Consider the following 576,716-nt stretch of genomic DNA (forward strand, 5'->3'; position numbering starts at 1 on the left):
GAGACGGAGATTTTTACCCTTTGAGCCTGGCATGGCTTTGTGAACCGTCTAGCCCAAGAACTGTTAACACACCTGATTCCAGCAGAGACTTGGAAAGTGCGTTGGCTTCGAGGTTTCCCCTACTGGTACACAGCTTTACAAGTCTTCACCAGTCTGTTAAATGCTAAAAGGCTTAGTTACTCTCAACACTCCTTCTTTTCAGCCAGTTGCCACACAGTGAGAGAGGAGATGAACTGCTGGATGGCTGAAGAAGCGAAGTGAAGTCCAGGCGAACTTCCTACCTGAGCTCCAACTGAACATAGATAATCAACCACAGAAATATGACCCAAATCAACTACAGGGCAATTGTATGATCTCAGTGCCTTTTCCACATTATTTTTGTGAAGCAACCCATTTTTTTTTTCTGGTCTTGAACTCGTGTCTCTGCATGTATGTGTGGTCTGTTACGTGTGTTGGGCACTCTGCTACCTACAGGGAGACTGAAAGTTAGCGATGTATGTGTGTCACTTTGGAGTATATAGAGTGAGTTTTGTGCTTCTGTCTATCCCCCTTATTACATAAAACAATGATATAAATGTTTAAACAATGTATTTAAAAAATTAAACCGGGTGTGGTGGTGCATACTTTTAATGTCAGCACTCGGGAGGCCAAGGCATGTGGATCTCTGGGAGTTCAAGGCCATCCTGGTCTATATAGTGAGACTGCCCCCCCAATCCCAGCAAGTGGGAAAACCCCCTTAATCCCTAGAAATTGAGCTGAGCGTAGTGGTACATGCAAGAAATACTGGCACTAGAGAGGATGAGGAAGACAGATCATATTTGAAGCTTGCCTGGGCCCTATAGTCATTATCCTGGGCATCTTGGCAAGGCACTGTGTTTTGCTAAAAAGAAAGAAAAAAAAAAAAACATTCCGGGGGAGCGTGGCTCAGTGATAAAGAACTTGCTGAGCATGGGCAAGGTCTGGAGTTGGTACCCACCAGGCATCTTTAGAGAAGACGGGAATAGGGTGGAGACAACAGAAGTAAGAAAGGACCCGACGAATGGTTGCCCTGTAGGTTGCCTGCTTTACGAGTTTACTGGGAACCTGAATTACATTCATTCTCATAAATATCACGATGCCCAGAAGAACACACACAGGGGAATCGGGACTTGTTTTTTCTTCTCCTTTTTTCTGTCTCTTTTCCTTGGAGATGGATCTGCATTCTTACACGTTTTGTTAGTGGCCTTTTCAGAATCCAGGTCCTAATGATGTCGATGTTCTTGTCATATGGGAGACAGACTTTTTTAGTGGTTGGGGGAAGGGACAACAAACAGGGCAGGGGGAGACTCTGAATAAAAACATAAAAAAACTAAAATCGACCCCTCGCTTTTGATTTGGCCGGCCTGGTTTGCCCCCTGCTATCTCATTTTCTTCATCTCATCTGTTGTATTGGATGTTGTGAGGATTTGAGATGCAGGTTGAGATAACCTATAAAGCTTCTACCAGGCACTTAAAGCCTTCGCTCCTAAAATCTCCACTACAGCTGAGCGGAGTGTGCAGCGGTGCGTGCCCGACCTTAAACAGCGTTCGTTTTTAAGTCTACCCCGCCACAGGACACAGCCTTTCTCTTCCTAGATCTTTACTTATGAGAACTGAAAACAGATTGACTGAAGGAGTCCTCCACGGATGTCCTTAGTGGCTTTGTCGTATCCCCAAACCGGAATTAACACAAGAGGCGCCCGTCAAATATTTAGTATTACTACCCAGACATAAGGCAGGGCTGTTCTGTGGCTGCAGTGTAATTATGCTGATGGAAAGAAGCTGCGGGGAAAAGACATGCCCCTTGATTCAATTTATAAAATCTGTAGTTTAGGCAGGCCATTGTAGTCCGGTGTTCTTCAGGAGAATAGTTTTAAAGGCAGAACGAAGAAAACTTGTAGTAACAACACTGTGAGTTCTCAGAACTTGATGAGTTATGATAGAATTGTAGTTCAGTTAAATTCAGCATTTAAAGAAATCACTTTTTTTCCCTTCCATAAAGTAGAGAGGCAGAAAGTTTAACTAAATAGGTGGTAGATTATCAACCTTGGAGTTCTGTTCAAGAAGATGCGTGTTTGCCATTTTGTTCCTTTTGGAAGGAATGCAAAAGATTTTGTTTCAGAGTCCTGATTTCAACACCTTGATCTGCAATTTATTTGGATCTATTTGTTTGGAGGTTTACAGAGAGCACAAAGGTGTTAGAGAATTTCAGCATCATTAGGTGTTGGATGAGGAACCACAGACGAGGAACTTCTCTTGTATTTTGTAATTATACATTTATTCTCTTTACTTTTTTATATGCTTGTAAAAACACAGTGGGCTAAATTGGAAAAAGTACAATAAAACATCCCATGTTTTAACAATGTAAGTAAATATGATAAAAAATCACAGGTTTTCATGAAACCACAAAGGCCCTATGAACTAGAAACTAGAAAGATGATAAATCATGTCTTTTACTCCTCGTGGGGGAAGGCCAATATTCTGAAGTGATGTTGAGATGTTTTTACAACTAGTGCAGAATCCAGAGTTTTCATGTCATTCTTGCTCGGAATCTGTGACTGCTGAACAGAGTGGAGAGAAAATTACTGTAAGATTTGCAATGGAAGAGTGGCAAGTAGTTAAAAAAAAATAAACTTTGTTCCCTCAGGAAACGAGTTACCATGTGATTGAGATAAAATAAAAATCTTGAATAACAAGGGATGATGGTCTTTTGAAAGAGGTCATTTGAAGGTGTGTAGGAAACAAATGGTTGTCATGCCCTGGAGTGTCTCAAACTGACTGCAGTATGATCTATTAAAATTCAAGACCCTCTATTATTTTGTTTTGGATTCTCATTTGAAATTACTTCAGAAGGAAGTCATTGTTTTTCTTTAAGACTATGCTAAGCACAATTGTCAAGTTAGAATAAGTACAAAAATTCAAAATGGATGGAAAAGTGTTTAATCATAACCTAAATACACATTCTATAATTAAAAATACAGTAAAGCAAGCATCCTACTAAATTACAAGGCTCACAAAATCTAAATAGCAAAGTTACAGGTGGACCCACTTTAATCTTGGCTGATGCAACAAAACCTTTGTATAAAATCTGCAGGAACACTTTATTAACATAGTGCTCCCGACTTAATTTAAGTATCTGAAATGCTTTAGATAGGAAATATGGCTAAATTACTAAGCATGTTACCATAAAACAATTAACCAAAACATATTCCCTAGTTCTTTGTAAATATGGTAATAAGTACTAGTTTATAGCTGGTGGAAAGAATTATGCTAATCTTTCAATGATTCAGGGCTATGAAAACACAAAAACTTAGACCTGGAAAGAATTTAGCCATCTTGAAAAATAAACCTAACTGAACAAGAGGAGTCAATTAAAGACAAGATCCTCGAGTAAGGATTGGTTAAGGTCTCCCGAGTCAGCATTTTCTTTCTTTGTGTCTAAGTCTCTTATTTACTCATTTTTCATGCTATCCTAACCACTAGCTTAAAGTCTTGTCATTTGTAAGCACGATCAAAATGAGCTGAGTCTAAGAAGGCTTTGCTTGCGGGATCTTAGGTACACTGTAACAAGACCCAGTTTGGCCAAACCTTAAGGACATGACCTTCTAGGGTCCTGCTATGAAATTTCTGGAAACATCAGGAGATTCCTTTAGCAATGAATATGCTGGCATGGGATTGTCCAGAAAAATCTTACCTTTAAATCCATCAGCGTTTGGAAGTTGTAGAAATGCCAAATTCTCTGGAATCGGATAGGATTTTCTTTTTTATTTGTAGGGGAAAAAAAAAAAAAATTGTAGAGTCCCGGGGCTAGCCAGCCTAGCGTTCTAATTCAGTTTTCCCGCTAGAGGGAGACATAGTCCAGCATTTGCAGCGTTTGCCCTGTCTTTTTCACTGTGTTTTTATGCAGGAAGGTGGTTTGTACCCTCAACAGCTTGCAGCCACTGTTGACAGAAGTGGGAGGGAGAGAGAGAGAGGGAGTCCAAAGCCTCCGGGTCCCGTCATCCCATCTTACTGCTTAACCCAGCCTGGAGAGTCAGAACCCATCTCTCCCTGCCTGCTCAGTGTTTTTGGCACAGTGGGACCAGTCGCCCCTAATGCGGTAGTCAGCCAGCTGAGTGGAACCGGGGGTTCTAGGGTGGACCAGCGGGGCTCTGCCGCTTGGGGTGACTTTCTAACACCATCACTAGTGTCTTTTGGACAGTACAACGCTCGTGGTGGGGCTCGGAGAGGAGGAGCCTCTGATTGCTCTCGGCTGCTTCTTTTTCCTCCTGGTGATCTGGATTTGTTTCCTCCGGGCCCCTCCCCTCGCTCCGTTCTTTCTCACTCCCGCCTTTAGCGAAGAAGCAGCGGCCACACACACACACACACACACACACACACACACACACACACACACACACACACACACACACACACACACGGAGGCAGGCGACACCTGCTCCGCTGGTGTCTGAGGCTGGAACTCGCACCTTCGCGCCCTCGTGCCTGCTGGGGGGGACAGCAGAGGGTTGGCTCCCTTCCCCGGAGCACACGATGCCTTAGCGCGGCAGCGGGTGGGCTGCGAGGAGCTCGGCCGGCCGGCTGCGCTGGAAGGCGGGGTCGAGGGGCTGCAGCTGGCCAGGAGTTGCTGCTAAGTGGACTCGGAGTCGACCGGCGGCGCCCGGGTGTCGGAGGAGAGGGCACCGGCGGCGGGGACCTGTGTGCGAGCTGCGGGAACGCGGACGCCTCGCCGGAGGGGACGGCGGCTGAGCCTGAGCGCAGAGCTGGCCGGCCAGCCTGCTCAGAACCGGTCCACACCGGAGCCTGACCGATCCGGGCAGAACCGGGGCACTCGAGGAGTTTTGCACCGCGGAGGCTGCTCTGCTGAAGGTGAATCATCGCGTCCAATTGCCTTTCCCCAGAGAGAACCCGGGGGAGGGCGGGCGAGGAGGGTGGTGGGGGTGGGACGTGTGAGCGCGCGCGTGTGTGAAAAGGAGAGACGACGCGGGGCGAGAGGGAAAAAAAAAAGTCTTTCGCTCGCCGCTGAAAGCAAACAAATCGGGAGATGGAATAAGAGCGGCGATTGCTGGCTGGAGCCCGCCTGGATCTTCCTCGCAGCAGTCACGGGAGCGGAGCGCACCGGGCGCATCGCCGAGGACCGCCGGGGCGACCGCGGGCGCCGCCGGGGGCTGCGGAGACTTTGGCTTCTCCCCTCCCACCCCTCCTGGGTCAACAAACCTTTTGACTACTTTGACACTGTGGGATAAAGAACAGCGACCAGAGACCGGCCTCGCGCGCTTGCACCTCCCACTTGCTTCGGGGAGGGGACCCCCCCCCCCCAGCGTGTATGTGAAAGATACTGCGGAGCCCCCTTTTAGCCTTCGGAGGAGGCAGCACCCACGCGCGCACCCGGGGTCACACTCGCTCGCACACACCGGCGGACTTCAGGTCCCTATGCCCCTGGATGGTGCCCGCGGACCGGCATCTCCGAAGCGATGCATGAGCGGTAAGGCTGGCGTCGGCCCGCGGAAGCTACAGGACCATCGCTAGGTGCTGCCGCCACCGGGACGCCCGGCTGCAGGTAGGTGCGAGCCGCGCCTTCGGGAACCTTCCCGGGGGCTTTGGGGACCCCAGTGGCCACGCGAGGACCGTGCGCCCCCGCAGCCCGCGGGGGCACATCTCTTCCCTCGGCTTCCTCCAGGGCCCGGGGCAGAAACGAGCTCGCCCCGGGAGACCAAGATGAGGGTAGATGCGGTCCCGCAGCCCGCTCCCCTCCCCTCCCCACTCCCTCTCCCCCCCGCCCCGGACGGTGAGGACAGGGGTGGGGAAGAGGGACCACTGGAGGGGGACAGAGCCATGACAGGAGGCTTGGGGAGCAGGGCCCTCCCTTTCTTATTTCAGAAGGCGAGAGACCCAGGCGAGGACCCAGGTGGGGTTTAATTGGCTCGCTCACCAGTCCTGGCTGGTGAGCATTTGAGACTTTTCATGAGGAGTTGGGGAGGACGGGTGTGTGTGTGTGGGGGGGGGGCTTCGCAATCAAGGGAGAAATCAATGAAGACGGATGACGGCCCACGGAACGCGGCAGGTCGCCTGTCTGGAATACCTACTTTCTGTCCACTTCTGACTAGTTAATTCTCAGGCCTGTCTGCAGCGGGTGGGCGTTTCCGTGGGGCTATTGCTTCCTCTACCTTTAACTGTTTCCATCAAGAATCGCGTTCGTAAGTTCCGGAGCCTCACCCGCTTAAAGGTTCCTTTCGCTCTGGCAACAGACTCGTTATGACTGAATGAAACAGCTTTTTGTAAAGGCTACAACAAGAGAGCTTTTTCGTAAAGGATCTTTCAATGAAGAGCTTTCAGGAGGGGGAAAAAAAAAGGCACAGCTCTGGGGGGCGGGGGACTAATCTAATGGCTTTTCATTTCTTTCTGGGCAGATGTCTTCCACATCTTGTCAGTAGCACAGGTTTTTCTGCCCACCTGCTTTGCTGCCCCCCCGCCCCTTTCTAAAAGGCTAGGTGTCTACCAAGAGGTGTCTTCAGACGATGAATGGCTCTTTGCCATTCGTAAGCAAATGCCACATTTCCAGAAACTGCTTTTGCAAAGGCAAAGTTTGAGGTCCGTCGTCCTTTTTGTTCTGGAGCTGCGGGCTGAGCCATCCGGTCTCCCCTGGAGGAGGTACCATCGGCTCTCCAAGAGCCCTTGGGGGAGACCATGCTCTCCCGTCCAGTATTCCACTTCCTGGTCAGTGTTAAACAACTGCCTGAAGCCTTTGGAATTGAATGTGTAGTTACCACAGTGACCAGCCTCTCTCACCCTGTGCTTGATGAGTTCCTCTCAAGCCAAAAAGATAGAGGATAAAACACCCTCCTTTTGTGAGTGTGAAACCTCCTCTTGAATTTCAAAGTCCTTCCTGGGTTTGAAAACAAACAAACAAAAGCTCATCTCAAACCCCAAACCTGTGTTCTTTTTTTTTTTTTCCTTTACTCTGAAGAGCACCCTCTCCAAATCACTCAGTGTCTGAGGGTCCTTCTCAGGTTCTCAGGACAGGGTGAATTTCAATGACTGTCACCTGGCTGGTAATTATCTGGTTCCTGTCTGTCCAGCCAGATTGGTGTAGACATCACCCTTCAGACTGTTATCAGTTAGCACCTTTAAACTGCTCTATTAGGCGAGGTAACTTAAGACAATTGAGTAATTAATTTAAGGCTTCCATGTGAAGTAATAAAAGAGATTACTGGCAAAAAAGATTAAACATACATTTGACAGTTTAAAGAATGAGAGCATGGGGGATATTGTCTTTTCCCTTTCCATGTTTGCACATGTATGCCCAAACTGGTGAGTCCTTTACGATTTCAAAATCGGCACCTAACATCCGTACATTTCCAATAACAGATCAGACATACTTGATTTTTTTTCCTACTTCATGCTGTTAGGAATCTCTCCAGTCAATTGTTTGGATCTTGACCTTTTTAGAGTCTTAATTTAAAAAGCCATCAGTAACCACTTACAGGCCATCAGTAACCACACTGAAGCTTCTTTTATTCCAATTTTCCCAATTTCCAGTGCAAACAGCCGGGTTGTATTATATGCCTACGGTTTTGAGAGCGCTGTCCTTGCAAACCCAGTACTTAGGCACAGGGAGCCTTGTAAGAAGCACGCACCACACATAGTTCTGGTGCTGCTTTATTCAAAACGACGTTTGAAAAACTGAAAGTCTTAAAAAAACTGGTGAAAGTCTTGGTTATTTTCTTGCCTTTAAAAACAGTAGTCAGGCATGCTTAGCTTCATACTTACATACAGTGCTATTTGATTTAGGCTTCTTAAAGGGGAGTCAGGAGACCTTTGTGTCAAAGCAAATATATATGCTATATAATGCTACAAGTTATTCTGGAGGGGAGCGTGAGGGCTCTGGGTGTGTGTGCACGTGTGTAATTTTGAATTGGAAAAAACGTTAGCTACTTTAGCAATGACAAATTGGAGGGTAAAGAGGCTTGTGGACCTGAGTCAAAATGGATACAGTCTGCTTAGACCTTGCATTATCTGCATTACAGTATTTACTAACCACCAAGTTATAAAATGTGATGACATGGCTGTAAAGCAAGGTCTATTTTTAGACAGAGCCACTTTTCCCTTTTAAAAATTTATAAAGTGACGAAACTTTGGGGTGATATGATGTTTTAGAGAAGTTATTTGTCCTTATCAGAAAAAAATCTAGTAGTCCTGGATTTAATGTTTGTGGTATAGTGTTTTGATGGCCATCTTCAACGGCATTTTCATATGGAAATGTGCAACGTACATTTTTAAGGTTGACTTAGCATCAACTGAATCTTATGGCTTACCCTGTACAGGAAGGATAATCTTTGCCTCTCCAGCATTTACCTGGCATTTCTTATCATGCCTCTCCAAAAACAGTACTGTTAGATCATGTTCAAGTTGAGGTATAAATTGCAAACTGATGGACATTTACTAATAAGATTTGTCATGCATGTCCCAGACGAAGAACTCTCCAAAGTGCCAGTGGTTACTTCTGTTGTGTTTGAAGAGCTGAAACAATTGAATACAAACAGTTCAGTGGCTCCACTTTTAAGTCTGCAGTATTTTATTAGAGATGCCTCATTAAGTAGCATTATTCAGCAGCTGTTTTGTTCACTGAAAATTCAAGCAAAAATTAGGAACTTTGCCATATAATGCAGTTTTGTTTTCTTGGTGGAAAACTATAAATTGAGGTAAAAATAAGCGTCTAAGGTAGCCTGCTTTGATCTATGCCTGATATTTACAAATGCAATTCATCAATCTGTTACTAGTAGGGCTCCATCAAAACAAAGGGAAGAAATTCATTAATACCGACTGCTGCTAGACATGAAGGCCATGTAGGCTGAATCAACATCATTTCTGGGCTCCTTACTTGTCCAGTGTTTCACAGGATGTATCTTACTTCTCAGTCACTGATGTTGCGATGCCCTGGAAGACGTGGATTTACCATTTTCTTGGGAAATTCTTTGGAACCTCAGCTGGCGGACACTGAACTATTTAAACAGTCCATTGATAAAGAAAAGAGCAGGCATTTTAAGTTTGGAGTGTGGTCTGGAATGGTTTGTAGACAGGGAGGACTAGCAAACAGATGTAGAAGTTCGCTTCTGTTCTGCAGTTATCACGGGACACTGACACGTTACGTGGTTTTCCACGTTCTATTCATTCAGTACAGTGTGTTTTAGAGTTCTTATCATGAAGTAAAACTACTCATTTTCATCTTCTGCTTCTTTTTCTTACAGATATTTAAAGAGGAATGATCACTTATTAGAATATGAAGGAAGTAGAACTTAGATGTTTCTTGTGCATTATCTTTCTACATAATCTCTATATCCCTCTCTATGTGCAAGTGTTTTTAGTGGTGTTCATGTAAAATACTGATTTTGTGCTAAAGGAGGCAAGAAACCTCTATTAAAGGTCTTTATATATCTAGTTTTCCACTAATTTATATGATGACCTATAGCACAACCGCATGTACAGTTTAACAAGATAATTTATAATTAGTTTTACACTTTGATCCATTGTTATACACAGCATACAGATTTTTGTTTACTCTGAGATAATTTTATTGACTAAGTTACAAACACAAAATATAAAAATCAGTTTTTCACTGTCTGTAGGGGCATCTTGGGAAGTGTTGATTGACAGTAGCAGTGAGAATTCCAACACATTTTAAAGCATAGGATATATCTACATATTACTTTATTAAGCATATTCCTCCCCAGTTCCAATGTAAACCTGACTAGTCACATTGAAACATACTATTGTGATTTGTAAATGGTGGTTACAAATCAGCTACATTGATATTATCCTCACACCTGTATTAACGTTCTAAAACCCACCTACTTTCAATGTGTGTATATCACATGTATTTGTTGGATCTCACTGTAATAATAGACACACTATTCACTAGTTCGGTATCAATTTGGCAATTGATTGGCATTGCCATCAGAAAATATACAACCTAGTTTGCTTGAAAATCAGATGGATAGTGAATACACAATCTGTAAGGAGACTGTTCTAATTTGCTCACAATGATCCACATGAGGCCTGGGATGTAAGTAAGGAATCCAGAGTATACTTGCCTATATTAGATGAAGCCCCGTTAATCTTCCTTCAGTCTCCTAAATTATTCCATAGTAGCTGTAATTGTTTTATGATTTCCCCTGAATGGCCAGTTAGCAAAGGTACATTTCCCTTTCCCCTAGCAATAGTACATCTAGTCATTCAATTAAATTTATATTTGTATTGCTTTTTCTATGCGGTAGATTTTGGAAACTCCTTACCGTGAGATTCAATAAGGCAATAACGTTGCATTCCAGCAATTACTATGATGGCAAATTCAGTACTTGGCAAAATGGAGACAACCAGGCAAATGCATCTCCTTTGCTCTTAATCATGGGCCTTGCAGAACCAAACCGTACACACAAAACCTAGAGAGCTCCAAGTAGCTTTTGGATGACAAGGCTTGTTTTACTAAATATTTTCATGTTTTTACTTTTCCCCCTACAAACCAGTCAGTGTATAATTGCTTGCATGTGAATGGGCAGCTGTGTTGCCCTTTAAAGGTCATGCAAAGATTCTAAACCTTCCAATTTGCAGTGTTAATTGCCTATGACCTCCTGTTGCTGCACATGAAGCTTTCTGTTGAGTTTAATAGTTCAGAACAGCACTTTGCTTTCTTTGGTGAGCTAGGCATCTCTTTATCAACAAATGCATAGACATATCCATAGTGAGCGCTAGATAGAAGATTTTGGGACAGTACATTTGCATTCTGGAACTCAAGTTTCAAGTCACAGTGGCCTAGGCTGGTGAGGAGACAGGTTCCTTTTAGAGCAAACCAAAAACCCTATGATTTAAAATTTTCCTCTATATGTGCAAATGCTGCCCTGGTATTACTTCATTTGAGGCTTAGTTCTTTGTCTTTTTAGAGTGTCTATTTTTTAAAGTAAAGGAAATTGTACTTAAATATTCAAGAAGTAAATATGCTCCAATTTGTTTTGTCCTGGCTTTATAGTCTTTGTCATTGTGGACTGGACATACAACCAAAAAAGCTTTGTTGTGTGTGTGTATGTGTGTGTGTGTGTGTGTGTGTGTGTGTGTGTATGTGTGTGCATTAGAATCCAACTAACAAAGTGTCAGCTGTGTGACATCAGATTTTTTTTTTCTAGAATATTTTCCTTTAGAGGGCATCTCTCAAACAAATTTTACTTCAACAGTAGGGTGTTATACACTAGCAGAATGAATGTGTGGCTGCTCCTGTCAGGTGAAAATTCAGAAATGGTCAATTCAGAACATTGGAGGAAAATAACATACATACATATACAAACCATACATACATTATACATACATACATACAGGCATACACGCATACACACATACATGCACACACAGATGCACACAGGCACACACACACACACACACACACACACACACACACACACACACACACACACACATTCTCTGTTAACTCATGGGTAGTCCCACGCTCACAGAGGCACGACCTAGTATGATCTTATTTAAGGTGGGAAACCCTGAGTGCTGTTTCTGTTTCTGCCTTCTTACACGAGTATGGCGAATTTGAGCCACTCAAACCCGCTGGTTCTGGAAAGTTCAGATTTCTCCTGAGAAATGGCCAGCACACATTGTGACAGAGGTAGGGTCATGCTCTTGTTTGTACTTTGCTTCAGAAATTTGAGTCAAATTGGGTGAAATTGCTGCAACTTTAGTTCTTTTTTTTTTTTTTTTATGGCAGACGAGAAGGAAGGAAGTAGATGATCTATATTTGAGTGAGGCAATCCAGAGGTCAACAGGGGGGTGAAAAGGCTTTGGAGCCTCTTCAGCTGGCAAACAGAAGCCCCACTTGGGGAACTTTAAATTTTAGGAAAACATTTAACCTAGGTATTTCTTTTCTTTTTTTGAGCTTTAGTTCTTAGACTGCTCCGTGACAGTAGTTTCCTGCTAGAATATTACACATCTACTATTATTACAACCCCCCCAAAACTCTTCGGACCCATGATTGGTGAATTTATAAATTTATGTTCAGAAATTAGGTCTGAAATTTAGACTTCACTATTTGATGGCTTAGTTGGTCCTCACATCATTCGTGCAGTGGTGAACAGTCATTAGCTTGCTGTTTTGGTTAACAGATAACATATGTAAATAACTATTATCACACTCATGTGGGGCAGTGGTAAGAATGCCGGAGATTGTTTATGCAGCTCAAACCATAGGTCACCGTGGGACCATAAGAGTGTCACTTCATTCCCGTGGGCCTCAGTTCCTCAGCAAGGTGTCTCTTCAATGGAGCCTGCCAGACAATTCAAGTTGTTGATGGTGATGACCGCGGTGAGGCCATAACATTGAATCAGATGAAATCTTGCGATTCACTTTAAGTGTCTAGTTTTCATGGTGCTCTTTTATTGTAAAATCAGTTATGGCAGGCCACAGGTCTCGGGTTTGTCATGGTTACATTTTCCTCTGCTGCTTATTTTCATCGTCACTAAATGTAAAATGGTTTGGTTTGATCAACCCAAGTAGACGTTAGGTCAGCAGACCAATCATCACGTATTATATGATGATGAGATACATTCATTCAAAATCTTTAAGAAATTTAATGACCCTTAGGAAAGTCCATTTATTCGGTAAGTATTTATTTACTACTGCCAGTCAATTTGCTATAATAAAAATACCATAGACCAGGGGGCTTACGTGTAAACATTTATTTTTCATAGGTCCAGGAGCTGGGATTTCAAAAGCAAAGTATGAGCGGGATCTGTCTGGTAAAGGTCTGTTTCTGGTGAAGACAGATACCTTCTCAGAGGGGGGGGGGGAGAGAAAATAGAGAGATAGAAAGAAAGAGAGAGAGGGAGAGAGAGAGAGAGAGAGAGAGAGAGAGAGAGAGAGAGAGAGAGAGAGAGAGGGCCAATCTAAATTATGCCTCTATTACAGGGACATACTTCATGGGGGGGGCTACAATCTTAAGACTTAATTAGCTAACAAACTCCCCACTTCTAAATATCACATCAAAGATTCAGGCATCATTATGACTTTTTAGGGGACATAGACATTCATTATATGAGCAGCAGGCACCAACTGTGTTACTGGTTTACCTCAACAAGAAAAAAAGAAAACCACCCAACTGTCTGGTCTGCCCTCAAGGAATTTTCCGTTTTGGTAAAATCACCTAGAGTTTTGAGATGACTCCAAAGGAATGGCTGAGCAATGCACTGCTCTGTACCTGCTTTTGCTGGTCATTCTATATTTTTAATCGCGAAGAACAGCTCCAGAAAGAGCTAGCCAAAATAATGAAAATATTCGAGTCAGGTTGGATTGTGACGGAAGACAGCATATACTGTGTATTTAAAATGAAGTCGGTAGTGCTGCGGACTGACGACAGCTCAAAAAGTCTATCAGCAAAAGGAGTGACTCCAATCGTCATTCCCTTTCCTGGATTACGCATGTTGAGTAGATCAGAGACATGGCATGGCCTAGAGGGAGTGCAAATCCAAGTGCCTGTTGGAGTCAGGCTGAGAATACAGATAAGTGAAAGGGACCAAGTAGAGGATGACAAACAGCCACGGACAGTGTTGGCCGTGCTGCTGGGGAGAAGTTAGGGAGTAGTGGAGATTCTGGCTAACATCTAATGGAGACAGCCGAGACTTGGCATGGACATGCTGCTATGATGGGATGGGTTTTCTGAATTGCAGAATAGAATTTAGATGCGTCGACTTTTAAATGGGAAGGTTCTGGAGTTTATACATGATGACAATGAATTCAAAATTTGAGATAACTTATTAGTCCAGAGATATATCTATAGGGCTGTATGCATGTGAAGGACCACGAGTGTGCCATTGTCAACAGAGGGGTACACAGAGACAAGTTAGGGAGATGTGTACCAGCTCTCTGTCCTCTCCAACTGCAATCTCCCAGCTCTACTTGTAGACTGTGGTTGACAGGAAAAGGTCCAGTAGGAGGAACAGAATGAGACAGATGAGTGACTCAATTTGGCCCTAGTATTTAGTTTTATTTATTCAGATGACTCTGTATTTGATGATGAACTCACTCTAAGTTGGTACCCAGGTAACAGGGTAAGACGGTACAGAAGTCCCTCCACCTTGCATTCTTGCTGAGGATATTTTAGGTTTAACTTGAGTTTGATCTCCTTGATGAAGAATCCTGTGGAAAATTACCCAACTCTAATCTAGGAACCCGAGGTCAAGATGCATCAACTAACTTACTTTAGCTTCTGTTGAATGGCTGGCTTGCGCAGAACCCCCCCTCCAGCTAACCGCTTATCTTAGCTTCTGTTAAATTGCTTGCTTGCTCAGAACCATCCCACTCCAGCTGACTGTTCCCCCATCGCCACCCCCAACTGCTTATCTTAGCTTCTGTCAAATTGCTTGCTAATTTGAGGCTACTACCCTCTCTCCACTCCCCACCCCCTCCACCTGCCCATCACTTCCCGAAGGTGCTGAGCTGGATGTCAGGACAAGATTTCTGCCTTCAAAAACCCTGTACTCTGGACACTTGGTGCTACCCCGAATACCTGAGTGTCGTCCCAGCCAGCTGGAATAAAGACTTTTAACTGGCTATGAACTGTGTCTGAGTGGTCATCTCTGGTGGGCTCCCCAAGTCTTCAGAGATGTACCAGGTATATAGAAGTTTAAATTTATGTCAGACACTTGGAATGGGCTGTGTAGTTCTATGATACCTCCTTCTTCCTTAGGACATTGCCTCTTAGCCTTCTCTATGCAGACACAAATCCCATGGAGGAATTCCCTTCAAGTGTAAATTCTGAAATAGGGCTTGAGAATCTGTATTTCCAACAACTTCTCAGGCAAAAGCTCGTCCTGTTAGTTGGTGGAGTACAGTTTATGTTGTGAGACTCTGGACGGTTTTTTAACTGCTGAATATTGTTCCAGGCATTGAGAAAGGAGGACGGCAACTCTTACCTCTGACAGATTCCTCCCCATGGTGAGCAGGCTGAACCTGCTAATGACTCAGCACTTTGCTCAGAGACTCTGTGAGGGCAGAATTAATAAGTTTTTTGGCTACTTTCTAGCTTTCTAGTTAGAAAACACACTATTCCCCTAAAACACAAATCAGAAATTGTCTGTTCTTTATACAGGAATGATTTCTTACCATTTGAAAAAATGAATTTGTCTATTTCATAGCCAGGTCATTATGTGATATATGGATATATTCTACCCTACAAGGATAATATTAGCTCTTTAGATCATTTTTGGGAATTTCAGGAGCAACTGCCTCCTTTTAAAGCTTAGATGTCAAGGTTTGGTCACAGTCTCTGGGTTCTGGTTCTACCTGAGTAGTATTGTGAGTAGTGCGAAGGCGGACGTGGAAGACTGGCTTTCATGTGTGCTCTCTTGGCTGCTCCCTGAAAGTGACCGTCTCTTTGTAACAGAGCTTTGAGTTGAGTGTGGTGCCTCACATCTGTAATCCCATTACTGGAGAGTGGCCGAGGCAGGAGGATTACTGGGAGTATGAGGCCAGTCTGATATGAGGACAGCCTGGTTTCAGGGTGAGACTCCTGTCTCAAAAACTGAAAGAAACATCAACTATCTCCCTCCTCCCCAACAAATAGCTCTGCTTGGCTGTATTTTAAATAACTTTCCTAAAGTGGCTTCTTTAGGGTTAAAGACAAAATACTTTATGGTTTAGTGATTCTGAACTTTTTGTCTTTTACGATAGTGGTGTTTCGTTTCCTAAGCCAGATATGCTAAGGCCGGGAAGTATCAGAGCTCACATGTCTTCTGCTGTGTGACCTGGTTCTCACGTCACATGCTTAGCGCACTGGGCAAAACATTGGTCATCCATTTTATCAGAACTCTGGAAATTATTATGTTTATATACGGCAGTAAACCGTCAGTTGGGGTGCATGGAACAATTTGTTCTATGCTCTGATTAATATAGTTTTCAACATTTGTGTGCTAACTCTTATTCATTTCCTTCTAAATGTTTGTAAGCTTCTCGTTTGTAGGCTAACTCTGTTTACAGCTGTGCAGTGCATGGAATTACTTTACCAAATCCGTTGAACTGTAAGCTCTGGGGCAAGCATGTCTGCATCTTAAAAAAAATTATTTATTTTTTCATTTTATGTGCATTGGTGTTTTGCATACATGTAGGTCTGTGTGAGGGTGCCAGATCCCCTGGAACTGGAGTTATAGACAGTTGTGATCTGCCATGTGGGTGCTGGGAATTGGTACCTGGTCCTCTGGAAGATCAGCCAGTGCTCTTAACCTCCAAGTCATCTCTCCAGTCCTGAATGTCTGCATCTTATTTCTCTGACTTAGGGTTTAGCATGGCATTTGGTACATAATAGATAAACTCAACGGGAAGGTGACTATTACTACATATTGATTAGAGTCTAACTTTGGAACACCTCCTTAATGTGTAAGGGAGTGTTTGGGGAGTAACTTTCATTTATTCTAAGTGTGTGCATGTGAGTGTGTGAATGCGTGTGCACATGTGAATGAGTGGATGGACTTTCCATATTTAAGTTGACTTTAAAAATATTTATTTCTCAGTCTTAAAGTTGAATAGGAAAGGCAGGGAGTGTGGGAAGGAAAGGGGCGGGGGTGCTTAATCGGCTCAAACTACATCGTAGAAAATTCTCCAAGGATTAATAAAAATGTACCTGTAAATGAAAGAAAAATATTTATTTGTTCATGAAAGGTAATGGTGAAAATGAAGATAAGCACACTGATCCCAAATTCCATTCTTTATATAATTTCATGTAGCCTGTGGACTTAGAGATGGCATATGCTATGATCCTGCTGTTACATAAATTAAAAATTGAATAATATTTGTCAATGCCAAATTTAAGTGTTGTTAGTCATATATGGAATATATTTTGATTGATCTTGCCACTAATTTGACTCATCACTCATTAGGGAATTTAAACCCATTTATTCTTATTTACATAATTACCATTTTCATGAAAAGATAGTTTTTTTTTAAACTTTGGTAATATTACTGAATGTATTATCATTGCTCTTGGCTTCCATGTTTCCGAAACATTTTGTTGTTATAATTCTGAATTCTATTTAGTACAGACAATATGCTTTCAGATATTTATTGATTTTGTGTTAGCCATTCTAGGTTAAATAAAGCTCTTAAATGCCTGCTGCCATATAAAATTTCAAAAAAATTAAAACTGCCTATATTTGGTTATTAAGAAAAGTAGCATATTTAATAAAATCTAAAAGGTCAATTACTTATATAATAAAATTTAAAGCAGAATATTTTTGAATTTTGTTTAAAGGCTTGCTTTACAGCTGTCTGTTGTATTGTGTTCATTGTTTGGAGTGTAAGATGTGTTTTGTGGATTTGAACGGTTATGAAGACAGACAATAAATTGAATGGACCTTACCTTCTTCCTGTGTTGTCTAAAAACGTTCAAACTTACATAGCTAAATCTAAGGTTATGAAGCCGGTGTGCTACTGTGGAACTTACTGGAAACCAGGTGTCCGCTTTCCTGTCCTGACTCAATTCCAACAAGATATTAGTGAGAATTTTAGAATGATTTCAAAAATCAATAACAGGAATTAATGAGGCTTCCTGCACATAGGTGACTTATATCTCAGAGCAGTCAGTGTCTGTTTTCCTTCCAAGAAGACTGAGTGAGCACTGTTCTCCTTTTCCTAGGAGCCGATTTCACACCCTGTTTAAGCGGACTTCAGAGCTCGTGGCTAATATTTCACTTCGTATTTTGTGAAGTCTGGAGACACCAGGGTCTCCAGACAGATGAAATGGGAGGCCGGAGTTAAGTGAGAGGAATGAAATGCAGGCTTACTAACTGGCGAGCAGGCATGGCCAAGGTGGCGTGGTTAACATTCTGAAGGGTATGACCCAGAAGAGATATTAAGTAGGAGGCCAGATGGAGGGAGATGCAGGGAGAAGAGAGGGGTCAGGGCGAAAACTGTCGTAGCTTGCGCTTTTATACAAAGGAAAGAGCTAGTCAACCTCTGAGACGCAAGAAGCTAGACCTAGAATACATTTATTGTAAAATAGCAACCGAAGCCAGACGGCAGAGGAGGGATGCGTTGTGTCAAAGTGGATTTCCTCCTCTGTGTTGGGTGAAATTCTATCCAGGAATAAGAAGTTTCTATCAAGGGCCTTTCCAAACTGCATGTCTGACCTTGTACCAGCTAATTGTCAGCCTTAAGAAGGTGATGGCCAAACACCCTAATTGTTGTGCTAGAAACCTCATCCAACTACTGAGGGATCTGGATGCAGAGATCCATGACTAGGCCCCGGGTGGATCTCTGGGAGTCCAATTAGCGAGAATGAGGAGGGTTTATATGAGCGAGAATTGTTGAGACCAAGGTTGGATAAAACACAGGGACAAATAGCCAAATGAATGGAAACACATGAACTATGAACCAATGGCTGAGGGGTCCCCACTGGATCAGGCCCTCTGAATGGATGAGACAGTTGATTGGCTTGATCTGTTTGGGAGGCATCCAGGCAGTGGGACCAGATCTTGTGCTCATTGCATGAGTTGGCTGTTTGAAACCTGGGGCCTATGCAGGATTGTTTGGCTCGGCCTGGGAGGAGGGGACTAGACCTACCTGGACTGAGTCTACCAGGTTGACCTCAGTCTGTGGGGAAGGCTTTGCCCTGGAGGAGATGGGAATGGGGGGGGGGTTGGGGGGAAGGTGAGGGGGACGGGAGGGGGGGAGAACAAGGGAATCCGTGGCTGATATGTAGAACTGAATTGTATTGCAAAATAAATTAATAAAAAAAAAAAAAAAGAAGGTTACTAAACATCTTTGTCCTGTTTTCTCACGGGCGCGTGAGATGACAGGATGTCATGACGACTGAGATGCCAGGATGGTGATGAGTTACTGATAATCTTATGCGCCCATGCTCCTCCTATTCTGTCATTTGGCTGTATCTCAGCCACTGTCCATTTTGACTCCTTGTCTTGTTAAAATAATTTTGTAAGCTGCTTATATTTTTTGCCAAGGTGTCATTTTGTACGTGTTTATGGGGGGGGCACAGTGTGTTGTTTAATCCCTGTAGGCAATGTGTGATGACCGAATCAAACCAAGGAGAAGACCCATTGACCTCAAGTTTTATAATTCCTCTGTGGTAGGGATAGGAAACACGCTTTCTTGTAGCTATCTTGACACAGATTTAAGAAATTATCTGTAGAAACTTTATCATATGACAGACCAGCAGAGCTTATTCTCTTCTAATGCCTATCAATTTTCAAAGTAGTTTTTTCTTTTAACCCAATTGTTTTCCTCTCTCCATCTGAGACCCTGGCGGCAAACAGTCAGACGTTCTGGTGTTGTCCCATAAATCCTTGCAGATCTGCTTCTCCTCAGTCTTCCTCATCCTTTCTTATTAAGCCTGGGCAATCTTTAAAACCAGACTTTTTATTATTACTTCAACTGGCACATATTCATAAAGATCTATAAGAGCATATATTAGATATACTCATAGATGCATACATGATATAGCCATCAAATCAGCATAATTACGTATTCGTCTTAAACACACAGTTTGTAGCAAGGATGTTTAAAACCTTCTTTTCTATTTTGACATACATATATAACACTTCATGCTAAGAGAACTTACTATCCTCTGAAACTGGGTACGGAAGCGTCTTGTTTGACTGGAACAGTTCCACTGTCAACCACTCCTGCCCTACCCCTCTGCTCCTACCTGTCCTAGCCTCTGGTAACCACCCTTCTCTTCTTCATTCCGTGAGACCCAATGTTTTCCGATCCCACCTTCACATGAGACCATGCAGTGGTGGTTTACACGTCACTTATTTCACGCAGCGTGATCTTCTCCAAGGCTATACTGTTTTAAAAGAATGGATTCCATTGCGTGTTTCTCCCATAGTTAAGACTCGTTAGTTCACGGATGGGTTGGTTAGGCTGATTCTATATCCTGGCTATTGTCAACGATGCTGGAATGGATACTGGAGTGCAGAAGTCTCTTCAATATAGTGATTTCGTTTCATTTGGCTGTATAAACACTAGCGGGGCTGCCGGATCACCTGACAGTTCTATTTTTAATTTTTTGAGGAACCTCTATACAGTTTTCTGCAATGGCAGTGTCAATCTGCATCCCTGCCAGTAGTATGTGAGGATTCCTTTTTGTCTCCACCCTCGCCAGTTCGTTATTTTTGTCTTTTTGATAATAGCCATTCTAAATGAGGCGATATGGCATCTCATTTGGTTTTTTTTATTGTTATGATAAAGATACTGAGTTCAGCTTCATATACCTGTTGGTCACTTATCTATCTTTTTTTGAGAAATGTCTGTTTACCTCTTTTGAATAGTAATACACCAGGTTTATTTGGTTTTGGTATTGACTTGATAGGCTATGAAAATTTTGAGGTCAAACAATGTTTTGGATTCTTCACCCTGTCTCACCAAAGCCTAACCTTCCATGAGGTGGTTAATAAATATTTTATTAAAGGATGTTTAATTTTTTCTTTTTTTTAATTAAGAAAATTTTTTCATTCATTTTACACACCAATCAAAGATCCTCCTCTTCCCTCCTCCTACCCCACCCTCCCCCCATTCTGATATTTTAAACTTATTTTCCTTTTATTTCTACAATAATTTCTAGAAGCACAAGGAATAACTAACTATATTTCACAGTACCGTCTTACTTACAAAATAGTTTAATGTACATAATTTGACTTGGTACTATGAAATGCCCGAGTGAATGAGGAAAGCTCTTCCTAATTCCACAGAGAAATGTAGTCCTACAATTCAGGAGTACTAGGGCCTGGTTAGAATTCCAAATGCATCTGTTGGAAGACCATTCTCCATGGGTCTGCCAGGAAAATCACTGTCCCACAATGCATGTAAGAATGCTAAACAAACAAACAAAAAAGAAGTCGTCACTGTTGGAAGATGATGTCTCCACTCTCTGGTGTAATAAAAAAAAAAAAAAAAACTTCTACGGCTCATGAAGATCTGCTTGTCGTCCATTTTAATGACTCTAGTTCCCCGAGTTCATTATTCCTCAGTTATGACACCCACGAACAAGTGAAGCATCATAGCTATGTGACTTTCAGACAGGAGTAATTCAAAGGTGACCGGCGAATAACAGTGCCCTTTGTCTCTGACCAAGGAGTCTTGGTCTGTGTGTCTGGCCACACAGTGTTTATGAAATATAGTACATTTACTTGTCAGTTTGCAAGTAGGATAAAATAAATACAGACACTCGGGAGACAGAGGCAGGCGGATCTCTGTGAGTTTGAGGCCAGCCTGGGCTACCAAGTGAGTCCCAGAAAAGGTGCAAAGCTACACAGAGAAACCCTGTCTCGAAAAACCAAAAAAAAAAAAAAAAAAATACAGACACTGCACAGTTCTTCACAATATCTCTTATTGTCATGTCGGAGCAGAGCTGTTTACTTGCCTAGTTTACACATTGAGCCACTCTTGATAAAACTGTTCCGTAGCGAAGTGACCTTTATACTGCCATCAGACTCTATGTGCCACATGTCCCTTTCTAGGCTCATCCTCCCGTGGTGACACTTTGAAAGGTACTTTTGGTGATAGTATAGAGAATGGACTGCATTGGGTGGTGGGGGCACTGCAGGAGAATTACCTGGAGAGCTATTTCATTGACTTGGGTGACAAGTGGGGAGAACCTAAAAAAGAAGGATGTGGGAAAAAAGGAGGAAAAGAATTTGGAAGTAGGAGAGAGTTCTGATCACAGCCAATCTGTGAAGAGAGTAAGGAGCCACAACTGAGTCTTGGCTTACGCAACGAGTGGTTAGAACGTAATGGCCCCCCAAGCTGCCGTGTTCTCCCTAAATGAAGAGAATTGCCAAAGACTTTAAGCATTTGGAGTCTGAGCTTGAGCCGGAGCTTTTTGTCTTGGGGATAGCTGAGAGGCAACGGAAGTGAGCAGTGGAGACGGGGATGTGGCTCAGAGTACAGGATTGGGATTGATTTAGAAGGTTCCAGCTGCAACCTGTACACTAGTATGTGAAAATACCAAGAGAGCCCTGAGGAACAATAACATGGATAAAAGAACCCCAATGTTCTCAATGCCTTTAGGAAGAGTTATTTTTTTTCCCCGATTTTCTCTTCTTGATTTTTTTTTTTTTTTTTTGTCCAGCTTGATGTAGTCTAGTCTCACAGTCTATGGGGTCCTTGTCTGTGGCCAGGAGCTGCTTCCTGAAAGGCTGATGATAACAGCAGGAAGGGAGCCAGGGAAGAAAATAGGGTGAATCCCTGAGTTTTGTGCTTTCGGGTTTCTCCTTGTGAGCTCAGGAGCATCCGGTGCACCGAGGCCATGCGTCTGCCTAACTGTCTTGGACAGAAGTGCTGTGAGGGAGAAAGGCCTTCCCTGTAGTCCTTGCTTTCTATGGAGATCTATAGACATTTGAAAATTTAAACCTGAGCGTGAACACCGTGACAAGCACCATGGTAAATAGTTGTCCTCAGCTGTCTCTTTTGGCCCACACAGTAATTACAGAGGAAGGTGCTACTTTAGTCCCAAATAACTTTCCTCTACACAAGTGGCGTGAGCAAGCCCACACAGCTTTTAACTTCCCTTTTGGAACAGAGTCTTACTTTAAAGATTTATTTGCTCTTTTATATGCATGAGTATTTTGCCTGCATGAATGCGTAAGTACCATATGCGTGAAGTTCCCAGGGGAGGCCAGAAGAGGGCATCAGATCTCCTGGAACTGGAGCTATGGAGGGTTATGAGCAGCCATGTGGATGCTGGGAAACAACCCCATCCTCTGCAAGAGCAGGCACGTCTCTGAAGCCCTGAGCCATCTCTCTAGTCCCTGGAGCAGAGTTTTAACCATAAATACTGCATCTCGATGATGCTCATCGGGGGAAAAAATTACTTTTATTTTTCTTTGCTTAACCTGATGCTGATTAGAGAACTGTCTTGGTTCAAAGTATTTATATCTGAAAATTCCAACTAGGACCTCCCCCGCCCAGTTCAGAACTGTATCATTATAATCACACTATAATATCCATAACAGTCTTTGAATGAATCTCAGCTTTCTCATAATAGCATTCTATGATTTTTTTCCATTCTATGTGGTGAAAAGCGATAATCTCTTAAGTAGTGAGATAAAGAATTAGTGTTTTAAGAAAATTTGAAGAACTCACATTATAAGCTCAAATATTTATTACATTGAATTGGAAAAAAAAAGCACAACTCGTAAACAAATGTGAAGGAGTGTATTTTTTTTCCCCTGGAATTTGAGTTCAGGCTGCAACGTTCTATGGCATTTATCTTACAGAAATCTCTCTTGGGCCCTCTGGTCTGTAAGAAATCGGTTTCTTGGGAGCAAGGTGGGTAGAGCTTATGTAGCAGCCCTGGTCTCAGCACACACTTGGTTGCCTTTGTAGAACATCAATATAAGACTAATTAGATGCTAAATGCTTGGTGAGTATTGAACAATGCAATCTTCTAATTTTCTGATTAATGACAAAGGCTCATAAAAACATTAATTATATTGGGCGAATTCAGACAATCTCTTTCTGAGTAAGTCTATTTTTAAAAATTAGTTTTATGTTTAGCAAGTGGTGAAGAAAATACATCTGTGGATGGATTTTTTTTGTCATCGTATGACAATGCAGGCGGCAGACTTTGTGTGGTGATATGAATAAATAGGCCTCTCTTCTCGAGGGTTATGGATGTTTTTAATATGATGACAACATCAAAGGAGAAGGGGTGATTTATAGCTACATTGTATTTTCTTCCTTATTCTGTCTGAAGAACTGAATTTTGAAAAGGTGATATATATATATATATATATATATATATATATAAAATCTCAACTTGATGTATTTATTGATGTATTTGTTTCTCCTTGTGTGTGCGCATGTATGTGCAGGTTTGCTCAGAGTGTAGCGGCCAATGTCAGATGTGTTCCTCAGTGGCTCTTCTTATCTTCTGAGACAAAGTCACGCGCTGAAACCTGGAGCTCACCAATTTGGCTAGACCAGCTGGCCAAGGAAGTTGAGGGATTCTCCTGTCCCTACTTTGTCAGTGTTGGGATTTCAAGGATCAGCTGCTGTGCCTGGCTGTCAATATGGCTGTTGAGTGTCAAATCATGTCCTTCTGTTTGCACTTATAGCTATTTCCCCTGAAGCACTCTCTTATAAAATTTTACATTTATGTGTGTGTGTGTGTGTGTGTGTGTGTGTGTGTGTGTGTGTGTGTGTATGTGTGTGTATGCAGAGGCCAGAGGTGTTCAATCTTTTGGAGCTAGAGTTACAGGTGGTTTTGAGTCATCCTGATATGAGTGCTGAGACTAGAACCTGGGTCCTCTGGAAGAGCAGTATGTGCTCTTAACTGGTAAGCTATCTCTCCAGCCCTTAAAAATTACTTTTAATTAAAATACAATTATATCATTTTCCTCCCTCTAGCCCCTCCCAAGTACCCTCTTTCCAATCCCTTCCATATCTCCCTCCCCCAAGTTGATGGCCTCTTTTCCTCTGAGTATTTTTGTCACATGTATGTGTGTATATGCATATATACATGTATATTATTCATTCAATAATTTATTCTCATGTTTATAGCTTGCTTATCAACATATTAATATTATTTATTAATTATTAATCCCATAATTGTTCGTTGAACAGTGTAGTGTCTTGGGCACTATGCTATGTGCTGTGGACCCTTAATAAGTAAAGTCAAGAATCCTAATCTCCTAATCAAGCTCCTAATCTTGGAGCTCATATTAAAGTAGAGAAATGAGTCAACCAAAATATATACATACATACATGTATATGCATATGTGCATAGTACATGTGAATATACAAATTAGGTTAAGCGCTGAAAGTTATCTTCCAGTATTTGGAAGTCTTTGTTGTACCAATGGATAGATATAAAAAGGGAAAGATCTTAATTAAAAATGAGAAAGCAGGGGCTGGAGAGGTGACTCAGCAGTAAAGAGAACTTGCTACTCTTCCAGAGGATAGGAGTTCCTTTCCCAGCACCCTTGTCCGGTGGCTCACAGCTGTTGGTAGCTGCAGCTCCAGGGGATCTGATCCTCTGGCTTCTGCAGCCCCCTGCACTCACCTGGACATACCCGATGCAAACACACACAGATACATAACTTAAAAAATAATAGGTTCTCCTCCAATGACCCGTGACTTCACTAGCACCGGATATTCAGCGGAGTTTCTAGCACCTGTCATGCTTTCCCTCTTGTTAAGTGGGTCTCAAGTCCAATTACAGAGCGTGTTGGTTACAGCCGAGGCGTGTGCGCCACCACCGCTCCCTTAGGGTTATTGTGCCGTGCTGTTCTTGGTGGTTCATAGGCATCATGGCTGGGTGGAGCCTAATCCTAATAGACACATCTACAAAACGCTCCCACAGCTAAGGCTCAGGGAACATTGCAGAAGAGGGAGAAGAAAGGCTGTAAGAGCCAGGCGATCAGGGAGTTCACTGTGAGATGTGTCTCCTAGTAATACCAGAAGCTACGTCCATAAACTGGTAACAACATGGCTGCCCAAATGTGAGCTGAACAAGGATGGCACCAATGGACAGGACAGAGTGGAAAAAACCCACAAGGCCTTGGTTTGGCAGGGTTGACCCCACAGAAGGGACTGTAGGTAGGTAACTGAGTGAAGCTGGGAGAAAGAGAGGTGGCCTTCCCCAGGGAAGAGCACACCAATTGGGTATGCAGTATCAAATGGTCAGCCCCCGAAAACATACCTACAAGTGACATTATACAAACTGAGCAGGTTATATTTAGGCATACTTTATGCATGAAATTATCATTAATGAAAAAGCCATGAATTTGAAGGAAAGTCAGGAGGGGAATATGGGAAGGTTTGGAGGGAGGAAAGGAAAGGGAGAAATGTTGTTTTTATACTATAATCTTAAATTTTTTTTTTAACAAAATCAGGAAGACTGGACAGTTACTAGAACTGTCCAATTTAAGAGTTTCAGAAAATGGCAAACTTCTGCCACAGACTGCTCATAGATACTCAGCTGGATAGCTCCCAAGAGAGCTTTATTTATTTTAATTTAATATTTTATTTGTTCTTTCAGAATTTCATAGATGTACACCATATATTTTTTGATTACATCCAGCACCCACTACTCCTCCAGCTCGTTATGAACCGCTTCTAAACATACCCCCCTGCAAACTTCATTTCCTCTTTTTCAAAATCAGCTGACACTAAGTCAGTCTGGTTTGTGCTGTCAATATACATATGGGTGAGTGCCACCCAGTGGACCATTGTCAACTTACCCATGTCCATACCTTTAAAGAAAACTGACTGTCCCTACCCAGAAGCCAGCAACTGTCAACAGCTCCTCACGAGCCACGCCCCCTTCTATACTAGAATGCTGACTGGCTTGGTCTTGTGCCAGTCTTATACAGGTATCATAGCTGCTTTGAGTTCATGAGTGTGTAATGGCCTCATCATGATAAGAAGACACTGATTCACAACAGTGTTCAGTGGCCTGGAGCTCTTATAATCTTTCTGCTAACACTTCAGTGATGGTCCCTAAACCTTGGGTTGCTGTTGGTGTTGATAGAGATGTCCATTTAGGGCCGAGCATGTTACAGCTATGTGTTTTCTGAATGTTGATCAGTTGTGAGTTTCTGTACTTAACCACTGTGCATCGCAAGAAATAGCTTATCTGATAAGGGTTGAGTTGCACTAATCTATACATATAAAGGTAAGAATTTAGAAGGAAGGTTGATATTATGTCCAGGAGAACATGATTTTGAGAGCCAACATCAGACCCTTTATTAAATTACTTTTATTTGAGCTTCCTTATGGATAAATTAAGTTCTTCATCCAGTTAAGTGTATTAGCTTTAATTTTATCTGGACTCTGACAGTTGATCTAGGTGACTGTCCTTGTCCTCTACAGCTCATCTCCCTTATAAAACAGTAGTTGTAGATCTTATTTCTATGATCTTTTTTTTCTTTTAGTTCAGAGTCTCCTTTTTTCTTAGCTTTAACAAAATTCTGGTGTGTGTGTGTGTGTGTATGACAGAGAGAGAGAGCAGAGAGAGAGAGAGAGAGAGAGAGAGAGAGAGAGAGAGAGAGAGAGAGAGAGAGAGAGAGAAGAGGGGGGGGAAGGAAGAGGGAGGGAGAAAGAGACAGAGAGTGAGAGACAGACAGACACACACACAGAGGTGGGGGAAGGAGAGGGAGGGAGGGAGAAAGAGACAGAGAGAGTGACACAGAGAGAGAGAGAGAGAGAGAGAGAGAGAGAGAGAGAGAGAGAGAGAGAGAGAGAGAGAGAGAAAGGAGAGAGAGAGAGAGAGAGAGAGAGAGAGAGAGAGAGAGAGAGAGAGAGAGAGAGAGAGAGACTATTATACACATGGAGGTCAGAGGACAACCTTTGGGAATGAGTTCTCTGCACTATGAGACAGGGGATCACATCAGACTGGCAGGCTTCCTCAACACAAGTGCTTTTGCTCATCGGACGCTCTGTCAGGTCTCCCTTGGGTGAATCATCAGCGGTTTCCAGCACTCTGCCCTTGGTATGACTCTTAACAACACATGTATATTTCCTTGATCTCTATGCTTTTGAGTTTCTGCCTGTGTATCCATGGTTTCCACACTGAGGTTGTGGAGATCATCACCCGTGTCCTGTCCCTTCTCGTTGGATGTTTCAGAGAAACCGTAGACTGATGTCACTGTCACACGCCTCAGGCTGAAATCATTCCGTATTCCCTCAAAACTCCTTCACTTTCCTTTATCAGCAAACAATGTTTAATCTTTCCAAAGACTGAGGTTTTTCTGTTTAGTGGTGAATTTTTAGTCCTGGAGATGGTAAGATCGTTATCCACTAACCCACTTCAATCAGAGACTCAGTCAAAGGCTTTATTGACATTGGAAGTTGCTGTTAAGTGAATCTCGCCACACAGAAATAATAAGTATCATGTATTTTCTTCTATGTGGGAACTGATAAAACAAAAAGCAAGAAAGAAACAGACGATTTGATACCAGAAGCCTTTTATTAGTAAAGAAAGGAAGTGGGGGTGGATATATGCATGGTTGTAAATGTAACAGTGAAACCCATTAATATATACAATAATACAAGTTGATGATAACTAAAAATAAAGTGGACAAAATCTCCATTGGTCTGGAATATAATCCGTGGTGTTTGTATATGTATGCATATGTAATAAGCGTTAAGTAATGAATGGGTGTTTATGCTAGATACTGTAGATCAGTGGTTCTCAACCTTCATAATGCTGTGATCCTTTAATACCGTTCCTCATGTTGTGGTGACCCCCAACCATAACATTATTTCATTACTACTTCATAACTGTAATTTTGCTACTGTTATAAATTGTAAAATATCTGATATTCAACTCCTGGGAATGGGTCGTTTGACCCCCAAGGGGGTCATGAACCTACATGTTGAGACTCACTGCCATAGATAGGTGAAATGTAGTTTATGTAGATACTCAGGCCACTTTCTTTTGCTTTGCATTTCAGAAGAATGGAACCATTTGATGGTGAAGGCTGTAAAGTGCCTTTCATGTAAACTTTAGGTTTAGAATGTCTCCAAGAGAAATTGATGAGGAGACCCTTCAGAGTTCTTTAGTTTGAAAACCTCTTCTTGCCTCACATATATAGGAAGGATAAAAAAATGAATGTTTTTTGGTTACCTTACATTGAATTGCGCTCTAGTGAGAACATTCATATACATTAGTCAATCCATCCCACATCATGACTCAAGGCCTAGGGACTTATTACACTTGTCCTCATTTTTTTGCTGGATAGTTGAGTGTTAGAGGCTAGGGACTCTGCTGAAGGCCACTGAGCTTATTAGGCAGCTGCATGAAAATCTGAACCTAGATTCTTTGAATATTAAAGAAAAAAACCTTGCACCAGTCTTCACTCGCCTCCAGTGGCTGTTTTCGGTTTAACAGGGTTGCTTTGCACACTAATTCTCTCTTCATTGAGTTTTGAATGTGCAATTATGTATTAACTAAGTACGCACTAGGCACTTTCTCTGTGTTTACCCTGGGTATTCACCCACTAAGAAGAAGCCGAAGTCAGCTCTTTCTTTGAAAGAGCTGTGGACGTCATTTGCTGCTATGTCACTGGATATCCTGTTGGATCTGCCATGGATATTGTAGAAAAACATTTTAAATGGCTTTGGTTGGAAGAGTCACTTTTGAACACCTCATTTCTCCTATCTGACTTCTGCAGTTACATGGTATTGTTAATCTTTGTGGCATATTCATCTTTGTTTCCATCAAGTGGAGTCGCTGAGGTCTTCTTTGGACACATACACAACTTCGGTGATATCGATGAGGACATCTATGTCATTGTAATGAAATCGCTTGTTTACTCTAGTCCTTAGGTTATAGGCCACTGGGAGGTAGGGGTTACCCTTTGCATATGGCACATTGTTGCCCCTTAGGTAATGTTTGTTGAGGATGAGGATGACGAAAAGAAGAAAGGGAAACAGAGGAAGCAGGGCGACATCCTCATCATCTGTCCCTTAAACTTGCAATCTTGTCAAAGAAGAATACTAAACTTGTCTGAAGCGTTTTCAGTTTTTGAGAATGAATTTCCACTATATGATCTGTACAGCTTTTATTTTGATGTGGAACAAGGCTTTCTGATCATTTGTAGGCTTCCTATGAACACATGTAAGATTATAGGCATACACATATTCATACATGAAAGACAGTATGGATACATTCTGCCCATCTTCCTAAGCTTCCATGAATTTTAAAATAGAAGTGGACCAGTGGACAATTTTTTAGTATTAGACTAGGCTTATATATTTACTCTAACAGAATGGCATTTTCTATTTATAATCATCAGAAGTAAAACAACAAAAGATAGATCATTTAAAGTATCCTGTAAAGCTTTTATCAGTATAGAGGAGCACATCTTCCTCCCGTCTTTAATTTGTTTTAGTTTCTGTGACAATACAGAAGAGCTGCATAGCTTACAAACAGCACAACTTTATTGTTCACTGTTCTGGGTGTGGCTGGTCTAAGCTGTTGGGAGACTTGCCATCACAGAAAGGTCCCTCCAGTGCATTCTCTCCCCTTCAGCATAGGGAAGGGTGAGAAAAGGCCAATAGACTCTCTTTATGAAGGTACGAGTTTCCATGCAATTTCCACTCTCATGAACTAAAAGGGTGAGACCCCAAAATATGAATCTAGGGGGTATGTTCAGATTATAGCAGTCACCAAGGGACATGTCACAGAGTGGAAGTTTGTTGCCATTGCTCTGGTTTTGTTCTAGTTACAGCTTCTGTTTTCTGCTACTGCTGTCAAAGAGAGAGGCCTGTGCGTTAGAATCTAGAGCTGTTCGGTAATGTAAAACCTTAGTACTGCAAAGCTCGCAACGGGTCCATGGAGGATTTGCTTGATCATATGCTTTTCTCTCTCTCTCTTCAGATGTGGTAGACTGTCTATGTGAGTAACCTAGTGGTGTAGAGGTGATGGTCAATTAAAAATAATAACAATGGCTGGATAAAGTAATAACAATTTGACACTTTAAGTATGGTGAGTTATTAGCAAATGAACAATATAACAATGCGAGATTATGAACTGTGTGTTTTAAAATATGGATCAATTAAGAAATGTCATAGGGCTGGTGAGATGTCTCTGTGCAAGAGCTTGCTACTAAGTCTGATCACCTGAGTTTAATTCCCAGGACCCTCATTGATAGTTGGAGAGAATTGACTCCTGTAAGTTGTCCTCTTAACTCTCAATGTGTCCCATGGATACTCACATCAATCATTCAATCAGTCAGTCAATCAATCAATCAATCATCAATCGATCGATCAATCAATCAATGTGAAAAGTAGCTACATAAAGAAATGTTACAGTAGTTTAGAATACAACAAAGGCTAAACTAAGTTTTAAAATTTGTGGGTATCAAGAAATCTTGGTCAGAGCATATTAGTAGCTGAACAGCCAAGACAGTCTTGTATCTGATACAACTTATATTGCAGTTTAGGTTTCTAAGTCTATTGGTCCTTTTTAGTAAATCCTCTAAAATGCACCTATAACTCTGGGAGAGCAAGGATGTGAACATGGATGAACACCAGAGCACAGTGGTCTGTGTCAGGATTCCTGCTGACTTGATGTTCAGGTTGGAAAAGTTCCAAACCTAGCTTTTGTTTTGTTTTTCCACCTTGGGTAACATTTCTGAAGAAGGTACATCCATCCTGCACTAGGTACAGGACTAGACTGTCGGAAGTACACACCCAGTGTGACATGAATGGTTTAATATCCAGCTGACCTGACTCAAACGTGCTTTACTCCTCATGATGAAAGCAGTGGGCTCTGACAAATGCTTCCCTTTGTTCTGCATTTTGGAAAAGGGTGGCAGTGGTGTTAGTCCTCAAGAGTACGCTAAGTCTTCCCCTGGGGTCCTGAAGGCGGCCATTTTTTTCTAGTTTCTAAGAATTACTGGCACAAAAAGGTAAATAAGGGGACGGTCATGGTGCATTTAAAAAACTTTGAAAGTCGTGTAACATAGAAATGACCTTAGAGTCTCAATTTATTTTTTAGATACATACTTATTGTAAACTCATTCCTATCACATACCGAAGCTCATATAGACACTACCCATTCAGGATATATTAACAGAAGTGTTTCTTTAAAAATTGTTATTCATTTAAAACTCCCTTCTTCCCTCTGTTTCTTTCTTCCTCTCTCCCTCCTTTCCTCCCTCCCTCCCTCCCTCCCTCCCTCCTTCTTTCCCTCCCTCCCTCCCTCCCTCCTTCTTTCCCTCCCTCCTTCTCTCCCTCCCTCCCTCCCTCCCTCCATTCCTTTCTTCCACAGTTTTCTTGCTTTCACAAGATCTCTCCGGTAGCTCAGGCTGGCCTTGAACTCATGAAATTGCTTATACCTCTGACTCTTGAGTGCCGGAATTACGAGTATGAGCTGGTATGTCTATAAACCCTCACTTTTGTGCTGCTTTCTTAGGTCTAATGTATCCTTCTTATGGGCAAATGATTATTATGATAAATATACATTTATCAGATTCTTAATACGTGCTTCTTTAAGACACAGACAATTCTTCAAAACTAGGACTCACAAGCACTCATCACTCACAAATGGCTGTGAGCTAGGTGACTATGGGAATGCATTGCATTGTGTAAAAACTGGAAGTATAGAATTTGTAAGAAGTATAGAATTTGGAAGTAGACAAGTAGGACTGAGCTCAGCTTCGTTGCGTACTAGCTGTGACATCACTCAGCCTCTACAGAACTAATTTATGGCCAGATTAGTTTTTTAGGCTTCTGTTTGCCTTTCTGCATATACATCACCTTATGGAAGAACCAAGATATATGTTTTTTTCTTTGGTAAATATTTTGTGTTTCTCTAAAAGATAATGACTTTAAAATTCACTAACCATAGTCATATCATCACATCTGAAAGACTAAAATTATTTCCTAAGCATTATAAAATAGCAAGTGTTGAGATTTCCCTGTTGTTTTACACACATGCACACACACACACACGTCTGGAAGTGCACATACATATACCTTCATAAAACGCATCTATATCATGCGTTGCTTAACAATGGTATATATTCTGAGAAATGTATCACCAGGCAATCTTATAATTACACAAAAATCATAGCATGTCCTTCCACAATCTTTGATAGGACGGGTCAGTCACTTAAAGTGGCCTTTTGATGCAGTTAAAGACACTGCTACTGGCATAACTACATGGCAGCCTCTGTCATAGAAAACATTTAAAATAAATATAAATGTACTCTAACAGTAAAAGTTTTAGTATTTGTTAAGTGCATACACAAACAGCGCAGATGCGATTATTATGGTCAAGTCTGATGTGTGCTATACAATTGTTCACACTGCATTTCCCTACAACTGCCCGTAGAGGGGTTTCATTTGCGTCATCGCCATCACAGATATGTGAATAATGCTCTGGCTTGTAACGTTGTGACTGCCGTGGTGTGACTTCTCCTGCGGAGATGGGAATCAGCTGCTGCTCACTCTAGAGAGGGCACTCATGACAAACCGAAGAACCGACTCCACCCAAGTCCGCCACCGCGAACTAGTTACTCTATGGGAATTATTTAGTAATGGGTGAGTGAGGGGTTGCCTAAAGGAGCATGACTGACTCTAAGACAGCTGTACCACCAGAATGCTCCTCCCAGCTCAGGCGACAACTCACGAGAGTTGCAGCCTGGAGCTCCCTACACAGCTTGGCAGGCAGCTTGGCTGCTGTGAATCTGCTCTTCACAGCACTTTTTTTTTTCATATAAACACTAAATTTAATGGAACATAGCACATTTGGGCTGCATTAACACTTTTACCTTTTTTTTAAAAATTTTTGGGATTATAAGAGAATCATACATATCATTTTCCCTTTCTGTCTTCCCCCCAAACCCTCCCATATCCTCCTCCTTGAGCTCTTTCAAATTCATGGCCTCTGTTTTTCATTAGCGGTTGCTACATGCATAGATGTATACGCATAGGTATATTCCCAAGTACGTCACCACAACGTTCTCAGCCTGTATAACGTCACTTGTATATATGTTTTTTAGGGCTGAACTTCAATTCGATGTTATATAACCAGTTTGCGTTGCTCTTCCCTTGGGAAGACTGTTTCTTCTTCTCTCAGCATTCCTAAGTTGCTTGCAGTTGTAGGCAAGCTGGGGCTGAAGCCTCATGGACTTTCCTCTCTCTCTGTTAGTTTATCTATTGCTGTTGCTCTTGTTAAGCTCATGTTTAAGCAGTCATGTTGGTGAGGTCTTATGGGTGGAGCTTCTGACGGTCCTAGAAGACACAGTCTTACAGCAAACTCCCGGATCCTCTGGCTCTTACAGTCTTTCCAGCCCCTTTTCTGAAATGTCTCCAAGCCTTAGGTATAGAAGTTGTATTGGTCCCATGGGGGCTCCACAGCTATTGGTCCACAGTTCATGAGTTCCCACTGGTTTGGTTTGGTTGTCTCTGTACATTTCCCCATCATGATCTTGATGATTCTTGCTCACAGAATCCCTCTTCTCTCTCATTGAGTGGCCTCCCGGAGCTCAGCCTGTTGTTTGGCTGTGGATCTCTGCATCCGCTTCCATCAGCTACTGGATAAAGGATCTATGATGACATTTAGGGTATTCACCAATTTGTTTACCGGAGTAGGCCAGTTCAGGCACTTTCTCCACTATTGCTAGTAGTCTAAGGTGGGGTCATCATTGTGGATTCCTGGGAACTTCCCTAGCATCCTGTTTCTCCCTATTCCCATGATGTCTCCATCTGCATAGGCGAGACAGTTGTTTAGCTTGAACTGTTTAGGGGCCCCTGGCAGTGAGATCAGGCTCCATCTCTGCTGCATGAGTGGGCTTTTTGGAGCCCAGTGCCTATGGTGGGACACCTGACACAGCCTTGGTACGGGGTGGGGGGGCTTGGACCTGCCTCAACTAAATGTACCAGGCTTTGCTGACTCCCTGTGGGAAGCCTTGCCATGGAGGAGGTGGGAATGGGGGAGGTAGATTGGGGGAAAAGGCTGGGGGACAGGAGGAGGGAGGAGAGGGGGATCTGTGGTTGATATGTAAAATGAATAGAAAATTTCTTAATAGTAAAAAAGAAAAAAGAATGCATGCATATATCAAAGCCATTAAAAAATGGTGTATCGGTGATGTATCCGCTGGGACAAGTTCCACAGCTCTGCCTTTGATTGCCTGTGTTTTTCTGTAACCGTCTCTCTCTGTTGCAAAGAATTTTCCTTGAAGAAGGGTGAGGACTACACTTATCTGTGGGTATGAAACCAAATATTTAGAGTGTAGTTAGGGACTGTGGTGGTTTAGTATAGTGGTGGTTGTAGGTTTTTCTCCAAGATCTGTGACTTCACTAGCTCTGGGTTAGTTGGCTAACTCAAGTCCAGTTAGGGAGCTGTTGCTTACTGCGAAGGTGTATGCATCCTGCTATTGCAGACTTAGGTTTTTGTGCCTTGCTGGTCATTGTTGTGGTTCATAGGCTCATAGTTCCCCCAGCATTTTCATTGCTTATATAACCTTGGAGGGAGACCTTCTGAATCTTGCTTCAGGAGCTTCTTGAAATGTCTACGTCTTCCTGATTCTTACCATGCCTCCTTCCAAGAAGGACTGCTTCCTTTGAAGGAAGTAGCTATATAGCAGCTGTTACAATGTCATAGGAATTTTTAGCTACATTATACTACTATGGGACACCATTATATAGGCCATGCACTGTTAACTTTTATGTTGTAGTGTATACCTGTTCGTCCCCCTACTTCCTCCATCTGCAGTTTGAAGAAGAATCTAAAAGAAGCTCACAAATTCATTGGTTTGTATATGAATTTAGTTTTCAATTGACATCTCTCCTCGATTTCACTTTCCTTCTTCGTCATTTATCAGTGGAAGAAAAGAAGTCAGGGTATTAGTTTAGTGAAATTTCCCATAGTATGGATTTTGTTGATTGTATCCTTGCTATTTTAATCTGTTTATTTGTTCCTTATTTTGTCAAATTGGTAGCTCAAAATGGAAGCTAGATCATATTTAACTCAGGTCTCTTGGGCAGGAGTACGTCACAGGCAGTTTTCATATTTGTATCATAGCCAGTTGTCTTTCTTGATGTTAGTAGTCACTAATGTTTGGCATTATTAAAGCAGGATGGGGTTACAAAGTAGTAATATGAAACCTCTGTGATTCCTTTCAATGTACTGGTTACACTAATAGAACTTGCTCTATTCCAGCTCAATGCTTGTTTAGCACTGTATAAAAGCAAACAAAATACAAATTTACAAGTTTTGAAACAATAAGTTACATTTTCATATGCTTCAAAGGTCACCAATGAGAATTTTAAAAAATATAATTATGAGTTTGTGGATTTAAATACATTTCAAGGGTTTCATTCCATTGCAGATACTGTCTACGCTGAAGCTGTTATTGCTGTATCAATGGTCAGAAAGACTCTTTGCAAGTTGTGTCAGAGTCTGTTTGAGCAATATGGCAACATGTTTCAAGTATTTTCTTTGTATGTTTCCTGTTTTATTTTCCTAATCTGATTTGGATCTTATTGGCAGATGGCATTTAGAACTGTAATCTGGAAGCTGACGATCCTCGCTGCTTTCAGGTTGAATGGTGTTTCCAAGTCTTTCTAGTATATAGTCTCTCTCTCTCTTCCTTCCTTCCCTCCTTTCTCCTTCCTTCCTTCCCTCCCTCCATTCTTACCTTCTCCCCTGTTCTCTCTCTCCTCTCTCTCTCTCTCTCTCTCTCTCTCTCTCTCTCTCTCTCTCTCTCTCTCTCTCTCTCCTGAGATGGAGCACCCTCATGAATCCTAGGCTAGCCTGGGATTCACAGTGTAGCCTTGGCTATCTGGAAGTCACTTATCCTCTTATCTGTGTCTCTCAAATGCTGGGATTCTAGGCGTGTATCACCATGGTCAGCCCCCAAAATGTAAACTTTCAACAATCAAGTTTATTCTATTCTAAACTCATAATACTATCTCCAGTTCAAGTTGAGGACTAAAGACTTAATTTCTTTGATTTCATATCTCCATCTTCTCCCACGCTAAAAAATCAGGGTTATCAATGACAGCGTGATTATCATTTATTTTAGTCCACAATGTGCACAGGATGTTGCAGTATGATACCAGCACCATTCCCAGATGATTTCAGGTGTCATGTAGCATCAACAGTTTCTCTCTGGTTTTAAGGGTCAGCTGGATACATAGCTTTATGTTGGTTTTGGTTTTTAGAACTTGCTATTATATTTTAATGTTTTACTATGTAAAATGTTTGTACTCTGAGAAGTCTAACTTCTACTTCTGGCTTCTTCACCTTCCTCTCTCCCTCCCCCAATAAATAACTTTAAAGATTTTGATTATCTTCATTCAAGTACTCTGGCATATTTACGTCTGTATTCCTTAGAAAAGGAGCAGCATGCTTCACAGCTTTTCTCTGTTGACATTTTTTCACTTGCTATTTCCAGAGATAACTTCCCTTTGGTATATCGAGACATTCAGAAGTCCTTTTTTTTTTTAAATTTTTTAAATCAGATCTAATTGTATTTAGTCAATCTCTGTTTGTGGGCATTAGAGTTTGTCAAAGGAAAACATTAGTTGAAATGATTTAAACAGAGGCTTTGTTTGTTGGATTTGTGTCAGGAATAGAGGAAGGTCTGGTGTCACTTCAGGCTAAGTCAGGATGGACTATCACAGGGGGTAATAACACAGAAAATGAAAGATGAGAAAATGAGGAAGTAACTGCTGGAGATATTTTTACTCTCTCTTTTTCCTCCATCTTTCTTTCTGTTCCCTTCCTCCCTCCCTCCCTCCCTCCCTCCCTCCCTCCCTCCCTCCCTCCCTCCCTCTCTCCCTCCCTCGTTTCCTCCCTCGTTTCCTCCCTCTCTTCCTTCTTTCTTTCTGCAGAGGAGCATACTCAGTAGAGCAGTCATGACACCAGTCTCCACTCAGACAGACGAGTTTGAACCCAGAATGTCTGTGTTAATGAGACAGATGGAAGGAAAGGTGTGTGTGGCTTACTGAGCTCTAGCAACCACCAATCAAAAAGCAAACTTAGTTCAGGTAGCAAAATACTAAACCCCAGTCCCTAAGCTGGGTTCTCTAGCTCAGGGAGCTTGCAACATCTCAAGGACTAAAAGCAGATCCATCAGCTGAGGGGGTCTGGGAGTGGCTCTTGTAGTGAAGAATTAAACTGATATCATGATGTCTGTGGAAAAGAAAGGAAGAAAACAAAGGCAAAAACAAAATCTCGTGATGGTTACTCAGGAGGGAGAGGAGACCTCGACATGTTTATACGGTTTCAAGACTGGAAGGATTATGGAGCTGTTATATTTTGAAAACAACATCTGAGTTACCTTTGAGGGAAATGTTGTACTGATTCTGGACACTGTGATTTTAAGATACCATTACAATATCTATTTAGTAACATGCAGAAACTAAATCAAGAAAGATTAGGGCTGAAGATACATGTTTTGATACTATTGATCTTACTTGAGAACATACGCATTGATGAAGAGCAGAGTACAGACATTCCAGGGTTGAGCCTTGAAAGGTCCCATGCCTTGGGGACAAGGGCAGAGAGAAAGCTAGAGGACAGTTTCCAGATAGGCAAGAGTCGGCTTGGTGTGATTTTGCTCAGGACACTGTGGTCAACCATGTTAAATGCAACAGATCAAAAGGAGAGAACTGAGACAAATTCTACTGGATCCTCAATTAATTACAGATCAACCAGGAGAGAAGCTAAGAAGCCTTGGTGCCCGAAGATGGAAGGATGTTCTCACCTTTGCCTGCAAGCATATTTTATATGACAAAATTATGCACTATCATTACAAAACAGCATTTTTCCCAAGATACCTGGGCACTGCACTGAGGAGTGGAAGAATTCTCACCCCGCGATTATCTCTGCCACTGTGCTGATTTGTAACTTGGGCAAATTGTTTAACTTCTCTGGGCCTCAACTGTAGACTGGCTCGTTGGAGAAGCCGGTGCATGACCACCACTCTTTATTGTGGTTACACTAATTGCTACCCACTGCCTGTGGGGGAACCTTTTGTTTAAGACTTGTTCCAATTGCTGTATCCTATCCTGTCCTTTATGTGGTCTTGCATGTCTGTTCTACATTTTTATGATTTATTCTGGGGTGCATCAGAAGCACTCCTAATTGAGCGCTGTTCTGAAGTAACCAAGATTACGTCAAAAATATTCTACTTTGATTAATTGCTGTGTGGACTTAAAAAAAATGAATATCTTAAATCTTGAGTGAATCACAGGTATGTTAATATGTAGGGCCTGAACCCTGACTAGATTTGATACCTGTGGGAAGCAGCACCTGTATCTCTTAGATGCATTTCCTCTACGAGAAACAACTGTGTTCATTAAGGTTCTACAGCAAAGGCCAAATGGAACTCAGGGTCTCAGTTAGGCCATGTGGCTTTTGCCAGTAAATTCCAGCACAAGGATGTCCTGAGAATAGAACTGCATCTTAAGCTCTTGAGTAACAGCCCAGAGGTTCAATAGTGAGAGGGAGAGAGGAGGAGAGAGATGGGGGAAGGGGGAGGAAAGGAGGGGAAGCGAGGGAAAGGGGAGGAGGAGAGGGGAGAGGAGAGAACTGTTGAATCTTTAAGGGAAATTTGGCTGCCCTTCAAAACCTCCAAGTTTACCAAATCTCAGATCAATGGACTCAACTTTTATTGAAACTTCTAAGCAAGAGCCCTCTGTGACAGCATCCGTGGCATACGCACAGATGTTCTTTGAATCATACTAGTAAAAACAAATCAAATACTAGATTTCTTGTTCTACTCTCTTTGATTGCCTGAAATAAGAATATCAATAACATTTTCATTTTCTCTGTCTTCCAAAAATAAATTAGATTTCAGCTATGATTATACCAGTATCTGTCGAGATAAAAATCCATCTAATGAGGCTCTGGAAAAGACTTAAAATGCCACTTTGTAAAATTTTTCCCAAGCCCCCAATTTTTGTTTCAACATACTCATTGAGAAACAAAAGCTATGAATACAAAGGGTTGTTGCTGGTGGCTTTTCTTCACTTAGTCTGTTTTTTTTTTAAATATGCATTGAAGTTATGTTAAGTCCATGGGGGGTTTACATTACATGTTTCTGTAATGGCATAGTTTCTGTATTTAAATAACAGCCCATCTCTGAGGATACAGACCTTACAAGTGAAAGAGGACATTCTGTGACCTCTTACTTACATGGTTTCAGCAAACCGTCTTTAAATAGGTCAGTTACCTCTTTGAAAATGAGAAGGAAGGTCAAAGAGAAGCAGCACCACTTGCCTTAGCAACTGGGAAGAGAGCGGCATGAAAGCCCTAACAGTGGTTGCTTCTGACCCAAAAGACAAGGCGTTGAGAATAAAACAACAGTTGTTTTTAAACAGCCACGCCGTCAAGAACCCCACACTGCCAGGAACTGTCGTGAAGATGAAATGGATAATTATGGTCAGATAAAAACCCATCCCCTCTCCTCAGGACAAAGGGACTTTGTGACATGTTTGTCTGGAATGAAGGTTCCTTTCTACAGATTTGGAGAGAAAGTATAGCATGAACATAATCCTCCAGATATCTCAGGAAAGATCTGTTGAGTCATGTGCTGTTCTTTTCAGAGATGGGCGGGGTGATACAGTGCTTGGTATCCAGGGGGAGATGCTTTTGTGTTCATATCCCTCGGTTGGTCCTAACTTCCATGACTGAGTGTGTTTTTTTAAGTCTCTGCCACTGTGCAACATTTCAGATAGAGTGCTCTGCCTTCCCCAAACTATCCCTTATTTCCCCCAATTTGTGCTTTGTTCGTTCACATCTTCTACTTACAATGCCACTTTCATTTTCACCCTTGGAGAAATCTCCTCACCTTTCAGACCATAGTCGTATGTTGCCCAGGACCCTGGAAGTGCTTGGACACAAGCTGAACAAATTTTACATTGGTAGATTGCACACAGACACATTTATAGAGTAGACACAGAATCCTCTTAGCTGACCTTTGGTGATCTAAATTCTTCTCAAATTATAATTGCTGTTATTCTATGATTCAAGAAACTCAAGAGAATTGGACAAGATAGATTTTCTGGTGGCTGGAGAAAGCCTGCTGTGGGATGTATTTATGTTTTTAAGGGATTTTTTTAAAATCAATTCTTTGAAAATTTTATACAATGTATTTTGATTATATTAACCCCAGATCTGCCGTTAAAGTTTTCCGAGATCTTTCCCCATTTCTTTATCTCGCCAATCCACGTCTTTTTAAAAAAAGAAAAAACAGCTTAATAATCCATCATTGACTATATTTCCATGTATAGAGTTCACCTAGGGTACTGCTGGAGAAGTGTGATTCAAAATACAACCTCCATACAAAGGTAAGTGGGAAAGGAAATAGTTCTACCACTAAATAAATGTTGACCTCCCAAGTGATAAATATAATAGGAAATCTGCCAAAAGATTACAAAGAGATCTCGCCTTTTTATATGGTCGATCAGTGCAACTCATTACATATATGCTGGTGTGTGTGTGTGTGTGTAGGGCGGGTGGGGAGTAGATATGCACACATGTGCATGCATGAGTGCCTGTAGAAGCTAGCGGTTGACGTTGGGTGGTGCCTTCAGTTACTATTCACCTTATTTTTTGAGACACGGTCTATCACTGAACTGGAGCTCACTGGTTTGACTTGGCTGTGGGTCTGCAAGCTCTAGGGACCCCACTTGTCTGCTATTTTACCGCTAGGAGTCTAGAAGGGTGCTGTGTGCCCCAGTTTTTTTTTTTTACATGGGCAATGAATGGGGGTTCTAAACTCCGGTGCTCATGCTTGTATGGCAACAACTTCAGGGACTGAGTCATCTCCACAACCCCATGCCACACGTGTTTAGGATAAACAAGAACTGGTGCTCAAATAGGAAGACATGGCATCATTGCCACAGATAGCTCATTAAGGGGACCTGGTAATCGCAGTCACAGTTGGTGACAGCCACGTGCCTTTATGTCAGTGAAAGAGATGATACATGTGTGTGTGTGTGTGTGTGTGTGTGTGTGTGTGTGTGTGTATATATATGTATATATGTAAAATATATTATACATATTTAATAATTAGTTTTACAACTTAGAGCAAGAAACAGGCTCCTTCCTTTCTTTGTAAACTGGGAGGTAGAGAACACTTTATCCTCCATTAAGTGTATATTTCTAGAAGGTAGTTTCTAGACCCTTAGGAGAAACATTCGTGTCCTCAAAAGTAACAAGAGGTTATTTAGCTGTAAAGAAATAAAGAATTACATATATTTCAAAGAGACAGGGAAAGTACTTGTAATCATTTTTTTTCTCCCATAAGCAGTCTTAGAAAAGATTTTTGGTGTGTCTTTCTCTTCACTTACTTTCAACAGTGAGAGGGAAGCTCTTAGAATTCATGTTTGCCATTACAGTTCTACCCTAAGAGCATTAATCCTGTTGTAGATGCTCTCAAAGGTAACAGGGATTGGTCAGGGTTATACCAACAGGAACTAGATCTGCCCCCTTGTGCACAAGGACTCACAGCTGATCATACTGAGGATATAGAAACCAAGATTAGGAGCCTGTTTCTTGGTTATTGTTATTGCTCTTGGTTGTCCCTCCCCTCACTGGTGTAAAGTAAATCCCTATGCCGAAGACACCATCTGCTTCAGACACACAGGGTCTTAAGGCCTCTGAGCTGGAACTGACCTGAATGCCTCCTCCCCGAGCACTGGCTTTCATGATATCAGAAGACACCATGAAAACTTCCAAAAGAAGGAAATAACCTACAGACCTACCCAGCTATGATGCCTATGAGACCAGCATGGCACGATAACCCTAAGGTTAAGTAGTGGCACACATACCTTGTCAGTAACCAATAGCTCTCTAATTGGACTTAATCTGTTTGACAAAAGGGAAATCATACCTTGTCCTGGAAACTTAGCCAGCTACCACATGGATCTTAAGTCATGGGTCTTGGAGGAGACTAAAATCTCTAGTAACTGACTATGCTATATAATCCCTGACTATATTTTAAATATTTGTCTTAGATCCACAGCTAAATATAGTCTTTATCCCTCATCAAGGAAACATCTCTTTGCAATAGACAGAGACCATTACTGAAAACCTCAACCAATCAAAATGCAGAGTTGCGGAGGCCAGTCCCAATGGATATATCTTCCAATACAGTTCTCACACATAAGGCCCAAGGATCACTGTGGAAGAAGGGGCAGAAAAATTGTAAGAACCAGAATATCAGGGCGTTTCTGTGAGGTTGTGTCTCCTACTAAGGTCAGAAGCTACACCATAGAGTCTCACCAACATGGCTGCTTGCACATGAGGCTGACAAGGACAGCAGCAGTGGACATGCTGACGTCACAGGGGAAAGCCTGGGAGGCCTCAGCTCTACACAAAGAACTACAGGCAATGAAGAAACCCTGAGTACAGGAGAAGCAGTCTTCCCTAGGGAAAAATGCACCAGTTGGCTAGCCAATCCCACATAGTCAGTTCTGAAAATGCAGATATGTGTAACTTTATACAGACTGAGCAGGTTGTGTTTAGGAATATGTATATATTTGCATGTAATAACAGTTAATGGAAAAAGAGGACACAAGTATGAAAGAGAGCAAGCAGGAGTATATGGGAGCATTTGGAGGGAGGGAAGGGAAGGGGGCAATGGTATAATTGTACTATAATCTCAAAGAATAAAATAATTGAAAAAAGCCTGTTTCTTTTCCCCAGGACACTTCAATTTCTGACTACATATGTCCCTCACCTTCTTTGTGTGGCCCGGATTCTCTGAAGGGCAGGCAAAGAGGAACTTACAGAGTTTTGATTTCTTCATGGTTAGCAGTGTTTATCCAACACTTAATCATTGTGACACAGGCTCTGTGTGTGCTAAGTACTGTGGTAGAGATCACAGTTCATTAAGAGAAACCAAGGGATTGACATGTGGCCAATGCCTGCAGCAGAATCATGAACAGAATATTCCAAGAGCCCACAAGAGTAGACACCACCTAAGCATTCCCAAAAGCTTCCTTCAGGAGGTAACATTGGTCCTTGGATGAAATTGTCCTAACAGCTGCCTAGATGCATACTCATGGGCATATTCACTTTTTATTTCACTTTAGGGAACTAGTCATCCTGAGGGAACCAGGCGGCCCTTAGAGGGAGAAGAAAGACTAATAAGGGCGTTTTCGGTTGGGGAGGAAGCAGCTGCTTCTCTCGGTTCTAGGAGGTTTGTTAGGAAGGACTTCAAGGACCATGAAGATGGGGCTCAGTAAGTGCCAACTGCATTAGCATGAGGACCTCAGTTTGGATCCCCAGCACCCACATAAAAGCTGGTCATAGCAGTGCATGCTGTAATCCCAGTGTTGGGGAGTGGATTCAGGCAGATCCCACAGACCCTCCCCAGTCAGCCAGTCTAGTTGAAATGGTGAGCTCCTGGTTCAGAGAGAGGCCCTGCCTCACAAACACATGGAGAGTGATAGAAGATACCCAGCATTGATCTCTGGTTTCCAAATGCACACGTGCCCAAACACACATATTCCTTCCGTGCATGTGTGTGGTGAGAATTTGGCCATTTGGTCTAATGACCAATGTAACGGAGCAGGTTGGTCTGGTGGGCGTGGTCTTCTCTGAGGATACATGACCCTTTAAGAATCGAGGTGGGGAGGGTCATGTGCCCTTTTGGACTTGGAAGGCTTCCTGACGCCACTGCTTGGTGACCTGGTCCGGACTTTTCCCCATCCCTCCCTGGTGGATGAAGAGGCAGCGGCTCTGCTTCATTCTGTATCTGTTGAGTGTGTTATATCAATTTCATCCTTTAATAAATAAGTCCTGATCCAAGATTTCTGTGGATTGTCACATTATCTGGCACCCAGTGTGGGGCTAGAACCCATGACTCTGGGATTCAGAGTCTCATGCTCTACCGACTGAGCTAGCTGGGTACACACATACACGAAATTTAAAAAATAATAAAAAGACTTCAGATGTATCCTAAACACTTACTGTTTTGCCTCTCCAATCTCTCTAAAACCCTTCTCCGATCTCTCTAAAACCTGTGTGTTGCCCATCGCGCAGAGAATGTCCATTTCTTTTTCTTTTATATTCTTCATTATTTTAACTTGTGTATGTGGTGTGTGTGTTTATGTGGGTACAGATATCCTTACAGCCTAGAGGTGTTCGATGCCCTGGATCTGGAGTTAGGAGAAGTTGTGTGTTCCTTGGTGTGGGTCCTGGGAATTGAACTCTGGTCTCCTGGAAGAGCAGCAAGCATTCCTAACCATAGACCTCTCTCCTTAGCTCCTTGTTCCTTCTTTCTTGAGATGAGAGCTATAGTTGAGAGTAGAGAGGTGGGAGGGGATGTGGTGGTATTGTGTTCCCCAAAATATTGTGCACGTTAATAAACTTATCCGGGGTCAGAGAAGAGAACAGCCACAATATTAAACAGAGGATAGGCAGTGGTAGCACACGCCTTTAATCCTAGCATTTCAGAGGCAGAAATCCCTCTGGATCTCTGTGAGTTCAAGGCCACATTGGAAACAGCCAGGAATGGTGACACACGCCTTTAATCCCAGATAGTGAGCCTTTAATCCCAGGGAGTGAGGGCAGAAAGCAGAAAGGTATATAAGGCGTGAGGACCAGAAACTAGAAGCATTTGGCTGGTTAAGCTTTTAGGCTTTGAGCAGCACAGTTCAGCTGAGATTCATTCTGGATGAGGACTCAGAGGCTTCCAGTCTGAGAAAACAGGATCAGCTGAGGAACTGGCGAGGTGAGGTGGCTGTGGCTTGTTCTGCTTCTCTGATCTTCCAGCATTCACCTCAATACCTGGCCTCAGGTTTGATTTTGTTAATAAGACCTGTTAAGATTCTTGCTACACGTGGAGGCTCAAAGCCATGAGCACTGGGGGCAGGGTACCCAAGGATATAGAAAGATACACATCACGGGAAGTCTAGGAACACAAAACCTGAAAATTCTTCCCATGACTTTATTTTGCTCGTACTGAGCCTAGTTTAAAAGCTGAGACTTAATTGGGACATGCCAGAGTATTATTTAGATTCTGCCATAAAAATATTTATTGTGGTTTTGCATTAAACCATCTTGGAGCACGGACACCCAGAGGAGCAAGGTATTCCTTTTAGAATGTTTCTTTCTGAGTTATAATTCTTAAGTGGGGGAAATGTACCCTATAAGACACTTAGGAATTTTACAATGCTCATTAGTTCACCATAGTGTGCTCAGTTCCTGGTGGCAGGTCTGTTGGTAATGACTGTGGCTATTTTTATTAATGGCCATTACACTGAATATTTGTTTTCTCGGAATTATTAAAAACCTCTGGTTGCTGATTTGTTTTTTGTTTTATTCTCCCCCCTGCATCCACCTTTTGGCAAGGGATCAACAGCAGCAGTACCACACGAGGCACTACTTTATGGAAACAACTTGAGTTTTTACAGAATTTTTTTTTTTTTTTTTGCCTCATCCAACATGTTTACAGGAACAGAAGGGTCCTTCAGTACCATGTCAAGATACACCGTGGGACAGGAAGAAATTATGTTTCTTCTAAGCAGCCTCATTTAATGGTGGTTCTAGAGCTCAGTATGGATTTCAAAATTTAGTTATTGGAAGAGATGTCAATGCTGACTGCCTGATTTGATCATGCACAGTCTATATGTCTTGATCATACACAGTCTATACGTCTTGATCATACACAGTCTATACGTCTTGATCATACACAGTCTATACGTCTTGATCATACACAGTCTATACGTCTTGATCATACACAGTCTATACGTGTACCTAACTTTTACACTGTACTCCATTTGTTGGCACAAGTAAAATGGAGATAAGGAAAGTTCACTCATCATATTTGTATAATAGGTAACATTACTATCATTTTCATGAAAAGTAGAGTACTTTAGATAAAAGTGGCATTTTCTTTTCATTGCTCAAATAAGTTGGAGAAGGAATTGAATGCCACCTATTTTCTGATACCTTTTTTCTTATCATTTGTATTGGTACTTTGTTTAAATAATAACAACAATTCAAAGGATTAATAGCCTATTTTGATTTTTAAAAAAGGTTTATTTCTTTTTATTTTATGTGTATTAGTGTTTTGCTTGCATGTATGTCTGTGTGAGGGTGTTGGATCCCCTGGAACTGTAGTTACAGACAGTTGTGAGCTGCCACGTTGGATGCTGGGAATCGAACCTGGGTCCTCTGGAAGAGCAGCTAGTGCTCTTAAGCACTGAGTCATTTCTCCAGCCCTGGCCTATTTTGCTTTTAAATGAATACTTTACCTTTATTATTCTGTCTTTGAAACAGAATAAAGATGGGGGTAGGAACAGATAGATTGCCATATAAAAAGGGAAGCATTTCCAAAACAGGTCAGTTAAACTCTCACAACTGTGTCTTAGTGACTCGTGGGTGTGAAGGGGTTGCATTAGAACAAGACCGAGACCTGTGTAAGATGTAAGACACCAGTGTAAGTGGTCACAGTAGTTTGAGTCCTTGGTCCAAACGATTAAGCATGTGGGTCTGAGGAAACTAATTATTATTGTTTCTGAAGGTAATAATGTCTGGGTAAATGACTTCTTATACGCTAATAGACTGTAAAGAACTCACCAAGAGAAGGTCTGTACTAGTCTTTACCTTCTTTTTCTAGAGGTATTTGGAATGTCTTCTCCATACACTAAATACTATTATATTATGTTTTAATGGAGTATCATATGAGGAAGAATTATATTCATAATTTGAGGTGTTATCTGTTATAGGCACTTATATTCTATTGCTGTGAAGAGACATCATAACCACTATAACTCCTATAAAGGAAAACATTTAACTGGACCTGACTCACAGTTCAGAGGTTTAGTGCCTTATCATCATGGTGGGAAGCATGGTGGCACACAGGCAGGCATGTGCTGGCAGACATATGCTGGAGAATTAGCTGAGAGTTCTATGTCTGGATCCACAGGCAGCAGGAAGAGAGAGTGAGCCACTGGGCCTGGCTTGAGCTTCTAAAACTTCAAAGCCTACCTCAACGACACACTTCCTTCAGTTAGGCCACACTTACTCCAGCAAGGCCACATGTCCTAATCCTTTCAAATAATGCCACTCTCTATGAGCCTATGAGGCCATTTTCATTCAGACTACCATTAGTGGCAATTTAGCCATTTGCAAACAATTTCTTCTTACTGTGTCATAGTTCAAGGTCATATAGATTGGATTTGAAAAATGCAGTTTATCGCATCTGGCCATCTACTATTTGTCTGTTTCTATTTACTTAAATTACTAAGCATGGAAATGCTGATTGTAGTTTAAGGAATTCATAAACCATGGGTATCCTGAATTTTTTTCAGAAATGTATATAGGGAGCATGAGTTTAGCCTTACTTAATGCTCACACATGCACACATGCATGCACTCACATGCTTATGTAACTGTCACTCAACAAAAGGACAAATATGCATGGAATACTTTATGATATCCTAAGTATTGGAGACAGGACAGTGAACAGCCAGTGCCCCCATTTCCCCTGAAACTTGCACATTTTATACCAACGGAAAAGCTTGGGTGAGACATTAAATATGTCAGGTGCCAAGAAATGGCAAAGACTTCAAAGAAATACATGTACAAATATGGGGAGTGGTTACTTGAGGGTGGATTGATCACCTGTGTTCCCCAGGATGGTCCGAGTAGCTGTCTATGAGGAACTGACATTTGGACAGCACTAGAGTAATGAGGAGGAGGAGGAGGAGGAGGAGGAGGAGGAGGAGGAGGAGGAGGAGGAGGCAGTTCCACATAAAGCTGGGAGGGACCGCAAGTGTGGGAGCCCTGTGGCCGAGGCGGACTGCAGCGGCCCGCTAAGGGAATGACTTAGCAAGTGCAGGTTTGATGGCAGAAGGTCTCCTCAGTCAGGGAAGGGGCAGACGGAGGTAAGGTGTTTGCAGATGTTTTCCCAACAATCTGCTTCATAATATCACTGACTACTGTAACCCACATATGTTCAAATTGCATTTTAATGTCATATGTTTTCCACTATTCAATAAAAATGAGATTACTGTGGCAACTGCTTCTTCATAGTGCACTGTAATTATATTGTCACTGAGACAGAATATTTTTGCAGCTTCTTCTTTCCTGAATTGACTTTTTTATTTGAAAAAACCATTTCTTTTTACAAATCATTTTCTGCTACATGAAAAAAAAAACCCACCATAGACTTCATAAAAGAAAAAAAAATGACAAGCTTGTTACATGGTGATAAATTAAAAAATGTGCTTAGGATTTTTTTATAGTTGTCCTACCTTTAATTTTTTTTTTCTCACAGAAGAGCAAAATCCTGCAAAGCATTTAAATTCACTGCATAATTACAGTTTAATTCTATCACATGAAAATGAGGTCTAAAGGTACAGAGGCCAAATTTTAAGGCAGAAATGAGCCAACAAAGGTAAATTATGTAATTACATAAAGAAGTTAAAAATTAAGTAAAACATTGAAACATTGCTGGAATATTATACACTATATCTTCATGCTTTAAATTTATATAGTCTAAAATACACATGGAAGATAAATTTGCTCCTCTCATTTGATTCATATATGTGTATATGTATATGAGGTACACGTGTACATTTATTGACTAAGGTGTTCTCATGTTAGGTAATATATCTATGTGTTGGGATAAAAACTAATTTTTTTTTCTGATACAGGGTTTCTCTGTGTTGTTTTAGTGCCTTTCCTGGATCTTGCTTTATAGACCAGGCTGTCCTCAAACTCACAGAGATCCGCCTGGCTCTGCCTCCTGCGTGCTTGGATTAAAGGCGTGCGCCACCACTGCCGACTTAAACCTATTTTATTCTAAATTCTTTTCAATGGTTTTTGCACACACGTGTAACATGTATTATACATAGCAGACATCAACATCATTGGCTTTGCAGTTAACAAAATACTTTCAAACATGTAGTCCTTACTTCACACCAAGTCTTGAGGAGTCATGGCACAGATTTGGTATGTCGCCTATTCATTTCATTCTTTTCATCATTGCTAATGTAACCCTAATTCTGTCTGGTTTGAGAACACAAGCAACTCTAAAAGCCTCCATTTTTTTGAATGTCTCTGATATCAGAGGGAGTTTGTCATATGATTCTAGCTGAATGACCTGAAAGCAGAAATCTCACTTGGTTTCCTATATGTTCCAATACAGCTTCCGTTCCACACTCCACTCCCTTTTCCTTTTTATCTGAGGCTTGAATTTAGATTTGCAAGATCACCCAGGAAGGCCAAGACACCCACAATCCCGAAACTGTGGCACTGTATCCTCAACCATCAAACCAACTCCAATAACTTCTTATCTTGTCCTATTTTTTTTCCTTTTTGGATAGGTTTTTATGTAGTTCAGGCTAGCCTTGAATTTATCTCATAACTGAGGATGATTTTGAACTTTTGATCTTCCTGCTTCCACCTGCCTAGAGCTGAGGCTACACTGTGCATCACTGTGCATAGTTCCTAGTTGCTGGGGATAGAGTCCAGGATTTTGTGCATGCTAGGCAAGCATCCTACCAACTGAGCTGTATCCCAGCCTCCTGGGGACTTCTTGTGTAGAAATAGATAATCCTTACCTTTGCTTGCTTGCATGTGTCTTAGTTTTCTATTGTTCCACAAAACACCATGACCAAGGAAATTTATAAAAGAAAGTCTTTGATTGGGCTTAAGTTTTCAGAAGGTTAAGTCTGTGATGGTGGAGGGAAGGCACAGTGGCAGGAACAGCCAGAGCTCACATCTCAAACTGCAAGAAGGTCTGAGAGAGCACACTGGGGGGGAGGCAGCAGGCTTTTTAAAACCTCAAGCCCACCCCGGTGACATACCTCCTTCGAAAAGGCTACACCTCCTAATCTGTCCCAAGAGTCCTACCGACTTAGGACCAAGTATTTAAACATATGAGCCACTGGAGGCCATTCTCATTCAAACCACCACATCGTGTAAACTATTGCTATTCAGAATGTATTATTTGTATTTTATGTTAGAATTTCAGTGATTTGATTTAGAGCCTACAATACACAAGTGACAGTATTTGGGCTTTAATAAACCTTTTGATTTTTTTTGTATTTTACACTCATTTTTACTGTCATATTATTTCTTTGTATCACATAATTGGTTTAGCATTTTGTTTATGTATTCCCCTTTTTGTTCTTAGAAATTTTGTCTAATAGAATTGAAATATTTTTCAGAGCCTTGACCAAGATTCTTCGTCTATTGATCTTCCCATATCACTTGAAATAATAATGTTACAGATGAAAAATCTGTGTGTCAAACACATGACAGCGTTTGCAGACAAATCCTGTTTCGTTGAAGATGTATCTTCCTTTGGACAGTCACCACCAACTCTTTTTGCAGAAGTAACCTTTTGCTTTCAAACTCCAGGTTTCTATTTTCAACTGTAAAAATTAGAGGTTGTATTCATTAATTTTAACAAGTTATTGAATTTTCCTTATGTCGATAGTGAAGTGAGGTGATAGTGCCGGAATTATTGACAGATTATTTCATCATGAAATCTTAGAGCCTAGCAGTGTATGCAGTTAGCATACCTCTGTTTGTCATGTTGGACATCAACGTGTCACAACACTTTGACATATTTTTTTTTTTTTGTTTTGCCCTGTAGCAAGGGTTCAACACATTGTTGGAGACTGATCAAAATTAAAACACGAATATTTCTGGGGAACTGGCTCTATTGTTATAATATAATTTGACACTTCAATGGCTTTTAAATCTATGTCTGTAGAGCCACAATTATGCTGGTATTTGGGCAAAAGCAATTACCCATGAAGTAGCTGCAGCTGTGTACAACGAGGCTAAAATTATTCCCTGCCCCTTTCTGAGGCCTCTGCTTCACTTCTGTGGGAGAGTGATCCTGCCTTTCAGAATAACGTTAATGCAGATTTTTAGTCAGGAGATGTATCAGCATGTGCCAGAAAATATTATCAGAATGTCCTTGTGTATCTTCAGACCCACATTAAGCAATTTTGGGTTCCAAGTTTCCAAGTTTGTGACCCCTGTATGTCACAGACTATCAACCCATAAATAAGTAAAAACCTCAAGATGGCTGAATGGGCCAGCATATGTTAGTGGTATTATTTAGTTAAAATGTGAATCCTTGAGTTTGAGGAGTGCCAGGGTGTTTTTGTCCGGCCTCTCCCCCCACGTGTGTGTGTGTGTGTGTGTGTGTGTGTGTGTGTTACTGCTGTGTTTATCTATGTAGAACTGAGATCAGTTCATATTTCTTCCTGTTATTTGCAGGAAGTGATATTCATTTTGACTTCTACTGCATAGTTCAATAAATATACAAAATAATATCCAGGGCCATGAACGGAATTAAACACACTTTGTAGTGAGTTTGGTGGGCAGAACCTCCCAGACACTGCTCTTCCTCCTTCTGCAGCCGAAGGCAGTGTGAGGATGCTTACACATTTTCCAAAGCAACACTGTTCTGCTATGTATTTTATAGATAGATTTGCTGCTCCAGAGGGAGGCACTAAGTCAGAACTGTCTGCTTTATTGAAAATAGTTTGCACTACAGACTTGCATTGTGTTTTCCTATTCCTCCCTAGAACCATAAACATCTAAAGGCTAACATTATTTTGTTTCAATAGTTCAGTGAGTAACTATAGCTGATAAGTAAATGAAACGTAACGGAAGAATTTATTCTTTGAGTCCTGTTAGTACCCTAACTTCATAAACACACTTCTCTAAATAATATAGTCTATTCTAATGTATGGTATAGAAGCCCTCATGGATGAAAGAGAGTGTAGAAATAGAGATTTCTATCGTACATAACACACAAATCTGAAGCAGAAAGAAATAAACCTACTAAAGCTTCTGGCTAGAAAAATGGAAAAGTTAGTTGAAATCCGAGTGTGCCAACAGGAAGATTTTCCTCTCAATGACTATGTAATTGTTATCAAATTAGCATGAAGTCCAACAATAAAGGATGAAAAAGCCTTTTCTGTATGATGCTAAATAACTTTGTACACAGTGGATATTACAAATAGGCCATATGCATTGCCATTCTGAGCATTCATCTACATCTAGAGAAGACTTGCCTTTCTATAGCAACACATTTTAGGCTCCGCTGTGAGCAAAATCTAGAAATAGCATCTCCCTCTCTGAAGAAGGACTTTTAGCTAAGGTGTAAATGGCAAGGGGCTAGTGAGAGGAATACACCAGTGGACAATAGGCTTGGGAGTCTCCAAGCACTCTCTGTTCTCTGCTCCAGGGGAAGAGGCCAAGCCAGCAAGATAGGTGCTGACTGGATCCTGGGACCTACCTTGGGTTCTGGCTTGTTCTGGCTACTGTAAAAGATGAGATGAATACCTTTCTGACCCCCAAATGAAACTAGTCTTCATTTCAAGGGACCTTGGAAGACTTTCTCAGTGCGACCATCAGATTGGGGGCACATTTGAAGCTAATAAGTAGAAAGTGCTTATTGTTGCTTCTGCCCGAGGTTGGCTATGATGGAGATGGGCAGTGATATGCTGGCTGTGTTTGTTCCCCAATAAGTATGGATACATCTATTGTTACTGTCTTTTGTTTTTCTGAAATAAGAGGCCCTTTAGTTTGCAGGTGTACCTAGGGATGGGTCTACCATTAAGAAGCATGCACTGGGGGTGAAGAATTTAGGACAGAATCTTCATATCAAGATTGTCTCTGATTTGCTTCAGTTTTTCTCTTTTGAGGCCAATGTGTATAGTTGTGGCGATTATGAATTTTGAGTAGAAAATGAGTGACATGATCAGGTGAGGCCTACGTTAATCTGGTTCTGTCTGTGAGAAGAGGCAGAAGGCTGAGAGAGGACAATCTACAATTAATTATCTACCTTTTGGGGGAAATGTAAGTTTATGTGTTCTATTTCCGTATGTTCTCAAAAATAGATTAAATTACAAATAACTATTTGTATGTAGAAAAATCATAAAAATAAGATAAAAAGACAAGTGCCATTTGACCAAGATCTTTTTGAGGGAAAACGTCATGTTTAAATTATCCTTATACTCTTGGTACTTATCACAGTGCTTAGCACTTAAGGACTCAATTAATGCTGGCAGGTTTAAAGGAGACATGGGTGATAATTGGGTCAGAAAACACAGCATCTCAATATAGATCTTCTCTCCTGACTTCAACACTAAATTTAACGCTTTGTTTACTGGAGGCTCAAAGCAAACCCAGGGAATAATTACATGTCCCTTAATATCTTAAAAATAATGAAGCCAAAGATTTTTCCAGCCCTTGGCTGCAAAGAGAGGTCTTTGCATGGATCTTAACATAAAGGATATCAGCCATCTAGCTAACAGCAATTTCACAGGTAAGACAGAAATATCTGTCATACTGAAATTGCTCACACTGACTCCCAGATGAAGGGCAAGGTATAATATTAAATTATAGTCCTTTGAAAGCGTGTTTGTGGCCAAGGAAGAGTTGAAGGAAGTTACTTAGCACACCTGACTGTTGGAGAGTGAATCGTACAATGATGCTTGCATATGAGCAGAGTCGCTAATGTCATTTTTCGATAGTATTTTGTAAGCAAGTCCAACTTTTTTTTCTTTCTTATTTGATAAGGCAAAAGGACATAGGAGTGGTTTAAGGACATTTGTATAGCAAGTGTTTAATATTAATTTTAGTGACAAATTGTTCTTCGTGATGTAAAGTCTTAAGTGGCAGCCTCATGGATAAAGGAGAGGAAGTGAGATCAACTTTGGTTGACAGTGGACAAAAGCTGAAGAGGCAGTGGGGAGGTAGTCACTTCTGGGTTCCCTACCAGTACCAAGGCAGCCAGGGTGCCTCTGAGAATGCCAGAGCCCTGGCAAGCAGCTTAAAGACTCTCATTCTGGAGTCTTTAGTGTTGCCCAGAGCTATCTCAGCTCTTGCCCTTTACCATTTAATAGGACATGAGTTTCAAATGAAGAGCCAAGTCCTATCTGTGCTGATTCTTTTGAAAATAATTTTTACTTGGAATATATTTCCCATATAGACTAGAAATTCTTGAGAAATGACAGTAAAGAGTCTGAAGGAACATTCCTGGGATTCATATGAAGAGTGTGCAATGGGTCAATAAATCTTTTCTGTACTAGAACTGAAACGAACTATGCATTAACAATTCTACCTACCAGTGTGCACACCTGGGATGTAGCTCAGGCTAGATCTTTATTCTGACCTGTATTGAGATACTGGGTTTTCTGACCCAATCCTCACCCAGTTCTCCTCAGGGTTAGGCTGAGAGTGTGAGCCCCTCCAGCTGAGGTATACTGGTTAGACATGGCCTTAGACATATCCTCAGGAAAATCTATGCATATAGTGTTAGTTTCTGGGATCACAGAAAATATAAAGATTGAATGATTTTTAGGCTGAGACATCTAAAAACATCAATGAATGCCTCAACAAGGGAAACCAGCAAGTACCTAATGAAATACCTGATTTTTTTTTTTCTACCGAGAAGGACATATTGATTAGCATTAGAGCCGTTGAGTTCTAATTGAGTGTATCAGGTAAATCAGTCGAAGATTAGTCAGGATGAGGGAGATGACATCTTCTTATCTTTGCACTTCCTAGTGATTCTATATAAAGAGCCCATATTTTACCAAGAGGCAATTCCTCTCTGGGGCCTCAGGCTCTGTCTAAACAAATACTTATACATTTCCCAAGGGAGGAGGAGTATCAAGCGAGGGTCTTCATTGGGTTGTTTTATCATAAAGAATTTTAATCCTTATCAGAGGTAGTACAGAGACCACTCGGGGGCTCAGGATGGTCTTCTCTGTACTTCTCAATGCCTCGGGTCATGTGGAGTGGCACTGTTTGTGTTGTCTCAGGTTTAGGGACTGGATCTCAAAGCAAGGCTCAGAGAGATTGGGTGTCTCTCATTCTTAAGAAAGTCACCAGGATGAGGAATTGTATTCTCCACTCAGGCTAAAAGGCCTGAAGGTTGCTACTGTCAGCGCTAATAAAAACAAAATAATGCCAGTTGCAGAGAAATGGATGGAATTTGAGATCATCATGCTAAGTGGAACCCGGCAGACCCAGGCAAGCACCACATGGCTTTTATTATGTGATAAATCCAGGTTTAAATTGTCTGCGCCTGTCTGTCTATACATGTGATGCAGAACTAGAAATGAGAAGGAAGGGGTAGGAAGATGAGGTATTGGGTGGGGGGATATGAGCAGAATACATTCTACGGATGCGTGAAGGTGTCATAATTAAACCCTGCTTTGTATATCTATTAAAAAGGTAAAGGAAAAAATAGCCTGCTAGCCATGAGGTGGTAGCATGCAGTAGTGTAGGGCATAGATGAAATTCTACTACCAAATAATAGGAAGGGCTCTTTCTGTCTAAGCTTAACATTGTCTCTTCTAAAGTTCAGAACCTCCTATTTCATAAATCCAGAGCAGACAGAGACCTAAGTCAGAGCTGCTCTGTTGTTGTTTCGTTCTGCATCCCAAATAGGATCATGCAGCATTTGAACACTGCCCCAGCACGATGAGCTCCCCAGGAAGGTTTTAGCCTCTTTTCATTTTTCAGTAATTTGTCTTTCACTTAAAAAATTATTATTATTATTATTATTATTATTATTATTATTATAAACAAATCTCTAGCTACACTTGAACCTTTCCTGTTCTGTGGTAGGAGAAAGATAGAGTCATTCTTTCCCAAAGCCAAGGTGATCTTACTTTGTTATGCTCCCCCGAGGCACAAGTGATTGGCAGGAATGACATCCAGGCATAATTGCATGTCTCTGTAGAGGCAATTCTAGGAGCAGCTCCTCTCCTGCTTTTTAGTAGCGGTGTGAGATGCCGAACTGACACCATGCTGGACAAAGATGTCTCTTGCAGGAATTTGGTGACATTCACTCTCTCCTCGAAGTGCAGCTTCTGGAGAACGTGCGTTCTCTTGCTGAAGAACAACAGGTTCTTTGTTGTTCTTTGGCATTTGCAATTGGCTGGTTCTATTCCAAACCCCCACCCTAGTCTGGAGAAGGAAATCCATTAGCAAGATGATTTATAAACTGAAGGAAGCTTTCAGGGCTTAAAGGATGGTCTGTCTAAGGTTCTCAAAGACACAGGTAGCAAAATCAAGAGGAGGTATTGAGAAGGGTTTCTACCAAACTAAGGGGAGATGTTGAGTAGGGTTTCTGGAGGAATGTGGCTGGGAAAACGATCAAATTCTGCTACAGCTATGAGGGGTGCTGTTTCCAGCTGCTAAGGTTGTGTGTTTCATAGAACACATAGATGACAAATAATGGGGTCATACTGGGAGGTAGCTCTAGGTATGTTACCTCAGACATGTTTCATAGAGACTGTATTAGGATTCTCTAAAGGAACTGATGTTAGAATGAATGTATATATTTATATTCATATATATATATATACAGGAAAAGGATATATATTATACACATATATGTACACACACACACACACACACACACACACACACACACACACACACACACAAGGATTTTTTATACTGGCTTACAGCATGCCATCCAGGTAGTCTACCAATGTCTGTCTGTCTCATCCTGGAGAGTCAAAGAATCTGATAGTTGTTTAGTCTATGAAGCCAAAGGTTTCAGGAGTCCAAATCTGACAGTGAAGGCCTGGATGATTCCTGGAGACCAGCTGGTCTTCAATCTACTTTGGAAGCTTGAAGAAATTCAAGATGGGATTCTAATATTCTAATATTCACGATGGGAAGCTGCGGCTACACGGTAGATGGACATGTCAGAGTAGGGCAAGCAGGCAAAAGGTAACATTTTCTTCTTCTCTGTCCTTTTATGTGGGCTTCTGTCAGAAGATGCCACCCAGATTTTGGATGGGTCTTCCTGCTTCAAATAATCTGACCAATAAAATCCCTCCCAGGAGTACCTAGACACTTGGGGTTCAGTTGATTCCAGATACAATAAGTTGACAGCCAAGAGTAGCCATCACAAGAGACCTTCAGCAAACTATTCATGTGCGTGGAGGTTATTTCAGTAATGGACAATCTAAGCATTTTCAGAGGGATGAATAAAGATTGTAGAAGACTTGTGTTTTTCAGCCTACAAAGGACAAATCTCCTGTTTTAGTTTTACTTGTGGAGCTTAAACAGGAGACATGAACACAGGAAGACTGTGGGGTGCTGATGGACAGAAGGGAGGGAAGGGTGCGAGAGAGGGACAAACGAGTGTTACTGTAGCATGTGGTGTTAAATGGCAGCATGAAACACATTATTTTGTGGAATTAATTTAAAATGATTAGTTGGGCATGTAGCTCAGTTGCTAGAATGCTTGCCTAGCATGCATGAAGTTCTGGGTTTGATCCCCAGCACCTCCCCAAATAAGCATGGTGACATATGCCTGTCACCTCAACACTTGGGAGGCAGAGGCAGGAAGATTAGAAGCTCAGGGATATCTTTAGTGACATAGTGAGTTTGAGGCTAACCTGGGCTACATCAGATGCTGCCTCAACAAGGTCATCTGATTCCCCTTCAGGCTAAATGTGGTATAAGTAACGTACTATAGCAGTCTCTGCACTGAGAAACCTCTTGGGGGTACAGTTTTAAGCTTAACGAGTTCTAAGATTTTTTTTTTTTTTAAAGCAAACCCTTGATGTGAGTACATATCCTGGAGTAACTGAAGAAACCAGGAAAGTAAAAAGGGACCATTTCCAGAGTAGGGAGTTTGGATGAAAGTAATAGAGAAAGGAATAGCTGGGCACACATGATCTAATCAGAAAAATGGGAATGGGGGGACTCTTTAGGGAGGGGGAGGGAGGTACATACTGAAGAAGGAGGGGAAAAATCAGTAAGAATGTCTGAAAATGTCACAAGGAATCACACTATTAACTATTTATCTAAAAAAAATCCCATGATATATGTAATTATCTGTATAAAAATATATATGTAGTTCAAATAGAATTTTATCATCTGGGCTCACAATGTTCCTTTCAAAAGCCAAAGGCCACCTAGCAAAAAATCCCAACACCAGGCATGAGATGCCCTTTTGAGTTGTTGGTCAGGGTTGTCTAAGGGTCTCTCAAAATATTCAGCCTGTTGTGTTGTTCTTGATTGCTATCTCCCCCTCCCACCCCCTCCACCCCCTGGTGGAATTTTAGTTCCTATTGCTGAAGACACAATGTACATCAGGGTCTAGAGTCCTCTGGACTGGAACTGATTTGAAAGCATTCTCCCTGAAGACCAGAAGGCACCACGAAAGCTTCCAAAGGAGAAAAGCAACCCAAAATTCTGCCCACCCATGATACCTACGGACCACAATAATGACCAGCCTGGCATGGTAACTCCGAGGGTGCAGTAGTGGCAATCATAACTTGGTGATAACCAATGGTTCTCTAACTGCACGTAAGACTCATTCAACAAGGAGGAAATCATACCTGGTACTGAAGGCCTGGCCAGCTACTCAGGGCTTCCTAGTGAAGTCATAGATCCTGGGGGAGAACCTACTACCACCACTCTCCTAAACCTTCATCCTAACTATACTCTAAACAGTTGTCTTTATACACACACAGAAGCGTAGCCCTCACCCCTTGTCAAAGAGACTTCTCTTCTCAACAAATGGAGAACATCACAGAAGACACAAACCAACCACAATGCAGAGCTGTGGAGTCCAGTCCCGGTGGATACATGGACAGCACCACTCCTACACCTAAGGCTCAGGGATCGTTGCAGAAGAGGGGGGCAGAAAGACTGTAAGAATCAGAGGTTCAAAGTGTTTGCTGGGTGGTTGTGTCTCTTCGGAATGTCAGAAGGAACACCCATGAAGTCTTACCAGTATGACTGCTTAAACATGAGCTGAACAAGGACAACAACAACAGACATACTGAAGTAGAGTGGGGAAGTCCATGGACCTCAACCCTACACAAAGAACTACAGGCAAATAAGGATTGCTAAGAGTGGGAGAAATCGTCTTCCTCAGGGAAGAACACTTTAATTGGTTATCCCATATCAAACAGTTGTCCTTGAAAACACATATAAATAACATTATGAAAACTGAGCACGTTATTTTATTTAGAAAAACATTATGTGTGTACATGAGAACACATATATGAATGTAACAACAATTAATGAAAAAAGGAGCCATGAGTGAGTTTCAAAGGGAGCAAGGAGCGGGACTTGGAGGGAAGAAAGAGAAGAAAGAAATGATGTCATCATAATTATAATCCTGGAAACAAAAGAACAAATCTAATATATGAAATCTTTAAAGGAAAAAAAAAACCCCAAATATCTGAAAATGCAGGAGGATTGCACAGCATAGTGACTCCCCAGGACTGGAATACCTGGATTTGAATTCCAGCTAAGTCTTTATTTGTAGTATGACTTTATACGTAATACTGACCTCCGGATGCACCGCTGGGAAATGACAATAATAATTAATTTAAAACATTTTTTACTGTCTCTATTTTTCTAAAAGGTGCATCTGTTGTATATTTTTAAGAAGTCACTCAAATTTAAGGAGACTCTGGTAACTTAAAGTTAACTTTCTTCTAGAAGTGTCACAGGACCCTTTCTTGAGAAAGAGGGGAGGAATTTCCTGGGGATGCCTAAGTAGAACCCTTCTCTGTTCTCTTCTCTGATTCTGCTACAACTGCTCGGCAGTCTTGCTCAATATTGGGCAGTCATGCTTGGGAGTCGCCGTGAGTTGTTGTTGAAGCCTGTCTTCTGTTAGCTCCTCATTGTTTTCAAAAGTAGATGTCCTGATCTAAAGGGTTGTCGTGGGGGGATGAAAGGAATGCAGGTGTTTGGAACTGAGTGACAAGGTGGAACTCCTGGCCTGCTGTCTACCAGTCTTCAATGAGTGATAAGAATATAGCGGACACTGGCCCTGCCTCTCCTAGTCGGTTTGACACAGTTGCTAATTCATTCAGCCCTGGTGACTCTCATTTACTTAACAAATGTTAATTGAGGGGTTAGTGTGGGTCAGGTAGGGATAGGAGTATTTGTTGACTGAGCTCTTAGGGTTACGATTTTTCCCATTTTATACATAATAGGACTTAGGGTTCCTTAGACCATAAGTTCATAAAAATAGTAAGTTACTTACCCTCTGTATTGTTGGTGGAATGTTTCTCTCCTGCCTGCTTGTTCTCAAATACCTGGCAAATCTCAAATACCCAAATAATTGACTCAGAGGCTTAATATTACTTATAAATGCTTGGTCAGTAGCTCAGGCATATTACTAACAAGCTCTTACGCTTAAATTAACCCATAATTCTTACCAATGTTTAGCCACATGGCTTGGTACCTTTTCTCAATATGACATTCTCATCTTGCTTCCTCTGCATCTGGCTGGCGACTCCCAACTCTGCCCTTCCTCTTCCCAGCATTCTTAGTTTTGTAGCCCTGCCTATGCTTCCTGCCTGGCTACAGTCTGACAGCGTTTTATTAAACCAATTGGAGTGACAAATCTTTACAGTGTACCAGAGGATTATTCCACAGCACTATATCCTCTCTTTCTTTAATTCGTAATAGATGAAACTGGTACCAGTAACCAGCACAAATGGAAATAAAATGCCTCCATATTGGGTGTCCAGAATACCAGGAACAGCAGCACTAGTGGGCACCTAGTAACCAACAGAACCATCAATAATAGTGTGACAAAGGGTGTCAGTACATTTCCTTGGGAAAGTTGGTTTACAACTCTGGGACACACTAGAATCAACAGTGAATGTGGTTCTCCCCATCTTGGTTAACTAGGCTTGCTCTTTATTGGGGTGTGCATCAGAGTCACCCTTAGGGATCAGGAGGGGTCCTGTGTAAAATTAATTCTGCAAAACTCACCGTCGGCTTCCCTTGTCAGAGAAGCCTGGCTTTTAGCATACATTGTTTGCTTTGAGCCGTCTCTTAATTTTCACAGTTTAAAAATGAAAAACAAAGCAGATGATGCAAAGCCAGGTCAAAAGACTGTTCACTTGAAACCATGGAGCCACCACATACATTAAAGTTTTCATTTTTGAGATAGCAACGATCTGGGCACAATTCTTTGTTCAAGTGTTATAAACAGCAAGTCCAATGTTTATCCTTCAAAGCAGGGAGCAGAGATACGGAAGGAAAGATTTCACTGGAGAAGCTGCCTAACAGGGAGGCCGTCACCAACTATCTTAAAGCCAGCCTCCATCCCCTTGGTGCTGCATAGTCAGACTCATGGACCATGTATCCGAATGGAAGATGAAAGTCCTGGACACACCACCATGATTTCTATGAATTTTCCAGCTCCAGGGATGCTTGAGGGCTATGGACGCTTCTCTCACTAGAGAAAGATGAACTTGGTTCATTGTTAAAGTCACCTAATCTATGATCAGACTGGTACCTTTGAACAGTTTTCTTGGCTTCTCTGAGCCTGTTTCCCAAACTGTAAAGCCTATCATAGAGCATAGGCAACCATAAAGCATTAAAGGGACAGTAAATGTATATCGCTCAGTGCACCACCTGGCCCAGAGATGTGGATCATAGTAAATTATAAGCAGAGAGTTCTCTTTTGCAATCCATCCTAGCAGGACTCACTTGTTCCCTCCTCAGCCAAGGGTGGTTCACCCCATGTGCCTGTGCTTTGATCGGACATGGATAATACCTATCACCTTCGATAGGCCATTCTCTTCCATTTTTTTTTTACATCTCTAGGAAGAATCCAGTGGCGGCATTATCAGCATAAAGAACTGAAAACTGGACGAGGCTGGGTGAAAGCTTGTGGATGGGGTGTCTGCCTGAGAAAGTAAAACTATGTAGCATGTTGGACTGAACGGAGGCAGACACAGAGGCAGAGTGTGAAGCGTGAGATATTTATTAGGAATCCATCCCTGTGAAGGTTAAGGAGGGAACGGAGCTGGGTAGAGGGAGATGAGCTGAGATACTGGCCTGACAAAGCCTTGGTCACTCCGGCAGGGACCTTGGAGTGAGTATTTATTGTTCATTGGTGTTGTCCTGATGTAGTCACACTGTCTGGGCTCTTACGCCCTGACCTTGTTGCCATGGGATACGTGGACAGTAGTGGAAGAGGTTGGCATCTAGTAAGAAAGTTATCTGTCACTGATAGAATTCTTGAAAGAGCAGATAGCTGATCTCACACAGGGCAGGAGAAGTCTTGGAGTCAACCACCACAGCGTTCTTTAATGAAGAAAGCCATGACTCCTGTTGCAGGCACTCACTCACAAAACCACTTACAATCTGCAGACATTAGTCTGGGCAGGCAAGGATAAAAATTTAATCCTCCAGCTAAATAATAGGAAACTGTTAAAATATTTACAGTAAAATCTGCCAAGTACCCAGGACAAATCTCTTCATAAAACACATTTACCCAAGATCACACCATGCTCCCAGGAAATAAAATACACACTGCCACAGTGGCATTGTCTTTCTAAAGTCTATATTAAAAAGGACAAGCAAACAGTAATAAATGACACTGTCCCTTCTCTTTGTCTTTCCTCCCACACCTTTAAAGAAAGAGAAACCAATATTTATTGAGTGCCCGCAATCTCCTGAAAAGATGATTGAGTTGGGAGTGGGGAGACTATTTTCATCCTGGCCCAGCCATTGTGTGACCTTGGGTGAGTCACTACTCCAGTCCAAACCTCAGTTCTCTTATTGCTCTAGTGAGGAAATGGGGTTCGATCCCTTTCACCTCCACTGTGCTGTGGCTTCAGAACACAAGGAACCCTGTCCCGAAGAGGTTGGCCGCATAGGCTTTTTGTCCCCTGCTGTGATTCAAAGCAGCATTTTGTTACGAAGCTGTATGTTAAGGATCATATGATCTATGAAGCAGAGAAGATGTTTCTGTGGTGCAGCCATGGTCTCGTATCTCCACTTGCTCTCTTTAACCAGAAGAGGACTTAAAATTCCCTGAATGTCTGTGTTTAGCCTTAGATTAGAACTGTAAGCTGTAAAATGGAAGGCACAAGCTGTAGAATCTTTTGAAACATTTGCAGTTTGCTTTTCCATCACTTGTGGCTCGTAGCGCTGCCACCCTGGAAAGGAATGTTTTAGTTTACTGCTCCGTCCTCACGTGGGGAAAATGAATTGTGTCAACGCTTGCCCACCTGTGACCCTCAGTAGTTCTACCAGGACTCCTCCGTTGGCAGCACCGGGTGCTCTTGTTGTAAAGGCCCTGGGTAATTATGACTACGATGCTCCTGCCTTCCAGAAGTATTGGAATGTATTTTCTCATTTATTTGTCTCTATTTTCCCTTGGCACACCTTCTAACAATTGATTGACAGCATTACTTACTAGGTCAGTATTAAAGGTGAGCAGCTTTGCGAGGGAAGGTCTCTCTTTTCCTGCCCTTTATTCAATCATATCTAACTATTTCATACAAGTGTATGATGTATTCACTTATATATCTAATTATCCCCCAGGAACGGTAGGGGCTTTTTTTTTCCACTTGATTCTTTAGGTGTCATGAGGTCTATGAATTCTGTGGTACTCATTATTGAAGTAAGGAGAATGCTGGCAAGGCCTGTTTAAAATGCAAATCTTACACCTCTTCTGGAAAAAAAATGTTATTTTTGAGTTAAAATGAGCTTTTCTGTGTCCTTTGTTTCCCACGTCTTGAGTGGCGCACTGACCTGATAGGAAGGGGTGAAGCAGCAGTTGTTTGGTTGTATCACGGGAGGCTAAACTTTGCTGAGGACTGCGTACTCACTCAGTGGCAGCATTTAAGAGGCATGAAGTGGCGTGCTGTGATGCACCACCCCTCCAACAGCAGCTGTCATGCAGCTCGGCTCTAGAAGACCACACTTAAAGTCCCAATGACCATTTTACTCCTTCGTTCATCGAAGGCTGACTGTGTACCTACTGCATGCCCCGCACTGGTCTAGGGATTGGAGCCATGGCAGCAAGCTGTCAGTCAAATATCCCTGCTCTTGTGAAACATATTCTACACAGAGAAGAAAAGAAACCTAAGCCGATACGTAGCCTGAAAGATACGCCAAGGGCTAATGTGGTAGAGGGGAAGTAAAGTAGGGTAGGGGACTGGGGATACCATAAGCGGCAGTGTGTAATTATAAATAGCCTGGTCAGCAAAGTTGTCAGAGAAGAGGAGGCATTTGAAGCAACGACTCAAGTGATGAGAGGCAGTTTGTGACGGGAAGAACATCCCCAGCACAGAGGATACGCAGTGCAGAAGCCAAGACGTTCATAGAAGAGGCCGGCGTACCAGCTGGATGGGGATGGTGGATATGAAGGGTTTGCAGAGATCCCAGGCAGGCCAGAGATGGAGGGAGGTCCTGAGGCAGGTTGATTTTTTTGGGCTTCTGTGAGGCATGCGGCTTTGTTTCTTGCATGTCGGGGAGACATTGCCGGGTTGGAGCAGAAGAGCAGGGCTGTGATCAAGTTGATGCCATGGGACGGTCCCTTGGACTTCTGTGCTGAGACCAGGTCGTGTGGCGACCTGAGCTGGGCCACCTGAGAGGAGGCTCCTACAACAGGCTAGATGGGGAGGGAGATGCTTTCTTCTGGGGATTGCAGTGGGGTGGAGAGGAGAGGTTGGGACTCTGAGGTGAATTAGGAGTGCACCCCAAGAGGGGGTTCTTGGGTTCTTTTTCATATTCCAGGAATAGTAGATGAAGATGGAAAAACTCTAAATCAGCATCCAGTTTTTGCCACCTACCAGCAATGTGACCTTGGACAAGTCACTCCTTCTCTTGGAACTACTTATTGTGTTTGTTTTTAAGTCTGAATGATAATAACTACCTCTCAGGATTTTGTCAAAATTTAATTGGTAATGTTTGAAAGCTCCTCATAAAGGGTTTAGCATACTAAGTGCTTCATAAATATTAATTTCCTTCAATTCCTCATTAGCCTAACTATGGCATTTTACAATGTAAGTTCAACAGATCATGGCTTATTTACCCATGAACTAGAAATATGTTCCTTTGACACTTTGGGGCAGACTCTGTGCAGAATATTTTGTAGTGTGTCTGTCCCTCAGGTAGCAGGGGTAGAAACAGGAGTTTTTTTTTTTCTGTCCAAATAATGCAATGATATTGAAGACAAGTTGTTGGTGCTCTCTCCTCCTCTCCAAAAACCTCCTTCCGTGTCATGGTTGAGATGAAGGTCCTTTTCAAAGAAGAGGCTCCCACTGGAGAAGGGAATGAGAGGAGTTCCTAAGGACAGATTTAAGGGCCCCAGAGTGTCTCCTCAAATTTTATGAACAATTTGTGAATGTGCATGTTTTCCTGGGAATAAGAAACCGAAGACAATGATATTTTTAAAGGGCCACATCCTATCAAGACATTCCCAGCTATCATTCTCATAAAGCGTTACTCAGCCAGGGCTTATAATATGCTCCTGCTTCGTGTGAAAGAACTTGCCGCCCACTCTTACTAAGTCTCCTAACAAATATTTCACCACAAAACACTTTGTGGTTAGAAGATGTTATCCTGGCTTCTTCTGTTTCCCAGTCTGTCAATATCCTCTGTCTTTGACTGTCCAGCCACTGCTAATTATAGACGTCTTTGTGTGTACACTGTTTACAGAAAAGAGCTTCAGATGTCATCGGACTCGGTGTCTGTTGCCATTTTGAATTACAAGGATGAGCCTTTTATTTTTTCCGTTCAGTATTCAATCCAAAAAAACCTGTGGGAAAAATTATAGTCTGAAAAGGTTTTTCCTTTGCTGTTTGTACTCACTGAATATTATATTAAGATAGTTTTCACCTAAGGAAAATTTGATGCCTTCTTTGGAAATTATTAGACTTGACAGAAGAATCAGAAAGGAGATGAAATCTCACATTCTGTATGATTCTGGGATTTTTCCCATCTAAGGCATCTGTAGACACACTGACACCAATGATTCATAGAAATTGTAGACTTCTGTATTAAATAAGGTGACCATTACGTTTCTTAGTTTTTAAAATTGATTCTTAGATCACTTTTGCCCAAATAATTGCTGAACAAGTATTTTCTCCCAATAAAGTCTCTATAATTTAAAAAACAAAAATTTGTCCACTGATTAACTAGGAACCAAACACTGAGTACTGTTGTGGGCACAAACCAATGAACTGAAGGTGAGGTGGAAAGATCCATGCAAAGCAGTCTTCTAGGCTGGGATGAATCCAACATTGTCTCATCCGTATTCACCATGATGTGTCTAGCATGAAAAGAGAGCCTTCATCTCCTGAGACATGGAGAGCAGAGAAAAGTCAGTCAGGGTGAAGAAGTTTACATTTATCCCATACAGAGGTGATCTCCCCCCTGAGATTTACCTTGCTCATTGGTGCACATCACACAGGAAGTCCTTTTTAAATGGCTACTGAGCGGTCCAAGGCAGGTTTTCCTAACACCATTTTGCATGGTTTTCACTTTATTACATGAGGCCATCTATTCATCTATTGCTTACTTAGTCGAGCTCATGATATCTGTAGGTAGAATAATTCAGGTGTGGCACATCCAACTCTGGGTTGGCTGAAGGGAAGCTTGTCTTTTTGTTTCATTTGTGTGTGTGTGTGTGTGTGTGTGTGTGTGTGTGTGTATGTATGTAGGTGTGTGTGTATGTGTGTGTATGTGTGTGTGTGTGTGTGTGTGTGTGTGTGTGTGTGTGCTCATTTCCATTCTATGTTTTCTTTTCTAATGCTTGTTTCTATTTTTCAATAACTCTCTGCCTTGGTTGTACCGTGTGTTTTCCAGATCTTTCTTCCCCTGTAGGAGAAATACTCTGCTGGCTTGGTAACACTGGAATGGAGAGCTATTTACCTCTGTAGAGTAGCTGAGTATCAAAATCATAAATCTGATGGCAACATTTTGATGCCTGTCACTGGACAGCTAGGTCAGTTATTGAAATATTAGTTCTTTGGAACATGTTTCTTATGTTAACTGGGGGGTGGGGTGGGGTCAGACTTTCTCAAGACTGTGGATTTTCTTGGGTTGCTTGGAAACAATCTCGTGAGATATTCCTTTGTAATATGCTCTTGACTACAGCCTTAGATTAGATGCTCATCTACTTGGAAGAATGAAGGCAATACTCTTTATTGAGAACCTACTGTGTATCTCAGATGAGACCATGAAACAGTCCTTGCCTCTACCTAACTTTCACTTTACCAGGGGAAAGAGAAAATGAAATAGTTATAATACAAGCAATTAATACTATGATGTGACACTCTTGCTGTAGGCAGCAGCGAGTGCCACTTTAGTACCTGGGGCCAGAGAAGGCCCTTTGGGAAAGAACACTGTTGGGCTGGCATCTGGTCGACCAGCAGAAAAAAGACAGGGAAAGCAAGACTGAACTAGGAAGTGGGTTTAAGTGCTGCCGTGCTAGGATGGAAGAAGGTAACTTATGACAGGGATGATGACATGAACAAAGTCAGGCAAAGAATCAGAAAAATCCCAGTCAATAGTGAATATAGAGGCGGTGCGTAAAGTGAGTTGGAGAGGAAGGAGGAACCATTTACTTGATAATTATGTATTGGCAACTACATGCTAGGGAATGGTGATAGGCTTAGCTACATAGATTATGCTTCCTGCTTTCTCAGACTTAACTTTCTAGTGAAAGACACAGTAGACAAATATACTGGAAAAAAAAAACCATAGGCAAAAGATGCAAATTGAGATCAATCCTATTACCCCTTATAAGGAGAGGGACTGTGTGAGGACATGGATCCCATTGAAAGACACCACCTCATTGCTTCTCCAAAGACTTCTCTCCGGTATCACCACATTGTGGGCTAGGGTTGCGAATGAGAATTAATGGTGTGTGTGTGGGGGGCACTTAGGAGATGGACCAGTCAATAGAGCGTTTGCTCTGCAAGCATGACAACCTAAGTCCATACTCCTAGCACTGACATAGAAACCAGGTGTAGTGGTGCATGCCTGTAACCCCTGTTCTGAGAGGTAGAAATAGGAGGGTATCTAAGTTTTTTTTCTTTCTCCAAAACAGTCTAGTTTAATCAGCAAGCTCTATGTTGAGTGAGCATTCCTGTCTCAAAATTGAGGTGTAGAGAAATAGTGGAAAACATACAGCATTGACCTCTGGCCCCCACACCCAAAACCAAACACTTTTTTCTCTCTCACACACACATGAAAAAGGACTTCAGTGAGGTGGCTCAAACATTCCTTCAGTACTGTGGTGGCAATCCGAGCCGTGCTATGGGATTTTCAGAGATGCCCTAGTAAAAGTGGTACTTTCATAAAAGTCAAGCATAAGAAGGGGAGTAAGATCATCCCTGGCAGAGGAAATAGTCTTTGCATGACTCAGGGAAGGGGCTGGAATGCTTGAGGACCTACCAAGAAGCATTGTGTTTGGCACATGAGGTATAACTCTGCACACCGTTTTACAAGTAGGGAAATGAGAAGCTCTTTGCCTGGGTTGTCTCAGTAGTACATGCCAAAGCTACTGAGCTAGCTCATGTCTCTATGTTCTGTGGTTGATTTGCATTTTCATCACTTAAAGCTAATCTTTCTCTGAATTACAGGCACCATGATGTGCTCTGGAGATGTAATATGAAACCATATATTCGAGTTATTTGCCTTCATGAGGCCCTGTCTTGCTCCTTTCCCCGAGTCTTGTGGCATCCCTGGAGAACAAGGGCAAAACAAAAGAAATTCTATCTACAAGCTACAGGAAAACAAAACTTGGAATATTGGCTTGTAGTATAGCATTGCTTGTTTATGTACCAGACTGGAGCTTCTGGGATACTGAATAATTATCTGTCTTGAATATTTCCAATTTTCATTTAGTTTTTTCATTTTTTGTGTGTGTTTTGTTTTTCCCAGTTTTAGATTTTCTATCTACATGCTATACTGTGTATAAGAAGAGAAGTTTCTAGAATTTCCATTTTCGTTTTTGTGCTTTGTGCTGATTGCATTGACCATGATGGAGTCAGAATGCTTCTGGTAATCAGCTCAGCTTTGGGTCCCATACTTCTTCCTGAAGTAATCATTGTGGCAAGGATATTTCCAGTTACTATCCATAGAAGCTATAGTAACTTTGGGAATGTGAATGCATGGAAATGTATGGGAGGCGACATTTATGAGGAATGTCACATTATCACAATATTGAGAGTGAACATGTGGATGTTAAAACTACTGATGTTTAGTGCATGGAGGCCAAGGATGCTAAAAGCAAATGCACAGGACGTATCTCTATCAGAGAGAATGGCCCTGACTATATTTTGAATGTGCATCATATGGAGATGATAAAATTTGTATAATCATCTTAATATAGCAGAGTTTTTCTTTGGTGCTCTATTTCATATATACTGAGTTGTCCAGAAACATAATTATTGAGTGGATAGTGAAGAACTGAAATGGAAAGGTAAGCAACTATGTAACTGGAGAAGAGTGAGGTTGGTTCATCCAGGAGACTGAACCAGTGAGAGGATAACTGGAGTTAGATAAAGTTGATTCATTCAAATCAGGGTTTATAAATGATACAACTCTGAAAACATACTTAGAGAGTAGACATAGATTTCGCTTTACTGATACAATATCCACATTGAAGTGAACCCTATCTGTTATCTTGCTTCTTAGTTACTTCTCTATTACTATGAGGAGACATATGACCAAGGCAACTTAAAGAAGAGTTTATCGGGTCTTATAATTTCAGAGGGTGAGTTCATGACCATCATGGGTGGGAGCATGGCTGCAGGCAGGCATTGTCCACAAGCACTACGGAGGGGTGGGAGAGAGAGACAGAGACAGAGACAGACAGACAGACAGAGATAGAGAAACAGACAGATACTGGGAATAGTTTGGGCTTTTGAAACTTCAAAGTCCATCCTTCAAGTGACACACCTCTGCTGTGGGATGTTCTGTATGGCAAATGTGTTGCTAATTAGTCAATAAATAAAACACTGATTGGCCATTGGCTAGGCAGGAAGTGTAGGCGGGACAAGGAGGAGAATAAAGCTGGGAAGTGGAAGGCTGAGTCAGAGAGACACTGCCAGCTGCCATGATGAGAAACAGCATGTGAAGATGCCGGTAAGCCACGAGCCGTGTGGCAAGGTATAGATTAATGGAAATGGATTAATTTAAGCTGTAAGAACAGTTAGCAAGAAGCCTGCCATGGCCATAAAGTTTGTAACCAATATAAGTCTCTGTGTTTACTTGGTCGGGTCTGAGCATCTGTGGGACTGGCAGGTGAGAGAGATTTGTCCTGACTGTGGGCCAGGCAGGAAAACTCTAGCTACACACCTCCTCCAACAAGGCTGCACCCACTAATGGTTCCCCACCCGGGGACCCAGCATTTAAATATATGAGCCTCTGAGAGAAGCAGTACCATCAATTAGATGCTGATCGAATCATATACTTCTGGAGAGCTCTTTGCCATCCCTCCAGGCTACTGCCACCCACTTGGCATTGTAACTGTCTTCAAAAGGCCATTTCATCACTCTGTCAGTCCAGCTGCTTCCTGATGGTGGGGAACATGGTAAGACCAGTGGATTCCGTGAGTGTGGGCCCATGGTCACACTTCTCTTGTCTGTCTTGAAGTCTCCTCTGCCAACAAAGTCAGTCTAAAAACTCTTCATTTTTGGTTTCAGGAAGATTTTTAGGAGAAGGATAAAAAGCCACATTCTTTCCCAAAATGTCACAAGAATGATATCTAGCCCATTTGCTGATATTGTTCCCCTCTGAAACCTCTTCAGTTGGACCTCCATCGTCTATGGTACTCTCAGAACTATTGTCTTCCAAGGTCTTACTAGGATGGCCCACATGTCCATCTATCTATCACCTATCTATCTGTCTTTCTATCTATCTACCTACCTACCTACTTATCATCTATGTATCTATCTATGTATCTATGTTTCTATGTCTCTATGTATCTATGTATCTATCTATCATCTATCTATCTATCTATCTATCTATCTATCTATCTATCTATCGTCTATCTATCTATATGGATAGATATCACTTTATTAGATAGAATTTACATAGATTATACTATTTATATTAGATATTTATATAGACTAGATTATTTATTAGATAGAATTTATTAGAGTGGTTTACAAGCTATGGTCCAAGTACTCCAATAATAGCTGTCTCCTGATGGAAAGAGCAAGGATACAGTAGTTGTTCAGTCCATGAGACTGGATGCCTGAGCAGTCCCAATATAGTACTGGAATCCCAAGGAAGTTCTAGATAGCTGTCTGTGTTGGAATGTGTTGGACTCCCAAAGAATTCGGTTCTAACGCCAGTGTAGAAATGATGCAGGATAGAGGAGCTTGTCACTAAAAGTGAGGGCATACACAATAACCAAAGACTTCCTTCTTCCATAGTTTTTTTTTTGTGGGTTGCCACTAGATGGTGTAGCCCAGATTTAGGGCGAGTGTTCTGCGCTCAAATGATCTAATCAAGAAAAATCCCTCATAGTATACTCAGCTTCTTGGGTTTCAGTTAATTCCAGATATAGTAAAGTTGACAACCAGGATTAGCCATTACATCTCACCTTAAACAAAAAGCCAAAAGTGTGGTTCTACCACTTTGATCATAGAGAAACTGGTGTGGTGCATATATGACCATGATCCCAACCAGTCCTGGGGAGTTCTAAGAAGACCATCTGGGTGTTCAGGGAGCACAGTGGGGCCAATTAAAATTTACAATGGTATTTAACAGCACGTAGGTAAGACTCATAAAGCTCTCTACTTCCAGGGCATTCTAGTTTTCTTAAATCAATTGATTTGCCTAGCAAACTCCGTCTATAGATGGCAGACTAACTTTAAATGATAAAGTACAAATGTCACTTGTTTTTCTGTCTGTATGCAAATGCTACCCAACAACTCCTTATAACCCAAGCGGGCATAGTGGGCCAGTTCACTCAGTAATTACTTAGTGGAGAACTGGCATTGGCATTTTGCTTTCGTGCTCTCTATTCCTAGCTCCTCCAGTGAGCTGAAGTACTTGATTTGCAAGGGTTCGTAAGTGTCATTTTCTCAACAAAGGCCAATGAGCTGTACGGCGTTGTCTCTTTCTATTAGTGTGGTTTTCATGTCTGCTGGCCTTTTCCGTTCTGCATCATCACTGCAACCAGGAGCTAACATTTTGTTGGCAATTTGTTGATGCCTATCACTTGTCAGCTTTTCAATCTGCTTAACCACTGGCGTGAGTTTCACTTTCTTGCAAAGAAAGGGTTTCTTGTAGTTAATATAATATCACTGAACACATCATTTTCCCTTGGGTCTCTTCTTCCTGTCTTGACTTTCATTTATGAATAGGCCTGCCCCTTACAACTAATATTATTGTTTTTTTTTATTTTAAAATGTGAACATTCAAAAGAGAAATTTAAGTGACACTAAGAAGATCCTTGCTCAGAATATACTAGAGACCTATATGTGGGTGTGGTCTTAAAGTCTGTGAACGTCCCCAGTTCAGTGATGACCATGGTGTCAGGGAGTGTCAAATGTGCAGGGAATACCCAGTGTGACAAAGTAAGTAAGAGGCATCCCTCAATTCCACCATACATCCTGGGGAATGTGTTAGTAACAGCCATGATTGGGTTTACCATACCTGAAGTGTTAACGCATGTGTTCATTGAGTCCTTATGCCCTTAGATTGTGTTATTTTCTTTTTATCGTTTTCATTTTGAGGTAAAATGTGACATTTTCTCTTTTCCTTCAAAATTTGCTTCTTTGTGTGATTCTCAGAAACAGCAAGGAAATGCTAAAGGCGTCTCCACACCACTTAAAAAGACCCAAATTACCTTGTTTACACAGAGCAAAGGAAAACCGCTATGAGGTACAATATGTTCTAGGTCCTCTAGGCTCTCCAGTCCCATGGGACGATGGAGACAATCTACTCTTGTCTTCCAATTTACTGTTAAAATTAGTTGCTAAAATCTGAGAAAGTGAAGTTCATGAATATACTATTTTTGGATTTATGTTTATCATCTGTTATAACTGAGACTTGGGATTTATAAGTTAATTTAATATGCTGTTTAATGGAGTGTTGCTAAATCATAACTTACAAACTTCTCATTTATCCCTAATGGTTGGGAAATGGAATATTAGAGCATTCCGGATCTTCAAGAATTGCCACACTTTGTACCCTCTACAGCTATGGTGCTCAAATGGAGCAAACTTTAATCCTAGGGGCATTTGTCAATGCCCTCAAACCCTTTTCCACTGTAGGGAGGAGGAGAAGGAGAGGTACTATTGGCATGTTGTGTGTGTGTGGCTCAGGGGTGCTGCTAAGCACCCCTACAACATTTGGAACAGTTCTTGCAACCAGAGGTCATCTGTTCTGATGGTAACAGTTCTGAGTTTGAGGAACTCTGCTCGGCAGGTTGGCACATTAAAAAAAAACAAAAAAACAAATTAGAATTTGCCAAAATTTAATTGCAGAAAAGGATGGTGGCGGCTTCCTTATTACATGGTAATTCTTTATCAATGCTAGTTGGCACAGTATTGGTGAAGTCTAGACTTATTGGCATAAGTTGATGCCTGGCTAGATGGGTAGAGAGGTCATTTAATGGTGTCCTTATTTGAGGAGGCTCATTCTTTTCAATGTTGTAACAGCTATTTGTGTTACAACGGCTACTTATTTCTTTCTTTGGAGAGGGTCTGTTTGCTGTCCCCGTCACAATGGAAGTGAAATATAGTTTGATCTTTGTTGATGGCTTTCTAATCTACTCCAAGCATACAGTGGCATGGGCTTGGATGAGAAGTGCTGTTGACCCAGCTGTTGGCATAATATCCTGCTGATTTTATTTTAGGTTACTGGGAGAACCTAAGATAAAGGAAAAAATGTCTCTCTTATTTGGATAGTTTATTTCTGAGACATAAGAACAGAGAAATACTTGCTTTTGAGTGGAAAGCTGAAGGACTCAGTTTGTTACCAAGATAAATATTTATTGAGGATTCTTGTTCACATTCAGGCTGGAGCAGTAAATAAGATAGAATATTTTATGATGTTGTTCATGAAATTACTTGGAAAAATAATAAAAGTTTAAAGCGTGAGACTGAAATTAATTTCCATCTGTCGTAACTTTGAGCACAGGGATGATGTATGGTATTCGAAACTACAGACACGTCATAGAAACTGCCTATTGTGTGGCCCTGATGTTCTCCGAATAACCACTCTTTCAGTTAGGAGGCGATTAAGGAGTTTATCATGAGTGAGGAAGTGGGTTTACACAACCCACGATGCCTTCTTTATTAACACACTGAACACTTTGTATGCAACGTGCTATTCTGGGAGCATGGGGCATGGATGTGAAGGAGGAATAGTCCCTGTTATTCCATGTGAAAATATGGAGGAGGAGCTGGAAGGAGGTGAGGGCAGGGTGGAAGGGAAGAGTTGAAAGTGCGGTTTTGACCGGGGCTCCCATGTGGTAGGAGGAGAAGCCAAGTATAGAGGGAAGAGCTGTCGCTTACCCATGAGGACCCCTTGGTCCTACCTAGATGTCTATGTTTTTAACCCTTTCCATGAGAAACGTTTACCTCTAAGTTTTGCTGATTAATTAGCTTGAAAAGGGCAGGGTAAACAAAAGCTTAATTTATGTTCTTTTAACAACCTCTGAGTTTCCAGGGAAATGAATTATCTGAGTGCAAAACCAGGGCATTGATTTTTGTCAGTTAACAACAGTGAGCTGGCTTCTAGGACTGTGTCTCCCAACAGATTAACTCTGAGTAAACAGTGCAAATTCTTGAGCTTATGTTTGTAATTTTCAGCCTCTGCTTCCAAGTATAATCTTAATTTAAATTTTAAGTGTTTTTGGTCCTAGAGGCAGTCATAAAATTGACCAGAACAAACTGCTGAGAGAAGAAGAAGAAGAAGAAGAAGAAGAAGAAGAAGAAGAAGAAGAAGAAGAAGAAGAAGAAGAAGAAGAAGAAGAAGGAAAAACAAAACAAAGCAAAATAAAAACCAAGGGAAAAAAAACCCCAAACCAAAACAAAACTACTAATCAGGCATTTTTTCTCGACGTGTCCAAAAGAGGACTTGTCATTTCCCACTATCCGCTCGCTCCTTCCCCTCCGCCCGGTGATCTTGCCTTGGTGGTACCGGGTACTCCTGTAGATTTCCTTCTTCATCACTGATTCTCTTGAATCTGTCTCTGTGTTATTATCAGAGTGAACTGTGGAAACCTCATGTGTGAAGAGAATAAAATCATTAGCAGAGGATACTTAATTGAGTATTTATTATGGACCCAGCATTCTCCTAATCCTTTAATTTGCTGCAAACCTTTCGTTTTCCAGGAGAGTGTGGTATCAGAATTTAAAGACAAAAACCCTACAATGGTGGTTCTCAAACTTCCTAATGCTACAGCCGTTTAATACAGTTCCTCGTGTTCTGGTGACCCCCAACCATAAGAATTTTTTTCATTGCTACTTTGTAACCGTAATTTTGCTACTGTTATGAATTATAATACAAATCTCTGTGTTTTCCCCGTGGTCTTAGGTGACCCCTGTGAAGGGATCATTTGACCCCCAGAGGGGTTGATTACCCACAGGTTGAGAACTGCTACCCTAAAACCTAAGGAATTTGTTCTAGATAACATCCAGTATGTGCTAGAACTAGGTTTCCAACTCAGACAGTCTGAGGAGGGGACACAGCTTTTAATCAGTGACTGGAAGGCACTGCCCAGTCTCCCCTTTAGACCTTCACTGGCTTCTCATAGCCAATCACAAAATTTAGAAGACACCTGTCACTCATGTAACGGTTTTGATTCATTTTTGAAAACCTGCTGCTAAGTCAGAAGCTAAGTGGTAAAAATAAAATTCATTTAATTCTCATAAGAAAAATGATAATGGGATTCCATCTCTTCTTAAGATACCTAAACAGTTTTCATAGATAGAAAAAAGAGAGCAATTTAACAATGAAAATAGGTTTGTATAAACTAATAAGCAACAAATTGAAATGAAAGAAATCCAGTTTCTGTGTAAAATAGAAGAGGAAGAAAGGATCCTGGAGCAGCAGCCTGGCGGTGGAGGTGTGGGGCAGTGGGATCTTCCTTTGGAAGGTGCTGTCTCTTTCCCGTCACATTTTATGCCTAATTCTTAAACCTCTTGGGACTTTTTATTGTCTTGCACTCAAACTTTATTTTCTAACTGGTGGTATACACCATTAGGTAGAAAGAGAGGCTGTACTTGAACCGTAGATAATTCTTGAACTTGACCCACGTGTGCTATTTGGCTTCATCAGGACACCGTAGTGTGCAACCACAGGCTGGTGTTCTCTTCGCTCCAGCCAAAGAGGCTTAGGTACATCCCAACATGGCGCTTAGTTCAAATGCATCCGATAAGACACTTCCCGTCTACAACCTACTCCGTCAAGAACATGGGTAACTGTGACTCCTTGAAATAATAACATCAACATTACTGTGTCATTCAGTTTATTTATTTAATGAATTGTTTTTTTTTAGTGTGTGTGGGTAATAAATGTTGTACAAAAAAAAAGAAAGAAAGAAAGAAAGGAAGAAAGAAAGAAAAAGAAAGAATACATCCGAAGCTAGCATAGCATTTCCAGAACTATAGAGTGATAAATTGTGAATATTTAGCATGAAGTCAGTTTCTACTTAGCACAGAAGTCCTCCAAGGTTCTGTCTCTGTGTGGCCCCCCCATCCCGTGTCTTTCTTACTTGTACATACCATCACATTGTTCACTCATACGCATTGTAATCTGGTATTTTATGCTATCTTTGTGCTCGGACTTTCTTCTCCTTTCTACCCTGCACGTGCATCGAGTTTCTTACACAACAGAGAGACTCAAACCTTTGTAAACCTCAGTTTTGAACAGAGGATGGTTACCCCATCAGTTCTAACTTTTCCCAGCGAAGGCATTCTGTCTTTATCATCCCTGTGAGAAAACAGATCTTCCCTCTGTCTTGGAGAGAGACACCATTTCTGTCTTACCAGGCTGTTTGACATGCAAATATTCAGAAACACCTAATTTGAAAAGAAATATCAAGTAATGTGTTGGAAAGTAGAAAAATGAGAGAGATTCATGGGTAATTGTTTTTCAACAGTTCTTGCATTTGGTATATTATATTGAAATTATTCATGTAAAGGTCTGGTTGGTGGGTTTGCTTAGAGCAGACACATAATCATTTCCATCTTTATATTCTTACTATTAATCATGGTGCTTATCTCAGAGGAGAGAATCAATACATATGCATGATGAATGCATGCATACATAAAAATAGCTTTAAAATATAGTAAACATGTGGGCTGTACCAAACATGCTTCTGTAGCCCAGGCTAGCTTGATTACCACTATGTAACCCAGGCTGGCCTTAGAATTGTGATCCTAAGGCATAGGCTATCATTTCTGGCTCAGACAACTGAGTTTTAAAATGGCTGGTTTCTCACATACAACTAGCTGGTTTTATATGATCTAGACTCTGATATTTAATACTAAATTCAATGCTTCTTTTGTGTCAAAGCCTCAGTTAAACCCAATATAAACAATCCTTCACTATACCTTTTGAGTATATCCTTGGCTAAGGGAAATGAAGACTCAGAAAGTTTGAAGAAAGAATTACACAGGATTTGAGGTAATGTATTTGTTAAGTTATACAGGTGACCAGTGGTAGAAATCAGGATTAAGTCTATGGAGTTTGATGCCTCAGTTTCTTTTTACCAATTTAAGGAGTACAGCTTTTTCTTTTCATAGGAAAAGGTATGAGAAAAAGATGCACGAATCATATTAGAATTGATAAACTCATACTCTGTCTTCTCAACTAAACTGGAGTAGAACATGTGCATGCCATGTTAGCAGGATCCAGCATGCATTTGGGGAACTAAGTTGGAACATTTTTTGCTCTAGTAATAAAGTTTGTCTTGCAGAGGGGGATCCTTTGAAGAAAGTAAACTTAAAGTCAGTATGCTTGTACACACTGGGGATAGGAATGCATGATGAGGTTAGTATGCTTGTGCATGCTGGACATAGGACCTCTGATGAGATTAGCATGCTTGTGCATGCTGGGCATAGGAACCTCTGATGAGATTAGCATGCTTTGTGCACACTGGGCATAGGAACCCATGATGAGATTAGTATGCTTTGTGCACGCTGGGCATAGGAACCCATAAAGAGGTTAGCATGCTTGTGCACGCTGGGCATAGGAACCCACGATGGAGTCAACAAGCTTGTGAACACTGTTGACAGGAACCCATGAAGACTATATTGTCATTAACCTCTGGTTAACCTTGGGCATGATTAGGGCCAGCTGCATGGGTATCTGATCTAAATGCTCCCACATGGTTCCATGCTTAGAAGGACTGGGAGAAGATCTACTTGGTTGGTTTCCTGCGTTGGTGGCCACTTAAAAAGCCAGGCTTCCTATAAACAACCCGCTGGCTTCCCATGATACAGATCCTGCTACATTTGAGAAAAAAACATTAAATTTAAATTAAAAAAAAGATTTATTTATTTATTATGTATACAGCATGTATGATCAGAAGAGGGCAACAGACCTTATTACAGATGGTTGTGAACCACCATGTGGGTGCTGGGAATTGAACTCAGGACCTCTGGAAGAGCAGCCAGTGCTCTTAACCTCTAAGCCATTTCTCCAGCCCCCTAAATTTAAAATTTAATTAAAAAGTTTAATGCTTTGAATATGAGACCCCCACCTTTTCACTTTACACGGGGCATTTTAAGGTATGTAGGTTGTGCTGGGATGGTATCTTGGTTAATTCTCCGTGGCAGCTAGTTGTTTGGAGAGAGGAGGTGACTTTGCCATGCATGATACTGAAAACAAACAAACAAACAAACAAAAACAAAAACAAAAAACCACGTTCTTGCCTGAGTTCTTCCATACAGCCATCCTGAGGCTCTATATTACAGAATACTAGCCTATTTTAACAGAAAAAAAATATAAGTCATAATATAGGGATTTCCAGGTTTTGAAGAACTGAGACCAATATCCTTTTCTTTTTCGTGCTTTGATTTGATGGTTTGTTTTAGATCAATTGAACCATCATATTTTATAATAAGAACCAAATCAATTAAATGAGAAGTAATGTTTCCTTTTAACAGGAATCGATGCCATTTCCAGTTTGATGTATAAGTTATATTTCTATTATGTTTTGTAAATGTGCAATATGTTTTGTGATTTTAGGGTTTTTTGGTACGCGTGTAACTTCAGTATTTTCTATACTATGAGGTTGAGTAGTAAGTATACTTCAGTGTTCTTACCAACAGTTTTGTTCTCCATTCCCTCAGTGATATTAGTTAACTACTTTCTCTTTATTCAGAAACCTTACTTCAGGACCTTACATAATCTGTGATCATTCATTTGCATTTGATTCCAGAAAATATATATATGTACATTTGAACTTATTTCTTATAAATGTTTTCTTCTGAGCAGTTTTATATCATTATCTCTGTGGGTTCTGCGTCTCTCTGAGTCTCTGAAGTCAACTATTCTACTACAGATGGGAACAAATGGCAAAAACCAAAATTTTTTTTGTAGGAGTATCTTCAAAACCTATTATCTTCATTTTTTGATACTGGTTGACTCACGTGCTGATTCTTTGCTTTTCCCAAAACGTTCATTTAGCTGACTATTGAGTTTAAATTTTAATTGGTAAACAGGAGAAACTTAACAAGTTCCCCAGATGTCAGTTCTGCAGAGATGCATGTTGTACTGCTTTTGAGCCAGCAGAGGGCGCCCAAGTTCATGAACAAATTTCAGGCGCTGTTTTGATGCCTGAACTAGAAATTCAATGTGAAAAATGGTTTTGAGGGCATGGGATGAGAGAGATCAGGTTATGTGGGAAGAGAGATATGGAGCGAGGGGGGAGTGAGTGAGTGAGTGAGTGAGGGACAGAGAGAGAGACAGAGAGATAGAGATAGATAGACAGACAGAGACAGAGAGACAGAGACAGGCAGAGAGTGGGTGTACTAGAAAGCACTAAAGCAGAAAAGGTTAACAATTCCTGTTTTAAGAGGCACTTGAAGTGTGCTGAAGATATATTACATCTCCTGAAGGGGAATGACAGAACTGATGGAGAGAAGCATCTGATTTTTCAGAGCTCAAGAAAGTACTTCAGTGCTAAATTCATAAAACAAGTTTCCTGTCTCACTTGTCCAGTTCTTTCTTTAAAACTTTTCCAATGGAATCTTTATACATGTCCATTTCTGGAAATATATATATATATATATATATATATATATTTATGACAATTACCCAGTAAAAGCACTTTTCGCTCCCTCCCCTGAGACCATTGCCACACAGGCTCACACACTGTGTGTGTTTCTGTGTGAGGGAGAAGTACAGCGGTGAGTGTTTACTCAATAGATCCATCAGTCAATCCATCAATTGTCCAAAGAGTGCTTATGAAAATATTAGCGCGCTCTCTCTCTCTCTCTCTCTCTCTCTCTCTCTCTCTCTCTCTCTCTCTCTCTCTGCGTGTGTGTGCTCAGGGGAATGCACAGGGAGAGTCAGATCTACCTTCTGCGATCCATGAGCTTCGGTGCATCAGTGTGAACAGTTGTGTTTGGAAACGCTAGGCGGTTGAGTGGCGAGCAGGGGCTTGGTGTGTACAGAGCGAACATCACGTGACTGCTCAGAGACGTGCTGCGCAGACAAACCCTTGAGGTCGGAAAAGCCTAGAAAGGCTTTACGGATAAGATGGGCTGGACATGACTGGGTTCAAGCACTAGAAAAGGAAAGGAGAGAGAGAGAGAGAGAGAGAGAGGAGAGAGAGAGAGAGAGAGAGAGAGAGAGAGAGAGAGAGAGAGAGAGAGAAGGGAGAGTGTTTTTGAATGGAGAGGAAACATAAGAAAGGTGGGGAGAAGACTAGTTTGATATTTGATGGGTTGCCACATAATATGATATACAGCATACCCCTAAGTGGCGCCAATTCCATGTAACCCATGCGAATGTTGCCTCTGGATGTACCCAGCACCTTGGGAGGTGTTTCCTAACCACTGTGCTCTATAACTGTGCCTCTGTTGTAGGGCTTCATGATGAAGCAGTGATCACAGAGGGTACAGGCTGGACTGTGTAAGGCAGTCTAGGTTGGAGATAGCTGTGTGACCTCGTACAAAGTTATTGGCCTCTCTGTTCCTTATTTCCCTTGCTTACAAAATGACATGGTAATGATAGTCCCAAGAGCGAGAACTTGTGATGCTTAAACAAGACAAAACTTCAGAGTGTCTCGAGCCCCCTGAGCCTAAATGGTGACTTATTCCTGTCAAGTGGGGGTGTCACCAACACAAAGCAGACGCTCTGCATTTTCACGTGCAGAAATGTTATATTAGATTTTCAGTTGTGAAAGTCTTGGGTTTCTTCTGGACCTCTCTGTCTATCAGTGAAGAAAGATGTGGTGGGTCATATGGTTTAAGACTGTGCTGACTTCACGGGCTGATGATTGACATGAATCATATTGCACAGTCTCCCTGTCTTGGCGGATGATGATCATTTCGGAAAAAGTGATGCTCACTTGGGAATCTAATGATGCTGCCTGTGTTTGCAGGAACTCCAATTTTTTTGGGCTGCGTTGGACCATGGACAGAATATAAGCTCCAGAGGCATGGGGTCACAGCTGCCTTTGTCTCTTATCTGACATACATGCCTGGCATCCACTCTTGTTTCAAATGACTGGCTAGGTTAATGACTGAGTGAAGGAACGGTTTTGAACATCATCTTGTCATTTTTGTACACATTTGTTGGGAATCCTATCTCTAGCAGAGGTAAACCAGATTGTCCAGGGAGATGTGTCATTAAATATCTTCCCTAGTGACCTGTCATGACCATCAAATGAAAATGAACTGTGTTTTAGACCAGTTTACAATTTAAAAATACTCCCGCACAGCATACGATTCCCTACAGCATTCACGTGAACTCACTGCTATTTCTTTCAGCTGTTATTAAGAATTTCTAGAGTTAATGGGTTGACTCAGTTTCTGTGTTGGTTGGTTTGTTGGCACCAAATATGGGAAGAGCTGCGTCCTTCAGACTGGCCGGTGAGTTTGTCTGTGGGGGCGTTTTCTTGTTGAATAATTGATGTGGGAGTGTGCAGACCTCCATGGGCACTGCCACTCCTAGATACGTGTCCTGGGCTGTGTAAGAAAGCAGACTGAGCAAGCCAAGGATGAAATCTATCAAGTAGCGTTTCTCCATGGTCTCTGCTTCAGATCCTCTTATCCTTCGCTCTGTGATGGATCATGATGTGGATGCGTAAGTCAAATAGACCCTTTTCTCTTCAAGTTATCTTTGACCAGTGTTTTATCATAGCAACAAAAAAGCAAACCAGAACGGTACCCCATGTGCACTACCATGGCTGTGGGGTTTGATCTGAGTTCCTTTGCCTGCTAGTGAAATAATTTCCTTCTAATATATTTGTGGCACCATATTTCCTTCTATAATTGTCTTAAAAGATTTGTGATTACATTCTTTCCCTGTGAAGGATAAAGCCTTTCTAAATTTCTCGCACTGGTGTATTTTGGCGTAAGAGATCAAGAAGGAGTTACTTCAGAAGAAACCAGGGCTGTGATGCTGAACGGGGTTTAAAAGTAGGAGAGGAGAGAGAGAGAGGGAGAGCTGGAACTTCTGGGTACTCATAAAATCGGTCATGCATCCACTGGCAGTGGGAGCCTGGGTAGACCACTACAGTGTTGTGGGTGGGCTGATTAAAGACATCGGGGTATAGAAAACACACAGAATGGGGGGAGACTGGGAAGTATAAGACCCGAGTGGACATTTAAAATACCATCACTTCATGGAGAACTCCTTATGTTTCTGAGGCAGCTGCAAACCCATGATTAACTTGTATTGGTTTTCCTATCATAGGGGCCTGTGCTAGAACGGTGTCTTCTCACTGTGCTAGAACGGTGTCTCACTGTGCACACTACAGAAGGGGGCTTGCAAAGATTCTTCTTTGTTTTCTCCTAACCCTCTGCTCCCTCCACCCCCGTTTCTTGGTTGGGGAGGGAATCATTCACTTGATATGATAACACATTTCATCATCTGTCTTGCCATCTCTCAGAGCATGCTTGGGAATAGACTTCACTTGGTGACTTTTTACCAACGTAGATGACTATTTCTAATCTAGATTTCCTATGTCATCCAATTATTAAACGGATGCTTTAAAAAGAAAGCCGAGCATGCCTATTTAACGAGGCCATTGAAACACATGTGCTTAGTAATCACTAACAGAACTGCGATATTTCCGGCGAATTCTGTTATGTAATGCTGTACCCGGATGCATTTTTTAAATTACTGATTATACTGCAGGTCAAAGTTTGCCCTGCAGTGCTCTACTGAGTTGTGTCTTAAAATTGCTGTTATGCTCAGACCCAAGCTTTGCTCTGTGTAGCGTCTAGCGCCATGCCTTGGCAGGAGTAGACATTGAATAGATTTTTGTTCAATGGCTTCAAAGTCAAGCCTCCTAATTTTTTGCATAGATGAGAAGTAATTGAATGATGAGGCTCACAAAGAGAAACGAAAGATCCTCGGATGTAGTGGACATTTGACCATTCACCCACTTTTGGTATGGCATTCCTCACTTATCCATAAGGTAGAGATTGGTTTAACTGCATTTTAAAGTAGTGTTCAAAATAATTGATATAAGAATGATTGTTAAACAAATTAAGCCACAGTAGACATTCCAAAATAGAAATAGACTCAGATATGTGAAGAAATGATTGCATTTGTCTGCCATTGTATGTTCTTTCTCTCTCTGTTGCAGTTAATCCAAAATATTCCTCAGTATGACTTGGTGGGGGAGCTGGGAGTATTCAGGGTTAGGGAAATCACCTTCATGCTTTTCCTCTTTTAAAACAACTATTATTACTATAGTTTTAAAGATTTTATTTTAAACTTTATTATAAAAAACACACACCAAAATTAACTAGACCCAAAGACCATATATAACTCTGTAATGTGTAGACAGATAGTTTTACTTTTACTTACTCATTTTTATTTTATGTGCATGTTCCTGCATGCATGTAAACACACTTCATGCTTATCTGGTGCCTATAGAAGCCAGAAGAGGACATCAGATCCTTAGGGACTGTAGTTACAGGTGATTGAGAGCCAGTATATAGGTTCTGGGACCTGAACTCAGGTCCTCTGAAAGAACAGAAAGGGATCTTAACTGCTAGGCCATCTTTCCAGTTTCTGTTTTTAGTTTTGAAAATTAAGTGTGTGTGTGAGTGTGTGTGTGTGTGTGTGTGTGTGTGTCTGTCTGTCTGTATCTGTGTATGTTTGTGAATGTGAATACTTCCAGAAAAAGGCATTGATCACCTGAAACTAGAGCTACAAGTGACTGTGAGCCTTGGGGCTTGGGTGTTGGGAACTGAGCTCCAGTCCTCTACAAGAGCAGTGCATGCTTATAACCTCTGAGCCATCTCTGGAGCCGCTTCTTACTGTATTGTATGAAATTAGCAACTTAAGTCACTACTGTGCAAGGTTTACTTTCATTTAGAAAAACAACACATGAGTAATTAGAATTTTATTGAATTTTTAGAGGTGGGAGGCCATTTTTATGAGACTCATGTAATAGCAACTTCCTGGAACTCACGTTCAATGCTTAAAGAATAAATGGTTCATTGACTGTCTAGGAATGTATGAAACAATGTCCTTATCTCTCACCCTGTACAGTAAATGACTCAAGATAGATCAAAGATTTAAATGTCAAAAGACACTTAGAAAGCACAGGTAAATGTATTTTGGAGTTAAGAGTAGGGAAATAAGTCTTTTTTTTTTTTTTTTTGGTTTTTCGAGACAGGGTTTCTCTGTGTAGCTTTGCGCCTTTCCTGGAACTCACTTGGTAGTCCAGGCTGGCCTCGAACTTGGGAAATATGTCTTGTATGAGGAATAAAATAGGTTGATTATAAAATATGTACATTTTATCGCATCAATGTTAAGAACTTTAGTTAATCTAGAAAGTGTTCTCAGGAAATGAGAAGTCCTGTCACAGCTGCAAAATTGACAAAAGGCTGGTGTCAGCCACACAATCGTCACCCACGAGTGAGTCTGAGAAACGAACAGCTTCATTCACAGACATTTCACAGAAGAAGAAACTGGTATAGTCAGCAAACACACAGAAAGGCTCAACACGGTGAGTCAAAATTCATTAGTGATCACAGGAAAGCAAACAAAGATGCGAATACCACTTTAAAGTCTTATTTTGGCAAAGATTTACAAGCCCAGTAGCATCAACTATTGGAGAAGATAGAGGCCATTTCTCATTTCTGGTCAAAATGCAAATTGGTGCCACCATTTTAGAAGCCATTAAACGTTGTGGCAAAAGTGGCTTCTCATGTATCTTGTGACTCAGAAATTCTGCTCTAGGCATCCGATAACTCTCACTTTGTAGGACAGAAAGTCATGTAAGAGCAAAGAGTGTGTGTGTGGGGTAATGGGGGGTTAGAGGGAGGAAAAGGAAAGGGGGAAGTGATTGTAATTATAATTTCAAAATAGAAAATTATTTAAAAAATGGATAAATAACTTCATTGTAGTGGGGGAGTACAATACATGAAAAACATTTTAGGGCTAATGAGGTGGCTCAGCAGGTAAAGGCCTCTGCTGCCTAAATTGGTAACCTGAGTTCAGTCTCCAGGAAGGTGTCTGACATTGCCCTCTTGACCTCCACATGCATGCATGCTTTCATACACACATGGGTACATGAATGTGAACCCACATATATCAGACCTTAAAAAAGTAAAAAAAACCTCACTCTTAGATTGTACGCATCTATCATATGAAATGGAAGTATAGGAATAGTTTATTTTGTTATTGAATAAAATTATGTGACTTATTTTCTAAAGAAAAGGCCAGTGTTTATAAACACTTAAAGCCCATAAAGACACTTGAGGCATTTGAAGCATTGAACATTTAAAAAATTGGGCTAAACACATCTCTTAGAAACATGTGGGTTCTTGGACTAAATATTCTGAATCAGCAGTAGAATTTCAGATCTAAATACTGAATATCTGAAATGCACTTCCTAAAATGCACAGCGTTTGGTATTTTGAAAATAGAATTATAAGCATTTTGTCCTAGAATTGCAAAACGAAACCTATTGTGAATTACTGCAAATGGAATACAATATAAACATAGTGGGGGTGGATAGAAAACCCAAGCAAACAGAGAAGCTAGTCAGTTGTACGATTTCAGCTTACAAAACGAACAGACAGTCTTTAGGATTTGAATAAACTAGCTTGTGATGGAACCTTGATGCTCACTCATATGTGTTTTGGTTTGCCAAAGCTGCATAACAAAACACTATAGAGTGGGCAACAATGGACAGCGGAAATTTATTTTCTCGAAATTCTGGAGGCTGGAAGCCCAAAGATGATGGTGCTGGTAGGTGTGAGGCTGCCTTCCTTGACTTGCTGGTGGAGGCTTTCCCCCAGAGTCTTCTCTGCATGCATTCTTTACGTTTCCTCTTCCCCCAAGGACAACAGTCATTATGGGTTAGGGCTCTTTCCGACAGCTTCATTGTAAGTTCATCGTCACCACCTTAGCTGTCTTCCAGAGGCTTTGGGATTTGTGGATCTAAGAGGAACAGCTGATTTCCTTGTACCATCCCTTTCTGTGACTGCCTATGCTGGAGTCTTGCCTGCTGTTTTCCAGATGAAGCTTGCAGTCTGTACGCCACTATTATACGTGAGGAAGGGATACACAAACTAGAGGGAAAATAGTATTGTGCTCAATTTCTAAATGCTACTATCTCCAAATCTCAGTTGTTTCAAGCTGTCTGTCTGTTAGACTATGCAGTCAAGTACCTGGTGGGCCTATAACCCAAGGCAGGCATGGAAGCAGAGCAATAAGGTTTAGTGGAGAGATTCCTTGTGCCTATATACGATTAAGCCTTTCCCTATGATTAAAATCCAATGTTACTGGATTAAAGGATGATAGGTGTGAGGGAAAGCATGATTTTTTAAAAACTTTTCAAAAATTTCATTTTTTTTAAAAAAAATTCAAACGTATATACAATGTATTTTTTTTACAAAACACTCGCTACCTCCAACTCTCCCCAGGTCTCCCTGTCACATCTGCTTTCCAACTTCATGTCCTCATTTTATAATTATTTATTGATTTTTTTAAACCATTGACTCTTTCAGTGTATTGAGATATCATTTCCATCACACAGGTGTAAAAACATAAATATATAAAAAGTGGTGTTTTGTGTACTTGGGCTTAGGGTCTGAGGTTTGTAAGCCCCAAATTGAATTCTTTGTAAGTTGTAAGAGCTAGTTAGTAATAAGCCTGAGCTATCATTTGAGCATTTATAATTGAGTCTCCGTGCAGGTTATTTGGGAACTGGCAGGCAGGAAAGAAAAGTCTGCCTACAATAAGTTGCTTTGTTTATGGTGTTTTATCACAACAATAGAAAAGTTAACTGAGACAATGTCATAAATTTATACTAAGAAGAGCAACCTCTGCAATTTTAACAATGCTTCTTTACGTGCATATCTCTGAGACTATTAAATGATGGTCAGTATCATAGGCTTTAGGTCTAGGTAGACTCTAGTTCATAGTAGATATCTGAACTTGAAGGATGTACCTCTCGTATCTGAAAAGTGGGAATATCACAATCACAGGGGCTAGAAAGGCAATTCTGTGAGGAAGAGAGCACTTGTTCTGATAGAGGATTTGGATTTGGTCCCCAGGACCACATGGATTCTCCCAACTATTTGTAACTCTAGTTCTTGGGGATCCGATGCCCTCTTCTGATCTCTGAGGGTACCAGGCACACACATGATGAACGCACATACACATAAGCAAAGTACTCATATACAAAATATAATAAATATGCTTAAAAAACAAATAAAAATGCAATCCACAGCCTGGTTGAGGACTTTAATATAAGCACACAATTATTGTGTTTGGCAATTGGATTAATTTTTGTTATTGCTGAAAGTTTTACTAATTGGAGGTTTTGAATAGCTTGACCTATGTTCTGTAATGTTTTGCTTGGTTTCTTTAACAAAATACCTTCAATTGTTGAGCCACTATGGATTTTTGAATTCCTAAATAATTTAATTTTCTTAAACACATTAGAAAATAATGTGTGCATGATAAATGCCTTCATGTGAAAAATGGATTACAAAGCCTGGAAAACAAACAAAAAAATGAAGGAAAGACAGTAACTGTGAATGTGTTTTTTCTTTTGTTTGTATATAGGTGTTTTGCATTCGCTAGGTGTCTTTCTATGTACCAGGTACATGTCTGCTGCCCATAGAGGCCAGAAGAGGACATAAGATAGCCTGGAACTGGAGTCACAGATGGTCATGAGCCACCATGTGGGGTGCTGGGGATTGAACCAGGTCTTCTGGAAGATCGGCCAATTCTCTTAAGTGCTGAGCTATCTCTCCAGCCCTAAAGTTTTGCATTTGGAGCTGGGAAGCAAACCAGGTCCTCTTGCACCTGGAAACACTGTGACTGAAGTTTTTCTTGGGCTTTGAATAAAGACTTCAGACTCTTTCATAGCTTCTGAAGGACAACAGGAGAAAGAGAAGATCATTCTAATGGTCTCTGGCAAGCACTGATGACGACATTAAAATTTAGTATTTGTCTTCGTTTAGTGTAATTCTTATTTTAGTTTTCTGGGAAATTTTTAACTCAAATGAAACACAAAACTGCTGTCACTGAGTGAGTAAGGAGGCCATCGCTGTGAATACACACCGAGGAAAATACAGATACAGAAGGCTAAGAGGTCCGGGCTCATCCGGAGACAATGATTCTTCTATAGGTTTCCTTGTTTAGTTTCTTTCAATGCCAATCTTCTTAAGAAAGCCATCTCAGGTCTACCTACCAGGGTTAGGGGCTGCATGATCCATTGGTCTAGGCCGGTGACCCTCAACTTGTCTGTTGTGACCCCTTTGGGGGAGTCGAATGACCCTTTCACAGGGGTCACATCAGATAAGCTACATATCAGATATTTACACCATGACTCATAACAGTAGCAAAATTACACTTATGAAGTAGCAACCGGATAATTTTACGGTCGGGGGAAAGACCACAGCAGGAGAAACTGTATTAAGGGGTTGTAGCGTTAGGAAGGTTGAGAACTGGTGCTCTAGGCACTGTGTCTGGTTGTAGTTTTCTGTGATGGTCTCCATTTGGTATAAAAAGAAATGCCTTTGATGAGGGGTGGTATATATACTAAGCTGTGGGTTTAAGGATGAGACGTCGAATGTCCTGAGCAAATCTGCTGCTGGTTTAGCAGAGGGGCAGGACTGGATTCTTTCCTGAGGTCCATGACCTCACCAGCCCTGGGAAGCTGGCCAGGTGTCCAGTACCAGGCATGATTTCACTCCTGCCGAGTGGACCTTAAATCCAACTAGACAGCGGTTGGTTCTTACCTATGTGTGAATGCCACTTAGGGCACCCTTATGCATGTGTCTCACCATACTGGTAATTGTGGATCTGAGGTTGGAGCTGGTTGTGTCTGTTGAATTGCTTTTCTCCCTCGGCACCTTGCATTCTCTGGTACCTTGGAAGCTGGAATGAATAGAAGAGGCCTTCAGGTCAGATCCAGCACTAATAATCCAAGTCCTGTGTTCTAAGTGTGCAGTGTCTTCAGCAGCAGGGGTTTATCTCCAACCTCTGAGAGGACCCTGTGTTGTTGCAGGACCCTGTGTTGTTCTGGGAGTCACTTGGACCATCCTGAGCGACCATTTGAAAGGAGGTTTCTCATGCTGCTTGGTACTGGCTTTTGTTTTGTTTTGTGTTTGTGGTAGTTGTGGGGAGATCAAATGGCATAACTTACATGATCATATATACATAGATACACACACATGCATTCACATACATATGCACATGCTTTATTGGGGAGCATTGTCAGACTAAGTGGTATAACTTAGACACACACACACACATTTATATGTATTGTGTATAGTTGCAGGTAACTATATCACCTCCTATATCTAAGGCTCAGGGAACATTGAGGAACAGGGGGTAAAAGAATTTGTGAGTCAGAATACCAGGAAACAGCCTCTCCTAGAAATGGCTGTCTCTCCAAACGTGGCCATTTCAACAGACTTGCTAACACGGAAGGAGGAAAATCTCATAGGGATCCACCTCTCCATGAAGAACTATGGGCAACTAAAGATGGCTGAGAGGGAGACTTAGCTTCTCCCAGGGATAAGTCCCCTTAATTGGTTACCTAGTACAATATGGTCAGCCCTGAAGTCCACACAGACAACAAAAGTGGACTCAGCAGGTTACATGTATATATATCTGTGCATATTTACACATGCATTCATATGTAACAATAATAATCAAAGACAAAGAGGTTATCCATTTAAGGGGGGGCATGGAAGGAGTTGGAGGGAGGAGACTTGTGAGGGACTGGATGGAGGGAAGGAAAGGGGCAAGTGATGTAATTGGCATATATATATGTATGTATGTATATGAAAGCCATCTTGGTGCTGGAGAGATGACTCCATTGTTAAGAGCACTTGATACTCTGGCAGAGGGTTGTTTCCTCAGCACTCAGGGCAGCTCATAGCTCCCTGTTCCATTGTTACTCTAGTTCCATTGAAGCGAACACCTTTTTCTGGCCTTCAGGGGACACCAGGCACTCATGTGGTGCCTTCCTCTACTCCTTACCCCCAAATACATGTAGGCCAACACTCATAACAATAAGTAAAATATTTTCAAAAACCAAATTCATCTTAGCTCAATTTCTATTCGTCAGAATTCTAAACAAAAATATCTAATACAAACTTACACTTCAGGTGCCTTAAACCAAAATAAACAAATTAAAATTAAGAAAACATAGTCGCCGGGCGGTGGTGGCGCACGCCTTTAATCCCAGCACTTGGGAGGCAGAGCCAGGCGGATCTCTGTGAGTTCGAGGCCAGCCTGGGCTACCAAGTGAGTTCCAGGAAAGGCGCAAAGCTACACAGGGAAACCCTGTCTCGAAAAACCAAAAAAAAAAAAAAAAGAAAACATAGTCTTAATGATTCTGTAGTAGTCACGATTTCCTTTTTATTTTGATGTAAGATTTCTTCCCCCCCTCTATCCTCACAGCTGTATTAACTCTTGATTCTACCTTTTTTTTTCAATTTGAAAAAAAAAATTCTACCTATTTTCCAAAGTTGAAAAGTAACCCCGTTTGCTTTTTAATTTTTATTACTTTAGTTCCCAAGGCCAGACAAGGGTGGGTTTTAACACGGTCAGAATAGGAAAGCAAAAAATCAGTGTCTGAAGAACACTAGGAAAGCAGGCCTCTCTCCCGGGGCGTTTTCTCTTGACCTTTGCAGAAGGGCTGATGGAGAGGTGGTGCAGGAGGGTAGGATTCTTCTCCTCCGCTGGAGTCAAAGGGAAGCGGCCATCCTGGGGAAACAGAACAGGGCTACAGGAAGATGAAATGCTCACACGAGTCTCTCAGTTGCTGGCAGTGAAGCTATGGTCACTTTTAATTTGCGGAGGGGCGAAGAAGGCAGCTGTCTGCACAGTGGGGCCTTAGGGGCAAGTGTTGAGGAAGCAGCCTCTGCATCATGGAAATTAAAGGAGAGCACACTAAAGGGAGGCTTACCGTTGTTCTGTGGCTTCTCAGGAAGTTGGTGGGATGTCGCTGTTAGTGTAAACTCATCAGATTTGACAGTGTAGAAATTTAGGAATTTGAAGCGTCCCCTCCCCTTCTGCCTCCCTCTTCCCAGACAGCAGAAACTTTTGAGATACTATGAAGGTCTAGACTTAACAGGTTCTACCTTAGGGAAAGGGCCACCATCTCAGACCACCTGCTGTACTCAGTTCCAGGAAGGACCTCAGGAATGTGCCATGGCAACTGGAACGGATACAGAGCAGTATCCTCCTGCAGACATCCTGTCTGCAGTTTAGGCCCTTGAAGATATCTAGATAATCTTGCTGAGCAGTCCAGATAATCCTGTTCAGCGGGTTGTGGTTCCCCGCCAAAAGTCTAACCCAATGGTTTCAAATGTGATTTCGCGCCCAAAGTCTAGACCAATAGTTTCAAAAAATCACCTTGCCCCTTCTACCCAATCCCAAGTTGCCAATTCCCGGCTTGTGGTTTTTCCCTATAAAAACCCTCTACACCTGGGCTCGTGGCCGCTGCCACATTTCCTTCCATCTGCCGTGTGGTGGCCCAGGTTGAACCTGAATAAAAGGACCCTTATGTGCTTGCATCAGAAACCGGCTCCTTGGTGGTCTCTGGGGGTTTCGAGAAAGGGGTACAACACTACTATCTGCACTGGGGACTCATGTGTTTTCATCAAATCATTCTTCTTTTCTTATTTTTTTTTAATCACAATATTTAGGATGAACTAAGATTATGCCTACTTTTCATTTAATAGGGACACCTTCATAGATCTAGTGTGAACACTACTAATGGCAGCGTCCTCTGAATGGCTTCCTTTGAGGTCGCCCTCTAAAGGGCTCGCTTGAAAACATTTCTCTCTGCAGCATCCCTTCTGATTTCTGGTGGTTTTGCTTTATTTGACTATTGATTGGTATTGCACATCCCTCTTAATGCTAACATTAGATGATGCTTTGTCAGAGCTCTTGGTGGAAAACCACGGTATATAGGTAGAAAGTTCATTAAAGAGTTTGAACGGCGTGTCTGAAATGCGCCATCAGCCAATGGCACACCCAACCATACGACTATTTGGAATTTTGGTACGTTGACTTACTTAGCTGATCTCTGCTGTGTGCTTCGCATCTTGTCAGGTGACATGCATTATTTAGACGAGCGCAGAACGCTCCCTTGTACTCAACATAATACATTTTTAATGGCTAATGATTATATAGATAATCTCATACAAGGGAGCAAATTGTTTCCTTTTGGTTATCATTATAAATTTAACTTCTGAACAAATTAAAAATGAAATCGTCATCCCTGTCAGATAGGCAGGAAAACAAAGGCTTATTAAGAATTTGCTTTTTCCCTGGTGAACTGTATTATCAATAATCATTGTAGTCCGTAGTGTATGTGGTTTGACATGACATATTAATTTGTGCTGATTTGTTGGTGGAGGAACCATTACCATTTTAGGTTAGCTCTTTTTGCTTTTTCCCCCCTCTCTTAGGGACTTACAGTAGTCGCATGCCCTCTGTAAAAGAGTTTGCGTTATGATAATCACATTGACCGATGTGGAGTAAAAGCTCATACAAATTAAAAATAAGAGGCTGAGTTCTTCCTGTTACAAAGAAAGCAACGTTTCCTCCCTCAGTCTTTTAGTCTCTCCCTCAGAGAATGTGTAATTGTAAGTACTTTCTCCTGTCTTTGAAATGTTTATTAATCCTTTTGGGTCCTTTGTCAGCTTTAGGATTTAGGGATGTCTTCCTCCAGGGTCTGGAAGCCATCCCTTTGAAATATAAGCCTCAAGGGAGATAGCATCCCAGACTCCGAGTTTCTCTGGGAGCATAGGCATCTAAACAGAGCCAAGAAACCCCAAGGGGCAGGCTTATTCAAATTCCAAGTCCCTTTCCTGTCACTGAGATATGAGAAGCTTGGTTCTGCTCCCAATAAAGCCAGTTAGCTCAGTGGTTCTCTACCTAGGGGCCACACAGGGCTCACCTAAGACTGTTGGAAATATTTATGCTGGTATTCATAACAGGAGTAAAATTGCAGTTATGAAGTAGCAATGAAAATAATTTTATGGTTGGAGGTCACGTCACCACAACGTGAAGAACTGTATTGAGGGGCTGCGGCATTAGGAAGGTTGAGGACCACTGGGTTATCTAATGCAAATGGTCACCCCAGTCACCAGGTACATTTGGGATGAAATGTGTGTGACAAGTGGTGCAGCCGGGTCTTCTTACTTGAGGACTTATTATTGCTTATTTTGAAACTGTACATAATTACAGGTATTTGCCTGTCATATATCAATATGAGATAATGCTCAGTCTTTGTATCTGCTGGCAGTTACTTGGATGTATTTATATTACATGTTGGTTTCATGCTTATTCAGTAATAAAAATGTTTTCTTTCTTTCTTTCTTTTTTAAATTACCTCTATGGAGAGGGTTTCCAGGTGTGGAAGATCTCCCTTTTAATTCTCTTTCCATAATAATGGATGCGGCTTGTTGTAAAAATAGCACCTTGACCGGTGTGTCATGTGGTTGTGCTGTTTCTCGCCTTCTTTAATCAGATGTACATTTCAGAGAGGAGCCCAGTGGCTAAAATCACAAAGGATTAGATGTATTATGAACAACAAAACAAACAAACAAAAACCTGAGCAGGGAGGAAAAAAAAAAAAAACAGAAAGCAAGACCATGTCATTAGCATTTTCTGTTTCTGCAGAAGACCTGCTTTCCAAATTCAACTGTGAGAGCTATTGTGAAGAAGATGGGATTAGTGGTGGGGAGAAGTGATGTGTATCACTTGTTTTTTTTTTTTTTTTTTTAAATTAGTACTCCATCTTGTCCCCTGAACAATCTGTTTTAGGCTAACTTTTAATCTATGAAAGTTATAAATATTCATCTTAAATATCACTTGCTTCCTATCACATTGTGGTAGGATCCTGCAAAATGTTGAGCGTGGCATTGCTAATGCAAAGGTGACTGGTGGCACAGGAATGATTTATGCCTCTTGGAATTGCAGAGGTCTAAAAATAGGACTTGATGTTACATTAATACGTACCGAGGTACGCAGGCACAATAGGGTTAGAGGAGATGGAGTTTCATCCTGAACTCTCGGTTTCCTTGCCTTTGTGTCTGAATCTGAAGCAATGACTGAGTCATTAGACATCGCTCATGTATCACTTGTATCATTTCCTATCAGGACATAGCAGCCTGTCTTGCCAGCTCCTTGGTGTTGGTGAAGAAACATGTAGTCTGTAAATAGCCATTCTGCGCCACTCTTGTTGCTGTTTTCATTTGAAGATTTGGAACTGGACGATAAAGAGATCGTTGCCTCTAGGTTCGGATGGGGTAAGTGCGTGACTTCAGCCTTCGGATAAGGTCAGAAATGCAAGTGTCCAGGTAGACATCCAGCAAACATGACAGTTTATAAGGAGGGTCTCTGTTAGCAAGGCGAATGCCAGCCATTTTGGGGAAGCAACTTCACCGAATGATCAGCAAGAGGACTTTGGTCAGTGTTTCCTCTGGTGTTAAACTTCTGGAGTTTCAGCTGTATGTAAGCTGTAGTGAGTGTGAGAAAGCAGAGTGGAACAATGCCTTTTACCGACCTTTCTGAGTGGGAGCTCCGATCAGAGGAACGGAGTTCACACATCTGTTGTCAAAAGGCTGGAGGTTTACATGAGCATCAGAGCAGCCAACAGTAGAAAGAGAAATCAAGGTGGCTTGGCGGCACTTAGGGGAAGCCCGTGTTTCTTACTTGGTTGGCTAGCCTGTTGGTAAGTCAGAGATAACAGAGCAGCCATGCTCAGGACGGCCCCGGAGCCATCCTTGGTCAAGTTTATGAACATTAATCACTGTAACCAACGCAGTAGCTTTAAGTAACATGCGTTGCTAGCCCCGTTCCCACGCAGTGTATATTTTATTGACATTTATTCTACGTTAAAAGCTGATGAAGACATTGGCGCTTGGGCACACTCTTGTGCTCTACAGTAAAGGATTAGTTTAGTTTGGAGCGGGGCGCGGCGCGGGGGCGGGGGCAGCTAGCTGTAGAGCTCTGCAGTGTCGTGATAACTGCACAATGTTGTTCCACAATGTTGATGAACGTGTAGTTCAGCTCTTGGAGTTTTCTGGGAGAGATGCCAGAGGTTACAGCAGCGAGTTTGCGTTCCATCATGGCTTCTGCGTTACCATGGTGCGACGATGTGGAACTCGATGAACCGCTTGCCGTCTGCCACCAGCTAGGGGAAGGGATCTCAATCTCGGGAAGTATCCACTTGATTTTTTAATAAAGGTTGGTGTTTAATTTAATTGTGACCTTTACAACGCACTTTTTGAAGAAAAGAAAAGATCCTTACTCTTCTCATGAACGGTTGGAAAGTCAAGATACTGTGTCTGATGTTTTAATTGTCCTGGAAACATAGTTTAAAAATAACAGTAGCATCTATCTGAGCCAAGATTCCACTGTTGTCCAAATAACAGTTTGGTGAATATTTTTTGATTACGTAATTTAAAACCAAAGAAAATATAATCAAGACAGGACAAAGTGGTAGTGTACCGAGGGCTGGAAAACATCTCCACTCGTACATTTCTAGTTAATTACACAGCAAACAGTAGTTTTTTCAACTTCTCAGCCAAGCAAACTCCAACTGGCCCTTCAAGACCCTCCAGTCTGTTTTTTCCCCCCCTATGAATCTTCCCTTAATTTTCTGTCTCATGCAAAATGCTCAGAACTAATCCCTCTGAGCATTTTGTCCTTATTTTGTTAGCATTCTCCATTTACAATTGATTTTTCATTCTTTTTTGGTGACTCAAGGACTCTTTGTTTGTTAAAATTAAAATAAACTTTTATTATTGTGTGTGTGTGTGCGCGTGCGTGTGTGTGTGTGTGTGTGTGTGTGTGTGTGTGTGTGTGCAAGTGTGGGCCTGTGTGTGCCATGCTGTATACGTGGACACCAGAGAACAACTTTAGGAAGTTAATTCTCTCCTTTTGATTCTGGGATCAAACTCAGACAGGCTTCTGCAGAAAGTACTTTTCGCCACTAAGTTATCTCACACACTAGGGCAGTAGCTCGCAACCTGTGGGTCACGACCCCAGAGGGTCTGCACATCAGATATCCTGCATATCAGATATTTATAGTACGATTCACAACAGTAGCAAAACTACAACTATAAAGTAGCAATGAAAATAATTTTATGGTTGGGGGTCACGACAATATGAGGGACTATATTAAAGGGTCGCAGCATTAGGAAGTTGAGAACCACTACACTGAGGATAGAAGCATTTTCTTATTTATTTCAATATATTTTTTTTGCCTAATACTAAACTTGGTGATTAGACTTAGAATGGTACTTAATGAATATTTAGTGAAAAAAAAAATCAAGGAAATAGAAGAGGTCTCACACCAACTCCAGGAATGGTCTGTCTTCACTGTGCCAAAGTAGAACTTTTTATATAGAGACCCTCTGATGGATTGTTCTTATAAAAAACATACTCAGCGTCTTCTAATTCACTTGCCACATAGAAATACCTCGGAGTACAATTATATTCTATAGGGCTTTGCCTTTAAGACCGGAGTTGTGTTTAGGCTTATAGAAGCACCGACTCTCGGTTTAGGGACAGTTGGAAACCAAGCTGCACATGATGACCATGCCTGTCTGTATGTAACAGTCTTCATAAAGTCTATATGGTAAAGAGTTGGTCCCCAGCCTTGTGCTATTGGGAGCTAGTGGAACCTTCTAGAGCTGGGTGGTCCTAAAGGAGAGATCCTCAAACCCTGGTTGCGTGTCCTTGAGGGAGCTGCCGTTCCTCCACACTTAGTTCTCCCAGCTCTTTCATTTCGTGACCATAGGTGAGCTGCTGTATCTTACCATGTGGCCCTGTTGTGATGTGTCTTGTTCTCTACCCCTCCCCTCCCCGCAATTCAACCAGTCATGGATGGGGACCTCTGACACGATAAGGCAAAATATGCCTTTTCTCTTGATAAAGCGATTATCTAAGGTATTTGTTTTAGTGACAGAAAGTTAACACACCAGGCAAATATTAAACGTCTTTAACGGTTATTTCCAACTAAGGTTCAGATTCATTATTGCCTTGATCCTGAATGAGAGACGGATTAATTCTCTATACCTGGAAGTTCGTTTTGGGAGACAGTCTGATAATTGGTGTTAGTCATTGCATGGCATGTCTCAAATGCATTAGTCAGGCATGACTTAGATGGGCACGGGTCAGTGGAGAGGAACCTCTGCAGAGTGCTGATCTTTGAGAATTTGGCATCTTTTAGGAGCCTCATAATTCTCCCAGGTTTTGTTTATTTTGAAACATTCTTGAGAAACAGGCTCTGATTGTAGCTCTTATTTGGATAACTTGCTAGTAATCCAGAGAATTTCTGTGTTTGACTTTTTTGGCTTGAATTGTTTGTATATGTTTATCTTAAAGCAGTTGCGAAGCATTAAAATTCTGAAATAACCCTCAAATTCAGTTCTCTGTACTAATGGCAAGGGCTTGGAAACTACTCATTTAGAAACCCCTTGGTTTATGTCCTCACCTTCAGCATTATACAGCAGTGAGGTTTCAGAAAGAAGGACTGGGAACAACCTTCTTAATGCTTTGACCCTTTAATATATAGTTCCTCATGTGGTGACCCCAACTGTAAAATTATTTTGTTGCTACCTCAGAACTGTGATTTTGCTACTGTTTTGCATCATAATGTACATATCTGATATGCAGGAGATCTGATATGTGACCCCTGTGAAAGGGTTGTTTAACTCCAAAGGGGTCACAGCCCACAGTCTGCGAACTACCATCTTAAGATATCATGATTGAATAGTATTCTATAGGAAAGCATAGATTGATAGGACAAAGCTTGTCACGATGACTAAGATGTTCTCTTCTGACGTTTCTGCTACTCACACAAACATCCTGAGCCTCAGTGGCTTCAGTTTCTGTCCTCTAGGGATGAAATAGTATCTGTATTCAGGCCACACGGGTTAGATGCTGCCCATTTGCTTGAGGCACTCTTCCCACTGCACTCTATGGGACTGATCCCTTTGAAGCGAAGAGCACAGATACAATCACACCGGCAGGGACACTTGGTCCTGAGAACGGAGTCGCTCTCTGCACATAGATAGATCTCAGTGCAGTGCTCTTCGTTCAGGGGAAGCGCAGAGGGCGGCCTCCATTGTTGCAAGATGGGGTGGACTGTTGATTTAAGATTACTGGATGGGATGAAAGGTTGCAAAAGGACCTCTAACAAACAATATTTTCAAATTATGCTCACAGGTGTATAAGAAATTGCAAACACTTCACAAATCAAAGCTATGGCTTATATTTAGACATTAGGTAACTTATTAGGAATCCCACACCACACTGTATAGATGTATAATTGCAGTCAGTCTTCATGTTGGTGGAGGTGATTTTTTGTTGTTCCCAGTCCTTCTTTCTGAAACCTCACTGCTGTATAATGCTGAAGGCGAGGGCATAAACCAAGGGGTTTCTAAATGAGTAGTTTCCAAGCCCTTGCCATTAGTACAGAGAACTGAATTTGAGGGTTATTTCAGAATTTTAATGCTTCTCAATAAGTGTAGAGTAATTCAACAACTTTTTTTTTTAATTGTCTGTCCAGAGAAGATTGTAAGGTGAAGCTTATAGGTCTTGCTTTATGTGAGTATGTGTGTGTGTGTGTGTGAAGTTATTTTGATGTGGAGTTTGTGTCAGACACAATACACAACCACAGTAAATGGAATAATAAGAAGCTTGACCTGGAGGGATAACAAAGAAAAGTATGCCTTTAAGAAAAAAATGTTCAATATTTTCAATTTTTAAAAGGCTATCTATATCTCAAATGTATTCCATTTTTAAGGCATTTATTGACTAGAACACAGTCTAAATGGAAACATGTGGTAGCTAAGGGAGGCAGCATAACATGGCGAAGATGTAGGCCTTTAGCTAGACTGTTTGCAGTACTGATACATCTCTTACATTTAAATCGTGCAAGCAGGTTATTCAATGCTGACTGTCAGGATAGCGGTCTGTGAGGTGGAGGTCATATCTTTCAGCCTGTTGGGCTGGGATGACTTCCTTTGTACTGAGGATACACCAGCCAGAGCCTGGTTTGTTGCTGATTCTCAATGTACCATTTGCCTCTTGTCTTTAAACGTCCCTGGGTTCCTTGAGCATATCACGCAACAGGAGAAAAGGTTCAAATAGCTACTTGATGGATCTTATTTATCTAAATCATGCCATTCTCAATAATGTACCATTGTGTGGTTATTTATTTGAGTGAAAAATAGATATATAATGTCCACTTCAACAGTAGCTGGGGTTATGGAGTTTAATTATGAACTCCATAATTAAAACATAGTTTTAAGTTTTGAATGATCTCGTTACTGTCAGAAAGTCCTCGAGTGTTCTAAGACCTAAAAACTATTATTATTGCCACTGCTGTTAAGTTAAGAAGACTGACTGCATTCTTACATTAAATGTACTTTTAATATACTTCACTTCAGATAATGGATTTGGGATGTGTTGCAATCTGCTGGTTTTCTTTTTATTTACTCTCAGGTGCATCTTGTCATTATTGCATATCATATTGATTTGGAGGATGTTCTAGAGACTTACACTATTGATTAGGTAGAGTGTTGCTGTATTTTGTGATTTTCCAGACTTTACTCCTCACATCATCATTATCACGTTTGAAAGGCCGGCCCTTCCTATCATGGAATTTTCCTAGTCTTTGTGACATATACTGGGTTAAAAATTTTGTGTGTGTGTGCTATCTAATTCCCTTAAATTTATGTAAAATATGCCATCTGCTTTGGAACTTCAAGTGATCTTATGGTTTATTAGCTTTATTAAGTAACATTTAATGTGTAAATATAACTTAATAAGCTTCCCACAGGTGTCTAATTAGGCATTAATTTCTGCCACTAGGACTAAATGCAGCAAAAACATACATAGGTCCCTGAGTCTTAGTCATATTGTGAATGCTAGCGAGTCAAAATATGGACCCATAGTTTAGTGCAATTTCAATTTTAGTATCTCTAGTTGTATGATGATTCTGATATGAGGCCACTACATTAAGGGGTGATTTTGAAACCTGTCAGACTATTTTATAAAGATAGAAATACTTGCATTGCAAGGGATAGAGAACTCCAACTTAAATGCCAGATGCAAAGATTCTAGTGCTGGACAAAGAGACGCAGGACCAGAGCATAGACGAGTGATGGCCGTAATCTCTCTATCTTGCCCTATTTACCCACATTTCAATTTTGTTACTACTGCTTTCTTTGGAGAGTATTTTGTAGTATTGCAGGGAACATGGCAGGTGTAGCCCAAGCTTAGCTACTTGAGAGGCAAAACATCCATTTCTCTCTTCTCATTTGTCTGTCTGAGAAGATCTCTCTGCATGGCTTTGGTTATGTGCTCATTGGTAGCTAGAAAAGCTTATAGACCATGGTAGGTAGGTTGATTTTGTTCACTCACTCTGGAAATCCAACTGAACATGTAGTGAATGTTTTAGTCTTCAGCAGCAAAGTCTCAAAGCACAAAGACATATCAGTATTTGCATATTCTTTCAGGCGTGTTCATGGTCTTTCTTCCTGACCGGAGTGGTTTGTCTGTTCTAATAAAGTTCATCATTTTTATTCTTTCTCTCCTTGTGGTGGCTGTTTTTCTGTTCCCTGTCAATCTGTAACTTTGTGTCCTGGACCCTCGGGATCTCTAATTTAACTTTCTGACTGTTAGCCTTCCCTTTCTGCCTCAGATCTGCAACTATTATTTTGTGTCTAGAACCCCCGGGTGGCTCTTCACTTTCACGCTCTGGGCAGTGGCAACCTTGGATCTACAACTGTTAATGTTCAGTCCGGGACCTTCAGCTTCGGGCTGCTGCTGTCACAGTCCATCAGTGACCCTCAGCCTCCAACTGTCACTTCTCTTTGCTGTCTGAGTGGATGTTCTTTCTAAGGTGGGTGATTCTTTGTCCGACCCACAGAATGCCCCTCGATGACTACCTCTCACCCAAGACCCCAGGAACGACACATGTTTAAACTTTCACGACAAAGCTGCTTCCGATAATAGTGACTGCGGCTGAGAAGAGCCAGAACTGGTCTCGTGTTGGCCGTTTGATATTTCGACATCAAACAGAAAAGAGGGAGCCCTTGGAAGAAGAGACGCTAAGCAGAACTTCTCTATGAAAATGAGAGTTGGGTGTCAATGAATGGAGGAAAGAGAGGAGTCAGGGCTGACATATCATGCCTGTAACTGGCCTCCTGTCTTTAACTCTTATCACTTTTTGAATTCTTTTTTGTACAACCGACTGAACACTCATGTAAGATAGAGCCAAGTAGACTCTGGCATGTGCACTGGCCAACCATGAGTGATGATATTCAGGATGATCACAAGCCTTACTCAGGTTCCTACTTCTTCCCCAACCTCATCACTGCCAGGGCCATCATCACCATCCATAGCCTTTTTTCTCTTTCTCTCTATGGCAAGGTCACCTTGCATCAGGCCTTTGCCTGTGTATTATCACTCTAAATTTTCTCCCCATTTCTCTCCTTGCCATTTAGACCTTGGCTTAAATATTCCTGCCTCAGGGAAGCCTTCTGAAAGCGGAGTCCAAATGAGTTCCTTCAGTCCTTCACTGTAGCAGTATCGCGGTACCGCAAGTTATAAAGACAGATGTGTCTGCTTAATGGCTCTCTCCCTTTTGCACTGTCAGTACCATGTGAAAAGTGATCATGTCTGCTTTGTTCTCATGGTGCCTAACACAGTGCTTGGGGTGTAATTCTTATTCAATAAATGCATTTTGATTCACCAGTGAAGAAATGGGAAGAGAATTGTTGGAACAGAAACAGCTGGGACAGCTGACTATAAAGATTAGAATTAGCAAGGGAGTGGTAAACAGGAGATATTTTCGAGCGAAGTCACAGACAGATATATGTGCAAACAGCTCACAGAACATCATTACAACCTGGGGCATGGAGCTGTGTGATTTCAGCCATGTGCCCCAGGAGGACATGTGCAGGCCCATGTGCCTGCTGCTCAAACAACTCCTGAGTGAATCAGTGTGATATTCAGGAGGCCTGACAATCAATACAGCTTAGCAGCCCAGAGACAGGCTTGCACACTGCCCCTGAGTGACAGGCAAAGCCTTTTGTGCCTATGCTTCAGTACCAGCCACATGGAGAGAATTGGTTTCATTTGTAACCCCCAGTTACTATTATTAAAACATCAGAATCTGCGTTGCACACGCTAGACATTTTTTTTTTTGATATAGTAATTTAACGACAAAGTTTGTTAGTTCAATATTTTGGGGAATGATTAAAAGAAGTGAGGATCAAGGTGCAGTTGTGGTTTATGATTCAGGATACCGACGTTTTTTTTTTTTTTTTTAGCTGTGACAAAACACTTTGTAGAAGCAACGTAAGAAAGAAAGGTTTTACGATGGGTGTGGTTTTAGGGGATTTCAGTCCTTCTGGGGGAAGGGTTAGGGATGTGGCCTCTGGAGTAGCTCCTGTCCATGTTGGCAAGACAAGAAGTTAAGAGAATGAGATGAGAGCTGGAGATGGGTGCAGCATTCAAAGCCCATCTCCGGTGCCTCTTAGGTACCATTTTTTCAGGGGTGTTACAACTTCCTAGAATAGCAAAACTGGGAGCTGTGTTCAAACCCATAATGCTGTCAGAGGAGTGTATCTCAGACTTACATCAACACTGCTCAATACACTAGCTTTTTAAAGTAAGTTGGTTTAGGTAGATAGGTTCATTTAAAAAAATCACTGTACTGGCCTGGATCCCTCAAGTCTTTGTTTTTTTTCAGTCTACATTTCTCTCTCTCTCTCTCTCTCTCTCTCTCTCTCTCTCTCTCTCTCTCTCTCTCTCTCCTCTCTCTCTCCTCTTCCTCCCCTAGTGTGTGTGTGTGTGTGTGTATGTGTGTGTGTGTGTGTGTGTGTGTGTGTGTGTGTGTGTGTGTGTGTGTGTGTAGGTGCATAAGTCAGTATACTTGAGCAGAGGCCAGAGAGGCATCAGGTGCCCAGCTCTATCATTTTCTATCTAATTCCCTTGAGACAGTGCCTATCACTGAACCTGGAGATGGTGGCTGCAGGCCATCATGACCCATTGATCTTCCTCTCTGTCCCCCATGATATTGAAGTTACAGGCACACAGCATCCATGGCTTTTTCCATGGGTGCTGGAGATCTGAAGTCAGGTCCTCATGTTTGTGTGGCCTTGGCTCCTAACCAATGGGCTCTCTCTCTAGCACACACAGTTCTTTATTATAAATAGAACCACCTTATCCCATGGGATATCCTGTATGTCTGTCTTTTCTTAACTGTTTTTTTTATGCGTTTGTACTTCAATGCTATTTCCTTTGCCTTTTCATTGTCTCTATACCATTTATGTACTTTTGGTGCTTTTTAATTATCAATGATGTATGAATGTTTGACTTTTTTGTTTGTTTTTTTGAGACAGGGTTTCTCTGTGTAGTTTTGGTGCCTGTCCTGGATCTTGCTCTCTAGACCAGGATGGCCTTGAACTCACAGAGATCCGTCTGGCTCTACCTCCAGAGTGCTGGGATTAAAGGCGTGTGCCACCGCTGCCTGGCAAATGTTTGACTTTTAAAAGTGCACTTCAGTCTGTACAACATCTCTGTCACTGTGACAGAATTTCCCAGTCCATCTGAGGAGCTGGGCTGTACAGAGTCCCGGTTAAGGCTAGGGATGGTGGTGCATACCTTTGATCCAAATACCGGGGAGGCAGAGGCAAGCTGATCTCTGTGAGTTTGAGGCCATGTTGGCCAATGAGAGGGCCAGGCAGATATCATGACAGCCAGGTAAGATTTATTAGTCATAATAACTGAGCAGGCAGATTCTGAGAAAGAGCCATAACAAAGGGAAATTCATCACTGGTGCCCCTGACAACAGAGACAAGGGAGATAGGATGCACCAAGCCTGGGCCACTGAACCAGTCTCTACAATCAGTGTGTGCCAGGCCAGCCAGCCTCCACAGCAGCTCAAGGACAGAGCCTGGGACTTGTCCAGGCCTGCCCCCAAATGGAAAACTGTAGCCTTCAATCCCTAATTAGCCCTAGCCAATTAGAATGTACTGATATGATTGCCACTTGCTTAAGCCAATCATATAAAGTGACCTAACTGCCCTAGGAACTCCCCTTAGTTGTTCTTAAAAGGAGCCCACACGGCCCTCATGGGGTCTTTGCCATTTTGCCTTTGTGTAGGATGGCAGGCCCCAGCATGCTGGAATAAAAATGCTCTTGCTGACTGTATACCTAGATGATGATCTTTTGTGGGACTTCTCTAGGACCCTAACAGCCTACATAATAAATGAAACCCTGTCTCAAAACAAAAAAAAATTCCCAATGGTTGGTGTCTAACTATTTTCTCCCCTTGTTCCAACATATCTTCTTTACTGCTAACAGGATCTAACTCTGGCCGTCTCTTGGCATCCTCCTCATTCTGACTGCTACTGAATGAGTTCAGGTGAGACATAGAGCATAGTGTAAAACATAGGCAGAGTTTATTACAGATTAACATGAGGCAGCCTCAGAGGTGAACCGGCAATGACCATCGTGAAGCAAAGCAGTCTGGAGGCATGAGGGGGCAGTGGCTACAGGGCTCTTGTGGTCTACCTGTTTCCGGTTTCGGTATACTGCTTTTCCCCCCAAGTCTCTGGAATACAGATTTCCTGTATTTAGATTACCACTTAAGGGGGCGGACAGTGTATGTCTTTGCCCTGTGGGTTTCTCCTTTGTTTCACATAGCTCAATTCCTAAGGAAGGGGAATTGTGATATTTTCTCTTTTCTAAAATTAGTGTATTAATAGGGACGTAGGCAGTAGAGGTAGAATCTGATTATGAGGGAGGGGCCCCTCCCTGTGACCTTCAGGCTTGCCAGTATCTACTAGTGTAATATTACCTTTAAGACAAGCATTTCCCTCATTGGTTTGGGTCAGATGGCCAGAGTTCTAAGCAGCGCCTCATGGGAACTCAGAGCTGGTTCTGGACTGAGTTCTCCCAGCTCTGAACCTACCAAGTTTGGTGAGTTTTGGTATTCTCTGAATTTCTCTGATTCCACCTCCTCTGTTTGTAAAATGAAGCTAATAATAGATTGTATCTTTCAAGGTTTTTTTTTTAAATATAAAGATAGAATGACTTAATATGCATAATTATGCAATTAGAACATTGACTGGAAGAGAATAAGCATTCAATATTCACCAAGTACACAAATACAGTTCCTAATTCTGATTAAAATTAAGATTTGTATTTGTTATGTCCTTCCTATGTTATGCATGCGTTTGAAAATTTCAAATGTAAATTAATTCCTTTCGGAAATGATTTCTTAATGAATTTAGAAGCTACCCTAGTTAATGGCGTAGTTTCCTTAAAAAATTATTTCTTTATCTTTTTAAAGTTTGGAAGCATAACCCTGAGAAGGGTGGAGAAAGTTGGCTCATAGGGGCTAAAGGACCTAAGGACACAGGCTATCCACTGGAGGGGATTTTTCTTTTTTTAAAGAATAAAGTTTCCTGAATTTATAATCCAAGTGATTGAAAGCCTTCACAGCAGTTGCTGCTGGAGGCGGCTACCTCGCACTCTGCTGCAGTCGCTCCATACCGCCTTGAAAGCCCCTGCTCTCTTGGATTTGCCTCCAGCGCTGCTTGACGGTCTTCACAAGGACATCTACCTTTTTATTTTGCAGTTAAATCCCATTTTAGACTCAAGATGGTATTACTCAACTTTATCATTCACCTGATTTATTGAACTTGACACTGAATAATTTTGGCTCTTTAAAAAATTCCATCCACAAAGTATGAACATGTAGCTCTCTGGAGAAAAATAGAGGATGATGAAAGCTTCAATGTTATTTTTTTTGAAGGCAAATGTCCAAAAGTGTGCTGTGTATATTGCCACCAATATTGGGGTAGTCACTTTGAGGGGACCAAGACCCCTTTGAATATACACATTCTAGTGGCTGTTACCTATGAGTTACAGAACCTCTGAGGGAATCTTCTTGATTAATTTCTTTTATAACGCATAGGAAGCTAGAAGCTGAACTTTATTTGAACATGTAAATTCTCTCAGGTAAAAGAAAACAGTTAACCTTCATGATATACAACCTATTTTCATTCTTCCTTCACCTTGCCATTAAACATTTATTATTATAATTATACTTCTCAAAAGTTTAATTCTGTCATTCATACTACCTGGAAAATTTATACAAGAATGGCTTATAATAAAACCATGTAAACACATTCAATTATTGTTTTTCCAACAGGGTCCTGAAACTGTTGCATAAAAGCAAATAATATTTTCCTAGAGGTGTAATATTATGGGTGGTTATACTTCTAACCAGAGGTAAAATCAGATGAGTCAGAGGAAGAAAGTAATTAAATATGCTGTGAGGAGAAACTATAATATCTAAGCTACCTCCTTTAGCCATAAAGAACAAAATTATCCAGCATCTATAATATATGCACAACTATACTATACATAGTTGATTATAAATAGAATATTGACAAACCATAGCTTTTATTTAAATATGAAACCTCCATTGATAAATTTGACTGAAAGCTAATATTTGACAAATACTGGTAATTAGTCATATATTACAATGGGTCTAAAATTATATGAGATTTTTAAGGGATATGATTTACAAAGGCTGTGTCTCCTAAATGATCTAAAGAAATTATACTGCCTTGTTCATTTGTGGGCAGCTACATAAGAAAATCGTATTACTTGCCTTGGGTTTGTCTCCTAGTTTATCTTAATAGCTCTTACTGCATTTGTTAATGAGGTCTATTCTTTGCTGAAGCAATCGATATTGTATGAATACCATGTCCCAGGTTCTGTTCTAGACATTTGAGCTGTTACAAACTAGGGAGAGATCCAGAATGAGTAGAGAGACCAAGACAGTGTAGACAGGAAGTTAAGGGAGGGAGGTGCTCGAAGTTTGGACTGTCTGTGTCAAGTAGTATGAAGGCCAAGAGCTGACCATAGGGTTTATAGAAGAGGAAGTTATTTGTGGCCTTGTTAGGTGTGCTTGATGGGGTAGGGGAAGGCCTGGCTAGGGAAATGGGAGATGAGCACTAGAATGTGGAAGCTTAAACAATCCTTTGAAGGAGGATGGCTGAAAAGCGTAAAGACAAAGGAGGTCATAAGGTGAAGTTTCAGTGAGAATGGGGTGGAGAAACTTTGTTTTTTTTTTAATAAAGAGAAACCATAGCATATTGTGTGTTTATATAATGATTCCTAGGGGGACAACCTCTGATATGAGAACGGAGAGGATTGGATATATGCTCCAAATAGGCGTGAGAGTGGATGGCACAGATCGGAGCTGGTTGTAGTTAGAAGCACAGTGTATCCATGTGAATAAGAAAGAACATTAGCACATAAGGGCACAGATACAAACAGGTGGGCGCCATTTGTCCTTTTAGAAAAAGAATTTTTAAATGTTCAAAGGGTGCGGTATTATTGTTCCGTACCGCACCAAACGAGGATGAGCTGAAAGCAATCTGTCACTTAATGTGGTGCTCTGTCAACAGTCATTAGAATGTGTTACTAGTTTTTGGGAACTCATTAAAAATGCTTAATAGCAAATCTTGCGAAGGAGCTTTGAAATCTCGTTTCTAGAGTTGGTCTGAGATAGCTTGTGACACTGCTGTGATTGGGCTTGCACTCTTACCCTTGGTTTGATAAATTATTGAATGAATTGGTAAGGCGAGGGTCATCCAGGTATAATTGTTAAAATAACACCTTTAGACAATGGTGTTTGTGACACAAGACCTAAAATACTGGGTCAGAGCGGTGGGTTTCTTTCGCCTCAGTATCAGCTTCATGGGTTGTTTAATAACCCTTCTCCTTTTCTGCTGTCTTTCTTGCAGGGAAGTTTTTTATTGCACGAAATATATAAGGCCGGGGTTCAGGATGTAGCTCAGAGGTACAGTGTTGGCTTAGCAAATGCCAGTCTCTAGGCTTTACACACAGCACAAAGAACAAACAAGCAAACACCAAACAAACAAAAACTGACAACCCCAAATGAGGCCTGTAGCTGAAGAGATATCATGTAATAAATTTTCGGGATTGATGTGAGCATACAAACTATGTTAAAGAGGAAGGCAAATATTGATAATTTAATATTTAATATACCATGTATCTATTGTGTTCAAAATTAGTGCCAACTTTTTCAACGATGGCATTAATGCCAATTAGAAATCATGGCCTTGAATTAAAATAGAAATATCAGTATAAAGTCTGTATGGTTGCTTGGAGAAAACTAATTCACCATGGTGTAGCTTGAGTTTTCCTGCCTGGCCCACAGTCAGGACAAATCTCTCTCACCTGCCAGTCCCACAGCCTCTCAGACCCGACCAAGTAAACACAGAGACTTATATTGGTTTCAAACTGTATGGCCGTGGCAGGCTTCTTGCTAACTGTTCTTACAGCTTAAATTAATCCATTTCCATTAATCTATACCTTGCCACATGGCTCGTGGCTTACCAGCATCTTCACATGCTGTTTCTCATCGTGGCGGCTGGCAGTGTCTCTCTGACTCAGCCTTCTACTTCCCAGCTTTATTCTCCTCTTTGCCCCGCCTACACTTCCTGCCTAGCCAATGGCCAATCAGTGTTTTATTTATTGACTAATTAGCAACACATTTGCCATACAGAACATCCCACAGCACCATGGACTAAAATACTTATAGAGGACCTCTTGGATTAAAAAAAAACTGGAACTTGGGCTTGGACTTCAAGGCAAGTCTTTGTCTTAGCACCTGAGATAAGAAAATAATACACCTGTTTTGAGAAAACTGCTTGGGATGTATCAAGTTCTCAATGATACTCTTTTGATTAATTTTGTTATATAATTTTTGCAAATATTATTTTCTTTAAGTTGTTTGAATATGGCAAGCGAATGGATAAGAGGCTCAAATATGTAGATGCATGTTAAAAAAAATCCAGCGTTGCCAGAACTGTACAGTTTTAATGATTAGAAATCTCATTTTGGTCCAAGCTTCTGAAAGATTTATGGACAATTCTAACACAAGTAGTAGATTTCTAGAAAAGACTGGCTATCCAAAGGAAAGATAGACTTGCTCATTCATCTTTGCCTACCTGGAATACTTTCCTTGGGAAACAAATGCTGGAATGGAGGTATAAACTCTTCAGAAAAATATTTTTTTCATGTGTCTATAAGAATCAAGAGAGAATACTTAAATGATCTCAGGAAAGAGAAAGAATAGATGTCTCTTCTGCTGACTCAGGGGCTCCATCACTACACCTGGTATGACTATTTCAGTTCACAGCTACTCCTCCTCTATTGCCAATGGAAAACCTCACGGTCTTGGGCAAGCTCTTTTTCTTTCCAAATCAGCAGACTGCTCAAAGTGAAGCCAACTGTTCTGTTTAGAAACCTCAGTATTCAGACCATAAAAGCACGCTTCTATTTTTACAGTGTCGAAACACATTATCTTTGATTTTGCAGTATAATTTTGATATGTGGTAGAGTTTGAAAATTTTTTTATTAGATTATGGATGTGTAAATGACTGTCAGGAGATTTTGCTACATTTCCTACATAGCATGTTGTTTATTTGTTGGAACAGTTTTCCAATTCTGTCCATTAATTGAAATTCTTGAAGGAAGTCCCTGAGAGTTTAACCCTACTGGACTAAAGGTTAGACACTGTTTAAAAATCACGTTGCGTTGAATCCGTTGGAAAAGCCCTGAATGTGAATTGAAACCAAGGGAAAACTAACGTGGAGTAAAATGAGCAATCATTGCAATGGCCTGAAGGGAGCTATGTGTGGACCTCAATCCAGGCAGTCTCGTGATAACTGACAATTAGGAAGCATGCCACTCACAAAAGATGACATCGGAACATTATCCAGTTCGGTTTAGAATACCAGCTGCACCAGAGTGAGGTTTGATGAATCTGTGGAAATTCCTGCAATGAAAGAAGTCTGTTAAGGGAAAGAAGCAGAGGATGGTGGCAAGATGGATGATATTTGCATGAACAAAAGCTGGATGTGTTACTAACGTCTGTTGATCTTGAAACCATGGAAAAACAGTGAGTTTCACCTAAGGCCCCCCTCAGTCCAATAACTCTAGAAATTATTTTTTTTAGCTTTGCAGTTTCAAAGACCGTTTAGATACTTCTATGAAATATACGTTGTTTAAACGACTGGGCCAAGTTAACAAACATAGATTCAGTTGTCCTGAAGGGATACATTCTCTCCCTCCCTTTCTCATAGCTGAATTTAGACCCCAGTCAAGTCCTGCTGCTTTTCATATCCTGCTTGGCTGATCATAAAGCATCAACTGGCAAAACCAATTACTGAAATTAAAAAATCAGCATAGACTCCTCGGGCACTCCTATAATTCTTCTATTTAGGGTAATACTGCAAATCATAGTATTTGAGATGGGTCTCAAAGCCAAGACTTAAAATACCTTAGAAATTATTGTTCACAGGTGAGTACAGCAACTCATCTGTTGAAACACAGCTAATGTACTTACTTCTTGGTTCAGACCATAGTCACTGACCATCCCCAGTCAATTTTCATTTACAGAAATAGATGGGCTTATTGTATAATCAGAAGCTTCGATTCAACTTTAAGATCTTCATTGCTTGCTCTGGTCCAAAGAGCCTTTGTATAGTGTTTTTCCATGAACCTATACCCTACTCAGTTAGTAGTGTCAAACCTCCTTGGCTCTGGGCTCCAGGTTATATGCTTATTCTTCCAAAGCTTTGCTAGATCAAAGATTTAGTTCTGTTTTCTTTGTTGTCTGTCAAAGTATTAGACTGTGTTTACTATGAGAGTTACTGCGATGTCCCTTGCTGCTTCCTGAGAATCCCTCTTTTGTTTTTTATTTTTTTTTTATTTTAATTTTTTTTTGGTTTTTCGAGACAGGGTTTCTCTGTGTAGCTTTGCGCCTTTTCCTGGAACTCACCAGGCTGGCCTTGAACTCACAGAGATCCGCCTGGCTCTGCCTCCCGAGTGCTGGGATTAAAGGCGTGAGCCACCACCGCCCGGCTTTTATTTATTTTTGAATAGTTACTTCAACTATTATTTCATTGACTAATTTAATTTGTTTTATTTATTTTTCTACAGAGCTTTGGGTGTATATGTATACACACACTTATATACTTGGCGGCGGTGGGGGGGGGTAGATTTAGCCATGAACAGAGGAATAAGGAATCATTCAAGCCCCTGGAATACAAAGTTATAATGACTTTTCCTTCATCAGAAATACTACTTAACAATAGTAAGGCTTGAAAACATCAATATCAGACATTTTTTTTCTTGCTTAAGATGAGGAATCATCCTTGATTCTTTTTTCCCCTTCAATTCTCAAAGCTAGGGCAACCATGTGATTTATTGTCCCAACTAAGATACTGTGAGAATAAAGAAAACTCTTAACTTTACAAAACATGGGAACAAAGAAAGAAATCAGTTCTGACCCAGGCCAAACATGAATTACTCTCCCCATAACTAAAGCAGCTAGATTTGTTGACTTTGCCCACAAAACATATGTTGAATGTATTCATTGTCTGTGATCATCAATTCCTGCCCCCCATCAGCTCTATTCTGTGTGGTTACAGCCTCTAATGGATCTGTTTCAATGCTTGCCCTGGTACGATTCACTTCTAAACACAGCCCTAAATAGCCTTTTACGAATTAGACACCTTGCTCAAAAATCCTCTGGGATTTCACATTGCCCTTCAAAGAGATCCACACTGCTCTCATGGACTACAATAACTTACTGTCTCTTGTAGGCCATACCACACCAGTGTGGTGGTTTCACTGAGAATGGCCCCCATGGGCTCATGTCTTGGAATACTTGATCACCAGATGTTAAAACTGTTTGGGAAGGATTGGGAGATGTGGCCTTGTTGGAGGAGGTGTGTCACTTGCTCTGTTCTCAGTGTGAATTTCTCTCTGCCTTGTGGTTGTGCATCCAGACGTGAGCCCTCAAGTGCTGGTTCATTCGCCATCATGGACTCTAACCCTCCGGGGATACCGTAAACCAAATTCAATGACTTTCTTTTAGTCGTTGCCTTGGCCATGGTGTTTTGTCACAGCAACGGGAAAGGAAGAAAGACCATCAGTATCCCCAGATTCTGTCTTCTTTCTATCCCTCTAACATTTGGAGAGTGTACTTGCTTTGGGCAGTTCGTATTTGCCATTTTCTTTGCCTGAAACTCTTGGGCTTTTCTTTTCCTACTTGTTCCTATTTAGATCTCAGTCCAATGTCACTTCTGCTGAGCCCTTGAACTCCTTCCGGTGGGTGGTCACCTGTCACTACTAGCCATACTGTCTCATAAGGCCACACCATCTGATATATTGCTCTACATTTTTACTGTAAAATATACAGAATGGTTTTTTATTTTTATTTATTTATTTATTTATTTATTTTTACCATTTTGATTTGACTTCAGTATTCTGTTTATTCAGTTTACCAGAGGGACTGCATTTTGGTTGATGTGGCATGAAGGAGCCATTGCTGTTCTAGGAAAAACTTGGAAAATGCTTGAATTGATGTCATGTTGTTACTGTAAGGTTTTTTTTTCCCTCTCTCACATATTTTTTAATCTAATACTTATTTTGAAATGCACCCATAAATTCTCAAATGGGTTTCCGATTGTCTCTTAAAGCTTCTTCTGTCATTCCTGAATACAGCAGGTATCTCTGGTATTTCTTTGTCAGTCTGCCTTTAGGAGTGAGTGTTTGTGATCACCCAGGCGTGAGGAATTAGGAAGCTAATTAGTAAGGAAAAGTCAGCAGAACAGAAGACGCTGCCAGAGCTTGAGTCTTCCCGTAACCTTTCTTTATCTTGCTGTTTTTGGGAACAAAATTTCCCTTTGTATGAAAACTGTGTAGACACACTTCCCAACATTGTTCTCAGGTTTTGGCAAACACCTTTTCAATGCTGCATTAGCAATGGAGGCAAAAAGCCCGCTCTCCCCTCTTAGGGGACTATCCATGGCTCTGCTCAGCTTCATTTGTATTATGCCCCCACCCTTGTACTATACTTACAATTAGAGAAAAGCAAATGGAAAAAATGCTAATGATTGTTATAATTGGGCTCATTATTTAAACAAGTATTAGATAAGCTGTCAGGTATTTAGGTATTAGGCGTGTAATTGGGAAGCGGTTTTGTGGTCTCAAAAAGCTTTCCTGCATACTTGGAGACTCTGGGAGGAAAAGGAATATGCAGAGGTGAGAGAAAAATATTAGACATGTAGCGTACTTGTCAGACGTGTTTGTCTTCCTTCGAATACCTGTTGCAGATTCGGAGGGAAGGTGGGCTGTTTTGCAAATGTACTGTGCACTCAAACTTAAACCATATATCTCATGAATTGTGGAGTTCAGCTTAGACACCCCCTGGGCATATGGATGCATTTCTTTCTGTAGGTATCTTTTGAAACACATGCATGCACTGAGAATAAAATGTTACCCCAGTAACAGTAGTGTGAAAAGAATTGAAATTAGTCGGTAAAAGAAGAAAAAAAACCCCATTTCAATATAAGTCTACCAGAATGCTATTAATGGTATAGATATTTAATGACAGGGATGATCTATGAAGGCTACAATACAATAATACACTTCTATAACAATTTTCAACTATCCTTTCAGCCTGTGTCCCCCCAAAGCTGAAGTTTTTGATGACAGAATAAAATGTGATTTGTAAATGTGAATGCTCACGTCTTTCTGGTAAAATATGATTTGGGTTGGCAACTATGAAACATTATTGAGACATGAGGGCTGGAGAGATGGCTCAGAGGTTAAGAGCACTGATTGTTCTTCCAGAGGTCCTGAGTTCAATTCCCAGCAACCGCATGGTGGCTCATAACCATCTGTAATGGCATCTGGTGCCCTCTTCTGACCTGCAGGCAGAACACTGTATACATAATAAATAAATAAATCTTAAAAAAAAAGAGACATGAATTGACAAAGTCTCACTTCTATTTTTTTTGCTCTGCCTTTTTTTTCTTCTTCTTGTGGACAGGACCAAGGTGTTCTTGAAGGACAGAGGCATTTCAAAAGATAAAACCTGCTATTTGTGGAATATACCCCAGAGCACTGCTTAGGTGAACTTTCCTTGAGGTTGTCCAGCAAGCCTCTTTATATTATCTGGACATGTCTTTACTTTCTTTGGACAGCAGGAAGAAGGTAGAAAGGGAAAGCATGGCCATCGCCATTCTCTACACCAAAGAAGCTAAAGCGGGGCATTTTCCACCGAAGCAAATGATTGAAATCAGAGTGTAGCCATATGGCATCATGCCAGGTACACATTGCATCAGATGGCTGCTTTGGTTCATCATGCTGGAATGAAACAAGACACGCGGTTTTGAAAATCCCCAGCGCCTCAGCTGAAGAGGACACTCAACGAATGTTGAGACAGTGGAGATTACTGGCTAAAGCCTCACTTCTGGACCCAGACTGTGAACATTCAATCTCATCTGTACCACTCGCTTCCTGTATGACCTTGGGCAATGTGATATTTAGTGTTGTCAGCTGCACACAACCTAGAATTGCCTGGGAAGAGAGCCTTGGTGGGGGATTGTCTAGATCAGTGGTTCTCAACCTTCCTAGTGCTGCGACCCTTGTTGTGGTGACCCGCAGCCATAAAATGATTTTCCTTGCTACTTCATAACTAATTTTGCTACTGTTATGGATTGTAATGCAAATATCTGATATACAGGATATCTGATATGTGACCCTAAGGGGGTTGTAACCTAAAGGCTGAGAACTGCTGGTCTAGAACAAGTTGGCTTGTGGTCGTGTATGTAAGAGAATGTCTTGACTGCATTGACGGATGTGGGAAGGTCAAGCCTAAAGCAGGTGGCACCATTTCCTGGTTCTGGGCCCCAGTACTGTGTGAATGGGGAAAGCTAGCTGAGGACTCATTTCTTTCTGCCCTTGACTGCAATGTGATATAAGTAGCCACTTTAAGTTCCTGCTGCCTTGATCTCCCTGTTTCAAAGACCATCATTGGGAATTGTGAGCTAAAACAGACTCCTTCCCTGAGTTGCTTTCTACTATAGTAACAGAACTGAAATGAAGTCAGGCAAGTTTGTAGGTTTGATTCTGTTTCTTCATCTAATAGATGCTAATACTTCTGACCTCAAAGCGTTGCTGTATCAATTAAATGGGGAAAATTCACTGTAGAGTCTAGTAAACCAGTAGTTCCTCATATGGCAATGTTAATTGCTTTTTCTAGTGAGTGAATAGGTGATGAAATTTAATATTAGAGGTTTTCCTTGAAACTTATATTGAATATTCTTCAGAATTTAATTATAATGTTACATTATGATGAATTGATGACTAGGTATTGTTTCTATTTATGATGGCATTGCTTCCTGTTGACTTCATATTGTGTATCAGAAGGTCTTACATGCTCAGAGGTGCGGGTAATCCCTGAAGACTGAGTCATAAATCACTCTTCTTAAGAGTAATGTGTGAACTTGACAAGCTCCGAGAGTAACCTCTGTGTCAGCACGACCTCTGTATTTCAGTGCCCAGTATTGTTGCACTGACAAGCACCGACTGTGTGTTGCACCTACAGGAAGCAAGGCAAGCAGAATTGGATGTTTGTACACTTAGAATAGCTGCCTATGACTAAGGCCTCTTGAGACACAGGCCACAGGAAAAGAAAATTGGAATTTGCTCTTGGTTCTGTTTCTAACTCACGAAGGGAAAGTCATTTAATCTTCCTTAGACACATTTTTTTTCACCTTTAAAATGGAAAAACTATTCCATGCTCTACCATTTCACATGGATTTTTAATGATTAAAATTAATGTGATAACAATAGTGAAGATCACTTGGAAGTTTAAAGATGATTAAATAATTACAAAGATACCATTATAATTCTATAAATAGAAGGAACATTCAGGGGGATGTTTTAATGTTAGAGCAAAGAGGCCATTGTCAAGGATATAAGAAATTGCTTTTTCAGGAACTGGCTATATAGATTATTCTTCAAGGTCATTAACAGAAAATAAAGTGGAGATCAGATTTTTGTAATTTTTATAATTTAATGTTAAGTATGAATGCAAAATCAAAGTGGAAATCATGCTTTATAAACTATAAAAATGAAGGTCAAAGAATTTCAGAGGCATAACAGAGCCACATTGAATTATAAAGAATAATTTGATAAAATAAATAGGTTGGATTAGATTAACTAAAATATCTCAGAATTATTTTGAGATTAGAATGTAGACTTAGGATCTTGCATTTGGTAATAATAGACTATTAAACCTTTATCAAACTACAATGTTGCCTACCATCCCCTACCCCTAGGAATATTACTCTCAGGAATATGAGATGAATTGAAAGTAATTGATAAAGTAGATATTTGTAAACTTCAACAATGTTAATATATATTTCTTTTCATATGAATTTACTATTATAACTATTATGTAGATGAATGAGCTATGCATGGTTAGAAATACCACCTCTGAGGTTGCAGATTTGGGAAGAGGTATGTGTGCATGGATCTGTGTATTTGTGTATAGCTGTTAAAGTAAATATTCAGATGTCTCTGAGGGTGTGAGGTCAGTCATTTCCCCAGGCTTTCATTTGCATGGACACACTTGTTTGGAAGAATGATACTAGCAAAAGAGATGCTGGTATGTAGTCCCTGAATAACTGAGGTTGGAGAGGGGGTTTCTTAGTTTTAGATACTGCCTTTGTATCACGAACATGGCTTGACTTTGTAGAAAACAGAGTTAAGCTCTGTATTTAGAGAAGATATATCAGAAGCTAAGGAGTTGTTCCAAGGAAAAATTTGAAACATAAACTGTGCATGTTAGAGAACAAAGTGATGCAGGGTGGAGGGACTTTAGAGTTCTTGTTCATTGTGAAACCTGTGAACTGGCCTTGTGACTGATTTGAAGGTCACAGTGGGTCATGGAGGTACCCAGAGGAACATCAACAAGACATGGAAGGAGAACATAGAAACCTCGGGGTGCGGGGAGGGGAGTGGTTGAGAACTACAAGATTATTTGGATATTTTAGGGTAAGGAATAAATATGGCAAATGTTGACTTTGTGGTCCCTGACTATATGACTACAGGTGTGAAAATGCAAATAAGGACCTTAAAGTTGAGTTTTGTAAGCTTTCAACATTGCTTTTTATTGATTGACTTTGTTATTTGGCAATTTAATGTGTGTATTCTCCTTTGCCCTGTTTTCTTTTAGCTCTGCAAACACCCTCATCCCTACCAATCCTTTCCCTGATTTATGACTTTTGGTTTTGTTTTAGGATTCATTTAGTTTAACCAGGGCCCTTGAATTGGAACTATCTACCAGACCCTGGTGGGATTATCAGTGGGCACACGACTGAAGGCGGTGGTTTTCACTCTCACTGAAACTGTCAGTAAGTATAGTTCAGCAGTGAAGAGTAGAGCCCCCCTGAGTCTGTCCTTCACCCGTGCCTGACTGTTGATGGGCTTAGTCTTGTGCAGATCCAGTGTAGACATCCACAGCTGCTGTGCGATTGTGATTGCAATGGCTGTGTCTTGCCCAGAGGATGACATTTCCTAGCCCTGCTCCTTGTTTTAAGGCTATTACGTTATCTCTTCTTCTTCTTGTTCTTGTTCTTGTGCTTCTGCTTCTGCTTCTGCTTCTCCTTTGCAATGTTTCCTGAGCCTTGAAGAGAATGGTATAAATGACTTTTCAGTGCTGAGTGTCCATCCATCCATCACTTGTTCTAAGGTGTGCTGCAGCCATGAATTTCTGCGTTTGCCATCATTCACTGGAAAGGCTTCTCCGATTAAGCCAGTGAGTAAAATGGAATTTTCCATTAAAGAAGTAGATTCTAGCCGTTGTTATATTAGTGGCAGGTGAATTTATCAGCGTGGATGAAGTCATCTTAGGGGACTACATAGAAAGATAAGTAGTGAGAGACTTCTGGAGGTTGGACAATATTGATGAGTTGTCAGAGAAGTTTGGACGAAATTGAGATAGCCACGTGAGTAAAGAGGTTTTTATATGTTTATAACATTTCTTGTGCTTCGCTTTATGGTACCCATTGTGTACCTTTGGGAGGATTTAACCATCCAGGCATTGGAAGAAGTTGGTTTTTTTTTTTTTTTTTTTTTTTGGCTTGGAATGAGTCACACTTGATACTGATCCTTGTTTCTTTAGTAACAATATTACTTTCCTTCTAACAGCCCAGAAAGTACTAGCCAAGCACTTCCTTTATTTTTTCCCTAATTAAACAATAATTACTTGCTAATTTAAGCAAGCACTTTAATTTTTAATTCACTCTTATATAAAAGCTTTCTTACTGGGCTGGGGATGTAGTTCAGTGCTTAAGAGAGGTTATTGGTCTTGTGTAGGATCCAGGTCCAGTTCCCATCATCCATATGGAGGCTCGCAATATCTGTGACTCCATTTCCTGTGGATCTGGTGCCCTCTTCTGTCCTCTGTGGCCTGCTGTATGCACATGATGCACATAAACTCATGTAGACAAACACATACACAGGTAACTAAAATAAAAGCAACCTTAAAGAATAAATGTAAAGTGTTACAATATTCTTGCATTACAAAAGATATTTTATGAAGTGAGTTTATACCATAATACTGGTGAATATTTCTATATCGGCTAATAGGAGCAGATCACAGAGTGTACCTTATTACACCATTTGCATGTTTATTTCAAAATCTGAAATCTCTGGTGCCACATTAAGTGGAAGAAGTATGTTTATACTGTTGGTTTCAAGGAAAGACCTACTTGAGGAAGCCAATGACATGAATTAATTTACTAACCTGTCAAAGAGTGAACAATTCCTGTCCCTAAATGATGTCCAAATATATTTTTATAAGGGGAATATGCAATATTTTCATTTATACTAAGTATCTCAACAGGTTAATTACCTTTCACTCATGAATGTTCTCCCCTTTCCAGAAACCTCAGTGTCTTAGTCACCTTTCTACTGCTGTGAAGAGACACCATGACCAAGGCAACTCTTACAGAAAAGAATATTTAATTGGGGGCTCACTGCTTGCAGTTTCAGAGTTTAGTCCGTTATCATCACAGTGGGGAGCACGGTGGGACTCATTGCACTGGAACAGTAGCTGGGAGCTATGTCTTGATGATCCACAGGCCAAGACGGGGTGTGTGTGTGTGTGTGTGTGTGTGTGTGTGTGTGTGTGTGTGTGTGCATGAGAGAGTGAGCACCTGCACCTAGCATAGACTTTTGAAATCTTAAAGCCCACCCCCAGTGACAAACTTCCTCAAAAACATTTCCTAATCCTTCTAATCTTTTCTAATGCCACTCCCTGATGATTAAGCATTCAAATATATGAGCCTGTAGGGGCCATTCTTATTCAAACCTCCGCACTCAGTTTCATACTTTTTTTTTTGCCCCAGAGGAGACATTAATATCATATGGAGCAGCAATCTAAAGCTATAGGACCTTTAGAAAAAGCTGTCTTACCTGAGTACTGGCCTATAAAGACACTTATGGGCAATAAAGCATATGCTTATTTCTTTTGTTTTATGTCTATAACAACAGACACGCCTGTTTATTCTGTGGAAAGGAGGAATTAGAGCGAAGATGCTTTGCTTCTTTCCTTTTGGTCATGAATATTATGTAAATACTGCCTGAGAAAGGGCCCCTGAAGGGTCTTGAAGGACAGATTTTTGTGTGGCATCTAATTGTAGCAAAATAATTTGGAAGTCTTAGGAGGAAATCATTAGATTTTTATTGGAGATGATAACTTGAAAACTCCGTGGAAAACCCTAGGAAGTATAATATGTTTATTTAGCTATCCCAACAGTTAGTCACTAGAGCTTGGAAAATCACAGGGCAGAAAAATTACTGTTGAACAAGTATGCAGATTTTACACAGGTAATATTTAATTTATTTATCTTAGTTTGGTAGAAATTATTCACATTTCTGGTTACAATGTGTGTTTTTAAAAAATTTTTATTTATTTATTTATTTGTTTGTTTGTTTGGTTTTTCAAGACAGTGTTTCTCTGTATAGTTTTGGTGCCTGTCCTGGATCTCACTCTGAAGCCCAGGCTGGCCTTGAACTCACAGAGATCCACCTGGCTCTGCCTCCCCAGTGCTGGGATTAAAGGCATGTGCCACCGCTGCCTGCCTACAATGTGTGTTTTGACCTATATATAAACTATGGAAGGAATCAATCAAACTAACATTGAATTAATTATCTGTTTCTAATGCCTTAAGTCTCACCAAATTACCCTATGACAAAATCTAAAAATATGTTGGAGGCTTTCCCTGAAAGATTTCAATCCTTTCCATTTTCTCTTTATATTTCTCTACATAGGTCTGTAAGTTTGATCTTTCAGAACATTGAGAATGTATTGAGGTGCTCAAATTTATAGAAACAGGAACATCTGATCTGATTTAATTTTTAATACAACACCAAAAAAGAAATACCTTTTTATTTTTAATGTGCAGCTCCAATTAGCTTAACTTTCCAAGTGAAACTTTAAAGGTATAGTCACAAATAGGAGTATAATGAATCTAGTCCATATGACTCTGGTTATACAGGAATACGAGAGCTGTGGGATGATTGAAGTCTCCATCAAGACTGCAGAGGAAGAGCTCAGAGGCCAGATGATGTGTAGCATGTTTGGTTCCTGCAAGGAGGAATGGGTAAAGCTGTAAGTGTTCTTAAAGTGGCAGTGGAGACAGGATACTGGAGATGTAAGGAATATGGGATGCGTGCCTAGAAAATCTACAGATAATTAGTGGGACCGTCCCAGGAGCGAGGTCATGTAGGTTAACACCAGCTTACATGGAGCTCATGTTATACCACCATCTATCTGTCCCAGGTGCTAGACATGAAGCTACAATTAGGTTGTCCTGCTCACTTTTGTTCTGGCAAAAAAGGATTATGGTTGAATCCTTCTCTTACTGTTCCTGTCTTTTGAATGGGAATGTTTATTCTGTATTTTTTGTATTTTGGAAGTATACAATGCCTTTTGATTTTACAGGTTCTTACAACTAAGAGTTTGCTCTGAATTTCAGAGGAGACTTTGAACTTATGCTTTTGAAAAATGTTGGCTGTAAACCCATGATTAGATGAACTTAATGCATCTTGTGTTATGAGGTACAGATGAGCTTTTAGGGGTTCAAGGTAGAACGCTATGATTTAAAGAGATGCATTTGATACTAAATTGACAAAAAGTAGATCTGTGCGGGTTGACGTTTATTGTCAACTTGATTATATTAAGAATCACCTGGCCAGGCGGTGGTGACACACGCCTTTAATCCCAGCACTCAGGAGGCAGAGGCAGGCGGATGGATCTCTGTGAGTCTGAGGCCAGCTGGGTCTACAGAGCAAGATCTAGGACAGGCACCAAAACTACACGAAGAAACCCTGTCTTGAAAAATAAAAAAAATAAATAAAAATAAAAGAATCACCTAATCAATTAGCAGAGCCCACTTTTGGGTATATCTGTGAGAGTATTTCCAGAGTCAGTTCTTTAAGAGTTCTGACCTAATGGATTAGTCCACCGATGGATTCAGAGTGTGAGGGCATCATTGGCAGGTGCTAAATACCAGAACGGAGGCCTTTTGAAGAAGTGGGTGTATATATAGTACAAGTGTTGTTCTTTTTTCTTTTTCTTTCTAGACCATCACTCTTACGAAGCAGAGTGGTGTGATGACCACAGTCAGGGCAGTGATATAAGCAGGACAATGTAGTTGATAGGTAGGCCCACGGTGATAAGGCTGGTAACATGCTCTGGTGGATGAAACGGTGATGGGTACAAGCCTCTCACCAGACATTCTGGTCATTCAGGCTTGCCCTGGCTGCTTGCGGTCTTGGAAGGGGCAGAGTGTATGGGAGATAGAAGTCTGACTAATGTTTGAGACACTTCTCAGTGGGGCAGATGTTTGTGAGTTCTCCAAACAGGGATGGACTTTCTATCAGGTGTAGCTGTCTGCTAGCTGCCCATGCTTTATGTGAGTAGCCCTGATGGACTCACTGGTTCACCAGGATGGACTGGGACTGAATGATTTCTTTGGTTTTTCAGTGATCTCTCTATCTATAGGTGAGTAGTTTCTTTGTGTGTCCCTGGGAAAACTCACACAGGAGCAGGTCACTGGGAGCATGCCATTGGTGCTGTGTCTTGCCCTGGCCCCTTCATGTTATCTCCCTTTATTTGTTTCCTGGGTGCTGTCATGTGAAATACTCTACCACAACCTTCCCTGTGTGATTATCTGACAACATATGAAACTATAAGCTCAAATAAACCCTTCCTTCCTTTACATTGTTTTGGTCAGGTATTTGGTCACGGTGACGATAAAAGAAATGGACTAGAAAACATAGGTTTCTATGTTTGTGTACATATGTATGTGGATATATTAATTCTTTTTTTTTTTTGGTTTTTCGAGACAGGGTTTCTCTGTGTAGCTTTGCGCCTCTCCTGGAACTCACTTGGTAGTCCAGGCTGGCCTCGAACTCACAGGGATCCGCCTGGCTCTGCCTCCCAAGTGCTGGGATTAAAGGCGTGCATATTAATTCTTAATTAGGGTAGATAATCTACTACAACAGTGGTTCCCAACCTCCCTAATGCTGTGACCCTTTAACACAGTTCCTCATGTTATGGTGACCCCCAATCATAAAATGATTTTGTTGCTACTTCACGACTCTAATACTGCTACTGTTATGAATTGTAATGTACATATCTGATATGCAGGATGTCTGATATGTGACCCCTGGGAAAGGCTCATTCAACCCTTAAAAGGGCCCCAATCCGCAGGTTGAGAACCACTGTGCTACAGGAAATAAACACCGTGTAGTTATATAATAGCCATACATTCAATGTTTTCTTCTGGCTGACAGTTGATCTTGTAGTCGCCAAGGAACAGAGCTGAAGGGAAAAGAGTCTCGTGTGGGTCTGTGTTTTCCTTTCAAACAAATGAGTTGAATTTTCTTTTTTTTTTTTCCCCTGGAGCTGAGGACCAAACCCAGGGCCTTGCACTTGCTAGGCAAGCGCTCTACCACTGAGCTAAATCCCCAACCCCCAAATGAGTTGAATTTTTTATAGTCTACTTCTACTCCCATTTCCATGTCAAAAGGAGCTTGGAGCTGTATCTCTAGGTAGGATTCCATTTCCTACCTACAGACTATTATCAAAAGACTGGTCAGTTACTGTGTCTACCACGGTAGACATTCCTCCTCTTTCTTTTTCTATTAGTGGAATATGTAGTGTATTGAAAAGTGTCTATTACTTTTACCTTATGTTGTTTTATGTAGATGGGTGCTTTGTTTGGTGTCTATGGAGGCCAGATGAAGACATCGGATCCTAGGAACTGGAATTACAGACTGTTGTGAGCAGCTGTGTGGGTGCTGGGCATAGAAGTGATAGCTGTGATTATCACACATTTATTTCATTTAGTAATCATGGACAATAATGTCGTATTTGTAGTATAATTACCCGAAGATGTAATAATACTCATGTCGATCTTTCATGGATAATGAATTACTTGAATCATTGAGTACTTAACGTCATATACATAAAGGTGCTCTAGATGTAATAGATGTGACTATCACGTCTATTTACAAGCTTGCTTCATGTGGTCCATTGTGAAAATAAATTGATGCTTGAAGATTGTGCTTCAGAAGCAAAAGTGAAACAGACTTTTATTTTCAAAGCATTCTTTATTGATGGATTTGTTAGCTATAAAAAGCTTATAAATACAATATATATTCTATATAATGCATTAAAGATTTTAATGTTGTTGGTTGCTGGAAAAATGTTGAGGTGGCATAAATTAGGCTTATGAAAAGAATAAATTAAGCAGGACTATATACCAATGGATGGTTGCTATGGTAGTATTTTTTTTAATAGTTCAGTTGATTATCTGAAGTAATGCAAGACATTTCACTCCAACCTAGCCTAATCCTTCTGACATGACAAAAAAAAAAATCCCCCCATTATCAATTCTATTCCAAGTTCATGAACTAATTAACATTAATCTCCTTATTCTCTCCTCAATCCTATCAATTTTAATTGGGGGTTGGAATGCTCTTAACCAAACTGAACTGCAAAAAATTATAACCTATTCCTGCATTGGCCATGTAGGATGAATAATCACTATTCTTCCATATAACCTAACCTTCATGCTTCTTCATCTAACTATTTATATTCTTTTAACAACTTGAATATTCATATATATTTATATGTATATATATAGTCTTATATTTGCATCTTCTCCAAAGTAAAAATTTTCATCACAATAGTTTTCATAATTTATGAATTTTAAGGTATATCAGTTCCCTAATAATTCAGTTACATTAAAGTCTGGAATCTGAGGGTCTAAAACATGTCCTTCTTTTCAGTTGAGACCTTCAATTTAAATATTAAGCAAGAAAAGTATCAGAATTTTGGTAATGCTGAAATAAATTGCTTAATGACATCTGCTATTACAACTCTACCCCTATGCTATACTGCTAAATGAAATGCTATGCTACCCCATAATCTATATACTGTCCACTCTTAGAAAGGTGACTTATATTTTTGGTTGTGAGCCTAGCCTTTAACGGCTGAGCCCAGCACTCGGGAGGCAGAGCCAGGCGGATCTCTGTGAGTTCGAGGCCAGCCTGGGCTACCAAGTGAGTTCCAGGAAAAGGCGCAAAGCTACACAGAGAAACCCTGTCTTGAAAAAAAAAACAAAAAAAAACAAAAAAAAGAAAGGTGACCTTAATAGTAGTTTTCCCATACATGGTTGCATGTGTGTGACTTAAACCACTGTGTGGCATTAATAATTATAGTATCTTTAATGAAAAAGAGTCCAAATCCCATTTACTATTCTGTTAAGCAAGTTTTCACTCACCAACCTCAAACTCAAGAGAGACATATGTTTTTAAAAGACATTTCTATTAATCAACATAGCAACACACAGAGAAACGTCATTTGCTGTAGCAGTTTGTTTGTGTGAAGGCTGGTCATCTCACTAGGAATAATCTCTTCTCTCTTCATTTTATACAAAGATGGATTTCCATTTATGTAGTCTTGAAATTGGAAGATCCTCCCTCCCCATGGGCTCATTTGGCTTATGACCTGCCACTTTATTTTTATTTAATTAAAAAATTGAATTTATTTTACATACCAACCACAGTTTATCCTCTCTCCTCTCATCATGCTCCCTTCCCCACCTCCTTCCTACCCTCCCCACCCATCCACTCTTCAGAAAGGGTAAGGCTTCCCATGGGAGTCAACAAAGCATGGCACCAAGGTCTGTCCCTGATGCAAGAGCTGGCTTTTTGGGACCTATTCCCTGTGGTGGGACGCCTCACTCAGCCTTGATGCAGTGGGGAGGAGCTTGGTCCTGCCTCGACCTGCCACTTTGTAATAGCAGAAAATAAAAACTATATTGGTACATACTATGTGCTCAGAAATGCATCTAGTAAGTTACAGAAGACAGGGAGTCACTAATAAGGGTTTGAAGTTAACTAGGCCTAAAGTCAAATCTTGGCTTTACACTTGATTGTGCAACACTGTATGTTACCTTTCCTGAATATGATTTTTTTTTTCTCATTTGTATACTGCAACCTCCATGTAGGCCTGTAGTATAAATTGATTAAATCACAGAAAAGATGTATAAAATGCAGAGTACACAGAAGGGAATACTAGGGGAACAATTGTGTAATCACTATTGAGGAGTATTTAATGATCTGTGGTACTATTTTTACATTCCAATCTCTATTTTTGGACTTACTCTGTGCGCTGATCTTCATTGCCTTGCCTCCCTGCGTAATACTTCAAGCTCTTTGGCACTTGCGGGTATCCGAAGCACAGTCTTGCACTGGTTGTTTTCACCTTTTGCCTGATTCTCTCTGACGTTCTTGTTTGAGGGACTGTAAAGGCTTGGCCCCAGGTGGAAACAGGAACATTTTTCATGTAGGCATACTTGCCCATATCAGATCGGAAGTGAGTCCTCACACCACGTCAGTCGCCGAATAGGATTTATCACACAAGAATAATTCGCCAGTTGATCGAGCAATTTGCTTTTTTTTTTTTTTAAACTTTGTTCCATCTCTTTGATTGTTCAGTGTTTATTACTTTTGAAGTAGATTACTCTAATACTTGAAGGTGGAAGATGTTGTTGCTCAAGAGTGTTGAACCCCATGACCATTTAAACATACCTATCTTTCTCTAGACATGCAGCTTGGTCTAAGTCAGTGCACATGGTGAGTGATGGCTCTATAAACACAATACCTGCTGTGTAAAAGATAAGTTAAGTCTCCCAGTTTATCAGGGTACTATTCATTTTTTATAAAAATGCTACTTGATAAAACACCAAGAGTCAGTGTGCCTGTGCACGTGAAGCAGAACACAGCCCATTCAAGGTTTCTTTTTTCAGGTCCCTTCTCACACTGGTAATGCTATTCTCATCTACTCGGTTGTACAAATCAAATATCTAGAAGTCAGCCTTACCCCTCACGTTTATGGTGCAGGCAGTTATGATTAACCAGAAAATGCGGTTAAAAACACATCATAAATATGTCTGCTTTCTTCTCACACCTCTCCACCCCAGCATCATCTCCCTTTAGAATCCTCTAAAGTGGGATTGTTGTTTCCCTACAATCCGTCCTCTATGGAGTAGTTGAAGTAATGTTTTCAGTATAATAATGACATCCTGTTCTCTGTTTTAAATGCTCTGAAAGCTTTCCATATCTCCTAATGAAAACCTGCTCTCCCCATTCAGGCCTCTGAGGTCCTTCACTGCCCACCCCCAGTCTGTCACTTCTGAGGCTGGTTTGTGAGCCTCTCTTCCTGCTCACTACGTGTTTGCCACCTGCTGAATTTCTTCCTGTCTGGAAAGCTCTTCTCTTCTAGTGTGCTTCCTTGCATTCCAATCTGAGTCCAAATGTCACCTCCCCGATAGCAGATCCTGCTGCTTTCCATCACATTGTTTCTCTTAGTCTTCTCCTAGGGCTTATCATCCCCCAAGCATCAAGCAAGGATGTCTACACATACTCCTCATCTGTTTCTATAGCAATGTTGAAATAGGGTTGGCAAATGTTTGTTGAAGGATTTCCTTGGGCTGTGTTTTATGAAAGTTCATTTTAAAATCTAGCTTACAAAGCAATGAATTCCATGTGGCGTTTTATACACAGACGTCATTATCCTCCTCCATCCCCACTGCCCCAGCTTCCTGCAGTAGAAATGGTCCCTTCTTTTGTTTTACTTTACATCTATTCCATTACCTTTTTTCCCCTCCCATCATGCCTCCTACCTTAAGATCTCTTCTGATCCTACTATGATTCTCTCTCTCCTTCTCCTCTCTTACACACACACACACACACACACACACACACACACACACACACACACACACAAATCTAAATTTCCCACCTGAGGGAAAACATGGCATTTCTCTTTCTAAGGGTGGCTTATTTCACTTCATATCGTAATCACTACCATTTTCCTACAGATGTCACCGTTTTACTCTTCTCCGTAGCTGAGTGACATTTATTTATTATGATACCACATGTCCTTTGTCCATTCATGTGTTGATGGCCATCTAGGCTGGTTCTCTTTCTTTATATTGTGAAGAGTGGAGCAATAAGCATTGACGTACAAATATTTTTTGTGATATGTTGGCTTGGAATCCATTTATTATATAGCCAGGGGTGGTATAGCTTAGCTCTATGATAGTTTACTTTTAAATAACTATTTCTTTTATTTTTTTGATTATAATCGCAACATTTCTCCCTTTCTTTTTCTCCCTCCAAGCCCTCCCATATAGTCTTCTTTATTCTTTTACAAATCATGACCTCTTTTTTCATTACTTGTTGTTACATGTGTATATTCATAAACAGATAAATATAATCTGCCCAGTCTGTATAATGTTACTTGTATGTATGTTTTCAGGGCTGACCATTTGGTATTGGATAGCCAATCAGTTGTGCTCTTCCCTGGATAAGACTATCCTGATTTTAGCATTCCTTATTTGCCTATAGTTCTTTTTGTAGGGTTGAGACCTCATGGACTTTTCCATCCATTCAGCTCATGTTTAAGCAGTCATATTGGTGGGACTTTATGGGTGTACCTTCTGACCATCCTTAGAGACACAATCTTACAGCAAACAACCTGGTCCTCCGGCTCACACAGTCTTTCTGCCCCTTCCTCATCAGTGATCCTTGAGCCTTAAGCATGGGAGTGTTTTGTAGATGTATTCACTGGGACTGATCCCACAACTCTGCACTGTAATTGGTTATGGTTTTCAGTAATGTTCTCCATCTGTTGCAAAGAGTAGTTTCCTTAATGAGGCGTGAGGACTACGCTTACCTGTGGGTGTGAGGACAGATATTTAGTGTAGTGAGGGATGATGCTGGCTTAGTAAAGTGGAGGTGGTCGGTTCTCCTCCAAGTTTCATGACTTCACCAGCCCTGAGTAGCTGGCTAGGTGTCCAGTACCACGTATAGTTTCCATCATGTTGAGCTTCGCTTGAGTTCAATTGGATGGCATTCAGTTACTGTGGAGGTATGCTTGACGCTATTGCACCCTTCGATTATGGTGCCATGATGCTCATTGTTGTGGTTCATGGGCATCATAGCTGGTAGGACTGTGGTTGCCTCCCTCTTTGCATGGCGCCTTCTTGGACCTTGAAAGATGGTTCTCAGGGAGGAGGCTTTCAGTTCCAGGTCAGTTCTGCTCAGAGGTCTTTAAGTCTTGTGTCCGAAGTGTATGGTGTCTTTGCAGTAGGGACTTACCTTCCGTTTCTGGGAGGGGACCAAGGACAATAGTTGTAGTTTGTAACACTTGGGGAGTCTCATGGAAAATCTTGGCCAACAACTCAAAAGGGGTGTTGGGGTTTCTGTTAGATGATCTCTGGCTCTGGGAGAGAGAGTGTTGTGGGCCCAGATGGGAAATTTCATTTAATCCATGTATGTATGAATGTTTATACACAGACGTATGTGTACTATGGTGTTTTAAAGTTAGGTAGATGATGATATGATTCATTCTCCTCCACACTGATTTCCACAGTGGCCAGGCCAATGTACCATCAGCAGGCAATGAGGATTCCTCTTCCCCCAGACCCTCGGAAGCATCTGTTGCTGCTTGTTCTTCTTGGTCATGGCCATTCTTATTGGGATGAGATGGAATCTCAAAGCAACTTTAATTTGCATTTCTCTGGTGCCTAAGGATGTTGAACACTTTTCATCCATTTACTGGCCATTATATTTCCTCCTTTGAGAGCTGCTTATTCAGTTTGTTAGCCGATTTATTGGTTGGGTAATTTGTTTTTTTTTTTAATGTTCATTTTTTGCAGTTGAAAGACCCTTTTAAAACCTTTTTACTGGACTAACATTTTGCAATTTAGGTTTTTTTTTTTTTTTTTTTTTTTTTGGTACTTCAAGACAGGGTTTCTCTGTGTAGTTTTGGTGCCTGTTGTCCTGGATCTTGCTCTGTAGATCAGTCTGGCCTCAACCTCACAGACATCCGCCTGGCTCTGGGATTAATCCCAAGTGCTGGGATTAAAGGCCTGTGCCACCCCCACCTGGTAGCAATTTAGTTCTTAAAGACAATGCCACATTAATTATGAGAGGGCATTAAGCTGTATCAATTTATTTTAAATGTTTAGATTTGATAATTTTATTTCAAATTTGGAGTTACTGGAAAAATTTGTGATTAAAAACTAAATAAGGAGACTATAATAAACTGTACATTGCTTCCTGAAAACTTGAAAAATAAGAAAAGAATGATAGAAAAGTGTGTCATGACAACCTCATGATGTAAAAAATAACTATTTTTCATTATTCATGAAATATTGAAATATTCATGAAAATACTCATGCCTATTTTACCTTCAACTAAGGTATTTGGAGTCCGAGTTAGTCAGGGTATTTTCATTGGCTATTATTTCTTTTGAATAGCAAATAATTTCTGGATCTGTCTTCAGATTACCTTACATCATTGAATAACTGCAGTTTTGTTACTTTTCAATACATGGTTGATGAGGATTTTTTTTAGCATATTCCCTCCTCTCTCTCTCTCTCTCTCTCTCTCTCTCTCTCTCTCTCTCTCTCTGTCTCTCTCCTCCTCCTCCTCCTCTCTCTCTGTGTATGTGTGTGTCACACAAACATTTGTCTGTATATAGATCATTGTGTTGTTTGAGTTTTTTTTAAAAACCATTGCCAGTTATACTAGTGTTAGAGAATGAGAAACATCTACTGTCTGTGGTTATTCACTCATTCACTCTTCATCTTTCACAGTTCTTTGAGAATTTCGCACAGAGCATTGATACTGTTCCTTTCCCCTTCCTAGATTCACACCCTTCCACTCCCACCCAACTTTTGTTCTTTCACCAACCAGGCCAATTTGTGCTGCCCAGTTCTCGGATGTCACGGCCCTATACTGGTACCTGGTAAATTGATTGGGTCTACACTGTTAGAGAAAATTGACACTTCCTCTCTCAGTAGCTAAGAATTGTCAAGAGCTCCTTTGCTAGGGGGTGGAACTTCATGCCCACCTCTCCTTTGTATGTATTTGGTTTGACTCGTGCTTACACAGTTCTTGTGTCGTTCATATGTGTGGCTACTCTGCAGTGTCTATAAGCACTTTTTCCTTGTCATCCACTACCTCTGGCTCTAATTTATTTAAAACTCAAATTTCTCCAGAATGTTCTAAAAATAAATCAGCACAAGCAATAAATATTTTTAAAATAGAAACTGATCTATACATGTTAGGAATGTCTTCTAGGTTCCTGGGGAGAACTCTCTCTGTTCAGGAAAGAGTTAATAGATGAATTTAGGAATTTATATTACTTCTAACAGTACCAGGCAATTGTATAGTTACATCAGGAAGTAACCATTCAACACTGAAAACACCACAAAGAACCCAAAATCTATGCATCAGTTATCACAAGCATTATACTAATTCAAATAGTAGTGTTTTTAGTTTCAGTCATCTTAGTGGATGTCTGTAGTGTTAATAATAAATGCAATGGGGCATCACATTGAAGATGAACCTCTATCATTAATCATTATTTTTAACTTGGAAAATGAAAATTCAAACAACAAAGAGGAGAAATTGAGTCATGAGTAGCAATATCTTTGTTTTTTCTTCTTCAAGTAAAAGACATAAGCACTTAGACTCAACAAGCATTCATAAGGAACTCATTTGCCCACTATCTGACACTTGGGAACTGCTCAATACACATTAGCTAGTAACAATATAGAGTTTAAAATATTTCCTATCTGTTGTTCATGTACCCATGGAAATGAATGCTGTTAGAATACAATTTGAGTATACTCCCAGGCCATCTATCCAGGAGGTAGCTTAAGCCCAGTAAGGTCTTCATTATCAATTCTTTTAAGCATGCCCTTAAACTTTGTCACGTGTGAGGGAAAAGGATAGATGCCATGTCTGTCCTCTTAGATGTAATATTAGCACAAAATTAGTGATTTGCAGAAAAAAATATAACGAACTAGACTTTAAAGAAATATCTGCTTGGATTCTGTCCTGCGTGATGCCATTTCGAGTTTCCTCTTATGGTCACAGATAAAATGAAAAGGGTTACAGCGGTCCTGAAACAATAATAAAGGATTCAGCCCAGAGACCAAGAGGCTAGAACAGAGCCCAGGAGGTATTTATTGGTGCCTCTGTAGATGCCACAAGGTAATCCCCTTTGAAAGTCATGGCACAAAAATCAGTCCATTTCTTTTGTGATTGGGTTTTTCAAACTGGCTCTATATGTTTCTAGAAGAGTGTTTGCTTTGTGGTATCTTGACCTGAGTAAATTCTAAAACACAGAGGAAATTGTAAGGTTTACAGCACCTGCTTGCTTGTGTGGGTTTTGATGTTGGCAATAATGATGGATTTGATCAGCACAGGAATTCATCATTCCTACTCTTAAATGATTACTTAGGATCATAAATATTTCTGATGGATTGCAATCATGTTGACCGGTGGTTCCTATTTCCCAGTGATGGCCCAGCACCATAAAATATCTGAAATCCTTTGTGTGAACTCAAAGATAGTGTCTGGATTGGAAAAGGGGAAAGTCTCTAAATTGATTTCTTGAATAATATTTGGAGTCTATGAATATTTCCATTTATACATTCTAACACGAAATGAACTAACTCACTTGGTGATTTGATTGGCATGATGTATGAGCCCCTTGCTTAACTATTGTAAGTCCTATTCCAAGGAGGCAGGTGGAAGACAAGATAATTGCTCTCTGGGTACCAGCAGGGAAAACAGCTTAGCTTTGATATTTTTCAGCTTTTCAAAGGAGAGCAGAGGTGAGGTTATAAAAAGAATCCAGTCTTCTCTCTTTCTTTCACTAATCCATCCTACAACTTTGTTAGTGCCAGGATGCCCCATGTGGCTGATTTCCTTAGCTAAAGAGGCTGTACCACTGCAACTGAAGACCGGCCAGCCACGCAAAGGTCAGCTTATGTGGGGTGTCAATAATTTAAAAATTCCTGAAGGTCTTCTTTGTAGCTCCAGTGGCTGCTTTTCATTTGAATCTGTAACACACCACAATTTCTTGTATTATAAAAAAAAAAATAAAAACCAGGGATATCGTCTCTGAAGTGCACTCGAGTTTCTATTTTCCAAGTGAGGGAGATAAATATGACTTCTGTAAAAGCAATTGTGGGAAAGCAGCTAAGAAATTGAGTCATTATGGGATTATGGAACAGAGTTCGCTGAATTAAAGATCTGAGACTAATAATCTTCCTTTTCATGAGGATTTGAGGGAAGGAAATATCAAAATATAGTCAAGTTGCAATAAATCATTTCAGTAATATAAAAATGAAAATCTAATCACACAGTCTGATGTTTTATTTAGTTTTTCATGTGATTATGTAAAGGACATTTAAATATTTTTGTAAGGGCCTTTTAATATTGTCAGGATAGTAATGTTTTATCTGATATTTTTCTAGTTACATAAATTAAACAATTCAATGGAAAGAAGGGATACATAACCCTTTACTTGAAAGAGGAATTCTGTTTTACTTTTCATTAATTTTTAGTAATTTTTTCCTTCTGAAGAAATTTCTGTTCTAAGTGACATGGAAATGTAATGTTCTGGCACTTTCTAGATTGCATCTTTGGTAGTAATTGTAGCTTTATAACTATGTTATAAAGCAGCATAGTTCTGGAGCTGGTAGATATGTTCTATAATTGGTATACAAGAAAAGCTTGATTTTTCACTTTATCATCTATTGTGATAATAAGTTAGATCATGGTGTAACTGTTATTTTTGAGGTGAAATACCCTACTGCAGACATTATAATTCTGAGTCTATCCCCATTCGTTATAACTAGCACTCATGAATACTAGGGCCTGGAGAGATGGCTCAGCCATTCAGGACACTTGGTGCTCTTACAGATGGAGCTGGTTCTGTCCCCAGCTTCCACACTGTAGTTCACAACTGTCTCTAACTGCAGGCATACATGTACTATGCATACATACATGCAGGCAAACACTCATATATGCAAAAGATGATTACATAAATCTTTTAAAATAGTTTAAAAACACATGAATACACTACCAGAAATTTTTCTCACCACACAAGATTCTTGGTTAATCCAATGGCATGATTTTAAAACTTAGCTCCACCTGTTCATCCAGGCTTCTTATGACATAGAGAGACACTAAGAATAGATACAAGAAAAGTTTTACTATATTATTTTCTGGGCTACACTTAGAGTCTGCCACACATTTCAGCCTCAATACTGATTTTGTAAAACTGGATTTATCTGGAGTTTTCAGTTGTACACTTTCAACATTGCTTTGATATTTTCCTCGGGTAAAATATGTAGGAAGATGGGAACAAGGGTCTCTCCCTAAGGTCAGTGATTACGTTTGGAACTTCTGCCTGAGCAGGTTGCTGAATACTCAACTTTTGAAATTTTGAAATTCTTGTTGCTGTTTATTCCTCATACAAACATGGCTGACATTTTGACTGCTGTTAGATGCTTAGATTCTTCCTGAATATGAGACATTTCATCGTAATGAGCTCTTTTCTAGAAAAATACACAAGTTTTATATCGCACTCTGATTTCATATGGAGCTTGAACTCATTATGAAAACAGCTTGCAGAAAGAGCTTGTACCATGACTGAGCTTTGGAACTGAGCTCCTTGGAGGGAAAAGGAGGCTGTACAAATCTTGATCTCAAGGGAGTTTAGTGCTAAAGTATAGCAACATTAGACATGCATTTATTTATGCATGTACAAAACTTCATATTGTTATTCAAAAATCATAAAATTAATATTAATGATTTAGCAAAACAGACAATAGAAATTGGATCTCTAGTTTATAAAATGCCATAAAATCACTAAAATGCTCAGGATTGAAATTCTGCTTAGTAGTGTTTCTACAATGAGAGTTCTCGGAAGTTTTGTGAACTAGATGGAAGTCATGCTCATTTGAAAGATGGAATTGGCCATCATTTTGTTACAAATGGGTTAAAATCTAGTGAAATAGCTTGTGTCTTATTATTTATTAGGAATACAATTTAGTCACATAAGTAACTTTTATTCTAAAGTTATATTGTATGCAGCATAATTGGAATGTTTAATGTTATTAAATAGAAACATACTTACATTATTTTGAGACTTTGCATAGCCACTGTTAAACTCACTGAAGTCAAGTTAAAAAAAATCCTACAGTTTGAGTGTGCACGTGTACACACACACACACACACACACACACACACACACACACACTTTTTTATTCCACTTTTATTGTTTGGGCTCCCAAGCTAGCTCTGAATTCTCTTTTTTTTTCCCTTTTTCACTTTTGAGATGTGTTTTTATTAATTATTTGGGAACTTCACAAAATATTCCTCATCACATTTGCCTCCCATTTCTCTCAGGTTCACCCTCCCATCCTTGCGCCCTCCCCCCCTCCCAAAAGAAAAAAAAAAGCCCACCTAGTCCAGTTTGCGTTAGCCACATACACATTGGAGCAGGGTCAAACTCCCAGTGACCAGCCTCTTAAAGATAACTGAGACCTTTGCCACCAAAAGCCATCAACTGTAAAGAGCTACACTTCAGCATCTTTATCACAGTTTTCAAGGACTCTGTAGAATGGCGTCTTGTCTAGACTGTTTCTTTTTTTTGAGGAGGGGGGAAGGGGAGAGGGGAGGTTGTCCCAGAGGCCTCCAGCGTCTCTCATTCTCAATCATGAGACTTCAGTCATCAATACCACTACAAAAGAAGCTTTCTTGTCCCTAGCTGCCAGCAGCAATGGATCATGGACTTTCACATGGTTTCTGGCAGCAGCAGCACAGACCACAGACCTCTCAACTTCAGACTTCTCGTGGCAGCACAGACCACGTGGCGGCTTCCTATGGCAATAGGACCACCCAGATGGCTTCCGGGGCAGCACGGCTTCCGGTGTCAACATGATGGCAGTACTGACTGACTGACCACAAATATCAACATGGCTTCTAGCTGCAGCATGGACCATGGATATCAACATGGCCTCAGGCGGCAGCAGGGGCAGGATTCTCCCTCTAGCGGCTGCACACTGCCCACTCCTCGACCCCCGCTGCCCTGCTGGCTCACCAGGCATGACCACCATGCTTGTAGCATTGCAAGCATGTCCCTCTCCTCCTCCCAGCAGGGTGGGCGAGCAGCCTGATCTGCAGCAGAGATGGCGCCACCAATGGGGCTAGATGGGCCAGTGGTGGCCAGAGCCTCTAGGCAGGCCAAGAACCGGCCCTAAGTGGCAAAAACACTTCTCTCCATCTTGTGACACTGTCTCCCCTCAAAGCCTCTTTGGGTGCCTGCAGCCGCCACCATCTTGAATCTTTCCTCCTAAATTCCCTCTCAGTGTTGACTGAGGATGTTAATGAGGAAGCATGGGTAAGTGGCTTAGTCTCATATTTGTCATTCATATTAACACGAACTGTTTTATTGGTCGACACAGTAGGGCAAAAGAATTCTTTTTTTTTTTCTTCTGTATTCCAAAAGCTTAGAAAACACCTTTTCCTTTCCAATATGAATTATGTTCCTAAGTGTTAGATGGGGTTTTTAGTAAACTCTGAAAAGAGCGTGACTCCTGAACTCCTCCTCAGATTAAAACCTTCAGTCACTCGTTCGTTCGTTACCTGATCTGAACTAAAACAAACCAGAGCAAGCGCCTTGGCTTTGAGCCTCTGTTTTGCGTTCTCTATAATGATGATGTCGCATAATTATGCAACATTGTAAAGAGCATGTTAGCGTATGTTAAACACACGATGTTGTCTCGGGAGCAGAGTGACAACAATAATAGCTCTTACTGTTTTTTTTTTTTTTTTTTTTGGGAGATCCTTCTCCTTTCCTGCTCATAAATGTTAAATCATCCAACGTGGGTTGTTTTTTTTTTTTTTTTTTTTTTTTTTTTTTTTTTTTTTTTTTTTTTTTTGTGTGTGTGTGTGTGTGTGTGTGTGTGTGTGTGTGTGTGTGTGTGTGTGTATAGGTCTCTAGACACTTTCCACAAAACAACTGGCCCCCTTTGTAATTGGATTAATTTCTTAGATCATGTCAGGAATGACAAATTCTGCCCTTACACGTTTTGATTACAGGAACTCTGTATGTTGCACATCTTCATTAACCGTGATATGTGATCGATCAAAATAAGCGATGATTATGTGTATACTAATAATTCACTGGGTAAAGAGTGGTGACTGAGCAAACAGAAAATATGGTTTAGTTCATAGCGAAGATGCACACTCCGGGGCCTCTGCGGCTGCCTTTCGGTGAAAGACCCTGCCTCTGGCGCTGCATCATGAGTGTTTGTCATCGCTCTAGAACATTCCCGGGGTACTGACTAAAGGTTAAATCAAACTCTAAATGGAATACAGATTTCTGTTTCCTTGGACAAACTTTAGCAGCTCAGTGAGTAAGAATTTGACAATAAGGGATTGCCTCTGAATTTATTCATAGCACCAAGTAGATATGTAAATTAACCAATTACTATAATCAATGGTTTATATTAGCACCAAGAATTACAAGTTTGGTTTTTTTTAATGTAAAGATTAGGGGAAATTTTTAACAGTAAGAGGTTATAACTGGCTTTGCCTCTCTACAAATAGTTATGTATGAAAACACTAACATGTCTAAATAATGCTGAGAAGAAGCTGGCTTTTTAAAGCAAAGATGCAAATGTACTTGGAAATTACAGAGAACAGTTTTAAATTTGCCTTTTCAGGTTGAATTAGTGGAAAAGACGAATCACAAAAGCGAATTAACCCAAAGTGATAGAATACCTCTAAATAAAAACCCGGCAAAAGAAATTAATGCATTGTTAATGCATTTTTGCATTTTAGTACAAAAATTAATTTTCCCTTACCAGAGTTTTTATAACAGAAAGCACCCGTTTCTGTTGTATAATAGGAACTGAATATTATGTAGTTGACAAAGTTATTGTTTATTCTTTGTCTCAAGGTATGTAGATTCCAATGTTCCATCCTAATCTCTATATTTAGAAGTTCGTTTCTTGCCTTGAGACTTCAAAATCACTCACATAAGAGCATGGTAAATGTAGTGACTATTCAAGACCTCCTATTTTGTGCTGTGGGTAATCAAAGAGCCCAATGGTAAGCCGACATCCTTCATGTTCCAGATCATCCTCTGTTTTTAGCCAGGTCAACGCTGATGCTCATTTGCCACCACGAAGCAAAGCAACTGTGCCTGTGTGCTAGGGGGGCAGATCCCTGCAGGTGTCTGTGTTCTGACCTTCAGAGCCTGTGAATGTTTTTCCTTCGCAAAGATGTGATGAAGGATGGGAGCATTCAGATAGAAGATATTCCTGGATTGTCTAATCACAGGAGACTTTAAAAGTGAAATGCCCTTTCTGGGTCAGCGGAAGGAAGGAAGGTCTGAAACATGAGAGGAACCCCATCCTGCTGCTGGCTTTGAAAGACAGGAGAAGGGCCCTGAGTTGGGGCATATGTGACCTTTAAAAGCAGGTGTTTAGTGTTTAGACCTCTGTTGTTCACCTGGAAGGATTTTTTTTTTGTCAACACACATGAGCAAAACAAAACAAAACAAAACAAAAAAACCAACCAACCAACCAATCAAACAAACAAAACAAAACCCAAAAAAACAAACCTGGATTCTTGCCCTGAGGCTACAGGAAGGAATGTAGCATGTCAGGATTCCGTTTTTTCTTCCTTTCTTCCTTCCTTCCTTTCTTTTTTTAACTTGGTGAGACTTTGCATATTTAACCTTGAGAATTATAGGAGAGTAAACTAGAGCCGCTTTTAGCAATTACATTTGTTATAGAACAACAGAAAACTAATTTGAGTTTCAGTGGCTTCACCTCTGCACATCATATCAGATCAGGGCAAAGGGATAGTGAGGTTGTATATGATTAGGGATAATTTCAGGCTTTAGTTGGGAAAAAGTAGCGTGGAAGTCACACTGGTCAATCACTGCTCAACTGTCTACTGCAGGATCATGAGGAGAATTTCAGATCATACACTGTGATATGAACTCAGCTTGTCATTGTAAATTTTGGCTTTTCCCACCATGGCTCTCATATACTGAACTGGACTGCATATAGATTTCCAGCAGGCCTTGTCTTTCTGATCTAAAATCTAAGACTTAAAATAGTCTTTCCAAGCCCCTTTGCACTTTCCTCCTAGGCATACATTTTTTAAAAATGTTTTTAATAGAAAAAGAATTACAACCCTTTCCCCATTCCAACTCTCCCAGGTATCTTCCTTCTAACTCCTCTCATGCTCTCTCCCCATTCTCAAGTTGATAGCTTGTTTTTCTTTGATTATTTTTGTTACATACACATATATGCATGCATGTGCATGCACAAATATATAAATGCAACTTACTGAGTCTGTTTTCTTGTTGTGTGTATATATAGTTTCAGGGCTAACCACTCTGTGTTGGACTACCAATAAGTGCACTTATCCCTGGGAGAGACTAACTCTCCTTTTTTCTAGTAGTCATTAGTTACCTCTAATTCTTTGTGTAGGGGTGCGATCCTGCAAAATACCCTCCTTCCATATTAATTTGTCTGTTCATCTTGCCATGCTGAGCTCCCAAGTTTCAATAAATGGTGGCAACTCACAGCTGTCCAATTGGACTCAAGGCCCATTCAGCAGGAGGGAACATTATACCTGGTACTGGAAACCTAGCCAGCTTTCTGGAGGAAGTGTGGTCCCAGGCATTAGGAAAGGGTCTACCAATGCTGCTTTGCTAGAGTAGCATCATTCCTAATACTTTCTAAATTTCATCCTAATGCTCACAGATAAGTGTAGCTCTAACCCTTCATCAAAGAAACTTCTCTTTGCAGCAAGTGGAGACCATCACAGAAAACCACAACTGGTCCCAGTGCAGAGATTAATGGATCATGGGGAGTCCGGCCCCAGTGGATACATCCACAAAACAGATCCTAAAGTTATGGCTCAGGGAACACTATGGGAAATGGGGCAGAAAGATGATAGGAACCAGAATTCCAGGAAGTTTTCAGTGAAACAATCTCTCCTAGAAATAGCTGCATCAACAAGCCTGGAAGAATGGCATACGTTTTCATGTTGACCTTGGGTTCTTATTCCTAAAATGACAAAAGTAAGCAGGAAACAAATATCATGACTATTCAAGAAAGTGCTAGGAGATAAAGGTAACAATAGTCTTGAAAACAATCTTAAAATGTTATGTTATACACTGAAGAAAAGAAAGCCCTAACCTCTTGTTAGGCTACAACTGAAAACCTGTCTTTTCTACTATTCTTACCTTACTTCTTTTTGTCTCCACCCCGATGCAAGGTGTACATCTGGAAGGTAGACTATGTCACTAACAAACTTAGCAAACATTTTAAGATCGATTTGATCTTAAAAATGAAAGTTCAATATGATGACCAACATAGCACAAACATTCTAAGGGTGCAGCAGGGGCACCCCTTTTATCTTGGAATTATCCAGCAGCTGTCTAATTTGCAATGGCAATTTTAATGACCAATTTCAAATGGGAAATCATGTCTGGTCCTGAAACCTATCCAACTACCTGAGGATAGCAAGGTCATGGATCTTAGGGGAGAACCCACTACTGCTGCTGTATTAAACCAGCGTAGTTCCTAACTGCATTGTAAATGTTTATCTTTATACCCGTGCATACATGTAGCTCTCATCAACCTTCCTTTGAAGCAGATGGAGACCATTAGAGAAAACTCAAACTGGTTAAAAAGATGAGAACAACTGGTTGTGTGGTGCCCATTTCCAGTTGATACATCCACCACACAGCTACTGCACCCAAAGCTCAGGAAACATTACAGAAGAAAGGTAAAAGAATTGTAAGAGCCAGAGAACCAGGAAGTCTTCTGTGATATTGTGTCTCCTAGAGATGGTAGGTAAGCTTCAGTCATGATACCTTAGTAATATGGCTGCCTAAACAAGACCTGAACAGCACAACATTCATAAATATGCTAGCACAGAAAGGGGAACTCTCTCATGGCCCCTCCCACAGACAGAGAACTAAAGGCAACTAAGGAAGGCTAAGAGTGGGCAATAGTTTGCCCCAGAGATGAGCTCTTTAATTGGTTATCCAATATCAACTTGTCAGCTCTAAAAAAACATACATACAAGTAACACTAAATAGAGTGAGCTGGGTGTAGTTATATATTTAAACACTTATATATGTAACAATAACGAAAAAAATGAGGTTATGAATTTGAGAGGGAAAAAGGGGGTACATGGGAGGGATTTGAGGGAGAAAGTAAAGGGTAAATGATTTAATTATATTTTAATGAAAACAATACTGATTAACTTAAACATTGAAGATGTTCTGTGTCTTGCAGTATCCAACATTCAGTGGAAACCAGTTGGCACATCTCATTAGTATGTAAATTTATTTTAATTTCTAATAAATAAAAAATTACATGTATACTCAACAGTTTTTAGAAGTAAATTTTATGATCTATTGTAAGCAGAATAAAAAAGTAAAGTTGTATTTGGTTTTATATTAGGTTGCCAAGTGGGAAAGCTTTAAGTTTTATGTCTTTTCTTTTTCTTGAGTCTTGTAGATCCTCTCAATGCCTATCTTCCCTGTACTAAAAAGCTCAACACTCTCATGCTCACTGAGTGCATGCTGGAATGTTCCTTATAGAGGTAGATTTATTTTTTTGGTCATTTCTATCTAACTAGAAAATTGCCTGATTTGGAATCTTGTAGGTACTTGGTAGATGCTTAATTAAATCAATGGCTGACTGGTACTTTCTTACTTTTTCTTTGAAAACATAGAGTGATACTTCACAGAACTAGTTTCTATACCTTGTAAAATGAGTAGCTTCCAAGCTATAACTTGATTAAATTGTATTAGCAGACTGAATAAAGATGCAGTATGTCTCTCTCCCACAACTGTAACTACTCTTCCATTACTCCATGTAGGACCTATTTGTTATTTATGGCATCTATTTAGACCTATCTGCATGTAAAGGGGTTCTGTTACAGTTGCTCAGGGAAGAGGGCATGAATCAAAGTCAAAATCCTACCTAAAGTTGACAATTTTCAAGACCAAAGAGAACAATAAACCAGCAAAATCTCATTGTGTGGAAAGGCAAGTGTCTCAGTTAGAGTTTCTATTGCTGTGAAGAGACACCATGACCATGACAACTCTTATGAGGAAAACATTTTAATTAAGGTGGCAGTTTCAGAGGTTCAGTCCATTATCATCATGGCAGGGATCATGGCCGTATGCAGGCAGATGTGGTACTGGAGAAATAGCTAAGAGTCCTACATCTTGCAAGCAACAGGAAGTTGACTGAGACATTGGGCAGTATCCTGAGTATAGGAAACTGCAAACCCTGCCCCCACAGTGACACATTTCCTCCAACAAGACCATACTCACCCCAACAAAGCCACACTTCTTGGTTGTGCCACTCTCTATGAGATTATGTGGTTGTTACATTCAAACTACCACAACAAGGCAAGAAGATATGATTATCTTGATACTAGTTTGGAAGTTGTGCAGGAAAGTTTCTTTGAATATTTATAAAAAGCATGGCTCTTGGTAAGTTTGACATTTAAATTCTTGCTGCTTGTGTGGTCTATTTAAATATCGTGAACTAGATGCTGATTTCAACAAGTCCTAGATTTCGTTTTTCTTCTTCTATCTAGGCCCTTAGATATGCCTTATGTGAGTTAACAAAGAAAATTACTTCATGGCTTAAAATGAAGCTCTAGATGAGAAAATTAGAAACACTGGATAATGAGTTCCTATAGCATAGAATTATATTACCCCAGAACTCCTGCCTCCTAGTTCCATACTCTTTTGTGTGTGGTTTCCCTATTAAATGTGGGTGGAGCTTCTGTTTCTTAACCAGTAGAATATGGCCAACGCTATAGAATGTTACTCCTGTGGTTATGATAAGTAATATTTTATTGACATCTTGCAAGGTGACTGACCCTCTTGGTGGCTCTGGAGAAGCAAGATGTTGTGTGGTAATCCACACTGTGGAGAAGGCTGTATTGTAAGGGTCTGGTGGTGAACTCCATAAGAAGAACCTAATATCTACGACTGGAAGATGAAAAATAACTGCATGTTACTGTTCTGCTTGGCTTTCTGTTGCTGTGATAGAACACTGGCCAAAATCAACGTGGGGAAGAAAGTGTTTATTTCTTCCTACATTTTATAGTGAATCATCTAGGGAAGCCAGATCAGGAGCTGGCTGATCAGGCAGGAACCTGGAGGCAGGACCTGAAACAGAGACCATGGAGAAGTGCTGCTTGTTGTCATGTTTCCTCTGGCTTGCCCGGCCACGTTTCTTATAAACTCCAGATCCACCTCTCCAGAGATGGTGCTGCTTACGGTGGAAAGGGCCCTCCTACATCAATTCAGTACCAGGAAATGCCCACAAAGACATTCCCACACATCTGATAGAAGCGATTCCCCAGTCAAGGCTCCCTCTTTCTAGGTAGATTGCATGGATAATGTAACCTAACTATGACAGTTTCCAATAACCATGTGAATCCAGAAGTGAGTCCTTCTCTAAGTCTGCTCTAAAATGAGACCTTTGCTTGGGAGCACACCTTGATCTGAGAAGTCAGCTAGGGAGTGTCCAGACTTCTGACCCTCAGAAACTATGAAATGATAAGTGTGCATAGCTTAAAGTTTCTAAGTGTTTGGTAATATTGGTTTGAAGCAGCAAGTATCCAATTGATTCTCAAAGACTTCAGATATTAAAATAATTCACTACAAAACATGTAAGATATGTTTAATGTAGTTAGAAGAAATAAAGGAACTGATTAAAATATAAGATATTAGAAGTACATGAAAACAATGGAATAAATATAAAAAAATGAATAGAATAAATAAATATAAATTCAGATATTGAAAATTAGTGGGTGTATATGGTTCCAGGGCTGACTACTTTGTGTTGAACAACAAATTAGGGATCTCATCCCTGAGAAAGGCTAACTCTCCCTTTCTCAGAAGTCATTAGTTGTCTCTAGTTCCTTGTTCAAGGGTATGACCCTGTGAGATTTTTACTCCATCCATTAGCCTGTCTATTAACATTGCCCTTGTTCAGTTCTTCTTTGTGCAGACTTTTCGAGGAGAGACTGTTTCATAGCAGACTTCCTGGTATTCTGTGTCTTACAATCCTCCTCCTCCCTGAGCCATACATAGTCATTAGTGCAGGAGCTGTGATGTAGACCTATCCAATGGGGCTAGGCTCCAAATGATAAAATTGATCTCTACATGATGCCCAGTTGTAGAGTTCTGTTATGGTCTTCATGCGGCCTGCGGGCAGGTGTGTGGCCCCAGGTGGGTGTGGGCGGTGGGGAGGGAAGGAGGGAGGGAGGGAGGGAGGGAGGGCTGCCGTTGGCGGGAGAGGCTTCTTTGATACACATGCAGATTTAGCAGGTTATATTTACATATCTGTGCATAAACATACACACACACATCTTATATACACAGGGAGGAAAAGCCTATCAGCCTGAGAGTGGGGGCGTAGAAGGAGCTGGCTGGAAAAGACCTGGGACCAGCTGAAGGGGGAAATAGGAAGGAGGAAGGGATGGATATATGTAATTAGATGTCAGTAAAAATATATAAAGATGAATAAAAATCAATAAAAATTTATTGGAAAGCCTGAACAATAGAAAAAACTGAAAATAGAATTAGTGGCCCTCAATCGAAACTTACTCAGAATGAGCTTCCTTGTATCAGGAATTTCTTCATATGGAATGGTTTTCCTTTGCTTTTTACAAACTCCTTGCATGGTGAGATAGGAAGGAAGCTCTCTGAGGCCCCTTTGATGAGGACATCCTTCATGGAGTTCTATCCTCATGGCCTAGCTGCCCACTACCTTCTAATGCCATCAAAATATCCATTAATATTTGACATGGATTTTGGAGGTATAAAATATTCAATAGCTCTAGAAACATTGGGGAATACTTTTTGTTTCTTAATTGCATTTGGAAGGGAAAAAATACCACATTCAAAGATAAGGTTCTGGGATGAAATCAGGTGTCCATATCTTCCTGTGAGTCTGTTTGAACATGCTTCATACCTGAAATCGCCAATGAATGCAAGTCCAGAAAACAATGCATTTAAAAGTGCCATGAAGTATCCCCAGGTATTACATATTTAGAACACGGCTTTGTGGAACGAAGCCGGTTTGACATAAAGCAGTGGCTTCCACATTTCAAGCATCCAGAGGAGCTTTATAAAAAAAGCCATTAAGTAGGAACAGCTCCATTTGTACTCAAGGTTGATGGGATTCCAGAAGTGTCATTATACTGCCTCTATTTTACAATGCAACTCACATCAAAATATACCTTTCCTCCCTTGGAAAAAAATTCAGGTTTCAGTTGGTGTAGCATGAATCTTACAGGTACTTATTAATAAAATCAAACCTGAGGCCCGTTATTGGGGTGAATGCTGGAAGATCAGAGAAGCAGAACAAGCCACAGCTACCTCACCTCACCAGTTCCTCAGCTGATCCTGTTTCCTCAGACTGGAAGCCTCTGAGTCCTCATCCAAATGGATCTCAGCTGAACTGCTGCTTGAAAGCCTAAAAGCTTAACTAGGCCAAAAGCTTCTAGTTTCTGATCTTCACACCTTAAATACCTTTCTGCTTTCTGCCCTCACTCCCTGGGATTAAAGGCTCACTTCTTGGGATTAAAGGCTCACTTCTTGGGATTAAAGGTGTGTGTCACCATGCCTGGCTGTTTCCAATGTGGCCTTGAACTCACATAGATCCAGAGGGATTTCTGCCTCTGGAATGCTAGGATTAAAGGTGTGTGTGTGCCACCATTTTCTAGCCTCTGTATCTAGTGACTGTTCTGTTCTTTGACCCCAGATAAGTTTATTAGGGTGAACAATATTTTGGGGAACACAATACCACCACAAGTTGGCTAACACTTGAAGTATCGTGCATCCTGTATCCACATCATTCTGGTTGAAGATGCTGAGAGAACTCAGGGATCTTGCCTATCCCAAGACTTAGATTTTATTGTACTGAAATTTTGCTTTTGAAAAAAAATTGACAACACAACGGCCTTGTCTTTATATTAAATCTATGTCACTAGTGATGAAGTTGTTGACACAGTAAACTTAAAAGCCATCTAGTATCGTGCCCATGTTTGAGTTAGTTCACAGACAACAAAATCATTACCGGAACTGTGGCTTTTGTGATTGTGTACTTTTGTCTCTGGATTTCTGGTGGCCTTGATGGTTTGTTTGGTCCCCAGCATCAGCTGCTATTATTCACTGTGAGTACACAATTGTGTCGTTTGTTACTGGGTTGAGGTCTGTGCTTTTTTCTGCCATTCTGACTCCCTGGCCATGGTTCTTTTTTTTTTTTCCCTCACATAGCTGTGGTGTGTCACCCAAGGAAAACACGCTAATGGTTAACCTGAGCGTAACATTTTCTGTTTGGTAAGACCTGGGTTTAGTTATCATCAGTATCATTCCATGTGCATCTCACATCAATTGATCAGTTCTGACGCTGTTTCCATTTTTATAGCTTTTAATGAACCGAAACCCAGAGTGAGGACAAGGAGCTTCTAAGCGATGGAACCAGGACTTGAATGAGGGAATCTCATTCTATTGTGTTATGCAGCGGCTTCCAAAATTGCAAAAGAAAGAAAAAGTGTAAGGATTCACTCTTAGTTGTTTTCTAGCCAACGGAGTGATTGACAACCATTCTGTCAGCATTGTGGACACTATTTTATGCTAAAACATTCTGTAGAATATTTTGGATTGGATGGCTTTAAGTAGACTAAGTTAAAAAAATCTGTGTTTTGTTTATTAATTAATTCCATCAGAAACTAGTAAAATATTGATTTACTCTGTTCATATAGCAATCTGTGTATTTTGTATATCCATTTCTCTGTTCAGAGTCTCTTCAGTTTCCAGATGTGAAAAGGTATTCTTTCCAAGTCACAATGAGAGGGTAGCTAGGACTCTTCTTAACAACTTCCTGATTAGATATGTGCATGCAGGCAGATCATACACTAACCGTGCAACTACCCAGACAGATTAGTGATGGTAGTTATACATGTGATACTTGGAGAAATGAAAATCAGTACTTGAGGAGAATATACTAGTTGCTTTTTTGTATGTGTGGTGGTTTGAAAGAAAACAGGAGTGGTACTATTAGAAAGTATGGCCTTATTGGAGTAGGTGTGGTCTTGTTGGAGGAAGTGTGTCACTGTAGAGGTGGACTTTGAGGTGTCGTTTCTTATATTTTTGGTTGTGAGCCTAGCCTTTAACGGCTGAGCCATCTCTCCAGCCCAAGGTGTCGTTTCTTAACCTTTACTCAGTGTGACAGTCAGTCAACTTTCTGCTGCCTTCTGGTCAAGATGTGGGGAGCACCACGTCTGCCTGCATGCTGCCATGCTCCCCGTCATGATGATAATGGACTGAACCTCTGAAACTGTAAGCTGCCACCTCAATTAAATGTTTTCTTTGTAAGAGTTGCTGTGCTCATGGTGTCTCTTCACAGCAATAAAAAATATAAAATGAAAAAACAAAAACAAAGACCTAACTTAGACAGTATGCTTCAAAGATTTTGATTTTGACGACAATGACCTTTCCTTTTTAGAAGTCTTTATAATGTCCTCAGTCACTGGCTTACTGGTCCCAGCATTTAAATTTTGAATCTTTGTAATGTTTTTGTTTCATTGCTTAATTCAGAATTCTCTGATCAGTGAAAGGGAACTCTGCCCTTTAGCTTTTTCTCTCCATTCCCCTTTTACTCCTTAAATGAGCCAAGTTGAACCAGGTTCAACTTGGTTTTTAAAATGTCAGAATAAAGTGATTTCTACTCTCAGTGAGGGTCAGACACTGGTTCCCCCAAAATAACATCGTAAAGAAACAACCAGTTTTGAATCTTTACTTCCCCTTTAGTAGACAATAAATATCATTGCCTGGGCAGAGTTATTATTTTTTGACTAATAATAAAGATCACCCTGACACCCATGGAGTCTTGCAAGTCTACTTCTGTATTTATGTCTTGGGTTAGACCTCAGAATTCTAGAACAATTAAAATTTAGGTAGAGCAGGCTACCATCCCATTGGCGGAATGAACAGAGCCAGTTGCCTACATGAGGAACCTATTCAGTGCTTACCCATTGCCGGATGATCGGAGGGTGGAGTCCAGGTAACTAAACAACAGAGAACTTTAGAACAATACGTTCATGAGAGAAAATACCTAATCATCATTATGAGATAACGAGAGCACACATAGCCAGATAGTCTCAGCATGAGAAGGTCTGACAGGAGAGGAGACAATGAAAGGAAAAGTATGGGCTCAGGACCCCCCAAGACCAAGTTCTCAGCACAAAGGACATTTATTTGCTCCGAAGGGACAGAGGGCAGAGATAAGGGACAAAGACAGGAGATAGGGGAAGAAGGAGAAGGTGAGTGGGACAATGGAAAGGAGGCAGAGGTATTTGTCCTGGAGGGACAAAAGACTTCCTCTGGAGAGAGAGGAGACAGATGTGGCCCATAGGAAAATGGTGGTTTATAAAGGTAAAAGGGGGAACTCCGTGTTAGGATGAGGTGTTTAATTTTCATTGGGCATGTTAACTAGGTGAGTCAAAGGGGGCTTCTGATTGCTGGACTTCAATACTTTGATAGCTGGACCTTGGTAGTCAGCTTCAGGAAGAGGACGTGGCCAAATAAGGGAATGGATCTTGGGGCCTAGCTTCAGGAATGTAATCTAATGGTTTTTAGCAAGGTAGAGGGAATGGGGGAGAAGAGCAAGGCCTGACAGAGCCACATGCTCAATGTCCCTTCAGATATTGCTACACAGGAACCTATGAGGATGCTCAAGATAGCTCTATGTATGTATATATGTGTGTGTATGTATGTATGTATGTATCCATCCACCAATCCGTCCATCTCTCTATGTACCTATCTGTTATATCCATTCATCTATCTATCTATTTATCTATCTATCTATCTATCTATCTATCTATCTATCTATCTATCTATCTATCAATCATCTATCTATCTATCTATCTATCTATCTATCTATCTATCTATCTATCTATCTATCTGGTTTTGTTAGAACATGAGACAGAGTCTCTGTAGCCAAGGCTGCCTTGAACAATGATTCTTTCAGCTTCAGCCTCTTGAATGTTGACAATCTTTATAATTGGTTATGGGTGTGATGGTACACATCTGTAATCTTGGAAACTTAAGGGGTTGATGCAGGGGGGAGGGGTTGCAAGTTCAGGGCCAGCCTGGGCTATGCAATTAGTTCAAGGAACCTGTCAGACTCTGTCCCAAAATAAAGATAGATAAGTAGTTGGGGTCAATGGCAGAGTGTTTGCCTACCAAGTCTTAAGAACAATCCTGAGTACTGGGGGAGGAGTGTGGAAGACATAAATTATAACTTGTAACCCATGCTACTTGTGACTTCAAACATTGCCTGTTTTTGTATGTAAAGTTTTATTGGAAAATAACGTGCTTATTTGTTCATTATTACTGTTGTATTACAAGGGCAAACTCAGATATAAGTGCCCACAAAGACAAATACAGAGCCTAAAATAATTAGTATTTGACTCTGGTGCAAAGTGTATGCTGACAATTATTTTCAAGTTTCTTTTTTCATGGTATTTTATGTGAGTATACATGAATGCATTTGGATATTGCAGTTTGAAATGAAATATTTTAAAAAGCCATAAAAATAATTGTTAAATGATTTAAGGATACGAAAAGATATATTTAGGATATATTGTTGTAAATTAATCTTTTATTGCTTCAGTTCAACTTTTTAAAGAATAGATTGCTTTTCTCTTGAATGAAATTAACTTTCACTTTTTTAAAATGGAGATCCATTTCTTACCAGTTGGATAAGTTCGTCATGCATGGATGAAAATAAGAATATAAACAGTTTCTAGTTTTCTTCTTGCATCCGACATTATTTTGTTAGTGAGAACTAGTAGACACTAGTTTTCTCAGTTCTTGAGGACTATAGTTAGGGCCTGCATTATGAGTCATCATTTGGATATGGTTGTAGTTATTGGATGTCTGTGACATTCACCCATTCATGCATATGCTTTGTGTTATGACAGTTGCTAATAGTATAAAATGAAATAGTGGTTGACAGAGAGATGTTCCATTAGCATAATCAGTTCATTTTAAAGGACTGGGTAGAGAATTATTCTTATCATCATTATTTAATTTAGTTAATTTGTTTTTTATGTATATGTGTGAGTGCCTGCATGTATGTCTGTGTGCTATATGCATGTAGTGCCCATGGAGGCCAGAAAAAGAGTATTAGATCCCCCAGGACTGAAGTTACAGATGGTTGTGAGCTACTGTGTGGGTGCTGGGAGGTCAATCTGGGTCCTCTGGAGGAGCAGCTAGTGCTCTTAGCTGCTGAGCCATCAGCCCCTATTATTATTATTATTATTATTATTATTATTATTATTGTTATTAAAGGTTTATTTTGCCTCACAGTTTCAGGGTTCAGTCCATCACAAAGGGGAAGGCATGGTGATTGGAGGCTCCTTGTTTGTATCTACATGGTTCAGGTATTATAGCAGAGAGAGATGAATTCTGGTACATCAATGGCTTTTTCTTTTTTCACTTTTTAATTCAGTCTACACCACGGGATAGTACCACCTACATTCAGTGGAGGTCTTCCATTCTTATTTATGCTATGCTGGAAATATCCTCCCAGGTGAGAATTATTTTTTAAAAGAATGTGGCTTAAATGTTTTGATTTCGCTTAATACATTTAATCATTTCCTGTAGCCACCATGTATCATACACTTTTAAGGTTATGCTGTCTCTCACTGCTGAGTGGCATTTTGTATGTGGCTGCATGGCTTTGAGGATCGCATGCTGGCATCTGTCACTGCATTTCTATATTTTTATGGACAGTAACAAGTATGGGTATTTCCTGGTTCACCATGGGATCTAAGTAAGTAAATTGGAGTACCAAGAAATGAGAAATTACATGTTTAAAAAATTCTTCGATAGTTTCAAACTATTTATTTCTGTTACTACTCTTAACAGAAGCTCACTCAAAATACGGTGGGGGAAGTATTCATCTAAATAATGTTTCTCAACCTTACCTCATGACCCTTCTTGAGGCATTTTTCTTGATTCTTTTTATTGTCAGTACCCAGCATGGAGCAGGGGTTACAGATGTAAGGAGCAGGGTTATGGGTAATGTGATTGTCACTCTTGACCATAAATGTAGATATCTGCTTATAGATCTGGATAAAGTCCTGACTTGGGGAAAAGGTGGTGGAGTTTGGGCAGATCTGTGTACCTCACTGAGTTGAAAACCCAACTTGTCAAGGATTGCTGAACGATAAAGTGGTAATTAGACACCCAGCTGTCAGAAAGCATGGGCCTGAAGCAACAGAGCAATAGCAATGGCTGATTTAGGAAAATAATTTAGCCACAGCACAGATGCTGTTAAGGTGCATTTCCTTGGAGACCATGGACTTTCAGATTTGACGGTGTTGGCAGTTTGGAAGTCTTGGAGATGGGAAGTTGATGTCAATGTGACACAAGCTAAAGTCGTCTAAGAGTAGGAAACTCAATTAAGAAAATGTCTCCATGAGGTCTGGCTGTAGGCAAGCTTGTAGGACATTTTCCTAATCAGTGATTGATGGGGAGGGCCCAGCACATTGTGCGTGGTTCCACCCCTGGGCTGATGGTCCTGGGTTCTATAAGAAAGCAGGCTGAGCAAGCCATGATGAGCAAGCCAGTAAGTGGCACTCTCCTATGGCCTCTGCATTAGCTCATGTGTCTAGATTCCTGCCCTGTTTGAGTTCCTGCCCTGATGGCCTTTGATGACGGTGATGATGATGAGCAGCACTATGGAAGTGTAAGCCAAATAAACCCTAACCTACCCAAGTTGCCTTGGTCAAGGTGTCTCATTGCAGCAATAGAAACCCTAACTAAGACAGTCTTGGTCAGTTTTTTTTTTACACAGGGGTGAAATTAACATTTAGAATAGTGGCGTGCTGGGAGAGGCTTAGCTATCAGCACCCCAAAACAAGCCAAAACCTCAGAGTTGTATTGTGTGTCAGCTTCTGTAGTGGAAACCCTCCCACCATGGCTGATGGAAGCAACTGGCCTGCCAGGACTGTGCAGAGTTGGGAAGGAATGAGCTAAATGTTAAATATACTCCAAGAGCCAGCATGAGCCAGCATGAGCCAGCATGAGCCAGCATGAGCCAGCACGAGCCAGTCTGCTACAGCTAGTTGGAAGCAACTTCCTTTCTTAGTTACCAGAGACTACATGAAGGTGTTTCCTGTTGCCAACTAACGAGTATAGTGTGGTCATTGATGTCTGACATTCAGAAGGATGTGGAATTGTGTAAAATTTGTTACCAAGTTTTCATCCCTTTTATAATTTGTCGCTTTGGCAAGAGAGGTAGCTGTAGTAACAGGAAAGTGATTTCAAAGTTCTCATTCTGAAAGAGGGAGCCATTTTGAAGTCCCAGGAAATGGATAGCCTCGGAAAGGTGTCCACTGTACCTCAATGGGCTGACAGTGCAATTGCCCTTGGTCTGGTTTTCCACTTGTGAATCTGCATACTTCCTGAGACAAATATTTAAATAAATTATTCATCTTGAACACGAAGGCAGAAACGTGCAGGATTTCCTAAGCCGTTTTCTGTTACAGGTAACAGGTGGCTCTGACTAGGTACAGAGTTGGCCTTGGTGGTCTATTTCCTGGCAATAGTCCATATTAACAACATATGTAAGAATGAAATGACTTCATGTGAAAATCTGGTTCTTATAGCCTTAGAATTTTTCTACATATGCCTTCCAAGATTATTTACTATTTAAAAAAATCCCTCCAGATGATATAAAAACATCCTTTCTGTAAGATACAAGAAAGATTTATGTTTTCCTTCCACTTCTTCCTAAACTGAGCAGTTTGGCTTCTTTGCCTATTTCCAGCTGAGAATGTTTTAGTTAAAACATTCTTTACTTGGTGTTGGCTTACTCCTTATATGTCTTACGTACTCTCCTCAGTGTTTTACAACCTCATACATCTCACACAAACTCACGGGCTCTGCTGCTTCCTTTCTGTTCCCACTTCTCTGGGTTCAGATGCTTGGCGGCACTTCAGACTGGAAGGTTGCCACTGTCTGACCGTACCAGATGTTAGCAGTCACCCCTCATCTGTGGTGCGTCAGGGTACACCATCACAAATGCAAATCTTATTGTAGGAGATGACTCGAGGCTGTCTCATTGGCATATTTTGTGTCAACAATTTAATGCCTCTAAAGAATGTTTTCTTTCTTTAGACAGGATCCTGATATACAGTTCCATCCATGCTGGCCTCAAACCTGCCCTTGTGCTCTAGGCTGGCCTCAGACTTACCATCTTCTTGCCTCTGGTTTCCAAGTGCTGGGGTTGCAGGCAGATGTGGCAAAATAAAATGCCTCATTTTTCTTTATTCAGGGCTTCGAATATTGTCACAGAGCAGGGACTAAGGAGGATCTGCCAGTATGTATGGCTCACCCAGTGAATCCCCACCTACCTCCTTAGAAGGCATATTACCATTGAAACTCATAGATATCCACTGGGAACTTTGCTTCCTACCATAAGACTTACCCAAGCATGCTTTCATATGCTTCTCCTTGAGAATAAGTTTAATACAATGTTCTCCATCTTGTTTTGTTTTTACCAACAGTTTCTTGGTAACATGAGTAGCCACACGTCTTATCAATCTCTTAAAATGCTGTGCCTGCTGATCTTTTGTCTATCATTTGGGGTAACACATTATTCTCTTTGGCCTATGTGCCCAGTATGAGTGTAGTAGCCCCACCTTGGACATGAGTACTGTCATTTTCTACATAACAACATCATTACAGTAACATTTAGGTCATGGGCTGTTCAAAAACATTTACTTCTCCATGTATTAACTCTATCATCTGTATAACTTGCATACTTTGTTTACTCATACTAAGGCTTATAGCAATAAGATGGAACTAATGGGAGCAAATGAAATAATGGATTGATACAACAACAACACCACGATCTGCTGTGGGATGACCTTTCTGTATGCAGTTAATATGCATTACTCTCATTGGCTAATGAAAAGCTGACAGGCCAGTGGGCAGGAAATGAGGTGAGAAAGCCAAACTGAGAATGATGGAAAAGGAGAAGGGCGGAGTCAGGAGTCGCCAGCCAGATTCAGAAGAAGATGAGGATGTTGTACTGAGAAATGGTACCAAGCCACGTGGCTAAACAGAGATAAAAATTATGGGTTAATTTAAGCGTAAGAGCTAGTTAGTAATAAGCCTGAGCTACCGACCAAGTATTTATAATGAATATAATCCCCTGTGTAGTAATTTGGGGAGCAACTGCTGGGGTACTTGAGAATTGCTGGTGGGACAGAAACTTCTTACAATGATTAAAGATTGAGTAGGAAATAAAGACAACATTCAATAAGGGAGGATCTAGAAATGTTGGGAATACACTTGAGGATACGCAAAGTGCTCAGGGAGGTTGTTAATTTCCAGCACGCCATGGGTAGTGTTATGCTCTTATCTCTACATTTATCAAACCTTCATTCAGATATTTGAGAGATCATTTTTCCAAGAAGACAATTTCTAATCTTCTTCAGGCATCATCACGTCCAAGTAGGAGTTGGGGTGGAGTGAATATGATCAAAATGGTTTGCATGCACATACGGACTTGTCAAAGAATTAAGCAATGTTACATTTAAAGATTACTGGGAAAGATTAGTTTCCGAGTCCACTTTTGTAACATACGTGCACTCTTTAAAGCAGGGACGTGCGAGACAGTGGTTTGCATTTCCCATGTGATACCTTGAGGAGGTCCATTCCCTGTGGAGTGTTTTCAGACAGAAAATAGTTCCATATTCTTTAGTTTGATGTCTATTCATTGGCATTCCAGGAAATTTAGAAGGAAATGATTCCTGAAGGCTTCTGGACTGGAAAAGAACAGATGAGTTTTTATTATTTTAAAACCTCTCTTAGGCTGTAAAAGGACCAGTACTTGAACATTTATGGTTGTGTGTACCTGAAAGAAAGAGAATAATTTATTAACCATCATGTTAAATTATGTTTTCCTGTTTAACAAGTACTCATAAAAATGCCAGCTAACACTTTGGATAAATATGTTTAAAAATGTACATTTGAAATTAAGTTAATGAGCCTTAATAACATTCTGTGATCAAATAAACCATACACCTAATCAAATTTATTGCTCATTATTTCTGAGGTTGTTTCCTTCTTTAGCTGCATATTGGTAGTGGTAATAAATTCATATTATATAGAGACTTATCATATAAAATAATATTACCAACATGATCTAATTTAATCACCACAATGATCCTGGGACATAAGATGTGCTGATAAATTAAGGAAAAACTGAGGTCTAGGGAGGTTATAAATTGACAAATATCATGTGATTTATCAGCAGAGGACCTAAAATCCATGTTCTCTGTGTCTAGCCTTCCCATGTTTGTTGAGTTGTTCCTTTTTGTTTTATAGATCTTATTACTACTGGACTACTGGACAGATATCAGAGCTGATTAAAATCTCTTGATAAGAGAATGCTCATGTTTATTAATAAGTCAGTGTACCGGTTGATATCTCAGTTCCTGACCTAATTATTACAATTGCTGTTATACTCTCCTAATTTTAACACCTTCATTTCTCTGAACACCTTTTCTTTGTGTAATAAAGAATAAAACATAAATTTATCATTTAAAAATGTCAGGGTTTCTGTTGCCAATATGTTGAAGCACAAGCATCCTCTCTAATTAATGCAGCTGCAGTCTGTTAGGTACCTATTAGATGGAGACGAACCTCTGACCCTCATGGTGCTCGCTATTTATGTCCTGATTCTGACTGATGTCTTTGTTGATTTACCAATGCCTAGGCTATTGGAGTAAAGTATGTCAAATATCAATTTAAAGCACAGTATTAGCTTAAATCTGTATAGCATTCCATATTGGAAGACATCTTTGTTTAATACTTCCATGAGTATTGCTTTATGTTGGGAATGCTTTTTCTGAACAGATGGTCAAACTAAGGCCACTGTTAACTCCATTTAAAATATTTTTACATGCGTGATAACAATACACCAACGTCCAGAAGAAACATGTTCAAATGGGAACATTTTTTTTCTTTTTGTGGCTCTACTTGAGGTGATTTATAACCCATACTAAATTAGGTTCTGCATATCTTTTTGTATGTCAGTGGAGAGTGAAGATTGCAGAGTTTTAGCCTTTATAGTATATTTTTTCCCCTCTCTAATCTCTGTTTCTGATCAGTGAGCCAAGAGCTTCCTAATTGGATAGCAATAAATCAATGCAGGGACTGACTTATCTTGAATCATTTTTCTAGCCCTGATATATAGCAAACACAGGAGCAGGTTGAATTCGGGGATCAAATACTATCAGAAGCACTCTTAAATCGTCCGGATCTTGTCTTAATGTTTAAAGAGCGAACTGCAGAATTATTGCCTTTTGAATCTGTCATTGAAGCCAGGGGCCGCTGTGACCTTTGTGCTCCAGGGTAACTGAGGGCCCCTCCGTTCTCGAGTCGGTTTTCTCCCTCTCTGATTTCATCGTTCATCTTGTTTTCCCTCCGATTTTCTTCGGTTTCATTCTTCAGCTTTCTACTAGCTGTCAGCTGTCCTGGTTTGTTTTTTGCTGAGCCCACGCAGTTACAGCCTTTTCTTCCCGCTGTTGCTTCCCTGCATGCAGAGCTGCTTCAGGAAGTCTCCTTGTGCTTGTTAGATATGCGCTGTGAGTGATGAGGTTTCTCTCACATGGTTCTGGATAGACATTGTAATTTGACTGCTTCTGTTGGGAGGAGAGGAAAACAGAAATATGTCATTTCGGTTTTCCATGTGTCGTATTTCTCAATTTAAAAAGCAGGAATCATTTAAAACAGCCCCAGGTTAGCATGTGACACCTTGGCATTAGGTTTATATTTTCTAACAGGTGACATGGCAGATGGGTGTGAGGCTTAATTTTGAAAGGATAAAATCTTTACCCATAATGTATTTTGTTGATTTTTGAATATATTTGTCTTAAAATGTCAAAGTCTTCCTGGCTTTGGTCGCAAAGAAAAGGACACCTGGCTTTGTTTTAATTGAAGTATTTATCTGGGAAAAATTTTTTTTTTTGTATACCATATGATAAGTTCTAGATTTGCTTATGGAAAGTTATTCCTAGGAGAGCAGGAAACTTAAAAAAGAAGTCTTTGTGAGGTTCCAACCTAAAACATATAGTATTTGATGAATAACTAATACAGATAATTAGCAGATTAAGAGACTGAGTGAGTCCAAGCATGAACAGCAGCGTGGAGAGGGAGATTATCAACATTTAAAAAAAAATCAAAATGAACAGGGCAGCTGGAGCATGAATGAAATCCATTTAATTTGTGGGTACTTATATTTCCACGGAATTATAGTCTGTTCCTTCTTCTGGGTGACTTCCTTGTGTCTCAGCTGTCTTTCTATCTACCTGCCCATTCTATCTTTTTTTTTTTTTTTTTTAACCTCCGAAAGGAGAGGGTCAGAGCTACACTATCCAGGACCTTAAAACGCCAGACACAATAATTTCCAAAAGTCTGAGGAACACAGATACGCAGATGGAGACTTTTTCTTTTCTTTTCTTTTTTTTGCCAAATTTGAGAAGCAGGAGTCAGCCTGACCACCGCAGGCCTGATTCTTGTCTCTCATGCTTTGGAAGCTTCAGGAAGATGGATGACTCACACGCCTCTCTCCGTTGTACCTGGGAGAGATTCTTGGCCCAGCTGTTCAACCCACCATCGGGCAGTATGTGAAAGGAAGAAAGATAAAGGAAAAGTCTTTTTCTAAGACTAATTGGTCCTCAGCTTCTTTGGCATCCAAAAAAAAAAAAACCACCAAAAACCAAAAAACCACCTAATGGAAATGGCGGATTTATCTGCAGGTCAGAAACAGAATTGGACACCAGATGAAAAGAAGCAGAGGTGGAATCTGCTCACTCCCTTCCTGCTTACTGATGCGCGGTCCTGGTCCTGCTGGCTTCTGCCTGGTGGAAGGCAGAGCCCACACTAGTGAGGTGCTCTCCACTTGTGGGGAATGCGTGAGTGCGCTTAGTCCAGTTTTATCTCTTAAGTCAGTTACTGGCTCTTACCTACCAGGGGCCTCTTTTTCCGGACTCAGATTCCAGGGCCCTTCCCACCCATTTTCTCTTTTGGACTTTATTTGTAACAAGGGCTTTTGTTAAGCTGTGTGCAAATGAGCTTTAAGACACTAAAACTCCTAGACTGTATTCAGTGTTATCCAGAACTTTAAGAACTTTGGACAATTCCAACTGGGATTGGATGAGGACTAGAGAAGGTTTTGAAATCTGAGTTTTCCTGGTATTTCAGGGGAATAAAGACACAGTTTCTTGGCACCCTTTGCCTGGATTCCTTCTTAGAAGGAAGATGTAAAGCCTTAGTATCATTCTGCTGGTGGATTCTCAGATACTTCTGTGTCTGAGAGTACAAATGTCGATGATGAAAAGAAGGCTTGGACATTGTGTAAAATGACTACAGGCTTCATGAGTAGTTAATAGGATTGAAAAAAAAAAAAAAACTACCCAGGAGGATTACATTTGCCTTCACCAGTTAGAGCGAGTTCCTCCAGGGATTTTTCTGTGTTTACCTTGTTTGTTTTATTTTTCAAAATAGTCAGTCAGCTGTTGACACAGCCTTTAATCCAATGCCAGAAAAGCTTTATAAAAATCTTAATGTAAGTATGTAGGGATTATGGATTGGCTATAGGGTGGAGATATCATATGTTCTATGGAAGACATCATCTTTTCCATTGAGGAATCTAGATTTCTTTTAAGGCACTTGGTGCAAGATATATTTTCAAAATTACCTGGAGTGAAACAAAAATCACTTTACCAAGAAAAAATGTAAAGACACGTAATTAATACTTGAGGTGAATTTAAACTCAACGCTAACATTAACTCAACTGGAAGAAAGCAGTCTTTAATACATATGGTGAGACATAATTGATTAAAAGTCACATACTTAATATTTCTATTTTAGGAACAGAAAGGAGGGCTCCAGTCTGTTTTCATTCCCTTCAAATATGAAGCAGCTGCCACACAGCGGTTGCAAACTTCTTGGAGACTTTCCATCATGATCATTTAAAAGACATTTCTGTGTGGCATGAAAACAATATAGATAAATTAAGGCCCGTAATGGCCCTGTGTTTTGAAAATAAACATTTACTAATGCAAATAATGCCTGTATCACTTGTTCTTTTTTGTTTTTATTTCAAGCAGTACTGAAATATTTTTCTATTTTAAGGCTGAGTGGAAAAGTTGCTTTAAGATGAAATAGAATAACAAAAATTAAAAAAAAATTTGCAGGTTCCATGAGGACTCTTTATTAAACCATAAAGCTTTATTTAATTTTTACTGTGATAAGAAAACATAATGTTAATAAAAGTACTTAAATTTCATAGTGTGATGATTTGTGTTTCAGGTTGATTTTCTCCTGTTTGTAAGGAAAGGGATGGATGGATATATGAGTCCAACTGTGATCTCCAACTTCTACCTAGAGAATTCCTGATACACGGCCAGTTACATTTGTTCACCTGACAGAAAAGCCATTTTACTAATAAACTTGTGAGAAACTTATTCTGTTTTGGCAGCAGTAAACTCAAGCCTACTGTAAATGTTGCCACCTCATGCACAAAGTAAACCTCTTCTGGGTGTTTCTGCACAGTTGTGGAGCTATAGTTACATAAATGTACTTTCAGTACTGTGGTGGCTTGAATGACTTTGGCCCCCATTAGCTCATATATTTTGATGCTTGGTTCCTAGTTGGTGGAACTGTTTGGGGAGGATGAGGGGTGTGGCCTTCTTGAAGGAGGTGTGTCATTGGGATGAACTTGGAAGTTTTTTTTTTTGTTTTTTTTTGGTTTTTCGAGACAGGGTTTCTCTGTGTAGCTTTGCGCCTTTCCTGGAACTCACTTGGTAGCCCAGGCTGGCCTCGAACTCACAGAGATCTGCTTGCCTCTGCCTCCCAAGTGCTGGGATTAAAGGCGTGCGCCACCACCGCCCGGCGAGCTTGGAAGTTTTGAAAGCCCGTGCCATTTCTAGTGTCCTACTTGCCACAAGATTGTAAGCCCTTATGCCTGCTGCTATCATACTTCCTGCTGTAATGGTCATGAACTCTACCTGTATGCCTGTGGATGAACTCTTTCTTCTATAAGTTGCCTTGGCCATGAAGTCTCATCACAGCAACAGAAAAGTAACTGAGACAAATAAGAAAGTTCAGAGGTCCACGTCGGAGTCAGTGTATTCCACAAAGAATATGAATTTGGGGACAAGAAGCATGAGTTTGAGTGTGTGTGTGTGTGTGTGTGTGTGTGTGTGTGTGTGTGTGTGTGTATTTCAACATACTTAAATTTGTGACATATGAGAAGTAGATAAACTATCTTCTATATGGTCTTATAGGTAATAAGATGGGAATCAGTGAAATCAATAACAATGTCAGTTCATTTATAATTTCAGGTAAATATTTTTTTCTTAGTTTCAGTTTCTTAAACAATGGAACTCTGCCCTCCCTTACCTCATCCTTTTGAGAATAAATGATTAAAAACCTTCCTAGGATAAAATCCTGTTAGGCATATAGGGCTTTATTAAGGTCTTTCCTACTAGCATCTCAAACTCAAAAAAAGCATTCAACTAAAAAAAACAACAAAAAAATGCTTTGAGATATCCTGATCTCATGGTCAGCTGGTGTTCATCTAATCAGAGAGTTCCTTATAGGTTGAAAATGCTTGTTGAAAATACTTCCATGAAGTTCTTACATGTCTCTCTTTGACCTAAATTCAGGTAGACTTATTCCCCCTTTGGTTCTGTGGTATAGCACTCCCCTGCATTCAATGTGGTCTCTCAACCTCCTTTGTTGGTATTTTCTTTTGTTGTAATATAGCATGTTACTTTTTTAGGGTTCCTGTAACCAAATACCCCAACCTGGCTTTATGGTATAGGCCAGACATCAGGAATCAAGATGTTCACGTAGTAGTAGTTCTCTCCCTGAACTCTCTGGAGATGATCGTCTTTGCCTCTTCTAGCTTCTAGTACAATTTGAAGATTTTGTTTGGCTTCTAGTTGGGTGCTGTCTTTTCTGTGCATGCCATCATATTGTCCTGAATCAGAAAAAGTCACCTGGAGGCCCACAGACCTACGTCTGTGTCTCCTGAGAGAGTTTGAGAAATTCAAGCGATTGTGCCTAACCATACCATAGTGCATCAGAATTCCAAGAAAAGAACTCAGGTGTATCATTTTTTCATTCTGGACATGATTTTTATGCATACTTCAAATGAAGGAGTGAATTCAATTGGGCATATTCAAGTCGCTTTGGTAGTGTGTGTATAAATATATGTCTTAGGGCTGTCTAAGGATCAGGTGGAAGGGCTGCCTACTCTAACTTCTTCCTGGAAATTGCAGACCGAGCAGTCCCAGGCATGCTTAGGGCAAAGGCAGCACTGGTACTGAGGCAATGTACCAGCACTTTCGTCTCAGTTACCTTTGAGAGACCTACGCTAAGCTCCATTTGACAACTGATCTCTTTCAAAATTGCTTAATGTTCTTCCCTCAACCATCGCTCCCTACCTTACCCATTCCTGCCCAGAGTGAGCCAGAGCCCAGCGAAAGGTGATTCCTGTTCATTTGTTTGAGGAAGTGTTTTGCACATCAGTCCCTTATTATCCTTTCCAGGCGGACGTGTGCAACATAAATTATGATGATTTATTAGGAATGAAACACCTATTCTGGTAACCTCACTCAGAGGTTCTCACGGAGCCGTCTGCAAGTAAGAAAACATTTGTCACTTTTGAACAGATTCAGAGTAAATAAAATGAGAACTAACAAAGGTACAAAGATGATTTTTCTAACACATCAGTGTAATATGCATACAATTTGTATACCATTACAGACCAATGGATGCCTTTTAACCTGCACATCGTAATTCCAGTTCTGCTTTTTTGACTCAGGATTTTCCACACATTGGAGTTGCTACTGTCTCCCATTGGTGTGGGGCCCAGGAAATTGTTTTGCGAAGGTCACTCATGGCAAAGTCATAAACTGTCCCTCTGTTTTTGAAATGTTGTGGACATGTTCAAAGTTAGATGCTGTGTAAAAGGAATTCAGTGGTGGGCAGTCAGCTCAGCAAGAGAGATGTAGGAGGGAGAGGGCTAGGTGAGAGGTTTGGGAGTTATCTAATTTCTTCTGGAGAAATTTATGATTGTCATATATAGCACGGCTTAGTTTCATTTCTTTTCAAAATTGGGATATAAAATGCAGTCATGGTCGAAAAGATGGTTGAGAAACACAGTTTCTTGGAATGTGGTATGTGGTACCATGAAATTTTTGAGTAATCAAGTGAAGGTCTTGGTGTTTACTTTCCCCCCTTCCTTTGCATATGTCTAGAAGCTAAAAGTTTTTTTTTTTTAAGAGAGGGTCTCACTTACATTCCAGGCTAGCCTCAAAGTCACAGCAATTCTTCTGCCTCAGTAAACCAAGTTATTGGAACGTGAGCCACTATGCTTTACCCCTTTCAAAATTCTTCTTGTGTATGTTAGAATTTACATCACATTTTGATATACATATATAAAAACATTATTGAAAGAATTAATGTGTGCTTCTTTCTTCCTTACAGATTAGTTTTTGTGGTAAGACACAAAAACATGCTTTTCAGCAGAAATTCTGAATATGGTATGGTGCCAGTAACAATGTAGTCCTCATGTTTTTCATTGGGTCCCTAGACTTGTTCATTCTTTGTATCTGCTGCTTTGTTTTTGACCAAAATCTCTCCATTTTTTCCCTACCTTCTACCCCAATATACTTGGTAGCCATGTTTTGTTCTTTAACTCTGTGTATTAGACTTTTGAGAAATTTTAGATTTTACATACAAGCAAAATAATGTACCACAGAATATTTTCTTATGTCCAACTGGTGAGAAACCTGATTTACATATGTAGACATACACATTTTTAAATCTAATATATTTATTATTTGTGGTTTAAATGGATCTGAGACATGAAGGTGAGCAAGACACATTGTTTTTTTCTTCCAGAGATTTCAGTGTAGTGGAGGAGAGAGTCTAATAATTTGGGGAAAATAATTTAGGTTATTATTTATTTATGTCCATGCCAAATAAATAGTAAAATGTACAAGTGATTATTCCTCTAGTCTATAAAGTGGTTGTTCTGAGATGTTTGCTTACACCGGAATTAGGCGTGCAAGTTCTCTTGTGGAGTTTTGTGTAAAGTATTGATGCTCTTCCTCTCCTTTGGCAAGTCTTATCCCATAATTCTGTAGGGAAAGTTTGGACATATGTGTTTGTAAAAGGCAGCACGGGATAATTCTGGCATCTTCCCAGGTTTGTGAACCTCTGCTATGCATGCTTAGAAGCAGACAAGATGTGGTGTGGCTGGATTAGGGATCACATGCTCTTCTACTGAGGAGCTGGCCCAGAACTTGGAGCCCGAACTCAAGGGAGAACTACTTAATGGCAGCATTGGCTGTTGCGGGAGTAGCCTGGCTCGTGGGTCAGTGGAATTCCTTTGGCTCTGTTTTTCCGTTCAGCCTGCTTGAGGACTCTGAGTCTTGTTTCTTGGTTGTGGGTCTGAATGAAGCTTATCCTGAACAGATGGGCAGTGCTTTGTGAGCACAGATGGGGAAAGAACGCTGAGTGCACTGGCGGAGCCCACACACGGAAGTGAGCAAGAGAGGAAAAGACTCACGCCAGAGGTAAAGGCACCGAGAAAAACAAACAACCACCTGACCGGTGCAGACAATGTCCTCTTCTCTGAGATTTCCAAACAAGGCTGTATATATACCAAACCTTTCATAAGCTCATTCGCGTTTACCCTATTTAGGACCATTAAATTCAATGATAAATACCTTCTTAGCATTCATTAAGATTAAATTCTCAAAGAATGCGAGAACATCATTTAATGGAAAATTTAAAATAGCTAGTAATGCAGTGGAATTGGAATCTAAGGGACCCCCAGTGGGGAGTGAGTGTTTTTCACGAGGATCAGAGGAATTGAGTTTATGGGGTGTAGGTAGTTGGCTGACTGCGATTCTCATCAAAGAAAAGTCCCGAGTTCTCTCTCTCTCTCTCTCTCTCTCTCTCTCTCTCTCTCTCTCTCTCTCTCTCTCTCTCTCTCTTGGGTTCTTTGAGACAGGGTTTCTCTGTGTAGTTTTGGTACCTGTCCTGGATCTTGCTCTGTAGCCCAGGCTGACCTTGAACTCACAGAGATCCACCTGCCTCTGCCTCCCGAGTGCTGGGATTAAAGGTACATGTCACAGAAAAAGTTGCTGCTGTGGTGTCCAACTCCTTCGTTTTCCATGTTGGGTATCTGGTGTGATTTTGATCTCTAATTTTTAGCTTTGTGTTATATCTTCAAGAAGCCCACATATACTAGTTGTTGTGCATAGTTTTCATTTTCCTACTCTCCATGTGTGATTTATTTCCACAGACTCCTCAGCATTTATATTGGAATTCTCATAATTCATCAATACATGTTTCGTTTAGCAAATATGATATAGTACATTACAGTTGGGTTGCATAATGAATATATCTTCACCAAAGCCTCCTGCAGTATAATTTTTAGATCAATGAACGGATAGTGGGTGAGTCCATGGTCAGAGGCTCTGTGTTCACGTCTCTTTTGGAAGCTTACCTTATTCAGAACACAGGAGCTGTTGACCTACTGACCTGCTTTCTCTTCTGTCAGCTTGGAGAGCTTTCAATTCTTGGGCAGTTATAGAACCTCGCTTTTGTTTATTAATATCCTCTTGCCCTACCCAGATTAAAAATCACTTACTTTCTTCAAAGTGTTCAGTCTTCATTATTCTTACTTGCTTTAAGATAATGGTCAAGTTGATTAATATCAACCGTAAGCTCTACGCTTGTGGTGTGTGTGCGTGCGAGTATGCCTGTTTGTGTATGTATGTTTGTGTTATGCAGGGTTGCTTGCTTATCCGTGTGTGTGTGTGTGTGTGTACATTATGCAGGTTTGCTTGCGTGTGTGTGTGTGTGTGTGTGTGTGTGTAGGTCAGAGTTGATGTTGAGTGCCCTCCTCTCTTACTCTCCATATTATGTTTTTAAACTAGCATACAAAATACTAGGAATCCTTAGGATATTTTCATGCCAACTGCGGTTAAGTTGATTCTCTTTCCTCTCTCATCTCCTCCATTCCTTTACTTTTTGACAAAGACTCTCACAGAATCCAGAACTCCCCACTTTGGCTAGACTGGCTGACCAGGGATACCCCCTGCTCCTCCCACCAGTACTGGGATTACAGGTGCTGGCTCCCATGCCTGACTTCACTATGTGGGTGCAGGAGATTCAACTCAGATTCCCAAGTTTGTACAGCAAAGGACTTTTCCCAATGTCTTCTCAGCCGCACCAGTGGTTCTTAATCAGAAATGGTTTTTGTCACTAGTGGGATATTTGGCAAAGCCTAGAGATGGGAATGGTTTTCATAATGGATGTGAGAGGCAGGGTCAGGAATGGTAAAGGCCTGGGATCCTGTGAGATATCCTGCAGGGCTTCAGAAGGGGTCCCGCAAACAGAGCTCCTGGCTTACTATTGGGAATGACACTGAGGTTCAAACCTTTGCTGCGTGGGCACAGCTTCTTCCTGCTTCACCAGCCTCATCTGCTGCTGGTTTCTCCTCATCATCTCCCCTTCAGACACACCCACTTTCTTAGAGTTCTCCGAATGCCCTCTCTTCTTTCTACTTTATAGTTCCTTCATTTGTAGCTATTCCTACACAGTCTCTTTCCTACTTATTTTATTTGCCAAGTAATAATTGAGACACCTGTTCAGAACTCAGCAGATGCATCCTTCAAATAGTACTTTTCTCTTTTCCCCTGAGTTAGTATCCTTTTGTCTTAAAGTACTCTGCATTCCTGCTCTTTGTCTCCTACTAACAATGAAATAATTTCTTTCATAATTGGTTGTTCACACCTTACCTTTCTCATTAGGAGGAGGCCAAGGCCTGTCTATTCACTGTGGTATCCAGCATGTTACTGGCAAGCACAGTGGTTTGCACTTGGTCATCCCAGTGTGTGTGTGTGTGTCTGTGCATTACACATATGTATGGCATATGCTCACATGTGTGCATGTGTACAATCACCGGGATCCAGAGAGGACGCTGAGAGCCCTGTTCTATCAACCTCCATCTTATCTCTTTTCGACAGGGACTCTCACTGAACCTGGAAATAAAGCTGGTGTCAGTAAGCGCCAGTGTCTCTTGGTCTAGTGACTGTGTTAGAGGCATATATGACCATGCTCCCAGTCAGTTCTATGTGGACACTTAGGCTGAACTGGTACCCATGCTCATGCAGTGAAGGCTCTTACCCACCGACTTATCTCTCCAGCTTTCAATGAATATCTCTTCAATGTATGAATCATCAAATAAGAATGTGTTTAATAGTCATTTATAAAGAATTGGATCCAAAGAGAGATGACTCTTTCCTTCTGATCTACAAAGAATTCATATTTCAGCTGATTTCCAGAATTAATCATACACAATTTTATATAGTAGTTATAGGCAAAGTGAGATGTATCATGGCTTTTGGTTGTGGCTTTGTGGACAAACAGATGCAGTCACTCACATGTTTCTTTATTGTTTCCTTGACACCACAATTATAACTATTTTTTCTACTTATTTTTGTACTGTTTGATTATTAAAAATTCATGGGAATTATCGTTCATATTAACAAAGATGATTAAAAGATTTGAATTGTATTCATGGAGAACTAGATTTTTAAGCTTATCATTCAGTTCTCCAAACTATAAGTTTTAGGAGTTTAATGATGTTAACCTAACATATACCTATTATTGACTATGGAAAAATTCATGAGGAATTAACTTGAAGATTAATGATGCAATTTGGAGACGAAAATAAAGGATCATATTGTGAGCCGAACATCCTGCTTGGCTCCCTGTCTAATATATACTCAGTCAAAGACAGTTAGCATAATTAGGCAGCCTACACAAAGCAGAGGTGTTCATCCTTTAGATTTTTCAAAGAGAGAACAGACTGAATATCCTTATTAAATTGATTAATCTATTTATTACCCAAAACAAATTAGAATGAACATTACAGTGGTAGAGAGTAAAAATAAAACTTGAGTTACCGACCGTTGTCTGTGAGTTTGCTTTCACAGACTGCACTGACTCATTGGCCCTTCCTGTGGTGGCCACATCTAATAAACATTTGACTCCTCTTCATTCATCTGGTTAGGCTGGTCAGGTGGTGCACGGACTTCATTCTGATCTCACTTAGTGTGTGAGCCTAACCAAGGGGGCTGGGCTTAAAGTGAAGAGGTTTGATGCGTTACACTTCTTGGTAGTGAAAAACTGTACGGTCTGTTTTTAGATGTCCTTTTAGAACCAAAACACATCAAATTGCTGTTCATAGTGTTAAGCAGTCATTATAGCTGGTTATTATGTGTTAACTAGGAATGATGGCCTGTGTGCTTCAGGACCTTGTCTTATGCATCCTTTTCTTAATCACTTTCTGTCTTGAGTATCCTGTGTATTACTTCTTCCATGAATGAATCTGATAGGATCATTTGAAATTGCCTACAATTATCTGATTTTGACCTAAAAACATTTCACTTTCATAAGTTCAATTAAGTACAAATCTAAAGCTTTTATTCACTTCTTTATAGAGAGATGTTCTAATTAATAATGAGACAAACTTGAAATGGTACCATTGGTACTTTTTTTTTTTTTTGGTTTTTTGAGACAGGGTTTCTCTGTGTTGCTTTGGTGCCTGTAGACCAGGCTGGCCTCAAACTCACAGAGATCCGCCTGGCTCTGCCTCCTGAGTGCTGGAATTAAAGGCGTGCAGTACTGCTGCCAGGTGGTACTATCTTTATATATATAAAAATGTACTAAATGATTCAAATGGAGTTTTATAGAGAGCCCCCCAAACCAGTGACTCTACAGGCATCTACTCACACATTTGGTATACAGCCTATGCAGAGTGGATGACTTATAGACACTTGGAAAAATGTTATATTTATTATGACAAGACAATTAGTAAAAAGTTCTTTGCTAGTTGTTTAAGACTAGTAATAGAGAATTGGGTGATAATGTTGTTGATGGTGGATTCTCTTTCTCAAGGTGCTGGTTCTCATTGAGAAAAAAAATCTTTCCCCACTAAGAAGTGAAGTTTTTGGCATTATATCAGTTGTAGTGAACATATGCCAAATTATAAGGAGCAAATCTTTTTCCTAGGGGATGACTATTCCACCTTCATGATCTGTGGTGAATGAAGGCCATTTTAAGTCCCTATATTTTGTCATTAGGGTTTGGAAATGCCTTAACTCATAGATGTTTCACCCTCCACGTACAAAGAAATGTAAGGTGTTACAAAAGCTCCATGGTACAGATGGGCATATAACAATGTTTCATAAGGAGATTCAGGAAGGTGATATTTCTGCCAAAGGGTGATATAACCCACAATAATTTGAGCATTTTAAATTCAAGGAGAACAGCTTGAGCTTGGCGCTACCCCAGACATACTGAAGCAACTGCCCAGGTACCCTTTGACATATCTGCACATGGGTTGGCAGTACATGTATGCATTTCCTTGCAGGGAAGATTCTTAGTTGGGAGAGAAAAACGTCATATTTTGGATCATAAATTTTTATTTACTTCCTAAATCCCCTGTGAGTAGGTTAATGATAATTATAATAACGTCCATGATGAAATTGGAATCCTCACCAAGGGCAAAGACATTCTCTTGTGACAGCATTGCTTCCTGTTTTGATTTTGTATTTTAGATGGATAGGTACATGTAAGCCCTCCACATACTCTTGTGTCTGTTATGACTACAGATCAAGAGGAGTTAATGAAATTCTCAATGCTCATAAGTATAAGCAGCTTCAAGCAGGTTGCTGTTTTCCATTTTTAAGAAAGAGACCACAAATTTCTATTAATGCATCAAGAATTTTCATATAACTGTTGGACAAAAACTATTGTTGTTATAGAATTTAAATAATTTTAAAAAGTGAGACAGATACCCACATGTTGCTATTATGCTACAGCTTCCTGAGGCCATGAACACTTCATATTGATTTCATTAGGAGTAATGTTAAAATTATTATTAACACAGACAAAATGATTTTCATTCTTTTTCATGTTTTCATGAACTTTTGATGTGTGACCCACTTCCCAGAACTCTTGTCAGAGATCTTGGCAAAGTTTGATTAAACTCTTAGGGCCTTGTCAATCAATTTTCCAGAATGTATTACTGAATTTCAGCAGAGAAATTTTGGGTAGAATGCAATTGTCCTCTCCCCTCTATCTAGTGTTATTTCTCCCTCATCATAGTGGTACCCTCTACATTATACTTTTATAATTATTTTATGGCTAAAATGACCAGCATCGAGGCTTATAATTCATCTTTTACCATTGATCTCTTGGATCTGAATTCACTGTAAATTGAATATTTATTGTGTTGTTGGTTGGTATTGTGCCATTAGCAACTTCTTTATAAGTGCAGTTTGCAGCCAAGTCCTTGGATCAGTGTTGTTCATGGCATTGGCAATATTTTCATCTATTTCCTGATACTAGAAGGACATAGTTAAAAATCATTGTGTAATGTTAAAAAATAAGTAACCTTTTTATTTCTTCATAATATTCCACGTAATATGCTAGCTGTATGTTTTTATTAGGTAAGAAACCAAATTACCTTGGAGACTTCATTCTAAATGCACTACAGTTTATTTATTTAAATGTAATGTATTTATTCAACAAAATAAATAAGTCAACAACAAAACCAGCATAGACCATTATGAATATTCAGATTATCCCCCAAATTCCATAACATATGCATCATCAGAGGTGGCATCATTTTGGTACATGGAGATGTTTGTGCTTTTGTTGAAAGAGAGGCATATGTGATATAGTTGACTTTTATATTTGTGTTCCCCATGTTTCTAATATTCACATGTACATGTTGGTGGGTGTTCCTTACAATTTTGGGGGGCTCACCCGGCATTCTTGTTAGTTTAGGCTCCTGTACCTTGGATCCTTAATCTAAACTTTGCAACTTTATACCTAAGGGTCCTGTAACACAGAAGATTCAGTTTGGATAGCCCATGTGTCATCTGCTCAGGGTCTTTGCGTATAGTACAGGCAGTCAGCTGTCATTCTATCTGACATGCAAAAAAATGGAATGATAATAGTGTATATGAAGACTGACTGTGTGCTGGAATGATAAAAGGGTGTATGAAGTCTGACTGTGTGCTGAGATAAATTTTGAGTAACCCTGTGGTTTTTGCTTGCACTGATATGGGCAAAAAGGCAGCCCCCACTGCACCCAGAACTCAGCTTCACCTTTACCACTTGCTATTAATTTATTGGGACAAATTTCATAATGGTTTTAATCTTAAGTCAATCACTCTACCCTCTATTTTGTCTCTGTATACCCGTATCTCCTTAACTCCCAAGAACTCATTGCTCATGCTTTCTGGAGTTCCTGGTCCATCATCAGCAAAACATTCTGTAGTTCCAGGCTTTCTGAATATTCTTTCACTTTCTTGCTTGAACAACTGTTTTTGCCTGCACGTGTGTTTCCCCCCGTAACTACTGTGCATTCCACCACTAAGCTTAGAGGTGGACCAGCTGCCTTGTTCTTCATAGCTGTTTTCAGATGTTTTTTTGCCCTACTCTGAAGCTACTGTACTCTGCCAACCCTTGAATCCTTTGTCTTCATTTCTCATAACTTCCTCTTGGGGCTCCCTTTAACCTCTTCATTTTCCTCTGTCCCAGTTCTCAGTGACCTCAATGTTGTATAGATGGTTTTTCCAATATTTTTCACTTCCTAGGACTCTTTTCCTTGATCTTATTTTCCTCCAACAAGGCCACACCTCCTAATGGTACCACTCCATATGGGCCAAGCATTCAAACACCTGAGTCTATAGGGGCCATTCCTATTAAATCACCTTAGACAGATACTCTATATAGATTCCTCCTTTTGTGTGGTTACTATCACGAGTTTTGTTCTCAAGCCTCCTCTCCTGAAAGCACTGTCATTCTAACCAAGATTTTAACCAATATTTAACTAATGTGGGGATCCAGAAGTATGGAGTGATTATATTTTCTCTCACCCTTGCCCACATATTTTGGCTTTTAGAAAAAGAATATTTAATTCTATCAATAAAGTGTTCTGTTTCATTGTTCTGTAGATAGCTACTTTCTCATAGGAATTGAATCCTTCAGACATAACACGTAGGAACTATGTCTTGTGTGATTCAATGAGGTTTGCAGCTCTTCAGGTAGAAGACCTGTTAATTACTAGCTGCATGACTTTAGATAAGGTTGCTAACATCTCCAAAATATAATTCCTCTATTTGTAAAACAGTTATGGTAATAGCATTTTACCATGATATTAGTGATGAAAAAGAAACCATGTAGGTGAACCTGTCCAGCACATGAGACATGTACTGGGTCTTCCATAATTAGTGGTTTTCATTTTTCCTGTCAGTGCAGGCAACTGAAGTCCTGATCCTAGAGTATCAAGTATTTAAGACAGTTTCTGTGACATGAATCAAAACATAAAAAGATGGGTTAAGACCAACTTGTAAAGCTTAAAAGGCTTTCTAATTTTAAGTTAAAAACATTAAACACAGAGAAGATATTTTATATTTTCAGAATTTAACATGTTATTTCATCTAAAAAAATACCTACCTGTGTTTTCCAATGTAGATCTAATAACCATATATTGAGCATGTGTTTCAGCCTCTGCTTTATAAATGAAATCATGCATTGGCAGCACGTTGTCAGAATGCAGATACTTGATGGTGGAGACTCCTGTGTCAGCAGGATGAAGGGACCCACAGAAACCCAGGAAATGGGCCCTAGTTGGGACCTTCTTTATCCTTTGGGTAGTTGTCTTGGCTGCTGTGGCAGATGTCCCTTTTCCTGATTTGTAAACAAAGTTGATTTTACTCACATTTATCCTTGGCTCCTACCTCACAACAGGTGGCCAGTCAACTGTCAACTCTGCAACTGCTGACTGTCAGGAGCTCTGTGAGCCTTCTGTTGTGATTAAAGCAATAGTGTAGAGGAAACTTAGGGCAATTGGCTGAGTTTCTACAGTTTGCCCAAACTTACTGTGAGCTAAGATGGATTCTAGTGACTGGCTCTGAGCATACTTTTTTTTTATTATTATATGTTAACATGTTTGGTTGCAGTGGACCAGATTTAGCAGTATAACAAGCATTTATTAGCAGGTAGTTGAGTATTTTTCTCCAAGTGTCTGCTTTGAGCTTTAGAGAGAAGAGAAGCATTAGTTTTCCAAGATCTACTGGCTTTTGCAGACAGAGAGAGATGGCAAAGAGGATTGGAAAGGAAGAGAGGGTGGGGCTCCTTGTGAAGAAGCCAACCGATTGCCCTTGGTTTAGTTCATGTTAGACAGACTAACTCATTGAGTCCAGCTCTGCTTGACACGGCAGGAAACCGGAAAAAATCCACAGAAGGCAAATGTGGCCACTTGCCTCCCAAACTTGACATCATACAGAGTTCAAGGAACCCTCACTCATAACCAGAACGCAGGGCATTGCCTTCCTTTGCCACAATATGGTCTTCTGGGACGTGGATTCCACTTGACACGAAAGCTTGCCATTGTAGCAGGTTGAGTTAGTGAGTAACCATCTTAATTGGAGTTTCACAGTTCTTTGGTACAGGGACAGAGGCTGAGCTGGAGAATGTGAGCCAGGGAATTCTTAGCCTGTGGCACCTCAGAGATGCAGCTGTTCCTGTGGGGTTGCTGGTGGAGCAACCCTGAGCCTGTGAAGCAGGCCTGGAGTTCCACAAAGACTGCAATTAGAAGCCTTTCCTTGCCAGTGACAAATTGGGTAAATTATGAAACTCTTGTATGTGTAGATTTCTCCATCTCTAAGAAGAAAATAGTGTTTCCTATGTTTGCTACATATAGGTCTTAAACACAAAAATATACTTTGAAAAGGGGCTGTATACATATGCCTCTGTTTCTCTCTCCTTCCTGCCTCCCTCTGTCTGTCTCTATCTCTGTCTCTGTCTCTGTCTCTGTCTCTCTCTTTGTGTGTGTGTGTGTGTGTGTGAAGTATTGGATAAAATTTACTGTCTGTAATGTAGGGCAACAGTAATTTTCTAGGCAAAGAAAAAAGTCATTAGATTGTTTTGGGATTCTTGAATGAAAAGTGCTATAAATATATAATATAAATACCATTATTCATAACAACAGCACAAAACTACCATGAATATTTTCTTACTTTGCTTGCTGTGATACATTTTGCTCTTTAAAAAATATCAGTTTAGGGCTAGAGAGATGGCTCAGCAGTTAAGAGCACTTGCTGTTTAATCCTGAGGAGCAGAGTTTCAATTCCAGCATCCAGCTGGGGCTGCTGCAATCCAAATGCTAGTCCCTACAGCTCTAAGGGATGTGGCTCCCTTTTCTGGCCTTCAAATGTACCCACATACACTGGGACATATGCTCATACAGACAGACAGATAGACAGACAGACACACACAGTTAAATACAGATAAAATAAGTCTTTAAAAAATCAAACATATACAAAATCTCGGAATAATTTGATTTTCTCTAGTACCTTTTCTCTCTACTATTTTAGTGCCCCATGAACAACACTTCATTAATTTGTCTGATCATAAATATTATCCTTATAGTCCCTATCTGGTTTCTAGGGTCATGGCAAAGAGCAACGTGCTGTATGTTAATTCTTTATCTTTCCGTCATTCAAATACAGCTTGAAATAATAACATCTATGCAAATCCTTCGTTCAACCTAGACACTTCCCATTTACATATTTTAAATTAGTCTGCTTTCAGTTCAATGATTTGGTTTAATTTTATACTTATAAATATGTGGCAGATGCTGTTTAGCTAAATTTAAACATTAGGAATAATTATTATGAAAGTAGTGCCCATGTCTCTACCATCCTGTGAACCGTAGGAGAGTCATTACTCAAAAAGAGAGGCGAATTCCTTGTGAAAAAAAAAAATGTCTTTGAGCTATTGATTTTGAAAGGAAAGACCCTAAAATTATTATGAAATCAAATAAGTTAGAACTATAATTTCCAGCTGTGTCCTGATGTGTCTTGTGCTGTTTGATACTGCTATGTAAGTGAAGCCTTCACGGTCAAACATTTAAATGCAAATTTATAGTTCTAAATGCTTTCTTTTGTTGGTACTGCTCTGTTTAAGCTTGGAATCCCAGGGGATTTATCACAGTTTTGAGTGGCTTTTGAAATGGAAACTTTTGATGAAAACAGAAGGCACAGTGATGGCATAATTCAGCAAACTCAAAAAAAAAAAAAAAACACAAAAAAACAAACAAAAAAACCAACCCACACAGCCTCTCCCAGATCCCAGAATCCCAAGCAAAGTGGGCAGAAATGACTACTCTCAGCCGGATGTCAAGAATCAGAGATGTCTATGGGACAAGCCAGGAACTATGCAACCAGAAAGGTCAAGTTGAGCTGGAACCGGAGAAACAAAATCAGATCAATGAGTGGATTAGCCTGTCCCAGTGACAAGGGATGTTATTCTAAGTACCTGGAAATTCACATGAACAAGAGACAAAGCCCATTTCTTGTGGATTACCTCCCTGTTCCTTTTCAGGAGGGCTGATACAGGGCTCTAGGGCATAGCTGTCTTCCCCGGGTGCCTTCTTTGACGGTATACCTCCATCTAGTCAGGTCAGCCTCTGAAACAAGTACAGCAAAGGAAATCACACCAATAGGACATTTGACAACCCCGTCCATCTGTAAGTATTTTCTCAAAAGTTTAGCAAAAAAAAAAAAAAAATTGGGTGAATTTTAATTAATTCTTTTCATAGTTAATATTAACATTCATCTAAAAGGATGATGTGGAACTTTTCCCCAACTGTTTACTATTAGTAGCTTACAAAAGCTCCTCAGGACATAAGTCTTTAAAGATCTTCATCTGCTGGGAGGTGGTGGCACACACCTTTAATCCCAGCACTCGGGAGGCAGAGCCAGACGGATCTCTGTGAGTTCGAGGCCAGCCTGGTCTACAGAGTGAGATCCAGGACAGGCACCAAAACTACACAGGGAAACCCTGTCTCGAAAAACCAAAAACCAAAAACCAAAAAAAAAAAAAAAAAAAAAGATCTTCATCCATTGGTTACCTGCACTGACTGAAATACGTGGTATATAGAAAATAAAGCAGGGTTGGTTGTTTGCTCTATTTGTATTACTAGCCAATTGGGCATCTTGAACAGAATGATTCATTTCTTGGATTTCTACATATTTATCAGCATAACTTGTTTTTAGGTGGAAACTATAGCTTGAATTGTAACACGGGACACCAGTCTGTACAAATCAAAGCTAGAAAAACAAATCTGATTTGTTACAATTTTTAATCATAAAACATTTTTTATCATTAAATGATTTAAAAGTACAATGCCGGGGCCGTAGAGATGGCTCAGAGGTTAAGAGCACCTGCTGCTCTTCCAGAGGTCCTGAGTTCAATTCCCAGCAACCACATGTTGGATCCCAACCATCTATAATGAGATTTGGTATCCTCTTCTGGCCAGCAGGCATACATACAGGCAGAACACTGCATCCATAATAAATAAATACATCTTTACAATGAAATAAAAGTAAATCCCCATTATTTTATAGAGTGAAATACAAAACAAGTTAAAATGAGTTTAAAACAATAATGGCGCGAGAGAACACCACCAATGGAAATTTTAGGCAAAACTCTACCTGTTCTGATCAGAAACACATGATACATTTTATGGTGAAACTGTTTCCTGCCATGATGTCTGGACATGGTCTTGTCAGTTTGTCATCATGCGGAGACTCAGAATGGTTTCTCACATGGGACACTAGCATCATTTAGTGGCAAAATGAATGCAGTCTCCAGAGGTTGTGTCCCACTGTAGACACCTTGAGAACTCTCATAACATCATTTTAGAAGTGCTGTACTTTGCAGTGTGTGTATCTCTGTCTAGGCAGCCATTTTTCTAGCTCCAGGGACATTCATTTTGTATGAACACAGTAGAGTCAGGATGCTTATGCCATGGCTTTAGGGGCAATTGTACTGTCAGCAGTATGTATTAAATATTTGCAGAATACTGAGAAACATGGATCCTGTGACTATGGAACTCCTTGTTGACTGTCCTAGAGCTACTAAGGATGAGTGAGAAGAGGGAGGAGGAACTCCATGCTGCAGAAACCGCATCTGCGTGGGCAGCAAGTCAGACCAACGGTAACAGCCATTTCAGGCAATAAGAGAGCGGATAATCGGAAAGCTTCTGATTAAACCAGACACAAAAACACATGTTAGGACTAACCAACACTTATCACCATCTTATCTAAAGTCTGCTTAGCTCTTCTATAAATCTTTTTGTAAGGTAGCTACTAAAGTGAGTAGTAAAGAGTGGTTTCCTTCTGGCAGTTGGTCACGTGGAATGAAGAAGAAAGTCAAGTGAGAGGTAAATGTGTATGTGAAGGTTTACTCTCTACCTGGTATCTAAAATGGTTTTCTGACAATTTCATACACGTGTGCAGTGCACTCTGGTTACTCTCCTCTCCTACCTTCTCATCCCTTCCCCCGCCATCAACCCTCCTTACAGATGCCTTGCCCATCGTCCTTTCTTTTTGCTGTGTTCTGTGATTCACTGAGTTTAACTAGGGCCCACCTGTGGGTTCGGAGTTACTCACTGGTGTCTGGTAGGCTTACCAATGTACAACGGGAGACAATGACTGCCCCCTGCTGGAGAAGTGTAGCAGGAGGGGTGGGGTCCCACAAGACTCTTCCCCAGCCGCGGTTGAATGGTGATAGGCCTAGTCTTGTGAAGACCCAGGCTGGTAGCCATACTGCTCTCAGCTAACAATTGAGAAGGCTGTGCTCTGTCCCAGCACACCTCGATTTTATCCATATCTTTTCATTTGGCAGTAGGTCAAGCTCAGATTGCACGGAATGAATGTCATTGTGAAGCCGTATAACTCGGGTGGATTGAAAAAAGACTGATGAGCTCTGGCATTACTTCTCTGTGTTTTCTTTACCCTGATGAATCTCAAATAAACATTTCTTGTAAGAAAAATTTAGAGACCAGTCTAGATACATTATAGGACCTTTTTGGTTTAAAATGCTGGGTGAAAGTAGTATACACCTTTAATCCCAGCACTCAGGAGGCAGAGGCAGGAGGATTTCTGTGAGTGTGAGGCTAGCTTGGTCTATAGAGCAAGTTCCAGGACAGCTAGGACTACACAGAGAAATCCTATCTCAAAAAACCAAAACAAAAAAATTATGTTTTCTAATTCATGGGCCGTAGATCTTGATTTGTTAATGTTATACTATGTGGGTTTTTATCCAATAAAATGGCAACTTCTGTATTTGTCATGCAATTTTATCTAATTTCCAAATAAGCTTTGGGCTTATAAAATATGCTCCCCTACCCCCAAAACTGTATAATTATTAAACTCAGATCTGAACTAAAAAACTAAAAACTGATTCAGAAGAAAGAACTGATACCTCCATTTTTTATAATATAAATCAAGCCAAGTGTGACACGTTACTGAAGGTCAACCTCTTGTCCACCTGTCTGTCTGTCCACTTTCCCTCTTCCTCTTTCCTCCTATTCCAACTTAGTTGCTTAAGGCATCAATCTCTTGTTTCTTCAGGTTTCTTGTTTCTTCAGGTTTCTTGGTGGCGAACAGGCTCAAAATACCAATGGCCTTTGTGAAACCTTATGATTTCTCTCATTCCTGCCTTTCTCTTTCTACCTCTTTTTCTCCCTTACTAGAGCGTGCAGCCATAAAACAACTTAGAAGGTAGATGCTTCAATAACACTTTTAAGAACTGGGTGTTTCCAAACATGTAGTCTCATGTTGATAGAGTAAACAGTGACTGTGCTTTAGGTTCAAGGCTGATAATGTATTTGCTCCCTTAACGCTACCCTGAGGACGCCAAGACATGGCAGGGACTTGTCAGTGTATATCAATGCTGCCCCTTCACAGCATGATAGACGCACAGTCAATAATGGTGGTGGATGGATGAGTGATTAGTGAACTGCCTGTCTTGCTTGACGAAGGGAGTTAAAGTTATGCTACAACTGTTCAATCCATTCGTCTAGGAACAGAAACAAAACATGAAATTTGAATACAAGAAAGGTATTCATCCAGAAAAAGAAAAAGGTTAAATTTAATCATGTTTATATGTACCTGGGTAAACAAGAATGACTCACATAGGCTATATAAATAAGGACAGAATGAGTTAATACCACAAATGCCCCACTCAAGTGCCTGGCACAAAATACCACTCAGTGTGTCAGCAATCATAATTATTTTATTGCAAGAGAGAAAATGAGTAAGAATGATGGATACCTCATGGGAACGCTTATTAATGCTTCCTGGGGCAAATATATAGCCAACTGTTGTGTTTCCTGTGTTGCAAGAAGGGTCATGAAGTACAACCAGATATATTTCTGCCAGGGTAACTAAAAATATAAAACTGATAGCGACACCAGGCATTCTTAAAACCCAGCAGTTTTCCCATCGTCATTAAAGTGAAATGGAAAGTTCCAGTGTGATAGATGAAGCTTTCTCTGTGTGACCTCTAATGCTTATCTAATTCCATTCTAGAGGCCACTCCTCAGTCCCAGGCCTCTCTTGCTCTGTCTTCTGTGTTCCCTCACCACTGGGAGATTATTTGTAACCAGTAGCTAACATGCTGAGTTGTAGGCATTGAATTCCTTGTTCCTGTCCACAACGAGGCCTTGTTTTGTCTCCTGAATGTTAAAAACAGAAATTCTGTTTAACTTTAACTACTTTTAAAGAAGGCTTTGCAAACCATGCTGCCTTTGTTGCAATGACTTGAAATCTTTCTGTTTCTCTCTCTCTCTCTCTCTCTCTCTCTCTCTCTCTCTCTCTCTCTCTCTCTCTCTCTCTCTCTCTTTTTTGAGGTAGTGTTTTATACTGTAGCCCAGGATGGCCTGGACCTCACTCTGCATCCCAGGTCGTTGTCAAACCCATTGGCATCCTCTTGCTTCAGCATCGTGAGTTTCTGTGGTTACAAGCGTGTACAGCCTTACTTCCAGGACACGATGGGTACACAGGGTATCGAAGAATAAATGTGGTTGTAGTCAAATAAAATTTTATACGGATATTACAATTTTAATTTTCAAAAGCACAGGAAATATGCATTTATTAAGGAAAACTGAGAGAAAAAAAAAACCAAACCTCCTGAGAGTGAGTGGTCCTCCAATAGAGAAATATATAACATTTTAGAATTTATATGATTATTATGGGATAGTATTCTATTTTGATTATTTTAGTCTATTTAAAAATGTGAAAATTGTTATTTGATTGTGTGCTACACAAAAGCAGCCTGTTGGACTGCATGATATTTTCCGTTTCCTGGTCTGAAAATGCCTGGCATAGAAGCAGTGACCCATCAATGTGTAGGGACGGAGGAGTAACTCGGTGAGTCTTGAAACCATTTCAGACGGAAGGAGAACGTTTGAATGTCCATCCACTCATGGTAGTACAGCATCTGAACCCTGGGGATAGTATAGAGGGAAATCTACAATCTGGTCAGTAGGTAGTTAATTTTTTATTTATCTTCTTCGCTTGCTCCTTCTGACCTCTTCTTATTGTTATCTGGGTTACACTCGTTGACAAGGCTGACGTCCTCAGGGAACTCCATGTCTGTTTCTACCTGTGCGCTTCGTGGGCAGTATTTGTCTTTATTCTGAACGTTTGTCCGTTCCTTTCTTCCTTCCCTTTTCCCTCCCTCCCCACTTCTTCTTCTTGATTCTGTATGTGTGTATGTGTGTGGGCATGAGTGTACCACAGCACAAGTGTGGAGTCTGAGGGCAACCCTTACCACATTCATGATGCTGTTGTTATTATTTTGTCTTTTTTTATCTCTTTCTTTTTTTTGTTCTTTTTCCTTCATGCTTTTCTTTCCCCCCTCTCTTCTTCTGTCACCCCCTCTCTCTGTCTCTCTGAGACTCCATGAATTTAACCAGTATCATATGTGTGACTGTGGGTTTGGCTCTATCTGCAGGAGCCCGCTGGGTTCCTCAGTGGGCACACAACCAAAGACAGTGGCTGCTCCTCCTCCAGAATCCACGGGTAGCCAGGAGTTCAGCAGGGGTGGATGGGCCTCTGTGAGCTCTTTGCCATCCATGGTGGATTGCTGTTAGATGCAGTCTTGTGTAGGCACAGATGCTGTGAGGTCATGCGTGCATTGGCTGTGCCATATCCAGAAGACAGCAATTGATTATAGCATTTATAATTTTTAGTTGGGTGTACCAGTATTGGGCATCTGCATATTTCTTATTGTTGAGATGATATTTTGTCATTATATAGTGATTTTTATATTTTGTCTGATATAAATATTGCTGTTCTTGCTTCCTTTTGGCTTCTGCTTTTCAGATCTCATAGTGTCATTACAATGAACTGAGTTCCCTGTAGGCCACATATCATAGAGTCTCATTTCCTTAATTCCATTCAGCCAGCAAACATTTTTAAATTTTGGAATCTCTCATTTGCACATAAGTTTTTATTAATTAGTAGATGTACTCTTGCTTTTTGTTAATTTTTTCTTAACTTGTGTGTCTTTCATTCATTCCTTTGCTCTCCTGTTCACCTTGTGGTTTGGTGGTTGTTAGGTGTTGATACGGTTTGATTCTCTTTTCATTTTCATGCATCCACTTTACTAGTAATTTTCTATATTTTTCTATTTCCATGGTTGTAGTTACTATCTTTCCATCCCTAGTGAGGGTTTTTTAAGGCACGTCTTACGTGACTGGTCTGGTTATGATGAAGTATCTCAGTTTCTGCTTGTGTTGTTTTTATCACTCCCTTACTTCTGCAGTTTAGAGTTTCTGGTATAATATTCTTGACTAATAGGCTTTTTTTCCCCCCAGAGCTCTGAATATATCATTACATTCTTTCTTGGCTTGCAAGAATGCTGCTGAGAAGTCCAAGTTAGTCCCTTCTATGTGAGGTGACACCTTTCTCTAGATGTTTGAAAAATTCTTTGTTTTGTACTTTGACAGTTAGACTATAAAACACCTGTTCTAAATCCATGAGGAGTTTTTAAAACTTCCTGGGTCCAATGTCTGTATCTTTCCTAAGACATGGAAAGTTTTCACCATGTTTTTTTTTCTCAGTAAGCTTGTCTTCTAGATTACCTGGACTACACAATCGTGAATTACCTTTCCAATTTCATTAAATTATGTGTCTGTATTCCCATACGTCTTGCTATTTTCTTAAAGTCATTCCTTTGAGTTCTTTGTCATGCAGCTTGTCTTGTCCTTGTCTCCGAAGTCTGTTACTAGAGAACTGTTGTATTGTGTTGCAGGCACCATGCTCTCCACCCTTATCATTCTCTGGTATCTCTAAATTGATCCGTTCCCACGTTGTGGTAATACTGGATTTTGATGATGAAAGGTAATGTGTTTTGACTAACATTTATGATATTTCAGTGAATCAACTGATTTTAAAGTTTATATTTAATGGAAATTTACCTGGAAGATGAGAGCGATTTTGCAATGCACTTTAATTACATTGTCTATTATAGGCTCTCTCAAATATTTTATTCCTGCTTAATACTAATTTACAGCAGGGATATCCAGCATGTTGTATTATATTTCTCCCCATTTCCAAGGGGAAATTTTTTGCCTCCTCCCAAATGATAAGATTTTCAATTGAGATCAATATTCTGAGTCTATTTCACCAAAAATACCTTGGGAAATTTCACTTGGCATCAACTGGTGTGTTTTATTTTTTTATTTTATATATTTTTTTTGATTTTTCGAGACAGAGTTTCTCTGTGTAGCTTTGTGCCTTTCCTGGATCTCGCTCTGTAGACCAGGCTGGCCTGGAACTCACAAAGATCCGCCTGGCTCTGCCTCCAGAGTGCTGGGATTAAAGGTGTGTGCCACTATCACCCAGCGACTGGTGTGTTTTATACCCATGTAAGATAAAAAGCAACTTTCCTGGTGTGGTGATATTTTATTTGTGATGAAATGTGATATTTTATTGTTATGTTAATAAATAAAGTTGCCTGGAGATTAGAGGTCATAGCCATTAAGTGGAAGTCCGGCGGTGGTAGCACACGCCCTTAATCTGATCACGTGGCAGGCAGAGTCTCTATGTAGTCAAGGATACAGCCAAGCATGGTGACACGTGCCTTTAATCTCAGTACCAACCATAGAGACAACTAGGAAGCTGATTTTAGCTCCATTTTAGAATCTTTTTTTTTAATCTTTCTCAGGTTTTAGGTGGAAATTCTTGCCCCACGTTCTGGCACCATTTGTAGCTGGAGTTATCTCCAGTCCCGTCTGGGCTGGCAGCCACTCAGATCCAAATAAACACACAGATGCTTTTATTATTTAAACTGTTTGGCCTAATGGCTCAGGCTTCTTGCTATCTAGTTCTTATATCTTAAATTAACCCATTTCTATAAATCTATACCTGGCCATGTGGCTCATGGCTTACTGGTATCTTTACATGTTGCTTCTCATGTCTGGCAGTGTCTCCCCACTCAGCTGTCCCGTTCCCAGAATTATCCTTTCTCTTTGTTCCGCCTATACTTCCTGCCTAGCTACTGGCCAATCAGCACTTTATTTATTAACTAATTAGAGCAACACATTCACAGCATACAGAACAGCCCACTGTATCCTGGTACTAATTCTTTCTTTCCATTCATCCCTACAATTATAACAGTGCCCTGACTTTTAGTGGTTGTTTAGGTTGACATTATAAACAGAGAATTTGAGTGCTCCCTGCCTGTCCTCTCATATGCTGTCGATTGCAGTGATTGGAAATCAGAATATGCTCAATTGGTACAGGTGTTTATGACAGGTACATGCCATATTAACATGAAAAACAAGAGTACCTATGCTATGCAGAGATTATATATTTTCAACTTTATTGAAAAGACCACGTTTTCAGGGTCATCATGAATGGAGAATATAAGTGGACACACTTCACTTCAGAGCAGGAATATTTTATCACATGTCCTGATCTTTGGGATATTGATTAGTTGTCTTAATTTTTTAAAAAAGCATTTATTCAACTTTATTTTATATGCATTGATATGAGGGTGTTGGATCCCCTGGAACTGGAGTTACAGACAGGAGCTGCCATGTTGTTGCTAGGACTTGAACCCAGGTTCTCTGGAAGAGCAGCCAGTGCTCTTAACAGCTGAGACATCTCTCTAGCCCACTTAGTTGCCATAATTTTAAAGTAACATATATTAATTTATGATTACTCTGGACTACAAGCTTCTTAGTGATAGAAATTATGTCATTTATCTTTGTTCACGTTGCAGTTTTATATAGGATTTTGTATATAACAGGCTCTCAGGCATTTATTGTATTAAATTTCATTTGTAAAAAGCTCTGACCATGTCTGATAAGAGAGTCCTCTCCAAAATGATTCTTAGGACAGTTTTACCACTGTATGCCATTTCTACAAGTGTATAATATTCAAATGATATGATCTGTGTCCATCCTTGGCTAGTTTTTTTTTTTTTTCAAGACAGGGTTTCTCTGTGTAGTTTTGCACCTTTCCTGGAACTCGCTTTGGAGACCACCAGGCTGGCCTCGAACTCACAGAGATCCGCCTGCCTCTGCCTCCTGAGTGCTGGGATTAAAGGCGTGCGCCACCACCGCCCAGCCTTTGCTAGTTTTATGTGTTGTTGGTTGGTATTAATTCCTTATGTCCGAAGTGAAAATAAGGCTGAGGAAAATTAAACACCTTGTGAGTTAATGTATGATGCATTTACGTTGCAGAATTTGTGAGGATTAACCAGGAGATTTCCTTGGTGCATGATAAGCCTTTCAATAATTTAGCCGTTACCATTAATGTCATGCAGCTAAAATGCTGTAGAGGTGGGATTAGCTTGCTGATCTGTTGCTTTGCAGAGCACATACTCTTCTCATCATTTCATCCCAAAGTATATCACAGCAAGTCATCATCCTTCCTCTGATGTGATCCTGGAGGGCAAAGGTGATACCTTAATACCCTTTCTTTTATATTGTTTACTAGCACCCAGTACACACACAGTAAGTATTGTCAACAGCTTGACTGGGTTGCCAGTGACATTTTCTTCCTCTTCTCTGTATGAGCAGTGGACAGATGGTTGACTCTGAGGACTCAGGAATGCTACTTCACTACGCTTTACATTTTTCATTAGAAAAAGAGTTTTTCCTCAGTAATAGGCCACCTGTACCTTGATGTTAAATTTTGTCTCCCTGGTGCCTTGTGAAAAAGGATTCAGAGTAGATGGAATATTCCAGCAGAGTTCCTTCTTCCAATTAGTGTTACCAGTAGGTCTCCATATCAACCTGAAGCAATGTCTGCTGGTTATGTCTGGGGAGTTTTCAAAGTTAAGTTTTTTTTTTTTAAACTGGAGGGGTAATAAATATTTTTTTTTTTTTTGCGTTTTAGAAGGGAGAGGATTTTTTTTAAGTTCATCAAGTTTCATAGTCCTGGAGAGCTTTATTGAAAGGGAATTTAGGTAAAAAATGAGCTGCCAGTGCCCTTGAGGGTTCTTGCTCGTCACATAATGAAACGTCATTTGTCAAATGCAGTTGTCTTCCCTCACCTGAAATTCCTGCTTCTGGCAACGTTTCTCCATGCTTGCACACATGAACGCAAACCAGCTCAGGAAAGGAGTCTTGTACCTGTGTAGAACACACATATCCCTGGCACAAACAGGTCCACACAGGTGTGTGATACATCACTGCTACGTGCTGAAGGAGGGACTTCCCTGTGTATCATTTGTGTGAAAGACACACACACACACACACACACACACACACACACACACACACACACTAGTAAGATATACCTAGTACAACATTTATCATTTTAATAATTTTTTTAGTGTATAATTCATGGAATTTTTTCAAATGTACCTGTTAAAAACCAGCATTTGTTTACCTCCTTTCCCAGAACCTGACAACTCCCACCCCATTTTCCATATGTCTGAATTGGAGACTCATGTTTCAGTTATATGTATATCATGAAGTATTGGTTTAAACCGAGGTCTATTATCTTCTATTATTCCCTGCTGTGGCTACTGTCTGGCTAGTGGGGTTGATATTTCATTGACATCTCTACGAAGGAGGTGAACTTAATGCAGTTCTCTTAGGATAAACATTCTGCTTTGTCCCTGTATAGAAACTTCTTAAATGTCCTCGCCACACCAAGAGGGCAGGAAGTGCATGCAATCTGCCCACCATCAGTATAAGGTGCACTTTTAGAGCAATCTAGGAAAATCAATACTCATTTATGGAATAAGCAAGCGCTGCTGGTCTTGAACATTATTAACATTTTTACTTAAATTTAAAACTTATTTAGACTTTCTTTTGTGTGGGTGGCTGTCTAAATTGGGGGCTCTTGTTCATTTCCCATGACTATCTCTCTAGGAAATGGGTGATGATAATAAAAACTCGAGTTTATGAGCGCATATGCATTCAGGCTACTTCTTTGCTCATTAACTCATTCATAAAATGTTGATTGAACATTTTTTATGATTGAAGTGCTAACTGTTCATTGCTGCAGTAAATATTCTATCCTTAAACTCACAGAGAAGCCCAGCAGAGATCACAGGGTAGGGCAGAATCATGATAGAATCGTGATTGTAGATTGTAGGAATGATTTGAGGGAGATTAGATGTGGCTAGACAATTTTAAACTGAAGTTAGTAGAGACACAACTTCTCATATTTTTGAAGATCTGTGTTGCCACATAGGAGAGAGGAGGGCTTGTTTGAGAGACTTGAGGTACTAGGACAGATATTTTTGAGAAGACAGGCTATACAAACTTTTGCTGATAGAACTCTCCAAAGGTGAAGTATATGCTCCTTTTAAAAAAGGATTTCTGTCATATTCCTGGGACTCCTTGGACATTGCCTTGTGGCTATGTGTGTGTGTGTGTGTATATATATATATATATATATATATATATATATATATATATATATATATATATACATTTGCACTGGCTACTTGGTTTCCAAACCTGACTAGGGATGGGGAATTACAATGTATGTGGAAGGGCCTCATCAGTAAATCACATTAATAATTTAGTTTAATAAATGGTAGCTGTACTTCACCTTCAGTTACTTTATGATATTTTAATTTTAACAACTGACTTGAAAAGTATCTTAAAACTGAACATGATGTTAACTATAATCAAACTTGGAAGTACGAAATTAATTGCTCGGTAATGTTGGTTAACATGTTGTCTGCTTGGTCTGAATATTGGTATCTTATTTCCAGATTTGGCATTCTGCTGTGGTACCTGCATGCAGTGTGCTTAGGATGAAGATGTAAAGTTCTGTGACTTACTGCCTAAGGTAGAAAATTAAGGACTGTGATGACAGTAGAGTCTTTTTTTTTGAGTAAAAATACAACTTTTAATTCAATTGTAAGTATTTTAGATCAATAATATTAATGTATATGGTCTAGTCCACGTATCACTTCTGAGTAAGCTTGTGGAAATTGCTAAAGACTTTGAGTATCATGGTGAAATACATTTAACATTTTTTAAAATTATTTTTTATTGAAATAGTTTTGTATAATATATTCTGATTGTGGTTTCCCCACCCACATTTCCTCCCAGATCCACCCTGCCTTCCCATCCTTCCAACTCCATGTCTCTTTTCTCTACCTCTTTAGAAAAAAACAGGGGGGAAAAACAATATAACAAGACCCAAAGAAAAAGCACAAGAAATACATACATATGCGCACACACACACACACACACACACACACACACACACACACACACATACACATAAAACCCATAGACTTAAAAATTGGAAATGATAATATACAAGCAAGAGACCAATAAGATAAACAAAATGCCCCAAACAAACAAACAAACAAAACAAAAAACACCCAGAAGCCATATGAAAGAAAAAGATTCCCCAAATACTGTTGAGTTGGTTTTCTGTTGGCCATCTAATGCTGGGCATGGGGTGTGTATCCCTGGTGAGACTCCATTGGAGAAAACCAATTTTTCCTTTGTGATCAGTTGTCAGTTGGAGATAGCTTCTTGGTATAGGTGGGAGCTCATGTCTACGTCCCTGACTTAGAAGTCTTCTGATTTAGTAAATATTCATATAATCCAGTGAGATAATACACATTAAAAGACTTAGTGATTTTTTTTTTCACATTAGGTGATGAAGGTATCAGTTAATCATCAGATACCAAGTATTTAAGGAATATCTGTGTCCCAGTCAGTTCTTATGGGAAGTTGGGTCAAGATCACTACTTTCCACACTGCATGTATTGTGGAGAAGGTTTTGAAGATATAGCCCCTGTTGGCACTTTATCAGTTATAGGATGGGTGAAATGGAATATTGACTTCTCTGTGTTGCTACATTTGAAGGTGACCTTTCATTGCTTAACTTAAACCTGATATGTTGTGTTTACATATTGAATCTTCCATCATTTCTGCCTGTAGATTATCACAATTTCAAGACTCAATAGTGGAGTCAACAAAGTAGGTTATTAAAGTGGAACAACCTGACTTCAACACGTTCTACAGGAGAGCAATTTCATATGATTGCTGTTCATTAAGTGATCCTATACGGCTCCCGATGAAGTTCATTACTCACACTGTGGTACTGGACTAGTAATAAGAGTGATTTTTATAATAGAGTGAGTCCAGCAGAGCTACCGTGCTGTGTGATGACGATGTGTGTGGTGTTAAAGATCTGAATGTAGTGTTTGCATGAAGAATTAGATATTGGAACTTTAGACTTACTATTAGCTTAAATCTCAAACGGTACCCATTAGCAGCAGGAAGCCCTTCTTTCCCTTTTCCTGTTGTGTGTTTATTAACGCATTTAGTTTTGAAATGCGTTAAGCAGGAAAATTGTGTTCTACTTGATTTTGAATTTGTTCAGACCTCTTGTATCCTATGATTAGAGACTAGTGGGTGGGGAGTGGCAGGAATTGATCTGTATTGTCCTGCCCTATGGCAGATACTCCAGATTTATATAGCCTGATTTTATTTCACCGATTTCCATTTGGTGGAATTCTACCCCATTTATCATCTGATATACTATAGTCCTCCTTAAGCAAGAGTATCCGGAGGTATTTACTGTTTTTTGTTTTTCAAATATAAACTGCAAATTCTCAATAATAGGGTAAATTTGAAAGATAGCATTTGTAAATAATCTGAATGCTCCCCTTGTGATCCTTTGGGCTTTCAAATGTGGGATGATGAAGGCCCCTTGACCAAGGGATTAATTTTCAGCTTTAATAAGGAGGTATGTGAATGTGCTCTGAGTCTCTGAGATCTTTTGTTAGCTGGGGAGATTCCAGGACAATATTTGTCTTCAGCGTGAGAGCACTTACCTTATTTTCTGAAAATTACATTTCCCTCCCTTATTTAGGTTTCAGTGGCTTTTATTTTCTAACCCTGTTAATGTTTGGTTAAGGAGAATATTTTTCTTGTATAGTTACATTGTATTGTAAAATATTTAGTATATAAAATCTGCCAGTTTTATTTGTTATTGGTAAGTATGATTTTTGGGTGATAATGTTCTAGACTGGATTAGTATCCATTATATTCCCAAGCATTTTGGTAGGGTACTTTTAGGAATAAAACAAAAGAAATGTGGGCTGGGCTAGATTGGATATGGTTTTTTACTCCTGTAGAGACTTTTACACTTTTGTGGTGTGAGAAAATTCAGTAAGAAAGTAAGCAGTGGAAGTTTGAAGGTACTTATAAAAATGGGATGTGTCAGCCGGGCGGTGGTGGCGCACGCCTTTAATCCCAGCACTCGGGAGGCAGAGCCAGGCGGATCTCTGTGAGTTCGAGGCCAGCCTGGACTACCAAGTGAGTTCCAGGAAAGGCGCAAAGCTACACAGAGAAACCCTGTCTCGAAAAACCAAAAAAAAAAAAAAAAAAAAAAAAAATGGGATGTGTCTCTTTCTAACCACAGGCACTTTTCTGCCCTCACAAAACATCTACAGAGGTGAAAAAAAAAACCCAATAAAAAAACCCACAACACTATTATAAACCAGTACTCTCTCTCTCCCTCTTCCCTCTCTTTCTCTCTTTTTTGAATGCTGAAATTTGAGAAAGATGATGTATGTGCCTCCCACTGGCTTCAATATGGTCTATTTACCTAAGGGAAAATAAAAGTGATAAAAATAAATTTTATTGCATACAGAATGTTCTGCTTGCTATATTTGCCTTAGGAGAAACACAGACTTATCAAACATTTAATATTTTGACAGTTAGATGTTTAACACTTATTGATGGTTCTCAGCACACCGGCGTATATCACCCGGGTTGGAGGATTTATTATCATCAGCCCTAATTAACTTTTACTGATGTCTTTTTAGGTAGGTCTCTGAAATTCTTGATTTCTATAGACTCCAGCTAAATATGCTCAGTGAGATGATTTTAGAAAAATCATACACCAATGATTATTATCTTGCTTAAGTTCCTCGTAGGGTCTGTTGTCACTGTGACTTAGACACATTCACGGGCTGACAGCATTTTACAAATGTGGCAGTCAGTTCTGGCTCCACTTACACATGAGACAAATGGGGTCAGAGGATTGCTTCTTGGAGATGCTGGTGTTTTAACTCTGGTCTGCCTTAGCCGAGCACACAATTTCACTGGCTCTCTTACATTTTCACAACCCAACCACTCAACTGTTCTCAAGAATGTGGTATTTTACATTGCTTTTCATGAACATTTTGAATACTTGAAAAATTAATGATAGGGAGATGTAAAAATAGATGGTGGGCAATATTTTCTTAGCTACAATTTCTGGACAGCAAAATGAAAACTCACCGGTTTTCTCGCACTAATGGCATAAGAAGAGGTATTTGGGAACAATTATAGAGGACTTGGAGTTGTTCACACAGTGCTTGGTTCCTCCAGAATTCCTGTCAGTCTTTGTAGCTAGAAATTTAAGGAAGACAAGTTTATTCTATGAGGTTGGAGGAATGAGTGTGATCATTGAGCTCGGGGTTAAGGGCTACCTGACCACAGCTGTGATCTAAGCAATGCCTAGTCTTTGAATTCATACGTCACAGACATTCACATTGGTTTATTCACTTGGAAAACAGGGTTATGATTCTTTTGGAACTTTGTGGGAGGTGTAAATGGGTGGGATAGCAAAGTATCTTCCTGATGGTGTAATCGCTTAGGTTTTTGTCTTCTATTATAGTTTTTTTTTTTTTTTTTGAGAATGTTCCTGGTAGTAGTATTATTTTTCCAAACCCAAAGTTTTCTCTGACTCATAATATCTTATTTCAGCTCTGAAGGAGTTGGGACCATGTACATCTTTGAGTTCTTAACAGTTATGAGGTTTTGACACATTAAAAAGCACTCAAGAAATTCTTATTAAATGAATAAACTAAGAAACATGCACAGGATGCTGTCTTCTTCTATATCTTGCTTCCCTCTAGTCTTTAAGAAGACAAATATAAAGGAGCATGATGACTTCATGAATAAAGAATGTAGCATACGGCCGGGCGGTGGTGGCGCACGCCTTTAATCCCAGCACTCGGGAGGCAGAGCCAGGTGGATCTCTGTGAGTTCGAGGCCAGCCTTGGCTACAGAGTGAGTTCCAGGAAAGGTGCAAAGCTACACAGAGAAGCCCTGTCTTGAAAAACTGAAAAAAAAAAAAAGAATGTAGTATTATCTTTTTGGTTTTCAATTCACTTAATTGATTTATAAACAATTTATTCAAATGATTTTTTATGGAAAATATTACAAATATCCTAAATTATGAACAAATATGTTTATTGTGTATATAAATAGACATTACATTTCTCATAGCTTTGCTGTTTTTTAATCTTAGAAAGCAGATTGTATTATACTAGTGGAGTTTTCCTCTTTGTCACATGTAGTTGGATGGAAAATTTTCATCGAGAAAACAGGATAAAAATTTTACCACTCAGAAAAGTTGTTCATTCTTGATGAAAATCCATGTACAATTGCAACAACAGATCTCTTTCTATCAGATTTTGTTGCTGGATTTTTCTCAGTTCAGCCCACAATCTTCTTTCAAAGGCCATTTCTCTCATCATGTGTGATATAAGGCCAAAATGTTGGCATAAAATGGACGGTGTTAGGCTAGTTTTCAGAACACCAAATGACTGCAGTCGTGTGTGTGTGTGTGTGTGTGTGTGTGTGTGTGTGTGTGTGTGTGTGTGTCTGTGTCTAATCTTGGTATATCTAGACAGACAGCAATGCTAGAGAATGAGATATGCATATTTGGTTATATTAAGTTTTTCATTACTTTGGTTCATCCCTTACTGATTATGAGCATATCTTGGGTGGATTCATTCTAACGTTGTGTTATAATGGATATATTTTAAAGAGAGTATCACATTTCTTTGCCAGGAATTTTACACATACAATTTTTGGATCAGACTTACAAGATACATTCTCAGGTGGTACTGTTTTAAAATACTTTGATTTCAATAAGGCTTGGCAATGTTCTAATAAAACAAAGCTAGGAACTACATATGCTCACACGATTATGTTTCTTTTTCTGTGTTGCTACTTCCATTCTTAGTTCTTTGAGGAGCAATAATCTATTTTAAGCTTAATTTAAAAAGGAGTAGAAACTATGTGAAATGTTTAACAACCCAACCACTTAACTATTCTCGGGAATGTAGTATTTTATAGATTATTTTTACTTTCTCTTCTTTGTCTTAACACTCTTGATGAAATGGAAATAACAGTAATCCAGAAGAAATGATATTTTATAGGTCATTCATGGAATGACTTTAAATATCTAATCAAACTTTTTTTCATGGTGCCCTAACATTCATCGAATTGATTTTCTCATCTTTTATTCCTTTGGGATAGGGTTTGGATATATTTTGAGTGTACACAAAGCTAGCCATAATCTTTCTTTATAAATCACAGCATAGAAGCCCTACAAGTCATTAGACTACCCAGTCTCTGATTCCAAGCTGAAATTAATTCTGTAATGTTCCTGATGAATCATTGATTTATCCATTCAACTAATATTAATTGATTAGTTGCTATGAATCAGGTACTATTCCATTGTGAACAGAATGATGAACAAATGAGTCACATGACTGTTTCCCAGAGCATCTGTCCGTCCCAGTTCCCAGTGTGAAGACATGGACCACACACAAAACAAAGTCACAATGGCAATAAAAGGAGAGGAACATTAAGAAAATCGGGGTAAAGAGAAGCGGTGATCTTTACGTGGATTGTAAGGGAAGGGCCCATTTGATGTGGGGACATTTACATAGAGCCTTAAACAAGCTGTAGCATCAAGCTTTGTGTTGTCTGTGTAAATAATATTCCCATCACATGGCTCAGAAATCACAACACTGTTTCCCTGGGATGATGTGGTAGTGTGTTCTGTGAATATCAGGAGGGTGGTGAGGCTAGATCAGAAGTGGGAGAGAGAAAGGGATTCGGTAACAGAACTTACAGGAGCTCTTCATTGTCCTCCTCAGTTCCTTCAGTCAGTCATATTTCTAGGGCAAGGCTTGCTCCTCAACACCCCCAAAGGCAATGTGTATTGTTGACCTGGTCTTGGAAGGGATACTATGTTGTGTTAATAGATCACAGTTTTAATTAACTTGTAACATTTTTGATATGCCCAGGCTTCCTCTTACTGCCTTTACAAGAACATAATTAAAAGGCCAATGGGAATTTACTGGAGAAATGAATAGAAAATAAGTGGGGAGAGCCATCATTACAGACTTCCATTTATGATTGCATCATGCATCCAATGGACGTTTTGAGATACATGATCATTAACAGTTTGCTTGGTAGAACATGGCAAGTATTGAGTTGATGTGGCTCCATAGATCTGAGGGTGGTTTTTCTTTCTATCACACAATGTGGCTGCTCTTAGACCTCCTTATCAGAGCTAATATAAAATGTGGAATCTAATATAAATCCCACCATTTACCTTCAGCTTTATTGTCTTGCAAATCTGTTTTCTTTCCATTTTTTAAGTATTGGAGTAGTAACGTGACGGATACTTTAACAGCTGACTTTTTATAATAGGCTGGTTTGTCTTTCACATCCTGTGAATTCCTGGGATCTTTCATGCTTGAAGTGTTGATGGTCATTTTCCTCTTACCAGCAGAGGGCAGGCTTCACAGCCTGGGATGAATTCAAAAGGAAAGGATCAGAAAAAGCCCAAATCAACTCACAACAAACAACCCAGAACCCCCAGCAAACTTTTAAATCTCACATACATGTCTACAAAACAAAAGCAGAACAGAGCTTATTTAGCCTACACTTTTATCATCAGGCTAGATTTTATGCTGTTTCAAACACTCTGCTTCCAAAGCATTTTTATTTTTGACCAACAAGAAGAAAATATAATGAATCTATGATGTGGAAAAATAATGAAATATTTAATACATAGGTGATTTGAAGGTAGATGGTTCAATACTCATTTTGGACTGATTCCTTTTTCAGCCATAATTTTTTTACTGGCAATTCTGAGTATTAAAAAGAGCACTTACCTTGAGAGGGGCCACCTACTATGTGCAACTTAACTCTGAACCAACAACCTGTCTACACCTCACTTTGCTTACTACAAAGTGCGTGTAGGGAAACCTACCCGTTTATTTGTGTGCTGGTCAGAGCAAGAACCGGCATTCTAGTGCAGCCTGGCAATGTTAGGGAGGCATCCACCTCATTTTTCTTTCAAATACTTTATAGATTATATAGAACATGGTTGGTTTAAGGTCCCTGAAAGCATTGCCATACTAAAATTTCACATGAAATATTCACCAACCAAGAGAATGATACAGAAACATAACTGAGGTTAAAATAAGTTTTCTCTATATTAAAGTTATATTCTACATGAATTACGGCGATGTACCTGTGTTCTGAGACCATAGCAACTTACATTTAATGTGTGATTAGAAAGAAGGAAGAAGTAAAACCAGAGACAATGTGGAGAGAACCAGAACATTGGGTTTCCATTCATTCATTCATTCATTCCTAGTGTGTATAGGAGCTGTCCAGCGTGATGTTAGGTTTTACACACATACACAGAGCTGGGGAGGGAGGGAGTGAAGTGTTTGCTACAGTTTAGCAAGCCAGCATATCTACAGCATCCTACAGTTATCATATTTGGTGGTAACTTAATCCTAGTGTTTCAGCAAATTTCTAGTATTCACTGGAATGTTTTTAACCGAAGTCTTCCCGCTCTACGTTAGCTCTGTAGATATTGACTTGTGCAACAGGACTGTGACTTTGTGCCCTTTGACCTACATCTCCTCATGTAGGAAACCCCTCTCCCATTCCCCCCAGCAGCCAGGAGTCTATTCTGTTTCCACACATATGACTTTTAGTAAACATTCCATATTATCCTAGGCATCGTGGTTCACATCTCCTAATCCTAGTGCCTGGATTAGGTAAAAGCAGCAGGATTAGGAGTTTAAGGCTAGCCTTAGCTATGTGGTGAATTTGAGGCCAGCCTGGGCTGCATGAAACTATGTCTCAAAACAAACAAACAAACAAACAAACAAACAAACAAACATCTGGTCCAAACCAAACAAACAAATGAACATCCACATCAAAACAAACACCACTCTCTCAGGGAAACCCCACAGTCCACAAAAAGTGTGGTTCAACAATATTTGTCTTTGTGTGTTTAGTTTATTTCACTCAGCCTAATGAGTTCCAGGTTCATTCTTGTTATTTTAGAGTTCAAGGTCTCCTCATATGTCTGCATAATATAGCACTATGCACATGCACACAGACATATAGACTTACATATATATGTAGCATCATTTCTTTATCCATAGGGTCTTAGTTATTGCTCTCTATATCTTGACTTTAAGAATAATGCTGGAATGAGGAGGAGGCCCAAACAGCTCACGGTGTGCTGACGTCATTTCCTTTGGGTACATACAGAGAAGAGTTCTATATAATAGTTGTATATTCTTATATTTTAGTTATCTCTGATCGCTATTAAGAGGTAGCTCTTATGCCCACTCTTTAAAGAGCAACAAAGCAGACTATAGCACTTTGTCCCACGCTCCAGCCTCTTCTTTCCCAGAGCCGGAGCAGCCTTTGACTTGTGCCCACATGACATATGAATTCATTCCCTTGTTCATTGATTCACTAATTGGGCAATTATCTTGCTGATCTTGCTGATCTTAAAAGCAATTTGCGCCCATTGCATTCCTCACCAGAGTCGGCCACACCAGGGTGTCTTCCTCCCAAACCATGTCTGAGTGGAGGCGGGATGCTTGCTCCTCTTCTTACAATACAGCTGTTTCCGACACAAGTATTTGTTCTCCCTTTGAACACCTCTGTTCTTCCTGCTTCCAGCTGTTGCTCAGTGGCATTAGAAACAGCTCTCTCTAACTCTTTATTTCATGCAGATGCGTTGAAAAGAATGCAATCATGGATTACATGTCTAAGAGCCATGCCAGTGATCCATTTGGACAGGGATGAGAAAACCATGCTTTGAAGTGAAAATAAATTTTTAAAAGAGTTCATTTTTGCAAATGAAAGTCTTGAAGCTCCTTTGGAACAGACGCAAAAGATTCCATTTTTGTTCTTCACTTTCTGCAATTAAATATGGCTGTGCTTAAATGTTGGTATTCAAGATAAAATAATATCCTTTATGAAATGATGGTTAGTTACTGATATTTGTATCATACAATATTTTATAAAATTGTATATTATACATGTTTCTGTAGATAGATATACCAATCTACAATTTGGATTTATTTTCTTCTAATGTAGAAAATGTAGAAATTTTCAACTATAATGTATGAACCAATCAGGAATTTTCTACTACTTTGTGTTTCTGTTTCTTTGTTAAATGTTAAATGTCTTGAAATGTTTTCATTATTTCATTCAACTGTTTGTGTTTCATGGTCTTCATTGAGGCATTTGTTCATGTCCTCTTTAAGGTCTTTGAGCATATTCATAATTGCTCTTTTGAAGTCCTTGCCTTGTGCTTCCATCTAGACTCTTTCCTCAGGGCCTGTTGCAATAGAGTTGCTAGCTTCTAGGGACTTATTGTCCTGGCTGTTTATGAGTATTTCTTGTGATGGTGGCTAGCCATCTGGAGTTGTGATGCTTAGAATGTGTTTTTTCCCCCCATAGATATCTGGTCTTGTCTTTGTTAGGTGAATGTTTTATATGTTTTATTTTTTGGTTGCTATTGCCCACTACGGAGCCTAGCCAAATGTGGTTGCTGGGGGGTCTCTAAGTCCTACCCTAGAGTGGCTACTGGGGGCCCCTGGAAGAAAATGTTTTTACATATTGGCAAATAACACAAAGGAATAGAGATGGGCTAGATGGAAAGAACTTTCTATTTCTTTCTGTACGTTTTTCCCCAACCCCTGTAAATCTTAACTTGGTTCTACTGAAGCATAGCTAGTCACACACATAAGGATATGTTTAAATTACTTAAGCATATTTATTATGCATCAACTATGCATTAGGTACCACCATAGGTATTTGGGATATATAAATGAATGAATGAATGAATGAATAAATAAATAAATAATTAAGGCAGATGAAGATGTTTCTTTTTCAGGCAATATAAAGGAAAGAGACAATTAGCAATAATAAAAATTTTTAGTTAGCTGGGTATTAAAAATATAGTGGTAAAAATTAAAAAATAGAGCAGAGCATTAAGTTGGGAGTATGGGGCTGCGATGTATTAGCTGCAATTTAAAAACAAGACTGATGGTTTTCATTTTATGTGTAATAGTCTTTTGCCTGCATATATGTGAGTGTACCACCTGCACGCCTGTGGAAGGGCTGCCATTTGTAGATGAGGTTTCGAGGTAAGTCTCATTTAGCAGCTGAAATTTGAACAAACCTTGAAGACGGCAAAGGGGAAGTGATATACTTAGGAATAGTCTAGGGAGAGGAAACACTTGATACAAAGCCCCTGTGGTTTGCCTCTGTTGGAGGGATCGGGGAAGAGATGTAACGGGGGTAACCATCTGCAGTGGGTGTGCAGTGGAGCTGTGGGAGGGGTGGAGAGAAACAGCTCATCGCTGGACTTTGGTTTTTCACTATGGGTAAGAGAGAGGCTATTTGGGAGTTCTTAGAAGACTAACTTGACTCGGTTTACATTTTGCAAAGCATCTCCTGGCCGGGAACAGGCTGTTGATCGGTAAGGTTAGAAATTGAAGGTCCTGCTGAGAGACTAATGCAGCAATCCGGGGAGAATGATGACCACGGCTGAAGAAAGGATTCCCTGAACATGCAAGGGAGCAATTCTGGTAACTGGTAACTGAATTTCACCAGAGTATGCAAAGTGAGAGGACACAAGAAGGAAAAAGACATTGTAAGATTAGTAGGATCAACACTGGGCAGGGCTTATAGGATCTTACTTGGAGAGAATGAAGCGGCTAGTAGATTGACCTTTAGGACAAGGTATGTTTGGAAGGTGTGATTGGAAGTTTCGTGAAATTTGGATTTGCTGGACTTGTATATAGTAGCAGGATGACAAATATGACTTGATTTGGGTGGCTTGGTGTTCTGGTTTCATTCTGTTGTTGTGATAAAACACTCTAGCCAAACACAACTTGGGGAAGATAGAGTTTATTTGTTTTACACTTCTAGGTTAAAGTCTGCCTTTTGAGGGAAGTCAGGGCATGGAGGAACGTTGGCCACGGAAAGTTCACACTTGAATGGGGTTCAAGCGTCACCGTGATCAGGGAGGATTTGAGAAAGAGAGAGGCAGTTGTTATAAGAAAGCTGCTTTGGTTGTTTGGAGACTATCATGGGACCCCCTTGTCCAACAACTCGATTGACTGCAGCCCAGTTCCGCCACTAGAAGACTCACCTAGCTTCAAGAGATGCCAGCGAGAGTCTGCATCCATTCCTAGGAGTCCTCATTAGGGTCACCTTCATAGATTCCTGGAAGTTTCCATTGCGCTAGCTTTCCACACCACTCCTCAAGTGCCCCCCAATTCCGGCCATGTCTCCCCACATTCTTTCCCTCCACCCCACCTCTCCCCAACCCCCGCTCTCCCTCTCCCACTCCCATCCCTACCTGCCCCAGTCCACCAGTAAAATCAATTCTATTTTCCCCTCACAGAGAGATCCATATGGCCCCCTAGACTCCGCATCTTTAATCTAGCCTCTCTGGGTCTACAGCTTGTAGCTTGGTTACCATTTACTTAACGGCTATTGTCCACTTGTAAATGAATACATACCATATTTATCTCTCTGAGTCTCTGACTCTTGTGTCTACTCTTGGACTCTTTTCCTCCTGTTGGGTTGCTGTGCATAGGATGATTTTTGCTTCATCGTATTATATTTCATTTTGTTACATTTTGGCTGTTATCTCTTAGAAGCCTGTCCTTTTCTAATGAGAGACAGAAAGGGAGTGGATCTGGAGGGGACAGAGTGAGGGGAAACTATAATCAGGATATATTGTATGAGAAAATATATTTTCAATAAATGGGGAAAAAGCAAATAAGTTTTTTTCCCAATAATAGCTATCATAATAAAAGAAAAAGAGAGAGAGAGAGAGAGAGAGAGAGAGAGAGAGAGAGAGAGAGAGAGAGAGAGAAAGCAAGCAAGCTGCTTCCTCACATCTCCCTGCCTCCCCATTGGCTGGACAAAGGGATAAGCAATATTGTTCTTCAGAAGAGAGAGGAGTAGGAGGCTTCAGGTTCTATAGGCTGGTGACAAAAGTATTGGACCCTATTTTCCTACTCACACTGTCCTGTTGATGATGTTGTGGGACTTTCTGATCTCAAGATTTATTTACATTAAAATCCCATTTTAAAAATCACCATTTAAGACCGCTAACTAAGGCTGCTCATGGCTTCTTTTGATTTTGTTACTCATTTACATAGTTTTTAGTTTGTATGATCAGTTTACCTTTTACACATGATGGAAATCACTGCGCTGTGTTGCTTAGTGGGTAAGAGGTCAGTTCAGTGTATTTATTGGAGGTGAAGGAGCACATAGAATTTTAGCAATATGAGTTATTCAATACTAGTTCAAGGCAATAATAGAGCAACCCCAGAAGTCTCAATGTCTTTATGTTTGCTACAATGCTTCTTCTCTTCCTTTCATAATTTCTGTAAGATTCCTATAGTATAGAGTTATCTAGAGGCAGAGGGAAGACAGAAGTACGGTCATGTAGATTTCAAAGTTTATCCTCACGAATATTTTTATTGCTAACATTCTTGAATCCCCTTTTATGTTTATCTCTTAAAGGTAATCATTCATCTGAATTTCATCCTTGATTCATTTTATCCACTTCTGACCCTTATACACGTTAAATTATAGAATGTGAACTTCTTAAGGCCCGATTTCCTTTGCTTAATTATAGTTATTGTGAGTTACCATGTTGATACGAAAGACAGCAGTTTATTTTCATGGCTATATATTGTTCTATGGTATGACTATATTAGAATTTACTCATTCGTTTGTATCTTGGAAGAATATATTGTTTTGGCTTTGAGTTACACCATATATTGTTTTAAAATTTTTGAACTTGTGCATATGTGTGCACATGTATATGTGTATATGTGTGCATATGCATATCTATTCAATGCCTATCATAGAGGAACTGCTAACTCATGGGGTACAAATACTTACAGTGTGTAAATACTTCCAAATATTGATCCAAAGTAATATTTCAGTTTTGACTAACTCTTGCCAATGCCTGAGAATTCCATGAGTTTCACATCCTTGCTAAGACTTGATATGCAGTGTGCAATGTAGTTTACAGTTTCCACTGCCATGTCAAGGTACTCATGACCATGTCCTCCGATGTGTTAGAGAAAATTAAAAAAAAAAAAGAAAGAAATGATGTAGATCCTCTCTGAGATTTACTTAATCTGCTGGGTGCGGGACATGTGAAACCCTGAAGGAAAACACAGTATCACAAAATGCTAAGTTGCCAGGTTAAACAGAATCAGGAACACAAAGGGTTTCTGAGGAGTTTCAAATAATTGTCTATGGAATCCCTTTGTTGATTGGCCTGTGTCTGGGAATACAACATACCTTTACTCACTAGCTGATACCTGATTTATCAATAGTGAGTTGGTAAATGGTGGCCTGACCCTCAGTTTCAGGGAGTTACATCCATGTAACTTCGCTGTATCTCATCTAGTTACGCAACACATTTAAGCCTTTTTGTCTTTGGTTATTGCATCTAGCATGTGCAGATGGCAACATCAGAGGCTGAGGAGTTGTCTTAGGAGTCCCATGAGTGTATCCTGAGCACTGTTAAGTGAAAGCTACTGTTTATAACAAAGTCAGATAGTTGTAACCTGTGTGCTGAAGGTAGGGGGTAAATTGTCTGGAGCTTGAAGCTGCTTTTGAAGGGGAGGGCATGCTTTGATTGCATTTATCACTTCCCTGTGTGGCTCCTTTCCTGCAGGGTCATACGGGGAGACTCCCTTTATCAGCATTCTCTTTTCACTCACTCTCCTTTCAAATAAATTCGTATTTTTACTCCTGTCCACTCTTGGATCAGAGGGATCTTTCTTCAAGGCACCCTTCCTATTGTCCCAGTCTGAGATCTCTTAAAAAACGATGCTAATATATTTAACAGTTACAGCTACTTTATACTCAACTTTAATTCATTATGCACAAACTTCACATTTTTAAAAACATCCCCTGCATGGATCTATTCTCTTGAGCCTTATTGTAAATCTGACTAAGAGCAGGTAACAATACCCATGCCATATTTTAACTTCTGTATTGTCTTAAAACTTCTCTGCCAAACAAATAGTATAATTAAAAAATACAGTCTCATTTATTATTTTGGGACATGGGTGGATAATAGCCAGATTCTTGGACAGAATGTAATATGAATGAACTTTGGTTTTTGACAGAGTCTGTTCCATTCTGAACTACAGTACAAATAGGAGCACATTAATTTCTAATTTTTATCAGCATGAAATTCTGGTCTTCTAGACTCCCACCAGAATGGCTCAATGCTTCTCATATTCTAGAGCTTCTGTAGCCTACACCTCCAACCTCTCTCACATTCATCCCACAAACCACTTTCAAATAGCTAAGGATTATCACAGCAACAACCTTACTCTTGGTACTAGTTTTCTATGTTAGTTAATACCTAATAATACTATGTCAGTTGAAATACCTGACAGAAATGACCCAGGAGAGAAAAGATCTATTCTGTCTTACTGTTTTAGAGAGATTTCAGCTTGCAGTGGCAGGGAAGGCAGACAGAGTTTCTAGGGGAAGCTTGTGACAATGAACGCTCATGTAGCATGTACTAGGGAGGCAGGGTAATTGGACTGGACATGCTACCCAGAAGGCATGGCTTTTTCTCTTCTTGGCTTTATACCCTCTTCACTGTCCATAAGAATTAAGTCATGAAAACTGAGAAGTAAACTTGGGAGATTCCTGAGCCTTAGGTGCACCCTCTCCAAAGCAGAGCCTGAGACAAAGACTTTCTGATTGTTGCTTCTTAAGGGACAGAATCCTCGGGTAGAGGAACAGAGCACTGGGAAAATGAATAAAGAACATAGTAAAAACCTACCCAAGGTGCTGCTTTGAGCTGCTTATGGTCCTGTGCAACTGTGCCTCAATGTTACTTCTAAATATTGAAAAAGGGAGTGTGGTGGTATTGTGTTCCCTGAAATATTGTGCACGCTAATAAACTTATCTGGGGTCAGAGAACAGGACAGCCACAATATTAAACGTAGAGGATAGGCAGTGGTAGCACACGCCTTTAATCCTATCATTCCAGAGACAGAAATCCCTCTGGATCTCTGTGTGTTCAAGGATACAGCCAAGCATGGTGACTCACGCCTTTAATCCCAGGGAGTGATGGCAGAAAGCAGAAAGGTATATAAGGCATGAGGACCAGAAACTAGATGCATTTGGCTGGTTAAGCATTTGGCTGGTTAAGCTTTCAGGCTTTGGAGCAGCACAGTTCAGCTGAGACCCATTTGGATGAGGACTCAGAAGCTTCCAGTCTGAGGAAACAGGATCAGCTGAGGAACTGTCGAGGTGAGGTGGTTGTGGTTTATTCTGCTTCTCTGATCTTTCAGCATTCACCCCAATAACTGGCCTCAGGTTTGATTTTATTAATAAGAACTTTTAAGATTCTTGCTACAAGGGAGTAGTAAACACTGGAGATCTACAAGAGTGGAATGTTCATTAGCTACCATGGGGTCGGGTTTGTTAGGTTTAACTTCTGTCTGATGTAGGTGTGCCTATATATTGAATGGTTGCACTTTCTTGCAATGCCCCATAAGGCTGCAGATGGAGCTCTGGTAGAAAGCAGAGGACAAGTTCTGTCAAGTGACATCTGCATACCACTGGTTGTTAAGGCACCAGTTGTAATAAGAAGGGGTGGACAAGGGGGCCAGGATGTGGGTGACTCAAGGTTCTGAAATAATCGTCTTCCCTGTTTTCCTCTTCCTTATACTTGCAATTCATGAATATTTAAAACAAGATTTTTGCTTTTCATTACATGTATAAGTTTGCGTGTAGGTGTGTGCATTTGAGTTTAGGTGCCCACAGGTGCCAGAGATGTTGGATCCTCTGGAGCTGGAGTTGTGAGCCTCCCAATATGGGTGCTGGGAATTTAACTCGGGTTCTCTGCAAGAGCAGTACATGTTCTTAACTGCTTAGCCATCTCTCCAGCCCCACAATTCAGGAATTTAACAAATCAGTGTAGTTTTTGTATTTTCAGAGTTACACAGACATTACAGAAATCAATTTCAGAACATTTTTATTACCCCCTCTCATGAAGCCCTGGTACTCAGCTACACCAAGCTCTAGGCAGAAATCACCTACTTTCTGATTCTATTGATTTGCTGATTCTGGAACTCCTATAAAAATAGAATTACAAATTTGCAATCAAATGTATGTTTAAGCAAGTCCATGTGCACTTATTGATTAATTATCTGTATCTGCTGTGGATTGGGTACTATGCTAGGCATGAGGAGATAAAACACTAAGAAAGGCCAGAGCCGATTATAGTCTTCAAAGAAACAATCCTGAGTGTTCTAACCATGAATGCTGAAATGCCTAGAAATAAAAACCCTCAAAGTCTAAAAGTTCAAACATCTGAACATCCTCAAATTATATCCCTGATTAAAATCATGATGGTGAAAATCTAAAAGCTTGAGTCCCAAGAATAATATGTTTTAAAGCAGCAGAGGCAGCAGCAAAAAGAAGGATTCTTGGCAAAGGAGTGCCAAAACCAGCACTGTAAAATGGAATCATTTGTCTGTATCGACATTCCCCGTAGCCTCAAGGAGCCAGCAATGCTAGGACTGCCTTGAGAATAATTACACGTACGGGGTGAAGATAAGACAACGTATCACTGCCCTGCTGTTCAACCACAGGTGTTGTCCCTTCCCAAATATTTGGCTTGCACAGGAGTGCATGCAGAAGGGACTCACTCCATGTCTCCCAAAGCAACAGGCGAAGCATGGCCACAAGATAGGACCATGTCACATAAGAAAACGCATGATGGTGTCTATCAAGTCATAGCTCTTTTCAAAAAAGCCCCACGCAGAAAATGAATGTGTGTGTGTTATCTAAGATAGACATATCCTAAAAGAGAAAACAACCCAACTGTTTATCAGATGCATGACTGCAAAGTACTAGTAATGATCACGACAGCCAGACAGCGGTTCTGGACTTCTATTCAATTACCATAGTCCACCCTTGTTGTTTTTCAGTGTCTAATTTTATTTCAAAGTTTTTTTTCTTTTGAAAGTCTTTCCCTCTATTTTAAATCATCTAATTTTTTTTTTTTTGCACTTTACCATGAATTTCATCTTCATGCCGTTTAAAATACTGGAAGTATAAATTATGGACCTACTCCTAGAGTTGTGATACACTTGTTTCAAATTTGACTTGTTAAAATGCAGTCTCACAATGTTGACTCTGTATATATATATGCATTGTGCATACATATAAAAATGTTGAAACTTCCTCAGTAGATGAAGAGACATACTATGATATATTTGCATTTGTAAAAGACAAAATTTCTCAAGCTCTAAGCTCTATGGGTGACTGCTATAGGGGGGCGAGCCAATATAGTATTTGATTGATTTTGTCAAAAAAACTTGTGTCATCTGTCACTGTGTTACAATGATTCAAATTAGAAACCCGGGTGCCAGTCATAGTGACATGCATTTATTCATCTTGCTTTGTGACTTACTTAATTATGAATCAAGTTTGTCTTCTCATAACTGTGATGCCCAGGAGACAGTTGTCTCTCTGCTGGAGATAAAGAAAAGTAAATTTGTTCAGGATATATAGAGCATGGTATCAGAAGATGGCCCAGTTCTAAGCAACATCTGAAGTTGAGATAAAGGAAAAAAGAGCCAGAAGGAGAGGCTGAGGAAAAAGTTCCTGGGCAAGCAGAAAGAAAACTAGAAGCATAAAGATATGGAAATCCAGGAGGGTGAGTGGGCATCTGTGTCAAAATCTATAGTAAAGTTAAAAAAAATAACAGCAAGGAGTTTTTGAATGACATCAGTGATATCCAAGTACCTTGCATTCTTTTGCATCTATATGTTAGCTTAGTACCTCATTTAACCCTCAAGAACATTATAAATGACATATAAATAAAAAATAGATCCTAACAAAAGCCCCCAATTGGGTGCTTGAACAGGTTAAAAACAGCATACATGTAATCTACAACATGGTAGTAATAACATGTCTGTGAGACTGTGGTGTTTCATAAATGTTAAGAGCTTCAATCTTGAGCATGGAGACACTGATAAACATTAGAATGATTTATGTGGATAAGTAGGGTGTTGAACAAAGAAATTAATGTAATTTGTGGTAGACATCTGAATTTTAGATTCAAAAGGTGAGCATTTCAGATGTAAGAACATGGGAAACATTAGGAACTTTAGGAAACAAAGGTGAATGTATGTATCAGGTTCACAGGGACCTAATGTAAGGAACTCCTCCTTGTCAAAACCCAAGTTTACAATCCCCAGTGTATGATCTCTATATAAAATTCAGATAGCTTCCAGAATGTCACCTTCTTCCATGATGACATAGGGACCATGGTGCTGTTTTCAACATTCCCATGAATGTCTAGCCTAATGTAGGCATCATGCCTGGCACTTGGTGCGTAGGAACTATTATTACAAAACAATATGGGGAGAGGTTATTATTTTGTTTTGTCCATTCTTAGAGTAACTATATGAAACCACTAAGCACTGTTCTTGGATCAGGGTGTAAAGAAACGTTTTAAAACATACAGGCCTCCGCTCTCATGGATCTGTGGAGGGGTCCATGCTGGGAGAAAAAGAAGCGCTATGTAGCTGGAGCAGGAAATTAAGGTTGAGGAGGTGCTGAAGTGGGGAGGTTGAGGTCACAAAGTAAGCTACAACTGCATCAGAGAGGGCCTTGGAGGCCGTGCAAAAATGATGGACTTTGTTTTGAGTGTAAAGGGAGGCGATTCAAATATTTTCAAAGGCATGATGACGACGACGATTCACTCTGTAAGCTCCCACTCTCTATACGGGGGTAGAGAGGGACCTTGAAAAGGTAAAGGCAGAGACATGGAGTTTATGGCCTGAACCACAAGGGAAAGACAAAAGGCCTTTGAGGGAGGTGGGAATGGATGCTGAGGACTGGCTGGGTCATGAATGAATCTGCAACAAGGAGGTAACAGAACTTACCCAAGGCCCAAGTATAGCATTTGAAAGGAGAGGACTCCAGGGAGGTTTCTTCTGAATGGAGTTTCCATTTTCTCAAACTGAAGAAGGTGGGGGTATCAGCAGGGGTCCAGGAGAAATAACCAAGAACCCTGTAGAAACTTTAACTCAGAGCGAAACCAAATGATAGGAATTGGATATACATTTGGATTTGGAAAGAAAAGTGATCTGAAAAAAATTACATCTGAGAGAAATCTACCTTTACATGATTTTAAATCAGAGGAAAACAGTGTTGTGTAAAACATATTATTAATTAAAGTGATAACCCAAACTAATACAATTGATCATAGCACTAATGATTAAGTCATATTAACTTGATAAGGAAATTCTAACTGAAGATAATGACAGTAAGTTCCATTAAATTACCAAGGAAAACACAGTAATTTTGATAACACTAAGGCAGTAATTGGAAGCTTTCAAACAGCTAGAGAGTTGTGATCATCAATATAAAAGCCCCACTTGGGAGTTGTGGGAATGCAAATTGTGCCGAGTTGCGTCTCACAACTACCTGTAATTAAATCATACAGTGCGACTCTGTAAGTGAATACACTAATAGAATATTTTACCTTCTTGGTGCAGATCACATGGTCAAACCAGGTGACCTTGGCCTGGAGGAGTCAAGATCCTATCAATACTAGCTCATCCGGTAGCAAGTTCACAGTCCCTTTTCTAAGGGACTGAGAAAAAGAAAAGCTGAGAGGAACACATGGTGACTTCATTTACAAGTTACTTGATTTTTACTATCTTGACAGAAATGTAGAGTTTCAGTGATGGATGTGAATGGGAGAGAAGGCAAGAGTCTACTGAGCAAGGACCTTGATCGAATCAGACACACCTTGATCTGGTGTATTCTTTGCACGGTTGATGAAGAGTGCCACCAGTCTTCCAGCCCAGTGATCTCAGTTTATAAAGAACACTCTGTGTCTTTAAAGTTGTTTGTTATTGTGCAAAGCAAGTAGCAGACCGCCAAGGCTCCAAGGAGCAGGAGACTCCTAAGGAAATCCCTGCGCCTTTAGATCTGAACTCTGTGGTGGTCGTGACCTTCACGAGGCAGCTGTCTTTGTTTGCTTTGTTTCCATCTCTCTGTGGTAAACAGTCTTCCGGTTTACTGCTGCTCATGAGCAATTATTGTGTTTCTGAGCAGGAGTGTTGTCCCAGTCTCTATAGTTGGTGACACCATGACAACGTCATGCGGTTTGGGTCTTGTCTGTTGTATCGCTTCTATCGTCTTCGGTGGAGGGATATTGCTTCCAAGCCTTCTCATGATATTCTTTTTTTGTTATTATCTCTTAAAGTTTAATTTGAATATAATAACATCATTTTCTTCCTCTCTCCTTTCTCGAACACCTCCCACGTTCCCTTCTCAGATTCACAGCCTCTTTTGTTGTTGTTGTTTATTCTTGAAATTGTAATTTATGGGCAACATTTTTCCCTTCCCTTTCCTCCCTCCAGACCCTCCCATATACCCATTCCTATTCTCTTCCAAATTCATGGCCTATTTTTTTGTTAATTGTTATTAAACACATATATGCATTTGCACACACACACACACATATACATATTACATCACTAAATATAACCTATTGAGCCATACCATGTTACTTGCCTATACTTTTTCAGAGCTGGCCATTTGGCACTGGACAGCCGATTGGTGTGTTCTTCCCTGGGGAGGACTACTCAACTTTAAAGGCTCCCAACTTTACTCAGTTGCATAGCCTCTTTAATATATATATTAAATATATATTTGTATTTATGTCTCCAACCTACTGAGTCCCTTTAGTGTTGTTTGCATATACATTTTCAGGACTAACCACTTGGATAACTGTTTAGGGGGTTCACCACTGGGGAAAACCAGTTCTCCCTCTCTTGGCAGTTTTTAATTTCCTGTAGCTCTCCGCCGCCGAAGGCTGAGGCCCTGTAAAATTGACCCCCGTCCCTGTCGGCATGACAACTGGTGTTATCACTATTTAGGCCTTGTCAGGCAGCCATCGTCATTGATAAGTGTAGCTCTGACTCCTCATCCAAGAAGCCTCTTTTTGCAGCAGACAGAGACCATGACAGAAAGCCACAACTGGTCAACATGTGGGGAACACCTGACAGGGGCTGCTCAGCTGCAGTGGATACATCTTCAACACAACCGAGGCTCAGGGGGCATCTTGGAAGAGGAGGCAAAAATGAGTGTAAGCACCAGAGAAGAACCAGGGAATCTGCTGTGAGACTGTGTGCTAGGGAAGCCACACCCCACGAGATTTTAATTACTTTTAATGATGTTGTTAATCTCATGTCTGAAAACAATTCCTGATGACAGTGACGAGTTTGACCGGGGTCAGGGGCATCCCATGCAGATGCTTGGCAGGTGGAAAAAAAGCAACTGCAGTTACCCAAGGCAAACAGAAGGATCACTGGAGGCTTTTCCATTTGAAAGGGAAAAAGTAATTCTCCAGTCTCATCTTGCTCCAAATGGTAATGATGAGAAAGATAGCATCAGTGAGCCAGAAAGGTGGCCATGCAGAAGGAAATGCATTTGGAACTTATAACTGGCTTACCATGTAGTCTCTTAGATAAGAACAATATGACTAGGTATGGATTTGTAGGTATTTTTTTCATACACATGCCTGTTTATATATTGTGTTTGTGTGTCTGCATATGTGTTTATGCATGATTATGTATGTTGGTGCATGCTCACATGTATGCATATGTGTGGAAGCCTCATTGATCACTTACTATCTTCCATCCTGAGATAAGAACTCTTGTTGAACTCTGGCTACTGTTTGGGCCAGTCTGGCTAGCCAGCTTGATGAGGGCATCCCCTGTCTCCACTTATGTGGTGGGATCACAGGCAGGCCATGCTTTATCATTAGACAAAATGAGCATAGGAGTTAGAAGAAAGACTAGATATCCAAGGAAGTGACCTAAGTTCCTTTGATATTTAAAGGTCAGGAGAATGAAAAGGAAACATAAAGAAGACCAGTGTTAGAGGATAATTGGAGGAAAACAGTGTCCTGGGGCCACTTCCTGTTTTGAAGGAAGGATCTGGTCAGTAGTGATAGATTCTGCTTAATAGAGGAGTAGAGGGACCCTGAGAAATGACAGGTGAACAGGGTAGGCCATGTCAGGATCACCGATGATCTCTATAAGGGCTGTGTTGGGGAGAGAAACAGGGGACAAAATCCCAGTTATAATAGGCTCAAGAGAGAACAAGTCAGAACGTTTAGACAGACAACTATTTCAAGGAATTTCTCTGTAAGGAAAATGAGTGAAATAAGGAGGATTGATGCAGGAGATGAACTGTGTGTTTATGTTAATGGAAAGAGCTAACAGAGGCAGGAGCTAGACTGAACTAAAGAAGTTATGTTAGATGTTATGAGAAATATGTGGTAATAAATGACAAGGTAGAATTTTAAAAGACAGTGAGTAAATCTTCAGTTTAATGTGGGCAGCAGGAAGTCTTATAGATTTTTCTAATAATTCTATGTATTCATAGTTGAATTCACTGAACTGGCTAATAAGCATTATTCCTTTTGATAATCTGTCTCCTGAATAGAAAAGATAAAAAGTTTATATTGTAAATAGCTCAATCTTACATTGACTTATAATGTTCTATATAGTTGATTTTTTTTTTTTTACTCTTTGGGGGCCCACCACCCAGCTCCCAAATAAATACTCTGAGACTTTTTCTTACTTATGAATGCCCAGCCTTAGGTTGGTTTATTTCTAGCCAGCTTTTCTGACTTAAATTATCCTGTGTCTCTTTAAGTATGTTTTGCCTCTGGGCTTTTTACCTTTCTTTATTCTATATATCCTCTCTCCTTCTTACTCCATGCTGGCTGTGTGGCTGGGTGACTGTGTGGTTGGCCCCTGGCATCCTCATCTCGTTCTCCTTTCCTCACACCTCCCTGGCTCTCTAGATTTCTCCTCCTATTTATTCTGCCTGTCCACCAGCCCCGCCTATCCCTCTCCTGCCTAGCTATTGGCCACTCAGCTCTTTGTTAGACCAATCAGGTGTTTTAGGCAGCAAAGCAACACAGCTTCATGGAGTTAAACAAATGCAACATAAAACAATGCAACACATCTTTGCATCATTAAACAAATGTTACACAGCATAAATGAATGTAACGCATCTTAAAATAACACCCCACCACAGTTCTACGTAGCAGTTACTTTTAAAGGCTAACTTACTTTATCCTAACAATTTCCAGAACACAGATGCTAGAGATGGCCATCATTTATGGGGCAGTAAACTGAATCCCAGTGATTAAACAGCTGTCTTAAACAAGAGCTGTAAGTGGAAAAGTTAAACCCAGAGAGTCTGATTCTGGAATAGGGCACAAACTACCTTGTTCTACTGTCCCTTTTACGTTATTGTCCAGTAAATTATAAATTATCTTTAATTTCACGTACATTTATTTTCTGGGAGCTTCAAGCCATTTTTGTTTTTTACCTAAATATTTTACCTCTCCATTTCCATCAAGCCAACAAATTATGTTTCACTTGTTAGCGCTTACATAGTGTACTTACCATGTATAATTTATATCCTATGCATACAGATCTCTCTCTTTCTAATCCCTTCCTCCCCTACCTTTTCATGGTAATGATCAAGTACAGAATCAAGAAATTAGATGGTTTTGGTAATAGTTTCTTTGTAATTGCACAGTGCTTTATTGTTTGGTAATCATCACTACATAAACAATTCCACTTAATGTTCACAATTCTCTGAATTAAACACGGCCCTTTAAAAAAAAAAAGAAAACTCCAGGACTGATGGGGAAGCTGGTATAGTACTTAGATCAGAGCAGACACTGAAATTAACAGCCAAAGAAAAGAAATGAATGAGTCACCAGCTCATAGAGTTTGAGAGAAGAAAGCGTTAACAGAAAGCTTAGAGTCCTCCTTGGTAGTTCAAGGATTTCTCATTATACTATAGCTGTTTTGAGTTTTGAATTCTTATTTTTAATTAAAATCCTTTGTCTTTTAAGTACTAGCAGTTAAAATATAATCCAAGTGGTGAAATGGAATTTCTTACTCACTGTACCCCAAATGTAGAACTATCTAGTTTTGTATGGAGAGCAGCAGTAGTGCCAAGCGTAGATAACTATTCTTGGGCACAATATTGAACTAATATTTCAGCAGATGTCTGTTACAGACTGAATTGTAGGGAGCACTGTTTTTGAGGGGAAAATAGATGAAGGAAGGATGATTCAATTACTAAAATCATTGAAATAATAAGAGTGAGTACACATTTAAGGCATACTAGTTGAACTCTTCAGCTTCGGTAATTGGTATCTTTTCCTCTCTATTCCTCTATTCACCAATTTCTAAGAGGCTGTGAGGGCAATATGCTTTATGACATCCTATTCTGGAGCATTTTTATACATTTTCCGTAGAAGATTAGAAGCCTGCCAGATGCCGCTCTTGGATTATGTCTTGTCTGGGTGCGGGGAAAGACATTACCAGCTCCGTAATATCTCTTTTAACACAAGCTTCTCATCACCTCCAGCTCCACCCATCCTAGAAGCAGGGAGAGGAGTGAACCAGGAGGGCGTCAATAAGGGCGGAGGAGAAGGATTTGTAAAACGGTTATAGCACAGGAAGCCCGTGTTTTATATCCCTTGCCAGCCAGAACTGATTCTACAGAAACAGCTGGGTGCTTGTCACAGTCATACAGTTGTAAATGTTATGGTGTGTGTGTGTGTGTGTGTGTGTGTGTGTGTGTGTGTGTGTGTGGTGAGTGACATAGGGAAGCTAATGAGAGGATCCAGCTTTGCACAGGAGTCTTTGTCTGGGAGGAGGAGGAGAAGGAATAAACTCATTTTTTTTGCCCAAGGGAGGTGTTACTTTTGATCTTGGGCAAGGGCAGCTGAGCCTTCTACATTGGTGGGGTGACACCAGCGACTTATTTCATAGTTCCCCGTTGGTGCATGGTGTCTGGGGCACAGCCCTGAGCATGAACTTACATCCAACACAAGCTGGTGGAGCAGCATCTTAAACACGTGTGATCAAATCAGCACACTATTGACAAATACGTGCCTTAAGTTTTATTTATTTATTTATTTTTTTACTTTCTGGCTAAAGCCACCTGTGTTCTGTGCGCTGGAAGAGGGATTCAAGAAACTGAAAATGTGTTTGTGTTTGAGGGAAAAAAAAATTGGATCTGTTCACTGGTGCTGCTGCCTCTGTGTCGAGGCCGGATTGTTTCTGTTGAAACAAGGATGAAAGTGTTATTCCTAAGTGTCAAAATGTCTTCTTAGCTTGTGTGACTTCAATGAAGAATCCAGACTATCACACCCCCAGCACTCAGCAGAGAGGCCTGGCTTGCACAGGCTGCCTCTTGACCAATCAGGTTTGCAATGGTAGCTTACAAGAATGCTCAGGACAGGAGGCTCTAACTGTGGAATAAGGATGGTGTCACCTCTGCGTTCCATTGCTGGGGGTAGGTTATACCAGCAGATTCTTACACATCTTAGCTAAAACCTCAGGTTTCCCATACAATGTATTTTTGTCCCATAATTTTATATGCTGAGATCTGATCAGAACTGAAATTACTTTTCAAAGAAAACTTTTAAATTAAAATTGCAGGATGTACTACAGTTACAGTTCTGCAGAGTTGTGGAATAAATGGACTAAAGTGAAAACATGGCTCCTCCTCCTCTTCTTCTTTTTTAGGGGAGAGAGGGAGCTTTTGAGATAGGGTTTCTCTGTGTAACAGCCCCGGCTTTTCTGGAACTCACTCTGAGGACCAGGCTGGCCTCAAACTCACAGAGCTCTGTCTGCTTCTGCCTCCCAAGTGCTGGGGTTAAAGGAATGTGGGCCACACCACTCTGCTTCTCAAGGAGTCATGCAAAGTGTCACTGGAAAAATGCTTGCTGTGGGTTATCACTGGCAGAATTTACCTCTTCTTACGAATTCACATACTTCTTTGGATTGTGTTGTTTCCAAAATGATTCTTGACTGGTCTTAACTGTTTGAAATTAGCTATTTTATGTGTTAATATTATAAAACATTTTCTCCCCGATTATAAATTTCAGAGCACTTTGGAATGTATTTAGTCAGTTTTACAGTCTATATCTTGAAATGCCTCACGTTGTGTGAGGGAGTGGGGAGGGTAGAGATTATTAATGAAAACTAAACCAACAGAAGATGTTTCTCCAAACAGCTACCTCATGAGAAAGGGATCCTCCCCCTGAGACCTGTGAAGCAAGGTTCTGAGTCCTGTGTGCAGCTCAGGATTAGACCAGGAGGTGTCCTGACAGCCCTATAGAAGGGGACCTGTCAGGACAAGTCTCCTCCTGGCTGCATTCCATGGTGTCTGTTGGAAGTGCCAATTCATCTATAGAAGAACACTAATTGAACACTAATTCATTGTGGTGATGATTTATAATCTTTGACTTATTTTATATGATTTAAGCCTTAGGGAAATTCATTGATTTTAATTTGCTTCAACAAACATTTGTCTTGGGTCTCCATTTAAGTTGGCAGTTTACAAGAACGGCAGATTTTCCTCCTGGGAGTTTAGAGTCTGCTCCGTGGTGGGGCAACATTTCTGTGTATAGCCACTCCCATCCTTCTACTGAAAAGACCTTCTGTAAGATATTACATTATTATTTTATTTACCAGCTCTGCCAACTTACTTGACATGGAGGAAAACCTGAATAATTGAAGGACTTTTAGGTCATAGCTCATTATTGGTTTAGACCTCATCATATTCTCGGAAGTACAGAACCCAGCAGGTCAACCATTGTTCAGGATGCAGATTTGTGAGGACTTGTATAAGGCGAATTTATTTTGGACAGGGAAAAACACAAAGTATTTTGTCCAATAATGACATATACACCCAGAGAGAAGTATACTGGTACATTTGCTCAGTGATGAGCTGGCCAGAACCATTTCTCTCTTTGTCCTGGACCTTGATGGATTACTGGCTTGGAAACCAGGCAGAGATGTATAGCTACAGTACTCATTCTAACAGAAACTAGAGGGCCTTCTGCTCACCCCTTTTGGCTTTTTAATTCAGCTAAGTGTAAAGAGGATGCTGCAAGGAAACACATTATGATTTATGAGTGTGGAGCCCGCTGCCCTAACAGGATTCTTAGGACTGCTACAAGAGTGTTTGCTCTGAATTCTGAAAAGGAATAAGAGAGATGTTTCCTCTCCCAGCTTAGGATACTGAGTGCTTAAAATTAGAGAAAAAAAAAATACTGCTTTTAATTATTTTGTTTGTATTTGGAGAAAGGGTGTGTTACATACGATAAGAAGAAATAACTTTTATGTTTTTTATTGCAAATAATTCTGTAAGATGTGGCCTCTTGGGGCTCATTGTCTTGACTAAGATATCCCCTCACAAATGATGGCTTTAGCCACGAAGAGAGTGAGTCTCCCACATAAAAGGGCTACTCCCTCCTCTCTGGTTTGCACTCTGTCAAAGCCTGTGTATATATCATATTCTATGCCATTATTAAAATTTTAATTATTCTTGTTTTCAAACACTTATACACATACTTTTCATAATATCTTTTATCTTTATTTGATAGAAATAATCAAAAAGGCAAGGTGAGTTTTGCATTAGAGAAATAAGTGATTTTTAGATCCAATTGTCATTAGGTGGTAGACCTTTTAAATTTAAAATTTCTAGAACTTCAATCACTTGGCCGGGTGACTGGCTGATACTGACATTCTCCTTGAACTTTAAAAATATTTAATTTTTACAGTTAGCATCCAGACTGGGAGTCTTTATTACGGCATTCTCACTCATGTATGTCAGCATACTTCGATCTTATTTCTCTCTCTTCCCAGTTACATTCCTTGTCCTCCTTACCCTCTTTCTGGTCCTCTTCCTTCTCTGCAATATCTCCCCTTCTGTTTGCATGTCCCATGAATTCTGTTCCCCCTTTCCCCCCCTGAAGACCTCTTCTTCCTCCCTGTAGTGTGTGCTCCCCTCCCCTTCTCTCTCTCTCTCTGTCTCTCTGTATCTCTGTCTCTCTGTCTCTCTCTCTCTCTCTCTCTCTCTCTCTCTCTCTCTCTCTCTCTCTCACACACACACACACACACACACACACACACACACACACACACGTTTAGATTCTGCACATAAGAAGAGACATGTGATATTTATCTTGTTGAGTCTAGTTTATTTTGGTTAATACTCTTTAAATAGGAAGCACACCAAACAGGAAGCCAAAGATTGTGTGTCACAGGGTCTCTAAGCGGCTGTTCACTTGGGCATCATTAGGGGAAGCTATGCCACATGGTGACGAAAGGGAGATCCAGGGGTTCTGGGTATGAGGGTGAGTTAGGCGAGCAGGTCGAAGAACACAGAATGGTCCAGTATTTTGCTCACTAATGCATGCTTCATTCGAAGACTAAACATAAGTAAAATGCATTCGGATCCATATTTCACATCTAAATATAGTAGTAGTCAAAGTAATTTTACAGATAATAACACAACTTATGACTCTTAAAAAAAGGATAGTCTCATTTGGCATTTGAGAAAAACATAATTAATTGGAAATAAGTATGATTGAATTCTTTATTTTCTCTTCCAAGTAGTAATAAAAAGAAAGAGAAGTGTTCTTGTAAAGTCTGGGAAAGCAAGACAACTCAAGAGGTGATTTGTTGTTTTTTCAGGTTTGTGTTTCAGTCCTGCATGCTAACTCTGTGTCCCTGAATGGGGGAGATTGTCATTCATAAGTAGAAAGCGGGACTGTGACATCTAGTTTCCTAGAGATCATTTCAGCTGGCTCTAACCGCTAATAACCACATAGCACCCAGAACACTGCATAATAAATTCCTTCTTAACATACTATAACAAACCGTCATTGTTTTGTGTTCCTCAGCAGCTTAAGACTAGATATTTCCACGGCGCCAGGCTTCCCCTTTTGTTAGTACTGGGATGAAGCACAGCCAGGGCAAAATAAGCTGTGCTGAAATTCTTTGCAAAACGTTTCGATTCATCCTGGATTTGTCCATACTTAGGCCACATCACACAACTGGAAATGATCCCAACATCCCTCCCAAGTGTTGAGTCTCTGGTTCTCAGAGCAGGGGCAGGTCTGGCTGATTGACTGGTTTCTTTGGTGTCAGGCAGCCTGGCCTGTCAACAGGAAAGAAGTGAGACTTTGAGAGAGTAAATTGCATGATCAGCTCATCTTCACATTCAAAGCAACTTTCACTTTCTTCCGCTGTTGTGATTAGATTCTAGGATGGTGTTTAAAACCTCAGTTCCTTGCCCTTTCCTTTAGTTTAGTCTAGGGGTCTGGTGTACAATACAAAGGAGGATGTTTATTCCATCCCGGTGTGTGTGTGTGTGTGTGTGTGTGTGTGTGTGTGTGTGTGTGTGTGTGTGTGTGTGCGCGCGTGCGCGCGCACAGCAGCAGCTTTGTTTCCTAACAGGCTCCTTGGAAGAATACCATTGTAATTCTAATAAGGCTTGGTAGAAAAGGAAGATGGAGACTTCACAGGGGTGAGTCACACAATCCCAGAAATGCCCCCGGGTGTCAGTGGCTGTATTCAGTACACTGTGCAAGTGGTTGTGCGCATGTGTGAATATATACATACTGATGAAATTATCACTGGGATACTTTCCTGAAAATGTAAAAACTACCCCATATGCAAAATATAATTGTAAGTGCCCTTTAAAATAATGCAATAATAAATAATAATAAATAAGATAAAAAACCCATGTGGGGCTGGATAGATGGCCCAGCAGTTAAGACCATTTCTTGTTCTTGCAGAGGACCAAGGTTCGGTTCTCAGCACCCACATGGTGGCTCACAACTATCTGTGACTTCAGTTCCAGGCTATCCAAGGTCTTCTTCTGAGCTCTGTGGGCACCAGGCATGCATCTTATATACACATGAATGCATACATACAGCCAAAATGCTCATACAAACAAGATAAATAAATCTAAAATAATATAAGTTTTTGGAAGAATCCTAATGGCTCCTTCATCATTTGTGGCCTCTAATCCGAACGGATCTCTTAAAAAATCCACAAAATTTTCCAAGGTCCATGAGGGAAAAGAACAACTTCCTCAACCTTTGTAGTCAGTGTCTTCCCACAGCTGTGGCTAAACCATCAAATGTTATCCTCTGCAGACTGTTGTCCGTGGTGGAGGTGGGGAAGAACATGTGTCAGGAGGTCTGAGTTCTGCTGCAAACTGTTTCTAGGAGCATCGGCTCCATGTGGGTAGAGATAGAGCTCTCTTGTTCTTTATTCTATCTTCAGCATCCACAGTAATCTAAATTAGATTGTTCCATAAATATTTAAGTATATTCTTTGTACCAGGTACCACTCTAGATGCCGAGGATAAAAGAATGCATAAAGCAGATAAAATTCTTGCATTGACAGTATTTATAGACAGTATTTATGTTCTAGTGGGGAGATAGATGTGATGAATGTTTGGAAGAATAATATAGCATAGTTAGAAGATAGGAGCTGATGCTCTCTCTCTCTCTCTCTCTCTCTCTCTCTCTCTCTCTCTCTCTCTCTCTCTCTCTCTGTGTGTGTGTGTGTGTGTGTGTGTCTATGTATCTGTGTGTATGTCCTTCCATATGAGGCCCAGTCCTACATAGGGAGTAGGCTACGTGTTCCTGCTAAGGTAACACATGGGCAAGGCCTGAAAGAAGGTGAAAGAGTGAGTTATGTGGATACAAGGGCTGGAGAGGGGTCAGGGTGGAGACTCTGGCATCCACAGTACAGTCACAGAACAGCACAGTGATACAAATAAACAGATGAAGGTGAGTGATCCTGAAATCACAGAGGTATGAGCATCAGGACATGAGGACGTTAGCCTCCTCTGGTTAGTAGCACGTTTATGCTCATTTATGGCCTCTGAGAAGGATGGGCAAGGGATTTCTATTCTATTCATAACGTATAGGCTGCAGATCAGTCTCTAGACTGGTGATTGATTAATAGCTGTAGGGTTCCAGACCCGGAGTTCTGCCATTTCCGGTTCTTATTATTTGGTGATAACAGTTGCATGCTTCCTGGACTAGAGTAAGCAGTGACCAAGATGGACACTTCTGTGTGTTCATACCTGGGAAGGAGTCACTTTGCATCCCATAGGTAAGAGGGAAATTTATGGGAGATGTAGCTGATTATGAAGGAAATAACAACATTCTTTGGGAAATTCTAGAATTCTCTAACTTTTTAAAGATAATCTTCACAGTAATCTATTCCTTTTTGAAGTCTGAACCTTTTAAAATTGTCCTTTTAGCTCCTACTCAACCTAAATTTCATCCCAGCTGTTGATGCTTTCTGAAATAAACCTTTCTTCTTCTTCTTTTTTTTTTTAAAAAAAAAAAAAAACAAAACTAAATTTGAGTAGAATTTGGATCCATGGGGGGTAGGACAGAGAGTTAAAGAATCTTAAATATATGAAAAGCACTGGGTGACGGTTTTTAAGAAAAGCATCCACTCTCTGTCCTACTTGCTGGTGAGAGCAGTTGTTCTGGAAAGCGAGCTGGCAGCATTTAATATGTGTGTTCCACAGCCCCTCACGTCAGGCCTGGGCACTCACTGCAGGAAACTCCTGAAGGTGAAGGAGCATGTCTAATGACGATCTCTCATCCTCTTGTTTAGATGCTTATGGAGGGGTTCCTGGAGACCAGAAGGTAACAAAAAAGCTAAAATGGGGCAGAGGAAGTATGTGCGGGATGTGCACGTTTAACAAGGTACACGTAAAGGCCACAAAGTAGACATAAATAAAGTAGCGTGGATAGCCTTTAGGAATGCAGACAGATATTAAGAATCTGACCCAAAATTAAAAGAGCCAGTAGGAGAAAAATAGAAATAAGATGCACATCAAGGACTCTGCTGTTTATCTGTCTAAGCTGATTCATATACACCTAATGTTTCTAAAGAGGTGGGAATGTTTAAGGATATGGGACTTGAAGTGTACAGAGTAGATTTTTGGCCTGTGGGATAAAAGGAGATCAGAAACAAGCTGGACGGGAAGTGGAAGCAAGAGAGACATTTTAATGACAGAGTGTTGGGAAAAGAAGAATAAGATCTTGGCATTCAAAAAGACAAGGAAAGCAAATATTCCTTTTGGAGCCCATTACTCAGTGGTTCCAGGGGTGCCATCAGAGGGGAAGGCACACCAAAAGAAGGCATTCTGAACAAGTCATGAGCATGGAGTAAATTTTAAAAGTCACTCATGCTGGAAGCTACTTTTCTGAATGATCACTAGCAATGGTGTTTCTAGGCAATGTGGCATTTGAGTGTGCTCTCACAGGACACAGGACTATGGAGCTCCCCTCCAGGGTATGGGATGAGGAATGGACACTGCAGGCTGGTAATTTTTTTCTTTTGATTTCTTTGGGGGCTTCATTCAGGAAGCCCCTCCTCGAGTCTGGGTGATTGTGTTGGTCTTCTCTATCTGGGCATCTTTATTGTGGTGACGGAGCCAGCTTGGGGCAGACAGCCGCCGTGTGTTCTTGCTTTACGTCACCAATGTTCTTTCCCCTTGTGGTTGTTTTTATTTAGTTATTTAAAAAGTTTCCCTCTCATTTCTTCTCCTATTTTCAGTGTTTAGTCACTTCGTCTTGACTTCCCATTTCTTTGTAAATTCTGATGACACTTTCTTCATTTCCGGTCCTTTGAGGGGCAGTGTATGAGGGAGTTGCAAGAAGAGACTAGGTCTCCGCTTGCACAGTCTCTCTGAGATCTGGCTTTACACACTCACTTGATTTGTGAAAGGAGTGGATAGTATGGTAGATGCACCACTCTGTCATTAAATGCTATTTCTTCCTCCTCTATCTGAGATAACCTGAAACCCGCGACCAATAAGAAGTTTTTTGGTGGCTGCATTCCAAAGCTTTTGTTGAAAACCTCGGTCTTGTGTTTACCCAGGAAGGCTGTGATTCACATCACCGTACACCACTTCCACTTAGTTATTGCTTCCTCAAAGGATAATTACTATTTACCTAATTATGTAGTAAGTGCTATTCAGTGGTAGGGTAATTAAACAATGTACTGCACAATTACAAGGCAACTGTGGTATTTGGGGGAGTTTGAAGAGAATTCATTTGAACAGGAATTCATTGGCTAGCAAAACAGGATGATATCAAGTTATCTGAAAGTAAGTGTCAAATGTCATTTGGTTTCACATGACAGCCTTGCTTTCCATACCAGAGAAGCAAGTGCATTCTCCAATGACAGTGGATTCCGCATGCTTTCCTGGGTAGCACAGGGCTACGCTCTTGGTCTCTCTGATTGGGAGGTAGTTGCGAGTGTTTACTAGGATGTACTGATTATCTCTGTGTATGCCTAATTTGAGAAGCAATGCAAATGTATGCCAGGATCAGCCAGGGTGAGCAAGCCTACCTAGTGTTCATTTCTTACAGTTTCTCAGAGGCTGCTACAGGGCTATGGACATCACAGGGCCTGGCAGGGCTTTGAAACAGGGAGAAAGTATTTGCCAAATGCCCATTTCTAGGCTCTCGTCCCTCAGAGATTTGAGTTCAATAAGTCCAAATCGGTGCATTGGAATCTGCATTTTATCCAGATCTAGTCAGAGGTTCCTCGGGGGAATTCAAGGCATCTTCAATTTTGATAGGCTATGAAAACAACACAGAAATCCAGGTCTTGGAGCTGGAAAGATGGATCAGTGGTTAAGAGCACCGGTTGTTCTTCCCAAGGAACTGAATTTTTTTTTTTCAGAATCATACATGAAAATTCACCCTAAATCCCAGAATACATTAACACAATAGAGTTAATAAAGGAAAACAGGACTTTAGTCTGCCCCCTGTCATGATGGAAATGTCTTATTATAACTCAGATTTTTGAGAAAAGAATGTTTTGCCTTTGGATTGGGTAACTAATGCGTTCTATGGGGACTTGACCTAAAATTTAGAATAGAGAGCTACCTAGTGGCATCATTTGGTCAAGTGATTGATTCCATTCAGCTTTACTGAGCTATGACTGGCAAATATAAAACTGTGTATAGTTAAGGTAACACTGGGATGGTTTGCTATTTGTATGCATTGTGAAATGATTTACAATCCAGTTAATGAAAAGACTTTTTCTTGTGCTGAGATCACTTGTGATTTAACCGCTCAGCCTCTTTCAGAGGTAGAATACATTTTTATGAACTCTACCCATCATGCTGCAAAAATCATGTTCCAGAACTTAAAATATAAAATCTGTACTTTTTAGTCATTATTCCAGGGAGGCTATGCGCAGCTAGAATTGTACCTAACTCTGCATTTGGGGGTGGTGTAGGTATGTGTGCACCATATTCCTTCTGACATTACTAACAGTCCCCCAATATGGGAGAAACCTGAGTGTTCTTCGGTAGATGAAGAGGTACAGAAACATGTATAATATAAATTTGGGGGATTTATAATTATAATGGATATTAATAGATATTATATTATTCAGCCTTTGAAAAGGAAGGCCACCATTCTGATGACATGAGTGGTGTTGGAGGACAATGTAGGTGAAATAAGCTAGACCCAGAAAGAAGACTACGTCAGGATCTCCTTACATGTGGGATCTAAAATACACTAAGTGCATTTTAGAGCAGAAAGGTGGGGAGTGGAGTGACATCGGGAGACAAAGGTCAGAGGTACGTGATCAGACCTACATGAGTCAGTCTGTCTACTGTGTAGCATGAGCATTACAGTAAATAATACTCTGTTGTGTACCGGAGGTTTGTAGAATCGTTTTCATATTCTCTAAACACAAGAAGGGTAGCTGAACTGATGGAGATCTTTGCCTAGACTATACCAACCATCTCGTCATGCAGTTGCACATCAAAACAGCATGTGATACACCTTGATTACATATGACAAAAATAAAAATTGGCTGGTTCATCTGACTTTGACCTAGGACTAACATTCATAGAAATCATCCCATAAATATTTCCTGTGTAGATTCTTGCCACTACTTTAGTCTTAAACATAAGTATGGATTGTCAGTGCATGCCTAGCTGCTGGCTTAGAGGAACTGATAATAACCAGGCTCTTGATAGATCCTAGTTTGTGTAGTACGTGGGTGTTCCACGAAATGAAACTGCATTGTGTAGCAATCTGACTGCTAGTCCCCCTTCCCACCCATGATCCTGTGTGCTGTGGTGCTGTGGGATGTTCTGTATGTCAAATGTGTTGCTCTGATTGGTTAATGAATAAAACACTGATTGGCCAGTAGGCAGGCAGGAAGTATAGGTGGGACAAGCAGAAAAGAAAATTCTGGGAAGTGGAAGGCTGAGGCAGAGAGACACTGCCAGCCGGCGCCATGACAAGGGAGATGTAAGGTACCGGTAAGCCACGAGCCATGTGGCAAAGTATAGATGAATAGAAATGGGTTAATTTAAGATGGAAGAAGTAGATAACAAGAAGCTTGCCATGGCCATACAGTTTGGAAGCAATGTAAGTCTCTGTGTGTTTACTGGTTGGGTCTGAGCGGCTGTGGGACTGGTGGGTGAGAGAGATTTGTCCTGACTGTGAGCCAGGCAGGACCAGAAAAACTCCAGCTACACTGTGGCCCCTGGAATTCATTTGCTATGAGCAGAGTGGTACAAGAGATAGCTGTTCCTGAGTGCTACTGCATGCAACAGTGTGAATTTCACTTTTAATTTGTCTTCCCATCTGACAGCGTATCTAATTATACTTTAGAAAACCCATTTTAAATGGTAGTTAAAACTTCCATTGAAATATATTTACATAAAAATGAAGATTAAATAAACACTGAAAAGTTATCTCATGGAGCCGTCTTAATTCTCCCCTCCATTCTGCGGCATTTAAAGCATGATATATATTTTGTTTATACTGGGATAATTTTCGGCAGGAGCAGAGTAGCCGGAAGCAACTGATCAGAATGGGAGGGAGAGGGAAGAAACAATCCCTTCTTACTCTGAAATTGTCCAGCCACTTAGTATACGCATTTGAGTCGCTGGCAACTGTTTTCTACCATTAAAATTCTTTCTTTTAAATGTTTCTTAAATTTACACAATTGCTAAAAGTAGTGGTGCCGTAGAAGCATATTTTATTAATTGTATAGAGATTGAGAGACTCGATTATACATCTTTAAATGACAATAGGTTATACTTCTCTCCCCTTTGTCTTTATTCTCTTCAGTCTCCTTCCCCAATTTTCAGCATTGTAGTTAACATAATAACTGCTCTACTTAGAGTATTGTTCTTTTCATATGACACAATGCATATTCTTCTTCTCTTTTGGAGAATTTTAACAAGATTTTTTTTTTTTACTCTATCAGTGAAATTCTTTGCCCAGACCTCTAACAGTTTTAATTAGTATTACAAACCGTCCTCTAGTTTAAAGTATCGGTTCTCAAACTTGGCAGTACATTTGGAGTCTTAAAGAAAATTAGTGACTGGCTTCCAGCCTCCCCTATGTTAACAATTTAATCTTCCTGGTGTGTGGCTGGGCCCTGGGGGTTTGTAGCCCTCCTTCTGGGATTCTTACTTGCAGCAAGGCTTGCTTCCAGGGACTGAAGAGTTTCCTTTAGGGGCTCTGCATTAACACTCTGGCTTTCACCCTGTCTGCTCAATGGACTCATCTGGGGAACTTAAAAGAATGATGAGGTCTCCCAGGAAGTTGTAATTTGATTACTTCTGGATGGTGGTTTAGGATTAGGAATTTCTAAAAGATTCCATGTAATCCTAATGTGAAGAAAAGTTTGGGAACCACTAATGTTAACCTATAATTTTAGAAAACATCATGGAATAAATCTAACTAAGGAGGTAAAAGACATTTCTATTAATAAGTTCGACACTGAAGAAAGAAATTGAAGCCACCAGAAAATGGAAAGATTTCCCCTTTTTCATGGATTAGCATAATTGATATTTTAAAACTGGTTATATTACTAAAAGTCTTCTACATAGTCAATGCAGTTTCATCAAAATCCAATGACATGTTTCACCAACTGGAAAAGATTCCTAAAATTCATATTGTATTGCAAAAACAAGTAGCCAGAACCAAACATTTCTAAGGAGGAAGCAATGCTGGAGGCATTACAATATCTGATCTAAAAGTATATTACAGTGCTGTTGTTACAAAAACATCAAGGTGCTAGCTGGCACAAAGACCAATGGCATGGAGTAGAGGACTCCCAGACAACCCACAGAGCTACAGCCAGCCAAGTTTTGACTAAGTTGTCAACAGCGTTCACTGGAAGAAAGAAGCTTCCCTACAGATGGTGGAGGAAAAACTGGATATCAACATGTAGAAGAATAAAACTAGATCCAGATTTCTTGCTCTTCACAAAACTCAACTCAAAATGAATTGAAGACTCTAAGGTGGGCCAGGTGTGGGGCTACAGGCCTTTAATCCAAGCACTCAGGGAGACAGAGGCACTCAGATCTCTGAGTTCAAGACCAGCCTGGTCTACATACCAAGTTTAAGGCTAGCCAAGGCTACATAATGAGATCTTGTCTCAAGAGACAAACAAACAAACAGTGAACACACAAAGAAGACTCTAAGGTAAGGCTTTGAAACTTCTAGAAGAAAGCAGTACAAAGTAGGTTAAGATACAGACATTGGCAAGGATTTTCTGAAAAGGACGTCAGTTGTACATCACTGTTCATCACTGAAGGAAGTCAGGGCAGGAACTTAAACAGGGCAGGAACCTGGATGCAGGAGCTGTTGGACATGGAGAGGTGCTGCTTACTGGCTTGCTTCCCCTGCTTGCTCAGCCTGCTTTCTTATAGAACCCAGACCACCTGTCTAGGGGTAGCCCCACCCACAAGCTAATCATTTTATTTTATATATATGTGTGTGTGTGTGTGTGTGTGTGTGTGTGTGTGTGTGTGTGTGTGTACATGCAGATGCACCACAGTATGCGTGGAGGTCAGAGGACAACTTGTGAAAATTGATTTGCTCCTTCTCCGGCTACGTGGGGCTCAGGGATTGAACTCTGGTTGTCAGACTTGGTAACTAGCCCCTTTACCTGCTGAGCCGTCTTGCCGGGTCCACATTTGAATAGGTTATTTGGTTAGCTGGAAAAAAAACAACAACATTCCTAAAGCACGAGTTATTCAAGTTGGGTTATCAGTCTTTTGGGGGAGACAGATGCTGTATTTCCTAATCACAAATCTGAACTATTTGGCCGAATTGAGCCCAATTTAGTGATGTCCCCCAACCCTTACATCCTCCCCCCCCCCCCGCCCCCGGCCCGCACTGAACAGCTTATCCTATTGCCTGTCTGCCTCTGTAGCTCATGGTCTTTGTCTGTAATCTTCAGTCTCCAGGACTTCTTTGTTCTTAGGTGCAAATCACTAGTGCTTTTTGGCAAGCTGTTACTCTGTTCTTCCATTTCAGTCCCCCACCCGCATCGTTTTCACAGTTCAGCAGAGTTTGTGGAGGAGAACGGATAAAACAGACTCCTCTGAATTCCCAGTGAGGACTTGGGGTTCACATCTGTGCTTAAGGATCATCTTTTTCAGCTGGGTGCATCTCTTAACCAACTCCCCTCTTCCTTATTTTCCATCCCTGTAGGGTAGGTAATACTGGAGCCTTGGTCAGGACGCGTGGCTCAGTACTGGATGTAACTTCTGTACCTGTGTTAAATGCTCTTGCTATGAGAGCAATGAGTCCGAGCAGATTTGACTAGTGAGAGGCTTATCATTTTTCTGTCTGCCTGACTCCTACCTGTCATTCCAGAGCCATGCTAACAGTTCCAATTTTTAAAAAATTGTTCATTGATTTCTCTTTCTCATGTGACGCTCCATGAGTGTTCTGTATCGGTCCCCACTGTTATCTTGACTTCTACTCACTCCTAATTTAGTCTGGCTTTGTGCACTGTCCCCTCTTTTTGTTATATTTCCACTTTTAATTTCACTAATGACATCGTCTGTCTCATTAATCAAGTGTTAGTTGTTAGACATTGGGATTTATTTATTGCTCTACGAAATTCCTAGAGTGAAATTCAGATATACCCAGAAACACATTTTTTTTGGGGGGGGAGTTGCTGTTGGGATTTTTTTCTGTATGCATCACGAGCTTCTGAGGGTCACTTTCCATCTCTGTTTTGTCTGGATTTTTTCTTCTCAGTTCCCAAGGTGACCTTTGTGGGCAGGGTGTTCCTGATGACAACTACCTGATGATGGGTTTTTCCTTTTTAGCTGTTTCCCAGTGACTCCTTTTTCCTGGCCTTTAGTGCATGCTGATTTTAGTTAATTACAGAAGAAATACTTCTTTGGTGATGTCATTTTCTTACGTAAGAATTTAGTCTGTGTTTACTAAGTAGAGCCCTTTTGATTTTTGGCTTGGTCTGACATGTAATTCATAATAGTGTAATTTCTGATTAAAAAATTATTTTGGCCAAATGGATGCCCCAATAAGTTTTTCTATTTGTTTATTTAAATCTTGCTTAACCCTTAAAGCTGATACTTCTCTTATGACATTTAACAAATTTATTATTTTTTTCTTTTATGGTCTTTATTCCTAACAAACCCAATATTAGAAGAACAAAACTTAGCTTTATTAAGAAAATGTGATCTTTATGTAAATTTACAGCTGTTAACATATTTTAGAACTATTCATAGCCAGTTCTGTTTTATATATATCTTTGTAATTAATATCACCAACAGTGATTTGATGATGTCTGCCAACAGTCACCATTTTCAACTGGATAACTGAATTACTTTTACTTCTTACCAACACAGTTCATAAATAATGTATATTATGAGATCATACAAAACGCAGAGTCCGAAGCACAGGCCTACTGTGCTATAATGTGTACAGAGGTTATCGTGAAAAGTCAAAGAAAACACTATTCAGAGGAGAGAATAACGGTGAGGAGGAGAGAACATAGATACTTTTCATGGAACATTGTTAGTGGGATTATGGACGATATATGAAGATAAAACAGTATGACATGAAGCTCATGAATAGGAACAAAAATTGTGTATGGAAGGAGAAATAAATTTAGTATGGCATAGATGAAGTTATTTAGTTTACATTTCTTAAATATCTCACCATCTTTACTGTTGTCTGGTAAAATAACTGATGTGACACAGTGACAGAGAAGGGATATGTTTCCAAAATGTTTTGCAATTATAGTGTGGTGTGGTGATGTTGCTAAATGATTAATAATCTATCAAACTAACAAGAGACCTCATTAAGTTAAGTGCTATCACCAGACCGGGACCAAGGTTGCAGAAATGTGGGCTCTAGGCTGTTTGTGGCCTATTTGTAGGGTTCATTGCTTGTGTCTGTTATGTGTGGGATAACTATAATCTTCCTTATTGGAGAGTGGAGGGCAATGGTGACTAGACCATCTTTGTCTGTTTTTTCCTGTCATGCACAGGGCAGGAATTTCATGAATCCTGATTGCAAGTGCTCATCAGTTTGCTTTCTTCTGGTGTGTTTTCACTCACTCTCCTGTCACTACTCTTAATTGATTTTCAAGTTCTGAACTGAAATGTTTGGTATTCCAAAGGAAGATGCTTCTAGGAACACTGTTTTGAATGGTTCACAGAATTGTTTCAACCTTCTCTTCAATTTCCTGCACTTCACGTTATTACAGACGGAAGGAACAGTGTCAGGCTGCCAGGGCTTTTTTGATGGACTGCATGTGGTGTACCGAATGACTTCAATCAAACTGATAGAGTGAATGATAGGAGTATAGCTTGTCCTTAGAATCAAGTAATTTCGTCTGGAATGTTATGAATGGCTGAGATTTTCTTACCCTTTACATTTCAAATCTTGCATTTAGCGACTGTGTGTGTTTGCTTGAGGATCTCTCGGCATCGGGATGTCTGTCCCTAGAATGTGCCACTTATAAATAAGTCAAGGCCTTCTGGTCTTCTCTGAGCCCACTAGGCGTAGCACAGTACTTATATTTAGCAGGTAATTAATTAGTGCTTCTTGATTGAATTAATTATTGCCTAGTTGCAGAAAAGCACAAATGTTGCTCTGAACACTTAACACAATATAAAAAAATAAACATAGAAAAAATACTCCCAAATATCACCATGTCTCTGAAGCCTGGTACATGAGAAAAAAAATCATCATCCCATGTAATATAACCCCACAGTCTTTAATGTTTTTAATTTAGGGTAATTTTAAAATTTGCTTCTAATGTATGCATTTGACACAAGGTCATCTTGAGTATTATTCTTCCTCACATAATTGTGTATATGTTAACTTTTACATATACAGCAGAAGGTACACATAAACACATATGCATGCACACACACACATTTGAAAGCCATTGTTTTGTTAACTAGCGCAACTAAGGAATTTCATATTCACTCTTGAAATCTCCAATTTTAGTCCTATAGATGTGTAAGCGTGCAGTGTAAAGAAGCAGAAAGTTAGAGGTTGTGTTAGCAAAGCTGGATGTGAGAGAAAATGGGCTCCCTGCCCAGTGTCCTTGAGATGGGGTTACATCATAGGAGGTTCACTGGGAGTGGCTCTTTTTCACTTTAGTTCCATGAATATTTATGGAATATTTATGGGACCTTCTTGTATGCTCAGCCACAGAATGGATACAGCAAATGATTTAGAGGATAGTTAATACCATCTCAAATCCATAAGGATTAAAAACAAAGCCCAGAAATACTAGAAAATAACAAGTATTGGTGGGATGAGCAGCGTGTGAAACTCTATGATCTTCTCACTGCAGGAGGGACTGTAAAACAGTATACCCACTGTAGACATGGTCTGGTCACTCCTCAGAATATCCAGGACATGGTTACCATATGTCCATCAATTCCAAACAGAGTCTTGAAGAGTTACTGTTAGAACTCATGGTAATGGGTACCCATTCACAAGAGCCAAATGGTGGAAGTGACCTAGGTTTATAGAAACTGGGAGACTAGGAAGGCAAGAAGATGTGCATGTACTTTTTAACCTAGTAAATAAGAGCTTTGTCACTGATGTTAAGTTACTTAGCAAAATATGGCCATAGGTGCAAGAGTGGTGCAAATGTTTTGGAGCTAATTAGTGGCTTTGTGATTGGATTGATTCCTAAGAGCAAAGTCATTGGTAATACTGTAAACCCTGCCAAGAACCTATGGCTGAGGAGATCATAGGTTTTATATGAAGTCATATGAGAAAAACTATTGCTTTTCTAAGCAGACATAGTATTGAACCACCTTCTAACTACTTGCTTTATACCCATAGCTTAGTGCATCTCTCAACCCTCACCAGAGAAGCTGCTTCTTGCAGTAGGTAGTGGTTAATCCAGAGACGGACAACTGGTCAACCTGAAGTGAATAGAAGACCATGGAGTGCTCAGCTCGAAGTGAGATATCTATATTATCCCCACCCAAAAAGGCTCAGGGACCATCATGGAAGATGGGGTAAAATGATTGATTGTGAAAACCTGATGTTGGGGAGGACTTCCATGAAATAGTGTCCTCTGGAGATAAAATGGGGCCATTGTGCTCACTCACAGCAGCTGTGGTTACCTGCATTAGAGCTGTTCAAGAACCTGCCAGTCAACATTGTGGCATGGATAAGAGAGAGACTCACAAGGTCATGTCTCCAGGTGGAGGGTTATTTGCAATTGACAGCTGCCAGGGGAGAGAAAAATCATACTTTTCTCAGGGGTGAGGCTTCTGATAGGCTTTCAATGCTTTGGTGAATGACACCATACCTATGCACATACAGGCACCATTAATTTGACTCACTGGGGTCTGGAAGAAGAGGACATAACATTGAAAGGTGGCATGGAAAGGGGAAGTTGAAGATGGGTATTATCAAAATATATTCTAAACATGTATAAAAATCCTGCAGGAGTAAATAAAAGTATCATTTATTTATTTTAAAAGCCTCCATGGAAAATAAGACATTATTTCAAATCACAATTTTGTAGATAACGAAATAAGAATTTAACTTTACACTAGAAACCATATAATTCCAACCACAAAATTGACCACAGTTTTAAATAACATTACAATTTGGATATGTAGCATATATTGAAATAGAAATTATAGACCTAAGGTGAAGACAAGTACAAGTTGAATAACCAAGGACTCTATTTTCTCTGTTTTTATCAGATTATACATGCTCATGAGCTGCTGTTAATATTTAGTTTACAATGGAGCAAGGAAGGTCTGAAACTAAAAGTGTGTGTGTGTGTGTGTGTGTGTGTGTGTGTGTGTGTGTGTGTGACCAAGTTACTTAGAAAAATAAGCATGAAGGTAATGGAAAAAAGACTGAAAAGGCAGTATGACTGATTAAATTACAGATCTGATTAAACATCCAAACAAAACCATGTTTTTCATTTGGAGGAAGAGACTCATGGTGAGACAGCCAACAAAGTGAATGAATGAAGTGAGGAACCAGAGGACCACACGCTTCTGTAAAAATGAATGAATGGAGTGAGGAACCAGAGGACCACACGCTTCTGTAAAAATGAATGAATGGAGTGAGGAACCAGAGGACCACACTAGTTCTGTAAAAATGAATGAATGGAGTGAGGAACCGGAGGACCACACTACTTCTGTAAAAATGAATGAACAAAGTGAGGAACCAGAGGACCACACTACTTCTGTAAAAATGAATGAATGAAGTGAGGAACCAGAGGATCATACTACTTCTGTAAAAATGAACAAAGTGAGGAACCAGAGGACCACACTACTTCTGTAAAAATGAATGAACAAAGTGAGGAACCAGAGGACCATACTACTTCTGTAAAAATGAATGAACAAAGTGAGGAACCAGAGGACCACACTACTTCTGCAAAAATGAATGAATGAAGTGAGGAACCAGAGGACCACACTACTTCTGCAATCATTCTCTGAGCAGCTCATAGTCTGTTTCCTCATCTGACAAATGAGAATAATGACAAAATGTCTTTTAGTAGGTTAGTTTTGAAGACAAAATTAGTCAATATGGATTTGTGGAATATAAAACTATACATTAAACATATTTAGCTATGAAGTATGCCTAGTGATATGTTAAATATTGGGATCCAGTGCCGACTGGATACAGCTTGTTTTCTTGAACTGAGTTTGGTGTCATGGAGTAGACCCCTTTCTGTGTTGTCCCAGTGCCACTTCATAGGGAATGCAGAGATGGAGGAGAAAAGCACTGGGTTTTCGTTATTCGTGTTTAAAGCTGTAGACTGAAAATAGTGGGTGATAAATTAACACATTGTATAGATATGAAATACAAAATGTGAAGTTAAAAATAGAAACTAGAAATTCCATCAAATTCTAGCATGCTATTTTTTTTTTTTTACTAAAAAAGCAGTTCCGCAGCATGTTTATGAGACTATTAATCTGTGAAATACTACAAATATTAATTGAAATGCAAGGAGCTATTTAAAATATGAAAATTGAGAAATATATAAAATTGGTTTAATCATCTCACACGTTTATAGATATCTCAAGTAGACAAAGTAGACATTCTGTTTTTCCCATCTCTACACAGGGACAATGGCCTATATTCATGTGGTAGATTTAAGTTCAGCATTACTGGTAACCATGTCATTCCTCTACTCCTTGTTCTCACTAAATAAAGAACAGCATATATGTGCATATACATGAGAAAATTAGTGAAATCCTTTATCAATAAAGGTGGTCATTATTGTGTGACAAACTTTTCCTGGGGAGATGCAACACACTTGTCTACTCATCCCAGATACGGAGCCAAAGAAAGACCAAAGTATCAATACCACCAAAGCCCAACTAAATGAACCAATGAGTTTTATTGGGATTACTCACAGGAATGTGGGTGAGGGGTTACTCCAGGAGCAGAAAGGACTCAAAGACAGCTGCATCACCAAAGCCCATCCCAGCATAGGCAGCAGCTCACAAAAGCTAGGAACCTGGAGCTCACTGCACAGCCTGCAGGCAGCTCAACAGGTTGGAGAGTGTCCTTTCCACGTGACTCACTTGGTCTGAACCTCTTCCAGGCAGCTGGTCTGGTCTTAGAGTCTTCTTTTCAGTGTGGCCTGTCTGAGAGTCTTTGTAGCTCGGCTCATCTGAGAGTGACTGCCACCAATCTTTCTCGCTTACTCTGGCAGGGAGGGGCCTAGTGAATCTGGTCAGTTTCAGGGACTTCCTGAGGCTATTTTGAGTTGTTCACCTTCCTGCTTAAGGAGCTTCCCAGCAGGATGGAATGTTTCAACCTCTAGGAAACTATTTTTTTTTTATTAAACATTTAATTTTTTTAGATTTATTTATTTATTATTTATTTATTTATTTATTTATTTATTTATTTATTATTTATTTATTTATTATGGATACAGTGTTCTGCCTACATGTGTCCTGGCAGGCCAGAAGAGGGCACAAGATTTCATTATGGGTGGTTGTGAGCCACCATGTGGTTGCTGGGAATTGAACTCAGGACCCCTGGAAGAGCAGTCAGTGCTCTTAACCACTGAGCCATCTCTCCAGCCCATCTAGGAAACTTTTATACAACAGTCATGGATATATTACATGAACAAAAAATGGTCTTTATTTTAGCAAAAGTGCAAATAAACTCTACTATTATAATAGTGACAACATGATTAAATGTTCAGGAGTAAATTGTAAATTTATTTTTTTATTTTTTAGAAATAATAACTATTTTTTTCTTCATTAAGAAATTTTCTACTCACTCCACATACTGTCCACAGATCCCCCCTCCTCTCTCCTCCCACCCCCAAGCCCTCTTTCCCAAGCCACCCCGCATCCCCACATCGCCCAAATCAAGGTCTCCCATGGGGAGTCACAGAGCCCAGCACACTGAGCCTAGGCAGGTCCAAGCCCCTTCCCACTGCACCAAGGCAGTGCAAGGTGTCACACCACAGGCACCAGGTTCCAGAAGTCAGGAGTAAATTTATATAGCAGAATAGAAGATAACATAAAGAAAATAATAATATTTAATTAAACCATAAAGCAAAATTTGAATAAAAGGATTGGCATATCTGTGTGACAGGCAATGTTGATTTTCAACTTGACAAGATCTAGAATCACCTAGGAGACTGAGCACTGGGTGTGTCTGTGAGGAAGTTTCTAGATTGGATTAGTTGCGTTGTAAAAGATGTTTCATGTAGGCAGCAGGGTTCCGTGGTGTGGTAATTTGAATGTAATTGGCCTCCATAAGCTCATAGGGAGTGGCACTATTAGGAGATGTGACCTTGCTAAAATAGGTGTGGCCTTGTTGGAGGAAGTGTGTCACTGTGGGGGTTTTCCTACACTCAAGCTAAGACGAGTTCAGTTCACTTCCTATTGCCTGTAGAACAAGATGTAGAATTCTCAGCTCCTTCTCCAGCACCATGTCCATGCCATGTATTACCATGACGATAATGGACTGAATCTCTGAGCCTGTAAGCCAACCCCAGTGAAATGTTTTCCTTTATAAGAGTTGCTGTAGTCATGGTGTCTCTTCATAGCAATTGAAACCCTAACTAAGGCACATGGGCTGGGGTTTCATACTGAATAAAAAAAGAAAGCAGGAGGACTTAACACCACCATCACCTTCTAAACAGGGTTTCAGTAGCTCAGGAAATAATAGTGAGCATTAGCCAATGGGCTGCATGGAGTCAATAGGTATGACATAGCAAAAGCAACACCCATAAAGTTAGGAGGTAGCCTGTGGGTGGGAGAAAAACCTTCCCCAAATACACTTGTTAGAGTATTTGTATCTCTAAAGATATAAAGAAACACACACACACACCCCAGTGACCTCTCCCAACCTTCCGAAATAACCCAAAGCCAAATGAGCACTTGGCTAGAACAGACACCTTTGCAATGAAGAAATAAAAACGGTCAGTAAATACAAGGGGAAAAGGTTCAGTATCTATAACCACCAGGGAAATGCACATCAAAAGCACATTGAGATTCCACCTTTCCCTAATCAGAATGGTGTGTCATCCCAAAAATAACAAATGAAACAATAACAAAATAAACAACTACTGTTATCGAGGGAGCAGGAAAAGGGAACCTTTGCACACTATTGGTTAGGAATGTGTGTTAGTCTCGCCACTATTGAAATCACTATGGAGATTCCTCAAAAGTTGAAGGCAGAATTTCCGTATGATCCAGTGGTTCTGTTCCTGGGTGGGAACTGGGAAGAACTGATGTTGGTGTACTACTGTGATACCGGCATGCTTCTGTCTGTTCCTGTGTACTGCACAGGATTAACGAAAGAATGACCACGGAAAATGGGGTATGTATACACCACGGACTTGTTTGTTTTTTTCCCAGGTGATTCCAGTTTCTTCTCTGTGGTCTCTTGTTTAAGGAAGCATTGCACAAATGCATAAAGAAAGATGTATGTTAATTTTTTCATAATTATCTTTTGAGACTTAACTTTCTATTCAAAGATTTGCCTTGTGTACTCTATTAGTAAGAGGGGCCATGTATTGGGCAACATTTCTTTTTCTGTAATCTGGAGGATGGCTTAGTTTTTTCTCTCATCAACAAGAAGTGTGGAGGCAGCAGCCTAGGGTTATACCAGTAGTTCTTTGTCTCACCATTCTGCCCGGCCTCCGTCCTGTCTACTTTAGCACAGGGCCTTTAACCCCAGGGGTCGTGACAGTGGTACGTTTCATGAAGGAGAGAAGTGAGGGAAAGAGACAGTGCCGATATTACAGAGTGAAAATCGCTCCTGCTGAATTTCCCCCAATATGTTGTTTTACAGAACGTAAAAGGGGACTATGTAATGCACAGCACACAGGTCCCAGGGAAGTTCAGACCTGCCGCTGAGTAACTGGCCAGAAAAGACTTGGTTGATGTCCTCTGATTCAGTCAACCAGGTTTTGCTTTGGCTCTGCCCTGTTTTTGGTCAGCTGAGACAATCTTGGTAAGGAATTCTGCTAAGTCAGTCATATGATCATCCTTGAGATCTGATCCCATTCTTCATCCCCACCTCTGATACAGAAGTCTTTGCCTGATTTTACTAATAATTCTGTCAGGTCAGTTTACTGAGAGCTCCCTTACTCTTAGTAGTGTCTTCTCTCAGTGCCTTTCTCTTAATTGACCCCTCACACTCTTGCTTGGCTATGAATCCCCTGCTGCCTTCTCAGTATTGAATTGAACATTTCTATCATATTGCTATAGTTGTGAAGAAATTCTTCTCTGCTTTGTTGACAAGTATGTGTAAGGATTAATTTTTTCTTCAACAATGGCCAGGATGAGCAGCGTTGGATTTCTATTAACTATGAAGGAAAAATGAATGAGCAATGGGAAAGCAAGTTAGTAATTGTGATACCAAAGACATCATCATACTAAAAAGTAAGCATTCTGTTTGAGGAGCTGATGCTGACATGGAAAATGAATCTTTGCAGTTCAGAACTCACTTCAACTTCTGTCCCTATCCATCTATCTGGTGACTCTGGGGACTGATCTCTCTGGGGACTCAGTAAAGGAGACTTGTGAAGTGTTTTACCTTTGTATCTGTAGAAGTGCTATGAGATTGTCATTAGCTGGTGGTTATAAAGTGTTTTGAAAAAAAGTTGCTACCAGTCCGTGATGCTTCTTTGGATCATGTGAGGGTAGTTTCACCACGTCTGGGCACCTGACAACTAATTAAAGAAGAATGCGTTGGAAATGCTGCTCTGTGACTCCCGTCAGTGTTCATTGTGGGGTCGACACATCCGTGAGGGAAGAAGAAATCACCCTCTGCTCTAAAATGGTTCTTAAAAATTCCTTTTCTTGTCTTTTAAAACCACATTCACCATCTGCCTGGAAAGGAACTCAGATAGCTGCCTGTGAACTTCATAATTAAACGTGCTAATACAGTCTCAGGAGAAAATGATTGTCACACCTGTTTTTTCTAAAAAAGAAAAAAAAGAACAACAAACAAAACAAAATAATACCACCGCCTTCAAATTCAAAAACAAAGTGAGCAACCCGTCTGCTTTTTATGTAAAGAAAACTTCAGATTCTTCAGAAAATGCAACACGAGCTCAAACATGCTTTCAGATGTCTTTAGACGTAGTAAACATCACCAAAAAAACCCCCTTTAACTTATTATAAAAATTAAAGTTTCAAGGCAAAGACTCATTAAACCAATGTAACTGGGTTTGTGTCCTCCCACCTCTATGAATTCCTTCTTTAAATTTCTCATTAAATAACAGAATACATTTACCATCCATATCTTATTTTTCTTCTCTAGTAGTGTGTGAAATTTAAGACTCCCCATTTTTAGCACATTATTTTTGATATACTGTAGGATGTATAGACAATCATCTACCATAGTTTTGCTATGTATTTCGAAAAACTGTAATATGTATAGACCATTGTTTATTATGTCAAGAACTTCAATATTTTTCAGGAAAGGGTTTTATTGTTCAATACATGATACATTTTAAAGACTTATTAACTTAATAAAGACTTATGGTGAATAAACCTTTTCTGTCGTGTAATGATTTTGTGTAGGTCAGAGAATATCAAAACAGGAGTTGCTGTGGTAGTAGAGGTAGGTTACAGAAGTCAAAATACTGTAGGGTTTACAATAAGTGGAGATGTTCTTGTCTGTTTTAGCTTCAAGTAATAAAATTGCTTGGAATTGCTCATGCATATGATTTTATCTCTTTGTATTAAACTAATATTCCGCTTAATGATGTAATAAGTGATATACACAAGTAGAGTCAAGTACCACATGGATAAAACTCCATAAAGCAGCTGATTATATGCTGTGTCTGTTCTATGCATTGAAGTCATATTGTCTTGTCAGTTGTGGGGTGCCCACCAATGTTATCTCTCAGCGAGATACCAAGCAGTGTGTTGTTAAGCAGTGCTAGGACCCTAACAACACAACTGACAAATGCTGGAGTAGATGAGGGGGAAAGGAAACTCCCACTGTTGGTGAGATTGCAAACTGGTCCAGACACTTTGGAAATCTGTGTGGAGAACTCCCCAAAAAACTAAGCATAAACCATATGACCTAACTGTATCATTCTTTAGCATATGCCCAAAGGACTTGACATCCTACTGTACAGATGCTTGCTCAGACTTTTTCATTGCATCTCTATTCACAATAGCCAGGAAATGGAAGCAACCTATTGATGAATGAATAATAAAAATATAATACACATCCACGATGGGATGCTATTTAGTTGTAAAGAAAAAAATAAAAGAATGAAAATTTCAGGTGAATGAGTAGAACTAGAAAAGATCATATGGAGTCAGCTAGCCCAGATCCAGAAAGACAAACATTAAATGTTCCCGTTCATCTGTGGTTCTTAGCTCCAAGTTTCAGATATGAGTATATAACCTAGAGTAACTTCAGAAACTAGGGACCTTGGGAGGGTGCAGTAGAGAGGAGGTATAGCAGGTTACAGAGAGGAATAGTGGGTTACAAAAGTCTGCTTTTGAGTTGTTAGTAATGGTTGTCCAAAAGATTCCCCAAACACAAGTTGTTGTTCTTGCCCCTGATGACCTCCCAGAGGTTGAAGGTAGGTCCCTACTGCTGAAGTCACTATGCAATTCAGACACAGGAACCAAAGGATCCATGTTGCTTCCAGAGGACAAGATTTCATGGTACCAGAAGCTTCCAAGGGAGGGAAGCAACCAGTAGCCCTACCCAGCTATGATACCTATGAAGTAAAACAACTACCAGCATGGCACATTAGCCCTAAGGGCACAATAGTGACAAGTATACCTTGGCAGTAATTAAGAGCTCTCACATTTGACATAATGCCCACTCAACAGGAGGGAAAGCATGCCTGGTACTGGAAACCTCGTCAAATATGTGCGGCTAGTGAAGCCGTGAATCTTGGAGGAGAACGTACAACTACCACTTTATCAAACTAGGAAAATTCTTAACTTTATTATAAATATTTACCCTTATTGTCACAGATAAGCTTCACCTCTCATTAAAGAAATCTGTCCCTCCAACAGACAGAGATTACTACAGAAAATGACAACTGATCAAAAATGCAGAGAACAAATGACCACGTGGTACCCAGCACCGGCTGATACATCTACAACCAACTCCTTGACCCAAGTTTCAAGGATCATAGCCTAAGAGGGAATGGAAAGATTGTAAGAGCCAAAGGAATGGGAAGTGTGCTTTGAGCCGGTGTCTCCTAGGAATGTCAGACGCTACACCCATGGGTTCTTATCAACATGGCTGCCTAGACAAGCTGTGAACAAGGATATGACATCACTAGTCACGCTAGAATGGAAGGGGGAGAACTCATGAGGCCTCAACTCTAGACAAAAATACCCCAAGCAAACCAAACCAAAAAAGGAAAAAAAAAAAAAAAAACAAAAACAAAATTACAGTCAACTAAGGAATACTAAGAATGAGAGAAATAATCTTCTTTAGGGGAGAGTCTCCCCATATTGATTATGTAATACTAATAGGTCAACCCTGAAATCATTTATATAAAGTAACATTATATGGACTGAGTAGGTTGATATATACTTAGGGATAATATATAACAACAATTAAACAAGTAAAGACCATGAATTTGATAAAGATCCAGGGGGTAGAGTGCATGAAAAGGATTGGAAGGAGGAAAGAGCAGGGAGAAAATGATGTCATTTTAATTTAAAAATTAAAAAACACTAGTATCTTTATACAAATGAAAAATATTGATTGAGGATGATCCAACCCACACTATATGAATGAGCTGATCTTTGTTTCCTAAGCAATTAATGTGAGTTTAAATGTATATATCACAAATTCCAAATGCTACACAATAATACTGCATTTTCCTCAAAATAAAAAGAAAAAACATATTTTCTCTAAAGTGCTGTGGAATAATCTTTCCGTATACTTTGTGAATATATGTTGCTATGATTGGTATAATAGACAAGCTGACTGACCAATAGCTGAACAGGATAAAGCTCGGCGGGAAAGCCAAACTGAGAATGATGGGATGAGGAAGTGTGGAGTCAGAGGAGTCGCCAGCCAGATAGAGAGGGAATTGGACACACAAAATGGGATAGAAGTAAAAGCTATAAGTCTTGGGGCAGCACATAGATTAATAGAAATGGATTAAGTTGTAAGAGCTATTAGTAATAAGCCTGAGCTCTTGGCCAAGCATTTATAATTTATATTAAGTCTCTGAGTCAGTTATTTGGGAAGTGGCTGATGGTTATTTGGGAGCAGGTGGTCAGGACAGGAAAACTCCACCTACAGTAATGTCTTGAGTGGATCTAAAGGTTGCAGTTCATTTAAATGTGTATTTTAACTTGAACATTTTAAAAAAGTTTATATCTAAATTCTTATTTCTAAATAAATCAAAGTAATGGTAGGATTTAAAGAAAGCATATCTTGCTTTAAAGTACCTTTTAGAGAAAATGCTCATGTTGGATACTGATTTGTTTATAATAAAAAAGTCTTTTTCTGAGCCTGTTTCTTGCCACACTTCTGACTTTGTGGCAATTGGACACATGTGACTCCCTTTGGGTCTGTTTATCCAATCACATCATGATACTTTGGGGATCAGGGACCCCTATGAATGCTGCTGAGGTAGGCTCCTTCAAAGGTGCAGAAATCACTATTTTTTGTCCAGTCCTACTTGTATTAACTGCTACCATGAATTGTGCAATAATCATACATACTTTATTTTGCATATAGCATAAAATCCAACAAAATATAGCAAGTGATACTAACAAAGGAAATCTGAAATACCAGTTTCTCAGTGAGTGGCAGTAGTTATTCATTTCACCGTAAAGCTGACTCATACCTGTATTTTATTTCTTCTACAATATGACTTCACTGATGTTGCCCCCTTTTTACAGTTGGTTGGTTAATTGCTTCACTTGAAAGCCCCTACTGTTTTTCAGTGGCCACTATCTTTTGCATTTAAAGTATTTCTGTAAAGACCTACAGTCCAATTTTAACACCCACATTAGGAATAAAGACGAAGGAGATGGTGGTAATGCAAAAATGTGTTCATTATTAAGGAGAGTGTCATTTTTCTTTCATTTGGAAAATGCAAAGGAGTGCCTTGGCACCATGTTCTCAGATGGAGGGGATCGATTCTCAGGAAACCAGAGTGCTGGATCCATTACTACCCAAGAAGAGCCTTATCCCTTTATGGAGGAAATGATAAATATGAGGTAGACATGTAGGAGATACTTCACAGCCTTTCAGGGACTTTTAATGGCATCTTTATTGACTCTAAATCAAGAAATGACCTTTCTGGCCATGGACTTTTCAGCAGTATCTCAACACTGTCGGCCTTCCCCTCCTTTCGGATGTACTCATTTGTTCTATATGGACTCTTGGCTTTCTTTGTCTGCCCTGTGCCTTCAGCATAGAATGTCTTCAACCCTCCACTATGTCCACCCGATGCAGTTTTGACTCTTCAAGGTAAATGTTCAATATCAGCTCTGATACAGAGCCCGATCTTGTGTCCCTCACCTGATATTTTTTTTTCCCATTTCTTTTAGACTCCTTAAATAATTTACTGTGTGTCTCATAAAACCCTGTACACTATTCCTTGCCTGCTCTTTGATTGGGTTATCTCTTATTTCTTCCTGACAAACACTGTAAAATTTCATGAAACCATGAACCATGTATTTTGAGCATTTACATATATAACCAATGAGGTGTGGCACCTTGTTAAGTAGGTATTGTGTCTAGATCCATATGCTATATATCTCCAGAAGCTCCTGGTATGTTGACTGTCTTCTCATAATTCACATCCACTACTGTAAAGTTGCTGCTGAAAGATATGTTAGCATCTCAATCAGAATATGATGATGGACTTAAAAAATTTGTATTGGCTCTGAGGATTATATTAACAGAACATTTTTTTTTTATTTCCACAAAATATAAAAGAGGAGAAATGTTCTAAAATGTTCACTTTGACTGTAAAACAGGCACACATGTCTTTATATGGTGTGTTGGCTGACTTTAGTTGTCAACTTGACATGCCTAGAAAGAGCAAACCCCAACCAGGAATTATTTTTTATCAGATTTAACTGTGGGGATATCCACAGCTATTTTTTGATTGACAACTGATATAGGAGGGTCTAGCCCACCATGGGCAGCACCATTCTGAGGCTGGGGCTATATACAAAGGTATGTGAGTGTAAGCCTGGGAGCAAGCCAGTAAGCAGCGTTCTGTGATTTCTGCTTTAAGCTTCAACCTTGGCTTTCCTTGATGATAGATTGTAAAGAATAAGACAAACAACCCTCCCCAGCCCAAGATGCTTTGGTCATGGTGTTTGTCACAGCAACAGAAAGCCAACACGGACACTGAGCCATGCATGTCATCATAAGTTGGAGTCATGTGTATACTCTGTGAGAACGGTTGATCTGAGACATGCACATGTTCCCTCTTAACCTCTTATTCATCTCACAAATTTCCTGTGGCTTTTGATATTCACCTTAAAGGCAATAAGGAGAATCCCAAAGACTGACATATTGAAAGATGATGGTGTAGGCACATAAGTTCATATAAATGGAGATCAAATTGTCACCCTTGTCTTTTTTTGTTGTTTGTTTTGTATGTAAATTACAACACAGTGTTGTGTTTCCAAGTGTCTTTCTGTTTCTATTGGGTGAGTGTTCATGGGTTATTGAATTGTTTTTTTGTGTTCTCCTAGGCTAGATAAGTAATTAGTGGGTAGAAATCTAGGGAAATAGAGGTTTGCTTTAAGTTAACTGAAAGAACCCAACTGATGGAACAGGGAAGAGAAAAATCTAAAAACTTTGAAAGAGGAATGCAAGAAGAACCACAGCAGGACATTGATATAAAACTAATATTTGATAATTTGCTTTTTATAGTTCTGTTTTTATGGAAAATCTCACAGCTTCTTCATTATTACCTAATAGAAAAATGTAACTATATAATGAAATACTGACATTGATTGGCAGATTGGACATTTTCACCCTGGAGTCTGTGGCAGAAAATGCGCAACACACACACCTACCTTGGGCAACACACATACCTCCCTTGGCTCCATCTGTCTAGCTTCCTGTCAGTTGTCACACTTACAAAGACTTGAGACGAGGCACGCCTATGCACAGGAACGAAACAAAAGAAGAAATGGAAAACTGTGTGTCTAGACTGCACTTACAAGTTACAGAAGAGATCTCCTTGGTGACCTGATTTTGGCTGGTAATTATAATGCTTAAAATGCTTTGTATTTTTCTTAAGTATGGTGTTTCCCATATAGGCATACACAGTGTTTAGTTTGCCTGAAGTAGGTTTTCAGTATCAACCCTGAAACTGGACTGGTGGTTTTACACAACCAAGATTTTCAAGGTTGTGCTGTGTTTGAAGTAGGGAAGTCACTGGAAGGTGGAATTTGTGGGTGGCGTTAAGTGACGACTACAGTGACAGGCAGGATGGACATCTAACAAGCTGGCACTGCCGGTTATATGGGGGAAGGCGGGCTGGGCACAGCTCAGATGAACACCTACTGCATGTCGCTTGGGCAAGCTGCTCAAGTTCCCGTGCTCCCAGTTTCCCTCTTTTTAAAAAGGAGGAGATGGGCCATGGTTGAATTTCTTGTCATTCAACTGGGGTAAATTCGTAGCAGAGTGGGAAATTATTGAGGTTCATGATTCCTTCACCTCTAAATGCATGAAGAAGTGATCCCACTGTACTATTTAAGGCGTATTTCTCGATCTCCTTTGTCCTGTGTTTGATCATACCAAGAGCCTAGCTTTTATAGCCCTGGAGAGAGGTTAGGCACTTACTTCAGCCCCTACATTTACAGCTGTGACTAAATACTGTGTGATTGGCTGACACACAGTACTCCACTCTCTGTCTTCTGTTCTGGTTCATATTTTTTCTGGTCTTAGACTTTTAGAGGCAAAAGCAAGCAGACAGTGCTTGTAGTAACCATCGTTTGTGATACGTCTTTCTCTCTATTGCTTCGAATCCCTCTAGACACTCAAACAGAACAGTAGCGAAATTAAAATCAGTTCATCTCAACAGCTACTCAGGCTCAAGAACCTTCTCCTTCCCCAATGAAAGCCAAAGGGCTAGACCCCAAAGATTTACTTCAAATTGGAATATCCTCTAGCATGCAGTGGATTTTTATTCTCTTTTAAATCCCTAAAGGATTTGATAGGGTAATCATGCTAAGTAGAGATAGGATGACATGATTCTGTTGCCAATTCTTAGTTGAAAATAGACAGACAGAGACTAGGCAATATTCTGAGGAAAGTGTATGTTCTGTGTGTATAAAATATATACATACAGTTGCATTTAAAAATAATTAACATGCTTTTATTTTGACAGAGCCTCATTAATGTAGGCTGGCCTGGAACTTGATATATTGTGGAGGGTGACCTTGAACTCCTAATCCTGTCTCTACTTCATGAGCTGAGGTGACAGGCATGCACTACCATGCTTCCTTTAATGCCTTGCTAGGGATTGAACCCACAGCCTTAGGTGTGGCTAGGCCACTTCTAGCAACTGTACACATACCCAGCAATTAGCATGCATTTATTTGTAGTGTTATTTCACATTAATCAGTGTGAACCCATGTGCTAATGCAGCAGTGTGAATTTGCTACAAATTTGTACATGGATTTATTCTAGGAAGTATTTTTATTTTTGACTAATATTCATGTTTTTGCCTTCTGGCTTACACCTGATATAAAGCATATATATTGTATGTAAGATATCTAGACAGATATTTATATGTTTAAAATGCACATACATATTTTGACACAGTTATATGCAAATGCTGAGATTCTCTTTGGCACCCAATCTTATTCACTGGATGTCCTTACTTCATCTAAGCCTAAGGATGTGGACTATTACTTCAAATCACCATTCAAAGAATGTGACAGTGGCATTACTGACAGTCACTTTAGTGCTTTATTGCATGTTTGTCCAGTGTATGTGCATGTATATGTGTGTGCATGCAGGTGCACACACATAAGAATGTGGGTACGCACATACCCAGCACCACATACAGAGGTCAGAGGTTGATGTCAGGTGCTAGTCATTGCCTTCTGTCTTGTTTGAGACAGGCTCTCTTGTTGTTCAATGTGGAGTACTGCACAGACCAGGCTTGTCAGCCCTCCAGCTCCTGGCCATTTCTTGTCTCCACTGCCCACCACCGTGTAGGAGCCCTGGGAGACGCTTAAGCTCTGCAGCTCTGCAGCAGCCTTTTGTGTGAGTTCTGGAGACTCAAACTCAGGTACTCACGCTTGTATGACAAGAGCTTTCTTCCACTGAGCCCCTCCCCAGCTCCTGGCAATACTTCCAGAACCCGTGAATGAAAATAAAGCGCATTGAAAGTGTTGTGTCTTGATTTCCTGGTTGATTTTGAATTTTATGGTCTATGCCTCAGTGTCATCCGGGAAAGGAAAGATAAAGCAGAAGAAAGTGCATTTGTCCACGATACCGTTTTCGTTTTTCTCCCTCTTTCTGAGCCTCCGTCTCCAGCTGGAGCCATGCTGTCTATGGATTTGCCGGGGCTCTGCCTTTTGGCTATGATCTTTCCCTTCTCCTTTATCCCAGGCTTTATTTAATTTTCATCTCACAACCGCAGTTAGTTGTCTAACCAGAGCCACAATGTTTATACATGCAGATAGGCGTGCATGCTAATTCCCCTTTAATTTGTTGTTATTTTAAAGTATAGGATATTTTCTGCATAAGAACAGTCTGTGTTGCTAATTATTTCTCATTTTTAAAAGTACTAGACTCTTTAGTGTAACCATTTTGCGATAAATTTTTCAAGATTATATTATGTATTTGCCTGCAAAAGCCCACAAGGTTTAACTTCATTACAGCACGATCACACGTTGCTATCACTGTTCGTTCTGTGCTCCATGGAGCCCTTGCAGAGGAGCCGCACCTGTGAGGCTGCCATTCCTCACACCACTTCTCCTCACACATGCAATTAAAGATGGGGATTATTCTGCCTTCTTTCTTTTTCCTCTCTCTCTCTCTCTCTCTCTCTCTCTCTCTCTCTCTCTCTCTCTCTCTCTCTCGGTTAATTCTCACCTCTCATCATTATTTAGCAACATCTTCTTCTCAGCCTGTTATTCTTTTCTCGGGCACTTAGCATCTAATTTACAGCCCTGATCTTTGAGGGCAAAGTTCTGGTATGGAGAAAGACAGATCTACACCTTTGCTCAATGGTCTCGCCAATAAGAAATAAGTAGGCTCTGTTCCAGAGAAAATCATGCCTTTCAAAGAAAGGGTGATGGCATAGTTCTTGTCTAAATATGAAGCTCAGGAATGAGGAGAGCAGCTGGTGGAAGTTCTACTCTGAAAGCTATCAGGCTCGAGGTTCAAGGTGGCCATTGTTTCCATTAGATTTTAAAGCAGTGGTCCTCAACCTTCCTAACAGGGAGACCCTTTAATACAGTTCTTCATGCTGTGGTGATCTCCAACCATAACATTATTTTGTTGCTACTTCATAACTGTAATTTTGCTGCTGTTGTGAATCATAATGTAAATAGCCAATACATGACTATGGGGGTCGCAACCTATAGGTTGAGAACCACTGTTTTAAAGGCAGGAAAGGGGTACTCTCAGCTCCAAAGGTTCTGTGGTCAGCTGGGTGGACACATGGAATCAAGCATCACAATTTCTAAGCAAAATGGTGGTGTATAGCAGGGGAACACCTATTTAATCAGGAGAGGTAGTATGAGTGTGAAGGTAGGATCAGGGGTTCAAGTTCATCCTCAGATACATGGTAAGTGTGAGATCAGCCTGGGCTATATGAGAACCTTGTCTCCCCGCAACAGTCCCTCCCCACCATAAAAAGGGAAAGAACTATCATGATTATGGCTCTTTAATTGAGAATGTAGTTTGGTGGGTGGAATTCTTTCATAGCCACCAGCACCATGTAAAACTGAGGTGCCCTGCATAAAAAATAGTTATGGGTACTTGAATGACAGATGGTAGTTAAGATAAAGCCAGAGGGATGAGTAGGTATTAGCCACAGGGAAAGTTGCCTAACATCTTTTCATTTTGTCCTATAGACATTTATTCTATATTTAAGATACTCAGTGTTACTATTACTATGTTTGCATGAATATATATGACTTTGAGAATTATAATGAACAGGCTAGAGAGATGGCTCAGCCGTTAAGAACACTTGCTGCTCTTACAGAGGACTGGGTTGGTTCCTAGCAACTACATTGGGAGATTCATAACCTTTTAGACTCCAGTTTTAGGAGAAATGACAGCCTTTTCTGGTCTTTACAGGCACTGGCATGCATATTGTACACATACTTATACTCAGCCCCCACTCTTGAAAATAAAATAAAATAAAATAAATCATTAAAAAATAATCATAATGAAAATACTCAACTCTTTACCACCTAAGTCAATAAATAGATCCTACAAAAGCATCCCTACAGCGTCCTTGATTACAATTTTTACTTCCTAAGGGGAAATCATTATCTTATCATTTGTGGCAATCATTTGTTTGCTTTTTTAAAAAAATTTACAGCATACATATGCATCATTAAACAATATAACTTTCTGCTTCTATATTTAGTGTTTTATGTGAATGGAGCCGTTATTAAATATATTAGTCAATCTTTAAAATGACTTTTAATATCTCTGATTATTGTTTTTATTCTGTATTTCTAAAGTCCTCTAAAGGGTCTCACTATTAAAACAGAGAAAATGGCAAGTGGCCTATATGTTATGTGTCCTTACATGTCTACAGGAAGTATTTACTTGTGGCTGAATTTTTGGGTGTTGAGTTTTTTGTTTGTACAAGAAGCCCTTTGCATTTAGAGTATGCTTAATTCAGATCTCAAATATTATGGCTGTCCTAAATTTTAATCTTGGCTTTAACCCTGGTGAACTCTATAATCTTGGGCAAGTTACTTTATTTATTTGCGTAGTTGAATAGGGATGATAATCGAATGCACAATTTGGAGGTAGGTAGATGGAAAAATAAAATTATAAAAGGTGCTTACAGCAGTGTGGGGTGAGTGTGGGTATAGGGATGCATTGCCAACACTCACCATTTTTTAAAGTTATTATAACAATAAAGGTTCTTGGGTAGATTAAATGAGAAAGTCTTAGTCTCTTTCTGGCAAATAGCAGGCCCTTGGTGATTCTTGGTGAATTTCTCTGTTTTCCCTTTTCCTTTCTGGCGATATGGGTGCTCTCCAAACAGCTGAGGTTCCTGTGAGTCTTACAGTTGTATAAATGGGGATTTTGCTCAAGTTCCCTTATGTGTGTTCTTAAATATCTGTACTGTCATCACACTTCCTGCACACTTCTTTTCCAGCCAGAAGGTTTGAAGTCTGCCATGCTTCAGGCCTGGTGCTTGGCTCTTGGGATGCTAAAATGAGTGGCACATCTTTGCTTCAAACTGGGGAAGTCCATACAAAGCGCACGCTGGTGTCATCATTTATGTACCATAACCAAAAGAAACGAGAACACCTTGATTTTTCAGCTGTCAGAGACTTGACCACTTTCCATTGGAATTGAAATTTTTAAGGATCATTAGAAATTGGCTCTGAGTTCTAGGGGTGCACTGTCTAACAAGCAGACAGGGTGTGAACATTTTCATGCAGATTTGCATTATGTGGTTCCAGTATATTTTTATTTTCTATTTGTGGTAGAGGGAGCTTGTGATGAAATATGTGATAAGATTGTTAATTTTGGTAAAAATCTAAATTTTCCTACTCTTCATCTATTAGCCCAGTACTTTCCAACAAAATATAACACAGACAAACACAGAACTAAAAATTTTCTAGTTGACTTAATAAAAAAGCAAACAAAATAGTTGATATCAACTTTAATTGTGTATTTTATTGATATAATATATGTAATATAGAGATGGTCCCTGACTTAATGGTGCCTCAATGTAGGGATTTCAGCCTCACACTGAAGAGAACATGTACCCATGTAGTATTACTAGCTGAACATGAAAACAATATAAATGTTGTTTATCACCTATTTAAACATTTTTCTTGTTCTGAATCTTCAAAACACAATGATAGCCTATTCAATTCAGCCTCAGGATTTTCATCAGCGACACTCAATCTGTGCTTAAATTTCAGAAAACTACAGTTTAAAGTAGACTATATATCCAGGTCGCTCAAAACATGTAAAAGTGCTAAAACATCTGAGTCAGACATAAGTTAAATATTAAAATTAATTATAATGAAATAAAATTAGGAAGTGTGATCTTTACCTCTACTTCTGGTCCTACACTGGGCAATAACTTATGTTTGGCTGTTCTGCTGTGAGTGGTAAAGAGAATAATCACACAAGATGGAGAGGAAGCCACAACATATATTTCCCGTTCATCTCTTTTCACATAACGTACTTGAAAACATCATTGCATAGATTTATGAGTATTGCCAATCAGCCTCACATAACCAGTCTATGGAGGGCACAGAAACTGCACTTTGCCCTACTTTATAGATATTGAATTTGAAATCCAAACTGGCTGAGGTCATGGCACCCCTTAGGTGTTGGGTGCCTACTGGTATTTTGTTCAAAAATAATTCTTTGAAATATTTGTTTACTTCAAATTATGTGTATATTTTTATGTCTGTGTGAGTATGTGCATAGGAGCATAGTGCTTACAGAGGCCAGAAGAGGGTATGGGGTTCACTCTGGAGCTGGACTCATAGGTAGTTGTGAGTCATCCAATGTGTGTGCTGGGAACTGATCTCAGGTCCTCTGGAAGAGGGGCACATACTCCTCTCTTCTGCCTCCCCAAATCAATATTCTAAAAATGTTTCTTTTACTTTGTTTTAATTTTCTGTTTCAAGAAATGGCCACCATTTTTTTCTTTACTGAAGAATTTACATTGTTTCTTAAGACAGTAGTTCATCTTAAACCAACAATCTCACAAGGGAGGTGGATGGATAGCAACAATTAGAGTTTCTGCTCCTGTGGAAGGACTTTGAAACTGGTGTGACTTTGCACATCAGGGACTTAGTAAGAAAGGGCTTTATAAACTTATAACTAGCTAGAAGAATTCTGTATTTGATTGAAGGATTATGTGTAAGCTTGGTCTGGTGGCTTTTGATGAATTAGAGCATAGCGAAGTTTTCTGAGGAACTGTGATATAAGCCTGTGATGAATTCCTATCAATTGGGAAACAGATTGTATTTCTGGGAAAGGTAGCTTAAAATATTTCTTATCATGTTGGATGGGAGCTTCTTGGCATTCACTATTGAATAATTATTTCTGGATAGTGTTGTCAGAACCAGGCCTTCTAAAAATAAAGCAAACTTTCATGAAATTAGCATTTTCCTGGGGTGAGGATACATCAGTGTAACCTTATCTTGGCTTGTGGTGCTTTGCATGTCTCCTTTCTCTCCCTGAGTCAGTGGTGATGCCGCACGGTCAGTAATTATTTCCTATACCCACGCTAAGCTTAGTTTACGATCAATCCAGCCAAATGGTTCCAAGCTCTCATAAATCGTATGTGCTTTGAGACATGTAGGTGCTCCTTACATTTTATATTAAATGTGCTTACCAAAAAGTGATAAGCATGGAAATAAAATCATATATAGATGTGATAGGGAAGAGGTTGTAAAACTAGATTCTTTAGAAAAAAATGGCGAGCTTGAGAAACCACTTACTGTGATTGCTGAGATTCTAGCATGGATACTTCTTTCTATCCTATCCTTCCAGAGGATGAGGGTGTGGGCATTCTCTGCAGAGAAGTTTTCTCTTTGTTACAGATTTTGTGTGCTTGTGTGTGTATGTGAGAGCGTGTGTGTGTGTGAGCGTGAATGTATGCATGCTTTTTTTGTGTATGTGTGTTTTGTGTGTGTTTGTGAATATAGAGGCCAAACGTTTCTGTCAGGTGTCTGCCTCTATTACCCTCCATTTTATATTTTGAGTCTGGGTCTCTCACTGAACCTGAGCTCACCATCTTGCCTCTGCTGACCGACCGGCTAGTAAAATCCAGAGGTCCATCTGTTTTTGCCTCCCCAGCACTGGGATTACAGGTGAGTGCTCCCTCACTATGTGGGTTCCGAGGATCCAAACTCAAGTTGTCATGTGTATGCAGCAAGCACCTTACTATCTCTCCGGCCTCTGCTCCAGTATCTTAAACAAAACTTCTCAATGCAGAAAAGGACCTATATAAAGTACCACAAACAGTATGAAGAAACATCTGGGGAAGTTGGGATCAAATGACATTTCCCAGGCAAGCATCTCATTTGTGTATATTTCATGGCCTTAGGGCCATCTTACATTAAACCCCAGGGTCCAAGTTTTCAGATACAGAGATAGAGGAAAGGTCTGGTACTCATGCAAGGGTGTGGTTGCTTTTTGAGGCACTGAATGTAATTTTTAGTTGGTACCCAACATTGATTCCTGAACAGATTCTTACCCGCTTTCTCGAGAATGTCCTTTGCCATCATCACTGCTGGGAAAAGCTAGCCTTTAGTCTTCAGTTGTGATTCTGAGTTCTTCTGGATGGGATATGTGGCTCTGGGTCACTGTCAGCTCCCCTCTTGGGGACTTTCTGGGTAGACCAGAGGTTTTGGCCATGATCACTATCTGACAGGTGTCATATGTGGTCCACGGGTTTTTGGTTATGGGAGTGTGCTGGTTCATTTTAGCTATCAACTCAGCACAACTGAGAATCCCCATCACCTGGAAGGAGGGTCTTAGTAAAGAATTGTCTAGATCAAGTTGGCCTGTGGACATGTCTGTAGGGGACTGTCTTAGTTTTAATTGCTATAGGAAGGTATGGCAGTGTTCTCCAGGCAGGGTGTTCTCAATGGGAGCAGGAGAAAGCTAGCCGAGAGCAAACAAGCCACCTAGAAAGTTTGTGTTTTTTGTCTCTTTGCTCTTGTGCATGGATGTGATTTAACTGGGTGGTTGCGTTCCCGTCTTGGCTTCCTTGAAATGATGGACTGTAACTGGGAATCGCAAGTCAAATAAACTCTTTCCTCTAGCATGTGGCTTTTCGTTAGGTCCGTGGTCACAGCAAGGGATGTGAAGACAGGACAAGGATTTGTGTAGACAGTGTTTACCGGAGAGCATCATGCTATGAGCAGCGTGATTTAAGAGCATGTAGCCATCCGGATTAACTGACTTGGTCCACAGAGAGCTCTTGCTGTTAGGTTTTTGTATAACTGCATAAGCAGGATGTATTGCGTATTAGGGGATATAATGCAAATGCACTCTTTGGAAATGAGGAAAGTCAAGCGGCATGCTAATTTGATAGAACTCTTACACAAAGAAATGGATAGACTCTAGTCTACCTGTTCACTTTTACCTTTTCTGTGATATATTTATCAGGGATCTTTTTCTATTAATCACATCTATGCTATGGAGTTTTCATGATATTTATAAATACTGTGTGCATGCATTTAACACATTTCTTAGCATATAAAGCATTCAATAAAAGTTTGTTATTGTTCTTACTAGATCTGATACTGTTGGAACATCTGCTGCTGTTAATTATTTTGGCCAATAGTAGCCTGAATAGGAACCATATTTTTAAGTCTCCTGGTTAATTTCTGCTCTAGCATCTCTATACATTATCATATTTAACCCTTGGGAGGATACAGTAAGACAGTTATCACCTAATAATAGAAACTGCAGCTCAGAACTGCTAAGAAAATTTTGTTGAAGAACTTTTGATAATTAATTTGGATTTGAACTCACTGTATTTGACTGAAAATTGTTTGCCCCCTCCAAGCCCCTTGATGCAGTAAAGGTTCTGGATAAATTCAGTAGTGAGACAAACTGAGGTTAGCATGCAAATGCTCTTTCTCATGCCAGCCTAAGTATTCTCTTTACTTGACCACCACGGCCCACATTAAGTAGCTGGGGCAGGAGATGAGCCCTTGGGGAGGCTTGATGCAATATCAACTGGAGAAGCACAATTTTCATCACCCTTTCACGTGTACCTTAACGATCGTGGCTTGCACCATTTCCTAGTCCCGGGAGACATCAACTTGTGGACCAAGGATGATTACGAGTGTCTAACATGGGACTTGGTGGCTGTATAAGATGGGAAAGAATCCACCACATAGAGTCCTTTCCATTGGGCCTTCCTTACATATTAAGGAACCAACTCTGTGGCTCTGGGAAGGCTTACAGAGCCATTTGGGTTAGGAAAACCAGAGGCTTGCTGAGTGGGAAAGGCTTGCTTTGAGGTCTGCTTTTGGGCATTGAAAGAGGCGGCTGGGTGTACCATTTCTCTCCTTGCTCTTCTCACCATTCATTCTTTACCTTCCTACCTCCACTACTTGCTTCCTGAGTCTTTTGAAGCATCTTTTCTTGTAATGCCCACATAAAGGTGTAACATGAGTCTTAATCGGGAGGCAGGTATTGGGGTGAATTCTGAAAGATCAGAGAAGCAGAACAAGCCACAGCTAACCTCACCTTGCCAACTTCTCAGCTGAGATCCTGTTTCCTCAAGCTGGAAGCCTCTGAGTCCTCATCTGAAGGGATCTCAGCTGAACTGCTGCTAAAAGCCTAAAAGCTTAAAAGCCTTTAAAAAGTTCCTGGTCCTCATGCCTTGTATACCTTTCTGCTTTCTGCCATCATGTCCTGTGATTACAGGCATGCGTCTTTCCTAAGCAAGACAAGATCTCAACTCCTGGGTTTAAAGGCGTGTGCCACCACGCCTGGCTCTGATTCCAGTGTGGCCTTGAACTCACAGAGATCCAGACGGATCTCTGCCTCCAGAATGCTAGGATTAAAGATGTGTGCTACCACTGCCTAACCTTTATGTTTAGTATGGTGGCTGTTCTGTTCACTGACCCTCAGATAAGTTTATTGGGGTGCACATCAACCTCATACAGGGCCAGTGAAACAGAGTAGAAACGGAATGCACAACATAGTACCTATCTTTTGCCATAAACAGTGTTAATCTGGAATGTGGGGGGGGCACATTGGTGGTCAGAGACCTTTCCTCCAGCAGCAAAATATACAATTATTTTCTTCCTTTAAAGAATCATTTTGCAAACTGTTAACTTATGTGTATTACTTTAGTATGGAAAATTAGTTGGATAAGGAAATTAGCTATGGAACAAGCAAGTGATGCATCATGCTATTTGATGTAGCTCTGGCATAAAAAGGATGAAGTAAAGGAGAAAATTTATGTTCAGGTATGAAATTAATCAAGAATGTAAAAACATCGGTAAAACAGAATGATCTTCTAAACATGTTTTTGTAGGCAAACAAGAGCTCTATATACAGAATTTTGATTAGGTATAGAAATTTCTTGGCACATGCCTGATGGAAAAAAAAATTGATCTGATGTACATTAACTTTTGTACTCCAGAAGATTCCCCAAAGAAGAGAATTCATTTGATAAAGTTGCTGTAGGATCCAGCGGAGCATTTGGTAGCACAAACTCCTGTCAGATGACAAAATGGCAGTGGCCACCAGGGACACAGGCAGCCAGAGTTAAACTGTTCCTTCTAAGCTGGAGATGAAACTAGCTCAGTTTTCCTTTGAGTTTTCAAAACTATGGGGAGAAGCAGAGCAGATCCAAGGTTTTGTGCCTTGTGCAGTTTCACAAAAGAGCACAGGTAAGCTGCAACAAAAATTTACGTGGTTGGCATGTGACTTCCCCATTCATGGCTTTCATCGAGTCTAACTATTACAGAAAGGCATTAAAAGGTATCCAATTTCACAGCAGCTGGACAGAGTTAAGTGCTCACATAGCATACAATTAGACACGGTGCCCTCTTTATTACCTTCCCTTGGATTGGATTCTCACAATATTTGCAGCTAAAATTATCTTTATGTGTTAAAAGTGAATGAAGGTATCTGAGATTTCCCATGTAAATGATAAGGATATAGGCCAAGGATTAATTTTGGTGCGCTCATAGCAGGGATTAATTATGGGTTTGGAAAGACAGCGTGTACAGGGTGGATCAGAGAGTCCAGTAATCCTAAAATTGAAAAAAAAAAAGATAACATCCCTTAATTACAGAATACCTCATGAGAAGCTATAATTATTTATGATCATGTTTAAACTGGCGTGAAAGAGCAAAAAGGTGTCGAATGGCCAGGGTTCTTCACCGATTTTTGACATGTAGTACAAGGAAGTAAATGATCTCTCATCTGTTTGGATAGTCATTTATTTTATGAAACCAGCTATTACCAGGCTTCCCTGGGAGACAATTTCTCTCTGCATTTGTAAAGATGAGGACTCTAAATTACTTCTGCCATGGATCCTCTTAGGATTTATGACAACGCTATCAAATGAACTGCTGCTCCCATGGGTGCTGTTGTGTCTCATGTCCCCTGACCAATTGGGTTGCAGGCATGGCTATTCATAGGAATTTAGCTACCTCCTTTCCCAGGTGGAATGCTGCAGGAGGAAACCAAAACAACTGAAATCATGACCGAAGACCTCAAGGAACTTAACTATGGTGAAGAAATAAATCTGAAAGTTGCATGTTCTCAGTTATTATCCCAAAGGACGGAATGTACGATTGGTGTGTACCCCTGGATGGAGACTGTGTAGAGTGTGATAATTGGGCTGGGGGCGGGCGCTTTGTGTTCAGCAGCTCCAATCTTGGTCTTTTTTCTTTAAGTAGACAGGAGATTTTTTTTTTTGTTGTTGTTATTTGATAAACAGAACAAATAACAGTGCACTCACAGGGTCTCTGAGAGCAAGATTGTGATAATACATGGAACAAGCTTTATGCAGACAACTTACCTGATAACTCTAGTAAGTACTTAGCGTGTGTTTTCTACTGTTATTATGGTGGCTCCTTTGTAATCAGGAGTACAAAGATGTAGGCTTCCTTATCTGACTATGGTTTATCTCTCAGGCGTTCAGTTTTGCTCTGGGAGATGAGCATTATCTTTCCAATTGAAGGTGATACAGTCAATTCTGGTTTAAAATTAAAGTCTATTTTGTGTTAGTATATTCAATTTTTTTTGTTTGTTTTCTCTTTCCTCTATCCTTATCAAGGCTTATCCTCTATCCAACAGTCCTTTGGATAGTTTTGGCACCAAGGAATTGTCAAATGGTTTATATTACTTTTCCTATGCTGCTGTTGTATGAGTGTTTTGTCTACCTCCCCTGGAACAGCATGGGGATTGATGCATGGGTGCTTGCTGTTCTTCTCTGCAGACTTGGCCTCAGTGTCTCGTGATACTGAATCGCCTGTCCCATTCTCTTGTTCTTCTTATCCCATAGTGCTTGTAATCTCTTTCATGGAATCAACACAATTGTCATGGGATAATGTGAACTGAGTGGTATCTGGGGCTGGGGGGGTTACGACACTTTTTATGATCACAAATCTCTTTCTGTCCAGGATGGTCAATGGGCAGTTGGTGAAGAAAGCTGTGGAGAAAATGGGTTGGTTAGTGATTACTATACTTGACATTTAAATGTAAAATGTTCTGTTTCCAAATCTAGCAATCTCTTCTTTGGATCATCACCTTCATTTAAAACATGATATGCATTTTCCCTTAAGATAAGAAGATAGCCTAAATTTTGAAGATAGAGCCTGTATTCTACCAAGAGCTGGGCTGAGGCCACACCTCCATTAGACCTTCTATCAGGGCATCAGGTGTTAACAGGGGTCTGTGCACAGTAATTAGGACTTCATGATCCCCATTTTTTCCTAAGGGGTTAAGAGAGAACTCTATACTCCTTTCCCATGTTCTCAAACACCCCCCACCCCATTTCACTATTACATTTCACAGTGCACTCAGCAGGGCTAGCTTTACCTGTCCTATATTCCTTTCAAGTTATTTTTCATAAGAAACTCTAGGCCTCTCCCGTATTTCAGTTCCCATTAGTTCTGACTCCTGATTCCTGTCCTGTTTTCCTTTCTCATCCTCAACCATCCACCATATCCTTTCCTCTGACCATGTTCAGGAGTCTCCATAAGCCTTCCCAGGCACAGATCCTCAGTCTCTTCTCAGAAAACATTCCCCATCCTCTATTAAGAATAACAAAGCAGTTCCTCAGAGGGTCTTGCTTCCCTTAAAGGGATTTTAAACTCTCTTCCCATGGTAGCCCATCATCTGTCTTATAAGGGGAAGGTTTCTTGTTAGTATTACCACTCTTAGGCTATTCTCTCTAGGTATTTCTAAAGTAAGCAAGTTTTGACCCATATGTCAACAGACTTCCTGATTCGCTGCATGTCAGGGTTCCTACCAGTGCACCTTTGAATTATTCTTCCATATTTGTTGGTGATTTATCTGCTTTAACTATCCATTTTTATTCCCATTTTAATTAAAGTCAATTTAAATATGTATGTAGATGATTCTTCTAAGACTTTCTGAGCTCAGAACTTGTTTACTCGAATCCACCTTCTCGGATGGTCTTGTTTTTCCTCCCATGGTCACGCTCTGTCCTTTACATCACTACTAACTGCAACATGCACATGAGTACAGTTTCCGATTACTCATCTCTGATCTTTTGATTTCTTTTCTCTTGACACATTATCCCACATCTACAACATCTACTAGCTCTTGGTTCCTCTAAGATTTCTCATATCTTAGTACTGCCCTTTTATTGGCTATCCTTCGTTTCTTGCTTTTTTTCCCTTTTTAAAATATATTATCAAATACTATTTATAAAAATAACAGGTTTTGTAATATTTTTATACACGCGATGGCTGTCTTTGTTGTAAACTTCACGCACCCAGGAAGAGGGATCCTTGGTTGAGTGATTACCTCAATCAACTCGGTCTGTGGGCATGTATGTGGGGCATTTTTCTTCATTAACGAGATGGAAGGGCCCAGTCTACTGTGGGCGGTACCACCCTAGAGCAGATGGTCCTGGATTGTACAAGAAAGCTAGGCATGTAAACCAGTGGAAAGAAGCCAGCAGGTGGTATCCCTACCCCCTCAAGTTTCTGCTCCCATCTGTGGTGGTATTGTGTTCCCCAAAATATTGTGTACCCTAATAAACTTATCTGGGGTCAGAGTACAGAAAAGCCACTAGATACTTAGGCTAGAAAATGGTGGCACTCACACCTTTAATCCTAGCATTCCAGAGGTAGAAATCCATCTGGATCTCTGTGAGTTCAAGGCCACACTGGAAATGGCCAGGCATGGTGACACACGCCTTTAATCCCAGAAAGCAAGCCTTTAATCCCAGGGAGTAGTGGTAGAAAGCAGAAAGGTATGTAAGGTGAGAGGACCAGAAACTAGAACATTTGGCTAGTTAAGCTTTCAGACTTCTAGCAGCACAGTTCAGCTGAGAGCCATTCGGATATGAGGACACAGAGGTTTCCAGTCTGAGGAAACAAGACCAGCTGAGAAGTTGGCCAGGTGAGGCTAGTTGTGGCTTGTTCTGTCTCTTTGACCATCCAGAATTTCACCCCAATAACTGGCCCCGGGTTTGATTTTATTAATAAGAACTTTTAAGATTCATGCTACACCCATCCCTGCCTCTAACTTTGTGCCTTGAGTTCTTGCCTTGCTTTCCCCCGATGATGGACTTAGTTTTTTGACACAAATAAACCCTCCACTACCACAAGTTGCTTTCAGTCATGGTGTTGCATCATACCAATGGGGAGGAAAACTAGGACACAGGTTGGCACCAAAAATGTGGGGTAGAGCTTTGAGAGACCTGGCCATGTTATTTAGGGAGGGTTATGGAAGCATTTAGAACTTTAGGCTGCAAAAAACATCAAGGGCTCAGAGTCTTGAGGACTGTTCTGTAGAAACCTGTAAGATAAGAATGCTGAAATAAATGCAGAAAATGGAGATGTGGTTTGTGAAGCTTCAGAGGGAAGCCATGACTTTATCAGGGCTGCTCTTTTGTGGCTGAAGAATCGACTGTGATAAATGAGACCAGCATCACTGAGGTGAAAATTTCTGGGAAGTATTTTCTCAGACACTGTGGTCCAGAGGGACCAAGACTGTATCTCAAGCTGTCAGCTAAACTTGGTAATGTATAAACATCTCCCATGTGGTACCAGTTTTGGTGGCTGCAAGATTGAAGGTGTCATGGTGAGCTTTTGAAGCTTAGTAATATGAGAAACCAAGAGAGGCCACTTTTGAATCTTCAGCCCAATTGCAGCAGAGACACCACCATATTGGAGATGCCAGGATAACCACAAAGAATGGTGGCTGGTGTGGTGTGCACCCTGCCTAGGTCTATGAGATAAGCTATGTGTGCTGTGAACTGGAGAGCCAGAGAGGTAGGGTTATTCAGTCCCTTTGGAGCCCAGAAGGTCAAGACACAATTGAGCCTAAGATGATGGACATTGAGCTGCTTATACTGTTAAAGTTGGGTCTTGCTCTTTTGCGTTGTACCTATGCCTTGTCTCTTCCTTCTTGGAGTAACAGATTATTTAAGTTGTTCTTTTATTTTACAGGGGAACATAGTTAAGAGACTTTAGAATTTTAAAGAGAACTTTAACTTTCTAATTGTTGGAATTTTTAAAACATGGTACATCTAGAACTTTTTTTTTTTAATACTACATTTTATACTGATACTGACATAAGCTTTTGGAGCAAGTAAAGGTTATGCTTTAATAGTGATGTTTGTGTGTAAGATGACAAGGGATGGGCTCATGATGGCTAATTTTGGTTGTCAACACCCACAAAGAGGGAACCTCAATTGAGGAAGCACTTCCACCAGCTTGGCCTGTGGACATGTTCATGGGACATTTTCCTGATGGGAGAGGTCCAGGTTCACTGTGGGTGGTACCATCCAGGAGGTCTTAGGTTATATAAGAAGGCTAAGTAAGCAAGCCATGGGAGCAAGCCAGTATGCGGCATCCCACCATGCTTTCTGAATTCAAGCTTATGCCTTGAGTTTTTACCTTGACTTCTCAATGACAGACTGAAGTTTATGAGCTGAATAAACTCTTTTGTTTTCCAAGTAGCTTTAGGTTAGCGTTTTAGCACAGGCGTGAAAAGCACACAAGAACAATGTACGTATATAACATACTTTGACCATAGCTACCCCATTTTTCTCCCCTGCCGCATCTTCCAGCATGTTCTCTTTCTTCTTCCCTAATAGTACCTCTTCTACTTTAAATCTAAGTTTGACATATGGTAGAGCGCACATGATATTTGTCTGTCTGAGTCTGGCTTATTTTATGTAACACAACCGTCTCTACTTCCTTTCATTTCCTGCAAATTGATGCTTCCATTCTTTTTTTCATGGCTGAGTCAAACTTTGTTGTGTGTAGATACCATCTCTTATTTATTTATTTATTAGTTGATGAGCACACAGGCTAATTCTGGAACTTGGCTATGGTGAACAGGGCAGCAACAATCACGAGTGTGCAATTGTTTCTTTTATGCTGATTCTGACACTTTTGGGTATAGTCCCAGATGTGGTGTAGCTGAGTTATAGGGTAGATTTTTGAAGATCCTCTGCTCTGAGTTGCTTCTCTACTAGTTGGGTTAATTTGCATTTCCACCTATTGTGTTCAGGGTTCTTTTCCCTCCACTTCCTTGCTATTATTATGCCTTGGCTTTTGTTTTCTTCATGATCACCATTGTGAGTGGTGAGGTAGCATTTCAATATAGTTTTAAAGAATATTGGAGAGAGTGTGTGTGGACATGTGCGTGGGGGGCAGAGGTGTTGGATTCCTTGGAGTTTGGGTTACAGACAGTCATTAGGTACATGATGTGAGTGTGGGGGAATCAAACTCACTGTAGTTTTGATTTGCCTTTTTCTGATAACTAAGGGTGCTGAATGTTTCTCATGTTTGTTGGTCATTTGTGTTTCTTTTAAGAATTGTCTATTTGGGAGGCTGAAGAGATGGCTCAGTGACTAAGGTTCTGTCCTCAGCACCCACATGGTGGCTTAAAACCATCTGTAACTCCCGTTCCAGGGCATCTGATGTCTTCTTCTGGTCTCTGCAGGTACGGCATGCATGTGATGAACTGACACACACATGGACAAAACACCCATGCACATAACAATAAATAAGTAAATAAAAATAGTTCTTATAGAAGAATTGTCTGTTCAGTTCATTTTGTCATTTGCCTGCTCTGCTATTGATCTTTGTTTCTTACTTTTCTTGATACATATTCTGGATGTTATCGCCCTGTTGTTTGAATTGCTGAATCAGATTTAGTCTCAGCCTGTAGGCTGTCTCTTCCCCCTGTCAGTTGTTCCCTTTGCTGTCAAGGAGCTGTTGCATCTCAAGCAACTTTAATTCTTGGAACTGTTTCCCAGGTCATTAGAGTTTTAACAGAGAGTTGTTGCCTCCGCCTGTATCTTAAAGTGTTTTTCCTCTAGTAGTTTCGAGGTTTCAAGTCTTGAGGTCTTTGATCAAGTTTGAATCGATTTCTGTGTAGGGTGAGAGGTATGGGTCTAGTTTTAGTCTCCTACATGTGGATGACCCATTTTGTGGCACCATTTGCTGAAGCTTCTGCCTTTCTCCAATGGATGCTTTCGACCACTTTGTTGAGAATCAGATGGCTTTAGCTGCGTGGGTTATTTTAGGGTTGACTGTTCTATTCTGATAGACTATGTGTCTTTTTTTATGTCAGTACCAGGATTTTTTTTTTAAAAACTATCACATACAGTTTAATTTGGATCTAGACATTGTGATACCTCCAACATTATTCATTGAGTCGTGATGCTTTGGCTATTCAGAGTCTTTTGTGCTTCTACATAAATTTGAGGTTTGATTTTAACTAGTTCCATGATGAATGTTATAGAATGTTGATGAAGCTCTCTGAAGCTTTCTTACCTAATATCAACCACTTAGTCAACTATTATACTTACTGCCTTGCACCTGCTTGTGACTCATTCTTCTTTTGGCTCTTTATATTGACTTAGAAAAGTTCAACCATTTTTTAAATCCAACTATTCAGTGTAGAGCAGTGGATCTCACCCTTCCTAATGCTGCAACCCTTTAATACAGTTCCTTGTGTCATGGTGACCCCCAAGCATAAAATTATTTTATTGCTACTTTATAGCTATGATTTTGCTACTGTTATGAATCATACTATAAATATATGACATGCAGGCTATCTGATATACGACCACCAAAGGACTCACAAACCACAGGTTGAGAACCGCTGCTGTAGAGGATGATGGCTTCAGGAAAACAGGTCGACAGCTCTCACTCACTTTGTGACTAACTCCTTAAACAGACCCTGGTGCCTCTTTGCAGTTAACATTACACTTTCCCATTTGGTACTGATTTCACCATTTCTCTTTTCTCACAGCCCACTATCTCTTTCTCACCCACATTGTTCCTTCATTACCCTACTTCCTGTTCTATAGCAAAGCCAGAGGGATCTATAGAGAACTTCTAAATGCTCCCATCACACACCTACCCACCACCAGCATATGCCTTGCATTGTTTTGGTACCAAATGGAGCAATGGTTCTTATCTAGTTGCAACACTACTGGCAGACTGGAACAATTAATTGAGAACCTTTCATTTTGGGGATAGCTACTGTGCTCTGAAAAGGATTCCCTCGGTGGTATTTCTGTCAGCCAGCATTGAAAATGATTGCCATAGAAGCGTCTCTACTCCTCTCTGAACCCCAATCTCCCCCATGTTGCACTGGATCCTATTTTCTCTCATTTATATTTCTTTTTGTGTGTGGTATATGCATGTGTATGTGCATATGTGCATCTGTGGGGGGCTGGGCAATTGTCTGTGCATGCACTTGTGGAGGCTAGAAGTCATTAATCCTTTATTATACTCCCCATCTTATTATTGGAGACAGGGTCTCCCACTGAACCTGGCACTCACTGGCTCATCTCAATTGGCTGGCCACTGAGCCCCAGGGATCCAACTGTCTCCGTCTCCCCTGACTCCAGTGCTGAGATTATAGACACATGATACACTTGGTTTGCCTCCAACTTTCCAATACTTGTTTCTAGTGGTCTCCTCTGTGTTTTCATTAGCAGTTATTTGCTCTTCTAGTGGATTTTTCTTTTTTTTTTTTTGATCTTTCTTTTTTAACCAACGTCTCAGTTATGGTTTCTATTGCGGTGCTAAAACACCACAACCAAAACCAACTTGAGGGAAAGGATTGATTTCATCTTAAGGTTTTGTAGTCCATCATCCAGATAATTCAGGGCAGGAACTCAAGTCAGGAACCTGGAGGCAGGAACTCATGCAGATGGCATGGAAGATTACTACTTACTGACTTGCTCCTCATGCCTTATTCAGCCTGATTTCTTATAGAACCCAGGACCACCAGTCCTGGGACCACAAGCACAGTGAACTGTGCCCTTCCACATCAATCATCCATCAATAAAATGTACCACAGGCTTGCCCATAAAGCAATCATGTAGGGGTATTTTCTCAATTGAGAGTTCTTCTTCCAAATGACTCTAGCTTATGTCAAGTTAGAGGCTTTTCTTAAAATGTTCATTGTCTTGCTAAAGTCTCTAAAAATCCCTTTAAAAGTCTAAAATTTCTCTAAAATATACAAGGTCTCATAGATGTGGGCTTCTGTAAAATAAAAAACCCAATAAGTTAAATACTTTCTGATTACAGGGCACAGTCACAACCAGACCAAAGCAAGCCAACATCTAATAACGTAAAGCTTAAGGTCAGATTTCGGGAACTCACTACATTCTAGGCTTCCAAGCACTTGCCAAAGCACACATAGCGCATCTCATAGCCTCAGGCTGGCTCTACTCCACAACTGTCCTAAGTAATCAGCCCAGGGTACCAGCATCTCCAAAAATGCTCAGTTTTCCACTGAAACTGGGCTGCACCTTAACCAATAATATCTCTTGGGCTCTTTTCAGGGAGATTAACCTGTCACATAGTGCCAAGCCTCAACTCTCTTCATGACTCTTTCATGTCTTTAAAACAAGTATCACCAGGGAAATATACATTACCATGCTTGGCTCTCAGCCTAAGGAGGCCCCATCTCGACCACAGTTTCTGCATGATGCACCCTGACAAAAAATAATCTCTGACTGAAAATTGTTAATGGTGTTGGTTTCTTCTTAATCACAGATTACTCTTCAACCCCAGATGACCAGTCATGATTGTCTTGATAACCATTTTGGTGGTTATTAACTTAAAATACCACATGAATGGTCCCGATAGAATCTTAAGGACTTTAAATCTTCCCTCTGAAATTTTACAAGCCAGGCCTCCATTATCTGTACTGCTCTCAGGATTATCTTCTAAGTTCCCACAACATCTCATTAAGCCCCAAACACTGGTTCTTCTGCAATTCTCCCCAAAACGTAGTCAGTTCTGTTGCAGCAGTATCCCGTGGACCTGGTACCAATTTCTGCCTCAGTTAGGTCTCTATTGCTGTGCTGAGGTACCACAACCAAAAGCAGCATGGGAAGGACAGGGTTTGTTTCCTTTACACTTCCATGTCACAGTTCATCAAGGAAAGATTCCCTGGAGGCAGGAACTGAAGCAGAAGATTCCTTTGTGAGACTTGCTTCATGTGCTGTGCCAAGCCCTCTGGAGTCTAAAAAAAAAAAATCCCAGAAAGTCTACTGAGATTTGCATGGATGTTTTAAACAGCCAGATACCAATTCACATCCCATCTTAGCAGTATTTGCCGTAGTAGGCAACACACTCTGTGATAATATATGCATATGTATGTGCTTAGAGTATACTACATTATCAATTTTTATCCTGCCATAGTTTTTTTTTTTTGTCTGCCACAGTTTCTAGTTGCTTCTTTTTTCTCCTGCCTCTTAGTGGTGGCAAAGCCCGGACTCAGTATTTATTCATGTTTCCTTTTCTTTCCGCATTCATTGACAGTCATGCCATGTAGTTCTGTGCCTTTAAATCCTATCACTAGCCTAACTAATATTGTAGTCTTCTTTCTTAAGTTATTTACATGTCCGGTTACTTAATTTGAACAATTCTACTTGGGAAACTAATCGACAGCTCAAACCTATTTTGTTCAAAATGGAGTTCTTCAATCTATACACCCGAGAAAAACAAAGACCCAAGCAAACAAGCCAACAGCCTCCCCTTTTCCCTGTAGCCTTTTGCATCTCAGTTCTTGAAGAACAATTCTGTTCTTCCATCATCCAGATCCCAAAGCTTTAGCGTGGTCTCTGAGTCCTCTACATCTTAGATCCCCATTAAATGTATGAATACCTCTTCTTGCTGTATCTTCAAGTTATTTCCTGTGCCTTGCCTGTACTCACCACCCATACTTCACATAAATCAGTGCCATTGCTGTCCTGAGTTCATCCACAGGGTCCCAATGTGTCCCTCCTTTCTTGCCCCTCCCACACTGTATATTACCATGAAATAGCCAGAGTGATTAGCGTCAATGCTGAGGCAAGTGGTCTGACTTCTGGTCTACCACTCCTGTGAATTTCATAGTTACTGGAGTAAAAGCTGCAAAACATTAAGTGGCCCTTTACGACTGGCCTCACATTTTCTTTCTGATGTTGTCTCTTATTGCTTTCTTTTTCTCTTCTGCTCCAGTGACATTGACATTTAGATCCACCACATTGCCACATCTTTACCCACTCACTGATATTGCCAAAGGGAATTATTTTAAACTTAAATATTCATTTGATTTCTCCCTTGTCTCCTCTAATTCTGTGTCTTTTCAATAGAAGGCTTACCAACAACTTTCTATTTATCCCCTTTCCTTAGTGTGCTAATCTCATGACCCAATAGTCTTCTATTATACTCAGTAGAAAAATATTTATGTTTATAGTTTCTTTGAATTGGATCCTGGGAATAAATTACCAAGTGATAAATTAACAACAATTTAAAAAGCAAACCCTATTAATATGTGTAGCACAGGGACCTGCCCAAGAGACTCATGCTGAGTAACTCAGGGGGTGGTTAGGACATGGGCCTATATATCTTATAACCTTAATGTAGAATTGATAAATCAGCAAACACTGGCAAGAAAGAGGAAAGGGTCTTGGGCTTCTGGGAGCAGCAGGCTATGGGAAAGTCAACCTATGTGGGAAACTAATAGAAGATAAAGGTTATTTTAGTAAGATTTGTCTATTGACCCATGTCAATACCAACTTTTCAGGTTTCTTTCCCCCCATGGGCTTAAAACGTCCTTAGGAGAAGGGATTTATGTAAGTACTAATTTCCTAGAAGTTCTGCTTTTAGTTAGAGAAAGAAAGCTATGAAGAGACTCCTTTCTGCGTTTGTTGACTTTCATTTGGCTTTTGCTCAAAATAATGCTTCCGTCATCATAGTGCTGTATTTCTGGGTGGCACATTCCGATCCAACAAGAGTACTTATAATGACATATTCGATTGCCAATTGAACTAATGAATGTTCTTTCATAGTCACTGTCCCACTTAGCCTCTAAATGAGTGCTGATTGGTTATGCTTCTCATATATCACTCTGATGCTATAGATACTGTGCTTTATGACATTGCAAGTACCACCAAATCTGCCACGGCAGTCATTACGTTATTTTAAAATTTTGCCTGTAGCAATAGCGTATTGCAAATGAACTAATGAGACTTAGAATTTTAGCTTGAATCAACATCAAGAAAGTGAAGTGGAAAATTGAGGATATTATACTGATAAGTGAGGCAAAAAAAAATCCGTTAGCCTTAATTAAACAATTGATACAGACCTTACTGTTTGGGATTAGATAATGAGAAACTGTTCATTGCCCCATTTCCCTCCTCCTACAGCTTGCTAAATTTTACTATGGATTTAACATTGGTGATAAACAAGCCAAATGAAGAGTTGAGCATTATATACTTATTTAAAATTACACAATAAAACAAAACTTGACATAATGAAATATTAATACAAAATAAAGTATGTAAGATATAACAAAATACACCATCCAATACGATGATTTGGAAGAGCCACATTGGTGATAGATTTAACTGTTTCACACATGGGAAATATCCAGCTATTCAGAGTGACATTTGTAAGGAGTTTCTAGGGGAAAAGACCAATATAAAAGAGAGTTTCATACAAGCAGTGAGAATGCAGTAAGTGGCCAAGGGTCAGAAATGGGAAGAGTATGGGTTGGTTATAATATACACAGTAAATGCCAAATTTAACAGTACTTCTAGCTGGCTTTCTTTTATTTATTTTTCATTAACATAACAAGGAATTAGGTTTCACTGTGTTTCCTCACAAACAAAAGTTTTTTGTTTTTTTTTTTTGCTTCTCTTTCCCTCCTCCCCCATCGCCTTCCCAAACTTGTGCCTAGTAGCCCCCTTTTGTTTCCATGTTATATGTGTTCTTAACCCCATGCCCTCTACACCTTTCTCAACACATCTTCTTCCCTTCTTGAGGTTGACCATTTAGCTTCATAGCATACACCCACTCTCATACCCCTTATTCACACACACACACACACACACACACACACACACACACACACACTTAAAAATTAGCGAGAACATGTTAAGGTTTGTCTTCCATGTCTGTGTTACCTCACTTAATATGTTATCCAGATTCAGCAGTTTTTCTACAAAGTTTTTATTACTTACTTATTTTTTTATTTTGTTTTTGATCACGTTTTTCCCCTTTCCCAACTTCTTCAAGATCCACTCAACTTTAAGTTCTCTCTCTCTCTCTCTCTCTCTCTCTCTCTCTCTCTCTCTCTCTCTTTCTCTCTCTCTCTCTCTCAAAAACAACAACAGCACACAAACCCCTGGGATAACTCTTAACTAAGCAAGTGAAAAACTTGTATAATAAAAGCCGTGGGACTGTGAAGAAAGAAACTGAAAAAGATACCAGATGATGGAAAGATCTCCTGTGCTCATGGTTTGGTAGGATTAATGTAAAAATCACCATCTTAGCAAAATCAAGTTACAGATTCAGTGTGGTCCACATCAAAATTCCAATACAATTCTTCATGAATTGACAAAAACATCTTTAATATGGACAAACAAACAGCCCAGGATAGCCAATACAAGAACTGCTAGAGGTAACACTATCCCAGTTTTAAAGTTGTATTATAGAGTCCATCTTCAGTGACACACTTCTTCCAATTCCACACTTGCTAATCCATCCCAAACAGTTCTACCTGCTAGTGTCAAATCTTCAAATATTGAGCCCATGGGGGCATTATCATCCAAACGACCACAAGCAATAGGTAAAATGCATTCCCTCAAAATATCTACCAACTCCTTCCCCCAGCCTCCTGATAAGTCACTCTAGACAGCACATGCCAATTATACTGTTGGGGGTAGTCTGGAGGGCATAAATTTCAATCAAATGGAAGCATAAAATGTCAAGCCAAAAATATATGATCATTAAAATGCAATGCCTTGTCGAGCAATACAATTTCAGTCAGTGGACACAATCATGTAGACCCTGAATTCCTATTTGTCAGAAATATTTAACAAAGAACCAAATATAACCCTAATTATTTTAGTAAAGAGAAAGATTCAATTTAACTTTCTGACATGAACAAATAATTTTGTAAACTCAATTCAAAATTCTGTCTAGATAGGATGTATAGTGGGTGTTATATGATTCATGTAGTTTTTTTATTCCTGTTTTATTATTTTATAAATGCCTTTATTTTGAACATAAAGTTCACATGTCCAGTGACTTTAGATTTTGCTGTTAAGGTAGGTTTTCCTCACAGTTACCCCTTGATCAGGAACACTGACCTTTACATCCCTCTTATCCTTGTATATTCAAATGTCAGGACTGGGACTGGGGGACCCACATCACTCACCATTCTTGCGGTGTGCAAGTTCTTAATGTTCCCAGTTGGGCATTCAGGTTAATTAGACATGAATGACAATGATGTGAGTGAACTTATCATAGTTAATGTAGCTATTAAGAGCACATTTCCATGCAGCATCTGTATATAATTTGGATAAGGAAGCATAAAACCTGAAATATATCTTTCCTTAATTATTTTTCAAGAAAAGGTGGAGAGCATGTTAGATTAATTTGGAGTTCTCACTGATTCCGTCAACTGGGCATAAGATAGTTATCTAGAGCATGCACTCCAGATGTACTAATTTGCATAGTTCAGGTAGCTCTAGTGAGGTTTTTCCATACAAAATCAGAATGAAAGAAAATTCCATTTATAGGTAAGCTACTACAGCATGAAATCAGAGACAAAAAAAGCAAAAGCATAAAATTGTAACTGAAGTTAAAAATGAAAAGTGATGGAAAATCTCAAGTAAATTTAACAACTTCAAAGACAGTTGTGATTTTTGACTGTTTAGTTGCAATCACAGACTGAAAAAAATTAATATAACAATATTGACCATATGTCAAATCTGTGCTATGTGTTGAAAATTATGGATATTATAGTTGGTCTGATGCAGACTATACTATGTTTAATCCTCACCATCAACATTTGATGATTGTAATCATTTGTGGTTCCCATTATGTGGAAGTTTAGTTGGAGAAATGTGGACTCAGATAAAGACTTACCTGCTGAATGTCCTAGTTGGCAGTTTCATGCAATTTTTTAGCAAGAAAAGGATCAAAAACTTGGGGAAAGATTACAAAATTATAGTGAAGGGAATATTGCCTTCTTGTGTTTGAAAATACCTATTATAGCTGGGTAGTGGTGGTGTACACTTTTAATCCCAGCACTCAGGAGACAGAGGCAGGTGGATTTCTGTGAGTTCAAGGCCAGCCTGGTCTACAGAGTGAGTTCCAGGACAGCCAGGGCTACACAGAGAAACACTGTCTCAAAAGAAAAGAAAAGAAAAGAAATACCTATTATAGATAGAGATCCAATTACACTCAGTGGTAGAGTGTTACTTTGTTACTCTAGTTCTCTGGGTTTGGTCCCCAGTGGGAATGGTGGTGGGAGAATAACCATTAAGGATATTATAGTTACAGATTCTGACATGATGTGTGATGGCTAATTTTAAGCATGAACTTGACTGGGCTAAGAGATACCCAGACAGTTGATAAGATGTTCATGGCCACTAGTGAGGGTGTTTTCAGAAGACATTAGCCGGCATCAACATATTGAGTAATGCTCATTGTCACCAACACAAATGTGCATTGTCCAATCTGTTGAGGGATGAGAAAGGATAAAATGTGGAGGAGGATGGGTGGCTTTGTTTTCTTTTTGAGATGTATCATTAGAAGAGGCTTCAATAATTGCATGACACCTATACTAAATCCTTTCTTTAGGTCTCTAATTCACTGTCTTTCTACAGAGAAACTTCATTAAGATAGTTGGCTTAAAATCAGGAGGTTTCCTCCTAACAGGGCAATTTTTTTTTCCCTTAGATGATTTCTGTGGGATTAGATGTGGGATCTTACTGGAAAACGTTTGGACTTCACACATGTAGTTCATTTAAAACATTATAGAGTTCTATAGCAAATTTCAAATTACTTCTATCCTGAACAGAATATTTTTTTTATTAGTGCATATATAAATATTTTAAATATAGCCTGTACTTCTGACTGGGAAACAAATTGGAGAATAAAATGCATGTTTATCTAATATTTCATCAGAGCTAGATTCCTTTCGTGGCACATACACTGTAAAGAATACCGAATCAATGAATACTATATGATAATTTTAGGATAAAAAAATGAAGATATGATGTCAGTCTGCTCTTCCAGTCTGCCAACAAGGGTAAATTTTGACAATTTCCTTTCAAGAAAAGTCTCCAATGTCTAATATTTTCTGATATGTTTTGCTTATTGATGTACCAAGTTTCTCTTAAGCTGAAATGACTCTAATTGTTTCCATGGGATTTAGAATGGCCAAATAATGACGCTTCCCGCAGAATGCCTTCCTGTCTTCATGGACATTCTAGATGCCTGCCAAACTCTCACTCTGGGCGCTTCTGGGGTCAGTGTGATGAACTCAAAGCCTATATTCTAGCTCTCTTCTGTACTTCTGCGAAGAGAATAATAGCCTTAGGACAAGAATGGAAATTCATTATTAGACCCTGCTTTGCCTGCCTTCCCAGGTGAATTTAAAAAACTGTACTCCTGTTCTGTCCATGAGTCTTTACTCTTTAGCTATCAGTGATGAGTACAGAGAGATGAAATAGTGATTACGTTAGATATCCATGTGTCTCCAAATTTCAGCTCCTTTAAGACAAGAAGAAAGACAGATCTCCTTGTCAAAGTACATTAGGACTCTAAGAGGATTGAATGGACTTCTAGTTTAACTCTAACAAGGCTACATGTATTGTGTGCTTTGGAGCAAGTCATTTGGGGCAATATCATGAGAGCCAAGAGGACCATTGTACAGCCTTCAGTCCTGTGCCAGACAGCCACTACAATTTGAATTTCCTTTGTCACCTTTATTTGGATAAAGTGAAAACTGTATATTTCTTAACACAAATGTGACCCATGGGAGGGGTAGAGCCCACACAGCTTCTTTTTTCTTTCTGTTTTCTGACCAGCCTGAGGCCTCTGGGACTTAGGGACCATTGAGGCTGATGTTCTTTTGAGACCAGACTTTGGTTTTCTTGCATAAACCACATTGGCTCCTGCTGCTGTGGACAGCATGCATTTCCTTAGGGATTAAATCACAGATGAAGAAAGTTACACAACAAATATTCATTACGGAAGTTAGGAATTGTGAGTCCATGTTCTTCCTGTGCATTGCATTCTCCTGGATACAGCTTGTAAAAGAGAGGACTGTGACTCACAGGCTGAGGTCAGAATCCCATTGAGGGTCTCTAAATGCCATTTGAAGTAATGCGGCCTTGAGTAAATGTCTTTTCCAAAACTGATCCCAGTTTTCTTGTGTTAACAAAAGCTGTTGAATTAGAGTTCCCTCCAGTGGTTATTGTGTATAATATTTATCATATCCATAAAATATTTTGAGTAATTAGAGGCTTATAGTGTCACATTTTAAGTCTTAAATAATGATGCAGATTTTTTGATTTCTTGGGTCAGCTAGGGCACTGTGTATGGCAATCACAAGCATTTTATGCTCAGTCACACTTTATTTTTCTTCGCCATCTTGTGGTATTTTCTGGTTTTATGTTTTTTTTGTTCTTCTTTTTTCCTCTTTTTAAACTTGGACTTAATATCAATGGCATAAAGCCCATAGTCTCAAACCTGGGAGAGATGACAGCTCATGACACCTCTTTAGAAATTAGTGCAGAAACTTTTAACATTTGTTAACATTCATATTTGATACCTTTTTATGGACATACGTGATTAATCGACCGTGTTTACTGCCCTCCTTCCTGCACTATTCCAGGTCGTCTTCTCTTGTTTCTGAAAGCAGTGTAGATTTTAGAGGCTCCAAATCTGAGACCCAGATGAGGTAGTGATGTCTCCTTGTAAAGCCTGGCTGAGATTTCACAACCCCTAGACAAATCAACGGTCCGAGAGGAAAACGTTGCTACCTGAGTTGGTGTGAATGGAAGAATTTATTCAGCTTGGGAATCATGAGTGTCTGGGACAGGGCAGGTTTGTGGATTGGAGATTTCAGAGTTCTGCCAGTCGTTTCAAAGACTGTGCTTCAAATGTTTTCCAGAGTCTGGATCTAGATGATTAAATGGAAGAGAAGGTGTGAGTGCAGAGAAATAAATCAGGAAGCAGTTCCTGCTGCTGAGTGATTGTGAAGGTGTAATTATGGTAAACTGTTAATTTTTAGATAAAATGCAGACCCCAAGCAGCGTTCTAATCTAATATTAAATGATTGGCTCAGAAAGCATAAGATAAAATGAACATGACTAGTTTCTCCTGAAAATTATGAGAACAAAATACCATTCGTACAACCTCTGTGAGCATCTGTACATGATGTAACTCCTCAGCCATGGAGGGAACAAATAGGCAAATTGCTTGTCTCATTTCTGCACATCCCAAAGACAGAGAAACAGTCAAACATCTGATCTCGGAAACAAATGTCTCCTAAAATAGAATTGCCCAGATCATTTGGCAGCGTTAGGGCTTTGAAGGTACACAGATGGTTCAGAGTTACACAGGGTGCTTATCGGCGCTGTGGCAAGGGGGATGCTAATTGACTTCAGTAGGGCGTCCTGGAAGTTTTGCTTTTCTCTGTGCGGTCTTGACCTTTACCCAGCATCAGTCCTGCCTCTTTCATAGTGTCCCTCTTGGGCATTATTCCTTCTTTAAGTCATTCTCAGTCTATAACATGAGTTTGGTAAGAATTATGGTACATCCTAGATTAGCTCCTTTCCCGTGTATGGCTTCAGCTTGACGTGTCTATAGCCAATCTAAACGGCAGCAACCATCTGAACAACCCCGTTGTTTTCTCTTGCACAGTTTTCCAACAAACTTTAGGTCAACAACCAAACCGTTAGAGTGGCATGTGTGGCTTACAATCAACTCTTGTTCCAAGGATGTGTTGACTGACTATTAAAAGCTCTTCAAACTCACTTAAGTGTTACTCTTGTCCCAATCCATGCATAAGTCTCTCTTTTTGACCCAAATCACAAGACTCAGCTGATCTTGCTGCCACTCAAAGCTATGGCTCTATCAGTAAATGCCAGATAAATTGCAGGATGTACAATCTCAAACCTTTCTTCTGTCTCATTACACATGGAGTCAGTCTTCACACACTAGGGCACCATCATTTGAATCTGCTAGCATTTAGAATATCATTATTAACTTAGATTTCTCACGGTTATATTCTGTTGGGTACTCCTTGAAGGCAAGGAGGTAGGGTTTAAATCACATCAGCCATTATGTCTGCCCAGGAGGTTTTGGGGATGATGTTCAACCTGAGACTCAACTTCTAGAGAATCATGGAGTTGAGAGACTGACAGAGACTCACCTCATCTACGGCAGTCATTGGTTGTGTTCAGCTAGCTGTGTGTGGAGTGGCTTCTTTATCCTAGCAGCTTTTAGTTAGTTATTTGTGTAATGTACGTATTGATTCCCAAGGAAACATTTCCTTCAACAATATTTAAAAAATCTTTTTCCATATAAAGAAAATTATCTTTTTCCACAGCTCTGCTAACATCAAACTCTTTCTGGCTAATGTGCTCCTACCTCTCAGATTTAACTTCTTGATGACTCCCACATTTATGTATTCAACTTTGATCTCTTCCATTGGGCATTTTTATTTTAGAGGAGCCCATGACTCACTATACTTTTGCATCCCTGACACTTTTAGAACACTCTGAAATTGAATGGCTTTCCTCATGCTTTGGTATCTTGGCTCCATTTCATAAATGAGAAAATAGAACCTTGAAAATGTTGTGACTTCAAGGTCAAAATGCTTGTTACAGTTTACGGATTTGTGACTGACGACTCATCCCGTGAAGGGCTCTAGACGCCTTTCTCTCCAGATTTCCTGATATGAGAACATCCTTCACTGTGTCCATGGGATTACAGACTGTCATCTCTCCTAACAATCTGACAGTGAAGTGTTGGCTCCTTCACGCCAAACTTGTTCCCTGAAATTGCTCTATTGGATTATTCTGGGATTGAAAAATCATACTGTGGATCACAAAATAAAGGTCTTTGGATAAAAGTTAAAAATCAGTTTAATTTAGATTTGCTAGTACCACAGCATTGTGATCCTACGTTACAATACAAGAATGAGTATCCCCCTCCCACCCCTAAATGCTGGAATAACTGAGTCTATTCCTACTCCATAAAGACATTTGTCTAAATTTATACTGAACGGGATCACGTTCTTTGACGATATTACAGTAACCCACCTCCCTCAATGCAAGTTTTGCTTTCCTTAACTCCAATAGGTTGTGGGAAGCCATGTCTGGAATATATAAATGGAGAATTCCCAGTGATAAACAAAGCTCTAGCTTTGCATGCTGCCACTGTAGCTTGATGAAATTCTATGCGTACTACTTCATGTTGTCCTGGATGTGAATAAAGCCGTCGTCTAGTATTTCCATTTATAAACCATGTCCTCCAATTAGTTAGTCCTGCTCTCATACTGGGACAGAGTTTATTTTCAAGTAACTCATTTACTTTAATAATGACTTCGGAGTCCAGTAGTTATGCTTGCAATTAAGATGTGCCACAGAGAACCCATAATGTACTTCCTTAGGGGAAGAGGTGAATGCTTTTGACTTAGCAATGAGAGAAAACAGTCAGAGGAAGGTGTTGCTAGGATCTACAGTGTGATGTTTTAAGAGGCAGAGGACCAATAACACAGCTTTTTATTATATATCTAATATATATAAATGTATATATGCATATCTATAATATATATACAGATATATGTATTTATATCTCTAAAGAGAGGGTTTGTGTGGTGTGTGCATATGTATAGATGGTATGTGTGTATATGGTGAGTACACACTTGTGTGCATGTGCGTGTGGACAACAAAGTCAATATCAAGTATCTTATTCTATTACTCTCTATCTCCCTTATTTGAGACGGGGTCTTTCACAGAACCTAGAGCTCACTGATTTGGCAAGACTGGCTGGCCATTGAGCTCCAGGAATCCTCCCGTTGTCTCCATGCCTTAGCACTGGGATTACAGATGTGTGCTGTTGTGCCTGGCTTTTATGTGGACGCTGGAGATGTGAGCTCGGGCCTCAATGCTTATACAGCAAGTTCTTTACCCCAGCTCCTATTATTAGAATCTCTTCCCAAGCCTAATTTATAAATTACTCTTTATCATACGCGAGATGTCAGAAAAACAGCACACATAGACTTCATTATTATTTTCTATGTTAGGCGCTCATTTGTGGGAGTTTGAGATGTATCCCTTGTGGATAAAGGGAAGTCTGATGTATATTCAGTTCATCATAATTTGGTGTCATATTTTGGAAGTCTGAACCTTTGGTTCCAGGCTGACTTAGAGTTCAAGGACACTTTAGCACATATCATTGAGTTTGACACTTTCACAACCTGAGTGGTTGGGGCTGGGGAGATGGCTCAGTGGTTGACAGTATTCCTTGTGTAATCATGAGGACTGGAGCTCATATCCCAGCACCTACATAAGAAGCTGAGCATTTCATACATACCTGTGATGCAGGATCCTAGAGGGTGTGTGTGGGGGTCACTGGGGCTTATTGGCTTTCAGCCTACTCGAGAAAACCCTAACCCAGGGTAAGGAAGAGATCCAGGTTTGAAGCAATAGACAGAGGGTGGTAGAAGAAGACACACCATGACCTATTCTGGCGTTTGGGCACATGTTAGTGTGCACCCTCATATACAAATGTACATATAAGATATATGTACACATAAATATATACATCTAAAAACATCTATGTTCTTTCTGGAATTTTCCTTCAGCTTGATGTGACTGTAGCCACTCTGAATGGTAACTACCATTCCATGATGTATCTGAACAACTCATGATTTTCTCTTGCACAGTTTTCCAACATACTTTAAGTGAACAAAACCATTAGAGTGTCATGAAAGTCCACACTCTTGCAAATAGGGTTTATGATTCTTCCATAATTCTTCCACTCATAATTCATAAGTCTTCTAAGGATAATATTCAGCAACATGGTGAAACATACAGGAATTTGTTGTACTTTCAAGCTCAGGTCTCATATTTAGATTACTTACACTGTTCTTCACTGGTTTGCTGGGCATTAAAGAACAATTTATGTGTCTGTGGTTTCTCTGAATTAGGAAGTGCACACTGTTTAAAGGAAGATTAAAAGTACTAAAGGATTGTGTTAATAACATGATTACCGAATTGATGTGTTATTCACGTTCCCTCAGAATAACTGGTAAGTACTGAAATAGAGCCTTGGGGCTTTCTGTGAGAAGCACATTCTGTATGCTTAGAGCTGTGCTGTGTCGTCACAGGCATTCTGTTCAAGGATTCATAAAATGAATATTTGCCTTTTAGTAATTGTAAAAATTCTAATTTCTTTTGCATATGAGAAAATAATTTTGACTTGCCTTTATAACTGAAGAGGATAAAAGCATTTATTCTGATAAAATATTTTGCATAATTTGATATGAGGGCATTTTTCTTGGGGACCCCCATTGTCTTTAATATATATAACAATGATCTTTCTGATAACATCGAGATTATTTGGTGATGTTAATTCTATCAACTCACTTAGCGCTTTGCATTTACATATTCATTTATGTAAATTATTGACTTTATCTTTAAAGTTAACCAACTAAACATCAAGAATGCCCTACTTTTGAGAGGTTTAGCTAATGATTTTCTTTAGTTTGGATCATTACTGTGTGTTTTTATAATTTTTGAAATCAAAGTCTTGATGTTACTAGCAGTGCTTTGTTAGGGAAATATGGATTCCTAGTAACTGAGATATTCTGCTCCATCTGTGTGGTGGTTCTTAGCATGTCAACTAGTCAGCACACTTATTAGAGGACCCGGACAATGCCTTAGACTTTTAATAGTAATTTTATCTCTTACTATTCAAGCATACAAAAAAAAGGTTTTTTAAGATAATCACAAGATGTTTCTATTGTAAACTGTTGAATTAGATGCAGAATCAGATAAGGCTGTTTGGATATATTCTTAGACATCAGAAATTAGTGCCATGAAAAGGCAGTTGTGCAAAAAAAATTAAATTCCTCATCTTCAATAGGAATTGAATGTAGATCTCTTCTAATAGCTTTTTAACATCTGTACTTCAATGACAACCAGCTGCAGACATTTGTTAAAAAATATCTTGGTTGGCAATTAAAATCAACCCAGTGTATTTTGGTATTTTTCATAGAACCAAAGAGTTGAGGCCAATGAAAGATTCATTTAGTAAACCTTGGCACATGTTGAAAATTCACAAATACAACTTCTTTAGCATTATCTATTTTAAATTTATTTTCAGTTTTTTATTTAGAGTACAAAATAATCAAAATGAATCTCATTGTGATGTTTTCAGTTAACATGTCATCTTATTTTGTCTTTATTCTGCCATCTCTGCGGTCACCTTCCTAGATGTCACCTGTCCTCTTCTCATTGATCCCCTACCTTCTCCCAGACAGTGCCCCTTCTGTTTTCACACAGTATGTATCCATTCCTTTTTCTTCCCCTCTCTTTCTTTGCTTTTCTTTCTTTTCTTCTTTCTCTTTCTTCCTTTTTTCTTCCTTCCTTCCTTCCTTCCCTCCCTTCCTTCTTCCCTCCCTCCCTCTTCCTTCCTTCCTTTCTTTCCTTGCTGGCTAAACTTATGTCAACTTGACACACACTGTAGATATCTGAGAGGAGGAAACCTCTGATGAGAAAATACATCCGAAGACCTGGCTGTAGGCAAGCCTACAGAGCATATTCTTAATTACTGATTGATAGGGGGAGGGCCCAGTCCATAGTGGGTGTTGCCATCCCTGGGCTGGTAGCCCTGGGTTCTATAAGAAAGCAGACTGAGCAAGCCATGGGGAGCAAGCCAGTAAACAGGACCTCTCCATGGCCTCTGCATCAGCTCCTGCCTCCAGGTTCCTGTCCTGCTTGAGTTCCTGTCCTGACTTCCTTAGATGATGAAGAATGATACGGAAGTATCAGTCAAATAAAACCTTTCCTCCCCAACTTGCTTTATGTCTTGGTGTTTCATTGCAGCAATAAAAACTCTAAGATACTTTCTTTCCTTCTCCTCTATCTCCTCCCTTTAAGATCTGACCCTTTCATGGTCCCCTTTCAACTTTGGCGACCTACACACATGTATACCCATACATTTAAATCTAGTGTCTGATTATGAGATAAACACACACAATTTGTCTCAGAGTCAGGCTTGTCTTATGTATCACAATTGTCTCTAATTGTATCTGTTTTCCTGCAAATACTATAACTTCAGTTTTCATTAGGGCTAAGTAAAATTTCCTTGTGCATGTGTCCCACAGGTTCTTTCCCTATCCATCTGTGGACGGCTACGCAGAAGCAGTGAACAGAGGGTCTTCTGTCCCTACATCCCCAGCATTTGTTGCCACGTGTTTTCTTTATGGTACCAGTTCTGACTGGGGCGAGATAGAATCTCAACATAGTTTTGAGTTTCCCTGGTGGCCAAGGGTGATCAATACTTCCTCAAATATTTACCAGCTTTTGTATTTCTTTCTCTGAGAACTGTTTTTCTCAGTTTATTAGCTCATTTAGTGATGACATAGTTTTTGTGTGTGCTTACTTTTTTTCAGGTCTTTACATACTCTAGATATGAATGCCCCATCTGAGGTATAGCTGGAAATACATTTTATTCATTTTGTGAGCTATCTTTACACTTTAGCATTTGTTTCTTTTGCTCTACAGAAGGCTTTTTATTTTATATAATAACATTTGTCAACTCTTGTGACTAATTCCAGTGTTACCGGAATGTTTTTCAGAAAGTCCTTGAGTGTGCCCATATGTTCATATTTTATTTGTTATTTTCCTTTAGCATTCTCAAAGTTTAGGTCTTATATTGAATATACAATGTATATGCATGTTCTTAGGGAAATAGGTGTATGGTTTTCTTTTTTGTTATCTGGTTTTGGTATCAGGGCAACACTGGCTTTGTAGAAAAAATTTAGAAGTTGTCCTAGTTTTTCTATTGCCATGATAAAAAATCAACTTAAGGAGGTAAGAGTTTATTTCAGCTTATAACTCTCAGGTCTTGCTCCACCACTGAGGGAAGTCAGGGCAGGAACTCAAGGCAGAAACCTAGCGGCAGGAACCTAGAGGCAGGAACTGAAGCAGAAGAGATGGAGGAACTTCTTATTGGCTTGTTTTCCACAGCTTGCTCGGCCTGCTTTTTAATACTACCCAGGACCACTTGCCCAGGGGTGACCACTCGCAGTGGACTGGGCCATCTCACATCAATCATTAATCAAGAAAATGCCCCCACAGACTTGTCTATATGCCTTTCCTCAATTGTAGTTCTTACTTCTCAAATGACTTTAGCTTGTGTCAAGCTGACAAAAACCTAGCCATCACGGTCTTGTGGAACAGTCCAAGGAGTGTTAATAGAATACTTTGTGAAATGTTGGGTATAATTTGGTGGTGAATTCATCTAGTCTTGGGCTTTTCTTTGGAGAGAAACTTTTAGTATTTTTTTTTTCTTTTTGAGACAGGGTTTCTCTGTGTAGTTTCGATGGCTGTCCTGGATCTTGCTCTGTAGACCAGGCTGGCCTCGAACTCACAGAGATTCGCCTGGCTCTGCCTCCCGAGTGGGGGGATTAAAGGCATATACTACTACCACCCAGCTATTGCTTTATACTTATTGCTTGCTAAGGAACAGTTTAAATTCCTTATGTCTTCTTAGTTTTTGGTAGGTAACACATCTTCATGAATTCATCCATTTATGCAATGTAGTCATGCTCATTTTTAAATTTTCCTTATTGATGTTTGAGTGTTATCTGTCTCTGTCATCTATCTCTCTGTCTCTGTCTGTTTTTCTATCACTTCTCTCTCCCTGTTTCTGTCTCCCTCCCTCCCTTCCTCCCTCTCTCCCTCTCTTTCTCTCTTTCTGGTGTTTACGTGGTTCTATGCTTGTGTGTAGGCCATAGGTCAGTCAATGTCTTCCTCCATCACTCACCACCTAATTTTTGTGGACAGGGTCTTTCATTGAATCCGAAGCTCATTGATTAGCCTGACTCACTCACTGGTGATCTCCAGGGATCTGCCTGTCCCCAGTCTTCTCCATCACTAGTATTGCCATTGTCTACTTTTCTACCCAGTTCTTTAGGGGTGTGGGGATCTGAATTCAGGTCCTTATGCTTGTGTGGCAGATACATCACCTACCAAGTCACCTTCCCAGCACTGAGCATAGTATTCCTTCAACCTTTATAACTACCCCTGATATTGAGTTTTCTATTTGGTTGAGCCTATTAGTGATACTTAACCACTATTTTTCATATGGGTTGTTGAAATTTTCACATTCCATTATTTCTATTTGTTGTTCTTGTTGTTTTTTTTAATTTCAACGTCATTGATGAAATTTATCACATTTTCATCCATTTGCTGATTTTTCTCATCCGGCCGGCTGACTTTTCCTTTCTCTTGCTGACTTTCTTCTCTAAGCTGTGAGCTGAATTCATTTGTGTGCTTTGTTCCCTTTGAGGTCATTGGTCATTTTTCCTAGTAAGCTTTGGAAACCTTGACCCTGCACAGTACCTCACTTGGTGTCTTTGAACCCAGTAACTGAGGAGGTAGGATCCGTTGGAAGTGCTATGCTACCTTGTGTTTTGCTATGTATTTTGTCTCTGTGGTGTGATTTCTTCATCTTTTGGTTTGGATGTTACCTCTAGGTTTGCTTGGGGAATCTAGTTGTTGAGCCGTCTGTTCTAGGTTGCTCAATGTCTGGTATCCCTTTAGAAAGAGTCTTCTACAGAGGAGGAGTGGATGGGTGGGCAGAGGGGAGCTGAGGGGAGGGAATAGGAGGAGAGGAGCAAGGGAGGGTAAACTGTGGTCAGGATATAAAATAAATGAACAAATTTAATTAATAAAAAATAAAAATAAAAATAAATAATAAAAAAGAGTCTTCTATTTCCTTCTCCAAGTTGAGAAAGCCTAGCAGCTGGAGTCCTGTTTGTCTTGGCCCCTTTTCCTTACATTGTTTTATGTTTTCTCTGTACCTCTTAGGTACACCCTTGTGAATTTCTTCAGCTCTTCTTTGCCTGTCTTTGACATAGAATCTATTTTTCCTTATCTAGACTCTTCCCTTCACAGACCAGACAGAAGCAGCTTTTAGTCACAATCCTCTTAGTATCATTTATTTCATGCCTAAGCAAAAAAAAAAAAGTGTGATTCTTGTTAGTAGAATTAAACCAGTTTAAGTTTTAATTTCATCTGTAAACTTTGAGTTGCTGCTGCTGCTGCTGCTGGTGGTGGGGTCACATAATTCCTGACTACCGATGATTATAAAAGTAGGCTATTTATTGTTAAATTTTCTTTTCTCTTAAAGGCCATGTCTAGTTTACCATCATGGCTGGTCACCTGTAGAGTCAGACTTTTCTTGTCGTTGTGACAAAATCCTGGGAAAAGCAATTTCAGGAAGGAAGGCTCTCTTATGCCCACAGTGTGAGGGCGTACGGGTTGAGTCCATTCTGGTGGGGAATTTGTAGCTGAGCCGCTTGCATCCTGGTGGAAGCCGAGAGAAAGTCCCGGGATTGAACACTGCCCACGGGTGCACCATCAGGGATCTGCTTCCCTCGGGAGGCGCCATCTTGGAAAGGTTCCAGGGCTGCTGCCCACGCTGTAGTGCCACAGCGTAGCAAAATCTAAACACTGCCTGTTACTATTTTCATTATTATTAACATTTCACCCATGAGAAAACTAGATCTAAACGAGTTCAAATCAGAGACCACGACTTACTTTATTCCCCATAGTTCCAGCACCAATACGTGTCTGGCAAAACAAATATTCTGTGAATATTTGACAATAGAAACGTGCTCAAGAACCAACTTGTAAGAGTTACAGATAACTTGAACTCATATCTAAGATATAATATACGTGTATTTCATTCTACTCTGTCCCTTAGCCAAATGTGTTTGGAGGCCATTTTATACCTCTAGGAACATTTCTGTTTTTAGTTCAAGCATCCCAACTTTTATTTTGGAGATTGCTTTCCTTTAACCAGAATGACGGCTGCAAAGCCAGATGCCTCTTCTGTACCCTCATTCAAATATCACCACGAGCAGCCAAATAAATGGATGCTGTTCTCTTTAAATGCCTGCTTTATCTATATTAAGTTGATGACACACAAGGATACTTGGATATTTCTACTCCTAACTTCTGTGATGTTGTATCAGCTTTTCAGTGTCCCCAAAGCCTGGCTTTGAAGATACAGAAATCACCAGTAATTTCCAATGACAGACTTTGAAAATAATAGCAGGGACTTGTCTAAAGCAGGCATTTCCCTCAAATTACCCAGACTATTATTATTCCATTGTCTGAAAAGGCAGATAATTTAATGAGTGTAAATTACAACTAACTTGGTACAGAGAGAGCTTTGCTCTTTGATTTTCTTGGAAGCAAAAATAAAAGGAAACCTTTTGACTTCATGCACGCTATTCCATTTTTTGACTTACAGATTACAGCTGAAATACAGTGAAACTATAGAAATTTTAAATGACTATTTCTTAAAATGAAAGGGCAATGCACAAATCAAGCAATTTCTCTGCGATTATTAAACTTGACGTGAAAATGAAAAGCCTCCCGGACCTTGTTTTGTGATGGTTATTAGGTATTTGGAAGGAAGGTTTTTTAAAAATTTATTTCTTTAATAAATATTTGAGAACTTAGTCCAAGCCAGACACTGTTTGAGATCCAGTGTCTTGGAACACAGCGGTAAATAAGACAGAAAAGTTTCTCACCTGAAACTTAGATTCTCTTAGGAGTCAGAGAATATACACACACACATAGAGAGCCATGACTGATCATTGATGAGAAGTTCATAGTGGCAGAAATGAATGGGGTGCCAAGCTATGCATGGTGGCCATAAAACATTCGACTCAAATTATGGAGAATTAACAGGGCAGAGATCTTGAGGCTCTGAGCTTGGCCTTTATAGAGAGGAGGCAAATGAGAGAGAAGAGGCCATTGAAGAAATGGCAGAGACAGAACAGGGTTCTATTGCTAACAATCTACCTTTGGGCCAGGGTAAGGAGTTGGGATTTCATTTTAGTAATAGGAGACCGATTTTTTTTTTTTACCTCCCAGAATTTCAGTAAAGTGGTGATGGAGTTCATATGTAAAACAGAAAACTGTGTCTTGGTGTGTGGCTGGAATTGATGGGTGGAAAGTTAGAAGCAGGGGGATTAGATAGGAGGCCATGGTAGTTGTGAAGGCCATGCTTCACCATGAGCGAAGTGGTGAAAGTGAATGGATTCAGTGTATGTGTAATGTGTGGAGCACAGGATGGGATCAGAGGTTGGGAATGGGTGAGGGAGAGGCTACTTCCACTGTGATGATATGGTGGGCGGGGATGAAATCAACAGTGGGAGGGGAACAGTGGATGGGGGAAGGATGGCTATGCCTTGGCCTACTTAGGGCATATTCATTTTGAGGCACCTATTATCTCTCTACACCGGGACACTGAATTGTAAGTTGAATGTGCCAGGGGGCTCAGGTGAGATGTCAACGTTCAAGAAAACGTTTTGAGAATCTACCGTTAGGAGAGCCCATTCCATCTTGGAGACTGGAGGAGTTCATCTGGGGAGAAACTGTAGAACAAGAGAAAGGGGCCTTGAAGAAAACTATAAGCAGCGTTAACTCAGATATCAGCAAAAGAGCAAATGCCAGCCAAGCTCCCAGAAAATGAGAGGCAAGCAAGGGAGTAGAAGAATGAGCAGTGTGAGGGTGTTTGGTGCCCTATTCCCAGGAAACAGAGCATATTTATAAGGAAAGATGTGCCTGGCTGTTTTTAATGGACAGAAAGGCAAAGGTATTAGCCCTACACAAGTGCTTTTAGTAATCTGTGCCTTGGCAGTAATTCCATCTCCAGATTGGAATTAGATGGCTGTGTTGGAAGCAGTCATAGTACAGGCATCTTAGTTTAAAGGTGGAGACAAGCGGCCATGTTTCAAATACAAAGCTGTTGCTGAGATGATATATGTATTTCACTGGTCCCTCATTTTATAATAAGTATAATATCTGGTTCCACAGTCTAATAAGTCTTAGACAGCCCAATTTACCGATAAGCCAACTTCCAGTGTAGAAAGGTGCACACTTTTCTGTGCTAACATTTTGTGTTTAAATCAGTAATGCATAATGCATGAATTTAACTGGTAAAGCTTCAGAGCTAGAAGCACTGTCCACAGTCATAACTAAGCGATATAACAATCATAAACTCTGTGTAGAGAACACAGTTGCTGTCTTTAACATCCAAGATAAGTAAAATGTGCTGGCTATTTAGTCAGGTAGCCAAAGAAGCTGCTGTAGGCCTGTAGTGACAGTATGTCCACCTGTACTATCCTCATACTTAATGCACATGACTCTCTCAATGTTATAGAGACTGGCAATACAGCCAGGCCAGACGTTTGATGGACATAGAGCCTTCAGGGCAACCTAAAATCCCATTTTATTTTTCTGATCTTATCTGGGAAAAAAATGATATTTATAGGCCCAGTGCTGGCCCTTTGTCAGGTGGCTTCTTTAGATAAAACTTTTACATCAATTACATTGATTATGACCTTTTGTTGCTGTGGGGTTTCACGTGTTTGTTTTAACAGAGTTAGTAAATGGGAACAGAACTAAGAGGTTTTTTTTTTTTTTCCACTACGAAGTCACAGCATAGAATTGAAAACTGTATTGGATGTAAGTATGAAGGTGGGCACACAAGTACAGTCCTGTAATCCCAGCGTCCTGAACTGGAGAAGTGAAGGGCTAAGGTCACAAATTCCTGGCTAGCAAGATCCTATCAAAAAGAAGAAGGAAAAAGGAAATAGGGGGAGGAGGAAAAGAAGGAGGAGAAAGAAGGAAAGAAAAGAAATTGGGTGAATTTGAACTTGGAAAGCAAATTAAGCTTGATAGCATTAGAATAATTCTATTTAGAACAATATGCAAAACACTACTGAGAAAAGATTTGCTAGTCAAGTAGACCCGTGCATGCATATACATTGTAACGTTGTTGAAAAGAGGCTGGTAGTTCCTTAATAATGTAATAAGTCAGACCAGAAACTGGTAATCATGTCAACTCAAAACTCACATGGTTGTCTAAATTAGCGATAACGCTTGACATAGTTTGGTACTGTGGTATTGGAAATAAAGGCACAAAAGGAGTAGGAACTGGTTACTTCTTTGAAAATGCATTCACTTTTTTAGTAATTATTGGATGTCAATGGAAGTCATAAGGTTAAAAAACAAACATTTGACAAAAAAAATCTCTGATCGTCAGGAATAATCTGGGAAATGAAAATTAAGGCGATAAATGAACACCACTTCAGATTCTCCAGAAGGCAAACAAACCAACAAAGAAACCCAATCCCAAATCAAAGCTTTTTCTGCCAGTCTTGGACATTTGTCATGTACAGTGATTTAAATGTGTAATGTCTCCCACGGGTTCATGTGTCGGAACATTTGATTCCTACAGGAGGCATGACTGATGGGGTGGGCCGCTGAGAAAGGGGCCTCTGAGCATTAGAACCCAGCCGGACCTTTTGTGCTGCTCTCAGCTTCGGCCCGGATAAGAAGTGCTGAGACCAGAGGCTCCTACCACAATGCGCTTCGTCAAGCCTTCCTTGCTTTGACGGACTGAACCCTACACCAAAATAAAACTCGTCTCCCTTAGCTGCTGTCTCCGGCATCTGTCAGGGTGATGGGAAAAGTAATGAGTTCACTGAGCATATGCATCCATTTATTCTTTGATTTTTTTGGGGGGGTTGGGGCATAAACTAGGACAGCCCCTTCAGAGACCAATCTAGAGTTATCTTGTGAAGTTATACAATATAACTTCCCACGAAAATATATGGTATGAAAATATATAATTAGAAGAATGAAGGGAAATAAAATTCTTAGATGTGCGAACCGAGATATACCTTTTAGGAGACTGCATTTGACACTGTTTTTACATCACAACCAATATTAATAATAATAATTGAATAAATTGAAATAATAATGCATGTACATATTTACGTAAGTGATTTTTAAGAAGGGAAAACCAGCACTTTCAGATGAACGCAGAGAGGAAGAAAGCCGAAGAATAACAAAGGATACCTCCAAGAAGGTGTGATTGTTCAGTTAGTGATAGGTGGGTGTGGTAGGTGCCGATCCACATTTCTCTCACTGTAAGACTCCATGTATGTTCTCTATTATATGTATATAAAATCTATAGTAAGGTGGTTTCTTCTGAAACCAGTTATGTCTGGAATTATCTTGACTGAAAATAAGGACATATTTTCATCTTGGTTACCATGTTATCAGGTAACACCATGATTACTCCACTTGGCATCTGAAACACAGATACCTTGTTGGCAGATAATAGAGCTTAATGCAGGTCCTGAGGTCTTTTAGCAATCATAATGGATAGTTAAGGTTTTGGTTGACAACATGACATGTTGTTCTCTGCCTGAGGAGCTTTCTGCCTTTATTCCTTCAGTTGGTTTTCAAAAGTGCTGGCAAGATAAGAATATAGAAAATCAAATAAATCATCTACCAAGAGGCTCACATAAAGGGATAAGCAAATAGTGCTGAAATACTGATTAAAGCAAAGAGACTGGAACCCCAATAACCTAAATCCCTCTAATCACAGACATTAAGACAAGCTTCCAGCATCTGAAGTAGCCCAGTGTTATCAGCAATGATGATGTGACTGGGAATCCAAGTACTTGTCAAGTGCTGTGTGTTTAACTGAAGAGATAATTGTATGCAAGTATATGGAATCCCTGGGTAGATGAAAAATGTGGAGTTTGGTAGATTATTAAATATTTCATAATGTTTTTTACAGTTATGAAAGTATAATATAATTAGATCTTGGCTTGGTTTTTGCTTTTGACTGCCATTGTTAATTTTTTCATTCCAGAATTTTATTAACTCTCAACCCCAGAGTCATTACTCTCTGGGTACTGTTCATACTCAGCTTTGGCTCAGCCTAAGGCTTTAAATAAATATCTACAAAAGAAAAGGAAGGAAAAATGGCTTTCTTTTGGCTATTTACGAGTGTGTATTTTAGGTATAACGTGCAGACCTCCCATTGCTTTAGGTGGTCATATTTTACCCTCTCTTCTCTGTCTTCTCCTTCCTCCCTCTTTATTCCCTTATCCTCCACCTCCCTTCTCTCTAACTATTAAGTGGATCTGTAGTCTTACAAAATACTTATTCCCAAGGCAACCACCCCCCACCCCATTTTCTGAGGAGGAGTCAATTCTACCTGAAACCAAACACTTGAGGAATTTGCTCAGTCTGATTTCTAACATATAAAGTTTGCACACTACTTTGCGTGTTGAAGTCTACTTCCTGCTGGGTTGCCTAAGCCTTCTTTCCTTCACAGTTTTACTTGTTCAGTTATACAATTCACACATATATTGAGTACCTGCTATGTGTTAGTCTTGTGGTAGACTCCTGGGATATAAAGACCAGGGTAATAGTCTCAACCTCCAAAACATTCACTCTCTGGAGGGATGCCCTGAACTATGTTCAAAGTGTGGGTTGTTGAGATGGCTCAAGAATAGAGTGGGGGTGATTTTAGGAACAATGGCTTTTGTGAACTCTTTTCTCCAACTCTGTACTTCATTTCATTTGGATCTTTTAAGTAAATATTACACCTGAAATTCAATTTGCTGTATGATTGGGTATTTTAGAGACCAGTTTTGCTTTGTACATGTATGAATGGGTAGATTGGAGGAAGGAGCATGTGTTCTTGGGAGAGGGCAGAATGATTTAGAAATAATGGGCTTAAAAAATATGGTTGAGATGTATATCACTGAGTTGTGACTTTAAGAAGAGTGGAAAATCCTGTCTATATATAATTTTAATCACCTGGTAAAATACTTCATTTCTGATTCCCTTTAACCACCTTACTCAGTTTTATAGCTTCCTGTCCCTGTAATGTGTATGTCCCTCCTTCCCTCCTTCCCTCCCTCCCTTTGTCCTCCTTCCTTCCTTCCTTCCTTCCTTCCTTCCTTCCTTCCTTCCTTCCTTCCTTCCTTCCTTCCTTTCTTCCTTCCTTCTTTATTTGGAAGATATTAAGTACTAGACAAGTTATATAAGGCCACTGGCCTTCAGAGGATCTTCTTTAAAAACAAATTATTATTGTGCACATATGTGTCTGTGGATGATGCACCATGATATGTATGTGGAGGTCCAGAGGAGGACAGTTTTGTGGAGTTTGTTCTTTCCTTCAACCTTTACCCTGGGTTGCTGGCATTGAACAGAGACCGACAGGCTTGCATGCCAAATGACTTTATCTGCTAACCATCCTGCTGACACAACTGAGCTTAGAATTTGCTTTTTGTGTTCATCCTATACGAGCTCACCTAGTAAAGCTAAAGTAGACACTGTAGTGGAGGGTGGAAAGTTTTTTTTATTTTTTATTATTTTATTTATTTATTTTTATTTTTATTTTTATATTTTGGTTTTTCAAGACAGGGTTTCTCTGTGTAGCTTTGCGCTTTTCCTGGAACTCACTCTGTAGCCCAGGCTGGCCTCGAACTCACAAAGATCCACCTGGCTCTGTCTCCCGAGTGCTGGGATTAAAGGCGTGTGCCACCACCTCCGGCGGAAAGTTTTAATTACATGCTGAAAAGATGGTCTGTTCAGTAAGGCTAGTATTTTTGACAGATGAACACATATTACTGAAATAGTAGGTGTTTTTGCTTTTGTTTTTCCTGTATCCATGTTTTACACATTCCAAAGTTAATATCAGGTTGACTTCTAATCCTTAAATTAAAAAAAAAAAAGAACTTAAGACAATTTCAGTGTGAACCTGGCATTGAAAATAACAGGAACCATATAGACAACACATTCTTTAATAGATCGGGGAATCTTGTTTACTTCACTATCTCTTTTGTGTTAATAAAAAAATGTAAAATATAATAGGCCAAATAATTATTTCAGGTTACATATTTCTTCAGGCCTTCAGATAATTGTCAGTGTCTGTGTGATGCCTAGAGGAATGTCCTGACGTTGTTCATCTATCTAAAAGCACGTCTCTCCTGTTTCTCTTTGCACCTCTCGGAATCTAGCCCAACCTCTGCTGCAAACTGTACTACAGCCAGCCCACTGAACACCCGATTTCAATTTTGGAGCAGATCCGATGCAGATATCCACACTAATCCACACTAATCCACACTAATCCACACGCGGAAAGGTCAAGAGGTTCACAGGTGGTGGTCCCCGGGGCAGCAGACCTTTTCTCTTCTGGAACTCTGCAGCCTTTGCTTTCAGATTCTGTTAGTCAACTTTTCGATTAATGATGTCTGCCGTGCCTGCTGCAGCGGCCATGGGTTGTTACCCTGGAGTCGTTGATTTCTGCTCAGCCTCTTAGAGGAACCTCATTTTGGTGTTGCCACAGTGTGGAGGCCATCTCTGACTTCTTGTATTTATGAAAACATAAAGGGAAACATGGGAATGCTGATTGAAATGTGAATGTTCCCCCCTTTAATTACTAGTCATCATTCATATAGTTATCAAAATACTTAAAACAAATGATGTCTGTATTTGTTTCCATGTGTAGATAAATAGGTACACAGTTATTTTAGTGACTGCTGTATTTAAAATTATTTATTGTGTGTGTATGTGTGATGTGTGTTATTGGTGAAATTATTAAGGCAACTCCACGTAGTTAAAAGGGAGGTTTATTTTGTGGGGTAACTCACAAATGAAGGGATAGGTTACAGGGTCCAGGAAAGGTGTAGCGCAGTCCGGTGGTGTTCTTTGGAGAACTCTGCTGGATCTACCTCCAGCGTCCAGGGTCCAGGAACCAAGAGAGCCAGCACATCCAGATCTTGGGTCCTCAGGGTCCTCTCCCGGCTCCGCCTTGTAGGCGTGGCAGTCACCGAAGCCTCAGTGGGGGTTGGAACTTCCAGATCAAAGCTGGAATGGCTGCCCACTACAGTGTGGGAGTGCAGGAATGTTCATCCCATGGCAAGTGTGTAGAGGTCAGAGGACATCACTTGGGAGTCGGTTCTCTCCTACCACCTTCTAAGACTGAACTTAGGCTATCCTCTACCCATGGTCCATCTCACCAGCTAGCCAGGGTTTTATAACTAAACTACGGACAAACTATTTGAGTATCAGTGGGGGTGTTTTCATGTTTGCCTATGGTGTTATTTATAAACTTGGAAACTAGCATGTGCTATCCCAGCGTTCATTGCTTCCTTGCCGATAAAGTGGAATAGCGCCTCCTCTTGCTCACTCTGCATTTCTTTTTTCCTTGGTGCTTTGGTCCTGGCTGGAGAGCAAGCCTAAATCTTCTGGTTTGTCTGCTGGGATTACCAACATGCTTGTTCAACGAACGCTTCATGGAATGCGCTCCCTTCCCACCCCCAGATCCTTCTTGTGTCTGACCCTTGGCAGCGGAACCTTCGCACTCGGGCTCATTCCTCTAGCCATGAAGCTTCCCTTCCATTTGGCTTTCTCGGTGGTTGTCCGTCATTACCATAGTAAGCTCGTCCGCCTTCCAGTCCTTTTCCTACTTGGGTTCCCGTGTGGCTAACTCCTCTTCACTGTCCAGTCTGATGCCACCATTCGCTCCCAGTCACTGTCACATGCTCGACTTTTGTCGTTTCACAAAAATGCACACCACTTGCTGTCGTCGACCCATCGTCTTACTCGAGTGTTTTTGTTTTTGTTTTTTCTTTTCTCTCCAGGCGCATGGATTTCGTGAAGGGCGGGAGGACTTTATCTCTTCTAACATTACTCACAGGTCCTAGAACAGTATGGAGTAGGTACTCACTAAGTATTTGCTAGACAGTTTAGTACCTTTTTCCTTCAGAAGGCAGTCAGTGCCCAAGATGGCAGGAGAAATTCCGGCAAATTACCCTTGCCTGGAAATAGTTACCCAATAGAGATATTTCCACACCCCCCGCCCCGGACTGGTATTTTTGCTACGATGTCGAGGTGGACACACGGGTGAGGAAAACCAATGCAAACACAGATGTGCTCTGTTTCTGTGGGCCGGCGTATTTAGCCCATCGGGGTTGTCTCGCAAAGTCAAATTCAGCCTGTCAAGAGGTGGAGAAAATGATTTGTGGCCTGAAGCGATGGTAGATTAATATTTCTGAAAAAGCTGTGTGCCTCACTGCCTAGGACCAGTTGTTTGTGCTACCATTTAGACCTCCTCCCTCTGACACAGGGAAAGCTTTCCACAAAACGGCCGGCGTATTTGCTTGGTGCATAGACATTTCCTCTGCCCCAGGGCGGGGTTCCTGGTGAAGTGTGACATTCATTAGCCCCTTTAGACAATGTGGCCTACCAACGCAGAACCAGGTCTTTATCCCGAAGCGTTATCTCAGATTCAGTTTCACTGGAGGAAGCTGTGATGTATGAGGGAGGGAGGAGATTGATTTTCTTCAAGGTACAGGGCACCCAGAGTAATGAGAGTGGCAAATTACCTGCTCACTGAACAAGCATGACAGGAATGTCATAGAGCAAACTTATCTTTATGTAAACAGGCAGGGGTCACATGGGTGGGAATCCCACAAAGTGACCTGGTCTCTGGAAGACACCCCTCTAAATCACCACCTTTCACCAGGAATCTAACACTCAGCAAGACTGGGTAATAGCTGTCTCCCCCCACAAATGCTTCTACTGAATAATGTAATACTCACAGTACAGTAAGAAAGAGGATAAATTGTGGTGCCATTTTCAAATGAGAGTCTTCAACACTCACCGGCTATTTCTGGCGTTCATCTTGGATTTTGTGGCAGTGGAACATAAAATATCTACTTTAATAGAGTAAAAGAAATGGAGTGATTTATCCGAGTCATCGTGGGCCTTTAGCACCCTCATTTGGTAATGGAAAAATCAGTGCTTGATAGGGAAGCAGATACTTTTTCTACATGTAGGCAGCCTGGTTTAGAGACCACACAATCTTCTCAGGACACTTAGGCATACAGAAAATTTCAAACCACATAGAAGGTTATGTTGGCAATATTTTGTTAAATCACTTAAAGATTTCCAATATAATGGTAGGCCCAATTTATTTTTTTTTATGTGCATTGGCGTTTTGCCTGCAAGTATGTCTGTGTGAGGATGTCAGATTCCCCTGGAACTGGAGTTATAGACAGTGGTGAGCTGCCATGTGGGTGCTGAGAATTGAACCCAGGTCCTCTTGAAGAGCAGCCAGTGCTCTTAACCACTGAGCCATCTCTCCGGCCCCCACAATTTGCTTTTTAAAGCACATTTTGATGCTTTTATATGTGAATGACTATGAAAACATCAAAACTCTGCTAATTTTGTTTTGTTAATCAGTAACTTGTGGTTTTAGCAGGCACTTTTAGGTTTGGAGCCTCCCTTTCCTGTTTGAGACTCATTGGCTGATTATTCATTGTCCAGTTTTTGTGCCTGGGCTTATACTCAATTCAGGGAACATAGAGATCAAAAGAGTGAGACAGATTTTCAAGCAGGTCATTCCTTGTAAAATGGATCAGAATGCGAAGTAAGTCCAGAGAAAACGGCCCTTGTTAAGTAAGTCTAGTCATGGGCACTGAGTCACAGGGATCAAGGCAGAATGTGTTCTTTTGTTTTTATTTTTGAGACAGGGTCTGGCTATGTGCTCAAGGCTGGCCTCAAACTCTTGCCTCAAGGAAGAACACATTCTGAGGTGTCTTCTTCCCCATCTGCCTTTCACCAGAGTCTTGACTGTGATATGTAACAGGGTGCACTTAGCTCCAGAATATGTAAAATACCATATTAGCCATGGAATACCACTTTAACTTGGTATTTTGAGATATCAGAATGAACACAATGTTTGTTTTCTGTGTGCCACGAGCCATCCTGTCCTAGGTGCGTCTTTGTATTAATTTAGCAATCATACTCACAGGGGTCGAGTCCAGCAGTAGCTCCACCCTGCAGACAGGAGCCCAGAGAGACCAAACAACTCCCCAGGGCTCACAGCTAGTTAGCAGTCAAGGCCAACCCTGTGCTGCTGTGAGTTCCTCTGTCCTCATGATCCCCGAGGCTCCCAGGGAAGTTGAACCTCTCTCCTGAGGAAGTTCAGGGTCAGAGAAGTTTTTGTTAAAAATAAATGAATCCACGGTTTGGAGTAAGATATATACTGTGAAATTTATCATACGCCTGTTTATACGTGCTATACATGGTACAGAGTGGAATGTGGGTATTCATTTCTAAAACCTGTTCACTGAGAATCTGGACAGGCCCATACCTCCATCCACTCTGAGATTATCTGTATATGGGTCTTCTAATCCTCTTCTGCCCACACAGTCCTTGCCTCTTTCCAGTGTGCCCTGGATTTCTGCCTCCATACGTGGGGTGCCAACTTTCCCTTCCGAGCCTCTTTCTCCACTTGATCTTTTTAAGTGCAATCTCTCACTGAATTTTTCAGAAAAATTGCATCCTTTAAAAGCTTTGCAGAACGGGAGTAGTTACAGCTCTTGTTATCCTCACTTTGCCTGCTTTCCGTTTGTAGGGGGATGTGCCTGTGATTGTTTCCTTCTGGTCTGAGCGCTCTGTGTTCTCTTCCATGTGGTGTGTGCTCCTTCAGGCTACAGTTAAGATGTGAATTTATATTCAGTGGAAAGAATCCTGACTGGGGTCCGAGCTAACAAAAAATGCCCCATTTATGAGAAATGTGGATGCCTCCTGGCTCTAGTTGTGAGGAGACAATTTGGTTTCATCATGCCATCTTCCTGACTGCTGTGTGAGAGACATTTCTAATAGCAATTAGCTAACATTTAAATACCTCTGTATGTCACACATCAGTCTAAGTGCCTTGTCTGTCGTAACTAATTTAATAACAGAGCTAATCGGATTAGATAGGATTTAACACTGTCTGCATTTAACAGAAAACTTTCCCAGAGGTAGTTAGCTCTGAAACAGGTTTCATGCTCCAGTCCTCCTACTGAATAGATTCTGATACATGGTGTCTCAGTTGGGGTTTCGATGGCTGTGAAGAGACATCATGACCATGGCAACTCTTATAAAGGAAAACATTGAATTGGGGTGGCTTACAGTTTCAGAGGTTTAGTCCAATATCATCATGGCAGGACATGGCAGGCAGACATGGTGCTGGAGAAGGAGCTAAGAGTCCTACATCTTGATCTGCAGGCAACAGGAAGTGAACTGAATGAAACATAGCTTGAGCAAAGGAGAACTCAAAGCCTACTTCCACAGTGACACACTTCCTCCAACAAGGCCACACCTATTTCAACAAGGCCACACCTCCTAATAGTGCCACTCCCTATGAGCTTAGGCCACTTACATTCAAACTACCACACTGTGGGCTGAGCTGAAGGTAGTGGTGTGTTTGTGTTTGAATTTAGCTGTTCCTAGAAGTGAGAGGATGTGGGAAATCTCCTTGGATGACTCAATGGTGTATGTCAACATCACACTGTTTCCTGATTAATATTCACTGTGCTGGTTTTTGGATGTGGTAGCACACCCAGATATTTTAGCTGAACACCTGTTGTTGTCAAGTGCTGGTCTAAGAACTTCATGTTCACTTACACATTCAACCTTCACAGCCCTTTGAGAAAGCATTTTCTCATTTCATAGTTGAATGAATTGAGGCGTTTGTTAATTTTTTTCTAATGGTCCAAAGTTAATGAATGTCAAAACTATGGCTTTAATGCAGGAGGTCTGGCTCCTAAGTTACCCATAGTTAATATGAACATTACATTATAAATGTTGAATAAGGCATTCATAATTATGGTCCCATACCTTGCCAATTCATGAACCATACTTTTGTGTTCTTTGCTATTTAGGTGCCTGTGAAAGTTAACAGTATGAAACAGTAAAAACTAAGAACCAGTTTCTTTCAACATACATTTCTTCATGTAAGTTTCAAGTGATCAGTACTAGCATCAGACACAGAGGAGGCTACAGATGAGGTCTAGGCACTGTGAGAACTGAATGCAATGATCAGGGTCATCATGCTAGAAGACAACACACACAAAGTGGTTCTTCAAGGGCCCCCAAGAGAAGGAAGACCCGGTAGGATAATTTTAGAGGTCAGGGTACCACATGAAATCCAGCCTGTAGAATGCAGTGAGTGTCCTGTCTATAGTTTTAGACCAGATCTCTTTATTTCTCCATGTTAATGCTAAAAATGAACCCAACGCATGGAGGAATATGTGGTCCTTTCCTAAAAGACGGGGAAGACAAGTCCTGACTTTTGAAAAAGTGCTGTTTTTCTTTGTCATGGAGAAACAAGCCTTGCCCATGCCTTCTCTTAAATATTGGCCAGCATTTGTCACAACTATGAAGATATTTCTAGATTTAGCCATCCTCTCTTAGTTTTATTTTTAGGCTTACTTTTGATTGGTTCTTGTGGTTGAGTGAAGACATTCACAGGAATTAAAAAAAAATCTAAGTAACTAGAAGAGTGGAATCATTTTGTCTCCCATATTTCAAAAAAGTATGAGTTGGATTTGTTTAGATATAGAAAATTATGATCAAGTTTCTGAACTGAACAGAGGAGAATATGATGGTCAATTTTATTCTTCGTACCTGAAGACAAAAGGAATTAATCCATAGTCAAGAGAACAGCAAAGGTGAACTGAGGTGGAAGACACCTGCTCCCTAGACAGATCACAAATTGGATAATATCCCCAAGCACATTAAAACTTAATTGTATTATCATCCACATTTGAGGGTACACAGTGTGCTCTCAGCAGATGGTGTCAAGGGTTCTGTGAACTCGATTATTTCTGTATAATTCTCAGTACAGAAGGTGTGGAACTATGAAGCAGGAATAAAATGGGAATAAAGCTGCCTCGTGCCCCACATTGTTTTCTTTGTCTCTCTGTTCAAAATGGCAACTACCAGGGGGAAGCAGTGATCTCATCTGTGCATGGCATGTCTGCTAATGCTGCCATAGTGTGCTTATCCTTTATAGGACAGGGACTGCAGGATTCCTAATCAGGGGTCCTGGAGATGGGTCCTACAGCCATCACTTGTGAATGGCCCATGTCAACTCTTTGAGCTCAATTTCTTTATTGTGATAATACAAGCAAAAGCGTCCTACTGTCTTGGATTGTGTGAGACAACTTTGTCTACTCCAGAGAGTTTTGTAACTACTAGAAACTATTTTCACGCTTCCTACAATAAAATTAGAGAAGCTGACTTAGCGTGAGCTGCTTGCCTTTGCCATAAAGAATTTGGTTGGAAAGAAAGAAAACTCAGAGTGGAAGCAGGGACTAGACATGAAATGTTTTTCTTTCTCTATCTAATTAACCGTTGTTACTGATTATCTTTGAGCTTTTTATTTTATTTTATTTTTTCTTTCTTTTTTCACTTAATTTCTCCTAAGCTGTTCTTTTCAGAATATTCTCCATCCTACTAAAATGTGTACATGATAGTGCAAAGGCAGTAAAGACACACATATTCTGGTAGCATAGAAACACACACACACACACACACACAGAGGAAGGGGGAAGAGGTTCAAGAAGTGGAGAGAAATTTGTTGTTTTCTGCTTTTTGACAGAAGCATAGTTTGTAGGACAAGTAAGCTGAAACTCATAGCAATCCTCCTGCCTCAGTTTCCCAAATGGTAAATCATGGCATGAGTCACCATGTCAGCTTTAGATAACATTTTTGTTTTGTACATAGATGGTGCCCTGTAGTGATTCATCAATAGTTTAATGAAGACTACATGAAATAATATAAACTTTGTGTTTAGTCAATGGAAAATCTTTCCATGTACCTTCTTTAGGTTTGAAGGTAGTTTTATGAAAGATGAGTTATGAGAAATATAGCACGTTTAACACTGAGAGAACCATTCACCCAGGTCCTGGTAAAAGGGACCTAACATCAGTGTTTGAAACAGAAAGTCTGCAAAGAATTTTGCTTGCTTACCCTAACAGAAAATAATAATCCTAAATGAGCTTGTGTGAAATGCATTACTCATTGACTTATCTTCATTGGTAGTATCTGATACTCAAGTGATAAAAAGATGTGTATAGATTTTGTACATTAAGCTGGTGTCCTTTGCTGGTTATCTTCTTAATATCTGCAGTATGTAAAGGGCAAACACTCTTCTGGCCGTGAACACCCTCAGTGTTCCAATTCAGGTCCATTTGACCAGAATTCCTTTTTACATTTTATTATCATACAGTGAACCAAATGAGACCACATATCCTTCACACTGCTTGCATAGTCCCAGGTTCATGTTTTCCCAAGACTCTTCCTCTGAGTTGAAATGCCCCCCTTAATCTCTTCTGCCTATAACCTTACCCATTTAAGGTTTAATTCAATCACTTCCTACTTCAATTACAAAGTCAGTATACTCCTTGGTGTCAGGAGCAGGGAGGCTGTTTCATATGTGACTACCACAATGGTGGGATATCAGCTACTCATAAATGTCTTCTTCCTGAGTTTCTTCAAAAGGGTTTGAAAGGGCTAGAAGTTGATAGTGTTTGATTGTTTTATCTTATAGATAGAAAATGAAAGTGAAGTAATTTTATGGACTTGAGTGAAGAAAAGAAGAGAATGAAAGTTGGCTCCATGTGCTAGAATTTTGTGAATGCACTTTTGAACTTTTGACTTCTTACATGTGCTCTCGCTCCTCAACCCTCAGGACAATCCTTTGTGTAGCATTTCTATTGAATAATTCTTTGGCTCATATGATTGTATAATCCTCATTTTCCTTTATGATGAGTCCTCTGAGGGAAGGGAGAGATGGGGACTTGCTGCCTTTGGTACGCCTGACAATGTTCACCACCATAGGACTTTGCACAAAATAATAACTTTTTAAAAGATGAATATTTGGTTTTACTTCAAGCCAATTTTTGAGAAAGCAGCTGCATTTCCCTTAAATTTTCCTAATAGTGTGTAAGCGTGGCTTCTGTTTAATAATTGCTAGCTTCCAGTGACGTGTGCACATTATATAAGACTTGGACTATGTGATTCCAGACTCTGTCTTCCTAGATTTAATTAAGATAATATACCATTATATTCTTATTTCTATGGAAATTAATGGTAAACAAGCAATAAATTATCATAAACTCTTACCCCAAAGCCTTTCTTTCTACTATATATCATCATCAAACCTCAAATTAACAAGTGTCAACTTAAACCCCAACATAGATGCCATATGTTCAGGGGCCGTACCCATCATTGCCATGGCTACATTATCAATTTTAGAGTAACAGTAAGTGTTGAATAGTGTTTACTGAAGCTCAGGATGGATTTTATTTTTCTGGGTGCCTAATATGTGGCCGGGGTTATAATTAGTAACACACTTTAACAGTCATTATCATGTTTATTGGTAGAAGAGCCCTCTGAGGTAGTTATGGCGAGTACTATCACTTCTGTTTTATGAAATGATCAGGGTGAGGCTCAGAGGGACCATCTGCCAGGGCAGGTGCTTCAGGCCAGCCTTGACTCCAAGGATTCTTCGGTGAGTTCTGTACTTCCTTTGTGATTACGTAGTAGGCACAGAACATGCACACACTAACACTGGCCAGGGCCAAGTAGGAAGGCAGCATGTTCTATGTTGGGTGACTTGGGCATCCGAAAGACCATACCATCCCAGAAACAATGAGTTTGATGGGAAAGTCTAAATTTGAGGTAGTTCTGTAAGGCGTATGTCAAGAGAAAAGCCAAAGGCATCCATTTTATTTCCAATTGACTTCCTTTGCCTCCATTTCCCAGCTTGTCTGAACTGTGGGCTATTTAAGGCTTCAAACTTTACCCCAGGCTTCTGAATAATACCCTTTTGTGCTCAGTAGCATTTGTTCCCAACAGCCGAACGGAGCCAGCTGACTCCTTTGGTATTTTTATGCATTGTGCTTTATTGTTTTCCTCTGGTGTCCCCACCAACACCCCAACCCCAGATGCTGTGGATGCTACTTCTGGGTGGAGACATCTGTTTTTCAGGAGGACCCTTTCTTCTATTCTCAACTGTATTTTTTTTTTTTTTTTTACACATCCTTACTGAAGAAAGAAGTGGAGAAGGACCTGCTCTTGCCCTAGCAGAAGGAAATGCATGTTCTTCAGCCTCTGGATTCTTCCATGAAGCACTTGATTACAAGCACGTTAGATACCTCCTGAGTTAAGGGCTTTAGCACATCCTCCATGTTATTTGATACAATTGTACTTTTTGAAGACCATACTAATCTGGACACAGCCTCCGGTGGGGATGAGAAGCAATAGAGGAAAGCCAAGTTGATTATGGTCATCTTGTCTTTAAATGAGCTCTCTCTCTCTCTCTCTTCTTCTATTTTTTCTTCCTTGATCCAAGTCAGAGTTTACACAGCTCTTGATTAAACAGTGTTGTCAGCCCCAGGAATCTAATAGATTAGTTCTGAGTCCACACACTCTGTCCACAGACTACAGTTGGTACATAGGATTGTCAAATGTAGGACCAACTAAGAGTGCTTAAAAATAGAGATTTCAGATACGCTTCCGTACCTCTGGCTCTTTATGGAAACTAGGAGTCTGTGGCAGCCCCAGGTTCCCTTTCCCTAATGCTGTCCGTGGCCTGGAACTGAGCAGCTTGGCTTCTGAAGTACATGGAGACTGGGCCCTCTGGCACCTTCTTTACTTGCCCATCCCCTAGTGGCCTCTTCATATATCAATAAAGCATTTTCACTTTTGGTCATATTAGTAAATATTTAGTCAAATTTAATTCACCCAGTGTAATGTGCCTCCTTTTGAGCGTAACCCCCACAACACTGTAAATATATTTTTTCCATAAACCTGGGTCAAAATTAGTAAGAATTATTTGAAAGCATTCTGTTTTATAGTGTGGAAAACTGGATATTAGAATCATTGTCTTCACTGTCATGCTTTGGATGAAGAGAGCTTGAAGTGTTGAATTCCGGCTCACCAGTGCTCCCTTTGACCTTGTACAAGTTTTTATTTCCTATGCCTCTTTCCTCATCTCTGCAAGGGGATGAGTGTGTCTGCCAGCCTCATGGCCATATCCATCAGATGTGATCATGGGTGTGAGAATGTTTAATATACCATATGGCACTGTGCAGGGCTAAGACACTTTGTGGGCAAAGAGAGCTCTAGCATATGGTTTCTCGAGGAGCTTGGAGTCTGTTTACAGACTCAGGACTCAGATATAACATAAATAACCATTGAGAACATTCCACTTCCTACAAGAAAGTAGCGACATTAAATGTTATCAGAAACCACACGATCTTTCAGGGTAACCAAACTCAAAATTCAAAGGGCACATGTAACCTTCTACTATCACATTATTATTCATTTCACACATATTTTCTCTTGTACATACTCGGTGATTAAAAATAAAAAATATTATGAGCTGTAAGGACAGAAGCAGTGAGATGGAAGAGCCAGTTTCCTGCTCTTGTAGCAGTTTTTATTCATGTCGAATGAATAAATAATAAACATAGAGATAAACATTGAAGTTTCATGTCCTATCGTGTGCCACTGGGAACATAATACAGGCTGCGTGGTAGAGCCAACAGGCACAGCAGCTGAGAACCACTGTTGCAGTGTGTTCGTTGTGGCAAACACACACGAAAGTCACCTTTTCAACCACTCTGAAGTCAAGTTTTTGCTGAACTGTAATGGTCTCTGGAATTGTGGTTTTCTCTTCATTGATATGTGCTGTGGATATCGCTCTGTATAAATAAAACGCTGATAGGCCAGTAGCCAGGCAGGAAGTATAGGCAGGACAAGCAGATAGGAGAATTCTGGCAAGTGGAAGGCTGAGGTAGAGAGATACTACCAGCCGCCATGATGAGAAGCAACATGTTAAGATACCAGTAAGCCATGAGCCACGTGGCAAATTATAGATTAATAGAAATGGGTTAATTTAAGATATAAGAACAGTTAGGAAGAAGCCTGCCATGGCCATACAGTTTATAAGTAATATAAGTCTCTGTGTGTTTACTTGGTTGGGTCTGAGCGGCTGTAGGACTGGTGGGTGAGAGAGATTTGTCCTGACCGTGTGCCAGGCAGGAAAACTCTAGCTACAGATATGCCTTGAATTCTTGTCCCCAACAATTCAAGTAAGAGGACATAAATTTTGGGGAAGTAAGGTCAGTAGGTTTTCAGCAAATCTGAGATGACAATGGTTGTGGTTTTAGACCCATCCTTCCTGTGTCCCTAATGTAGGGCTTCCTCTGCTCAGTGTGTTCTTTGGAGCATTTTTTTCTAAAATAGACTCAGGTAACAGGCTTTGACCATCACGTGAAGACATAATTTCACCATCTAATAAATCTCACCATTGGAAAATGCCTTGAGATTGTACATTTAACCAGTTGAGGGCTGGGCCACAGTGTAATCACCTGTTATGGGAGAGTACTCCGCAGCCAAGAAACCCACCTCCACCCGCAAGGAAAATATTAGAAAGTAGTAGCTGATGAAGAAGTGAAAGCAGGGTTAGTGGAGATTATGTGATTGATTTTATTCATAAAAAGAAGTCCCAGATATTGGAGAATAAAGAGAGAGAGAGATTTCAAAAGGAGCTGAAATCTTGTTGCAGAAGGAATAAGCCAGAAAGCAATATATTAAAGCTTACTGCTGACAGAGGTTTAGAGCAGGTCTTCCTGCTTTGATTCTTTTTTTTTTTTTTTTTTTTTTTTTTTTTTTTTTTTGTTTTTCGAGACAGGGTTTCTCTGTGTAGCTTTGCGCCTTTCCTGGAACTCACTTGGTAGTCCAGGCTGGCCTCGAACTCACAGAGATCCACCTGGCTCTGCCTCCCGAGTGCTGGGATTAAAGGCGTGCGCCACCACCGCCCGGCTCCTGCTTTGATTCTTAATCAGCTGAATTCTCAGTTGCTTAAGCTATTAACTGAAAGCTGAATGTAACGCTTTGCCGTATTAAAATCTTATAATGCCTCACTATTCTCTAAAAGACATCTTATTAAGATATATGGAGTCATCTGAAAATATTGAACCCACGTAAGGAGTATATGTAAAATGGAGTTAGAGAGGCGTGCAGACGCCTGCTCTCCCGTCTCTCTTTCACTGTGCATTGTGGAGAGATGTGGTGCTGGAATGTAATGCTGGTACTATGGCTATAATTTATTTTTTAGTTTAAGCTATTAAAACTTGAAGTTGTATTGATTTTCCTGGAGGGAGGGATAGAAGGGTGTATCTACAGGGCCATGGCAGATGCGGAGAGGTCAGAGGAAAATCTGTGGGAGTCGGTTCTCTCCTCTCACTGTGTGGGTCCCCGGGATTGTACTCGGGTAGAGAGGTGCAATGGTAAGTACCTTTACCCCCTTAGACACTTCACTAGCTCTGTTTAAACTATACCTTCTGGAAGGAAAGGTATACTCTGGTGAACTTGATCAAACATTCTCTTCCTGGACTTCTTTCTGGCTCTTCCCTTTGAAGGCAGAGCGGAACGCCTTTTAACACACAGATGCCACTCTCCTTTACATGTCGTAATGCTTCCAGTTTTGGTTGAATCTATGTGTTAGTTCCTTGACAACGTCATACATGCGTATAATACATTCAGGTTACTCTCTCTATTTCCTCTTCCATTTTTCTCCCACTCTTTGGTTTTGTTTTGTGGTCTATTTACTTTAACCAGAGTCATCTACATGATCATTGGCTTGAGACTATCCACTGCAGGCTGGTGAAGTCACCACCAGGTGCATAAATGAAGTCACTGACTCCATTTTCCCAGAATCTGTCAGTAAGAAACAATTCAGTGTGGTGGTATTGTGTCCCCCCAAAATATTGTGCACCCTAATAAACTTATCTGGGGTCAGAGAACAGAACAGCCACTAGATATAGAGGCCAGAAAATGGTGGCACTCACGCCTTTAATCCTATCACTTGGAAGGCAGAGATCCCTCTGGATTTTGTGAGTTCAAGGCCACACTGGAAACAGCCAAGCCTGGTGACTCACGCCTTTAATCCCAGGAAGTGAGCCTTTAATCCCAGGAAGTGATGTCAGAAAGCAGAAAAGTATATAAGGTGTGAAAACCAGGAACTAGAAGCTTTTGGCTGGTTAAGCTTTTAGGCTTTGAGCAGCACAGTTCAGCTGAGATCTGTTCTGGATGAGGACTCAGAGGTTTCCAGTCTTAGGAAACAGAATCAGCTGAAGAACTGGCAAGGTGAGGTAGCTGTGGCTTGTTCTGCTTCTCTGATCTTCCAGCATTCAGCCCAATAACTGGCCTCAGGTTTGATTTTATTAATAAGACCTTCTAAGATTCCTGCTACATCTCAGCACTGAGGGGTGGGTTTCATGAGCCCCTCTTGTCCATGCCTGGCTGTTGATGGGTCCATTCTTGTGCAGGCCCGGTGCGGGCATTTACAGCTCCTGTGAGTTCATTATTGCGGTGGCTGTGTATTGCCTAGAAGATGACATTTGTAGCCCGTCTCCCTATCTTCTGGTTCTTATATGTCTGCAGTGTTCCCTGGTTCTTCATGGGAATGGTGTAAATGACTTGTTTAAGGCTGAGAACAAAACTATCACTTATTCTCAATACTTTGTATAGCCATAAGTCTCTGCATTCACCGCGGACCACTAGAAAGAGGCTTGTCCTGTTTAAAGCTGAAAGCGGTAGCTGTCTGCATGTGTATAAGCACGTATATTTTGAAGGTGGCTTCATGCTATGTCAATTTAATTTTAATTTTGATGGTAAGGCTCAAATATGCTAATGTGAATGCTTTTCAGGGAATGGATATAGAAATTAAGTCTTCAGAGGTTTACATTTTCACTTACCTCTGATGAGGTTTTGTGTTGAGGATTGTTCAGTATTAGAGTGACTTATTTGGTAAAGGTATTTTTATGTGTTGAATATGGGCTATTAACTGGTTGGTGTTCAATGGATATTGGCCATTTTGGATGACTAAATAATGAGAATAATTATTCATATTCCTAGCTGTAGCTACATTGCAAATGAATGTCCTTGTTGGGTCATGTGTTTTATCTGAGGTAACAGGCTCTAAGGTTTTTTTCATCATTTTCACTGCTTTGCTAAGATGAAGGAATGTAGTGGAGTGAAGTTTTTCTGTGGTTCCATTTTCTAAGAGAACAGGAACACAAGGAATAAAAGTTTTTAACTAGTCCCAGCAGTAACAGAGTGGAGAATATGTAGGGCTGATTTCATTACCATGAATTCTTTGCTTTAATAACTAGGAATGTTTTGTTTTAAAATGAAATAAAAAACTTTGTATTGAAATCTTTATATGGACCTTAGATTTATGTGCAGACCTTTCTGATTTTACCTATGATCAGCAATTAAAATGTTAGGTTTTTGATTTAGTGATCTATGCAAGAATACCTATAGTGTGTGTGTGGGTATTTTCTTATTCTTTTTAATGATGCTCCACTTAAGAACTGTAAAACATTGTCATATCTGAATCATTGGATGCTTGGTGGATAATGTATGTCCATGAAGTGCTACCTGTTTTTTGTTTTTTTTTTTACCACTGGTTTATAGTCATATTTCCATGTAGCATCATTATGGCATGTGGCACATGGTAAATGTGAAGTTTTCTAATTGTTAGCCTTTTTGCTTGACGTTTTTGTAGGGCAAGAGGTTAAATATAAAATGGGGTTTTGTTGCATCTAGACTTCAATGACATATCTTCCTTTTAAAAATATTGTCAAGATTTTGGCAGTAAGCATGTATTTTATATTAAATTATTTAAATCAGAATTATTTTAAGAATAGTTCTTATACACTGAAAATTAAAGCTTAGTCAGACTGAGATTCACTCATGGGGTTTTTTATGTCATACATTTCTTACTATAGTGGCTTCCCATGAAATCGAAGTTTTTGGTGATACAGTATAACCTCTCCATCTTTGTTTATCTGTGTCCCATTGAAAGCAACTGACTTGCATTGTGGAAGCAACAGCTCATGTTCTGTTTCTTAAGTCAATGAGCAAGGGTTAAAGTCGAATCATTGAACACAGAACAAGAATGCAGAGAAGTAGTGTAGCTTAGGGTTAATATTGAGAAGTGAAAAGAGACAGGCAGTTTAAATCTGATGGATGACTGCCCTCCAACTACCTACAGCCACTGGAAAGGAATAAAACACACCATCTGATCATGCAAGAATGAAGGACATACGTTTAACTTGTCTTATGGATCTATTACCATGAAAATAGATAAGTAGATACATTGTTCTTTGCTGAATAAAGGAGTTTATCTAAAGTCTTCTCAATGACTGTACCATTCCTAACATATGTAGATTGCTTGCTCCAAGTCAAGATTTGGGATGAAGAGCAGGGGAGAGGCAAGGCCAGTTTTTAATAAGAACTATCTGCCAGACTGCAAGAATTCAAAGGAGAATTGAAAGGGTGATGGTAGTTCTGAGCCAAGGCTGTAGGAGGATGAATGGAGAGGTGGATTAAGGTGGAAGGTGCACTGTTGAGAGTAGTGTTACAGTTACTGGTAAAAGCTTGTTCTTCCGCACTCTGTGGGAGCGACGTCATAAGTGACAACTGAGCTTAGTTCTTTGGTGCCTCCACAAACTTCATCAATTTTTCATCTTTGGATACCCAGGAAGATAATGAAGATATGTAATTGTGGTTTGAAGAGAAGGCCAACTTGGAGAATGATTTTCTTGGAAAGACTATGAGAGGAGAGCTTTTTCAGGGCAAAAATTCCTAGAGAAAACTTCAGCAAGGTTGTGACACACTTTTGAAACCAGTTGATAACACTTAATATAAAGAGACAGGGGGAAAAAAAAAAAGTCTCCACAAACATTCCATTGCATCCAATGACTGCTCTTTCTTGGATGTTGAGGGGGTTAGATCAGGAAATATTTATGCAGTCCGGTCTCAGAGGTCTATTAGACTCTCTGCTCAGAAGGATTTGGAGCCTAAAGAAAAACTCCAAGTTAGCGATGAGAGCAAAGAAAGAGATGGGCCACTTCTGTGATCACCAGAGAAATTCTGCCTTCCAAAAAGTGAAAGTTTCTCATAAAAAGTGACCAGAAGGAAAGACAGAGAGCACTGTTCAAGGTGCTTCCAGAAGGAGTGAAAGAGAAAGCCAAAGGCGACCGATGCTGCATAAGGGCAGATCTACTGTGCCTGGTGTGGCGCCTGCAAGGCAGAAGACTCTAAAAAAGCTCCCTGGAGCAAGAGTTGGAGAATGTAGTAGAAAGCTGGGCGGTGGTGGCACACGCCTTTAACCCCAGCACTCGGGAGGTAGAGGCAGGCGGATCTCTGTGAGTGTCAGGACAGGCACCAAAACTGCACAGAGAAACCCTGTCTTGGAAAAAAAAAAAAAGGTAGTAGAGATGGGGGAGAAGAATGAAGAGTTCAGAAAGCCCACTTTCTTAATTTGCAAGTTATGTGGAAAACTGAAAACAGTAGGAAGGGAGCCATCAGATGATCTTCTTTCAGAGGTGGACTGATTTCTGTGAAGAGTCAAGGACGTGAATGGGAAGGATGATGCCCTAGTCCCAACAGAACTCTTGCAGAGGCAAGGCAACCTGTTAAGAAATCTGTGAACCAGGTCATCAAAGCAATTGACTTTCACTTCCCCAAAGAGGAGTAAGTCAAAAGGCATCCTCAAGACCAGGAAGAATGTTTTGTGTTTTCACTCTTTACTCTTTGTTCTTTGCTCTTTTGAGGGGCCCACCACCCAGATCCCAAATAAATCACACACGGGGTCTTATTCTTACTTACAAATGCCCAGCTTTAGCTTAGCTTTTTTTTTTTTCTAGCCAGCTTTTCTTAACTTAAATTATCCTATCTACCTTTTGCCTCTGGGCTGCTACCTTTTGTTATTTCTGTATATTTTTCTTTCTTTCTTACTCCGTTGCTGGCTGTGTAGCTGGGAGACTGGCCCCTGAGGTCCTCCTCTCCTCCTTTTCTTGCTCCTTCCTCTGTCCTCCCAGATTTCTCCTTCTATTTATTCTCTCTGCCTGCCAGCCCCGCCTATCCTTTCTCCTGCCTTGCTATTGGCCGTTCAGCTCTTTATTAGGCCATCAGGTGTTTTAGGCAGGCAAAGTAACACAGCTTCACAGAGTTAAACGAATGTAACATAATAGAATGCAACACATCTTTGCATCATTAAACAAATATTCCACAGCATAAATTAATATGACACATCATAAAATAATATTCTACAACAGAAGAGTATAAAGGAGTGAACTATGTGCACTGTGAAATATCCTCCATCTCTTGCACAAGTGACTAAATGGTATATTATTAATAAGCCTTTCAGCCTGTCCAAAGAAAAGAACATTTGAAGAAGCAGATTCTATATGCATACCCTTTATACAGCAGGTCAAAGCCTTCCACAAATGAACCCCTAATACATATCATCTAAGGATTAAGAAGAAAGAGATTATCCTGTTACCCTCCATATCTATGACTAAGATCTCCTGAGGCTCCCCCTCCCCCACCCCTTGACTCCTGACCTGCAGAAGTATAGCAGAACAGGAGTTTGGGGAGTTCAAGAACCTGCAACCAGGCTGGGCAGTGGTGGCACACACCTTTAATCTTAGCACTAGGGAGGAAGAGGCAGGTAGATCTCTGTGAGTTTGAGGACCACCTGGGCTATAGAGTGAGTTCCAGGAAAGGCGCAAAGCTGCACAGAGAAACCTGTCTCAAAAAAACCAAAAAGAAAAAAAAAAAAGAAACTGCAACCATATACATTCAAAGCACAGGAACTTGATCCCAGAATTCTTGAAATTGGGCCGTCTTGCCCAAGAAACTAGCTGTGGAAACCGCCTCCTTAGCTGTTGATTTTGATCTGGGAATTGAGAAAAGAATGTTGAGAGTGAGATTCAAAGATGAAATCAGAGAATGAAAATTTTAAATTTTACTCCAGTCCCTGCCTTTCTAAGTTCTTGGCTCTCCAAGTCACCAGATTTTGCATTGAGAAGAACAAAAGAGAGGAGGAAGAGGATGGGCCAGTAGTGAGAAGAGCTTAAGCTGTGCCACACTGTAGGGTGCCTTCGAAATCCTCCATCCTGGAGGCAAGGAATGTGGAAGTGTCTTTCTCCTTTGATTCTCACAGAAGACAAAGACAGTCAGTTACAGAAGGAAAAAATAAAAGGAATAAGGAAAGGGAGGTATCCCAGGTCAAGGCACTGACTGCCCTATTTAAACACCATTAACCTGCCAAAGAAAATGGTAATGAATGTGGTTCAAGTTGAGCCTTTCTCCCTGGAGACTAATAAAAGATGTGCCCAGAAGGCCCAGATGTGGAAGCGGTAGCTGGAGGAAGAGGCTTATGCTTCATTTGCACATACACTGCCATCTTCCAGGAGCCCTTTGTTCTGAGGAAAGAGGAAAAAACCAATTGCTGAGAACCTTTCTGGTTCTCTAATTCAAGTCCCTTCAGCTGACCACCTAGAAGAGAGCCAAGGAGTAGCAAGATTATGAAAAGAGAATGGTTGAAACGGAAGCTTGGAAAATGCAGCATTTGGAGGAAGTCAGGCAAGGGGATGAGGAGCTGAAGACAGAAGAGCTAGTCAGGCTACAGAAGGAAGTGGAATGCAAGGCAAATCCAAACAGGCAAGTCAGTATCCAGTGTGGAAGGGAAATCAGGAGACTTGCTTTGGACTGCGCCCTTGTTTCCAAAGTTCTCCACTTGATTCCACTGCTAACTAAGCCCAGCGATGAGCGGTGGGTACCACTTGGCAATAGAAGCTGCTCTCTACATCACACCAGGCATGAAGAGAATCCTTTCTCCAGGCTCACCCACCCATGTGTGACAGTGTACCTGCCAGCTTCAGGTGTCCGTTTTCTGGAGATTTTTTTTTTCATACATTTTTGAAGTTAATACTGATACTCAACTCATTTAGGGCTCAATTAGATTTCTTGTAGTTATTTCTTTCAAACATCAGTAGACCCTTTACTCTTGGTCTTAACTCTGGCTAGAATTTCAAGTGTTTGTTCTAGCACAATCTAACTTTATTTCACCTTATCCCCGCCCCACTTTACATATTTATTTTAAGCAGAAAAAAAAGGTAGTTGAATCCTGGGGTGGGGGGAAGGGGATGAGATGAGTGCTTTATGTAAATGAGCTCATTTGATACCCCACCAGCTCACTGAGGCAGACACTATGATCCAAATATCATAGAAGATAAAATTAAAACCTTGTGAAACGGAAGAGCATTTCTGTAACAGGTAGAGTATAACAAAGTGGCATACCTCCGTGTTGGAACTGACACCCGAGGTTGTCACTCTGCGGTAAAAGTTCCATCAGGTCTAACTAATTAATATCAGCATACTGGTGTCTGGTAGAAACAAGGTACTTAGTTCAAATGTGATAACTCATAGTTTTCCAGAACGTACAGTTTTATGAATGCTAGATTGTGCATTATTTGATTTGGTCTGATCGTTTATAGACCCGGAGAGCACAGAAGTGAATAGGGTGCTGTCTATTCAGTATCTCTTGTTCATCTTCTATGTAAATGAAAGTAAGTCCTTCATTTCAGCCTTTTTTCTTAGTGCACACTTGTCTAAAATGCAATTCATGCTATTAGGATTCATCGGAGTCAGTTGAACATTGTCCAAGCACTCTTGACCCAAGAAGGGAGCCAGTAGTCAGCAGATCTGGATCCAGGAGCTGCCTCTTCTACTCATTCACTATTTTAAAGTTACTCTTCTGGATTCTCATATATAATGTGGGGTTGTAATACATCATGAGTTTAGTTCAAAGATCTAATGTGAGAGCTGAATGACATGTTGAATGAATGAGTGGATTTTCAATAGAAAACTCTAAGTGCATATGTAATAATATCCAAATCTCCAGAGCATGATTTTCTTTGTTTAGCTCCCTCTTAAGGAGCATTGTCCTAGACTTAAGATCTTGAGACACTGTCCATTTATAGATTTGATAACTAAACTCTGAAATATGAGTATATATTTTGCTAATCTATCTGAGAATATGCCTTTTCAGGCTTGCTTCAATTTTTAGCTATTGTTTCATATTTTTCCATGTAAGTTCTTAGATTTAGGATAAATTTCTAAAATACATTTTAAGTCTTCATCTGGGATTAAGGCCTACATGCTTTCAAAATTGTTTCTCTGTGACTTTGATTTTTAGATGATTGCTAGCAAGGATTTTGGATTACAGATAACACTTACAGACTAGAAAACCCTGTGTCCCACTTTGTGTTGGATGCTTTACACTCCGTTGTATTTATTACTTACAACCATTTTACCAACACATAATAGTGTTCATGCATTCCATTATGTGGTTGCTAGAGTCAAAGTTGTTAAGTAAACTTGACAAATTCATTTAACTACTTTATCTTGGGGCCTAAAACCACATTTGAGTAAGTATTTCTGACTTATATGCCTACTCTCAGAGGGACAGACCTTTGGAGAAATGGTAACACCTCACATATATTCTTTTCAGTTCAAATGTCACACAATCTCCTATTTATTATAGTGACATTTTTCTGAGAAAATGGATGCAATCCCATCTTATAGCTAGAAGAGAAGACCAGTTGTAAAAGCAGATGAACAGTAATGTGGCTCAGCCTTGATCATTTCAAATGTCTTCTTCATGCTCCCATGTACTTAGATTGCATCATTGTTTTCCTTATAGTTTTTGTGTCTGGTTTGAATATTAGAGCTTGGAATCTTAGAATATTGCTTATTTCTAGATAAATAATTTAAATGATAATATATTTCTTTGCCGTTACATTTCAACCTGTAGGTGGCAAAGGTATTACAGAAATCTGACAATTTTGTCTATGTGCTGCTAGGAATAAATCAATAGTTTTCCTGTGCCCACTGAAATTGCAGTATTGTGAAGAAATAAACTACAAGATAGACTCATCATAAGACATTAATACAGCAACTATGCTGAGCATTTAAAACACCTGTTTCAATTCAATATGTTTGATAGTATGGTTTCAAATACTACAGTGTGATGATGGATATATGACATTGATTGAAAAAATTAATAGTAATAGAAAAATGATTAAAATAGACAGCCCTACTTCTGGATGATATACAACATAATAAAGCTGATAGAATTAAAATTATTTCTGAATTTGTTATATATTCTTTTTTTTTTTTTTTTTTTTTTGGTTTTTCGAGACAGGGTTTCTCTGTGTAGCTTTGCGCCTTTTCCTGGAACTCACTTGGTAGCCCAGGCTGGCCTCGAACTCACAGAGATCCACCTGGCTCTGCCTCCCGAGTGCTGGGATTAAAGGCGTGCGCCATCACCGCCCGGCTTGTTATATATTCTTATGCATTCAACATGAAACACACCCTTGTACTTTTTAAACTATAAGATTTTCTTTTGTTGTGATTATGTGTTGTATGTATCTGAATCTGCGTGCGAGCATGTGCATGTGAGTATAGTTGTCTGTGGCGGACAGAAGAAGGCATTGGATACCCTGGAGCTGGAGTTATAGGTTATTGTGAGCTGTCCAATGCGAGTGCTGTGATTTGGACTTTCGTCCTTTGTAAGAAGAGAAAGCAGTTTAATAAATCTCTGAGCTATTTCTCCAGTCTGCCTTGTACTTTAATATCCATCTATATCTATTTAGTATCTATCACCTGTCTCTCTTTTATCTGTCTATATCTTCTTGTATATGCCTAATGTATATCGTATATATGTGTATATGCATTTCAGTACTGAAAGAGGATTTGCGGTAGATATCAGCATGTTTGTTGAGAGAGAAAGCTGGTCTATTTCCACTTCTTCATCCCCTATTTCCTCTTTGTGCTTCAACTTTTATCATCCACCAGCATATATACTATTTTTATGGTTACCATTCCTAGTTAGTATATGTAGTAGAAATTTGTTCATTAAGTTAACAGATGTAGCGAAACGTCTTCACTACAAAAGAGTCAATTCTCTTATTCTGATTAAAATGAACACCATTCATTCACTAAAGTTATCTTGACATCCCTGGTCCATGTGATGTTCTAGTTGCTCAAGCAATGACTCGTAGGGAGAATTTCTGCCTTCAAGGCAGTTATATTTTAACAGGAAGAGAAGGAAATACACATGTAAACAATGTGTAGAGAAACAAATGGGATTGTTTCAGATTGGAATAGTACAAAAGATACATGGGATTTTGGAAGAAAGAGCCTGAAGGTGATCGCCTGGATTCTGGAAGTCAGGGCAGCCAAGTGTAATTAGTTCAGCAATCGTATCCAAGTTAGAGAGGTGGAGTAAAGAGAAGGTAGGGCTTTTCTTCTTCAGCAGGAAACTTGGTTTTTACTCTCCCTCCTCTGAGGTGGGTAAATTCAAGATTTTAAAGCAAAGGATGCTGTGGTGGTATAACATGATTGGCATTTTATAAAGACCATTCTGGTCTCTAGAAGGAGGCACATGTCTGATCAATTGAAGCAGTCTATCCTAGAAGACATATTGCCATGGTAGGTTTGCTGGTCATAGTCTCTGTCATTGTTCAAACAGTGGGTCAGTGTAGAGAAAGGTCATAATTAGACTTTTAAAATATTTTGTCATGTGTGATGTTTATTTCCGCAGAAATATCTACAGCCAAGATGGGGTTGGGTGGTGGACCCTAGGCCCCACATTCCACGTCTACACTGTCCTTCATTTTTTACCCCATTATCTTTTGTAGACCAGTTAAGCTTACTTTCTGTTTTCATGAGGAATTAAGTTTTCTCATAGCAAATTTTAAATTCTCCCTTGATTACAAGCCTTATGGGAAGGAATGGAGGGGCTATAACACATATCCAGAAGTCTAATTTCCAGTGACTTCACTGAAACATGTAGCACAGAGAAGAAGAGTGAGGGACAGTCCAGGGGATTTTTTCAGCCCTCCAGTTTGACAACTTTTCACTTCAGCATCCTTCATCGCCAAGGTTACCATTTCTCAATTATCCTACATCCCCTGTGTTCTCTATAAGCTGCTGCTGCTGTTGCCCGGGCAGTAATTTCAAGGTTTCATCTTCTGTGTGCATTTATCCACGAGCTTGCAGTTTCTGTTGCCTTGGTTTTTGTGGCTGGCAATTCACTGAAATTTTACTGTTTTTCCAGATGAGTGTGACTTTTCTAATCTGTGGTAGAAAACTTTGTCTTGAAATATGGTGGGTAGAAAATAGTAAAAAGGGCTGTTTCCTCCTCTGCTCTTGTACAAGGGTGAGAAGAAATGTACCTCTCAGCTTGCCCCTTTGCTTGGTCCCTTTGTCAGAAATTATTAATCACTCCATGACACCATTTTGCTCAAATCTGATTATTATTTAAAGTCAGAAGAAAGGTGGAGAGTTGAGTTCTCACTCCTTTCCTTCTTTTCAGTTACTCTTTTCCCCATTTCTCTGTCTCTTCTCACTCTGTTCCTCTTTGTCACCTCCTAATTGTGTGCTAAAGAGATAATTGACATACCCTTGCTTCCTCTTGTGTTAAAAACTGCAGGACACATTTGACTAAAATGTTCTTCCAATATTCAACAAATATGTGTTTGCCAGTTATTAAACTGGAAATTGGATCACACCATGCACATTCTATGAGTCACTATCTCTATACAGAGAATTTTCATATTAGACTGGACCGAGGTAAACAAATGGATCGTAATGCAGTATAGTGAATGGCCATTGTAGCAAAAGGATATTCAACACGCTCTTGAATAAATAAATCATCCTACAGGAGGAATTCTAAACTGCAGGATGACCGGTGAATATGAGTTAGTCATTTGGGGATTTGGGGAGGGTAGGTTTCAGCTGACAGGAAGTGAGATTTTGGTGGAGGCCCCTTAGAAAATTTTGTTGAGTTAACATTTGGGCTATGAGTATGTGTGGATAGAGAGATGAAGAGGAAGAGCGTAAGATTGGGGACAGAAACCCTCTGATAAGAACTATGGCTTTTTTTGAGACTGGAGAATCACATGAAGCTTTTAAGCAAGGGGATCTCATCACAGCTACTTGCTTTGCTAAGGCATAGAGGTTGGATTATGTTTAGTTGATGATATTTAACCAATTGCCGACTATTGCAAATATAACAGGGAAAGGTCAGAAACACACTTTAAGCATGTGTGTGCAGGGGTAGGAAATCTGGGAAGGTCAGATACACAATTCACCATGTGTGAGGAGTGCTGTATGGTAGGAAACAGGGCTAGCATGCTATGGCCAGTGGGAAATTTTGGTGGTCTGCCTTGTTTTATCATAGTAAAGTAGGTGAAGTGTGTGATTTAAGAGATATCAATGGGATATGATTGATTGATGGACTGGACAGAAATATTGGTGGTATGAGAGGGAGAAAATAGTATTGTTGCAGACTTCCAGATGTTGACCTGCATTCTCCTCTCTCACTTTCCTCTGACAGCTTGGCGACTTTGTGGGTGTTTCTCTTCCCATATGCCTAGTCACCAGTGTCTCTTCTGCTGCCTCATTTGGTGGGTGCACAATGGGATGGAAAAATGATGGGCCGTTGACCTTGTAGCAGAGGCCATTTATATCGGCAAAGCTACTACCAAGAATTATGCTAAGCATCTCTTCCTGTCAGATGGATTTTGTTCTGTATTATGTTATATGATAAGCAGTGCTATGAAGTTGTGGGGTTGGATGTAGAAGGGGAGGCACAGTGGTTGAAACAAAACAAAACAAAACCAAACCAAGAAGAGGATTTCAATCAAAACCAAGAGAGCTGAATGAAACAAAAATAATGTAAAGACTAAAAGTGATCATTTGTTTACTGAGAGAGTATTAAGCCAGATTATTATTATAGCTCAGAATTTTTCTAAAAGATTTTCCAGTGATACTAGTAGTCTGTGCTACTATGCTACTTTGTAAGAAGATAGTTCTGGAAAATGCTTCCAAGGAGGCTTATTTAATCATATTCCTTTCAATTTGTTGAATCTGGAGTTTTATAAATATGTTTACCCATGTTGTCTTTTGCTAATGCTGAACTAGTGTTGTGTGGAGCTGGAGCTTTGGCGATCACAGGTAGGGAAATGAAACGTCAGCCGAATAGATGATCAAATACTTGTTAACATTTAATATATGTTGTGAGGTACCAAATATTACATGGCCTCTTTCATTTAGTCTTCATACCAATTATTATAATTATGAGCAATATTATTAAAGCCCATATCACACTGCCAATGAAAATATAGTTACCAAATAATTTATTCAAACTTATATAGCCAATAAACAAGACCCAGCAAGGAAATTTAAATGTTCAAATGTCTTAACCTTTGACCATTGTCTTTGACATGTGACAGGTGGGCCACATGTTTCACAAAAATATACCATACTACGGTAGAAGAAACTTACTTAGAGGACCACAACAGTTACTTGAGAAGCTTGAAAGCTATGGATCCAAACAAAGTAAAGTTGTGTAAGGGTCACTGTGTTATTTATTTGTCTAGTTGCCGTGCCAATAATATCTGTTAAAAGCATTGTAAGGGACAAAGGGTTCATTTAGACTCACCATTCAGGGGTGCAGTCCATATTGGAGGGGAACTCATGGCAACAGGAGCCTGGAGCTTCTGGTCACATTGTTCCTTTGGTCAGGAAACAGAGAGTGATGAATTCTCTTGTTCAGTTCACTTTCTTCTTTTGAAGGCCATGATCCCAGCTGATGAAATGTTGCCATCTAAAGCTAGGATAAATATTGGCACCTCAATTAATTTAATCTAGGTAAGCCCTCATAGTCAACTCAGTGACTTGTCTCCTAGGTAACTACCAAGATGACAGCATCAACCATTACAGTCCTTCCTAATCAGGAACCCAGAGAGCATGAATTTGAACCCTGAGACTTGGGAACTGATGTTTTTGAACCTTTGAACTTTCCTTTATACCATATAATGTGTATACTTTCCAAAGATAAGAAATATTAGCATATATCTGTATTAAAGCACATGCTACATCAAGCTATTTTCTCCATGTAAAAGAATGCTCTGAATTGTCTACTCAGATTTATTTGCTACCCCGGGTCGTGGGTTAGAAGACAGATTGTTTTGGAGGTAAAGCTCTGACAAAAGAGTAATTCAGTGACCTCAAGGGAAAGAAGAATCAGACATGACCAGGAAGGACCCGGAACACTGCTAGAAGCAAAGCAGGACCAGGGTCTGTAGGCTCAGCAAAGGTTGAGTTAAACATAGGCTCTAAATTTGAAAGGTCCTGGGACAGATGTGGATGTTGTCCTTCCCTGTAAATACAACCACATGGAAGCTATTCCCTTTGGTTCCACTTTCCCCTCACCATTGTAGTAGCTTAAATAAGGATTTTAGAATTATGTCATTCTGGGTTTGAATATTTGTTCTGTCATTAAACGTGACCTGAAGAAAATTTCTAAATTGTATTAGTTGCAAAATAAGGGTAGACATTATACTCTGAAGAACAAGAGAAATAATGTATAAGGTGCTTGACAAAGTAGATGCTAAACTTTTTTGATAAGAAAGTAGTTAGCTATGGTGGTATTATGTTTCCCAAAATATTGTGCACCCTAATAAACTTATCTGGGGTCAGGACACAGAACAGCCACTAGATAGCCAGAAAATGGTGGCACTCACATCTTTAATCCTAGCATTCCAGAGGCAGAAATCCCTCTGGATCTCTGTGAGTTCAAGGCCACACTGGAAATAGCCAGGCATGGTGACACTCGCCTTTAATTCCAGAAAGTGAGCCTTTAATCCCAGGAAGTGATGACAGAAAGCAGAAAGGTATATAAGGCGTGAGGACCAGAAACTAGAAGCATTTGGCTGGTTAAGCTTTTAGGCTTTTGAGCAGCACAGTTCAGCTGAGATCCATTTGGATGAGGACTCAGAGGCTTCCAGTCTGAGAAAACAGGATCAGCTGAGGAACTGGTGAGGCGAGGTAGCTGTGGCTTATTCTACTTCTCTGATCTTCCAGCATTCACCCCAATACCTGGCTCCAGATTTGCTTTTATTAATAAGAACTTTTAATGTTCATGCTACAGTTATCTTTTTTTCTTAGTTGTATGATTTCAGTTTGAAAAATGTTAATATTTTTTAAATTCTGATTTTTCATTTTTCTCCTACTTCTGGTAAAGTACAATGAGTTGACCATTGAGTTTCCCACTGCAGAGTGGTACCCATTAGTTTGGTAAGATTATCTGACAGTAAGAAATGTATATTACTGGATTATTTTTAAAAATTCTACCTCAAGCCAGGCGGTGGTGGCGCATGCCTTTGATCCCAGCACTCAGGAGGCAGAGCCAGGTGGATCTTTGTGAGTTCAAGGCCAGCCTGGTCTACAGATAGAGATCCAGGAAAGGCGCAAAGCTACACAGAGAAACCCTGTCTCGAAAAACCAAAAAAAAAAACAAAAACAAAAACAAAAACCCACCTCAAGTGGTAAATTTTAAATGACTTTATTATGAGCAGAATTTATCTAAGCAATTGACATTTATTTATTACTTTGTGTATGTATGTGTGTGGGTGTGCATATGCCATAGAACATGCTTAGAAGTCTGGAATTGAAGAAAGAATCTTGAGAGGGAAAAGCAAACAATGTTATCTGAATGACTGTGACTTAAATTTTCTTAATAAATTACATTATGTGTATATGAACAAGGAAATGACAGCAAGATACTGCTTAATGCTTGAGCCATATCAAAATGCTTTGTTTGGAAAACTTCTGCTCTCTAGTCACAGTTCATATATAGTTGGGCATGGTACCTCATATATATAATCCTCATGCGCATTTGGGAACCTGAGGTAGGAAGTTTATGAGTTCAAAACCAGCCCAGGCTACGTAGTATGACCCTGTTACAAACAACAACAACAACAACAACAGCAACCACAAAGAACCATAACAACCAAACAAACACAGTTTATATAAACAGAACCTTCAGTGTGAGAAATTCATCTCCCCGGGGGATAATTATGTCAAGGTATCATGAAAGACTTGCATACAGTACAATGACAGAAATGCAGTGATGTAGTGTTCTGAGGAATTGTGTCGCTTTTGTATTGCAGGATGAGTAAGAGATACTTACAGAAGGCAACAAAAGGAAAGCTGCTGATAATCATTTTTATAGTGACCTTGTGGGGGAAAGCTGTTTCCAGTGCAAACCATCACAAAGGTAAGCTCCGCTGCATTCCCCACTGTCTGTGTGAAACGGTTCCTTTAAACAGATTGCGAGATTCTGTCTTCACTGGTCTGCTCAATTTTATTAGGTATGGGTTCCCCCTAGCAATTTTCTTTAAGTCAAAATGCAGAGAGCTGTCTTCAAGATGACTTTGAAGGGAGAAACATGGTGTTTTCAGGATTACTGCCAATTCCGCAAATACTGTCCAGTGAATGTAAAAATCTACCTCTGTCTTCCCTCCATTTTTAAAGATAGTGATGTTAAAATGTTGACTTGGTGTGTAATAAAGATGAATTTCAGACTGCCCTTACATTCATAAAGAAAACATTTTTTGTGATGCATATATGAATCCTATGCACACGGTACATGCAAAGTTTTCCTTTAGGATTTTTGTAGACTGTGTCTTTTTTGGCCCTGTGCCTCTCTGCCCATCATTTGGACACCATTTCTACCATAACTCTCAGTAGGTTCTGTTCGACCACAGAAAAGTGAGAATATTTGTCTATATGTATGGGCTGTCAGCTCAAAATGACTCCCTTTTCTCGTTTCTAGCCATTAGACCCAGCATAATGAATGGCTGCCTTTTCCAAATGAGTTTAAATGGGGCTATTTCTGCATTATATCTACCATAATCAAGTATTCATAACCTGAGAAGTCAATTTAGATTTTTCTGTGAAATATGGTTTTGCTATTCAATTCTCTGTCCACCACGAAGGCTAGCAATTTCCTTCCTTATTCTCTTTTGGGGTGAAGGAGGAATTAAGAGTGCCTTGGATTCTCTAACACTTACATTATTTACACATGTGCATTTAATTAGCATTAAATGGAGCATAACATGGAGAGAAGAAAGATGTGGTGTGAGAATTGATGTCTATGTAACAAACCCCGCCCCCTGCATTTAAAACCAATAAATGAGACTTTATGTGAAGGAGAGTTTTGTGGAGAGGTTTGTTTGTTTGTTTGTTTGTTTGTTTTTGTAATTCTGTTTTGAGCTATAGAGGCATGTGCGCTTGTAAATGTACATTTTTCTTTTTGTCTTTAGAGTAGCCCATGGACCTGTCAATCAATCCTTTAATCCTCTTTAATATTTGTTATCTTGGCTTCTTTTACTGTTGCTGTGATACAGAACTCTGACAAGGGCAACTTAATCACAGTTCCATGTTACAGCTGATTGTCACCAGGACATCCCAGTTGCAGGAGAGTGAGGGAGCTGGTCACATTTCATCTATAATCAGTATAAATTGCATACTGCCATTAAAGCTACCTTTAAGAACTCTTAAGTCATGCTGTACAGTGTTAACATCAACACTATTAGCTCTTATTATAGCATGTTAACATGATATTTTTCATTTTCTTTCTTTATTTTATTATTTATTTATAAATTTAAAAGATATTTAAATATTTTATTTATCTAAATTATATGAATATGTGCATATCTGTGAGTGGAGGTGCCTATGTAGTCCAAAAGAGAGCCTCTGAAACCTTGGAGCTGGAGTTACAGGTGGTTCTGAGCTACCTAAGGGACTTGCTGGGAACTGAACTCAGGTCCTCTGGAAGAGGAGCAAGCACTTTTAACTGAGGAGACATTGCTCCCATCTTACTGTATAAAACACTGCATTGTATAAGAAAATATAAACTGCCAAACGCAATCCATCGCACACAAGAGAGTCTAGGTTGTTCTCTGTTCCATTCCTAACTTGCCACTAATTTGCATAAAGAATTTATGAACAATTTCTCTCTTTCTTTGGCTCCTTTCTCTCTTCTCCTTTCTTTCTTTCTTCTCCCTAATTATTCTTTTTGTCTTGAGTTATTTCACACACAAAATTATAAGGGCAATGTAAATACTGATTGTATAGCACATGATCATAAAAATGAACACAATGTTCTCAACCACATGTTGGGATGTATACCCCTTCTAATGCTCTTGAATCAACTGTGTCTGTAGACTGACTTCATCCCACTCTGCCTTCCTTAGTGTACTAGCATAATCATTGTTCTAAATGTCCCATTTAGAATTCCTTTATATTTAACAATAACCTCTTTATATGAGCATGAATGCACATTTCTAAAAGCAATTTCCTTAGCTTGGGTAGTTCTTGAATTTGTGTGCCCAGTATTATATCGTAAGTATTTAATTGCAATTTTGCTATTTTTCCAACAGTGTTTGTAAGGTAGGTTATAAAGTATAACACACTGATTTTCCATAGTTGATCCATGTTGCATGAAGTTACTACAAACACACTCATTCTCTTGTACATAGACATTTTTTTCCTGTTCTGAACAGTGGTTCTAGGACTGTTATTGTACATTGCTTTTCAGTGCACGTGTGCAAGTTTCTCTGGAGGTCACATTACTAGGAGCAAAGCGCTGGTTCACAGAACATTCATGGGGTCAGCTTGGCCATATAATGCTGAATGTTTTCCCAATCTAATAGCACTGATAAAGTTGCTCTGAATATTTTCTTTTTATCTTTTGTCCTCTGCTCTCTGTGTTTCTTCTTCTGTCATGAATGTTTCTCACTTGTTAAAATTATTTTGTCCAGAGGTTGGTCAATTTATTAGTTTTCAAAGGACCAATTTCCCCTTTATTATTCCTTCCATGCAATTATGTATTTTATTATGTAAGTTATGTATATTATTCTGCCTGTGTATTTGTTATTTTAGTAATGTAAATGTACTTTATCTATGTGGCAGATAATCCAGTTCCACCTCTTCTGTGCCAGTCACCTGTGAAAGGGCATTAGACCCTCACTGGGTTTTCAAAATGCTTCTATAAAATTCCCAGGATACCCCATCACAGGCTTCACCTGTCATAGGTGATCTGGCATTTCCATGACTAACTATTTGGTAAGGGATACATGTTTACAATTGAATTATCTTCCTCAGTTAGGCCAGGAATACTCAGGGGCTGTTTCCTATTATAAAGCCAAGACCTTAGAGATATACATCTGGTGTGTCTGCCCTGGAATGATGGTATTTGCCTTCTAGATAATAGGGTGAGAACCTAGGATCCTTTCCAATCTGGGCTCCATGAAGAAACACAAGATTTCCTCTTTGCAGACTGAGAGCACAATGGTTGTTTCTTTCTTGCATCTCAAGCATTCTCTGTTCTCTGTCACTCCTATGTAGTGTCCCCTCTTCATACATGGACATGTGGCTTGATGTAGTTTAGTCAAGTCATGCTGATTCAATTACAATGAGAAACAGTCTCTGGTTCCTAACACCTTGGTGAATACTCAGGATAAAAACGTTTCAAGTAATCCAGCAGCACTGAAGAACATTCTAGCTAGATACTAGCTCATCTAATCTTTGTAACTGTTGATGAGATGGGTACTAAATATTGCATAACCACTTTTATCGATCAGAATCTGATTAGTCAATGCCAATGCGATTCAATCTGACAGTCCTGCTCCATATCGTCATGGTGTATCTGGAGCTGAAATTCTTCACTACTCGGTTTGTTTGTCTGGCTTCTTGAGTCTATGGATTAATATTCTTACGAACACAAAATAGGTGCTGTCCCCACTACCACTAAGCTAGAATTCTAGTCAGATGTTATATGCAACAGTGTCCGCTGTGTAGTTCAGTTTTTATGTTACATTTCTACTTTTCAGGTCTTTCCATATCACACTTTAGAGTATGTATTCAAATCTTTCAATACCATTCGTTTTTATATTTTATTGTGTCTGGGTTATTCTTTAGTCTACTAATGGGCTTTAGTTCCATTCATTATATCCCTCTGAAATTGTTTTTTTTTCCTGAGAATTTTCTTGCAATTTAATGTCTTTATGTTCTCACTCTTCCTTTCTGTTTTCCATTCCATAGGATTTTCTAACTTATTTGGAAGATAAATTAGCCATTTAGTCCTCTTCAGGAGGAAGGTGTAGAGTAAATATATATATATATATATATATATATATATATTTACTCTACAGCTTTGTGAATGCTTTAGTTTTTTGAGCATTTTATATGAGTACTGTGTTACATCATTTCCACCCTTCCCTTTCCCTCTTCCAACCCTCCTAACTTCCGCTCAAATTCATGATCTCTTCTTTAGTTGTTGTTGTTTTGTACACACACACACACACACACACACACACACACACACACACACACACATACCCTACTGAGTCTGTCCCTGGAGAAGACCGATTCTCTTTCTTTCAGCAGCCATTGGTTGCCTGTAGTTCTTAATCTAGTGGTGCGTCCTTGTGAATATCTCTCTATTCCTCTCCTCATGCCTGCAGTGTTTTCACTATGAATGTCTTGTTAAAGCACCCAGATGATTGAGACTTCATGGGTGTAGCTTCCCTCTCATATCCAGAAGACACTTCTCACAGCTGACTTAGAATCTGTTTGATTCTTCCATCTTGATTACTGTGGCCGAAGTGAAGGAATTGTGTTGTAGATGTATCAGCTGGGGGTTGGCATGCTATCATCAATTGTTCTCTGCATTTTTGTGGTGACATTTTATTTGTGCACCCCAATAAAGTTTATCTGGGGATCAGAGGAAAAAGCCAGTCACTATATTAAATATAGAGGTCAGGCAGTGGTAGCACACGCCTTTAATCCTATCATTCAGAAGACAGAGATTCATCTGGATCTCTGTGAGTTCAAGGCCACACTGGGAATAGAGCCAGGCATGGTGGCACATGCCTTTAATCCCAGTGCTAGTTAACCATAGAGGTCTGGAGGTCTTACAGAGCTGGGCAGAAAGAGGAAGTGATGTAGCAGGGTGGAGAGAGGAAGTAAGATGGCAGGGCACAGAAATGTATATAGGCATGAGTATACAGGAAGTAGCTCTCTCTGGAGACTGAGGAGTTGGTAAGGTGAGGTTGGCTCTGGCTCTGATCTCTCAGTTTTCACCCTAATATCTGGCTCTGGGTTTTTTTTTTTTTTATTAATGATACCATTTAGCAATTAGTCTTATACATTTTGGCCATTTGTGGATTTCTCTGATGGTCTTTGTTTGCTACAAAATGAGTCTTCTTTGAACAGAGGTAAGAGCAAACATATCTGTGGATATAAGGATAATATTTAGGATGTAGCTGGAAATCGTGCCGGTTTAAGACTATGGCAATAAGAGTCCATGATCTCACCAGCCACAGGTAGTTGGCTAAATTTACAATGCCAGGTATAAATTTCCTCCTATTGAATGAGCTTCATGTCTCATTAGGTGCCTGCTTTTTACCACCGAAATATAAGTGTCACCATTTTACCTTGGGTATACCTTGCCATATTGGCCATTGTTGTGGGTCATGGGATTTACAGATGGATAGGAGATTATAAATCGCACCACCAGGCCATTCCAGATCTCCATCTCCTTTCAACAGCACTTACTCTTGTCTAGGATGTTTCCTTGATGTTTCACTGAGAATTCTGACCCCTGCTTACCGTGTGCTTCCCCCCTCCCCCACTAATGAATGGATATAGCTGGGGATAGGAGTGCCAAGAGGTGCCCCAATGGATCATTTTTCACCCAACGTATTCCCTTCGGCGGCTAGAGCAATTGCTGCCCAGATCGTCTACCCCATTGATATTTAACTCCCTTTTTGCTGAGTAATAGTTCTGAAGAGCCTAGGCTGATCCAGTAGTAATCAAAGTTTCTTATTTATCAGAACTTCCTCTTTTCTCTGATTAAAAAACATTGCATCTGTGGAAATAAGTACTCCTGGACTCATTGAGTCCATTGTCATCGTGTGGAAATATTTTATATTGGCTGCTTGTAATGGAAAAGTTGTTTGTTTACTCAATATTTTTTGAGTACCTGCATCAAGGCAGAGAATATAGTAGTCCATAAAAGAGATAAAAATCTTTGTCTTATGGAGCTTTTATCTCTGAAGTAGGAAAATAGATAAAAAGAAAAAGAAATAAAATGATATGTTTTATGGGATAAATGCTATGGAGACCGTATAAAGGAAGAAAGAGGTATAGGAAGTGCTGAGGAGGGATTATATGTTTAAATAAGGCCTTTGGGCATAACTTCACATTTTTAGCAGGGAGATATCAAGGGGGGGAAGAATGTTGCAGGCAAAACATCCATAAGTATAAATGTTTCCGAGCATTCTTGGAGACAAGGAAAATACTGAGTTGGAAAGTGTGCATATAACAGACTGTAAGGAAGAGAATTGTGAACAGGCCATTTCAAAATAGACAGATGTGCACTACAGAATGATCAGCTCAATAAATAGCAGCAGGAATATACTAATGCAATAAATCCTGCTCTCAAGAGCAGCCAAGTGGAGAATTGTGTTACTCCATTTTCTTGAGATGACACAGGGACTCCCAAGTCATCTACTGCACCTTTATCTCAGGAACCAGATATCTAGAAATCAGAACCCGTTGTCAGTCATCTTAACAAACTTTTGTGCTGTGGGAATTAACAGTCCTTCACAGAGAGACAAATAAGTTTATTGCTCAAGCTGCCTTCGAAAGATTCTGTCCTGAATTTTTACAATTATATTGAGCTGGGCATTTTGGGGGGGATTAGCAGAGAACATTGTGACAGCCAGTCAGAAAACATAAGCAATATTTCCCCCTTGGAAGCAATTACATTAGCTACAGCCTCAGATAGTGGGGATCAGAGAGGAAACATTTTAGTTTAGGTCTCCAAGTTCCCAAAAGAAAAATATAGCCATTAATCTTAGAAAGCTAATATGTTTTCGTGTCTACCCACCACATCCCAACTAAATCCAAAGAGAACAAATCATCACTAAGTATTTGGGTTGGATACATAGTGTGAGAATACAGAGGGGAAAAAAAAAAACACCCTGAAAGTTAGTTTGAGTAACTAAAGTTAAATACAGGCTCTTCTCATTGTAAGCCAATATAATTAATAATCTGAGTTAAAACTTGTGATGGGCTTTATTTTTTTCCTAAGAAAATTTAGTTAAAAGAAATAAATATTTTAATTGTAGGATAAAATAACAATAGTTAGAAAGTTTAAGGGTTGCTCTTAAGTTGCTTCCTAGTTTATTTAATAGCTTATTAATTCAAACAACTACTCAGGAGACAGAATATAATACATTCTGTGTCTGTTAAATGTTAGGCGTTAGGTCAAGTTCCAGTAATATATAATTGAACAAAATTGACAGAATCCATGTCCTCATAGAACTTGTAGTATTTTCATGGAGAACAGCGCTGATGTTGCATGTCAGATAATCTCAGAAATAAATGTTTAACCACAAGTGATATTAGAGTGCTATAAAGATAAAATTTCAAAAGGATTAGAACACATAAACCGCAAAATGGATGAGGGGACTCAGGAGAGCCCCCTCTTCTTTCTTTTTAAGGAAGAAAACTTGATGTAGGATCTGAGTGAGAGAGGGACACAGTTTCTGTGTACTCAATGGCTCAATCTAACTGAAAGAAGCTGGCAAAGGATTGTGGGAAATTTACTAAAGATTTCTAGCTCTTTTCAATATAGAAAGAATACAGAGGAGTAAATGTTTGAAAAAAAAATGGCAAATCTCTGCCAGGAGAATATGTACCAATACTGTCTAAAACTATTTCCAGTGCTCCCCATAATAAAGGCATATAAAACATCTCATCTTCTCCAAAAATAATGTTGCTAATTAAAATATATTCATTAAATGAGGTCTGTATATAGTGGTTAATTCATATAATTTATTCTTTGGAGTACCAATGAATGGATAAAGTCAGTTTTAGAATGATTTTCATTTTCTGTTATTTGGATTCTTCACCATTCTATTGCTAGTTAAATTTTTTTTCAGTAGTAGAGATTGAGCATTGGGCCTTGTTACACTAGGCAAGTGCCCTGCCTCTGAGCTGTGTTCCGCACTTAATGATTTTATTGATTTGCTTGAGAACCTAGAGCTTTTAAAATTTGGTCATATTCATTGTGTATGTTTTAGTTTATACACTTTTCAAATTTGATATTGTGTATATATATATATATATATATATATACACACACACACACACACATATATTTAATTAAAATTCATTCTTGCCTGATTTTGTCTTTTCTTCTCAGCTCCTCTCAAGTTGCCTCCTTCCAACTCATTCTATGAATATCTCGCCACCTAACTTTCAAATTGATAGCTTCTTGTTCTTTGATTATTATTAATGTGTGTGTGTGTGTATGTGTTTATGCACAAGCACAGCCTGCTGAGGCCATTCTTGTTGTTTGTGTTTACATGGTTTTGGGGCTGACCGCTTTGTATTGGGTAACTTTATTTGAGGTTTGTCCCTGGGAGAAGAAATTTGCCCTCTTTCAGCAGACAGTAGTTGCCTGTAGTTCCCTGTCTGGGGTAGAACCCAGTGAGATTTTTCCCCTTCCCTGTTAGCATGTCTATTGATATCACCATTTTTCAGGTTCTATTTATGCAGCCATTTCTCAGAGAGACTACTTGATGTTATTCAAAATAATGTTTATGTAGCTCATAATATAAAATATTGTGACCCATAGAGGAAAAAAACAAAGAAATTTTAAGCATCTGTAACTCTGCTGTACATGTCTATTTGTAGCCCCTTTCTTACGTATGCTATGATTTCTTCTTGTTTCTTTGAAAATATTTATTTAACCACCTTGTATTATATTCTAAGCTGTTTTAAGTTTTTCCTAAGTAGTAATAATCTTGTGTGAGCACTGATATATACAATTAGTTTGTATTTGCCTAGCTATATTTGTAGTGAGAGAATTACTAGGTCAACTGATTTTAATTGTAACATTTTACTATATTTTGACAATGATACTCATAATTGCAAAACAACTTTGTGTTTACTTGAGGGTATTTGAAAAAATAAGAGAAGCATTGGTAAAATAACAATAATACTGGACTCATAAAGCATTCATTAATTAACATTTGTGCATGTTTAAATAAATGCCTCCTGATCTAAGTTGTAAGGTCATAAACATTATCTTCTCATCAGCAGGGAACTTAAATGTCCATATTTATAAATGCTTTTCAACATTATTTATCATTCTATTAAATCTTTGCCAATTGTATCTCCTTTTAGTTTGTAATTCTCTTTAAAGATGATAAATGCTTTACTAAATTTATTTACAATTAATATTTTTATTAATTCCTTTTTCATATCTGTATGAGTTGATTTTATAATGTGATATTATTTTTGTAGTTTATGAGAATGCTTCATAAATGATTAACACTTTATCCTTCAAGGTTTACACACCCAGAGTATTAGCAGACAGTACAAGAGCCCAGCTTCAAAGGCTCACAGAGTCTGACACTAATTTGGCCCTTTGCTGGAACTGAATACACCCCCCCCCCCACATCTACCCAGCTACCCTTTTTTGTAAGAAGAGAGGATGGGTATTATAAACACCTTTAATATTGTTTCTTTATTCTTTTTAAATATGCCAACCTCTATTTTGGTTTTATCTCTTTTAATTAGTGAGTAAATCTTTTCAAGATTTGGTTTTGGTTTCCTTTGCTTTTAACTGATGCCTTGATCTTTTCTTCTGTCTTTGTTCCCAGGAACATTTGCTATGTGCTTGGATCATTTTTTTCCCCTTTTCTCTCTGTGTCTAGTAACCTTCTTCCAGTTTTCACCTTCCTTTGTGGAAATGTTCCTTCATGTTTTATTTTTCATATATGAAGCTAATTCTCTTATCATTAATTAGATCTTTCTTAGAGTTTGACTTTAACTTTTGCTGTTTCTTGTGAGTTCTCTTTGGATAGGTCCTATAGCATCTCATGCAGCACATGATCCAGATATAACAGAAAACAAAACAAAAAACAGAAAAGCAACAAGCAAACTGAAATTTACTTTGAGACCCTTTGCCTCTAGTCATAATAAAATAATTAAATGTATCAAATATGGGACATTTCTAAACCGTGGAGTACTGACTTATCCCCTCCCTCTCCCTCCTTTTGCTGAGCCAAGACTGTCATTTTGGGGTTCCTTTTGGACCTGACCATACTTCCACTTGAGATTGCTTCACCACTATTCCAGCAAATACCTTCTCTCATCTCCTGTATCTGATAATTTGTTCTGTACCCCAGGTAGGTTCTTCTGTCTTCCATTTTGATGAAGTATTATCTGTTGATGATCCTTGAGAAGTAAAAATAAATGAGAGGTTCACTTATTCAGACCAATGTCTTTGGTGTACCCTTGTGGTTAAGTGATAGTTTGGCTTGGTATAGAATTATAAAGGCATAATTTTCATATATAAGACAGTATCCATAGTTTTATTTTGTTTTGGTTGTGTTGTTGTGAAATTACAAAGTGATGATTGTTGACATCCTATACTTCTGTTATGACCCTTTCTTTTTTTTTCTCTCTCCTGTTTCATGCTTTTTAAATCTTCAATTGGCGTGCCTGCTTCTGACTGTACTGTTAGGAAGTGCCCAGCACCACTTTCTTGGGTCTTCATGTGGAAACCTGAGCCTCTCCGTTGTGAGAGCATATCTGGAATCATTTAATTGAGGATTGTTAATCCCAGAGATTGGAGGAGAAAGACCACCCACCCAAATCATCATTGCCAAATTAGTTAAAGCAAACTTTTATAATTCATGTACAAGGCTGCCTCCCCATAAGGTGAGGTTTGAGAGGTCAGCACTGGATATGAGGAAGATGAAAAATTTTTTTAAAGCTCAGGGGTAGGGGATTTCCAAATGGGGGATTTGGCGGGCAAAATAGGTGGAGTTACAGGAGCAGAACATAACAAGGTGGTCATAACAAGGTAGTCATTACAACCTTTTGAAACGCAGGTGGTGTTGCAAGATGGCTATTACAACGTTTTGAAACAAAGACATGATTGCAAGGTGGTTGTAAGGTAGTCATAACAACAGGTGATCATAACAATAGGCAACCATAATAACCTTTTGAAACAAAGGCCTGCTTGCTGCCATTGCCTGCAACAGTCAGTACAGAACCATTTGTAGTTAAGAGTTAAGGCTACAGGTGGGACTTAATTCAATCCACGAGAAACAGGTTTAATCATAAACGGAAATGAACCTAGTTTGTCTTTGCTATATGATGGCTTTCAAACCTAAGTTGGAGGCAGGCTGGCTCATCAGGATCTCCTCTATTCTTTTACTTGTGCTAGCTTGGCTAATTGACTTCCTAAACTTATTTTCTAATGTTCTTATATTTCAGCTTCCATTTTTATCTCTGTCTTTTTACTCTGCTTTAAAAAGTGGGTATTTGATTTGATCTCCTTTATTGTCCAAATCTGTGCAAAATTAAATATTTCCTTTCATAATTTAAAATTTTAAGTGTTGTTTATATCTTTTGAATGTTCTCTTTTGAGTATTTCTTCTTGCTCATTATCTCATTTTCTGGGATTCCCCCCCACCACACACTGCTTTGCTAAGTTATTTTCTCTCTTTAAGGCTATGAGCATTCCTTTGATGTCTGATAGCGTAAACGTTGTTTTGTTAACAGGTCAGTGTGGCCTGCAAAATGTGAAGCTCAGTATCAAAGCAGGAAGAAAGGTTTTGTTGGCTAATTACCATTGTTAGCATGTTTTGGTTTTCCCTTTGGAGCTGGCCGGATCCCTTACACAGGAATCCTCTTGGCCAGGACCATTAGGGATCTGAGAGGGAAAAGCTGCTGAAGTTGGGGTTGAAATGTTTCACATTCGTCTTTCTGGGGTTTGTTCAGTTCCTTCTCCTGACCCCAGTGTGATGTCTACTCTGCTTTATGTCTTCTAATGAACAAATCACCTGTAGCTCTCCAACAACAAACAAATGGGCTTTCAAGCTTCTCCCTGCAGAGACAGAAGTCCAGCAACATGAGATGATGGAGAGTAACTAGAGGTTTAGGAGCTTCTCAGGTGGCTTGTCACCAGTGCTCTGATCACGATCCTCAACTCCTCTTGTCTGCCAGGACCTGATGTTTCCAATCCCCTTTTCCTTTAACAAATCTACACTAGTGGTCTTTATTAAGTCAGTTCCAAAACTTTGATATCATTGCCTCTTGCTTAAATGAATTTTTTTTTTTTTTTTTTTTTTTTTTTTTTTTTTTTTTTTTGCTTAATGAATTTAATAGCAATGGTGGTTTTGATGAAGCTATTTCCTTTTACTGTTTTTGTGTTCTTCCTGGTCTTAGGAGGGTGTCTTAAAATTTCAACCATCTCTACTCCAGCCCCAAGTCTTTATCACATCCTCTGCTATAGTTCATCTCTCATATTGAACGACAATAAATGCAGAGCAAAATCTGAGTGAAATTTCTATTTTTTAAAATATGTGTTTATTTTTTTCATTTTTACCGATCTATTGAGGTGTAGTTAACAAAAATTTCATATGGTTGGGTGTAGTGCTTGATGTTTTAGTGTACGTGTGCACTGTGAAACGGTGGTGTAATTAATCAGATTAATAAATCCACCAACTCAAGTGAGAATGCTTGAGATCTACCCTCTTAGCAGTGTTCAAGTATGCAGTGTGTTGTTATTGACCATTGCTATCGTGTTATTTCAGATTTCTAGTGTTCCTAGTATAGATTCATCTTATACCTGAAGGCCTTACCATTTAACCCAGTGTCTCCCCTTTTCTCCCACACCATCTTGTAACATTTTCGAATAATGCTATGATACTGGTTTTGAATGCCTCTATCGTCCTATTGTCTGAAAATAGCTTATTTCTAACTTTAGTTTCTCATTTCAGTTTTCTCATTCATGTTACTGATCTTAAACTGAGTGTGTTTTGAATTTTCCTTCCTTCTTTGTATTCTATTAGAATCCTTGGTCTCAGGAACAGGCTATTTTCAACACAGGGCCATCTCTCTGACTTAACATTTGTGTGATCTGTTTTCACAGATCCGTGAACTTAACTTTAGACTTGGTAAGAGGCTTCCTACTCAGATATCCAAATCACTACCACTCTCTTCAGGATCCTGCCACCAGCATGGTCAAAAGACAATGCCACTCTTTCCTGATGTGCTGGTAGCCTCTAAGAAGGTTGCTGACTTGGAAAGGCACAGAAGGCATTCATAGCTTGATATCTCCTACCAGTATCCAACATAAAAACCCAATGAGATCACCTCTTTTGAATATACAGTGTGTGGAATTTGAATTCTGTATTTCAGAAAACCTGGGCTGGTTGAGTTTTTAAAGTACTTCTTTTATTTTTGAGATCATAGTATAATTTCATCATTTCTTCCCTCCCATATACCCCTTCTTTGTCCCTTTCAAATTCATGGCCTCTTCTTTCATTAACAGTTGTTCCAGACATCTATATATTATGTATATGCACATTATTTTCTAAATATAACCTACTCAGCCTGTATAACGTTACTTGTGTGTATGTTTTCAGGGCTGGCCATTTAGCATTGAATAAACAGTTGTTTTGCTCTTCCCCAGAGAAGACCATTTTTCTTTTCGTTTAGCAAGAGCCAGAGGATCAGGGACTTTGCTGTGAGACTGAGTCTCCCAATGAGGTCAGAAGTTTGTTGGGTTTTGTCATTTTGACACAAAGGTAGACATATCTGGGAAAAGGGAATCTTAATTGAGAAAACGCCTCCATAATATTGGCCTGTAGCTATATATGTAGGGAATTTTCTTGATTAACAATTAATGTTGGAGGATCCCCCTCTTGGACAGGTGGTCTTATAGGGTTTAAGAAAGCTGGCTGAGCAAGCTATGAGGAGGAAGCCAGTAGGAAGCATTCCTCCATGGCCTCTGCATCAGTTATTGCCTCTGGGTACTTGCCCTGAGTTCCTATCCCAACTTTCTTTAGTGATGGACTGTGATGTGATCCTTTCTTCCTGAAACTAATTATGCTGTTGGTATCTCATCACAGCTAAGACATTTACTAGACATTACAAAAGAGTTTGATAATGCCATAGTGATATCAGACGCCTTTGTATTTTCTTATTTTAGTGTAGATGGTTAAAGCATTCCAGCATTGATTAAAATATTGAATTTTAAACAAGCTAAATTACATTTAGAATGTTTTCCTATTTTTTTCTGTTTTAAGGGTGTTTTTTTCCTTTTTAGCTGAGAACGTGTAATATTAGGAATTCCAGATATTTAAAGTTAGAGCAAATAGAAATAATTTTAATCTAGTATGCCTCTATATGCATGCTTTATTTGGCCTTGGACAGGAATATTCATTCACTGTCCTTCTTCTCATATGCTTGTTTATAGTAGATGATTCAAGAATTTTAAAAGGAAAAACCATGAACTTGAATATACCTTCCAAAATGAGAATAATTCTAATATTTTAAAATACAGAATAGATTTTTTCTGCTATTGATGGGTTTATAGTTACCAAGGGAAGTTACACAACTATTGCACACTCATATAATCAAAATGATATCATGAAACACTTATTTTCTTACTGTGCATAGTTCAAATCTCAACATTTGTTTCCAGGCTTGTAATGGACATTGCCAACAAATATCTTATCATTTATTTTAAATTGCTTCAGGCATTACTATTCCTCAGCACATAGCAAGAATTAAAGAGTCAGAGAGTTCTTTGCTTATTTAATTTAGAGCCTAATTTGTTACTCCTGATTTACTTCAAGCAGGGTTTACAGCTATTTATAGTTTTGCCAAAGAAGAAGCTACCCAGGGAAAGCGTTGAAAAAGCCTTATTTAGACGCTCTCTCCCGTTAGTCTTTCCTTCTCTTGCCTGTTTCTGCCTTGCAGATACATCTGTGACTTTCAAGGAAAAGAGAATCAAATCTGTCACCTCTCATAAATCAATTTTCACCCCTTTTAGGGGTTGGTATGATCCCTGCCAAAAATGAATAACCTAGAGACAGTTGTTACTTCTGTGATCCTGTCTGATTGGACAGTCCTACACATTCATTGTCATTAATATCATTTGTAGATGTCCTAAGAACACACAGTTGTTAAAGGTTTTGTAGATATGGGAGGATCCCATTATCTTAATCTTCAGGAACTCACTTAGTAAAATATTTCAAGAAAAAAAGATCATCTGTATACTACTTAATTTCTTTTATCCATATGGTTTTTTCACAGGTGCTACCTTAAAAAAAAAAAAACTGATGGTCTACCCAAGTACTTACATGCCTACTTGGGCACACCAGACTTCTGTCCTTGGTTTTGTTAATGCCTTTTTAATCACATCATCAAATCACACAACTCCACAGGTTTTATAATATCTCAAGTTGCCAGACCACTGGGAAATATTTTCCATATTTTTATGTTTTTGCTTTATCATGTTGTATTGAGTGTCCATGTAATAAGAAGTCTACTACTTATGTGTGTAGTCCTGATTTCTGCACGTTATTTAGTTTAATAAGCAGGACACATGGCTGGATATTAAATTAGCCTATGATGAGTGCTCACTCGATCACTTATGAATGACTATGTCAGGTTCCCTAGATAGAGTGTGTGTACATTCACAGTGAGTGTGGAAGAGTCTAGGACAGCGGTTCTCAACCTGTGGGCCACAGTGTTAGGAAAGTTGGGAAGCATCGCTGCTAGATAAAATAGACTGAAAGGCGCATTTGAAATTGTCCTTAAGATGCTTATTTGGTGTGGGTGCCTAAAGAGGAGAAAAACTTGGATCAGACAGACTTAGGGTTTGGTCTGATTGTCCTAGACTTTAATTACCTCTGAACATTTTAGTTTATCTCTTAGAACATAGGAAATAATAGATGTTCATTTTCTTATACTGGGTTGGTATAGAGATAGAAATGATGGTAAGTGTGAAACTTCTTTGAAGGTATAAAATATAAAGCTATTGTTTTTTGTTATAGACAGATTTTACATTTTACTGATCATACTTTTATAAATCTTGACAGTTCTGAGAAATAGTTTTGGCAAAGTGAGTCATATTGAAAACATTATGCTATTCTTTTTTTCCTTTGGATTTTGAGACAAGCTCTCATGTAGTTCAGCCTAGTTTTTAATGCAGTATGTTGGTGATCATGACCTTAAACTCCTGAATTTCTTACCTGCACCTCCCAAGTGTTGAGATTATAGATGTCTATCAGTACACTCAGCTATTCTTGCTCCTTTGCAATATGATAATTCAGATTGCGTTGGGGGAGGGGAGGGAGAGAGACTCAGCTCCTTAATTCTTTAACTATATGTGAAATTCATCTAATTTTTCACATGAAAGTCTTTGGGAATATTCTGCCAAAATTGAACATCACCTGTCAGTAGAAAAAAAAAATCCAAGCTGTTTTGTAATGCATTTTCAGGTTATAACTCGCTCACTTAAAGGTTAATGTTGAGAAATAAGCTGAAACATTTTTTTTCTGATTTCAAACCACTGCATCCAAGCTATAAAGTGAAATAAAGATAAAATGTAGCTAAAAATTACAAGCTACTACAGCGGACTCAGGTAGAAGGCACATTGGTATCTTAGTAAGGCGTGGTTTTCTTTTAGAATAGTTAGAGCCTATGTGGATACATCTTTTCCCAAAGCAGATGTTACTTTGGAAAAACCACCTTTACCATTCTCATTCCCTAACAAAGACATTGCTGCTTCAAGTCTTTTAGGAAACACCACGGCAAACATTCCAGCAAAATGTTCATATCCTGTGGACTTTTAGGTCAAATATAGGTGAAACAAGTTTTAAAATTTTATGTGCATCTAAAATTCGCTTTAGATGAACTCTTGTAGCAGAGTTCATTTTAATTGAAGAGGATCCATTTCTGTAGGTCAGTCCCCTGGACATGTAAGTAATTACATCCCAATAGGTCTCTCGTACATTTTACATATAGTAATTTCTCATTGTAATTTGTATATATCAGGCATTGAATATAATCAATTGTAAGCTATAATTTCAAATTCTCATTGTGTTCCTTACCTCCAAACATTTCCCCAGATAACTATCCATTCATTCATTCAACAAATAGAGGCTGATCATCTATTATGTGGCAGGCCATACTTAAATATCAACATACCATCACAATGAATAGATTATTGTATTCTGAAGGAACCCATTAACCAAAGGAAAAAAATATTTGTGTAAATAAGCTGTATCACAATGAGAATTTAATATCTTACAGAATGATGTGTTCATAGAAAAATAGGGACAAGGCACACACAATATACGTATATAATAATAGTATAAGCAATAATAAAGTCTGCGTTCATGTTGAAAAGTGAAACTGGTAAAACGATACATACACATGTGTCAGACAGGGTGGGTCAGTGGGAATGAGAGATGTCTGGTGTATAATGGACGAGTAGACAATTGGCATGAGGGAAGATGGAGGTGCCTGGAAAACAGGAGTGAGGATGAGAAATCTAAGTGGACATTAAAGAGGTGAGGATGACTGCGAGCTATGACCACACATAACACCATGTCGGATGTAACAGCTTGGGAGGTAAACCTGTGTCTTCGCTTCTCCTGGCGTAACAGCTTGGATTTCCAGATCGCAGAGGTTTTACTACTCCCGCTGTGGAGTTCTGGAAATCTCTTTGTGTTCTTGTGCTGGAAATTAAATGCCTCTCTCAAAAGGCGACTGACATTTTCAGAGCTGTGTTTGAACAGACCGTGTTGTTTTAGGTGACAATTACAGTTCTGATTTCAGTTCAAATCAAAGTTTTTTTTTTTTTAATTGTAATTGAGGTAATATGTAAGTAATATAAATAGAGACCACAGATCTAGTTAAGTCACTCCTAATATCATGGGCTCATTTAAAAATAGTCCTTTCATGTTTTTACATCTGAGTCTGTCCCGAGATTATGGTCTTTTTATCAGTGTGAGTTCTATTGAAAGGTTATAAACTTTGAAGAAATTGTATCAGTAGTGAAAATGCTCTATTACTTTGATAGAAATAAAGAGTAATAGTCATTAGTTTCCCCTTCCATTTTTATTCAGGTGTGTGTATGTGTGTTTATATACCTAGGTGTGTGCAAGTTTTTTGCATATGTTTAGGTATGTGTGTACACATGGGTGTGCATGAACTTGAGTGTGGGAGCACATGGAGATTGATGCTGGTAATCATCCTCAATCTTTCCTCTACCTTATTCAATGAGGCAGAATCTTCCACTTAAACTTAGAACTCACAGGTATGGCTGGTCTCATTAGCCAGCTTACTCTGTGGGTGCTGCCTTTGACCTCTGACACTGGAAGCACAGGTGGGCTTCTCTCCTACTATCATTTATGTGTGTTCTGGGAGTCTGAACTCTAGTCCTGCCTCTTTATCACTGAGCCATTTCCCTTGGCCCTGTCCATTCATTTTTAAATGCTCATCTAACCACTGACAGAGCGCTATTGGAAGTGGAGGCGTATGTTGGCCCTCCAAAATCCATGGTTCCTGCATGGGTGGGTTAAACCAGTTCAAGTTCATAGATATTAACTAAAATGAATATGTACTGACCGTTTTCCTGTCATTTCCTAATTATTACAACTATTTTCATAGTATTTACACTGTATTAATTATTAAAAGCAATCTTGAGGTGAAGTGAAACAGAGGAGGGAGGTTATGTGTAGGTTATATGCAAATACTACAGCCTGTTATTTAAGGGGTTTGTAAAACTGTAGATTTTGGAATCTATGAAAGGGTTTTTGACACAATCTTTTGTGGACATTGAAGGATGACTGTATTTATTTATTAAAAAAAATTATTCCCAGCATTTTAATAGTTGAAAGGAAATGTACTGAGGTGTATAGAATGTTTATTCATAGTAAGAGTTCTAATTCTATACAAAAAGTTCTGTCCATCTGGTCTACCAGACACACACAGATTAGGCCTGTCAAGGTGCTCCTGAATATTACTATTACTGGAATTGTTGCTTTTCACAATTGACTTTATGACTGTTTAGCTAACATTCCATACTTCACGAAAAAGCTGGATTGCGAATGTCTCTAAAAAAAGGTTTCTTTTTCCTTAGGTCAAAATGTAGACTTAGAGGAATCTGAATAACACCATAGAAAGCAAAAGAAAATGTTACATTGTGTAATAAATTTTCTTGTAAAACATAAACATTCCCTTGTGGTGTTAGTGAGGTTTCCAAAATACAGCTTTGTAAAATGGTATCAGGCAATAATTTATTTATTTCATCACTGGGAACATTCTGGACTCTTTGAACACGGTATGAACATTCTGTGTTCTTGTAGACTTTTGTTTTATGGATTGTTTATATGAGTGCCAGTGACAAAATGCCTTAGCCTTTATTGAGGGTCACCTAATGATTGCTTATGCCCTGAGACACACTGAGGGGTTTTCAAACATTGAGATATTTTCTTTGAAAATGGATACTCCTTCCATAAAGGTGGAAGCCTGCCATATCATTTTTGAAGGTTTTGTTTATCTGTTTGTTTCAGAGTTTCAGATCTGAACTTCCTTAAAAAAACCTAATACTAACTCCTTATGAGGGAAGGTTTTTCTATTAGGAGATGATTCTGGTCAATAAATCGAAGTTTGGCCAGGAGTACACAGGGCTCAACAACACTCCGGGAGGCACTATTTCAAAGCCTCTGTGTCATGTGCCCTGGCAGCACTGGGAGTGGAATCCTTGGGCTTTGGAAGTGAGGAACCAGAATCTTTGGGTGACCAAACCCTTCAATATCATCTCTATGTGCTTATATTTATTCTTCATAGAGACTGTACCTTTGACTGGATAAATTAGAACATATTAAACTTATGAATGGCGTATATCAACACAAAGAAATTACTGTTTTTTTTAAATTAGTGATGCAACTGCTGGAGATATGGTTAGTCTCTCTAAAATAACCAAGATTCATATAATATAACCTTTTCTAGTAGTATTGGGATTGTCTTAGAGTTCATCATTTGGCCATCTTCTTTTTTATGAACTATCTTTGTTTGTGCCCTGCTACCTTGTTCCCAGGAATCCATTGCTACTTCTTGAAGCAGATTATTTCACCGTGCCTAGATATTTGTGGCTTGGATATTATTCTGGAGGTAATTCCCCAAAACATAATGGTGCATCTTTGAAAATTTTAAATAGAAATTGTGTTATATAGGCATGTAAATACCAGAGTGCTTTCGCTTTGATGTTTTGTTATGCTGCAGATGACATTGCTGTGAACTGTTTTTAAGGAGACAATACTATACCAAGTAGGGGTGAGCAAACAACCCCAACAAATGTGTTTCCTGTGAACTAATAATGAATTCTCACATGGTGAGATAATTGTTTGTGAGTCCTGCTTCTTAGGCAACGTGTTGCCTCTTCTGTAACTGCTGCTGTGATATTTTATTGAAGCACATTGGCATTCTGTTTTAGCAGAACAGAATTATTTCTGTTTACTTTTTTTTTCAAATTAGATCATAATGGAAATCTTTGGGTGTAATGAGCTTTAAAACCTAGTTCCTATAAAAACTAGCCATTTCAACCTAAATAATGAAGACCTTAATCTTGGTAATATAAATTTCTATATCTCAAAGAAGAAAAAAATAAACATTTGAGAATACATGGAAAATAAGGATTTCTATATCCCTTTGGAAGAATAATAGAAAAAACTTATCCTTCTGTTTTGACCAACAGATGATCCAGGTCAGAAAACTGTGATATTGAAACTATTCTTGACCAGACCTCAGTTTGGCTGAAAGTGCCCAGGAACAGTTTTCAGAAAACCACTTAGAAAGATATAAATCTCTTTCAAAGTGAAGATGTTTGCCACTCAGGGTCAAAGACTTGGTTTTAAGAATGAAGAATTTCTTTATTGGCTAACATGTGGAAACTTAAAATGAGGTTCTCACTTGCCTATTCTAAGGAAGATATTATTCAATGAATAATAAAAATAGAGAATATGTTTATAGACTGTCATCCTTTAAAGTATCACCTGCCCCAGTAATCTACAATTATGCATAAATTCTTAAAACAATTTTGTACTGTTTTTATAGGATGTGTTTATTGTTTAGTAGCACTGAAAATTTCTTATTCCTTAGGAACCAGATTGATATAGATTTAGGACTAATGAATACTTAGTGGGCATCTCCTCTAGCCCCCAATCAGTGAATGACTCTTCTACATTTGCTCAGTGTAAAGCTTAATGTGTTACTACATCTTGCTACAAAAACACATCTTTTTACTCAGACATGCATTTCCATAGCTATGTATATAGATCTGTCTACTTCCAATTTGGTACATAGCATCAACCACTATTGTAAGTGGATAGCAAAGCACCACACATATGTTCATTATATGTGATAAACATTTATATTTTTTGTAGACACTGGCTTTTTCCTTGAGACATCTTTTTCTTTGGATTTTATGTTCTTACCTATTTCAATTACTAATCACAAGACTTTTCTCTTTATGATCCCTTGAAGATTTATTTCTACATTATGGAATAATCTAAATGAGGACTGTCCAAAGCAGAATTAAAAAAAAGAAATAGTGTTCTGAATTTTTCTATTTCTTTTTCTGCAATTTGCTTGATCAACTTCATTTTTTCTGTTTTCTATTAAATACATTTCCTTCCACTATCTGGAGTCTCATTCCTTCCCCAACTACATATACATCAAGTTTCTTTTAGGAACAGAGTACAGCAGAGTCATTCAGCAAACATGGAAATAATTTCTTTACCTGACTCAGGGGTCTCTGTTCTCTAGTTTTAGACAGAAAGAACTATCAGTTAGAACCTTTCAACATGACCCTCCTTCCCCCCATGTAAATTAATAAAGTGAATTTGTTCTTCAGTTTATTGTTGGTTGTTTGGTTTTTACTCTTTGGCTCTTTGGGGGGCCTGGCATCCAGCTCCCAAATAAATCACAGACAGAGGCTTATTCTTAATTACAATTGTCCAGCCTTAGCTTGGCTTGTTTCTTGCCAGCTTTAAATTATCTCATCTACCTTTTGCCTCTGGACTTTTACATTTTCTTCTGTATCTTACTTTCACTCTTACTCTGTGGCTGGCTGTGTAGCTGAGTGGATGGCCCCTTGTGTCCTCTTTCTTCTCTTAGTCCTTCTTCTCTTCTTAGATTTCTCCATTTATTTATTCTCTGTCTACTAGCCCCACCTATCCTTTCCCCTGCTTTGCTATTGGCCATTCAGCTCTTTATTAGACCATCAGGTGTTTTAGACAGGCACAGTAACACAGCTTCCCAGAGTTAAACAAATGCAACACATCTTTGCATCATTAAAGCCAATGTTCCACAGCATATACAAAAGTAACACGTCTTAAAATAATATTCTACAACAGCAGTTCATCCAGTTCACCGGCCTAGAGCACTGGTGAACATAGTCTGCCATCCAAGGTACCCATTCCCTTTGTCTCTCTCCACACACTGGGGTCATCTCAATGTCTTCTTCCTTCTTCCTTCTGTGTACTAGCTTTGCCGCTCCATGAAGACAACCACCCATCTGCTCTGAACTTTATGCAGTACTATTACAACTACCCACTTCATTCGAGACTTGTGTATTTCAGAATTATGTGATGGTTCCATACAAAGAGGACTAGATTGTTCTACTTAGTAACTGTGACTAAAATTTAAACATGACGTGTGCAGGGTACTTCAGACAGAAAGAATTTCTATTCCAGTGCTGAATTGCTCTTTGGTTTTGCCCCTGTGTTACAGTATATGTCTTCTGTTTCTTAATTTTTACCCTTGATGAATGCAAAATGTCAACAAATAATTATGGGTCCTCGTGCTTTTGATATAATGTTAGTAAGATTGAGAATTTTTTGATATGTCTTATTCTAGGGAGCTTTGCATAACTTCCAATGGACATTGGCACACACACAAAATTTAAATGGCTCATTATAAATATCTCACAAGCCTGAATAAACTCAAGTTCTTAATTTGGCCTCTTATTCTGCATACAGATTTATGCAGTCCATTGTTTGGAATTTTAAAATGTCAGACATTTCAAAGAATTTGTACCTGACATTTTCAAGAACAACAGAGTTCAACTTTAGGTAAAAATTGCTGAAACGACAGCCTTGAAATAGCATCTCCATTAGGATGGAGACACAGCTGCACGGAACACAGGCCAGCTGACCTCCCTGAAATAGGACACACACTCCCCAGGTGGGAGACCCACTCTCCAGGTGGCAGCAGCGCTTGATCAAGCTCTCTAGGCGGTGCTTCTGTTTGCCTCCCTTCCCTTCCATCTTCCAGTCCTGTGTGCAGAGCAAAACCTGTGTAGCTGGCTGTGAAGACTCACTATCTAGTGTTAAGTGTATCCCATTTTCTGCACAGCACTGAATTGTAACAGAAACAAAAGAATACCAAACTCAGAATGTTTCCCTGTGAAGACAGAGCTCTCAGAATCCTGGCTCCTTTTATTTTTATTTTTTAACTGGTTAGGATTTATCTGGCATTGACCAGTTTTTAAGTTCAGAGGTCAGGAAATGTTTGGCCCTCTACCTCTCTCTATTTTCTGTCTTTGTTAATTTGGATACTTCACTTATCCTGGTGATCTTTGCATCAGCCTCTCCCTTAAGACACGTGCCTTTGAGACACGTTCTCCTCAAATACCTTTCCGGAAAACAAGTCCTATTTTGACTGTTACTGAAATTTTAAACGAGGGAGAAAGATCTTGGCATAGTCCATATAGCTGTCCCATCAAGATCTGCTCTCATGGTGCTTGCAAACTGTCCGCCTCAATATAGAGCTCAGCGTGACACTGGTGTCAGCTCTGCTGCATAAGGAGACATACAGCATGATGGTGCCTGTGGGACATGGGGACCAGACGGATCTCCTTGAAATAATTGGATGGGCCTCTGTGACAAGATCTCTTTGAAAGCTGGAATTTGACTCTTATCTGCTCATTGTTGACCTTTCTGTGTCTCCATGTTAGGGACCTGTACACTTTTTGGCTCCTGGCTATTGGCATGCTCTTACTTAGTTTCCCCCCCAAACTTCTCCCATCTCACAATGTCCCCCTGTCTACCACTCTGCTCGTGCTTCCCCTGTCTCACTATGCCATTCTCTGCAGAGAACATCTTCAAACTCCCTAGAAAAGAGAGCCTATCATTTCCTTTTGTTCCTGGTCAGGCTTGTTGCTAACTTTGCTTTCATTGGAAGTGGTGAATAGTTCAGAGAGTGAAAGACGTGCATGGGGAAAACAGGCAAAGACTGTCTGAAGTACAACAGATGCGGAAGACAACAAGCCGAGTTGGGAGTTGCCCTAGAAACAGAGATGATTCACTGGCAACTGGAGTCACGTTGTCCTACTCTCTACCTGATGTTTCAAGGCTGGCTAGTTTGTTCTGTCAACTTTCAACTCTTCCCAGTTTGAGCTTGCATTCCTGAATTCCGTGAGGTCTATTGTCTTTTCTGAGGCTGAGGGGCTGTACTATATAACATGCACAGAATTAAAGGAGTATTTGTTAAGAATCAGGCGAGGCGGATGTTTAATATCCAATGCAGCTTTATAACAAAAGTTAAGTTTAGGAAGATTTAAAATATGCCCAATTGATTCTCTGTGTCAGTCACACTGACTGGTTGTGAAACATGCCAAATAACATTACCACTGATTTATCACACTCTCACTATAAATACCCAAGCACAGGGAGATGCAGAGCCGAGGCACTGCAGGCACATATATAAAAATAGACTTGAAACATATTAAGTCAGGATTAACCTAAAAATGCCGTGGCTTGCCATTTCCTAGTATCAGAAGTCACGACACTGTCCTGTTGACCACTGAAGCACTGGGCTCAGCTTTGGTTAGCCAAGACTTCCTCTGCAGCACCATCTCTAGCCTTGCCCCTGACAAAGCTGTCTCAAACATGCTGTGAACATTAGCACCACGGGGAGTCTATATGTTCTCATGCCACTCGGCCCCTATATATTAAGTTCCTTCTGCCTAAAATCTAGGCTAACTCTGCCTGGCTAATTTCTTCTCATCCTCCAGCACTGATTCATAGGGCTTCGTTAGAATTTCATGGGTAGAAATGAAGACATGGCTTGGAAAAAGGGAGAGTGGAGGCCAGGCCACTGTGTAATGGGATAAATCCACCGAGTCTATTTAATGATCAAAGGAATTTATTTGGGGGGCAAACTCACAACCACGGGGGATTTATTGTAGGGTCCGGGAAAGCTGAACTATGTCCCGGGCTGAATGGCTTGGTCCAAAATCTCAGCATCCTGAACCACGAGGCAGCCTAGAGGGGCCAACGTAAGTGAATCCCAGGTCTTAAGGGTCCCTGTGGCCATGCCCACAGAGGCTGGTACCTCAAGGTCATAGGCAGGTAACAGCTACAGCGGCCTCACTAGGGGCAGTACTTCAGGGCGTGGCTCAAACTGATGCCCACTACAACTGTGGACTGCCACTGTCCCCAGTTACAGACTATTTTGTATTAGCTTACTTTCTGGGCTCCCTGGCTAGACTGAACTTTCTGGTAAGGGTGTGATTTCCCTTGCCTCTTTGTCTCAGGGATACAGGCACATCTTCCCACACTTGAGGATCCAGCCCGAGAGAAGTCATCCCCTCTAATTCCACCACTCACGCCCGCTGTTCATTGTGCCGCTTGGGATCCTTCTAGCCAACCGTTCTGAGCCTGGACTCTGCGGATATTTGGGGCCAGACAATTCTCAGTGAAGGGGCCTGAGGTGAGGTGCGGCACCCTTGCTCTCCCCTCGTTGGATGCTTTCAGCGCTGATCCCAAGTGTGATAACCTGAAATGTTTTTATCCTGAGGCCTGGGGGGAGTCTCTGCTCCCAAGTGTTTTACTTACAATCTTCACAAATGTGATGCTATTTCAGAACTATTGGAAATATATTTTCTAATTAATATTTTCTAGATAGTCAAATGATTGCCCCTTCCCTTGCTGCCTCATATCTAGATGTATTTCTGCAGTATTTGGCATATCTTAATTATCATGTTCACTACAAGTATTTAAAATGCTTGGAAAAACACCATTGTTTAAATCATAAAATTGCCTTTTTTTTTTTTTTTTGCCTGTTTATGTTTTCCTCTTTGTGCTTCAGTGGAATCTTTGTGAAAATTGCTCTGAGCCTAAATCCACATTCCACAAACACCCTTAAGGACCAACATGATCCCAGCTCTCCCTGATTAGAGGGGACTTGATTCATCCAGAGTTTTTCTAAAAGACACTGTCCATGTCTTGGCCTGTTCTGAGCTTTGACATGTTTTCTCTAGAGTGACTCTAACCTTTTATATGCTTGTGTAAATTAACATGGCTTGGGTTGAAAGTGATAGCCACTCATATTTAGCAAAAGCTCAGGAAAGGGGGCTTTATCTGAAGCACACTATAGTATTTCACATAACCGAATTAAAAACAGGCATGATTTAGAATTTAGAGGGAAAAAACTAGAAGATCATAGATCTCCAGAGTCCTGTTTGTCTCTGCTTCTCCTTGTCTCATGCCTCTGAAATAATCTTATTTGCCCTTCTGAAACTTCCTCCACATGCAGAGATTGGAGCCAGGGGAATATGCCGAGCCTCTTCCTGTTCATGGCTGTTCCACCACCAGAGAGGCACTGGTTCTCCGCCCTTGTGTTCAGTTTCTCCAAATGACTCACCTTGCATCCATTGCCCTTCCCCACATTAACCAGCGCTGGGTGATGGTTAGGCTTACCTGTGGCAGCTGCTGCAGCTCAGGCTCCTCTCTGGGCTCTGTGGGCCTCACAGTCACATCCGACGGTCTACTCTAGTGGCTAATCATTTCCCACCCTTCAGTGCTCATCTCTAATATAATTTCCTCAAAGAACCCTAATTACAAGCTCTTGTCCTGCTTTTCACTTATTCATAATACTTATTAAAATTATAATTGCTTTTTTATTGGTATGTTTGTTTGTCGACGTTCTCTCTCTCTCCCCCCACTTGAATGTAGCAATCATGTCTGTCTTGTTCTCTGTTGTCCTCCGTAATTAGCATATAGTCTTGCAAAGAGTACCTATCTGATTAGTAATTACTGAAGTAGGCATGAATTCCTGGACTCAAAACATTCCACACAGTATTTTAGACATATCAGTGATACATTTTAGAGGCAATTAAAAAATGTTTAATTAATTTCATTTAAAGGAACAGTAGTAGATTTCCTACAAAATGCATATCGTGTCCTCCAAGGGCATCCAGGGAGCACCTCTCCTATTTAATACTGTTGCTAAGTAACTTTTATATTCATTTCATTTCATGGTTAGCACCCATAGGCTGAGAGTTACAATGTGATAAAAGAACAACCTTCATTTTTATTTTTGTGAGGAGAGATGTTAAAGATCCAAGAATGAATTATATGTGGTAACAAGGAATTTTTTCAAAAAAAAAAGTGTGCCACATAATTTTTCACTTTTGCAAGCTTGGAGGAAGTCAGAGCAAAAGAAAAATAAAATAAATTACAATGGCTTTGAGAAACAATGAACAAATCTACGACAATCAATTTATTGTAATTATCATCAAATGTATTAGTTATTATGACAGTTATAATAAATTAGGTAAGTTTAGAGATGAAAGAGGAATGGGGAACTTAAAAGCTTTGGTTAGTAAAAAAAATCACCAATAAACCTAAGACACAAGAGACAGACTCCTAAAGTGTTTACGACAGTTAAGGTGATGATGTTCCAAATATATAAAAGATCTTTATTTTTTCACATTTATTTAATTTTTATTTAAAGTGTGTGTGAATGCTTTGCCTGAATGTGTGTAAGTGCACCACAAGTATACCTGTCCACAGATAGGGCATAGGATCCCTTAGAACTGGAATTACAGGACATTGTGAGCCACCATGTGGGTGCTGGGAACTAAACTCAGGTCCCCTACAAGAGCAGCCAGAGCTCTTAAGCACCAACTCATCTCTTTACCCCACATTAAAGATCATATCAGTAAGAAATAAATCTCACAAATATTTTTATGACTTAACAGGAAACTCACAAAGGAAGGCATATAAAATTTCAATAAACCTATAGACATAAAACTTGGTTCTATTTCACTATTCCCAAATTAACATGTATGGAACAGTGATATATGTCAGAGTACCTGTACACATATATGGAAATTCTCAGTGTTGAGTATTTTGGGATAGAATTACTCCTTTCAGAGAATCAAGCTGTTATTATTTTGTAAGAACTTTGATTTCATTAGGGAATAATTTATTCAATGTCATTGGGATTAGTAGTGATTCATCTTAAAGGTGGGATTTTTGTAAGAAATCATGAAGTTTAAAATTAGCCAGAATATATACCAACTCACTCAATGAGAACTTTGCCGAGAACCTTGCCTCATCTTTCTTCCACAAATGACCCTACATGCATCACCTGGACTCCTAGGTTGAGCAGAATCTTTTTATAGAACAGATTATGTACATAACATTCACAGATGCTATTGATTTCTGATTGTTTATTTTCTCCACTCATGCCTAGCTGCTCAGGAAGATTTGATTTTTAGTTTGGGTGACTCTTATCGAAGTATTTAAATTTCAAATACCACATTATAATAATCATCAATTCAGTTACGTAACTATAATCACACTTGCGACTGACATGAGTATGATTAAAGATTCACAGAGAAGGGGCAAGTAGAGGGCTTTGTGGGGAATCCATTAATGAAGCTTGCAAACATTATGAAAACATATGAAAACATCACATAACCCCGAGTTGTCTAAGGACAAGTTAGTGAAGTGAATTTCAACAGCATTTATGGTGGTTTCAGTAGATAAATGCACTGTACAAGAAGTATATACCTTGAACTGATGGCTCTTATGGATGGATGCTCTGTCTTTTCTCTAATCAAATTTAGCCAAACATAGGTATCAATCAGATTTTGCTCAAAGGGAAATTTCATTTGGTAATACTCAGGAAAAATTCACACCTGTGCCATATACCCATTTCTTAAATTTTATTAACATATAATAATCACATGCATTGTTTAGGTATAGTGGGATATTTCTTTTATTAAAAAGGATTTATTAAGTTTTAATTATGTGTATGTATGTGTGTGTCTGTTTGTGGGTATGTGCATATAAGTATGTGCATATAAGAAGCCAGAGACATCGGATTTCCCTGGAGCTGGAGTGACAGATAGAAGTAAGAGGCCTTACATGCGTGCTGGGAATGGGGCTCACTCAGGCCCTCTCTAAGAACAGTACTTTCTGTTAACCACTGGGTCATCTTACTAGCCTCACAACAGAATATTTCTGTACACACTCTAGTATGCAGTGTGTAGAGACCCACAGAGATTTCCCAGTGAGAATTTACTCAGGGTCTGAGAATCTGAGCTTGCTTTTTCTAGCAGGGCTGCATAAGGGGATGATTTGACCATGGGTGTGATTACCAGGTGTTTGGAAGGGTCTACACTTGGCTGTATAGTATGCTTTGATCTAGCAAGGGGAAGGTCTTTTGCCCCACCCCTTGGCATTGTTATAAAAAGTCCTTTTGAAGAGGCAGAAGGGACCGTTGGGTTTTGATCCAGGTCCTCCTGAAGCTATCCTGTGTTTCTGTCTTTCTCCTCTTAGCTATCTTTCTATCTAAAAGCTTCTTGTCCCTCTCCCTTCCTCATAGGAACCCTTTAAAAGGTGACAGCTGGCCTCTCACAGCAGTGATTGAATTAAAATAGCCAGCATTGCCTGATGCTATTGTTTGTATGATTATGATTAGTTCTTTGAGAGTTTCATAGTGTGTTGTTTCTTTATGTTTGGAACCTTCATGCTACTCTCTTTGAGAGTGTCATAAAATACATAGTAAGCTAGTTTGAGCCACAGTTACCACCTTGTGATAGAGGGTAGCAGAACTTACTCCAAGGACATTTTAGAACGCACTTTCTAGCCTTCCTTTTCCATCTTCTTCATCCTCATCCTTCCAGCAGCTGGCAATTCATATTCTCATTCAGATAAACTTCCTCTTTTCCTTCCTTCTTTCCTTCCTTCCTTCCTTCCTTCCTTCCTTCCTTCCTTCCTTCCTTCCTTCCTTCCTCTCATTTAATAAAGTAGTATGTAGATTATTATAAAAACTAAAAAGTAAATCTATCTTTGGATCCAGCTGTCCCACATCTGGGTGTATTTCTGATGGAAATGAAGCCAGTATGTCAAGGAGACACCTGAACCCCCTTGTTGACCACAGTACTACTACAGTCACTGAGATATGAAGGAACCTATGATCTCCTCTCAGATGAATGGGTAAAGATGTATTCCCATTTTGCTGTGACAGTTTAAAAAATGTTTTAAGGTTGTTTGTTGAAGTATTATTTGAAACTGCTAACCTCACCTAATGTTTTGGATATAAAACTAAATCAGTAATGGTAATATCTGGTAAAACATACACACCTGCAAAGTATTGATTTCTCAAAACATTAGACATCTCTTTTTTTTCAGAGAACAGGAAGTGTTTATATTTTGATGTCAATTTTTTATTGCATAAAACTTGGATAGCATTATCTCAAGTTTCTAATAGGTACAGTGACTTATACCTACATGTGTCAAGCCTGCACAGATATATCATTGTTAGCAGTAATCTTATGAGTTTTCTCATCTACAGGTTTTATACATTCTTTACAGTGAAAAGAAAAAAAGAAAGTATAAAGTTGTGCTGGGGTTTTCCCCAGGTAGTAAGTGAAAATGGATTCAAGTTTAGTTAGGAGAGCAGAAAGCAGTCCAGACAGTGAGGGGGGCCCTGGAAGTGGTCACAGCAGGCAGGGACGTGAACTGCGAAGAGGTGAGAATGAAAACTCGGTTCAGATTGACTTTGTCAACCTGGATCAAGACGTTAGGGAGTTTGATGCTTGTTCCCAACAAATTTAAATATAGTATAATTTGCAAAAAAAAGTTTTCTGATGTAATACCATCCCCAGTGCACAAGGAAGCATAATTACATTGAAACTTGACTCAGGGTACATGTTATTTCTTCCAAGAAGATGAGTTCTAGAGATAGGCTGCCTGTCCTAGCTTAAGGGCCTAAGGAAAGGTCTGGCCTGGCATTGATCATACAGACAGGATAGAAGTCATTTGGGCTATTAGTCACCTCTGGTCCTAGTTGTAAGAGCTTGGAAGAGAGCCTGGCTATACAGATAATATAAAGGTCATTTAGACTATTGTGTATCTCCTGTCCTGGTTGTGGGAGCCTGGAGAAATCTTGGTTGTAAGGGTCATTTAGATTGCTAGTCTCCTCTTGTCCTTGTTGTAGAAACTTGATATGACCTGGCTCCCCAAATAATGCAGATCATCAGGCTATTAATCAATTCCAATCTCCAGATTTCTGGATGGAAGAACAGGTTTTAAATTTTTCCTATTGGAAAGGCAATCCTGTGTGTTTCACATTCCCCCTTTCTCTGGAGATCTGTGGGTACAAGGACCTTCATGCTGTAGCTCCCAACAAGATGGGGCCACTGACACAACACAACAGTTATAATAGACGATGATAGTCAGAGGAAAAGAAGCAGAAAAAACCCCTCATATTCTAAGACTTAAGCTTGAGCTTACTAACACTGTAGGAAAAAGTTTCTTGATTTGATGTAAAGAATAATTGCTGTGACATCGTTAATGTTATTGAATCAAGACTAGTAATAAAGAAAAATGGCTGACATTTCATCCAGATGCAGGAAGAATCCTGGTCAAATGATCAAAGCAGCTACAGGCAGGATTTCAAAACTGGATATTTCTTATAGTTTTTTCCCCTTCATTTTATCTGCAGGGCTTAGTCACTGTTTGAAGCTATCTAATTAGGATAGTCCCTCATGAGCTGACATTGTCTCCATGATGGGATTTGGGAAAACATGTACTGACCTCTTAGCAAAATACTGTACAAAGCTCCCTCTGCAAGGTCACTGCACAGCTGCATGGAGTCTTGTACTGTACAGATGTGCTTTGTTGGAAATGGAGCTTCAGACCAGCCTGAAGTCTGCTAAGCTTCCCTCTGTAGAAGCCAAAGTCACCGGATCAGGCTAAGGTCAACACTGTGAATCAGTGAAGTTATTCATAGCAGAAATAAGAGCTAATGTGCAGGTAAGGAATCCGGCAGCAAGCTGCAAAACCAGACAGCCTCATGCTATCGATCTTTCTGATTCCCTGCTCATGCTGCCAGACTCTGAGTGGAAAACAGCAAAAGATCACTGCAAACTGGACACGTGTCCACAGCTGGGCCCCAGAGGAGAGTGTTGAGACTACAGCAGCAGCTGTATTTAAACACTGAATCACGCTGCTTGTGAGGATTTAGTGACTTAATGTCTATAAAAGCACTGAAAGAAGTGATTGGCACATGATGTAAAAAGTATGATAGTTGTCTCTAGTCAGACTGTCTTCAGATCTCCAGCTCCCAAATAATGACATGGAGGCTTCTTATTAAGTAGGAAAGCTTGGACTTAGCATAGGCTTGTTCCCAACTATCTCTTAAAACTTAACCTGTTTATATTAATATATATTTTGCCACATGGCTCATTACCTCTCCTCAGTACTTTACTTTCTTCATGTCTGGCTAGTGAATCCACCATGCCATATTCTTTCCCATAGTTCCTATCTCTGCCTGGAAGGCCTGCCTATCCTCTCCTGCCTAGCCATTGACCATTCAGTTCTTTATTAATCAGAAGGTGCCTTAGGCAGGCAAGGAAGGACAGAGACACAGCTTCACACAGTGTGATCAAATATCCCATAATAGTTGTCATTGTCATGAGAAAAGTAATGGATTTTTCAATGAACAGGGCAAAATGATATTCCTTGCCTCTTGAAGCATGAGCAGAATTTTGTTGGGACTAGTATGCACACAGAGAGTTTCCAGTCTTTGGCCTAAAGACCAACTTTGACTACATAAAACTTATGCAGAAAACTTGCTAAACTTAGAGACTCTCTGAGACTCTATCCTGAATCATAGTGTAGGATTTTTTGGATTGTATTGCAAATGTCTCCAAATTATTTTGATGTAACTCTGGTTAGAAATTATTGAAGCTGAGGGAGCAGGTCTAGGTTAACATTATAAAATGCAGAGGTGTGGAGACCTGTGGCCTATTTGAAGTGCTAAGTCCCAGTTGATCTGGGCAAGAGAGTTCTATAATAGTGTGCATAGGGATAAATTAAAAATGAATGTTTTGGCTCTTATATAAGGGATCTGGCATGCCAAACCAGAGAATTTTGACTCTGATGGAAGGTTGAAGAGGATAATGATTGTCTATTTAGTTCCAAGAATCAAGGTTAAAAATGTAGAGACTTCAGAAGGACATCAATGAGTAGAACTATGCTGCTTTATTACCTGTTTTTACAATTAAGAGTTATGGATAACTCTTTAATAATTACCATGCCCTGATTTCAGTTCTAAAACCTTGACTTTGCAGTAACCTGTGAGTGTATGAGCAGGCAGAGATTCCCTAGGTAACTCAACCTGTAGCTAGAGTTGAGGACCTCTGCCCAGGTCAATTTGCTGTTACTGTGAGAAAACTGTTTTCTTTCCTTCAGTTGTTGGCTTTTAAAAAATCATTTTTGGAAGAGGAGTGAACAAATATTATCATAAGAGAATGTCAGCATCTTCATATAATGCAAACCTATCAGGCCATCTTTTCCTTCTCCTGTTGGGCAGGTGAACTGACCATGTGCTGTTCAAGATGAACCATCTGCATATATGTTACAGTATCTTCTGTCATCAAATCATGGATTTTCTCCTTTTTATCTGATCCCCTTTCTTCTCTGCATTCACCAGTGATTGCCTCTTTTTTTTTGTTTTTGTTTTTTGAGACAGGGTTTCTCTGTGTAGCTTTGCGCCTTTCCTGAAATTCACTCTGTAGCCCAGGCTGGCCTCGAACTCACAGAGATCCACCTGCCTCTGCCTCCCAAGTGCTGGGATTAAAGGCGTGTGCTACCACCTCAGCTACCCATAAATTTCTACCTCACCTTATTTGAAATTACATAATTGATTTCTTTCTGTTGATTTTTTTCACTTGTTTTCTTAGCAATATCTTTGGTCTCAGTTTTCATTTAACTTCATTTGGTACTTTTTCTCATTCTCTTTGAAAGGTCTCATCTTTGTGGCTTAGTCTTTTCATGCCTTATTTTTTTTTTCTTTCTAGACTTCCACGGGCTTGTGAGTTAGCTCACACTTAAAATATAATACAATTTGTACGCTTCCATAACTTAATCTCCTGCCCCAGTTTTCACTTTTATTTATAGTGTCATTTATTCAACTTCTCAAATGTCATTTTAGCTGGCGATTATAATATGCATTTTAAACTTTACTTTTCTTTTTCTTATTTATTTTATTTTATTCTTATTTTTTTCTTTATTAAGAAATTTTCTACTTACTCTACATACCACTCACAGATCCCACCTCCTCCCTCCTCCCATCTCCCAGCCCTCCCTCCCAAGCCACCCCACATCCCCACATCTCCCAAATCAAGGTCTCCCATGGGGATTCAGCAGAGCTCAGCACACTGAGCCTAGGCAGGTCCAAGCCCCTCCCCGCTGCACCAAGGCTGTGCAAGGTGTCACACCACAGGCACCGGATTCCCAGAAGCCTGCCCATAGATCAGGGACAGATCCCGATCCCCCTGCCTGGGTGCCCCCCAAACAGTTGGAGCCAAACAACCATCTTCTGTATCCAGAGGGCCTAGTCTAGTCCCCTGGGGGCTCCACAGTCACTAGTCTACAGTTCATGGGCCTCCAAGAGTGTGACCGGTCATCTCTGCACCTCTTCCTACCATGATCTCGATGTTCCCCGCCTGCAGAATCCCTCCTCTCTCTCATCGATTGGATTCCCAGAGCTTATTTTTCAATAGCTTTTTCTACTCTAGATCTATTCTTTTCTCAGTCCCCTCCCATCTCCATTCTGCAGCTGCTAAACCAAAACTTCAGACTCATCCTTGACACATCTCCTTGTCGTTCACATCTAATCCATCGCAAATCCCACTGATACTTTAAATATATATCCTTAGCTTTTTATAGTCTATGTAGCTTCTACTCAGTTGTCCCAGGGAAGTCCTGTCCTGTGGCTCTTCACAGTAGACACTCGCCTTTCTCTGATTTGGTGCATGAAACCATACAGTCACCTGCTTCTTTATGGTGTCAGGTGCAAGGGAATCACCAAGGCTAGTGTTGCTTCAAACGAGCCTAATTAGATCGAGAAGAAAGAAATGAGTCTCTCACTCTACCTCTTGAGTGATCAATGGTGAGATCACAGTCTAGACAAGCAAGAGGATGGAGAAGATTTCATTCATTACCCCATTGACAAAAAAATGAAGTTACTGAAATTGATGACTTTTGATACAACTTATAAGGGTATAGAAGTTTGTTCATATAAAGAAGGAAAGAGATAAGCTAAGGAAGATTTGGAATGGAATATTTCAGTTTCTTCATTGTCAGCTAAGGAAGTTGAAGTAGTTAACCAAGGAAGTTGATGGACCTGCCAGAGGGCACATGCTCTGGGGAAAGCCAATCCTCCAGGAAACTATTCACATTCTTACTGACGCATCCCATTTCCACTTCAATACAATGTCCTGGATTCCATAGGTGGGCAACACAGAGTTCCCTATCTTCAGGGCACGGGGTAGGAACAGGTGGATGTAGGGCCCTTGTTCTCTGCTTTAGTCAAGGAAGCTCTGCATCTGATTTGATCATTTTTATTTATTAAAATTTCACATGAGATTTTTATGTTTGAAAATGGATGTTATTGCTCAAAAAATTGAAAGCAATGGATGTTTGTAAAGCTTCCCTCCTTGTAAAATTTAACTATCTGTATTTTTATTACTCTAATATCCATTATGACTAATAAGTTGAGAATGATGCCAGTTTGCAAGATTAAAGGCATAAGCACAGGGCAGGAGGAAAGTGTGGAGGCCCACAAAGGTTCCTAGTGAGATCTGAGCTTGCTTTACCAGCAGGGCTGCATCAGAGGATTGCTTGACCATGTGCGTGGTTACTAGGTGATTGGAAGGGTCTGCATTTGGCTGTAATTGGAGAGGTCTTTGTTCTACCCCTTGGCATTCCTATAAATAGTCCTTAAGAAGAGACAGAAGGGGCCAGTGGATAAGGATCCAGGCCCTCCCGAGGCTATCCTGTGCTTTATCTGTTTCTTTTCCCTCTATATACTTCTACTTTATCCCTCTCTCCTAAAGAGTCCCCTGGGAAGAAATAAGTGGGAGCTGGTCTCCCACTGGAAAGCTGTCCCCAAATTCTTTTCTTATGAAGCCTTGAACCAGACTCACTACACTACTGCAGCGTCCGTCATAACCCATGGCTGACAGGGAACTGAAGCTGAAAGAATCTATGTCCCCTTGTCTAAGGTTACCCAGTGATTCAAAATTCAATTGTTCCCATACAAAAACAAGGCTCTAGTAGATGGAGTTCATAACTTAAAAAAAACAAAACTGGAAAAGTTATGTATTTGTTGGAATTGTTTGCTGTGCATGAAATATTGGTTGAGGAGTTAATTCTTGCCAGTTCGGAAGAGGTGTATCAAGTACATGTGTGGCCTGCGGTTACAGAGCCTGACTGATGTCAACATGTCAGAAAACACTGAGCATATGTGAGGACTTCACAAAAGGTACTCCCACATCAGTGACATCACACCATTTACTGAAGGTATGGGATACTTACACAGAGCCGGGCGTAGATTTTTTACTGAAGCACAGGGTAAAACCGATACCATATAAAATAAAATAAAATAAAAACAGCCATTGGATTGTCCCTTCTCTTACTGCTCCTAGAGCTGCAGGTGCATTTCATCAAGTGGTACCTAGAAGAAGACTTGGTACGTTGGCGTGTCCTGCATTCTCGGGTGGCCTTGGACAATATTCTCCTTTGACAGGTGGAATAGCTGCATTTACATTTCACAAAGCTGCCTAGCTTATGTAAATTTCCAAATGTTAATTCAGTGTGTCTATTTCCCTATTTAAATTTTGGATAACTTAAATAATATTGACATGAAATTAATAGTTTTAATTTTTAAATATAAGTTACAGACCTGGTGAGATGGCTCCGTGGGTAAAGTTGTTTGCCATCAAGCCTGGCAACTTGAATTTGATCCCAGGATCTGCATAGTAGATGGAAGGAGAGAAGAGGATCCCACAAGTTGTTCTCTGACCTCCACACATGCAACATCACACACACACACACACGCACACACACACACACACACACACACACACACACACACACACACACACATGCACACGCACAAACAAGTGAATGTACTTTGACTTTTTTACTAAAATATGTCAAATTTTGCTTTTAGCAAAATGAATCTGTGTTAGTGAGTGAAGTAATTACTCAATATAAAGAGTGCATAAGGGGATTTCCACTGAGTCAGATATTTATTTATTAACATTGGAGCCAGATGTCTTGCTATGTTTCATCTGGTTCATACTAGCACTACAAATATCACTCAATGATCACTAAACAGACAGGAGCTTCCTGATGCTGGAATCGCTTTGAAAAATAGACATTTTACTATTTGACAATCTCAAGATCGTATTTACAATATAAAAGTAATGTAAGCTTGAGCTGAATAACAAGATAGACCCAAACTTTGTTCCAACCCTATTGAAGGGGCCCAATAGACATCTCAGAGTCAGATGTGTCATGAGACTTTTTCAGGTTTTAAATAGAATTAATTACTACCCACAAATATCTTACTGATGTGACAAGACATTCAAATAAACTTAATTTGAAATTATAATTGGGAAAAGAAATAGAAACACTATTAATTTATTCAAGAATATATTGGTATTCAAAACCAAACTGTCCGTGTGGAGCCATCAGATGGCTATTCAGAGCTCAGTGGAATCATTGCTAATTCTCTTTAATTAAACTTCTGAAACTCCAGTGCTGGGAGTCACTGTAACTGAGGTCCATAAGAGTGAATGAAATCCGCTGTATTAGTTAGACTGATTGAATGTAATTTTGGTTCATTTGTGAAAGGGTAACTGCTGATCTGATTGACAGCCACCAATTCACAAAAAAGTTGGTTAAGATAAGAATCTGATTTCAAAATTGGCACAAGATTATTTGAAACTTTTAAAAAAGTTGTAATATTTCTAAAACAAATTTTGGTTTTATTAGCCTCCGCAGTTACTGCTATGAGGCGTATTACCATGTGAATGTTGAGAGAAGTTGGTTCTACTGCAAGTCCTGCCATTTTAATAGATTTCTGTTAGTTTAGAAGCTGTCATATACTATATTAATATTTATACTAAATTATCAAGGTAGCCTTATACATATGAACTGATTACTACATTATAGCAATTACTTACTAGGAAATTAAAGTGAGAAGAAACAAATGTATAGTTTACTAATGTAACTTTTTCTTTGTATTATCTTAATTCTAAGCAATTTACAAGAGATAAAACTGGTCATTTTGGTTATGAGAAAATAATTGACTTAATTCAGTAGTGTTTGCTGTTATCAGATGATTAGGTTCAGAAGACAAATTTTCTCAATTATTTTTCTGTACTCTTCCATGTGTAGGAGTGATGTTGTGAAAGGGAACATAACGTTGGACACAATGGCGCCCGTCTTAGCTTTAACTGTCAACTTTTTGTTGTTGTTGTTGTTTTTTGTTTTTTTGAGACAGGGTTTCTCTGTGTAGCTTTGCGTCTTTCCTGGAACTCGCTTTGGAGACCGGGCTGGCCTCGAACTCACAGAGATCCGCCTGGCTCTGCCTCCCGAGTGCTGGGATTAAAGGCGTGCGCCACCACTTTACACAGCCTAGAGTCATCTGCAAAGGGAGCCTCAATTAAGGAGTTGCCCAGATCTGATTGGTCTGTGGGCGTGTCTGTGGGGGGGCCCAGCCCTTTGGGAGTGGGAGTACTCCAGGGGCCAGCATATGAGAAAGCCAAGGGTGAGCTGGTGATCAAGCCTGCCAGTAACGTTCCTCCATGGTTAGTGCTTCAAGTTCCCTCAATAATGAACTGTGAGCTGGATGTGTAAGCCAAACCAAACCTTTCTTTCCTAAGTCGCTTTTGGTTAGGGCATGTTAGCACAGTAGACAGGGATGAAACTTGAATATTCACACAAGTCCTCTGAACTTTCATATATCATTTAATTGCTAAATAAACCTTAATATTGTATGCAAAATTAGATGAAAAAAAAGCAGATGGACACAGCCACATTTAATGAATATAATATAAATATATAAAATAAAGACAAATACTATTATAATTATTTTCTTTTTTAAAAAAAGATTTATTTGTTTATTTATTTTTAATTATGTATACAGTATTCTGTTTGTGTGTATGCCTGCATGCCAGAAGATGGAGGCAGATCTCATTACAGATGGTTGCAAGCCACAATGTGGTTGCTGGGAATTGAACTCAGGACCTCTGGAAGAGCAGTCAGTGCTCTTAACCTCTGAACCATCTCTCCAGTCCCATAACTATTCTCTTTATTTCCAAAATTTAGAAGTGGAGAAATGGGCCATCCTTTGACATAGTGAGTTTTCTGTTATTGGCTGGATACTGGCCACTATTGTAAGGTACCCATTAAGAATTAAAACAATTTATTGAATAGATGTCAATGATTTATATACCCAGTGACTTAAAGAGACTCTAAGATTTTTTTTTCACAAACAAGAGTTACAAAGTATGTTAAATATTTGGCTTAGAATAGTCCCCTTGTCTATTGCTAGGAACATCAAAATTTACATGTGTTCCTTTTCCAATAGTTCATGTTTTGGTAAGAAACATTTTCCATGGGTCTTCAAGAAGGGAATGCATTTTAGATGTTTTCCAAACCACTTATCTATCTATCTATCTATCTATCTATCTATCTATCTATCTATCTATCTATCTATCTATCTATTTAGCTTTTTGCCCTTTATTTATATACCACAGGACTACTACCCATCCATGTAAATAAGGATTAGACAACACTAGACTAAAGGTTTCCTACAATATCTTCTTGCTTGAGATTATTTGAATACACAGCCAGCTCCACAGTCATGTTGCTTGAAATAGGACAGAGTACTTCATTAATTTTAAAATTCTTGCCCCTTGAGGACTGCACTGCAAGAATTCATCAAACAGGAAAACGTGCTCAAGCCTCCTAGTTGGATCTCATGATTTCTGTTGTCCAAGAGGGTGGCAAGAGGGGAAGAGAGGGCAAGGTGCTTCTTTTGAGCGTGCAACTTGGAAAGTGCACAGAACTTCTCTTGTGTTTGTCTTTTCATCATTGTGATAAATGCCTAAGAGAAACTCTTTGAAAGAAAGGTTTGTTTTGTATTTTGGCTCAGCATTTGGGAGGTTTTAGTCTATTGCTCTGGGCCTGAGGTGAGGCAGAATGTCACTATGGTGGGAGTATATAGGGGAAGTTACTCACCGCATGGCATCCAGGAGGAAGAGAGAGAGAGAGACAGAGAGAGAGAGACAGAGAGAGAGAGAGACAGAGAGACAGACAGAGACACAGAGAGAGACACAGAGATACAGAGAGACAGAGACAGAGACAGAGACAGAGAGACAGAGACAGATAGAGACAGATAGAGAATGAGAGAAAGAGAGATAGGAATCTTTTTCCGGACATACTCCCAGTGACCTAATTCCCACTATCTCCTACTAATGGCATCATATGATGAACCTGTCAAAAGATGAATACAAGTCAAAGTCCTCACAATCCAATCACTTCCCCAAAGCCACACCTCTGAACAATGCTCCACTGGGAAGCAAGCCTTAAATATAGGAGTCTTTGGAGGAGATACCTCATATCCAAATCATGATGGCAGTGATTGGCATCGTTTTAATCAAAATTGAGCCACACAGTAACTAAAACTGTGGAATAGTGGCTGGATTCCTCTGAGTGATCTGCTCAACTATTAACATGATCTATTGTATAAAAGGTGGCCAGATGTTTGAGAGTACTCCACAGTCCTAGTCACTGTGAGTTCTTCTGATAATAATCTTCTGATAGAATTAAAACTGTATTTCTTTATTATTCTTCAGCCATTCCTTTAGCATATAAGACCCAGGGAAAAATATAGCAGAGTATAAAATGAGAGAGAGAGAGAGAGAGAGAGAGAGAGAGAGAGAGAGAGAGAGAGAGAGAGAGAGAGAAAAGGAGAGGAGAGAGAAACACAGAGAGATACAATGAATAAATGAAGAGATCAACAACATAAGCCACCTCATACATAATACATCTTTCTCTGAGTCCACGCTGAGGACAGCGCTGTGTATTTAAAGTGAGATGCCCTGGTCACCAGGAGATTAATATGTACAGCATCAGGAAGTCACATGGGCTTCCATGAATACCTCAAATACCCATAAATTATCTCCTTTATAGAGACATTAAAACTTATTTATTTCTGTAGGACGTAAGTTCTAAGAATAAAACTATCTCCCAGTTTTCTTTGTTTAAAAATTTTGTCATTCTGTGTTTCTCAAATATCTTTTAAAGATTTATTAGTCACTTAGTTATCTCACATCTATTTTTGTTTGATTAATACAGCTTCCAGATTTACAGATTAATAAATATAGATTGGCCAAATAAGGTATGAATATGCTCTCTGCCTAGAACTGTCTTAAATGCTGTGGAAGAGATGGGGGGAGGGAGTGCTTGGTTATTGCCAGATTATATGGCACTTGTTTTCTAAAAATGAAAACCCCCTAAAAATTCTAAAATAAAACACAAATTCTGCAACTAATGGGTGTGGTGGTCCCTGTTTACCAGGAACTGACATTCATCATCAAGAAACAGTTTGTCTTCTGGGGTTGAAGAGATTGCTCATCAGTTAAGAGTGTCCACTGCTCCCAGCAGCCATATCAGGAGGCTCAAAAGTCCTGTAGCTCCAACTCCAGGGGATTCTATGCCCTTTGACCCCCATGAGCACATTCAGATAGTCTCTCTCTCTCTCTCTCTCTCTCTCTCTCTCTCTCTCTCTCTCTCTCTCTCTCTCTCTGTCTCTCTCTCTCTCTCTGTCTCTCTCTCTCTCTCACACACACACATACACACACACACACGCATGTATGTATGCACACACAGACACACACATATCAAATACAATAAATCTTTAAACAAACAGAAACAAACATAAGGCAGGGAAGACTTTAATCACAGTGCTTCTTGGCAGGCAGAAGTGGGCGGATCTCTGAGTTCGACACCATCCTTTTTTCTACATAGAGTTTCAGGCCAGCTAGGGCTAAATTAGTGAGACTCTGTTTAAAGGAAACAGGCTGATTAATTAATTTAAAATTTAAAAAAGAAATAATTTTCTTTCCATAGTTGGAAGTCTAGGTATAATAATCCTGCATCTAGTGGTCTCAGCTTCAACTCAGGGGACTGTATTGAGAAGTGTAAAGTATATTGGCAGTTACTCAAGGAGGAGATACATATTTTAAAACAGACTCCTGGATTTTTGTAAATGTTCATTTTCTATTTACCACAGCTATGCCGAAATTCCCCTTTTATAGATCTTGTGACTCACAATATGTTCAGAAGGAACACAAGCTCCCCGCTTCTTTGAAATAAAAGATAGTTGCTATATTCCAAAGGACATTGCTTCATGTACTTTTATGCAGTCTTTTATGGAATATTTTTTTCATACTTTGAAAATAGCAAACCAGAGCTCCTGTTTGATTTGTGGAAAGATTTGTACCACACCTGAAAAGCATTAAGAAATGCCTCCCTCGAGTTTCCTCCCACCTTCACCGAAGAGTCTCATTGCTTTGCTTCCTTGAGGAAGTTGTACATGAAGTCACTGTCCCCAGGTTCTACCAGCTTACCAGCTCACCCTCCCAAAACTTTTGTTCAGTTTCCCAGATCTTGTTCTTCTCTTTGGCTTTCCCATCTTAATAGACCACCAAATCCAATCGATCCTAAACCAACCTACTTCCACCCCAACAAACCAAAGCCCCCTGTTGCCTCCCCAAACTTCTGTTAGTAACAATCTTGTTCCCTCTTTTCAGGCGTGAAACTTCAGAATCATCTCAGCTTTTCTGTAGTATGGGTGACATGTAGTTCTTAATCTTATATCCACATCTTTCCTTTCTGCCGGAGTCCTTCATCTCACTCCGCTCTGCTTTGTGCCTTCATTCTTTTAAAATGTGAAGTATGATCTGGCCTTTTCTGATAAGCTGTGGTTCTGTCCAAGTCACAATCACTTGCTCTCAAAACATACCCCTTTACTTCACAAGCAAATGCGTTCACTTACAGCTTCCCCTCTACAATATTCTCTACCATATGTTATGACAGGTTAGGGAAATAGCCGTCCATTATACTCTACATATCTCTTATCTGAGATAATCTTTAAAGAAGTTATCGATGAGTTCATACAGAGAAAGATATTTGATACAGCACATTTACTTCATCTGTTCTGACTTGTAATCCATTAAGGCACATTGTGTCATTCAACATTTTTTATTGACAATATAGCCTTAAAACTTAATATAAAAAAGTTGTAGCTTCTCTATGGTAAATTACCATGTCTATATTGTGTCTGTATTCCTCAGAGATGTTTTACAACATCTACATAACAGAAGTATAAGACATATTTGATGAATGAATGAATGAATGAGTTGGAGACATTACTATCATTGTTGGTAGACCCTAAATATCAGGAACGGAATAAAGGACTTGCCACTCTTTTTTTTCCCTGGGGTGCACTTTAGTTTGCTATTTGAAGAGAATAAAATGCTAGAGCATTTTGAAAGTAGACTAGCTCTATCTATAGTGTTTTGATAAAAATGGTCAGTAAGCTTTTCATTTTCCAAGGTTATGACACTAATGAATACATTATACAAAATGTAAAATTCAGACAAATTCCCAGCATAGATGAAAAAGGGGGTCACAAAGTCTCACCCATAGGTGAATAGCTCTTGGGAACTGATGGCTTGTAGAAGAAGAGTCAATTTTCTTCAGGGATGTGACCATTGACAAGCTCCCTACCCATGCTTCAGTATATGGCTCTTTACCCATACATACACTGGTAGCAATGAGTGGACTCAATGGGTTTTTAAAACAGCACATGTTTAGGCAGCTCTATTGTTGAGGTATCATGGGTGAAGCTTCTCTGTCATTTATTAAGACCTAAAGAAGTACAACATCAATCCGTATGCTAACATGGAAGGGAGAGCTCTCAGGCCCAACCCATAGACAGAGAACTCCAGGAAACTAAAGAATGCTGAGAGTAGAATATGAATAGCCTTTCCCAGGGATGAGCCTCCCCTCCTCCACCAATTGATTATCTAGCACCCAGTGGTCAACTCTGAAGTTATATTCATAAAAATAACACTAAATGAATTGTGCAGGTTGTGTGTGTATGTTTAATATATGTGTGTGTATGATATATATATATGTATATATGTATATATCTCACAAATAATTAAGAAGAGGCCATGATTTTGAGAGGGAGCAGGTAGTTGTGTAAAAGGGAAGGATTGGAGGGAGGAAAGGGAAAGGGAAATTATGTAATCATATTTTAATTAAAAAAAATAATTTAAGAACCCAAATACATGAAATTGGAAGGGAATAGTCTTGTGAGGGATAAGAGAGGAGTGGAGAGGAGGGAATGAGGGGTGAATTAGATCAAAACACATTCAATGTATACATGCATGAATGTCACAAACAACAAAGAAATGAAAAACAACATACCCTTACCAGATTTTAGGCATGAAAAATAAATAAAGCAAAAATCAAGATTACCTGCATAGCTTCATTAGCTTTTATTACTGCCTATCTAACGAGCACAACTTTAACATCTTAAAGCATCATGCATGTGAACTTGTACTTACATGGGCATGAGCATGGGTCCAGGTCACAGGGTCACAGCTGGCATCATGTTTGGTACCTTGGGACCTTGCCTGTCTATCTTAACTCTGAGCATTGATTGGGTCTGTGGTCACATCAAAACCAAATCTTCACACCATTTGTTTCTACTGTCCTTCAGTTGATTGATGAATTTTCTCACGGGTGTAGGTCTGGAAGTGCTCTTATCTCCTAGAGGTTCCTACCAGTTCCCTAGAGTAGAAGCTGGTATCTTCACAGCTGGAAAGGAAGAGGGTTCTTGAGCTAGGTTGTTAACTCATATATTCATGAAATAATATCCCTATACTTTTGCTGTCTTCTGTTACTTAACAAATCACAGATTCTCTCACATTCTCTAGAGGAGAGGCTTTGACAGGGCTACGGCCACCAGGGGACACATATCTTAAGGGATCCTAAGGATTTGTTGCAATGTGTTTTGACACACGAGGGAATGTGGTCTGCTGGGATTCTGAGTCTCTGAACCCTCTCCACATTCCACTACATTTCATGCCTGAACTCCCATGGATGCTTACACACAGCACATGCAGGGACTGCAGGAGAGAGGAAACCTATCTTTACTTGCTTATTGTTTCAAGGACTGAAGAGCTCATGCTAAGTTTATTGAAGAGGAATTACATGTATATAGAATGCTATGAGCATGCAAAATCTGGGAGGCCAGGTGTTAAAATTCTTTGTTTATTTGCTTGCAAATGCAAATACTCAGAAGTTGGATGATTTGTTCAGAGTTGAAACTGTATTGGTTGTTCCTTGGAGATGTTGATCCCTGAGATAGCAGAGTTAGTGGATACCTATCCTTAAATTCATTCAGTTAGCTATAGCTTATTGACATTGGCCTCCATCCAAAGAAACAGGTTTGAGGATATTTTTATAGAAGATTCAAAATTGGTATAGCAGAGTGAAAAGTGTGATAATATACTTACTTTTGAACATGAAAAAAAATTAAAATATTCTCTTTCACTATTTTAAATGACATATTTCTATGCATGTGCTAGCCATTAACCTATTTATAGAAATCAAAAATAGCTTCTGTGATACTTCCTGAGAGTTAGATAAAACTATATAAAGGACGAATATGGAATGAATAAGCAGTTAAAACTATCAGCCACAAAGATATGAAACACCACACAATGAACACTGACCAATGTCTTCACTTTTTTATTTTCTTTCTGTTCTTGGCATCTACTCCTTGGGTATCATCTATTTATTTATCCACTTGTATAGTGATGCCATGTAGTCTATACTACAACCTAGACATTATCCTGGATGTAGGAGAATGGAGGTCAAGAATTGGGTCTTAGTTGACACTATTTCATAGTCTGTCAGGAAAGAGAACAGCACAAGCAAACTGATACTTAGTGAATGAACATGGCGGTGTGAACCAACTTGGATAAGTCCCACGGGAAAGAGTGCCACCCTCCTGCATCTAAGTCATTGTAGAAAACTTCAGAACTAGTGGCATTCGGCACCGGGAAGGGGTTCAGTAAAAAATACCTTCCGTGAGCTGCAAGTTTCTGATTACAGTAGCAACTGTGTTTTCTCTATACTTGATACTTTAGAGTTTCCTTTCCATTCTGGCTTTGAAGCTTGAGGCAAACCAGAGTTTCAGGCAAGAATGAAAGCATATCAACCCGCTCCCTTTACTACATGATACTACTTCCCTGGAGTCTTTGGGCTCATAGATAGCAAGGACCAATGCTGTATAGAACTTTATCACAAATGGCCTTATGCATCTACAAGTGTCAAAATAGGCATGGCTTTTTTCATTTCATTAATTTTTTTCACTTTTAAAATTTAACTTTGCTGGAGGAAGCTTGCTGCTGGCTTGAAAAGATTTTGGAGGAACATGTCTCCAAAATTTTAATTCATTTATTTTAACTGTTGGTAAACATTAAAAACATATAAACTGGTTTTACCTGTATCACTGATAGGTGGCAGTAGTCCACTGGTCATCTATCTTTTAGTAAGAACATATCCTTCAAAACCATTAAGAAATTATCAATCAAGGACTGGGAAGTTGGCTCCGTAGTCAAGAGAACTTGCTGTTCTTGTGGTGGAATCATGTAAAGCAGCTCATAATCAACTCCAGGGGTTGAGTGGCCTCTTCTGGTCACCATGAACATGTGTATTCACAAGCATATACCCACACACAGACACACATACATGTAACTTAAAATCTTAAAAAGGAAATTATCATTTGAAAAATATTCAAAAGAATATATTCAAAAGAAAATGCCATATAATTTTCTACATTTATTGCTTTATATTGTATCTGATTTTCACTCTTAGGTCATGTTTCAACTCAATCATGCATAGCTCTGATTACCTAAAAATGTGACTGACAGTTCCAAGTCATTCCATAACTTGATTGTGAAACTCAAAAAGCCCAGGACAGCCCGACATTAACTAAAAATCTCTCCAGAAAGCAAGTCATTTGGAAACTGAGTTCAGAAATTTTTATTGTGTTAGAGGAATGAACTCAGGGCTTCATGCATGGTAAGCGAGTTTTCTACTATGGAACTATATGCTCAGCTGTATGCAACTATCATTTTGTTGTTGTTGTTGTTTTTCGAGACAGGGTTTCTCTTTGTAGTTTTGGTGCCTGTCCTGGATCTCTGTAGACCAGGCTGGCCTCAAACTCACAGAGATCCACCTGGCTCTTCCAATCCACCAAGTGCTGGGATTAAAGGCGTGTGCCACCACCGCCTGGCATCTATCTTTTTTTTTTTTTTAACAGGGTTTTAAATGTGTTTTTAGGCAGGGTGGAAAAAATGATTTAATTAGATTTTTTTCTTCTGAATTTAGACCTCAATGTAGTCAATTATACATTGTTATAATTAATGCTATCTGGAGAAGTGCTAGGGAAACTTTGTCGTGGATAAATATGTTATTAGAGTTCTTATTTGCAAATTTATGTTAATATGAGCTAGAGGCAGTTTTCTAAAAGCTTTTAAACACCTTCCAACGCTCTCTTTAGCTCCTCCACCTCCTTTCTCTCTTCTCTCTACTTGTCTCCTGCCTCCCACCCTCATCTTTGACTTCTTCCTTTCAACTTTTCTTAGTTCCACACCAGTTCATTAACAGGTAACATGGTTCCTTCTAAAGGTGAGAATGCCAACGTACATTATAGAGGGTAGAGTCATTTAACCATAGTCACGTCTTGACTTTCTCTCACATTTCTAACAACTTCCTAGTCTTCCTGTCAAGTAAGCCCAATAAAAGCAGATGACATGCAATCAAGGCGGAGCAACTGCAAAGTGTTGACCTGTACTGCCAATGTTTAACCATCCCTGAGAAGGTAGGAACACCTTACCTTGTAACTATAGAAAGTAAGTCGGCAGGCATGTTCATTTCACATACAGAACTGCAGCTCACAGTGCTGTTTCAAAGTCCCATTTCATTCCTCGTGTGGGTGTGCTTCTGTTCATAGCCTTGTCGCCCTGTATGAAATAAGTTTTAGGAAATAAAAGGAACTCTTGACTAAATGAGTTCATAGTGTGTGCCTTGGGTCTGCAGGACCGGTCCCTTCACATGCTCCTGCAGATCACAGATGGGGTGGATATTGGGGTGAGTCAACCTATAACCCTGTGTCTGGGCCTGGCAGCTGCAGGGTTGTCGGCCTGCCAGCTCTCCTCCATCCTCACCACCAGGGTGAGCTCTCCAGCATGGCCTTGGAGAGTTCACCCTTTGAAGCAATGAGCAGGGGGTGGGGCCAGTTATGCTTTCATGTTTTCAGGATGGGATCTCCCACACCAACACTTTCAGGGCCAGCTCAACTGTGCTGCTCAGGTGTGGTGTAGTGGCCCCTCTCTGGAGTGCTGCAGTAGATGAGAGGTAGGGCTAGCTCTCCTTGCTCTTAGGACCTCAGGGCCAGCTCTAGACTGGGAATTTAAAATGGAAATGTATAACTTTTGAATGAATGGTCAGGGAGCATATGAATGCTTGTAATTATCTCACAGCTCTGTGGCTACAAGATCTGATTGGGCCTCAACCTGTAGTTCTACTGAGATAGTTTCACCTGGATGGACACTCACATCCCATAATAGGAGGTGAATAGATGTGGCCCTGAAGTAAGACCTCTTATATTGCTGAAGGCAGCAAGCCTTGAAGGCACCTGCTTGAGGGTCTCCTCCAGCTCATCCCATATACTAACAAGGCTAGGAACACATAAGCACCCTTGATTTCTGGTTAAGGAACTCTTCTCCTCAGAGGGTCTGCACAGTCCTGGTGTGAGAACCTACATAGTCCTACAAACCATGATTGACCACTCAAAGGAGCATTTAGCATTGACTTTGGAATAAGGATAAAGCTCTCAAAATTAAAGACTCTGTAAAACTGATTGGCCCTTCTGTGATGTTGCCTGGCCATCTGAAGGAACTCTAGATTAGACTGTGATTAACAGTCTGAGAGATCTGTGTGGGACCACCTGGCTACTCAGATCAGTTCCCATATATTGATTCATGGTGTCTGTCAGCCCAAGACTCCATGAGATGTCTTTGCTTTCAGAACCTTCCCAGCCCCAGACCATACTGCTTACAAAGACTGTTAAGAAAGCACCTCCCATTAGCTTCCTTAGAGGGTGAATTTTTTTTCCCCAAGATGGTGCTTCCATGCCAGCTCTTATCCTGCCCATCCAGTGGCATCTACCCTAACTCAATGCTCTCCAACCTCATCAGGGTGGTCAGCTCTGCCAGACTCTGGTCCACTGTGTTCCGGGGATGAGTCTATTCCAATGTGTCAACTAAAGGAACTAGCAGGCCCTGCCCTCATCCAAGAAGATGTAATCCTGTCACATACTTGCTTGAAGTAGATTGAGAGACCCCTGCCCCCCATGATTGTGGGGAAATTATAAAAGGGATTTTTCCCCTCATGGCTGTACTTAAAGGACAAGCCACTCCCCAGTTCCTGATGGGAGCCGAAGCCTCCAACGGGGGAAATAGCCTCTCCCACTATCAAGAGACCCAGAGCAGCAACATATTGATAAAAGGGACTGCTTACTTCAAGGAGCAAAGAAACCAAAAGAGAGATCACATCCTCTAGCTCCTAGAAGTTCTCTGCTCCTCTGGCTGTGGCTGTGGTGCACTGCCCGGCTCACACAGAGTCAAAGTCAAGGGAATCGGAACGCCCACCGCCGACAGAGTGGGAAGCCCAAGGGCTGCCCTCTGTGAAGACACAGCCCCACGGTCCCGCCCTCACACCCTCAGAAGGGATACTTACATTCCCTGTGCTCCCTTCATAGAGGCCAGAAGAAAGAAAACGAGCAACTGACCAAGGGGCTGCTGAAAACCAGAAGGGCTTGCTGATGACCACCAATAGGAAAATTACAACTCAGGGATGACCACTTCCAGCCTTGTCTGGCAAGCTCATGAACTACTGACATTCGCCCCAGCAAAGGGTACCAATACTTACTGGTTACAGTGTGCACTTTTTCTGATGGAGTAGCTTTTCCTACCAGCACGGAGAATTAACTTGGAATTTGTGTACACTGCACTATCCCCAATTATCAGACTGATAGAGAGAATGAATAGAGTTTTTTAAATGACACTGGCTGAATATTGCCGAGAAACATACTTCCCTTGGCCAGAAAGGCTGCCGCCTCTACTGTTTAGGGTGCACTGCACATCTGTAAACGTGGGTGCTCTCCTTTTGAGATCCTGTCTGGCCATCGACCTCCACTGCTCCCAAAGGACTCAGGGTACCTCCAAGAGTATGGACATACCTGCCTCCTGTGGTTCATTAAAGATTTGGCTGACACCGCACAAACATCGCCCACTCCCCCAGCAATTAAAGTCGCAAGTGTCAAGTATCTGCACCAGGGTTGCTGTGGACGTGAGCCACAAGTGGACAGTGAGAGCCCACCCAGACCAGCCTCCAAAACTGACCAGCTCAAAACAACCTTGGAACAGAGAGAGCAGCTCAGTTTCTACTCTGCTTCTTGATGTCCTCTCTGATTCTCTGGACACACATCTGTGCAATTCCCACTCAGCCTCTCTGATCCTGTCACATATATTAGTCTGGAGGGCAACCTTGTTCCAGGGCAGCTCTGATTCCTAGACACAGGTTGGTAGAACACACTGCCCGCGAGAGGGGTTCTGCCTTATCTCCTTCAGGTAGTGCCTCTACTGGGAAATGGGCCAGCCTTAGATGACCCCTTCAGTCCTCGTCATGCTATGATGGAACTGTCCACACCAGCACAGCAGACTGATTCCTTTTGCAGATGGTACAGCTAGTGACAGTCTGTGGATGAATGGCCAGAGGACAAAAGAATGACCGTGGAGTGTGGGGAAACCTGTTGGTCTTGTCTTAAATAATGGTCATGTGTGGACTTTGCCATGAAAGGGGCCTGGAAGGAAGCTCCCACAGAGGGACAAATAGTTAAGACCATAATGGACCTTAGTCTGGAAAGATCATGTCTTAAAATGCTGGCTTTAGTAAATGCCAGCATGAGCTCCTTTACCTAGGTCAAGATGGCTGGATATGCTCACATGCAAGCCAGGTTACCTAGACTGGTGTAGGAATGACTAACCAAAGCCTGACTAACAGCTCCAAAGAAACATATTTAACTAGACCACCTCTCTTCAAGTCATAGGAAAGACCTAATATGTGAAGAAAAGAAAAGAAAAGGGTTCTCCCATTCTAGTCAAAAGAGCAGCAGTTCCTAATGGTATACATGGCACCTGCCGCAAGAGTATTTACACCTGCTACCCAGGAGACAGTTATAGACTGCTATTCTTGGCCCCTGACTTAGATATGCTCCCAGGAAGTGAGGTCCAGCAATACTAACCCTAGAGGGCTAGACTAGATTACCACTGAAGAGAGACATATATGCGGATTTAAATGAATAATTTTTTTAATGCTAAACAGTCAGGAATAGTATGAGAAAAATGCCAAAAAAAATTCTTTAAAAGTATTAAAGCTAAAGATACAAATGAGAGCCAGCGGATTACAATGTAGATAATAGACCAGGATTACCAACCTGTTTCTTCAAGATAAATTCATACTGTGTTGTGAAGGGGAAGAAGAGGGGATATAGTAAAATAACGTAGAGAAGACCAGTTATCGGACATTGATTTATTTAGCGATTTACTGAAAGCACTACTTGTACTGCCCATTTGCCAAGCATGACTTCACTTGCTACCTAGAGAAGTCGTGGCAATGCTGGGTCGTCGCCCTTAGCAACCTGCTGACTGCCCCATAAGCTTCTGTAGAACCTTGCTTGTTTGCCTGCCTCTCCGTGTGGCTTTGGAGTCACAAAAATGAGAGCATAACTGGACCCAGCCTGGAAGCCTTTCAGGAGCTGTCCTGGCTTCAGTCCACTGGTGACATCGCCTCTCTTCCACTCTCCTTGGCGTCTGAATGTTTATTCCAGAAATATTCCCCCACTGTAAGGACCTTCCAAACAAAAGTACACACTGATTTTGGAACTAAAACTTTTAGGGTGAACTTTTTGTTTTAAACAGATGTTGAGACATTGATGAAATTTAATAAAATGGCATAGGGATGAACACTAGAAAATGCCTTCTGGGACACTCATCAGAGTTTCGGCATCAGTTCATAAAATGGAAGCCAGAAGCTGTGCTGAGCGACCGTCATTCTGTAATAGGCAGTCAACATGTGTTTCTGACAAGTGAATAGTTAGCAAATTAGGCATCTGGATGGAGTGGAATTTTGGATTCTTAATTGCATAATTCACCCTTGAACATCTGCCAGAGGAAAAAGAGCAACAATAGCATCGGATCTGAAGAAAGATTCAAGACAATAAACAGGGAATGACACCAGAACAAATTTCCGAGTTCAGATGCCTAGAATGCTTTCCACCCGGTTACTATTTCTGTAATTATCCAGCATATTTAGATTCGCGTGAGAGGCAGTCTAAGGATAAAGAATTCCGCTGAGTATAAAGGAAGACTCTACACCATACCACTGGAACATTTCACATGAGAAGTCCAATACACGGTTTGGAGTCGATGGTACCAAGTGGGCTAAGGGAGATTAAAAATATACTTTTTGAAATAGTAGTTTTAAGTAACCACTATTTTCCTAGTTCAGTTCAAAGTATTGGGTTTTCCAAATAGATATCTTTGCCAGGTCTTCAGGGATGACTTATATTTCTGGAAGTAGAAACCGCCATTTCTTAGCGGGCTGCACCAACCTACTTCTTCCTACAAATACAGCCATCCACCAGGTGTCAGATATGTGGAAGATGTTTATAATAAAATACGTGAGGATCTTGTTCACTGGTCGTAATGGCTGGAGGGGAGCCAGGCTGGAAGGCAAGACCTCGTGTGGAGAGGATGTGCAGCATTGAAAGGCCAAGGACTGCATCCCATTCCCAGTGCTTACCAACTTAGGTTTTTCCATAAAGTTAAAGAAGTTGTGTTTGCTAAGTCTATCTTTTTCCTTGGTTTTAAAAAAAAAGTGCATCTGGGGGCAATTGATTAAAAATAAAAGACAGTATGGAATATAATAAAACTGGCACTCGATACTGTTATAGCTTCCTTGATTATTCTTACCGTGTGACTGTTTTAAATAGTAATTTTGGATGCTAGGTCTAGAATGGGCTATATGGATTATTTAATTCAAAGACTGTCATGTGTTCCTTGGGGTCTTGTTACTTGGAAACAGCACAAAAGCCATTCTAAGGAGGGGAGGTCATTTGGCAAGTGTACAATCTATGAATGGTCCCTCCTTCAAAGACTTCACTCTTTCTGTAAGGTCTACAATAGAATTTGAGGAAAAAGTCTCATTACTTACAAAAGTTTGAAATCCACTAATTTAGATCTGTAACAGACCAATTGATACATTGAAAAGACAGTGACCCTTAGAAGTTATATCACTTTACTGAAATGAATAATTGTTTTGGCCTTTTTAACCTACTAAACACAGACTCTGTATGTGTGCATGCATGTGTGTGTGTGTGTGTGTGTGTGTGTGTGTGCATGTGTATTAGTATACACATACATATATAAGCAGTGATATGAGTAAATTTTAGAGCTTGGGGTGTCAGATGGATTCTGACAAGGAAACATAAATGTGGCAGTATAAGCTGGCAGAATGGGCTGAAAATTTAATGAAGAGGTGCTGTGGAATGTTCTGTATGGCAAATGTGTTGCTGATTAGTCAATAAATAAAACACTGATTGGCCATTGGCTAGGCAGGAAGTGTAGGTGGGACAAGGAGGAGAATAAAACTGGGAAGTGGAAGGCTGAGTCAGAGAGACACTGCCAGCCACCACGATGACAAACAGCATGTGAAGATGCTGGTAAGCCACGAGCCATGTGGCAAGGTATAGATTAATGGAAATGGATTAATTTAAGCTGTAAGAACAGTTAGCAAGAAGCCTGCCACAGCCATACAGTTTGTAAGCAATATAAGTCTCTGTGTTTACTTGGTCGGGTCTGAGCGGCTGTGGGACTGGCAGGTGAGAGAGATTTGTCCTGACTGTGGGCCAGGCAGGAAAACTCTAGCTACAAAGAGGGGAAAGTTAAGGCTTTAGGAGAGACATGTGAGTTGATTGTCTGGAAGCCCCAATGGAGGATGACCTGGGTCGTACTCTTATGAGAATGGCAGGCGCCTTCCTGCTGAAATAGGAGGGAGGCTCGCAGAGCTGAGTCTAGCCACCTGGGAGAGGCTTTTTTAGCTGGCTGGCAGCCTTGGGTGTTGCTGCAGGGTGATGAAAGCAGGGATTGCAGGTAACTGAGCAGCTGAAGCGCCCCATGGCCATCAGTATGATTGAAAGTTTCTGAGAATGAAGTTCTGAGTGTTTGGAGGAAATGCCCCAGGGGGAAGCTATAGGTTGTTGGAAGAGACTGCAGAACTGTGTCAATACGTCATTTTGAGGTGGCCGATTTAAGTTTATTCTGGCCATTTTTATATGTCACCGGTACTGCTTTTTACTCAAATTCTCTCATCGTAGCCTTTTTATGGCTGTTTTGTGGTGCACTAATCTACATCAGAGCTGGAAGGAGTTATAGCTTCAGTTTATAAGGACCCCAGGCATGCCTAGTAGCTGCTTAACACAGAAAACATCTTTAATGTACTAGTTTAAAGATGACCTCTGCAGTAGAAAAAAATAAAAAGCTTTCTCTGGTAGGAAAAATACCATAAAGGGATTGGAAGTGTATATTTATGATTTCTGTTAAGTCAAAATCATCTAATACAAGTTCCTTGTCATATATTCTGTATCTTTATAGCACATTTTGTTCCACTAGCCTCTTAAGATACTATCTTAATAGATATGAGGATCTAAAATCATAATGTATCATTTTATACTTATAATAATAATAATAATAATAATAATAATAATAATAATAATAAATATGACTGACTAGGACCTGACACATACAGGTAAGGCATGCAAATACATTTAGTTCTACTTAAAGCTTGACAAATTACAGTCTAGATGTTGAGTTATTCACTGAGGTCCTCAAACCTATCATGTTGAGGTTCAACAAGCCAGTTTCCTTAACATAAGTCCATGTTTCACTGGTTGAGCCAGGACGTCATCATGCAGTGTGTCATGGAGCTGTCTGCCTCTTCATACTCTCTTCTTGAACTGCCACCTCTGCTCCATGTTTATACATAGTTTCTTCAAACAGATTGTGAGCTATTGGAGAGGGGGAAAGAAAGCAATGAAATCTTTGTTTCATTTGGTCTTTAAAATCTGGTAGATAGTAAATACTTATTATGTGCTCATAAATTTTTAAAGGGATACACGGTACAATATGATTCATCATAATAGTGGTGTCACTGAGAGATCTGTGCATACAAAACGTAAGCAGTATCCTTCTCCTTCAAGTGCTCAGCGACACGGGAGGGCAATCAATCGAAGAAAAAGTATGACTACTTCCTTGTCATTTAGTCTCAGCTTAAATGCCTCACCAATAAAGCTTCTCCAATGCTCTGTGTGCAGATGCCACCTCTCCCTAAACACATCTTGTGAGTTCTGGAAAGTTCCCAACTGGTCTTTATACCAGTTGTGAGACAAACACATCTTTAAAATTTTTCATGACAATGCTTTCCTCTTTCTGTAGTTTTGTGTATTCACTTGGTGTGTTATCCATCTCCTTCACTAGAACAGAGTCTGTATAAGATGAGAGGTAATGTTCATTCTGTGAACTGCTGTCTTCCCAGATCATAGAAAGACAGGCACACAATAAACGTTTAGTGCCTGAAGGAGTAACTTTTCTAGTCTCATACTGATTACCCCAATTTTATCTCTAGTTTTGTAGTCCAAATCACATCTGAATTTTGAGTCTGAGATAAATACATTTCATTTTGTTTACTATGTGTCCTTCTTGGATGATTGGTAAGTATTGGAAATAACCCTGTTTCTCCCTTCTCTGCTCTTGCTGCTTTTTGTATATTCATATCATATATATAATATATAATATATAATATATAATATTTCCCATTTAATAATTTTGTCATAACTACTTTGACTGAAAACTCAGAGAGCTAATCCAATTGATGTTTGAAAGCATCCACCTGGATAAAATACACACCACCACGTTTCTCTTTCTCTACTGGTTCTTCCATCAGTACCTTACTTCACTACACTAACATTTTTGATGTTTGCTACATATGAGAATCCTCTAGTGTCTTCTGTAGTTGCCACAGAAAGTTATCAATGTAGATATTCAACACTATTGAAAACACAAATAAGATACTAAAGTTATTATTGATAGTATATGAATACATGAATAGTATGAATAATATATTGTTACATATTATCTATCAATATATTTAACATATGTAGTAAATACTATGTGAGTGTTGTGAATATATGAATCATAAAGTTATCCAATATGATTGAAAACACAAAAACACTAATTATTGTATACTTTTGAAAGTCAGGACTCCAAAATGGGTCTCACTAAACTAAGATCACAGTCTCCTCAAGGATTTGCTGCCTTTTGGGATTCTGGTGGGGTGCTAGGGGAGAATCAGTTTCCTTGTCTGGCCCTTGGATACCTAGAAGGTCAAATGTCTCATGCATAGCATTTTCCTTGGCTTTACTACCACACTACCCTTTCTCACACCAACCATCTTCTTTAACGACCTATCAGGCCCTTAACTAATTACACAGGGCCCACCCAGATAACCCAAGGAACTATCTTATCTCAAGGTCCCTCATTTTTTTTAAAAAAGTTTATTTTCAGTTTTTTCACAACAAAAGAACCTAACAACATAAAATATAATAAGATAAAACAAAAATTATCATATTTAAGTTGAAGAAGACAAGTCAACAGAAAAATCAAAGAGCCCCCCAAGAAGGCACTAGAATCAGAGACCCACTCGTTTACCCACTCAGGAGCCCCCTAAAAGTACTAAACAGACAGGAGAGGAAAAGAGGCATCTGCCCTCACACTCATCCTCTAGTTCACTTGAATGATTCTGTTTCTCCCTTTGCCCATTGAACTCTGCATGCAGAGAGGGCCAGCTGAAGTGCTATTTTCCTTAAAGAGCAGTCCTTCTAAAGTAGATCACCACAATATTCTGCAGTATCACATGACACCATATTCTTTATAGGCCGTTGTAGTTGCTTTCATGCATGGTATTTGTTTTCAACTGGTTTTAGATATGCTTCTCTCATGATTCATGTCCTTTAAACATCCTTGATCCCCACAGTCCATGAATATAATCATGGCATGGACATCAACACTTCCTAATTGAATGAACATAAACCTACAAGTCTGCATTGCTATACTGTTTCTTAATATTCTCTTTATTCACTAGACAATTTTTATAAATGATTTCTTTGATGACTAGTATCTCTATATTCTTGGGCAATGTGCTTAGTTACTTTGTAAGCTTTTTATTCTTCAGATGTAGGATTTTTCAGAATGAAATGTGCAAATGCCTGTAAAGTAGCAATTGAAGGCATTCTTTGAATGTTAGCCAAATTGTAAAATAATAACTCTATTATGTATTATTATTGGTGAATTAACTGGTAGAGAATAGCACATAACATATTTCCTTTGGGGATATGTTTATTTTTTGCCTCGATGCAAGTTATACAGCATCAGAAAGCCTTCTACTGTATAGAATTTGGCCACGTGCATTAATTAGCTTTATTTTAGTTTCTATAAAATAAATCAGTCACTATAGCTCCATAGGTTAACACCATGAACAGTGCTTTCTCACCCACTCAGCAGTGGTAGGAATGGCTTTGGGTTGGTCTTAGTTCTTTCTACTCAATTTTAGAAATACAGGTTCCATCAGCTCTTCCTTTTGCAATGCCTGGCTTACAAGGTCATCTTTGGACAGCATCTCCAACTGGCCAACTCAAGAACAGGTAGAGATGAATGAAGACTTATACCGCAGATTATTAAAACCCAACCCCAGAAGTAATGTACCCATTCCACTCCATATTAGAAAATCCTCATCCCGTGGGCCAGAACTTCCTTACATGGTATTGGTAAGAAAGCAGGCAGCTACGGTGCGTGCATCTCCACCAGGCCTGTTACTTTTCAGCAACAACTCTGAATTGAGAGTGGGGGCATAAGTCTCTGGAATGCAGCTATTTTGTCGCAGCATTCAAAATTTATTTCTGCCCACACGATATTAGAGAAGTTACCTTTAAGTAAAAATATCCCGTGGAGCAATAAGCCCAATATGCTACTGCTTGCCATCAGTAGACTTGTCCTTAATTCTTTCAGTTTACTACATTTAACCCTATACTTAAGTGTCAGTAAGAGCATCTGTATTTAAGACTACAGAGAGCTATAATCTAAAGTTAGATCATGTCCTTTGTGAAAGAAGGAATTAATAATAGTTAATCCTTGATCGAAACAATTCCTGCCCCTCCCCACCAACATAGACTGCAGGAAGTTGAAAAAGCTTGCTATCCTGACATTTAAAGAAGAGTCTGTTGTGTAAGCTTTATTTAGAAAAGCAAAAGTTTGGGTGTCCATTTACCAATTTTTAAGAAAACCATAAATTATAGAAGAATGGCCACAGGAAGGTTGTATTTATTTCTATGCATGGAAAAGTCTTAGTGGGGGGAAGAAATGAGGTTGTCAATATGATTCTAAAAGCCTCCTGTAGTTCCTTGCTGATGTGGAGTGTGGAGTTTTATTTCTGTAGGAAAAATTCTGAGATCAGAAACTTTCAGAAAGACTATCACCTAGACATGTTGGGGCCTCCACCATGTGAAGCCTTGTACCTGTCCTGGGAAGTGGTGTGCAGAAGTGGCTGTGAAGCTGAGAAGAACTTGGTACTTTGTGTTGATAATACTAGGGCACAATAGGTTCAAGTTATTCCTGAACAATGTGCTTTCCTATTTTAACTATGTGCTAAAAGTTTTCCCTTAGAATAAAAGTTTAAGACATAAAACCAGGAAGAGTATGCCATAGTATTTTCAGTTAAGATATGGAGTAATGCTTTTGCTAACTAAAAATGTTTTAAATGACGATTCCTTTAGGGTCATGAGTTAGTTAGTAATTAGTGCTTGTGTTGTTCTTTTAATTAGGGTTAGGGAGGGCGTAGTGTTGTTCTGGACAATTCCCTGCGATATTGTCAACCACATCTAAAAGAAAGATATCTAAATGAAGGTGGCTCAGTGAAAAAGACAAATAACTTGAGAATTACAGCTTTTGTTGATGTTTACCATGTCTAAGTGATTTTTTTATTATCTAAATTAATCTTCTATGATAGATGTGATCCTAACCTCATTTTAATAGAAAACTGTGTCAGTCTTTTAAATGTAAGAAAACATGTCCAAGTTTAGCAAATAACTATTAGGGCTGTGAAATGATCCAGGAAGCCTGACTTTTAAGATTGCTTCCTAACCCCATTCTATCTGCCTTTTCTGTGTATGGATGCGCGCACACACACACACACACACACACACACACACACACACACACACACACACACACTACACTTTCAAGTTGTGTGCTTTCATATTGGGACACCACATGTAATGTGTAATTACCGTTTCTAGATCTCTTTATCAGATTTCTGGTCCATTCTGTTATCATTGCTCATTCACCATTGCCGCCTTTGGTAAACATTCAGCAGTTGCGCATAGTGTGCTGCAGATGCTGTACAAGGATGTAAAGTTCCTGTGAAACCAGAGATCTCATTGATTCCAGTCCTTCCCTTGTAAAGCCCATCTTACATTACTCCTTCCAGACCCTGTCCTTCAAAGCAGCTCTGTGCCGGAAGCCCAAACTCTTCTGCCTAAATTTGAAGACTTTTAAAACCATCGATCCAAATCTATTCCTTTCACTTCTACTCCCGTGCCTACAGGCACTGTTTGTCTTATCAACTTTTCCAAATCCTAATTACCCTGAACTTACTATATCCTGTGCCAGATGAAATTACCACCTCACAATTACATGCTATTTTCTAATAATGATACATATATTGAAATATACAAAATAATATGTGAAAATTCGACATGCAGTGAAAATGTAATGAAAGTGAAGAAACTAGCTAATTTTTCCACCCTCTCTGTCTCTTCTATAATTAATCAACATTAATAATTGTGTTGCTTCCATTTTTTCTTTGTGTTTTGTTTGCGTTTGTTGTAGATACTATAGCTTGAGTGTATTTACAGTTAGTGCTATATATTTCTCAGTCATAAGAAGCCATTTAATACACCAATCTATTAGCTCAATAAAACCAAACCATCAGAAATTTAGGGTAAAATCCCAACCCAGTTCTAGAGCCTATGAGTAGATCTTTGTTGTATTAAAATGTATTAATGAAACTGCTACTTAGATCTTTACACTTCTAGAAGATGACACTAAGTTGCTATTTCTGTATTGTTTCACTAAATGCAAATTCCCGTTGCTGCTGGTATATATTCTTTGTGAAAATCCACAAAAAGATTGTTGTGGTCATATTAAGGGAGATGTTGTATAAAGGAGCTTTTTGACATACTCAAGATGTTATGATTGTCACCATTGAATATTAATAATATTAACTGTATTACTTCAGATATGGGCAATGAATATTTCAAACACAATTATTTGCAGAACACTTAAAATGCACTTCAAATTTATTTTATTTAAGATAAAAATAAGTAAATATATTTATTTAAAACTAATGATATAGAATCTTAATATTTTTTGAAGTTTGAACTTTTGAATAGAGTAGAATCTTTCCACTCATATAATGAGGTCAAGTTTAGAATCTTGTGGTGTGTGATAGAGGCTTCCGTTGAGATGTTATGTGGCTTTGGTTGAGTGTGTGTGTGATATGGCTTCAGTGGATTTTATTTCAGCAGATTCTATTATAAATGAAATTGTTAGGTCATCTTTAAAATTAGAATTTGATCAAAATATTTGTTATCCTTGCTACTAGTAAATATTATATATCTATTTTTATGAACAGGTGAATATATTATGGATAACCTTTTCTTTTCCTTTCTTTCTTTTATTCTTCTAGGCAGGGTTTCTCTGAGTAACAATCCCAGAACTCGCTCTGTAAACCAGGCTGGCCTGGAACTCACAGAGATGCTCCTGCCTCTGCCCTGAGTGCTGGGGTTAAAGGCGTGCACTACACCCAGCCTATGGCTAACTTTGTTTAAGGAATATTATTAGTTCTCATACTATATACTGCTTCTACTTTTTAAAAAACCAAAGGTAGAAATGATAAATCTTTATTAGACTTATGAATTCTAAAAAACTTTTTAAAAGTGAGAAGCCTTTTGGAAGGGCCTGGCCATTTGAAGGCCTTAGGTCTCTCTCTCTCTCTCTAACTGAAAATAGATTTTTTTCATACAATATATTTTGATTATGGTTCCCCTCCCCTCACTCCTTCCAGATCCTCCACACCCACCCAAATCCCTAGCTTTTCTTGCTGAATTTCATTAGAAAACAAACAGGCATGTAAAAAAAAAAAAGAAGCAAATAAGATAAAATAAAAACAAACCGCAACAGGACAAACAAACAAACAAACAAAAAAAAGAGCTAAAGTAAAATCACAGGAAACACATACACAGAAATTCCCTCCAGGTTGCTTGATGGCAAATATGTGTGTGTGATAACTCTTTAAGAAGAGATAGGAATTCAGTAGAATTTATCTTTATAATTTCTTAAATATAGAACTACATAATGGTAGACAGGTTATAGAATTGCTACATGCCTATTTCTCCTCTGACACACAGGGAGAATAATAAGTGTGGGCGCAAATGGTTCATACGAGGTTTAAGTGAGAAAATGGATTAAAAAAAACCTTAGAAAGGGCTTGAAATGTATCAGAGTTCAGTGATCTTTAGAGACTTATAGGAACATTGATTTTTACAGAGTTCTTCAAAAGCATGATTCATAGAAATTTAACTGGACTCAACAGCTCAGCTCAAGGTGTGTGTGTGTGTGTGCTTATCTGTGTATTTCTCTCTCTCTCTGTATGTCTCTGTGTGTGGGTGAGTGAGTCTCTGTGTGTGAGTATATATATATATATATAATATATATATATGTGTGTGTGTGTGTGTGTGTGTGTGTGTGTGTGTGTGAGTGTGAGAGTGTGTATGTCTGTGTATTTAGCTCTCTCTGTATATGTCTGTGTGTGTATGAATGAGTCTGTGAGTGTGTAAGTGTGAGTGTGTGTCTCTGTATTTGTGTGTGTGTGTGTGTGTGTGTGTATGATATAAAATGAAATTCTTGATTCAGTTCAACCAATTCTCTGCTCTAAAGTTTGCCCAGTCTACTTGCTAGGTGGCATTAGTACACACCTGAATTAGGAACCAATTGAGAAGCCTTCTCTTTCTGATCAAGGACAGAGTGCCTGGTGAAGTACGATTATGAATCTCATAATCAGTGACAGTTATATTTGAAGACAAACACAGCATATTGCATGTTAACAATATTAGCCATAACTTGTTAAATATTGAAGAGTTATAAAAGAGAGATTTATGTCACAAGCTTTTTAAAATATGGAAGGTCATGCATGGATACTGCCATCTTTGGTTGAATGACAAGGTGGCTCTCAGAAGCAACTCCACTGTCAATTGAAGGTGATGAGTATTCTGACTGAGAAACTTTGAGGAGGTACTGAAGTGAGTACTATTTCTCACCTCAGTTTGCTGAATGATTAGCAATGGGGTAAATGACACCATTGCTGCCTAGTGTGAGTCCTAACAGTTTTACGTAAAGTAGGAAAAAATTATACATGTGACATGGTGACTGGCATATAAGTCATAGGTTTGCAAATGCTCTTGCTATTTCAAATATATTCTATATTTTTGTTCTTTCACTGCCGTGATTCTAAGTCTTGCAAGGACTCAATAGCCATGACAGAAAGATTTATTATGAGACCTATTTTAGAAACTAATAAAGTATTAATTTAAATAAATCTTGAAGATGTGTGAAAGAAAATTGAAGAGTTTAGAAGAATAGTTTTTGTGTTCAACCTTTATGTCAGTAGATGGATAACTGATACTGTAGATGCTGCAATTAGATAAAGGTAACATTCTGATCTATAATATGTATAACACATCAGTAATCAATGCTCAGAACAAAGCAGGTTGGGGAATCTGGAAGAAAGTCATTCTGTGTGAAATCACAGGAAAGTGGATGTTATAATATGTCCAGTGGTGATTCTTCCTTTATTTTTCATTGTATTAAATGAGCGAACTACCATTCTAAGTCAACTGCCCTGGTCAGAGACTTTGGACCAACCAACCTTTTGCCTTCAGAACAGAAACACTGGAGATGTTCATCCGTCGGTTATGTAATGTAGCTTTCATCCTTATCAGTTTGTTTATTATTTGTCCTGTTTTAGTCCTGATATATAAAAGTATTGGTAAGATTGGCATTTTACAGAGAGAAAGATATTAATAGTTATTTTCATTATATTCCAGAGATACTAGGGGTTTCAAGTTGTAGGCTTGCAGCATAGGACCAGAGATAAGGAAGAGCTCTGATCCCAGTGGGCTCCATTGAGGTGTCTCCATATCTGACATTTACAACAGTGATTCTTGCTGCTGTCTTTGCCTTGTGCTAAGAGGAGGGTAAACCTTCTCTCATTAACTTTTATCTCTTTGCTATGTTTGGAATCTTGTTTTGACCCTCTGATTTGTAAAACTTCTCTTCTAGGTGAGTAAAGAGCTTTTCTCCATCATCTTTAGCCTTTCTGAAGCATTTGACAAAGATGCCCATAACCTTCTTCTCTATGCTACCTATTATGTTCTTCATTTTCTTGCCTTTTAGGTATCTCTGGACATTCCTTCTCATCTGTTTTACCTCCTCTTTCTAAATTCTGAGCTCTTATCATTTCTCATGATGTTCTTACATGTGATGTTTAATGTTAATTGTGAACTTAACAATTAACAATGCAACCTAGAATCACCTGGGAGATAGGCTTCTGGACTTGCTTGTATGTGGGGATTATCTTCATTATGTTGATTAATGGGCGAAGACCTATCTTCGTTGTGGTTGGGACTTGGTATATGGAAGATGGAGAGAAAGCCAGCTGAGCATGTAGGCATCCATTGACTTAATGTGACCAATGGCTTCCAGCTTCTGCTCCATGACTTCCCTCCCATGACAGACTATAGCGTGAACTGTCAGCCAGGAGCCAGAATGAACCTGTTTGCCCAGAAGTGCTTTTATCAAAGTATTTTATCATAGCAACAGGAAAAGGAACTGACACAATATACTTGGAGCTCCGTGGGTTTCACCATGGTAGAAAATGATATCCTTATTCTTTTCTTTGGCTCATTAGCTTCCTGGATGTTCTACTGTCCTTTTACTTGCTGTGATAAAACACTCTGACCGACAACAGCACCTTGGGGGAGAACATGGCTGATTTCATTTTATATTTCCAGGTCACAATGATCATTCATGGCCATGGAAGTTGGGGCAGGAATTCAAGGCAGGAACCTGGAGCAGAAACCACGGAGGAATGCTGTTTGCTGGCTCATTTCTTGGCTTGCTTATAGGCTCATGCTCAATAAGCTTTCTTATGCAATCCAGAACCACCTGCCGAGGGATTGTACTGCTCACAGTGGGCTGGGTCCTCCAGTATTAAATAATATTCAAGACAATCTCTCACAGACATGCCAAAGACCAATCTGATCTAGGCAACTCCGCAATAGAGAAGTTCCTCTCAGGTGGCTCTAGCCTGTGTCAGCTTGACAGTTAAGGCTACATAGGACACTGAATGTTTCTCGAAACAGTCAAGTCCTCAATGAACTTCTCTCTCAAAATTTTGCTATTACCAATTCAAGTCTTCTCTCCCCACCTCACCCCCCAATTTTGGTTATGGAATTGAGACTTTTCACCTGAAGGATCCCTCCTCATAAATATAAGTTGTATAAAGTTATCAAGTTATGTTTTGAAAAGAAGATGCTAGTTATATAGCTTTTCTTTGCCACATCTTAAACTTAAATACAGTGTTCCTAGGCACAGATACTGCCAACTTCCCAGTTGTGATGAAAATTAAGAGACATTGTAGAAAATATAACTAATGTTATATGTGACATACAGAAGGCTAGAGAATGTATTATTCGTGGCTATGGTTAATTATATTATCTCCTGATAACTAATTTTATTACTTAGGTTTTTTTTCCCTTTTAAGTGCCATTTAAATTAATTTTATGGCATAGTCCTAGTCATGATGCATATAAAAATGTCTGCTACTTGATCACCAATCCAAATGAAAATACTCATTCTAATAAGTGATTTGCCGGATTTTAAGATATCTTCAACTGGAGTAATGGGAAGGTTGATACTTCCGTAGAGGGAAGAGGAAGAAACATTTACTAGAAGTGTAGCTACACTTTTAATCTGGTGTTTGAAGGCTCAGGTTTTGAATGCTTGTTCTCTGGTGGTTGCACTGTGTTCACATGTTGTGGAAACTTAGGGTCGGGGCAACTGACTGGTGGCATTAGACTACATCTCTGGGAGTGTATTGTCCCTAGCCATTTTCTCTCTCCCTCCCCCCTCTTTTTCTCCCTCTCTCCCTCTTTCCTTCCCTCCTTTCCTCCCTTCCTCTCTCCCTCTCTCCCTCCCACCCCTCTCTCTCTGCCTCCTGATGGACATAAAATGCTCTTCTCAGACACATGTTCCCATGAATATGATGCCATCCTCAAGCACAGGACAGAAGGCAAACATGGACTAAATCTTCTGAAATTGGAAGCCAAAATATTCCTTTTTTTTCTATAAATAGTGTCATGAATTTTGGTCATAGCATTGAAAACTAATTAATACAAACACTAACAATAACAGTGTATGTTTACCTTCTGGATCCTCAGTTTACCTTCTCCACATTGGAGCTATGAACAGACTTACCAGTTGTTTACATCAGTTAGTTAAGGTAGGCCACCTTGAGGTTTATCTCAGGGAGGACATAATTTCTTTCCCCTCTCAGAAGAACTGTAATTTTATTTCAGCTTTCCCAAGGACCCAATTGACCATTCTTGTCCAAACAAGACCTCAAGGTAGGAATAGATTCTAAACTGCCAAGTCTAGAGCCATGAAAACACTTCTTGTGTGATTTCTGCCCCAAAGTTAAAATGTACTAAGTACGAAGCAGTAAGCAACTGATTATTAACTTTTGTGATATAAAAAAATAAGCAACATGGTATGAGAATCATAAACAGATTTTGCAATATTGTTCTCCACCCATAAAGTGTTTTTAGCTATCATGTGGACTTAATAATACCAAGAACATTTCATTCACACATGTCCAAATTAGACACATATTATTAAATATTAGTAGATCAAAGAATCAGTTATGTTACAAAGCATTGTGGGAAACATTTTAATGTCTCCTATCATCTTTTCAATATTTTAAAAATATAGTACTTTGCCGGGCGGTGGTGGCGCACGCCTTTAATCCCAGCACTCGGGAGGCAGAGGCAGGCGGATCTCTGTGAGTTCGAGGCCAGCCTGGTCTCCAAAGCGAGTACCAGGAAAGGCGCAAAGCTACACAGAGAAACCCTGTCTCGAAAAACAAAAAAAACAAACAAACAAAAAAAAATATATATATATAGTACTTTAACACACTAGCAATAAAATTTGTAGTATGAGAAAAACTTCATGTATTGATGATGGTCTTATTTATACTTTTTTTCCCTTCACGTTATTGTTTTATCTCATGAAAGTACTGCGCGTTAAAAATGAACTACACTGGAATGCTATTTAGCATTTGAAAAGAAGAAAATTCTGACATCTCTTAAATATAGAGGTGAACCTCATGCTCAGTGAATTAGTCATAAAAAGACATACACTGTTTGGTTCTACCTGTGTGTGGTAAATAGATCCAGAGAGACAGAGAGTAAAACGGAGGCAGCCAAGGACCAAGGCAAAAGGGGAGAACTGCTTTTTTAATAGGTACAGAGTTTTCACTAGCAAAGATTAGCAAATTCCGTAGCTGAATATTAGTGATGATTGCTCAACAATAAGAATGCAATTTGTGCAACTGAGCTGTACATTCAAAATGACAAAAATGGCAGATTTTATGATATGCTCTCACCAGGATGAAAATGATGGGGTAAAATTGGGCCCTTTTAACCCAGGAGGCTGTAATCAGATGGCTGAGAACTGGCGAAACCTGAGTTCTACACAGAAGACCCCATCAGTGGTTTCTGTTTTGGGTTCTGTGTCCAGCTGAGTGTAGGACAATTTGCCATGCAGTTCATCTAAGCTTTTTCCTGAGTCAGCGGATATAAATCTACCCTACCATCCAGCAGAGTTCAGAGCAGTGCCTTGGGACTATTTGGGGCTTAGTTTCACTGGGTCATTAGTGCATAGCTCCCGAGAGAATGTCAACATTTTCATTTTGATTTCTTTTTTTTTTTTTTTTTTTTTTTTTAAGGAGCAAAACTCTTCCTTTCCTGATGACAGTAACTGATATCAGGCAAGCTGATGGATGTCTTCTTTTTTTCCATTGGCACTGTGCCCTGGAGCTGGCTTCTCAGCTTGATTGCGGCAAGCTACTCATCAGCCTGGCTTTTAAAGGCTACTAGAGATGCTGGCAGTGTGTCGTGCTGTGCAAACTCCACTCACCATTCTACATCCAATTGGACTAAATAGGTTAATTGCTCAGGGGAACCAGCTCTTTCAGTGTAGCTGGCTTAACATCTGGGTAGTAAACACTCAGAATGATTCTTGTGCATTTACAAGTCTTTGCAACTAGTTGTCTAATGAAGGGAGCTTTGCAACAGCTGCCCAGGAGAGGTATGGCAGTGTGCCCTCTTGTATTTCTTGCTAATTGTTAGATGTGCTTCTGCATTTCTGATCATTTTATTTAAACCAGGCAGTCTGTAATTCCGGGTTTACAAGGTCTCTACCATTTCTCATACCCTGGGATCAAGATGATGCTTTGCAGAATTGTTCAGTGCTAAATTTAAGAGTTGGAGGAAAGCTATTTCCTTATGTGTTTATTTAAAATGAAAGATGGGTGGGCTTGAGACTGCTTGACCGCTAATATCCACTTATGAGTAGGTACATGCCATGTTTGTCTTTGTTGGGCTGTGTTATCTCACTCAGGATGATTGTTTTCTAGTTCCATCCATTTGCCTTCAAATTTCCTGATGTCCTTGTTTTGTTTTTAACAAACTGAGTAATATTCCATTGTGAAGCTGTACACATTTTCTTTATCCATCCCTCGGTTGAAGGACATCTAGGTTGATATTAGCTGTAAAGTAAAGAATAACTGTGCTACAATCCACCGACCCAGAGATTCTTGGTAACAAGGAGGGTTGGGTGGGGGTAGTGGGGATGCCCAAATCTCCCTGGGAAAGGGAAAAAGAAGAGATTTTGTGAGTGGATTGCAGACACGTGATCAGGTTGGTGAGGGACAGACCGGGAGAGTTCCAAAGGAGACTGAAAACAGGGGGCGGGGGGATTTCAGAGTCAGGCAAAAACCTTGTGCAAGGGAATCTCCCAGGAATCTACAAGGATGACCCCAGCTAAGACTCCTAGCAATAGTAGATACTCAGCTTGAACTGGCCATCTCCTGTGACCAGGCAAGACTTCAAGTGGAGGGATTGGGATATCAACCCAGCCACATAACCTTCAACCTACAGTCTGTCCTGTTTGTAGGATATGCTGGAGTAAGGGTGGCCCAGAGATTGAGGGAGTGGCCAATCAATGACCAGTCTAGCCTAAAACCCATGCCATGAGAGTAAGCCCACCCCTGACACTGCCTGGAGCATCCTCTGACACTGCCTGGAGCACCCCTTGACCCAGAGACCTAGGTTAGAACTAACCATGACTTGGTGGGGAAAAATGTCAATGTAATGGTGCCTAATGATATTCTGCTATACATATAGATTGATGGCTAGCCCAGTTGTCATGAGAGAGACTTCATCCAGCAGCTGATGAAAACAAATGCAGATTCACAGCCAAGCATTAGGTGGAGCGCAGGAAGTCCTGCTGAAGAGGGGGAGGAAGGACTGTAGGAACCAGAGGGGTCAAGGACACCACAAGAAAACTCACAGAATCAACTAACTTGGACTCATAGGGGCTCACAGAGACCAAACCAACAACCAGGGAACCAGCAAGAGACTGACCTAGGCCCTCTGTGTGTATGTTACAGTTGTGTAACTTGGCTCTCTTGTGGGACTCCTAACGGTGGGAACAGGGGTTGTCTCTGACTCTTATAGGGGATTTTGGAACCCTATTCCTCATATTGGGTCACTTAGCCCAGCCTTAATATATGGGGAGGTGCTTAGTCTTACTGCAACTTGATATGCCATGTTTCGTTGATGTCCATGGGAGACCTGTCCTTTCCTGAACAGAAACCAAGGAAGAGTAGATTGAGGGTGGGAACAGAGGGAAGGGTAGGGAGGAGGGACTGGGAGGAGAGGAAGGAGGGGAAACTGCCACTGGCATGTAAAATAAATAGATAAATTATATCTATATCTATATCTATCTATGTATGTATCTATGTATGTATCTATCTATGTATCTATCTATCTATCTATGACTGCTTGGTGATCATGACTTTTAAACTCAAGTTGTAATCTCAGTAGTCATGACTGTCAAATCTCATTTTCTTGATTTATTTTTTTTCTATTTGAATGAAAAATTGTGTGAACTAGGAGATACTTTCCCCTTCATTTTCTTCATTTTATAATATCCATCTTCCTGCCACTCCCTACCTCACCCCATGCCCCAATTCTCAGGAAACTATTAGTCTGTTTTCTATAATTATAGATTACTTTTCATTTTCTGAATTTCATTTCCTGGAACTCACTCTGTAGCCAGGCTGGCCTCAAACTCACAGAGATTCATCTGGCTCTGCCTCCTGAGTGCTGGGATTAAAGGCATGTGCCATCACTGCCCGGCAATAGTTTAAAAACAATTAAATATGTTTTTTTTTTTCAGCTTAGTTTAGTTGATTGACAAGCACCTATGTTGTGCCTTGTAGCAATGCCTCCTGCCTTTTTATTGATTAAGTACAGTGTGTCATGCCTCCATGTCTTTCCCTCTCCATCCCTACCCCTGCAGCAGTATTTGCTCCGCCCATGACCTTGGGCTATAGAGCCCAAAGGAGGCTGTGCTTCCTGTCCTTGGATGTGACCTCTTATAAGGAGGAATAAATAAATAAAAGGGAGAAGGCAGCAGGGAGAAGGGACCACATGACCCCTCTCTCCTCCTTATACGAGTTCATGTACAACTGCAGGAAGCACGGCCTCCTTTGGGCCTTATAGCCCAATGGGCAGAGCAAACACCACTACACCCCCCCTACAATCTGTTATAAACATTCATGCATTAGTTACTTTTCTTGTTGCTACAGCAAAATACCTGACAATAGCAACTTTGGAAGAAAAGGTTTGCTTGGCTCATAGTCACTTATTCGATATATGTGGGATAATCAGGAAAATATCAAAGCAGTGAAAATAGATATTTTTGTCTTGCTGCTGATTTAAGGAGCAAGTATTCCACTTTTCAAGTTTTGAAAAAATATCAAATTTAAGAATTATTTTCTATTTTTCTTTTATTTAAGATAGATTTTTCATACAATATGTTTTGATTATGGTTTCCTCTCCCTTAACTCCTTCTAGGTCTTCTTCACCCACCCCCATCTGAATCCACACGGTTTCTGTCTCCTGTTATAAAAACAAAACAAATCTGAAGAACAATAATAAAATATAACCCCCCTCCAAAAAAATCTACAAGACTCGAAGCCATAGTATATATGAAAAAGACCCTCTTCTGCAATTTTCTTTGTTTTTTCTGTCTCTTTCTTTTTCTTTCTTTCTTTCTTTCTTTCTTTCTTTCTTTCTTTCTTTCTTTCTTTCTTTCTCTCTCTCTCTCTCTCTCTCTCCTTCCACCCTTCCTTCCTTTTACATCCTGATCACAGTTTCCCCTCTCTTTCTTCTCTCAGTCCCTCCTACCTCCTCTCTGCCTCCCCACTCCATCCACTCCTCCCCTGTTTCTATTCACAAAAGGGCAGGTCTCCCATGGATTTCTCAACAACCATAGAATAGAAAGTTGATGCTATGATATAAGGAGCATTAATGTGCAATTGATATTATTGCCTTATCTTCATTGATATTCATTTTATAACTATTACTATTCTGTGAACAGAAATAATTCTTTCTCTGAAACAATACTTACTCTAAGATTTTTGACTAGTGTTTGCCTGATACATCATTTTCATTCTTGCATTTTTAACATATTTGGGTCCTCTTATTTATAGTTGAGTTCTAAAAGTGACAAAAAGATACTCAGTAGACCAGAGATAGATGATGTCTCATACTTTCCTTGGGGAACGTTCATATCTCCTGTATTAATTTAGCTGACAGGAGACAGTCGTCTGAGTCCCTCACCAAAATTTCTCTCTCATTTCATCTTCCTGACATTTGTATGCGGGAGGCTTTTCTCTGAGCTGTGCAAAGGATGCAGCATGGGCTTTTCCCTGCCCACATCTCATTTTCCTTCATTTATCCAGAGAGGACTCAGTCTCAGTCTTGGGTTCCCACACCTGGGTGACAAAACACAGGGTGTGTTGGTTTCCCATGTGTCCTTGCTGTCTGCTGTAACTCTAATTTCCACTTCATCTTCTTACACACGATCTAAAGCTGACTGTGTCAATAAAATAAGAATTCCAATCTGTTCTCTAAGTAAATAATCAGTAAATGATTTGCAACAGGTAACACGAATCAATTATTCCCCTTTTCTAGTCTTATAAATTTCATTTTTAAAATAAAGTATATGCAGCTGAGATCTCATGCTCTCAGTGTTGAGAGGCTAGTGCAAGTCTCACCAAAGAAGATTATTGGTCTAGCAGATAGTGGTCAGTACAGTCTCATAGCTGGTCAAGGTGCAGAGAATAATTGATTTTGAAAAGCTCAGCCCCAATTACACAGCTATATCACACACACACACACACACACACACACACACACACACACACACACACACACGGAGAGAGAGAGAGAGAGAGAGAGAGAGAGAGAGAGAGAGAGAGAGAGAGAGAGAGGGGTTTGGAGGAAAGTGGGGGTTCCAAGAGGAGTTGAAGGGGGAAATGTAAGAAAATAGCATCAAAATGTAATGTTTTCATCTATGAAATTACCAAAGAATAAAATAAAATATAAACATAGGTCACTGAACTCTGTGGACTATACCTGAGTTGCTGAATTTGTGGAATAACTATGGATGTAATTTGAAATATTATCTTGAATTTCTTTATTGGTTTATTGACCCTCTTATTAAAGTACCTTTTTTTGGAAGAAATTTTCTGTTTCTGATTTGAGTAACTTCATATCTAAGACTGGAAGTGGAGAGAGGCTCCTGAGTGAGTAGCTCCTGAGTTTCCTATCTTGGCACATATCTGTTGTTCATTTACTTTAATCTAATGAATATTTATTGAACAGCTACTTGGAACCACAGTCAGGAAATTTCTGTGCTAGTGCAGGAAGGCAGGTATTACAATACAGTTCAGTACATGCCCAGGAACAGCAGCAGGACAAAAGGGGTTGTCAAATCTCTTAATTTTATTACCAGAAAGAAACTTGAATCTGTCTTGTATGGACAGATGAAGTCAAATCCAATTCAAACGAAGCCCTTCTAACCAAAACAGACAAATGTTATTCAACAATTGCATACAAAATGAACGCTAATTTTACACTCCTTACAGTCTTCCATTATAGCTTTGATTTCATATTTCTGATTGATCTCCTCTGGGCTCTGAGCACTTCCAACTTCCTTGCCTGGAGCTGTCTATCAAGCGGCTAATGATCCACATGCAGCATTTTTTTGTAAGAAGTTTTCAAACAACTTTTGGTCCTTTGATGTAAAAGTATGTGGAAAAATAAATATGTAACATATCTTAGCATAAATTCTCCAAGAATAAATATTTTCTTCAGGCTTTCAGATTAAAATTTGGAATTTTCTTGCCAAAAAATGCAAATAAATATCAGCTACACTTCTTAAGATCAGAAAATAAAACTCTGTGGAATATTCCTCAGGGAAATTGCTTTTTAACTCTCTGATGAATATCTCAACTAAATAGAAAATAAATATAAGCTCCCATCTACTGCATCACATATATTAATTTTGATTTTTAGCTAAAACATTTCCTGAACAGACCCAAGTTACAGAACAGTTTTGATCCTTATGACAAAAGGCTAAAGAAAATCTTTGCAAATATATTTTGAGACTTACAAATCTTATATATTTCCATTTTTACCTAATTTACGAGCAATTGTTCCGAAGCTAAGGTGAAAATTGCTGACTTTAATTGAGTTTTAATTGTAATTACTGTTGTTTTCATGTAAATATCTTGTTGATTTGGGATAGTAGTGAAATTCACTGATATTTTGGTAGACGTTGATAACCGTATCACAGAATTTTTCCTAAAGGTTCCTATTTAACAATTTTAAGATGTAGATAGATATTCACACATATACATTATCATCTATTATATATAAATTATATATTATATACACACATAACATAAATATACATAATTACATAATATACAATATCATATATAATGTATCATATGACAATATACAATATATACCACATCATATATCATGCCACATATTATATGACATGGCATGTGATATATATTACATATAATATACACAAATTATATATTAGCTATAGAAATTAATTTTATTATGTATTATATGTATATTTAATTATCTATTGCATGTGCATATAATATAAATAATATTTTATTTCTATGTATTGTCTTTTGAAATAATACCTGTTTATTAGGTATTTTTCTTTATTATTTAAAATATTTATTTATTGATTACCATTATTTATTAGATATATCTATTAGGCAGACAGTTTAATGTTCATTTGTAATCCAGCACTCAGGAAGCCAAAGCATCACCATGTCAAGGCCAGCTTGAGCTACATAAAGAGATCCTGTCTCAAAATAAAATAACAGCAATGATAATAACAGCAATATTTATAATCAGGACAATGATAAGTCTTTTACTTTGCCTGAGCTTGGGTTACATGTGCATGTGTGCGTACACACTAGTTTGGAGCACGTTATCTTAGGAAAGGTGAAAAAACTAGTTTCGAGTGCAGTGATATTCTGGAGTCTCTGTTACTTCCCCAGAGGGAAGGCATGCATGTTTAACAAAATAAACCCTGAACATCGTCATTAATGAAGCCAAGTGTCACTGCTTGTGTTGGCAGCCGAAGACAGAGTACCTCTGCCTACAACTTCTTCTTATCCTAGCCCAGTTGGAGGTAGATGAGGCTGCCTGAAGGCAAAGCTGGAAATTCTGTCAAATTTGTCTTTATCCTTATTTTTTTTCTGTCTTTTTTCTTCTCCGCAGTCCCCCCTCCTTGTCCTATTCTCATGCTTCTGGCTCCCCAATCCAAATAGGGAAGGATCCGGTAATGACCTACTTACACCTATTGATTGACTGGTTACCCCAGCACCGAAATGCCCTCACACTGCAGCATTACCAGTCAGCCTTTGATCTCTGATTATACAAGAGGCTTATTCCTCATTAGAAAAACTTGACTTCCTCGGCAAGCTGGTGAGGAATTGTTTCTGGAGGGCGAGGCTGACAGAGGCTCTCGGGAGCTTCTGAAATCAGTCTCCCTATTCAAGCAAATTTGATTTACACCTGACGATGTTTTGAGCTGTCCAAGCAGATGATCCATAACTGGGCCCTAGGAAAGAGACATTGTACCAGATACTCATGAAAAATAGCAAGGAAGACTGCATTATGGGTTGTTGCAGTAAAAACCAAGACTGTTGCCAGCAGGAAGAGAGACTGACCCAACTCCAGTGAAACAAAAGTCAGGAACATTCCAAATATTCATTGAGGTATCAAGAAAATAACTTCAGGATATTAAAGGAGATAATGGTAGAATTATGCTACCATAGCCTGTGTTTGCTAATTACTATTTACCCAAGTTAGGTTTCCCCCCTCTCACAGATACTGAAACAGGGTCTCTCTCTCTGTGTTCTTAGGTCTCTCTCTCTCTCAGACAAGGTATGTCTACAGAGGGAGCTCAGGCTCACCTCAAACTCAAGATTTTCCTGCTTCACATTCTCATTGCTAAGATTGTAGCTGGCTCCTGTCTGTCTTGATGGAGTTTCAAAAATATGGCTGCAGATTTCTTGAGAAGGGTGTGCTGGCTTTGGCAAGTAAGAGCCCGGCAGAAGATGTACACATCCAAGAGGGAAGTAAATGATTTCAAAGCTAGGTTACAGCATTCTTGGTCTGCCTTCTACACTCTGAATGAGAACGTCATGAAAGAGCCTGGTTCTTCCAGACCGGTCTGGGTAAGATCTGATGTGCCCACATCTCTAGGCTCTTCTGTATGTCCTGTCTCAGCATGGCTATGCCTATTGGCACTTGTTCTCCTTTTCATGCCATGCTGTCCCCAGCCTAGCTGAGTTAGAGGAGTGGGGCAGATTGCCAAAAGAGTCAAGAAAATATCCAGCAATGGAAGTTTTATTGAAACTTCCTAACAAGGGAAGTCCAGGGGGAGAGCCTGGACACGCAGTTCTCAAGCTTTCTTCAGTACTGCTAGTTGTAGCACGAATCTTAAAAGTTCTTATTAATAATAAACAAACCCAGGGCCTGGTATTGGGGTGAATGCTGGAAGATCAGAGAAGCAGAACAAGCCACAGCCACCTCACCTTGCCAGTTCCTCAGCTGATCCTGTTTCCTCAGACTGGAAGCCTTTGAGTCCTCATCCAGAGTGAATCTCAGCTGAACTGCTGCTAAAAGCCTAAAAGCTTAACCAGCCTAGTTCCTGGTTTTCATGCCTTCTATACCTTTCTACTTTCTGATATCACTTTCTGGGATTAAAGGTGTGAGTCACCATGCCTACCTGTTTCCAGTGTGGCTTTGAACTCATAGATATCCTGATGGATCTCTGCCTTAGGAATGCTAGAATTAAAAGTGTGAGTGCCACCATTTTCTGGCCTCTATGTCTGTCTAGTGGCTGTTCTATTCTCTGACTCCAGATGAATTTATTAGGATGCACGATATATTGGGGAACACAATATCACCACAACTAGTGGTACTTAATCCTTTCCTCCATGTATGCCACCCAGTATCATAGACAGAGGAGTGTTTAGAGTTAACACATACATGCATTGACACCAAGTTGGCCTTGCTGCATTGTGTGACCAGCATCCCAAGGAACATCTCTCCTTGGTAGATGTACGTGCTCCCTATTCTCATAAATAACTGGTTTCTCATTTCCAGCATTCTTTACAATGGAGCTTACTGATCAGAGCTTTTGTGGTGGGCCTGCTTCCTGTGCCGCTTTGTCTCTGCAAGACTGTGGCCATGCAAAGGGATGTCTCAGGGGCATGGTGTTTAAGATGTTGTTTTTCTGAATTTATACACATGTAGGAAAGGTCTCAGGAAAATGGTTCAAGGGGGGACATTGAAGTGGATTCTTGTGGCAAGAAGTTTATTGGAAGAATTATTAATGCCATGGACAGACAGGAGTGTGATGGAGACTCAAAGAAAATCAAGTCCTTATGCCATAGATATCCTGAGAGTGTGGTGGGAGTGGTGAGGAGAATCCCAACAGATGGGAGTAGAGGCCCCGTCTTATAAGTCACTGAAGAAGGGAGAGGTTTTCCCAGCAGGACTTTTCACTAGGCTCTCTCTCATTTCTCAGCAGAAGGCAGGGAAGAGGCTGGAGGGATGTGTTGCCATTGGTAGTATTATTTTTTTAATTTAATTTTTGGTTGTTATTTATTTTTGAGACTGTATTTTAACTACATTTCTCCCTTCCTTTTCCTTCCTTCAAACCCTTCGATATATTCCTCCCTGCTCTCCTTCCGTCTCCTGGCCTCTTTTCTTTTTTCATTGATTATTATTGCATGCATATTTGTATTAATATGTAAATATATTCCTAAATATAGCCTCTTGAATCCTATTGTTTGCATGTGTGCTTTCAGGAAAGGCCCTTTGGCACTTGAAAACTAACTAGTGTTCTCTGGGAAGATCCACCTCTCCTCCTCTTAGCTCTTCTCAGTTGTCTATAGCTCTTTGTGTAGGGTTGAGGCCTTATTTGGACTTTGATTTCTCATTTGAGAAATATGGGTACCTACATACGGAGTCTCTTAGGGCGTTACAGACTCATTGGCCTGTTCCTTGTAGGGTGCCTGCCAGTATCTGTGAGACTAGAGGAGATGTGGCCTGTGCAGATATTGTGGCCTGGATTCTAATTGTGTCTAATTTAATCTGATTTCTGTCATCTTTTGCAGAAATCTGGTGGGTTGAAATGGAATATATTGTGGTATTGGGTGGTCATTACCGTGAGTTTTCACATTGTATCTTTCTGTATTTGATGTCCTTAATTATATTGTCAAGCCCATTATTATTTGTACTTTTAGTTAGAAACTTTTTGCCTTAAATTATCAAAGGACTGTATTGCATTCTCTTCATTAATAGAGATATTATCATACTGGGGAGTAATATTCAGAGTTACAAAGACACCATGTATGAGTGATGGGAAGCAGCCCCTGCATTGTACCTCGGCAAGCTTCAAGGTCTGCCTATGTATCCTCTCAGGCTTTGCAGAGAAGAATGGCATTGACTAATCATAATAAAAAATCCTTATCCCACTGAGGAAATCTTTCCCCTACAGACTAATTTCAGTCCTCCCAAGGTTTTATCCTGTTACACCTACCAGTGGGTTAATATTCTACCAGTTCCTAGGAGATTAATTCCTGAAAGCATGTTCCGAATCCTGTGTATTGTGCATGGAATAAGACAGTTAGCAAGGCAGAGCATCAGTGCAGTAGATCAGGGTGAGCATCGGTTATGGTGATTATATGTTCCAGCCCGCACCCAAACAGATCAATTGGACACCTGGTTTCCCATCATTAATCTTCACTGCAGGTCATTTTTACTCTCTAACAAACCATAATTTAGATGATAAATTAAATGGTCACTTTGGACATGCCTCTCCAAGTTCTGATCTCTTCTACCAGTTCCCAATGAAAGTGTATCTCCTCGTTCTATGTGGCTATCACATTGGCAGTTATTGATTCTCACTCTCTGTCTACACACACATACACACACACACACACACACACACACACACACACACACACACACACACACACACACACACACACACTGATACCCTTAAGAAAAGAAAATCCTGTCAGTTTACAGTGATCTGATAGATCAACACTAAAGCCTAATTTTAGGAGGCTAATTTGTTTCTATTGTTTCATGGTTTACAGTCCTACCTGGTCATAGTGAACACTGAGCTTTGCATGGTTATTTGGAGCAGGGCTTCTTACCTCATGGGGCTTAGGGCCTTGTATTTTCAAAAACAAGGATATGGTGGTGACCTGTTATTTATTTATATGATTTGAAAACATAACTTTGCTTCCCTTAACAACTCACATTTCTGAGAATGATGTCTTTCCCAGTAGTCTCTGCATGTGAAGGATGACCAGTAAAATCATTTCTGTTCCCTTAATGGTCTACAATAGATTCCCAGAGTTGGGTGCAGGCTGGATCATGATGGAGAAGAATGGTTCCTCTAGATAAAAGTGGACATTTGTATTTACATTTCTCAAAAGAAGAAACTGAAATCAAACAATTAAAAAATTCACCAAGAACAGAGTTATTAAGTGCCAGGTTCAGGCGACTCAGATCCGGGATGATGTCTTGAATCTGTAGCCTGTTTCTGTGCTTCTATCTGTACCGTGATGTGTTTAATGTTGGTCTTCTCCATGAGAGCGGAGAATTTGTGTTTGCTGTGCCTACCCTACAATGAACATTTAATCAACCAGTGAATAAGTGGATGGTAGAAGTCACACAAGACAAGGAGAAGGAGTAAGAATGGAATTTGGAGTGGAGAGAGCATATTTGCAAAATCAAGACTCGTCATCAGGCTTCTCCGGTGTCACGGTCACAAAGTGTCCTGGATGAGAAGCCTGGCGAACACTGGTCTCATGGCAACATGCTTAGAGAATGAGATTTGGTGGCAGGACAACGTAACTGCTTTCCTTCACAGTCTAGGGACACAGTGCAGAGCAACAGTCCAGGAATTAACTCAGATTCTAGTAAACTGTTGGGGTGAGTGCTACAAAAAAAATCTGTAGTAGTTAACAGTGTTGACGACTGGACATTCAGGATCTCATTTAATCCCCACAATAATATTACAAAAATACATCTGGAGTCCCCCAAGGCCTTGGAGTATGGTAACTACAGCAAGTCCATGCACAGTAGCAAGCTTTACAGTTCAAGTTCATATGACCTTAGGGAGTAAGCTTCCAGATTTATAGCAGATGTAAGGGCATGTTATTATCACCAAGAACTGAAGTCCCCATGAGCTCCATGTTTTTCCTTGCTCCCTAAGGTTGTCACTACTCCAATTTCTCCAAAGGTATTAAGAAAAGTATCAGTTCTGTCAACACATGTTTACCAGATATTTTTTACATCCAGACTCAACTGTGAAAGCTTTGTATGTATTATTGAATGGTATCCCTATAATAATCCTGAGAGATTGGTATTGTGATTTTTTTTATTCTATACACGGATGAGGAAATGGAGATGTAAACAGGTTAATTAGCATGCCAAATATTGCCCAGAAAATAAGTGACAGTCCTGGTACTTAAATCCAAGTAATCTGGACCTTGAGTCTCTGTTATCAACTACCGTGCAACCACTTATGTTACCTACAGAATCTTACATAAGAAGGCAGCTTAAACCCATGACATTTGTTAAGTCATTTGTCATAAGGAATGTTTTCACAGGGACAGTGTTGATGATGATGGAAACAACAATGATGACAGTGACAATGATGATGGTAGGGATGATGATGGTGATGGTGATGAAGATGATGGTGATGATGGTGATGATGATGGTGATGACGGTGATGATGATGATGGTGATGACGGTGATGATGATGATGGTGATGATGATGATGACGGTGATGATGATGATGGTGATGATGGTGGTGATGATGATGATGATGATGAAGACAGTGATGATGATGGTCGGGATGATGATAATGATGGTTGGGATGATGATGATGATAATGGTGGTGATGACAATCATGTTGACAGCCAATACTTTCTGAGCACTACTTATATACCAGCTACAGTGCTGAGGCCTTTCCCAATTTATATTTAATCTTACCAATAAAATTGTGAAGTGGTGAATTACTGTTTTGCAGGTGGGGAAACTGAGGCCTGTTGTCGGTAGCTTGCTCAGAGTCACATTGCTAGCAGCAGCCCTGTTAAAGTTGGAGTCCGTCAAATTTCCTTTGTACACAGTAGAAGTTCTACTGCCTCCTGCAAGATGTTGAGTTGACTTGGATTTGTTAACTCACTTTGCTGAATAGTGGATGCTTCACCCTCCTCAGGAAGGCTTGTTTTGTTACTGTACATACTGAGTTCACTTCAGGAGAAAAAGACAAATTCCCAAAGACCAAACTAACACCAGGGACTACTAAAAAAATAAGAATCCAATAGTACCTGGTTGCTACCTATTTCCATAAGTCTTGTTCTTAACTCATCTTCACAAAAATTAAGTGCTTGTAATCACAGCCACAATTAATAACGAAAGCTAAATTATGTTTAGGAGATACTTTTTATCCCTTAGAAAGGTTTATATTAGAGCCCTTTCACTATAGGATTCTAAATAGTAGGTGTTCTATGGACAAACACGCACTGTAAACAAAACATAAACCTATCTTTCCAGATTGCTATAGGAGTTTAGACCCCTAGGAGACCTTATACACTGCCTGGTCCAGATTAGGAAACTGAATGAGATAATGTTGCTGAGGTGAGCTGGACACTTGCAGGAACCTAAATAATGTCCGACGAAGTCCTCCCTCCCTTTGAACTCTGTCCTGATGTTCTTTCTCGTGTTTTTCCCTTACTGGGTGGAGCTGATCCCTCCCTACCCCTCCCCACATCATTCTGTTTTTAAATTAGTACCATCTGGCCGGGCGGTGGTGGCGCACGCCTTTAATCCCAGCACTCGGGAGGCAGAGGCAGGCGGATCTCCGTGAGTTCGAGGCCAGCCTGGGCTACAGAGTGAGCTCCAGGAAAGGCGCAAAGCTTACACAGAGAAACCTTGTCTCGAAAAACCAAAAAAAAAAAAAAAAAAAAAAAAAAATTAGTACCATCTGTGGCTGTTCTCCTCCCAGCTCCTTTATCACTTTATTTTTACCTGTTTTTGTTGTTATGGTTACATTTTTAAAGATTTTATTTTTTAGAGCAGTTTTGGTTCACAACAAACTAAAGAAGCTACAAAGTCTTATCCTTTGCTCTCTACCCTACAGGTGGTATATAGTGCCTTCCATTACCGACTCCAAGTGGCATGTGCGTAGAATTGCTGAGCCCCCCAAGGACACATCATCACTCAGGGTTGTGTATTATGTAGGTCTAGGGAAATTTATAATGATAAGTTGACTAGTATGGTGTCTCAGAGTTTATGGTTACCGCCCCCCAAGTCCCATATGCAATTCCTGGGCATCCTTATTCTTTTCAATCTTTGGCATCCTCCGACCACACTACTGTCCCCGGCTTGACTTTCATAATGTCATATGATGGAGTCCTACATGTGTGTAGCCTTTCCGATCAGACTCTTTGGTTTAGTAGCAGGCTTGCTTCTTCCATTTCCTTTCATAGTCTGATTGCTCATTTCTTTTAGGAATTGAATAAAATTACATTGTCCGGCTGTACCAGTTGATCCATTCATGTGCAGAAAGGCAATTTTTTGTTACTTAGTGTTGGCAATTTTGAATAAAGCAGCTATAAATAACCACATGCAGATTTCCGAATGGATGCAAGTTTTCAGTTCGTTTGGGTAAACAGCTAAGAGTATAATCATGAAATTGTGTGACAATAGTATGTCAAATTTTATAAGTAGCTATCAATTCTTTTTTCTTTTCCTTTCCTTTTCATTTCCTTCCTGTTTCTCTCTCTCCCTCCCCCTCTCTTTTTTGTAAAGAGATTATATAATTCTAATTTCCTATGAAAAATGATGGGCATTCCTCTCACTTCATACCCCTGCCAATGTTTTCAGTTGTCACTGTTAGAGTTTGCTCATAGCTCAGTGGCAGAGTGTTTCCCTTGCCTATGTGAGGCTATGGAGACAGCTGTCAGTTCAGAAGCAAAACAAAAGCAAAGCAAAAAGCAGGTGCAGAGGTTCTGACTCAAGGCAAGGACTGCCTTTCATCGGCTTATTTGTCTCGTTTGATGAGGTTTATGCTAAGGTCACTGGCTCAGTTTTTAGTCGAGTTGTTTGTGTTCTTTTATTTGGGTTTTCAAAATTCTTGGTAAATTTCAGATGACCCTTTAGTCAGATCCATCTTTTACCAGTTTTTTTCTTTGCCCAGCCTATGGCTTTTGTTTTAATTCTCTTGATAGTATCTTAAAAATCATTATTAAGTCTCTGAGAATTTCATACATTCTGCTTTGATCGTATCTGTCCCACTCCCAGATCTCCTCCCAGATCTACTATCCTAATTCTCTACCCACCCAGCCTTGTGTGTGTCCTCACTCTTCTTTTAAACCCATCAAGTCCAGTGATTGCTACCTATCTACTCTGGGGTATATAGCCATCCATTAGTGTGTGTTTTCCTTATGAGGGGCCACATGCTAAAATAAAAACTCAGTCTCTCCGCAGCTGCCCATTACCCAGCAATGGTTGAATCTTTGTGCCTGCATCTTCTCTCTGTGCCATGATTTTTTTGATGGATGCACCAAGTTTCTTCTATGACATAGAAACACTTTGAGCTGTTTTCACAGTGTATTTGTTTTCTGTGTGACAGTAATTGTTCTCCTATCTCATGTGGGCAATTTTCATAGGTGATAAATTATAACTTCGAGAATTGTTAGGATTTTGATGGAGGGACAGTCAGGAGGACACTGAGATGGATTACTGGGATAAGGAGTGTGTTAGAAGAGTCATCAGTACCAGGGATGGACAGAGAGACAACAGTACAGTGGGGAGGGATCCAAGGAGAGTTCAGGCTCTAGTACCAGAGATCAACAGCATGGCTGAGTCCTGGAGAAAGAGTTCACTGTGCAGGCGGTGGAAATGAGAGCCTGTACGTACTTGAGCTTTAGGAGGATCAGGGAGGTTCCACGGGAATGGCCAGCAGCCCAACTTGTTGATTCCAGGCAAGAAGCAGGAAAGACATGGAGAGCAGGATGTGTGCCTCACCAATTGTGTCCACAGCACCCCTTTGATGTTGACTCACTTCCTTGATAAAGTTCCCTGGTACTGGACTCTTCTGTTGACTTGAGAGTCATAGACAGTGTCTCAGTAGGGTACCCATGAAAGGGTGAAGATCTCTCTCTGCATGACCACAGCTGGATTCTAGCATCATTATGTCCTTACAGGAATATTAAATAATTTACTAAATATAAGTGGATAGTTAAAAATAGACACAAAGATAGACATAAAGGGTTTCTGACCTCAGTCCAGGATTTATTGAATGTGGTCTCCTGAAATTCGATGTGATATTCCATTAAAGCAAACTGTTTAAGTATACACACACACACACACACACACACACACACACACACACACACACACACATCACATAGCAACAACAAAACATGAATAATTGTTTTTACAATTTCCAGTGAGTTCATCTAATACAATGCTGAAAAAATATTCAATCTACAGCTGTTCTCCTGTTTTGAAAACTTTTATAATTAATCACATATGCATTTATCCATTAAGCATAATTGCTTCCTATAATAGACCTCAAACTTTGCAAAAAATTGAGGATTCAGAGGTGAAAATCATATTTGCTCATTAAATTTTAGTAGAGAGAAATATCAAGATTCATAAACATAAATACAGGGCTGGAGAGGTATCTCAGTGGTGGAGGCCAAGAGTTTGATTCTCAGTATCTTCTCACCACAAAGCCAGATGTTAACTGAATGTCTCTCAGGGAAGAGCATGGTTTAGTCTATCTCAGGAGTTAATTAGTGGCTTTGTAGATTAGCTAATGTGATGCTTTAAATCTTGAAGGATGGGATCAGAGTATCCTAGGGTTAGAAAGGGGCATAAGAATTTAGAAAAATAGCAAGGTAGCCCAAGCAAAAGCACATATGAAGGTGTGCTGTGCACAGGATCCTGAAAACAACTTTCATAGCTGCAGTGCTATGAAAAACAGGTGTGATTTGGAAAATGAGGCTAGAAAAACAAGCACAAAAACAAAAGCTGGACAGAGAGAAACATGTTTTTAGTATGCTGCGAGTTTGAACCTACTCTGTGATAAGTGAAAAGTCAATGTGGTGCTATACTATTGACTTTCTTTTAGAAAGGACTTCTAGGGTGACCTTTGCGGGATATTGTGTGTGTAGAAGAACACGCTAGCAAGTAGAGAAACCAGAGAAAACACTCGTGTTTATGAAAGGCAATGATGCTAAGGATGCCAATGAGTCAGAAGTCATGAAGGTGGGAGGGAGCTAAGGAGGTGTCCTGGCAACAGAATGAGAAGAATTCAGCGGTCCATGAGATGTCAGGGTTGGTAGTTAAAGTGGCATAGACCCCGAGTTTAAGAAAGCAGAATTTAAAGTCTTAGATTTTTGAAGCTCCAGCTGTATGAACGATCATCTTTTGAGGCCTCATTTTTTCTTTTGTGAAGTGGCAAGGTTGAGCATTAATGCTCTTTTTTAATTGTGTGGAGAGGGGGTGCATTCCACATGGGAGGAGGTCAGGGGACCTCCTTTGTGGGGCTGGTTCTCTTGTTCCACCTTTGTGTGGGTTTTAGGCATTGGATTCTCATTGCCAGGCTTGTGTGGCTGGGTCATCTTGCTGGCCCTGTCCTTTAATTCTCTAAATACCATGATTCCCCCTTAGATATCTGAATTTTTACCAGTACATTCATTTAGGTCTTCTTGAACGACACAATATTTATCAAGGAGCACTTTTTAAAGCATTGTTAGGGATGTTGATTCATTTAAATGTCACTATAACCCAGATGGCAAAAACTTAATTTTCATTTTACAGATGAGGAAAGGATTAGCAAGACGAACAAATGTTTTCTCAATTCATGGCTGTATTAGTCAGGGTACATCCACACTAGCTTTCTGTTTTCTGCTCTTTCTACCAAGACATTCTGCCTAAGAAGTGCTTAGGATGTGCTCACATTCTTCCTAGTCGATTCATATTACGTCATTTTATATTAACTAGGTTGAGCATTGCTATAGTAGTTGATAAACTAAAGTCCCATTTTGTTTTTGTTTTGTTTTTCAAGACAGGTTTTCTCTGTGTAGTTTTGCACCTTTCCTGGAACTCGCTTTGGGGACCAGGCTGGACTCGAACTCACAGAGATCTGCCTGCCTCTGCCTCCCAATAAAGTCACATTTTAACGTTACTTAAGTCACTTCTGTGTTGTAAGGGAAGTTGGAAAGTATCTGTGAGCTTAGGTGTTTGCTGTCTGCATGTTTGATGCTTTAAGAAATCATCATCTTTTAAAGCCCCCCAACCTCAGGACCCTGCCCAGATTCTCATTGTTCGGTGACTTCACAGAGTTCATCAGTTGGGCTGGAAGGAATTAGGGATCTGTCATACTTCAAAATTCTTTTTCTGTTACATGTACCAGGTTGTACTCATTGTAGTGAAGTAGTGAAGTTTGTGTAGTCACTTCACAAACCTATAGAATTTTGAGTTGGAAGCAATCTTTAACACTAAATTCACTCTAAATATATCCTGCTTTCCCTAGGTTGTAAATAAGAGATAAGAGACCCAAAGACCTAAGAACTTACCCACATCATGTTCTCCAGTGGCTGAGCTCCATGCAGGAGAATCCAGATCCCCTTCCTCTGTTAGTTTAATCTCTCCATTTCCCTCAAGAAGCATTTAAGTTTCACCGTATTCCACCCTACAACACCTATAGGGATGTTACTAATCATAAAAGAACAATGTACCTCTTATAGTCTTGGGGAATTGGGAATGATCAGATATTTTTTGTACTTTTGTACAATTTAGGATTAAACAGAAAATCCACTTCCAATGACTGCCATTAGAAAAATAATAAATAAATTATGCAACACTACCAGTAATAAATTATGTATTCCTGATAGGCCTTTTTTATTAGTTGTAAATTTTAATGGTCTTGCAAAATAAATTTTTCTTATGAGGCACACATAGGAAGTGTGATCAGGGCTTGAAAATTTACTGGTTCCTACTTTAAAGGTAGGAGCTTGTCTCCTGGGAAAAGTGGTACTAGAGAATACATCTGGAGGAGAATTGGTTTTTGTGTTTTTGATTAAATAAGAAATTGTGAAGACAGCACATTTTTGGCTCAAGAAGCAGAGGCATCACATTACCCTAGGAAAGAGGGGTACCATTTGAAACATGTTCTGCTAAATACTTCCTGGAACTCCAGAAGCCAGATAACAATATGCTTCCACAGGACAGTTCTGTGGTTTATGTTTAAATTTCGACATGCTTAGCTTTTATTGCTCCAACACATCCTTTGCAAGGAAGTCTTTACAAATAATTTGCTGAGCCATTTATAAAGGGACTGTGTTCCTTATATTAACTTTCCTGACATAAATTATAATTTAAGATGTATATATATATAGAAGGTAAAATTCTGTGATTGAACTGAGGCCTGAGTTGAAAATTTATTGTGTGAATGAATCTCCTCCTCGCCTTCTCTCTCCATGAAGCATTGGGTATGCTCAAGTTGAGCATTTTGTTAACAAACTCTGTTCTGTTGAGTTAAAAGTTATGGGTCGTCACCATATAGTGACCCTCTTCTTGTCCCAATATTTTAATCTCATTTCTCCCCCACCTCCTGTGCAGCAATTTTAGAAAATTGTCACTTGGCTATTTCCTCCCTAACCTAATCATCCTGGTTTTATGAATTGTGGGAACTTTGGAAATTTCATCCTGCTATTTAAATGACCATTTGCTTTTAATTAGATTGCTCTGGCATGAGAGTCTAAAAATACACCTTCGCTTCTCACACTAATGAATAAAAGTGAGAAATTAGCTGTCTCGAAAAGTTTTTGTTTCAGCACATTTTTTTCCCCATTCAGAGTGATTTACAGCAACCTAAATCCACTAACTAGCTTGTGTTTCAGATGACCATTGGTGCATATAGGCCATGCTTTATTTCCACTTAGAAGGTGTAATACTGACTCTCCAGGGACGGACTGGAGCTGGGCAAAACTATTAAATAGGAGTATATGAAGAAAAACAAAATTTCAGAATCAATGAGACAAATCCAAATACAAATAAGAATTGAAATCTAATGGAGAGGAAAGCGAGTAGGAACAAATTCACGACTTGATGCTAAATTTACTCTTTTGTAGCTAAGTGTCAGAGCGAGCTTTTTTCACATCCTTCTTCTGTCAACACAATTAAGTGTACAGAGAGTTTTTGAAAGGTGGAATTAGAACTTCTATACAATGCAGATAACTTTCTCTACAGCTATGCCTTTTTTTGCTTCCGTGCCTGTCATCATTTTGATATATGTTAATTTCACTAATGATAAAAATAAACATCGTTAACTCCTAAGTAGTATTATAGCATTTTAAAAAGAGCTTCCTAGGACTTAGCTTGTTCAGTCTATATAAGGACTCTAGGGAGTGAGCCTAGAAATAATCAAACCCATTATTTGCAAAATAATTGAACTTGGATAAAGCGTTATCAGAGTATAGGTCAAGATGGGCTTCAACTCAATCATTTCTCAGTGGGAGCCCATGTCCTTTAGTGGTTACCACACTTGTATCCTCTGGGATGTGTGTTTAGAGTACCTCAGAAGAGCCACGATAAGAAATCATTAAGGCCATGATGTCTAGAGCAGGGTGAAGACTCTGATTTATCTGTTATTAGCTGTTCCACCTTGAGAAGTTTTACATAACGTTGTCTCAATTTCTTTCTCTGTGAACTGGGGGTAATAGTAATCTTCCCCTTCGGTGTTCATTGTTGGATAAGATGAAATGATTGACACATAGTAAATATTTAAAAATGTTAGCCAGTGCTACCAGTCTGCAAATAGCTCCCAGGCTGGATGAGTTATTTTACATATGGAATCTGGTGTTCATATTCTTGCTTGTAAATATTAAGCTTAAGTTCTGTGACTATGACTAAAGGTGAAAGATTCATATAAATATCATTTTTATGTAAATTCATTTTATCCTCCATTTGTTTTTGGTTGGGTCCACAGCTAACAAATCAAACCTGGCCACATCATGTGTATGTTATACCCAGTCTACTACTCTCTCTCTCTCTCTCTCTCTATATATATATATATATATCATATATAATTTTAAAAATCTAGTCATACAAGCCAAGTCGTTTTAACTTGTGCTTTTTCTTCTGGAGGTGCATTTTAGTATGACAAAACAGCCGTTGGAAACAAAGGCTTTGGTAAAAGTCTCACTAAACACCGTGCCAGGAGGTACTAGTCCTCACAGCAGGGCGAAATGGTTAGGTGTGGTGGTATTTTACTTGTACTGAAATGTGATTTTAATTGTATGTTAATAAATAAAGTTGCCCGGGGGTCAGAGCTATTAGAGCCATAGCAAGTGCCAGTTGTGGTGGCGCGCACCGGTAGGATTTGCTGAAGGAGGCGGGACAAGGAGGAGAATAAAACTGGGAAGTGGAAGGCTGAGTCAGAGAGACACTGCCCCAGCCGCCACGATGAGAAACAGCATGTGAAGATGCCAGTAAGCCACGAGCCATGTGGCAAGGTATAGATTTATAGAAATGGATTAATTTAAGCTGTAAGAACAGTTTGCAAGAAGCCTGCCACGGCCATACAGTTTATAACCAATATAAGTCTCTGTGTTTACTTGGTCGGGTCTGAGTGGCTGTGGGACTGGCAGGTGAGAGAGATTTGTCCTGACTGTGGGCCAGGCAGGAAAACTCTAGTTACAGTTAGGATCTTAATTTGTGATGCAAGAGAACCTTTTAAGGACATGTTTCTGGGAACAGAATAAGGACGAAGGTCCTATTGCTCAAGTGAGATGTGGGATCAAAACCTCAGGCGAGCTGGCAAACTTTGTGTGCCATGTTAAGGAGTCCAAGAAACCCAGACATGTCTGATTTCACGGAAACCCTGAAGACATTTCTGCTTATGCAGCTTATGAATGAAGAGAAAATATAACAAGGATGTGTGTGTGTGTGTGTGTGTGTGTGTGTGTGTGTGTGTGTAAGTGTGCATGTGTCGGTGACTTTGGAACTGTGATATGAAGAAAGCTGTTCCTTTTTTATTTAAATCTTCTCCAGAGCTCTTTTATCATTTTCATATGATGCTACCTGATCTTCTGAGAAGCCTATTTTGTTAATTTGGAAAGCCTTAATATTAGAGTAGTTGATCATTAGCTTTGTCTGAGTCTACATAGAGAATTCTAGTCTGAATTTCCTACCATCTCATTAACCTTTTAGAGGAAAACTACAGGCACTAGTTTTTCCTTCCTAAATTGCTTATTTTCCATTTATGGAAACACATACCACATACTGAGCTGTGTACATGAAAAATTAGTCTCTGTCTCCAAGAAGTTGGTTATTATAATAGGAAGTTAAGATACATAGCTAATGATTTGTACGTTTGCAAACACATATTAAGGTGAATTAAATTACTCTAGATGTTTCCTTTTTTATTTTTTTAGCTATCTCACTTTCTGTGCTGTATATTACAGCATTTAGAATATTGAAAGTGGATGGTTTTGTCACTGCACTTTGAATGCAAGATTGATTGTCTATCGATCATCTGTCATTGTCATCTATCATATATCTGTCTATCTATCTATCTGTCTATCTATCTATCTATCTATCTATCTATCTATCTATCTATCTATCTATCTACCTACCTACCTACCTATCTATCTATCTATCTATCTATCTATCTATCTATCTATCTATCTATCTATCTATCTATCTAATCTATCTATTCCTCAGTACACAAGTACAACTTGCCCAGTCTTTAAAATGTTGACATGTATGGATGTTCTCAGGGTTGGCCATTTGACCCTGGATAACCACATCACGTTCTCTCCTTTGGGAAGACTGTTTCTCCCACTCTCAGCATTCCTGAGTTGCCTGTAGTTCTTTGTGTAGGCTTGACGTCTCTTGGCTTTTCCTGGTCCACTTTGGCATGTCTATTAGTATTATCCTTGTTCAGCTCATGTTTAGAAAGGTCATGTTGATGGAACTTTGTGGGTGTAGCTTCTGACATTCCGGGGAGACACAACCTCACAGAAAACTCCCTGATCCTCTAGCTCTTACAATCCCATTCCTGAATAGTTAGTCCCAATCATCTGACCCCTCTCCTGGGATGTTACCCTCTCCAAAAATCCTATGTCCCTATTAGCTTTCTATTGCAAGTCCCCCACACAACGACTCCCTTCCTTCTGCTCTGCTTTTCAGACTTTCATCCTCCTTAATGAGACCCCTACTCTCTTGTTATCTGTTTATCCCCAGGTCTAAGATATCTCCTCTTGCATTATCACCACCCACCGTACTTTAATGTGATCAATTATAAGACCCTCTGCATTTGTGTGTGAGATCCGGTATCTGCTCACTCCTGAGGGACTCAAGATATTTAACCCCATAATTATCGCATTTCTCAAAACTCATATTTTATTTCCTAATAATTCTCCCCATCATACTCTTATTCTGGCAGTCAAAAAACCAAACAGCTCTCATTGCCTAGTCCAAGACCTGTGCCTGTTCAGTCAAACCGTAATTCTTATTCACTTGATGGTCTTTAACCCTTACACCCTCTACCCCACATTTCACCTTTCACCTCTCATCTCTCATTCCTGGATCTCAAAGATACTTTCTTGACTATTACTCTTGCCCCAACAATGTCTTGCCAAGACATTTCCGCATTCACTTGGGCATGTAAATATTAACTCAGCTAGGTCTGAACAGTACTTTCCCAGGGATTCTGTCCTACCGCTCACTTCTTTAGGACCCGCTGAACCTTATCCTCACTCTCAGAACTCTCCTCCAATATGTAGATGGCCTTTCTTTGCAGTCTCTCTCAGGACTCTTCTGATTTCACTGACTTAGCGACTGTCTCCACTGTTAATTCCATTATCCTCTCAGCCTTTTTCTCAGGTCATCCTGTTACACCCCGGGATGAGGCCCCCTAACTAGATAAAAGGACACCATTCTAAAGATTCTTGCTGTGTCTTCAGTGATGGTCTCATTGTCCCTTTTGGCCTGCAGCAAGCCCTCCTTTTTTGCTGTGCACAATCAGTTTCATGTGAAATATCCATCACTGCTCATTTTACTTAGGATCTACCTCTATGCCCCCATGTTGCCACAGACTCTTCATAGCATTGACCCTCAGTGCATTATCTGTTCTTAGGTGTCCCATTAAAGGGCTCTCCAGCCACCTCCTTCTCCCACCTACCAAGCCTAAGGACATGTTCTAGGGCAAGACTGGCAGAATGGCTTTGCTCATATGCCACCCTGTCATCAACCCCCACTATGTCTTCATGTTGATGGACACTTTCCCAGGCTTTCCGGGAAGCTTTCTCCAGCAGGCATGAGAGGAAACAGGCAGACAGTCCTCTCCTTCTTTCTCAGATCATCCCTATTGTTGTATCTTCCTCTCTACCATCTAACAACAGACTTAGCTCCATTTGTATGGTACTCAATACCTGACTACTTCCCGAGATACTAAGTATTCCTTTCACTTTCTCTATAGACACAATCCTCAGGAAACAGCACATGTCCTGGCTGATCTTGAGCAGCTTAGCTCATTCTTAAGCTCAAACATCCTTTGGTCAGCTCTTCTAGTTCTTTTCCTCCTTTGTTGATGGGCTCTCTCTACCTTAACCCGTTTGAATTAATGTTTGGGAGGTCTGCCACCATACATCCCTCCTCTCTGTTGCTTCACCCTCCCTTTCTGGACTCCTAGCCCTCATAATATCTAACTAGACAAAGTCTACAGTCTTTTGATCATAGTACCTTCAAGAACCACTCCTCCATCTCCAGTTCTCCTTAGATCTTGATTCTGGTGACCAGCTCTACCTGTCTAATACCTCCCAACTCTTACAGCCTAAATGGTATAGATCACATCAGGTAATTTTGGCTACTCTAATGGTAGCAAAGGTACCACTATTCTGGGATGGAAAAGCAGAGCCAGCAGTTGAAGGGGAAGGATGAGTTAATATCATATGGGAATCAGTCAGGAGGTTTATGAGGGGCACCTATCTACTGTAGAAGGAGAAGAAAAAAGGAATGAAGCAGAGGACCCAAGAGTATACCACAGGTCTTTTAAAGTGGGCAGCAATGGTGAATGGATTCTGGTTAGTCACAGGGAAATTGGTCTTGAGGATTTGTGAGACAAGTCTTGAAATGCATTTAATCAAGGTATTACAGGGTAGCTGGTGAGTCATGGCAGCAGCTCCAGGTTGTGTGGACCATGAACGGAGAAGTCAAGCCTGTGAGAGGAAAGATATAGATCAGCATGGGGTGGGGGAGTTGGTCAAAAGAAAATTTAGGAATTCTGAAGTCAAGCTCTGGAGTTCCTTTGAACTTAGAGTGGTATGTATTCCCTTGTGATGAAATGGTCCAGCCTTCCTGGGAGAGACATCTGGGGAGCCTTACCGTATAGCCACTGCAGTTCATCTCTGCTTTCCTAAATCATTACCCAAATTCCAGCATCCCAAATAATCTGTAATCACACAGACATTCTGCCTCACCTGCTCTGTAAACGCAGGCACTTTTCATTTTGCATGTTCTCTGCAAGTGATCGTGTGTATAAACTAAATCCCTGTCCACTCCCACTTCTTCTTCCCAGAAGATTTCTATTTCTGTGGATACCTGCTTCATGCGCTCCTTTTTTCTTCTCAAAACAAATTCTCTTCCTTCATAGGAAGAGTAGATGAAATCAGGTGTCCAAGCACCTCAGCTTCTCCTCGCTCAATCTGCTCACCCCTTGTTACCTCCAGACACACATCTTCCCCCTTTAGTCTTGCTAATGTGAATTGTGTCTCCATATCACATTAATGTGACTTCCCCCTAGGTACCCTGAATCTCACTTCCTTCTTCCTCCTTGAGAGGATTCTTCTTCGATTGCCCATTTCCCTCCTGTACTGTCATTTTCTCTCTCTCAAATAGACAGGTCAGAAAATGAGAATGCTTTTTTTTTTTAACATCCATTTACAAAATTCTGTTGGTTTCACAGTTTTTCCAGCTATTGCTCTATTCTCTTCTCGCTTTCACAGAAATCTGTTTTGAAAGAAATTTTTATTATTCTCTCTACAATCTTACCTCCTGTTCTCTACTGTATTTCCTGCCAGTATGCTTCTGTTTTCCTCATACCTAGTCTTTACTGTGCTTACTTCAAGTATGCTTTTATTTTTCCCCTACCATTAAACATGTCTTGTGCCTAAGCCAAGTAGTCAGTACTTGACGATTACCATTGTCAAAATGATAACAGATAATTTAAAAAATGTCTACTATAGGACCAACAATGTTCTAAATATGTTCTACATATAACCTCATTTCATCCTTAAATTAACCTTTTGTAGATAATATCCCGAATGTAGATGAAGAAAACTACTGTCTGGAGATAGTGGATACGTTCCTTCAGATAAAACAGTTACAGAAAGGAGCCTAGATTTGAATCCATCTACTATGATTTCAATTTATGCTCTATCCACTATACTTACTCTTCTAATTTTAATTGACAAAATTGACTGAATTTGTCTTGTACATATTGATATTTTAAAATAAGCATATTTCTAAAATTGCTGTATCGGATCAATTAGTACGTGAATTTCCTTGTGCATTTTTTTGTGAAATAAAACTTAAAATTTATTCTCTTAGACATTTTTAAGAATAGGATACATCATTAACTATAATCACCATGTTGTATTGTTGTATAACAGATCTCTTGAATTCATTCTTCTAACCTAAATTTTGTCTCCCTTGACAAACATTATTTGCTTCTCCACTTTAGTGCCTGGTAACTACTGTTATCCTCCCCTCAGTTCTTCATATCATGCATGTTAATGAGATCATACTCTTCTTTTTTGTGCCTAGCTTCCTCCCTCAAAGATACAATATTCTAGAGGTCCATCTATATTGTAAAAAAATGATTACATTCTTTTTATGCTGAAGAGCGTCCTTTCATTTATATGTACCATATATTTTCTTTATCTGTTTGCCCACTGATGGACACTTAGATTAGATCTATTTCTTGGCTATTGTCAATAAAGCTACGGTGAACACATGAGCACAGAGTTTTCCTCAACATATGAACATCATTCCCTTTGAATGTATCCTTACATTGGGGTTGCTAGATCAAACAGTAGTTCAGTTTTTGTGTCTGACGTTCCTGCACACTGTTTTCCATATGTCTGGAACCATTTACATCCCCAGTGACAGTAGCCAAGCATTCCCTTTCCTCCACATGCCAACACCTTTCAACACTTGCTTCTGATAATAACTTCAACAGAGATGATACCTCGTGCTGTTTCGACTTATATCACATGAATAATTAAGGATTCTGAGCATTTTTCATATCCCTGTTAGCCATGTCTACATCCTCTCTTGATAAATCTCTATTCTCGTAAGTTGTCTATCTTAAATTTGGCTAATTGCTTTCTTGCTTTTGAGTTGTTTAGGCTCCTTAAGTATTTTGGATATCAGCCATTTACTATTATTAGCCCTTTTACTTATTAGAATCACCTTTTTTGGGATAATATTAGCTTACTCCATCAGTTTTTTCTCCTTTGATTATGTTCTGCCACACAGTTTTTTTGAGTTTGCTATCATCTATTTTTTTAATCTTTGCTTTTGTGGCCTGTGCTTTTGAAGTTACCTGTAGTTGCAAGTTTTCCTGTGTCCCAACTGGTCTGTAGCTGCTCAGACCCAAGTAAACACACAGAGCTTATATTAATTAAAACTGCTCAGTCATTAGCTCAGGCCTACCACTGACTAGCTCTTACACTTAAACTCAGCCCATTTCTGTTAATCTGTATGTCACTATGTGTTCCGTGGCTTTACCTGTGTGCCATTACATGCTGCTCCCTGGACAGAGGGCTGGCGTCTCCTGACTCAGCCTTCCTCTTCCCAGAATTCTCCTTCTCTGCTTATCCCACCTATACTTCCTACCTGGCTACTGGCCAATCAGCATTTTATTTATCAACCAATCAGAGCAACACATTTTCACAGCATACAGAACATCCCACAGCAGTTATATCTGAAAAGCAAATATTGCTCAGACCAACATCATAGACATTTTCAGTGTATGTTTTACTCTAACAGTTTTGTACTTCCAGGTCCCACATTTAAGTCCTGGGTTAATTTTGTTTTGCTTTTTCTATGTAGTGTAAGGTAAGGTTCTAATTTTATTCTTCTGGGTGTTCAGGTGCCACAATAACTTTTATTGAAAGTACCCGCCTTTTCCCTTCATGCGTTCTTGATGTCTTTGTCAAAGATTTATTCTCTTTGCCTGGGATTGCCTTAGTGATCCAGGGCATATTGCTTTCTAAATGGACAATTACTTCTTTTCGTTTAATTGGATCTTCAGCAGGTTTGACAGGACAGATCAATCCCTGCCTTCGGATACATTTCACTCTTTGCTCTTCAGTGCTCTTATTCTATGCATTTTTCCTTTTCTTCATTGGCCTCCCTCAGTCCTGCAGTCTTCTGCATCCTGTATCCACCATTAGTGCTCACTTCCTTTTCCCATTTCCTTTCCCTCCTCTGTGTAGGTCACATCCCCACAAGAGTCTCATTCAGTTTCTAGCTTTCCATACAACCTATAGACTTAGGCTCTCAGGGTTGTGTGTTTTTGCAGCCCAACTCTATTCTCTAAGCTCCACTTCGTAAATAGTTCCCTCATTTGTTTACATATAATCATATCAACCTTGCACTTATCAGGGCCCAAACAAGCATAATGCTCCTCTCCCTCCACTGATCTCCTGCCAACCCTGCCCCCCACTTTTAGGCCTTTTCCATTAGATCATCAACTATTTATTTATTTATTTATTTATTTATTTATTTATTTATTTATTCATTTATTGTTGGTTTTTCAAGACAGGGTTTCTCTGTGTAGTCCTGGCTTTCCTGGAACTCGCTCTGTAGACCAGGCTGGCCTCGAACATGAAGACCAACCAGCCTCTACCTCCTGAGTGCTGGGATTAAAGCTCAGAGCTACCACTGCCCAGCAGACCATCAGCTTCTAGTTGTTCAGTTCATGATTAAGTGTTCCACTGAAACATCCCTCCCCTGCTGGTCTCCCCCATAACTGTTACAGCCCACCATCTAATTGAACCTCCTAGCACTTAGAATCCTATAGCCACTCACCCTCACCTTCTTCATATCAGGTACTGCTGAGCTGCCTGAGCATGACGATGCCTGTCCTATCCAAAGACTTTCCCTTCTAAAACATGAAAAGCAACAGCTAACCTCTATTAGATGCCACAGGAGCCCCACATTTCTCCCTCAGCTCCTCCCTGGTCCACTCACATCCCAGCCACTCTGGCCATATTATCAGCACAGGAGAACATTTCCCAGTTTCAGAAACAGGCTAGTGCGTTTCTTTTCTCTGTTTTCTTTCCTTCCTTAGGTCCCTATAAAGGGTGCTAATTCAGCCTGTCATTCAAACTATATCCACACTAGAGAGTACCCTGAAACATTCCAATGTAGACGTGAGTTCCTCCCCTGCTCAATTACTCTCAATCACATTTCTGCACTGGATTTCTTTCAAATATTTACTTACTTCATAATTTACTTGGGCATTTATTATTTGTTTTCTCTCCAGCAATATAAGCTCTCCGAGGACAGGAACAGACTTTGTCCTTTTAATTTATCATGTCCCCAGTTCTCAGAGAAGTTTGTGATGTGTGGTATTCATTCATTTTAACTGTCACCAGGTACAGTGCATCAGGCAGTATAATCTGTGTATTAAAACACAAAACATAGTGTATTTGCGAAGTTAAGAGTGACTGACTCATGCTCAACCACGAGAACACTATAGAGCATAAGAAGGTTGGGCTGGAAGTCTGGGTCTTCTATATTTTAGCGTCTGTTTAAATCCATGCAGTTGAATCAAACATAAAGAACTTCTCCCATTGCGTTTAGAGTGATACAAATATCTGTGACATTGAAGATCACATCCTTTTCCTGACTGTTCTGAGAAGTATCTCTCAAAATTGTATGTCACACCTCAGTTTCTTGGTTTCATGTGGAGGGATAAGAAGTTATGCTACATAAGATTTTCACTCCCCAAAAGCTTAAGCAAGCTACCTAACCTGAGTTACTGCGAACTCCATTGCTCATCTCTAACAGGCAGGTTGATATAAATGCTTGATGCACTGATATTATTTACGGGGAGAGGAGGTCCAAGGTGTTTATAATATTAAACTATACCAGATTTCCTACCTATTTAATTTTCCCTTTGAATGTTACATTAAAATGTTCTATGAATACCTATTCTTTTAGTAGATGCTTAATTTTATTTCTAAAGCTGCTCTTCATCTTAGGAGATGGAACTTTGTGATCTGTCATGCCACAGTCAGGACAATACGTTGGAGAAGAAATGTGGGGGGAGAGAACAGTACTGATGTAGACAAACTAGAGTCATGAGATTCATGAATTTTCAATCATCCCCAAAGCTCTGTTGGTTGTCTTACTTTGAGGTTAGAAAAATGGTTATGTGAGCCTGGCAGCTTGTGAGACTGGCTTTCCAAGTGGCTGCCTTCCATCCACGTTCTGCCTGCGGTTGATGCCATTGGGTGGCAATTGTCCCCTCGGGCAAAATGGAAAGAGGAATGAGTGTGTGGGTCCCGACACTCACTGGAACATGTAGGCAAACGGTGGTACTTTTAGACTCTTCCAATTAGTTTATTTCCAAGGAAACTGGGCAGAAAATGCTAAGGATACAGTGTTCATACAAGTTCACTGCTTCCTGAGAGGGCGTCCTCTGCCAAAGTCTCACCCTTTATCCTGAAAAGGGTCACAACTGTTACATCACACTGCTGTGATTGTATGGCCTGCCTCAACAAGCCCATTGCAGGGCACCACCTCCAGGGGGTTTACGTTCTGGTGATTAGCAGATTGAACAGACAGGTATGAAATGCACAAATAAATATGTTTTTTACAGCACCACAGATTGCTTCTATCTTTCAGATTCCTGTAACAGCTCATTCTAATCTCATCACTAATTGTTCCTGCCTCACCAAGCATTTACTGACAGAAATGGTCTCAGCACATTTAGAAAAGAAATAAAATCTGCATTATGGAGTCAACATCATTGTGTTTCTGGTTCCATGCATGGCAGATTCATTATAGAGCTGTGTTCACTGTATTTCTAATTAAAAACAGGAAAAGAAGTGTCCGAAGCTTTCTCAACATTGTTTTTAATCTTCTGTTTCTGTTTGCACAGCTCACCATGTTAAAACGGGAACTTGCGAGGTGGTGGCCCTGCACAGATGCTGTAATAAGAACAAGATAGAAGAGCGGTCCCAAACGGTCAAGTGTTCCTGCTTCCCTGGGCAGGTGGCAGGCACCACACGAGCTGCTCCATCTTGTGTGGATGGTGCGACCTCTTCCATTGCTCATCGTAACAACATAGTCAGGATTGGAACCCCCCTATAATGCTATCTACTGGAGTCACTCCCTGGGGGCCACACAGTAAATCACATGGCAGAAAAGAAGTGATTTGGGGGCTTTTTTTGTGGGTGACATAAATACCTCTAGCTAGGGTTAATCACATCTCACATAGTCCTGTTACAACAGCATTATAACGAGGTTCCAGTCAGTCAATGTGTGCTTCTGATACTGTTGCCATGAAATGTAGATTTCCTGGTAGATAGCAGATGCATAAATTACTTGGGAAATGCAAGATGGCTATAGAGGGTTAAGTAATGTGTGTTCAAAATCCCTGGACAGAGTTTTTAAGAATTTTAAGAATTTCTCTTATTTTAAGAATAAGAGAAAAAAAAAGTCAACACCATGTACACAAATCACTGGCTGCAGATAAAATTCACATAAAATGACTTCAATGGAGATGGACGTAAATATTGGTTTCCTTGTTTGATAGTTCGTATTATTATACTAGATTATAAATCTTTGTGTGAGGCTGGTAATTGTTACATCATAAACAGTAACTGTTTTATGTGGCCTATTCCTTGTGAAGAAATTACTGTTTATAATAAAGAGAAAGAGAAAAACATATTAAGTCTACATACACTCTCCTGATTTTCAGCTTGCTCATGGGGTAGCAGCTTTGTTGACTTTAAAATACTGATTCATCTGGGCATGGGTATAGTTTATTACGTATTTATATAAATCGGTGCAGGGCTTTTCAATATATTAGTCTCATGAAGTCTGTGTTTTCGCTTGAAACATCCTTCAACATAGTAAGTAAAGTTATTACTTTCTGTTGAACATTTAGACATGTATTAATATTATATATCCCATATGTCCTTATTGTGGTAAAATAAAATTTTATATATAAGAAAACGTTCTTGAAAATACAAACTATATTAGCTAGATCAGTGAATTTTGTCCCATGGCAATCCCAAATAGAAATATTGAGCTGATTTTTCTCTCTCCTTGTAGCATCCATAGTGGAACAGAAATGGTGGTGTCATATGCAGCCGTGTCTGGAGGGAGAGGAGTGTAAAGTCCTTCCAGATCGGAAAGGATGGAGCTGTTCATCAGGAAATAAAGTGAAAACAACTAGGGTAAGTGGACAGCCAGCCTGGGATGGAGGCGATCTCTGAATTAGTGGAGAACAGGACATGCGCTGTGGTATCTGAAGGGGCGGTTGTAGAATGAGAGTATAGTTTTATATAATGTGAATTTCCCATTCATTCATTTGTCCATAGCATATTTTTATTTCAGAATATCACCTTCTACCAAATACCATCCATTTCCATGTTTTCTGGTTAATGAGCACTGTTTCTTCATAAGATATTGCCAGCAACATGAACACCCCCTACCCCCATCAGGATGCATTCTAAATGGCAGACAACTGGCCACAATCCCTATTCACATCAGCTGAAGAGTTATGGGAATAAATTCTGAAAAAGACTGAATAGTTTACATATGGCTCCATATCTGTTTACAACTTAGGTTCTCTCTGTTTTGTAAAAGTGATGATTGTTTTGATCTTCCTAAGCTTTGGACCATTAACTAGTTTCCTAAGGGTTAAGGGTTGTAGTCATTGCAATGGGTAATGGAAAGGCAATTTAGAATCTCAGGATCAATGTAAAACAATGCTTAGGACAGGGAGAACTTTGCTGGAAGATGGGAGAGGGATGAGAAGTCATTTTATTTTTTATTTCCCCATTGACTACATGAATTTTCTGGACTGGAAGAATTTAATTTCCATTTTAAATATAATTATATATAAGTAAAAGTTGTATATAATTATATATAATTACAAGTATAATTAAAAGCTAAAATTTTATATTTTTCAATTTTCTTTGAAGGAAAGTTGGCAATTGACTATAGTTGAATAATAGAATAATAAAACAAAATAATGGTATAAGCATATTTTATAAAAAGTAACACCAAGCTAGATAATAATATTTATTTGACATGAAAGTTTTTTTTAATTTCTGAGTGTCTTCAAGTAATTATTCAATTGATGTCATTCCAACAAATTCTACCCTGTCAATTAATGTCATCAATGTATTGATGCTAGATGTATACAGATGTGTCCATGTTTTGAATAGCACAGATAAAAAACATACTTTGCTGTTTTGCCAATTATTCTTGATTCTAATTTGTTGGCTAAATTTTGGGAAATATTTCCAAAAATATGCCAAGTACATGATCAGTTAAGATAATTTTATTATTCAGTGGGCTTGTAAAAGTTCTAATTCATTCATTCTGATTTGTTAACATTTTGCCAATATAAAATTTTCTTGTAAGGTATTTATTACCATGAAATTATTTTCCCCTCATACTAGTAGAAATAAGACTAATGGGAAATTGCTAAAGATTTGAGATTCTGAAACACATTGATAAGAGAAGTAAGTAAAAAAGGTGAGCTCTCTACAGCCATTCCATGTTTTCATTACTTCAGTGGACAAGGGCAAGCTAACATTTATTGGACCCATAAACATATGCTGCATACTGAACAAGGCACTTTAAATACATTATCTAATTTACTCCACTTAATAGCTCCACAAAGATGATATTTTCGTCTCCATTTTACTGATGAGTAAACCAATACTTCACAAAGTTAAGTGACTTCACAAGGTCATAATGGTAATTAACTGAGGGACCAGGATTCAGCCCCACAGCCTGATTCTCAAAATTGATCCCTTAATCTGTAACTATAACTTAATTTTAACATATGATTTATTATATTCTTAAGTGATAATGATTAAATTTTCCTACAGTTCTATTTATATGAGGTAGACCTTTAAGAATATATTTAACTTTCTGGATCATTGAAATGAAAAGGTCAAGACAATGCTGTTGAAATTCTCAAAAAAATTATTTTCTGAGGGTGTCATTTCTTTCCCTGTTGGCCAACTCTCAGTAATCCAAAATTAATACTGAGCTTCACCTTCATGGAACTTACTCCAATACACAGAAACAAGACCGATAAAAGAATGAGTGGTTCTGGGCAGGAACACCACATCTAGACCCCATAGCTTGCTTTAGTAGTGTGGCACTACATGTCATTGGACAATACTTTCTGGTTTTCTTTCATTTATTCACTAAGAAGAGCTGGCAATGGAGGACCTTAGAGAATGTATTGTCACCCATCATCAGGCTGAGGGTTACATTGCTGTCCTGGGATTAAAAAAAACTGTAGCCAAGCAGGAAGCTCTTCGAAGACCAGGTCCCTGGTAGCTTTTGTTGTGTCTATAGTTGGTAGCTACAAGTGGTGACCATAGGCAGGTGGGAACAGACAGGAGCAGAAGCAAATAGCCCTCAACTGTTCACAGCACTCAAGCCAGCCTTGAGTTTCTCTTCTGTGTGTCCTTGTATCGTTTTATCCTTCTTTAGTTTCTCCTTCTCTCTCTTACTCCCCCCTCTCCTCTTCCTCTATGTCTCCCTTTCTGTCCTTTATCTTTCTGCTGTGAATGCCCAAACTGCTTCCCCAGCTGTCAGTCAAATGTCCACCTTCCCCTTTCTACAACTCAACTGCCACCCGGACTGCTTGGCCACCTCTGTGCTTCACATCCATTGCCATTGCTCATCTGCCTCTATTGCTTCTTTCTCCATGTTACCAGCTCAACCTTCACTACTGAAAGTAGACAAGAAAAGACTACTCAAGAAAAGCCTCACACTGAATGGGATGTAACAGCAGGGCTGGAAGCTCAGAGAGTTGTTTCTCAGCCAATTCAATAAGTGAGCCTAAGAAGCAAGCTTATATAGCCCTGGTGTTTGGACCCAACACAGTCATTGATGCTTATGTTTTGAACCAATTGCAGCCTTGTCTCTTAACATCAATCATACTAGTCCCTCTGATAGGTTGATGGCTTAAGTCCTCCTCTGCAGGGTCGTCTAGAGTTCCTGGAAACTTGTGAAAACACAAAATCTGATAGAAAATTGTTTCAGACCACACTGACAGTGTCTCTAGTGCCAGGGAAATGATCTATAGTTGTCATGTCGTTTTCTTAAAGCATCTGAGGGTTAATCCAACAGCTGGTACCTGTAGTGGCAGAAGGGAGATCCAACTGGTTCTGTTGCTCAGGGAGGCCGGGGCAGCAAAAATGAGCCCAATAGCTGCAAATTATGGAGTTAGATTGCTCCATGCCTCCATCATCTCCGCTGACTGGAAAATGGACATCAGAAGCCAGGTTTACAGTAAGAACTTTGTGGACTTATTTTGAACACTAGCAGTAACTTTAACGGTGTTTATCAGTGTTTAACATCTGCCCAGTGCCCAAGGGAGAAGTGAGTTCCCATCATCTGTCTTGGGTTAATACAGTTGTAGGTGCTTAGATTGAATTGCTTCTAAGATCTCTAGTGATTCTGAGGCTAGGATTCTAATTCTAGAAAGAAAATAATAAGGGAAAATAGAGAATGACTTGAAAGAAGGAACTTTTTGATTTATCAAAGTAAACTATTTCTCCCTTTGTTTCTTTTATAAGAACCATTTTTATTCTCAATTGTTTTAAGTAAATATTTTAATTTTTCTTGCATTTTAATAATTTAAAATTTTCTTTAAGTGTATTTATATGTGTGTTTGTTTTGGTATGTGAACATAGATGCCTGAGAAGGCTCGAAGAGGACATCAGATCCCCTGGAGCTGGGGTTACAGGTGTAGGGTCACCCAAATTGGGTTCTGGTTATCTGTAGGAGCTGTGGATGCCCTTAACCACTGAGCTATCTCTCCAATCCTAAGGAAAAAAAAAACTTGTAAAACATGGACACACTTAGATACTTTCAATTAACCGAATACTGTGATAGTCTATCTGGCTAGTCAAAACTGCACAAATAAGAATGAGTATTGGTTGAATTCACAAAACAAGTTCGTCAAATATTGCCATATTGCCATTAAAAAGTCAAAGTTTTTAATGCCATGAGCTCTGCCTTTCCCATTAAAATATTGTAAAAAAGTGAGGGAAGAAAAAAACATCCTTTAGATAGTTTGGGGCACAATAGTACTACCCAGGGAATGAGTATTGGACAGAGGTGATTTCTTCCATGCATAAGTAGTTATACTATTGTTAAGAAGCGTAAGTCATTATTTTGTTCATTGCTACCGCTGTTTACTTGACAATCTTGAATAAGGAAGCTGGGGCTGCCAGAGTCCTATGAAGTCATTATCCCTGATTTGGCAGGTTCTGGATGCAAAAGGATGCTGAGAAGAAAAACTGGAAAAGGTTACAAAGTAGCTTGCAAGCTGCTCTCAGCCCAAAGCTATATATGTGTTTGGAAGGCAAAATATGATGGTCATATGGGATTTTTCACTGCAAGCAAAATGGCTGGAGAAAGGATTAAAAATTTCAGTAATGTCCACCCTCCCTTATAATTGCCCATATCCAATCTGGAATGCTCGGGCAAGTCTCACAGTGGAGGGAGAGCAGTCAGCCAAATCCAGCGGTGGAGTGTGCGTGGCCTCAGCAGAGAGAAATGGCATCTTCCAGAACTGACTACAAATCAGGGCTGGCTGTGTTCATCTGACTACTTTGGAGCCTCATTGGCCTTACTACAAATGTGAATTATGCCTGCTCCTACCTTCATGCTCGGCTCAGACAGCTTTGTTTTTGTTCCAACCTATTTTCTGTCCCAGAAAAGAGGGAAGACAAGGAACAGATACCCTTTGAGACAACATCAAATTTTTGTTCTCAAACCCCTTTAGTCTCAAGAGCATAGAAGACGTTAACATCTGTTTCCAAATCTTCTTTTTTTTTCTTTCTCGTGCTAAAGGAGAAAAATTAGGAGCATCTATGACATGCAAAAGTATCTCCTGCAGTACCTTTAAGATTTAAGATAAAAAGAAAGGAAAAGTCATGTGAGCCTTTTATTTTAAACTCACTTTCAAAGATAAATAGTGAGGAACTTTTTTTAGAGTCATTAATAAAAGAATAGCCTCTCCAGTGTAAAAGAGCATGTAATTATATGCTAATTATACAATACAAAATAGCAGGGGGAAAGGTGCTGCAGAACTTGTAAGATATGAGAAAATATCTTTAACACCGTGGGGATCATCAGGAAAAAACAGACAATGCTTCATTTCTTTTAATGTTTTGAAATATTTTTTTCTCTGTGGAAGATCTAAGGCACTCATGTACTGCTTTAGAATTTCAATTTCTTATCTGTTGGTATGGACATCACGCTCCAAAAACACAAGGGTCAGTAGCTCTTAGGTCTGATTCTTATCTAAGGAAAACATGACAAAAAACTTACTTTATAAGTGACTCTATATTGTCATTAGAAATATTCCTTCTGGGAATCATGTATCCAAAGTCTAGCTACTTTTCCTATGGATAGGATGAATTCTTGGGTCATAATTTGTACCTAATTGGAGTGACTTTATCCTTATTCATATACTTAAAATATCTTAAGTAGATAGGAATTCTGTATTTTTTAAATATACCTTTAAACAAAATTGATTTTTTTTAAAGATGATACAGTGAAAATGAACAGATGTTAAGAATTCAGAGCGTATCACATAGTAACAATACTGTGAAGAATTCAGAGTGCATCACATGGTAACAATACTTATAATTTAAACACAAAAGCAAATACAGCATTGACTTAGCTGTTACGGTGTACTATATCAACCCTACTTAACTTAGTTACCTTAGCCAACCATATTAGACAATATGGATAACACAGAGATATATGGAATAACCCTTGCCCACAAGTGTCATATACACTTGAGACAGAGAAATGAATAGTTTGCAGTATTGTTTCTTTCTTTATCCCTATGCAGCATCCTTCATAGAGGGGACATTGGACTCAATGGCAAATAGTGTCGAGACTAATATTATTAAAATAATAGACTAACAACATCCTTGCTTTGGCTCTGTCATCTTCAAAGGCATGAAGATGTCAAACTAGATTCAGTGCCAAGCTCTCTGGCTGTATGTACCAAGGACATTTCTAACTTCCTTCACAGCTAAATTAATATGACATTAGTACATGGCTAACCTCAGAAGACAGAGAAATCCAGTTTTTAGAACGGAGGAAGGAAACAGCTTCTTGTGAGTTTTGCTGATCACAGCCTCAAGTTGCCCCTTCCAGATGAAGCTGGATTTTATATCAAGGCTCAGCCTTGGTAAATCTACACAGGGGAGATGGGTACTGTTCCAGACCGAAGGCAAAGGAAGGACACAGCATGAAGATTAAAGTTTACTTCATTACATAAAGACAACTCAGTTTGTATGCCTTCTTCGCTCTCAGTGCTCACTTTGCCTGGCAAATGTAAATACACATTTAGAATAGCGTGGTCCTCTCTTGATCAGCCTGCTTTTATCCAGCACATCCCCATCCATTTGTCTTCATCTCTCTACCAGTCAGGGCCTAAATTGCACTCAGTCTACAGCACAAAGGCAAATGACCTGTAGGGCTGTGGCTTATCAATTATATTATGGCACCTACAGTAAGATATATATCTTATCTTCTGACCCATTACACACAACACACACACACATTTGTATGTGCCAGACTGCAGTTAAAGTTGGATTCTGAACTTTTGGTTGTCTTTCTTTCTTACCTTTTAATCTTTCTCCTTCTTTTTCCTTCCCCCTTCTCTCCCTCTTTGCCCTCATTTCTTCCAATATCAGCCCCATGAACTGATTTGATCACTTGCTGATCAAATTGTATTCTGCATCTTAGAAAGTACCACCTCGATATTTGATTCCCTCCTGAATCTTGCTCCGTAGAACTTGTGGAGATGCTAACTCCTTAATAAAGAGTTTTCAAATCAATCCAGTTCACACACTTTAATACCAGTTTTCAATATATTTTGGGGTAAACATTTCATTTACTTTTGAGATATAGATTTTATGGAAGCAAATACATATGGCAAATAAATACTAATTCAAAAGTGCTGTATTGTTTACTGTTTTGAAGAGTTGTTCTAAGTTCCAAGTAAAGACACCAATGAAACAAAACCAAAGAATTAAACATTTCTGCCCTCAGGGCCTGTGCTCTCCTAGGTTGTATTAGTTTTCTGTTGCTGCCACAGAAGTTAAAAGAAGTTTCAGTGACTTAATACCATGCCTGTTAATTGTCTGTAGATTATATATCTAGGAACAGGTGGCACACAGTATCTGTTGTCTGGGTTTTGTGAAGGGAGAATTGAAGGGTGGGCATCACCTTTCCATGACAGGGCTGTGCTTCCTTGTGGTGAGTCTGGGGAGAACCCATTTCTAAGTTCCTTCAAGTTAGCATACTCTGGTTCTTGAGGACAGTAGGGCTGGAATGTCTGTTACCAGAGCCTCCATCACTTCCGTTAGGATGACGGTTTTTCTCATCACATTGCCTCCCTAGTCTGAGGGATCGGTGGCCTACCACAGCCTCCTCATGTCTGAACATCTCTGTCCTCTCCTGTGCCTCATCTTTCCTCTGCTTCCCTCTTTTGCTGTATCTCAACTGACTCCCCTGCCCATTGTCAAGTGCTTTTAAGGGATGAAATAGTTACAACATCAGGACTACCTAATGGGGGTAGTCTTCTCTGAAGGTTGGCTGCTCAGCAGACTCAGTTGTAGCTGCAAATCTATAACCTCCACCTCAGTGCTTAAACTACTGCTTCTTTGAGGAACCACAGGATAGGAAAGGCAATATGTCTGTCTGTCTGGGTGGCAAAGATACAGCAGATCCTACCTATTACATGAAAGGCAACAAAAATGAAAAAACTGGTGAAATAAATAGCGTATTAGTTGGTGGTGTTGGGTCACAGTGGGGGAAAGGAGGGGAAATGGAAAGTGCCGAGCAAATGTGCATATTTGATTGACTGTTTGAAGGTGAGTGGATGACTCACATGGCCATTTGGAGAGTAAGCTTTCTAAGCAGATGGAAGAACAATTTAAGGTCCCTGAAATGGCAGCTGTCCTGGGAAAGCTCTACCCAAGGGGTAGCAGTGATACCTGTGTCAGGGATGGAGCAAGTGTTAGACTTCAAGGTTAGAAAGGCGTCTTAAGCATGTCACAACTGACTTAATTTTGCGTGGTAAACATGTAGAAAATGGGAGTTGTCATGAGGTGACATGGAAGGAATTGTGAAAAGAGTGTCTTTTTTTCCTATCTATTTTTCTTTAGTACTCACTAATTCTAGGATATTTACCACAGTGGAAAATCTGCTATAACATGTTGCATTTGCTATTTCTTTTTATTTTTATTTTTAACTTTTTAAAATAATTTTTATTTCATATGCATTCATGTTTTTCCTGAATGTATGTCTGTGTGAAGGTCTCCGATCCCCTTGAAACTGGAATTAGCTGCAATTATGCCATGCCATGTGGGTGCTGGGAATTGAACCAGGGTCCTCTGCAAGAGCAGCCAGTGCTCTTAACTGCTGAGCCATCTCTCCAGCCCCGCATTTGATATTACTTAAGAGTAGGTGAACATTTTTACTATTATAATGAGAAAGGCAGACATTGAGTGAATGAAATTCATGCTAGAGAAGCTAAAATTTCAAATGAGGAGGCAATTAGAAGCAAAACACTTAAGGAAGTTGGTAATCATGGTAATAACATTAGGTTTTTAATAAGGAGGTTCAGACAGAAATGGATTAATGTGTGTACAATTTTCACATCAATTAGACACTGTGTTCAAAGCAGGTAGGAACCCAGTTAGGTGCTCAGGTTGCAGCATCAGCCAAAGGTACATTTTAAATCTGGTGTTTAAAATTGGAGAGCTGCTTACTTCATAAACAGTAATTTCACAGGAGTAAGAGTGTCTGCCTTGGCATTTGCTTAAAGAGTCATTGGAAATTAGTGCAAACACTTCAGATAATACATCACCAGAGCTGTAGTTCTCCAACTTGGCCTACATTTTCACAACAAAATGAACAACGGGCACCAATTAGTTCTATGAAGCACCTAGAAGATGGAAATGATTCCATGCTATTTGAGCCACATGTATATTTGGGAATGTTACTCCAAAGAGTGTGCTTATGATCTCAAAGTTAATTGTAAGTATTCACACACTGTAATGTCATGTTGGTTGGGTGTCATAGAATTTTGATGGAATTTCTTAGGCCATGGAGTACACCCTGTGAAATATGTGGAGATGATCCCAGGTCTATCTCTTATGTTATGGCCAAAGGCCAAAGTTCTGTCACATTAGTTAAAAAACATTTTAGACTTAATATTTGCTGAAAGTAAATATACCTGGGGAGTCAACACTTTATTTTTGACTCCCCAGGTATATTTACCTAAGGAAAGAAGAGTAGGACTTTATGGGACTTGAAGAATAGAAGTGTGGGAAAGGAAGTCAACTTCTGCAACAGTGTCACCTCTGGTTACCTGTCTGTGCTCCAGTGAAGAATCCTCCACCCATACAGGCATCCTCCTTACACTCATTGCTCAGAAAAAACCCAAGGAGATATGACACATGAAAAAGGGGGAGTTGTTGGGGAGCAGAAGGTTCAGTGGGAGGGTAGATTAGAGGGCACTAGAGGATATATGTGTCCAAAATATCTTATATGTGAATGTATGAAATTAGGAAAGAATACATTGAAATTAGGAAATAATACATTGGAAAAAAGAAAATGATTAGAAAATAGAAAAAAGAAAATGATTAGATGGTTGTACTGAAGGGAACACACTTTGGAGACCTTAAGCTTTTATTTTTATGTTGGGAGACAAACTTCCTACTTAAAAACATATGCCTTTGTGCAGATTACAGCATTGTATATATTCTACCAAAGCTCCTTCCTTCCTCACACACTTTACAAATTGCACAGGGAGTTTAAAAGCACCGATGAATGAATTCCCGTGCAACTTAAAATTCTTATTTTGGTGAGTAGGGTGAAGAAGATTCAGTTAAGTAAAGTAGAAGGTATTTTTCCCCAATGAGCTCAGAATGCTTTATGAATGATGACCAGGTGGTGCATGAAAGCACAACTGTGTCCCAAATCCCTCATCTCTCTAGGAAGACAGACAATGGCAATTCCCTTTGGATGATCCACAACTTGTCAAATGTGTCTTTCAACCATGGAGTTGGGCAGAGGTGTGCCTTATATGAAGGGAGGAGCTGGGCTTACTGTTAGAATGATCACACCTCAGCTGGGCATACCCAGTAAAATTCCAGACCCCAATTTCTCACCCTAAGGGGTAAGAAAAAGATTTATGTGTTGGATTTGTGGATATTAACCTCTGAGAATAGAAATACAAAAATAATATGTTTTTGATCATTGGAAGATATAGCAAGGAAAGAAAAAAATATTTGTGTGGTTATAAGGAATTTCAGCCAAGACCATTGAATAACATATTCAGTATTAGCTCTTGATGAATGGACTGCCTTGGGAAACAAGAAGTTCCTCACCTTTGGATGTTATCAACTTATGACTTGAGTGATATGCAAAAATTCAGAGTTGACTAGATCAACAGTAATTAATACAGACAGGAAACAGCTTATGCAAAGGCTTGGAAGGATAGATCAAGTCTTAATTCTGGAATTGAAACTCGTTCTCAGGGTAAGGTAACACGTGAAAGGAAGTGGGTGACTGGGAATTCCAGGGAGCAGAGTAGTAGCAACCAGAATGTGTTATGAGAAACTTTAGTTTCTATGTGAGAGATTTGGATTTTATTCTCTAGGCACAGATGAGCTATGAAAGAGTCTTATGAGTTTAGGGAAGGAGAAAGGTCTGGCTTACAGTTAAGTATATTCAACTATATAGGACCAGATGGAGGTACAAGATTATATGGGCTTAACGTTACTAAGGAGAGTGGTGGCATTGTGTGTGTAGAGAGAGGAGGAGGAGAATCAAGAGGGTTGATGATTAAAATGAATATAAGACGTGAGTAAAAGCAAAATTCCAGACTCATCTATTTCTCATTTACTTACCTTTTGGTGATTCCTTGGCGACAGTCATTGACAGAGACTCCAAGTAGAGAAATCTAGTTGATAGTGTGATATCCAGACCAAGGGATAAAAACAGACATTGGGAAATCAATATTCCATGGATTGTATTGAAACAATTCACCAGTAAAGCTTTCCCAGGAGGAATATTTCAATCAAGACTCTCAAAGACACTCAACAGGTGATGTGGAATAAGTTAAGTGTAGACATTGGGAACAGCTGTGATGTCATTCAAGGAAGAAGTTTGCCAAATTGTCCCCATAGTATCTAGTAAGTAAACCAAGTATTATTCTGTGGTGTGAATATTTAACTGATTTTTTTTTACCTTTATGCTTGATTTTATATTTCCATAAGAGAAAAGCTGCCTCTGTGAAACAAATAGATTTCTAAATTAAGCTATTTTCATATTTACAAACTATTTATATCGAAAAATAAACAGGGCAAGTGAATAAATGCAGCCCAAAATACACATTGACGGTATTTAAATTTTCTATCATCACTATATGTATGTACTGTATCATCATGTATATGAGATACAGAGAGTTAAAAAGGAGGAGAAAAGATAAAGGTGAGAGATTATGTATATAGAAATATGAAAAATTGGGGCCACAGTAATAACTATAAGTTGAAAACAAAGAATCTCTTCAATGCCTAAGAACATTGAATATTATACATATCTGTCAATATTTTAAACTCACGCAGCAGTTAAATCTTGAAATAATGTACAGTACAGGAAAATCTGACCTTTGGTGAAATACAGTATACAATATAAGATTCAAATTTCTGAGTATTTGGATTAAAACACAAATATCAAAATTGTTGTAGTTTCTAGAAAGTTAGGAAATAGGACTTGTAACAGTTAACTTTCTAGAGACACAGATGATTTAACTGTTGACACACCTCTCACTCATGAGACTCAGTTTCACAATAGTTTGCTTCTATTAAGCATGGCTGTTGACATGCCATAACGTATGATGAGATTCACCCAAAGTCAATAAAGGTTTGCTTTATCAAGCGCCTGCTTCCTCTTGGCATTTTCAACTTGGCTTCTATTGCTGAGTCTTTTCTGGTGACAAACATATTATACTCTTGCTTTTCATTTCCACTCTCTTCCTCATCTTAATAGAAAACTGACATTTTAGATGAGAAGGTGTGTGTGTGTGTGTGTGTGTGTGTGTGTGTGTGTGTGTGTGTGTGTGAGAGAGAGACAGAGACAGAGACAGAGACAGAGACAGAGAGAGACAGAGAGACACACAGAGACAGAAAGAGAGAGACAGAGAGAGGCAGGAGGAGGAGAAGAGATTCACTTCTCAAAGGATGCTTGCAAATTATTGATTGCAATCTCTGCTTCAGGTCTCTTCTTTAAAGCATTCTGGACTTGACAAGACTGATTATGGGAGACCTGGTTTGGTCAGGCTGTTTGGGGGTGTTGGTTTGCTCAGCATGGTTCTAGGACTCATATGGTATGGTGCTTCTCTTCTATCTTGAAAGAAATAAAATTGAGTATTCTTAAAAGATACTTTGTCTCACAGTCAGAGAAATCTGCATGGGTATCGTGATAGGAAATTTCAATTTCCCAGCTTCAATTACAACATGGGATCAGTTTGTGAGATTACTAAATGTCTGGTCAGACTGTCAAACCTTCTCTGCGATTAAATTTCACAGATGAACTTGTTGAAAGTGCAGTCTGTATGCATAATGCTGATTTGAACCACATACATAAGTCATTTGCCTCCAGGTTGTAGCTTTCGGGTTTCTTAGATGAGTTATGAGGAAATGTGCTTATGAACAAAGTTTGATAAAAGTTACTAATGATAACTTTTAACATACTCAGTTTTTACCTCTGTTAATGGTCTAAGGAGATCCTATCCAGTGATGCGGTACCACATTACTACTTTATACTATAGGTAAGGATAAATATTGAGAATATGAAAAATGTGTTTACACATGTGAGGTATAAGAATCCTACATCATGACAGAGTTATCTTCAATAGCAATAGTATAATACTGAGGGTTTATCTGTCCCGAGCATACAGCAAATACAGAGAGAGTGAGACACTATCAAATTGTACCCCAATAATTGTTCATTTTCCACCTCACTGAGCATGGATACTGGAAGTTTGCAGTGCTGTAATCCCGACAGCCGTTCCCCCATTTTCTTTGCACAGTGGTTCTCTCAGCCTTACCTCAACAAGTGTCCTTCCACTTTGTCTCATGACAAACGTTTACATTATATGTGTGGCCCTTCCAGGGCATTGCCGCTAGAACTTTGCTATGGAGAGCTTGGAAAATTAGTGAATATACCCCGTGTTTATTCACAGTTAAATGCCTGTCACTCCTGAACTGTCTTATGGACATGCTCTGTTTTTCATTCACTCTTCTGTGACTGTACATCTTTTGCTTTGGAATAGACATACTTAATTTTTCAGAGACACTAGCTCATTTACATCTTTTACTGTAGCACAGGAGAGTCATATCCAAATCCAGGGGGATAAATTAATCACTGTTTACAAATGCACATGTTGGTTTCTTCTTTGCATGTTTTGAAAGGAGGATGAACATGGAAGAAATATCTCTTGCAGATTTCATGATAAAGAATTTCAAGAGGTTTTGTGGTTGACACTCAGTCCTTCAAAGGCTTTGTTTATTCATCCACATATAAAAAATACATGTTTAGAAAGTCAAGTCTGATGGCTAATTATAATTGTGTCAAGTTGGCTGGTCTACAGTGACCAAATGTCTAATTACATATTACATGTTTCTTGTGAGGGTATATTTTTTATATTTATTTTTAAATAATTATTTTTCCCTAGTCCCATCACAGTTTCCCCTCCCTCCTTCCCTCCTTTCCTCCAATTTCCTCCCCCTAACCTCCCCTCTCACCCACATCCTCTTCTCCTCCTTTCTTTTCAGAAAAGGTCAGTCCTTCTATGTATATCAGCCAGCCATGATATATTAAGTTGGTGGGATGTAGCTGGAGCTATCTCTAGTCCCACCTGGGCTTAAGTTGGTGGGATGTAGCTGGAGCTATCTCTAGTCCCAACCGGGCTGGCAGCCACACAGACTCAAATAAACACACAGACACTTATATTATTTAAACTGTTTGGCCTAATGGCCCAGGCTTCTAACTAGCTGTTCTTATATCTTAAATTAACCCATTTCTATAAATCTATACCTTGCCATGTGGCTTGTGGCTTACCGGTATCTTACATCATGCTTCTCCTTGTGGTAGCTGTCAGCGTCTCTCTGCCTCAGCCTTCCACTTCCCAGAATTCTCCTCTCTCCTTTTCCCACCTATACTTCCTGCCTGTCTACTGTCCAATCAGCACTTTATTTATCAATCAATCAATCAATCAATCATCCACAGCAGTGGGATGTTTTTACTAAATGTGTAATCAGTGATTATAATAGTGACTCCATTGTAGACAGTCATATATCAATACTTTTTCATTAGTTATTTTGAGTTGGAATTTCTGTGAATTCTAGAATTTTCTAATGCAGTTTGTTAGATTCTTTCCCCTGGGTTTTGAGATATTTTCCTTTATTTTCAAGTTGTTATGATAGTGAATAAGTAGAGTTTTTTCATTTGCTAAGACATTTTTGAATGCCTAGTTGATGTCAGGGTCTGTGCTAAATCTTGGGGATAAATTACTTAAGCAAGATAAAGGCTTTATGTGGGAATTGCTCTCAGTGGTGTTCTAACAGGTTACACTCTGAAGTAGATTAGGCTGAACAGCAAAAGGAAGAAAAATAGCTTTTTGAATCTCTATAGTTAAAACAAACAAGATTTGGTCTCGGTCAGCCATCATCATAGGTGGCTTTTGGTCTCCAGGGGCAATTCTTCTTATTTCCAGAACCAAGGCTGAGGGGTATATGTAACTGGGCATATTATTTGTTACTGTGATTGGAGGAAAACATCAGAAGTGATCAGCCCTGAAGCAACAAACCTACCCTTAGCTTTTGGTCTGAAGGTTCAGAGATGTCTCCTATTAGAGAAGATTCAGTATGCCAAGTCCTTGTTTTTGTTCATGCTATGAGTCTAGACAGATATATAAGGCCAAACATCCATTTTTCTGTTCTGTCACAGGAGACCTTTCCCATGGCCCTAAGAGTCCTCTGTGTTGTGTTAATTGCTTTTTCCTCTCAAACTTCTAGCAGGCACTGGTCTTTTATCCCCATTGTTTTTCTTTTCCTAGAGTGCCATCTACTTGGAATCACTCACTATGTAGCCATTTCAGTTTGGCTTCCTTTAGCTGTTTGCATGCAGTCAAGTTTATAGCATGCCTTTAATAGCTTGATACTGCCTTTCTCCTTAGCCTGGATGACATTCTACTTTCTGGATGAAGTTATTTATCACGTTCTTTCCAAAGGAAAACTTGGCTGTGTCCAGAATTCGAAAACTATTCATAAACCTGCTATAAATACCCTTGGTTTACGTGTCTTCATGAAGAGATCGTTTTATGCATCTGGGGGTAACTAGCAAGAAGCAGAATTGCTAGGTCATGTGGTGAGGGTGTGCTTATCTTTGCTACATGGCATTCCAGAGGAGCAGACCCATTTTGCTTCCCCACCAGCAGTCAATGCAAGTTTTGGGGGCTGTACATCTTGCCAGCACTGTTTCCAGCGTGCTGGATATTGCCCATTCTAAGAAGTGTGTACACTCGAGGCTTTTATTTATTCCTTCTTTACAGGTGTGGCTTACATGCCTCTTATTGCCTCTATACAATGTCAGATGCATTGGGAAGGGAAGTCTTTGAGAACATACAAAGGAAACAATTCATTTAAAAATTATCTCAAATGATCTTTTCCAAGAAGACCCATGTTTATAATATTTTTAAAAGCACACCATAATAGAAGATATCTAATTTTTCTCAAACTCTATTCATCAGAGCTAAGAACTCTCATCATAAAAGCATACTAGCATCACAGGCATCTGGGCACACACTTGTAATCGCAGAATTTAGCAAGCAGAGGCAGAAGGATTACAAATCTGAGGCCAGTCTGGTTTATATAGTCAGTTCTTCTTATAAAATTAAGTAGAACAGAACAAGAAAAATCCAGGAGGTTCATATCTGGCTATTTAACCTTAAGTGTAAGCACAGAGCCATATTCCTTGTGTGAAAGAGGAACAGCACATGTTGACTTAAAATAAACTTTTCATGAAAAAAAAAACCAGCCGGGCGGTGGTGGCGCACGCCTTTAATCCCAGCACTCGGGAGGCAGAGCCAGGCGGATCTCTGTGAGTTCGAGGCCAGCCTGGGCTACCAAGTGAGTTCCAGGAAAGGCGCAAAGCTACACAGAGAAACCCTGTCTCGAAAAACCAAAAAAAAAAAAAAAAAAAAAAAAAAAACCTCCCTAAATCGCAGTGGTCTCCAGAATAGATTCAAGAATATCATTAGCTCTACTGTAGAGATTAAAAATGGATACATTTCTGGAAGGTACTATCTATTCATCTCTCATAACATTCACCTTTCCATCTGACAAGTCTCATTTACTTTGGTGAAAAATGGCTGGTATGCTCCTTTGAGAAAGTCTTCAAGAATGAATTTGATGTTTATGAACCCAATCTTTCTCTTAATTTTTACTTTTGTGTGTATGCACGTGTGTGTGTGTGTGTGTGTGTGTGTGTGTGTGTGTGTGTGTGTGCATGTGCATATGCACGCAGGTGTCCATGAACTTGTGTGAACATAAATATGGAATGACTCTTCACTTTTTGGTGAAGGGTGTGGTGGTTCACTTTGATTTTCAACTCCATACCACCTAGAATTATCTGATTAGGCATCTCAGTGATTGCTTACATAGTGTTTGCCTCGGCGAATGTCTGTGGGAGATTGTCTTGATTACTTTAATTGATGTGGAAAGACTCAGATCATGAGTGAACATCTTTCCTTGGGTTTGGGTCATTTTTCTCTGCTCTTGACTGTGGATGTAATGTGGATAGATGTTTTAAGTTCCTGTTTCCTTGACATCCCACCCCCACCATGGGATCTGGTGATGTGATAAAATTTTCCACATCAGGAGAAATGAAACTAGAATGCAGGGTTTCTCACTGAACAGAGGTCTTGTGGATTCAACTAGACTGGTTGGTCAGCAGGCCCCAGAGATCCTTCTGTTTCTGCCTCCTCAGAATTTGGATTTAAGCACACACTAGCATACTCTGCTTTTGTATGTGCATCCTGGGGATCAAAATCTGGTGCTCATGCTTGGATGGCAACAAGTCCCAGACCTTTAATCCAGATTTTTGAATTAGATCAATCAGGTCCACACCTAAACATTAGCCTCTGACCGTGGGAAAGTCACTTCACACCTGCACTCCTTACTCATCTATGAGATGGAATAATTATTTAAATACCATGTGTGTTTCTTGGGTGTTTTAAACCAGTGAACATTCAGGAGTTACTTAAAACAAGTTACTGGCCACTTGTTTGGGCTTATCTCTATGGGAAGTACATAAATCAAGTAAGTTTTTAATTGGTTAATAAAATAAAATAAGCCAGTTTCCCAATAAATAAAGTATGAACATTATTATTCAACAGTAGTAAATCTTGTTAAATATACAGTTGTAGAAATGTCTCAGGGTGCCTTTCAGTACTTAAACTCATAGTTAAACAAGGCCCTTCAAAGAAAGTATAGACTCACTGGGAATTATACTCAGTCCCTTTTGTAATAACCACAAAAATATTCTCATCAAGGGTGGTGAGGTGCCTCAGCAGGTGAAGGTGCTTGTCACCAAGTTTGATAGTCTGAGTTTGATACCCACATGATGAAAGGAAAACTGACTTCTATAAGATGTTGTCTTGCCTCCACATACATGCCATGGAGCTCATATGTATGCATGTACTCACCCCCCCAAGAAATAAATAAATGCATGAATGTTATTAAAATGTTTGTTGTTGTTGTTTTTAATTCACCAAAGATATGGAAAAAGTGAATTGCAGTGTTTTAATGGCCACATAATCTGGGACATTCCCACCACTAGTGTGGGATGGGTCAAACCTATTATGCTTTTGATTGTAAGACTCATCTTTGAAGAAGTATGCTTCTGGAGCATAAACATTGCTGTGTCCTTTTTAGCCACCAGGCATCGCTTTTTCAGTTGCATCTTACTGAGGCTCTATAAAGGGAAGTAAATATCCTTTTTCTGCCCATTCCAATTGCTGACCTTTATAAGGATTTCTTAGGATAATTCCAAGGCAGACTCACAAAGGTGTCTCGTTATGATTAAACTGTTTTGTTAACTGGGGATAGAGTACGCTATGGCTATGTGCCAGGCTTTTCCTGTACCTGCTTTTCATTTGAATCTTCACTTTTTGTGTTGTTTTGCCTGGGGCAGTGTGAGATGATGCTGGCCTGGAGTGCTTGCTACTTTGGGAAAGGTTTGTTTACTTGAGTGCTGAGCCACCCTTACCCATTTCGATGTTACTAATACAACATTAATGTTCTCACTAAATCACAAAAATGCCCAGTAAAAACTGATGCAGAAAGTGCGTATAGATATTCAGCAATTATCTGAGGCTAATAATTTCTGTTTATGGAAGAACAAATAAAACCTAAGTGATTCTTTTAAAACGGTACATTTCAATTGAAATGTGTTTTGCTTTTAAGTGATGAAAAATTGCATTAGAATTTGTATGTGTAATATAACGACTTACTTGTTTTCCCAGACTCTGATATAACTTAGAAAAAATAAAGTATTGGCCCATACTTTTCACAAGAAATGCCTAACTCTGTAAAAGACAATAATAGAATTTTTAAAAGTCAATGACATATCTATGTTGAATGCCATATTATATAATTAGATTTCCTATTTTTGTAACAGCATTGGAACAATGAGACTAATCTGAAAGGGGTAGATTTTACTGTTTTTGAAAATCTTTACTTCAAAGTTAGATTTGAAATTATTTGAATGGGTGGATTAATTTCTTATTGGGAGCATAATTGTATTTATTCTTCTTAGCAGTGTGATGAAATAGAGATTAGTTCTATTGTAGATAGTTTTTTGCTATATATATATATATATATATATATATATAATATTTCTAAAAATTCAAGATAATCCCATGATTAGATATTCTTAACCCACACTCTTCATCATTCCATTATAGATATTGCCTGCTGAAAGTCTGTCTTCATCATTATTATAGACAATCATCATCAGTAGATGAACATTCAGGCTAACATTACATCTAAACCAACTTTTAATTAATTCCATAATAAAGAAAGAAAAGAGGAAAAATGAGGAAGTTGAAATCCACATGTAATTTTCATTTTATGAAAATTTCTAACGAAAAATTTTAATAGTATATGATGGAAAAAATTGTAAAACCCAGCTGAGAAACTAAGCGTGTGTTAGATAATATCAAATTCCAATATCACTGGGCCTTAAAATTGGTCTAGGTTTTTGTAAGAGGACTTTTTGACCTCTTTATTATAATAAATCATTTACCTTGAAGGTAATAGAATGTGCCATCAGTTTAATGCGGCTCTTGGAGTGACCCTGGGCTCCAGTACTAGCTGATAATATTGCAGTCAGCCTTTCACATCACAGTTCCACGTCTCATCTTTATGATAGAAATGTTGAAGAACTTAGCACAGTGCTAAAACCAGAAATGCTTGCTCAACCCTAACCTTAAAAATTTAGTAGTAACTCAATATGATATGTACCATATACTCAATATGCTTCTTGGAATACTCTTTTGGGGATCACCATAAACACAAAAATCCTTATGTTTATATCTTGATGACATCAGTATCTAAGAGTTATTCACTAAAACGCAAATTTCCATGAAAAGGATAGTTACTCATTCAGTTAATGAGAGAACTCCTTATCCACACTAGGAAATCCCTTCAGGATATGCATAAGAGGAATTCAGGAAGCAGTTATAAAGGAGGACAATCTCAGGAAAATTGGAAAATATGGTTGCCCTAGATGCACTTAACAGTTAACTTACACCATTGTGCTAGACCTGCTCCAAACATAGTTGTAATGTGTTGTTATCAAGGAAGTTGAGAATGCCAAAGAAAATACTGTGAATACTGCAATGAAATACTGCAGAGTACTTGATGACTTACCAACACCAAGCTCCTCAAAGAAGTTGAGCTGCCATAATTTGCCCTTCTCTTTTAGTTATGATTAAGTAAAAATCTTCAAAGTACCTTGCCACACATTCTTTCAAAGATAATATTAGTAAATTGTGTGTGTTCCATCACCAAAAACTCAGAGAGAAAAGGAAAAGTACAGAGAAGTATGACAATCAAGAGATGGCAGTCTGGTTCTAGGAGTATCCTAACCTGTGGAGGTCAGTGTCAACATAAGGAAGTCTAAAGGTTAAAAGAGACCTGGCAGACCCCAGGAGACTGTCATAGTAGTCCACAGTCACCAAGCAGATAGCCCTGTTGAGCTCATTTTTGATTGAATGCTCCTGTGCTGCACTATAAGAAAGCATGAGAAGCAGAACGATGTTCCCAGGGTACTTTCTGAATCACCCTGATATGAACATGAATTATGGAAATGTCATTGAGAAAGGCAAATATACTTCCTCTCTGGGGAAAATTACAGCCCTGATGTCACAATAACTTTATAACTTTGCAAATACAAAACCTAGCATACAATTAGGAAAAAAAAAAAAACAAACCAGGCATACAAGGTGATAAGTAGCCTGCACAGCAACAAAAAAGCAGAAATAGCCCACAGCACCAAACTGAAACCACAGAACTGCTGACCTGTCACAGATATAGGAATGTCATAGAAGATCATGTGACATTTAAACCAACTAAAGACATGATAGACTAGTAAAATGTACAAAAGGAGCCAAACGAGTAAGGCAAAGGAACAAAGAGAAATGAACCTAGCCAGGTATGGTGGTGCACACTTTTAGCCTCTGCACTCAGGAGTGGGGGAGTCGGGGAGTGGGGGCATAGGCAAGTGGATCTCTGTGAGTTACAAGCCAGCCTGATCTATACAGTGAGTTCCAGCCAGCCAGGGTTACAACTATTAAATAAAGACCATGAATTTGATAGACTGTAAGAAAGGGTACATGGGGAGGGTTGGAGGGAGGTGTCAGGTATCCTGAATAGTAAATATAGCAAGTCTCTCAATCTCTCTCTCTGTTTCTCTGTGTCTCTGTTTCTATCTCTCTGTCTCTCATTCTCTCTGTCTCTGTCTCTGTCTGTCTGTCTGTCTCTCTCTCCCCCTCTCTCTCCCTTGCTCCCTTCCTCCCTCCCTCCCTGTCTGTCTGTGGATGTGTTTACATGAAGAGTATTGTTTGGATGGAGACGCACTGAGTCAATCATTTTATCGTTTGCTTGATATGTTCCACTATAGGAAACTTGACGCTGCTTCAATGGCACCACCATACTGGTCAAGTGAGCCTGTGACTCCTAGGTGTGGGATAATTGCCACCACAAAATAGTTTGTGAGAAAAACTCCCTGTCAGTGCTAAACAGCAGTATGGAAATTACTCAAGAGAGAAGTGCATTTTTAAAAGTAGGATAATTCATAACTGAAATATTAACTGTAATAAATATGCCAGTATGAACCTTGATGTATCCATTTGGACATTTTCCACATCCCAAGTGGCTACCCTAATACCAATTAAAGCATCACAGATTGCTATTATCTTCCTGCATTATTATTTTCATGAATTAATTTTGTCTTAAAAACCAGACCTTTTCCAAATGAGAATACATTTAAATATCTGAGGTACAAAAGTGAAGTTGAATGTCAGGACCCATAGATATCTATAATTTCAAATTCTAAAAATACAGAACTGTGGGAATAATGCTGGAAAAATTAATAGCTGAGAAAGTGGCCTTTGGGGTCACCTGATCATGCCTCTAGGTGTTTATAGAGAATCCAAATAGTAGTTCTATTTCTTTCTGAAGCTGCTTATCACTTTTGTTCATATATAAAATATATATCCATTCATTAATTTGTTCATTAATTTATCCATGTACATATCCATCCATGTTTTAGTCTTTCATTTGATAAGTATAAGGGGTCATTTAAATGCCTGGAATACTGATTAGTTGTGAAAAAAGATGTATGTGTTAGTGTACTTACTCTACAAGAGCTCACAGCTCTTAAATCATCTTATGATTGTGAAAGATGCCTAAAGTATGGATAAAGTTCTGAATACATGGATCATGAAACTATCTCATTTTTTAGGGCTTTAGATCAAACACAGATGCTTAATGTGCATTAAGACAGAGACATAATTGGGTACAACAACTTAGGAGAGTATTAAATGTGTACCTGTGAAGGCTTTGGGAAGAAGGGCTGATGAAACCAGTGGGATGCTCTAATACCGAAGGATTTTCTGTTTCATAGCTTCAGGTTTCTTTCTGTAGTATGACACCATTATAGACTTTCCTTTTTTGGTGATGATGGCAAAGAGGAGGAGGAGATACAAGAGACAAGAAAAATCAAGGAGTTATTGCACATATATAAACCCGATGGACCAGTCTTTGATTATGACAGTGATGGTAGAACTAGTAGCTGGCAACAGATTTGGAAGGGGCGAAAAATGTGTGGGCAGTAGTGATGTTCTTAATAGGGTTATATGGAATTAATAAAGAATATTTGACAAAAAACACATGGTTTTGAACAATGTGGAGGAAAAGGAGCACTGGGAAGCCATGAGTGGTGCATCTCTCCCATTGCTGGGCTTTTTCTAAAAGGTGTGAAACTCTCCTGCATTTCCTTGAGTTTCATCCTTTGTCTTCTGCCACTGGCATCCGCTGTCTGTGTTGGCACTGCCCCGTATTCTGGTAATCTTGGCTCTGGTGTGTCTGGATAAAGTCAAGTATTCTTGATGGGTGATCAGTGCACAGAAGTTCTGCCCTACCCTACACATTGCCTTAGTCTTACATTTTCTAGTTTGATAAGAAGAGGCTAAAGTTAGCAATAATGGAAAAAGAAATGTTTTCCTTGTTCAAAAAATGGAAAATTCTTCTTAAATTGTAAGTTATCTTTAATCTCTATCATGCCATGATTAGTCTACATGATTAGTCATTTCTCTACCTGAGTTTTAACTCTTCTGTTCTCTTAAAATCATGTAGACAATGTTATATCTTGATTCATTTTATCAAAACCCCTCTGTTTTCTGATGCCAATGACTAGCATCGCCTTATATGATTTATTATGAATAATAATACCATATTTTCTCAAATTATTATTCAAATTACATATTTTGATATATATGATATATATTTGATTATATATAATCTATGTATGTTCTTTGGAGGGAAGCATGCATAAAGAAACCTTTGAAAGCCACTTATCTATAAAGTATCATAAATTACCACTGAAAATGTCATGGATATTATTCAGAATGTTCATGGGGATCATAGGATTAATTATGAGTTAAGAGATGTGAAGTTGGCTTGAAAAGCAAGTGCCTATGGGTGGCAAAACTGAAGCATTGGTTAAAAGGCTTGATCACTTTTACCTTCCTTAAAGTGTGAATGATCCTAGTTTATGCATCAGCAAGTTATAAATTACTGCAGGCATGGATATTCAGATAAGCCCATGAATGGTTATGACGGCAAATATGAAATCTTAGGATTCCAACTGAGTAGTACCACCTAATGTTTCTATGATTCTTTGACACTTAAATGTTAAAATACTTATCTGTTGAAATCTTTGTTCTTTCTTGCTTGAATTCAATGAAACTTTCTTCTTTGGTTTGTGCAGAATGTCTCCCAAACTGTTCCCAAGGAAAACTTACAATCCCTGTTGAAATTGCTTATAATAGCTGCTTAAGTTAGCCCTACTTATTGTATGCATTCTGCATTTATAACCTGCTAAGAGCAGTAGAGAACTATTCCCACTGTGAGCTTTGTTAGAAGCAAAGGACATTATTGTCTTGTTGTCCCTTTACGATTGTTAAAATGTTCCCTTTCTCCCAGCTTTGAATCCTGTGATAATCTGTTCAACAGTGGAGTGCCTGACATGTGTTTGTTCCTTAGGCAAACGTGTAAAACTCTTCAAGTTGGAATGGAGAAGTAGAAAGAGGAGCTTTCTGCTGTGCCTGATGACAGTTTTTGATTTTCCACATTCAAAATTATTCTGGCTCCACGCTGGAGCGGTAGTTATGGCGATTCCTAGTGTTGGTCGGATTCTGAGGAAGGGGCAGACGTTCCCTTGAGAAGTAAAGATTCAAAACAACTCCAGAAATGAGCACCTGTCTCCGTTCATTTCTCACAGAGCAGCAGGTGTGTACCTCATGTTAACAGGGTGGACTGTGACCTACTCTTGCTTATGGTTACTGTTAGCTTTCCAGGTGCTTGATTTCAAATGGAGACAACAAAATTGGTACAGTTTTAGAGATCAGAGGGCAAAGAACTGACTCCACAGTTAATAAGAAAGCAATGATTTTTTTTAACTAAAAAAAAAAAATCCAAAAAAACCCCAAATGGGAAGAAGCATCATTTTTTGAACTGCCTCACACAACCCACAGGTTGGATGTTGCACCTAGAATAAGACAATATTTTGCCATTGGTGAGCTTTAATGCTGTCACCACCAGTGGTCCTGTAGTGCCACTTTTCTTAGAATTAGAAAAAAGTATAAAACCCTAGTATTTTTCTGAACATCTGTCAGTGTTCAACCTGCCTATTATTTATAAATTTGCATGAAGAGCACAGAGCCAATAGGCATTCACTTAATCTCCATTAACCAAATCCAGACAGACTTCTTACCCAATCTATTCTTTATATATTGGAATTAACATGGAAAGCTATGTTGTGCCCTACCTTAAACAATTACACACACACACACACACACACACACACACACACACACACACACACACACATATATATATATATATATATATATATATATATATATATATATATACTCAATACATCTCGCTTGTTAACCATTGTTGTCTATGATATTATTTCCTTCAGAGAATGGATTTTAATTTTGCAATGTACAGAAAGGAATTTAAAAAAATATTATCATCACATATGGAATGATCATCACTAAACCTAACTGAATAGAAGAAGATGATAGAGCATGCCTTCCTTTTGGAGTGTTCTCAAAATATACTGACTTTGTCGTTCCACAAGTCACACCAGGTCTTTTCAACAGGACAGCACCATGTTATTTATGTGGACAGGTGTCCCAAGGAAAAATTACTGAAAGCCATTTCATTTGTAACTCAAGCCAACTTTCCTGATGTTAAGAGAAAATGTTCTTAACAATCCAAAACCACCATAAAGGATGCCTTCAATTCTGGTTCTTTTCAAGTCCCACTCACTGCAAACTCATTTTGGAGCACAGTTTTGCACTCTACTCTGACTCCCATTTACTTTTACTGTAGCAAAGCTGAAATTATTGAAGAGTATAGTTCTTGACTAGCCTTAAATTTTAGGCTAACATTTTCCTGCAGAAAGTAGGTAAAAACTATCCATTCAAATTATTCTATATAAATGAGAGGTGAAGCCTAAAAAACAAATGTAATATCTAATTTGGCAGGTGAAGCACATTCCAACTGAACTAAAAAAAAAATCTCATAGTCTCTAAACTTTCCAGTGCTGGAATATGTAATTCATATCTTTAAAAAAAATCTACCCAGATTCTCTTCAGGTATTATTTTTCTGTCTTGAAATAGTTTTTAACTTCCTATGATATTCATCCTTATCCTAATTGCTTCTTACTGTTATCTAAAGTTGCTAATTTTTGTGTGTGTCTGTGTTCCACCGGCAACAGAGAGTACAAGCTGGGGGACCAGAAGTATAAGGACATCTTTTCCTAACAAATTCTGAAAAATGCCAGAGGCATTTACTGGGTACCCGAAGACAAAGTGAGGAGTGGTTCATTTGTTAATAGCAAATGCCAAACTGAGGATGAGCTGTCTGTTCCTGAAGGGAAAGTAGTTCTCTAGAGGCAACACAAACACTCATCTGCTTCCATGAACTATGTAGGAGGCTTCGAAGTTCTGAGAAATAGCGTGAGTCCATCTGTTCAGAGGACTCCATTCCAGTAAAGGTCTTCATTTGCTCAGTGCACAGACCTCAGATGTTTCCTCCATGAAAAGAGCTCACTAGTCTTGCATTGATACAACATGATAAATTGCACCTTGTAGAAAATAAAATACAGAATGGCAATGCCACTGCTGAGTTTAGGGTGTCAAGGTGATGATTTAATCCTATTTGTAAGATAGACTTCTTAAGAAGCATCTTACTGAAAGAGGAACTAGGAACTCTGTCCAAGTGACAATGTTGGCAGCTGGGAATGTGACAAACTCAAGAGACTGTAAAGTTAAAAACTAGCAGGCAGCAATGGTGGTGTAAAACTCTGGTATCTGTGCCAGCAAGAAAAGGCTGTCTCAGCTCCTCTAGTACTGTGACTCTCTGCTGGAAGTGCAGAGGACTGGATGCCACATCCAGGGACTCTTCACCCCTCTGCTTCCATGGAAGCTCACACTAACAGGATTCGTTAGTTATCTGTAGTTGTCTGGAATACTCTGTGTTATCTGAAATGACTCTTTCTCTAGTTATCTAGGCCCGCCAAAATTTTCAAAAATTTGGTGAAAAGATGAACTGAAAGTAGTTCAAGATCCTTTAGTAGTCATGCTGACTCTTGTTGAAGTATTGGATAGACAACCTTCTATTGCTAGATGGTAAAGCAAATGTCAAGACTGGTCAAGCACCAGAGTTCTGTAGAAGAAAAAGTAAACTGTGGTATGAACATGCAGTGATGATCAGAGCTATAGGTGCCACATCTATTACTATGGGAGTAAAATATACACTTATTTTTAATGGTATGCAAATGAGGATACTTATGAAAACAGTTCATTGGTCGCTGTCTTGTAGTGGCTTGTCTATACCTGAAAGCTATCTGTGCAGCTTGCAACCTTGCCAGGCAGGTGTCTTTCATTTTATGATACCTTATTGTAGAGCATGCTTTGAGATAGGGTGAATATGTTCATGTACAGTTATGACCAAATTAATGGCAGCTCTTCTCTACCTTAAGTGAAAAAAATCTGTTACTGTGGAATAATGATGCTTTAATTGCGCACTTAGTATACAGATAGTGAAACCAGAGCTAAATTCATGTACTTGTAAGAGTCACATTAAAAAAAATTCATTTGCAGTGAGCAGCCGTTCTATTCCAAGGAAGGAAAAGTTCATTCACATCAGCACTTAAGATTATGAAGGCATTCTGCAGTTCCTTGTGCTTTTACAGAGCAGGCTAAATTTGTTGGTATCTTAGTGTAAAATGGTATCTATTCGTGATGTTATTAAGAAGCTATTCTAAAGGTTGGACACCAATTGCATTTAAATCTCCTGTCTTGTCACGGAAATACTACCACACTTTCTTGCCTTCTACTTGCTTAAATAAAGAATGTTCATTAGTACAAAAATAAATGTTTTGCTAATAACATGGGTATTTTAGTGAAAATGTAACTCCCTTTGAAATGAAATTGACTCCACTGCTCAAACACACCATCTCCCATTAATGTGTGTATGTGACTCATCCTAGAGCGACAAGGATATAAATGGTATTCCAAAGTGCTCCATAACAAGATTTTAATAACTATGTTACAGAAAAGAATATGTTATTCTGTAAATGGCAGGAGATTCACATTGATGCTGTAGTGACTCGGAAGTGATTGCACAATTTTGCACAGATTGCAAACTGAAAACAAAACAAAACAAAACAAAACAAAAAACAAAAAAATGAACCGAGGGGTAGGCTAGCATTTAATTAAAGAATAACAACATCAAAGTAATCCTTGATACAGCAGGGCATCTTCACATCTGCATTTCACTGTTGAATGATCCTGTTCCAGGTTTTATTCCTGAATAAAGTATGGCTTTGATTTCCTAGATACCTGTCCTGTATGCAAAGTCTCATGGATGTTGGCTCATCTAAAGCACAAAGAAGGAGGTATAGACAGATGGGAAATAAGAATCTGAGAAAGGCATAATATGTGCTCAATGACAGGAGAAAGACAGAATTCACTGTGCATACAGATGCCTTGCAACGTTTTATTTCTCTCTGTAACCACTGAGTCCAATTAGTGCTTTCCATATGCACATGGATGTAACCTGAGCAAGGGCAGTGTTAAGACACGTGTTTGAATACTGGCAGTTACAATGTAGATGCTACTGAGTGCCTGACACTGTCTTTAGCCCAGGCCTGCCCTTCTTTTTTTTTTTTTTTCGAGACAGGGTTTCTCTGTGTAGCTTTGCGCCTTTCCTGGGACTCACTTGGTAGCCCAGGCTGGCCTCGAACTCACAGAGATCCGCCTGGCTCTGCCTCCTGAGTGCTGGGATTAAAGGCATGCACCACCACCGCCCGGCCAAGGCCTGCCCTTCTTATCTCACAGCCTATGATACACACATTAGAGGTGGTTGCTCTCTAAACACTAACCGCCTGCAACTGTCTTTAGTCCATGTCTATACTTGTTAGCTTGTGGCCATAGGATGCAGATGCTAGAGGCCTAATCTTTACCTTGAATCATTTTGAACCATCTGCAGAACTGATCATTGGCCCCTGGCAGCCTGATGCCACAAATCAACCTTTTAACCACTATGTAGTACCAACTTGTATGAAAAGACATTGTTTTACCCACAGCTGTCAAAAAGTGTGAAATTCTTGATATATGACATTTAAAAGCAATAGTATTGAAAGAGTCAATTGCAAGGTGGGTTACTATAAGAAATAAAAAAAATTAACCCCAATCCAGTCGATATTTCTAGATTAAAAAAAGAAACAGTAACACAGCTTGATGGGAGTTCTACACATGACTTTTTATGTCTTGTTTGAGAATTATCATTATTACTATCTGCTAATTTTTAAAATGCATTTTCTGAGATGGACTCTTTGCAAGGGATGTTTGATTTAATCATAATAGCAAATGTATGTAATATTATGTAATTGTATAATGTATGTAATATTAGATAGTAATATTGTTCTAAAATTATACATGGGAAGATGAAGGTCCATGCAGTTTAAATAATGTATGTAGTCCCACAGTGTTTGAAAGCCAAAGGGCTAGACTTGAACCCAGAATCTGCCTGCAGAGGTCACGCTACTATCATTGTGTCCCTCCCCAGGCTTGTCTACCACTTATTACCTAGTCAGCAGAACTTGGGAAGAAAGGAAATTTACACATTTATGAACATAATCCTATCAAGAATTTTTCTAATTCGCTTTTACAACTGGAGAAAGAAAAGATTTAAATGTCCTTCCAGTGTTCAATCTGAAGAAAAATTAAGGACGTTTCATAATGATCAGAGCACAAGGAGCAAACAGAATAAAAACAACAGACTTTACTTATTCAGATTTAGCTAGTATCTTATGCATTGCTCACTTATTTTATTTTCTTAGTTCAAATTGGTGAAGAGATTTGATACGCATATCTGAGACCCTAAGGCTATCTGGAATAGATTTTTTTTTGGACTGGTATACCTGGATGCTTCAGTCCTAACACTTATGTTTATTGTTATCACATTAGCTTCTTCATCCTTCTGAGCCACTTAACCATAGCTGTGCTTGACACAGGGGAAGCAATTCCTGTTATTAGTACTATTTTTGAATGTACATGGGTTCAGCTGCCCAGTAGCTGAATCTAACATTCCAGCTGCTAGGCAGAAAATAAGGTTGTATGAAGAAGAACAGCTGTATGAAGCATGACTTCCTCAAAGGCAGATGTACTGAAGACTGATGACAGCATGTGATACTGAGGCAAAACTGGGGTTATTTATCTGTCTCCTCCATGAATGTTGCATCTGTAGCCCTGGGATCAAGAAGGCAGCATGCATCATAGGAACAACCTAGATTTTGCTCCCCTGAAACCTCCTGGTATAGTTACCGAAAACTTGCTGAAGATCTCCTTAGAAAGTGAAGACTTTACTGTTCGACATTTTGTCAAAAACAAAATTTTAGTGTAAAGTGCTGTATTTTACTTCTATAAATAGGGTAATGTTTATATGATGTATTAGTAACATTTCCTTGTTAAAATGTGGGACTGTATAAATATTACTTGAGCAACTCTTACATGCTAGAACTTTCCAGTTTATAGTTTACAGCAAGTGAGATGGTATCTTCACCTACCAATGAGCCAGAATTTAAGATTGGTCACTTGACCGTCTTCAGTGAGCCTAGAAATTATTAAATGATTGATTTTTTTGCTTAGTTTTAGTTAATGATTTTGTTTTTAAATATCATTTGAATTGTGCTTATTTGGTAATTTAAATTGGAGAGGGTATATCTATACCCATAATCATGTTCTATCTCTAAAATAACATATTGGAATATATTTGAAAATTTGTATGTCTTGTTGGTTCTACCATCATATTTAATATGAAACTACATGTCCCCAGAGGGTATGCTGATACATGCTCATGTGCTCAGTTTATACTATATTGAAAATGGGCAAATCAGTAGTTTATTTTCATCTGTAGCCCTCAGACTTACCTCGATTTCTATCACAATACCTCTTCCACTCTACTTTCAATTTCTCTTCTTCAGATTTATGCATTAGGACAATTTCACATTTAAAACTGTCATTTCATGGAGTAGCAATGCTGGCAAAGCAGTATGTTTCCATAGACATGACAATGCTTAATTCTCACAGAAGAAGTTGGCAACATCGTCCGCATTTTATACATGAGAACACCGAGAGGGGTGAAGTCTGAAAGTAACACACAGCCTGGGGTGTATCCCTACCACATTGGCTTAAATCCAGTGTCACATGTCTAACCGTAGTGCGTCCTAATCAAACAGAATGATCAAGTCTAAAACAGACTATCCACCGTCATCGGATACTAGAAATTATTTTATTCGATACTCAAAAAGGGATTAAACTAAGAATATTGTACAAATCGTGAATGTGAGAAAAATTGCTTTATTTACGTTTCAGTCCATGCTTATAAGATAATTCTTACTTTTGCGCAACTACTCTTACGTTTAAGTTTTTGGTGTTTTTAGCTAATATTTTAGCCAAGAGAAAAATACATTGTAAAAATATGCATTTATATTCTTGTGTGTATGGATGGTATACTTACATGTATTTATATGTCTGCATGAATATTTATATATATGTATATATATATGGATGTGTATACATACAGACATACACCTACAGACTTTCAGAGATGGAGGAAAAATTGGTTTTATTTAAGGAGGCTTCTGATATTGTTTGTTTTCAAAATCATATGAAAACAAAGCTTTAATTAATATGCAAATGGTCAACAGAATCTTCCCACGATTTTATGAACTAACAGGATCAAATGTTTACCTTAGAATAAAGATATAATGATGACACTACCATAGAAACCTGCCAGTGACACAGAGCTGGGCTGAAAGGTGCTGAGGGCCCACCCTGCTCTTGTGTCTCAGGGGGCACACATTCCTGCTTCTTGTTCACCTCCAGCATTCTGCCTCATTCCTTTATCCCCCGCTCTAAAACTGATCATCTGTTCTCTGTCAGTCTTTTCCAACACTTCTTTACCTTTTTTGTTATTTCAACGTGAGTTTCACAAACATGGTCCCCGTGTTGTATTTATACTTTTTTTATTTATTGTGTTTATATTTATTGTATTTATATTTAATCAGTTTTCTGACTAGGAAAAACAAATTTCAGAAAACATAGGTGAACCTTTTCCCAGTCAGTGATAGTCAAAGATTATGTTATGTAGAGTTTATGGATAAATGTTATTATGAAAATACTTTTTCCCCACAGTGATCGACCATCACCATCAGCATCTATGACATAAAGTCTCTAGAAATAATATTTTCTTCCCTCTTCCTTCCTATACCAACTTTCTGGGAGTCCTTTGCAGACTGTGTAGAATGCCCCTGAATGGCAGACAAACTGATGAGACTCCCAAGTCTTCCCCCCTGATATTTCCACCTTCCTTAATCTCTGTAATTCAGCAAGCCCTTCATGTTGTAACCCTGAGCATAAGGAGAACAGTGGGAGAAATGGCATTCGACCACAAGACAAAGTCAAGATGGCTCCCCTTGAGTTTCAAAAAGATTTTTAATTTTCCAAGTCCTTTTTATGGTATGCAATTAGCCATAAAGGAGCAAAGTCAAGAGTTATTTTGTTATTTAGTGTAATATTTTCATTTTTCATAGCAGATCACAAAACAAAGTAAAATCAGCCTTTTTAAAAAATGTGTTATCCACATGTCACTCAATGAAATAAAACCTAGTGTTCACATTATTTTAAAATTTCACATTTTGTTGTGCCCACAGGTAGTGGATCACATTTTGGTTGCTATCGTGAAATACCCTATCTGTTAGTGATGTAAAGTGAAGAGTGGGTCAGCACAGCAGTGGCTTTTTTCCTGTATTGTTTACATAAATGTAAATGTATTTACAACACGTTCTTTTTATTTTGTTCCTGTATGTGTATTTTGGATACTAATATGTTTGGATAATAATAGACGTGTAAATTTACTGTGAATCTTCCTAATAATTCAAATTGCATTAATAATACAGTCCATTTTATGAGAAGATCTGCACACTTTGAAATTTGGTAAACCATTGCACTGTTCTTCATTCTTTATTTCCCTAAATATTTTTTGTTCACACAAAGGAGTGATATTTTTCAGAATATATTAAGGATTCTGATAGGGTCCCCAATTTCTATGCTCTTTGAGAATGAATTTTGTAGAACAAGTCTCCAAGGGTTGAGTAAGCTCTGATTGTACTCCAGTGACCAAAGATGTTTCTCCACAGAGGTTTACAGATTTTAGCCACCCTGTCTGCACAAATCAGAGGCCCCTCAGAATCATGCACTTTTTCCGGTAAGGGAACTATTGTCAGTAGTGACTGTGTTTGTCATAGTTGGAATCATTTGAAATAATGATGAAAGTTGTGTTAAAAATATTGCAAAACAATAGAAGAAAAATATACATATTTTTTAATAAGTTGGCAATGTGAACATGAAGGTCCTGGAGAATTCAGTGATATGTTTGGTATAGTGAGTGCTAACTAGTAAGCAATAGTTACTATTTACTTGTCCTGAGATGACAGCTTTATCATAAGGTACTCATTATATTTTCTTCTTCCTTTCCAGGTAACCCATTAACCACACATAAATCAAGCAATCCTCAAGGAGGTTCATGGAGACACACGCATAGAACCTTTACTCCTGTGGTGATCTTGAAGATTTTTATACCTCTTAGAAGAGGGGCTTTTAAGCCTGTTCCCAAGGGATTCCATGACTTGTTATCAGCTTCCTATTGAAACTAAGACTTTGCAAAAGTCTGATGTGAACTTCCTGTCCTGAAGACTTCGTCAGATGTGAACTGCTCTTGGCTCGTTACACTTCTGAGGGAAGCGGACAGTGCTCTCCGTGAAGCTGGTGCAGAGCTGGTGTTTTGGGGGTGACACCAGAGACTGCCACCTGTAGGGTTCCTGGCTTCAGCTGTGACTGTTCTTGTTTCTGAAGCTGTCTCCCAAGTCCACTGTCCTGTCATGGATATGTTCCTGGGTCCTTTGTTCATTGTCTAGTAGGACTGTACACAGCTTGGATGACGTTTCCTTTGCGAACTCCTCTGGCATGGCGTAGACTGAGACAATTTTATTGGTATTCTAATCTTGAAACTCTGAAAGCCTACATGTTTTAACATCTTACTCTTGCCTTTGTGAAAGGAATGGAAGCATTTCTCCATTGATAATGGTAATCATTGGCAAGTCACCATGATCTGAATACATCAGTCATATAAGAATGTATAGACATGCTGACATGTTTCCCCAAGGCTAACCCATGACTGCCACTCTCTGTCATTTAAACAGACAGCAGTTAGGATTGGATTCCCATTCCCATTGCACAGTACTCCGTACCTCCAGCACACTTTCCCATCCAGTTCTTTTTTTTTTTTAAATGTACTTTCTTTTTAATGTTTCCCTTTTCTTTCCTTTACAGAAATCATCAGTGTGTAGTCAAGTTAGTAGGTAGCCTTCCATTAAAAAAAAAAAATGCCAGGGATGCATGTGCTTTTCTGACTTCTCATCACTTATTTTTATTCTAGCATTTTCTTAAACCATCCTTTCTGTCTCATTTTAACATTGTCTCTCTTGCTTGATTCCAATGACTGCTTGAATGCTTATATATTTGTTCAGTCTGTGAGTAGAAAAAAATTGTTCATTTTCCTTGACCTCAAAGGTCTAAAATACTTGCTTACCATTTTTTCCATTCAAATGATTTCTTAGGCCAGTTTTTTTTGTCCATATTTTCTTAGCTATCTGAAACTTGTGATTTTTAGTTCTTCAGGAGCGTCTTACAAATATTTAAAGGCCTTAAACATTGATTTACTTTTTTCTAAGTTGTTACAGAATGTATAATTTTATACTGCATTTATTTTGTTTCACTTGTGATGTGGAAAGAGAGAATAGTGGATACCAACAAGTAATAATACCATGTAAACCTGTAGTTTGAAGGAATGTAAAGGCAAGGATTTTCCATGTCTTAATGATTTCAGCTTGATCAAAAGATGCTTCACAGATCATCCTTTTAGATGGTCCATAATTTTGGTAGAAGTGTGAAGGTATTTGGACTTCTTGTACTTCTAAAACTCACTGACAAGGCCAGTTAACCTTATGTTGGTTTCTGTGATGGAGGCTTACATGTTATAGAGAATTTGGTGTTAGGCTGTAACAGTATTGAAAGATTCATACATTAACCAGACCCTTTACTGGGAAGAACAACTGAAAGTGTAAAATCTGTTAAAAATTAAATTGGAAACCTATATTTTTAAATACTGAGCTGAAGTCAACTGCCTCATAAATACGTGGAATGAAATGATTCCTGCGTCCCTTTTAATTGAACATAAAACCAATTGGGTGGTTCCAAGTCGGTTGTGCAATGGGTCAAGACTACACAGAGTCAAAATGAAAGGAATAATAGTTGTGCTGGATTTTCTATGTTGAATAACATATCATTAATTTCTTTGCACAAAATGAAAAACTATGTCATTTTGAACATTATGAATTTATCCTGGGTTTGTTTGAAACTATGGGTCATGCTTCTCATTTTGAAAACTTTGTCATTTAAAACAGCGCTGGAAATTCTGTATTATATAAAAGTGTAATACATGCGTATCAATAGAAAAAATAAATGGAATTTCAAATATATGAACTAGATTATTCCCAGTAGATTAATGTTGTGACTATTCAGAAAAAGTGAATAAAATTGGAATATAAAATTGACTCACTTTCATAAGTACAGTTTGGAGAATCTGGTTTCTTGTATTCTATTTTAAAAGTACCTTAATTAGTGACCAATACCATTTCAAATTTAGAAATACACTGACAAATTCTTTAATCCTCTTTTAATAAAGTTCTGTGCTAAACTCTCAGTTTACATAAGGTTCCAATATTTGACCTGCTTCTTAAAAATCCATGAAATCAATACATTGGTGCTTGTGATGCTCATCTGCAAATCAACTGTGAACACAGATGCAAAATTCATCTCATAATGAAAGCTGTAAGCATAGTTTACCTTAGAAAATGCATTAGAGTAGAGCTAGCCATCAATATCATGTCTTGCATACCTTTGAAAATGCCTTTTTTTCTGACCCTGTTTAAAACTCACAAGAAGCTACAGAAGGTAGCATAGGAGTCCCTTTGCCCTTTTCTCATCTTTCCCCCAGTGATAACATCTTTCAAAATTGTAATACATTGTCCAAACACAGAAGTTCACTTTGGTGTAGTACTATGAGCTGCAAAGGAAGTTTATTCACACTTTTGGTCAGTTTTCACATGAACCGTGCATGTGTACTTTCATCTCTTTAAAATGTACTAGTGCTCTGTTACTGTAGGATACTGGAATATGCATTAGATGGGAAGGTGAGTATATAGGCCAACAAGTGACTGGTTGTGACAATTCTGAAGTTCCTACTTTTAGAATAATGTAACTATATTTTACTTTTTTGTAAATTTTTTGTTGTTTTGTGACAAAAAGGAAATTTACTTTTAACTCCAGATGGAACCATAAATTATTTTAAATTTGTTATTATTTTTAATATGTAGTAAGAGGTCTGAGAACTATGGTTGAAATGAAAAAGCCCTTTTCCTTCCTGGGATTTGCTTCCCTTACTAAATGTGAATATGACACACTGTGGTTCAATTAATTTGTGTTTGTATATATCCCAGTACCCATGCACAATGAATATAAACTGATGAAAATTTTAGTGCACATTTACATTTATATGTGAAGAAAAAAGATAAATGCCAAAAAAATCAAGTGGTATGTTTTTCATCATTCAGCCTGTCTTGTTTTGAGTAAGTAACTTCTGAAGGGAATTAAGATGATACTGGACACTCTGGGTAAAGCACTGGGAAGTCAGGAGAGACATACATTGCACACTAGGAATTTTCTTGTCCTCACCTACCTAGATACCATGACAGAACATTATTATTTTTATTAAGGTAAAGACCTTCCTTTTGTTTATCCCTCTATATCCCCCAACTCCCTCCTTTCTTCTTTTATTTTGTATGATATACAAAATATAATACAAATTTAATTGAATACTTTAGGGAATATCTATCATCTATCTATCTATCTATCTATCTATCTATCTATCTATCTATCTATCTATCTATCTATCTATCTACCATAGCTAGCTATGTCTTGATTTGCACTCTGCAGGAATGTGAACCAGTATGGTTATCCATCATTTAACTGACAGCTATTGAATCCCTACTAAGCACAAGCATATTTGGCCAGCTTAATATTTTAGATTAGTTGGACTCTATCCTTGAGAATGGCCTTTCAAATCAGGTCAACACAAGTTTTCTGGATGCTGTTCCTGTGCATATAACTATGCTATGTGTTGGGAAAAGTGGATAAACAGGTTCATCAGTGTTTCATATTTGTTTTAATTTGTTCAATTTTTTTTCTTCAGGATGTTTAAGTATACTAAATGGGTGCTTTGAACATTTTTCTAGAAGGTCCTATCTAGTCTGCAAAACAAATTTAATTTGGGAACTCACATGAACAAGGCAAAAAGTTGTGTTTGTAAAGTTGTGTTTTACAAATCTTGACAAAATATGCTTGAAACTCTCAAGGGGGACAGATTGTGAACATGGAGAGATATTGAAGAATAAAGACAGCTGTGAAGACTGAAGTAGGACTATAGTACTGGGGAGGATATGAATCATTGGGTCCCCATCCTAGTTCGCATTAAATTACGCAAAGAAATCCTAAAATGTGCCCATGTCCATTCCTGCTTTCCGCGGGCATTTTAATCGGTCCAACATTGACATCTAGGTATTTTATAAAAACTCCTCTGTTTATGTCAACGTGTATCCCATCAAGATGGGCATGATGAGATGGGTAACATGACTGCACAGGGGAAAGGAAGATGAGGCCAAGAACTCCAGAAGGTCCTGAGCTTGCCAAAGCGGGATAACACCGGTTCAGTTAAACATGAGAGAAACGTTGAAGGAAGCACAGGGTACACAGCAGGGGGTGAGAACAGACGAGTTCACTGTTTAAAGACTCCCTGAGGCTACAATGCCAGCAAAGCATCCAGAGAGGCCATGTTGTGTGAGAACTGAAGAGTTCAATTGCATTCATAATTAGAAATTATCGTTGGGCGTTGGACCGAGCAGCTTCACTCAAGTGTTCATTGCAAAACGGAGATGTCAGTGGGTTGAAGAATAAGAGATGGACTCGAGAGTAGAAACAGTAGAAAAAGACGCGCTGACGTCTCTTTCAACAGGAAGGGAAACAGAAAAGACAGTGATTCAGTCAAAGCACCATCAAAAGAGATGTTCTTTTTACTGACGTGTGAGAAGAGTATGACCATATATGCCACAAAGAACGGAGGAGGGAGGAAGTAGGGAGGTAGACACAGAATCTGAGTGTAGAAAAAAGAAATTGATGAAGGAAAGGGTGTCTGCCCACACTGTATGAATAACAAGAAGGATCAAATTCTGTAGATCATCCCCTAGGACTAGAAGAGCGAAAAGGGACTTGGATTAGCTTTTTAAGGATCTTCAATGTAGTAGTGACTATGCTAATGTAGATTACAGTCAAAGCACATCCAATGAGCAATGACCAATGGCTGGTGAAGCCAAGTAGAAATTTTAAAATGGGCTTTATTATTTTTTATCTTATGTGCATCAATGTTTGCAGCATGTATGAAAGGGCATCATGTATGGGTAGGATGGTACATCCATGTCTTTATAAAGGAGCATCATCTGCTGACTACAAGAAATGGAGCGTCCAAGGAGAATGGAAAACATTTGTAACAGATTTAGTGTTTCTTGACATTGAGAGTTGCAAGGTCAAAGCAGAATCCTCAGCATCTAATTGGAAGCAGTGTGTTATTCTCTGTCAGGATACTCTCTACAGTCTGGATAAAGGAAAGTGAAGAGCTGGAATGATCTTTCAGTGAGGATGGGCAAGACTTTAAAATTATAGTGACTAGCCAAGCATACTAGCACAGTCTTTAGCCCCAGCACTAATGAGGCAGAGGTAGGCAAATTTCTGTGAGTTCAAGGCCATCCTGGTTTATATATTGAGTTCCAGGATAACCAGGGCTACATAGTGAGATCCTGTCTCAAAAAAATAAACAGAAACAAAGTTCAAGATCTTCCTTAGCTATATGCTGAGGCCAACTGGTACATGAGACCTTGTCATACACACACACACACACACACACACACACATACACACACACACACACATACACACACACACACATACACACACACACACACACACACACACACACACACACACATAAAAGATAACTACCTTCTCTTTAGCACTTGATTCATCCCATGAGTTCTACCTAAGAATGTAACATGGGTCATTTACTTAAATCCTGCTAGAGATAGGTGTTGTATTGCCACTTTGTAAGGACACAGGAACTCAGAAAGGTTTAGCAATTTCTCTAGTATCATACTGAGTGGCAAAGCCAGGATTTTAAACAGTGTTGGAGTAAAAGTGTGCACAGTGAGGCTTCAGAAGATTCTGGGCATGTAAAATGATGCTCATAAATCCAGGAAAGGCCTAGAGAGACTAGCAATGGGTATTGGAGTGGAGAGACAGGCTCAGAGGTCCCTCATTTATTCACTAGTAGCTATTTTTGTACACCTTTGTGCCGAGAGCTGTGCGAGACATAATGCATAAAATTAAAGTGGTAAGTCTCACTTTCCTTTGAATAATGCCTCTCCTGGAAAGGGTCATTAATGAATTTATATCAATATGCTGTAAGAATCTTCACAAGTTGTATTTAATGTTAAATTTTTATGGTCATATTGCAGAGAGAACTGGCTAAAAACAGAACCAGGGAGTCCCCCAAATGAGGAAAACAGTCATCCCCAAAAGAAGCCCTTCTGCTTTGATTGCAGTTGATCATATTAGTAACTAAGGACATCAGCAATGCCTTAACGTTTTACAGAGATGATTAATAAGACATCCGTATTCTATTTCATGAGATTCTATTTGGGATTCAGTTTACCGGGAGGATTTCTGTCTTTGAATCCACTCACACTGTGTCATCCAGAGATTTGCTGGGGTCTGTATCGGTTATCCACTCCTTTGTAGCCCTTATCCAAGCACAGTGGTATAAGGCCCGTTTGTTATTGCTCCCAGGTCTACCAGCCGGCCGAGTGGTTCTACGAATCTTGGTGACCTCCTGTCTGTGTCGGCTGGCAGCTGTGGCCGACAGGGCAGTTTCAGAGGGTTTGTTCTCCTCTCACTGATGTCACTGCTTGTTTATTTGCTTTTTACCTAATTTCTGCAGTCCTGGTCCTTTCCTCTCAGTAATCCCATTGTGTGTTAGGGACTGGCCTATGACCGGCAGTATCGGAGCACCCGAGTGATCTAACACAGACCACCTAGGAGCTCACTTCCCTGAAACTGAGTTTGCTTCCTGTTGCTTGGCTAACCCACTCACCCCATTTGGAAATGCTGAATATCAGCTGTGAGGGAAGAGCCTGGCAAACAGATCACGACGGTGACTGCAGGGCAACAGTCACTTTAATTCCCCCTCCCCCTATCTGCTAGTTAGATTTCTTACACGGTGCATCAAAAGTGTCACAGCTAAACAATCAGGGACATTAAATGGCTCCTTGTCATTTCCGTGCCGAACAGTGTCAGCAGTGTTTGCTGGTAAGCTCGTGGCAAACAGTACGGGTTAGGAAGCACAACCCAATTACCATTTAGTGGTTGTGTGTTGTGGAGCACACAAACAATACATTGCCATCTCACTGTCGGTCACTTCAAGTAGGTCACCAAAAATGCCCCAAGCAGCACTCACTTTCTGCACACCTTCAGTGCTCTTGTGTGTATGTGAATTTTTCCTGTTATATGTTACCTAACTTACGTTTAAATTTTTGAATTATTTTCAATATTGTTAGGACAGCTATCAATAGATGTTGTCGATATCTCTAAACAGTAATGGACACTGACGTGTTGGCGGGTTAATCATTTAATCATTTGTCATTCATTTGACCTTCGACTACCACCAACCCTCTTCTCTCATCTTGTGATTCCCATTCAGTTTTCAAGAGTTAAAATGGGCCATTTGCTCTTTTTTTGTTTTTTTGGTTTTTCAAGACAGGGTTTCTCTGTGTAGTTTTGGTGCCTGTCCTGGATCTTGCTCTGTAGACCAGGCTGGCCTCGCACTCACAGAGATCTGCCTGCCTCTGCCCCCCTGGGTGTTGGGATAAAAGGCAGGCGCCACCACCGCCCAGCTGCCATTTGCTCTTTTGAAAGACTAATTGTTGGAACCAACCAGCTTTGTAGGGAATCACGTGACTGTTGATAAAGGAAGGCCTGCCATATATTTTGGTCTCTTTCAGATTTACTGGGAAAGAATACAAACAGAAGGTGTCTTAGTGAGGGTTTTTATTGTTGTGAAGAGACACCACGACCACAGCAACTCTTATAAAGGAAAATATTTAATTGCGGTGGCTTGCATTTCCAGTCCGGCCTGGGCCGGCAGTCACTCAGACTAAAATAAACACACAGATGCTTATATTACTTAAACTGTTTGGCCTAATGACTCAGGCTTCTTGCTATCTAGTTCTTACATCTTAAATTAACCCATTTCTATAAATCTATACCTTTTCACGTGGCTCCTGGCTTACCGGTATCTTACATGTTACTTCTCATCATGGTGGTGGCAGCCTCTCCCTCTCTCAGCCTTCCACTTCCCAGAATTCTCCTCCTTCTTTGTACCACCTATACTTCCTGCCTGGCTACTGTCCAATCAGCGTTTTATTTATCAATCAATCATAGCAACATATATTTACAGCATACAGGACATCCCACAGCACTTCAGTCTATTATGATCATGGTGGGGAGCATGTCAGCTTGCAAGCAGACCTGGTGCTGGAGCTGAGAGTGCTATATCTTGCAGGCAACAGAAAGTCGATTGACTGTCACACTGAGGGAAGCTTGAGCAAGAGACCTCAAAGCCCGCCCCTACAGTGACACACTTCCTCCAATAAGGCCACACCTCCTAAAAGTGCCACTTCCTTGTGGGGGCCATTTTCTTCCAAACCACCACAGAATGGATAACATAATTACGGCACTTGGAGCTGTTTAAAATCCAGTTACCAGACTTCTACTGTAAGTGGAAGACTAAGCTTCAGCCTGGTAGAGCGGTCCTGTAGAATCTCCCATCCATTTTGGAATCTGACCATAACCCTGTAATAGCTCTGCCTCAAACAAGATTCCACAGACTGCACAATGATGACCCCTACACATGCTCATTTCATTTCAGGGTTGCTGCACTAAATCATAAACCAAATTTGAGAGCCCAAAGCCGGATGTCACTTGTCACTTTCTTTTCTCGCCAGTTAAGTCAAATGTCGGTCTATCCAGTTGAATATAGGCAGGGTGGATTTCAAGTAAAAGAAAATCCAAGCCGAGTGACAGATTTTCCTCTGAAGTTGCTTCTGTTTTATTTCATTATTTTTTCCCTTCCCCCTTTTTGGTGACATCACGCAATGAGGTGGAAATCAAAATGTCAGTTCCATGGCTGTTGGCTGCTTTTGGCTCTGTGTAAGTAATCACCTCATATGCTGTGGTCCCAAAAGCTGTGCAAACCCATGGGCGCAGAACGTTTACACAGAACCTGGAACTTTCCAGGATTGTACAGTGCCAGTGTCACACAGCTGTCCAGAGAAGCTTGCTAAGTTTCCTCACTGAAGGTCGGGCATTTCCCTCCTGCTTCGTTTCAAAGGGCTACAGAAAATGAGAGCGGTACATACTTTTTCATCTATCTTTTAGCCATTATTTGAGGGTGTTTGCAGGAAGCAAATTGTGACCCTAAAGGAAAAAATTACTTAAACATGTTGGGCCTCATCTTTCTCACCCATGAAATATAAATAATAATGATGTGATAACATACATAAGTAATGATCTTATAATATAAGTATGGCACATCTGCCACCCACGGTTATTGTGAGGACTAAGTGAATGATTGCTTAGCTCTTTGCAAAGTTTAAAAGATCTAGACAAATGGGTTCTGATATTATTGTCATTATTAGAATGAACCAGAGAAGACTCATGGCTTCTGATGCTCTTGGTAAAATCTGTATAACATTTTCTATCAAGAGCTATTAAATACCAGCAGCCCATTGCTAATTAACACAAGGTCATCTAACCCCGTGGTTCTTACATGTTCCAATATTGCAATAATTACAGGCACTTCATCTTTTAAACACGCAAAGACTTGAGTAAATATTATATATCTATGACATTCTTATGCTATTCTAAGCATTGAATCACGTCGTATTTGATCTTCTTATGCCTAATTATTAACAAAAGTTTTCCTTCAAAGGGCCTTTTGTAAGACAGTCAGCACTCTCAATTAAAGGTAAGATTAAAAGGACGTATTTTAATTAAGGATTTACTTCATGAACATTTATTTGAACATACCATGTGCAGTGTTCAGCCCTGTGTATATCTTCCCTCATTTAATCCTCAACAAAGTCATAAAGAGGCACTCTGGCCGTCTGTACTTTGCTGATGAGGAAATGAAAGCTAGCAGAATAAGCCATTTGCACATGTCACATAACTGGTAATAAGTGGTGTGGAATAAGATCCTCCACATCTGGCTGTAGACTATTATTCATGAGCACTGACTTATTAAAAATTATAGCTCCCTAAATTCCTGTATAGGGATATACTATAAATCATAAGAGTAATATAAAAATGCTTACAGTTTCCTAGGTCAGACCAGGGCAGGGGTTATGAAATGCAATTCTGATCTACGGGTGTTAATACAGCTTCAGGGTCCCCATTGTGATGAAAGGTTTTGTCCCAGAGTAGTGCTATTGGAATGCAAGGGAAGCTTTGGAAGCTAGGGCAGGTAGGAAGTCTTTGTCCTTGGGGTAGGTGGTTCGAAAGTGCAACTAAGACCAAGTTTAAAAGCCAGATTCCCATGCACAGCTGTCTGTGGAAATCATGTTCATTTATCCTGATAACATCTTCCGTGAGTTAAGGAAATTATGCCACCCTTCCTATCTCATCTATTCTCCTAGTCTTTGGAAATCAGAACTGTGTTTAATAATCTTTGCCTTCAGGATGTCTACATTATCCACAGTCCCTCGGTGATTATCTTTCATGGATTTGTTGCTGGGTCTTACAAGCTCTTTCATTAACTCTGAGAGATAGTCCATATGAGATGAAATCTTGAATACATTAGAAAGAGTCTTGTCTTCATATGTGCACCCGATCTCTTATTCCTCTCTTAATTGCCCCTCTGCTGTATAGATGTGATTCTTTTTGAGAGAGTAGATAGAAGAACAAAAGCAATTAAAGAAAATATATTATATTTTAAAGGACTTGAGTGTAAAATGTAAAGCTATAAACTTTTAGGTAATAAATATTGGAATGGATGAAGAAATAACACTCATACACTACAGTTGAACATGTTAATTGATACAATTATTATGGAATACTGTATGGAGTTTCCTCAAATCTAAAAAGTTTAATGACTCTATTGCTATGGAGTTGGCATTGCTCAAGTGTCCACAATTTAACTGCAGCATTAATTAGTTCAAGGGTGGTAATATTAGAAGGCAGAGGAAGCTTTGACATACAGGCCCAGCAGTGAGCTCTTAAGCTATTGAAGTGGACCCTTGGAAAGTGATTTGGGGAGCCTCCTTGATAGTGGGGAAAGTTAGAAAATCTGAATTTGGTCCCCCCTTCTTTTTCTGCTCATGATCAAGGGGTTTTCAGGCTTCATCTTCTGTTGTTTGCCCTGAGGTCTTCACCAGAGCTAAGTTGATCATCACAGGCACCATGTTCTCACAGTGTGCTAATTTAACCCTGTCTTCTTAGTAATTAGTCCATACAAGGCAGGTTATTATATTGAAGAAAAGTTTATTATTATAAATATCATTCAACTAACCCACTTCTGAGTATTTGTTCCAAACACTTAAAGTAAATTCATTGTCGAATAGATGTGAGCGGTCTCTGGCTTCACTGCAGCACAGTTCACAATGGTCAAGTTATACAACCACTCTAATGTCTACCAGCAGGTGAGAATGCACTATTGATACACAATGGAATGAATGCCTTAGGGAAAAAGGGAAATTCTGCCATATGTGACAATATACATGGAATTGAAGAACATTATGCTAGGCAAATAAGACAGGCACAGGGAAAAAAAAAAAAACTAGCAGGAGTTCACCAATGTGTGCGATCTAAAACAATCAAACTAATAGAGCACAGAGTAGAATTGTGGCTACAAAGACTGGAGGCAAGTGTAAGAATAGGAAGATAACAGTCGAAAGGTGCACAAACCTGATTTAGGAGAAATAAGGATTTGTTTTTAACTCCATTGTATATTTTTAGAATTTAGGTTAATAGTGTATTGTACATTTCACAATAACTAAGAATTCTAACTGTTCTCATAAAACAGTATGCATTTGAGGTAATGATATATTACTTAGCTTGATTTAATTAGTTCACGTTTCCTCCACCAATCCTAATGCCACTTTGTACCCGGTAAAGGAATGCAACATTCACTTGTCAATTTAAGACAAAACAAAAGAGTCATTAGACAGAAAAAGACACACAAAGGGGAGTTAGAGTGTGAGAGGAAAAAAAGAATCAAAAGGACCATTGAGTAAGCAGGCCAGCAAGCCGAATGAGCCCTTGATTTGAGTATGTAGGCTCTTGTCAGTTCGATGAGAGAATCCATGTCTGGAGGTAAATGCTGAAGAAGAAGCATTGTACAGTTACAACTACACCTAAGGAGAGAGGCATGGACAGTCACTTCTCATCCCATGTCTTAGTCGCTGATCTATTGTTATGAGGAGATACCACGACCATGGCGACTCTTATAAAAGAAAGAATTTAATTGGGCACTTGCTAGAATTTCAGAGGCTTAGTTCATTATCATCACGGCTGGGAGCATGGCAGCATGTAGGCAGGAACAAGAGCAGTAGCTGAGAGCTACATCCTGATCCTAAATCTGAGAGAGGGACCGTTAAAATAGCCTTTCAATGTTGAAAAAAAAATTAGAGACAGCAACCCTTAGGAGGGAGGGAGAGAAAGAGAGAACCGGACTTGCGGGCAGAGACACGTTTCGTATGGGGTGGGAACTATAAAAAGGGTGTATGTTTATCTCCTGCCGTCGTGGCCAACCCGAAGCCTGATGGATCTGAGACTTGCAGCAGGTGTGGCGGCGCGAACTCGGCAGCCAGGAATGATGACTGTGATTTCTGCCAGGTCTTCTCGCTGCTTTGCCTGGAAATGGTGGCGAGGGGCTTGAGAACAATGTTTCCATATGCCAGGGTTACTGGCACGGTTCCTGAGATAGACTCTCTTGTCATTTTTCATATGTAGGAACTCATTAGACACCTAGAGGAAGAACATATGGAGTGGAACAATTGTGCTGTTGGTGGAAAGCGCCGCATCATCGAGTGTTTGTGTTCCAAAAGGTCTTGCTGTAAACCGCTCGCTGGCAACAGCAATGGCTGGCTTTTCATGCAGTGGGTACCGGCTTCATTTTCCCTGTCTTAAGCGCAGACACAAACATAGTCTATTCTGAAGCAAAACATTTGGTAGCCTCTGGGCCAGAGGGGTTGTTGTCTCTAATTGTTTTTTGTTTGTTTGTTTTGTTTTTCAACATTGAAAGGCGATTTTAGCTGTCCTCACTTCTCCGCAGGAGTGGGGAGGCATCTGGATTCCAGTTCTTCTTTCTGAGGTAAGACACACCTTTAAAGGGCAAGTGTTTCAGCTTACTGGTGCGGAGCATGAAATCTGCAATAAGAAAGACTGAAGGTCCGCTTTGGGTCTACCACCTGGCATAGTTATTTACATTCTCTGAGTTTCAATTGCTCATGCTAAAAACAAGGATAACAGAATCCAACTTGGCCGTTGTGAGAATGCAGTAAAGTAATTCATGCCCAGCAAGTTCTAGCAGTAAACTGAGTTATCATCAACCATTATTATTGTCATTGAGTGGTTTCCCAACCAATACAGTTATTTAACAAGCCTTTTATCTTATTAGCCAGAGAAAGACATTTGGATCACGGAAACTTAAGTTTCTTTACCCGAGTGAAATTGATCTGAGCAAACAAACATGTATCTAGGTAAAAATAAATTAAACCAAAAATGTTGAAATGCAGTTTTGTTTCCTTAACTGAGAATTGACTCTCCAGTACCAGCAAGGGGTGGATATGAATATGTTTGTCATCTCTTTCCACAGCGTGGATCATGACCCCCAGCAGATATTTCCCCAGGATAACATTGTTTGGCAGTCAGCTTTTGTCCGTGGCATGATAGTTACTGTGTCATGTAAGACAAGATGGTGTTCTCTGGAGATCTTCAGTTTCCTCTGTCCTTGCCCACAGCAGTCTTCTCCGTTCTTGTACTTCTGAAAGAGAAGAATTCAGACTGGACTCTGGGTGTGTGAGTAGTGAAGTGTTGAAGTAAGAACAAGTAAAGATGCAAGAAGACACCCTTTTGAAGAAGATTAGTCCACTGGGTTGGGGTTGGGCGGAATCTACTCCTATTGTTTTGGTAAGTGAACACAAATTGCTTCTCAAGACTCTTGTTTCCTCCCATAGGTTAGAGCTGCTGTGCTCAGCCCTTACCAGTCAAGTTTCTTCTTGCAGCAGGTGGTAGTTAATGCAGAGATCCATCACTGGCCTAAGTGATAGTGGAATGTTCCGTCCTCCATGTGACAACTGTATCATCCCCTCCAAGACTCAGGGAACGTTTAGAAAGAATGTAAGAGCCAGAGAATGGGGAAATATACAGCAAAAGATGTATTCTGGGCATGACATATCTCTTACATTCATGAACTCACTGGAGCTGTGGTTCTCTGCCAAAGACTTGTACATGCTTTGTCCTATAAATATTTCATCATGGACATGCGAGGGCCCATGATGCCACCTCCACCCCATGAGAGATTGGCAGGTAAATGTTGGAAGAAGGGTATCGTTTTACTCAGTGATATACCTGCTTATAAGCTTCCTATGTCCTAGTAAATAACCCCCCACCCATGTTTGGGCAAAAATCTCTAATTAAATTGAGCAAGTAACACACAAAAAGAAGACATGCAAGCCAGAGGGGACTTGTTTGGAAGACATGTTTCAGTGGGTGAAGGAAGTGGAGCCCAGAGGGTAATGGTGGGTGACGTCAGCTAAAATTCATTATATGAACATAGAAGATTGCTGAACAATTATTAGTCTCTCTAGGGGATGAGCCCCTTTAATTGCTTATCTAATACTAAGTGGCCATCTTTGAAATCGTATACATATCAGCCATACCAAAGGACTGAGCAGGTTCTGTTTAAATATTTACGCATATATGGGTAACAATAATAATAAAATCAGGCCATTGTGTTGAGGGAGTAGGGGGCATGGGAGTGGATGGTGGGAGGATAGGTGAAGGAGGAGTGGTGTAATTATATTTTAATTAAAACACGATTAAAGAACAAACAAACAACACACACACACACACACACACACACACACACACACACACACACACACACACACACACTGGGCCAAGTCAAGGAGCAGTGGCCTAGGTTTGACCTGGCATTGGGCTTATATTTCTTCTCTTCCTGTTTTCTTTTCCCTGTGCATCCCCTAGAAAGGGTACTTCCAGGAAACTGGTGTGGCGGTTCTTGTTTTTGTTTTTTTTTTAAAGCCTGTCTTTCCCAGAGTTCAGTTTGATATAAACAGATATATAAGATATAGTTCTATCCCTCTGTCTGTCTGTCTAGCATCTATCTATCTATCTATCTATCTATCTATCTATCTATCTATCTATCTTCATCATCATCATCTATCTAATCTATATCTACCTATTTCTCTCAATATATATATACACATACATACATATACATATATACATATACACATATGTAGCTGGAGTTATCTCCAGTCCTGCCCAGGTTGGCAGCCACTCAGACTCAAGTAAACACACAGACACTTATATTATTTAAACTGTTTGGCCTAATGGCTCAGACTTCTCGCTATCTAGTTCTTATATCTTAAATTAATCCATTTCTATAAATCTATACCTTTCCATGTGGCTCGTGGCTTACCGGTATCTTACATGTTGCTTCTCATCGTGGTGGTGGCAGCCTCTCCCTCTCTCTCAGCCTTCCACTTCCCAGAATTCTCCTCCCTCTTTGTACCACCTATACTTCCTGCCTGGCTACTGTCCAACCAGCGTTTTATTTATCAATCAATCATGCACAATGTGTGTGTGTGTGAGTGTGTGTGTGCACACACACACACTCACACACACACACATACATATGTATATGGGTTTAAGTGGCCCTAAAGTGAAAAGTTCACTAAGGGGAAGGAAAACATCACTCTACACATCCTCCTCTGACCAAGAAGTCCCTAAAGCTGGTTTAAGCTGACCTAGCTGGAGTTGAACATTATCACCTACTGATCTCAATGCCCAAATTTTGAGGTCTCAAGATGATCCAGACAGAGTGATGACTACCATCTGCCCTTGTGTGTTGTTTCATCAACCACTGCTCACCATTTCATGGCCAACAGGAGTGACCACCTCCATTGCAACCTACTGTGTTTCATGTCCTTTTGTGAGGGGCTATTGCTCTATTTCTCATAGAATTAACCTCCCACCTCATATTCGAGTCTGATCCTTGCAGTCCAGAAGCTCTCTTGTTTAAAGCTCCTAGCCCTCGCTCTGTCAAGTGATGCAAATGGGAAGTTGCTCTGTCAAGTAATGCAAATGGGAAGTTATTCACATGAACAATAATTTCAGTTGAAACATGATGACAGGAAAAATGCTTTGAAAATTAAGCATACACAGAAGCTAAAAATAGATTGGAAAATAATCAAAATTGCAAGTTCTTCCTCCAGAACTCGATTAATTAGGATGTTAGACTTGGTGTTCTAAATCAGAGCTTGAAAGGAATGTAAAGTGGGTTTTCATGATGCAGTTCTTTGATAGGATGAACCAGGTATTTATTTACTTATGTACACTCTTTCTGATCTTCATAGAAATAGGCTATGAAGTGCTTTTGGCCAAAGACAAAACTCAGTTTCCATTCTTGTTCAATATCTGGAAGAAAAATGAGATAGTTTTTTACCATATAGAGGTGCCTTGATAAACTGAGGCAATTGGATTTTATAGCTCATCAATCTAATCTATGGGAAATATGTATACTACTATAGTTTAAATATTAGCATAGAGTTATAAATCAATTTAATAATAGACAGGCGACCTTATTAGAAACAAGGAGTTGTTTTTGACATCTAGTGTAATTGGGGCTACTTCTGCAGGGATCATGGGTCCAAAGAGATGGTGTCATCTGAAGAGAGATGGTTAATCAGTCATCAACAACAGCTTGTTGACTCATACCGAGTTAATATGGAATTGACCTAATTATCTAGATAGTCTTAAAAGTAGCATATTTTTATATTTTACTTTTCAGTACCCATAAGCCCGGCTGACACAATGAAGTGCTTTTGCAGAAATATCAGAAGCAAAGGAGCACTACCTGCCTGGGGATGAAAGAATTCATAATTCGGTAATAATCAGGTCAAACAATGCTGAAGGCTGATTTTTATGTTAAATAGCTTTTTCTGTAAAGGGGTGGTTGTACTTCAAATTTATAGCATTGCTTGTGGAAGCGAAAGAGGATAATGCAGAGGCAAGAAATGTCAGGATATCTATCGGCACCATTATGGTAGCATATAGCTGTTTTATGGATTTATTGTAATAGTTTTAAAAGGTCGTTTAAATATGAGGACAGTTGTCAAGCCCGAGCCTTTCAGAGTTTGCTTTCAGCAAAGGACATCAAGACGTATATAAATGGAACTTCTGGAATCGAATTTAGAACTGTAATTAGGACCAGGAATCTTCAAAACTTCTACCCTTTGATGCTGATTTCTCAGTTTGAGGTGATAACACCAGTTTAGTCTATGACCAGCCCTCCTGGTGCGCTACCCTTAGAACCAGGAAGCAAAGTACCTTTGCAAAACTTTTTTTTTCCCAAAGGGAGTAGATTTCAAAAAATTCCAGCCACTACCTCACAAGGATTTCCATGCCACACTCTGCAACATTATTTTCAGTTTTGCTAAATTAAACCACCACTGACTGATACACACCAATGAAGAAGCGTTTCAAGTTCAGAAACCAGGGAAATATAGAAAGGATATAGAAAGAATTTGATCTTTTGTCGTTCTAGAAAGTGCTGCTGGGTTTTCAGGGCTCCTTGAGACTATGGTGCTGTTTGTGTTTGTTGCATGTTACATGAAAGAAAATAATTGCAAAGCCACATGCAGATTTGTATTAAAATGAAAAGTGGGAGCTGGAGAGATGGCTCCGTGGTGGTGATCTGTCCTTACTCTTCCAGAGAAACTGAGGTCTGCTTCCAGTACCCAAGTGAAACAACTTCAAGTATCCTACATTCTCTTCTGGCCTCCATGAGCCCCTGCACTCCTGTGTTCATATCCTACACAAGTGCATACAACTGAAAATAAAATAAATCTTTTTTTTTTTTTCGAGACAGGGTTTCTCTGTGTAGCTTTGCGCCTTTCCTGAAACTCACTTGGTAGTCCAGGCTGGCCTCGAACTCACAGAGATCCGCCTGGCTCTGCCTCCCGAGTGCTGTGATTAAAGGCGTGCGCCACCACCGCCCGGCAAAATAAATCTTTTAAAAGAGACATAAGATGTTCTTTATGCACAGGGTAGGCACCTGTGAATATCGTATGCATGTGTGTATATGTGAAGTGAAACTTAAGTGATGAACTCTGGGGAAGCCTTAGGGGAGGAGTTCTGATCTGAAATATCAGGGATTACTGTATAGTCCAGTAAGAGGTGAGCATTCACTACTGGGTGAATGTGGTGGCCCACAGCGGCTTCCTAGTGAGACTTACCCAGGGTCAGAAAATCTGAGCTTGCTTTACCCAGCAGGGCTGCAAAATAGGATGATTTGACCAGGGACGTGTTTACCAGGTGTTTGGAAGGGTCTACACTTGGCTGTATGGTGTGCTTTGATCTTGTAAGGGGGAAGTCTTCTGCCCCTCACTTTGGCATATTATAAAAAGTCATTTTGAATAAAGCTCTGCATGGCTGGATATTGACCCAGAGCTCTCCCGAAGCTATCCTGTGTCTTTCTTTCTTTCTTTCTTTCTTTCTTTCTTTCTTTCTTTCTTTCTTTCTTTCTTTCTTTCTTTCTTTCCTTTCTTTCTTTCTCTCTCTCTTTCTTTCTTTCTTTCTCTTTCTTACTTTCTTTTTTTTTAAATTCATTTTATATACCACCCAGAGATCCCCGTTTCATTCCTTTGAAAAGTGGGAGCAGGTCAGAGCTGGACTCCCGACAGACCCCCAGGTGAAATGTGTGTGATAAAGTTCCTTGGCTTATACGTATTCTCTAGGCAAGACTGCGTGTTCCTAGTTGGTCCCAGACCTGAATTTACTAGAAGGCTTGGTCTTTAATTACTTCCATTAAAACATATCACTTTGTAACTATTCCAGAAAGCACCTCCATTTGCCTAGTGAGTGCCAGGGGCATATTCTTTTCATATTTACCTCTGCATCTTTTTCTATATTTCTGTCACTTCCAGAATGATGTCATGTAGAGGCTGATAGCTTTTCGATTTAGACTTTGAGACCTTTCCATGTTTGATTTAATTTTGATGAAATAATCAGGCCATTGGAGTGTGATAGGAAATGCTAATGTTTCAAAGCAGGAACACATTACAGTTTATTAAATTTAGGAAAAATGTGTTTTTTAGGCAATAAACATTAAGACTGAGAGTTCTCATTGTTTACAAAAGCCCTATCATTTTCTTTGTTGGGTCCTACAGTATCTTCTGTGGACTTTAAATTTTGTCCAAATCATTAAGATGGAGCTGTTGTCCACACCAACATTAAAAATATTCAATATATTTGTGACTCAAAGACATCTTCTAAAAGTGACTTTCGTTTTGTAAAGTGAGTACTGTCATTTATTGGAGAATATAAAAATAATAGTGGTGCTTTAGGCGGGTATACATTAGTGATGAGAAGTGACAGTTTGATAAAATTATGTTTTCAATTCAGGAAAAAATGTTCCAATGATCTGAAATGCATAGTTCTAAATTTCTTATGATTTTTTTTCTGACATATTGACATTATTGTATGGAATAACTCCAAATTCACTGGATTGTCCACTTTAAATGGGCTTTACAATACCCATTTGGGGATATTAAGAAATAATAAAACTACTAAAATAAAACCTAAACCTTGAAGAATTTCTAAAAACTTAGCATAAACCTTACAGGAAGTACTCTGTTAATGTTTTATTTTAGAGACTTTTTTCTTCATGATATTCTAATATGGCATCAATAATTTGCATAATGCATAGAGAAACTATAATTTACCTTTAAAAAAATCCAAAACATGTATATTTTATTGTAATACAGTACCAAGCACTCCAGGAAGGATTTCCTCAATTTGTCTTTAAACTGGAACATTATTTAAATATATTCTGTTTGTTGAATAGATATAAACTCACTCAGTTCGTTGACAATGAATGCTCTGGAGCCTTAAGCTGCTTTATACTGAGTTCCAGGACTGTCAAGGTGACTTCTCTGTTTCAGCTGCTCAGCTTTGGCGTTGTTTAACTATTGCAGCGAGGGAAGGCTTGCACTACACTTATTTTTATGAAGGGCAACATTTTTCAGGAGCAACAGTGTCTCCTACTGCATGGAGAAGGAAGGGTTACATTAACACACCACACACACACACACACACACACACACACACACACACACACACACACACACAGAGAGAGAGAGATTCTGTGGAACAGTGAAATGAACAGACTCTCCTTTGAGAGAAGATTTGGACATCAGAAAAACAGAAATGATTCCTGTTGAGTGATGGATCATTCCCAGTGACTGTTCATTGCTGAGCTTGCTTTCCACTAGTTTGTCTGGGAGTCATTTAAAGACAGTCTGATTTTCACTTTATATACCGGTGACATTTTCCTCATGCCCTTGAAAACAAGCAAGCAATGGAGCCTTTAGATCTCTTTTTATATGGTGTTTAACTTGAACTACAATAGAACTGGGGCTGGCATTTGCAATGGGCTAAACTATTTCCTTCAATGGCAGTTTCAATAAGCTCTATAAGCTTCATTACTGGCTTTGCGAGCATGAAGAATCTTAGCTATTTTGGCCATCAGTCACCATGAAACACGGGAAAGCATAATCCTGAAATGCTATGGAAGTGTACATATTTATAACCAATTTAAATCGTAATGGAAGGCACTGTTGATTGCAGACCTGGGGAGATGCCACAGCAGTATTTTGCAATGATTCATAAAAGGGTGAGGTTTTTCTACAGAGACTGTCTGTGCCTGAGCTCACACAATCATAGCATCCCTCCCTCTGTTTTGGAGACCATCTTAGTCTCTTTTGGATGTGTCTGGGATCAGTAAAATAGGAAATGAAAATAAAGATGCTTGGATTCTGACTTTCAGGTGATCCAGCTTACAAAGGCAGGTTTAATTCGCCTTTGGGCTTCACTTCTTGGAAAAAAAATGAGTGATGTCTTTCTACCTCCCAGATTAAGACAGGATCTCAAACTCCAGCTTCCACTGGCCTCTTAGTCACTGTTTTAAGACTGACCTGAATTAATTGTAAACCCCTGCCTCCACCACCCAGGTGCTAGAATTACAGGAATTGCCTTTGTCATGTCACATTATTTAAAAGTGGGAAGAAGAAAAAAATCTGCTAAATATCATATATAGCTATTAGAGGTGCTGTGGGAAGACCTCAGTGAGTCGGCTGGAAAGACTGAACTCTGGAAGTAAATGGCTTACAGAGCAGTAAGGATCACACGACCTCTATGGAGGAAGAGAAGGAGGAAGGTGGTCGTCTTGAGTGAGTAGGTGTGGTGAGTCAATGCTTAGAAATGTTAGAAATGCCTAAGTGTTAGAAATGTTGATGACAGCAGCTGAAAAGCCTGGAGCAGGGGGTAATGTGGTGTCAAATGGAGGGACATAAGCATCCTTTGAAGATCAATATTCAGTTTGCAGGGCAGCTGCCTCCTTTTCCGGATGCTTAAGAGCAGCAGGACTGACTGAGTATACCTGGACTTGGCATGGGCCAGAGAAAGTGATTCTGTCTTCCCTCAGACAGGGGTTGTCCTGCAACACCCCCCTGAAGCTAACAGTGGTGATAGGTCCCTTTGGAAAGCTTGCCCTTCCATGTCTCCTGAAGGCATACAGACAGTTTGTCTGCAAGACTGGCTTTTCATGGCTTCCACTGTCAACAAGCCCTTTCAGAATCTAGAAGTCCTCTCCAGATGCACTTGGGTCTTGAGGAGGCAGCCAGGTCATCATTATGGATTGCTTTTCATTTGTGAGTTCCCTCTCCAGACTGCTTGTGTTCATTTCGAAGTTTAATGTCAGTGAAAATATGATAACCCCTTAGAAATACTTTTGAACTCCTGAACCTCAGAGGAGACACATTTCCGGGGAATGTTTTCGATTCCTAGTGGAGAAGGGCATGCAAACAGAAGATGAGTGCAAGTCAGATTCATTCACGAGCATCTGAGAGCCCAATAAGAGCCACCTGGAGATGGGTGCTAAGCGTGCTTAAAATCAACATTTCAGCCCAGGGTTCAAATGAGAAACCTTCATGTCCTGCTACACCGAGTCACAGGGAATATAGGAGCAAATGCATTGACGATGCTTGGCACTTAGGGTTTCATGCCTTGGACTACAAACATCATATTTGGGTGTCTGTAGGTTTGTATGACTTTGAGCCTTGACATTGTGGTTGGTGTGAATACAGAGTACATTAAAGAACCTCTCATCTGACACTCAATAACTTGGTAGGAACTATTTTTTAGGGGATAAAGTTTGCTTCAATCCTCATTTCTTATCTTTGTTCTTTCTAACTTTGTATTTCGTTCCTCTGTGTGTTCTTACTTCAAGTGTTAATTTTTAATCTCCCCCAAAGCCCTCTGAGTGGTTGTGCTAGAATTATGTAAGTACAAAGGGACACATCAGATCAGTGCATTAATTAAGAATGCTGCAGAGTATGGCTTACGATCTTGGACAATTTTGAATCATGTCTGTGAGTATGCATTACTGCAGTATATCTCTAAAGGTTATAGGGTACCCTATTCACAGAAGTCCTGATATACATATATATGTATATATGTATATGTATATGTATATATGTATATGTACATGTATATGATGGAGAGTAGAAGATGAGCACTAATGGCTTCAGAGTCTATACACATGCATGTGTGTAAGTTAAAACAATTGCCTTTGGCAATAGAAACAAGATCTAGCCCACTTTACTAAGACTTAGGAAGGGTGGCCTTTCCCACTGCCATCTACTCTGTCAGGATGTCAGTGTCATCACAGAGATTTCTCTTGGTGGGAGACCTGATGTTCTCTACCTTTATAAAGGGAATGCCAAACATTAGGATTGCTTACTACTCCTCACTGAACCTGGAGGAAGGTGCTGAGCAAATTATTGACACTAGAGGAGCCTTTTTTTTCTTTGTGTAAGTGTATATGGTCGTACATGGTGTCCACAGTTAACTTGAATGAAATGCCAAGCTGAGAAGCCAAGAAACAATGGAAAATAGACATTGGGTTTTTTTTAAGTGCCTTTCATAACAAATTTAAGCTACGCAAAGCATTTTTTTCAAAATACATGATTCATAGCTTTCTAAAACAAAAATTAATACAAAAATCCCGTACCCGCCTAACTGAACTGCATTATTGTCGGTTAACTTTTGTTCTCTGTGTGTGTTTGATTTGACCAAGTTCTTTTTCTGGGCTTTCGTGCTTGGTATCCAGGCAATCATTTATACATTTCTCCCCTTCCCATCACCTCTTTGCCCTTCCAGAGTGATCCTCTTCTTGTCTCTGCCATCCTCTTCCGCATTCCCACTCAAAATTCCTCTTGTGTTTCCATGTGGGCGAGAATGGGATGCATCAGGTACACATATGGGCCCAATCTATGATGTCATTGATGGAGAGATTTACAACATGTTCTTTCTTTAGGGACATTCGTATACAGGACAAAGCCTCTGATGGTGGAGAATAGGTTTGTGCATGAGAGAGATTTTAGTTCATGAAGTTTTGTTTTCCTTTTTTTTATAATGTACAGTTCCTTAATCTTCATAACAGATCTCAGAACCAAATGCTCTTAGATCATTTTTTGCAGACGACACCATAAGGCACTGTGAGGTTTTGAGATTTTTTTTTTATATATATATAATGCCCTGACTGGAATTGGCTCTAGATTTTTAGACTCCAGTCTGTGTTCTTCTCACTTCAGCCCCATCTCAAGACTTGGCCTACTACTGCTGCCACTATTTCTATTAAAACACAAATGGGGTCAACTGTGTCTACTTTCACGCTAGTGGCTTATAACCATGGATGGCCCTCATGTGTCTGGTTTGCTCTTAAGCGTTTTGTAGAGACTTACTTACTGGACAAACAAACAAGTCTACCTTGTCATCCAAATTGTTGAGGACTACGCATAATCTAGTCAGAGAAGAAGCCAGGACTCCAACATATACAATAAAATGTTTTCCTAAATCTATGTTCAGTCTTCCCAACTTTGGCCCTGGGCTTCCATGTTATTCAAGTTCCCTTTCCTTAACCCCCAGTTCTGAACACAATAGCATATTTTTCTCTGTCTATGTCTCTCTCTGTTTCTGTCTCTGTCTCTGTCTCTGTCTCTGTCTCTGTCTCTCTCTCTCTCTCTCTCTCTCTCTCTCTCTCTGTGTGTGTGTGGGGGGTAATTGGGCATTAGCCAAGTGTATAGGGTACTGCATAAATATTTGAAACTAAGTATGCAATAAATCATCAATTTCCAAAGCCCCAACGTGGTGGACCAGTAAAAAACCATGAACAAAGAAAACAACAAGAACAACGACAACAAAACCCCCAAATACCAAGAAAACTTTTGGGAAGGCCATGCCTTTGGGCTGGCCTTCTCAGGTTTGAGTTCCATGCTTTATTTTGTCTCCTTAAATATTTCTGAACACGCTATAGTTGAGGCACAGCTGTTAAAGGCATTTGCTCATTTATGATAACTTGGCTTTTCTAGGCAATACCAACCTTTGCCTTCATCTCACTGTCACAGTCCAACCATTATCTTGGTGTTTCCATTATCAAACTAAATCTAACAACCTCCAGTGATTTGGCCCATATAGGGCTTTACATTGAGTTATATAAAAACACATAATTAGTAACTGTAGATTCAATTGGCTTTTACAAGAGACATATCCAAGTGCATTTTAGTAAAATTGTGCAGTTTGCACTTTCCAGCTGGTCTATTTCTCTGCTGTAATCATCTTCAAACTGTAGCCATTTGTGTATTGCTTGGGAGCGTGTGCACATGAGCTGAGTATAATCACAGGTAACAGAAGAGAATGATGCAGTAGTGGGGTAGAGGAGATACCTTGACATTATTATTATTATTAGAAATTGTTGTTATTAGGATTGGGTCCTAGATTAGCAAATTACTAATCTTATAAGTCACCAATTCTGAAAAAGGACTTAAATCCTCTAAATTGTGTAGCTTGAGTTTTCCTGACTTGCCCATAGTCAGGACAAATTTCTCTCACCCGCCAGTCCCACAGCCGCTCAGACCCAACCAAGTAAACACAGAGACTTATATTGCTTACAAACTGTATGGCCATGGCAGGCTTCTTGCTAACTGTTCTTATATCTTAAATTAATCCATTTTTTATAAATCTGTACCTTGCCACGTGGCTCGTGGCTTACCGGCATCTTCACATGCTGCTTGTCATGGCAACAGCTGACAGTGTCTCTCTGACTCAGCCTTCCTGTTCTTTCAGTTCTCCTCTCTGTTAGTCCCACCTATACTTCCTGCCTGACCACTGGCCAGTCAGTGTTTTATTTATTGACCAATCAGAGCAATTTGACATACAGACCATCCCACAGCAAAGTTGCTTTTTCACATCTGTAGAGCAGGAAGCAAAGTTGCTGTGACAATCATTGTTTTAAGTTACATAAAGGTCTTTAAAATAACTATAAGTCATGATTTAAATGAGCTATATTTCTAATCATCTGGCTTCTAAGTGGTGAATATGTCACTGGGACTGGTGCTGTTCTCCTAGCTCATAGTAAATATTGCTAGCTTATTGAGTAATCTTTCTCCAGGAGTTCATGACTGCCTACAGATTTATATGCTTACTGTTGATATTTGTGTCAAGAGTCCTCCCGGGATGCTCATTAACAGTTGTCCAGAGATGCACACTAGATACATTTCCTTCTTTATCCTAGTTTAATTTAATTTGTATTCTGAAAAAAAAATATGACTCACTCTTTGAGCTAGAAAACATTTTATTATGCAAGGTATATTTGGATATTGATGTTAGACACATGAACAATGTCTGCTTTGAATCTGGGACAGTCCATTGTGGTGGAAGAAGGAGGTCATGGTTAGAGCCAGTGATTAGAACACAGTGGAAGGAAGGTACAGCGTAGGAAATGCCTATTTACCTCCCACTTGACAATATTTTTTTATTAAAGCTGCTTTGTATTCTGGGTGGGAGGTTTTTCAAGAGGAATATCCTCACCCATGGGTGTGTAGTGATGACAAGCGTTGTTTCCCAGAGTATGTAGCAGTTTGCATGGAGAGCAACAAGCCAATTTTCTTACTTCCAACTTCTCTTGTCACCTACACATAAGCCCTCCTCCTTCATTGGGGAGTTTATAATATAGTAAGGTCCCGATGGGCCCAGAGAGTCTTCAGATAGACCATTCTCTACATGTACTATGTATTTTCCATAATACACACATAAATAAGCTTAATTCATAAATAAGGACTAGTAAGAGATTAACAGAAATAACTAATATTAAATTGAACAATTATAGCAATTGCACTGTAATAGAACTTTTAAATTTTTTTAAATTTTGAAAGAACTTGAATTAGAGCTTTAGAAAATTTTATGAATTATTTGTTTCTGGGAGTTTTCATTTATCATCTATCTGAACCTCAGATAATTGTTATACAAAAACTGCTGAAGACAAAACTATGGGAAACATAGAGATGGTTCAGTGGTGAAGAGTATTAGCTGCTCTTGCAGAGGATCTGAGTTTTAAATCTTAAGGAAAAAATCTGTGAATAAGGGATGACTGGACACGTTTTTACTAGAAATTAATGTGTATAATGCAAAGAAAAGAATTTGAAAGCAATTGTAATCAAGGAAAAACATGTGCTATTATCGTAGATGTTCTTTGCTGCATTCTCCTTCTTTTGATTTTCATTTACAGTATTATTCATTGCTCTTTGTATTTCCTGAAGTACTGTTCATAGTCTTGCATTACAAGTCCACATTTAAAAGTTGAAAACCCATTAATGTGATCTGCTAAGTAAAAATACAGTAAGAGGGACTACTGTATGAATGGACACATTATCACCATAGTTACCTAGGACATGCTAATTAATGATCTGTAGTTGTCATTCTGCTCTTGGGGAATAAGGATATTTTTGTAAAGAATGGGAACAGAAGAGCTGGAAATGGTCCAAACAATCTGGCAGATGTTATGGAAAACGGAAAATCAATCCTTGGTTAGAAAGCAAGTCAGGCCCACCGGAAGCCTTAAATTTTCTCAGGTCCCGCCCGGCCCCACAGTCCCTCAGCTGCTTATAAAATAATCATTCAGAGGCTTAATACTAATTACCAATTGTACGGCCCATGCAGGCTTCTCACTAACTAGCTCCTATAACTTAACCCATTTCTATTAATCTATAAGTTGCCATACTGCCGTGGTGGCATTCCCAGTCTGCTGGCATCTTGCTGCTCCTTTGGTGGCAGCTGGTCTCTCTCTCTCTCTCTCTCTCTCTCTCTCTCTCTCTCTCTCTCTCTCTCTCTCTCCTTTCTTCTCTCTGTGTATCTGCTTGGATTTCCCACCTGCCTCTAAGCTGCCTTGCCATAGGCCAATGCAGCTTATTTATCAACCAGTCAGAGCAACACATATTCACAGCATACAGAAAGACATCCCACAGCATCCACTAGCAGGTGCTGTGTGGTTTCAGGGTCTGCCTTCCCGCTGCTCTCTCTGTCTCTGTTCTGTTGCTCCATACCAATTTCAGTCATCGTTCATTTTTTCCCTTCCCCTCTCCTCTCCCCTTCTCTCCTCCATCTCTCTTTCCTTCCCCTTCCATTCTTCCCATCTTTCTTGTTTTTATCTTTCCTCTCTCCCTTTTCTGGCAACTGATCTTCTATGCTTACCTCCCATTCATATTGCCCTTTTAAGCCATCCTCTTCTTTCTTTCTGTTTTGTAACATGGTTGGCTTACTTCTCCATACTCGTGGCTTTTACTATCTCAGCATTGAGGTTTAGCATATCTTCTTGTATGTGCCTTTTAGATTTTCTCAGTTCCTCCTAGTTTTGTGTTTGTATGTATTTATGACTGTGTACCATGTGCTGTGACTCATATTCAAATACTGCATGGAATTGTCAACGGTTATTTGGTGACATGAATTTCCTTACTCAGCAGATGTTTCAGCCAGATGTGCTATGGAGGTAATGGATGTCTTTGACTCTGACATTGACCTATAGATGTGGAGATAAGGTCAATGATGTCTTTACCAACGAAACAGCCACTAGACATGTCAGATGGGCGTGGGGATTATGTAAGAACGTTGTCATCAGGGAAACACTGGAAGCAACTGTGTTGAAATAGAAAGTAGGAGAGTTCTACAGCCCTGGGATAAGTTACTGGAAAACAGCTGTAGTAACATTATCAGGGAGTCTAATAATGTGATGACGTTGCCCATGTTTGCTGTGTGGTGCTTATTAAAAGCAGGGTTTCCCCTCCTCCCCAGAAACCTGAAGAGAGGGACCCACTGTTCCTAATACTTTTATTTTGAAGTGATGAATACCTCACCTGTGAGAAAATACTTTGAGGTTGAGAGATGTGTATCTGGACAGGACAGGTGAAATGTTTACATTAGCACCTTTCCTTTTCTCTCCTCTCTTTCTAGCTCTGTCTCAGCCTCTGTCTGTCCGTCTGTCTCTCTCCCTCTCACTGTGCTAGGGATTGAACCTGTGGCCTTAGGCATGCTAGGCAAGCACTCTATCACTGAGTTCTCTCCTTTGTTTACATTTTATTTTCAGACAGAGTCTCGCTGAGTTGTCCAGGCTGGTACTGCAGGTACACTCTTTGCTCCTCAGCCTCTTGAGTAACCGAGGTTACGAATGCACGCCACGGGGATTGTACAAGTTTTCTTGAAGCAAATACTCTAAAAAGAGAGAGAGGGAAATGTGGTTCTAGAATCAGGAAGAAACCCACACAAAGTTCAGTCAAACTGATGGTAATTGTAAGGCCTACCTCTCAATGAAAAATAGCACAACCAGCAGTCACTTCAAAGCTTCGTTATCAGCCTATAATATAGTTATTTTCATAAGTATAACTGTGTTGTGAGGCTTAACATCTCCTTTAAGTCCAAAGACTTCAGAAACTTCTTTTGATTCTAACTTTTTCCTACCTTCTCCATTCCTGTTTCTAAAGTAAAATTCAAGAATGTTCTTCCATTTTCAAAGTGCCATTTCTTCCATTTGAAAATACATTTGAACTTACTAATCTCCAACTGTGTGGTTTAATGCTCACATCTTTGCTGCTTTTCTCTGCCTACAAGATACCATAGCTAATTATCTCACATTGGTGCAAACGTTCCCTGTTCCTTCTCCCGTATACTTCATGTTTTTAAACAAAGAGAGTTAGTTATGTATTCACCAACTTCACATTGTAAAGCATCAATCCCAGCACATAAACCTAAATAGAAATCTTCAAAGTTATAGAACCACTTCTAAAAAATGAAAAAAGAGAAATTTTAACTAGGTTCATCTCCATATCACATCTTTGCTAGGGTAAAGGGGATAGGTTGCAGAATTACCTCCCAAGAGAAACTCTAATATGCATATGCTATAAATACTGAATATGAAAATTAGCTAAGGGAGCTTTCACAGAGATGATCAATTATTTAACCATCTCCTTTCATTTCTCTATTTTTTTCCTCTTTATTTTTCCATCTTTGCTGTTTAGGAGGAACCTTTATTTTTTTTTTTCCTGTTTCTGTGATAAATACTCTGACAAAAGCAACTTAAGGGAAAATGAGTTTAATTTGGCTCACAGTTCAAGGGTAGAGTCCATCTTGGTGGAGAATTCAGGGCAGAAGAAGCCTTAGGCAGCTGGTCACATCGTATCTATGCTCAAGAGACAAGGAGCCATGCATGCTTGTGTTTGGGTTCACTTTCTCCATTTTATGCAGTTCAGGATCCGAGCCCAGGGGATGGTGCCACCTTGAGTAGGTGAGTCTTTCTCCCTCAGTTAAACTAATTAAAATAAGCTCCTATAGGCATGATTAGAGGCTCACTTTTCCTGGGTGATTATAGGGCTTATCAAGTGGACAAATGAAATCTCATCGTTACACCTGTTTTTGAAGGAACTGTGGAACATGTGTGCAACAGGGAGGGGTGCTTCGGAGTGAAAAACGTGTTAGGACAGTGAGGAGTGGTTTCTTTAAGAGCAGAGATTATGGCCGGCGGCCGTGGGGCATGCCTTTAATCCCAGCACTCTGGAGGCAGAGCCAGGCGGATCTCTCTGAGTTTGAGGCCAGCCTGGTCTACAGAGTGAGATCCAGGACAGGCTCCAAAAATAACATGGAGAAACCTTGTCTCAAAAAAAAAAAGAACCCAACCAACCGCTCTTCCTGTAAGCAGCCTAAGGTGACCTGAGAAGACGGTTCGCTACTCGCTTGACCCAGAAAATCCTACAAAATCATGCAAATCAAGAGGTTCAAATCTTCGGGTTCACTTTAAGAACACCTGTGAAACTGCCCAGGCCATCAAGGGTATGCATATCCGAAAAGCCACCAAATATCTGAAAGATGTCACTTTAAAGAAGCAACGTGTGCCTTTCCGGCGGTGTAATGGTGGAGTTGGTAGGTGCGCCCAGGCCAAACAGTGGGGCTGGACACAGGGCCGGGGGCCTAAAAAGAGTGCTCAATTTTTGCTGCACATGCTTAAAAATGCAGAGAGTAATGCTGAACTTAAGGGTTTAGAATGTGGATTCTCTAGTATTGAACACATCCAGGTAAACAAACACCTAAGATGCGCCGGCGGATTTACAGAGCTCATGGCCGGATTAACCCGTACATGAGCTCCCCCTGCCACATCGAGATGATCCTCACTGAAAAGGAACAAATTGTTCCAAAGCCAGAAGAGGAGGTTGCGCAGAAGAAGAAGATATTCTAGAAGAAACTGAAGAAACAAAAACTTATGGCACGGGAATAAATTCCGCGTAAAATAAATGCAGATAAAAGTAAAAAAAAAAAAAAAAAAAAGAAAACCCACAAACAAACAAAAAAAAACCAACCAACCAATCAACAAACAAACAAACAAGAGTAGAGGTTACAAACCAAGTGAGACCAGATAAGAGGCCATCCTGTAAACACATTGGGGTGACTGCAGATTCTGGTGGGCCAACCAGGATCCCGAGAATCGTTAACAGTTCATGCTAACCCTTAGAAGACCTCTTGTTTTTACCTGTTATTTTCCATATATATATATATATATACATTTGGAGTGAAGATGTAGACCTTGGTGAAAGTTGTTAATGTCAGCGACATTGCCAGGTAGTGTTTAGGGCACGGGTCTGAGTCCAGAGGGTGTCCATTCATGCTTCCAGGTTCTTCTGTCATGGACCAGTGAATTGGACCGGGGACTCCTAGACAATGATATGCAGAGGCAGTTTAGTGAAAAGGAAAAGTCATTTTTCAGGATGGAAATGGGATGGAGAACTAGAAAAGACTGGAAACACTCTCAGTTCCCAGTCACTAGTCTGCTGAGATCTATGAGCCCCTGATGAAGGCCTCACCACCTTTTGTGTTTGGAGAGTATGGGCTTTTTTCCAAGCATGCTCTGTTTCATCGCACAAAGCCTGCAGCAAGGGTTGGGAGGAGGGTGGTGTTCCATTCATCCTCTGTCCTTAATTTTCTTCCTACATCAGTCTTTTAACTCTGCCTCCATTAACTAACCCCCTGCCGTAGTGGTACATTTTAGATGATACTGAGGGGGAAAAAATCTAAATTACATAATCTCTCTGATGCCAATGTTTGCGGAAGACAAAACATTCTAACCATTCATTAATTATGTTGGTTAATTTTTGTAACCTAATGTTATAGAATAAAGGAATGAAAAGTTCCTACTCAGGGCCTCATTGGACCTTACATCTCCCTTCCTTACCACAATTCCTTTATCCCCACCCTCTTTTCCACAATATTAGTCTCTAATTATATAAGAACTCTTAGTCCAGTCTCCTTTGATAAAACCCAAAGTATTTAGTGCTTGTAAATTGCCCCAAATCTGTCAATCTGTAAGAAAGATTTTGCCCTTTGGAGAAATAAAATTTAAAGTAAACCTCTCCTGGGGTTGGGGGCATAGCTTGGTATAGTGCTTTCTATAGAAGCATGTGGACCTGAGTTTGATCTCCAGAACCCATGTAAAAAAGTCAGGTGGGGCGATACATTTTGGTAATCCCACTTTTGTGGAGGCAGAGACAGGTAGATCCCTGGGTTTACAAGCTAAAATTTGGTCTATCCTAACAGGCAGATTTCAGGCTATGAGAAAGCCCATCTTGAAAAACAAGATGGACAGCACCCAAGGAAAGGGGAGTTTAGGCTGACATGTATCTTTGATATATGTGTGTGCAACAGGTTTATTTGCACTTGCACACACACATGAACTTATACCACAAATAGTTATAAAACAATAATAAAATAATTTCCCAACCTAGAAATCCCTTCCATGAACATTGGAGAGAGAGAGAGAGAGAGAGAGAGAGAGAGAGAGAGAGAGAGAGAGAGAGAGATTTTATTGTAAAAATGAACATTAAGAACGGTTATTATGTGCATTACAGGTAATGCACAAAGACAAAGAAATCTCATTCTTATGTGTGGCCTGGTATAGACAAGCCATAAATAGAGTATCTCAAGATAAACAGAAACAAGTCCTGGAGTAAGAAGAGTTGACTGCATCCTTTACTATATGCGACTCATCCTAAATTGGTCTTGAATTTGGGGTAGCCATCTATGTTAGTTTCTTGGTTTCATACAAAGAGAAACAAATGTGTGTCTTTAAGACAGAAGGTAGTTTTACAAGCTGGAGCCCGGCCCATAGGAAGAGTAGGCTCCCACCTCCCCTAGAAACCCCTCTCAGAAAAAAGGATTGCATCTTACTTGATGTTTGCATTTCAAAGAGATGGATTTTAGTCCTCCAGAAGACTTTACTGGGTCATCAAGCCTGCAAGATGCATACTTAGCTTCCAGAAAGATTTACATATATTTCAAAGAGAAGAAGAAAGAATTTCACAGGTTTTGTTACTGGAGTTATTACGGTCAGAGCCTAGATTCTAAGAGCCCCTCATGGATAATGAGTTAACTAATTAATTGATTTTTAGAGGAGTTATTTTTAGTGTGTGTGTGTGTGTGTGTGTGTGTGTGTGTGTGTGTGTGTGTGTACAGAGGCCAGAAGAGGACGTCAGATCCCCTCGAACTGGAGTTACAGGCAGTTGGGAGCTATCCAATGTGGGTGTGGAGAACTGAACTTGGGCTCTCTGGAGCAGTGGCCATTGAGCAGAACTGCTAAGCCTTTTCTCCAGCCCCCTAATTTGTTTATTAAATCAAGGTCTTATTGTGCATTCCAAAAGGATCTGGAAATCATTGTGCATAGCTTAATTGATCTTAAACTTGTGCTGTAGCCTCCTAAAGATGGGGACTATAGATATGTGCCACTATGCTCAGCCAGGAATGGACTCCTTGGCTGAGCATGCACGGAACTGCGGCTTAAGTGCTTTCCTATGTGACTACATGATGCTCTGTGAATAAAATTTGTATTCTTCTTTTGCTTGAGAAGGGTTTTACTTTGGAAATAACTCCTCCGTTTTCCCTGTCCACTTCTGTTTCTTACTTGTGCTTGTTTATAAGTAGGTGTTCTCATGAAGAACCCTTCTTATGAACCCATTGCACTTCCGTTGGTTCCCATCTGGTTTTTTTTTTTTTCTATAGACCAAGTACACTGGCTGGTTTTATGTCAACTTGACACAAGCTAGAATCATGAGAGAGGAAGGAGCCTCAGTTGAGGAAATGCCTCCATGAGATCTTAATTAGTGACTGATATGGGAAGGACCAGCCCATTGTGGGTGGTGCTATCTCTGGGCTGATGGTCTTGGGTTTTATCAGAAAGTAGACTGAGCAAGCCATGAGGAGCAAGCCAGTACGCAGCACCCCTCCATGAACTCTGTGTTAGCTCTTGATTCCAGATTGCTGCCCTGCTTGAGTTCCTGTCCTGACGCCCTTTGGTGATGAGCAACAACGTGGAAGTGTAAGCTGAATAAACCCTAGTCCTAACTTGCTGTTTGGTCATGGTGTTTCATTGCAGCCATAGAAACCCTAGCTAAGACAAACAGCAAGTAGTGTTATAGGTGTAGATTAGGATCTAGGGGGCACCATTGGTATTTTCAGATCTCTTCTTTTTTCTTTTCTTTTCCTTTTTTTTTTTTTTAATCCAGGAAGGAAGGAATGAGCCAGGGACACTTGGAATGTGGGAGAAACAGGTAATTTATTGGAAAAGAGAGCACTTCTGATGATGGAAACAGGGCAGAAAGCGGGGGTGGGGAGAGTTTTGACATGTAAGGGTGCTGGTACTGAGTAGATTGGGACATCCATACAGTGTCTTCTGCGCATGCTCTGCTGTCTATTAGCTTTGGTGGAGGCAGGGCTTTTTATTCCTGCCTTTTTACCTACTCGCTTTTCTCACATGATAATGGGAAAGCCTCACTCTTTGCCCTGGTAGCATGAATGTTGAATTCCAGTAATGACCTCTCCTCCTTCCTTTCTATTTCCCATCAACAATTTATGCTTCATTGTTTATGCAAAACAATTTGACATTCTTCTTTGTTGTCTTGAAGCTTGCCAACATGTGACCTCAGAGTCAAGTTTTCCCCTTGTGACTGAAAAATATAAAGGAAATTAGGTCTAAAGTAATTTTGGTGCCAACCATTAAGTCAATACAGTATATTTATATGTATATTAAAATGTATTCAGATACAATAAAAATAACCAATGAAACAAGGTTATTAACAAAAAGAAGTGTAGGTTGAGCAACTGTGGGGTTATTTTGGTATATTGTAAAGCTCTATATATGTCTTTGTCTTAATTAGGGTTTCTATTGCTAGGAAGAGACACCATGACCATTGCAACTCTTATAAAGGGAAACATTTAATTGGGGCTGGCTTATAGTACATAGATATTGTCCATTATCATCACAACAGGAGCATGGCGTGATGCAGGCAGACGTGGTGCTGGAGAGAGAGCTGAGAGTTCTACATCTGGATTGGCAGGCAGCAAAAAGGAGAGAGAGAGAGACAGAGAGAGAGAGAGACAGAGACAGAGAGAGAGAGAGAGAGAGAGAGAGAGAGAGAGAGAGAGAGAGAGAGAGAGACTAGGCCTGGCTTGAGCTTTTGAAACCTCAAAGTCCACCCCAGTGACATATTCCCTTTGAGTCTTCGGGTGGCCATTTTCTTTCAAACCATCACAGTCTTGGAGGAGGAATGAACAAATGTGTTCATTAGAAACTTTGTTTGAGGGAGAGGGGTGCATGAGTGAGCAAAAGAAAAGGCAGGACAGGCCCCAGTGATGACTGTTCTCTGTAGAAAGGGTGTATATGCATGCCTGTGTGCGAGGTTTGTGCCTGCGTGCGTGCATGTGTGTGTGTGTGTGTGTGTGTGTGTGTGTGTGTGTGTGATACACTAATCAGAGAGAGAAGCATGTTCTATCATGAGATGACATATTTGACAGACCTACCACTTTCTCAATCACAAGTCACCAAATGTTGTGTCCCTACAAATGGTTAATCTTCTCAGAAAGCTTGGTGAAGTGAATTGACAGATGTTATTGGTGGTAATAGAAAATTCTGCAAAAGGATGTTCACAATTATCACATCTGAGTAGAGAGATGATGATGCGTGTGTTTGAGCTCCTCACATTTCCTAGAAACTCTGGGTGAGTTAGAGGAAGAGATCATGCAAGAGGAAACTGTGAAGGTATTTAATTCAAAAGAGCTTAAAACTTATTTATGATTGTGTGATAGGGCTTGGGAAGTGTCAATCAAAGAGACCAAGTCTGATTGAGGAAAAACAGGCTCAAAAGTGACACGGGCAGAGAAGAAAATTTACTCACATGACAGGTCATTATGACATGATTATGTCAGAATTAATTCACCTTTCCTTTCTGGTTTGTATTAGGGAGGAGAGAAAGCCCACTGAATGAAAGAGCCTAGTCATTTGTGTTCTCTTAATGGACAGCTGTTCTTAAGGTCTACCCAAGAATATCTTGAGCAGTGGTTGAATTAATCTTTCTATAATGCTTAACATTTAAGAAACACAAAGACATTATGTTTGTACAGATAGGACACCTGAGGTGGGCAGTAATCATTTGAATCTGCTATAAATTCATATTCTTATTGACATATTAATGGTACTGCCTATTACATTTTAGTGATCGATAGAGCAAACTGAGAACTAGCAATGAACCCACAGGTGAGGCTAATTAGATCTCAACGTGTCTATAATACACTAAAGTGGAGCACAGGTGTGCCCGATAACGATCATTTCAAGAACACTTAGCCTGTGATGTTTGGGGCCGTTGAAGACCCAGGATGGTAAAGGAAAATGCTTATATTTGCCCAAAGTCACAAAATATGAACACAACTGGTGTGTGCCATCATGTTTACGGTTCAGAAGGTATTAGAAGAGCTCTTGAGGTGAACATGAGTGCTGCTCCAAGGCAGACTTTGTGGGGAGAAGCAGAAAGATCTGGGTTCGAGTTCAACTTGCCTGAGCTTGTAAACACTCAGCTTTCTCACTGCATGCTGGTGTACAGAGTTACACTTACTTCACATTCCATTTTGAAGTTGTATCGAAACCACTTTGTAAAACTATCCAAAGCTGCATATGAATGGATGTAGCATGGTACCTTCCTAGTTTAGCTACCCATGAGAGCAATGTGATTTTCCAAAGGCTCAAATGAATGAAATGCTCTTCATTTGTTACTGGAGTTTGTAGGGTCAAAGTCTGGGCTCTAGAACCCCTAAGAAGCTAGGTTTAGCTACCTGTCCATCAAATACCAATTAAAATGATAACTAGTGGTAAAAATCAGGAAAAAAAAACATTCAAGACGGCCACAACTGGAAAAGAAACAAAGAGGCCCAGTGACCCTCAAGAACATCTTTTGGGGTACTGACACGGTACTCCCAAATTAATTTTGAACAGAGGCCAAGTTATGCTCACTATCACACAGACCTAAAGTGTGGACCCACCCATCAGTGACTCATCACTGTCTTGACTCCAGTGTGTCCTGCAAGATGTTCTGATGAATTGTTAGAACTCTTTGAAATTTCTTCCCGGGAGATCAGTCCCTTTCCTTGCTGGTAACAGAGTTTCAGCCTTTCTTTTTCTCCCAGCATCAGATTCCCAGGAACATTACTTGTACTTTGGAACCATGGTTCCCATAGTCTGATAGCATAAGGGATAGGCACACATTTCTCTCTCCAGGATATCTTTGCTCCGGCTGGGACAGTAGCAATGTGCTCATCCTATGGCCCAAGGGTCACATGGGACCCCAAATAGCTAAAAATGAGGCTCAATACAAAACTGTAAAGTTTCTTAAAATACCATGAGATTTATTAATTTTTGCGCTTGTTTGTAATTCCATTATGTTATAGTTCTCAAGAGTGAATTTTGTAGATGGGCAAGCCCACAGGCAGTCTCATTGGAATCAGCACAGAGCAATGGAAAGACAAGGGGTCTGATGTTGGACAGATGTATTCATTCACTCACAGATTTATGTGCTATTGGGAAAAATATTCCAATATTTGATTTATTCTAGTATTTCTTGAATACTAGAAAACAGATGATTAAAATATTCTAATATACTTTTCAGGGTTATACATAAGGATCAAAATTCTACCTACCTATCATCTATCAATCATCTGTCTGTCATCCATCTCTCTGGTGTTTGTATATACACAGTAGTTTCTCCATGTACAAAATGCAGATAATAATAGTTTCATGATAGGATCATTGTGATAATGAGGATACAAATAACTTATGCAAAGTACTTGGTATTTTGATGTGAATAATGATAACAGTGTCACATTTTTTCTTCTTTTTTCTCTCTGTGCCATTCTATACTCTGGTAATGGTAGGACACGGGTTTTCAGTTTCAGCAGATTGATACTAGGAAACTCGATCATTGTAGAGGGCCATCTTAATGGTCGCGGCACACAGAATGCTTCCTTACAGGTGAAATTCTTTCCGTCGAGGCTGAAGTTCCAGGCTTTCTAGAAAGGCAGCATTTCTCGGGGAGTGATGAATACCAGGCACTTCGTACCCACCAGAGGCACCTGTCCGTTTGCCCTTCCCGTTGCTGCCATTAAATACCTTACGCAGAGCAGCTGAAGGGAAGAGACGGTTAATTTGCGCCATGGTTTGAGGCCACAGTTCGTCACGGCACAGGGAAGGCACTAGTGACTGTGGGCTTCAGAGGTAGAAATCACGGCTGCTTGCTTACATTTGGGTAGATCAGGAAGCAGAGAGAAGGGATGATTGATCTACAGCTGGCTCTCTCGCTGGTTCTCTCTCTCTCTCTCTCTCTCTCTCTCTCTCTCTCTCTCTCTCTCTCTCTCTCTCTCTCTCTCTCTCTCCCCTTCTCCCCTTCTCCCCTTCTCTCCTTCTCTCCTTCTCTCCCTCCCTCCCTTCCTCCCTCCTTCCCTTCCTCCCTCCTTCCCTTCCTCCATTTTATTTTTATTCAGTCTGGGACACCAGGCCATGGGATTCTGCAGCTTGCATTATCTATCAGTTATTGTCTGGAGGATCCCTTATAGCTACTCCCAAGGTGTGTCTCATTTGTGTCCTGTACAGTCCAATTAAGTGAATAGTCCAAATTAACCTTTGCAAGGAGGTTGCAAGAGAACAATGCGGAGGGTGGGGGGGGGGATGAGTGAAGTCATGGATGAATGTGTATTTTTCACCTGGGCACAGCCATGTCAGGAGATAATGTTGCAGTACTATGGTAGTGACAATCTTCTCTGGCCAAGGTTCACAGCGATGGCAAAGCCTTCCTCAGGTCTAAGTGTGAATGTTGACAGTGTATGCAGAAAAAAATCCCTCTGTAGCTTTCTTCCTCCTAGACATTTATGGCCTGAAGACTGCTCCCCTCCAAAGATTGTTCCTACTGATATTAGCTAAACCTGCCTCTTTGTTCAGCTGTACATAATAATAAACCCAGCTTCCTTGTTTAGCTGTGTGTAATAACCTTGCCTCCTTGTTCATCTGCCTGCAATCACCCTGCTTTCCTGATCAGCTGTATATAATACACAAGATGAGCTTCTAGGGTGCCACAGCTTCCCCAGCAGAGAGCCCAGACCCCCAATGCCAGGATTTCTGTGTGCTTGCCACGTTTTCGCTCCCTCACTTTCTCACTTGGGTCAGTCCCTGAAGCCTTGTAAGGATGCAGCAGATCAAGATATCAAAAGAGGATTCAGCTAATTTAATTTTATATAAAAGGGTGCTACTTTTCCAGGAAAGTGCCAGAAGTACTTGAGGTGGAAAAATGGGGCTTGTAATTGCTTCCCTAGGACTCTAATAGTGAGAGCTGGGATTATAACAAATATTGTTACATGTTTGCCTTCACCATGGCTTTTCTTTTGTCCAAGATTTTTTTATGTGTAAGTGTCTTGCCTATATGAATATATGTGCACCATGTGCAGTCAGTGTCTTTGGAGGCAAAAGAAGGCATCAGATCCCTTGGAACTAGAGTTCCAGCTGTGAGCTTCCATGAGGGTTCTGGAAAGCAAACCTGGGTCCTTTCTAGTAGCCTTAAGTACTCTTAGCCAGTGACCCATCTTTTCTGGACCTTGTTGTTATTCTTAAGGTACAAAATGGGCAGGGTGCTTGGCATCTCAATGGTGACTGGAATTTGACTAATATGGGCTTCTATCATCATTTTTCCTATGCATCATCATTATTATCTTTTTACTTGTATCATACAAATTGAGTTAAGGTTTTAATTAGCTGGCTAGCTAATCTCTAAAAATACATATATGCATGCCATTTATATGAGACTGAGGATATATTATAGTAACCAGAGATAACAGGGAACTGAAGATATATCATGACATTTGGCCATTTTGAAATAGAGTAGTACTCTATCCACAAGTGTAGGCTCCATTCCCAGTTATTCATTCTCACTTTGGGATGCAGCCTGTGCAGAAACAAGAAAATTGCCAATCAATTCCCTACTGTGCAGTGAGGGTTTCCAAAGCGGAATCAGAAACAATCTCTCCCTAGACACATTAGTGTAGACTTGCATCTTCGGGTCCTTTATCTAAGGAAATGATACAACAGTGACTTGAAATCTAGTACAATGTAGGACATGTTATTCTATCTGGAGGGTTTTTCTGTTAATTCTCTGTAGATAAGAGTGGAGGATGAAAGGTGTGTGTGTGTGTGTGTGTGTGTGTGTGTGTGTGTGTGTGTGTGTGTGTGTGTTTCATATTATAAGTCTTTCATGTATTCATTTATATGAGAAAGTTCAGAACATTTCTTACCAAAGCAATTTATTTACTCCTGTTTCTGGTGAATAAGCAGGGAGTGAAGACAGAGTCCACATTTTCTCATCAGAATGGTACTAGACACCTACTATGGCTATGTATGGCTTTCTATACCAGCTTCCTTTATATGAGACAATGTTTTATAGCATTCTAAGTTTGTGTAGTTTCTTTATAAATAAGCACAACACACAAAACCAATTTATTAGACTTATCAAGAGAAAAGGCTTTGTTTAAATAACAAAAATAAACACTAAATCAGATTCACAGGAAAACCAACTGATATTATTTCCTGAGATGTTTTGGCCACAGAGAGGTGAAAACCACAAATACAGAAAAACTGTTATCCAGGATGAGGGGGCCACTAAATCTGACCACACAGTTTTCAAGTCCTTGGAGCTGATTTGCAGGGGTAATTTGGAGAAGTTTGGAGACACAGGCTGGAGAATCCCAAAGAACGTAGTAAGCAGAGGAAATGTGTGATTCTGTGGGATTTGACATGATGGTCTCTGATGTGTGGGCAGTAGAGACTGTGCTAATGAGATGTTGGATAAAATAGACTCAACTGGGATTTGGATGAGAGACCACTCATGTTACATTCTGGCAAATAATTTGTCTAAATTGTCCTCATATCCTGAAAGATTGAGAGACACAGAATTAAAAAGTAATGACTAATTAATTTGGCAGAAGAAATTTCAAGACAGCTGTTTTACTCTTTTCCCTCCATTGCTTTTATAAAACAACCCAAAGAGGAAGTTAACTCAGCTCACAGTTCTAGCTCTTCTAGTCTTCTAACTGATGACAGAGACCTTCCAGTCATCCAGAAGAACTGGGACAGAAGATGTTAGCTTGAGCCCAGTGAGATGACTCTGCAGATAAGGTCCTTGCTGCCAAGTCTAACAGCCCAAGATCAGCCCCGAGGCTCCCCATGGTTGAAGAAGAGACAGAACCAAGTCTTTTGGTTTGGCCTCTGGTCTCCACATGTGTATTGTGGCACACACTTGTGCTCACCTTGAACACACACATATTCACACAAAATAGGGAAGGAAAGGAGTCTCTCTCTGTCTCTCTTTCTCTTTCTCTCTCTCTCTCTCTCTCTCTCTCTCTCTCTCTCTCTCTCTCTCTCTCACACACACACACATACACACACACACACACACACACACACACACACAGAGTAAGACACACACACACACACACACACACACACACAGAGTAAGACAGACAGAGAGACAGATGCTAATTTATAACAAATCATTAAAGTTTGAAAAAATGAGTTTGTTTCTCTTAAAAGTATCTCTTCAGCTTGTGAGTGCCAGTGTAGTTAATGGACTATTATTGCATAGCTGTAGCTACAGAACTGATTTTTTTAAAAAATGTAATTTATAATATAATCAAATAAAGCATACATACCTTTGCAAAAGAGCAATAAAGAGGAAGTAGAGGCTATCCACAGAAGACAGGAACTGAGCAGCAGTCAGTGTAAAATAAAATTAATAAAACAGTTCTTAAAAATAAGTATCTTAGTCATAAAAATTATGTGAAGTAAAAATTTAAAAAACATATTTTCAGCAGCTGTATGTGTTCTTTACCCAGAAAGATTCTAGAGTGAGGAACAGATATACATTAAATAAAGTCTACCAAGGTCAAAGCAAGGTGCTAAGGGTAAGATCATGGAAAGAGTCTTTAAAGATTAAAAAAAGGAAGACTGAAAGTCAAATTTTATACACAATTATAATAGCCAGAAAATTCACATAAATTCTCGTGACTGAAAAATGGAAATAAACGTTAGAAATTGAAGGAGGAACAAGCTTAATTACAGTCGAGAGAAGGTTAGTGCATGAGCCATCTTCACCATAAAACATAGTCACACGTTAAATGAGGCCATGTCAGCTCTGAGTGGTAGAATTAATGATGTTAGGTTAATAGAAATATATTAGGCTCAGCACCCAGAAGCAGAAAAATATATTCTTGTTATAAATCCTTACAAGTTTTACAAAATAAGCTTGCAATTTAGGAAAGAACAAAAGAGGTCAATTTGATTCCACAAAGAAGCAATTGAAGAGGTTACATTTTTAAATTTAAGATAAATTGAGTTAATAAAGAAAAAAAATAGGGGTAAATGGAATGGCTCCGTGGATGGAGGTGCTTGTCCCCCAAGCCTGAAGACCTGAATTAGATTCCAATATCTCACCGGGTAGGAGAAAACTGACTCCTGCAGGTTGTCATCTGTCCTCCACAAGCATGCCGTGATATGCCTGTGCACACCTACGCCCACCCCCTCACACCAGTTTTTTGTTTGTTTTAAGTAATGATGGGAGCTAAACAGGGGTAACACCAATGGAATGCCAAACGGGGCAGGGAAAAGCCCATGAAGCCTCAACCCTATAAGAATGAACTGTAACCAGAGGCTTTTCTCTGTCCTGCCCCATCCTGCATGCACTTTTAAATAATCACCAAGAGGCTTATATTAATTATAAATGCTTGGCTGATGGCTCAGGCTTATTACTAGCTAGCTCTTACATTTAAATTAACCCATTTCTATTGATCTATGTATTGCCACATGGCCTATGGCTTACTGGTTCTTTCATATCTTGCTTTCTTGGGTGGCTCGCAGCCTCTGCCTCGACCCCACTCTTCTTCTCCTTGTATCTCCATTTGGCTGTCTCGCCCAGGCTTATTCTGCCAGGCTACAGGCCAAAACAACTTTATCATCAACCAATGAGATAAACACATATTCACAGTGTAGAGAAAGACATCCCATAGCAAAGAACAACAAACAACCTAGGAAAGCTGAGAGCAGGAGAGAGAGCCTTCCCCAGGAGAGAGCACACCAATTGGCTGTCCAGTGCCAAACGGTCAGCCCTGAAAACATACATTCAAATAGCATTATATGGACCCAGCAGGTTATATTTAGGGATATATATGTATATAAAAACACACATATGCATTTAATAACAGTGAAAAAAAAGGCCATCATTCTGAAGGAGAATGGGGAAGGGATACACGGAAGGGTTTGGAGGCAGGAAAGGGGAGGGGAAAATATTGTAATTAAATTATAACCTCAAAAATAAAGAAGTAATAACTGTGTAAATATTCTATTCTGAATTAACCAATGTACAAACACCCCTCTCCATGGAAAATATACTTGTGAAGATATCATGTGTCAACACTAACAGAAAAAAAAATCAGCAAATGAAAAGTATTGCTTTGAAAATTAGAGGGATATTACCATTGCCGACAGAATAATAGGTAAATCATAGCCCTACATGTCTTTATAACTTGAAATAAATTTAGAAAAACATGAAAATTAAAAGAGATACAATAATTATAAAGGGAAAACATTCTGCAAAATTGAACTAAAAATGCTAAATTAAAATTGGCTTCAGAAAACTAAAAGACAGCACATACAGAGTCCTTCACATAGTGCATGTCTTACACATGCTAGGAAAATGCTCTACCCCCGATCCCCATCACCAAACATCAAAACTTATGTAACAAAATTTTGCAAACACTCCGATTCATTAGAAAATCTCTGCAATGATGGAAGACTTGCCAATGGCTTCTTAAGTGGCCGGTACCTTTACTCATGAAGCGATGCGGGTCTCCCGTTCATTCTTGCAGCTGAACTATAACACCAAGGTTCCAGACCCCTTTTCTTTTTACTACATCTACCATATATTTCATGTTACATTTGTCACTACATAGTTGCAAGATGATTGCCTACTTAAGCAATCAGGTAGATGTTGAGGAAGGAATGACAAATGGGAGACAGTTATGTCCGTCTATCGTAGCATGTCCATGTCTCCTCCTCTGTTTTAAAGGTAGTATTTCTATTTCATCTGAAGTATTTTATTAATAAGCTATCTGAAATATTTTATTGATGTATGGTTGATAAATAAAAAATTATATGTTTTTGTGCCAGTGATGTATCTCAGAGTAGAGAGACTCTTGTGAGCAAGCCCAAGAAGCTAAATTTGATACTCAGATTGCCCTGTGCAAGGTTATAGGAAACATCCAACTTCTAATAGTACTGTCCTCTGACCTTCAAGCATGTACTGTGGCCTGCATGCATCTACACACACACATACACACACACACACACACGAGAGACAGACAGAGAGAGAGAGAGAGAGAGAGAGAGAGAGAGAGAGAGAGAGAGAGAGAGAGAGAGAGAGAGAGTGTGTTTTGGGTTAGACAGTATGATATTTTGCTATTCATACCTTGCTGCTCACAATCAAACTAGGCCCTTCATCAACTCAGTTACCTTTTTTTGTGGCAGGTATAACAGATCTACTTCACAGACTCAAGTATGTAACACATTATTATTAACTAAAGTCAATGTGATTCACATTGAGACTCCAGAACTCACTCTGCAGTTGAAAACTCATTCCCGTTGACCACTGTCAATCACCCTTCCCTCCTTTCTAGTTCTTGCTAACCACTACTAACCTACTAACTACACTACTCACTGTTTAAAAACTTTATGAACTTTAAAAAGTAGACATACAAGTGAGATCCTTCGTTTGTTTGTCTCTGTCTGACTTCTGCACCTAGTGTAAATCCCTTCATGTTCAACTATGTTGCTACAGATAGCAGTATCTCCCCTATGTACGCCATATTTTCTCTGTTTATTCATATCTCGACCAACACTTAGGTTGTTTCTGTATTTTGGCTTTTTTTCAGCCAATACTGTTTATCAAAGCTATCATCCTTTTCTCATTGGTATTCTTGATTTTGTTTTTGTCAGAACTCAATCGACTGTGTAAATGTTAGTATTCTTTTGTGTTGGCTATGTCTGTTTTCATGCTATTATCATTGTTTTGATCACGATAGCTTTGTATTGTAACTTGAGATCAGGAAGTCAATGCCTCTATCTAAGTAAGAAAAGATAGAAGCCGTATTGTGATGTGCAGTCATCTTTGCTTTCTATTGATGAGCGAAGTTAATAACACAAAAGTGACAGAAAGCTATCCTGTATTTATGGAATGAAAGATTTACATCGTTAGGATATCCTTAACATCTCAAGCAGTCACCAGACTCAATGCAATCCCTACCAAATTCAAATGATCATTTCACAGAAATAAAAAAAAGTCCTGTATCTATATGGAACCACAAAAGACCCCAAAGAACTTAGTCACTTTAAGCATGTATATGTGCACATTTTTAAAAAAATGTGTAATACTTTATTTTACTTTTAGGGGAACTTATTGTATTTTTTTCTATGTTTATTTGAATGGAATGTGTTTTCTGTGCTATATGTGAGTCTTGATGCTCAGAAGAATAATGCCAAGATTTTTACTTTGTTATAAAGTCATTTCAGGGCAACACCATAACAGAGCTTTCCCTGAAGAAGCAGGGCTCTCATACTTGGTCAGGTGGGATTTATTCCCACTGACTGTGTTGTCCTGTAATTACAAACAGAAGAACCTAATCACCAGGCTGCCACTCTGTGATCTTAGCGTACAGGGGAGCACCAGCATCAGAAATCATTCTATTGCTATGTTCCCTTAGCGGAACAGTAATAGTAGGTTTTCTCATTACCTATCTTTTTTGAGGTTCTTGGCCACTTTAGCACTGTTGGATATGGGTTCTCCCTCATCAGAGAAAAAATTAAACAAAACAAAAAAACCCCACAAATAACTAAGAATATGAAGGGTTTTCAAATATAATAGTAATGAGAATATGTATATGCTATTGCCCATTAACAAATGAGAATAGCCAATGAAAACAGAACATAGGAAAAAAAAAAAGAATTATTACTGTTATTATTCTCTCACTGGCTATTTATTCATGTCTTGGTTTTGAATATTCTACACTTGTGTTACTGGAATGTATTATATTCCTTGGATGACCTTAGTAGTACCACATGAATGGCGTCTTTATTTCTCTTGCTGTGAGGAAATACCTTGATCAAAAGCAACTTAGGGAAGAAAGTATTTATTTAATCCTACAATTACTCTTAATCCTCCATTCATTGGAAGTCAAGACAGGAACTGAAGCAACTAGTCACACTACTAGGGATAAGAGCCAAGAGAGCATGAACACATTCTTGTTTTCTTCCAGCCATCTTTCTCATCTGTTACACAACACAAAGGCCATTCCTATGGAATGATGCCACTCACGTTCAGGGTGGGACTTCCAAAATCCACAATCGAACAGTCTCCAACGGGCATGCCCACAGGCCAACCTGATCTAGACAGCCTCTTCAACCTCTCTTCCCAGATGACTCTACGTTGTTTCACATTGACAGTTAAAACCAGCGCTAGTGGTTAACATAAACATTGCCTCAGATTTTAATACTTATGAAAACTATGTAGATTAGTGGAATCTTGGTTGGAAAGTTGGAGCATTTGATTTTTATGATTAAATTGCCTTTAATTAGGACAAAATAGCTTGATGATGCTATCAATTTCTACTTCAAAAAGTTTATGAAGTAATACAAAATGGATCATATTCTTTTTCAACCTTATTGAAGATGGTTATTTGTTTTTCTGTTAAAATGTAGAATTCATGGATCTTATCAAATTTTTCCCTTGTTTTTAAACACCATTAATAGTAAAATATTTGAAGTACATGAATAACAAAAGCCCCTCTCTACCTGATACAGTTATCATTTAAGCCACTTAAATTTTGCTGCCTTACACAATCATAAATGCTTCCAATTATGCTGGGAGGTTGTGTGTGTGTGTGTGTGTGCTTGTGCTTCTTTTTAAGACATTTGACAACATCTCCTCATCATAGAGCCACAAAATAAAAATCTAAATAAAATGTTTGCTTTACAAAATGCATGTTTTCTGAGGAATTTGTGTGCTTTCTAGTCCTCACTTGCCAAGCTCTAATTACACATACATCAGGAAAAACTGGCTGTGAATAAGACCATGATTAGACAGGTCAGTACCAAAGACTTTCTGAAAGTAATAGTCAGCATTCTTCTTGTAAAACTTGATATTTTAAAAACATCCAGTAATTTTTTGTGTGTTTCAAATAACATCTAGAGCAAGAATGTCTTCTCATTGAATCCCTGATTTTTAAGTCTCTCATCTGTCTCCTATGCACCCACTCACCTTAATATCGATTTCCCAAAGGTTTTTATTCCTCTCATTACTTTCTAGAGGGTGATTGATGAATGCACCCTCACAGTCACTTCTCTTGAAATAAGGGCAGGTGTATAAGCTCGCCTGGCTGTCCCCACTCCCACCTCTTCAGTGTGAGTTTGAGGATATGCCTAGAAATAATTTCTGTGAGTTAAAAATATGATTGTGATGCTGATATCTGTGGAGATTCGAGTCTGAATTAAAAACAACAGGTTTATTAGAGACTTCTGTTGAATAAATGAAATCTTTTTCACAGTCACTATGGCACTTTGCATGACTCCTTTGTGAGTAATAAGAGGTACCAGCAGAGAGCTGCTATCACCAACCCCAGTAGAAGTAGGCCTAAGCATCCTGGCTGTAGATGTGTTTGTAGAAATCACTTACAAAGACTTATTGAAAGCTAACTCTTTGCTTGGTGCTGTAGTCATGTAAGTAAAAAAGGTTTCTTTACTAATAGTACCAAGCTTTTAAGAAAAGTGCAAGTGAATACATCACAACATATAATGCCTCTTGTGAGCCACAAACACAGAGTCTAATTGTTTTCTATGTAATCTTTGGTTACTTCAAAGTCTTGACAATGTTAAGTAGAAATGTGTTTTCAGATCAGGGAGCCTTGGAAAAGTATAGTTCCTGGCAAGAATAACAAAAATTTGACTTCCTTATGATTCTTTTTTCATTATATTTGACTAGACTTGGCATTTCACCCAGGTAGGGGATGAACCTGCTTTGTTTATAGCTAGAGCCAAGAGTAATACATTACATAGCAATTATGTTTGACACGGCTTTGTGAGTACCTAGTGCATAATATTCTTTAGCATTAATAATGGAAAAGGGATGGGAAATAGTTCTAAGTTGCAAAAACAAACAAACAGCCCCTTCCCCTCAAAAAAGCCCTTCTTTATCTTTTGCAACAGTTTAGGTTGTATATGAGCCAAGAGAATTGTGACAATCTAAGAATGGATGGCCATGGAAGATGATGAATTCAAAGTGCTTTTTTTTAAAAAAAATAAAATAAAATCCTGATCAAATATAACATATAAACATAACAGAGAAAGCTGTTAGCAAAACATTTATAACATACCCTAAATTTCAAGCAATAATAGGGCCCAGAGGAAAACTATCTACCATCATATATACCATTAAAATCTACTTACGTGTCCCAGAGGGTAGAGGAGACGGGATCAAGTGAAAGACTCTGTGGGAGGGAGCCTGACAGCTGGGGCAGGTTTCTAGCTACCACCTCCCATGTCACAGCCATGCCTGGTGCAGGGGGCAACCTTTCAGTTGTTAGCTGGGGCAGCTTCCAAGTGAAATTTGGTTTAGAGGGTTGACACTCGTTGCTGCTCTGCCTATAGGAGAGCAGCCCTAGCCTGGGCTGGCCACAATACGTCACTGTGCAGAGCGAGCTTGTTTGAGAAGCTGGGTGATTGGCTTTTTCCTGCTTCATACGTCTTGTATGCCACAAAATGAGGAGTGGGAAGAGAAAACACACACAAATTCTTGTTCTTAGATAACTAGGGTGAAGACATCTATGTCTTGGGAAGAAAGTTAGAGAAAACCAATTAGCACTTTGAAAGCAAAACCCAAGACAAACTGAATGAAATGCTTAGGAGACAAATAGCTGAGGCACAAAGCACCCAATTTATAAATATAATGAGAAGATACCGAGTATTTCTAGATCTAAATAGTAGAGTGACTGGTTTACTATAGAAATCCTGAGCACTGTGATCAATAAACCTACACATCTCAATGAATTATCCCAGAGGGGAATTTTTCCTTTCCTATTATGCCCATACAGAGATGCCAAGTGGGCAGATGTCTCTTCTCCAACTAATACAGAAATGTGGAATCCTTTATTCTTATTATTTTTGGCTTCTTTTCATGATTCCTGTGTTGACTATTAAGATTATCTACCTTCCAGACTGTACAAAGGTATAAGAATGATTTTATGAGGAAGAGTATCTATGGTTGAAGTTCTCTATCTGCCTTCTAGTCAGAGCACAATCAAATTGCTACACATATGTCAGATATATATAATGAAGTAACATCTAGTCCAGTACTCAGGAGACAGATGAAATGAGTTTTGTGAATGACTACCTATCTCTGCCCTATCTTAAATACTTATAACATTGAGCAATTTTATTCTATTTTGGATTTTTTTTTGGAGAAGTTTCAAGCTGTAGCTTAGGATAGTCTGGAAAGTCACGATGTAGCTAAGGCTGCCTCCAACTCAATCTTCCTGTTTTAGTTTCTTGAATGCTGGGATTACAGGCATGAGTCTGGCAATTAATAATTTTTATAAAAGGAGCATTGAGGTTAAGGGCTCAGTGATAAGAAACACCTGATAATGGACTTTTTAACACGTAAGAATGGTGTAGGCTCCACAGAATACCATTATAGCTGAGAACCAGAGGCAGGCATCCCCTCTGGATTCCTTGTCAATCTTCCCTTAGTGAGGAGTAACTAGCCTAATATCACAGGTCCACTGGACACATAGCTTAAGAATTACAAGACTTTAAAGAAATTATCCTAAATAACATATGTATAATTCACATTCTATAGATGGGATTATTGCCCTCAAACAGGTACCTTGCTCTCCTCATAAGTCTGGTTATACAACCATTTCAGTTGCTCAGATATTCTCTTAGGGAGATACCTACCTATGTGGGGCATGTAGACAGTTTCATTTAAAAATGTAGTACACACAGGAAGAAGATGTGGGTGAGTAGCCCCTTGAACCCATGGCTGACAACGAAACAAATGAGAAGACTGCACACAGACTTGTATGCAAGAGCATAGTTGTACCAATGACACTTATCCAGGAAAAAGACTGCGTAGGGAGGTAGGGAGGTATGGAAGTTAGAGACCAGGTCAGAATAACATACCACAACACCATGGGGTTTTGAAACTGATCCCTGCAAGTTTGTACTGCAGATTATAGGACTAATCTGACTTGAAAAGCCCCAGCCATCATATAGACTAGACTACTCAAGAATGTGTGTGTGTGTGTGTGTGTGTGTGTGTGTGTGTGTGTGTGTGTGTGTGTGTGTGTAAGAACCAGACCAAGACCAGTGAGATGACAAGACTGTTCTTGAAGTCAAAATTCAACCGTCTTTAGGAGTCCAGCTGGGCCTGTTTGCCAAAGATCATCACATCCAAGCTTACTGACTGTTGACCTTCTTTCTCAGAAGAAAGGGGTGTGGAGGGTCATGGGACCCACACCTGAGTATCCAGCTATCCCTACCAACCAACTACATACCATTTTACCCTAAATGCATGTGGCCTTGGGGTCTCTGAGAAGGGCTAGAGTACATAGGTAGAGAAAGAATGGTGGTGCTCTCCATGTACCCAGTCACAGGGAATCCATCATCTCTGTTGGGTGTAAACCTTCCGGTGTGGCTACATTAAGGTCACCTATAACCCTTCACCCATGGCTCTCTGAGTACGTTTAATAAAGTCATTGGTCCCCTGGATGAACTTTAGTGGGATCATACTTTTGTTTGTCATGGTGATTTTAGAAAGAGGGATAGACAATAGACGTTGTTTATGTCTACTTTGGGGAAGGAATTTTAGCAACACTTTGCAAGCCTGGCTGACTAAATGATCTCTAGAACCCACATAAAGATGAAAAAAGAGAATAAACTCCACAAAAATTGTCCCATGATCTCCAGGAGGTATCCGTGGTGTGTATGCTCCCCACCAACACACACACATAATAATAATAATAATAATAATAATAATAATAATAATAATAATAATAATATTTTTAAGTTTTATTTTTTAAAAAAAACTGGATTTGATGTACTGGTGCGCATCAGATTGGCGGATCTTAATCCTATTAGAATGTGGCAACAAGTTCAATGCAGAGATATTAGAAAGCTTAGGATTAAATCAGGTCAAAGCAATTGAGAGCCAACCTGGAATCTGCACAGTAAATGTTTGTTGAAGGATAGGATAATTAAACCTGCTAAATTAGGGGCAGCGAGAGGACTAGAGCTGTTCTGATACACTTGAGGTACACAGGTGAGCACAGGCTGAGCAAGGCTGCACATGAAATGCATTTGAGGGAGAGGATTCAACAGAATCTAGATAGTTGGTTAAAATGTCAGAAACTGGGGCATGAGGGCTAAGCAAAGACCCTAGTCATAAGTCCAGCTGCTGTACACTTAGCCGTGGTAATATCCTTTAATTTATTTCCAAGTAACTAGGACTCATATCAGACTCTATGTCTTCAAAGAAATGTGACTCTGTTCTTATTAAAATTCTGGACTCGGAGTGAATGATTCAAAACCCAGAAACAACTGGTCCTGGAGTGACAAGGGTCTCATTCACAGCATCTACGAAGGACAGTGTATCTGTGTTCACTACCAAAGTGTTAGGAGTTTTGGAATTTTATGTTGCATTCGGAACTGCTATAACAATGCTAGATATCTGATAATTAATATGATTTCATTTAGAATTGGAAGCAGAACTTGACTCCATCTATATAAGAGAAACCTTAAAAAGTAAACACGGAGTACCTAAAACTAAACAAGAGTTCTAGGGGATGAATGCCAGGTTGAACAGTGTCTGAAAAATGACGAGTGTTCCTCCTGAGAACACTAGCACCTAAGGCAAAGGAAAGATTTATTTCTGATTTTTTTTCCCTTCTAGAAAGTTGAGGTCTGGATCCATTTTTCTGGAGAGTAATACGCCTTGTAAAGCTTAAAGCTCCATGGTGGTTTGAGTAAGAAAGAGCCTCATAGGCTCGTGTACCTGAACACTTACTGCCCAGTTGGTGGAGCTGTTTGCAATGCTATGGAACCTTTTGGAGGTGGATCCCTGGTGGACGAAGAGTCACTAGGAGCGTGCTTTGAGAGTTTAGAACCCAGCTGGGCAGTGTTGGTGCACACCTTTAGTCCCAGCATTCGGGAGGCAGAGGCAGGCAGATCTCTGTGTGAGTTCAAGGCCAGCCTGGTCTACAGAGTGAGATCCTGAACAGGCACCAAAATAACACAGAGAAACCCTGTCTCAAAAAAACAAAACTAACTAACTAACTAACTAACTAACTAACTAAATAAATAAATAAATAAGAGAGTTTAGAACCTTGTCCCACTTGCAGCTCCCTGTCTCTGAGTTGTCTTTGCTGCTCTGTTCCTCCTGCTGCTTCCATGTCTGCCTTTTGGTATCATGTCTTTCCTGCCTTTGGAACTATACTCCCTAATAAACTTTCTTCCATATGTCACCTTTGGCCATGGTGTTTGGTCTCAGCAACAAACAATAACTAACACATGTTCCAGTTCACATCCTGACCACTGTTTCCTGTGTGCCACATCCCATGTGGGGTCACATTGACTTCCCTGCAAACCTCCTATCTATTGCCTACGGCCCTGCTCATTTCTCTTGTTATTCGACTCTCTGCTTTCTTCATTATCCTCTCCCTCATTACTCATGGAGCTCTAGTCAGTGTTCCCTTAGGCTATCACAGGCCTTCTTCTATGTCTGCCTTGTACATCCATTGTCTTAAATGGGACTCCACTGTCTGTTGCCTAGGACCCTATAGCAGCCTCTCACCTTAGTCCCTTCACCCTGAGCACCTAGTCCCCAGTGTTGGCTGGTTGTACCTTAATACTATTCTATAATGTCATTCTGCATTATATATAACTTTATGTATATATGCATATATATTTTACAATATCATTCTGCTTATGTATAATTTCATATATGTGAAAGATGTATAGGCCTTACTGTTTTCATCTCCCTCAAATCTAAATTTCTCCATTTGATCTTAAGGTCTTTCAGTAGAACTCCACCCTGCCTTTCAGTCCCTTCTACTCCTGAACACATATCCTTTGTGCACATTGTCTGTGTTTATCACCTGGGAGTTCAGAGCAAACCTCAGAAATCTTTTCTTCTCATGTAACTAAAGAGAACCTAAAATGCTCAATTTGTAGCCCCCCCTCCACAAAAGGCAGTCAACATTTGTTAATGTTACCAGAACCAGAAAACAGGAGACCTCCCATCTCTTCTGCAGAAGAGTCCCTGATGCTTATATTTTCTGGAGTACAGTCTCAACTTCTACAAATTTTTATTTCTTTAAGATTTTACTGTTTTCCCTACATAGATGTTCATAACTAATGTACTCCATACTTAGCTTTTTGGTAAAATAGTCTTTATTTTAGACATTTTAAATTTTATTTAAAAAGTCACATATTTTTAACAAAGTGAATATGTCTTATTTATTTCCTGGAACATTAAGCTATCTTTAATAATCTGAAACCATATTTTGTGGCAAATAATTTTGATTAAGTTGCACTGAATTGAACTTCTGTGATACACGGAGCTAATGCTGAGATTACAGCCAGGTGGAAATGTGGTCCCTCCCCTTAGAAATTTCACCCTATGGTGTGTCAGGAAGAAGAAGAAGAGCATTATACACATAACTAGAAAGTAAGTAATAGAGGTTCTGAAATAAAAATGCATTTCAAGTGCTTGGGTATTCAAAGGAGGAGATCAGACCAATTGGAGGAAAAGCCTCTTAGTTGATGTCACATTTCAAATGACCTTTGAAAGATGATTAACAAGATAAAGTGATAAGGTAGATGGGACATTCATGGTATCTGAAAATAAAGTAGTATTAATAATTGGCACAATATAATTTAGAAATGAAGAGATAAGTTCATTTAAAAATGACATACCAGCTGCTTTTTCAGAGGACCTAGTTCCAGTTCCCAGCACCCATGTGCATGGTGGCTCACAACCATTTGCCATTCCAGTTTCAGGGGATCCAAGGCCCTTTTCTAGGCCCCTGCAAGTACTAGGCATGCATGTTCTACACAGACATTCATGCAGTGAAACACCCATAAACAGAATGATAGTAACAGATATTTTAAGTAGGAATGTTTAGTGATCAGATAACTCATTACAATCCATTCACTTGCAAGTTTTTATTAGAATTAAAAAAGAAGCTCTCTACTTACAGGATACCCAGAATCATTAGATTGGAAAATTCATTCAAAGAAGTGGCTAGACGATGTTTGAAAAAGCTACCCCAGCACCATGTACATAGGGCTACAGGAGTACTCTGATAAGAGAGCTCCTGTCACTCTAGAACTACCACTGAGGTGAAAAGGAGATATAATTGGTCATGCAGCCATGTTGGTTCATTTGCGTCTCAACTCTCCACATTGGTGGCTTCATTTATTCTGAACAAGTTTAGTTTTCTAGGCAGACAGGTTGATACATTGCATTTCATTATTTTTTGAGAATCACTTATTCTCCCTGAAAGGGGAGAAGAAATTGAGTGCCTAGCTCATCTGAGCTGATACCTTCAGCTTGCTAACTTCTTGAATGTAGGCCATGAATGCTTACGTTCATGGGAGAGAGATGATGAAAATATCTGTACATGAATTAAGGCAATGGGCTCTGACTCTTGAGTGAAGACTTTGGAAGCAGATGTCTACTAAAACGGTCTCTGATGGGGAGAAGAAAACTGTCTTATTTGAAAGTGTAAGTTGTGGATCTAATAAGAGAATACAATTATTGAGCAATTTTGTCATCTTGTATTAGCCTACCTGGAGTAATGAAATTTAAATTAAGCTGTGTGCTCTGCTTTCTTTTTATCTTGCCGTCATGTGACATCTGCCTTGTAAGCTTATGGTAAATTCAGTGAGAAACCACTAAATTCTTATTGGTTCTAATGTTCATTTTGTCTTCTATTTTCTCAGTGAACACAGATGTTGTTTCAAACATATTTCTCTTACTTGTAAATGGGTTATCAAATGACCAAGACAAGGACAAATACCTTTTGCTTTATTTAACTCTCTAATAATGAAATGCTACCCCAAGGACTAGTAGGATTCAAAATCCTGTGCTTTAAAGCTGTAACTCTTAGCTACTCCTTACTCCATGAGGATTTTTGTAGAGTGGCAGTATCCTTGATGCTTCTTTTTTTCTCTCAACTGATAGCCACTTGCTGCCTTTAGTGTTGCGAGGAGCAGGTATGGACTAGAACTAGCTACGTTTGTGTGGAAGTATGTGCTAACACCCTTTCATTGTCCAACAGTTGACCTTGGCAAGCGGCCCATTCAGTTAGCTAATGGCACCGACAGGATCTTGAAATGACACAGGAGAGGGAAAGGGGAGACTAAAACAACATCTGAAAGCCAATGTCAGAAATACCACCCAAACTTTAATTATCCTCTGTAGAAGCAGTTCTCGGAAGGTGCCCTGCCCACGTCTCACCTCCTGGCATTGCGGAGGCGGTGCGTCAAGATCATTACAAGAAAGAGGGCTTTGACTTTGATTCCACATGGCTGGCTTGTTAAAAGAAAGGGCTGGAGCCTGTGTTCTTTCACAGTGTTTAATGAGCTGGTAGGTCTACAATCAGTGGAGAGAAAGGAACAAAATGTACCTGTAAAGTTACATTCGCAAGTTATTAGCCATTTGAAGTGACGTAAGGCGCACACGGAGGTAAGATCAATGGGATGACACTGTTAGTGCGAGCCTGTTATATGAAAAGCAATTCTGAAAAGTAATTGCTAATAAAAGATCTATTAATACTGTAAAATTCACTAATAGGTTCATTCTAGGGAGTAGTAAGTAGGGGATAATTAGGAAATAGAAGGTTCAAATGCTGTTAGGAACCTTAGCAATGTTCACAGCCTGCTCTATAGAATGCCCCATGCTGTATGTGCTTGCTGATACAATTTCAAGGCTATATATATATATATATATATATATATATATATATATATATATATATATATATATTTATATATATATATATATATATTTATTAAAGGAAGTTAAAATTACGTGTTTTTTTTTTTTCTTTTTCAAATATACTAGACAGAGCACAGTTTCCAGAAACTACTTTGTGGAGCAAAAGGGACAAAACAGTGGGAAGGCACAGATGGTGAGTGCGTGTGAGTGTGCACAGGGGTGGGGATGCTCCCACTAGTGTGTCTGAACTAAGGTGAGAGAGGGTCTCAGCCACAGCATGACAGTTCTTGCACCTCATCCTGCTTGTTTTCAGATTGTTTTTGTGTCTGGTTCCTTTGAAAACACTGCAGGAGACTTCTCAGTTTGCCTCATGGCTTGGCCGACCCAGCTTAGTGCTGGAGTCCTGAGAACGTGATTTTACCTTCACAGCCTCTCAACAGGTTTCTCCCTTTTATGTCTCTCATCTTCTTCTACCCTACAGCGTCAACTTTAGGCTAAGAAGGAAAGAAAAAGAAACGAACCTGAGAACAAAGCCAAGGGTAAGGTTAAAAAAAATCACAGTAAGCTGAACCATCATATTAATTTTAAATTCTTGATAGTTTGATGAGTGTTAAATTATTCAGACTGACTAATTAGCTGTGAGGTGTGCTGTTCGCAGCATTTGCGCGCGCGCGCGCGCGCGCGCGCGTGTGTGTGTGTGTGTGTGTGTGTGTGTGTGTGTGTGTGTGTGTGTGTGTGCATTTGTGAGCAGGAAGAAGCCAAAGGAAAATGCTGGGTGTCCAGCTCTATCATTTCCTGCCTTATTCCCTCGAAACAAAGACCCTCACTGAATCCAGACCTTGCTGTTTGAGGGCTAGATTGGCTGGCCAGCTAGCAAGTTACAGCCATCCTCGCTGTCTCTCTCCTTGCACGGTTACAGGCCTACACAACAGACCCTGGCTGTTCCATTGGTGCTGGGATGTGAGCCGAGGCCTTCACGCTTCTGCAGCAAGCTCCCTTACCCACCGGCCAGCTCCTTGGTTCCCCCACTTGTAAGTCAGTTATCAAAACTATGGAAATTATAGTGCTGCAACTGAGACATGCAGCTCCCTTCCAGAAGCTCACTTCTTTCCATTTTTTTTTTCTGTTATCTTTCCCCTGGTTTCTCATCATCTTATTTTAAAAAGAAGAAAATTGTAATTCCTTAGCTGCCTTTTTCTTAAACGAATGTCTTTGCTCCCCTCTAGGCTGTCTATTATGTTTAAGGTGGCTTTAGACTGAGCAACCGTGTGCATATAAAGCAAAAGAAGGAGAAAATGGAATATGTTCTGTTAAACTTCCTTTATTTAAGAGTGTCCTTTACCTAAAAATTTCAAATAATTTATAACTCGGGAGTTCCGTAAGTATCATATATATACATACATACATATATATATATATATATATATATATATATATATATATATAGAGAGAGAGAGAGAGAGAGAGAGAGAGAGAGAGAATGAGAGAATGATTCCTTAGCAAAACAATCATGGTCGATGCCTTTATTTAAGGTCATTTCTTTCTCTTTATACCATTTTATAATATTCGAGGTGATTCCTTCCCTTTCTTTTCTTTTCTCTGTGTTTCCCTCACATGTTAGCATACAAAAATCTACAACTGTTGTTATCTCTGATAGGATGATGATTAAAAAATAATCAAGCCCCCCTGCTGCAAAGTTATTCCCATTAAAATAATGGGGCTGGGTACTGGAAGCAAAAACACTGAGAAGATGTAACGTTGAAGAATTGAATCTGGGTGTGCTGTGCAAAATGATCTCACTGTGTTTTCTTCTAAGACTAGTGCTGATGCTATTTATTTTATAGATGCAAAAACTAGCTTTGGATGTTAACATAATCAATGCTTGTGACTTACAAATTGTTATTCAACCAAACTCCGGCAACAAAAGTCATATATTTTACTAAAAGGGATACACTTCTCCCAGTTTCCCCATTAGGCTGAAACTAGAGAATGAGAAATACTAAAAGGCATAGAAAGATAATGGTTGTGAGCTGGAGAACTGTAATAGGCTTCTGATTTATCAAAGCTTACTTTTGCCACTCCTTATGGGTAGGTAACTCAGTGACCCAATGTAGAGTTGGAGTTCCATCTAAACTTTCATTGATGAAACTTGAGCCCATGAACAGAAGTATTTTCCCTTTTCTTTCGGGGAAATTTAAAATTCCCGAGGAATAAATTGTCCTGGGAAACCACATCAGCATCACAGAACAGGATGCTGGGCTTTTTGTTGGCTCATCAGGAGCTCATTGTCTCGGAGTTTGCCATCACCTTCTGAACAAGAGAGACACTTAGATGGTTTTTCCTTGTCTTTCAGGCTGTGCAAGAAGTTCCAAAAACACAGGCCTTTGCGCTTGACCTGTCTGAGGGCTTCACGCAGCCAGCATTAATATACCCTTAAAAACTACTCTTCAGAAGACTGTGATGCAGTGATAACATAATGACTATCCAATGGAAAGCCTGGCGATGATGTGAGGGTATTTCCCAGTCTGTGACAACAGAATGATCCAATTACAAAGTCAAGTAATTTCACTTTTTAAAAGTTTTAATTCCTACCTAACACAATTACTGCATTTAAAGTCTCATTGGGATACCTAACTTCACCTTTCACGTATCCTCTTGCTTTTAGAATCCAATTTTATACTGAAAGAGAACATCTGCCCTAAATTTTCTCCAGTTCTTTTTTTTTATATGTCCTGTGGTTTCCCCTCTCTAAAGTGTCCTCATTTTTTATCAATGGCGTGGTCACTTGGCCAGATGCTTGGACTTCAGCCCCTGAAGGCATCGCAAACTCCCTTTATCCATTCTGTGTCCGTTAGAAGTTTTTCCAAAACGCATTCTGAGTTTTGCTCCTTTGGACTAATTTCTATTTCTAAATCTCTGCTCTGTTACTACTGCTTGCCTTTTGATTGCTTTCTTGTGCGTCTGTGGTCACTGCCTAGACTTTGTTCCCAACATAATGTTCAAGTTTGGTTTAAAATACAGACCCATCTTCTCCCTCTTCTGCTCAAAGGATTGCCGCTGGCCCTTATTTTATTTAAAGGAAGTGAGAGTAGAGGAAAGGAAGAGACTGTCAGGGAAGGGAAAGGAGTGTGGGGTGGGGAGACTGAAGGGATGGAGTCAAGGTATGATAGACTTGAAAGAAGCTGTTTATTTGAAACTCAACATTATACTATTAATATATGCCATTAAAGAAAGTAAACATAAAATCCAAAGACCAATTTTTTTAACCTTGATTCTTCTCTCAAACATTACGTTCTGATTGCAGTTCCCCTCCCTCTACTCCTCTCAGTCTCTCCCTCCCCTCCCCACCTCCCCCCCCCCCCCCCGACCCCTCATCAACCCCCTCATCTGTTTCTTTTAAAAAATAAAGAGCAGGCAAGGCCTCCCAGGGATATCCACCCAACATGGCCAGACAAGACACAATGAGACTGTGCACAAACCCCCATATCATAGCAGGACATGGCAACCCAATAGGAAGAAAAGGGTCCCAAGCACAAGCTAAAGAGTCAGATCCCCCCTCCCCCCACACATTCCCACTGTTGGGAGTCCCACAAAAACATCAAGCTTCACAAATGCAAGGTATATGCAGAGGACCTAACTCAAACCTATGCAGGCTCCATGATTGTAACTTCAGCCTCTGTGAGTCTCTCTGAGCTCTGCTTAGCTGATTCTGTGGCCCATGTTCTCATGGTGTCCTTGACCCTACTGGTTCCTACAATCCTTCCTGGCTCTCCTCTGAAGGGTTCCCCTGGCTCTGCCTAGTGTTTGGCTGTGGGTCTCAGCATCAGTTTCCATCAGTTGCAAGATGATGCTCCTCTGATGACAATTGGGCTAGTCACCAATCTATGAGTACAGCAGAATATCATTAGGAATCATTTCATTATAGATGTAACCAACCGTCTTATTAAATAAGAAACACAGAGCCAATACAAAGACGAAAGCCAAGAGATCAGAGCTAAGAGCCTTACCCGCCTGCTGCAGCTAGCCTCTTCAGCCAAGAGACCTCTCCGAAAGAGACCTACTTTCTGTCTGTTTGTCTTTATATAGACTTTCTGTTCTGCCTTCTCATTGGTTGTAAACCAAACTACGTGACTGCCTCGTCACTTCCTGTCTGTACAGACCTCCAGACACACATTGGAGTGTGTGTCTCCAATGCTGGCTGTATCCTTGAACACACAGAGATCTAAGTAGCTCTGCCTACCAAGTGCTGGGATTAAAGGTGTGTGCCACGAACGCCACGCTCTGCGATGGCTTGCTATTAGCTCTGACCCCCAGGCAACTTTATTTAAAACATACAAATAAAATCACATTTCAGTACAAATAAAATATCACCATATTTCATTGACTTTTTTTCCCCCAGTTGTGTTTGGTTCTATCCTGGTTCTCTGGGCTGTCGGGCCTTTGGTTCCTGGCCCACCAGGCAATGTCAGACATGGGTTTCCTCTTGTGGTGTGGACCTCAAGTAGGACCAGTCATTGGCTGGCCACTCCCACAAGTTCTACCCACCATGACCCCCCTCACCCCCGACAAATCTTGCAGGCAGGACAGATTGTAGGACGAAAGTTTTGTGGCTAGATTGGTGTCCCAGTCTCACTGCTGGGAACCTTGCTTGGTTATAGAAGATGGCCAGTTCGGGCTTTGTATGCTCCATTACTAGGAGACTTTGCTAGGGTCACTTTCACAGATTCCAGGAATTTTCCAGTGCACTAGTTTTCTACATCACCCCCCAAGTGCTCCCAAATTCTAGGTATCTCTCCTTGCACTCTCTCCCTCAGTCTTGCTTTGAAGGCCTGTTCCCTAGGCTACAGTATGAGGGACATGTTTCAAAGGATTTTCTCTAGTCTAAAGGCCTACATGGTTTCTTCCCTGTCTCTACTTCTATTTTTGTCTGGTCACAGCCCCTTTAGCCTTGATGGCTTTCAAACCCTGGCATATTCTCACTGTAGACATCTACACTTCCGATCCCTCTGATGAGATGCCCTTTCTTTCCCTTGAACACAGATCTTGAGGTTCATCATTCCTTTCCTTTGGGGTTTTGGTTAAATGTCATATCCTAGATAATTCCTACTCTTCCCTCCATATCTAAGATACCCATGCCACCTACCCCCTGCTCCATCCCTCTTTACACGGGTTTTTCCCTGTCTTTTGATGAAATTGTTAAACCCGCCTGCCCCTCCCCCTGCCTGGGTACCACCCTTGGCTCATCCTTCGTGACTGCACATGCTCCAAAACCAAAATGTCCCCATGTTTCTTTCCTTCCCAGCTTGTCAGAGTATTCACCGATGGGCATGGATAGTCATCGAGAAAGTGCTCTAGCACTTTAGTTTCTGGTATGTTTGGAAAAGTCTATCTACAACTTCATAGTTCTCTAGCCACAGTAGGGCGTTTTAACTACCGGGAGACACAGCTACCAAGACGCAGCTGTAGATTTCTTGATTACTTCATTAATAACTCCCTGCCCGAAAGACAGAACACACCTAACTTCAAAACGTATAAATTTACCTGACACCTCCCCTACTGCTGTGTGTACCTCCTCTAATGATAATAGATTTTCTGATATCTAAAATTCAATTTTCCATTTTAAAGAACACAGCTCTGGTATTCCAGCTACTTTTCTTCTCCTTATGACCTGTCTTCTATCTTATTTCACATCCTCTTAGTGACTTTTTCCACTGGGGGATTCAATCCATTTGTTTGTTGTCTCTCTCAGGGATTGTGGGCTCTTCTGGCTTCTGCACCTCCACCAGTTATCAACTCCACAATGACTGACCCACCCCCAGGCCCCTCACATGGTATTCCATGTGACAGGGCTGTCTCTGACACACAGGGGATGTTCACTCTTTAGTCAGCCAAGCGGCATTTACCAATATTGTACTTCCTCATTATGGGTTGTGTTTTGTCACTTTCCCAGCTCTTTGATGTCGTAAATATTAAAGGCACCCCTCAGAAGCTGCATTCCCTGAGCTGAAACAAATTATGCAAGAAAATTGTGTGGGTATCTCTTAGCCGGGTATTACTCTTCTGTGCCAAGTATGTAGTGGCTCCATTATGTTGGGCAGAATGGAACCCTGTGTAATATTAATAGATGATTTCAAAATAAGTTGAAAGTGTTAAAAAAAAATGAAGTGTCTTCATCTCACATCAAGGGACTCTTAGATCAGTTTTTATTTATATTTTAATCCTAGTAGAGTAAAAGTGAAGAGCAGCACACTATAGGCCCATAAGAAACTTGTTTTGTTGAAAACAAAATTGATGCACCCTCTATGATCAGGCACATAAAAGCAACACCCTATATGTCTGAGTTTTCAGACTTTAGCATTGCACTCATAAATTCCATATTTTAGCCAAAAGGAGTTAGAATATCTATTATAACATAAACCTAATTGTGGTGATGTATTATGTCCCCCAATATACTGTGTCCCCAATAAAATTTACCTGAGGATCAGAGGAAAAAGCCAGCCTAGTAAACATAGAAGTCAGGCAATGATAGCACACTCCTTTAATTCTATTGCTTGGGGATCAGGGATCTGTTTGGATCTCTGTGAGTTCAAGGCCACACTAGGGAACGGAACCAAGCATGTGATATATACCTTTAATCCCAGCACTACCTGGAGAGGTCTAGAGGTCTGTACAGACAGACAGGAAGTGACAGAGCTAGGCAGGAAGAGGAAGTGATGTAGCTGGACTGAGAAAGCAAATGAGAGAATAGACTAGAAAGGCATATAGGTGTGGGTAGACAGGAAGTAGCTTGCATTGGATGCTGCGGAGTTGGTGAGGTGAAGTTAGCCTTGGCTTTTTCTATTCCTCTGATATCTCTCAGGCTTTAACCCCAATTTCTGGCTCTGAAGTTTTTTTATTATTATTATTAATAAGACCATTTAGCAATTCATTTACACCTAATATTTCAGGAAAACATAATAATCTTAATTAGTGTACTTGTTTTCATACAAATGTAGAGTCATCTGTTTTAGGATTCTTCTATCAGAAATAGGGCAAGATACTATAAAAGTGTCCATTTTTTTGGTTTCAGTCTCTGTTTTCATGCATCTTATTTTGAAAAAAAAAAAAAAACAAAAACCAAGAGAAGAATAAATATCCTACTCTCTTTACATTGCAATAGCAAAATATCCGAAGCACAGAAATTTACAAGAGGTAGAAGTTTGCTTCTCACAGCTCTGGGGGATGGGAAGTCTAAAGTCAAGGTACCAGCAGCATCTCTAAGCTCTGCTTCAGAATACTGGCTTGCTGATGGTGTGTTATCATGAGGCAGAAGAAAAAGAAAAGACTCCCTTGTGCTTTCTTCATAAGGTCTTTCACCCCATGTTATCCTTATGAACTATTCAGCTCCTCCAAACCATTGCTTTTTACACTGTTACATTGAGTATTAAACTTCAACTTGAATTTTGGAAGGAGAATGAACTATTGCAATACCCATCTTTAAAATTTGCTGCACATCTGAAAATAAGGAGTGAATCTGAGGTGGTTAATTTTGAACTGTACCTTTTGACTTCCTCAGACATAAAAGGTATTTAGTAGAACTACCTTGTTCTAAACGTCTTTGTAGAAACAAACAAGCAAGCAAACAAAGAAACACCACCCAGGACTGATCTTTGGAAATCATGGGTAGGAAATTTTCAAAGTTTGGTTTTATTTTATGTATATGAGTGATCTATTGACCTGATACCAGAAGAGGGCATCAGATTCCACTATAGATGGTTGTTAACCATATGTGGTTGCTGGGAATTGAACTCAGGACCTCTGGAAGAGCAGCTAGTGCTCTTAACCATTGAGCTATCTCTCCAACCCTCTCCTGTTTGGTTTTAAGCTGAGAACATTCCCATAGATCTCTCATGTTTTCTTTAGTGACAGTTTAATTTTAAAAAAAGGCTATTTATTTTGGCAAAGATACAAATGAAGAATAATGAGAGAAAAAAATAATTTAGTGGCTGCTCCGTGAATTGGTTACACTGCTGAATGTAACAGCAGTTACATCGTCTTATTGTATCTAAGGTCAGGGTCAATTAATTCAACACTTGTTGCTCTGGCGTCTTTGACTTTTACGTATCTTTTCATATCCTTCCCTCTTCCCTTCCTTCTTTTTCTGTGTGTATCTGACATGGTGTGTATGGTGCCTCCACATGAGTGTATGGGCATATGTGCCCATGCACACACATTTGAAGGCCAGAGCAGGATGCCTACTGTCTTCCTCAATTGCTTTCTGCCATCTTACCTTGAGACAGACTTTCTCACTGAAGTAGACATTTTTGATTATACTGTTGGGCGTGGACCTCTCAGAATCTGCCTGTCTCCACCTCCCAAAGTTGAGGTTCACTTGTAGCCAGTCATGCCTGACTTCTTACATGCCTGTGGGGGGAATCCGAATCCAGGTCCTCATGCTTGTAGACCAACTGCTCTTACCCACCGGGCCATCTCCATAGCTCCAATTTATTGTTGCCACTCTGAAATTGTTTTCTCAGAAGAGGACACGTTTTAAAACAATGGTCCCTTGTATATGCTTTAAAAGTCAGCACGATGCTGAGACCAGTCTGGAGTAATAGTCCTAACAGAGACACTTAGCTGTAAGGAAACATACATATCAATGAATAAATAGTTGAGAGTTAAAAGAGAAGCTATGGTGGTATGATTTTTGGTAAGCCATGAGAAATATCATTGCCTGGCACTTGGACTAATAATCTGCCTCTCTTCTTTCTGTGTCCTGTATCTTGCACCACCATCCCTGTGAATATAGTGAATGTCTTAACAGCCTCCGTCTGCCTCTTCCTTCCTTCCTTCCTTCCTTCCTTCCTTCCTTCCTTCCTTCCTTCCTTCCTTCCTTCCTTCTTTCCTTCCTCCTTCCTTTCCCTTCTTCCTTCCTTGTTTGTTTTTTTTTTCTTTTCTTTGCTTTTTTTTTTTGAGTCAACTTCTGATATATGGCCTTGTTTGGCCTGGTATTCACTATGTATCCCAGGCTGACCTACAACTCACAGGAATCCTCCTGCCTTAGCTTCTGGTTATTGAGATTATACCGTGCCTGCCTTCAACAGCAGATTGTGTATATGGAATCATTAAAGGCCTGGCCTTGTACTCGTAGTCAATGATACATAAGATTATTTATTAACCAGTCACTGGCTAAGACAATGCAATACCTCCTCACACTATAGAGACAGGGGCAGGAGAGCTTGCATGAAGTAGGTTTGCTTGGGATGCCTACCTCACTTTTCTTAAAGTTTTCCAAAAGAAACAGCAGGTGCCACTTAGATTATTCGAATTTCCTACGTGATTGCCTCAGGAAAAATGAGACAGAATAAAAACCCTGGTTGAAGCTACACGTGTAATTGCATCAGAAACATCAGGATTAACTTCTTAGCATAGAAATCCAGCCACTTTTAAAGATAAGCCCAGAAGCCTGACTTAATCGAATGTCACTTTGACAGCTGTAGTGATAGTCCTGTTGCGTAGGCGCCTTTCCTGTCCTCAGCGAGTGGAAGAGAGAGAGAGGATCAATAGAATGAAGTGTTAAAAGGGAGAAATGATCTCTTGTCTTTGTAATTCCTGAGCAACTTCCCTTGAATTAATACATCTTTCTCAGAATATAGACTGAGAATTTAAATGCTGTCACTTGGGAGGATCTGTATCTTTGTCTTAGACATATGTTTCCCCAGGTTTGTCTACCTCAGGCTAGACACGTTAGCTGACTTATCTTTAGACCTCTAGCAGGTGACCAGGAGAGAGTGCCAGCAAATTAAAACCTATCTGTCTCTAGTATATGCAAGGCAGTGGATTTGAAATTTGTATCTTTTAAATCACCTGTGATGTCTCAGCCCCTTTCATGGACGATGAAACCGACGTATCAGTTGAGACAGTGCTGGGAAGGAACATTTTTATGTGTATGTGCATATGAGGTGAAAAGTGATTAAGGAGGCTGGGGAGGTAGCTCGGTCTGAATGCTCGCAGTGTGAACAGGAAAAGCAGATTTCAGAACCTCAGTGTGAAAGCTGAGCGGGTGTGCAGGCCTACCTGTAAGTCCAGCACTGAGAAGGCAGAGACCGTGCAGGATGACTGGCCAGAGCAGCTCTATCTGCCAGCTCTGGGCTCAAGTGAGAGACCCGCTTCAGTGAACAAGGTGCAGAACAAAACAAGACGCATGACATCAACACTGGGTCTCCACATGCATGCATATGCATACACGTAATCATGGACACACACACCTGTGAACACAGTGTGCCCCCCCGCACTTGTGAGCATGCATGTGTATATTCAAGCACGCACACAAGAGAAATCAAAAACGATCAACAGAAAATGGAAGAGATCACCTACACACAACATCAAACTCAGTTATGTTTCTTAAACTCACATAGAAATAAGTGGAAGGTTTATATCGGAATTCAGCCAGATACGGGTTTTTAAGAGGTAAAGCCCTTTAGGTAGATGTGCTGTTTTAAAGATAGCAAATAGAAAACAACATTTATTCTGCCAACTGTCGTTACTTTAATCATATGTTTCAACATGCATTTTTAATTAGATATAATTACATCATTTTCCCTTTCCTCCTTCCAACCTTTTCCATGTATCATCCCTGCTCTCTCCCTCAAATACATGTCCTCTGAACTCTTTCCTATGTGTATATGTATGTATATTTGTATGTATTTTTGTATCTCTAATATGTAAATACAATATGCTTAGTATGTATAATGTTACTTATATAATGTTACTTGTGTATATGATTTCAGAGCTATCCTTTTTTTTCAAAAATACTATTAGAAAGTGGAATTACTTAATTACCTTTATATTTCACTAATTTTGAAAATTTTGAACAATTCTTTTAAAATTTTTTGAAATCCCTCTGCTTGGGAAAGGCAAGTTTTTTTTTTTTTTTTTTTTGCCATGAAATTTGAGCCTTTTTGTTACCTTTTAATATTTAATCCTTTTTTTATTTTCCCAGGCTTAACTATTCTATAATTATTTCTCTTTCTTCTGCAGTAAGTGTGGTGATAGGCTTTGGAAGTACAGCGATGTCTAAGAAGGAAAGAAATTCCCTTCTTATAGATTTACATTCCAACAGGAACAAACCATAAAACTGAAATGAAACGTTAGGTACTGGGTAAATGTCAGAGGTAAAATAGTAGTGGTTCCAAAGAGAAATCGAGGAGTAAAATAATCAGCTTTTTATGACTGTGATAAGCTACCCAAGGATAACAAGTTAAAGGGAGAACATTTTAATCTGGGTCATAGTTTCTTAGGTTTCAGAACATGATCCCTTGTTGTGTCTAGGGATGTGCTGAGGCAGAACACCCCAGCTGCATCCCTTGGATATGATGGTTCTGGGCTGCTTGCCTCATGGTGGCCAGGAAGAAAAGAGCAGAAAGAGTCAGGAGACAAATATCACCCTTTGAAAGCCACGATTCCACTCAACAGTGGCTCCTTTCTTTGTATAACCCATTCCTGAAGTTTCCACCATTTCTAAATAGCAACAGCAGTGTGGACACAAGCCTTCAACATATGAACCTCTGAAGAATATTCTAGATCTGGATTATAAGGTGGGGACAGGGGGCTATCCAATATAATAGGGTCATTTAGGGATGAGACTCTAAATAAGAAGGAGCCAATGTCAGAAATCTCCACTGAAGCTAGAGCATGTTCCTGTTGGTGGAGACAGGATCACAGAACAGGTCTACACAAGCTCATGAATCACAAAGGAGGTAAGAGAACCAGAGTGTCTTAGTTGAGGTTTCTATTGCTGTGAAGAGACACCTTGAACATGGTAACTCTTATGAAGGGAAAGATTTAATTGGGGCTGGATTACAGTTTCAGAGGTTCAATCCATTATCATCATGGTGGAACATGGTGGTGTGCAGGCAGACATGGTGTGGGAGAAGTAGCCGAGTGTCCTATGTCTTGGATTGTAGACAACAGAAAGTGGTCTGAGATAATGGGTGTGGTTGGAGCATACATGAGACCTCAAAGCCCACCCCTACAGTGACACACTTCCTCTAACAAGGCCACACCTACTCCAACAAGGCCACACCTACTCCAACAAGGCCACACCTCCTAATAGTGCCACTCCCTATAGGCCAAACATTCAAACATGAGTCTATGGGAGCCATACCTATTCAAACCACCACAAAGAGGCTAGGCCATAGTTTTCCAGTTCCTTTCCTAAATCAGTGATACTGCAATTAAAATATTTCTTAGGATGGAGATTGAGGGGGAAGTCCTTATACACTCAGAAAATCAGATAGAAATAGTTCCCTATCCTCAAATAATTAGTATGGATTTCTTCCTCAAGACCATGGGAAGCAATGTGGGGAAAGCAAACTAAGCAAGGAGCATCAATTGTGATCTTAGAGAATCATTCTGGTATCATGGAGATTAGACTTTAGCAGTATAAAGAGTGGCAACAGGGAGACCCAGCAGGAGCCCGTGAAGGATGGTTTCCAGGTCAGGGCTGCGGTGGTGATTACAGCAAGCAGGACAGGTAGCTCAGGCAAACCCTGAACACAGCATCTGCAGGGATAGTAGAAATACTCTTGGTTCTCTACCAAGAATGCCAGATAAGAGTTCTGTTTTTTTTTTTTTTTAAATTTTTTTTTTTAACCTCTTCCTAAATAAACCCCTTCGCCTGGAGGCTGTACCAGAGAATGTGGCTGAACTGTTAGTCCAAAACCAATCCCTTCTGGTGAACAGCTTTGAAATTGGGTCTCTGGATTTTCCTAGTAGAAACAGGCTATATGCTGTTGTATGATATTTTGTTTGTGTTCTGACAAATAAAGCTTGCCTGGAGATCAGAGGGCAGAGCTAGGCACTAGTTAACCATAGAGGCCGGGCAGTGGTGGCACACACCTTTAACCCCAGCGTTTGGGAGGAGGAAGCAGGAAGATCAGGAAGCCAAGGCTACCCTGGGTACAGGAGATTGAACCAGTCTAAAAGAGAAACAGAGCCAGGTGGTGGTGGTTGCATGCCTTTAATGCCAGCACTAGGAAGGTGGAGATAAAAATATAAAACAGGTGGAGACAGGATCTAGTCACCCATTCAGCTGAGCCAGGGCCCCCATCCAGTCTGAATTTTTGTAGAGGTAAGGATTCTCTCTAGTGGCTGGCTGCTCTGCTTTTCTGATCTTTCAGCTTTCATCCTCCATATCTGACTTCGGGTTTTTATTGTTAAGACTAATTAGGGGATTGCGCTTCAATATGCATTCTCCAATTTTAGCCCATCTCTTTACTGATGTTAGGGTTACCTCTTCAGAGGGTGGGTATTATAGTAGCTTTGATCAGGGCTCCATTGAAGCCCATTGGTAAAAAGCTATTTTATCTTGGTGAAAAGAATGGATTATACCTTATACTCCATCCTACCCATAAGAGTTACCTGGACAAGAAGCCACTTCTTAGGATGATTGATTCTCTTCAGACCAGCTAAAGAGAGGAGAAAGAACAGTTGATCCCTTTTAATGTCCTTTTCCTTCCCTGGGCTCAGGGCAGTCACTTACAGAGACATGGTCATGTTTTCCTAAGACCTGCCTACTTTTCTGAATTACTCAGAAAATCAACACTTCTCTTTTCCCTAAAATCTGTTTTTACTTTGAGTTACTTGCCAGAACCTGGGTGTGTTTTCTTTGATGCTCTGAGCTTTCTTACTCTCTGTCTCTAAAGCTATCCACACACACACACCCCTTTGTGCCCATAGGGCATGATTTTCGTAATTCTTCTCCATCTTTCCCCTCTAGGTAGCTGCTGAAATGTAAGGTTTTCCTCTTCTAGGGTTTTTCTACTAAACTTAACATTATACTCTGGTGTCTTAGTTAGGGTGCCTATTGCTGCAACAAAACACCATGACCAAAAAGCAAATTGGGGGAGAAAGGGTTTGTTTGGCTTACACTTCCATATCTTTGAAGGACGTTAGGACAGGAACTCAAGCAGGGCAGGAACCTGGAGGCAGGAGCTGATGTGAAGGCCACAGAGGGGTACCACTTATGGGCTAGTCCTTCTGACTTGCTCAGCCTGCTTTCTTATAGCACCCAGGACCACCAGCCCAGGCATGGCACCATCCCCACTGAGCTGGGCCCTCCCGCATTGGTCACTAATTGAGAAAATGCCTTAGAGCTGGATCTCATGGAGGCATTTCCTCAACTGAGGCCTCTTCCTCTCTGATGACTCTAGCTTGTGTCAAGTAGATACCCAAAACCAGCCAGTACATCTGTCTCCCTTCAGAATCTTAAGTTTCCTTATTAACGAGACTAACAACCTAAACAGGGGACCCCAGTTAACACGGTGACATGTTTCACCCAGATGGGACTCCCCTAAATTTCCAGTAACAATTCTACGAGCAGTGAGAAATAGATGAATTCTGTGCTAATATTCACTAGCATGTCGACCTAGACATGGCTCAGTTTTGAGATTCTAAAATAGAAAATTAATTAAAATCCATATTTTTTTTCTCCAACGTAATCTGAAGGAGAAAATGAAGACAACAGGACTAACAGGCTTTGTTGTAGGAGATGGATTGGAAGTGTTTGTTGATGGATGTGTTGTGGGATGAGGAGGACACGGCAGGCATCACACACTCTTGATAAAGTCATCTCACACTCAACTATTGGCAGTCTGGCTCTCCTGCGCACATCTTCCCTTTGTTTCTGTCTCTAGTGTCTGTTGCTGTGCTCCCTAGATCAGCTTCTTTAACTCTGCTTAATACCTACTGATCCTTCAGGTTGTAATTAAAGTGTCACTTGCTCTGTAAAACCTCCCCAATCTAAATTAGATACTCCTCTTTGACCTTCTAAAGGCTCTGTGCATGTACTCCCCTGAAAGCAATTACCATGCTGAATTACAATTGTTGATTTACATTTCAGAACCCCCACCAGCCTACGACATCACAGTGAACGGGGAGTGTGTCTTCCATTCTACACCTCCATTTTCTTACATTTCCCTGGAACATGGTAGAAGCTTATTTATTATGTGATTTCATTACTAAATTAATTAGTTATTACCTCCTAATCCAGAAGTTTTTTTTTTTCTTTTCTGTTCATTTTTATGGAAAACAGATTTTCTTTCATACAATATATTTTGATTGTGGTTTCCCTTCCTCCAATTCCTCCTAGATCCCGGCACCTGCCCACCCAAATCCATACTCTTTCTTTCTCTTGCTCATTAGAAAACAGGGTTCTAAAAAGTAAGACAAAATAAAAATAAGCAAACCAGGAAAGGACAAAACAAACAGGAAAAACAAAAACAAAAAGCATGAGAAACACATACAGATACTGAGAATATGAAAATAAAGTCAGAAACCATAATATACAAACAAAAGCATTATGAAGTTTAAAAAATGCCATAACAAAGACAAAGCATTGTGAGACAAACAAAACAAAACAAAATGCTCCAAAATTACCATTGAGTTTGTTGGCCATCTACCAGTGGACATAGGGCCTTTCCTTAAGTATGTTATATATCCAATGAGAGTCCCTTGGAGAAAACTGATTTTTCTTTGGCAATGAGTTATCAATTGTAGATAGCTTCTGGGTTAGGAATGGGAGCTTGTGTCTCTTTCCCCTCTCAGTACTGGGGCCGATGTGGTTTACACATCTGTAGACCCTGTGTGTGCTGCCACAGTCTCTGTTAATTCATTTGTGCATCAGTCCTGTTGTGTCTAGAAGGCCATGTTTTCTCGGTGTCTTATATTCCCACTGTCTTTTAAAACAATAATTTTACCTCCTCTTCCACCGATTTCTCTGAGGACTGAGGGGAATGATCTGATGGAAACATCCTATCCAGGACAGACTGTTCCAACATCTCTCTTTCTCTGCGTAATGTCTAGCTGTGGGTCTCTGTATTTCTTCCCATCTACTGTGGGGGGAAGCTTCTCTGATGATGGCTGAGCAAGACACTGATCTATGAGTATAGGAGAAGGTTATTAGGAGTGATTTTATTGCTACTTTCCTTAAGCAGAACAGTTGTGTTTGGTTTTCCTTTAGGTCTACAGACTATCTTGTCTCAGGTTCTCAGGCCCCAAGGCAGTGTTGGGCATGGGTTCCATCTTATGGAGCAAGCTTTAATTCTAATCAGATAGTGGTTGGTTACTACTGAAACTTTCGTACCACTATTGCATGAGCATATCTTGCAGGCAGGTCACTCTTGAAGTTTGAAGGGTTCGTATCTGGGTTGGTGCTTACCTTTCTCCTTTGGTAGTTAACAGAGTACCTCTAGGACCATGAACACTTGTCAGTAGGGGGGAAGACTCTAGGCAGATACCAGCTCAAATTCTTCATGTTTCATGAGTTAGGTCTTTAGCAATAGGGCCTTACTGTCAATTTATGGAGAGCAACCAATAAATAGCCTTGGCAGTAGTCTAGATTGTTTAGGGGGTTCCATTGCTAACAATTCAGATATAATTCCCAGTCCTGGTGAGTTTTTTGTCCTTGTTGGGGCTGTGTCTCCCCTGTTACTTTGTAGCTCAATTTCGATTTCTTTCTTATATGTGTACATGTTAAGAAGCTTCTACTATATTAAGATTTCCATATGACCCCTTGAGTAGCCCTTGGTTTTAGCCATTCCTCCCTGTATACCCTCCCCTCCCCTCCTCTCTTGTCCCTCTCCCCATTTGATCCTCCTGTTTCCATCCTTATCCCAGTCCATCCACAAAGATCTATACTATTTTTCCTTCCTAGGGAGGTCTATCTGTCTCTCTTTCCCCAGAGACTTATTGTATACCTAATCTCTGTTATCATATGGCTTGTAGCCGGCTTATTGACAAATTAAATTCACGTATAAGTGAATACATACTACGTTTGTCATTTTTAGTCTGGATTACCTCACTTGGGATGTTTTTTTTTCCTAACTCCATCTATTTACTTGTAAATTTCATGATTTCATTTTGTTTTTAAGAGCTGAGTAATATTCAGTTGTATAAATGTACCACATTTTCTTCATCCATTCATCTGTTGATGGGTATCTAGGTTATTTCCAAGTTCTGGTTATTAAGAATAAAACAGCAATGGGTGAACACAGTTGAGCAAGTGTCTCTGAGGTAGGATGAAGTATCCTTTGAGTATATTCCTAATAGTAGTATAGCTGGATCTTGAAGTGGAGCTATCCCCAGGTTCCTGAGGAACCAATACATTGATTTACATAGTGGTTGTACAAATTTGTACACCCATGAGCAATGATTGAGTGTTTCTCTTACCCCACATTTTTGCCAATGTGAGCTGTCATCTGTTTTATGGATTCTGGCCATTCTGACAGGTGTGAAACAAAAATCTCAAAGTTGTTTTGATTTGTACTTCCCTGATGACTAAGATTGTTGAACCTTTCTTTAAGAATTTCTCACCCACTTCTTTTTGAGAAATCTCTGTTTAGAGCTGTACCTTAGTTTTTAAATTGGGTTATTTGTTTTTTAGGTGTCCAGTTCTTTTGAGTTAATATATATGTTTTAGATATTAGCCTTTTATGAGATGTGTAGTTAGTCAAAATCTTTACCCATCTTGAAACCTGCTGCTTTGTCTGAATAATTGTGACCTTTGCTATATAGAAGTCAGTCTGTTGCACAAGATACTATTTACTAATTGCTGTACCCAGTACCTATGATATTGGTATTTTGTTCAGGATTTCTTTTCCTGTGTCAACGAGGTCAAGGCTATCCCCTATGCTTCCTTCTATCAGATTTAGTCTATCAGGCCTCACATTGGGGTCTTTGATTCATTTGGAACTGAGTTCTGCACAGGGTTATAAGTATAGATCTATTTATACTCTTTTTCCACACAGCTATTGATTTTGACCAGCACCATTTGTTGGAGATGGTGTCTGTCTTCCAGTGTCTATTTCTGGCTTCTTTACTTAAAAATCAGGTGTCCGCTGGGGAGCCTGTATGGGATTGAACAAGACCCTCTGCATGTGGGTGACAGTTGTGTGGCTTGGTCTATTTGTGAGGCCCCTGGTAGTGGGGCCAGGATTTGTCCCTGGTGCATGAGCTGGCTTTTTGGAGCCCATTCCCGATGGAGGGATGCCTTGCTCAGCCCTGATGTAGGGGTGAGACGCTTGGTCCTACCTCAACTTGATGTGCCAGACTTTGCTGACTCCCCATGGGAGGCCTTACCCTTTCTGGGGAGTGGATAGGGGGCAGAGTGGGGAGGAGATGAAAGGAGCAGGAAGAGGAGAGGGAGGGGGACTGTGGTTGATCCATAAAATGAATAAAAAATTTAAAGTAAAAAAAGAAGTCATCCATGCTCTTGCTCCAATCCCTAACCCATGGACTACTCCTTTTGTAAGCAAGCCTTAAAAAAAAAATCAACCTGTAAAAAAAAAGAAAAACAGGTGTTCATAGATGTGTGGACCTACATCTTGGTCTTCAGTTTGATTCCAGTGGTCAATGTATCTTTTTTTTTTTGTGTGTGTGTGTGTGTGTGTGTGTGTGTGTGTGTGTGTGTGTGCCAATACCATGCTGTTTTTATTACTGTCACTCTGTAGAACAATTTGAGATCAGGGATAGTGATACTCTCAACATTTCTCTAACCCAGAAGTTTTATGCTTCCATTATGATGGTGATGTCCCTGTTAGGATCCTTTGGGAAATTTCCCTTCTTGCTAGTTTTCTTTCGTTGTGCACGTGTTAGAGAATATAGATATACATTTACTTAATGATAATTTTCATAATCAGGTATTTGTCTATGCCAAAGCAAAAATTGGACTGTATAGAGTAGACAGGTAAGGAATGCTTTATTCAAGATGATCACAGTGGTGAAGCAAGAACAGGGCTCAAGTTGGAGCACTACATCACTGTAACAAAAACTGGGAGGGATTATACACTTTGAAGTGGGAGGTTAGTAGGCCACTCCCCTAAAAAGCAAACTTCCTTCAGTCTGCATGGTAGGAAGAGTCTACACAATTAGGAGAAAGGTACCAGGCAGAAGTCAGCCTTCCACATTCCTACAGAGAATGGAAGATGTGGGATGATCGTCATGGACATTTACATTTAAACAGGTAGATCTCATACACCTTCCAGAAACACTTCTGGTTTGTAAAATTGATAAGAGACTTTAACAAAGTCTCTACACACCAACAGGGCAGAGGGGTTTGGTGGGCCCCCAGCATGCGAGGCAAATATTCCATCACCGAGCTATGGTACCAGCCTTTTTCTTTTCTTTTCTTTTCTTTTTTTTTTTTTTAAGACAATTCTATGACATAGTTCAGGCTGACCAGTTTCCCTTGCCTCAGCCTCCAGGGACCTGAGATAACAGGTCTTAATCACACCGATGCTTTCCCTGCTCAGGTAAAAATTATACTTGTGATGTTTATTAAATTTGCTAATTGATGACTTTACACAGTTATAAAGCATATTCTGATTATTCTGACTCCCACATCTCCTGTCACCTTCCCACTCCTATTCTTCTTCTCTTACTTATAAGTCCTTTCCCTTTTATTTTATTTTTCAATATGTGTGGGCGTTTGTGTTTACCACATGTGTGCCTGGTTTTCTCAGGAACCAGAAGAGACTGTCAGATTCCCTAAGAATGGACTTATAGATATTTGTAAGTCACCACATGGTACTGGGAACCTGATTCAGGTCCTCCGGAAGAGCAACAAGTACTCTTAATGGCTTAGACATCTTTCAAGACCCCATTCAGGTCTTTTTGTTTAATTTTCTGACCAACTGAGTTTAACCAGAACTGTCTGTGTGTGACCATGGGTTTAGAAATATCCTTGGAGCCTGGAGGTTCATCTGTGAGCACACAACTGAAGATGATGGCTGTATGGGTTGCTGGCATGTTTGCTGAAGTCTAGTAGGTCAATCACAAAGGCCACTTGCTCTTATAAAGCTGGAGGTTTACAGCACCAGCAAATTAACTACTGTATCTTTGACCTCTCTCTGCTTTACTACTCCGCAGAGAAAAACAATGACATCATGAGGTTTGCAGGCAAATGGATGGAACTAGAAAATATCATCCTGAGTGAGGTCACCCAGACTCAGAAGGACAAACATGGTTTGTACTCACTCCTAAGTGGATACTAGATGTAAAGCAAAGGATAACCAGACTGCAACCCACAGCTCTAGGCAGGCTAGCTAGTAAGGAGGATCCGTATCTACACATTGCGTCTGAATTATAAAATAGTTAACCCTTCTGAGAAACCCAAATTATCTCATCTGAAGACTCACAGACAGTGTGTGGGCTTTCCACACAGCCTTGAGATTTCCAACCTGTCAGACTGACTATGGCCTCTGGCAAAATAAAACCTATTACTCAAAGACCTTCACTTTGTTTAGTTTTGCTTGTGGTTTGTCCTAGAGAAGAGGTAAGTAAACTCTGGGCTATTGGGGTTAAAAATGTGTTGATTTAGAAATTGGGATTTGGAAAATATGTAGTAGTTAGTAAACTTGGAGATTTTACTATAGAAGTAAAAACAAATAAACAGAATGTTTGGGGAAGGTAAAGGAAAACTCTCCTGGATGAATATGAGATAGTGGGTGTTGGCCAGATTTAGAACCGAAGACATTTATGGAGACACACGTGCTTCCTGGGACATAGTGGCACTGGTCGAGTCCCAGGGAAGCCTGTCTTCACTGTAGAACAGCCGAGGCTGCTTTGCACTGCCTGTGATGTAGATGAACTGAAATCCCTCATCAGGCTGCTCACACAATGAAACTGTACAAATCTTCCCATTTATCTCTAGGTTTCCTTCTTACCATTCCCTCCCTTCCTCTTAGAGTCTTTCCCTGACCCTCCCCCCCCATTTTCTTTTCTTAGTTTTCAATAAACTTGAAAAACATAAAACTTTAAATAGAACTACAGCGTAGGAGGAAACACCAGAATTGCTGAGTTGAAGAATTATCACACACTAAAGAAACATTTCTCAGAACTAGGACACAGTGGGTCAATGGCACTGAAATTTATATTTTAATATTAATAAATGTTTCAAAAGGAATAAAAAAGGGTGGTGCTCAGATAAATTGCTTTCTGTTGTGACTCTTAACAAATTAACACAGAGGTAGTGGTATAAAACCACACATACCTATTACCTATAATTTTTTTTTATTAAAATTCACTGAAGGTCTTATTGGGCTGAAATGAAAAGTGTCCTTTCTAATGCCTGAAAGAGACCTGTTTCTTCGAGTTTGGGCTTCTAGCAGCCACTGGAATACTTTATCTTATTGCCCCTTCATTCTTGAGGCCAGCAAGGCTGCAGTTCTGTGAGTGCTGTTCTCTGATCTGGTCACCTGCTGACTGACTCTAAAAAGGTTCTTCACTTTGAAGGATTCATATCAGAGGCACCTAGATAATTCTATGTTGTATGACATTTTGTTTGTGTTCTGACAAAGTTTACCTGGAGATCAGAGGGTGGAGCTAGCCAGCAGTTAACCATAGAGGCCAGGCAGTGGTGGCACACACTTTAATTCCCAGCACTTGGGAGGTGGAAGCAGGAAGATCAGGAGTTTAAGGCCACCCTGGGCTACAAGATATTGGAACAGTCTAAAAGAGAAACAGCCAGGTGGTGGAGGCTCACACCTTTAATCCCAGCACGTGGAAGGCTCATACCTTTAATCCCAGCACCTGGGAGGCTCATGCCTTTGACCCCAGTACATGAGAGGCTCACGCCTTTAATCTCAGCATTCGGGATGTGGAGGCAGGAATATAAGGCATGTGGAGATAGGATCTTGCCCCCATTCAGTCTGAGGATTCATAGAGACAGGAGCATTCATTTGGTCTGAGATTTCATGGAGGTAAGAAATCTCTTGCGGCTGGCTCCCCTGCTTCTCTGATCTTTCAGCTTTCATCCTAATATCTGACTCTGAGTTTTTATTGTTAAGACCAATTAGGATCACACCTCAATTCCAGGTGCTCTTTTTCCATTCTAAATCCTGAGCTCTAAATGCATCTGCAAAGTTCCATTTTTCCCTGCAAAGTAACAGCCATGGGTTCAGGGGACTGGGGCACGGATGCCCTGCAGGTAATTTTGCCTGTCACAGCTGCATCTTCTGTCATAATCACCTGGGTTTCCTGTGGTTTGTGAGGCAGCTTTGTGTTTTACGCTGCATCAGCAAAAGATAGAACTTTAGGAGTCTGCATTAGTTTCCACTTGAAGGAAATTTCTGGAAAATTGTACACATAGGAACACATCAGCACCTCCTTTACCTTTCTAAAGTAACTCATACCTTTTGCTTTATTCACTGTGAAAAAAATAAACTTGAAATCATAAGTATGCCCCTTTCTGATTCTTTCCCTCATTTTATGGACTACTCATTCTTTATCTTTGATGGAACTGGGATTGGGTTATCTTGGGAACTGAACAAATGTTTTGTGAAGAACATGCTCATCCACAGATGAAGAGGTCATGGGACTGTATCATCAGATTTTTTTTAACCTCCCCAACATAATTGTGGTTTCTTAAAATGGATCTGAAAGTTTCTGTCTTTTATTTTAGACTAAAAATGTACCAAGTTCAAAGGCAACAACACTTACCAGATGCTTTTTAACACAGTTTTGAATAGTCATTGTTTTAGAAGTCAGAGCTTTACAGACATAAGGAAACGTCATAGTCTTTAACTTTCTAATTTAGAGCCTCAAATTCACCCAGTAGACCATAGTGATTATAAAACAAAATGAATGGTAAGTGACTTGCAATATGGAATCCAAAGTAATTCCCGTGCTGTAATAGACAGACAGGGTGAGGCATATCACAGACTAAATTTCTACCATTAGTTGAGTGTCTTATAGTAGTAGATGCCATTTACATCATTATTGTTAATTTTAATTATCAGAAATATTCATTGAAAATGTAATTTAATATTAATGGCATATGAACAGATTAATGTCCATAAATCAGCATTCCCTAAAATTTTGCAAGAAAAATTTCATGTTTGGGGAAACATGTAACCTAAAGCTTTCAATATCAAATAATGGCTTATATTTTAATTAGATCACCAAATTTATTATGATATCAAAATTTAAAATAAATCCCTCATATACACTATGTAGTTTTATGACATTCATAAGAAGAGAACCACTGTCCAGTGGAAATTGACAAAGGACTTTTAGACAAAATAAAGCAGTGAATTCATTGAGGATGGTTTTATTGTTCAGTGGATAGTTGGTTCTCAGTAGTGACAGCTGAAGGAAGGGTGCCTTGAAAGAATTTGTCACTGAAATACATAGCCATTGAGCCTTTTACTTACTGAGCATTTATTCCTTTCATCTGTGTGCGTGTGTGCGCGCTTAAATGTTGATCAGTTGAGTTTGTTTCTGAAAGTACATATATGTCTTTTGGCAAGGCACCACACTGAGTACCCAGGAGTCAAATGGAAGCATTTATTTGGTTACTTTCTTTCAGGTTGGGAAAAACTGAAAGGAAACACATAATTGTTACAAGATTAGAGGAGACACAGAAAAGAGAAACTGAATTATCTTCAAAATGACTCATGGCGCTCTGCTGAAGTCCATGGTAAGTCCATTCACCAGCCAGACGTCAAGCAGGAAATGGTATTCCTTGGGATCCGTTTGTGTCTTTCCTCTGGTGCAGTGAATACTCCACTGCCCTCGCCTGTCGATAAGTTCCTCAGCAAAAGATTAAGGATCTCAGACCCTTTTTTAAATCTTTATTTGTCCATACGATTATGTTCTTAACCTTGGGGGGGGGGGGAGTGATGTGTGCAATTTTTGGAGCATGTCATCAAAGAATGGCAAGTCTTTGTTTCTTCCTCGAGCTGACGTACAGAAATTTGAAAGCTGGTAGAGCTGTTTTGGCTGCAAGGTGAACTCTTCTTCTCAAGCATGAGCCAGCTGAGGACGGAGGTAGCCTGTTCCTGGTGATACAGATCTGTATCACCATTCCACACTGCCTAATTTCCATGTCTTTTTTTTTCCTCTCCAATTAATAAATCATTGCTTTGGGCTTTTTTTTCTCTAATGGCTGAACTGAATATTGCCTATAGGGGAAGTTTTAATATCTGATAATTCTGTTCACTACTGATGTAGGAGCAAAAACACTTCCAAGAGCAATTAGTAGTGGCTTAATCAGTAGTGGACAGGGATGCTAAATGAAAATAATTTTATACTTGTATTTTTCCTTTTGTTTACTTCCCCAGTCCTCCCTTCCACATGCTTGAGCTCCAGTGGCCCTCATCAACCTCCTCATAGAGCTGCTCATTTGCTCCTTTCTCCATTTCTTGAGTATCTCTTGGATTTCACAGCACCCAGAAATATGAATGATACACGAGTTTCACAGTGTGAACTAGCCTTTATCTAGGTAGCCTTGACAAGCATTGGGTTTTAATTGGTCTTAAAAAGCCAGAGGTCTCATACCCTCATTTCACGTGTGTAGAATGTAAGACTCAAAGACACTCTGCTTCTGAGTTACTGGCAGAATTGTAGACAGAATCCATTGCCTCACATTTTTGGCCAGTGTTGTTTTCACCATATCTCAGTTTAATTTCAGGATTTCCTGTTGATATTCCCTCAACTTCTGAGATAACAGTTTGGTAAATCAATGAAGGATAAAGTACTATGTTAGAAGTCTTTTTCTTTCGCCAGTTGCGTTTGAGAACTCCACAGAACTACTTCTACCAATCACATATTACTTTCTGATAATGAGTAAGTGTGCATACAGGGGCAGCACCAGTAGGGCTTGGCATTTAAATCTGATGTTGAGAAATATTGCAGGGAGCCATTACCAAATAGTAGAATTTTAATCGAGTGTGGACTATGGCATGGGAAACAAATAAGCATGTCAGTGTAGGCCAGCTAAGGATTGGGTTGTCAGATTGGGAACTAGCTCTGAATTTTCCTGCCCAAGCAGCCTGTAGAGCTGAGAAGAATTGTCAAAATGGTAGAAATACCCTGGGTTAATTGGAAGCATTGAATACAGAAAATAGGGCAGAAAGAACCATTTTTCATATACCATGCTTGTGATTCTCCTGTCTCCCCCAACCCCCAGCAGTGAAGTTTTAATGGATTGCTGTAAAGGATGAAGTGGTTTGAGTCTCAGGAAAAATAAAATCATTGGGCTCCAGAAAACCAAAACAGATGGCATGCCTTAACAATTTTTTTCTTTCATTTTTCAATTGTTCAAAAATACCGTCTGTAGAGCTAGTGTGTGTTTGGTAAAGGGCTTTTACACCATGAGGAAGGAACTAAACGAATTGGGGAAAACAGGTTAGACTGCTTAACGCATTTTATTTTTATTGCAACAGAAAGATTTTTTTAATTAGTTATTTGCAGTGTTTCTGACTTGAAGCTGCCTGCTTATGTGCCAGAGAACACCTCGGCTTGCTTAGTAAATGTGGACTGGTTTTCATCATGTTTTGATTTTTTTTGAATGATATTTCAAGTTAATTAAATTTTATGTTTCAACCTTATTTTTAGACAGACAAACTTTATCCACAATCTTTGATAGAATTTATACCCTACTAAATGCTGGCCGCTGATCCCGAAATGATTATGTGCTTCTTTTCTTCTTGTGTGAGGTGCTGTGCCTCATCAGATGAGCTTGGTGATCTCAGGAGACTTAGAATCTGGGCGATGGAGAGCCCGTGCACTCTGGCGCAAGATGGAGAAGGGATGAAGTATTCCTAGAACAAATAAAAACCTTTCTGAAAACACACCTGTTTGCTTGAATGAAGAGGGAAGGATCAGTGAAGCTTTGCAAGGCAAGTAAAGACTGGAGAACCGTAGAGGCAGCATGGAAAGCAGTATAAGATTGTGAATAGAAGAAAGCATAAGGCATGTTTTGGCCATACTAAATATTTCCAGGTGTTAGAATGCTTATTACTAAGGGGAGGAGTGAGGAGAAAGGCTTATGCCCCCTGTAGAAATGATCTCATTCATTTACCAAGACTCTGCCTCTCCCAGGCTTTCATTCACCCCTCCAACACCCTCTCAGCTTTCTGATCACGACCTTGTTTCATGTTACAGTGAGGACACAGAAGCCATGAAACTGATACCAATTCATCCTGTCATCATCAAATTTGCAGATATGCCCCAGCCAGTACCCACTGATTCCTTTAAGGAGAATGTTCATCAGAAAAATGATCAGTGATCAGTTCTCCTGGGTGTTGGAATCTCTTCCCTGTTGTGTTCTCAGGAAACATAGTCGTTTGAAATGTTTTACTTTGATACTTCCATAGCATCCTTCCCACTCCGACACCTGCTCAGATTTTTGTCATTGATGCCAAGTGTGCTCATGCCTCTCATCTTAAAAACTGACAAAATAAACCAACTGAAAGGTCGAATGGTCCTTGACCCTCAATCTTGTTTCAGTTTCTATGGAAGCAGCAGTATGTATATGTGTGCAACAAATGGCTTTCAGTGTACTCTGCTAGAATTCTCAATTTCCCTGGCTATTTCTAGCCCATAGACTGTGAGTGACAATAATAGCTAGTGGGCCTCCTCTATGGATTCTTTTCCTCTCACAGCGAACTTAGAGGCCACGTATTCCAGATGGCAGAATCACAGGATGGGCTGTGGGGGTCATGATCGAACACTGCATGGGCAAGACATAAACATTTATTATGTAAAGCCCTTGGGTTTGTCTATAGTGGCAGCTTGCATAAATCATCTTGATTAATAGAATTACCAGTATTCCTCTGCCTGTTTTCATACTCAAATTTCTGCAGTTTTTGGAAAAGCACTTCATCTTATTTCTGTGCACCATATCCCTTAGTTTTTCTTCTTTTGCTAAAACATTTAATGACTGCTGAGATACAGACAGGGATCAGGGGATGATGACGTTGATGATGATGATGGTGATGATGATGGTGAAGGTGATGATGATGGTGGTGGTGATGATCATGGTGATGATGGTGGTGGTGGTGGCCATGATGATGATTATGTGTTACTAGACCTAAAAGCATATAATATTGTTGAGCATTGTTCTTTGGAATAATCTCTTTTCTTGTCTCCCAGTGGTCCTTATGCTCCACTGACTCACTGTGGTTCTTCCCTACTTCTCAATTCTCAGAAAATGCTTCCAAGATGCTCATCTATTCTCTTTCTGTGCTTTTTCCCTGATTAGTTCAAGACTACTCTGTTGTGAACTCTATGGGATAGTGATTCTCATATTTTTCCAACTTAGCCATGTATGCTGAGTTACATAATATACATTCTTATAGCCAAATATTTCCCATCTCCACCAGCATTTCTTATAGGTCTTAAATTTATGCAAAAATAAATTCAACATGCTTTGGTATCCATATATTAGACTGATTATATTTTCCCATGTAAGAAAATTCTCTTACCATTGACTAAAGTTTTGACATCCAAAATGCTTGAGTCATCCCTGTTAAATCTACCAGTCTAGTTTATTAATGGTCCATTGTTTCAGTTCAATTCAAATAAACTTTAAATCTACTTCACTTGCTCAACCACTGGATACTGAAGCATTCTGGTCTTCTGTCTGCTGTTCTTGTTCCTGTCCCCATCTTCAAACTCATTTCCCAGTCAGCAACTAGACTAATATTTAACTCTCTAAGAGCATTTGATTTTTGAAGGCAATGGCATTATCACAAACAACTGTTGTAAAAGAAATCACTTTAAATAAACCAGTAAATAATGAAAGGACTAGATGGCTTAATTACTATGATGATTTGGAAATGCCATTAAATCTTCAAGCAGGACACCTTATTTAAAGGTACACCACCATAGTATATGCTCAATAGGAAGAAACAAAAAAATTAATTCTTTTTGTCCAGATCATTTTGTATTTGCATGTAGCAAAAATTATGTAGGATCTGACACAGTCAACAAATTTCCAACTGTGTGGTAGTATGTTTTGGGAACAATAAAACATTATCAAACTGATAATGGTACCTAATTGATTTCATAGCCTTGGTACTCTTCCATGCTATAGAATGACAAGAGCTGTGCACCAAGTTGCCTCAAAATTTGAGTACAGATAACTGATTGGTCACCATTAATATCATCTCCAACAAACCCACAGATATATAGCTAGTCCAGGCCATGCTCCAATAAGCTTTCATAGAGTGAAATTTTTTTTTGGCAGTGTAATCTGTGATAGAGCTCAACATTTGTGAGAAGGATGTCACTGTTCTTTTGATATATTTCACACACACCAAAACGAGCCAATTTACATACATACCAATTGCAAATTTCATCATCTAGTTGATCACCCTCCCTTCCCGGCCTGGAGTGTGTTTTAGAAACATGCATGTGTGTTTGTGTATGTGTTGGTTTCTTAGGCTAGTCTGCACACGGACCTGCACCGTGCTATTAATCGTAGTCACACTTGTAAATTTTATTTTCCTTAACTCCAATAAAATATTGCTTTCAATGGATTGAAAAAAATTGAATCGTGTGTCCAGAGGGAAAAAGAGAACTATGAAATGTAGAAACCTACATGTACTTTCAGAAGTATTGATAAAAGTTACTGGTATATATCCTTCGTTCTTTCTTCTAATTATACAAGTACTGTCATCTCTCCTCCCCCAACTCTCCTCGCTGTCTCTCTGTCTCCATTTCTGTCTCTTTCTCTCTCAATAATGCAATAACAGTCTTCGTTAACAGCATTGTGGGTGAACTACAATGCTATATTTAGATACTCTCTCACATATTAGGGCAACAAACGCTGTCATTGTATTTCCTTTTCTTTAGCCAGATTGTAGATTTGCTTTTGGGTGTTTAGCTATGAAGGTGTAATAGATTGTCCTTCCAGCGAATGTGCCAAACTATCTAAAAAGGTGAGCAATTAGCAAGTAGCATCATACATTTCAGATTTACAAAGAGCTTGATGGAAAAATTTAATAGATGATTTTGCTCTCTGTAGCTTCCACCTCTACTAATCTCCCAAGAATTGAGTCCTAAGATAATAGACAAAATATAAATTAAATTCATATGAGCAGGAGACATCTGTGTGACCCCAAGAGAAGCACCAAATGCTTTGTCAGCACACCTGGATATCAGATGGCTTTGTTACTTGCAGTCAGCAAGAGTGTATTTTATTTTTCAGACTCTTAGAGACTAAGTGATATGTTAAATAGAAATAGTAACATCTATTCTATGCAGTAGAGGGGTGGATAAAGTTCCTGTCTTTTGGAGAAATATTTAGCTCAATTCCTTTTATTGATTGGTTTCTCAAAACATTGATCTAGAGCAGTTCTCACAGGGTCAGTGCTGAAGAGTTCATTTGGTACAAAAGAAAGGACCTCATACAGCTCTGTCATCCTACAGATTTCACGAGGGAGTACTGGGAGATGAACTGACTTTCTAAGAACACCCAGCTATCAGCAGTGTGGTGCTGAAGCCCTAGCTTCCTGTAAACAGCCCTGTGGAGTTTTATAAGTGGTTGCTACTGTAGACAATGTGACTGGTCAATGTAGGTGAACACATACTATATGTCACAGTACTTATTTCTACTGAGAGAGATAGAAATTGTAGCTATTATCTTGCTATTGTGTGTATGTGTGGTGGGATGGTGGTGGTATTGTGTTCCCCAAAATATTGTGTACCCTAATAAACTTATCTGGGGTCAGAGAACAGAAAAGCCACTAAATACTAGATACTTAGGATAGGCAGTGGTAGCACATGCCTTTAATCCTAGCATTCCAGAGGCAGAAATCCATCTGTTCAAGGATACAGCTAAGCATGGTGACACACGCCTTTAATCCCAGAAAGCGAGCCTTTAATCCCAGGGAGTGGTGGTAGAAAGCAGAAAGGTATATAAGGCGTGAGGACCAGAAACTAGAAGCATTTGGCTGGTTAAGCATTTGGCTGGTAAAGCTTTTAGCTTTTGAGCAGCAGTTCAACTGAGACCCATTCTACATGAGGACACAGAGGTTTCTAGTCTGAGGAAATAGGATCAGCTGAGACACTAGCAAGGTGAGGAAGCTGTGGCTTGTTCTGTCTTTCTGACCTTCCAGCATTGACCCCAATAACTGGCCACAGGTTTGATTTTATTAATAAGTACCATTTAAGATTCCTACTACGTTGTGTGTGTGTGTGTGTGTGTGTGTGTGGTGTGTGTGTGTGTGTGTGTTTAGGATTGGGTTCAAATAGAGTTCTTGTGTTCACTTACAAGGATGTTTATCAAGTCGCTTTTTCTGCTCTGAGCAACAGTCTCCCTAATCCTCTTTCCCCATAATTGTGGCCTCAATTAGATTAGGAAAAATTAGTGGATGCACTTACCACAATGTTTGGAACATTGTATGCTCGATAAATTTGTAAAAATTTGACCTGTAATATGAGTTTATTTCATGTATGCTGACAACCCAAATAATTTAGACGAAAAATATACTTGCCTAAAATGACCTCTTCTTCAAAAGTTATTTAGATAATTCTTCTAGGTTTTTGGTGATGTGTTGTAATAGGTGACTTCCTGAGGTCACCCTTTATAACAGAAACTGAATGGCAGCCTTGGGGTCCTGGAAGTCTTTAAAAGCTTCCTATTTGGGATTACACAATTTCTATTTTCCTTTCATGCTTCCTCACCTATGTGCAGAAGCCATGGAGGGCTAGAGATGTGTTCCCCTGCTTATTTTGTTTTTGAGTGTTTACCCACAGATAGGCAGAGCTGCCTGCCTGTCTTATTTTAAGGCCAAAATGACCTCCAAAGGGGGAATTGCTTTTAATTGGATCTATTTATATTCTCCTTCCTTTCAGCCGGGGCACTGACCCATGCCAGGAGTACTTCTGCCTAGTAGCCTGCCCCAAATTGATACCGCACTTGACCCGTTACACTCCATTTCCTGAACCGTAGTCCTGATGGAGTCCATTTCCATAACCCTCCGTACCCGACACACTGCGGTGGCCCACTTCTCAGTCTAGCAGTTGCCTTCCCGCAAACCCGCTTTCAGTACAGCTACTCCATTATGAGCAATATATTCTTCTGCTAGCTATTAAATCGTACAGCTAGGTGATAGTGGAGTGTTTCCTTATAGGAGTTCCTTAAATTGAGGCTGTCATCCTGCCTTCAGACCTGTTCAGTGGTGAGTGACCCCAGCTGCAGCTGAGTTCTCTCAATTGTTAGGTTTTATGCTCATTTTTAAATGATAACTTTTTTTTTTATTCATCTAAAGATTGGTGGACAGACAGTGAAATCTTGGGAGAGATTCTTTTTGTTATAGTGGCCACATGGTTTTGTAAATGGCCACTAGTTTCAAAGCAAACTCTAGTACTCTTACACAAATTATGAAGTCTCATGTCTCAGGAAAACATAATGCACATTGATACATTTACATGAGAAGAAAACAGTAAAACATTTTCTCGTTTGAAACACAGATGCACAGGTATACATATAGATCAAAATTTAAGTGAAAAGAGACTGAAAAAAAGAAAACCATGTTTCTCTGAGACATAATTAGGAGGATACACTTTTTCTATTTCATGGGTTTTGCAATAATTTGAATATTTGCGATGGACAAATCTTCTTGTAACTTAAAAATATAATAAAATAGGTGTTAAGCATCAAGAAGTAATAATAATAAAAAAACTGGAGTTTTGAGCAAGTGAGTAATGTTCCAAAAGGGTGTGTTACTCTTTTGAGTGAGACTGCAGTAGAGAACAAAGGGTATGTTGACATGTCTTCACTTAAACATTTATTTATGATTATATGTGTGTGTACATGTCTGAGTGTGTGACTGTGTGTGCTCCAGGATGCTGGAGGCATCAGATGCTCTAGAGCTGGAGTTACATGTGGCTGTGAACCGCCTGTGTGAGCTGGGAACTGCAATCAACTTGTCTGCAAAAGCAGTTTATGCTTTTTACCACTGAGCTGCCTCTGCAGCCCATGTTGACATTTTCTCCCTTCCTCCCTCCCTCCCTCCCTCTGTCCCTCCCTCCCTCCCTCTTTCCTTTCTTCCTTCCTTTTTCCTTCCTTCCTTTCTTCCTTCCTTCCTTCCTTCCTTCCTTCCTTCCTTCCTTCCTTTCCTTCCGTTCCTTCCTTCCTTCCTTCCTTCCTTCCTTCCTTCCTTCTTTCTTTCTTTCTTTCTTTCTTTCTTTCTTTCTTTCTTTCTTTCTTTCTTTCTTTCTTTCTTTCTTTCTTTCTTCATCTCTACTTCAGTTTCCCCTCCCTCCTCTCCTCCCAGTCTGTCCTGCCCATCTCCCCTGGCCACTAACACCCCTAACATCCACTCCTCCTTTGTCTTCAGAAAAGGGCAGGCCTCCCATGGATATCAACCAAAGTGGCATATCAAGTTGCAGTAAGACCAGGCACCTCCCCTCCTATTAGGTAACCTGGTAGGAGGAAAAGGTCTCAAAACAGCCCCAAGAGTCAGAGACAGTCCCTGCTCCCACAAGAAGACCAAGATACACAATTCTCATGTATATGCAGAGGGCCCAGATCAGTCCCATGAGAGCTTCCTGGTTGTTCAGACTCGGTGAGCTCCTATGAGCCAAGGTTAGTGGATTCTGTGAGTTTTCTTGTGGTGCCCTTGACCACTCAGGCTCCTACAATCCTTCCTCCCCCTCTTCCACAGAATTCACCAAGCTCTGTATGTTAGCATTTCTTATGAGCAATTCTTAACATTGAAATTTTATTTTAAATTTTATTTATTGATTAAGAGCTCTTCTGTTATTCTATTATACAAAAAGAATAATTTGGACATCTTACTGTAATTTAAAATTATTTAGCTGGGCACCTAGTATAATTTGGATTTTTAAAGCATCCCCCAGCATTAGCATTGAATAATTTAGTGATGGTGAAGAATATTAGTTGATGACTAAATATATAATGTATAAAGTCATGGAAAATCCTATTTCCAACAGCTCAAAAAATTAACTCTTTAAAAATAAACCTAATTAAGCAAGTTAAAGATTTCTACAACGAAACCTTTAAGACACCATAAAAGAAAAAGAAATTGTAGATGTTAGATGATGGAACACTTGTCTACGCACTTGGCCTGGCAGAATTAATATTATAAGAGTGGCCTAATTACTAAATATAATCTCCAGAGTCAATGTAATATACATCAAAATTCAAATGTCATTACTCACAGAAGTAGGGAAAAAAATCAAAAGATTAATCTGGAAACACAAAAGACTGAAGAGCAGTTGCAATCCTAAAAAGAAAGGATATTGGTGGAACTAATCACCATGACTTCATCTTGAGCAAGGTCATCATTACATATCAGATGGTGACTATTATTAATAATGTATATGTAGATGTACTCATATGCTTATCCTGCTCTGGTCTATAGCCCACGTTAGCCTGTGGTGATGTATTGTGTCCCCTGTTATACTGTGTCTCCCAATAAAATTTGCCTGAGGATCAGAGGAAAAAGCCAGGCACTACATAGAAGTCAGGCAATGGTAGCACAAGCCTTTAATCCTATCACTTGGCAGACAGGGATCTGTCTGGATCTCTGTGAATGCAAGGCCTCACTGGGAACAGAGCCAGGCGTGATGGCATGCACCTTAAATTCCAACACTAGTTAACCATGGAGGTCTGGAGGTCTGTATAGATAGACAGGAAGTGACAGAGCTGGGCAGGAAGAGGAAGTGATGTAGCTGGACAGACAGAGCAAATCAGATGGCAGAACAGCAAGGCATATAGGTGTGGGTAGACAGGAAGCAGCTCACTTTTTGAAGCTGCAGAGTTGGTGAGGTGAGGTTGGCTGTGGCTTTCCCTATTTCCCTGATCTCTCAGGTTTTCATCCTTATATCTGACTCCGTGTTTTTTTTTTTTATTTAATAAGACTGTTTAGAAATTCCTCTACATTAGCCTTCTAGCACTCATATTCTTCTGAGATTCATGGAAGTCACACTTGCACTACCATCACTTAGACACAATTGAGGCAGATTCCCCCGGGCTGCTCAGATTGGATTTCTGATGAAACAAAGCATGGCAGCTGTACTGAAAGGATGATGGTACCCATGACAGCTGTGACTGCCATGGTTGCAGCAGTTAATCCCAGGGTGGGAGGGGCGGGGATTTTGCCAGGAGTCTCTTCATGGCAGAAGTTCACTGCTGGTGCTACTTCTGCAGATAATTCAGCCTTTAAGGCTGACCCACAGGTTGCCTAAGATAGGGAGCACTAAGAGTAGCAGCAAGTAGCAGAAAAGGGGCTCTGTCTGTAGGAGAACTTCGCTGGTATGTAAGTGTCGGCTAGCCCACTAGTCATGGAATCAGAGGGAACATCTCACTCCAGTGGTGGCAAAGCTTTGGTTCTTCCGATGCCCTAACCAGAATCTTCCATTCATGTAGACACAGCTTCCAATCTGCCATTTTGCATGGGAACTGCATATTCTTCGCATTTTTTTCTTCTTCTTCTTCATTATCTTGGTGTCTATCACTAGAATGTAATTTGCCTGGTTTATATGAGATAATTGCAAATCATAATTTAAAAGTTTTGTTATTTTATATATTTTCTGAAACAATAGTGTTTTTGTTTCATCTCACAACTAAACTTCAGAAACCTTAATGCTGGTGTGAAAGTTATCAAAAAACAAGTTCTTAATATCCATAAAAATTATAGACATATCACATCAACAAATTCCCTGGATTGTCATTAACCCATGAACAATCTCTGTTTTGATCATGAAGTAAAGCTGACTGCTTGAAAAATTACAATGAACCTGTCTATTTTCATCTTCTTGTTTGAGATAAAAGTGGGAAAGGTGTTAAATCAAAGTAAATAGAATGCTTACTTTGCTTTCAACATTAATAATCAAATGTTTTATTCACAGCTGAAAAGTGTTCTGAAATATACCTTCTTTTGTTTTTTTCATGAGCTCATGATACTTCTCTTCCTAAGATCTTCTTGTATCTTCTTAATCTTAAAAAAAAATAAACACACTAAGGACTTGAGAAATGACTCAGACATTGAAAGCACTTCCTGCTCTTACAGAAGACCAGGAGTTCAGTTCCCAGCACTCACATGGGAGCTCACAACCATCCAGAAATCTAATTCTGGGGAATCTGATGCCCTCTTCTGGCCTCCTTGGGTACCAGATATGGTGCATGTACATACATGTAGGCAAACACTTGCATAATGTAAAAGTATATTAATTAAAAATGCATAGCTAAGGAAACAGTTTCGAACTTCAAATGACAATTTTATTATTACTATTTGTATTTTGTGTGTAGGTGTGTATGTGAATGTGTGTAAGTGTTGTGTGTGTGTGTGTGTGTGTGTGTGTGTGTGTGTGTGTGTGTGTGTGTGTGGTGTATGTGCACATATATGTAGAGGTGCATGCAGCCTTGCATGCATCTGGAGGTCTGGGGAGGATATTAGGTGTCCTAGTCTTTCACTCTGCATTATTCCTGTGAAGGGTCTTTCACTGAACCTGGAGCCAGGCTGGTACTCTGCAATCCCCAGAGATTCATCTTTCTATACTTACCTCAATGCTAGGGTTACAGATGCATAAGGCTATGCCCAACTTTTTATGTGAGTACTTGGGTTTTGAACTCTGCTCCTCATAGTTTTGCAGCATGATGACTTAGCTGCTAAACCATCACCTTGCCTCTGTCTTCTTCAGTTCTTGTTTTCATTGGTATGCTTTTGGATGAAGTCATAGATTATGTTTAGTCCTGATTATAATGTTTAATATTGAAATTTTTCTGCTAATATACAGTTATATTAATTTCAAATGTTGGTCATAATTAAAAGGATTTCTGAGGACCTAGTGTGGCCAAAGTAATTGTTATAGATATGGTATTTGCTGTTGGGTTTCCCATTCTAAATCTCAGTTGACTATCATGCCAAAGGGAAGGAAAAGATAAGAGATAAAAGATGAGGGGAAGGGATGTGAAATGCTATTTTCTGGACTTGGCACAGCCATTGCAAGAGTGAGCTCCTAGCAGCATCTCTGGGCTTCCACAAAGTCAAGCTTCTCAACAGTAAGTCATGTATTCCTTTTTTCTTTATTAAGAATTTTTTTTTATTCTTTTTACATACCGACCACAGATCCCCTTCTCATCCCTCCTCCTGACGCCCCCAGCTTTCTCCCCAACCCACCCTCCATTCCCTCCTCTAAAAAGGTAAGGTTTCCCATGAGGAGTCAGCAAAGTCATGTGTTCTTGAAGGGCTCACATGCTCCCCTGTCCCTGCTGAACCAGTGAACACTGATGGATTTTGAAGGAGAAGGACTCATTGTTTTCCATTGTACACCCATTGATAAATCCACCTGTATTCATTGAATTGTTTCAAACCCATGGCCACACAGACAGCTTTGGTTCAACCAGTTGGTCATAAAACAAACCAAAAATACATGTACATGGTAAGGGGACTTGGAGGTAGTTGGGGTATTGACAGGGTTAGGAGGAAGGTAAAAGAGGGTGGACATGAGAGCACTCAATGAATTTTCTTTCTTTTATTAACCATTGATTCTTTTTCATACAATATAATCTGACTATAACTTCCCCTTCCTTTGCTTCTCCGAATTCCTTCCTACCTCCTTCCCCCTCTGGATCCACTCCCTTTCTGTCTCTCATTAGAAAAGAACAGGCTCCCAAGAGATAACAACAAAATATAACAAAATAAAATATAATAAGATCATTGAAAACCATCCATCATATCAAAGTTGGACAAGCCATGCCAACGGAAAAAAGGAGCCCAAGAGAAGGCACAAGAATCAAAGACCCCCCCTCATTTATACATTCAGAAAGCTATAGTATATATGCAGAGAACCTGATGCAGATATGAGAGCACTCAGAATGCATTATATGCATGCATGAGATTGTCAGAGAACAAAGTAATGAAAACTGATTCAAATTCTAGATAAATGCAAACAAACATTCTTCTAACTTATCGCCATCACATATCCCTCAATGACTGTGTGTAAGTACCTTGCCATTATTACAGGGGTTCTGCCTGTGTGAAAGGCCTACATCAGGACAACACAGGAGGCAGTACTATGGTATTTCCTATCTTCCCATAAAGTTGTGGTATCAGCATTTTCTCTGGCCAACTCTCCTTTCTCTAGGGATGAAAGAACTAATCACTATAATTTTTTAGTCTGTATTCTGGGTCAAAGATGAGCACATGACTCAAACCTAGTCAAATAGAATAAAGATAGGCAAAGTTTCTGTCTTAAAAGTAGAAGGTGGTCAGGCCAGGCAGTGAGGTCAGTCTGAGACGTTTTCTGGAAGAACTAGAAAGTGACTGATGTCTTTTCACACTTTTACTTGCTGGAAAAGGTTGAGAGCTGCTGTAGAGGATGAAGCCAGAACAGAATTAAGTGCCGCTGACAGATCTTGACTTTACCAGCCTTGTATCTGATCAGGCTCGAAGAAATGTTTTCCTTTTAACTTTTAACTTACTCAAGTCATAATAAGATTCTCTCTAAATTTAAGGCAGTGAAAATTTTTACTGAGAACTACCTAGGAAAAAAATGAGTAGTAACTAATTTATGTTAAATCATGACTAAAGGACTCGGAAATATCTAGGAAATGTTTAGAGGTGTTACAATCATTTCCTACTCTGATGGATTGCTGGGAGTAAATGGCTCAACCTGGAAGGATGATGAACAGCTGTCAAGACAATCACTGGAGGTTTCAGCACCGCAAAGCCAGGAGAAGATCATAACAGCAACCCTTCATTTCTGGAGAGATTTAGAGTCAGAGAGAGTCTCATTTACAGTGACCATTTTGGAGGCAAAACTCAGATGTAACATAACAGTTACTTGGCTTTTAACTGTTAATAAGGACATTGTAACAGATGCATAACAATGTCCAGTGGGCTAGTTATAATGAAGAGGAACCGGAATTGTTCTGTATGCCTCAAACAGGACAACTGGGACCAATGTGTATGAACAATAGGAAAAAAAAAAACCACTGCTGTTCTGAATTAGGAGGATTTTCTTACACCAAACTTTCTGGAGTCAAGGCACTGTGTAGAGAAATATCTCCAGGGAACATCCTCTGTACACCATTAGGTGTGAAGGCTGGCAGCTGGCTAAACTCATGAAGGTGGGGCTGAGATGAATATCTTTTCTCCCCTTGTCTGTTGTGGATGCCAAGTTCTGTGAAATTGGTAATTGAATTTGCATTGGCAGTTATCTCCCTAGAATTTGAAATTTCTCATCCTTCCAGGAAAAACATTGCAGACAAAACTTTATTTTGCATATATATATGTATATATATGTATATATATATATATATATATATGTATATATAGTAAAATATACTAACATGACATGGAGAAATCATGTAGATTTTTAATGCATACTGAAATGAAATGACTAGTAAAATGTAAAACAAACAAACAACAAACAATAGCCTCAAACATCTCCAGCTAGTTTTACAAGAGTGAGAACTTGGCAAGCTCCCAAATACATGGGTCAATAGAAATTGTCAAAAATATAAGATTTGGGTAATTAAGTGATTTGGATAGTTAGATCAATAAAAATTAATTATGTAATTAACATATCCCTATGTTTTACCATGCTGATGATTGTTGTTCAATTACTATGTAACTTTTAATGTGTGAACCGCTAACGTATAATTAAAATTCTTCATTTAGTTATTAAAAGTTAAGAAGGACATGCTTTTTGAAGTGTGTAGTATAAATGTGAGAGTATTGACTTAAATGTATACTTTGTGGAGAAGGAAGACAGGAGGCAACATCTTCTCTCAGTTCAGAGAACAGGCTGGAGTAAGTTGGCTATTGGTTGAGAGTCACTTTCGACAAATTACACTGAATGGCTGCTGTTGAATCCAGTCTTAGTCTCTTTAGCTGTGAAATGGAGAGAATGTGCTCCACAAATATCTGAATTTCACTTTCTGACTCAATTCAGGGGAATACTGTAGACGTCTTAGGGTGTCCATTCCTCCGACCTGTTGTCTCTTTGAGTCCTCATTTATTAACACCCAACACTTTCTTATCTCTAGTCGTATATACAGCATATCACTTCCAATGGCTCTTTTACCATAATTGTTTTAACTATGACTTAACTGCTCTTCGCTGTTCTGATTTGAGTCTCTCATATCTGTCCTAATCCTTCTGACATTTACATTATGCACAGCACAGAATGGAGGAGTCAATGTTCCTTTGCAAAAGGTAAAATAAAGGACTTAGTAAAAATTCAGCAAATGATGGGAAAAGCATTCCATTCTTATAATACACTGCTCTGGAAGCAGATTCTCTCATTTGTTCACATAGAATCTTGTCACAGGTATCTTGAAAGTATATATAGCAACAGCTAGAGATTCACTCCAAATAACATTTATGAAATTTTTTTTTATCAGACTTGCTGTCTTGCTAGTTTGTGGTAGAGTAACATATGATAGAATTTGAGATTTTTCTTAAGGGACAGTGAAATCCATGAAACATTAGAAGCCTGCACATGACAATATCAGACTTGGTAACTGAGATGACAATTGTAGTTTTTGGACAGTGCTGCATCTACCTGGGTCTAAAGTGTTTATGCACAGAGCAGCTTGAGACTATTGCAGTTTTCCATGCAAGAAATTAGGATGGCTCAGGTCAGAGAGTATGGGCAGGGTGGGGTGGGGTGGAGAACCAAACACAAGGACAGATTGAAGGTATTTGTCGTGGGATAACAAATACAGCTTGGCAACTTATGATGGATAAAAGAGGCATAGAAGTATATTATTATTCTCATTGTTAATAAAAGTTCTAAGAGCGTAGACTTTTTACAATTACTGGATACACACACACACACACACACACACACACACACACACACACACACACACATATATATGTTTCTGCCAGGAAAGAAGTTATCAGAGCAATATTGATAAACATGTTTTAATAGAGATTCCAGAAAATATAAGTAGAATCAGCAGCTAGGATTCAAGTAAGATTAAAAAATTTATTTTTAGTAACAGCTTATAGAGGTATAATTGATGATCTGAAAAACAACCTGTCTCTGGACACAGTTTTGATGAGTTTGGACACGTGCATATTTTCTGGATGTCATCACCACTGTCTCAAAGTTCTATAGTTTTGCTCAATAGAATGCCTGCTTTTTGAAATCTGAAGAGTACAAAACCATTATTAAATTTACCTGTGGCATTTATACAACAGGTCTCTGCAAGGTATTCATCTTGCATAGCCAAAATGTTACATTCCCAGAGTAGTAAATGTACATTTTTCTTTACCCCAGATCCTGGCAACTACAGCTGTCCACTTGGGGGCCATTTTTACATCACCCAAATTCAGCATATAAAAGCATCTCTTAATGGAATGGGCATGGCATATACTTAAATATAAAGACACTTTGTTTTCTGAGTGCAAGGAATGGGTTAACCAGTAAATAGTTGTTTCTGAAATAAACCACTGGGCTTCTCTCTTTCTTTCATTTTCCCTGGGAAAATGAGTCTGGGCTTAGATCGAGAGATGGACCCATGACTTGTACAGTTAGATGATTGGCATATCTAGCATGAGAAACTCTGAGCTCAAGGAGGTCACTGACATTCCAAAGACCAACAGTGCTTCACCAAGAAAATACAGCTGGGGACCAAGGAAAGAGAAAGGCAATGATCTAAAAGTGTTTTTTATGAGACTGGCCAGTTGGGCGGGTAGCCAAGCTTAGAACAATGATAAGCACAAACCATGAAGGGATGTGATAGGGATGGGAGTCAAGTTCACTGTGGAGGAGGATGGGAGAGCAACTACTGTGCATGGGAACCGCTGCTCTGTGACAGGTGGTAGGCAAGATGTTTGCATTCGCTGTCAAGTTTAGTCCTTGTTATATTCTTGGGCTAGGTTTCATTTCTATTTTGATATTCCCGATAAGGAAACAGATTCAGGCTAGTTTCATCACTTGCTTATGTTCACACGTTACTGAGTGGCAGAGGCTGGACTGGTTCCCAGTTTTGTCTAATTCTAAAGTGTCATTTTTTTAAAGCATTATCTTGCAGTTGCCAACTCAAAATTCTCTGGGAGACAGACAGGTAACACAAATGAGCAAACCTGGGTGGAGTCTAAGGAAACAGGGGTGGGGGTCACTGCAAACTGCAAAGTGCTTGCTTCATTTACAAAGGGCAGCTGCCCTTCATGCCAGAAAGACACTGGCATGTGTGCGTATGTGTGTGGTGGGTGTGTGTGTGTGAGTTCAGTGTTGTCAGAACTTCAAACATCCTGAGACAAACTGAGAATTTGTGTTTCTGTGTGAAATCTCTTAATTTGTACATGCTGCTAATTAATTCAGTCTTTCAGAAAGACTTTGAGTGATCAAACAAAACTCCTCACCAGGCTGAGCCCAGCTGGTGACTGCAGTTCAGTGACAACACGTTTCACCTGCTGCTTGGGGATCTCTTGGTCGTTAGTACATTAAGCCCTTGTGACATCATGGCTGGAGACACTGTAAATACAGAGGCATTCAGACAGGTGTAGTCAGGCCCCAACTGGTAACACATGGAAACAAGGAAACAAGAGAAACAAACTACTCTGCACCTGTCACTGGAGGGAGGCTGGCTGGACCAGGAATGGAGGCAAACAGTATGCCTACGCAGCAGTCCATACTTAATGACATTTTTTCTTTCTGTGGCTCCGGGTTCCTGCAGTTGACTCCGGCTTGTGAATACTAAATTGGCCACTAACGTGGGTTTCCTACAGCATGTTGTAATGACGCTCTCATGTTATTAGTTAGTATTGTTAGTATATTTCTGTGCCTCACCTCCAAACAAAACATAGCCCCAGGTATGCGATGCAAATGGAATAGTGTATATACCTCCTATTACTCTGCAGTTTTAGGCATCTAATGGGGGTCTTGCCTTATATCTTCTATGTGAAAGGGACAACCCTAAAAATGTCTAGGAATGTTGTCATCTACCATCAAAGACAACAGGAGCTTCACATTAACCGTGTCAGAGGAATTTATACAACAGCAACCTGCAAGCACTAAAGATTCGATTTTTCTTTCAAGTTTTATGGCTGGTTTGTCAGCACAGGACTATCTATAACTTATGAAAACAATCGACTGCTAAATAAGGCATTTAAAATGTACTTACACTATCATTTGGTGAGCCTCTGATAAGCCATGTGTCTCTCAAGGACCTAATTAATAAATATTCATGGATTTGTGCATGTTAGCTCAGCTTATCATTTCCATGTTGGCGATGCTGCAAGGATGATTTTGTGATGAAAGTTAGAGAGGGAATTATAACAAAAACTGTATGTGGAGCATGGAACTCCTGTTTCTGATACCTACTAATCTTATAATCCATGTCAACACTAGGCACATATGTAGTTCTGAGAACGTATTTATGGAATGTTGTGAAGTTTCTGTTTTAGCATTCTATACAGCCTGTATGTGTGTGTTCTAGTGTAACTTTTGTTGTACTCAGTGTGGACAGACAGACATGTGATGGTGATAGGCTGTCTTGCTATATGCTTGGCCTTGAAGGCTAGCAGTTGGATAAGAGCTGAGCTTATTGGTAGAAGTTAATTGGAGACTGGATACTTGTATCTGCTTGTCTCTAATCATAAAAGCAATTTATTTGTTTTATATTGAGAAGAGATACCATCTGTGGTATTATTTCCTTCATTGAATTTAAGATTGATTTTATGCTGTTCAGTTACAAGGATCATAAACTCTCCTGTGACCTTGCACTCTAATCTCATGCAAACCTACTTGGCTTGAGTGTGGGCATTATTGACAATACGTAATTGCTAAGTCATTGAAAATATGCCACCAGGCTTTGCTCCAAAGAAGTGTGTAACACTGCTCTATGGATGACCTTTCCTTGTTCAGTCACTGCTAGAAGACATGAGCTGCCCTGTTCTTCTTCCAGACTCATAGGCAAAGTGCTTCTGAGAACATATTTTTGGGACTATGGAAAAGCAGATAGATATTCAAGTTTCTGCTGTGGGCCCCTCAGTGCTATGAAGAAGTTCAAAGCTGTGTCTGCCAGATTCAATGTTATCTACTGACTACTGCTTACTTCCAAAATACATACTGGTTACAAGTTGACTGTGCTAGGCAGTTTGTTCAGTTTTAAAAATAATCCACAATAGTTGCCAGGGCTTTAGTCTCAGAAAGGAAAATATATACTGTAGTGAGATATTTTACTACCATAGCAGAGATACACAATATTTATGGGATATAGCCTTGCAACAATGAGTTGAATTGGCCTTGAGGAATCAGACTGCTTCCAAGGAGGTGATAATTCAGTTGGTTCAACAGGCAGAAGAGTTAGAAGAGGTTAAGATTAAGCAAAAAGTTGAAGAGATGGTGCACAAGTTAAAAGCCCTTGTTGCTTTTGCAGAGGACCTGGGTTCAGTTGATAGCACCCACATTGGGTAGATCATAACTGCCTGAAACTATAGTCTACAATGTCTTCTGGTCTATGTGGACACCAGGCACGCACATGATGCACACACACGTATATATGAAGGCACTCACATATACACATAAAATAAAATATTTTAAATTGAACATAAATGATGGTATTTTTGCAAAAGCCTTCCTATTTATGCACACACATTCTATCTCTCTCACACACACACACGCTTGTGCGCACACACACAATCTCAACTTGACCCAAACAGGTTTGAAACAGGCTTTTGACAACAGAGGGGCAAGGCACAGCTCAGTGGTTAAAGTAATTTCTTAGCATGTTCTTTGAGAATCTGGATTTTAGCCACAGGACTGAACCAAAAAGGGTTTATTATTATCTATATCAGAAAGAATGTTCAGAGGTAGTACAAACAAAGGTGCTGCTTTAGGTTAATAAAGACTAGAAGGAAATAAATATGTTGAGTGTAGCCTGTGTGGGACATGTTCTCTGGAAAATTCAGTGTAGTTGCAAAACGAAGAAGCCGTGTAAGCTGATGGCATGCATAAATTAGATGTTATTATATACAAAGTAGACTCTACCTGGGGACATCTGGGATGCAATGTATACTGGCCCAAGAGTCTTAGGTAGGAAGGAAGATTCTAGGATATTCTCAGCCAACCTATTCTGTCATTGGCTAAAGGGCAGCTTCCAGGCACACTGATTTTTTCATACCTCTCCTTGCCACAGTAGAGGTCATTATCTGCTGATAAGTGCTGATAAGAGCTCATTAACAGGACACAAAGGGCTCCTGTTATCCTCATCTGCAGTCCACCTTTGATTTACTTAGAACTACTTCGTCTCAATTTCCAATAATTCATTTTGCAATTTTACTATTTTCAATTGGAAAAGCCTACTAACCATGAAAAGGTGGCAATTCTTCTTCAATTTGAGCATAGGATGCTTTAAAACACTCAAGAAGTCTATATACTTAACTCCTTTGATAATTCTGACAGCCCCCAAATCTCTGATAGTTAGTCATATAATCTGCTTACAAATGTTTCCCAAGAGCATCCATGTGATCCTCTGTTTCCTATTCAGCAGTCTGATTGGCTGGATATGAGTCTCAACTCAGGCAATCATTGTGTTAGCTAAAGGAATATCAAGATGATCAACATTCCCAGTGATCAAGGTCTATTGGACTGCATGTGGCTGGCTGCAGGAGAACAAACATAGCCCTGGAGTGATGCGTTCTGAGTAAATGAGATTTCAGCCACCAGATGTGGCTTTTTACAGAGGATCATTGTAGTGAATTATAAGGTCTGATCAGAACCACAGCACCACATCATTAAAGAGTTTTAGATCAACCTGGGAAATTGTATTGTATCTGAATATGATTAATAGAGGGTCACTCTGATTCCCTAAGACCTGTACCTAGGGAGGGTCTTCCAGGTCCTAAGCATATCTGTCTCATCCGAGGTTCATAGAATGTGTGTAGACGCTGTGGATCAATCTTTTGTGACAGTGACTCAGGCAGGAATATAGTAGTCATCTTCATCTGGAATCTATGTCTCATTCTCAACGAAGTCCGTGATAGCATTTTACCTCGGTGGCAGTACTTATCTATTGTCTAAAGATTTTCAAGAGACATATTCTTACATGTCTTGCATGTACGTTGTCCTACATGATAGTTTCTCTAATAAATGCATCTAGGTCATGTTGGAAAAGAGTACTGCTGTATCTACTTAGGAAATTTCAGGGTCCTTCAGGTGAAACTTAGCTTCTATTGACTGATCTTGTGTTTTAAAACTGTCTCAGGTCCCTCTCCTTCTCTGTCAAGTTTCTAACTTCATTATAGGAAAATTTCTAGGGCTCTGAGTCCTGCTACTTTTGAAGGCAATCCTTGGAATCATATCTTGAGCCTGATTTACAGAAAAATTTTCTTCCCTCTGCAGACAATGATGATCTCTTTTGATATTTGGCTTGTTTTGTTCATTTAGGGACATTTGGATAATAACATCTGCCTACCAACTCTGTAATGAATGTAATTACCAATGTCCCCTATCTTTGTAGGCTAGAATATTACACACAGCCTGTGTCCTGTCTTCCATTGTATCTCACACAATGTGCCACGGTAAGATTGTTAATAACCTTGTTTCTGTCTAATGGTGCACATCTCAGTGAAATCCTGTCTGTTCGCTGATCTTATCCCCTATTTCCACCTTGAGGCTCTAGTCTTCAAAGACCCCAACTGACTTAGGCTAGGTTTTCCCAGGAAATTCCAAGACAGGTTGATATACTGTGTATTGGAAGGGATCCTAAGAAGGGTTTTTAGAGGGATAGGCAAGAGACAGGGCAAAGGTCAAGCAAAGTTTATGAACAAACATTACCACTGAGGTTTAACTTGCCTGGAATATCTGTGATGTTGTAAAACAATTTCATAGTAATTTCAAATGAAGAGCAAAGAATTGTAGTATATTTATCTTCTCCTTGCTATCATTTATACATGACAGGTCATACATTGCAGACAAGTTTGAATTTCCCTATGTTCAACTTGAAATCCCTTCTTTAGCCAGAAGCAGTCACCAGGTAAAGTCGAAGGAAACATAGATACTGAGAAGTTATGGACAAGTTGAATGTCAGCATCTACTAGATATGTCTTGTAATTCAGGACTGGAACTATATCATAGCAAAGAATATTTACTTCTACTTTCTCTGGAATAGTTTATTCACAGGCCACTCCTTGTTTTAGGCTTTCATTTTTAATGTTCTTAGGATAGCAGAGGGGAGAGAACTCTTACCTGGGAGCTTAAAAGTGGTTCTGAAATTGTCTCATTGCTCATGACTAGCCAGACTTGGGATACATACCATCTGTGAGACATGCAGTATGAACCTGTGCCAGGGGTGGAATGTGCTTCCTACTTCAGTGTCAGCTAGATGCTTCATATTGGCAAGCTGCAGACTCTTTCCTCTCTAAACATGGACTGTGAGAATGGGGCTGCATGAATTCTTACCTGGCAAAATTTTCACAGAAAAGTAGATAAAAACAAGGCAGTAAAAACAAGTCTTTAGTGCATGTTATTTCATAGTCTCTTAATATTAATGGAGTCTCCTTATCATGGTAAGTAGCTTGTCATTTGAGAATCCATATTACTACCAATTATACCGCTTATATTGGCACAGGCTATTTTTCAGTAGAACTGTTATCTATTCACAGTGAAGGGTATCATACTTAACTTGGATTAGGTGACCAGATGAACTAGGCAGAGCAAGAGCATCACAATTTAAATTATCTAGGGAAATTGAAAGGGTATTAACGTTTTTCAAGCACCTGATATTTTCTAGGCTATGGACTGGAACCTTACATAACTTATCTGTTTACAGTGCATATTAGTTCTTTGTTTCTTGATGTGCCTAAATGCCAGCGAGGAGGGAACATAGGGGAGTTACTTTGGTTTATGTTGTCAGAGAGTATCCTGTCTGTCATGTTTCAAAGGCACACTGTCAGGTACATCATATTGCATTATAGTCAAGGAACAAAGAGATGAATGACTGTGTTCACTCTGATGGTTTTCTCATTTTCCCATTTTTATTTAGTACAAAACCCAAGCAAGTGGAATGGTACTACCCACATACAGGGTGAATCTTTTTTTTTTTTTGAGACAGGGTTTCTCTGTGTAGCTTTGGAGCCTGTCTTAGATCTTGCTCTATAGATCAGGCTGGCCTCGAACTCACAGAGATCCACCTGGCTCTGCCTCCCAAGTGCTGGGACTAAAGGTATGCACCATCACTGCCCAGCTCTCAGGGTGAATCTTATCTCTCCAGTTAAACCTTTCAGTGAACATCCCCACAAACATGTCCAGAGTTTTAAAGCACACCTAGCTGATTCTAAATGCAGCAGCTATGTTGATAATGACCATTAGCTATCACAGGCCCACCCCTTGTCAACTTAACACCTCAAACTAAGCCACTTTCAGATTATAATGCAAAATGTATGTCTTCCATCTCTAATTTTCACAGAATCTTAACAGTTCTAGTACTACTCAAAATTAAGTTTAGAGTCCTTACTGAGATGCAGGAAATTCTTTTAAGTATGGGCTTCTATAAAAGAAGGAAAGAAAGATATAAAGAAAAGGACTTCCAATATGCAATGGCACAGAATTAATAGTTCCATTCCAAATGGGAGGAATAGAAAGAGGGAACCAAAACACGACTAAAAGCCAACAGCACAAACACTGTAGCTCCATGACTGGCATCTGGTTATCTTGTTAGCACTTCTGTGTTCCCTCAGTTTTAAGTAGCCCTATCTCTTAAGTTCGGGTGCCTGTATCACATGCAGTCTTTCTCTTGGACTGATTTTACTCTATGCCTGTAGCTTTCCTCAATGGATATCCTGCCATCTTGTCGTCTGTAAAACTCTGGAGTCTTTATTTCAGCGTGAGCGTCACCTGCACAGCTTGTCTTAGTCACTGTTCTGTTACTGTGAAGAGACACCGCCACCAAAGCGACTCTTACAGAAGGAAGCATTTAGCTGGGGGCTTCTTACAGCTTCAGAAGGTTAGCCTGCTGTCACCATAGCAGTGAGCATGGCTGCCCACAGGCAGACGTGATGCTAGAGCAGTAGCTGAGAACGCTGCTACATCCCAATCTGCAGAGAGAGAGAGAGAGAGAGAGAGAGAGAGAGAGAGAGAGAGAGAGAGAGAGAGAGAGAGAGAGAGAGATTGGAGTAGGCTTTTGAAACCTCAAAGCCCACCTCCAGTAATATACCCCCTCCAAGGCCATACCTCCTAATCCTTCCCCAACAGTTCATCATCTGTGTGTGTGTGTGTGTGTGTGTGTGTGTGTGTGTGTGTGTGTGTGTAGGCGGGCTAAGCATGCAAATATTTGAGTCACCTGTGGAGGCCGTACTCATTCAGACCGTCATACAGCTTCATGGAGAAGCCACTCATGGACTCTTTGAAGTGAATCTAACCCTACCACAGCTTACCTGACCTCAGAGCCTGTGCTGAACGTTGGTGCAAGTCTCCATGATGCTATAGCTCTTGCATTGTGCCCCTCTGCAAAACAAGTAGCAGTTGAATGACCATGTCTGCACACATCCTTCTATGAGCTTGATATGGAGTCTGATAGCCCTCTGCCACACCTCCAGTGGCCTCTGTGAGCCCTTCTGGCTGGATCTGGGAACACAGTTTTGTCTTTGGTTGGTTATTATTATTATTATTATTATTATTTTTGATGCATCAGGGAGCTCCTTCAGCCGCATTCTTGGTTAGTCTCTCTCCTTTTGAATGTTTTTTCCTTTTCATGAATTGGAGTCTTTGATGCTGGTGGTGTGTCTTTGAGGCACTGTTTCTACTGTCCTAGTACAAAGTGTGAGGGTTCTCCCTTTTCATGCAAATCTCTTTAACAGTCACAGTTGCTGGTCTCTACATGGTCCCTGTCTACAGCTTTATAATTCCCCATGCTCCTTCCCTTCCATTCCATAGTTTCCATAGTTTTCATACTTTTGTGCTCTCTGTCATGGTAGATGGCTAGTAGTCCTGAGCAGGGACCATACCACAGCCTGAAAACCATGTTGTCTTGAACTTTTCTCCACTAAGCCAATTAGTCCAGTACTTTAAAATTTAGCTTCATTTGGAGCCAAATGCAGTCAGATTGACAGACAGAACATAATAAACATGACCTCCAGCCTAGTTCTCAGTACAGCCCCCACCTGCTCCCAAAACTTCATGAGCCTGGCCTATCCTGTTTACATTTCTCTCAGCATGGTGGTCTCTGAATCGACAACCAGAAAGACCCATTATGCTCTGCTGACAGCATTCTAAGGCTTTTACTCCACCATGTATCTTCCCACAAACTGGTTCAAAATGTCTAGGGACCACACAGTCAGGTTTATCACAGCCGTGGCCCTATTATTCAATACCATTTTTTTCTCGTATTAGTTAATTATCTCTTTCCTGTGGCTATCACTATACCAAAGGCTAATTCAAGGAGGAAAGGTTGCTTTCTGTTTATATTTAAAAAGTATAGCAGTTTACCAAGGTGGGAAGGCATGGTCACAAGGGTCTATAAACAGGAAGCAGAGAGAGATGTGAATGCTGCTTATGAGATGGCTTTCTTACAATGGTAGTCAATGCACGAGATTAAAAAAAATGACTCATGGTGTTTAATTGACTCTGTAACTTTATGAAAACCCTCTAGCAGTACATAACATAACCTGGAGTCATATTCTAATTATTATCATGCTGTTTGCTCCATGCTAGGATGTAAACATCCATCCTAGCATGTAAATGCATGTTATTACACAGACATGAAGTTAGCAATTGTCTGACATATCCCATAAGCCACAAATGTGTTAGACAAATGATACTCATCCAATAAGGCAATAGTTGTCTTTAGGGAAAACTATAACATAATCGTGTTCATAGGGGCATCCTTAAAATCTTCAAAATTAAGGAGAGTGACATTTGGGCTATTTATTTCCTTTTTGGTTATTAGGAGAATGTGTAGTTACTATCTTTCAGGCCTATGTCTCAGCATTTTCTTTAAAAATGTAATTTTTTTTTCTCTTAGACAGTCCCTGGTAGTTTAAGAACTGCCTCTTCAAAATGTGCTTTTGCATGTGTGCCTTCATGCACCTTGAAGCATGTAATGCTTATTCTCTGTTAACAGCACCCAACCCATTATATGCATCACTGGGCTCCGTGATACTTAGGAAGATAATGTGGGAGGGTATAGGACATATTTTAGCACTTGTGATGTATCTTTCATACTCTCAGTAGATTTGATGAAAAATTATTAGGCTTTACATTGGAGTATATTTTGGATTATTTATTTTTGATGTTATAATTTATTTCCTCTTTATCTCTTCACTGACAGTTTCTCAGAATAAGTACCTGGCTTGTCATCCTGTCTATTGCAAATAGAAGGGGTATTAATAATAAAAACTGATTAATCAATATCTGCAATCAAATACAATTTTTTTTGTTAAGTTCTGTTATGTATAAAATGTTTTCATAGCTACTAAAACAAATATTTATTGAGCACTCCATGTAAAACAAGTATCCAAGAAGTTTATATTTACTGAGAATGCAGTAGTGAAGGAGAGAGATATAAGTTGATACCATTGAGACTCACAATGGAGGCTATGTCTGTGATGGTTGGTGGTGGTGGTGGTGTGTGTGTGTGTGTGTGTACTCATATGGGGGATGAGGAGATAGAAAATAAGCATAACAATTGGCAAAATATCTTGGAGGAAAATATCATAGGGAGAGCTTGAGGAGTTCCTGGGTTCAAGGGAAGAACACAGTTTAATATTGAGTATATGGGCAAGCTGCGAAGGTGGTGTCTGGTAGTGACCTGAAGGAAGAAATGTATTAGCAAGACACTGTCTTGGGAGGGATGCCCAGGCAGAGAGAAACACAGGGCAAAGACCTTGAAGTGGCTCACACTTCAGATACCCTATGAACAGTAAAGAAGCCACCATGGCAGGATCAGATTGGTGGACAGAAATTGGTTCCTAACACAAGACCAGATGGAAGACAAGAGGGAAGGCTAGACAGGGCTCCACAGGGCCCTGCTGGGACTTTGGTGCTTATGCTGAGCAAAATGAAAACTGCTGGAGGATTTTAGCTATAGAGGGACAGAACTGAATCTAGATTTTAAAGAAACACTTGAATGGGTGTTTGAGAATGAGTAGTAAGGCACACGGAGGGAGTGATAGGAACCTGCTGGAACCATCCAGGTGACTATGACCTGGATAGTATGTGTGTGTGTGTGTGTGTGGACTGTAAAGTGTAACTCCCTAGTAAGTATTTTTTAAACATCTCATTTAACTGATTTTATCAATTTGCTGAAATGATTTCACCAGTCTAAGGGACACCGTGTTCATCTTCTATTTGGTGACATGCAGTGATTATATTTCTTAATATCACTTGAAATGTGCACAGCTACATGCCTCCAAAGCAACAGCATTCCATATTTTGATTAAGCTCAACATGCTGATGGAACCCTGAAGGATGAGGTAGGCTAGAGGACTTAGGACTAAAGAGCAGCACCTAGAAAAAAGCGAAGCTGACAGGCTAGTTCTATGAGAGCTTGTTAGTCCATGGCATGCTAAGACAGTCTGAGATCTGTTTCTAAGAGGAAGCATAGGCAATGGAAGCCAAAAAGAACTACCAGGTGAATGTAGACCCTGGTTTCATGTCAACTTGACACAAGCTACAGTCTTCAGAGAAGAAGAAGCCTTAACTGAGAAAATGACTTCATAAGTTCCAGCTGTAAGACATTTTTTAAAATTAGTGATCAATAGAGAAGGGTCCAGCCTGTGGTGGATGGTGCTATCCCTAGGCTGGTGGTCCTGGGTTTTATAAGAAAGCAGGCTGAGCAAGCCATGATGAGCAAGCCAGTAAGCAGTACCACTGCATGACCTCTGCATCAGCTCCTGCCTCCGGGTTCCTGCCCTGTTTAAGTTCCCATGCTGACTTTCTTTGGTGATGGATAGCAATGTGAAAGTGTAAGCTGAATACACCCTTTCCTCCCCAACTTGCTTTTTGGTCATGGTGTTTTGTTGTAGCAATAGAAATCCTAGTTAAGACAGGGAACATTAGAGAAAGGACAGTCTTTTCAGATAATGTTGCTTAGAAAGCTGGATATCCCCATGCAGAAGGATGCAAACAGAGCTCCATATTGCACCAGTTACAACTAAAAGTGGCTTACGGATGTAAACTCAAGATTTGAAAGGGTGGAGAATCATTTCAGAACACTCAACAGGGCAAAGATTCTACTTTACAAGATCCCAAGAGCACAAGAAACAAATCAATGGGATTAGATGTAGCTGTAAGCATTTTGCACAAGAAAAGCAGCAACCAACAGCATGAAGAGGCCGTGTACAGATGGGATAAAATATTTTTAAATTAAAACTCACATGGAGTTGCAATTGAGCAGATATGAAGAACTCAAAAGAGCTCAATAGCAAATAGACAAAACCAAAAAAATAAAGAAAACTCCCCAAAACAATCCATGTTTAAATGGCTAAGGCTTAGTTACACAATGGCTAACATGTGGATTGGGAAAGAATCAACACCTCCCCGACAGGGCTAAAAAATAAAGTCCATCAGAGAGGTGTTTTTATTGTACACTTATACCCATTGTTACTCAAATGCTTTTCACAATAGCCAAAAAATGAAATAATCTAAGTGTCTATCAATTGATGACTAGGTGAAGAAAATGTACATATACGATGGAGCACTACTCAATCAAAAATGAAGTCGTGTTATTTGTTATGATGGAGGTCATTATGTCAAGTGAAATAAGCCAGACACACAAAGACATGCTCTTACTTATGTATGGAATTGAAAAATACTCTTTGTACAGCAATTTAGAGTTGAATGTGGTTATGGCCAGCTGGAGAGAAAGAGGGACTGTGAGATTCAGAACGGGTGATCAATGAAAACTGAAACAGAACTAAAACATCTGGGAAGGTATGTAACAGATTATTATAGATAACGAAAGAATACTGTGTTTTTGGAAAGCCAAAAGAGATATATTTGTGTGTTTCTGCTATAAAGAAAATGATAAATGTTAGAGAAAATAGTTACATTTGAACTAATGTAAAGATTATGTATGAGGGCTTGGCAAGATGGCCCAGTAGTTAAAGCGCTGACCTAATTTTAACCCCCAGAATGTGTTTATAAAGCCAGGTATGCTGGTGTGCATCTGTAATTCCAGCACTCTTATGGTGAGGTGTGTTAATCACCCAGGGGCTTGTGGGTCAGGTAGGCTAGAGCATGCAGTGCAGCAGAAACAAGAGAGATTCTACCTCAACAAGGCAGAGGGAGACAACAGCTTCAAAAGTCATTATTATTGTTATTATTATTAGTTTATAAATTGCATAGTAGAAACACCACTATGCCTCATACATACATGAAATAGTAATTAATATCCATGTATCGGTTTAAGATGAATTTAAATAAAAAATGGCATTGAAATGTCAGAATGAGTGAACTGCAGAGGAATGTGATCTGAGTGGTAATGAGAGAACATTCTGTAACCCTTTGAGATCCGAGCTATTGGGAAGGACAGCAGAAGGCACAGTAGACCTTTCTGTCATGCTATTTCTTCTGTAGAAGCCATAACAAAGTAGTTGTTGGAACAAAGCATCATAGTTTGCTCTAGAACAATTCTGATGGGAGGTAACATAGGCACTGGGTACCCCTACTTATCTATAAAGTTTGTATTACATCATTGATAAAGAAGTATTAGGATCCCTGATGACAGCAGCAGCGGTTCTGGGAACATCCTGCATGTCCTCCACTGACCTTCCCTTTCTTTGTTCTCCCTACAGAGGCTTCATGACCTCTGGGAATATGGCTAACAGGATCAAATTGTAGACCATAGGATGCGTAGTTAAGTTAAATGTAATCTGCACGCCTCGATGACTATAGCTCGACAGATGACTGACATACTGAATAAAAACCTTGAAATTATAAATATTTTTGTATGAAAATGGCATACGTATTAAGTTATAATCAGGACAAATGTTAGGAAAATGGTAAGGACAGGAAAATGGACCACCTTTCTCCACACTGTCTTTTGACATTCCATCATTTACTTTCCAGTTATCCAAGATCCTTACGAAATGTTTCTAGCTTAGCTTAACCAACATTTTGTGGACTCCTCCCATTTGACTTTCAAGAAGGTTTCCTTCTTGAAGACATCTTTTCTTCTTGTGCTGGCCCTTATCAAATCTTCATATCAGCTTGTCTTTGGGAGACCGTCTTGTGTTCCTCTTCTCGGTCTTCCTCAATAAGCATCCTAAATTTTTTCTTCAACTCTAACTATTCCTATGCAATTTCCATTGCCCATTCTAGCTTTCATATCATGGTCTTGATATGCTATCTTATCCTTTTACCACTTACTGAACTCAAAAATGCCTTTGAAACATGTGTAAGGAGATGTGAACGATACAGTCGAAGTTAGGGACCAGAAGTGTCTAGACCTCCAATGAGTCAGAAACATGCATCCAAATCTAAAGAGGATGATTGGTAAATCTACAGAGAATGGGATTAGAATAGATCACATAGAATGTGTTCTTAGATGAGAAATATGTTAGAAAGATTCCTGGGATAACCCAGCCCAAAGGTCATATGGAGATGCAGTCAGCAAAAGAGACTGAAAAGGCCACACTGGGCGGTAGGAGATAGTTAGGAAAACAGAGTTCCTCAGGGGTCAAAGATAGAGAATGGAAGGATAGGTGTGGGGTGTTGGTCATGGAGTTTAATGACACAGGCTCTTTGGAGGCATCATCTACACACTATTCATGGAGCTGCTGTAGCAGTAGGAACTAGATAGGATTGATGGGGAGGTAATGTAGTAGAGATAGATGCATAAGGGATCTTATAGTTTTAGGAGGATGGGGAGAATGAGGCTATTAGCATAGTGGCCAAGAGAAAATGTTGGATTACACAAAGTGCAGTTTAGAAGTGTATTTAAATACTGTTGTAGTTTGGTTGGGAAGAGAAATTGTTCACATCTACTCTGCTCTTGACAGAAAAAAAAAAGCAACTAAAATGAGAACAAAGAAATTAAGTAATATATGCCTCTTCAGTGATGATAAGGAGGGTGTGGCTATAGTCTGAATAAAGGGGATATTTACTTTTGGAAGGAAGAAAGCAGCTTAATTAATGGATAACACAAATTTAGAAACTAGGTCACTGCAGAGGAAGATGTCAACAAAGTTGAACTTTCCATACCTTTGAACGGCTATAGATCCTTGGTAGAACTTTGGGTCTTACAGAAGCCCTATATTATGGAAAGTGAACTAGAGGAGTAGGAAGCCAAGGAGAGGGATTTTGAGGATTTGTGAGGAGCCCCTTGTTTGCTGGTCCTCTGCCCAGTCAGCATGATAGGTGAGCTCCTTCACACATATCAATTCAGATAATGTCTTTTCAGAAGAATCTACACTAAAATCATAAAGACTCTTGATACCTGCTACAACAGTTGTGAGGTGTATATTATGTGGCATAGGAATGGAGGGCATTTAGATGCAGTGTGCTATTTCATTGGGGCTGTCAAATCAAAGTGACTCAAACTATGTGACTTTAGCAGGAGAAATTGATTCTCTGACTGTCATGGAGATAAAACTCTGAGCTCAAGATGCCAGCAGGGTTAACTGTGGTTCCAGCTTTTTCCATGAATTCTTGCCTGAAAATCTTGCATTTCTTGTCCTGTAGAAACATCACAATGATCTCCATCTTCTTTTTATAAGCTGTACTCCATGTGTGCATCTCTGTGCTCATGCTTCCTCTTTTATATGGACACTAGATATTGGGTTAAGAAATCACACAGTCTACTATGAACTTGACTAATGATATCTATGCTCTGTTTCAAATAAATTCCCTCTTTGAGACTCTGAGGATTAGGCATTCAACATTAAGACAATTTTTGGGGAGCATATCCTTTATAATTCATTCAGGTGTCAAACTCAAAGCACCCAGATATATTTTGAAGTCTCTGTGCAGAAAGTTCAAATCATTCTACATTTAACAAATTGTAAAGATCTTTCCCCAAACAGAGTGACTTTTATTGGCTCTTCGGTCCTTTAAAAATAAACCTGTAGCCAAAGAGAAAACAAGGTAGTTTAGACATTTGATATGAGAAAGAGCAAAATAAAGGGCTGGAAGCATCATATGTAACATGATGGAGGTAATGAAGAGGACAAGAAATCTTTAGTTTTCAAGGTAGGGGATACTTTTTTACACTTTAAACAAGAAAAGAGTTGAAAGTAATAAAAACATCAAGAGAAAGAAATATCTCACTTAAGTGTTAGTATATGCTAAGCATGACATAGTTGGTAGCTGTGACAGAAATATCACAGTCATTAAAAATATAATAAGAAATGTAAATAAAATGTTGGGCTTATAAAACGAGAACTCCAGAAAATAGACATAAGGGTTTAGATATAAGAGATATACAAGAATTACCTTTCTGAGAGTATAGTGTGGGTATTATTTTAGCTTCAGAGGAGTAGTAAAGACAGGTTGGAACATGTGCTAATACATAGATTAGTTGATGTAATATTGGAAGAGTGACTTACAAATGTATTTGTACATTTTTTACAGGAAGTAGGGTAGAACAGGACTGGCCTCTTACAAGTCAGACTGCTTGGATTTGAACCCTTGCTAGGCCTTTCACTAGCTGTGTGGTGCTGGGAAGAGGCTTCTTCTTCTTTTTTTTGGCTTCAATTTATTTATTTGAAAAATATAATTAATATATAAGTTCACTTAAGTTCCAAGTGGGTTGTTACAAACTGAACACTTGAAATGGGCTTGCCATCGGTGATGTCCTGTACTGTCAACTTCATGGGATCTAAAATCACCCAGGAGAGGCACCTCTTATGTGCTTGTGAGAAATTGCCTAGATTAGGTTCATTGAGGTGGGAAAAGATGTATCTTAAATGTGGATGGGACCTTACCATGAACTGGAACCCTGGGTTGAATGTAGAAAAGCAAGCAAGCTGAGAAGTATCCTTCCTTTCCCTCTGTTCCCTGGAGGTGGCATGTGTCTGTAGATGCTATGGGTCCACAATGACTTACCCATCATGACAGACTGTAACCTGAACTGTGTGTGAGCCTAAGTAAGTCCATAATCCCATAAATTACTTCTTGTTAGGTTTTGGATCTCAACAATAAGAAAAGCAACCAAAACACCACAGAAGCTCCATACAAATTTAACTACTACCATTATTACATGAAAACAACAGTCAGGGTAAGAGAGGTGGGTAGAGCGTAGTGCAGCTTTCAGAACCTTTACATACAGTGACTGTGGCACAAGGACTTCAACCTGGTGGGAGAAAAGCAAAGCCAGTGTGTGTGCAAAGCCAGTGTGTGTGTGTGCAAAGCCAGTGAGTGTGTGTGTATGTGTGTGTGTGCGTGCGTGCGTGCGTGCGTGTGTGTGTGTGTGTGTGTGTGTGTATGTGTGTGCAAAGCCAGTGATGATGGATTTCTAGAGTGAATTTCTCCACCGTTGCTCAGGGGTAAATGATAACATAGCTGGATTCTTCTGACTTGTCGCTGCTCTGTTGCTGATGATGTTTATATTTTTCAAATGGTACTAGGGAAGCTCAGAGTGGTGTGGAAGTTACTTGGACTGGTCAGTAGTGTCACTTTACCTTTGTCACAGTGGCTGCACTTTAAACTACTAGTGGCCTGGCTATTAAGGCCGTAGCCTGGAGAGAATTCTGTTTCCCCAGACAATGGCTCTTTTGCTGCCATTAAAGGTATATTTAACTAAATCTCTATCATTCTAATAAAACTCGAGATTCAAAGGTGAGAATGAAAACCTGCAAGCTTAGAGAGTTAGAATAACAACTGGTTAACTTTCTCTCTTAGCTGGCATCTGGGGACTCTTTCTCCTTGCACAACTAAAAAAAATCATGCTAAGCTCCTTCCTGTCAACTAGTTGCTAATCCTGCCTCTCTGAGCCCAGGTTGATTTTTTTTAATTAATGCAAATGCAAGACATCTTTATGTAGTTAAACAAATGCAGCATAAACAAATGCAACACAGCTTTGCCTAGTTAAACAAATAATCTACAATACAGTAGTGTGTATGAAGGATCATCAGGTTTCAAATGGGTTGGGTGATGACTGAACATAGACAGGGTACTTTGGGATAAGGAGGCAGCAGTGGAGTGTAGAATTGGTTGGTGTAGAAAGCGAGTTGAAAAACTTGAGTTGTAGAAATACAAGTTTGTGACCAGATGAGGGATGTTGGCTGTAGGGATTTTGGAGGTAAAGCTGTTTGGGATGCTGCCAAGGATGGAGGAAGATTTGCAGAGGACCTGGAGATAAAGCATTGTCTGTGTTAAATCTCTCCAAGTAACTCATGTGAAACAACAAAGAAAATGCATTGGATAAACATGTACATACGGCTATGGAATTAACTCAAAGGCAGCTTGGCATTAAACCATGCTGTCAAAGGAAGCATAAAACATTTACAATACACGTGGTAATTGTGTCTTTTGTCTTCTGTGTCCGGCTATCTGCTTAGTAGTCCAGTCACAATGGACTTCATCGCTCCACACACACATAATCCAGAAGTTAGTTTATAGATCCAGAGTTTAAAACTTTGTTTAATTGACTAACTCAATTCTCAATATTTAGAGAAAGAATATTATGGCCATGACTTTAATCAATATCCTCCCTAATCTAATCATTTGTTTCTAAAGTAGGATCTACAAGGCACTAATAGAATTTCCAGAAGTCAGGTTCCTGCACTGTAATGTTAATTCTAATAGTAAGGGGATTAAGATACATATAGGACATGTCTGTAGAAATGTGTTTAAGACTTTGGGTGGAATAACCTATTTAACCCAGGAAAAATGAGCATTTGAAGAAAAGACTGTAACCTACCTTTCCAAATATGCCACCAAGTAATCCTAACCAGGGCAGTACTATGGAAACTAGCCAAATATGGATCTGATTAGTAACTTGCTTGCTAATTTTTAATAAGTAAATATTTACTCAGTTCTAACAAGGAGTTAGTATTTTGATAGACATTAGGGAGAGAAGACCAATAATGCAAACTAATGAAAACCTAAAGCATGGAGCCAGTGATCCCTATTCCACTATTAGTTTTATTGCCTTGAGCAAATAATTATCATCAGGGACCTCACTATGGAAGCAAGTATAGAAGGGATGTCCAAAGTGGTCATATGCTGATAAATCAATCATTTAAGAATTACAGGCCAGTAAAGCAACAGTGAGTCTCTACCTTGGGTTCATGCTTAGCAGATCTTAGGAGCACAGAGTTGAGCAGGGCTTAGGGAAGGGGAAGCCGGAGATGCTTCCAGTAGGCAATTTGCTCGAGTTGAACTTTGAAGGATCTCCTAGAGTCCGCCTCCAAAACAAAGAGAATGCACACTTAGAGGCAGAGAGGTATGACACTGTGCATTTCATTCATAGACTCCAAACGGTACATGGATGGATCCTAGGCATATCATTTTCAGTAGAGAGATAAAATAGGAAGCCCAGGGTGCTTGTCATCATGAAGTGCCTTGTGAATGAAGCTGCTGGGAAATGTATTTTGAAAACGTAGGCTTGCACCAGGGCTGTTGGTTCATGGAAACAATGCAATTATTAGCCATGAGATGGGCAGGGTAAGGTAAGACAAGGGAAAGTGGATGTAAAACAGCTTGGCTGTCCTACATATCTGGTCTATAGGTCCAGGTGAGGGATCTATCAATGTCACTCTGAATCTGGACATTGGGCCCATGAGAACTTAAGACTTCTGAAAATGGGGCATTCATTTTCTTAGGACTAGGGATTAAAAACACCCACAGTGGTTCAATGAATTCAGTGTAATACTGGAAATGGTGGGAAGATAGGCTTATAGAAAAACAATACTATGATGCCAAAGATAGGTGACCTTTATTCTTGACAGACTCAGCAGGTTTTATTTATATACATTTGTATACACACACCTACACACACACACACACACACAAAAACACACACACACACACACACACACACACACACGCATGCATGCACACATGCACCAACCATCAAAGAAAAGAAAAGGAGGCTATCAACTTGAAAGTGGAGGGCATAGGAAGGGTTGAAGAGAGGGGAGCTGGGAGGGGCTGGAGAGAAGAAAGGAAGGGAGAAAGTGATGTCATTATATTGCAATCTAAAAAATACTTTAACAAAGAAAAAAATAAACATGCTAAAGGGAGACTAGTCTCTTCAGGCTGAGCTGAGAGGATCTGTGATCACGACTAACAGCATTCTAAGGAAACAGGAAGCTCCTGTAAGCATAAATATATGAACACATGTTTTTAAAAGCCCTTACTATAATTCTGGTTTGAAATACTACTTTTTGCATTCTTCCAAATGTACCAACCAGCAGGAACAACAAAAGATGCCTGCACAGCCCTAAGTCTCTGTTAATAGCTGCCCAACATATGAAGAGTTGATCTGTGGCATTAATAGCTTAAGGTGCAAGGGGTACAGGTCATCAATGAAATATTTTTTTTTCGACAATGGGACTTGATTTTTTCACTTTTGTTTGCAAGATAGCCTCTAGGATGATTTCCGATTTGTGATCTTTAAGCCTCGGGCAGCTAAGTGCTGGGATTACAAATGTGATCTACCAGTTCTGACAAGACATAGTGGGTGGTGAAGGACGCGCAGACACGAACTGAAGCAGAATGCTCTGTGTAAGAGCCCTCTAAAGGAGAACTTGGCACATCCTCGAATCCCTTCACCCTTTCTCTAAACCATTCCACATGTGCACGAGATCATGGGTTATGTCACACTTCACCTTAAAAACACACACAGAGATGTCCAGCCATTTAGGAAAAGGAAAGGAAGGTAGCAAATGGTGCCTCCATCCCTCACCTTTCAGTCTGCGGCAAGAGCTTGTTGTCTCCATAGCCATAGAAGTGGTTATGTCACTTTGTACCTCAAAAGCTCTGAGAGTTACACAGTGAAGCCTTTCTCCATTTTCTGCGAACTTCCCATTTCCCCATACTTATGACATTTGGTCTTGACTCTGAATCAGGCCTTTTCTTCAATGTTCTTTACCTGAGTGAACCCAGTTCTTATTCCACATAAACCTTTAAAGAGAAGAGAGTTCCATTTGCTGATTGTCTGGGGGCACTTAGAACCTAAGTGCTGATTGCCCGTTCCTTGATTTCTTGCTGGGACCCTAAAATCTCCTAAATATAGAGACCCGTTTAGAGCTACATTTTTTTTAATGTTTTGGAGCCTTTGAAAGTGCACTCAAATTTGGGAGTGATGATTGGTGATTTTAAAACTATTTCTCAACTAACTGTTAAATTCTTATTGGCAATCTCAACTTTAATTTTGTTTCTAATGGCTTGTAAATCGGAGGGAATGTATCTTTCATTCCTTCCTACGTGAAAACTATATAAAAAGTGAAAATGCTTTTCCCCCACCCTCCCTTGTTTTGTCTTTTCATTCACGTGGCAGGGTCAGATCTCTTTCCTCGCTTCCTCTTGTCTGCTTAATGGCCACCAGCTCCCCCCCACATCCTATCTGGAACAAGATTATGTCATCCAGCAAGCTCCTTTTGATGAGGTTTTCTTGCCAGTGGCTTTGGTGGAAGTCAGGTGTGCAGAGCTGTGATTTGCCACCACTCAGCACTGAGTGATTTAATACATTCTCAAATCTTGAAGAGCAAGACGAATAGAAAAAAAAAATGTCTGAGCCTGAGAATGGTTGGTTCACTCACACACTGTGACTAAATGGGAACTGGGCTGCTCAGGGGAATGTGGGAAGGCACTTAGGGAGATAGACAGTTTAGAGATTCAGGTAAGAAGCCACTGTCCTTACAGAGCTTCATTTCCTTCATGGGGAAAGACATGAGTGATGGAGAAATTAGGTGAAATGGACATCCCACTTTAGAAATTATGAGAAAGCAAAGCATATAGTACCAAAAGTCATTTATGGTTTCATTTAAACCTGAGGTGATTGACTTTACATTACTTGGTCTCCAATGTCACTGTCATTTGAATGTCTAAAAAATTCCTGCATCTAACCCTTGAAAAGGAATAACTCATCCCCCAATTCCATAGCATTGTGGGAACTCCTGGGACCTTGGACATTCTTTAGGCTCAAGTTTTGAGTCACATCCTCAAGCATTTCTTGTAGCACGAATTGTTAGAAAGTCTTATTAATAAATACAAACCCAGAGCCAGGTATTGGGGTGAATGCTGAAAGATCAGAAAACAGAACCAGCCACAGCTAACCTTGCCTCGCCAATTCCTCAGCTGATCTAGTTTCCTCAAACTGGAAGCCTCTGTGTCCTCATCCAAACGGATCTCAGCTGAACTGCTGCTCAAAAGCCTAGAAGCTTAACAGACCTCTAGTTCCTGGCTTTCACACTTTATATACCTTTCTGCTGCCTGCCATCACTTCCTGGGATTAAAGGTATGTGTCACTATGCCTGGCTGTTTCCAGTATGGCTTTGAACTCACAGAGATCCAGATGGATCTCTACCCCCAGAAGGCTAGGATTAAAGGTGTGTGTGCCACCATTTTCTGGCCTCTATGTCCGTCTAGTGGCTGTTCTGTTCTCTGACCCTGATAAGTTTATTAGAGTGAACAATATATTGGGGGACACAATGTCACCACAATTTCTTAGTGTGTGTATACAGTTTTTCTAGAAGTGATCTTCTATAGTCTAGAATTATTGTTTCAGATTTCTTATATCACTTTATCAAAGCACCACTAGTACATTTATCAGCTGTGCCTGTCACCGGGCTTAGAGGGCATCGTGTATTTCTGAGTAGTGTTCTATAATCATAAGTTCTTCAAATGACTGGGAACTATCTTTTTATCAACACCCCTGGGGTTTCATGCCACTGACTTATCAACATACTCATAAAAAGGATCATAAGAAATACATATTCCCTTATCACCTGTATCCTCATCATTGATCTCTCTCCTCCCCCTTTCTCTATGTGTGTTTTCATAATAGCGTGGTTGATTCTTACTTGATGTTATAAATCACTCATTATTATTTTAGAAGTGGAGATGTGGTTTAGCTCCCTCTTCAATGATCACAAAGGCCAGGAAATCCATTAAGCATAAAACCAGGTTTATCTCTTCTAACTTCAAAGCCTGTGTTTTTTTTTCCCCTGGCATCTCAGGGATGGGCTCAGTGCCTGGAACCTTCCTAGGATGCACTGCCACATAGCTCTCTCTGATGAAGATAAATTGATACTCTTCTTGGCCTTGTCTGCTTGGAAACTTCAGCATCTTCTTTAGGTCTACGGCTCAGTGTCTTCCAGCTCTTTCATACACAGTTCAAAGTGAAAACCAACTGAGGACGATTCTACACTCAGGATTCACACGTTCATTGTTCTGCCAAACCATCCGTATGATTGCTTAGTGTCGTTACAGCAAATAGCGTGATACTACATTGGCCTCTTGACCCCGGGTGTGTTTCAGTTCATAAGATTTGATTCCCTAGATCAGGTCTCAGATGGCTAAACCTTGTGATGACCAGAATTGCTCTCTTGGTTCATTCTGGCTTATAGACTCAGGCACTGTATGACAAGATAAATTTCATTCATACAGTGTGCACTTACAGATCACTTGTAGTTGACCAAATGTGACATTTGAGTACTGGTTTTTAAACACTGGCTGTCAACCTCTTGATTAGAACATGATGCCCTGTTATGAAAATATTTAGGAAATTAGACTTCAGTGATCTTATTTTGACATATATTGTATGAAGAACTATTGTCATGGAAGAGTTCTGTTATTTTTTATGTCACTTTTTATTAGTTCTTTGAAAATTTCATATGATATGTTTTAATTTTATTCACCCTTCAGCTCCTTCTAGATCTATCCACCCTCAGTCCTTACCAACCCAACTTTGTGTTTTTATTATTAAAATGACTCCTAATGACTTATCATTATGCCCACAGGTCAGTGCATCCCTCAACCCTCATCAGAGAAGCTTCTTTTTGCAGTAGATAGTGATGAATACAGAGACTCACAACTGGTCAAGAGGCAGAGAATAAGGGTCTGTGGAACGTTCAGCTCTAAATGGAACATCATTGCAGCCCCTTTACTAAGGTTTAAGAATCATTGCAGAAGAGGAACAGAGAGAATATAAGAGCCAGGGACCGTGCATGACAATAAAACAATGTTTTCTAGGCACAGCAGGGCAGTTACATATATGAATTCAAAAGAGCTGCACTACTGTAGAATGTTACTGGCAAAAAAGTGCAAGCATTGAGGAGTACACACACCAGGCTGGTAACCTATAAAACATCTTGAGTGTAGCTACGTCAGATTGCAAGTCAAGGGCTTCTTGCCTGTCCTTTGTTTCATTTTCTTTAGTTTGTGTGTAGCCTTTCTTTAGTGATGCCACTGAAACCTGGTGGCCACAAAAACTTAATTTTAAAAAGGTTCCTCATTTTTCCTGCATTGCTTACTTGCATCTTTTCTTCTCCAGGCCATCAGGCTTATTATAGAACTTTCTAGTTTCCTTTTATGCATTTAGTCACATACTTTGTTTTATTTTGGTCCTATATATTCAATTCATTTTTCATATTGCTACATTAAAAACGTTGCTTCCTTGTTTATTTTCTCCTTTACTCTTTGGGGGGCCTGCCACCCAGCTCCCAAATAAATCACACACAGAGGCTTATTCTTAATTATAAATGTCCAGCCCTAGCTTGGCTTGTTTCTACTCAGCTTTTCTTAAATTAACCCATCTACCTTTGCCTCTGGGCTTTTATCTTTTGCTATTTCTGTATACCTTTTTTTTTTAAACTTCGTATTCTGTGGCTGGCTGTGTAGCTGAGTGGCTGGGTGGCTAGGTGGCTGGTCCCTGGAGTCCTCCTCCATGACCCCTCTTGTTTTTCTATCTAGTCCCTCTTCTTGGCAGCCTCACCTATTTCTCTCTCCTGCCTCACTATTAGCTATTCAGATCTTTATTAGACCATCAGGTGTCTTAGACAGGCACAGTAACACAGCTTCACAGAGTTAAGCAAATGCAACATAAACAAAAGTAACACACCTTAAAACAATATTCTACAACACTTCCTGTTTCCTGGTTTAAAATCCTTTGATAATTTCAAATGACACAATTCTCGTCTTTACTCTACCAGTGTTGTGTGCAGCTATCTTAATCATCTCTTATTTACTTATTTATTTATTTATTTTTGAGACAGGACTTGTATATTCCAATCTACTCTTGAACTCATGTTATAGTCAAGGATGATCTAGAACTTCTAATTCACTTCCCCACTCTTTCCTTCACTTCTCAAGTTGCACTTGGGAATTATAGCTGCAGTGCTGGGGATTAATGGCAGTGATTCCTGCACGCTTCTGAGGTACTGTACCAACTGGGCTACCTCCTCAGCCATACCTCAATAGTCCCTTAACTAATCAATATCAGCACTTCATATTCTAGGCACTTTACAGTAGCAAAAATAGAGGATGCTTTGAAATCTAGTCATGTCAATGACTATTTAAGCCATATGACCGTCCTTGGTTTCAAGGCAAACCTCTTTGTCATGGCTTTGGGGTGCATTGGTCTGATATCTTCACCAGTATCTACCATCACTCATGCTAGGCAGCTGTTTTCTCTTTTCTATCCATCAATGCTAGCATTCTTCCAATGTCTGTTATACACTGTGCATTGCTTCTTTGCATGAGCTTGGCACATGCTCTTGTTTTTGTTCAAGGGAATTTTCTCTTCCTACTAGTCAAGTCTCTTTCTGAATGACTGCTATCACTACTGGGTAGGCAAAATTTTTCCTGGCTGAGAGATCAGCCTCTGTCCAAAGCCTCTGAGTAGCTTTTGAATCTTTGCAGCTGCCTCAGCAGTAGTGGAATTAGTTCTCTGCCAGCAGTTCTTATAAATCAAGAGTCCCCTGAACCTTCTGAGTTTTGAATCAGCCCTAAGCATTGGGTCTTAGCCAAGAAACCTGCAATGAGTGTGCCATTTATAATTGCCTCCTTAAATCTTGAGTGTGTTCATTCTTACCTCATTTGTTCTCAGTCTTTTTAATAAAGACCAGGTCTCCATGCCATATAAAAACATGTAAGTTTTTACTAATGTGGTATAGTTATATCACTATATTATAGTGAAGAAATATTCATGTATCTTGAAATAGTTGTGAAACTGTGAACATCCATATAGACAACATGTATATTCATATTATGATACCTCTGTAAGGCTGAAGAATATTCACACATTGACAAATTAGCACATTAAAATAAAATATATTAGGACTTTTGGACACACAACTTATTAGTAAATTTCTTGTTTGGTAAGCATGAGTCCTGGGTTTGATTATCAGCTATAAAATAATATCAGTTCTTCAGTGATTCCCCTTCTAAGTACTTGTAGAGATAGAACTAGGATCCACCCTTCCTTGGGAACTAGGAAGCTATTGAGAATTGTTAAAATGTGTTAAAAATCACTGTTAACCTAGTGATAACTTCTTTAGGTTTGCATTATTAGCACATCCTTTAACGCCCATTTTCCTGTAAATACGCAAGGACACTGGGAAGAAATCTGACTCTCTAATTAGGAGCCATTGGTCTCCTTCTTACTGCCTTAGTTGTCCAGAACTAGGACACCTAACAGCCAGGCGAAGGAGCCTTATGTCATCACCAACCATCCTGAAAATTCCGTGAATGTCTTAAGGCAGTCACGCAGAGGCAGCAGCTGATTATTCTGGCTTCTGAAAGCACAGTCCCAACCCAGGACTGCCTACACTGGAACTTGTGCAGTCACAAGCCTAATGAACTATTTATACATGGGCCAGGGGGGATCACATTCCCTAAGTGGAAAGGTTACTATGACTGGTGGCAAAGCTATGATTGGTCAAAACACAAGCTTTAATGATTGTGATTGGTCCAAAATACAAACTTTAATGATTGTGATTGGTCCAAAATACAAGCTTTAATGATTGTGGTTGGTCCAAAATACAAGCTTTAATGATTGTGATTGGTCCAAAATACAAGCTCTAATGATTGTGATTGGTCCAAATACAAACTTTAATGATTGTGATTGGTCCAAAATACAAGCTTTAATGATTGTGATTGGTCCAAAGTACAAGCTTTAATGATTGTGATTGGTCCAAAATACAAGCTTTAATGATTGTAATTGGTCCAAACTCAAACTAATTTAATGCCTATGATTGGTGTAAGACATGTGTCTGTGATTGGTCCAAATAATTCTCAGGTTAGAGAGTGGGTTTCTCAGGATTTCCCAGCATATTAGTTTGGAGATTCTCTCCTTTGTCCTCTCTCCCTGTGTTATATGAGGTTCAATAAAGACTTCTCCTGTTTTACATGCAGAGGCAGCAGATGGTGGTAAGAAGCAGCAGCCAGTAGGAGAGAACCAGGACAGAGGCATGGATGGACAGTTGCTTAACACATGAGCATATACTAGCCAGCAGCATGTACCTTGGGAGGCAACTTGATGCTTGGGTTTCCAAGAACTAGTTGGCAACACACTCCAGGCATTGCCTCGTGACTTGGTAGATGAATATAACGTCAGCCTTTCCGGATTTTATTTTTGATGTGGAATAAAAAATTTCATTTCTTTTAGAGAAATAGTGAGGTTGATCAGGTGGATATAGTTTCTTCTAGAAATCAGACAAGGGTTTTTAGGTAAGTTGGGATATTCTCTGAGCAACCATGTCCTCTGAACCTACCCGGTGATGTACAGGCAAATTTCATTAGATTCCAGCCCAATAAAGTAAGAAAACAGTTCAAGAGGCGTTTTCATCCTAGCATCACCTGTTCTTTGGGAGAGATGGTCTCTTTCCCAAGTAAGCCACATCTAAGCTTCTCCTGGTGCTACATGGAGGTCAGCCCTTATGAGGCAAGGGCAGGTCACGGTGGTGGCAAAATGCCATATGGCCTTCAGGAAATGAATGAAGCTCAGTATGGCTAGTGTGTTTCTAGGTGAAAATGATAAAGAAGAGTCCTACAACTCACTGGTAGGCTGTGTTATAGACTTGGGGTAAAATGGAGAAACATTGCAAGGTCTTACCACAGGGAATGGGATAATTCAATGAGTCTTCCTGAAGATCAGTCTGGCGATGCTGGGGAGAAGGTTGTAGGGAGAAGACTGAAGGTAAGACTGATTAGGAACCTGTTTCAGGGATCAAGATGAGAGAGGTTGGTGGTTGAAATCGATGACTATTAATGTTAGAGAGAAATGGAGAGACAAGTCATTTTTTAAAGTGGAAATACAGGACTGGACTCCTAAGGAGAAACAGTAAAATCTGATTGTTAAGTGTGTGTGTTCTGGAGCACAGATTCTTTTTAGACAAAAGCCCATCTTCATCATGACTACCTGTGTGTTATTGTAGGTCATTAAGCTAGCTTGTGTGTCCATTTCCTTGTCTGTGAATGCTTCGTGGCAAGTGTTCTAAGCTGACAAGTATACAGCACTTAGACTAGCAGCTAATCAGAACAGGCCATTAGCATACCTTAGCTATAAGTTTCTGTGTTATAGTCTAGCCCTCTAACTAGATTCATTCATTAACCAAGCTTGTTTCCAGCGCCGTCTGCCACAGCCCAGTGGGGTTTATTCACTCTTCCAGCTTCAGTTTTCTTATCTGCAAAATGACTGCCTTAGTGAAGGTCCCTGGCATAAGTCAGGCTGAAATTTCTTTGGACTAATATTCATTAGCGCTGGGACTACCATGCTGATTAAGTTGCAGTTAAGAGAAAAGTGACTTCTCTCACTAACCAGGCCTCTGTGTGTCATTTGTCAATCCTTTTCTGTAGTGGGAAGCAAGGAGCAGGAATGTAATTGACTCTACCACTCTGAGTGATTCCTTATTAAACCACAGAGCAAGGAGATTTACTCTAGAGCATTTAATGACTTAGCGAGAATGTGCTATGGGATAACAAAGTTTACCTGGGCTAACGTAAGTTTGCTTTCTGCGCCACTGTTGAGGTATTTTAAATAAAGCAGTGTGGGAAAAGGACAGAGTGTGAGAGGCACAATCATTCACTGAGCTGGTTCAGAGTTTCACAAGACAAATCAAAAGCCCGTCTCCTCCTTACTGCTCTCATCATCATTTCAGGCAGATGCGCAAGCCAGGGAACCTCTAAGAGTTAAGGGCCCTTAAGTGGGTTTCCCACTGAGCTGGGAACAATCCCAGGTATGGCTGCTTGCTTTTCAGAGGTTGCAAAAATATTATTAAATTATAAAGCACTGGCCGTGGGGCTATCAGTTCTCACTGGGGAGCAGCTACTCGGAGCTCTATTTTACTGCACCATAGTTTTGTTTATTCTCAGTCCTCATATCAGTGCTGCCGATTGTCATTCCTAATTTTCACAGGAACAAACTAAAGTTCAGAGGATGTATACAGTTTGCCAGGCTCACTTGGACTGTGGTGTAACAGGGTTTGCAGGTAGGATGGTCTGCCTTTCACGCAGTTTTCCCACAACGGCATACTTTTGCTTAAATTGTTAATTCCTTTACTTCATTCCTTTTTCTGATAAAGACAGAGCTTTAGGATTATTTGCGCGGCGGAGCGGGGGGGAATACAAACATTTCTGAAGAAAATACATGTCTATATTTCACGGTGATTTAACTACTGGGGATTGTTGGAACCCTTTCCTTCTAGATCACATCCTCTTTCCAACATTCGCTTCCCACCTACTTACTTGTAAAAGAGCACTGTGTATGGGGGAGAACGTCGGTAGTGAGGTGAGAATTGAGTAAAAAAAAATAAACATAATGCAACTGTTTTATTTTTTGCTTTATAATCACAGTGGCCACGACGTGCAGGCTAGCTCAGAGGCTCGCAGTGCAAACACATTGCCGTAATTCATCCAGGAACACCAAAGATGCTCTCACCATGACTGAAATTTGGAGTTTGAATTGCAGTTCTGTATATGTGTGGGAGGGGTGAGACTGTTGAAGGCAGAGGGGACAGATGTGGGAACTACTCAGACATGATCTGTGACCTCTACTAAAGATCTATTGTCTTACAAAGCTGAAACCATCACTTTTAAATTTGTTCTTTTCAGTGGACTACAATATATAATAATTTTCCATGTTCAAGGAATGTTTCTTGAACCTCATTTTTGAGGGGTATGTAGTTGTTCATGTAGATTTGTAATCATCCATCTTAGGACAAGTTGGGGTTTTGAAAAAATTAGTAGGTATGCAAATAAATAATGTCTTCTAAGATTGCCTTGATTTCCAGTTTTCTCTTACTGTGGATAATATGGACAGTTTATATATTAAATTACCATTAGTGTGGTGAGACGCTTAGACAAACAGACCTGCTATTGCCTCTGAGTTCCACTATACTATAGCCTAGATATACTGTGAATGAGTCAACTTTCTGTTACTGTAACAAAATACTTGTGGTAATAAACTTATAAAGAGAGAAGGTTTATTCTTGGCATGGTTTCAGAAGTTTCATTTCCTGGTTACTTTTAGACCTATGGTGAGATTATAATATGTCAGAGAGTGTGTAGCAAAGAAAAATCTGCTTGCCTTGTGTGTGAGACTTACCAAAGAAAGGAAGAAGAAGAAGCTGGGTTCCAATGTTTCATTCAGGGATATACACCAATGACTGGAAGACTTCTTAAGGGCTCTGGAATTATCACAGAGTACCTGTGATAGGTTTAGTATCAACTTATCACAGATCACCTGAGTAGGGAGGCTCCCTGGAAGAATTGTCCTAATTGCTATAATTTATGTGAAAAAGTCATTTCCAAATGTGTGCAGAACCCTCTGGCAGCAGCCTAGATAGATAAAAGTGTGCGGCAGAGGGAGATCATTTGTCTTTTGCTTGCTTGGCATTTCTTCTTGCCTATGTGGCCCTCCTTGCTGCCCAACTGGTTCCTTCACTGACAGAAGAATGGTTTCCATCATGGACTAAAGAACAAGATCGATAGGTAGATAGATAGATGATAGATAGATAGATGATAGATAGAAAGATGATAGATAGATGATAGATAGAAAGATGATAGATAGATGATAGATAGAGAGTTGATAGATATAGATAGAGAGATGATAGATGATGGATAGATAGATGATAGATAGACACATACATGCATACATACATACATACATACATACATACATACATACGTACGTAAGTTTTGTTCCTCTAGATAACCATGACTAACAGAACTGGGTAATGACCCTTTAGCACATCGGTCTTTGGAGGACATTAACCCAAACCAAGGCACCCAAGGGTCAAGATCCTCCTAATTTCTTTCTACAGAATTCTCATTTGTAAAATCATCATAGTACTTGCTTATTATCTTGCTTTAAATGTTTTTGCAAAGCTACGATGGATGGAGTGTCTAATCAAGGGAGGTAGAGCACCTGGCATGGTCAGCACTGACAGAGTTGTTTTTTTGTAGTGTTTCAGATGGAGTGAAGAGTAGACATGCAAAATGAGTGCAGGGTGTGTAGTTTCATTTAAAACTCTTATACCTTTTATATATCTGTTTCCATTTACTATATGTAAGAGTGTTGTCTCTTCATAATCCTTCTACATTGATATAAACATTATAAAATGTTTATTTATCAGTTAAGTAAGTGGTAATCCATTTTAACTTGCAGTTTTATTGATGTTAAAATCATGTCAAATGTTCTTTAGCTATTTTCCATTTTATATTTTTATTTTTGATATTATCAAGACAATTATTTACGACATTTGTTGTAGATATTTTTGTCTGCTTTAAACATAATCTCTCTCTCTCTCTCTCTCTCTCTCTCTCTCTCTCTCACACACACACACACACACACACACACACACACACACACACACACACAGGACATGCACTTTAAAGATATTTTTTTCTCTTAATTTTACTCATTCTGTTTCATACCAGAAATGCTCTTTTACAAAGTGAATTAGTAAGCACACCTACTTTCTGCTATATTTCTCCTTGGATATATCTTGAATTACCCTTACATGTTTTCTAAATGGAGAGGGGACTTAGAAAAGATCACAGTGAGTTTGATGACACGCTGTTATTTGTTTCTGTCTCAAACAATGGGAAACGAGAGTCGGACCAAATGTAGTACTTCACCAGAGTCCAGGAATCCGGGGTGATTGATAAGATGTACTAATGGGGATGAAGTATGACTGA

At 39.8% G+C, this 576,716-nt stretch overlaps 1 protein-coding gene and 1 pseudogene across 5 annotated transcripts; both read left to right on the plus strand.

The window, feature by feature from the left end:
• Positions 1-4,968: 4,968 nt before the first annotated feature.
• Tafa2 (TAFA chemokine like family member 2) lies at positions 4,969-451,196 on the plus strand. Of its 5 annotated transcripts, none has more exons than XM_052753500.1 (5): positions 4,969-5,578; positions 316,666-316,772; positions 414,951-415,103; positions 416,129-416,253; positions 449,062-451,196. In XM_052753500.1, exons 2-5 carry the CDS (start codon positions 316,667-316,669, stop codon positions 449,071-449,073), a joined length of 396 nt encoding a protein of 131 aa, XP_052609460.1. In that variant the 5' UTR covers positions 4,969-5,578; position 316,666; the 3' UTR covers positions 449,074-451,196. The 5 variants fall into 5 exon arrangements, 4 of the variants coding, with proteins under 4 accessions (XP_052609460.1, XP_052609458.1, XP_052609459.1 ...); XM_052753498.1 differs by lacking the exon at positions 4,969-5,578 and adding an exon at positions 94,998-95,183; XM_052753499.1 differs by lacking the exon at positions 4,969-5,578 and adding an exon at positions 222,200-222,318.
• A 28,038-nt stretch (positions 451,197-479,234) lies between these two features.
• LOC128120023 (60S ribosomal protein L17-like) lies at positions 479,235-479,764 on the plus strand (annotated as a pseudogene).
• The last annotated feature ends 96,952 nt before the right edge of the window (positions 479,765-576,716 follow it).

The sequence above is a fragment of the Peromyscus californicus genome, unplaced genomic scaffold, assembly GCF_007827085.1.
Source record: "Peromyscus californicus insignis strain IS unplaced genomic scaffold, ASM782708v3 Scaffold_24__1_contigs__length_46423439, whole genome shotgun sequence".
Taxonomy (NCBI): domain Eukaryota; kingdom Metazoa; phylum Chordata; class Mammalia; order Rodentia; family Cricetidae; genus Peromyscus; species Peromyscus californicus.

Bases quoted from the DNA above. Each gene is read 5' to 3' on its own strand.
- Tafa2 (XM_052753497.1), top strand. From the start codon at position 259,469: ATGTCTTCTTCTGGTCTCTGCAG. The intron at 316,773-414,950 runs GTAAGCTCCGCT...CTGTTTGCACAG, and splicing joins CAGTGCAAACCATCACAAAG to CTCACCATGTTAAAACGGGA. The intron at 415,104-416,128 runs GTGCGACCTCTT...CTCTCCTTGTAG, and splicing joins TGCTCCATCTTGTGTGGATG to CATCCATAGTGGAACAGAAA.